Below are 431,517 nucleotides of genomic sequence, written 5' to 3' on the forward strand. Positions count from 1 at the left end.
GTGAGCACAGGGCTCCCCGGACCCTCTCTGCTCCTCGGAATTTATCCTGAGAATATCCTGACTTGGCTTATGGAATCTGGGAGATAAAGACCAGCTGAGCGTATATCTCTTTTCAAAACTCAAATCGGACCTGGGAATCCTGAGTTGTCGTCGTCGGAACTTTTGGGACCCACCCGACGGAGGTGACCGGGGTGAAGGTGACCCGAGGGACCGGGCTGCAATTGAACAACAGCGGCTTCAGCGCGGTGCCAGCTGCCGATCCACCACTTTCGGTTTCGGTTTTGCACTTCAGGAGACCGGCAGGGAGGTGCGCTCGGGGTGGAGAGGTGCTTCCTGGGCCTCTGCATGAGGTTTTCTTTCATCTGCCACTAGAGCGCCTATCGCCTCGGACCCCCTATACCGACATTTTGTGGTCTTCTTGCTGGTGCCTTACACCTCTTGATTGGAGGTCCCCTCGGGTGACCGTGTTCACATGGGGGGCAAAGGGGGTCCCGAGGGCCGCAAGACCAAGGCTTCCCTCCGCGGGGGGGCAGTCCAGAGCAATAACATGGACCGCTACACCCAGGGCAGGGGGCCCTCTGGCGCTGCTGGCCTCCCCTCGGATACTGCGGAAGGAGGCGCGACCGCCACTACGGAACTATCCTTGCAGGACATTATGGGCGCCATTGATGGCATCAGGGAAACCATCGCGACGCAATATGAGGCCCTGGCCCGTAAGATTGACACTGTCGCAATCGATGTCACCCTGATCCGGGCCGACCTCTCCAAAACTAACGAGAAGGTCCAGGCTCTCGACGCACGGACCTCCACCCTCGGTGCGGATGTGTCGGATCTGCGGGCCGCGCTTGGAGACATTAGGGTGGTTAACGACCATATGGCCCGGCGGCTTGAGGACTTCGAGGGACGGGCCCGACGCAACAACATCCGCGTCATAGGTGTACCGGAGTCCTCTGACGGCCGCCCGGTTGACCTCGTGGTCGAGGAACTTATCCTGAAACAGTTGTCCTCGGCTGGCCTAAGTAAGTTCTTTGCCGTGGAGCGGGCCCATCGAGTTCCGGGCGGTCGGCCACGGCCGGGGGCCCCCCCGAGGCCTATCGTGGCCAAACTGTTCTACTACAGGGACCGCGACGCTATTCTTCAGGCCTCACGGACCCACGGCCCGGTTCGCCATGAGAACTCGACCATCAATTTTTACCCGGACTTCACGCAACTGGTCCAGAAACAACGGATGGGATTCCAAGGGGTGAAGCGTCGTCTCCGTGAGCTGGGCCTAAAGTATTCGATGCTCTACCCTGCAAAACTCCGAGTGGAACATGGGGATCGGACAGCCTTTTTTGACTCTCCTGTGGCTGCAAGTGACTGGCTGGACTCTCTGCCGGACGGAGGTGGCCGTCCCGGACCCTCTGCGGGCACCGCAGGTGATGGGTCCCCTTTAGAATGACTTTTGGTCCTTGATTTTGCCTTTTTGCACAGTACAATCGGGTCTTATTTCATTTGCATACTGTGTTTTACCAGGACCGGTGAGGGGGGCGGGCGGGGACGGGTCCCTCACCTCCTCGGGGTTCTTTTCGTAGAATGGGGTTAGTGGGGCGACAGGCACACTGCAAGTTGGGGGGGTTTTTTGGCCCGCAGGGGTGCAGGGTGGGGGGAGTTGGTCCTGGGGTGGGGTTGGGGGGGAGGAGGGTTTGTTTTGCTGTGTGTTTTTTGTTTACAGGGCGAGGTACTGATTTTTGTCCACATTTGGGAACTGTGCTGCAGGCTGGGGGACCCTTGATCTATTGGGGGGGGATGGGGGGGGACGGGTTGAGGCTTATGTCATGGAACGTCAATGGGTTGGGGGACCGTATCAAGCGGGGTGTAGTACTGCAATATTTGCGTCGTCTGACTCCTGATGTGGTGTTTCTCCAGGAGACGCATCTGGTTGGCAATGTTTGTCATGCAATGAACAGGGGGGGATACCGCCTCGTGGCCCATTCTGGTTTCACAACTGGTTCCAGGGGGGTGGGCATTCTGCTGCGAACCTCACTTCCGGTGGAGATCACTAAGATAGTCTCGGATGACAGAGGGCGCTATGTGTGTTTGATTGGGAGGTGGGAGGGGCAGCCCCTTGCCCTGGTTTCAGTTTATGTCCCCCCGGGCCTCCAGAACTCCACCTTCACTGACTTGGGTCGAATGCTGCTTGACCTTCCGGACAGCCTCCTGCTCATGGGCGGGGACTTTAATTCTGTGGTTTCGGGTGAACTGGATCGTCACCCACCAAGGACCCTCCCCGCTGCCCAGGCATGGCTGGGTGGGATGCTGGAGACCTTCGGCCTGGTGGATAGTTGGAGATTGATGCATCCGACCCAATGTCAATTCACCTTTCACTCGGGGGCGCATGGGAGTCTCTCTAGGTTAGACTACTTCCTTATGCCCGCGGCGCAGACTGGTCGGATTCGAGAGGTCAGGCACCTGGCGCGGGGTATCTCCGACCATTCTCCGCTGTGGCTTGTTTTTGACACCGGGCCGCGGTCTGCAGGGCGGATCGCTCCCATTAACCCATGGTACCTGCGAGACCCTACGACTCGTGACAGCCTGGTTAAGGCTATGGACCAATACTTCCTGGATAACGAGGGGTCGGTGTCTTCTGCAATGTCCCTGTGGGAAGCCTTTAAAACCGTGATCCGCGGACACGCCCTTTCCCAGATAGTGGTGGCTAAGAGGGTCAAGAGTGAGGCAGTGGTGAGGCTGGAGACTGACATCTTGGGGCTGGAGTCGGCCTTGGAGGCGAATGTTACTCCGGACGGGCTCCATGCCCTCAGCCTGAAACAGTTTGAATATAGGTCCCTGGTCACTGACGCGGCCAAAACTATGTATAGGGAGCAGCAGGGTCGACTGTACGATGCCGGGGACAAGGCGGGAAAGTTGATCGCGTGGCTGGACAGGAAGGAGAGAGTGAATCGTGTGGTCCCGGAGTTGCGTGCTGCGGATGGTGTGTGTGTGACGGAGCCTGACGAGATTGTGGAATGTTTTGCCGACCACCTCCGGGCTGTGTACTCCCCAGTGACTGACAGGGATGAGGACGACTCTCGCCTTCTACTGAGGGATATCGCCTTGCCCTGCCTGTCCGTTGAGGACCGTGAGCGGCTGGACGCCCCCTTGTCGGTGGATGAAATAGCGACCGCGATCCGCTCCCTTCGCTCGGGCAAGGCTATGGGTCCCAACGGTCTGCCCATTGAGCTATATAAACTGCGCCCTGACAAGCTTGCGCCCTTCCTCAGTCGCATGTTCCGTGAGTCTCTGGCGGCGGGTTCCCTCCCGGCCGATCAGCGTTTGGCCACGATAGTCGTTATCCCCAAGGAGGACAAGCCGCGAGATCGCTGTACTTCTTACCGGCCTATTTCACTGCTAAATGCGGAGCCTAAGATCCTGGCGAAAGTACTTGCCAATCGTCTGTTGAGCGTCGTGTGCGATCTGATTCATCCGGACCAATGCGGATTCATCCCGCATCGTAACACCGCTCTTAACTTGCGGCGTCTTCATGGCGCCCTTGCCAGGGCGGAGCTCCTCTCCGAACCGGCCGTGCTGGTTTCTTTGGATGCCACGATGGCTTTTGACACCATCGAGTGGCCATTCCTCTGGGCTGTCTTGGCTAAATTTGGCTTTGGGGAAGGGTTTATTGGCTGGGTGAAGCTTCTGTACACGGGGCCCATGGCTCAGGTGGTGGTGAACGGGCGGGTCTCTCGGCCCTTTGCCCTCGGCAGGGGCACGAGGCAGGGATGCCCGTTGTCCCCTTTGCTCTTCGCTCTCGCCCTGGAGCCACTCGCGGCTTGGCTCCGCTGGGAGCCCTCGCTTCAAGGGATCCGGTGGGCCCCGGGCTTTGAAGATCGGGTTTCGCTGTATGCGGACGATATTCTCCTATATCTCACCTCACCGCGGCAGTCGCTCAACGTCCTCTTTGACGTTCTGACTTCCTTTGGGAATAATTCGGGTCTCACGATCAATTGGTCTAAATCCTGCGTCTATCCGATCTCCGGTGGTCCTCCACTCCTACCGCCTCGGCTTCCGATCCAGGTATCACTGAGCGGCTTTAAGTACCTGGGGATATACGTTTCGCTGGACCCGGTGGCTCGCTATGAGCTGAATCTCCTGCGACCGCTTCGGCGATTGCGAGAGGATACGGCCCGGTGGTGCAGGCTGCCCCTGTCCCCGCTGGGTCGGGCCGCGCTGTTCAAAATGATGTCCCTTCCCAGGTTCCTCTATGCACTCCAGAATTCCTTCGACGTCATCCCAGTGGCCTACTTTCGGGAGGTAGAGAGCCTGCAGAGGAGACTGGTGTGGGACGGGCGGGCGCGTATTGCTCTTGCTAAGCTTACTCTCCCCTGGTATGACGGGGGCATCGCGCTTCCCGACATTCGCAGGTATTATTGGGCCGCGCAGCTTTCGGCCATCAACCATGCCACGTATGCGCCTGGCCTGAACCCGGCGTATGAGATGGACAAGTTCCTGCTTCCCGGCGGGGACTATAACAGGGCGCTGTACTCCCGCTCGGCTGGCCGGACCCTTACGGGTCCTACTAAGATTGCTGTGCGGACCTGGAGGGCCGCCACTGCTGCCACGGGCTGGGGTGAGCGACTGACATGTGCTACTCCTTTGTTTGCCTCCGATCGCCTGGGGAGCCTCTGGACTACGAAGGGGTTTGACCAGTGGGACACGATTGGCATCAGCAAAGTGGGAGACCTGTGGCATAAGGGCGCGGTTAAGACTTTCGCGGCTCTTCAGGCCGAATATGAGCTTACGGATAGGGAGTTCTTCCGCTATGCCCAGGTTCGACACGCCCTGCTCTCGGTCTTTGGAGAGGGGACCACGATCCCGGTTTCCTCGCCCCTCGAGGACCGCATACTTGACGGACATGTCCCGGACAGCACTATTTCTTTAATTTATAAGAAACTGATTAATCATCGGGCTGACCTCTTGGTGCGCCTTCGGGAGGCGTGGACGGGGGATGGGGTGGAATTGGACGACGAGGACTGGCAGTCTGCACTGTCGTCCCCCAAAGAGGTCGCCATTCCGGCCCGTCTCCGGTTGGTACAGCTTAAGATTCTTCACCGGGTGTATGTGACGGGTCCTCGCTTGGTCTCGATGGGATATTCCGACGATGGGCTCTGTAAGCGGGGTTGTGGGCTCAGTGCCACCTTTCTCCATATCCTGTGGGAGTGCCGCGAGGTGGCGGACTACTGGCGCCGGGTACATACGGTTATGGGACAGGTCACTGGGGTTGTGCTGCTGCCGGAGGTGCGTCGTTGTGTTCTGAATGTGTGGGAGCCCAATGATTATAGCGCGGCTCAGACTCGGTGGGCGGCCCTGGGGAACATGATTGCCAAGAGAGATATAGCGCAGCTTTGGGGTGCCCAGCGGCCGCCCACCGTGTCAGTATGGAAGGAGAATATGGACTGGTGTATGTTCAGGGAGAAGACTGTGTATGTTGCCCGTGGTAAGCCGGGGGCATGGGGCAGAATCTGGGGGCAATGGAATGCTTATCGCGGGGGTATCTGTACGCCCCCCCTGGTGGACACCGATATCGCCATGTCCCCCTGACCCTTGACGGTTCCGGGCACCTTTTGGAATGACTATATATGGACGTTCAGTTCCCTTGGCCCCCCCCCCCCCCGTCCCCAGCCTCCCGGTACTCCTTCCTGTCGTGTGCTGCTTAATGGTCTGACCTGGAGTTCCCCGGAGGAAGCCTGCCCTGCGCCGTTTGTCTTTATGCCTCGCCTTTTGTTTTTCTTTTAGTTTTCTGTGTTTGTTTGATCTAAGTCTCCTGTGCCTCTAGAACTATCCGGACTCACTACGGGGCCGACCCCCGGGAACCGACTGCAGCTTTGATAAATGTATATTTCATTCTGTACTTAGCGGCCGGCCCTGGTGGTTGTAGGCCCGTGCTTGTAATCGACTTATTGTTCAATAAAATTTAAAAAAAAAAAAAAAAAAAAGAATTGTAAACACTGCTGTCTGCAGTGTAGGCCAGAGAGCAGTCAGCAAGGGCCCACAGCCACGTGGCGTTGACTTGAGCTGCCCAGTTTGCCGTTACCGAAGCAACAAAAAGCGTGTGCGGACCCTGTGATGATGCGTATGCGTGGTGCGGACAGAGCGCACTGGAGCAAAGTCTGTTTCTTACAACACTACATCATCTGCAATAGCGACTCAATCAGAATTGTAAACACTGCTGTCTGCAGTGTAGGCCAGAGAGCAGTCAGCAAGGGCCCACAGCCACGTGGTATTGACTTGAGCTGCCCAGTTTGCCGTACGCGAAGCAAAAAAAAACGTGTGCAGACCCTGTGATGATGCATATGCGTGGTGCAGACAGAGCGCTCTGGGGCAATGTCTTTTGCCTACAGGACTGCATCATCTACAATAGCGACTCAATCTGAATTGTGAACAATGCTGTCTGCAGTGTAAATTGAAGGCAGTAGTGAGCACAGTCTTCCATGAATACTTTTTCTCACGTCCTCTTCACAAAATACAACAACATAAATTACACAAAACTCTGCAATAAATAAATCAAAACAATTCAAATTGCGATCTCTGCTGTCCTCTGTGTACGCTGTTATTCAGTGTTCTTTACCACTACCAGAGAGGATTTGGTCATTGTACTAGACCTATAAGTCATCTTAAAAAACGTCTTCAAGCAAGTACACTAAAAGGCTATTGTGTATATTTCAATAGACGTTGTAGTTAGTTGCCTACTGGATTCTGTAATTAAACAATCACCACTCGATCTGAATTGTGAGCTCTGCTGACAGCACTGTAGGCCAGAGGCAGTGGTCATTAACGCCTCACAGCTACGTGCCGTTGGATTCGGAAGCACGCAGTTGGTTGCACCTGATCGGAGTGGGTACACAGAAATCATCACAAACTTTAACTTCTGACATCCTCAATCACAGAATCAAGACCCCGTTTCACTGTTCCGACCTGCTGTACCACGGTGTACTCCACCGACTGCAGTCAACCAAGCCCAATAATCATGTTCAGCAGTTAGCTACGGAAGCACAGAGGCTGATGCACCTCAATGGAGGGAGTTCTGTCAAAACCAAGTAGCAAGTAATATCAGACATCGTCCATTTTGGGATCAAGACACCGTTCCACTGTTGGGACCTAGAGTTGGTTGCACCTGGTCGAAAGGACTACTTTCATCTCCACTCTCAGATACAGTTCTAACATCGTCCATTGTGGGATCAAGACACCGTTCCACTGTTGGGACCTAGAGTTGCTTGCACCTGGTCGCAGGAAGTACCTTCATCTCCACTCTCAGATACAGTTCTAACATCGTCCATTGTGGGATCAAGACCCCGTTCCACTGTTTGGACCTGCTGTACCGCGGTGTACTCCACCGACTGCAGTCACCCAACCCCAATAATCATGTACATCAATTAGCTACGGAAGCACAGAGTCTGATGCACCTCAACGGAGGGAGTTCTGTGAAAACCAAGCAGCACGTAATATCGTACATCGTCCATTTTGGGATCAAGACACCGTTCCACTGTTGGGATGTAGAGTTGGTTGCACCTGTTCGAAGGGAGTACCTTCATCTCCACTCTCAGATGCAGTTCTAACATTGTACATTGTAGGATCAAGACCCTGTTTCACTCTTCGGACCTGCTGTACCACGGTGTACTTCAGCGACTGCAGTCAGCCAAGCCCAATGATCATGTGCAGCACTTAGCTACTGAAGCACAGAGTCTGATGCACCCCAACGGAGGGACTTCTATGAAAACACACAAGCAGCAGGTAATATCAGACATCGTCCATTCTGGGATCAAGACACCGTTGCACTGTTGGGACCTAGCGTTGGTTACACCTGGTCGAAGGGAGTACCTTCATCTGCACTCTCAGATGCAGTTCTAACATCGTCCATTCTGGGACCAAGACCCCGTTCCACTGTTCGGACCTGCTGTACTGCGGTGTACTCCAGCGACTGCAGTCAGCCAAGCCCAATGATCATGTGCAGCAATTAGCTACGGAAGCACAGAGTCTGAAGCACCTCAACGGAGGGAGTTGTCTGAAAACCAAGCAGCAGGTAATATCGGACATCGTCCGTTCTGGGTTCAAGACACCGTTCCACTGTTGGGACCTAGAGTTGGTTACAGATGGTCGAAAGGAGTACCTTCAGCTGCACTCTCAGATGCAGTTCTAACATCGTCCATTGTGGGATCAAGACACCGTTCCACTGTTGGTACCTCTTCAACTACTGTGTTATTAGTATACAGAGCACTTCACAGTGCTGGGCCTCAGGCTGGGCGCTGTCTGCCTGTGTCGCAGTAGCCAGCGTTGATCTCAGGAGCCTTCCCAGCTCTCAGACCACAGCCCAAAAGCTTCCGCCGGCACGTGGTGGGCCCTCTTTCACATACAACAGTGTCGAACTGTGGGTCATATGTGCGTCGCAGCGGCCATCACGGTTTCTGGGTAGCAGCAGGCTGAGAGCATTATTCCCGCAACCAACTTCGCTCATGGCATCAGCCTTGTGGCGGTGTAAGCTGCGCAGACCTCACAGACATGTTCGCCATTCCGGAAGAGAACCACACCCAGAGAAACGTGCCTTTTATTCCTACCCCTACGCTAGCCTTACGTACGCCGAGCCACCCCACTACGCTAAAGATTTTGGGGGGGGCACATACGCACCATGTTTTCGCAATCTTCCCTACTAACTGTACTATCATGGTTGCGTCCACTGTCGACTTCACTCAATAGACCATCAGTGTATGTTGACATGTAAATGCCTGTGCTCTGCATACTCAAGTCTGTCTGGCACATCCCCTCAACACTTTGCATTGTATATTTTTATAATCGAGAATCACTTGCCACCTTCGCACATACTTTGCTCCCATCTCTCCCCGCATTCTGCATTGTGTGGCAGAGGTCCCATGCCATGTTTGGTTTGTGTACATGCCTAGCCATGGTTCCCACAGTACGTAGTGTTGTGGTGTCTGCTAGGTGTACATGTTGTTTGTCATGTTGTATGTGATTATATAAGGTAGCGCGTTTATTCATGAGCAGTGGTTTCTCCCATTTACATATTACTGTCTTGAAGAGGATACGGAAGTTTTTCTCACAGGTGAAAAGTGGGACCACAATGGCAATCATTCATTACTATGCAAGAATGTCCAACTGCATGACGCTTCTAAGCTTACAGCCCCCAATTGTGCGTGCTTTCTTAAAAGCACGCCATTTCCCACAATCAGACCAACATTCACATAGCTTTCTAACGGCAGTTATCTGCCTCTTAATAACATGGGCTGCTACGCAATGTGAGCTGGCATACCGTATGTCCTTACTATTTCAAACCGGATAACTTCCTCTAGCAATCTCTATTCTCACCCACACAAAGTAACTCCCAAAGTTCAACTTGACCTTCAATACCTACTTTGAAAACAGATTTTATTCAACGGAGCAAACTGAAAGCGCTTTTGTTTCAAACAGAAGTGTCCCTCACTTCTCCAAAAGTAATTTATCGACGGCAGATAGCACGAACTTCAAGTAAAATACACTCCCTTTTAAAACGAACCACCCATTACACTTTGTGAATTGTTACACATTTTTCAACACATCTGACATTTAAGGTCTGGCACACTTTTTTAACATTGTCTCCTTTGGCCTTCTCATAGGCTTTCAAACTGTTTTTAGTCTAATACCAGACCTTATTCATTCGATCATCTCTGGAATAACAGCAACAGTGCCCATAATTCTCACTCTATTTGCGGCCATCCTACTACTATTTTAGCTTGTTAAAAATGGCTACGCTCCCTATGGTAACAAGCATGTCCGACAGAATACTCCTCTACACGAAGCTACATCAATACCGTGAAAAAATGGAACAACTTTTTGGCTGCCTGCCTCTATCTATTATCGGAGCCAGCTACAACATGACATTTATTCACACATATACAATCTGCGTGCAACCATCTTTTTATTGCAAAACTTGCCCAATCGACTGGCGAATGGATCTATGCCTTGCCAACATCCCAGCAAACGCTCCCAATATCCAGCAGGTAATGGAGTATCTTGAAAACCATGAACTTGATTGCTCGGGCAGTGGAGCAATGGCGGATGCAACGCAAAAGGTATCCTGGCGGAATGGGATTTCTGCGCAGCCACGAAATATCTCCTGCAACGTGCGACCTTTGACAACATCACAGATTGCCTGCCAATTCAAATTGCCGCTCCAACATTTGAGGAACATTACTGTCCCTTCGAGGATATGAATTGGATTGCTTCGCTTTTCTCACACGATGGCAACAATCGCCTCTTGGAACATTACGAATCTAAAGCCGCTGAAGAACTTCCGGACTGCAATCTCCAAGACTTGTAAGAAATTCACTTTATTCTTGGATTGATTTTTTCCAACTTTTTTGACTTTTTCCTATTAAGTTTTTTAATACACTTCAATTGAACTATTTTCATATAATAACTTACTAGGTATGCTTAGGCATTTGATGTTTTCATTATTGGCCCTTACCTCTCCACACTAACCAGGGATGGATGATGTATGGCCTATGCAAATACGCTATTTTCTTTCTAAATTAGCCTAAACCCAACATCCATTTTGAAACCATATCTATTCTTTGTACACACGTATCTCTGCCTGCCTCTTATCCACGAAGCCCTTTCACACAAATTAGCTTATCCTCAGCCTCTGCTCACGAACTGGCGATCAAGATCATAAAACACGGCATTGTTTAGGAACTGGTTGGCACAGTGTGGTAATCGTATCCTACCTTTATTTTCATTCTACAATTTATAGTCATTCATGTCTAATAGGTATTGTTTATGTCACATGGAACTGTAACATGTAATGTGGAATTGACTGATGCAGAAGCTTAGCTTTGAATACAACAGAAGCGATTGGAGTTTGCCTCAGCTGGATGCCTTAGCTCTTGCACCAGTGGTTCCATTTATGGCACTTACATAAAGACACTTTTTATATAACTTGCAGACTCCATCGCTTTATCCCACACAGCCACTTTCTTAAACACACCTGATTTCACCATTTGTCTTCTGTGGCATTGCAATATTGTGCATTATATTCTTCACGATTATTTCTTTATTCCTGCTTGCTAAAACACTCCATTCAAGTCTTCAGACCGGTAGGGGTGAGTAGTTTGCTTCCCACTCCCGCTATAGTCTAAACCCATACTAACATAACTTGCACAGCTATGCTACAGTGGCCAGTATGCTACAGCACCAGGAGCACATCAGTTTACAGCAATCAGCTCACGGTTTCATCCCTGAGTGTACTGGCACCTCACCTCAGCACCATCTCACTCTGGTCAAAACAGCACTTTCACACCGCTAGAGGTGAATACTTCACTTCACACTCCCTGTATAGCACACCCTAACCACCCCACAGAGCTCACACCGCTATACTCTAAACCCATACTAACACCACTTACACAGCTATGCTACAGCGGCCAGTATCCTACAGTGCCCAGAGCACATCAGTTCACAGCAATCAGCTCACGGTTTCATCCCCGAGTGTACCAGCACCTCACCTCAGCACCATCTCACTCTGGGCAAAACAGCACTTTCACACCGGTAGGGGTGAATACATCGCTTCACACTCCCTGTGTAGCACACCCTAACCACCCCACAGACCTCCCAGCACTCCTACCCTCCTCTTTCCTCCTCTTTTCTCCCTTTTTTCCCCTTACTCGCTTCAGCAGAATCACAAAATGGCTGCCAACACTTCCTAGTTGCAACCGCTTGCACCGCTCGCAGCCAATAAGCAGCAAGCTCGTGCTCGGAACGTCTCAGCCAATCAGAAGGCAAAATTCCCAAATATCGATATCTGTAAATTTTGATATTTCTCCAAACCTACTGAACAGATTTACACCAAATAAAAAAAGCGTGCTTTCTAGACCTAGACCCTTTTCCCTGCCAAATTTGGGGTAATTCCGTTGACCCGTTCGACCTGCAGCCTTGTCTAAAGTTTCCTATGGAAATTAACATGGAGGAAACACGTTTTGGGACCCCCTTTTTTCTCTGCCCCCCCTTGATGAATATATATATATATATATATATATATATGTATTACCTACTGGCGGTCGCCAGTAGGTAGTTATAGTTAGGACCCTGTTTCCATAGGAAATCTGCAACATTCTATTTTGAATAACTTTTGCGCCGGTCGACGAATCCTCGCGAATTTTTCAAAATAGGTGGGGTGCTACGCTCCGCTCCTACCCTGAAAGTCTCGGGGGGTTTCTTCAAGCGGGGGCTGAGATAAAAGGGGGGTCCCAAAACGTGTTTTTCCCATGCATTTTTCCATAGGACCTTTAGACACAGCTACAGCCCGAACGGCTGAACAGAATTACTTGAAATTTGGCAGAGAGGTAGTCCTCAGGTCGAGGAAGTGCCTTTTGTAGGTTTGGTGTAAATCTGTTCAGTAGATTCTGAGAAAATAGCCTTTAAATCAATATATATATCTGAGCCAGCTTACGGTGCGCTTACGGTGCGCTTACCGTACGCGTACGGTGACGTGCGCGAGCGCGATTCTGATTGGCTCTTAGATCTTAGTAAACATTCGAATCGGCCGAAACCAGGAAGCGGCGGCCGCCATTTTCTCTCTCGCACTCTGAGTAGGGCAGCATAAATGAAGCCCAAAAATGGGTAAGGGGGCAGTATATTGAAATAATAATCACCCAGCAATGATATACGGGCCCCCAAACAACCCACAAGGCCCAAAAAAAAATTGAATCTTGGAGGACTTCCCTTCTCCGGAGTCACTCCCAGGGTGTCCAAATGCTGCTCTTTCACTCGTGACCAAAAAGAACTTCTCTGTGAGAAAAATTGTTAAAATTAAGAAAACATGCCCAAAAATAAACACTGAAAGAGCTGCTCTGACTTCCCTGAAATAATTCTTCATGAACCGCTGACTTAACCTCCTAATTCTCTTCTTCAATGAAGCGCTCGGAAATTACACTCCTAACAGGACTTTCGTTCAGTTGAAGTGCGCCGCGCGAAGGTCGCGTAGGCGCCTTAGCATCTCAAAGACTTCTCAGGCGAAAACGACTAGACCGCGCACCTCTACAGGAAGTGTGCGCGGTCGAGTCTTGTCCCGTGATCGCAGCACGAACTAACTGACGCATTAAACATTGGAGAGAGGTCCTCCAGCCGGGACACAATCGTTTCCATCGCGGATAAAGGCTCACAAGTAATTTAGGTGAAGTCTTTTTAAACTGACGGTGCAGCAAGATAAGGGGTTTCTGACATCTTTGCATGATTGGCTAGGTGTGTGAGTAACTCTATGGATGAGTGGCGATGTGTGAGTGTCTGTATAAGTGAATGAGTGCAAAGGATAGTGCTGTATTGATAAGTGACTACATGTATGAGTGACTGTGTGGGTGAATGAGTGGACGCGTGTGTAGACCTAGGAATCAGTGAGTGGCTATGTAGTAACTGGTATTGGTGAGTCTATGGTTTCGAAAATGGTACTCTGTGTTTTAAAGTGGGCGAATCAAAAGTTATATTAGGGTGTGAGGAGGTGCATCAGATTATCACGTGGATGATGGCATCAGTGATGTCATCAGTGATGTCATTTGAGATGTCATCAGTGATGTCACTGACCATGTCATGAATGATGTAATATGTGAAGTCATCAGCAGTGCATTGCTGGAGCGCGAGTTATAGTTAGCTCAACTAACTATAACAGCCGAATTTCTCTGGTTATGTACGAGTGAAATGTCCAACTAACTATAACGTCCATGAAACCTATGTTTTTTTCAGTAAATTTCTAAGGTTTTTTAAATGCTAATTTCTAACAATGCCTACAGAGGTAGGATATGTAAAGAAAGAGGAAGAAACACCAGAAAGAAGCAAGAGAAATGCAGAAAGAGGCAACAGAAGTCCAGAAAGATGAAGAAAAGGGCAGAAAGAAGTAAGAGATATGCAGAAAGAACCAACAAAGGTGCAGAAAGAGGCCTTGTTTCAAAGTCATCCTGTGCCCCAACTTTTTACTGACTGGTACTGGTGGTAACTGACTCTGCCTAACCAGGCCTAGAGCCGGTGCTATGCTAAAAGACACTTAGAATATAGTGAAAACACCTACATAAACTAGGGAACACTTTGCGTTGGGGTACCCCTGTGATTGGCATGACCTCCTCTGTAAGGCCCTAGTACATAATCGGGCAGGGGGATTGTGCTCTTGAGGCGGAAAGCCGAGAGCGTCTTTAATCGTTTTAAAAATCTTCGCTGCAACATTGTCCCTTATCTTGTGTGTGCACTTACCCCTCCGGTACCTCGCTAATCCTGCGCAGCTGAGTCAGAGCTACCGCAGCCCTCTCCACCTACAAACTTTTCCCGCCGCCACCTCGGCGAGGACGGAGGCCACGCCCCTTTGGGAGGCCACACCCACAGACGCCACCCTTTAAAGCGCTGAATACTAGCGCCACCAGCCCAGACAGATTGTGCTCTTGAGGCGGAAAGCCGAGAGCGTTTTTAATCGTTTTAAAAAATCTTCGCTGCAACATTGTCACTTATCTTGTGTGTGCACTTACCCCTCCGGTACCTCGCTAATCCTGTGCAGCTGAGTCAGAGCTACCGCAGCCCTCTCCACCTACAAACTTTTCCCGCCGCCACCTCGGCGAGGACGGAGGCCACGCCCCTTTGGGAGGCCACGCCCACAGACAACCACCCTTTAAAGCGCTGAATACTAGCACCACCAGCCCAGACAGATTGTGCTCTTGAGGCGGAAAGCCGAGAGCGTTTTTAATCGTTTAAAAATCTTCGCTGCAACATTGTCACTTATCTTGTGTGTGCACTTACCCCTCCGGTACCTCGCTAATCCTGCGCAGCTGAGTCAGAGCTACCGCAGCCCTCGCCACCTACAAACTTTTCCCGCCGCCACCTCGGCGAGGACGGAGGCCACGCCCCTTTTGGAGGCCACACCCACAGACGCCACCCTCCTACGCTCTATAATAATGTGTATCTCTCGGCCGCGCAGCGGACGAGGGCAGCGGGCGCGCCGTCAGCGCGCCGAAGGCAAGCCTAAGGCAAGCCCGTCTGCGCCCGTCCGCGCCCAGCCGGCCCTAGGCCCAGTCACCATGCCCAATTCTCCCTCAGGCCGACGTTTCTACACCAGAGACAGGCTCCTTGCACTTAACCACTCGAAAAACATTAAGTGTAACTACACCTATTCAGGAGAAAAACCCTTTACTAATTGTGACCGCTGCAATCCGGCCCTTACCACCGTAGACTGCCACGGCCTACAGCTCGGTCTTCTTAACTGTAGGTCCCTTCCTAAACATTCCCACAAGATCAACCTTCTTGTCCAGGATCATGCCATCGACATTCTGTTCCTTACGGAAACTTGGCTCACCCCCTGCTCTGATTCTGACATTGTCAGCGCTCTTCCATCTGGCTACCAAATCCACTCTCAGAACAGAACCCTCGGCAGAGGAGGTGGCCTGGCAATAATTTACAGAGAGCATCTCTCCTGCAGAACCAACGACGGTAATATTGACGAATGTGAAAGTTGCCACTTTGCTCTACAGATATCTCCCGCAACTTCCATCTCTGGTCTTCTGATATACCGCCCGCCGGGAGCCCCAACCAAATTCTCAAGCGCCCTTGTTGATACAGTCACCCAGATGGCAACCTCTACTCCCAATTTTTTAATCCTGGGAGACTTGAACCTCCATCTACTAGACCCCAAGGACTTAACTGCATCCGAACTTCTCCTTGACCTCACGTCCTTTGGCATCCGTCTAGTGAACTCAGAGCCCACCCATGACAAAGGACATCTTCTGGACCCCATTTTCACCAATATCTCCGACCTCAAAACCCACACTCCTCTCCCCCTGCCATGGACAGACCACTTCTTGATCCCCATTTACTCGCATGTTCCTGTCCCATCCACCCAACCGTCTAAAACCCGGGTAACTGACCGACGATGGCACAAACTCTCGCTGGAAGATTGGGCCGACACACTCAGGATCACTCTTCCCCCCCCCCGGCCTCCGACCCTATCACTGCGGACATCCAGTTCAACTCCTGGCTCACCCACTCATTGGAGGACCTCCTCCCTAAAACTACCACCTTGAAACGAGTCAAAAGAGTGAACCCGGCTCCCTGGTACACTCCTGAGCTTAACTTCTTACGTAAGGAGTGTAAAAGAACAGAGCGCTCATGGAGGAAGGATAAAACCACAGTCAAAAAAGTTGCATTCCGCACCTCCTTAAAAAATTATAAACTCGCCGTACGTAATACCAAAAGCATATTCTTTGATGAAAGAATAAAAAACCCCTCCTGCTCCGCCAGGGAAACCTTCATCATCCTAAAAGAATTACTCAAAGTCCCAGATCCGCGGCCAGAGAAACTTCCAGACTCCAATACCTCTGAAGAGAAATGCCACAAATTGGCTAAATTCTTTGAAGAGAAAATTCATAAAATTCTCGCCTCCCTACCTCCAGTCGACCCCAGTCTCAATGATGAGGGCCGTACTAAATCAGACCCAATCACCACTCACCTAAACTCTCTCGGCCCGGTAACTATCGAAGAGGTTTTAACTAACCCTGGGCGCGACACTACGCTTCGCCCACGTAGTGTACGTAGCGCTGCCTGCTTCGCAGTGTTCGAAGTAGGCGAAGCAGGCAGCGCCTACGCACACGCGAGGGCGAAGCGTAGCTGCCTGCCGCCCACCACCCGCCTCCCGCCCGCCCTACTTTTAAAAGCTAAAATAAATTTGTAATAAAGCCAATTAAAGGCACTTACCTGACGCGCGGCGTCTCCCGGGGCTCCCTCTTCCTGGTTTTCAATTTTCCTGACAAATGCGAATGCGCGGACGCCCGCGCATGCGCATTTCTCACAAGAAATGCCTTCTTTACTCTGCGATTCCCAGAGTAAAGAAGGCACGCACTGGCGGACGGCGTTTTTCTGTGAATGCAGCCCGTTTGTGGAACGCCCTCCCCCGTAATCTTAGGATGGAACCTGACTATCTCCGGTTCAGAAAACTTCTGAAAACACACCTATTCCCCTGATCCCCGTTTCTCTCTTCCGCTCTCTCCCTCAGACTTCCCCCCTCTCGACTGTCTTGGTCTTAGCGCTGGGATACTTACGGGTTACTACGCGCTCTACAAAACCCTATTAATAATATTATTAATAATAATTGAAATTACCTCTAAGTCAGAGGTGCAGAAAGATACTTCTTTAAGTAGTAGTCACGTTTGCAGAGTGGTAGAGAAAGGGTGCTGGGCCTCTGACCAGCGCTCAGGAATTGCACTGCGTAGGACTTACAGGAGGTACTAGGAGGGCTTTTTTTTTTATCCTACAGAGTTTTATATAGCGCAAACTTGACCTGAATCGGGTATCAGAACGCTTTACATAGCACTAGTTGCATTACATGAGGACACATTAATTTTTTTTTGTTAGACATGGGGAGATTAAGTGATTTGCCCAGAATCACAGGATGTTCAGCGTCATATCTGAGACTCGAACCCAGTTCCCCAGATTCGAGGTCGACCGCCCTAGTCGTTAGGCATACTCCTCTCCCCCTCAGAAGTAAAGTGGACTTCATCCCCCATCCCGTGTGACTTACTCGAGGTAACAAGCGGGGTACTTGGCCACCAAGGACATTCTTGGGGGCCAACCACCCTCCTCTTACCTCCAGTAACTACCCCACAACAGAATTGCTAAGTTCTCATAGCAGGCCACGCTCCCTTTGACCACCACTCTGCAAATGCGCTCCCTGGCATGCTTTTGGATGGCGATGGAAGTCCCCTTCGCTGCTGGGGGTCATTTAGGGGCCAGCCAGCCTACCTCTTACCTCCAGTAAGCCCCACACAGTGGGATTTCTGAGAGGTGGACACAGACCACGCCCCCTTTCTCCACCACTCTGCAAATGTGCCTCCTGGCGCGTTCTAAGTTGGGGGATTAAGTCCCCTTGAATACTGAGGGTTCCTGGGGGCCAACTAGCCCCCCAGGTACCTCCAGTAAGCGCCACACAGCTGGATTGCAGAGAGGTGGTCCAAGGCCACGCCCCCTTTTTACACCACTCTGCAAACGCGCCTCTTGGCGCACTGCTGCTCGGGGGATGAAGTCCACTTGTGTCCTGAGGTCCTCAGGATACAAGAGGACCTCATCGCCCCACCTCATCGCCCCACAGTATTCAAGGGGACCTAATTCCCCAACTTAGAACGCACCGGGGGCGCGTTTGCAGAGTGCTGCAGGGAGGGGCCGGGGCCTCCAGCGCGATGCCGGCTTTTTTAAATTTTGTTTTTGGAAGGGGGGCTGTGTGGCCGCCCTTCCCTTAATTATTTTTGGGCCCTGGCGACCCCATCCCCTAGGGCCTGAGCATTTTATTTTGTTGGTTTTAAAAAACAAATGGGAAGGGGGCCGTGTGGCCCCCCCTTCCCTGGGCCACTATAGGCCCCAGGGACCCCATCCCCTGGGGCCTGGCCTTGTTTTAAAAAAAAAATATGTAATTTATATTTGCGAGGAGGGGGCCACGTGACCCCCCTCCCCTGGGCCATTTCTGGCCCCGGGGACCCCATCCCCTGGGGCTTGGCCTCGTTTTTTTTTTATTTCGCAGGAGGGTGCAGCCTGGCCCCCCTCCCCTGGGCCACTTCTGGCCCTGGGGACCCCATCCCCGAGGTCCGGCCCTTTGCATTGGGGACTGCCGGGGGAGCCCCAAAGCCCCCACGGTCCCGCCGCCTCCCCGCCTCCAGCAGGAGCCGGCATTGTTTTTGTACAAGGGGAGCTGCTGACATGCAGCTCCCCTTGTTTAAAAGCAATTCTGCTTTGGGTTTTGGAAGGGAGAGCAGGTTTCCTACTCGCTTCCAGAAACCAAAGCAGTGTTTGCTATGACAGGGCGGGAGCTGTGCTCCTGCCATGCCATTGCAAACAGCAATGTCCCGGGGGGCAACCCGGGACATTGCAGGTGCCGGCCCTGGGGGGATGGTGGTCCCCAGGGCCATCAAGGGCTCCTGGAGGGGGGCTGCGCGGCCCCCCTCCCTCCATTTGTAAAGCCCCGTGGAGGTGGTCGTCCCTGGGGCCGGTGGTCCATAACAGACCCCAAATTTCAATAATAAGTGCCCCGGGGAGGTGGTGGTCCCTGGGGTAGTGTGGGGGGAGCAGGAGCTCCCCCACACCTATTTTATATTACTTTAAGCCCTGGGGAGGTGGCGGTCCCCAGGGCTGCTGGGGGGCCACGTGCCCTATGCACATAATTAAATAAAGCCCCGGGGAGGTGTTGATCCCTGGGGCTGCGGGGGGCAGCATACCCCCTGCATATAATTAGCATAGCCCCGGGGAGGTGGCAGTCCCTGGGGCTGCGAGGGCCCCTGCGGGCCCCCGCTATTTAATTTTGGCATTGACCCCGGGACCTGGCCCTCCCGGGGGCTCATTAAAATGAAGCGCAGGAGCCCGCGCTTCATTTTTTAAAATTTTCTTGGCAGGATTCGCGCACCCAGTGTGAATTCTGCCGAATAAAAAGAAAAATGCTTTTTTTGGCCCTGAGTAGGCCTGGGGGGTCATGGTGTTTCTACCCTGCTCCCTTTTCTTGTTTTTCATCTTTTTTTCACCCTTTTTTTCACCCTTTTTCTTGTGACTCATTACCAAATCACAAGATGGCTGCCAACACTTCCTGGTTTGAAGTGTTGGCAGCCAATAAGAGTGAAGCTTGTGCCCGGGAGGGTTCGCGAACCCTCCTCGGTGTTCAGATATCGATATTTTTATTTCTTGAATTTCTCAGCAACTACTGAACAGATTTACACCATTTTATAAAAAGGTCTCTTTCTGAACCAAGAGCCACCTTTTTGCCAAATTTGGTGTAATTCTGTTCAGCATTTTGGGCTGTAGCCTGTTCCAATTTTTCCTATCGAAATTAAAATGTGGAAAACGTGTTTCGGGACCCCCCTTTTTTCTCGTCACCCTCAAAACTTTCAAGACAGGAACTGACCGGAGTGGGCCATTAGTTCTGAAAAGTTCGCGAAGATTCGTCAAACGGCGCCAAAGATATTGGGAAAAGATAAAACACTTTTTGAATAGAAACAAGGTCCTAAATGCCAAACACTCTGGTTCTCATTCACAGTTCCAATTAAATCTGTGTTAGCTCACTCCCATTGGAGGGAACCTGATAGTCATTAAAACTGCATGTCCCAGCATCCCCTTCAGTGGACGCTGCTGATTACTCTCCACCACCAGAGTCTTTTCCTAAAAAGTTTTGTTACTGCCCCTGTAGAGCCTACGTCCTCCGCAATTCCCGATGCTCTGCAAATCTGAAGGCGCAGTGTAAGTACACGGCGTCTCTCCACGAAGTCATGGTCTGAACACTGAAGGATGGGTTCCCCAGCGTACTAGTGGCCGCACTCAAATATCGCCCAACATCACTTCCTCCAAGAAACAACAGGGAACACAGCGGATCTGCACAGGTATGTTTAATTTCTCATGGCATGGCGCGATTCAGCTAATGCCTTCCTCAAATGCAAACACTCTGGTTCTCATTCACAGCTCCATTTAAATGCGTGTTAACTCACTCACATTGAAGGAAACCTGAAAGTCATTAAAACTGCATGTCCCAGCATCCCCTTCAGTGCAGGGCCGGACTGACTACCGGGCGTTTTGGAACTCTGCCGAGCAGGGGGCTGATTTCACTGCGGTGGGGGCTGATTTTGTTCATGGAGACCTGCGTGTACTTCGAAATAACTAAAGCAAAACGAATTTCGTTCAGTACACACAGGTCCCCATCAACGAAATCAGCCCCCAGCTCAGCAGTATTCCAAAACGCCCGGTAGTCAGTCTGGCCCTGCTTCAGTGGACTCTGCTGTTTACTCCCCACCACCAGAGTCTTTTCCTAAAAAGGTTTGTCACTGCCCCTTTAGAGCCTACGTCCTCCGCAATTCCTGATGCTCTACAAACCTGCAGGCGCTGTGTAAGTCCACGGCGTCTCTCCATGAAGTCATGGCCAGATTTCCGGCAGGTTACATCCCCTCTCGGGTTTGCGGCAGTCCGGACCCTTTCGATACATATATATATATATATATATATGTATATATATATATACACTTAAAAAACCATAGGTTTCACACATGTTATAGTTAGGTGGACATTTCACTCGTAAAAAAACAATGAAATTCCACCGTTATAGTTAGTTCAGATAACTAAAACTCGCGCGCCCGCAATCCAGTGCTCATGATGTCACATATTTCATCACTCATGACATGGTCAGTGGCATCACTCATGACATCACTGATGAAATCATCCTTGTGATAGAGTGGCGGTCGCGCGAGTTATAGTTATCTGAACTAACTATAACGGTGGAATTTCATTGGTTTTTTACGAGTGAAATGTCCACCTAACTATAACATGTGTGAAACCTATGGTTTTTTAAGTGAATTTGCAAGGTTTTCTAAATGCTAATTCCTAACTATAACGTGTGTGAAACCTATGGTTTTTTAAGTGAATTTGTACGGTTTTTTAAATGCCAATTTTTTTTTTTTTTTTTAATGGTTTTTCACCGTGCGCGCACCCCGCAATTTAAAAAAAAAAAAAAAATGTTTTTTCACCCTTTGGGGTCCTTTAGGGACCCCCTGACAAAGGCTAGGGGGTCAGGAACTCTCTACCCTGCCCCCTTTTCACGTTCGCCACCTCTCTTTTTCACTCTCGCACCCACAACAAACAAAATGGCGGCCGACACTTCCTGATTTCGACCGATTCGAACGTTGACTGACATGTAACCACCAATCAGAATTACGCTCGCGCACGTTAGGGTGCGCGCACGGTGCGCGGCTATAGATATGTATGTGCTTTTAACTGCAATTTTCTCAGGAACTACTGAACAGATTGACTCCATATATGCAAAAGGCACTTCCTTGACCTGAGGACTACCTCTCTGCCAAATTTCAAGTAATTCTGTTCAGCCGTTCGGGCTGTACCTTCGACTAAAGGTCCTATGGGAAAATGCATGGGGAAAACGCGTTTTGGGACCCCCCTTTTTTCTCAGCCCCCACTTGACGAATCACCCCGAGACTTTCAGGGTAGGAGCTGAATGGAGAGCCCCATTAGTTTAGAAAATTTCACGAGGATTCGTCAACCGGCGCCAGAGTTATTCAAAATAGAATTTTCAGATTTCCTATGGAAACACGGTTCTAACTATAACTATCTACTGGTGACCGCCAGTAGATAATATATATATATATATATATATATATATATATATATATATATATATATATATAGACAGAAGAAATACGGGTCCTTCCGGGATCAGTCCCGTCGCCAGGTGGTGCGTCAGCCGGCAGAAGCCCAAGCCGGTATATAAATAATTAAAGTTTCCTCAAGTAACGACGCACACTCAGGAGTCCATTGCAACCACAGAGGTTTATTTCAGTAAACCGCTACGCGTTTCGACACCAAGAGTGTCTTGAGCACACGATTTCCACAGTGCTCCATGACGTGTATTTGACAACAAAAAACATAGAAAAGGCACTTCAATCGGAGCATCCACTTCTGCCCCGTTCTTTGGCATCCATCTTGAAATAGTAACCACTGTAAGTACTTCATACCTTAACATTGTAGAGTTTTAAATTTATGTCTACAAAAACGACAGATAATGAAGACAAAATTAATAAATCGTAATAACATGTCATCCAATGCATGATCGATACGAAAACTAAAGTAGTATTAAAAAATGTAATATATCAACATTATCATGCATTCTATATATATAACTGGTTTGTTGCATGATTCCCAACTTAATAAGTTGAGCCTAGGAACTGCATGTGCACATTCATGCAAACATCTATAAATGTAGAAGAGTATTATCCGATACTGCAACTAAGCACGACTTGGTGTCAGAATTTTCAAGCATCAATAAAGTTTGAACAAGGTTTCCTAGGCAAGTGCCCTTGAAGTACTTTGTTGGTTATAAAAGAGAGATGGGACTGTATCGATATAAACGCCACAGTGGCTCTGATCAAGGCCTTAAAATGATTCTTGTAAACAAAACCACAGGTAACTCCACAAAACATACAGTCATGCACAGTAGAATATTATCTAAAACTAATGTGAAAAAAAGTGTAAATTGAAAAAGATAAAAGTATAAATTTCTTAACGTCTCTTGTCTTGATGGAGAGTGCCCAGGTGATTCGGATGAAGAAAAAGGTAGGGTACCCGTGAAATTTATGCCCACAAGGGCCAGTGAAGGGTCCCTTCCTTTCCTCCTGAAATACAACAAGACAGAGGACACAGTTAAAACCACATTATTTACAATACAGCTATAAGATATTATTACAAGATTCCTGTACAATTAATCCAGATTCAACATAGTTTGTAACCAAAGAATTTCTTAGTCCTCATGTAAATGACTAGCTAATTCTTCATCGAGATTATGTCCTCCCGGGAATCTAGTTTCTAGTTCTATAATCCATTTTTTTTTTTTTTGAAACCTTTATTACAGAAGTCAAAAGAGATACAAAAATGGGCCTACAACCTTCGGGCCGGCCGCTAGCAAACAATAGGAGCATAGAATACAAGTGGGAAACACACGCTGCAGCGTGAGAGAGATCACAGGAGTTGGAAAGAAAAACGTTGGCGGCCACACCGTCCGGACCCCCCAGATGGCGGTTCCATTTTTATGTAAGAACAAATCCACAAGGCAGCAAGAAGTCGAAGCAGCAGTATGAGCTCCCCTGGGGAGGACCCTACCGATCCACAGGAAAAGCGGGGGGGGACAGGCCGGAGCGGAGACAAAGTGGACTCAGTGCCCAGAACCAAGGAGACAAGGAGACTAGGGAGACGGGGCCAGTGCCAGATCAGGCGTCAGCGGCGGGGTACAAATTCCGCCACGGTAGGAGTTCCAGGGGCCCCATACTTTCACCCATTTCCCAGGCTTACCTCTCGCGACACACACCACTTTTTCCCGAAACATACACCAATCCATGTTGTCCTTCCATGCCGAGATCGTTGGCGACCTCTGGGAGCCCCACAATTGCGCTATGTCACGCTTGGCCACCATATAGCCCAGAGTCACCCACCACGTCTGCGGCACTGAGTAATCAGTCGGCTCCCACACATTTAGCAGACATCTCCTCGCCTCAGGAAGCAGCGGCACATGTGGGACCGCCTGCAACACCGCATGCACACCACGCCAGAAGCGCGCCACCTCCGGACATTCCCACAAAATATGGACGAAGGTCCCTAAGGAACCACACCCACGCTTACACAACCCATCCACGGAATATCCCATACGCATCAGACCCGGCCCCGTAACATAGACCCTATGGAGTATTTTGAGCTGGACGAAGCGAAGGCGGGCCGGTATGGCCACCTCTTTCGGGGAGGCCACCGCAGACACCCAGTCCTCGTCGTCCAGCTCCAATCCATCGGCGACCCACGCCTCACGAAGGCTAGTCAACAGTCCCGAGCGATCGTTGATGAGCTTTTTGTAAGTCAAGGAAATCGTGCCGTCCGGCACATGCCCATCTAGCACTCTATCTTCCAGAGGGGAGTACTCCGGGATGGAGGCAACATCCGGGAATACGGAGACCAGCGCGTGACGGACCTGTAGATATCGAAAGTACTCCCTGTCCTGCAACTGGAATTCCGTCTGCAGCACATCGAACGTTTTGAATCCCCCCCTCGTCCAGAGATCGCCCACCCTGCTGATGCCTATCATGTCCCACTTCTCAAAGCCCTTCGAGGTCCACAGGGAGCCCAGCCGCTCAGAGGCATACAGTGGCGTCGCCCGGGTCAATCGATCCTTCCACCCCATCGCCAAGTTTGCCGCGTGCCACACCCGTACCATGACCCGCGTAGGGCCCGTCAGACGCGCGTCGAGCGATCGAGAATAAAGCGCCCGATTATAGTCACCACCCGGCAGTAATAGTTTATCCATCTCAAAGGCCGGGTTTAGAGCGGGCCCGTAAAGTCCGTGGTTTATCGCGGCCAGCTGGGAGGCCCAGTAGTACCGTTTGATGTCTGGGAGGGCGACCCCCCCGTCATACCACGGGAGTGTCAGTTTCGCAAGGGCGATACGCGGCCTCCCATCCCAGAATAGGTGGCGCTGCAGACTCTCCACCTCGCGAAAGTAGCACGCCGGGACAACGTCCATCGTGTTCTGTAAAGCATATAGGAAACGTGGCAGCGACATCATCTTAAACAATGCCGCACGGCCAAGCGATGAGAGCGGCAAGCACCTCCAACGCGCCACGTCCTCCTTCAGGCGCTGGAGGGGGGGGAGCAAATTTTGTTTATATCGGGCCTCAGCGTCCAGGGTGATAAAGATACCCAGGTACTTAAATCCCTGCGGAGCGACCTGGATAGGGCAGCCCCGCGGTAGGATAGGAGTCTCCCCGGAGAGGACATACACACAGGATTTAGCCCAGTTGATGACTAGGCCAGAATTGCGGCCAAAGGAATGCAAAACATCCACTAATACAATTAGCGATTTACGCGGGGAAGCAAGGTATAAAAGGATATCATCTGCGAATGGAAGGATCCCACCGCAGCCACTCCGCCAGGGGCTCCAAGGCAAGCGCGAAGAGGAGCGGCGACAGCGGGCAGCCCTGCCGCGTACCCCTGCCCAGCTCAAACGGAGCCGACACTCTACCGTTCACCACCACCTGCGCCAGAGGTCCGGAGTATAACAGTTTCACCCAACCAATGAATCCCGGACCAAAACCAAACTTCGCCAGCATCGCCCAAATATATGGCCACTCAAGCGTGTCGAACGCCATAGTGGCGTCCAAGGACGCCAAAATGGCCGGCTCTCGTATGAACGGGACCCGCGCGAGCACCCCATGCAAATGCCGCAGATTAAGCGCGGTGTTGCGATGAGGGATAAAGCCGGACTGGTCCTGGTGAATCAGATCGCACACCACGCTAACCAGCCGATTAGCCAGCACCTTGGCGAGAATTTTGGGCTCCGCATTCAACAGAGAAATGGGCCTGTAAGACGTGACCCGATCCCGCGGCCTCCCCTCCTTATGAATGACCACGATAGTGGCCAGACGCTGGTCCAGCGGGAGGGAACCCGCCGAACGGGCCGCGAGGAACATAGCACGGAGATGTGGCGCCAGCGTATCCGGTCGCAGCTTGTACAATTCGATGGGAAGGCCATTAGGACCCATGGCCTTGCCGGAAGCGACCGAACGTATGGCGAGGGCAATCTCCTCAGATGTAGGGGCGGCGTCCAACGACACTTTATCCTCTTCCGGAAGGGAAGGCAGCGCAATGTCCCTGAGCAGAGCATGGGAATCCTCTTCCAATCGGGAAGATACCGGGGAATACACCCCACGGAAATATTCTGCGAAGCAATCAACAATTTCACCCGGATCAGTGACACACACACCATCCAATTTCTCAATCGACGGGACAACTGGACTCGCTCTCTCCTTTTTATCCAGCCACGCAATCAATTTACCAGCCTTATCACCCACATCATACAGTCTCCCATGCTGCTCTCTACTGAGGCCCCTGGCTGCCTCCGTGACGAGGGCCTTATAGTCCGCCTGCTTGAGTCGGAGAGCATGTAATTTGTCGTCCGTCACCCCACATTCCAGATCACCCTCCAACTCAGTTATCTCAGTTTCAATACGGGTCACCTCCTCCCGCCCGCGCCACCGGGAATGGGAAATAAGGGACAGGGCCTCCCCCCGGATTACCGTCTTAAACGCCTCCCACAGAGAGACCGCAGACGAGACAGACCCCCACATTATCTTCAAAATACCGCTCAAGAGATTTAACCAAATCTGCGCGAATTGTGGGGTCACGCAGGTACCAGGGATTGACCGGGACCACCCTCCCCTCCCCCCTCGGGACAATGTCGAAGTGCAGCAGGAGCGGGGAGTGGTCCGAAATACCCCGTGCCAAATGTCGTACCTCCCCAACCCTCCCCGCCTGTGCCGCTGGCATCAGAACATAATCAAGCCTTGAAAGACTGCCATGAGCCCCGGAATGAAAGGTGTACTGTATCTGCGTAGGGTGTTTCAGCCGCCAACAATCCACCAGCCCCAATGTATCCAAGAGGCCGGACAACCACGCTTGGGCACGGGGGAGATCCCTAGGAAGGTGACGATCCTCAGTACCAGAGACTACAGCGTTAAAATCTCCCCCAACCACTAGAATCCCCTCCGGAAGGCCAAGGAGGAGGCGTCCCAGATCAGCGAAAGTAGTTGTTTGCAACCCTGGCGGGACATAAACAGAAACTAAAACAATCACTCTACCCTCCAATCTACCCACCAGAGCCGTGTATCGTCCCCTGTCATCGTGGAACACCTCATCCATTTCCAACGGGAGCGAAGTTTTAACCATGATTCCCACGCCCCTCGAACCAGAGGTGAAGCCCGAGTGGGCTATAAGGCGATAGCCCCGTCTATTCATAGCACGAAAGGAGTTTCCAATGAGGTGTGTTTCCTGCAGAAATACTATATCGGGAGAAATACTCTATAATCCATTTTGATTCCTTTTTCTTTAGGGCTAACTCTCTATTTCCGCCCCTTTTCCCTATGTTGACCTGTTCAATGGCAAAAAATCTCAAAAGGGAGTTATTAGATTGGTGTTTTTCTTGGAAATGGCGGGCAATGGGGTAATGTAAATCTTTGTTAGTAATGGCCCGTAGATGTTCTTGGACTCGTTTTTTGACCATGCACGTCGTGCTGCCGACATACCTCAATTTACAAGGGCATTCCAAGACATATATCGTAAAACTAGTACTACATGTCAGGAATTGCCCTATCTTTCTGTTATGTTTCATGCCTGGGATCTCAAAATCCTTCACCATGTGGCTAGATTTACAAGCGGAGAGGTATGAGTTTGAAGGACATCCTGGTAAAAGGGGATATCTCTGAAATTCCAAATAGGAACATCCATAATCTTAAAGGCTTCTATCCTTGTGGGCACTGCAGGGCTTGTAAATCTAGCCACATGGTGAAGGATTTTGAGATCCCAGGCATGAAACATAACAGAAAGATAGGGCAATTCCTGACATGTAGTACTAGTGTTACACATCTTTATGCCAGGGTGATATTCTGACAACTCGACTGTGGTACCATGCTCATTTTTACTCTAACAGTGTGATTTGTTGTTCCGTTCACTGATACAGCAGGGTACTGTATAGATAACCTAACCCTTTTAATAACTTATTTAGGTATTTCTGTGGCGTGGACAAAATCCAAAAGGATGTTACAGCACCCTTGGACATGTTATATTTACAGTTTCCCTTTTTACAGTTGTCTTAACAGAAAAAGTACATGCCTTTGGTGTGTTGTCAAGTGGCACAGCACTGTGTCCCAGGTTGTGGGCCCCACTGGGCATTGGTGCCCTGGGCACCTTGCCATGCCACTGTACAAAATAAAAGTTTTGCATTGCACTGGACTGTAGTTTTACTAAAACACTTTGCTATCTCTCGTCGAGGCTCCAAAGTGCTTTCAAGATGGCCAGGTGGGTGGATGCTACTTCTCTGGTGCATGGATAGGAGAAAGGTGTTGGTAATAGTGAGATGTTGTGCATTGAGTTGTGGTGTCAGTGTGTGAGGCCCAAACAGTGCGCTTCAGACGTGGCGCAGAGGCTCTGTACTTGTAGGTTTGATGTCACTGTTTCAGACGCAGAGACAAAGACAGATAGGCACACAGCACTTTACTGTGAGAGTGGGCTGCATATTAACCAGGCACAAGTCGAACGAAGGTGCAGGGAGCAGCCGCACTGGGTTCAGTTACAGAGGGGTGCAACAATCGAACAGAAGTTGTGCTGTTGTGACATCTGCGAGTTCTCTTTCCCATGTCCTCCCCATTATCTAGTGTTTGGGCCATCATAGGTAGTTTTGTAGATCAGGGATCTCCAAGGTTGGTCCTGGAGGGCCGGATCCATGCCAGACTTCTAGGATATCTCCATTTAGATAAATGTAGTTATCTTAAAACTCTGCCATGGATCAGGCCCTAAAGGACTGGCTTTAGAGAACCCTGTTTTAGATGCTGGTGTCCACAAAGTGGATGTCCAGGCAATTAGGTTCAGTGCCCCGTAGGTTGCTGTCAGTGCCCCGTAGGTTAGTGTCAGTGCCCCGTAGGTTAGTGTTAGTGCCTCGTAGGTTAGTGTCAGTGCCTCGTAGGTTAGTGTCAGTGCTTCATAGGTTAGTGTCAGTGTCTCATAGGTTAGTGTCAGTGCCTCGTAGGTTAGTGTCAGTGCCCCGTAGGTTAGTGTCAGCGCTTCGTAGGTTAGTGCCAATGCCTCGTAGGTTAGTGTCAGCGCCTCGTAGGTTACTGTCAGTGCCCCGTAGGTTAGTGTCAGTGCCTCGTAGGTTAGTGTCAGTGCTTCATAGGTTAGTGTCAGTGTCTCATAGGTTAGTGTCAGTGCCTCGTAGGTTAGTGTCAGTGCCCCGTAGGTTAGTGTCAGCGCTTCGTAGGTTAGTGCCAATGCCTCGTAGGTTAGTGTCAGCGCCTCGTAGGTTACTGTCAGTGCCCCGTAGGTTAGTGTCAGTGCCTCGTAGGTTAGTGTTAGTGCCTCATAGGTTAGTGTCAGTGCCTCGTAGGTTAGTGTCAGTGCCTCGTGGGTTAGTGTCAGTGCTTCATAGGTTAGTGTCAGTGCCCCGTAGGTTAGTGTCAGTGCCTCGTAGGTTAGTGTCAGTGCCTCGTAGGTTAGTGTCAGTGCCTCGCAGGTTACTGTCAGTGCCCCGTAGGTTAGTGTCAGTGCCTCGTAGGTTAGTGTTAGTGCCTCGTAGGTTAGTGTCAGTGCCTCGTAGGTTACTGTCAGTGCCCCGTAGGTTAGTGTTAGTGCCTCGTAGGTTAGTGTCAGTGCCTCGTAGGTTACTGTCAGTGCCCCGTAGGTTAGTGTCAGTGCCTCGTAGGTTAGTGTTAGTGCCTCCTAGGTTAGTGTCAGTGCCCTGTAGGTTAGTGTCAGTGCCCCGTAGGTTAGTGTCAGTGCCTCGTAGGTTAGTGTCAGTGCCTCGTAGGTTAGTGTCAGTGCCTCGTAGGTTAGTGTCAGTGTCTCGTAGGTTAGTGTCAGTGCCCCGTAGGTTAGTGTCAGTGCCTCGTAGGTTAGTGTCAGTGCCTCGTAGGTTACTGTCAGTGCCCCGTAGGTTAGTGTCAGTGCCTCGTAGGTTAGTGTCAGTGCCTCGTAGGTTAGTGTCAGTGCCTCGTAGGTTACTGTCAGTGCCTCGTAGGTTAGTGTCAGTGCCTCGTAGGTTAGTGTTAGTGCCTCGTAGGTTAGTGTCAGTGCCTCGTAGGTTAGTGTCAGTGTCTCGTAGGTTAGTGTCAGTGCCCCGTAGGTTAGTGTCAGTGCCCCGTAGGTTAGTGTCAGTGCCTCGTAGGTTAGTGTTAGTGCCTCGTAGGTTAGTGTCAGTGCCTCGTAGGTTACTGTCAGTGCCTCGTAGGTTACTGTCAGTGCCTCGTAGGTTAGTGTCAGTGCCGCGTAGGTTAGTGTTAGTGCCTCGTAGGTTAGTGTCAGTGCCTCGTAGGTTACTGTCAGTGCCTCGTAGGTTAGTGTCAGTGCCTCGTAGGTTAGTGTTAGTGCCTCGTAGGTTAGTGTCAGTGCCTCGTAGGTTACTGTCAGTGCCTCGTAGGTTAGTGTCAGTGCCTCGTAGGTTAGTGTCAGTGCTTCATAGGTTAGTGTCAGTGCCTGTACAATTCTTGGCAGTTTCTGCCTCGCCAATCAGTGTCACTGCCTGGTTACTTGGGCCTAGATTTACTAAGATTTCATGCAGCACAGCATAAAAATTTGCTGAATGTGTTGTGCAAAGGGAAGGATACAGTTTGGCGGCTGGCTGCTGGTGTCATCTCCTCCGCTGGCACACAAACAGGCTGCACAGCCTTGCACCGTGGAGTAGAGGAAGGCGTACATTGTCTTGAAAAGGAGTTGTACTGGAGAGATAGCTTTCCAGCACACATTTGTATGCATAGACAAGGGTCGGGTGCACTGGATGTATGCTGTACACTCCAGCACTCATTTGCAATATGTCGGTTCCAAGGGAAAATCAACAAATTCCCCCTTCTTTCCATCTGCTTCACATAGAATTTGGTCAGGATATTTTATTTATTCTGGATTAGCGTCAAATCCTATAAATGTTTACGCTCATCCATCCCCAGTAATGATCCTTTGATGCAAAGCGGTATTGGAGCTGTGAAAAGGCTCTTCAAAGCAAAACATTGTTTACACTGAAAAGAAAATCCCATCTGTCCCTTTGCAATCAATGCCTTGCGCCACGCTAGCCATTGTAAATCTGGGCCCTAGGGCTAGTACCTAGACTTTGCCTGAGACCACCTGGGCCACTAACATCAGTGTCTGGCCACTTAGGCCATTATTAACAATGGCCAGGAAAATGGGCGAGCATTTTGCCACCATCTGAGTTAAAGCAGCAGTACAGGTAACTCTGGGGGTGGGGAAAATCTGGCCACTGTTGGATCTTGAAGGCCCACTGAGAAATGAGAAATCACTGGGGGAACTGGTAAATCCATGTCTGATTCCCATGGTAGTTCCTCATTTTCCCCCAATCTTCCACCTGGACGTTTCAGCTGCTTTCTGCAGTCGAATATATATGTATGTGGTATTTTCATTGCACAAACCTAACCAAAAGGCAATGTGAAAGTGACGAGATCCACGCTTTTCCCACTGACCTCATTACTGACCTCATTACTGAGGTGATCCCCTAACTCCGGGTCATTACGGAGACTGTGTGCAGTCCTGAACTTTTCACTTACAAATCATTGATTTCATGTGTGTTAGTCTAAGTAGTTCAATAGAAGCCATACAAGACTACTACATCCATAATTCATTAGGATATCGCACATAGGGCAATGATTAGAAAAGGGTTCCATAATGACCTGGAGGAAAGTGATCAACCTACCTATAACTGCCATTAGTGCCCCATCTAATGATGATTGCAAAAAGAACTATTGATGGACAGAATGCAGAACAATGTCATACATTCACCCCAGTACAGAGATATGGGCCTAAATCCATCGTTTTTTTGCTCACCATGCCATTCCAGTTTGGACCCAGCCATATACAAATCATTCTTGACCCTGTGTCCAATGGGAACAGTCCAGCCCGACTGCCAGGCCAGGTCGTCCCTGGACTGGAAACAAGCATCCTAGGACCGGTTTCGGGGTTTCACCCCTCTTCAGCCAGGATAGCTCGATTCCAGTGGCATGATGATGCCACCCTTAATGAGGGCTTCAGTGTTAGTGTCCAGGCCTTGAAGTACAGTGTTTCGGCAGCATGGTGGTATAATTCTAATATTGCAGCATAGTGCCTTTATCTTCCTATAGGGTTTAGTTGGCAGTTAGCCAAACCAACCAGGTGACTGGTAGAGTTGGTTTCTGTATCTCCGTGGCCTGTTAGTACCAGAGCATGCACGGTGCTTGTCACTGTTTGATGACTTGGTGTCAGTGATAAGGTGATTTATTTTATCACATGCCCTTGCAACAAGAGATATGTGGGGATGACGACTAGGAAAGTCAAGCTGAGAATCATGTAACACAAGAGCACCATTAGGTGTAAAAAACAATCGACTCGCTTGACTAACCATTTTGTGGAACTCAATCACAAACCTGATGAAGTCTCATGGACTATCCTTGAACAACCTTATATTCCCCCACATGTCACGGACATATCGAACTTTCTGTTTAAAAAAGAACAGCGTTGAGTGTTCAAATTACATAGTGATGTGGTTGGGCTTAATGATGCAATTCCTTGGACCTCATTGCGCTGAAATAATACACTTGCTTTGTTTGGGTGGTTCGATCCTAGTGTGCAGCACTGTGATAAGATTTCCAAACACTATTGCGTTAGCTGCAGGCGGAGGTTTGACATTTTATTTGCATTTGGGTCACCCGTACTCCGTCTGTAGAGGGGTTTGACCTCATATACCCTGGGCATGGACAGTCTTCTACGTGATTTCCAACGGTTCACACATATATAATTCTGTACATACTTCTGTCTTTTAGCGGTTGTGTGTTTTTTGGTTACACTCCCAATTTTCCTCTTTTGGAACATTGGTATTGATTACCTACTCACCCATGGTTTGAGTTTAGGTTTGAGAACTGTATCCTCCACTATAGCGCTAATATAAGCCTCTTATGAGAGCAGTATGTACGTGAATATAGCCTGTTCTGAGGGTCTATGACATTTCTAGTGAGTGTAGACTGGTGTACGCTTTTCGACTATGGTTCTTACTTACAGTGAAATATTTTTTTTTTTAAATTCGGGGGCACATAGAATTTTTCGACTGCTATTTGATATTACACTTTCACTCATACCTGTCACTGCTCCGTGATGTACGAGCATGTGCTGCCAATATGCCCGAGTTACGTGACTGAGTACGTTTATGTGTGTAGGTTGGCAGTTGTTTTCCAACTATGCGTCCTATCTACAGCTAAATAACATTCAAAAAATTATTTTGGTCTTTTTGAGCACCCCGTACTCTAGTATTGCCATCAGATACTACATTTTCCAGCATGCCTGAGATTGATTCACATACGTACGAGAGTGTGACGTAGACATGCCATAGTCACGTGACGGGGTTCACTCCCTCGCTCCGTATGCCGGCTTCCAGGTGTTTAGCATTTCCAAGCTCTTTAAAAGACGAGCTTGCTCCCGTCCGGTGACCACTCGGAACGACCAGGAAGAACGTCCGGGGTAACGACGGACAGGTAAGGTAGCCAGCGCGCCATTAGCTTAGGTAAACATCTCTGGATGAGTTTATGCTTGCTAGAGCGACCACATGTTTTGTGGTCAATTATTTTTACAATGGTGTCATATCTTAAGCCTTAGACCGTTTGACTTTTGAGAGATGCATGCACCTATATTAGTAGTAGTCATCGCTCCCGAGTGGTGGGTCTTAGCTTTTTGCCTGCTGTGTCCAATTACGCTCTGTTCCAAGGGCTGACTAGCATTTACCGATGTTTATCATTACAGATTGCTCTACCTCTGATTTGTCTATAGTGACGGTAGCTCAACCTATTGATTCTAGGTCTAGCACGTTGGCCTTGACAGTCTCGTTGAGTGATTTCCTGGTTTTCTTGTTTTATGTTTATCTGTAGCAATGCTACTGAGAGGAATTAAGCACCTTATACCCGGCTCCTCTGTGGTATCAGCTTTTTCTTTTCTTTTTATGTTTTATATAGAGCGTTGCCTCACGCCCTGAGTCGTTACCAGGAGTGTAGGATTTTATCCCCGACTGATTGCGGGTAAGAAGGCCATTTGGCGACCTTTCCATGACAGATGTTTATAAATACAGTTGTTTGAGTGACTGGGTGCTATGACCCAACACAACATGTGATATCTGTGTTTTCTCCTGTTTTGCCTTTTTAAACAGGTGATCACTCTGTACCCCTGCAGTTCCACCTATCTCCGAATAAGCAGGTATACCTGTAGGTTATATCGTTCTTTATATCTTTTGCTTTGTGATTTTTTGCACCTTATCTACTTTTTGTTGCAGTAGTATCATCATATGGTCCTGAAGAAAGCCATGATCATATTGTCAGATCATAGTTGGCTGAAACATGTAGACCGCGTTTGTTATTAGCGTGCTCGGAGACTTACCGAGAACAGGTTTTTTAGTTTTTTATTCTTTGACACCTTAAGATACTCAATAAACATATTTTTCTTTCGGTAGTCAATTTTAATACACTGTCTATACACACTGCACTCTTCTTACACTTTGTTTCACCACACTTTAGGCAGCTTCATCGATCTTTAGGAGATCGAGTCCTCTGTTTTCATATTCAAAACATCAGCGAGCTCCTCCTTTTGACACTAGCAAAGGAGTTGTAGCTCCTTAACTGCACCAGGTGTGGTTAAGAGGAGGTCCCAAATGATGAAGCATGCCACCTCAGTGGGTGATGGGACTTTGTCCTCTTTAAGAGGACTTTTCCTTTGAATATTTTGTTTTGTCGCCATTAGCTCTCAGTTCTGATTTAGTAGACCCGCGGACTTCTTGTTGATAGATATTTAGTGAATAGGGGATTTGTCCTGTAAATTTCCCTCAGACCCCTTAACGGACCGGTGTTTTTGAGACTTGGTGTCTGCCCCAGCACTATCTGAGTAATGGGATTCAGTTTATAGGCAGTTTGTGTGACCCTCTAGGCTGCTACGGACAGAACGCGGGCAGTTCGCTCAATCTACCGTCAGTTAATGTTGGTGTCTCTGGACATCTGGTTTCACTGTCTGTTCCGGTGTTAGTGTCAGTATCTGGGTAGTTCGTGACAGGGTGCGGGGAGTTTGTATCTACATGGCCGGCGCTAGGCATGGGCAGTGTGGGCAGCTGCCCAGGGCCTCGCTCTCAGCCCACCAGCATGGGGCACCGCACAAGTTCAACACACCACCAAACGTCTTGTGCCCCTGCCGATCACATTGAAGAACGGTGTCTGTTTGCAATTGGGCTTTTTGAAGGGGCTCCTCTACCTGGTCCTCTCAGGGATGGTGTGGGGATGCCTAGGGGAGGGGTACATTTCATCTTGTGCCAGTTGCAGGTGTGGCCTGCAATTAGGCCTCCTGTCTGGCTGCCCATTGGGAGACACTGCGGGACACCCATTGGCAGCACTTTACCGGCTGCAGTTTTAACTTTCAGCCCCAAAGCTATTCCCACACCTTCAGCCCAATATGAGCTGAGAAAGAGGTGCTGTAGGTGGCAAAGAGGGGAGCTGCGGCCCAGGAGCAGTCTGCACAGAACAGCTTCCGGAGCCCTGAAGGTGCCACTTATGTAAATTAGAGGGGCCTCGCACATTCACCTTCGCCCGGGCCCTAAAAATCCTAGAACCGGCCCTGAGTATCTACATCTGGACAGTTAGTGGTAATGTCTGGAAAGCTGGATCATCTTGGGCAGTTAGTGCCTGGGCAGGTGGTTGCAGTGCATGGGCAGTGCCTGTCAGTGTCCCTTCTGTCCACCTGAGATAATAGTGTCGGTTCCGGGCACCTGGGGGCACTGTCTGCCTGAGTGGTTGGTCTTTGTATCTGGGTAGTTAAGGTCAGGTCTGATCAGCTTGTGGCAGTACCAGGCCCGGTTCCAGGAATTTATTTTTGGGTGAGCCAAGAGTACATTTGGGTGGGCCGCTGCGGGCCCAATTTGTTGCTTCTTGTGGTAGCCACAAGCCCTAGATTACATTATATCTACTTGCAAACAGTCACCATGATACAACGGATCGATTCTGTATGTATACAGAGCATGTGGAGAGTTATTTAAAAGGAAGAGCAATGTGTGGACCTAAGTGCAAACCCTCAAATTCCAACAGGCCCGGCTTCAAAACAAGTCGTTCCAGGCCTGATTACTCACTTTTCTACCATCCCTCTCCTGTGCACCTTATCTCGCAGATGACCTTGGGCCCTAGCCTGATATCACCCACCATCCAGCTCCACTTTCATTATTCCTGTGAAAAACATTAGTAAAATCACTTTCAAACTTAAAACATTGTATATAGCAGTAAATATAATAGAACACACTTTAATATGTTCCACAGTTTCCCTAATGACCTGACTACTAAGTAAATAAAAACAGAAAGGCCATGACAGGGCCGGCTTTAGCGCTAGTGCGAAAGTCTTTTTTGGTGCCCCACCAATGATCTCTTTCTCCTCAGTCTACCTCACTACCACCCTCCAACCGTGCCCTTCATCTCTCTGTAGCCGCTCTCTCATATGCATTTCATTTGTTGTATAGCACTACTCAAATCAGTGTAGGGTGTCACAGTACTTTACATCAAGCACACATTATACAGAGACAATGAATCATAAAAGTATGTAAATCAGTCTATAGGGAATGCCACATAAGCCAATGGGGATTACAAGGTGTAGGAATCACGTCATCCATACTGGTGGGCAGTATATTTTCAGAGGGTTTGGACTGGGGAAGCACAAACTCAGGATTTAAAGCATACCCCAGTGGTTGGGGGTTCGGGTTACTAATAAAAATGTATATCGGCCCAAACTCTTTTAGCAACAGTAAAATAATGAAAGACTGGGAAAGTTCTAACTAAATAGTAACACAAAAAAGTGAAGTTCTAACTATACCATTCATGTTTGTATACAGCTATTTAATGACAGTTCATAGGTCACTGCCCTATGATAGGATTGTAACTTCTGAACGGCAAGTAACACAAGAATCTCTGTGACAAAGGCAGTAATCCACTGAGCTATCCACATAAAATACAGCTTATCTGCATTTCAAAACAACCAACAGGCAAAGGATTGCTCTCCAGCAGGATTAATCACCAGTTTTTTGGGGGGACATTTGTATAGTTTTCTTGCATCCATGGCCATGATAATGATTAAAAAAAAATGTTTTAATGAAGCATACACAAAGTATGTGCCTTGCTGGGCCTGTGCAGATTTAATGTATACAAACAAATAGTAACACATTATTTTACCTACTCCCTTAGTCAAACTTTTGTGTCACAGTCTGATCTGATATGCAGCTGCAGGGGTCAGGAAAGGTGAACAGGATTAAATAAACTTATTTTCTCCAGTCCCGAACACAAAAGGAAATATCCACACAGCCAAATAAAGAATTTGCCCACTTCACCATGCCCCTATTGTTCCTGCACGACACAACTTATCTTTCTCAAAGGAGTTGGGTGATTGGGGATGGCTGTGAGAAAGAGCCCAGGCCCTATCACGCAACTCCCAGAATAGGAAGGAAAACAACATTAGGGTAACGTTTTACATTAAGATGCCTTTTTCTATTGCCCTTTGCGACGTCACTGAAAGGGCCAAGGCTCATGTTTGGGTGGGCCAGGCTCATGTTTGGGTGGGCCTGGCCCACCCGGCCCCCCTGCTAGAACCGGGCCTGGGCAGTACATGGGCAAGCGGTGTTAGCGGACACCGGGTATTTCATATCCGTTCCAGTGTACCCGAGGCCAGTCTCTGGCTGGGCTGTGGGACGGTTTGTGTCAGTGTCTGCCTAGAAAGAGTCAGTGTGTCTGTAGGCAGTAAGGGTCAGGATGTGGGCAGGTCGTGGTGCGGGCTGGGCAGTAAATGTCAGTGTCCTGGCTGACCGCTTCTTGTCTGTCCGAGATGGTCCTCAGGTAACCTTTTCGGCTGTGACTGGGTGTGACCTGTCAGTCGGTCACTTCTAGGTAGCTGTGCCGTTGCGTTTGGTTGTGGTCTCTGATTTCCCAACCCGCCGATCTCTGCTGTCAGTCCATGGGCGTGGCTTTCGGCCCCCGAACGCACCAGGGCCGGACAGGCTGCCAGTCTGGGGAGTTCCTGCCTGAGATTGCTGCAGCTGCACTGCATCTACCTGGCACCATGCGAGCGCTGGTGAAGCTGCTGCCCCGGGCACTGCTCGGGGTTGTCCGGGATCCTCGCTGCTTCCCCGGCAGAGCCTGCAGCCTGGCAGCCTGCTCCAGCGCCCTCCAGCACCAGAAGGCGGCATGTGAGTATCGGCGGCGCAACTTCAAACACTTCACTGAGTGCAGAGCACGGCATCCATAGGAGAGTGAGGGAGGCACAGAGGGGGGCCCTCCATAACTCCCTGTCCACTCCCGGTACAGCTTTATTATGTGGAAAGTGAGGACAACGTATGCATAGATCCCAGTTTAAAACTGTCCAGTGAAGAGTGGCTGAGAGCGGCACGCGCAATATGGGATGGGTACCAACTTTCTTCTTGCAGTGCGGAGTGATGACAGCTGCTCGCGGGATACCGCTCTGAGACTTCATCCAGTGCAGAGTGAGGGTAGCGCGTGCACACAGGATGCCGCACTGAGACTTCATCCTGTGCAGAGTGAGGGCAGGGTGTGCACACGGGCCACCGCTCTGAAAGTTCATCTACTGTAGAGTGAGGAGAGCGTGTGCACACAGTGCACCCTTTTGAGACTTCATCCAGTGCAGAGTGATGGCAGGGTGTGCACACAGGGCACCGTTCTGAGACTTCATCCTATGCAGAGTGAGGGTAGCGTGTGCACATAGGATAACGCTTTGAGACTTAATCCAGTGCAGAGTGAGGGCAGCGCGTGCACACGGCGCACCGCTCTGAAACACACAGGTTACGGGTACCGCTCTTCGTCCCATTATGGCACCAGGTCCCACCCTTACCACAACAGAGTATGCATGCATAAATAAATACACAACACAACTTTTGTTTGGGAAAAATATTGCTGCAGGTTTATTCCATACAAAAGTATGCAATATGGTGGGTTATCTTACGGGCGATCCAAGGGCAGGCAGCTGTATAAACCTATGCTGCCCTGCCCTCCTGATGAGCCACGCACTGTGGAGAAACCCATCAGCGCTACCCTTATGGGGGTGATCCCCTTACTGGATCACGGGTGATCCACTTACTGGATCATGTGACACATTGGTCCCTTATTACTCACGCCCCTTTCAGGGCGGAGCGTAGCAAGGCAAACCCCCGGTTGTTCAGGCCCACAACTGCCCGAAGGACTAACGGGGCGCCGACGTAGTTGTTCCAGGACCCTCCACACGAGGATACCCCTTACTGGATCATGCGACACATTGGTCTTTTGCGCGTGTCCGTCGCAAAGAGGACGCCAAGATGGCCGGGGGAGGCATAACTACCTCCCCCTCCTCTTTGTGCCGGAAGTGACGTGTCTGGCCAGGGGACTCCTCCTATAGTCCCCCATATTAGTGGGGGTGGGGAAGTGCCCAAATGTGACTAAGGGTGGCCGCCCGCCTAGGGTGGCCCCCTGCAGGGGCCGCGGGCAGCCGCACAGACTTCATCCAGCGCAGAGTGAAGGCAGCGTGTGCACACAGGGTACCCGTTTAAGACTTCATCCAGTGCGCAATGAGGACAGAGCGCTCTCACATGGGCTGTTTAAAACATCCACCCAGTGCTATGTGAGGGCAGTGTGTACCCACAGGATACCGGATTAAGATGACATACAGTGCAGAATGAGGGCAGCGTGTGTGCACAGAATACCGATTTAAAACTTCGCCGAGTGCACAGTGAGGGCGATATGTGCCTGGAGGCCCCGTCCTCTAACGTCACCCAGTACCGAGCAGGAACATCCTATGTACTTGTGGCAGCTCGACTGTGCAGAGTAGGGGTCACGTGCTTATGGGACACTGTCTTACTTCATGTAGAGTACATTGAGGGCAGTCTGCGTACACAGGGGTATCACTTTATGACTCTATCCAGTGGAGAGTAAGGACAAAATATGCATGGGCTGCGTGGCGCTATGCCGTATGGCTTCCTCCGCCCATCACTTACGCATCTCACCTGCGACCCTCCAGTGCTCCCATTACTTGTGCATCTCGCTGTGGATCCAGCCCCATGCCATTACCTATTCAGTCGTGCATCTTATAACCTGTGTATCTCACGTGTTTACGGTGAATGGGGAAAATATTGTTTTCCAAAATATCGTGGTGCAATAATATCGTGTAACGAATATCGTCAATAATGTAAAACACATTGAGGGAAAAAATGTAGAAGAATATCGTTTTTAATATATAACATTTTGTTGTTCAAAATTTCGTAGCATATAGTATTTTTTCATTTAATATAGTTGTATTGAATATCAGCTTTAAATCAATTTAAGCTACATTAGTTATAGTATTTTTAGGTATTACTATTCTTAAAATAATTGTTTTATATTTTTAGTGTAGTTTGTAAGTTTTACGGTGTAATTATATATATTTTTGTATTTAATTAGTAATTTATAATTTAGTAGCAAGTTGTTGGGTTTGTAGGGGAATCAGGTGGGAAGTTATTGAAATGATAAATTATGACTCCACATGGCTCAATTTCTTATTGAGTACTCCATCTTTATTTAGTTTCCTCACATAGGGCCTGGTTCACAGAGAGTCTCTGTGGTCGTGGTGGAGACTCCACGCTCGCGGCTGAATCTCCGCAATAAGAACCGCAGTGTAGAGATTTCGCCACAACTGCGGGGCCTCCACTATGACTGCGGAGACTCTTTGTGAATCAAGCCCATATAGTGCAAGGCAGTTGGTCAACAATGAAGAAGCAATAATATTGTGTAAACATTCATGCATCAATCACATAATTTAATGACAATATGTGTTTGCAGTACTTAAATGCTCTCCATTTATGTATTTAGTCATTTAAAATGACATATAATCCACCAACTAGGCACAAAGTGGCTTCATAGCACTGAATATATGGATGTATGTGGTATTTCTATTGTGTGAACCTAGCAAAAATGCAGCAGAGCACTGTTCATAAAGACAAGCTTAAAGTCAATGAATAATAGGAAAGGAGGCGGCTGGTTAACACCCTGTGATGCGGTTTTCTTTAAAGAGGTAAGATTTCAACTCTTTCCTAAACTGGACCAGCGTTGAGGCGGTCCGGATTTATATGGGGATGTTGTTCCTGATACTGGGTTCATAGATGGAAAAGGCCTGTTGCTTTATGTGTTTTTTTTCACACTCCTTAGTCTGCCGCCTTATATTGTCCTGGCTACGGGTGTGCGAAGAACTACCAGAGATGGTTAGCTTGTCTTGGGTCCTAGTAGTGATGGCTTGGTAAATGATGCAGCTGGTATAGATGATGGTGCGGGCTGGCAAGAGGAGCTAAGGGAGTTCCATCAGGCTGGGGTGATGGGATTATATGTCTTCAGGCCCTGGATGAAATGTGCTGTAGAGTGTATGATGCCACTAAAGGGTGCCAGTGTGGAGTCTGGGGTTTCAAGGTTAGGGCATTACCACCATCCAGATGTGAGAATACTGGGGCTCAAACAGCAGTTCTGAAGCCTTTTTCTGGAAGAATCGGTTTGACTTTCTCTGTAAGACAGAACTAGTACCAAGCCATCTTTGTTTGGCAGTGTGTTCCTTGAGGGTGGGGTTGGTGTCCAGGGCAAACCCAAATAACTTGGCATCCAGTGAGAGTTAGAGTTCAAAGCCATCATGTATAATGCCATTGAGCCAGGGTTGTACTGTGTCTTGTTTGTTATTCTTGGCAGATAAGAGGAACTCTGTCTTGATTGGCTTAAGTTTCATGGGGGGGGGGGGGGGCTGGGCATCCAGGCCTGGGTGATGTGCTGGCAGTGTTTGATGTGTTGGATGTCTGAAGCAGAGGAGCTGTGCCAGAAGTAGCAGCATAGGCAGAATGTGGATGACAGTTGTGCATTGTAGCACATTGTATGCATAAGGGCCCTAAAATCTTGGATCTTCACAACATCGGATGCTGTATGCAGAAATCTAATTTAATCATTTTTCCTTCGCATACACCAGTCGTCTAGCATTTGTTCATCAGCCGCGTTGCTTTCCGTTTAGCGCCATGATGCTCTTCGGAGTGAAAGTAGCTCTTTATAAATGCATTATTACATTACATGACATTACATAGCTGTTTAGTGGCGAGGGCTACACATCATGTGTGACACGCTCTGCCAGTCCTGGCTTTTTAGCCAACAACATTTGATATGTTGGAATTTCATAGCTCCTACTTTCAATATCATATACAAAACTACCTGTCCTAAAATGAAAAGGGCTCTAATCTGAAAAGGTGGGACCAACTGCAGTGCACACATGACAATGTCCCACTTTACATTACATACCATGTGAGGTGTATTCATACAAATGCTTGAAAACCTTCACCCGCCGTAAACACAGTGCACGGTTATTATTCAGAGCATGCATAAGGAGCTTGATACAATTGAAACGCCCTAGGAAGAGTTACCTGGAGCAATTTAGAAGAGCATGCATTAATAGTGCATTTAAATATGTTGCTGTTCCTCTCCCGCCGTAGATCCAATGATGGAGAATTCAAAGTTCATGCACCCATATGTCACAGTCTTCGTGGCGCTAAACTTTAAACTAGGGTTGTGTAAAATGTTTGTTGCGCAGGTGTAATGTTGCACCATTCCAGCATTTCGTGTTATGTAAAATGGGCAAAATATTGGCCATTTGCTATACCTTGAAATTGCTCATGTTTTTTGCCCATGGCAGACTGGTTTGAGTAGAATATGTCTTGCAGAGAGACGTTTTCTTCACAAAGTCGATATTGTCACTTTGAAACAGTTTTTTGCTGGTATCTCACAGAGAATCGTGCACCTTTGCATATATTACGCATACTTCATAAAAAACGTTTCACATTTCATATGCCCCCTTCTTGAAAAATCCTCTATAAATATGTATTTTCTTCCTAAGGAACAACAAGTTCTTCTGAAGATGAATATCTTGCTTTTATTTATCTAGTAACTTGATACACCACCTGGAAGGCATTTGTAACAACCACAGAATTGTCGACCTGATTCTACCTTCTACAGGGAATCAGTGAAGACCCCCTGGACTCTCAGAGATGGGTAGATCTGGTCAGTCCTGTTACCAGTGTGATTCCCATATTTTGTGCATTTTGAAGGCTGTTTTTGAAAATGCTTAGACAAAAGATATTACCTTAATTGTTGCATCACAATTACAGAAAAAATTTGACCTATTTTGTTAATGCCTCCAAGTTAGAAGGAATTATGTTTTTAGGCTTAAATGGAGCTCTTACAATCAAAAACTTCACATCAATCCATAATAGGTGAAATTCATCCTGGTGATTCTTAAATGTAAGGGAAAAAAATAGACCAGTAGGGCTTTGCTGAAATCATGAATGGAGTCAATGCACAAAAGAGGTCTGAGCAGCTCACACAATGCGTTGTTAAACGGATGCCTCCTGGGCAGTAGGTGGCACCAGGTTCTATTTCCGGGTTTGTCTGGATGCTCAGGTCAAGCTACCCAAAGTGAGCAAATGTTAGTCTCTTTGACACCAATTGATGTCTGTGCAATTGATAGAGGGTCATTGTCCAACAGGGCAGCGTGTCAAATAATCATAAGAAAGCAACAGAAATATCTGAAGACATTGCCATTTTATTGGTCGGAATGGTGCTCAAAAGGCCCCAGGTTACACTTTCAACCAGTTCAAATTTTTTTTTTTTAACACGCACTTTATTGAGTTTTTGTACAGACACCCACAAATCTGCACACAGTATTTATCAGCAGAATCCCTGAGGAGTAATCAACAGCCCCCCGCCAGTTATACAGTACATAGTACAAATATACACAAATCTGTCCAGAGCCATGCGTCGAATAAACCAAAAACCTCCCTAACTAAAACCTACCCCTAACCACCATGAAAAGTATAGATTCCCTCCCCCTCCCTCAGTCCCCACCAGCAACGCAGGTATCCGTCTCTGTTCTTATGTATCCTACATGCCAAGGAAAAACTATGTGTTAAGCTGTGCGATGATCCCATCTTGTTCCGGGGCTATCTCCCCATCCATGGCCTGCCCTTCTCTATCGTCATGTGGCTCATAATCTCGTAGTGCCTGCGCTAGCGTCTCCCATGCAGCCGCCGCCTCTAGCGCCTTATCATCATTACGCCTGTGCGCCAACTGATAACGCAGTGCACCCTCACTGGTGGCCCATTTGAGAAATTCACCTTTCCATCTTTTACTGGTGGGGCCCACTGTTGCTTTCCAACGTTTCGTAATTTCCCGTTTTGCTAGTATAAGTCCCATATCTATGAACTTACTCGTAATCTTATTCTTGGGCGTGTGGGGGAACCAGTGCAGTATACTAATGGCCATATCAAACACCAGCCGCCGCTCTGTCACCTCATTCAGGGTATCCCCCACCTCCTTCCAGTAAAGACCCATCGCTGGGCATGACCACAGCATATGCTCCAGCTCCACCCCCACTCTCGTACATCTGGGACATGCCGCCTCTTGGACCCTAAAATATTTCTGTATTTTTCCGGGTGTCAAATATGCTCTGTGGAGGACATAGAAGTGTACTAGCTGAAACCTTGCATTCCTCGTGCTCTTCCAGGCCCGTCGCACGATCTGAGCCCAGGCCGTCTCAGGGATATCTTTACCTAGATCAGTTTCCCATTTCCCCTTCAATTCCGCCAGAGGTGGCAGGTTCTCAAAGAGCATTCTAGAATAGAGGCACGTGACTGCCTTGAAGGTCCCTGCCGCCATCATGGTGTACTGGCAAGCCATCGACACCCTAGGCTCCATCAGCCCCTCCCTCCAGTGTGCCTGAATCGCTCGGGTCAGCGCTGCGTGCAACAAGAACCCCCCCCTCGGCAGATCAAATTTCTCCTGGAGAGTGCGGAATGGTAGCAGAGTCCTGTTTTCATACAGATCCCCCACCACCTGCAGTCCTGCTTCTTCCCAGAGCTGTAATTGCGACCAATCTCCGCCGTGCGGTAATTCCGTCAGCATCCCTAGCAGTATCCCCGGCGCATACGGATGCAACACTCCCGCCCTGCGTTGGGACCGATTCCAGCAGAGTCTGAAAGTCCTCTCCTCTGTGAGGAGGTCCCTAGGCTCCAATTTCTGCTGCAAGGCGATATATGAGAGGACGTGGCGCGGCGTTCCCCCTTCCCTCCTGGATTCCGGTCCTCTGAATACTCGCGCCACATTTTGGGTGTAGATCTGCAATTGAGCTGCTAAATAGTATAATTCAAAGTCTGGGACCGCCAGTCCTCCTTCTGCCTTGGGTCGTATAAGCGTTGCCTGCGCTACTCTACGCCTACCCGCGCCCCAGAGAAAAGATACCACCATCGATTTCAGTAATCTGAAAGTGGAGCTGGGGATCCACACCGACAATGGTAGAGTAATTGAGGGAGTGCCACCATTTTCAAAAGGGATATGCGGCCTGTCACCGACAACGGAAGGGTGGCCCAAAAGGCCATACTCCCTCTCAGCGCTCTACCGGTTCTAATTCATTAGCCAACATTCTTTACGTTCTAATTTTCGAGCCTGTATTTACGCATTCTTCCAATTTATAAGAAAGCTTTTAAGTATACCACAAATAACTACATAGAATAGACTTTTGCCACACTCACCGTCTTTCATTCTAAATGTCTATCCTTACTCCTATTGCGAAAAAGACTAAGGGAAATCTATAGCTAGAAAAGAATCATAAATTCATGTTTTGTGCACTCTGGAAAACATGTTAACACTATTATACCATTTTTTTTTACCGCAAATTGTTTTGAAGACGTTTGCGTTGCTCACAGTTTATTTTGACTCTGCTGCATATGTTATTGTTTATTAATTTATGAGATTATTATTATGACAGTCGTTTAAAATGGCATGCCTGATGTATGTCAATCTGAACTAGCACCTGACTAGTTAACCTCTAAAATCAGTCACTATAATCCCCCAAGTTCCTTCAGAATTTGAAATTTTCATTTCATGTTTTTCTAGTGGCAAGCAGAGATTTTTTTTGTCCACGCAGCCTTAATTTGGAGTGTTCTCCTAGACATGGTACATGGTTTTGCATCAGAAATATCACATGAAATAAATATTGTGTCCTAAATTTGTTCATAAAAATATCCTCCCACTTGGTATAGATTTTGTTTTATTAACTATAATGTGACGTTAAATTAGAAGATTATATCTAGCTGCCATGTTTGTCAGGTGATATTCTGGTAGTGATTCTCAGGTACCAGGCCATTATGTGCTCCTGTGCTGATTTTACAGTCTTTCAACATCTACTCAAGGTAAATTTATTGTAATCTCAGGGATTAGGCCACCAACAGCTAGAAAAGCATTCCAGGTATGAGAGTGCTATCTGAATGTTCTAAGCCAGACATTCATCCAAACGCCTGACCTAACTCTTTCCAGTACTGGGTACATTTTCAGTGCAACATAGTACATCCGGATGTATGCCCTCAGCCACTCGCACCATTAGTCATACTGGGGCATATTTACAAGCCCTCACAGCCACTGGACGTCACTTTTTTTGACACTTTGATGGCGCAGCACCCTTTTCTATATTTACAAGGTGGTGCTAAGCCACTTTGTGTGGCTTAACGCCACCTTGTAAATATGCCCCTTTCTGCTACAGTCCTCTGCGGCAAAGGTCGTGCAAATGGGTGTTCCTGTGGGCATTCCACGGCAGCACCCATTGCTTTTTAACGCTGCCCCAGATTTACAAGGCTGAGGCAGCGCCAAAACTTGAATGCTATGGAATACCAGGCATTAGAATGGCGCAACGAGGATACATTTTTAATTTCTCCTCGTGTTTTGCTTTTTCCATGTGTGCTACGTTCTGCAGCACACATGTAATTTGCAAATCGCCTTTATTGATTGTTTATGTGCAGGAAGGTGTTCCTGCACATAAACAATTGTCCCTGCAACTCAAGCACCCTTGCAACCTGGAAGCAGGGTGCCTGCACTAGTGCGCTCTTTGCGCCTGCGGAAATGCAGGGGTGCGCTGTATTCTTGTGAAGATGGCGCATCCCTGCTTTTTGCAAATGTTGGAGCACGGCACTGCCAAATTTGGCGCAGCTCAGCGCGCCGACATTTTGTGGTAAATGTGGCCCACTGTGCATGCAGTGTACTGCAACTGCCTGTAGTTTGTAAAATCGTCCATAACCCTGGAGTACTACCAGTGGCGCAACTAGAGACAAATTTCGGGGGGGGGGGGGGCTGAACTACAGTGTCATGAAGTTCTATGGAGAGACTGGGAAAGGCTGCTTGCTTGTGCTGCATAACGCGCCCCTAATAAGGAGGAGGGCGATCCAGGCTGCGCATGCTCTGTGGTGCACCGTCAATGGCCTCGCCCAGCCTGGCACGCAGCTATCCAAGGCGTGTTTGCCTTGATGGAACATTACTCAACATTCGGCGGGTCATGCCAGGCCAAGGCAGGGGAGAATAAACACAGCTCAAAACTGTTCTATCCGCAGGACCGTGGGCGTTGGCAGGAAAAAATAAAGCTTTTTCACAAGACTTTAGCCAAGTGCGTCAGTTAAACTGGCAGCAACTGGTAGGTGGAATGCAGAGTAAACATTGATGTTAGTTACTCTCCATGGCATCTTCCCCTTCATCCAAGGGCGCGCCAGGAGTTCAGAAGGAATTTATTGTGGACAATTTGTGTATTTTGGAATTGGATGGGCATAATCCATTTGCGGACAGAATGTGTTGTACAGATTTAGAAAGTTAGCCTAGCCCCCTGAAAAAGTCTTAACATAAGCCTGGAAGTTTTCAGATATTATTTCATAACTTAAAGCTCTGTTGCCTGGGCAAAACCTTTTTCCTAGAAATAAGAGCAACAGAACCCTTGGGCTTCTCACTAGCTGGTCAGATTATCAGTGCAGGATTCCCATACCAGTGTCTAAGACTGCACCCCTTGTAATATAGCCCCCCTTTATAGATTCACACCTTGTAACGTGTATTCTTACACTGTGTGAAATGTTGGATGTATGATGTGCTCAGATGGCATAAAGGCCTCTTCAGGGGAGCTGGCAAGGGGATTTAGAAAGTGAAGCATCCGCTGTTGATATCCGGAGTGACCAGTAGACCACAGACTTTAATTCCATCAATGCCAACGTAGCCTTTAGTCCATTTAACAGTGAGCAGAGGGTGTCGTTAAATTGGTTAGTAGTAAGACCTGTTTTTTTCCAGTGCATACTTTCTAGCTTCTATGGTAACCTGTACCTACTTTTGCATCTATACATCTTAAGTCCTATGTATGGGCAGATTGTCAACAATGGTTCATGGTGAGGTAGGTAGCAACAAAGTATTCAGTATGGGATTTAGTAAGAGTTTTTGTTTATTAAATGGATTTTTATTGTTTTGTGAAATACTTTAAGATAAAATGACATGTAAACAAGAAAAATACGTTTTGGTAATCCATCGTCTGATAATGGGGATCCTTTTGTGAATTTGGGGCATTATTTAAGGGATTGTAGTCCATCCGTGCAGCAACCTTGTGAGAGAGGAGAGAGGTATCAGATTGACGAGGCAGCACAAGGAGAAGCGAGGAGGAGAAGGGACACTTTATTACAGTGAGACATTATGTTATAGAGGATCAAGCATCAGCAGATATTAGAGGAGGAGGATTAACCGCTAAATTTGTTGTGCCCATCTTAAGTCTCTTCTCTCTTTCTGCACCCTTTTCATTAACCTCTTCTGCCAGGGCACCTAAATCCCATTCCTACCACATATGTGTCCATTCCATGATGAGTAAAGTGTGTTATGTCATATGTCTCGCAGCCCCAAATTCTCGTAGTGAGTCTGTCAATGAGATCAGTAGAGTGGGGTTTTCCTCACTCGCTTCTGACCAGGCACCCCCTGCAGACAGAAGAGGGGTGCCATTAGTCGTTCCACGGGCCAGGAGCAAAGGGGGAGTCCCTCCTCAGTGTTGCCATGAAGGAGGGCTCCTTGTAACATCATATGGGGGCACCTGGGACGGCAACATATAAGGCATCGCAAGGTGAAGGTTTGCCCTCTTTTCTCTCCACCGTGCACCAGGATTCATCTTACCACATTCTCACACCCACCCACTCCTGGAGGAAGGCAGAATTGGCGGAATGCCTTGCAGCAGAAAAGGGGGCTACCCCAAATGTGGATGGATTTACTGAACTTTCCCCATGGAGGGGTGTTGATTTGTGTGGGCACTGGGCAGGCAGGAGGAGGAACTGACCTGCTGGTGGTCCTGGAACTTTCTGCCCTCCCCCGGGATGTCTAGAGTTGAACATTTTGGGGAATTTGCCTAGTGACAGGTATCCCGGAAGGGACGGTGTGCTATGAGGTGCCCTGGTGTATGTGTTGGTATGGAACGCAGGTATTGCCTGCCCATCCGTCTGAGAGATGATGGGACGTTCCTACTAAGATATGTATGCCCTGTGTGCCCTTGGTTGAGGGTGTGGGCGATGGCCTTCTGGCACTTTCCATCCTGAAGTGTTCCGCTGTGATGGAAGGTGGAGACAACTTTGTATTGCCTGCAGAATCTTTGAGCTGTTTTGATGACCTTACATCCTGCATTCTCACAACAATATTGTATGGCTTTGCTGCTCTTACGTCCTGTATTCTCATAACAAAAATGTCTTCTTAACTATGGTTATCGTTTCGCAATGATACTATGTGTCTATGTAAATAAGAGGCTATGCCCATGGTTAAACCACATTAATCGCATTTGTTTTGCTCCTTGGGAGTTGTTGCAGTGGGGGGGGCAGCAAATTGCACATTGTGAGCGCACATATCAGCCTGCTCAATCCCATTGCCTGCTTATCCACTCCTTGTGTGCCCATTTCAGGGACAGCCAGCCTGTCAAAAAGTATGAAGGTATATTTAATTAAAATCAATATGCACTGATATTTTAATGCATAAGTCTGAACTGGACAGTAAATTGACCCATTATCATTTATCAACTATTTAAAGTTCTGGTCAGCTGGAAAAAAAAGCAAATTTAAAGTGCTACTGCAGCTAAATATTATTGAGCAAGGTTTGTTCATGATAGCAAGTCATTAGCTAAACCAAAAATTGGCTCAATTATATATCAGTACTGTGAATCACCCACACCCCGCAATAGTATCTGCATTGCAACATTAATCAGTTTACTCGTAGATTGTATATAAAAATTCACATTTAGCAGATCTACTTATTGAGACATAGAGGTACATGGAGCACTATTCCTTCAATTATGGGTGGCCTGTAAATTTCAATTGGCACAGTAACAGTAATTTTAGGGTCGGGAAATAAGAAGGGTTTTAGCAGGCCACTGAAAATGAGGGCCTAAAACAAAGGTCTTCCAACTAGGGGGCGCGCTCCCTGGGAGTTCGTGGAGGCGTTCCCAGTGGGGGGCGCAAATGTCTCAGTAAGTAAGTGTAAATGAAGATGGCCTGGAAGTGCAACTGTATTTATTTTTCGTGTTTCCACTTCCAGGCCGTCTTTATTTCCATGAAGGTTAAAGTGCATATAAAAGTAAGGCAACTGTGATCCAAAGCCATTTGTGGCATAGACATGGCTAAAATCAAGAAAACATTCTATAAGTATGTGATTGATTGATTGAACAGGGGTTTGTATTGCGCAACTTTGCCCGAAGGCGTCAAGGCGCAAATGATGGAAACAACAATCAGCCAGATCTAAAGGGAAGAGAGAACATTAGGGATAGGACTCAGAGAAAAGGAAGGTTTTAAGAGCTCGACGAAACAGAAAAAAGGAATCCTGATTCCTTAGATCGGGAGGGAGCTCGTTCCAAAGTCTGGGGGCGAGGGCAAAAAAAGCCCTACCACCCCACCTTGCCTTGGCAAAACGGGGGACCGTGAGCAACTTCATACTGGAGGTTCGAAGGGCTCTACCAGGGGTGTAATACGACACCAGAGACCTAATGCCCTCTGCACCTGCGTCATGAAGAGCCCGATAGATGATAAGCAGGGTTTTAAATGTTATCCTGGCATGAACAGGGAGCCAGTGAAGATGTTTCCTGATGGCAGTCCCAGAGGAGCGTCTGGGGGCATTGACCACAAACCTTGCTGCCGCGTTCTGGAGAACTTGCAGCCGATGAACCAGGTTGTTGCTCATCCCAAGATAGAGGGCATTACAATAGTCCAGGCGCGAGGACAAAAGGGCAACCGAGACTTGTTTCCGGGCATCGGGGGAAAGGTAATGAGTAAGCTTTCTCAACACCCTCAGCACCCCACAGCAGGTGGAAACAGTCCTATTCACTTGCTTGTCAAAGGCCAGAGAGGTGTCAAATAGGACTCCCAAATTACGGGCAACAAAAGAGGGTTGTGGGCAGACTCCCAGAGCCGACGGCCACCAGTCAGATGACCAGACCTCATTGTTTCCCCCAAAGACCAGAACTTCGGTCTTCTCCCCATTCAACTTTAAAAAATTTGATGTCATCCAACCTGCCACGGCTCCCATACAGTTCCTAAAGTTGAGGGCCGTAGAACCGACCGATTGTGACAGGGAGACAGTAATTTGGGTATCATCGGCGTAGGAAAGAACTTCCAATCCAAAAGATCTAACAAGCCTGGCAAGAGGGACCACATAAACGTTGAAAAGGGTAGGGCTCAAAGAAGAGCCCTGGGGGACCCCACAGTGCAATGGCTTGGCAGTGGAGAGGAAGTCACCCAACTTTACCTTTTGCTCCCTATTATTGAGAAAGGAGGTGAGGAGACTGAGGGCCATCCCCTCCACCCCCATCTCACCTAGTCGGGAAGTCAGGATGGTGGGAGACAGGGTGTCAAATGCGGTAGTAAGGTCGAGCAGGATCAGCAGCGTAGTCTGACCCCTGTCGACCTTAGCACGGATGTTATTGACCACTACTGTGAGAGCTGCCTCAGTACTGTGCTCCTTTCTGAAACCATGCTGAGATGGATCAAGCAGGCCGAATTTATCAAGAAAGGAGCTAAGATGAAAATTAAAGTGAGCCTCCAACATCTTGGCAGGAGCAGGGAGAAGGGAGATAGGACGAAAGTTCTTTAAAATCCCAGGGTCCAAAGTGGCCTTTTTTAGGAGGGGCTTCACAATAGCGGTTTTCCAGGGGGCTGGGAAAGTCCCACTGGATATAGCCCTGTTCATAACCACCAATATAGGGGGAATTAAGGTAGCCCTGCAGTTTTTTAAGATCTTAAGCGGACAAGGATCAAGGGGAGAGCCTGATCTGAGGGAGTCCAGCAGTCTCTCAAGGTCAGAGGCTGAAAGAAGAGGAAAACTAGAAAGGGTTTCACTAGGGAGGGGCATGTTCACAGGGTCAGGGGAAAGAGGGTGAGTAAGATTGTCCATTTGGAGAGATGTGTGAATATTAAGTATTTTAGTATGGAAGAAAGAAGAAATCTGATCACAGAGAGCTTGTGAGGGGACTATGGGATCAGGGTGATGAATAGAGGATAAGGTTTCCACAATTTTAAATAAGTCACCGGAAGAAGTAAGGGAGGATGAAAGATTGGAAAAGTATGTTTGTTTTTCGACTAAAACCGCCGCTTTGTAGTTCTTAAGGAGGATTTTATGGTTAAGCCGGCCTTCAGCGTCTGGCTGAGCTCTCCAAAGCCTTTCCTGCCTCCTACATACCTGCCTCTGAATTCTCAGGGAGTCAGAGTACCAGGGTGCTGTGGGACGTTTCCTGGCACTGTACACCGATTTAAAAGGGGCCAGGGTGTCCACTGCATTTGCAATGGTGCTTGCAAGCTCCTGTGCTGAAAGATCAATGTCCTGTGAGGAGGGGGCCTTAAATTTGGCGATGAAGGGGCTCAAAGAAAGATCAGTCAGGCCCCGGAGAGTCCTCTTCTGCACCCAGCAGTCTGTAACTCCACTAGGAACTGAGAAGACACCGGTAGTGAATTCCATGGAAACCGCAAGGTGATCAGACCAAGAGAGGGGAAAAAGAGGCCCTAACTCTAACCTGGAATCATTCGTGAAGATTCCGTCTAGTGTGTGGCCAGCGATGTGTGTAGGGGATGAAACCTTTTGAAGTAGGTTAAAGGGGGCCAGTGACTCCACAAGAGATAGCGTCTCACGAGAGTTGTTGCTTTCCAAATGGAAATTAAAATCCCCAAGGATGGTGAGAGAAGGCCTGTTTAGAAAGGGCTCTATGACATCCAAGAGGTCAGAGCCGAACGAGGATCTGGGGCCTGGAGGTCTGTTGTTGTATTTTCAGGTTCACAGCTATTGCATTTAAAAGAATGCAGAAACCTTAAGTGTAAAATAAATGCAGATTAAGCTAATTGGTGAGAAATGCACTATTTCACATTCTGAAATGTCAATTGGTTAATGTGATCACTCAAGATGTCTGTATGTGAGACCACAGAGTCACATAATTCAATTCTGGTTGGAGCAGTGCAGAATAGTTACTTTTGTATTTATGGTGCTATGAGGTCCCTGCATGTAACAGAAAGCACTGTGAATATGTAAGTCATTATTCTAGAATGGTATTACACACACAGTATAAGATGGGATGCCACACCATGATTTAGTGTATATGATATGGAACACTGCAATTATGCTGTAGGGGAGCACAAAAGGATGCTTAAAAAAATAAATTATTCTGCAAGAAAAGGCAAATTATGCAGCGTAATGTGGCACATTTTTTACAAGTATTACTTCATTATTTTTTACATTTTTTCACATGATAGTTCTGTCTGGGGAAAGACTTCACCTCATTAGTACCAATGTAACAATCAAATATAGAAATAAGCTAGTGAAAGATTACCAGTTAACCTGTGCCTAGAGCTTTCCACTGCGCGCACACATGTTACCACATGTTTAGTAACTTTAAATCCATTTGAGCAAGAAAGACATTTTTTTTATTAAAATCTGCCGATTATGCAGCAGGTGGTGGCTTATGTAGTAAATGCAGCAAATCCATAATTATGCAAAAAAAAAAAAAATATTCGCGGCTGCAGAATCACATAATTCCAGTGCTCATGTATATGATGAAAAAAGTGCTTTCAAAGAATACATATTAGTAATAGCGGACCAGACTAGTCCTAGTGTAGGCTTTTTTTTTAGTCCATTAAAAAGACACTTTCCAAAAATCAGCACCCTTACATTGCCTCTCAAAAATAATAAAGGCCTGATTTAGCCATCGTCCTGCCGCAGTGGCAGTTCCATTTACCACTGTCAAGCTGATGGAATCTCGTCTGCCGTATTCAAATGTGGCATCAACAGACTGTGGTCCGCCTTCTCAGCTGGCTGCAAGTACTTCGTCAGGCCGGTGGGATTGCTCTGATTGATGTTCCTGTTGTGCTGGTGGTGTCCTGGTGCTGGAAACCTGACAGAGTGAGGCCATGGGGGTGTGGAGACAGGTATGTACTACTAATCATGATCCCCCTACACATATATGTTGTGGATCTGTCATTATGTACATGTAGGCAATGTGTAATGCACTTTTTTTTAACATATAACATTGCACACCAACAACATATACACACTCTGTTGAATGTACACCCACAGAGTCAACGGGGTTACTTAGTCTTGGTGTCAAGTAGTAGCAGCACAAGGAGGACCTGTATGATGGGATTCAAGATGAAAACGGAAGTGTGAACACAAAAGGGGACATCATCACGGTATATTCTGACTCAGTCTATGTCACAACTACAGTACATTCCAGTATTAGTAGATTGGCCAACCAACTCAAGTATGGAGGTGTTCCCGCCACAGTTGCCTCAATCGGAAGGTACATCGTAATGGGCTCGGCGGTCATCTTGGTCAGACTTCCTCCTAAAGACATCTTTGCCTCTCATGCAGTCGAGGCGGTAGGATGGTTCTGGTGGAATCGGCGGGTCTCGGGGGGTCTTTCGGCCATAGACCTGACAACATCTAGATACAGGAGGCGGACCGCGAAGTTGGCAGGTGGGTAGACAGTCGAAAAAGTGATGGCAAGACCCGATTCGCCAATATCTAAATCAGGTCCTAAATCATTTTCATCCTGATGCTTCAAGTAGCTACTTAAAATAAAAGCACTTTAGGCCCCCTTCCTTTTACTTTCACACATAGGTACCTTCAAGTCCCCCTTAACAATTCAGGGATGGTTGTTTTTAACAAAAAGTATGGGAACTGTTTTTGTAAAATTAAAAACACATGGGTACCTTAGTCCTCATACACCCTGCCAACTATGACCTCTGTTTATATGCAGATGTCCTTTCATGTGAGTTGAGAGGGTGGAAGGGAGGAGGCCAAAAGAGTCATATTCAGAGGCCTGATCATTCGGACCCCTGGGGCCTCTGGGTAATGGCCCAGTAGAAAAAGGAAAGGAAAGAAATCCATGGATAGGGTCAAAGAGATAGTCCAGAGCAGGGGGCGCTAGGTGGGATCAAATTCTTTTTTTTTACAAATGAGACAGATCCACCCCTTCCTCAGAGAGATGCCATGAAGGTGTTGAGAAATGCGGGCTCATTTTTTTTTCTTCAAAAAAGGCCATCACTAACATTAGTGCAGCAAGTGCACTGGCAGTAGGCCAATGGTGTGAGGAGCCTCTGAACCTCAATAATGGATATGTTACTAGCAAAAAAGGGGTGGGGGTTTGTAAAGCCATTTTCCTTGTTAGCATCGGGGCTCAGATCACAAGCAACGGGAGAAAGGGGGGATATATTGGTATTTTCTTTCTCTTTTGTCGTGACAGCGGGTCAGACAGTCTGCATTAGGCATAAGGCCTAGAAATACGGGCCCAGTGGAATGGGTCGAGAAGTAGGTATCATTGCGCTGGGAAGCCTCTTTGCTGGGACAGCTGTGCGATATACAAAATTTCATAACATAACATAACATTGGTGCTGCAGGTGCAGTGGAACCAGGGCCCGGGGTGTGAGTGAGGGCCCAGGGTGACAGTTAAGCGCCAACTAAGTACCTATTATTGTTGTTTTAGTCATTCCATTCTCACATTAGGGCTCAGTGCGCCCTTGCTGTGCCAGTGTTTTTTTCAGCATCGAATCAATCGCCCAAGAGAGGGGAAAATTGAAGTAGAGGAGACACCTTGCCTTCAGGCTTTGGAGAGATGGCAGAAATGAGGAGGGGGGAAGAGTTTAACAAGGGGCAGAGGATACTTCCTGTTTCTCAAGGCAGTAGCTCTCATTAGTGAAGCAGGCGAAAAGGCACTGGGGCCCAGGAGTGTGAAGCTCCCACTGCATCACAATTACGACTGTCTTAATTTACAATAGAGGTATGGGGAGAGCATTAGGGATGCGGGCACCCTTGCTGTAAAGAGGTGGGCAACACGTGGGAGCTCATTATTTCTGAAAGGGACATTCAGTCTGTTTCAAGACTGAAGTGATGGCCAGGCGTGGTGGGGAAGGGGTAAAAGGTGCAAAGGGGACAGCCTGCTTTTCAGGGACCCAGCAATCATTAGTGCTGAAGACGCAGTTGCATTGGGACCCAAGAGTGAATAGGCTCACAAGGGAAAACAGCCTGTACAAAGCGGTTGTTACATCGCGTTCCGTAACAACGCGGTCGTTACAACGACCCGTTGTTACAACACAATGCCATTACATCGCAAGTCATTAGATCGACTTGCACTAGATGGGGCTCCAACCGAAGGAATGGTATGATTTACTATTCCAACACCTTCCCTACTTTTGCGCAGGGTGGATTGGAAAAGTAAATTATACTATTCCTAATGTCGGAGTGCCATCTAGTGCAAGTCGATCTAATGACTTGCGATGTAATGGCATCGCGTTGTAACAACGGGTCATTGTAACGACTGCGTTGTTACAGAACGCGATGTAAAAGCATGCGTTGTAGCATGCTATATTTGCTCACAATACCTCAATTAAGGAAAGCAGTGTTTTTATTAAGTTCAGTTTTTTTTTAGGTTTGCTCTTTTACACGTATCACATTTATTGTGGAATATGGGCTACTGAAAAAGTGCCCCTAAAATTATCTCATAAGCCCCACCCCCAGACCTTAACCCTACCACTCCCCTAAGTCTTTCCATAACATTTTGGAGGGGGGCTCAGAGCAAAAAAGTTTGAAGACCTCTGGCCTAAAAGATGACTAATCATGCATGATCCACATAATGATGCAGAGACAATGGAGTTGTGTTTGGATAGGTATATTAATAAAAACATCCACAGAGTGGTAAAATTCGTAATTGAGGCCTTAAATGTTTTAAATGCAAAACGAGGTGTGGCGTGCACACATATGAGATTTGTTTCAGAGATTCTGTGTATAAGGGCCATTGTGCATGTCAAAGTGAAAATTATTGAAACTGGCCGGAGGTTGCATTACAACAGTAACATTGTAGGACACAATCAAATCTGTTTATGGTGCTTAAATTGACTGTTTTGAATATTTGTTGTTTTAAAAGTATTTAATATTGTAGAATATGATACCGCATTTATTGCACAATTTTTCACATGTTAAAATAAAAACTTCACAGAATATGTCTTTATAAAGTATGTATACGTTATCACCTGTTTCTGGAGACGCCTGCCTTTCATTTGGACCTAATTTGTATCTTTTTTAAATCACATTTCTTTATTGTGTACGACAATTTGGTACAGGTGTTCCATAACTTAAGCTTGCTGAGCAATCTGACATCAAGTACCATTACAAAGCCGGAGAGAGTATTTCAAGGGAACCGAAGAGCTTACACAGCAAGAGAATAAACGCTGAAACAGTAAGCAGGCAGTACATGTGATTATAGCAGGCACAAACTGTGTCACAACGCCTGTGACCATGTGAAGCGAAGAATAAATAATCAAGAAATACAAATAAGGGTGAAAAACAATTAATCAAACCTTGGGAATCCCCAAGAGGCGATACCAGAACTGATCGGAAGTACGCAATAGGATCCAGTACCCTGTGCTCAGCCTTCTACCGTCCAATGTGTAGGGTACCTATGGGGTGTGTATGTCTGTGTAACTACCCTAATATTTGGTATCTTAATACAGTTTCCTTCTGTCAATGTGCACATGTATTACCTGAAGTAATAAAGATTTAGAGCATTTTACCTGATGTCTTTGACAGTGCTTTGAACTCCACTCATGATTATAGACTGATCAAGAGGAAGCTTGTGGCCAACACAAAATATCTGAATACCCAATATAGTGGTCCTTAAAGGACGCTGAGAATATAATCAGTGCTTGTTGTTTTTTGGTAGTTATGAAAATGATTGATCAACTCGTATATTGGAGTATTCTGAGACAGATGTGTGCATTAAGTAACAAATACTTCTAGTTGTGACCTAGCAACACATCACTTCTTTAGTCCTCCACTGTTGCTTAATGAGAGTAAACCATCATTATGCAAATTAGCCTGAACCCTCTTCCCCTTTGAAATGGGGGAGTGAGCACCAAACTACTAATAATCATTCCCTCTTCAAAGAGTAGAAGTAACGTCCGTGCCTTTCTCCTACAGTTGAGTGCCGTTAGATATTGCTAAAGCTCCTAGGCACAGTGGCCTCAGCGACATCTGCATTTGGATTCGCCGCCATCTTTGCGGTACAAATCACATATGGTTGGTACCCTCTTAAAAAGGTGCATTGAGAATTAGTTAAGTGACATTGAGCAAAGTTGTAATGGAATATATGCACAGTTGCTAAATGAGCTCACTATTGGTAGACAGGCAAATCCATAGAGATAACATTTCAAGCCTTCCCAATGTAAGATATAATTTTAACGCAAGTTGATTGAGCTTAAGGTTATCTGATGATGCAAAGATGTTTTTTAAACATAGCTGTTGTATAGAAAGAGCACATGAACTTTTGTTACAAAAATGCTTTCCAAATGATCATTCTGGAAGCAACATCAACAATTTATTTTCTACTTTGTGAGGATATTATGAAGTTTACAATTTTACAAATTATTTTGTTATCCAACCCCAGGGTAAACCCTCAACTCAGATGGCAACATCAGGAAACAAGATGTATTTTTGTATGAATTTTAAATTTACGTATGGCTTTAATCGAGGTAATAGAGTAAATATATTTTTGATGGACAAATTGAATATCTGATATTAAAAGAATTGAGAAAAACACCTATATATAAATGATCATATTGCACTCATGCATATATTTAAAGGATAAAAGTGTGTGTATGTGTGTGCGGGGAGGTGTACGTTGTTTTGAAGTCACAGCGAGGTTGTCTGTGTACAAGAAACTCCACGGCAATTAAATAAGTTAATGAATTGTCCAGGAAGTCAGGTATTCTGACTAAAGAACAACATATCCCATATCAAGAGTCATGGTGCAGCTGCCATCTCTTTGTTTCCTGATGCTCTTGCATACACAGCAGAGTCATCATAAAAAGTTAGATCTATAGCTGTGCTGACTTTGGATTGCAGAGCTGCTGCAACTGCTGGGGTTTCAAGAGATGTATAAAGTCCCTTTGGGTTGGACTGCCTGTTAAGAAATGTTATATAATACTATACAAGGTGGCCAGATGACCCAGCCCACAGTCTAACATATAGATCTGCCGTATGAAGTTTCCTACCAGGGTATGTGGTTAACTGCCCCAAGGGACCATAACGCAATAATCCGACTATCATCATATTAAGGCATACGAAGCATCCAAGAGCTGTGAAAATGAAACGATGCTTTGAATTTCTGGTAAATTTTCGATGCGCTCCCGAGACATCATCCCTGAATAAGCCACAATCTCTCCCCTCAAATGTGCCCTATTTGTCCCAGTGTTCCCTATCTTTTTAGCATGTGTACTTTCCTGGGGAATCAATCTTACCCCTACATTTCCCTCCAAGAAGTATTCGGTTCTAGAGAGTGGAAAGTTCATTATCAGCTTGCAATTGATGACATTGATGAATGCTTTTCAGGATTAAGGACAAAAGGAGGTCTCTGCCAGAAAAAGCAAAGTAAGAGAGTGTTACTCTACTGGAGCGCCTATCAAAGTATGCTAATGAACAAGCCGAAGTCCTGTCTCCAATACCCTCACCCTAGGCTGACATCCCAAAAAAAGTTGAGATGCACGTCTGCTGCATAAAAACATTACAAAATCCTAATTCCAGCTTGAATACAGTTTCAGAACTCAAAGATGTGGAATACACGCTATAAGAGAAGTGGCACTGGCTGGATTGTCTCTGTTCAGAGACCTGTTGAAAGAGAACCAGTGACATTTGAAGGACGTCTGGGGCCCCGGGTAAGATGTATTTCGGGGCCTCCTGTTTTGGACAGCTTTGAATGTATTACCCTTTTTGGCTCAGTCAAGCCCTTGTGATTCTACGCAGTAATGAATTATATGTTAAACCTTCAGAAACTGGGGCATGCAAAAACAGCTGAAAGCTCGAGCTGCCAGGTGTTGGTCAGCCAAATAGTACCAAAAGAAAGCTTGAACAATCATTGATATAGCCATTTCTTTTTGAGTTTGGGTCTAACTGTTTTTACTTGCAACAAAGGAGAAGAGTATAGTGAGAAACGTGAAGTAGAAAGAGAGGGTACAACGCATAGAGATGACGAAGAAAGATAGGTAGGAAGAGAAGTAAAGTATATAGAGACTGGTAAGGCAGCCTGAAGTAAAGATAAAGAGAGGTTAAAAGAGGAAGATGTAGGTAGGGAGAAATAGGTATGGTTTTAAAGTGAGGTAGAGAAGTCAGGAGAGATAGAAGTAGTGAAACATAATGTAGCGAGAGAGATGGAGGAGTACAGTACTCCAAGGGGGTAAAGCAGAGATTATTAATGTTGAAAAAGAGGCATATTCGAGAGAAGTAAAGGCAGCAATTGGTAGAGATAGATAGATAGATAGCTAGAGGGATTTGATGAAAAACAAAGAGATGCAAAATAGTGAGAGAGAGACCTAAATGAGACGAATTATGTAAAAATGGGTCATGTAAAGAGATTAGTGGGGAAGAGAGAAAGGGGTGTAGGGTAGAAATAGAAATGTACAGCAAAAACAGGAAGTTGAGATGTACGTGAAACAGAGAAAGCAAGACTTGTTTTTAACACATTTTATTGATTTTTACAGTTACAGTTAAGAAAGAAAAAAGCAGTACATTCGTGCCTAGTTCCCAAAATGCACATGGTATAACTGTACTTATGGCAAACATTACAGTGAGTATCCCTCCATAACTATCCGTGTCTCTGTACATTCCATCCAAAGTGTCAACTATAATGAACATTACATTCGGATTACATTTATAGAGAGCAAAAGAAAGAGAAAAGGTCAATAAAACTCCCACTCCCACCCCCCCTTAGTACTTGGATTGCTATGTGAGTGGTACATTGTGCTCACTTCCTGTGTTTTGAGTGCTCTGGGATGGTTTAAGACTAAGAAATACATTTCTAAATGTCAGGGCAGAGATGGGGTCCGCTCAGGAACCTTCAGGCAGCGTGCCATATCGCGGCCGCACCCATTATCAGTTTCTTTCGGCGGGTACACACTACCAATCCATACGCACCCGCATCATACATCCAGGTCCCTCGTGGTGTGCCATGCGCAAATGGGAAAGGGGATTATCCCTAATCTAGTTGTGTATCAAGTGCCTATAAAGAAAGCAAAATGAGGTTGATACATAGACATACGTACGCCAGCAGAGTTGTGAGATAGAAAAAGAGATGAAGAGATGGTGAGGTAGAGCGATCTATAAATAAGAAGTTAGAGAAAGAGATTTGAGGTGGAGTTGGTGAGTTGAAATAGAAAAGGAGGTCCAGAAAGGGGTTTGTGTGTGAGAGAGACAGAGAAGAGTTGATGACAGATAAAATGAAATAGAGACAGAGGAGGAGAGGTTGCTAGAAAGCTGTAAGATGTTTAAAGAGCCTATGGAGAGAGATAGTGGTATAGAGGTGGCCAGAAAGGAGTGAGATATTTGAAGAGTCTATGGAAAGGGAACAGTGGTAGAGTGATAGGAAGGGAGGTGGAGAGGTGAGGCAGTGAGCTAATGATGAGGTAAATTAAGGTGTTAGGTAGTAAGATTGAGGGCTGTGTGGTAGAGAAAGGTGAGGTAGTGAGAGAGATGTGAGTTAGAGAGAGAAACAAGATAGGTGAAGAGACTAGTGGGGTAGCGGAAGGGCTGAGAAAGTCAGGGCCGGACTGGCCCTAGCGTGCGCATATACGTTTTGGGCTTGTCAGAGTCCGGAGCTGTGCTGTGCAGTTGACGTGTCCAGGGTGCCTCCTCTGTTAGCACACCATTGCCGAGAGGAATCATTGGATAACGAGCCAAAGGAGACAGGGAGGATATATCTATCTATCTATCTTATCTATCTATCTATCTATCTATCTATCTATCTATCTATCTATCTATCTATCTATCTATCTATCTATCTATCTATAATTTTAGATATATAAATCTATAGATATAAATATAAATGTTTAAAGAATAATAAATGAGCAGCAGGAGCTGCTCATTTATTATCCACTGCTCCTAGAATAAACACCCCAAAATGCCCTGCAAGGGCTCTTTACATTTGGTTAGGCTAGAAGGGGCAGGGACACCACCAAGCATTTTTTTAAATGTTGTGGAGGGTTGCATGGAGTGCAGCAGCCCGCCCAGCAAAAACTCTCCTGGGTCATTAAATCGATGACCCCAGGAGAACTTACCATATTTTTCTAAAGGACTCCTGGCTAGAGTGCTATGCTCTTTAGTTGGAGTGCAAGACCCTCTAGTGGCTGTTATATGATTGCATTATGTGGGTAAAGAAATGTGAAACGAAAGACTCAGAGACATGTTGATTTCATGTTTCTGAGTCTTTCTTTTAGCATTTTTCTGCCCACAAAATGCAATCATGAAGTCTATGTTAAAAGAAAGACTCAGAGACAAGTTGATTTTATTTTTATTAAAACTTTATTTAACATTTCCATAATATTCAGTTTTATTAATTGTTGCAGTGTGTGAATCACTGGATTATACATTTGATTAAAAATATTGGTGATTTTTGGAGAAAGAGGATAAATCTGCTTGTATATATTGTTTTATATATATTGATATGCTCACTTATTGATAAAGCCAAAAATAGCGTGTACCCTAAAATAACTATAACTCATGCCCTCGCCATGCCCTACTACTTACCCTACATATTACATCACTCATGACAAGATCTATGACATCATTGATAACATGACTGCAACATCTGAAATGATATCATTGATGACGAGTGTGCATGGCAGGGCCATGAGTTATGGTTAATTTAGGGCACGAGTTATAGTTACTTGAGCAAACTATAACTGGAGAATTTCAGTGGTTTTGTTCGTTTTAAAGGGTATGTTTTAGCTGACATTTCCTTCTAACTATAACATCTCTTTAACCTTTATTTTTTTAGTGAAAAAATATATACATAGGGTAGAAAGAAAAGTACATTCTAACTTCAGATCAGAAAATGTGTGAAAAGACAATAAGGAATAATGCAGCAGTGGAAACAAAGGGGGTCATTATGATGGTGGAAGGACTTGAGTCCGTCTGCCATCGTCACGGGAATCAGAACCGCCCGGCCATATGGCGACGGTCCCGCACATGCAATTACAATGCGACCACCACGGTGCATGTTTACCATTGTGGCGGTTGATGCTAGCTGCAGCACCTGCCGGAATTGCATAAATGCCTGCCACATGGTGCAGGGAACTGTAGGGGGACCCTCAAGTGCACACATGCATTGCCCCTGCAAAAGGGGGCCAGCAATGGGCCCCCAAAGTCAATCTCCGCCAACCTTTGAATGGAGGAACTGCCATTCAAAGGCTGGCAGAATGCAGCATCCTAATGTGGCGGACGGTGCCTCCTATGCACCGCCACCATTCTAGGTATGCTGGCCGGTTCCGGCAGGCAATCGTAATGATTGCCTGTGTCGGACCCATGGCAGACGGGCTTTCCATCCACCAGCACTCCGCCCGCCATCTTTATCTAGCGGGCAGAAAATGGCCGCACGATGGCGGTGAACCAACCACCGGCAAGCTGCCGGTGGCGGGTTCACCGCTATCATAATCACCCCCAAAGTGAGGAGAGAAAACATGCTATTTTCGGCAAGCTTAAAAGTGAGACATTAAGATGACACCAAAGAGAGATGTTTCACACAATTCATTCTAGGTCTGTTTTTTGAATGGCTCATGAGATGTAGATAGGTGGAATGCTGAGGTAAGTAAGTTCCAGATCCTCAGGCATGATCAGCTATGGCAAGAAAAAGGGAATCTTAAGATCCAGAATCCCCAGAATGCATCAGAGTTTCACTATGATTGAAGGTCCCGAGAAATGGCCATTCTCTGTACAAGATATTGGGGATAGTAGGAAGGATCTTATGAACCAAAGGTTATTTTGTAAACGCACCTGTAAATGCAGCTTTAGCCATTGCCGGGCAATGAGAACAGGAGTGATGTCAAAATGATGACTGGATGAAATGAGGCAAACTGTATTGTGCAGCACAGCCTTACGATGGGCAAAATTAGGATAGAGTTGTCAAGGTTCATTCTCCTCAATACCAGTGACAGTACTTTTAACTTAAAAACTTGCTCTGGATTTACAGTCTGATGTACTATACTTATTTGTATAAGCATAGGCAGCGCCAGGAAACCCGTAGGGTGACAGTTCGTGCTATATAAGAATGCAATACAATACAATATGCACACCAGGAATGTGCAATTTGCACACTAGCTGGTTTGTCAATGAGAGTACACATTGCAGTGAAACCTATATTATAAAAGGAAGCTCCACAAATTGTACATTCACAGGATGTCACAAAATGAAACATGTAATGAATATTAATTAGACCGGAAGCAATTTGTGACTCTGTGATTGGCTCTTAATGCAGGAATGGGGATGTGGAAAGGACAGCAGACCTCCATCCCTCCATTTGCATTCCCAAAAGGGAAATGTTTTTTAAAAGCAGCCCAGGTCCATTAAAAGGGCAGGTGCTGCACTTTTTAAATAAATGCTTCCCATATGTGAACGGCATCAGGGGGAGCAGGCAATGGTCACACTATTCCCAAAGGGAAACCTGTTGTTCAGGGACAGCTGTCCCTTTGTACCAGTTACTAACGTGACTCAGGGGTCGGTAACTGATCAATGGTTACATTGCAGTGCGAGCTGCAACTAGATTGGGGGCATCTCTTTTATGATTCCTCCTATTTGTGATCTGTAATGGATCGTAAATATCCATTTAACACATCAGAAATGTTTTTCGTATTCATAAAAGGGCTTTGGTACATTTTAAAAATGTTTTTTCTGGTTGCAAGCCCTGTGTACTTTGTACCTGGCAACCCTTAGCTGTTTGAACATCTCAGACACCTAAATTGGTATTGGTTTTTCCCATATTTATTATATCGGTTTGAAGGGTAAGCCTCTATCTAATGTGATCCTCAATTGTAGTCAAGAATCAAATTCTTTATTGTTAAGTGTACAATCAGCACTGCTGTACGGCTAATTTCAGGATTTTTTACCAGTATATCAAAATCTTTAAACATTATATTTGGTATAATGGCCTGTGCATTTAAGGCTAGTTTGAGTACTTTTTCTAGGAATTTAGAGTTATGGCCTGGTAGTTGGTAGATGACAAAGGAAATGTTTGGGTCAGCTATACATCTGGCAGCTAGGCCTGGGGAACATTTAAATTAGGCCAGTGTAATTTGTGTAATTTCAGATATTTTTCATTACGCTTGGTATGTGAAATTCCCACCATTATGCCGCATTGCATATTTACAGTGTCATTCACAGCAAAATCATAGCGCAGGAGTGCAGAAACAACATAAACAACCAAAACGCAAGCAGGTGTTGTTTGCAGCAACTGTGTTTTCTTGTTTTATTTTCCTAAAAAATTAATATGAGGACGCATTTTGTGGTAAAATGCAGCGGCAAAAGACAAATAACGCAAATTTCGCACACTCCTACTTGCAGCCACCGATTCAGAGGAGGATTTGTATCACTCATTTAAAACTGTTGCTAATTCAGCGACAGCATAGTAATTTGACTTGGAATGTAGTTACTTCTAGTAGGCAGTTGATTAATTCAATGACAAAATAACTTTCTGAGACAACTGTATATCTGCGACCAAACATTTGATTTCAATTGATATTTTACTAATAAGATGGAGAAAGGTAATTACTGAAACCTGAAGACATAATTTAAACACACAAAGGTTACTAAAAGAAAATTAAAGCATGCAAAAAAACTAAAAAAAATTGGTAATGTAAAGTATTGGCTCACCAGCCCTGGCACTGAAGTGTACTTCTTTTTAAGGGAATGACCACACATCATCAGGGTAAAAATGCGGTACCACAACAACGGAAGTGAGCCAATGGCCGAAGTGGGCTGACTCATTGTTCCAAGACTGAAAAAGGCAATCTAGTCTTCGTGCAAGCTTACCAAACGAGGCGGCAAGCTCCACAATATATAAAACACAAGCATGATACAAGTCCCAGGTAACCCTCGCAATACGGCGACTCTCCGATATATGTGAACAGCACTCCATTTAAACAAAAGGCACATGCAAAGGTGGTTTTGTCATCAGAACTCGCCACATATCTTAATTATATGTTTTCTTACATGTTTTCCTAATAAACAAACATGCATACAGGAATGGCAGGATTCCTCCATAAGATAAGCGCTTGCTGCTGACGTCTGCGTTTGACCTGCAGGTCATGGAATAGAATTCCTGTAGAGTCAACACGGTTTGCATCCTTCCAATTAAGGTCAATTAGTTGTCAGATCATTATTGTTAATCTGCACACATTAAACGTTGTGTCAGTCTGAGAAACAAAAGCGGTCCCTTTCCTTGAAAGTTCACTTCTTTCTTTATGATAGTTGATTATAGTTTGCCTTGTTTCAGGCCATGATCACAATTGCGGTAGAGTTTGTAGCACCTTGTGCAGACTCCTGTCGAAATTCCAAGTTGGTATTTCCCAGGTGTGTTTAAATCTGCATTCTTCATAAAATGTTGGCAGGTCGAACTGACCTTAATCTAACAGGGGGAAAGTATGGCAGCTAAGACAGTTCGATGTTGGTGCAGTAAGCACCAAAATCAGAATGTTATTCCCCAAAAACTATTACACCAGATAAAGTCCTCACTCTGGGGAGTTGGATTTTATCAGGTGCAATAATTAGCACCTACCCTTGCAGACGATCAAATGCTGCTTTCATCTGTGATATTTAAATAGGAAACTACATGGAAAACTGTGTCAAATTAACCAAAAATGTCAGTTCCTTTGCATCGAAAGCACTAGCATTTTAGTAATTTTGACTTTTACCACCACGGAACACCAAATCTTCCAGGAGTTGTGGGAGACGTTAAAAATAAGATCCCTACTCTGGGGAAACAATTGATGAAATTATGCATCATTTCGTTGTATGTTCTTACTGAATAAATCAGTTTTTCAAACGTGGGCTGCGTTAAGTGACATCATAGTTAAGAGCCCACTGCAATCATAATCGCAATCACAGTAACACACCTTTCTGTGTTGACTTTCAAGAATGCCAAGGTCTTCAGATATAAAAATGGTTGACAAACACACCAGACAGAGGAACTGTTACAGAAGGGGTGATCCTACAAACCAGGAATTCAGGCACGTGTGACCTCGCACCCAGTGCCTTTCCCACCCTTATTTTTATTACTTCTCAAAGCTGTCACGTAAAAAGCGTTTGTAAGGGGCAAAGTTCACAAGAAACCTGAAATGTAATAAGTGAAGATGCACGTTTCACAGCATTTACTTTGAGAACTTGGGTTCTCACTTGCCTTTAAGTATTTGGGTAGGAAGTTGGGTAGAAAGTAGATCATGCAGGTATTTTTTTTTTAAATACAAAATGCGAAGTGGGTCGCACACCGCTCGTCATACAAGCAAATAACCCCATAGGATTCTGGAGAATGTAGTGACAGCGGCGGGTACACCTATGCCACGAGTGTAAAGTTTAAAATGCCATCCCTGGACACGTGTTTCGAGGTAATTGCCTCTCGTCAGCAGGGAGCAGGACCGTATGCGGGGTGCCAAGTAGACTGCCAAAAATTAATATCAGGTATAGTACCTCTCAAGGCGCGCGGGTGCGGGATCCGGGCTCGTCAACCCAATAGCTCAGGGAGCTTTAAATACAAAATGCGAAGTGGGTCGCACACCGCTCGTCATACAAGCAAATAACCCCATAGGATTCTGGAGAATGTAGTGACAGCGGCGGGTACACCTATGCCACGAGTGTAAAGTTTAAAATGACATCCCTGGACACGTGTTTCGAGGTAATTGCCTCTCGTCAGCAGGGAGCAGGACCGTATGCGGGGTGCCAAGTAGACTGCCAAAAAATAATATCAGGTATAGTACCTCTCAAGGCGCGCGGGTGCGGGATCCGGGCTCGTCAACCCAATAGCTCAGGGAGCTTTAAATACAAAATGCGAAGTGGGTCGCACACCGCTCGTCATACAAGCAAATAACCCCATAGGATTCTGGAGAATGTAGTGACAGCGGCGGGTACACCTATGCCACGAGTGTAAAGTTTAAAATGCCATCCCTGGACACGTGTTTCGAGGTAATTGCCTCTCGTCAGCAGGGAGCAGGACCGTATGCGGGGTGCCAAGTAGACTGCCAAAAAATAATATCAGGTATAGTACCTCTCAAGGCGCGCGGGTGCGGGATCCGGGCTCGTCAACCCAATAGCTCAGGGAGCTTTAAATACAAAATGCGAAGTGGGTCGCACACCGCTCGTCATACAAGCAAATAACCCCATAGGATTCTGGAGAATGTAGTGACAGCGGCGGGTACACCTATGCCACGAGTGTAAAGTTTAAAATGCCATCCCTGGACACGTGTTTCGAGGTAATTGCCTCTCGTCAGCAGGGAGCAGGACCGTATGCGGGGTGCCAAGTAGACTGCCAAAAAATAATATCAGGTATAGTACCTCTCAAGGCGCGCGGGTGCGGGATCCGGGCTCGTCAACCCAATAGCTCAGGGAGCTTTAAATACAAAATGCGAAGTGGGTCGCACACCGCTCGTCATACAAGCAAATAACCCCATAGGATTCTGGAGAATGTAGTGACAGCGGCGGGTACACCTATGCCACGAGTGTAAAGTTTAAAATGCCATCCCTGGACACGTGTTTCGAGGTAATTGCCTCTCGTCAGCAGGGAGCAGGACCGTATGCGGGGTGCCAAGTAGACTGCCAAAAAATAATATCAGGTATAGTACCTCTCAAGGCGCGCGGGTGCGGGATCCGGGCTCGTCAACCCAATAGCTCAGGGAGCTTTAAATACAAAATGCGAAGTGGGTCGCACACCGCTCGTCATACAAGCAAATAACCCCATAGGATTCTGGAGAATGTAGTGACAGCGGCGGGTACACCTATGCCACGAGTGTAAAGTTTAAAATGCCATCCCTGGACACGTGTTTCGAGGTAATTGCCTCTCGTCAGCAGGGAGCAGGACCGTATGCGGGGTGCCAAGTAGACTGCCAAAAAATAATATCAGGTATAGTACCTCTCAAGGCGCGCGGGTGCGGGATCCGGGCTCGTCAACCCAATAGCTCAGGGAGCTTTAAATACAAAATGCGAAGTGGGTCGCACACCGCTCGTCATACAAGCAAATAACCCCATAGGATTCTGGAGAATGTAGTGACAGCGGCGGGTACACCTATGCCACGAGTGTAAAGTTTAAAATGCCATCCCTGGACACGTGTTTCGAGGTAATTGCCTCTCGTCAGCAGGGAGCAGGACCGTATGCGGGGTGCCAAGTAGACTGCCAAAAAATAATATCAGGTATAGTACCTCTCAAGGCGCGCGGGTGCGGGATCCGGGCTCGTCAACCCAATAGCTCAGGGAGCTTTAAATACAAAATGCGAAGTGGGTCGCACACCGCTCGTCATACAAGCAAATAACCCCATAGGATTCTGGAGAATGTAGTGACAGCGGCGGGTACACCTATGCCACGAGTGTAAAGTTTAAAATGCCATCCCTGGACACGTGTTTCGAGGTAATTGCCTCTCGTCAGCAGGGAGCAGGACCGTATGCGGGGTGCCAAGTAGACTGCCAAAAAATAATATCAGGTATAGTACCTCTCAAGGCGCGCGGGTGCGGGATCCGGGCTCGTCAACCCAATAGCTCAGGGAGCTTTAAATACAAAATGCGAAGTGGGTCGCACACCGCTCGTCATACAAGCAAATAACCCCATAGGATTCTGGAGAATGTAGTGACAGCGGCGGGTACACCTATGCCACGAGTGTAAAGTTTAAAATGCCATCCCTGGACACGTGTTTCGAGGTAATTGCCTCTCGTCAGCAGGGAGCAGGACCGTATGCGGGGTGCCAAGTAGACTGCCAAAAAATAATATCAGGTATAGTACCTCTCAAGGCGCGCGGGTGCGGGATCCGGGCTCGTCAACCCAATAGCTCAGGGCACTCACGACACAAGCATAGGTGTACTCGCCGACGCTGACTACAGGGACCACAGTTCTTTGGGGTAACACGCAGGTAGGTCAGCAGTGTGCGACCATTTTGGATTAGTTATTTAGTGGCTCTTTGAGCCGGGAAGCCGACGGGCTTAGGTTACGCACCTGCGCTGCCACGAGAGGTACATACCTGATAATGATTTTAGCAGCCTACACAGCAACCCTGCACTCTTTTCCTACTCCCTGCTGACGAGAGGCAACAACCTCGAAACACGTGTCCAGGGATGGCACACGCTATTCACACTTGCACTCACGACACAAGCATAGGTGTACTCGCCGACGCTGACTACAGGGACCACAGTTCTTTGGGGTAACACGCAGGTAGGTCAGCAGTGTGCGACCATTTTGGATTAGTTATTTAGTGGCTCTTTGAGCCGGGAAGCCGACGGGCTTAGGTTACGCACCTGCGCTGCCACGAGAGGTACATACCTGATAATGATTTTAGCAGCCTACACAGCAACCCTGCACTCTTTTCCTACTCCCTGCTGACGAGAGGCAACAACCTCGAAACACGTGTCCAGGGATGGCACACGCTATTCACACTTGCACTCACGACACAAGCATAGGTGTACTCGCCGACGCTGACTACAGGGACCACAGTTCTTTGGGGTAACACGCAGGTAGGTCAGCAGTGTGCGACCATTTTGGATTAGTTATTTAGTGGCTCTTTGAGCCGGGAAGCCGACGGGCTTAGGTTACGCACCTGCGCTGCCACGAGAGGTACATACCTGATAATGATTTTAGCAGCCTACACAGCAACCCTGCACTCTTTTCCTACTCCCTGCTGACGAGAGGCAACAACCTCGAAACACGTGTCCAGGGATGGCACACGCTATTCACACTTGCACTCACGACACAAGCATAGGTGTACTCGCCGACGCTGACTACAGGGACCACAGTTCTTTGGGGTAACACGCAGGTAGGTCAGCAGTGTGCGACCATTTTGGATTAGTTATTTAGTGGCTCTTTGAGCCGGGAAGCCGACGGGCTTAGGTTACGCACCTGCGCTGCCACGAGAGGTACATACCTGATAATGATTTTAGCAGCCTACACAGCAACCCTGCACTCTTTTCCTACTCCCTGCTGACGAGAGGCAACAACCTCGAAACACGTGTCCAGGGATGGCACACGCTATTCACACTTGCACTCACGACACAAGCATAGGTGTACTCGCCGACGCTGACTACAGGGACCACAGTTCTTTGGGGTAACACGCAGGTAGGTCAGCAGTGTGCGACCATTTTGGATTAGTTATTTAGTGGCTCTTTGAGCCGGGAAGCCGACGGGCTTAGGTTACGCACCTGCGCTGCCACGAGAGGTACATACCTGATAATGATTTTAGCAGCCTACACAGCAACCCTGCACTCTTTTCCTACTCCCTGCTGACGAGAGGCAACAACCTCGAAACACGTGTCCAGGGATGGCACACGCTATTCACACTTGCACTCACGACACAAGCATAGGTGTACTCGCCGACGCTGACTACAGGGACCACAGTTCTTTGGGGTAACACGCAGGTAGGTCAGCAGTGTGCGACCATTTTGGATTAGTTATTTAGTGGCTCTTTGAGCCGGGAAGCCGACGGGCTTAGGTTACGCACCTGCGCTGCCACGAGAGGTACATACCTGATAATGATTTTAGCAGCCTACACAGCAACCCTGCACTCTTTTCCTACTCCCTGCTGACGAGAGGCAACAACCTCGAAACACGTGTCCAGGGATGGCACACGCTATTCACACTTGCACTCACGACACAAGCATAGGTGTACTCGCCGACGCTGACTACAGGGACCACAGTTCTTTGGGGTAACACGCAGGTAGGTCAGCAGTGTGCGACCATTTTGGATTAGTTATTTAGTGGCTCTTTGAGCCGGGAAGCCGACGGGCTTAGGTTACGCACCTGCGCTGCCACGAGAGGTACATACCTGATAATGATTTTAGCAGCCTACACAGCAACCCTGCACTCTTTTCCTACTCCCTGCTGACGAGAGGCAACAACCTCGAAACACGTGTCCAGGGATGGCACACGCTATTCACACTTGCACTCACGACACAAGCATAGGTGTACTCGCCGACGCTGACTACAGGGACCACAGTTCTTTGGGGTAACACGCAGGTAGGTCAGCAGTGTGCGACCATTTTGGATTAGTTATTTAGTGGCTCTTTGAGCCGGGAAGCCGACGGGCTTAGGTTACGCACCTGCGCTGCCACGAGAGGTACATACCTGATAATGATTTTAGCAGCCTACACAGCAACCCTGCACTCTTTTCCTACTCCCTGCTGACGAGAGGCAACAACCTCGAAACACGTGTCCAGGGATGGCACACGCTATTCACACTTGCACTCACGACACAAGCATAGGTGTACTCGCCGACGCTGACTACTGGGACCACAGTTCTTTGGGGTAACACGCAGGTAGGTCAGCAGTGTGCGACCATTTTGGATTAGTTATTTAGTGGCTCTTTGAGCCGGGAAGCCGACGGGCTTAGGTTACGCACCTGCGCTGCCACGAGAGGTACATACCTGATAATGATTTTAGCAGCCTACACAGCAACCCTGCACTCTTTTCCTACTCCCTGCTGACGAGAGGCAACAACCTCGAAACACGTGTCCAGGGATGGCACACGCTATTCACACTTGCACTCACGACACAAGCATAGGTGTACTCGCCGACGCTGACTACAGGGACCACAGTTCTTTGGGGTAACACGCAGGTAGGTCAGCAGTGTGCGACCATTTTGGATTAGTTATTTAGTGGCTCTTTGAGCCGGGAAGCCGACGGGCTTAGGTTACGCACCTGCGCTGCCACGAGAGGTACATACCTGATAATGATTTTAGCAGCCTACACAGCAACCCTGCACTCTTTTCCTACTCCCTGCTGACGAGAGGCAACAACCTCGAAACACGTGTCCAGGGATGGCACACGCTATTCACACTTGCACTCACGACACAAGCATAGGTGTACTCGCCGACGCTGACTACAGGGACCACAGTTCTTTGGGGTAACACGCAGGTAGGTCAGCAGTGTGCGACCATTTTGGATTAGTTATTTAGTGGCTCTTTGAGCCGGGAAGCCGACGGGCTTAGGTTACGCACCTGCGCTGCCACGAGAGGTACATACCTGATAATGATTTTAGCAGCCTACACAGCAACCCTGCACTCTTTTCCTACTCCCTGCTGACGAGAGGCAACAACCTCGAAACACGTGTCCAGGGATGGCACACGCTATTCACACTTGCACTCACGACACAAGCATAGGTGTACTCGCCGACGCTGACTACAGGGACCACAGTTCTTTGGGGTAACACGCAGGTAGGTCAGCAGTGTGCGACCATTTTGGATTAGTTATTTAGTGGCTCTTTGAGCCGGGAAGCCGACGGGCTTAGGTTACGCACCTGCGCTGCCACGAGAGGTACATACCTGATAATGATTTTAGCAGCCTACACAGCAACCCTGCACTCTTTTCCTACTCCCTGCTGACGAGAGGCAACAACCTCGAAACACGTGTCCAGGGATGGCACACGCTATTCACACTTGCACTCACGACACAAGCATAGGTGTACTCGCCGACGCTGACTACAGGGACCACAGTTCTTTGGGGTAACACGCAGGTAGGTCAGCAGTGTGCGACCATTTTGGATTAGTTATTTAGTGGCTCTTTGAGCCGGGAAGCCGACGGGCTTAGGTTACGCACCTGCGCTGCCACGAGAGGTACATACCTGATAATGATTTTAGCAGCCTACACAGCAACCCTGCACTCTTTTCCTACTCCCTGCTGACGAGAGGCAACAACCTCGAAACACGTGTCCAGGGATGGCACACGCTATTCACACTTGCACTCACGACACAAGCATAGGTGTACTCGCCGACGCTGACTACAGGGACCACAGTTCTTTGGGGTAACACGCAGGTAGGTCAGCAGTGTGCGACCATTTTGGATTAGTTATTTAGTGGCTCTTTGAGCCGGGAAGCCGACGGGCTTAGGTTACGCACCTGCGCTGCCACGAGAGGTACATACCTGATAATGATTTTAGCAGCCTACACAGCAACCCTGCACTCTTTTCCTACTCCCTGCTGACGAGAGGCAACAACCTCGAAACACGTGTCCAGGGATGGCACACGCTATTCACACTTGCACTCACGACACAAGCATAGGTGTACTCGCCGACGCTGACTACAGGGACCACAGTTCTTTGGGGTAACACGCAGGTAGGTCAGCAGTGTGCGACCATTTTGGATTAGTTATTTAGTGGCTCTTTGAGCCGGGAAGCCGACGGGCTTAGGTTACGCACCTGCGCTGCCACGAGAGGTACATACCTGATAATGATTTTAGCAGCCTACACAGCAACCCTGCACTCTTTTCCTACTCCCTGCTGACGAGAGGCAACAACCTCGAAACACGTGTCCAGGGATGGCACACGCTATTCACACTTGCACTCACGACACAAGCATAGGTGTACTCGCCGACGCTGACTACAGGGACCACAGTTCTTTGGGGTAACACGCAGGTAGGTCAGCAGTGTGCGACCATTTTGGATTAGTTATTTAGTGGCTCTTTGAGCCGGGAAGCCGACGGGCTTAGGTTACGCACCTGCGCTGCCACGAGAGGTACATACCTGATAATGATTTTAGCAGCCTACACAGCAACCCTGCACTCTTTTCCTACTCCCTGCTGACGAGAGGCAACAACCTCGAAACACGTGTCCAGGGATGGCACACGCTATTCACACTTGCACTCACGACACAAGCATAGGTGTACTCGCCGACGCTGACTACAGGGACCACAGTTCTTTGGGGTAACACGCAGGTAGGTCAGCAGTGTGCGACCATTTTGGATTAGTTATTTAGTGGCTCTTTGAGCCGGGAAGCCGACGGGCTTAGGTTACGCACCTGCGCTGCCACGAGAGGTACATACCTGATAATGATTTTAGCAGCCTACACAGCAACCCTGCACTCTTTTCCTACTCCCTGCTGACGAGAGGCAACAACCTCGAAACACGTGTCCAGGGATGGCACACGCTATTCACACTTGCACTCACGACACAAGCATAGGTGTACTCGCCGACGCTGACTACAGGGACCACAGTTCTTTGGGGTAACACGCAGGTAGGTCAGCAGTGTGCGACCATTTTGGATTAGTTATTTAGTGGCTCTTTGAGCCGGGAAGCCGACGGGCTTAGGTTACGCACCTGCGCTGCCACGAGAGGTACATACCTGATAATGATTTTAGCAGCCTACACAGCAACCCTGCACTCTTTTCCTACTCCCTGCTGACGAGAGGCAACAACCTCGAAACACGTGTCCAGGGATGGCACACGCTATTCACACTTGCACTCACGACACAAGCATAGGTGTACTCGCCGACGCTGACTACAGGGACCACAGTTCTTTGGGGTAACACGCAGGTAGGTCAGCAGTGTGCGACCATTTTGGATTAGTTTTTTTTAAATGACTGTTTGGTATATACGATTAGTATGATTTGGTGGGGGTGGATGTGCATTAACCATTCAGTTTTGCTTTAAAAGTAAAGATATTTTTGCTGAATACTATTAGGGCATGTAGTAGAAAAGTGAGAGCAAGATTCGTTTTTCTGATTGTCCATCTTTTAAAGGGCTGCAAAGAATGTATATCTCAGGCATTGTATGGTGATACGGGAAGTGCATAACACAAGCCAGGGACGTTTGAAGGCATGAGCAAAGTGTGCAATTGCCCAGGCCACCCACCTCTCAAGGTGGTCCTCAGTTAAAGTAAAACAAATTCCCATAATAACTGTGCTCATAAAAGACGGCTTCTTTTTCTAATGTGATTGCTCAGCATGCTAAACAGAAACATGGGAGCAAATGTACTGTGATTTCACACAATTGTGGTTGCAGTACTGCGTGAAAGGGGGCGAGCAGGGCAGTACCATGTCTGCTAAGAGATGGTGTTGCTGAACATTTCCCAAGCACTGACATACAATTTGGCTGCCTTGTGCAAAGGACACACTGTTGTACCATTTTGCATAAGATTTGAGTGTGAGCCTAACGTAGGGTTTCCTGTGGAAGGGTAGGATTCCATCACAAAACACTGTGCTTAGACTAACTTTCAAACTTTTCTCACTTTATATGTGTGTTGTACCATTCAGCATACATGCAAATTTAGAGAAAAACACCTTTTCTCCTACTTTGCGCCTGCCTCAAATAGTTTGTTTTGGTGCAAAACCATATCTACCAATATTAGTAGAGAGGTTTGCAATAAAAAAGGGTGGTAGTGTGCTATTGAGCATGTATCACACAAAGTAACACAAAGCATTGCATTGTGCTATTTTGCGTTTACGTTTTGGAAACTTTACAGAGCATAATACTGTTTGCAGCACTTCTGTTGAGTTTGCACAAACTCAAAGTGTTGGTAAATCCGGCCCTCAGTGTGTATGCCTGGCCTGCCCTGTCTTAACTCGCACACTCTCAGGCAGTTAGTGGTAATTAAATTGGAAAATAATCTTTCTGGTTAATTTTTCTTTCCTTGCTTCACCTCACTACATCACCCCTCTCTCTTAACCACTCTCTCTTTCTCTACAGCTCTATGTACCCACTGCTTAATTTGGGCCGGTGATTGCCGGTAAGGGCCACTGTCACTCATTTTTGGGGACCGGCTCTTATTTTTCTGCAGATACATACAGAGAACAAGAGAGGGAAATCGAACACAGTGGTGCGATGGAGGAAGAGAAAGATGAAAAAATAGTCACAAAGGGTAAAAGAAGGAACCTGCAAGAGTGAGATTAATGGGAAAGGAGTGTCTGCTAGTGGAATAAAGAGCCACGAGGTGGATACAGCTTTGGTAGTTGGCGTACTGACATTTAATTTGACAGACAGCGTGCTTCTGAGGAGACCTTCGGGCACAAGCACTCATTTCTTTACAAATTAAGTACGGTATGAACCTACATCCACTCTCTCGAACTTAGCTGCCTCGAACTCACCTTTCTATACCTCACCTCTTTCTTAATATACCCAATATACCTCATTCTACTTCATTTGTCTCCACCCCTCACTGATAACTTTGTCTTTCTGTCAGTCTCTGTCAGTCTCTGTGCCAACCTCTATAACTATCCATCTAAATCCCATCTCTCTATCTCAATTGTCTCTTTACCTCATCCTTCCCTCTGTACCACACTGTTTTTTTCCTTCTGATCTCCCTGTATTTCGCCTCTGTCTTCTTCACTTCTCACATAACCCCATCTCTTTCTTTGCCTCACCTCTTTGCCCCTCTCCATATCTCTACTTCCTTACCCCTCTCTCAGCCCATCCTCTACCTCGCCACTCCTCTTACCTCTCTATCTATTTTCTCTCTCTAACTCATATCACCCTCACTGCCTTACATTTATCCATACCTCAGCCTTTTCTCTTACTACTTAACCTCTCAATTTACCTAATCAGTAGATCGCTACATCCCTTTCATTCTACCTCTGTTCCCTTTCCTTCGTCTCTTTAAATAGTTGCCTCCTTCCTGGCTACCTCTATTCCTCAAACCCTTTTTCTCTATCATCAACTCTTCTCTCTCTTTCACACTCACACAAACACATATCTCCCTCTGGACCTCATTTTCCATTTTAACTCACTACCTCCCCCTCAACTGTCTTTCTCTACCTCCTAAATTATAGATCTCTCTACCTGACTGTCTACTTCTCTTTCTCTTTCTCCATCTCACAACTCTGTCTGCCTAAGTATGAACCTAACCTGTTTTCTCTATTTCCCGTACATCTCCCAACTTCGTGTTTTGCGGTACACCACATTTCTATGTCTACTCTTTACTCCTTTCTCTCTTCCTCACTAATCTCTTTACCGGACCCGTTTTTCTGTACCACTTTTCATGTTGCTCTCTCTATTCTATACCTAACATCTCTGTGTTTTTCTTCAAGTCTCCCTATCTGTCTACTTCTACCTATTCCTACCTTTGTTTCTCTCTAATTTGCCTCTTTTTCTACATTATCTCTCTTTACCTCAACCCCATGGAGTACTTTACTCCTCTATCTGTCTCTGCATTACAGTCTACCTTCCATTATCTCTTTTGACTTCTCCACCTCACTCTAAAAGCATGTTTATTTATTTCTACGTACAGTTTTCTCGTTCCACCTCACTATATCTTTCCTTCTGCACACGTCACATTTCTCTATAACTCTCCCCTAACCTATATTCCTTTATCATCTCTATCTCTGCACCGTCTCTCATCATACACTTCTCTTGTGTTGCAAGTAAACACAATGGATCCAAACTCAAAAAGAAATGGCTTTATCAATGCTTGTTTAAGCTTTGTTTTCCTACTATGTGCCTGGTGGACACCAGGCAGCACGAGCTTTTGGTTGCTTCTGCGTGCCCCTTTTATGAAGATTTAGCATATAATTAATTATTGCTCAGCATCACCAGGGCTTGACTGAGCCAAAAAGGTATAATAAATTCAAAGAGGATGCCCTGAAATATATCTTGCCCGGGTCCCCACAATCCTTAAGATGTCACTGACCATTGCAACATAAGAGGGTGGGATAGAGAGGCGCGGTCTTGTGAGGAGGCATTCACTGGACATTGACAGCACTGCTGATCTACTTGATCTTTATCAAATATATCTAATAAGGGAACAAGAGAAATTTCCATTATACATCTGTCCTTAGCCCACGTTGGCATCACGCCCTCACTCCGGCAAGAGTTTCAGTGGGAATTTCCTCAGTTGTTGTAGAGTCAGTCTCATCTGCTTAGAGAGAGTCCGAAAAATGCTAAAAGAAATGCAGCACAAACTAATTGTTTAAGGTAGTGCCTGGACTTCCGAGCTAGACTTTTGAGGAAGAAAGCTTCCTTCGAGGCAACAAGAGCCGTTAATATACATTTACCACAGATGCAGGTACTGTGGCATCATCTGATAGTGCTGGGTGACATCACAGTCACCACTGACTTACTGCCAGGCAGTGTTTTGCACGACAAAGCTTCTGGTAAAAAGAACATATTATTTTCTTGACCAATAGAAATTAAGTACTGTATGAAACTAGGGCAAGTTAGCGGTGGGGTAACTTTGGAGCAGCACAAAAAAATTAGGAGGGAAGGTGCAAAAATGTTAGTTATCTAGGGTGGTAAAATACTTTAAGACAGTACTGGTGTTATATTTTAAATCTAGACTGCAGCTTACCCATTTGCTCATCCTGGATGTTTATATATCTATAACACAAATGCTGAGGCCCTCTTTTTTCCTACCCATGTCTTTATTGATTTTATAGTTAAAAGAGAGCACGACATAGGAAAGGAGAAGTATGGAACCATAGTGTTGATCACAGGGGAGAACAAGCATTTGCAGTACAATTGGTCTCGCCTTTGGGACATTATATGTATTTATCTATGCAGCACATTAGCCTGGGTGCTGAAACATCTACTGTTCTTTATCATGGAGGGAAAGTAAGCACCAAACTGCGTGACACGCCAGGTATGGGAACACACGGAGAGAAATATTGCCTTTCAGCAGGAATTAGTATAGTCTAAAGCCCTATTTTGTAATATAAAAGCAGGGCCTTCGGTGGTCATATCACTGAAAATACAAGATTTGAAAAAAATAATATTGTCTACGGGTGCTCGTGTAGGAGAATGTCTATGGACTGGAAACTAGAAAAGTGATTCTGGTATTGTACTGACCACTGCTGGTTGTTTTCTATCAAGAAAGTTAAATAGAGGCAGTTGCTTGAAAATAAAAAAAAGAAAGTCCCTCAGCAGAAAGCAATTCTGGTATTTTACTGACCTCTGCTGGTCGTTTTCTATCAGGACAGTTAAATAGAGGCAGTTAAGCAGAAAAAAGTCCCTAAGCAGAAGCAGGCAAGTCCTAGGGTTGAACTCAAGAGCCCACAAAGTACATACACATATAAGTATGTACTAAAGTATATATACTAAAGTATACACTAAAGTATATACAAGAGGTCTTGAATGCCCAACCTAAAAAGGGGATTCAAAAGCACAGGGTAGCGTAAAAATGAAATGAAATAACTGCAGTCCTGAGGCATAGGCACTCTAAAGTGTAGGCTTAGTTTACACAGCAGGGCAGGAGAGCACAAGCTTTCTCTGCTGAAAATTGACTTTGTTTGTCCTCCTACTATTTCAGCAGTAAAAATAGCTCTATATAGCTATATATTCCATTTGGAGATTCAGCTAACTAATCCCATATGGTGCTAAAGTGGTAGTTAGTGAGTCCCATACCCGATGACTAGTTTAGAATACTGTCACTCCACCTCTACTTAAATTTCCTCTTCTTCGGATGACCTTGGCGTTCTGTGCATCCCTGCCTTTGTTTCAAGATCTGGGACTTGTGGTGCTAATCTCCCAGGTAGTTTTTTATGTTAGTCTTAAAATAGCATCAATATCTTTTCATAACGCGGCATCTTGTCCGAGAGACTAGGCTAGGGCTCTCTTCTAACAGAAAGTGTCAACCTCATCCCAGGATGAGAGTTAGAAATGGCTGTTTTATGTAAATAACTGCTATATGAGCATAAGTAAGGCATATAATAAGCACAATCTTTATAGTTGGCCAAGGTGATAAATGATTCTGCGGTTCCGCACTGTCTAAGGTCCATGTCGGGATAGTTGCAGTCATTGACCCTCAGACCATAGTCAACCATCATCTCTACGAGTTCCTATTCTCAAGCAGTTCTCTTACATATATAACTTGGTTGTCTGGACAATTAGGTCTCACTCATGGGTCACCTGGAGTATTTCATGGGGTGTCTGGGAAGGAGCATTGCTTCCCTGTAAAAACACCCTGATTCGAAATGCTTCAATATGATTACTTTGACTGTCCAAATGCAGCTCTATTTGCCGTTTCTCATGTACCTTTCGTAAATGTTTTCACATAACATGTAAAGCGGTCTGATACCTTCGGGTCTAGCTAGTGCAACATAAAACAAAATATTAATAATAATAATAATATTTGGTCTTCAAACTTTACTAAATGTGCCCAAACAGCTTCAAGCTTCTTGCTCAAAGTGGCATTTTGAAAACTAGCACCTTTGTTGAACTTAGGATTCAGTGCTGAAGCCCTTTGAGCCCTATGGGAGTAGAGCACCTGTACTCTATTCAGCCCAGCTTCCTGTTGTTAACAGTCACCAATCACCTTGGAGAGGAAGGGGAAACTGACTATTTTCACTTATGATACTCTTCCTGCCAGTCATTGTTCCTCTGCCATCTGCCTTTCTACTGCCCTTGTCCACATGCTGCATGAAAGCTACAAACTGCAACTTCATAAATGATTTCTGTGTTTTTTCTACGTTTTATGTTATGCTGTGTTATGAGGATTTGTAGAGTTTGCTTATCACCTGAGGGGTATCCAGGCTTTGGGATAGGTGAGTAGCCTGATTGGGCTCCTAATTGAATAGCCAGGTCTTCAGTTTCTTGCGTAATCCGAGAATAGATGGAGAGGTCCTAATGTGGAGAGGAAGGTCTTTCCATGATATGGTGGTGATGTAGGAGAAGAAGAGTACACCTAACATTCTCCTGCAGATGCAGGGTATTTGTGCTTCGAAGAGTGAGGCAGAGCGCAGTTGTCTGTTGGAGTGGTGGAAGTTGAGACGCCGGCTTAAGTAGGTAGGTCTGACATTGTGGACAGCTTTCTATGCATGGGTGAGCAGTTTGAATTGGCATTGCTTTTGGACTGGTAGCCAGTGTAGCTTTCTGAGGTGGGGTGTGATGTGTGCGTTGAGGGAGAGGTGAGGATGAGTCTGTCAGCGGCGTTCTGGGTGGTGTGGAATCTTTGTAAGAGTTGATTCAGGATGCCGGAGTAGAATGCGTTGCTGTAGTCTAGTCTCCTGGTGATGAGGGCCAGGGTGATCATGCGTCTGGTGTTGGTGGGGAGACAGTGGAATATTTTGTGGAGCATGCATAGGATGAAGAAACAGGCATAGGTGACGGCGTTCACTTGTTTGGCCATTGTGAGTCTGTTTTCCGCAATGATACTGACATTGTTAGCGTGGTCGTGGGGGTTGGTGTGGGTCCCTGGTCTGTTGGCCACCTGAAGGAGTCCCATGGAGAGGACTTCAGTGTCATCAGTGTTGAGTTTTAGGCAGTTAATTTTCATCCAGTTAGCTACGTTGGACATGCAGGTGTTGAACTTGGTTCTGGTGGTATTCCAGAGTTTGAAGTCTCATGAAAAGGGTGCTGTGGGAGACAGTGTTGAAGGCAGCAGAGAGGTTGAGTAATATGTGCGCAGTGGTTTTGCTTATGGCCATGATGGTACAGATGTCGTCAGTTGCTGTGATGTGAGCTGTTTCCAAGCTGTGGTTGTTGCAGAAGCCAAACTGCAAGATGTCTAGTAGGTTGTGTTATTTGAGATGGCTGGAGAGTTGTTTGTTGATAGCTTTCTCCACAACTTTGGATGAGAAGGGTAGGAGTGAGGTGGGCCTGTAGTTGCTGAGATCCTTTGGGTGTGCTGTGGGTTTTTTCAGTAGAGTTGTGAGTTCTGCTTGTTTTCAGTTGTCTAGGAAGATTCCATTTTGAATGGAGGTGTTGATGATGGAGGTGAAGTGGGAGCTGATCAGAGATCCTCCAAGGTTGACGTTATGGTGTGGGTAGGGGTCGGTGGGTGCCCGGAGTGGATTGTTCTCATTATTTCAGCAGTGTCCTCTGAGGTGAGGGGCTTCCAATTTTAGATCTGGTGGTCCGATTTGGTGGCGGTGGGCAGCATGTTGATGAGTTTTTGTGTCTTTTGTTGTGGGTCGAAGTTGTTGTAGATGTTGAGGATTTTGTTGTGGAAGAAATTTAATTGAAGAGATTGTGACAGAGGTCTTGCAAAGGGGCGATGTAGTTGGTGGTTACTGAGGGGTTGGAAAATTCCTTGACAATGTGGAAGAGCTCTTTGAAGATATTGGAGTTGTTTTCTTGTCTGAGAGCTGGGGCTGTTTTTCTTGCCTCGTTGAGTAGGGTGTGATATTTCAAAAGTATGGTCTTGTAATAGCATCTTGTATTGCAGTGGTGTCCTGCCTGGCTCTTTATTTTCTCTCCATCTGTTTGCAGAGTCGTTTGGAGTTTATAAGGTCTTCGGTGTACAGACCTGGCTCGTGTATTGTGCTATGGTGTCTGCACTGGTATTGATCCAGTCGTTGAAGATGTTGGTATACAGGTTGATAATGAGGTTTAGTTGGTAGGCAGTGAGGGTGTTGGTCCAGTCACTCATCCATCTCTACATCCAGCTTTTCACGAATTCATCCATCCTTTCTGTCATTCATCCATCCATCCACCCTTACACTCTATCCATCCACCCTTTCACTCCATCCAGACATCCTTGCATTCCATCCATTCATCCTTCCTTTCACTCATTCTTCCATCCATCCTTTCACTCAGCCATCCAATCATCCATATTTTCACTCATCCTTCCCCCTAACCACTCATCCATCCATATACCCTTTCACTCACACATCCACCCATGCTTTCACTCATCTGTCCATCCATCCACCCTCCCTCACTCATCCATCCATTCTGTCACTCATCTATTCATCCATCTACCCTTTCATTCTTCCACCCTCCCTTTCACTCATTCACCCTTTCATCCATCTACCCATCCACCCTCCCCTTCACTCATCCATCCATTCTTTCTCTCACCCATTCTTTCTCTCATCCATCCTTTCACTCATCCATCAGGCCTTTCAATAACTCCTCCATCCTTTCGCTTATGCATCCACCCTTTCACTCCATCCATCCATCTACCCTTTCATACAGTCCATCTGCCCATCCTCCCTTTCACTCATCTCATCCATCAATCCATCCACCCTCCCTTTCACTCATCCGTCCTTTCATCCATCCATCCATTATTTCACTCATCCATCCTTTAAGTGATTCATCCAACTATCTACTCATCCATCCATCCTTTCAGTCACCAATGTATCTACCCTTTCACTCACGCATCCATCCATTTATCCTTTCACTCACTAATTTCCCTTTGTTCGTCAAGTTGCTGAAAGAAGAGACCCATCAAGAACTCCATCCCGCTGTAGCTTCTAAAGTTGGGGGATCACGTTGTTCCAGCATCTATCTATCCATCACTCAATACATCCATCTATCCTTTGGTTTATCCATCTATCCACCATTTTACTCCACTCATCCATCCACCCTTTCACTAATCCATCCTTTCTAATCATCAATCCCCCCTTTCACTCTTCCATCCCTTCACCCTTTCATCCATCCACCCACCCTCTTTCATTCATCCATCCATCCATTCTTTCACTTATCCATCTATTTACATGTGTATCCTTTCATCCACCCTCACTTTCACTTATCCATTCATTCGTTCACTCATCCATTCTTACACCCATCTCTTTACTCGTTCATCCATCCACCCCCCACCCACCCTTTCACTCAAACACCTATCCATCAATCCTTTCACTCACTCAACCACCCACTCACCTTTCACATTAGTTTAGAGACTCTGTCTGCCGAGCTGCAGACAGAAGAGGCCCGTCAAGAACTACAACCAAGCTTAAAGTGCGAAAGCAGGGGGTTCACAACACCTCTGGTTCGAGCTGATGGCAACGGGGGCGATTAAGTCTGTGAGGAGATTGCTGAAGGTGATGCGTGGTCCAAATGGTCGATAGGATAGGGTGCCTTTCAGTGGCGGCTCGCCGAGGGAGTGCTGTGGGCAGTGGGGAGGGGTGGGGGAGGGGCAGGGTGGGGGGTAGTGAACTCTGACATACGACGGCATGGAGTAAGGTAAGTAAATAAAGAAATACAACTATTTACCTTGCGGTCACTGCAACGCCGAGTTGGCGATGCAGCGAGCGCAAGGTAAATCGTTTTCTTTAATTATATACCTACCTTACTCCATGTCGTCGTATGTCCAAATGTACTACCCCCCCCCCCCCCACCCTGCCCCACCACCCCGCGGCACTACCTCGGCGAGCCGTCACTGGTGCCTTTGATGGAGGTGTTGTTGCCAGTCTGAAGTGCATATGTTCCATGAAGGTTGTGTCCTCGTCAGTGGAGGTGGTGCAGGTGAAGGAGTCTTTATGGATAACGGTGAGTCCTCCTTCTGGTTTGTTTGATCTGTCCTGCGGGAGATCTTGTAGCCCAGGGGTTAACTGTAGCTATGGTGGGTGCTGATGAGGGGTTTAGCCAGGACTCTGTCATGAAGAAGATGTCAGGGGAGTGCATCCCCATGGTGTCCCAGATCCCTGTAGTGTGTGTTTTTTTTAGAGATCTGGTGTTGAGGAGCATGCTTGCCAAATGGTATGAGCCAAGTGTGAGGTGTGGGGAGTGTCTGTTGGTGCAGGTGAAGTGGCAGTAAGTGCATGAGAAAGGTCTTACCGTGGACTAAAGTGAGGGGTGGAAGTGGCTGGTGTGGCAGCATCTGATGCTGAGTGCATGTAGACTGGAGCCTGCATAGTGGCAACGTTTGGTCGGACCAGGGTCAGTGGCGTTAGGAGTGGTCTAGGAGCAGATCGGAGCGGATGGGCTTGCCTTTGGTGCGCCTGTGGCGTGCCAGAGGCACGACCGCTGCACTTGCCCTCTGTGCAGTTGCACAGCAGCCGCCATTAAGTAGGTCCCGGGTAGAAGCACAGAGCGGCAGAGGAAAAGCAAGGGCAGGGTGCTAGAGGTGAGAGAGGGTATGCAAGGTAAGTAGTGCGGGAGGTGGGAAATCACTGGAGGAGGGAGACTCCAGTTTTATAATTTTTAAATGTAAAATGAAATGACACCACCAGAGTAAGAGTTTATAGAAAAAAATCACAAATTAATATATCATGAACAAATCATAAAGCCACGGTTTGAAAACATTAGCAAAGGACTCATTATGGGGAGGAGTCGATGCCCAAGATGATCTTATTGTCCTCTTACTCTAAATGGGGGTAATATGAGATAGGAGATTTCGTTGAATTTGCTGGCCAGATGTTAAAGTTTTGACATTTATTTTTATAATTGTTGTTTTTATGAGCATTAGGCAAATATACATGCCATAAAATAATCTAAAGGCGCGTTGAAGGGAAGTGAGTAGCTCAACTTCTTTGAGGTGTTGTAAACCTATTGTGATAAGTTATTGAACTTCTAACAGACTTTCAGTACCTTTCACAAATATTTCCCAGCACATTTACTCTTTTATTTCTACCTTCATGAGTGTTTCATGAGGACTCACTCGAGTAGAAATATGTATTTGCAGCGCTTGTACTCCTCCTCATTCCAGCTCCCAGAAATGTGGAAATCACACGATAAAAAAAGCACAATAAACAGAGAAAAGGCAATGGAAAGTTCAGCCCAGGAAATAATTCGGTGAGTCACTTGCATCCTGGTGTATCACAGTTATTTATGATGTGCCAGGTTTTTGACTCATTTAGTTGGCATGGAAACTACATCTGCACAATAAAGCCAAAGCGCTTTTCTTGGCGAAATCGTGCAGCAGACTGCTTCCTTGGTTGCATTGTGCAGAGAACCGGTTCAGTCGAACGCACAGAGAAAAATATAACGAGACATTGATGAAATGTGGCAAAGAGAACCTCTGGATCAACGATGAACACTCCCAGGAAGAAAAGTTTATTTTGTCTCTTCACTTTTTGTCACGCCCTTCTCAATGTACGACAATCTCGCTCGGACAAATTTTCAAAGTTCCCCTGAATTATGAAAAAAAACAAGTAAACACTCAAGTGTTTATAGTCTTGCAATAAAGTTTGGAGACTAAGGGGCAGATTTACAAGCTCCTATCGCCACTTTTGCGTCACTTTTCCCATGTTAAAAGTGACGCAAAAGTGGCGAAAGGGGCTTGTAAATCTGCCCCTAAGGGTTTCATTCACAGTTTGGTAGTCAGTCCGTCGTGATGTACCGTGGTGTTTGGAGTGCTCCTGCTGGTACAGTCAGAAGATCTGCTAGACCTGGCTGTAAATTGGTTGTCCGTTGGGCCACATGTGCTGTGTGATGAGGGCCAAGTCCCTGTCTCTGTAGGAGAGTAATTTGAGGGGGTGGCACGAAATTCTGCGACCCATGTGCACGCAACTAAGAAAGACTCATGTCAATATGCTCATCTCACAGAGTTCAGAGCTTTCCCTAACGTTCCACAAAGAGCTATTGCAGTAATATGTGGAGGTACGATGGATCAAATGTGAAATACGGTGGGATATGTTCAGTTTATCTTATTGGACCTGGCAGCTGCAATCCGAGATAATTATGCTATCATTGCGGGCCTGGACACAGACAACTGGCTTAAATGCAATCACAAGGCCTTTAGCAGAACAGTACACAACGAAGCCTCTTGTGGCTGTCACGTCACCCCAAGAATCACCACCAGCCCTACAGCCAGGCCTTTTCAATTAGAGGACAGTCATAGCTAAACATGTGTCCCCAAATCTAAGAGAACAAAGTGATGTCCTCATACACTATGTTATGTTATGTTAAGTGAACTTGTAAAGTGCACTGTTATCCAGAGAACTGTGTCCTGGCACTGTAACCCAGAGAGGGAGAGCAAGAGGATTACCAGACTGCTGTGAAAAATACCCAAGTTCTCAGATTTTTCTTCAAAACCAAAAAAAGTTATATTATAATGTCAGGTAGATAGGTATCTTTTTCCAATGTTTAGGGGGAATGTAGAAGAAGGCATGACTTGTGCTTTGAGAGTGGAAGATATGTGGAAGAACTAACCATTGGGAATATGCTGAATGAAGAAATCCTTTGTGGCATAAGGTTGGACGGAAGTGCTGAGGGACAGCTGAGGTACTTCAACCCTATTCCACAGAGTGCTTCGTGGGCTAACCAAAGGGATTTAAAGATGGACATCTTGTAGATAGGAAGCCTATGTAGAGCTTAAAGATAGAGAATCAGTCTCTCAGCTCAGTTTGTAATTCTTCACATTTTTTTCAAGGGTTTGACAGAGATGCCTGTGTATAAGGCAGTACTGTAATTAAGTCGAGCTCTAATGACAGATTGTGAAATGGATTTGCAAGCATCTGAACATTTTCCTCAACAGTTTCAAAATATAGAAGCAAGAGAAAGAGATGTGGTTCACCTTTTTTTTTTTGATAAACAGATTTTATTGATGTTAAACCAGAGAAGAAGGTGAGATATAACAAAATGACACACTAGTATCTTGTTACAGAGAATGACACAGCATTTGGTCAAAACAACAACATTCAAATGATATGGTACAATCATAGAAATTAGCATCCACAGCACAATGGTTGTTTTCATTTTCAGCAAATTGGCCCAACCATTTTCCCCAAACCCACACATGTTTATGGGTACAGCCCCTTGCTTCATAGACCGGTTTTACTTGGTGCGCACACCAATCCACACCTCAGTGTCATAACGAAAGGGTGGGAGGGCAAGAAGGAGCCCATCAAGCAGTGATATCATACCCAGAAATGACCTCTTAGCCCTTGTGCCCCCAGAACCCTCAAAGACACCAAGTAATATCAACAAAGGAGAGACAGGAACCTCCTAACCCAGGACTTCTGTTAGTTCCCCAACCAATGCAGACCAAAGATTTTTAGTCAAGGAGCAGGTCCACACATGTGATAAAAATCTGCAGGGTCTACTCCACAACGGGGCAGGTGGGATCCGGAAGTAGGCCCGCTCAATACTTTCGGACCGGGGAGAGGTACACATAGTAAAGGTAATAGGTTTGGATCAGCCTCAGTCTAGCAAAGATAGTGAGTAGTCTGGGAGCCATCAATGTGTCCCTCCAGTCCTCATCTTCAATTGGACCAAGCCTGCTCCCCATCGGGTTCTGATATGGTCCAGCATGCCGGGAGCAATAATTATCATAGTACTGTAAATCTGGGAGATTCCACCACGGCCCAAGTTACCCAGAAGGAGCTTAGCCTCAAGTGGTTTAAACTCTGGTAGTATGTCAGTCTCCAGGATGTGAGAGTGAAGAGCATGTCGGAGTTGAAGGTATTTGTAAAATTGAGTTCGGGCAATGGTGTCAGTGGTTTGAAGGTCTTGGAACGAGCGTATGTGCATCCCAGACCGGACGCCGCCCCGTTGCAAAATTCCATAAAGTTCCCAGCTCTTGAAACCCTGCAATGTCATCACCTCTCGCAACCAAGTGCCATGCCAGAGAGGCGCATGCCGAGTGAGTTTGGCATCCCACTGTACATGTCGGAGAGCAGCCCTCCAGGTTAGGAAAACTGTTTTGGTCACCTAGGGCACTGGAGAGCCATAGAGCATGGTCTGCAATTGAGGGAAGCTCAAAAAAGATAGTTCCAACCGATAAGCAGGATCGGACCACTCCTCATTAAACTAGTCATTGATGACTAGGAGATGAGAGGCTAACTAATAAAGATAGAGATTAGTCATCCCTTGGCCACCATCATAAAGACCATGTTGACAGTGAGCATATGCCAGATGGGATTGGGACCCGTGCCACAAAAAGGATGCTGCAGTCCTCTCCAAAGCCTGGAACCATGTTCGCACTAGGACGCCGGACTCCCCTCCCTGCCGAGGCGGGGAAGCGGGGCTAGGCACGACAGCGGCGTAGCTCCGCGGCAGGACCCGGTGAGGGACCCTGCCATGGGCGATCGTGGGGTCTGACCTTGTGGGGGGGTGAAGGGAAGCAGAGCTAACCCTGCGACGGCCCCAGCCACGTCCCGGTGAAGCTCCGGGGCGATTGACGGTCAAGCGACCCTGTGAGAAGTTGGCCTGGTATATGATGCTCACTAGTTAAAGTGATCACCTTGTACCATGCCAAGCAACCCTTATGGTGTGGTTGTAAGTCAACCTTTTCGGACTAGCTGCCCTAGTGGTAGCGTAGGCTAAGCAGTCTTTGAGGCTAAACTCGTGAAGCGTGTTAAGCCAGCTGTTTTACCAAATGCAACCCCCTTTTATACCAATGAAAGGACACCACACAGATATATATTCAAAATATATATGTATTTATTTATCAAAGTTACCCCTAGTCTCTTTATGAGCACAGGAGCACAAATCGTCAAACAAGATTATCACAGAATACACAGAAGTTGCACTTTATATGGGTAGGCCCTGGTGGCCACTCAAACCATATACTAAAATAGTGGTATAAGTACCACGAACAGAAAAGGGAAAAGGCCTAGGGCCTCTAGAATCGCTGGGCCTACAAGGAGCTAACGTCAGTTAGTGACCAGGAGGTCCACGGGTGGCGTGTGCAGAGCAAATAGTCACACGCGGGCTCCCATAGGTTTCAATGGGTGCGTAAAAAGTACAAAGTTACTGCAAAAGGAATCTTCCGGATGACCTAGGAACTTAAGATTTGGAACACAGGCACTAGAGATGTATTACTACACATGGGCACCGGAGTACCAGCTTTACCTCACCCACAGGAAGCGGGTGCATAGGCCTCAAAGTGCGTCGGGTTTCTTCTATCTGTTCCGTTGAGCCTGGGACAAAGATGCTGCAGGCGGTCGGTCGGGAAGAGATGCAGTGGATCCAAGAGTGGATCGGAGATGTTGAAGACCTGTAAGCAGAGGGGACAGTGTTCACAGTCACTAGCCAGTGACCAGCGTGGCACCAGGTGGGTACCAGGCGATGTCGGGTGCAAACAGGTGATGAGGGGTAGCTTGTCTCCGCAGCCACGTGGTCCCTGAAGGTCGACGACGTCCAGGAGTCGGCTCACGTGCTGTCCCACGCAGGCTCTCGCTGTCGGCGGTGTCGGCGACTTGATCGAAGCAAACAAGCCTTGGCAAAAGCAATTGCAGGAGGATTCGGAAATCAGCTGTTGGTTCTGACCAGCAAGGTCAGAGGGATTGCTCCTTTGGAGGGAAGCAAGGGCCAGTCTGGAGCAACCAGACCAGCAGTGTATTTCGTAGAGTTCGTCGCCAAGATGGCCACTAGCCAGCGGGCCAGCAACCGGTTAGGCGCGTCGAGTGGCAAAATGCAGAAGGGTCCCACGCAGATCGTGGAGATGCTGGAGGGCTCACCTTTGGTGCAGATGCTGCTCGGGGGTTGGGCTTCTCAGATCCCAAAGCACAACTTGGAGGGAGCCTCGGTTGTTGCACTTGTCAGCTTGTCGTAGTCGTTCCAAGATGGCTGGCTCCACGTGTCTCGGTGCCTCCACGGGTCTCCTCTTTTCAGGGACTGTGGATCGGGCGGTGAGAGGTCTGGAGGTCCAGGTCTTGTCAGTCTCTGGGCTCGGGCTCCGGCGGGAGGCGGCGGCAAAGCAGACGTTGATGCGCTGGATGGTGCTTGCGTTAGCAAGGTGGTCACTCCCTGACCACAGGGGAGATTTTCTTCAGTCTTCTGTGCAGCAGAATGTCGAAGTTCCCGTCTTCTTCTTAGTTTCAAGTTGATTCCAGGATGTCCGAAGTCTTAGGACACAGCTCCTACCTTTAAGCGGATTCTAGGGGCCGGACTACCTGCTAGGTCCCTCCCTAAGGGTGGGACCAGGAAGGGGGGTGGTTACACCCCCAATCCTTTGTCCAGCTCGCCCCAGGCCCGGGACTGGTGTGCCCCAGGACCGGTTTGAACTGGCATATGCACCGAGGCTCCTTGTGAGCCACAGGCATGTCTGGTTTCTTTCAAGCCCTACCTGACCAATACACAAAATCCTGTCTGGGGTGGTGCACGCACCTCCCCTGGCAGGAAACCCTTTGTCCACACCTCCCAAGCTGGAAGGACTCCCAGCAGCAGGAGGGCAGACTTGTGTCTGTGGTGGCAGCATCCATTTTGTGGAGCTGAGGCTATGTCTGATTTTACCCGGGTTTCAGGTACTGTACATGTCGTGTCCCTCTAGAAGGGTGGAATGCTAACCCCGTCGCCAGAATTGGCGAGGGGTTAGTATTCCAATTCGTATGACACCTTACTCGACATGTTTTGATAAAGCCAAACCAAAGATAGCATTTAACCGCGAGGTTCATAATGCACTTAAGAGTATATGGTATGACGATATCTGGAAACAGTAGAAGGAAGTTGTTCCGACCACTGCAGACAGGCTCAGCTCATGCCAGAGCACCATCTCACATGGAACCAAGCACTCTGCCTTCAGGATTGTTAAGGCCTGCCATAGGAGTGACTCATAGGTTACCAGGTGTCCCATTTAAGGTTAGGTATAGGTATACTACACCTAAGTAAGAGGTGATTACACCAACTTACCCCAGCTGAGTGATCAGCCAGTTGTGTCAGATTGTTAGGCCAAGCCTGGGGTGGCATAATACATGCTGCAGCCCCTGGCAGGCCTTGGGTACACCAATGCCCTGGGTACCTAGTGTACACTGGTACAGGGGCTGACAGGGTGATCCAACCAATTGGGTATGTACCTAGGGTACATGGAGTCCATTTTACAGAGAGAGCAGATAGCCTGAGAGCCTGAATGGCAGGATCTCAGGCCAACTAAGTCGAAAAACCAGCTAGACACTAGGCAAAAATTTGGGGGTAACCATAGTCAGATATCCACCTTCCTACACAACCCCCCCCCAAACGAAGGGAGATAAGGCTGACCTTGACCAGGTAAGCCTATATTGCCCAAGTGGCCATATAAGGAGGAACCAGCACTGGCATGGTTACCCCCTGTCTCATGGTCCACTAAGCAATCCCTCACCCTAAGGGTATCAGAGGGTCTCCACCATAGGGAATCTCTACCTGTGGTGTGTCTTGGCAAAGTAAAAGGCTGGTGTTGAGATGGAGTACTGAAGTGAGTGTCCTCAAAGTGAGGCCTCAGCTTCCTCCAATCATCCTCCACCATGGATGCCTTTCTTTCTTTAACTGAGTTGCACTGTGCTCTCAGGGTCAGCCTCTGGCTACCTAAAGCTGGAGGCTGGGTCCCTTTTGTGGGCTTACTGGAGGGACAGGTCAGGTTTGGGGCCCTAAGGTCCCATGTTTGCCTGTGCCCAACAGAATCCCCCTGGGGGAGGTCCCTAACTACCTGTAAAGGAGATCCCTCAGGAATGTTTTTACCCATCACCTGACTAGGGCTACTAGCCAGGCAATCCTCATTCTTTTGATGGGGGGGTTCTTGTGGACAGGGGCCCTCTGGGGGTCCACTGGCCTCCCTGACCTCTGCAGCCCTGGGCTGACTGAGGCAGGGTAGAGAGAGGCAGGCTACCTGCACCAGACTGGATCCCACCTTGGAAGGGGCCACTGACATCAGAGGCTCTGCCAGGCCAGGCCTGGCTACCTCTGGGGCAGTTCCTTCACAAGGGGTGAGGTCAGATCCCTGAGGAGGCTGACCTTTTCCTAATGTCTGGGGAGAGGGAGACTTTTCTTCCTCCCCACTACTCTCAGTTTGTGTGGAGTGATCCATTGTTTCAGGCTTCACTACACCTATGTCAGTCTGAGTATAGGCTGAGACCATTACAGCCTTGCCAACCTTTTCAGGGGGGCACTCAGTTTGTGTTTGAGCTGTGACTGTCACAGCTCTGCCAGTCCCTACAGGGAAGTCTGTCTGTGCCTGGGCTGTGGCTACCACTGCCCTTCCAACCTTTTCAGGGAGGAAATCTATTTGGACAGGGGTTGTGAATGGCACAACCCCCCTACCCTTTTGTGAAAGGCCTACCATTTTAGAATGGGTGTCTTGTTCAACTCCAGCCCAAGCTGAGAGTTCTAAGTCATTCCCCAGTAAGCAGTCTACAGGCAAGGTTGGGGACACTGCTACCCTTTTAGGGCCAGTGACCCCTCCCCAGCTGAGACATACCTCTGCCATGGGATGACTGTTCTGTTTGCCATCAATGTTAGTCACCTGGTAGGAGAAACCGGGCAAAAGCTGCTCAGAGGGAACTAGCCAATGGGCCACCATTGTGATGCTAGCCCCAGTGTCTCTGTAGGCCTCAGCTTTTGTACCATTGATGTAGGGCTCCTGTCTGTACCTACCCAAAGTGTTGGGACAGGCAGTGAAGTTGGCAAACCCCATGCCACCATCACAGACAAGAGTGGTTGCTGTAGGGGAATTGGCTAAGCCAGGGTCCCCCTGTGTTCCCCAAGTAAACCCACCCAGATTTCTGGGGGCACTCCCACCACCTGGGGGATTACTGCTGACAGTAATAGGTGGTGTGACAGGAGTAATTGGAGGAACAGTTTTGTTTTTAGCCCTTGGGCAACCGCTGTCAGTTTTCCAATGCCCAGGAGTTTTACACTCATGGCAGTAGGGCTTTTTAGCTGTGGTAGAGGAGGGAGCTTGGGACCCACCACCCTGTGTGGAGTTTTGGGGCCCTGAGGAAGGTTTCTCTTTTTCTTTATCCCCACCCTTCTCTTGAGGCTTGGTGGTATCTTTCTTTTGGTCACCACCCTGGTTTTTAGGCCTGATCCTGGTCCTGACCCATTTATCTGCCCTCTTTCCCAATTCTTGGGGAGAGGTCAAATCTGAGTCTACCAGGTGTTGATGGAGAAGCTGGTTTTGACAATTACTTAAAATCTGCTCTCTCATCATCAAATTGTACAATCCTGTATAATCAGACACCTTACTTCCCAGCAACCAACCCTCCAAAGCCTTAGTGGCACATTCCACATATTCAGACCAGTCCTGAGTCTGTGTCTTCTGGGTGTCTCTGAACATTAACCTGTACTGTTCAGTGGTTAAGCCTAACCCATCAACTAGGACACTCTTCAGGACTCTGTAATTTCTGACATCCTCTTCTCTAACAGTGAGGAGTCTATCTCTGCCTCTCCCCTCAAAGGAGAGCCATAAGATTGCTGCCCACTGGTCTTCAGGAACCTGCTGCACTTTGCAGGCTCTCTCAAGAGCAGTCATCCATTTGTGGATGTCATCCCCACTTTTGTAGGGGGGCACAATCTTGGACAGGTTCCTATTGTCAAAGACCCTATCTTTGTCCCTAGGGACATTGCTGCCACCAGTGGGTATAGACCCACTCTCTCTATGCTGCCTAGCCTTGCTCAGTTTTTCTTCCATCAGGGCTACTTCTAGCTCCTGCTTCCTGATCCTCAGCTGGGCTTCCTGCATTCTGGCCTCATGTTCCCTCCTCTGAGGGGTGGTCAGTCTCCTTCTGGAGTGACCTTGAGAGCCTCTAGAGCCATGGGAAGCATTGGAGTCACCTGAGCGATTCCTTTGCCTTCCAAGCCCTGTGTTAAGTCCACTGGGGAGATCCAATGGGGTGAACCCACTGTCAGTCCCCAATAGCCTTAGTTTAGCTGGGCCAAGTATAACACTTGGCACTGGGCTAGTTCTCCCTTCATCCCCACTCACATCTGTATCCCCATCACTTTCTTCCTCTGTGGTAGGCATCCCATCTAAGGGGTGACTATTGAAAGGGGGTACCTCTGTGGCATCTTCAGAAGGGGGGCCTCCTGTTCCTGACCCTAAGGGGGCTAACTGGGAAGCTTTCCTGAGTTCTCTCTGATTCTCATCATTTTGTAAGAGTTCTCTGAGCTCAGCAGAGGTAGGGTTCTTGGGCTGTTTAAGGCCTCTAAGAGTTGCCAAATGCCTGAGCTCATTCTGGTTAAGGGTAGCATAGATGGATGGTGCCCTCGGGGGGTCACTCTCAACAGAGATGGGTACAGTGGACCCCTCTGCCCCAGCCATTGCTCTTAAGTGTGGGTGGATGTGTTGCAATCTACCTACACTTGGGTTTACCTACTAAACCTATCTAGTAGTTGTAGTCAGGGTGTGCTACTCCCTTTGCTCTACAACAACTAAGTTCAGTAGAACTTAAGTATATCTAATCTTGTTTTATATGTACCTACAGGTACCTATGTGATCTTTCAATTGGTAACCAAGAGATTACAATGGTAAAACACAGCAAGCTCAAATCCCACCGCTGCTCACCAATGTGAGAAGTTGGCCTGGTATATGATGCTCACTAGTTAAAGTGATCACCTTGTACCATGCCAAGCAACCCTTATGGTGTGGTTGTAAGTCAACCTTTTCGGACTAGCTGCCCTAGTGGTAGCGTAGGCTAAGCAGTCTTTGAGGCTAAACTCGTGAAGCGTGTTAAGCCAGCTGTTTTACCAAATGCAACCCCCTTTTATACCAATGAAAGGACACCACACAGATATATATTCAAAATATATATGTATTTATTTATCAAAGTTACCCCTAGTCTCTTTATGAGCACAGGAGCACAAATCGTCAAACAAGATTATCACAGAATACACAGAAGTTGCACTTTATATGGGTAGGCCCTGGTGGCCACTCAAACCATATACTAAAATAGTGGTATAAGTACCACGAACAGAAAAGGGAAAAGGCCTAGGGCCTCTAGAATCGCTGGGCCTACAAGGAGCTAACGTCAGTTAGTGACCAGGAGGTCCACGGGTGGCGTGTGCAGAGCAAATAGTCACACGCGGGCTCCCATAGGTTTCAATGGGTGCGTAAAAAGTACAAAGTTACTGCAAAAGGAATCTTCCGGATGACCTAGGAACTTAAGATTTGGAACACAGGCACTAGAGATGTATTACTACACATGGGCACCGGAGTACCAGCTTTACCTCACCCACAGGAAGCGGGTGCATAGGCCTCAAAGTGCGTCGGGTTTCTTCTATCTGTTCCGTTGAGCCTGGGACAAAGATGCTGCAGGCGGTCGGTCGGGAAGAGATGCAGTGGATCCAAGAGTGGATCGGAGATGTTGAAGACCTGTAAGCAGAGGGGACAGTGTTCACAGTCACTAGCCAGTGACCAGCGTGGCACCAGGTGGGTACCAGGCGATGTCGGGTGCAAACAGGTGATGAGGGGTAGCTTGTCTCCGCAGCCACGTGGTCCCTGAAGGTCGACGACGTCCAGGAGTCGGCTCACGTGCTGTCCCACGCAGGCTCTCGCTGTCGGCGGTGTCGGCGACTTGATCGAAGCAAACAAGCCTTGGCAAAAGCAATTGCAGGAGGATTCGGAAATCAGCTGTTGGTTCTGACCAGCAAGGTCAGAGGGATTGCTCCTTTGGAGGGAAGCAAGGGCCAGTCTGGAGCAACCAGACCAGCAGTGTATTTCGTAGAGTTCGTCGCCAAGATGGCCACTAGCCAGCGGGCCAGCAACCGGTTAGGCGCGTCGAGTGGCAAAATGCAGAAGGGTCCCACGCAGATCGTGGAGATGCTGGAGGGCTCACCTTTGGTGCAGATGCTGCTCGGGGGTTGGGCTTCTCAGATCCCAAAGCACAACTTGGAGGGAGCCTCGGTTGTTGCACTTGTCAGCTTGTCGTAGTCGTTCCAAGATGGCTGGCTCCACGTGTCTCGGTGCCTCCACGGGTCTCCTCTTTTCAGGGACTGTGGATCGGGCGGTGAGAGGTCTGGAGGTCCAGGTCTTGTCAGTCTCTGGGCTCGGGCTCCGGCGGGAGGCGGCGGCAAAGCAGACGTTGATGCGCTGGATGGTGCTTGCGTTAGCAAGGTGGTCACTCCCTGACCACAGGGGAGATTTTCTTCAGTCTTCTGTGCAGCAGAATGTCGAAGTTCCCGTCTTCTTCTTAGTTTCAAGTTGATTCCAGGATGTCCGAAGTCTTAGGACACAGCTCCTACCTTTAAGCGGATTCTAGGGGCCGGACTACCTGCTAGGTCCCTCCCTAAGGGTGGGACCAGGAAGGGGGGTGGTTACACCCCCAATCCTTTGTCCAGCTCGCCCCAGGCCCGGGACTGGTGTGCCCCAGGACCGGTTTGAACTGGCATATGCACCGAGGCTCCTTGTGAGCCACAGGCATGTCTGGTTTCTTTCAAGCCCTACCTGACCAATACACAAAATCCTGTCTGGGGTGGTGCACGCACCTCCCCTGGCAGGAAACCCTTTGTCCACACCTCCCAAGCTGGAAGGACTCCCAGCAGCAGGAGGGCAGACTTGTGTCTGTGGTGGCAGCATCCATTTTGTGGAGCTGAGGCTATGTCTGATTTTACCCGGGTTTCAGGTACTGTACATGTCGTGTCCCTCTAGAAGGGTGGAATGCTAACCCCGTCGCCAGAATTGGCGAGGGGTTAGTATTCCAATTCGTATGACACCTTACTCGACATGTTTTGATAAAGCCAAACCAAAGATAGCATTTAACCGCGAGGTTCATAATGCACTTAAGAGTATATGGTATGACGATATCTGGAAACAGTAGAAGGAAGTTGTTCCGACCACTGCAGACAGGCTCAGCTCATGCCAGAGCACCATCTCACATGGAACCAAGCACTCTGCCTTCAGGATTGTTAAGGCCTGCCATAGGAGTGACTCATAGGTTACCAGGTGTCCCATTTAAGGTTAGGTATAGGTATACTACACCTAAGTAAGAGGTGATTACACCAACTTACCCCAGCTGAGTGATCAGCCAGTTGTGTCAGATTGTTAGGCCAAGCCTGGGGTGGCATAATACATGCTGCAGCCCCTGGCAGGCCTTGGGTACACCAATGCCCTGGGTACCTAGTGTACACTGGTACAGGGGCTGACAGGGTGATCCAACCAATTGGGTATGTACCTAGGGTACATGGAGTCCATTTTACAGAGAGAGCAGATAGCCTGAGAGCCTGAATGGCAGGATCTCAGGCCAACTAAGTCGAAAAACCAGCTAGACACTAGGCAAAAATTTGGGGGTAACCATAGTCAGATATCCACCTTCCTACAGACCCTTAGACAGGAGAAGCCCTGGGAGGAACCCGGGGCCGCAAGGGTCATTCGAAGTGTCGATGATCAATGTATCCTGCAATTCACACTAACTCTCGCAGCTAGCTGCGTTCTTCATCGATGCGCGAGCCGAGTGGTGCAGGAGAGGCGGGAGGAAGGCGACACTGTCCGTCCACCGCCCACACGGCGAGACAGCCCGGGCGCCCCATTCAAGGCTTCCCCTCTGGGAGTAAGACTGCACCGTTGGGAGAAAAACATGTTACCAGGCGTTCGGCCCGGGAGTCCCCTCCACCCACCTGCGGAGTAACCGTGAGGGACCGCGTGAGTCTTCAAACCCCTTGGCCCGGCCGCACGGGACCGGTTCGCACCGGGCACCTGGCAACGAGGGAGCGTCGCCCCCCCCTGCATGTCAGCTGTCTGTCGCGGGGCGGCTCCAAGCCATGCTGGCGGGCTGGCGATTAGCCCACCCCACCCTTGCCTGGGTCGGAGGCACTGGAAGGGAAGAGCCAGGTGGCTCCCCATCCCGCATGCCTCCCACCGAGAGGAGCCGGAGTACCCTCGCTGGCCCTCGGCCCCTTCTCTTCCAGGCCGCCCAGCCGCACGAGAAGGATCGCTCCTCGGTCGCTCGGAAAACGGTCAGGCCAGGACTCGGGCGTGGGAGGGCCCAGCCAGCGGCAGGGCCTTTTGAGGGGGGTGGTACCAGCCCTGGGATGCACTGTCATTTGGTTTCCCCCCACCGCGGGTGTCGTGCCGGGTGAGCTTGGGTTCCGTCTCGGGAGGGTCAACTGCTGTGCCCCTCCCAGAGAGGGACAGGGGACAGGGGCTACCTCCCGTCTCCGATCCCTCACGCGTTGGTCGGGTCCTCCCCGGTGGAAGAGGCCCGCCGAAGGCCCGGTCCTCCCCCAAGCGCCTCATGCGGCCGCTGACCGCTCCACCGGCCGGGGCGCACCAGGACCGGGCCCTGTGCCTGCGGTGTGTGCTTGCAGGAGGCGGCCAAGGGCTTCGGGCTGGTGCCGTCAATCACTCGGGCAGCTCCGCCGTTAACCCCTTGGATGCGTCAGACTCGCATGAGCCTTCTGACGCATCAGTGCTCATGTGCGTCGGACGGCTCCAGCACGCCCGACGCCATGCCATAGGGAATCGTTCTGGTGCGGGCACCAGAGGGATTCCCTTTACCCCCCAAGAGCCTCGGGAGCTGGGGCCCCTCCTGGTTTCCCTGAAATGTCGATCAGCGCACACATTGTGCTGACATCATTTTAGTGAAACCGAAACTGAAATGAGCCAAGAGGCTCATTCCAGTTTCACTTTCTACATGCTCCTGAGCACCTAGAAAGTCAGGAGAGCTATCGTTGGAAAGGGGAGAATCTTCCCTTTCCAATGCAATGGTACCCCTCCCTAGTGGATCCGTGCTTAGGTATCGCCCCAGGAGGGCGATCCCCAAGCAGGGATCCACCCACTAGGCACCAGTGAGGGGGGAGCGGCCCCCTGGGCAAGGGCCTTTGCTCCCCCATATTAGTTGGGGCACATTTAGTCTTTCTGCCCCCGTGGGGGGCAGATGGGGCAGTAACCCCCAAGCTGCCTCCCGGGGGAGGGCAGAAAGCCCACTAGATACCAGGGATTTTGTTTACACCATAATTAGGGGTGGGGGCTGCCCAACATGGGCATGTCAATGCCCCCATACCCCCACCACAAAGGAACAGTCTTTTTGCCCTCCCTGGGGTGCAGATGGGGCAGTAGCCCCCAATCTGCCCCCCGGGGAAGCAGAAAGTCCACTAGATACCAGGGATTGTTCTTCAAATTATAATTAGGAGTGGGGGCTGCCCAATATGGGCATGCCAATGCCCCCACCCCCACCGCAAAGGGATAGTCTTTCTGCCCCCCCTGGGGATCAGATCAGGACAGTAACCCCCCAACTGCCCCCCCAGAGGGGCAGGAAGCCCACTAGACACCACTTTTTTCCCCCTGATGAATTTAGGGGTGGGCGTTGCCCAATGTGGGCATGCCAATGGCCCCATCCCTCCCCCCCACAAAATTCCAGTCTTTCTTCCCCCCGCCTCCCCCGGGGGGAAGAGAAAGCACCCTAGATGTCAGGGATTATTTTTTATAGGCCCTGGGTGGGGGCTGCCCAGAATGGGCATGTCAAAGCCCCCACCATAAAAAAAATTCTACTGTCTTTCTGCACCCCCCCTTGGAGGCAGATGGGGCAATAGCACCTTATCTGCACCCCCCGGGGGGCAGAAAGCCCACTAGCCACCAGAGATATTTTTTTCTGCAAAGTTCGGGATGAGGGCTGCTAAGAATGGACATGCCAATGCCCCCACCCACCCCAAAAAAGATGCCCCAGTCTTTCTGCCCCTCCCAGGAGGCAGATGGGGGCAGTAGCCCCTGATCTGCCCCCCGGGGGGGGGCTGAAAGCCCACTATGCGCCAGGGATTATGCTGGCTTTTTTATACGCACGGTTGGGGGCTGACCAGAATGGGCATCCCAATGCCCCCGACCCCCCAAAAGAATAGCCACTGTCTTTCTGCCTCCCCCTCTGGGGCATATCGAGCAATAGCCACATATTTCCCCCTCCCCAGGGCGGCAGAAAGCCCACTGGACACTGACCTTTTTTTTCAGAATGTGCCTACCTGTGTGTTAGACCTGTCAGCCCTTTGGGTGGTCCCTCCTCATCATTATTTATTTTGTCCCACTTTTGCCTCAAACCCTGTTTGAATTTTTCCTTTTTGGGAACCACCAGACTTTTTCGTGTTGCTGCAGATTCAGGGAGCCATTTTAGCTACCCCTGAAACTTCTGTCTGAGGGCCTGGAGCACAAAATGGTGGCCACCTGTGACATCACCAGCATCCACTGGAACCTACCAGCACCTTCCAGAACATTCCAGAACCCTGTGACAGTTGGAGGCGGTTTAGAATGTTGGGAAGCTAAGACAGAGAATTGGCAGTTGGAGCTGGCAGTTGGCACCTGACTGGTGAAGAGAGAGCAGCAGAAACTTGAAGGAGGAAGGAGTGAAGCAGCAGGGGTGGAAACTTGTGCCTGGAGTGGGGTCCATAAACCCACCCTTGATACTAGTCCCTACTGACTGAGCCCAGCCTGGAGCCCTGTGTGGGAAGAAGCAAGAAAAACCATCCTAAGGACCTGGACAGCAGGAACAGGCCTTAGAAACAGAGAACAGCAAGATCCTGACCTGGAAACTGGTTTCCCTGGAGTCCGACGTCGAGTAGCCTGAGACCTGGAGCCCGAGGTGGAGAAGCGGCGCCGACTGGAAAGCGGACGTCATACCCGGAGCCGCCAGAGGTCGAGAGAGGGCGCCGTCAGAGGTCGTGAGGAGTACCAGAGGTCGAGGAGGAAGTCACCCGAGGTCGAGTGAGCGGCGTCGACGGGGGAGTGAAGTCCGCCCTCCGGAGTCGCCGGAGGCCGAGGTGAAGTGTGCCGGAGGTCGGGAGTGGAGATCGCACTCCGGAGTCGCCGGAACCTGAGAGAATCGTGCCGGAGGTCGGGAGTGAGGATCGCACTCCGGAGTCGCCGGAAGTCGACATCGAGCCAAGGCCGGCCGACGTCATCGAAGCTGAGGTCGCCATCGGACCGGAGCCGCCCGAGGTCGACATCGAGTAAAGACTGCCCGACGCCATCGAATCGGAGGTCGAGATCGAACCGAGGCCGCCGACATCGAAACCGGAACCGCCTACCGGCGTCGTCAAGAACTGACATTGCGCCGAGGCCGCCGACATCGAATCGGAACCGCCTCACGGCGTCGACACGACTCCAGCGGCGTCGGAGCATCAGAAAAAGGGCAGTAAGTGGAGTAGAGGGCGCCTAAGGCCCTGTGGAGACCTGAGAGACTGCTCTAAGGGGCTAGGGAGGTGCTGGAACCAACCTGACTGTGCCAGGGGGTGAGCTGAGACTAATTTAGAGGGGTTGTGTGGAGTGAGAGAGCCAGGTCTCTGGGATTCCCCCCTTGATCTACCTCAGTTTAGGCCTCAGCCTTGTCCAAGCCAGGGAGTAGACACCCTCAAGCCTTCCACATCCCCACAAGCTGTGCCTGGGCCAAATCAGCCCTTAGGAATTCAAATGTGATCTGATTCTATGAGTGTCACTGTCAGCTTTTAATTATTTATTAGGGGCACTGTATTTATTGTATTTAACCTATTTATTGTTTCACTGTATTTATTGGTCCACAGTATTTATTGATGCACAATATTTATTGGTTTACAGTATTTATTGCCTCAGAATATTTAATTGCCTGTATGTATTGCACTTATATTTATGCCTTCATTATTTATGATCACCCCTGCTCATTGAATCATTAAGCCAGTATTTATTTGACCTGCACTATTTAAAAAGTTTGTATATTGTGATTGTTATTTATTTATCTAATCAGCAACTAAGAGAAAAAGAAGATAAAGAAAGATATTTTCATAATTTTTACGGTGTAGAGTCGTTTTTGGAACGGATGCACGCATGGTTATTGTATGGGTATGTCGTATGCTTAGCACGGAGCCTGATTCCTGACCACTCGAGCCAAGCTACCACATTGTATGTCTGGGAGAACCCTTCCAGTGTGGGAGTGTTTTTCTAACATAATTGGTGTTCAGTGGTGGGATAGAGCTGTGCCTACGTATACTCAACAATAACTGTGGGTAGTCCATAGGCCTACACCGGGAGTTTTCTCAAAGCGGCCTTCCTAATTGTGGGTTTTTGTTTTTTCCAAATTTACTCTGGTGGTGGGAGGAGGTATTATTAAAGGTACCCCCCTGCATTGTTACTGCAAATAACTGTCCTCTGACCTGAGTGGGCAAAATGGAATTTGTCTTAGAAGACCTAGAAACGTACACTGTGGCCCAACTCAGGGAGTTTTGCCAGCGGGAGGGGGTGTATTGTCCCCGGGGAGCAAAGAAGGGTGCACTCCAAACCAGCTTAAGGGCTTGGGGGGAGGCACGCCGAGAAAGCAAGGCTGAGGAGGAGGACAGGGAGAGAGAGCCCGATAGCGAGGGAGCTGGTTTGTACCAACCTGAGGTGGGGAACCTGTCAGCGGGGCCCAGGACACTTTCCAGGAAGGGCAGCAGTGCCTCTAGCGGTGGCTTGTCTGAAGTGGAGTTAACAGACCGGAGGGAGAAAAGACAGCTCACATGGGACTTAGCAAGGCTGGAGAAGGAGAAGGAGGAACAGAGGATGGCTCATGAGATAAGGATGAAAGAAATAGATCTTCAGATCCTGAGAATCGGGGCACACCCTGTACCTAACGGTGGCAGCGAAGAACGAGAGTACACCAGGGAACCCAAACCCTACCTGCCAAAGGACATAGTAGCTAGCTATGGGGTGGGTGACAATATCGCCAAGTGGCTAGCGGCCTATGAGGTCTCGTTAAGGGCCCATGGGGTTCCAGAGAAGTACTGGGGAGGGGGATTGTACAAGTACATGCCTCCAGCTGGTAGGGATGCTTTATTGGCCCTCGAAGAGGATGAGCAGACCCACTACCCCACCATGAAACTGGCGCTCATAAGAAAGTTTGGACTAACACCCGAAAAGTACAGACAGAAGTTCAGGGGTAGTCACAAACTGGGCACACAGAATTGGGTGGACTTCCTGGACTATGCAAAGAAGGCACTGGAGGGTTGGATTCAGGGCAGTGAAGTGAGGAACTACGAGGGGTTGTTTGACCTAGTACTGAAGGAACACCTGCTCGAGAAATGTTTCCCTGAACTGCGGCAACACCTGGTGGATAGCAAGCTGACCAGTCCCCGGAAGCTTGCTGAGGAGGCGGACATTTGGGCTAGTACCCGGGTGTCCACAAGGGGGACTGGAGGGGATACTCAAAAGGCCGGACAGGGCGCCCCCCAGAAGAAAGAGGGAGGGGAAAAGAAAAAGGAGTTCTCCAAAGGCCCCCAAAATAACTTCCAAGGGAAGGGAACAGGATTCACCCCTAGGGCTAACCCACCCAGAAACCCTAATCCTGGCCAGAGTCAGCAGCCAAGGGTTGTCCATTGCTACGAGTGCGGTGGCGTTGGACACTATAAAGGAGATCCGAAGTGTCTGAAACGACCACCCCCTCCCATTGGAGGAAAGACCCCCGGAGTAGCTAGTGTAGTGCTCGGGGAGGAGATGCCTTTAATTAAGGGAAGGGAGTGGGCGGGTGTCACTTTAGTGTCCCTGGGAGAACGGGAGATGGTTCCCAAGATCCAGGTGCCCGCAAATACCGCAAAGTATGGGCAGTGGGTCACCATCAACGGCCAAAGAGGGGAGGCTCTGAGAGACACAGGAGCCAGTATGACTATGGTGCGTAGCCAACTGGTGTCTCCAGAGCAGGTAATTCCCGATGTACTCCACCCAGCCGCGATGGCTGACGGCAGAACAGGCCACTATCCAGTGGCCGAGGTTCCCTTTGAATGGGGGGGGGTTGCAGGTTCACTTCGAGTTGCCGTAAGCCCTGCCATGCCAGTCGATTGTCTGCTGGGGAATGACATGGAGCACAACGCTTGGAAGGAGGTGGAATACCGGACTCACACTGAGATGCTGGGTACACCTGACTGGGCCTGTGTTAGCACAAGGACCGCGACTACCCGAAGAGGGAGTTCATTTCGGCTGGAGCCTGGAACAAAGGCCCAGCCAGCTGCCAGTCAAGGGAAGAACCGAGGACAGGAGGAGCCTGCCTCGGCGTCCCCACCCCGTAGGACGGATAGGCCACCGGAGGTGGTGGACCAGGAGTCTGCGGTGGGGGACGTTACCAACCTGGAGGACCTACCCATCCCGGCCGAGTGGCACGTGGAGGGAGGCCCGTCCAGGGAGGAATTCTGCCAGGGCCAGAGGGAGTGCCCTACCCTTGAGGGGCTGAGGCGACAGGCCAAAGCCCAGGCAGCAGGGAACGTTGAAGGGAACTACAGTGTTTACTGGGAGGATGGCCTCCTCTACAGTGAACCCAAGGCACCCCTACACGGATCGTCACGAGCCTTGGTAGTCCCTCAACGTTATCGAGCCTTCCTTCTGGAGTTGGCTCACGAGATACCATTGGCAGGACACTTGGGGCAAGACAAGACCTTCGCCCGTCTTGTCCCACACTTTTATTGGCCTCAGATGAAAGTGTCGTCCGATACCTACTGCCGGACATGTGTGTCTTGCCAAGCCAGTGGGAAAACAGGGGTGAAGCTGAAAGCTCCCCTGGAACCACTTCCTGTCGTTAGCACCCCCTTTGAAAGGGTGGGCATCGACATTGTGGGTCCATTAGATCCGCCAACATCAGCTGGTCACAGGTTCATCCTGGTTCTGGTGGATCATGCCACACGGTACCCAGAGGCGATACCTCTGAGGACCATAACAGCACCTGTTGTGGCTAGGGCCCTGATGGGAATCTTTACCCGAGTGGGTTTTCCCAAAGAAGTTGTGTCCGACAGGGGGACCAACTTCATGTCAGCGTACATGCGGGCGATGTGGAAGGAGTGTGGAGTGACATACCGGTTCACCACTCCTTACCACCCCCAGACCAATGGTCTGGTGGAGAGGTTTAACAAAACCTTGAAGGGCATGATCAGAAGTCTGCCTGAAAGCCTGCGGAGGAAATGGGACGTCCTCCTACCCTGTTTACTTTTTTTCCTACAGGGAAGTGCCACAGAAGGGAGTGGGCTTCAGCCCCTTCGAGCTTCTGTATGGGCACCCTGTACGTGGACCTCTCAACCTGGTGAGAGACGGATGGGAAAGAACTCCCAGAAAGCTTCCCCAGGATGTGGTGAGCTACATGCTGGCCTTCCGGAGCCAAATGGCTAAGTTGTGGAAGCAAGCTTCTGACAACTTGGAAGCCAGCCAAGCAGTGATGAAGGCGTGGTATGACCACAATGCTCACCCGGTGGAGTTGGAGCCTTGCCAGAAGGTGTGGGTGATCGAACCAGGAGAGCTTAGTGCCCTCCAGGATCGCTGGTCAGGACCCTTTGAGGTGTTGGAGAAGAAGGGTAAGGCTACCTACTTGGTGGACCTGAAGACCCCTCGTCAGCTCCTGCGGGTGCTGCATGCCAACCGCCTCAAACCCCACCACGAGAGGCCCGAAGTCATCTTGATGATGGTGACTGACGGAGGAGAGGACGTGGAAAGCGAGCCTCTCCCTGATCTGTTTGCGTCTCAAGAGAAGGATGGGTCGGTGGAGGGAGTGATTCTCTCCCCATCTCTAACTCCTGAACAGCAGGAGGACTGTCGCCAGGTCCTGGGGCAGTACTCTTCGTTGTTCTCCCTTGTCCCGGGTAGGACTCACCTGTGCGTCCATGACGTGGACACAGGAGACAGCCCACCTGTGAAGTCCAAGATCTACCGGATGTCAGACAAGGTGAAGGCCAGCATTCATAGTGAAGTCACTAAGATGCTGGAGCTAGGAGTGATCGAACCTTCTAGCAGCCCCTGGTCCAGTCCGGTGGTGTTAGTACCAAAAGCTGCACCACCGGGTGCCCAACCAGAACTGAGGTTCTGTGTGGACTACCGGGGACTGAATTCAGTGACCAAAACTGATGCTCATCCGATCCCTAGGGCGGATGAATTGATTGACCGGCTGGGAGCTGCCCAATATCTAAGTACCTTTGACCTTACTTCAGGGTACTGGCAGATCTCTTTGACTGATGGAGCAAGGGAAAGGTCAGCCTTCTCCACGCCCAATGGCCACTACCAGTTCTGTGTGATGCCCTTTGGGCTCAAGAACGCACCTGCCACGTTTCAGCGCCTGGTAAACCAGATCCTCACCGGAATGGAGAGTTTCTCTGCTGCTTATCTGGATGACATAGCCGTCTTCAGTAACAGCTGGGAGGATCACTTGCGTCACCTGCAAGCTGTTCTCCAGGCCCTGAGACAAGCTGGATTGACGATCAAGGCCAGCAAGTGCCAGATCGGGCAGGGGTCGGTAGTGTACCTTGGACACTTGGTGGGTAGGGGAGCGGTGCAACCCCTCCAGGCGAAGATCGAGGCCATCATGGCCTGGGAACCCCCCAAGACTCAGACTGAGGTCCGAGCATTTTTGGGCCTCACGGGATACTACCGCCGCTTCGCGAAGGGGTACGGTACCATCGTGGCCCCCCTTACGGAGCTCACGTCCAAGAAACAACCTCGACGGGTAGTCTGGACGGAGGCTTGTCAGCAAGCCTTTGTGAGATTGAAGAAAGCCATGTGCGAGGCCCCGGTCTTAAGGGCCCCAGACTTTTCCAAGGAGTTCATTGTCCAGACAGATGCATCAGAACATGGCATTGGGGCAGTGTTATCGCAACTCAATGAAGAGGGTCTGGATCAACCCGTGGTCTTCCTATCCCGGAGACTACTTCCCAGGGAACAGAAGTGGAGTGCAATAGAGCGTGAAGCCTTTGCAGTGGTATGGGCTCTGAAGAAGTTGCGGCCATACCTGTTTGGCTCGCACTTCCTAGTTCAGACCGACCACCGACCCCTTTGTTGGCTGATGCAGATGAAGGGGGAGAATCCCAAGTTGTTGAGGTGGTCTATTTCCCTACAGGGAATGGACTTTCAGGTGGAACATCGGCCTGGAGTGGACCACGCCAATGCAGACGGTCTCTCAAGGTATTTCCGCCTTAGTGATGAGAACTCCCAAGGGGTTGGGTAGCTCTCCCCACTTTCAGCTGGGGGGGACGCGTGTTAGACCTGTCAGCCCTTTGGGTGGTCCCTCCTCATCATTATTTATTTTGTCCCACTTTTGCCTCAAACCCTGTTTGAATTTTTCCTTTTTGGGAACCACCAGACTTTTTCGTGTTGCTGCAGATTCAGGGAGCCATTTTAGCTACCCCTGAAACTTCTGTCTGAGGGCCTGGAGCACAAAATGGTGGCCACCTGTGACATCACCAGCATCCACTGGAACCTACCAGCACCTTCCAGAACATTCCAGAACCCTCTGACAGTTGGAGGCGGTTTAGAATGTTGGGAAGCTAAGACAGAGAATTGGCAGTTGGAGCTGGCAGTTGGCACCTGACTGGTGAAGAGAGAGCAGCAGAAACTTGAAGGAGGAAGGAGTGAAGCAGCAGGGGTGGAAACTTGTGCCTGGAGTGGGGTCCATAAACCCACCCTTGATACTAGTCCCTACTGACTGAGCCCAGCCTGGAGCCCTGTGTGGGAAGAAGCAAGAAAAACCATCCTAAGGACCTGGACAGCAGGAACAGGCCTTAGAAACAGAGAACAGCAAGATCCTGACCTGGAAACTGGTTTCCCTGGAGTCCGACGTCGAGTAGCCTGAGACCTGGAGCCCGAGGTGGAGAAGCGGCGCCGACTGGAAAGCGGACGTCATACCCGGAGCCGCCAGAGGTCGAGAGAGGGCGCCGTCAGAGGTCGTGAGGAGTACCAGAGGTCGAGGAGGAAGTCACCCGAGGTCGAGTGAGCGGCGTCGACGGGGGAGTGAAGTCCGCCCTCCGGAGTCGCCGGAGGCCGAGGTGAAGTGTGCCGGAGGTCGGGAGTGGAGATCGCACTCCGGAGTCGCCGGAACCTGAGAGAATCGTGCCGGAGGTCGGGAGTGAGGATCGCACTCCGGAGTCGCCGGAAGTCGACATCGAGCCAAGGCCGGCCGACGTCATCGAAGCTGAGGTCGCCATCGGACCGGAGCCGCCCGAGGTCGACATCGAGTAAAGACTGCCCGACGCCATCGAATCAGAGGTCGAGATCGAACCGAGGCCGCCGACATCGAAACCGGAACCGCCTACCGGCGTCGTCAAGAACTGACATTGCGCCGAGGCCGCCGACATCGAATCGGAACCGCCTCACGGCGTCGACACGACTCCAGCGGCGTCGGAGCATCAGAAAAAGGGCAGTAAGTGGAGTAGAGGGCGCCTAAGGCCCTGTGGAGACCTGAGAGACTGCTCTAAGGGGCTAGGGAGGTGCTGGAACCAACCTGACTGTGCCAGGGGGTGAGCTGAGACTAATTTAGAGGGGTTGTGTGGAGTGAGAGAGCCAGGTCTCTGGGATTCCCCCCTTGATCTACCTCAGTTTAGGCCTCAGCCTTGTCCAAGCCAGGGAGTAGACACCCTCAAGCCTTCCACATCCCCACAAGCTGTGCCTGGGCCAAATCAGCCCTTAGGAATTCAAATGTGATCTGATTCTATGAGTGTCACTGTCAGCTTTTAATTATTTATTAGGGGCACTGTATTTATTGTATTTAACCTATTTATTGTTTCACTGTATTTATTGGTCCACAGTATTTATTGATGCACAATATTTATTGGTTTACAGTATTTATTGCCTCAGAATATTTAATTGCCTGTATGTATTGCACTTATATTTATGCCTTCATTATTTATGATCACCCCTGCTCATTGAATCATTAAGCCAGTATTTATTTGACCTGCACTATTTAAAAAGTTTGTATATTGTGATTGTTATTTATTTATCTAATCAGCAACTAAGAGAAAAAGAAGATAAAGAAAGATATTTTCATAATTTTTACGGTGTAGAGTCGTTTTTGGAACGGATGCACGCATGGTTATTGTATGGGTGTGTCGTATGCTTAGCACGGAGCCTGATTCCTGACCACTCGAGCCAAGCTACCACATTGTATGTCTGGGAGAACCCTTCCAGTGTGGGAGTGTTTTTCTAACACTGTGGATTTTGGGTCCTAGCGCAGTCGGGACCTAGGGAAACATAGCAAACCTATATATTTTTTAAAACTAGATACTGAGGGGAATCCACGATGGGGTGACTTGTGTGGCTCTCACTAGGTTCTGCTACCCAGATTACCTTGCAAACAAGGAACTTAGTTAAAAAAACCCACATTTTTCTAACATTTCTGTGATGGAAAGTTTTGGGATCTGCATGGACCCAAAAAGCAACATGGACACCACATTTTCACAGTGAAAACTGACCCTTGTTATGCAAAGTGCCTAGCTGTATACCTTGAACCCTAGCTCTGCCGGCACCTAGGGAAACCTGGCAAACCTATACATTTTTTTAAACTAGACACCCTGGGGAACCCAGGATGGGGTGACTTGTCTGGCTCCCACCAGGTTCTGTTACCCAGAATCCCTTGTAAACCTCAAACTTTGTAAAAATAAAAACCACAATTTCCTCACATTTCTGTGGTGGAAAGTTCTGGAATCTGCGTGGATCCACTAAATTCCACCCACCCCGCAATCCACAAATTCTTCCGAATAAAATGGTACCTCACTTGTGTGGGTAGGCCTAGTGCCCGCGACAGGAAACGGCCCAAAACGCAACGTGGACACAACACATTTTTACAGTGAAAATGGACCGTTTGTTTGCAAAGTGCCTAGCTGTAGATATTGAACCCTAGTTCTGCCGGCACCTAGGGAAACCTAGCAAACCTATACATTTTTGAAAACTAGACACTGAGGGGGATCCAGGATGTGGTGACTTGTGTGGCTCTAACTAGGTTCTGCTACCCAGAATCCCTTGCAAACCTGGAACTTAGTTTAAAAAAAAACAAATTTTCCTCTCATTTCTGTGGTGGAAAGTTCTGGGATCTGCATGGATATACAAACTTCCACCCACCCCGCATTTCCCAAAGTCTTTGAGAAAAATGGTACCTGACTTGTGTGGATGGGTCAAGTGCCCGAAACCTATTGAGGCGACATCAAAATGACCTATAACAAAACAACCTGGTTTTGCAAAGGGGGGTCCCATGAGTTTTTCGCCCTGGGCTCAGCAGGCCATCTAGGGAAACCTTCCAAACCCACACATTTCTGAAAACAAGACATCCCCGGGAGTCCAGCAAGGTATGGCTTGCATGGGTCCCCCAACATTTCCCTACCCAGAATCCCCTGCAAGCCTAAAATGTAGCTGAAAAAATCACTTTTTTTCTCAAATTTCTGTGTGGGAAAGTACTGGAATCTGCGTGGATCCACAAATTTCCTTCTACACAGCATTCTCCCAGGTCTCCCAATAAAAATGGTGCCTCACTCGTGTGGGTTGGTCAAGTGCCCGCGACAGGCAAGGGCCCAAAACCTATTGAGGGGACATCAAAATTACCTATCACACAACAACTTGGTTTTGCAAGGGGGTCCCATGAGGTTTTGGCTCCAGGCTCGGCGGCCACCTAGGGAAACATACCAAACCCACACATGTATGAAAACTAGACAGCCTGGGGAGTCCAATGGGGTATGGCATGTGTGAATCCCCCAAAGTTTCCGTACCCAGACACCCCTGCTAACCTCAAATTTAGCTGAAAAAAACACATTTTCCACATATTTTTGTGTGGAATCACTGTGCCGGCACAAATGTCCTACCCTACAGCATTCTCCTTAGTGTCCCTAGTAAAATGCCAGGTAGAATGTGGTGTCAAGATGAAGAGCCTTATGGGTCATGCAGGCTATCTTAAGCTGAATTCTGGCTTCAAAAAGGAGCCATTTGAGACATTTCAGGTCCGGTGTTTTGTGGTTGTGTTTACTGGATCCCATGAGGAACCTAGCAGCTGTGTTTAAAATGGCCCTTAATGGAGTCAGCCTGGCTTTTGGGTAGACATGCAAGAGTGGCACTCACCTATTCTAGGAGGGAGATAAATGGGGATTGAGCTGCTAACTGAAAGTCATCTGTGGGTAAGAAGGGTTTGATTTTCCTTAGAGTGCTCAGATGGAAATTAGCTCCTCTGGTAGTTGCACTGATGTGATCTTGCATATTGAGGTATTTGTCCAATGTAATGCCTAAAGATCTAGAAGAATCAAAAGCATGTGAGGCACAGTTGAGCTGTTGCTTATTGTAAAATAAAGGCCAAAATAAGTCTGCTGAAATAGTCTGAAGGGGTAAGCTTGACCGTGACTAGCCTTTGGAAAAAGTTTGGGATTAAAGACTCATCTGAGCTTTTGTCAGTCTTGAGGGTAGTGAAGGTCTGGGCACACGTCTAAATATTATTTTCTGGATTAGCCATCTGGTGAATGATTTCACAACATGACTCAGAAGTCAAGCAGGCATAATCACAGTAACACTCTGGAATGTATTATTCTTCATAATTATTTGCAACATAGGAATGGGTAAAGAGATCTCTTTTTTCCTCTACACTGAGTGATCCCATTAATGAGTTTGTCTTCAAACAAATTATGCTTCACCTCTGAGCCTTACTTAATCTCTGCCATGTGTGCCAATTTTGGGTCAGTTCTCATGCTGTACAGCAGCCTTCATGTTTACGAAAAGGCAATATGCCCTCTGAACCCAGCCCCTCAAAATCAGGAGATTCAAAGGTAGATTTGACACTTTTACTTCTTGTCTAAGTTCTATGAACTGATTTAAATGCCCTAAGATTTCCAATATCTCATTATGGTAAATGTTTAGATCATCTCGATACCCTTCTTTGGATACTTTTCTTCTTTACAAAAAACACATTGAAGGGTCAAGGTCAGGAGTGCTACGTTATTGGGCACAACAGGACCGGGATATTCCAATCTCAACTTGTTCCTGTCTATGGGCATGTCTATCCAATGGCCCACTGGTCTAGGATGTGTTATGGCAGGGGTATCCAAACTTTCATATAAATAGAGCTACTTATGCCAATGAAAATAGGCCCGCACCACTAATGGCTTTGAACATTGTTGCAAGAGTGCCCACATCAGATACAAACACAATAGTGACCACACCTTGAAAGTTTACTAGTAGTGGCATATCAGTTTCTCAGAATGCATGCTTTTCTATTAATAAATATGTGATTTTCTATCCAATAACATGTCTTTTTCGAGAAAAGATATCAATTTGTTCCTCAAAAATCTGTTTTAATGCCTTGTCCTTAAATGTCAGCTTGTGATTTCCCTAGTACAAACACATGTCCCTTGATAGTTTCTGCCCAACCTACCCAGGTATTTACATGCAAGGGATGCCCACCATAATTTCAATCACTGCCTTCATTATGCCAAGGATGCCCACCATTATTTCAATGCCACAACCACAACCGTGTAACTCGTGGACATTATGATTTCAAGTAGGCCAAGATAATTTGATAGGTGGCCATGATTAGGCCAAGCATTCTTACAATATGGAAAGGATAGCTGCCATTATGCCATGATTAGCCCTATGTTGTCCACCATATGTCAAGCTCTACCATTACGCCAGTACCAGCATAATGTCAAGAATAGTGATAACTGTGCCTAGAGGTTAACCCCTTATACTCAGGCATTATTTGTATTTGGTGTTCCCTGACACCAAGAATGGCTTACAAGGAGAAAAAGACTCTTTCAAGGAGCACACAATGCCAGCCACATACACAACACATACATAACAGTGCACACATGCAGACACATTTAAACAATACATGCAGACACTTCTCACCCTCTGAAACAAACTAGTATGTTACCTAGCTTCACTATGAACCAGTCTCTTGGAGAGAGGTGCCTGACACAGTTCTCAAAAGCTACCATTCCATCACTGCACTTTTTTGTCTGGTTCAGTTTTCACAAATACTTTAAGCCTGATAGAGTGGGGCTGGAATGTGACCAATCTTCTTGTGACTCTGCTAAATTGGGAGTGGAGACAGGTGATCATGCTGTGTAAGAGCGTGGCCCTCCCTTGATTTAGATAGTGGTCACTCGAAGGATACATAGATATATAGTACCGCCTTGTTCAATTTGGCTTGACGGTGTGCATCATTACTATGCTGGGCTACACTTGAGAGAGTTACTTCCAGGATACTGGTGAGCTACGAAATAACTTTGCGGTATCTACTTAGATGCCGCCCCTGTGCACTGATGTCAGTTCTGACACGACTTTCCACACCAGAAGCGCAGAGCCATGCAAGACACTAACCACTGGTGCACATAACTAGGACCCTAGAAGGGAGTCCTTATCCCTAGAAGTCAGTTCGCAGAACAGGGAGGGTGGGTGGGGCGGTAGGGAATCTATAACTACATATGTCTCTTACAGATACATTGTTACCGAAGGTAAGTAACTTGTTCATCTGAAAGAGACTGTAGTTATAGATTCCTTACCTTTAGAATAGATACCCCAGCAATGCCAACTCCGGAGGTGGGTCGCCGAACCAAGTTCGCACCAGAAAGTCCTGGAGAACAGAACGGCCAAAGTAGTCGTCTCTCCAGACTTGGTTGTCCAGGCAATAATGTTTGGTGAAAATGTGCAGAGATGCCCACGTGGCTGCCTGACAGATGTCAAGGAGTGGGACCCCACTCCCCAAGGCAGTAGTAGCTGCTGTCACCCTGGTGAAGTGGCACGCAGTCCCACTGGGGTTCCTTCTTTGCCAAGGAGTAGCAGATCTTAATGCATATGACTACCTATCGAGAGATGGTGCATTTTTGTACAGCCCGACCTTTCATGGCCCCCACAAAGAGTTGATTGTCCACCCGGAAGTCTTTTGTGTCGTCGAGATAGAAAGACAGCGCACTTTTTGGGTCCAGACGGTGGAGTTTCTCTTCCTCTTTGGAAGGGTGCGGAGGTGGGAAGAAGGTGGGCAAAGTGATGGTCTGTCCTATATGGAAAGAGGTAACCACTTTGTGAAGAAAAGAGGGCCTTGTGTGAAGGAATACCTTGTTCAGATGAACAGCATGAAAAGAACGTTTGGAAGACAAAGCGAGACGCTCACTCACTCTGGGAGCAGAGGTGATGGCAACAAGGAAAGCTGTCTTCAGAGTGAGGAGCCTGGGAGGACAGTTTTGAAGAGGCTCGAAGGGAGAGCTCTTAAGATAGGTTAACACCAGGTTCAAGTCCCACGGGGGCATTATGAACGTAGAAGGAGGAAAGAGGTGAGCAATGCCCTTAGAAATCTATTTACAATAGGGGACTTGAAAAGAGAAGGCTGATCAGGAAGGCGACGAAAGGCAGATATGGACGAAATGTAGCCTTTAAGGGTGCCCAGGGCTGAGCCCTGCTGGACCAAAAAAGTATATACAATAGAACCTTAAAAAGAGGGGCAGAAAGGGGATCCCCAGCCTTTGCTGTGCACCATGCCACAAACGTTTTCCATCTACAGGCATTTACCGTCTTAGTGGAGGGACGCCTGGCTGCCAAGATGACATAACAGACTTCAGGAGGAAGGTCAAAAGCTGTCAACTGTCGCCACTCAATCTCCACGAAAGGTGGTGGAGGCCGGACAGGTTCTGGTGGAGGATCCTCCCATGCTGCTGCGACAGAGAATGTATGACGTTACAATGCATACATTTACAACGCATGCCTTTACAGCGCAGTTTTTAAAACGCATTCTTTTACATCTCATGCCATTACATTGCATGCCATTACATCGCATTTTCAGAAACTACCTTTACAACGCATTCCATTACATCACATTATACCTTTACAAAGCTAAACTTGCCCAAAAAATCAAATCCATAGTGTTGTGCCCAGAAAAATTTAACCTTCGAAAACTTAATTGGTTGGGAGAATGTCCACAACTTATTCAAGAGACAGCCAGGCAATTTTTGGACAATGAGGTTACTCATCCTGAAGCAGGTTACGTTAAACCCTGGGAACAGCTGGTCGAGTTATTAGTTCAAAGATTCCCAGCTACGAGGGGTTGCAACTCAAGGCCAGGTATTAAAAGAGAGCCCTGGTTTAACTGTGAGCTAAGAGAACAAAAAAGAGGGATCGCATGAGAGGTGCGTTCTCAACTACGTGCAGCAAAAACAGGCAGGAAATCTGAAAAATGGAGGTTGTGCCAACTGAGGAGCAAATACAGGAAGAACTTGAAAAGCGCAAAATCAGCGTATAAGAGGGGCATTTGGTTACACCTATTGACCGCTAGTAAAAAGTCTAACAGCAGCGACTTCTGGAGCATCATAAACAAATTGTCATCAGGCCCAAAATTACAGCAAGAAGCTGGAATCAGTCAAGAAACATGGGTTCACCATGTCAAATCCATGTACAACAATACAGAAATAGGCTCCACAGAAGAGCAAAATGGGCAGCTTCCTGAACAGGAGGCAAAACAATTAGCTCCTGACCTGGTCAATTTTGTAGAATATGCAGTAAGCTCAGAAGCATATAGCCACGAGCTAACCAATGAAAAGGAGCTAAGAACTTTCATATTAAAACTTAATACCAAGGGAGCGGCAGGTCCCAATGGACTTCCAAACGCGATTTTCAAGAGCGACCCAGCCTTTTGGTCAGTTCATCTTACTCCCGTCTTCAATGAGATCTATACACGATCTAATGCTCCGGTCTCCTGGAAAGGGAATATTATTCACCCTATATTTAAAAAGGGTGACCTCCGCAATCCGGGTAACTATAGATTGATCTCATTGATAGACGTGGAGGCTAAGCTCTATGCTTCTTGTCTTCTGGTCCATCTTCAAGATTGGATGGAAGAGAAGAAAAAAATTCCAAAGTTCCAGACGGGCTTCAGGCAAGGGATGGGCACCCTAACTAACTTGTCAATTCTAGCCCTTTTAACGGAAAAAGCACAAAAGAAAGAAATCACGATTATTTGCATGCTTCGTGGATATTAAATCTGCCTTTGATCGAGTTAATAGGGGCCAACTTTGGAAGAAACTCAAGGCTTGGGGATTGCCGAGCATAATGCTTAGTGCCATAACCAACTTATACTCGGGCCAGAGTAAAGCTGGGCGACGGATATAGCACAACTCCTAGGATTCAGACGCAGCAAGGTTTGAAACAAGGATGCGTTCTAGCTCCCAGCCTCTTTAATTTGTTTCTTTCAGATATTGCACAGCACCTGGAAAAAGCCGATTGTCATCCTCCTAAAATGGCCAATGAGTCAGTCGCCATTTTACAATATGCAGACGACATCGTATAGCTGAGCCAAACCCAAATTGGTCTACAGAGATCCATAAACAATTTAGTAATCTACCTGGAGCAGGAACATCTCGAACTAAATAAAAGAAAAAACAAAAATCATTCGACTAGTGGATCATAAAAAAGCGAAATTTAAATGGTCGGCTAATGGGGCAACAGTGGATGAACAGCATTCCTACAAATACCTTGGCGTAACATTAGGGCAAAATGCCTCCCACAGAGATCATAAATTGGCTCTCAAAGCAAAAGCTCAATCATTAATTTACTCGTATAAGCTTCTACGTAAAAAAATCGACTGCCCGAATTACACGTATTTGTTAAAAACAATGGCCGCACAAATTTTGCCTAGTCTATCGTATGGTTTGGTCACCTGGTGTGGTAAGGAAGCTATCTTGCTAAACGAGCTATTGTTAAGGATTTATAAGGCCGTCTTTGCATTGCCTAAATCTGCATCTCCAGCTCAGGTCCGTCTGGAATTTGGCCTTCAGCACCAAAAATTCAGAGGAATGATCGGTTTTGTTAAATTGTGTCATAAATTTCGCTCTTCTGCATCCGACTCTATGAATAGATTATGTTGGGATGAAATTAGGGATCAGATGAACTTTGAAACACCGATGTCATGGGGCAACTTCCTGAAAACATCCTTGGACGAGCTGGAATTACAAACTGCATGGGAAAAAGTGGATGACAATGCAACTTTCAGCAAAGCTGCAAACGCATAAGCAAAAAGGAAATCTCTGCTGGCAGATAAAAAAGAACTTAGCAAACGCCGGCACGGTTGGACAGTTATCAACTCATATAAAACCTTAAGGCCTCAAGCTTATTTATCTGCTCATTTTAGCCAGCATATAAAAAAGAGTTTTACGAATTTCAGAATGGCAATGCACGATTCAAAAGACCTGTATCCAACTTGGAAAAAGCCCCTTTTATCTGAGAACTGCCGACTATGTGGTTATAAATCAGAAACATTAATCCACTTATTATGTGCTTGTCCAGCAGTTTTGCCTGAAAAAAGACAGTGCTTAAAACTTATTTTTAATGCCTTGGAAATTCGTTCGAGCAGGCAAGCGGTAATAAGATGGCTGGAGGGGACGTCCATCATCTTGGCCTGCCGCGGAGTCAAATACATGATAATGGTCAGAAAACTTTTATATCTCGCTGACGCCGTTCAATCTGGATTGTAGCCATTTTTTCATAGTCCTTCCACCATATTAATTAAGTGGGCAGCAAGCCACGTCCCTTTGTCAGCTGAAATACACAGTAAAGTCAATCAAAGTAATTATTATTAGGGTTTCGGCGAGTAACATAGCCGCCATGTAAGCACCGACTAGAAGGTTTTGGCGAGCAGGAATTATCGTAAATGTATTTAACGTAATGTAATAGTACTTTTTATACTCTTTGTAATTTTATCGTGATTTTATGTAAATATTGATGGGGAATTGTAAAGATTTTAATTAATCAAACAATAAAAAATGAATTGGAATATACCTTTACAACGCATACCATTACAATGCATACCATTGCATCGCATTTAAGGTAAGTGTTGGACAGTATAGGGGTAATAATTACTATTCTAACTCCAGTGAGTGCAACAGTAGGGTAAGTCTTGGATAGTGTAGGGGTAAAAATTACTAATCTAACTCCAGTGAGTGCAACAGTAGGGTAAGTGTTGGATAGTGTAGGGGTACAAATTACAATTCTAACTCCAGTGAGTGCAACAGTAGGGTAAGTGTTGGATAGTGTAAGGGTACAATGCGTTGTAATGGTATGCGTTGTAATGACTTACGATGTAATGACTGCAGTGTAGTGACATGTGTTGTAATGACATGCGTTGTAGTGACACGCGATGTAAAGGCTGCGTTGTAATGACATGCGATGTAAAGGAAACTCAGCAGGTATGAAAGGTGTGAATCCAGTTCGGCAAGCCTCCGCACTTCACAGCAGTGCTTGTTACTAGGATTACCTGATACAGACCTCTCCAATGGGCATCAAGGCAGTTCTTCCGCACATGTTTCCTGACCAAGAACCTGTCCCCTGGACACAGGGCATGAAAGAGGTCCTTCAAAGCTGGTGCAGTCACAGCTTCAACCTGGTGAGACACAGAACAGACATCAACCAGTCCTTTGCAATAATCAAGGATCAAATCATCTGTGATGTTTATCAACGCTATAGACGGCACTGCAGGCAAGTGCATAGCCCTCCCCCTCAAAATGTAAACTCGATCCGCGGAATCAACTCTCTAAGTAACAACTTGGCTACTGTGAGGCTTTCACACCTTCTAGCCGGGTATGCTTCCACCCACAGTGAAAAGATGCACATCACAACTATAATGTACCTCAGCCCATTGTACCTTGGCAATGGCTTTGTTGTTTTTTTATTTTTTCATTTACTGATCCGAGTTGGATTGGTAAATAAAAAAATTTAGCACAAAAGCATTTTTTTAGGCAGTAGTAACACAGGACTCCTGATGGGAGGGGGGATCAACACGAAGGATGCAGGACAGGAAAGAAGCTTAACAAGTGAAGCAACGAGGTGGGCAGAAGCAACGCGAAAGGCACAGGTGGGGTAAGCAATATGGAGGACGGGTAGGAAGCAACATGGGCGAGAAAGAGGAATGGGGAGCTTTTAGGAGAAGCACATGTGGCCGAACACAATACTGAGGGTGCCGGAGACAAGCATACAGGTGAAGAGCAACAGCAGTACCCGATGGACACATATGGAAAACAAATGCACTTTTGTACAGTGCTTACTGTTCCTCTGGACTCGAACCATAAATAAGTAGTGTTTTAATTCAAAACCAACGTTTGCTCTTAACAGTGTCTAAACCCTCCTGAAATATGCATTTTGCAACTAATCAACCCAGCATGCCGGGACCCGTTCATTTTTTCAAATCATGCACCTGAGTAGCTGTTCCCAAGCTGTGGGTTTTTTCTTGTGGACTTCTAGAAATAAATACTTCATATTTTCTACTCCACCGCTCCAGCCTCTGTCATTTCAGCTTCATCCGGTTACTACAGCGCACACGAATCAACCGTCACACCAGATTTTTATTTGTGTTATTCTCACTCGTACTGCATGAGACTTTGGATATTTATCAAACATTGCATGAAATTATAATTTCAGATACTTCTTTAAAAGCAAATGCAGAGTGCATGATTTTTAAAAAATGAACGGGTCACGGCATGCTGGGCTGATTAGTTGCATATACCATTCAGCAGGCTTCTCCATCAGCCGAGGAAAGTCATTTGTGAATGCTGCCAAATCACCCCTGCTCCAAGGCACAGGTACATACCCTCTGCTCGGTACCTCTCGCAATGGGTAAGCCTCAACTTCTGGCATGCCTCCTCCCGGCGGAGGCGTTTTCCCTTTCGCTTACCTATCATTCTTTTTTTTTTTTACGATCATTCTTCCCATTTATTAGGCATGCTCCATGTGCGTATCCCTATGACCAGCTCGTGAATATGTGTCTTCAACCCTTTGACCCTTTTCTTCTCTAGTTCCTGATCAGTGTAGGTCAGCCTATGGTTTCTCTGCAGCATTTTTGTCTTAGACTAATCCACATCATACTTTTGGCCCAATTCCGTCAGTTTCTCATGTGCTCACCTTGGTTTGCGAGTGACATCCTTTGCTATGAACACCAGTTCATCCTCTTCATAAAGTTCTATCCTTTCCAAAGGCAAGCTTTCACTGATTATCTCATCCACCTCTGCTTTTTGTCTCATTACATCTAGCCATTTTGCCTTTACGGCAGCTCTAATCGTTCCCTGACTTGACTCACTACTCTGTCCTTCCCCTTCACCACTCTGTTTTCTTTGTCGTCTTCCTGAGGCTGTAGTCTTCAAGACATGCTGATCTCCAGAGTCTCCCAGATCTGATTTCCTTCCCATGGGTCCTCTAACTGGAGCTTCCGACATCCATAGATCTGAATTCAAGTTTGTTGTGGCACTGATCGTATTGTACTAGACCCAACACGCGCAATTGAAGAGTGTGTGGTTGCTGGCAATGTGGTACTAGCTTCTACAGGCACCAAAAATGGACCATTTTCTCTAAACTCGGATCATATACGAAAACTACAGGTCCGATGGTGACCAGTACCGTAAGGGCTTCCGGCAACCTTATAGCAGCGTTAACTCCACTGCCTCTGAGCCTCCAAATACTGGTATCCATGTGCCTTCTGCTCCTTCTGAAATCTTTCCCACTACTCCTGCCCTATTGACTGCCTGTGGTGTTACCATTCTTTCTGAGCTTGCTGCATTTGCCAATTCTCGCCTTCCCTCGTCTGAATGTGGATTGTACGGTGGAGGAAGCTCTGCTAATAACCTGTCTAACAAGCTGTCATCAGTATCACTCCCATCATCTCCATCTCCATTCTTGCTCCGAGCGTCTCCCTCCTTTACTAATAGTGGGTACAACCTCTCTCCCTCAATGGTGTCTACTCTCCACCTCTACAACAGCACGTCCCATTGCGCATCCTGATAGGCTTTTATTGCCCTCCTCTTTCTTCCTTGACATTTTTCCCTATTCTTTGACTGAGCTGCTTGCATCCAAGAGTCTAGTGCCTCAAACTGTGTTGGTCTGGGTGGAGGCCGTAATGAAGACATCACTCCCCTCAATTGATAAAATACCTCTAATCGAAATGACCCATAACGTGGAAAAGCCAAATCTCCCTCTTTCTCAGTGATCTTGTGCCAATTTTGAATCCAAACTATAGTATGAAGTACTACATACGTTGCCATATAATGTCCTTGGGCGGTACTTCCTCACCCTTTCAAGTCACCAATCTATCTCCCCTACATAGGTCACGTAATACCTTATAACATTGCATGATTAAAACAATTTTCCTCAACTGAAAAGATTTCTCGCTTCATCTTTGCTGACGATCACCAACCAATCCCAATGTGGCATTACACCAACTGACCTATAGCAGCCTGGCACACTCTGACGTCACCCTTTTCGTCCTCACAACAGCTCACCTTTCTTCACAATCTCTCTGTACACATTCACTCTCGCAATCATCAAAACAAGTAATTGTCTGTCTTACTAAAAGAGCAATAGAATTCAATCACTCAAGAACATCCACGCACCATGACCCTCAACCTGCACTGGCCAATTGAATCGATGTAGTCCACCCTTGTGCACAAGGCTTTCCACACAATTCTAACAAGTCCTCTCACACAAAGTTCCTTGTCTCAGGAGGGTCATCGATAGTGCTTCATGACTTCTCAACAAACCAACGGTCAGACAATTACAACAAATCAGTGTTTTCTACAAAAAAAATATATCCCAGCATCTTAGGCTACTCTTGAGCCCGGTAAACAAAACAAAACAAAACAAAACAAAACAAAACAAAACTCTTGGACCGCACGTGCCCAGTCCAAAACCACATGTACTCGAATGTAATCCCAACGTCACAACACATCACACAATCAAATCATCACCGCAATATATATCATGACGCATCCCTATTGATACTCACTGCTCCGTTCACCGGTGTTCTCGCCACACAATCAATCTCCGTCAGTCCCTGCCAAAATCTGTCGTTCTCCGTTCTCAATCATTGGGCAATTTCTGAGGCTCCACGGGTCTAAATCTTTTCTAGAGTTTTTTAGATTCTCCCCTCACCTCAAGAGACAATCATCCTACACTGCTACCAACTGAAGGAGCCGTGTTCCACGTTCTTTACTTACTCTGGAACCCCTGGCTGATGTCTCTTTGCTGTCTGCTTGAAAGTGTGGAGGGGAGAACATTTTCGTTAACCCATTATGCATTATAGTTCCAATGAACCATGATTCCGAAGACTCACAGACTTCTGATTCAAAGTTTAGTTAGTTTATTACAAGGCAAAGAATAGCTGGACATACAAAAACCACAAGACAAGGGTTTAGAAATACATTGGAACTAATACAAACCAAATCTACGAGTAAAGTTAAGACAATGCAGCATACACAAAATAACAAGTTCTAGGATCAGTACACAGAATTTAACTGCACTGACGTCAAAAGTCCCCTTCATCGGAAGTTCGGAAGTAAAGAGCATTAGTCTGTCCCTACACTATCGCTAAAGTGACATCCCTACATAGCATTTCCCAGGCAAGTTCCGAAAAGGTATACTATCACAAAGAGGAGACACAAGGGGAGTTATGGGGCTCACGCCTGCCCTTACTAACTCAAACACAAAAATTGGCGTGATACCCTCAGAGAAATGCTGTTTGCTTAATCAGCAATTCAGCATGTTAGTACCAGAAACCCAATGAGTTCTCTGTGTGCTGCTAGCTGTTTCTTGCCTCAGTTCACTGCAATTGCAAGAATTGGACAAGGATGGCTCACTCACGTAAATGACATGCTTCATCATTGGCCACCTCGTCACACCCTAGTAAGATGTTACTACCAGCCAGACTCAACCTCAGAATGGGGCTTGTCTGAGGGAGTTCTTATATGTTTCTTCTCTCAGGACCCCTGAGGCTAATATCCCTGAAAAGACCTTATAGTTAGAATTCAAAAGAGATATTGGCCTATAAGAGTCCACTTCCAGTGGGTCCTTGTTTAATTTCAAAATTAAAGTAACGGTGGCCTCGGCCCACGACTGCGGGACTATTTCACCTTCAATATATATATAGCGTTAAATAAGCATTTCAGCACTGTTACAATAATGTTGAGGAGTTGAGAATGAATCTCAACTGGGAGGCCGTCAGGCCTAGCAGCCTCCCCCCTGCCATCTTCCTAATCTGTGCCCGGACCTCGTCCTCCGTGATTTCTGCCTCTAAAAAATTATTTTGGTCATTATTTAAACTTGGAAGCTCAATCTTCTCTAACCAGGCCTCTATACTCTCCTTCCCGGTGATATAGCATCACTATATAAACTACACATATATCTGCGAGCCTCGGCACATAGTGGCTACTCCTTACCTTAGAGTAATTTTTGGCTGCTCAGAGGTGCAAGTATTCTCCCATTAAAAGCTTTTTGAGTAGTGCTGAGACGTGCCAGTATTATCCCTTTCAAACTAAACAAGAGCAGGTACTGAGTTCCTAATAGTACCTACTGATTTAAAGCACTGATGTGCAAAATACTAAAGGTCTGACTGTCTTTTACTGTGTTTTAGATCTTGTCTGCAACAGCGCATGCGCTGCATGCACTCTCACTTGTAAGAAATATTGTATGCAACAAGGGGCGTGGAGCCTGACCATTGCTTATCATTTGTCTGCTTTATTTTCACTCTTATTTTGTGCCTCCTAATTGGGCAGCACATGCTAGTTTCACTTACTCTTCTTCCCTAGGAAGCATGGACCAAGTACAGATTGCTTTATCTTGATCAGGATCCTTCCACTACTGACGCTGTGATTTAGGTACTATTTTTCTTCATGTTGAATTGTTTCTTCTTTTTTAATTTTATTTTTCCCGCCGTGTTGCTTTTCCCCCAACCCCACTTGTCCATGTTGATTCTTCGCTCTCACTTCAACCCCTCCTTTTTTCTTTTGCTCCAATTATATTTTCTTGTACACATCACCTACATCTTGTCTGACAAAATGCACTTCCTCTCTCTGCATGAAGGTTTGTCTTCCGCCCCTCTTTTTCTTAGGTCAAGTTGTCACTTTAAAAAACTTCAAACATAAAAAATGAGAACTCAGTTGAGCTAGGTTCCAACTGTTGGTAATGCACATTACCTAAAGAGATTAAGCTGCCATTGTTGGCCATGATGAAGGGGTTCTTCAGGGTCACCAGCTTGCCCCAGGAGCGGCCTGTGCAGGTAAGAGTGGTGGGCCGGGTTGGGGGGGGGATTCGACAGATGACCACGAGGAAAAATGAAATAATTACATTTTCCTTCGTCGTCGTCTGTAGAACCCCTCCACCCGGCCCAACCGTTCTTACCTGCATGGTCCGCTGCTGCTTTAACCCCTTGGTGTGTCTGTCTCATATATTGCAGTATCGTCAAGACTTCTAGCCAAGACCGGCCTGGGAACAGCAACCAGCCCTGGCAGATTGCTGATTCGAACGGCCCTGGGTGTGGGAGGGGGCGGTAGGGGAAGGGTGCTAGCTAAAAGCACCACTCCCGCTTTTGTTACAGAGGGGGATATTGCAGCACTGCTGCAAAACTGCCCCCCAGTGACAAAAATGGCCCCCACTGGCACAAAACTGGCCCCCATAGCCCCGGGTAAATGCCCGGTGCCTGCTACGCCAGTCCGGCCCGGTTGCTAGCTGAGGGAAACTTCACCTGCAGAAACAAGAATTGGCAAAGCCAATAGGGCCTATGTGAGAGCGATTGGCTTTGCCAATGTCTTTAAGCGGTGTTGTGGAGCAGCGTGGCTGCTGTGCAGCATGGTTTAAAGTTCTTTTTAAAGAGTGCTATGATGCAGGAAGGTAAAAAAAAAGTTATTAAAAACCTTTTATAGCGCTTTAAAAAAAAAGTTTTAACCATGCTGCTCTACAATATGGCTAAGACACTGACAAAACCAATAGCATTCACATAGGCGAGACCTATTGGCATTGCCAGTGCTTGTTTTGTATGACAATGTATAGTACCCGCTGGTACAAACCTATTTTTTTGTTTATAAAATTACAGCCACAATTTCTTCAAAAGACTGAACTGGGACCTGGAGCCCTTGAGCCAGTGCAGAACATTAGGACAGACACGTGAAAGGATAAAACGAACTAATGACATGGAGAAATAGTTTTAAAGTATTTCACTCTGACAGCAGGCACCTCCCCTCCCGATCATCTGTTTCTTACTGAGATATGCACAACCACAAGCCGCACCTCTGTGGGCGGTGCTATCAGGGTGGGAGGTGGCACTAGACTGCGACGTCGTTGACTCCCAGGCTGGAGGCAGCTGACTCGAGTTAAGGACTGTCCCCACGTAAACCGCACCTCGTTTGTGAGTGCCACCGCTTAAAAAGACTGTAACAATTCAGACAGAAAAACAGAAAACAAAGAGCGGATCTCGTCAGCTTTACTGGAGTCGCGCGGCACACTCGGTTGGAGCAGCGCGCTCCCCTCTACTGGCTCGAGCTGTGTTGACTGTTGAAGGCAGCGCGCGTGCACTCTGCCGTTTGGAAGGATGGTGCTCGCGTCCTGCTGCAGGCTGACGGCGCCGCTGCTGCTTCCCGTTCTGACTGCCGCCCGCCGCCAGGGCAGGGACCTGCGTTCCAGAGAAACTCATCCTGCCCCCTCCTACTGCAGTCTCGCCGGTTGCTCGTCCAAACTCGGGTGTAAGTGGAAAGGACAACCTTCTATGTCCATAAGCAGCTGTTTGTTTACGTTTAGTATGTGTTTACGTTTAGTATGTGTATGTCATTTTTCCAAAGGTGGGAAAAGGACTGGGAGCACGTCTGCCGTAACGCGCAGTCTTGGAGGCCTTTAGGGGCTTTTGAACTGAACACACCCCACCAGAGTCTGACCCCTCTAATAATGCTGCGTTAAGTACCGGACCACTTCAACGAGAATGAATGGTCTGTCCAGCATTACATTTATTTTGGAGGCATGCCCGACATCCCAGCTGGTTTCCAGCTTGGTATCTAGCAACGTAACCTCGTTTGACTTCCTGGTGGCGAACCTGCTGTAGGTAAAGTCTGTTTTGCAAAGCACGGTGGGAGCACCAGCTTTCCTACCTGGTCGGTGCAATTTACACACGTCCTCACTAACGCCACGATTGTATCCGTGTGGTTGCATGGTTTGCAAAAAATGCTGACCTTTGTTTTAGTTGGCTGTGCTGTATGTTCTTCTACTGTTTGTTTAGACGTCATTCTAAAATGTTATTCTGACTGCCCTGACGATAATATAAGGCAGAATTATTTTACAAGGATACTTGTACAGCAGCAGTGGCTGATTCATTTCTATATTTTGTAAAACACTGGGTTTTATTAGAGCCCACTTCGGGGCGTCGTTGGAGGTTGGTGGAAAAGTGTGTGTGTGGAAAATCAATCACAGGACCATTGTGGTGTTTGCAGGGCACAAGTCATAAACAAGCATTGGCATAGCCTATTGGTCTCGTCTTTGGGACCTTTATAAGTGTTTAGTTATCCAGCACAATATCCTTGGTGCAACAACATCAAGTGTTGCATTGCTAAATACTTACAAGGTCCCAAAGGCGAGACCTATGCCAATGCTTGTTTTGAGTGAGTGGCTCGTGCAGGTATGCCACTGTGAGGTAGAGAAGCTGCGAGTGCTTTTACAGGAGCCCCTGTGACATTGTGCCTCTTCAAAATGTATCTTGGGTCTGGTGTAATACTTCTAGTCCCTATTCACGTCTTCTTTCACCCAATGCATACTTAAATGTCCCATGCACAGGCGGGGTTGACACTCCTATTACCTCTGCCTTCCAGTGACACTTTACCCGTCACAGGTGGTGGTGGACATGGTGGTGGTGGATGTGATGGTGGACGTGGTGGTGGTGGTGGACGTGGTGGTGGGGTGGATGTGGTGGACGTGGTTAAAATCTTGAAAGATGTAGTTAAAGAAAGGTTAATGACAGTGGGTAGAAGGGTGCAATGTACACATACAGGTTGTACACATACTGAAATCGTACAATCTTTATAGTCAATGTGCAAAAAAACAGGCATAGAAATGTGCTTTTTTTTTTTTTAAAGGTTGCTTGCCTCTCCTGGTGACGTACATATTTCCTTACTAGACTACATTTAATAAAATCATGTGCAATGCTTAATTAGTAGTTGATTTGGTAAACAGATGGAGTTAAAGCTCTGCACGTGGCAGACGCACTCAGAAGAAATTATTCCTGTGTGCTTTTACAATGCACCACGTATGAGGGAGCACAAAATAAGGTTTTTTTTTTTTTTTTTGTGTCAATTGTATAAAAACCTTTAATCAGTCGCTTCACTCTTCGATTGGCTGTAATAACATCACCGATGTAATGCCAGTTACAATGCAGATATTTCTATAACCAGTGCAAGTTTAATGTGAGGTAACAATAAAAAAAAGATTTTCATGTAAATGTGTATTTTCAAAGTAATGTCCTTCAAATGTGTTTGCTTTCCTAAGAAATATTGTTATTTATACAGTAAACTTGTTAGTCCTAGTATTACATTCTCGGATGAAATACATCACAAATTGTCTTGTGAGGCTTTATTTCGGTAATTGAGAATAACTGGCAATGATAACAACACCATACACTTCACACAAAGTATATCAGTGGTACATGAAGCGAGAAGAGTGCACCAGCAAAATACTGTACTGATAGCTTAAGGATGACATTGTGGCATTGGAAACATTATTCAATATGCCGGCCCCCGCAGAAAAGCTGCATTTAATTAAATAAACGGCATTTGGCTGTTTAGCTTGATCTAAGGACAAGAAACGTTTTTTCTGTCTGAGATGACGTAAATAAATTCGAGTATTCTGCCCTCGTCAGATTTGTTTCCGCCACGCAGCTGAAAAGCTATCGGTTTCAGCCTTGTCCTCTGCCTCCCTGCGCATAACAACAAGCACGAGAAAAGAGAAAAAAAAAAAAAACAAGAATCTTTCTTTCTGTCCGAGATGACGTAAATAAATTCGAGTATTCTGCCCTCGTCAGATCGATCTTAGAAAACAGGACTCGACGATTAAAAGCAGGCTAAGAAAGAAAACAAGACGTGCGGCCGAGTGGTGCACTTAATCACCCGTCAAAGACAGCTGGCGGCTGCGCTCGTGCACGCAAGCGCTAGGCCAGCCAAAGTGCGGGGTAGCACTTTGAAAACTCACCGACTAAATGTCTCAGAGCAGCGCATGTGCTTGCTCAGCGAGATCTAAAAAAAGTGGGGGGACTCTCCAAGTTAGGTAGTATCACAGGAAGTGACATCACGGCGAGTGACGGGTTCCTTTACCCAAAGATTGACAAACTAACTCTGCTGCCAGCCTACACCACCAGGCAGCACATTTCCATGTAGATGTGATTGCTGTAGCTGCCTGGTGGTTAACACAGATTTGATGGAAAGATCAGTGTGTGTGTGGTTTTTTTTTTTTCTTTTTTTTTTTTCTTCTAGTTTTGACTTAAAATAGCATACAGGGTTAATGCACCTCCTGCAAAGCACATCATGTAACAAGGTTACTGCTTTGAACACAGAGATCCTTTTGTTACACGCAGTTGCATTGTAATCCTTCTAGTATAGCAGTGAACCCTGAAGGATGATATGTGACTCCTACACCCAGTAACCCTCACTGTCTTATGTAACACATCCTGCGCAATGATTTACAAACTTGTGTGCTTTATTGACAATATAATGTGTATGTTTGCTCTAAAGTGATCTGGCACACATTGGAATGAATAGCGCTGTAAACAAATTAAAAAATGCTTGTATTTAAATTGTTAGTTTGCACTGGGACAGAGTAACACATCTGACATTCTTACAGTGCATGAATATCTATTATATATGGGGGTCCGAACAAAGTCAAAATCGTGCCTCTCTTATGCGCCTTTGAAGTGTTAACAAGCTGCTGCTTTTTGTTTCCCTTCCTCTGCATTTACATCTAGGTGTGATGCTACAGGCAGCCCCTAGCCTGGAGACTCGGACAAAGAAGGCCAAATGGGCCCCTAAGTTCAGCCTTTGGTATGGCCCAGTTGGAGTCTCAAATTACAACTCCCACCCCCCTCCCCGTCTGCACGTTGTTGCTTGGAAGGAAAGCTGATAACAAGCAGGCACTGCCGAATGAATTCTGGTGTCTCAAACTTACACTGGGACGAGTTCAGCATATTTTTGAATGAGGTTCAACTTCTTCGCAGGGTGGACGGCGTCCACCCTGTGAAAAGAGTGGGCGGACGCTGTCCACCCGCGTTTACCCCCGGCTTGAGCCCTGTGTGTTTGGTTCAGAGCACCTAACAGTTCTGCTGTGGTTGCGTTGGCAGAGCAATTGCGCTCTGGTACCCTGTCTCTCTGGGACGGGGTGTGGTTTTGGAACTACAAGGAAGAACAGTCATGCCTCTGAGTAGAATTGTTTTCAACTTTTTCTAGAAAATAGGCTAGATTTGACAGTTGTTATGGTCTGATGGTACTACACGTTCAATAATACTGGATTAGCAGGTTCGAGTCTTTGTACTTTCGGGGGCCTCTGTTTACTAATCCAATCACAAAAACAACAATTGATGGACAGAATGCAGAACAATGTCATACATTCTCCCCAGTACAGAGATCTGGGCCTAAATCCAACGTTTTTTTGCTCACCATGCCATTCCAGTTTGAACCCAGCCATATGCAAATCAGTCTTGACCCTGTGCCCCATGGGAACAGTCCAGCCCGAACTGCCAAGCCAGGTCCCCCCAGGACTGGAAACAAGCATCCAATTACCCATACACCTGTTCTTTCATGGGCCCACCCATTCTCTCGGTTCCTCAAGGTAAGCTCGTACACCACCCTTATGTTTAGTGTCACCACTTTGTCTCTTAGGCCTAGGCCCACTAACTGTCTCACCCAGTTTGCAGGAGCAGTGCCGGACTGCTTTCGGCTCTCCGGCAACCAGCAGGATCTCACTGGTAGCAGGAAGCTAACAGGGGGCACATGCCGGTCTTCAAGGTAGCTGTACGGTAGTCAGGACCAAATTATGTTGCTCCGAGCTTCTTAGCAGGAGCAGAAGCTTCTGTTGGTGACCCATTTCCCGGCAGCTTCTGTTGGTGGCCCGTTTTGAGGCGGCTGCCTGTAGATCTTGATCCAGCGCAACTCCTAATTCTAAGCCAGGGACCATGAAACATGTCACACATAAATCACTTACCAAACAACGGGGCCCATCACACATTACCCATAAATGATCCCTGAAGACGAGCGCTTGATTAGGGGGGTTTAATCTTGTCAGTTTTTGTATATGTCCAGTGTACTATACTTCACATTAATAACACATTGTATTCCTAACTATTCTTAATTTCAACTGTCTTCTTTCTGGTCGATGGACCATTAGTTGACAAGTTGATGGTGACTATGGTTAACTAAACAGATTCATACTTTATTTAAATAACCACAAAGTCATTTATCCGGTTAAAAGTTTATCTTATTAAATTAAATGCTCATTTTAGATTATCAGTGCAGAGACAAGACCACTCATAAGAGAACACTTTATCAAGCAAAGTAATCAAATATATTGCAGAATTAAAGCATTTAGGGAGGGTGTTACCCACCCCATGTGTGTTTATTCAGAGTTGGTTAGTCCGTGCAGTTAATACTTTATTATGGAGGTATTTAATTTCATGAGGACGTAATTTTACAAACCTCACTCCCATCAATCTCGGATTACTACAGTGGTAACTTGACTCACCGCGCGAGTCACTCTGACACTTGGATGGGTTCTTGGTGCTTCTTCTTGAGCGCACATGCCCTTAGAAGATGATTTGTCTGCATGGTGGACTCCAGGCGCTGTCTTAAGCAGGCAGTTTCTCTAGTTGATGACCTGATCACTGCTTCTTCTGGCCTGGTCCTGACCAAGTGGCACACTTGGGCAATGCCACAGTGACATAGTCCACTTGTGGAACACACAGGCCACTTGCAGGCATTTATCCCGGATTTGGTTGGGACTAGCACTTTTGGACGCAGCTCCAGGTGCCTTGAAGCTTTGACAGGAATAAGCGATGAAGACTGCATTGCCTGGTCAGGCAGTACCCCTGTTCATTCTACACCCTTGTTTAGTAAATCTTTGTCAGACAGATGCTCCACCAGGGTCAGTTATGGCAGGTCTTCCATGATCAACTCCCCTTGAATGATGGGCGCTTCCTTCCCTTGCTCATGGGAAAGATGTCTTTGTACCCAGGACAGTCCAGTAATTCCTTCTTCAGGCTTGACTGCAGGCGATGTTCCTTCCCTTCTGGGAAGATGGCTGTCAGTGCAACACTAACCCTTGGCTGCTTAGTAGTCTCTGAGTACTCTGTGGAGTACCGCCTCCTTTTTAGCAGAAACCACAAAAATAAACTCTTTTGGGTTTTAGTCTTTATACTGATTTTTGCAGACCGAGGATGTGTATTCCAGGTCTGCTTCCTTGCAGCCGATTTGGGTTGGTTCCCCTTTCATGTGTCCTGGCCAAGCCACCTTCCAAACCTGGCCTTTCTCTGCAGTACCCATCAGGATAGGTGGAGTGCCCACAGAAGCACAAAGAGATGTGAGGAGGCAGTACTCAGTATTTATTACCCTTCAACACACAGATCAGGAAGAGAGTAAGAATATGTGCTCCTTCAAAGGACTTATTTCCCCAACAATAGGTATTTCAGGCCTTACTTTGCACCCCCTGCCATCTACATAATGGGAACACAGTCATTCACAGCTCAATGTATCAGGAAGGGTCCTGGCACTTCTAAAGAAAGACTGTCTACTCTTTCCTCGCTATAGCCCTTGGTATCTCTTGCACCTAAATGATGCCAGCAATGCACATAAGCTGTCTGGCGAAAGCAACCTCTCCTTCATTATGTACTCTGGTCCAGGCTGTAGGCTTTCAAAATGGAGCCTGCATGCCTGAATGACTTGTACATGCCACACTATCAGTTGTAGAACACCTGCACATGTACAGTGCACGTCATTTCTGCATTCAGGATTTCAGGTTCATTGTTGTCAGCGGATCATTAGATAAATAGGCCTATAACCACAAATTCATGTCTTTCAGGCCAAAGGGCCTGTTGGTATAATTCACCAACCATAGTATGATACCACCGTTACGATCCATACGTGAAACCTGTCATAGGGGATGCAATCCTCTGTCACTATGAGGCTATACCCCTACTTGTTCAGGACACGGTCCAAGCACCTGTCATCATCAAAGACGGGACTAGGTGAACTTATGCACACAGAATTTATGTATGGGATGACAAACAATCATAAAACTGGATCATAGGTATATGCAGTTTGAGCATGCATGGCAGTAGAGAGGACTATTCATCTTGCAGGTGACATTCCCGCTCACACACAGTAATTGATAGTTCTGAGATAGAAGTTGGTATTTGTAAACACTCTAGTGGTTTACTGTTAGAAGGAAAGATTCATTACCAAAGCAGTCTCCATAGTTTCCAACTACACTAGTAGAGGTGAGATGGTTCCTAATTTGATTGATCAGGTGCAAGGCAGGCTGTTGTCTTAATGGCCTTCACTATAAATTTGAGTCTTACATTCTTTTAGGGTTACCTAGCTCTCTTCCTTTTCATCTAGTGGGAGATGTGATTTTGACTTGGAGATGTTTTTGCTCGGATCTTCCTGGTCACCCAGCTGGATAACTAATGTATGTCATTTGTGTGCCTCTGGAATAGAATGTAGAACCATGACCTCTTCCCCCAGTGGTCTCATGTACATATTATTTAGCAGAGGCGATACCTCTCCCCTCGGAGTATCGCACACTGAGATAGAGAGTCAACTGATTCTAATGTGCTGACTGACGTTTGTCAGAAATGGTTGAAACTATTGGAGGGCCTTGCTAGTGATTCGGCCCAACTGTATTGTATGCTGCAGAGTGGTGAAAAGGAATGTATAACGTCTTTACAAATTTCTGTAGTAGCTGTCAGTTTGTCTTCTTGGTGTAAACCCAGATTGTGTATAATGGAAAATATTTCTTACATATGTGAAATCATTCAGTTGCTGCATAGCTTCATTATCTGTGATTTTGCAGATGAAAAGGTTAGAGAGGGGTATGTAGCTGCTGAATCTGGTGGAGTAGCTAGTTTGTTTTTGCGCAAGTAATTGATGAATGTCTAGTAGGTCGTTGCCTACTCTTCTTCCTTCCTGTACTGAACTGTTAATAATGTAATTTAGCTCAGCTCACAGTGAGAGCAAGTTATTCATTATTGTACAGGACGTCAAGAATGAGTTGGGATCAGGGCTCGATTCGGGGGTACACGCAGGTACACGGTCTCTTTCCTCCCCCCCCCCCCCCCCACCCTCTTTTCACAGGGCGGACGCCGTCCCCCCTGCCAAGAAGCTGGGCCCCACAGAAATAAGCTGAACGTGTCCCGGTGTAATTTTCAGACACCGGGGCACGTTCAGCACGTGACGTCATGAGGTCATGTGCATATTGTCAGTCCTCCCACTTCTTTTTATAGGACTTGTCCCTGGTTGGGATAGTGCATTAGCTATGTGGCGTAATATTGTGTGGGTAATTTAACAAATGCGGGAAAAATGACATTTTGTGTTTGGTAATTTCATGAATTATTTTGTTTCTTAAAATTGAGCAATCTGTCTAAAAATAAATAAATAATCACAAATCCTATTGACGCTTCCCAGTTGCCAATACTTGGAGTCCGTTATTATCATCATAATCGGCATTACTGTGTTGATAAATGTGCTTTTTGCCAACTGTAGGTTGCACCCCCTCAATTCAAATATCCGAAGATTAAAGTAATTTATGAATGTCCATCCAATATTAGCAATGTGCAGGTTTCTTTTAATTTGAAACAAAGCACCAGGCAGCCTACGCGTGGGGTGTTTTTTTTTTTTCTTTTTTTTTTTTTACACAAGATCTTCGTCAGGGCGATTATACTGCTACTAGTTGTTTTGGACCTGAAGACTCAATCTTCAGGATGGCTCCGCTAAGAACTCTCCCTGCGACGTCACCTTAAATCCCTGATCACAGGTGGAATATAATGGCTGTTATGCCTATCCTGCTGAATTTACCAGGTGTACTTTCTGACCTGGCAGCGATACCCTATGAAATGGCTGTTGTGCCGGCGACGTGACGTATGGAGCAACAGGAGGTGTTTCAAATCAAACGAGTAATTCAGTACGATAGGCATAACAAGCCATTATATTCCACCTGTGATCATGGATTTAAGGTGACGTCGCAGGGAGAGTTCTTAGCTGAGCCATCCTGAAGATTGTGTCTCTTCATGTCAAAAACAACTAGTAGCAGTATAATCGCCCTGACGAAGTTCTTGTGTAAAAAGAACGAAACGCGTTGGCTGCCTGGTGCTTTGTTCCAAATTAAAAAGAATAAAGAAACCTGCACATTGCTAATATTGGATGGACATTCATAAATTACTTTTTCTTCGGATATTTGAATTGGGGGGTTCAACCTACAGTTGGCAAAAAGTTTATGTTGGTCGTCTTGATCGCCCCTTGGAAACGGCAGGGGCAGTGGTGTTGCACACCGTGAGAGCAAAATGTTCAGATGTCAGCTTGACTAGAGGAGGGTTTGGAAAAAAGGATTGTTGTCCTTTGGTTTGAGGGAGGTGCGTCACATACACTTCATAGTGTATGTCGGGTTGTGCTGTTTCTTTTCTGGTTGTTGTAAGTTGATAAATGTGTGTAGATACTTGCAGCTTCTGTTTTTTTATGCATCATCTTTATATATTGTACTTATTGAGAGTAATAGATATGGCAAGAAGGTGCAGCACTTATTTTCAGCAAGTCTGACTCATGAATACCTGAACTCCTAATTGTGATCTGGCTTCAGACAGCTCCAGCTGTCTGTCAGGAGACCACATTGTTTACCATACTCCACAGAGCCAATCTTTGCTCAAGATTGTGTGGCTTTCCTGCCAATCTTAGTTGTCTTGCTCCTATGTGTGGCTTTCCTCCTTTTCTGTATTTGATTTGCCCACAGGAGGTCTTGGGTTTCGCTGTTGGTAAGTTAATCATTCTTCCTAATCTGAGCGCATCATTGCAAATAGTCACATTTGAACACCACTTTACTGCCTTTCAGTGCACCCTAGTAGTCCTTCGAAAAGCTGCTGTAGAAATGTAGAAAATGCATTGATCATGTCAGCCTACTATAAACTAGCATTAGCAATGCCAATCGGTCTTGCTTGTATGAAAAAGAGCGTCTGGCATTGCCAGTGCTTGTTTTTTTTTTTATTTGTTGGTTTGTATGTTTGACAAACAATGGGGCAACTAAAAAGTAACATTTATTTAAGCTGTCCTATCACTTTTGAACAATGCTATTTAAGTGTAGATCTATTAAGTGTTTAACCCTCTTAATTTAAGTCACAAATAGTCTTGGTTTCTGTTACAATTCTTCAAGGCAGCCACATTTTGTAATGTACTTCAATGGAAAGTTCAAACTGGTCCAGCATGTTCATGTCGAAGTAGCCACATCCATAGCATTTAGAAATCGAGAGGTATATAATTGTTAACTTTAGTCTTTGCCTAAGTGTGCCAGCTTCTAAGTGATCAGTGTTTTGAAAGCAATTGGACTTGGTTTGATAAAGGCAAATTATATAGAAAATGTATATGCTGCGAGACATAAATGGCTGCATATTATTATCCATTTACAAAGAGGCAAGCTATTTCAATTCTTTGGGTCTCAAAGGCAGGGATAATTCACAGTTTGGCAAAGACAGTTAAAGGATCATATGTTCAGAGTGGGATATTGTCTGCTGAAAACAGATCCAAACCACCATTGAAGAGATTGAATTGTTTGTCTTAGTGTACTTTGCAAGGTGAAGAATAACTGGAGGACTCAATCCAGGTACTAAAGAAAACCTTTATTTGGGAAATTATGCCCAGTGGCAAGGGATGTGGAATTTAATAAAATATCTACTTGTCCTTGGGGCAGGTTGCTTAATAAATCTACTTGTCCTGTAACAAAATTCACTTGTCCCTTTGGTACCATGCAGTGCATCTACAAATTATGGCAGCAATCTCATTATATAAGAGCTCTGATATAGCCTCTCTGATTATGCCAGGGCTTAGACCATAGTAGTGTTTGAATACTTGCAATCCCCTTATGTTGCCACGTTTCCGCAGAGCTACATACTGGGGCAGAAGGTAGTGGCAAACAATAGTTCCAGGGTTAGAATGCCCCCTTTTGTCTGTGCAAACCGACTTAACTTGCATGTTTTAAGGGTTTTCAACAACTCTTCTCTAATCTTTGACCACACTGAGAAATGTTTGAAATTTACTCCTGACAATGGCAGACGTAAACCTTCTTCCAGAGTTGGGGAAAAAAGTGGTTGGAGGGAAAGTGAACTTGCAAACACTTAGATTTAAGCCTGAGCAAATTTAAAGATGCATATTTGCTCATGCTAAAATGCAGTTCACAAATATTTTCTAGGAGTACTATTTCTTGTTCTACGTCTGTGAATTCTCGTAAGACGTATAGCTGCACTTAATGCAATAACATATACCATGGGTGCACTTTTTGAGTCTCTCTCTCTTTCTCCCCCCCCCAAAAAGTAGTTATGGACAGTGGCAGACCTACTGGCTTTGCCAATGCTTATTTATTTTTGTTTCCCATAATGCTATTGAAACGGGTCACACTGGTTTTCCATTCTAAATATTTTAGGAAATACTAGCATACATCAACACATGTTACTAAATGATGCTGCAAAGAAACGGTACCTGGAATTTTACAGTAGTTAAGCAAAATGTTTTTTTCCTGCTTTCATGTTTTTTATGAACATCTTATTTTGAAAGCAAAGAATAATCAATCTTGCTTTCAAGCTTCAGCAAATATTTGCATCAAATCAGAGAGCATTCTGGGAGCATTATACATAGCCTCATATTGCTAAACTTTGAAAACCTGTGCACACATTTTTATACTTGAACCACTGTCGGTAGTGCATTCAGTCCTTGCAACATTTACTTAGAACGCTCACCATAATAATAAAGGCTTTCAATTAATGAACCGTAAATACAACTGACAAAATGCACATGAAAACCTTTGCCCTTGACCCCAAACAATATGTCCTGGGATATAAGCATTCCACATCCCTGCCAGGGGCCTTGGGATGCTTTGAGGCAGGTAGTTTAGGGACAATGGTCATGAATCTGAGTATGTGATCAGTTGTAATGGAGTTTACTGTACAATGAAAAATTTCCTAGCTATCGTAAAGGAATGTTTAAATTCTATTAAGGACACTGAGGCGACTATTATGATTTTTTTCTTCACTTTATTTGCCAGCAGCCTTTTGAAGAAATTATTTTCATGAACATAAACTGTTTCCCATGAGACATTGGGGGGGGGGGGGAACTAGAAACTGTCCATCCAATTGAAGTGCTGCTGTATAACGGTCCTCGCAAACTCTCTAGCTTCCTCTTTCTTCCTGCGTCATACTCTTCGTCCACTGGCTCTACTCGTTTGTTGTAATCCGTCCCTAGGAAGTAACAACAACACTTGTGAGTTTAGTCGTCTCAAGGTTGACGCACAAGCCATCAACGCAGCAACAGAGAAAAGCAAATCAACATCGTACATGGATTTGTACGAGAGAGTTCCATAAGGAATCAGCAAAAAACCACCCTACCAACAATGGTGTACATTTGAATCCATAGCAAAAGTCCATCAACCTAATCAAATCTGCATCTCAGTCAGGGTGGGTCTTGTAGGCATTAGAAGTCCAGGGTAAGCTAATCCTCTCTTCTGTGTCCTTAATAGAATAGAAACATTCCTTTATGATAGCGAGGATGTTTTTCATTCCATGGCAGGACCCGGAGGCGAGGATTAAGTTAGTTTAAAGCTGGTTCACCACCACGTTTGCCAGCGAGGAGGAGACTGGTTTGAAATAAAAGGTCTTAAAGGTAAAATCAGATCAGCAGTCCGTAGTGCTGAGAATATCTTCAAGTCATGCACCTAAGACGAAAGCCTTAGAGGCCATCGCCCCTCTCACTGAGTGGTGTCCAAAATGGGAAGTATCAATAACCCGCCTCTTGCATGACCCATCTGGCAATCGTCGAGGAAGAGACCTCTGTGTGATGTTTTGTGAGTGCAAGCAATAGTAGCCGTTCTCCATGAGGTTGAATCTCCTCAGTGACCACTTCATACCTTTTTAAGGGTGCGGACCACACACAATTTAGGAACCGGTGAAAAAGCCGGATAAGACCCCAATTTAAAGTTACATTTTGTTCTTCGAGCAATATGGAAACTCTACCTGTAATGTCCAAGGTTCGAACTACTGAGACCTGGCGGCAAGATATTGAGCGTAACAACATTGCCAACTTCGCTGTTTCCTCTACAGATATTTATTAGAGAGCCAAGATTGAAATAAAGAAAGGACTTTATTGACATCCCATAGTACTGAGTACCGAGGTTCAGGGGGTTCTGAGAACCTGATACCCCTCAGCAATTTACAGACCAACAGATGCTCCCCAACCACATGATGTCCACTGGAAGGTGGCCCGCCGATATTGCCGATCTGAAGGTATTGATCTGTAAGCGAAACCTTGGGAAGCCAAGCTTGCCAGGAAATTCAAAATCAGGACAACATCTGCCCCCATGAGACCCACCTGGTGTTGGAGACACCAACCCAACCATCAAGACAAGGCAGAAAGGTACCGTTTGTTTGTACTGCCTGCCCAGGCTTTGGCGAACAGAGAGGCAGCCTCTTGTGAAATTCCCAGTACTGTCCAACGTTCCTGGTAACCATCCAGGCCATGAAACGAAGAGACCCTGCTAGGACCAATGGGTGAGGATTGCCCGGAGGGTCCCGTAGAAGAGTCGGAAATGGGGGTATAGGGATTGGAAAATCCCAGGAAAGTTCCATTATAGCTGGAAACCAGACTTGCGACCTCCATATTGGTGTGATCACAACTAGGTCCCCTTGTTGTCTGCGCACCTGAGCCACCAGTCGCATTATTATTGCAAACAGTGGGAAGGCATAGGACCGTTCCTTGCTCCAGGCGTCCGTGGCAACTTAATGGGGATCCCGTCTCCAGCTGCAGTACCAGTCGAGTTGGAAGTCCAGGCGAGATGCAAAAAGGTCCATGGAAAATGTACCCCATTGGTCCTGAAGCTGCCGAAAGAGGTGAGTGTGCAACTTGCAGAGGCTGTCATCCCTCCAATAGCGAGAATGCCAATCCGCCACTTGACTGGAGCGAGCCGGAAGGTGCTCTGCTGACAGTGAGATTTGGTTGGCTAAGCAGTACTCCCGTAGCGTCCGTGCGAGATACGACAAGTCCTTTGACCTAGTCTCCCCCAGATGATTGACATAACAAACAGCTGCTACATTGTTCTTCTTCAAAAGGACCAAGCTATGTACCTTCGCTTTGGACCAACACTGGAGAGCAAAGGATTCTGTCATCAACTCCAGGCAGATGATATGTAAAGACTGCTCTGAGGACGACCATTTCCCTCCAGTGGAAAACTATCCACACCACGTGGCCCTTCTGGAGCCGCTGGTGTCTGATTTGATTGCCAGATCGGGCTGGGAGCCGAAGTATGCACAGCCATTCCACGCCTCCATATGGGTCATCGACCACCGCTTTTCCTCCTTTGCTTCATTGGAGAGCAGAACCAGTTTGGTGTACAAGAGGCCCTTCCAAAGGTGAGGGATTTTCAGGCGTTGCAGTGCCTGGTAATGGAGTGGGCCCATGAAAATAGCTTGGATGGAAGGCGTGAGGAGCCTCTCAATCCGTTTTAATTGCTGAAGAGATTTGTGCTTTAGAAATTGTCCTCCTGAGCTCGTGTCTGATCTTGGTCCGCTTCTGAGCCATTAGACTGAGGGTTGCTGAGACCGAGTTTGTCAAGAAACCTAGAAACTGCACTGATTGGACTGGGACTAGCACAGACTTCTGTGTTTATCACGAAGCCCAATGATTATAGAAGGTTAATGGCATGTGAAAGGAGAGGCGCCAAGGGCATTATTAATCCATGATCAGAATATCGTCTTGGTAGATGATCAGTCTCACCCTGCGTGCCCGCAAGTGTTCTACAATCGGCCTCATCAGCTTGGTGAAGCAGCAAGGGGCTGATCATCAATTAGGAGGTAAGTAACCTTCGTTCTCCAGATAATTCTCCGAACCCTCAAATTTCATATTGGGTGTGGTGAGCAGTGGGGCAATATGGCAGGTCTAGAACCTTTAGAAATATCCCCTGTAGGAGGAGGTGTAACAGAAAGGTTCCACTTTGAGACGTGGACCCCTTAATTTAATGGGGAACTGGAACGCCTGGGAAGTCCCAACAAAAAAAAACCTTGGGAAGGCTGGTCTTGCCCTCTTGGGTGTTTATTCTCCAGGCGGTGGCTCACTAAGCAAGCAGTTTACTAATTGCACTTGGGAAGCTACATTTTTCAAAGGAATTGGCTCGTTTCAAACAAGTGGTAATTGGCAAATGGGTAAACTCTTCCCCGTGGTTTATACCGCAGCCGGAGCACTTTGCTGTATTCTGTCAGTGAAGCTGGTGTGCTCCGGTGGGTCAAGACGCACAGTGTGCGAAATGTGAGTGAGCGGTGCCTGCTGGCTGTCAAAAGACTGCAGTGGGCACGCGAGCCTGTAAACATGAGGCGACTGCATAGGAAACTAGAACGTTTCCGCGGACACAAGCAAGGAACAAGCATTTACAATGCAATGGGTCTCGCAATGACATTGTTTTGAGCTATTGGCATTGTAAATGTTTTTTTTGGTTCCCCCCCCTTTGTGAAGCATTAAGTAAATGGTGTAATGCAAAGGATTCCTTCCTTCAGGGGCATGCACGCCTCTGACAGGAGCAGGTGCAATAACATGGTTCGTTCCTTCCATCACAAGGTGGTCTGGTGTGCTGTGTTACATCTTGCATAACATGGCCCCTGGCGCTTAAAAGCCCAAGCCCATGACACATTTTGTATCCCTTTGAATGGACGAAAAGCAAGAGTTTCACGTTATACGCTTGAATACCTGCTCAACTGCAGTTTCAGCATAAATGTAACTCTTGCTTTTTGATGGGCGAACTCGAAGTGAGAGTAGCAACGCTGCCTAGGAAGGTCAATATTCGGGAATTTTGTAAAACTTCGCTGGCGCAGTAAACCTTCAAGCACCCCTGATATGCACGCATTTCAATAGCAGGCCTATTAAACCCCGCCTCCTCCGTGTCACCTCACTAGACTTGTGCACTGCGATATATATATTTTTTTATTTTATAATATTTCTTTGCAGACAGTGGGAGGAACAGAAAGACCTGAGATGAACCTGTGCCGCTGTTTTTTTTGGCATCTCTAATTGCGTACACAAGCCTTGTGCAAACTGTGACAGCGATGGACTGTTTGAGGCGAAGGCCGCATTATCATCAGGGCGCCGTGACTCACTCCGTCTCAGCGAGGGTGACATCCCTCGCCGCTCTGTCACGGATACTTCTGAAAGGCCATGTGTGTCTGAAGAAAACAAACCTTTCTCAGGGTACGGGTCTACGCTTGAATTCACCCCGTAGGGGTATCATGGCACTGACAGAAAAACAGATTTTTGTTACCCAACCCAACTGTGCTCATGTCATCGACCTTGGAAGGATGAAAGCCTTAGAGGCCCTGCCAGGATTTCTAACAGGAAAATTAATCACTAGTTATTATAGCATTTTTATTGCTGCCTGAAAGCTAGACGCACAAGTTTGTAACTCTGCAGCAGGTGCATTTAAATCTTAAATTATTGCTCAATGCAGCGAGCCCCCCGAGTTAGTAGGTGTATGGGGAGCGGTTGACAGGTGTTTGTGTGTATGAATGTTTGCACGTGTGTGCACGCGTGTCAGTGGGTGCATAAGCAGGGTTGACGAATGTATGCATGTGTGTCAGTGGGTTCCAGGGCAGGGTTGACAGATGTGTGTGAATATATATACATTATATGCATGTGTCAGTGGGTTCATGGTCGGTGTTGGCTGGTGGTTTGTATGTTTCAATGAATGCACGTGTGTCAGTTGGGTTTAGGGCAGGGTTGACAGCTGTGTGTGAGTATATACATGTATGCATGTGTCGGTGGGTTCACAGACTGGGTAAGACTGTTGTTTGTATGTTTCAATGCACGCACTAGTGTGAGTTTATGGGCGGGGTTGACAGGTGTGTGTGTGTGTTTGTACACGTGTAAGCACATGTGTGCGTGTCCGGGCCGTGCCTGACACCACTCACCTGCACCTCGGTCAGCCGCAGGGATGACGCCAGCAGGAACCTCCTGCTAGAGGCGGGAGAGCTGCTCGGGGCTGAAGATTGGGCGCATTCGCTTACACTTGCCGGCCCTGAAGCAGTACTAGGGAGACAGAAAAGACCACCGCATGCAAAGGAGTCGAGAATGACAGCTTGCAGGGGAGGGCGCGCTCGGCATCACACATCAGATTACCACAAAAGATTACCATGTACAGTCGGCCGGTGTAGAGAAGGAAAGCCATATTTATCGAGTGCCTATCCTATATTCAGCTGCACAACCTCCTTCCGTGCGAGCATAAGGCACGAAGCTCCCTTTTGCCCCTCGTGGATAGATAAATAAACATGCACGGCCGAGGGGACACGACGCAAGCCTCTCGGAGAAGGGGGGCTCGAGCAAACAACGTGAAGAGACGCAGCATGCATGCACTGCAACGCTAGGCGAGTAGGCAGGGCCTAAGGGAGACAGGGCGGACACCAACACCCGCTTTCAAAGAAAACGGACACAAAACCAGCGACAATAGATCTCGCCAAGGCGAAGCAGCGCATGCGCTGCAACGCAGGCGAGACCTAAAAAGTGGTTGGAACACTATACGGCCACGTTACTAAACACAACAATTAGTCAATAAGTAAATAAGAAGCAAGCAGTGAAGCACAAGAAGACAGTGCACTTATCTGAAATGCTGCTGGAGCAGAGAAAAAAAAGAGGAAGCTTGAGAGTCTGCAGGGCTGTTAAACAGGCAGCAGCACTCTGATTGGACGGACTGTTTCTAAATTTTTTTTTTTTTTTCCTAATGCCTCATGGGAAACGTAGTTTATGTTCATGAAAATTATTTCTTTGAAAGGCGGCTGGCAATTAAAGTGAAGAAAGAAAAGCCTCTGGTTCCTGCCACAGAATTGGAGAACTGTACAGTGCAAGAGACTAAAGTGTGTAATAAAAAAGATGTGATTGGAGTGCAGAAGGTTGCAGTTTAGAGACAGTTACTACTAGCGTTGACGTTAAAATCGGACGTGTAAGGTGAAATAATTGTAGAAAGAATGAAAGGCCGTTGAAAGCTAATCGGAGGAATAATTAACTGTAGTTATTCCTACTTAGGCCTTCTGTTCTGGCCTGCAGTGAAAAGGGAGAGTATTCATTGATTGAAAGAGATACTGAGTGGGAGGAGACACTATTTTGTATAATACCAACGTTCTTGAATACTTTTCAGAGAGAGAGAGTGTGTGTTTGGAATCCGACAGAAACCTTACTGTACCGACTGAAAGCACCTGCACCCAACCACCTACTAGAGAATACATTTGTTACTGGGGGAGTGTTCCTCGGGCATTCCCGCATAAAAGCTACACATCTCGCTTCCAGTCCCACAAGTGCCTGTTCGCCAGGATTACATAGCATCAGCATAGTACCTCATGTTGCATACTTTCAAAATACAATACTAGGTCCATTTAAAATGTTTATATTGACAGTGTTTTAAAGTGAATATCTTAAAATTAATTTATTCAGTAATTGTTAGAACTTTTAAAAATGTGTTATAAACTTGTTCGGGACCAAGGATTCGAACCGCATCTATACATTTACTGCATTTTCCTATCTAAATTCTTATTATAGAAACTTCAAAGTTTTTTTAATTTATAACTGGAGAACTTCATCCAGGTACTAAGGGAAAGAGTTAATTACTTTGTTTATGGACGTTTTTATCACATTTTCGACAATTGCTATTTTCTTTAAATTAAGTTTTCAGTTCCTCGAATGAGCGAAAAATCACACAAACATTTATTAAAGAGAATGGCTACATATAGATGTTAACCCTTTTTTTTTATCTGGAACATGTTTAGTGTTCTGCTCGAGCTCCTTTTCAAATATATTTGATTTGTTAGTAATCTAATTTCCGAATTGTTTTGTAAGCTACTTGTACTTTATTGAGATTGTTCATGCTACAGTATGCATTCGCCTACCTGGGCACAGCTACAACCTGATTATAACGATCTATTGTTAACCCATGGAATATATATATATATATATATATTGATTCCAATGGTGCCCTTCAGCTTTGAGAACGCACTCGGCAACTGCCTCCCGTGGGGTTTAAACATCAGCTTGTGTCAGCATTCCTGGAATTAAATCATCGCCCGACGCGTTTCAGGGTACTTCACCCCTTAATCATGGGCTGCTTAAACAAAGTTAGTACACGAATGTTCTCCTTTTAAAGACGTTGTTTAATTGGCTCATTATCCTCAGTGGGTTGTGCTTAGTGCTTAGAGCATGTTGGGACTCGTAGTCCTAAGGAGAAAAATAGTACCTTTCCCACAGTGGGTTCGTGCACTCTTTGTATAGTAAAAGTCCATTATTTTCCTCTTGTAGGCTCCCAAACACTGGCACAAGTTCTTTTCATCTGGCAGAATGCGCTGAAAGTGGTTTGAACACAGTTTTCAATCCTCAGCCTCTTAATATTGAAAGATGGTGCTGTTCTCCACGACGCAGGCCGCCGTGACATTAATTGATTCCAATGGTGCCCTTCAGCTTTGAGAACGCACTCGGCAACTGCCTCCCGTGGGGTTTAAACATCAGCTTGTGTCAGCATTCCTGGAATTAAATCATCGCCCGACGCGTTTCAGGGTACTTCACCCCTTAATCATGGGCTGCTTAAACAAAGTTAGTACACGAATGTTCTCCTTTTAAAGACGTTGTTTAATTGGCTCATTATCCTCAGTGGGTTGTGCTTAGTGCTTAGAGCATGTTGGGACTCGTAGTCCTAAGGAGAAAAATAGTACCTTTCCCACAGTGGGTTCGTGCACTCTTTGTATAGTAAAAGTCCATTATTTTCCTCTTGTAGGCTCCCAAACACTGGCACAAGTTCTTTTCATCTGGCAGAATGCGCTGAAAGTGGTTTGAACACAGTTTTCAATCCTCAGCCTCTTAATATTGAAAGATGGTGCTGTTCTCCACGACGCAGGCCGCCGTGACATTAATTGATTCCAATGGTGCCCTTCAGCTTTGAGAACGCACTCGGCAACTGCCTCCCGTGGGGTTTAAACATCAGCTTGTGTCAGCATTCCTGGAATTAAATCATCGCCCGACGCGTTTCAGGGTACTTCACCCCTTAATCATGGGCTGCTTAAACAAAGTTAGTACACGAATGTTCTCCTTTTAAAGACGTTGTTTAATTGGCTCATTATCCTCAGTGGGTTGTGCTTAGTGCTTAGAGCATGTTGGGACTCGTAGTCCTAAGGAGAAAAATAGTACCTTTCCCACAGTGGGTTCGTGCACTCTTTGTATAGTAAAAGTCCATTATTTTCCTCTTGTAGGCTCCCAAACACTGGCACAAGTTCTTTTCATCTGGCAGAATGCGCTGAAAGTGGTTTGAACACAGTTTTCAATCCTCAGCCTCTTAATATTGAAAGATGGTGCTGTTCTCCACGACGCAGGCCGCCGTGACATTAATTGATTCCAATGGTGCCCTTCAGCTTTGAGAACGCACTCGGCAACTGCCTCCCGTGGGGTTTAAACATCAGCTTGTGTCAGCATTCCTGGAATTAAATCATCGCCCGACGCGTTTCAGGGTACTTCACCCCTTAATCATGGGCTGCTTAAACAAAGTTAGTACACGAATGTTCTCCTTTTAAAGACGTTGTTTAATTGGCTCATTATCCTCAGTGGGTTGTGCTTAGTGCTTAGAGCATGTTGGGACTCGTAGTCCTAAGGAGAAAAATAGTACCTTTCCCACAGTGGGTTCGTGCACTCTTTGTATAGTAAAAGTCCATTATTTTCCTCTTGTAGGCTCCCAAACACTGGCACAAGTTCTTTTCATCTGGCAGAATGCGCTGAAAGTGGTTTGAACACAGTTTTCAATCCTCAGCCTCTTAATATTGAAAGATGGTGCTGTTCTCCACGACGCAGGCCGCCGTGACATTAATTGATTCCAATGGTGCCCTTCAGCTTTGAGAACGCACTCGGCAACTGCCTCCCGTGGGGTTTAAACATCAGCTTGTGTCAGCATTCCTGGAATTAAATCATCGCCCGACGCGTTTCAGGGTACTTCACCCCTTAATCATGGGCTGCTTAAACAAAGTTAGTACACATCTGGCAGAATGCGCTGATGAAAAGAACTTGTGCCAGTGTTTGGGAGCCTACAAGAGGAAAATAATGGACTTTTACTATACAAAGAGTGCACGAACCCACTGTGGGAAAGGTACTATTTTTCTCCTTAGGACTACGAGTCCCAACATGCTCTAAGCACTAAGCACAACCCACTGAGGATAATGAGCCAATTAAACAACGTCTTTAAAAGGAGAACATTCGTGTACTAACTTTGTTTAAGCAGCCCATGATTAAGGGGTGAAGTACCCTGAAACGCGTCGGGCGATGATTTAATTCCAGGAATGCTGACACAAGCTGATGTTTAAACCCCACGGGAGGCAGTTGCCGAGTGCGTTCTCAAAGCTGAAGGGCACCATTGGAATCAATTAATGTCACGGCGGCCTGCGTCGTGGAGAACAGCACCATCTTTCAATATTAAGAGGCTGAGGATTGAAAACTGTGTTCAAACCACTTTCAGCGCATTCTGCCAGATGAAAAGAACTTGTGCCAGTGTTTGGGAGCCTACAAGAGGAAAATAATGGACTTTTACTATACAAAGAGTGCACGAACCCACTGTGGGAAAGGTACTATTTTTCTCCTTAGGACTACGAGTCCCAACATGCTCTAAGCACTAAGCACAACCCACTGAGGATAATGAGCCAATTAAACAACGTCTTTAAAAGGAGAACATTCGTGTACTAACTTTGTTTAAGCAGCCCATGATTAAGGGGTGAAGTACCCTGAAACGCGTCGGGCGATGATTTAATTCCAGGAATGCTGACACAAGCTGATGTTTAAACCCCACGGGAGGCAGTTGCCGAGTGCGTTCTCAAAGCTGAAGGGCACCATTGGAATCAATATATATATATATATATATATATATATATATATATAGCTAAGTTGCAAAGATCAATAGGGTAAGCCTCACTTCCTTGCTAAATCAGAACTCTTAACTTCTGACTTGCCATTCGAGTGCAAAAGGTTGTTCAACTCCCTCAAGGGGTGCAGTATTCATGTTTTGTTCTGTTAATAGTTTATGTACCTCCTGAAAGTCAAAGTATTGTCAGGATAGTGAAATATTTACAAATGTTCAAATTGAAAAGAGTTCTAACTGCATTATTTTGTGTTTCTAGTGCACCCGATTTGGCAGGGCCCACTTCGAATTCCTGGTGGAACCCGGCAGTCTCCGATTGACATCCGTGTGAGAGACAGTGTTTTTGATCCGCATCTGCAACCTCTGTCCATTACCTATGACCCAAGTACTTGCCTGCAGATTTGGAACAACGGCTATTCATTCCTGGTGGAATTTGATGATTCAACCGACAAATCGGGTATGAAGGTTCCCCCCCCCACCACTGTTTATTGAATTTAGTTTGCTATTTTCTTGCTTCGTTTTTAACACGCTGCTAAATTGAGTAGTGACCTGTGATCTACTAGTTCTTTACTGCTGACATACTGTAGATTCGTCTTTCTAGGGCTGTGTCTGGGTTATCTTTGGTCTTTCTGTTGCAGGTCTCTGCATTCGTGTCTGCCCAGCTCTCTGGCGGTTTTTGGGGCGGTGTGCAGTTGTAGTTTCCGTATGTCCTTATTCGGTCTGGTGTCCCTCTCTGGGTTGGCTGATGGCTTCTCTTTGTGCCTCTGTTTTATTTTTCCCCATCCATGCATGTGGGACCTGGGCAGAACCAGGCATGTTGGGTCTCTCCTTTCTGGTGGGCAGTTCTCATGTTGCTATTCAGCCGTCCTACATCTTAAGGCTTTGGTGTTTATTGGGCTAGATTTTTGGACTTTATTGGGCTGCCTTTCTTCCCAAAGTGTTCATTAGTTGAAGAAACTGTGAACCAAAAATTGTTACTAGGGATTGTTACTAAGTAGCCTCCTTCCTAGCTCCCATGGCCAGAGTTTTACTGCAGATTTTGTGGAAGTGCTTTTACTTGCTTGAGATGCTTATTTGTTGACCCGAGCTCCTCCCTGTTCTTTGGCGCTAATTCCCTACTGACCTGTGGGTGTTGGAGCTGCCCTTTCAGTTTGTGTGTGTCTTGGTGGCTCTTCAGGCTGGTGTGTGCCTGTATAACTGACCTGAAGATTTTAAACAAAAATTCTTTGCTACACTTAAAACCAGTGTGACACAGCTCAACTGCTTCTGCCACTTTTTCCATTACCAGACTTTGATTCTTCAGGAGCTGGCTCTGATGTGGTTCAGAAGGCGCAACTAGCTTTTTGAGCACTAGTTTGATACGAATTCAATGTGACTTTTACTCCTTTTCCAACTTCGGGCACAGGTTAAAACAGTTATTAAAAGCCGATACATGTGCATGGTTTCATGTGGAGCCTAAAGTTTTGGCGCACCAGAGGAAGTGGTTTTCCATATGATTTGGAATAATAGCTAGCTGTTCATTCAGCTCCTTTTAGTAGCATCTCTTAGTGGAAATAAACACTGGTAACAGATACGAACTATTGGTATTTAAGAGATTGGAGCACATTTGCATGTGAAAATGTGTCATGTGCTTGTCATTGTAATTAATGTTTATTCGGATATGGTGCTTGTTCTTGGTTATCTTTTGGAGTTCTAGAATGAGTGGTAAGGCTCCAAAATTATAATTTGGCCAGATCTATGTTTGGTGTTTGTATGGACCATAGTGTAAAGTTTAGAAAGCATAGTCCCGAATTGGAGGGCCTTCAAACTGAACAACATAAAATTAAGTTAACCATTGCTAGAAGTCATAGCAAAAACACAATTGGGAATCAGAGGATCTCGGCAGGGTAGAGGGAGATTTGGTAAGTTGATGATCGTGTCTATAGTTCAATGCATTGCTTGTAACACTTCAACAAAATAAATAAAAAAATAGTTTTGAAATAAAAAAGCAAGCATGGGCAAAGCCTTAGGTCTCTCCTTTATAATGTAAGAGCCGAGCTGTTGGCTTTGCCGATGCTTGTTTGGAAAGTATTGTTTAAAAAAGTAAAAGGGAAAAAAAAATCAAATATTGGAGGAAAAGAAAATGTTATGGTTTCTCTGAACTGTATATCGAATTCCATGTTTCCAATCTGTGCAAATGGCATGTTTTTTTCCAAATAGTTTTCACTCGGAAAACTCAACAGAATTTTAAAACAATAAGGAAATGCTACAATGTAAAGCTTGTCAAGGCCTAATTTACTTTACACAACATTTCGCCATTTGGGCCTTTTTAGTAGCTAAGGGAGCAGATTTATGGGCCTCCATGGGAAGTGTCATGCAAATACACCTTTGGTCTCATATGACAGCTGAGTCCATGCAGCTGATGACCCGCCCCCCCCCCCCCCCCCCCCCCAGCGCAATACAAGCCTTGTTATTTCATGCAACATTCTGGATTTAAAACAAAAACAACCCTTAAAGCCTGCTCTTGAGTCATTTCCTAACGAAAATATCCCTGTTGCTATGCTTTTACAAACTGGGAACGAGGGAGAGAGCTAGAAAACATTTGTACTCTCATGGAGTGCTGAATAAAAAACTAAAAAAGTCATTCTATAAATGTGAGCTGTGGAAGGATACAAGTCAGCCAATCAAAAGTATCTAAAAAAGTATATGGTCAAGGGGAGGTACAAACACTAGGAGAGAGGCTATCCGGTGAGAACAGCAAAGTCATCCATGAGTAATGGGCGGACTATAATAGGCCTTTCGCAGCCAGAAAGCTTGTGCTGTTTAGTAGGTGAGGCCTAAAAAATGAGAGGCCCGTAAAGGTTAGCACATGAGCTTCTCCAACTAGAGTAGGTGTTCCGGCTCTGGAATAACCTGCAATTTCTCTTGTCCCAGGATCCCTCATATTGATTGGTTCCATGTCCACAATCTCTGCAGTGAGGTAGATCTTGTAGTTCCATCATGTGAAGTCACACTGTCTTAGAATAGAGTTTATAGTGCATTTAATTGTTTTGCAGGTAGAAAGGGGCTTGACCATTGTGGCAACTGAATGGCTCTTTGTTTTGCACGTCAGGAACTCATCACTCACAACCTCCCGTCTTTCTCATTATGATAGTATATACCTATTAGGCTGGAGAATCAGTTTAGTCTTATCCAGTAAATACTGATGAGAAATATCTTCTCTACATCTGGCAATGGTTTTTATATTTTTCTAATGTCTCAAAATGCAGCATTTCCTCTGTGCGATCTAGCAGCTTTAGTTTGTGCTAAAATTAGTGGCCTAATGCAGAAAACCTAGAATAGTGAAGTTTAGTTTAGCAAGAGTTCTGATTGAAATTGACACTCTGGTCCTGTGTTTGGATTTCACTTGTTATCCATGTATGTTTTCTAAAGTGATGTCCAAATATTGCGAAGACATCGGGCCAGACGCATGACCTGCCAAATAGCGCCTCGCAAATTGAGTCGCATTTGCAACTCGCAATTTGCGAGGTGCTATTTGGCATGTACAACAGTGTGTTCAACACTGTGTGCGATTCCCAATGGGGTCGCAAATTGCGAGGCTCATGAATATTAATGAGCCTCTCGCAAGTTGCAAGTCCATTGGGAATGACAGGCCCTTCAAGGGATGGTGGCCTGCTGGGCTCCGCAGACCACCATGTCTGTGACTGCTTTTAAATAAAGCAGCCCGTTTGCCTTCAAGGAAAACGGGCTGCATTTAAGAATATTGTATGCATTTTCAAAGAAGGGGTCCCCTGGGTACCCCTTCCCATTTGCGACTGCATTATCACCTACTTGAAGTAGGTGGAAATTTGCGAGTGTTTTGCAACCTCCATTGTGGTCGCAGTACATTGGTACATAGCTCTGCAGTCGCTATTAGGAAGGGAACGCCCCTTCCTAATAGTCGCAAAACAGTATTTTGCAAGTCGCAATTTATTTGTGAGTCGCAAAATACTGTTTGTACATGGGCCCATGCTTTTTAGCGTGGGCAAACGGGTCTGAGACCCGTTTGTGCACGCTAAAAAGCGTTGTACTTCTGGCCCTTGGATTAGTATGCTAGTAAGCAGGATAAATAGACCAAATGATCCCAACTGTGTGGATAGCAAGCGCGTTTTTAAAACATTTTTTATGGAGGCACACATTCTTCCTATTCAAAACCTGCACTCCTGGCTCCCAACATGTGGGCAGAGCTGAAGCTCCTCTACTGGTGTTCTCACATAGTCTGGCAACAGCTATGCTGTCAAGCCAGACCATAAAAAGGGATGAGCGGAATGCTTAATTTAATGTGAGCCACTGGTACCTACTGTGGGCTGTTTTCCAGTCCATTGTATATTGCTCACTGTGCATTGTAAACGTGTAGCACATACCTTTGAGCATGGCTGAAGGTGTAATCCAGGCCAGGCAATACACATGGGATCATGCAAGATTTCCATAATATGAATGAGCGACCATTTTTCTATTGAGTGGCTCTAAATAGTGGTTATGATTTGCCAACTCTAGCATGTTTTTATGTATTTATTAGAATTTACAAGAGCTCCAACCTAGCCAGTAAGCAATGCATTGTTGTAGATAGTAGAGGGGAAAGGATGCTTCAGGATACCGAATGATGAGGGGATTCCCCTCTGGGCCTTAAGCATAAGATGAGTTTAAGTTTCTTATCTGATTATGGATTAGATGCTCATTGAAGATTATCTTTTGATCTCTCAAACATCTCTCCCTACCATGACACTGAACCTATGTCACTTCCGGAATGATTGTGATGGCTAGATAAACAATGAGGAGTTTTAACACTATTACATTTCTGGAGTCTCATGAAATCAAGTTGATTCCAAGAGCTTGGCCCTGTACAGTAAATAGAGGCTGTTATTGCAGAGAATTATCCTCCTTACCCTTGGAATTTCCACACCTCAACTTTCACTAAAGCCAGGTTATGAAAGCAGACGGTGTGTCCGATTTGCGACCCGTTTCTGTATTCCTTTCAGATAGCCGGAGTTCAAGGTTGATGCATTTGGTGACCTATCGTCAGACACTATTTCTCTGAATAGGCTGGCTTGATTGATTTTTGAGATTGGAGAAATTTGCACGTGTGCATTTTTGATGTCTTCATTTTGTACAACACTACTTTTCCCTACATTAAATAAAAGCAATTGGCTTGTAAACAGCCACATCTGTTACAGCTTTGATAGTGACATGGCACTTCAATGCGTAATTATTAGAAAGTGGTTCATTTAGGGCAATACACTCGCTGAATTTATGTGTAACATTTCAGAGTACTTTATTTGCAAATTTTCCATTTTGTTTTAAAAAAATTTGAACTGGACAGGGGCCCTCATGCTCCACCATCTTTCAAGAGAAAATCTGAGATAATGTTAGGGGAGACGAAGTTTTTCAAGAAGTTCCTGCTCTGGGGTAAACTATAATTACAATGGATAGCAGTGTTTCTCTCAAGGTCGTAGTCCCCTCTTTGTGCATTGGTTTGCAGGTTAAGAACGCCACTCTAGTTAAATAAATTCTTTAGATTGGACTGTCATGAGTTTTGCTCTGTTGGGTATTGAAGGTGGCTTAATAATGTATATGCATGCTCAAAATGTTTGACACCTGCTTGCATCACCAGCTCAACCTTTTTATTACCTTGTGAGAGACTGGGATCAAGTGTATATTCATAACCCTATTTGTTATTTAACAAAACTGTGAATGCTATTTAAACTGTTTCTAATGTGTCTTTTCTGCATACCTCTTTCGCCTTGATGTGAACTCTCACCAACATTTCTTTATACTTCAGACTCTTAATTTCTTTGTATAGAAGCCTAGGAAATCAAAGGAAATTGCCTAGTATCTTATTTTCCAGATAAATGCAAAAACAACAGTTGATGGACATAATGCAGAACAATGTCATACATTCACCCCAGAACAGTGATCTGGGCCTAAATCGATCGTTTTTTTGCTCCCAATGCCATTAAGGCACAGGGTCAGACTGATTTGCATATGGCCATGTCTGAACTGGGGTGGTGGACTGAGCTAAAGAATGATGGAGAGGTGTGGCTCACTGGTTAGAGGCGGCAGATCCGCAAGCAGAGAATCAGCCAGGGACCAGGGTTCAATTCCCGACGCGGCAGGGTCGTGGACCAGGGTCAAAAACGGACTCGATAATTCTCGCCTCGGTACCTACTCTAACCAGGAACACACTCGGCAACTCTGGGCATTAGCTTGCCTCATCTCCACAACGGCCCCCCACATTCGCCGGGGATGCCTGGTTTCACCTTGGAGATACCCAGGAGGGACCATCTCACAGGGATAGCCAGGACGGGTTCCCCAGCGGTCTACAGCGCCACGACGCCTCAGGGCAGCAGTGCGCTTTACAAGACACATACATTTACATTTACATGATGGATTAAACCCAGATCAGTTGACTGGGGGTGAGTGTTTGATTTGCTCAAACGCTCCGTCCATCATCCCCTTTGGTATCGCTTTATTTTCCAGATAGACTAATAATGAATCACAAACTGTTAAACAGAGAAGTGTATTCATGTAATGGCAGTATGAAATATGTTTAGCTCTTCATAAGGGTTGTGATCTGCGTGGGTAGTGTTTGCACGGACACAAAAGTGATGCTTAGTGATTTTTGTAAACTAATACAGAATCGCTGGCTAACCTTGTAGACCTTTTTAATCCCATCAACATATTGCAACCAAAGGTAATGCTGTAGTTTCTCTTGTTGTGCAGCCCGAAGATTCCAATTTTAATATCTCTTTCAGTACTACGATAATGCCAAAAGACCCTGTGGGGTTATAGTGCACTTTATAAATTCACAAAAGTGCAATATCAGAAGCTGTTACTCAACAGGCCAATAAAACATGTACAAAAATGGATCAAAGTTTTAATGGAAATAAGTCATTGGCATCCTGAAGCATAAAAAAAATTCTGCGTGGAAAGATGGTGCCATCTAGTTTTTTCCCTGGGCCTCCAAATGTGAGTTACAAGGCATTGATAAAGTTTGTCAGTTTGAAAGCTGAAGGAAAGCCATGCTTTAATTTTTTAATTTTATTATTTAAACAGTGTCATTAAAAAAGAGTACATAACACTTCATTTGCACACTGCATACAATATTACAAATGTATACTTAAATGGGTCAGTCTCATTGTATATCCACACACAACCCTAGAGCTTGCTAGGGGAGAGTACTACAGGCTACAGGTGTGCAGGGTGAGTTGGCCTCCAGACCTCTTATGCACACACAAAAGAAGCTACCCTGAATAAATCTCCACAAAAACGAGCACTCTACACTTTATTAAGTGGGGTGCAAGGCATCTAAAAAAAAAAGTGAAGGACTGTCCTCGCACACCACCAGTTTTCTAGCTTCATCATTGGCAGTCCTCGCTCTCTAGAAACTACGTTTGGTAGAGAGCGGGCCTACACCTGGAGACGGAGGCACTTCTAAAAACTAAGTGGGGACCCGTGATAAAGTGAAAGGTTAAAAACCAATGTAAACCCCAAAATACATTTATTTGTTTGGTGCTTACTTGATATTAAAAATCAAGAGTGGGTATATGGGGAACTAGTACCCAATCACCACCAGTGAGACCTTCTGATGGCAGGATCTCGAGAAATCGGGCAGAGAAGCGGCCTGACTTCAGCGAAAGATTGAAGATCATGGCTCCTCCCATCATACTTCTTGAGGTGGTACTTCAAAGAGTGTTCGAGGCCTTAGGAGCTCATTTTTGCAGGAAAGGCCAAGCTTGCAATTATTCTTATGGCAATTCCGGCAGATGACTTCGTCTGTGTGTTGAAGGCTGGTTGGAGAGTGTCCATGTTGGGGGTGATCACTATCTGCCTCTTGTACCACTTGAGAGTTAATGAATTCCAATCGCTTTGATTGCGCAGATATATATACGATATCCAAACCAGGATTCACCGCGCAACTTTCAGTACATTGGAACACTAACAAAATAGAATACCCAGTATGGACATTGCTAATACTGGTTTATATATTTGTAGAACCATAACCTGTTTTTGAGAAACTACGTGGCCCAAAATGCCTCATAGCGGGTGCTGATGGGCCGGGATTATATAAAGAGAAATGAAAGATGGACTCACATTACCATGAACAAGGCCCGGTGTGGTGGAAGTGGGATAATTTTCACGTTTGCACATAAAGGATTGAGATGTATGTTCCCTTGGTGTGCGGCGAATCCATGTTTGGATATCTTGGTGACTAATAATAATTATTACGAGGGGAAGTCCACCCTCGACACCAGCACCCTCTGTGTGACAGAGCGCGTTACCACAGACTAATTGGAAAACAATAAGCGGGCAGCAAATGTTTGTTTGCTATGTAGGCTTACACAAGGAGCATACTCTGAGTTGAAAGATACCATCATATCTTTTCTGAGAGGTGCTGTAGGATCAAATGGAGACCCCCCAACCATCACTTTGAGACAAGCATGCAGGCTGCCTTTGAGTAAGGAAAATGGTGGGGCAGCAGTTCAAGGATGCTAATTTCTCAAAAGGTGTAGCCGTACTGCATGGTCTTGCAGTGGGCCTTCAAATACAGGAGAGTGATGCATACCCTTGTGTGGTTTTTTTTTTTTTTATTTATTTCCCTTGACACGTTTCATGCCATGGTTGCTAGACGGAGCAAACTACCGGACTGCAGGAGCAAATTCCTTAACTGCATATTATTACATGTTCAACAGTGCTGTATCCTGCTTGTTGGAAGGTGGCCCTGATCAAATAAGCCACCTTATATTTGGAGTTTTTAAAAACCGGTATTGTTTCTGCTGCTTGATTTTGTTGTGGAGAATTGTTACTTTGAATTTATAATTACTATATTGTCACATTTACCACTTCCATAATGACTATCAAATCGGACTTTATTCTCATTGTCTTCATCTGTACAGTGTCCAAAATTCACGTTGATTATTCTTGCAGAGCGTAATCTCCACTTGATACTGAGTTGATGATTGTTCTAATATAAGGGTCTAAAACTTTATGAATCCAATTACTCTCTCACATTATGGTTGTAATGTTTTTCTTTTATGAATGCAAATCAAAACTCTTTAGAAAAGAAGGGGGGGGGGGGTTGGTCCCTTGTTCTCTCCAGAAACTGATTCAGTCTTTGAGAAGTTTCAGGCTCATAATATCTGCATGATACAAAGTTCTCCAATCTACAGAATCTGTTAATCTGGAAGTACCAATATGCTTGATGCAGGGACTTGAGTATTGAATATTAAATAACCAGTGCTGTAACAAACACGCTAGACAAATGAGCTTTTCACTGTGCTTTTTCATTGGTACTGCACTTAATAGTGTAAAACAAAATTTATCTGTCAGATTGCATCATGGCCGTAGAGGATGTGGGGCGGATAGTGATTTGATTAATGCAATCTAGAAATGCCCCAAAACTGTGGCTTCTTATTCATACACTGCCTATATTCCAATAAAGGTAAATTGATCATTATTTCCACTAGCAGCTTAACAAGTTATTGCGAAACAGAGCACAAAATTACACTGGAATAATAGGGCGTGGGACCTGCTACATATGGAGAAAGATATGTGCACTCTCGCCTATATCCGGAATACATTTAGTTTACACTTCGACAGTTGCTCAGAATTTGTGGAGATTTACCTGAAGTTAAGGTATAGGCATTTCACTCTAAAATGACTTTAATCAACCAGTAGTTTTATCAGTGCTTTTGCAACAACTGTCTGGCAAATTGAAATACTAAAATTCCAATCATGAAGAAATTAACTTATTTTTCTTTACAAGCTGCAAGAATTTTGCAATGGAGCAACATGTCTGGTTCCTCTCTGTGGTGGTTGGTACCAGACTAGGCCAATTACAAATGAATCCGTTTTTTTGCTTAAGTAAAGAACAGTTTTGTTTCACACAATCTATAATATGTCTCAATACGAATGATAACTTTTATCCCTTTCCTTGTAGACAGTAAATTCCATTCAATGTGTATTCTTCTACTTTGCGTTATACATATTGTTATGGTGCGTACTTGTCCACACAACGTACTGATCTTTTTGTAAACCAAGCCACAGGGTATGTTTTCTCTCATGCTTGTAGGATTTTGACTGCAATCTAGTCCTTTAAAAACATGTAGGTTTCGTTAACGTTTGTGTGGAAAAATTATCTTTAGTTGCCAAATTTAGAATCATGACCTGTATGGTATTATTTGTAAGTGAAAAAAAATGTAATGAACCGAAAAAGATTTTAACAGGTTATAGTGAATCTGCTTCAGTTTATTTCGGTTTATATATTTTATAAGACGGATTAGTCCAAAGTAGTGCTTGTATTATTTTATATGCATGTTAGATTGTGCTTCATAGTATGGTCACTAATTGCATAGCAGGAATGCTCCTGCCCATGTTTAAGTGAATATTCTTTATTTATTATTACAGTAATTAAAGGGGGACCGCTGAAGAATCAGTTCAAACTCAAGCAGTTTCATTTCCACTGGGGTGCTATAGATGATTGGGGTTCGGAGCACACAGTTGACAGCAAAGTGTTTCCAGCAGAGGTATGTATGTCTTCATTATCTTATTGTTAGTTAAATTAATATTTGATGTAAGTTCTTGAGCAAACCTTGAGGATGACTCTCTTGTATCTATACGTTTAAAGAAACGTTAGCAAAAAAATTAACCTGCTCTTAAAACCCAATGCCATGTGTTCTCTAGCATATTTATGCACTCATCAGTCAGTACCACTGTCACATTGTTGTGTGGACCTGCATTTGTGTAGACTCACCCTCCCCACACACATTAAAAGTGAGCTACTTAACACCTACTCTAATCAAAATACCTGCCTCTTGAACTTAATGTTGGTCTATCTTTTTTCACAGACGGCCTTATGTGTTTTTTTTCTTTTTTTTGTTTTGTTTTTTACTTTGTTTTCTTATTTGGTCTATTCATGCTGGTACTCTTGGGTACTTGGCCCACCTACACGAGTGAGGTACCATTTTTATTGGGAGAACAGGGGGAACGCTGAGTGGTAGGAAATTTGTGTCAGCCCGGTGATCCCACAACTTTCCCACACAGAAATTTGAGAAACATTTGATTCTTTTTTTTTTACTAGCTAAATTTGAGGTTTGCATGGGGATTCTAGGTAGGAAAATGGTGAGGGGTCTATGCAAGCCAAACCTCCCTAGACTCCCCCGGGTGTCTAATTTTCAGAAATGTGTGGCTTTGGTACGTTTCCCTAGATGGCCGCCGAGTCTGGGGCCAAAAACCTAGGTGCCCCCCCCCCCCTTACAAAACCTGGTTGTTTTGTGATGGGTCATTTTGATGTCTCCTCAATAGGTTTTGGGCTCTTGCCTGTCGCGGGTACTTGGCCCACTCATGCGAGTGAAGTACCATTTTTATCTGGAGTCCTGGGGGAATCCTGGGTGGTAGGAAATTTGTGCGGGCCCGGGGATTCCACAACCTACCCACACAAAACTGTGGGGGAAACATTCGTTTTTGTTGTGTTTTTTGTTGTTGTTACAATTGAGGTTTGCAGGGTATTCTGGGTTAAAGACATTGGGGGATCCGGCCATGCTACACCTCCCTGGACTCCCCCGGATGTCTAATTTTAAGAAATGTCTGGGTTTGGTAGGTTTCACTAGATATCTGCTGAGCCCGGGACCAAAAACACCTTTGTCTCCCTTGCAAAAACAGGTTGTTTTGTCACAGATGGGGGTCACCTGTGTTTTTGGTCCGGGCTGGGCGACCATCTGGGGAAACCTACTAAACCCAGACATTTCTGAAAACTAGACTCCCAGGGATGTGTGGTTTGTGTGGATCTCCCAAAGTTTTCTTACCCAGCATCCCCTGCAAACCTCAGTTTAGCTAAAATGTCACATTTTTCTCACATTTCTGTGTGGTAAAGTTGTGGGATCACCACGCTGGCACAAAATTCCCACCACTCAGCATTCCCCTCACTCTCCCAATAAACCAGTTACCTCTTTTCTGTGGGTGCCCAAAGCAGTGTCAGCCTAAAAACATATTTTTTTAAATGCCCTTTTGGACCCACTTTGGTTCCCCCTCAGTTTTTCATTCTATAAGTTTTTAGGTTCTCTGCTTTGGGCACCCACACAAGTGAGGTATTATTTTTTTTCCGGAGACTGAGGGAAAAGCTTTGTGGTGGGAAACCGTGATCTGACAAATTTTCCACACAGGAATATGAGGAGAGTGTGAATTGTTAGGTAAATTTGAGGTTTGCAGCGGATTCTGGGTAATAAAACACTGGAGGATCCACGCTAGCCACACACCGCCAGCCAAGCGCCATCCATGCACACTACCAGTCAGTCGTAGTTCATGCACACCGCCAGACATGTGGCATTCATGCAGACCGCTAGCCAGGCGACACTTGCTGCACACCGCCATCCAAGCACTAGACACCCCCCCCCCCCAAATGCCAGTAAACACAGACCATCAGCTGAACTCCAGTGCTCTGTCACTCTCTTGCTAGTGTCTAGTGGTTTTCTGCCCCCCTTGGGAGCAAATGTGCCTAAAAATATCACTGATCTGCTGCTAAGGGGGGCAGAAGCAGCAAAAATGTGTTCGCAAAAAAAGGGGAGCAACTCTTGCCCAAGTGGCCATTCCCTGACATGCCCATAAACACATTTCTGGTGCCTATTGCCCCCATCTGCCCCGCGGGGGGGGGGGGGCAAAAAGACTGTGGCAATTTTTGGAGGGGGGCATTGGCAGCACCCATTATGTTATGTTAATGAAGCTTTTAAAGCGCACTGTTACCCAAGGGTGTCCTGGTGCGTAGTACTGCCTAAGTGGTTACCAAGGAGAATATGGGTTATTCAGAAAACAGCTAAGTTTTCAGCCCCTTCCTAAAGGAAAGGAGCTCAGTGGATTTCCTGAGATTCATTTGCAGGTTGTTCCAGGCTTTTGCAGCACAAACTATGAAACTCCCGCCACCCCAGTTGGCTTTTTTTATTCGGGGGACGGTCACTTGCTTTGCTTTCAAGGAACACAACGTTCTTCCGGGGACATACCATTGTATACTTTGTCTCAGGTAGTCAGGGTCGCTGCCCCATCAAGGACTTAAAGACCATGCAAAGCGCTTTGAATTGGAGATGTCAAAGTCCCTTTCTCACTGAGACAAACCTAGGTGTGCCCAAGAGTAGCCTAGCTGCAGCATTCTGCACAAGCTGGAGTCTGTTCAGATGTTTTTTTTGCATGTTCAAGTAGACTGTTGCAATAATCCAGCCGGGACTGAATAAGCGCTGTGACTGCTCTCCTGAAGCTATCTTCTGGCAGAAAGAATTTTATTTTCCTCAGGATTCTAAGGAGGAAGAATCTCGTGGAAACAACCCCGCTGACCTGATCGCCAAAGGTGAATTTATTATCCATAATTACCCTCAGATTCTAAGCTTTCGTAGAGGGGGCTGGAGGCATTCCCATTTCTTCAGGCCGCCAGTCCGGCGTCCAGATGTTCGGGTTATTGCCAAATATGTTGACTTCTGTCTTCCCTGCATTGAGTTTCAAGCAGTTCGAAGACATCCAGCCTGCTATGGCTTCCATGCAATCGTGGCATCTTGAACCAGTTTCCACTTCTTTGCCTCGCTGTAAGGACAGCACAATTTGTGTGTCATCCGCGTAAGATGTTAATTGAAGCCCGAAAGATCTTTTCAGGGTGGCCAGCGGGCACACTTAGATATTAAAGAGGGTGGGACTAAGACGACCCCTGGGGCACCCCGCAAGAAAGGAAAAAAGGCTTAGACATATCCCTACCCAAATCCACTGTTTGAGATCTGTCTGCCAGAAAAGATTTCAGGAGATTCCAGGCCTTACCCTGAACCCCTGCAGTTGAAAAACGCTCCATCAAAACGTCGTGATGGACTGTATCGAAGGCTGGTGACAGATTAAACATAATCCGGATCGCAGCGCCTCCCTGGTCCACGGCCTCTCGTACCTCCTCCATGGCGTTGATCAGGGCTAGCTCCGTGCTGTGTTCAGCACGAAAGCCGTATTGCGTAGGATCTAGCAAACCGTTGACCTGAAGAAGTGCTGAGTTGCACATTCATAGCGCACTCTTATCATTTTTGCCGGCAAAGGGAGGCGCAAGATAAGTCTGTAGTTGTTAGTATCCCCTGGATCCAGATGAGGCTTTTTTAACAATGGGCGTATTGAGGCCGATTTCCAGGTCTTGGGGAAACTGGCCTGACTTGAAGATGATGTTAAACAAAGGAGTAAGGATAGAGCCAATGACCTCGGGGATGCCTTTAAGCACCAACACTGGACAAGGGTCCAGGGGAGAGTCGGATCGGGTCGCCATCAGAAGGTTAATTACATCTTGAGTCTCGATTGGTGTAAAACCCTCTAATAGAGGTGATGATTTGGTGGCAATGGGCATTGGCCTATCTGAGACCTCAGCTTCCTCTTTTTGCTGATGGCTAAAGGAGGAGAAGATCACTTCCACCTTTTGCCGAAAGGAGGAGGCTAACGATTCACAGAATGCTGGGCTACTGTGTGTGTTGGGTATGGCAGGGTTTGTAAGTTTGGTTATGGTTTTAAAGAGTTCTTTTGGTGAGGATTTGGCCTCGTTGATTTGCTCTGCAAAATATGCATTTGTCGTGTCGACTAGTAGTTTTTTTTTTTTTTATAGTTAGAGAGACTTGTTTTATAAGTCTCTTTGTTGATGGTATTGTACCCTTTTCTCCAGACCCGGTCCAGCCTCTTGCCCTCAGTTTTCTGATTTTGTAAGTTTTCAGAATACCAGGGTGCTGAAGGAAGGGCTCGCTTGGGGGGTATACAGTTTAACCGGGGCCAGTTTACTGCAAGCGGCTTCAATCCATCCCGAGTATGCTGCTGTGGCCTCCTCCCCTTTGTATGAAAGACTTGGGGATGTTGCTTTCAAAAGATTCCCTAAGTCAAGGCTATTAACATTTTTCCAGTCCCGTATTGCAATCTTCTCCTTGGGCTCTGGTTTACGTTGGTGATGTGGGGTCTGTGATAGTTTAAAAATAATGGCGGCATGATCTGCCCAAGGGAGAGGCAGTACCTCCATGAGGGAAAGGCTAGGATTATTGGAAAAAATTCCATCTAAAGTGTGTCCTGCTACATGGTTAGGGCCTTCCACCCGCTGCTCGAGGTCCCCTCCACTCATAATTTGCTTCAGCCTCGAATGATCAGGGTCTGAGGGATCCTCCAGGTGAAAGTTAAAATCCCCCAATATTGTAAAAGATTTGACACACAACCCCTCCTCCAGGAGTGTCCCACTGGAATCGAGAAACGCACCTCTGGGGCCCGGGAGGCAGTAGATGAGAATAGCTTTAAATGTGTCCTGAGGGGAAATACGTACGCTTAGTGATAGTACTTCACAAGCTAAGTTGGAAGCTGTAGTAAAACTGGGCTGTAGGCTGTTGTGATAGATAACTGCCAGCCCTCCACCCCTCCTTTGTAGTCTATCAAGTGTGTGACAGAGGAAATTTGGGGACATGCTTTGACCATATCAGGTCCTGTGGAATTATCAGTCCAGGACTTGGTTATGAATGCCATTTTGATACAATATTCCTCAATGAACTGTGCACATTCCATGCTGTGTTTAATCAGCGACCTTGCGTTAAGGATTAGGCATTTAGTGTGAACTGGGCCTCTTTGCTTAGTTCTATCTCCTGTGTGATTAAGCAAATGGTTAGAGGAAAGGGCAAAGATGTGGGGGAGGAGCCGAAGGCATTGAGTGCATGAGGCTGGCTGACCTCCCTCCGGATCCAGCCTCCTGAGGATGTCCCTGGGTACGTCAGTAAATCTGACCTGAAAGAGCCAGGGGGACTGGCCCTGAGCCCGGTTCGAGCCCGGTTCGAGCGCGGACGAGCGCAGACTGGCTTGCCTTGGGCGCGCCTTTGGTGCGCCAGCGGAGCGCCCGCTGCGCGCGTCCGCTGCCCGGTTGCGTCGGCGTGCGTTTTTATGTGAGACGGCTAAAAACTAGCCTGATCACCTCTGATGGCTACTATGCTCCCTGCCCCCGGTTCCTGTGAATGGAGCAGGGCAGTGTCAGGCGAGTAATACGGGCAATTAAAGTGCCCCGTACAGTTAAAACACTCCGTAATAGCAGCAGTAATTAAACAGTTAAAATCTGGTTTCACGCGAACTGGAATGTTAAAGAGACCATGCAGCTTATGCGCCTTAAAACAATAGCATCACCACAATAGTATCTCCACAGTGCAACAAACTATCCTGGCAGGCATTGAACATAGCCCATACAAACCAGGAAGGCAGCGCTGGACAGCCCTTACTTCTCTTCTAGGAAGAAAAAAAATCCTGTGTCTAGTGGGCCTCCTCTTCTCCTCCAGAGGGTACAGAAACACTGTTGCAATTTTTCGGGAAGGGTGGGGATATTATAGTGCTTGTTCAGGGCAGCCCCCACCCCTAAGTATTAAACAGAAAATAATCCCTGGTGTCTTATATCGGGGATAATAGCCCCCATCTGCCTCCCGGAGGGGGGGGGGGCGCAGAAAGACTGTCCCTTTTGTGTTGGGGGGGGGCAACCCCCACCCCTCTTTGATTTATAAAAGATTTTTTTTTTTAAACGACCTTCCCTGGTGCCTAGTGGGCTTTCTGCCCCCGGGGGCAGATCAGGTGCTATTGTCCCCATCTGTGCCCCAGGGGAATAGAAAGACTGTTTCAAATTTTTGTGATGGGTGGGGGCATTATAGTGCCCATTTAGGGCAGCCCTCATCCCTAAGCATTTGAAATGAAACCGAATCCCTGGTGTCTAATGTACTTTCTGCCCCCCTCCCTCACCCCGGGGGCTACTGCCCATCTGCCTCCGGGGAGGGCAGAAATACTGACTATGCCCAAATTATCATGGGGGAAGCAAAAGCCCTTGCCCAAGGGGCTGCTCCTCTCTCCCTGGTGTCTAGTGGGTGGATCTCGTTCGGGGATCGCCCTCTTTTGGTGATCCCCAAGCAGTGATCCACTAGAGAGGGGTGCCATTGAAAAGGGGAGATTCTCCCCGTTCCAATGATACCTTTCCTGTGTGTTTCGTTGCCCGGGGGGCCCCATGAGCATCGAAGAACTGAATCGAGCCGATCTTCTCATTTCAGTTTTAATGTAATGACTTCAGTGCGCTGTGCGTGCGATCTTCATTACATTGAACAAAAAATGCCCTGGGAGGTTGGGGATGCACTCTTCTTTTCCCCCCCCCCACCACCTCCCGAGGCAAAAAAAGGAACTCCCACTGCACTCCAGCGTTGCAGCAATGGACGTAAACGTTGCGTCCGTGGCACCAGAAGGGTTATGATCTGTTGTGACATTACTTAACATTTAAATAGCGATGTGCATCCCTTTAATTCTAATATAGGTATTCTGTTTCTTCATATTCAACTACTGGATGTTCACAATCTGAAAGCATTAAGAAGTGGGTTCTGCCATCTTAATCTAAATATATTTTAAATGGTACGTATAAAAATAAAATGTACCAAAGACTAACTAATGTGAGCGTCTAAAAGTCATAAGGTGAGTTTTCCACTTTTAATATCGTTTTTTCATGGTAATGTGCTCAATTTCCGTTGATTTTAAAGTTTTCTTTCTTTTCTGCGATGATTTTTTTCTTAGAGGTTTATCTAGTCCCAAAGTAGAACTCTGAATATTGCCCAGTCATTATATAGGATCTTAATTTTTTATCAAGTATATTATCCTTTCGAAGTCTCCAGTACTGTTCCTTCATTAATCGGCTTTGTCCTATGTGATCATTTGTGGAGTTACCCACAACTTTTATATAAATGGCATTAGATAAGGACCTGATGTGGGGCATCCATGGGGAAGGTCAAACACTTCATTTTAAGGACTCCCGTTTGTTGTTTTTAGGAAAGTGTGCATGCCTTGTACCAAAGACTTAACCAGAACAATAATGAAGCCAGATATAATCTGACATTCTGAAAACAAACGACTTTTGTGCTTGAACATGCCTCCAAATATCAGTCCCAAGTTCTGCTGCATACATGCCTTCATTTATATGTCCTTAATAGTACCTCCATATAATGTTCCTCAAATTTTGTACACCGTTTCCACATGGTAATTGTTATCCTCTGTTTATTTGCACAATGAATTTCAAGTTGAACAAGTTGCTTTAAATATTTACCCCCTGGAACAAGAACCTATTCACCTAGATATATATAGCACAGTCTTGCACCGTCAACTTAATTTTCTTAACATTTACCACCATTTCTTTCTTCAAGCAATAGCTAATTAAGACAGTTAGCAAGGTCAAAAGAGAATTTCTGTTACTGCCAAAAGCATTTCCTCCGCTTTTGCACATGATTAGTTCTATAATACTATGTAAAACACTTATTGCTTAACAGATATTGCTTTATAAAGGCACATTATGTTAATGGTGTCCAAGTATAGCCTTATGTTGACCATGTAGAGGCAGCAGCCTTTAGGTATTCCTAATGAGTCGTTTTTTCACAGTTCAAAACTAAATCAAGTGGGCAGAAAGGAAATGCAGCCTTATTGAGGAACACTGCATTGGGCCTGAACACTGGAATCTGTCTTTCTAATTTTCATTCTGATATTTACTGACTCTGACACCATCCAAATTCTTTTGGCGCTTTCCTTCACTTGGACCTAATTTGAGAGCGTGCATTATGCCAAGGAACCTTGTTAGCAGGAAAGGATGCATATGATACACAAACTATATCATTAACCTTGCTGACAGACTGTTGTGCAGAGCTCATGGGCTTAAAAAAAAGTACAAGAGGACATTGAAAACCCAGAAAGGTATAGGTCTCAAAAATAGCTCCTTAGCTGCTTCATAAGATTACTTATGTGGTCCCATTCATGGAAGTATGAAGGAACGAAATCAAATGGAACACCAGTCTTTAGTTTCTTTCCATTTCTATTAAAGAGAGAAAACTATGGCATCCAAGTCTTCAACATCAAAAAAAGAATTTGATAACTATTAATTCTAAAGCGTTTTTAAGTAGGTGTTTAGCATCAAAGAGGAGGACCCCTCCCCCTGAAAGTGAAGAGTTTTATCATACGCCAAATGCTTGTGAAAGCTTTACAGTCTGCAAACTAATGACGTTTGCTTTTTGAAGTCCTCACCCAATGTGAGAGACTGTGCCTCCACCACTAGGCTCCTAAAGAAAAGTGCTCTAAAACACCCTCTCTGCAAACCTAATCTTTTTATATGTACTGCAGCTCCAGTTACTACAGCAAGAAGACCCCTAACTCCAAGATGTAATTCTTTGTTGTATTTATTAAGGGGGCTATCCACATGACCTAGATCTTCTCCCAGGGGATCACCAGATTAATTTATTCTATCCTGTCGGGAAGTTCTAGGGAGCACAGGAACTGAATATAAAGTTTGATATTGTCTGTATGAGGGCCTCTGTTAATTTCAGATCACTGCAGCTAAGAGTTCCTGAAAGACTTTTGATGCCACTGGTTGTTGGTCTCATTGAGCTTGTGATGGAAAAAGTCTTCATGCCGACTACTTCAACTGCTGAAACCTTATGCCTGTTCCAGAAGCTCGAGCGGAACTGGTTCTTAAATCTGATCCCTTACTTGGATTGGTCATTTGTTTGGCATTTATAAAATGCCACCCATTTTTATTATGTTAAAAAAAAAAAAAACCTGTGTAGGTTAATTCTTCGTGATTGATTTTCTGTATCCTAGGATCTTAATTGACCCTCATAATGCTTGAATGATCTCCTGCTGTCTGCAGTGACCACTCACAGAGACAGTGCGAGATGATTCAAGAGCTTATGACCTCAAGGACTTTATCCATGATGCAGATAGAACTAAGGCTACAAGAAAGTAATCTTTTCTTTTTACATTGTATTATCTTCATTGATAGTCATAAATGCTTAAATGATCTGCTGTTTGCATGGACAGGGTCCATTCGGGCAGCAGGAGATCATGCAGGCATTTCTGAATGCATTTAAGATTCCTACGATGCAGAACTACATGTACGTAACCTTTTCTTACTTTTCATTAATTTTTATTGAGGTTAACCAATAGATTCAAATGAAACCACTCTAGCAGCATGCACTAGCTCTGGGTGAGACGGTGTCAAGTGGGTTTCCGTTTAAGTCTAGGCCTGTCTTTTCTGTGTGCCACACTGTAGTCCTGAATGAGCTACAGGAGCGTCTGAATAAGAGAAGCAACAAGTAATAGATTACATGCTGATGATGCAGTCTTGATTTCTAGGACTGCCAATGGCCTTCAACTCCTGATAGACAATTTTACAAATGTTATGACCGATAAAGATCTATCGATAAATTTGACAAAGACCTTAGTCATGACGGGTGGGGAAAAGTAAAACTAAGAGCAGAACCCACTACTTTGAGGGAGTACCATTGAAAGGACATCTACATTTTCTTATCTGGGGTTACTTTTGAATTGTAAAGGCACATGGAGCGCACATATCAATTCATGCAAATTGAAATTTTTGAGGACAAGTGAGGCTATTTTTAGATTCTCCCAAAAAATAGGTGTTGGAAATACTCCACTCCCACACCGGAAAGGGTTGGTGGTAACGGGGTCTTTCCAGACACACAGTGGTAGCTTGGCTCGAGTGGTCAGGAATCAGGCACCGTGCTAAGCATACGTCATACCCATACAATAACCATGCGTGCATCCGTTCCAAAAACGACTCTGCACCGTAAAAATTATGAAAATATCTTGCTTTATCTTCTTTTTCTCTTAGTTGCTGATTAGATAAATATTAACACAATCACAATATACAAGGCTTTCTAAATAGTGCAGGACAAATAAATACTGTCTTAATGATTCAATAAATAGGGGTGATCATAAATAAGGAAGGTACAAATATAAGTGCAATACATACAGGCAATTAAATATTCTGAGGCAATAAATACTGCAAACCAATAAATATTGTGCAACAATAAATACTGTGGAACAATAAATACAGTGAAGCAATAAATAGGTTAAATACAATAAATACAGTGCCCTCAATAAATAATTAAAAGCTGACAGTGACACTCATATAATCAGATCACATTTGAGATTATTATGGGCTGATTTGGCCCAGGCACAGCTTGTGGTGATGTGGAAGGCTTGAGGGTGTCTACTCCCTGGCTTGGACAAGGCTGAGGCCTAAACTGAGGTAGATCAAGGGGGGAATGCCAGAGACCTGGCTCTCTCACTCTACACAACCCCTCTAAATTAGTCTCAGCTCACCCCTGGCACAGTCCAGCTGGTTCCAGCACCTCTCTAACCCCTAGAGTAGTCTCTTAGGATTCCACAGGGCCTTTGGCGCCCTCTATTCCACTTACTGCCCTTTTTCTGAAGCTCCGACGCCGCTGGAGTCGTGTCGACGCCGTGAGGCGGTTCCGGTTCGATGTCGGCGGCCTCGGCACAATGTCAGTTCTCGACGACGCCGGTAGGCGGTTCCGGTTCGATGTCGGCGGCCTCGGCTCGATCTCGACCTCCGATTCGATGGCGTCGGGCAGTCTTGGCTCGATGTCGACTTCGGGCGGCTCCGGTCCGATGGCGACCTCTGGTTCGATGACGTCGGCCGGCCTTGGCTCGATGTCGACTTCCGGCGGCTCCGGAGTGCGATCCCCACTCCCGACCTCCGATGCTCCTCTCCTCAGGTTTCCGGCGACTCCGGAGTGCGACCTCCACTCCCGACCCCCGGCACGATTCCCTTCAGGTTCCGGCGACTCCGGAGTGCGACCTCCACTCCCGACCCCCGGCACGATTCCCTTCAGGTTCCGGCGACTCCGGAGTGCGATCTCCACTCCCGACCTCCGGTACGCTTCACCTCGGTCTCCGGCGACTCCGGAGGGCGGACTTCACTCCCCCGTCGACGCCGCTCACTCGACCTCGGGTGACTTCCTCCTCGACCTCTGGTACTCCTCACGACCTCCGTCGGCGCCCTCTCTCGACCTCTGGCGACTCCGGGTACGACGTCTGCTTTTCCAGTCAGCGCCGCTTCTCCACCTCGGGCTCCAGGTCTCCAGGCTACTCGACGTCGGACTCCAGGGAAACCAGTATCCAGGTCAGGATCTTGCTGTTCTTGGATTCTAAGGCCTGTTCCTGCTGTCCAGGTCCTTAAGTTGGTTTTTCTTGCTTCTTCCCACACAGGGCTCCAGGCTGGGCTCAGTCAGTAGGGACTAGTATCAAGGGTGGGTTTATGGACCCCACTCCAGGCACAAGTTTCCACCCCTGCTGCCTCACTCCTTCCTCCTTCAGGTTTCTGCTGCTCACTCTTCACCAGTCGGGTGCCAACTGCCAGCCCCAACTGCCAACTCTCTGTCTTAGCTTCCCAACATTCTAAACCGCCTCCAACTGTCACAGGGTTCTGGAATGTTCTGGAAGGTGCTAGTAGGTTCCAGTGGGTGCTGGTGATGTCACAGGTGGCCACCATCTTGTGCTCCAGGCCCTCAGACAGAAGTTCCAGGGGTAGATAAAATGGCTCCCTGAATCTGCAGCAACACTAAAAAATCTGGTGGTTCCCAAAAAGGAAAAATTCAAACAGGGTTTGAGGCAAAAGTGGGACAAAATAAATAATGATGAGGAGGGACCACCCAAAGGGCTGACAGGTCTAACACGCGTCCCCCCCAGCTGAAAGTGGGGAGAGCTACCCAACCCCTTGGGAGTTCTCATCACTAAGGCGGAAATACCTTGAGAGACCGTCTGCATTGGCGTGGTCCACTCCAGGCCGATGTTCCACCTGAAAGTCCATTCCCTGTAGGGAAATAGACCACCTCAACAACTTGGGATTCTCCCCCTTCATCTGCATCAGCCAACGAAGGGGTCGGTGGTCGGTCTGAACTAGGAAGTGCGAGCCAAACAGGTATGGCCGCAACTTCTTCAGAGCCCATACCACTGCAAAGGCTTCACGCTCAATTGCACTCCACTTCTGTTCCCTGGGGAGTAGTCTCCGGGATAGGAAGACCACGGGTTGATCCAGACCCTCTTCGTTGAGTTGCGGTAACACTGCCCCAATGCCATGTTCTGATGCATCCGTCTGGACAATGAACTCCTTGGAAAAGTCTGGGGCCCTTAAGACCGGGGCCTCGCACATGGCTTTCTTCAATCTCACAAAGGCATGCTGACAAGCCTCCGTCCAGACTACCCATCAAGGTTGTTTCTTGGACGTGAGCTCCGTGAGAGGGGCTACGATGGTACCGTACCCCTTCACGAAGCGGCGGTAGTATCCCGTGAGGCCCAGAAAAGCTCGGACCTCAGTCTGTGTCTTGGGGGGTTCCCAGGCCATGATGGCCTCGATCTTCGCCTGGAGGGGTTGCACCGCTCCCCTACCCACCAAGTGTCCAAGGTACACTACCGACCCCTGCCCGATCTGGCACTTGCTGGCCTTGATCGTCAATCCAGCTTGTCTCAGGGCCTGGAGAACAGCTTGCAGGTGACGCAAGTGATCCTCCCAGCTGTTACTGAAGACGGCTATGTCATCCAGATAAGCAGCAGAGAAACTCTCCATTCCGGTGAGGATCTGGTTTACCAGGCGCTGAAACGTGGCAGGTGCGTTCTTGAGCCCAAAGGGCATCACACAGAACTGGTAGTGGCCATTGGGCGTGGAGAAGGCTGACCTTTCCCTTGCTCCATCAGTCAAAGAGATCTGCCAGTACCCAGAAGTAAGGTCAAAGGTACTTAGATATTGGGCAGCTCCCAGCCGGTCAATCAATTCATCCGCCCTAGGGATCGGATGAGCATCAGTTTTGGTCACTGAATTCAGTCCCCGGTAGTCCACACAGAACCTCAGTTCCGGTTGGGCACCCGGTGGTGCAGCTTTTGGTACTAGTACCACCGGACTGGACCAGGGGCTGCTAGAAGGTTCGATCACTCCTAGCTCCAGCATCTTAGTGACTTCACTGTGAATGCTGGCCTTCACCTTGTCTGACATCCGGTAGATCTTGGACTTCACAGGTGGGCTGTCTCCTGTGTCCACGTCATGGACGCACAGGTGAGTCCTACCCGGGACAAGGGAGAACAACGAAGAGTACTGCCCCAGGACCTGGCGACAGTCCTCCTGCTGTTCAGGAGTTAGAGATGGGGAGAGAATCACTCCCTCCACCGACCCATCCTTCTCTTGAGACGCAAACAGATCAGGGAGAGGCTCGCTTTCCACGTCCTCTCCTCCGTCAGTCACCATCATCAAGATGACTTCGGGCCTCTCGTGGTGGGGTTTGAGGCGGTTGGCATGCAGCACCCGCAGGGGCTGACGAGGGGTCTTCAGGTCCACCAAGTAGGTAGCCTTACCCTTCTTCTCCAACACCTCAAAGGGTCCTGACCAGCGATCCTGGAGGGCGCTAAGCTCTCCTGGTTCGATCACCCACACCTTCTGGCCAGGCTCCAACTCCACCGGGTGAGCATTGTGGTCATACCACGCCTTCATCACTGCTTGGCTGGCTTCCAAGTTGTCAGAAGCTTGCTTCCACAACTTAGCCATTTGGCTCCGGAAGGCCAGCATGTAGCTCACCACATCCTGGGGAAGCTTTCTGGGAGTTCTTTCCCATCCGTCTCTCACCAGGTTGAGAGGTCCACGTACAGGGTGCCCATACAGAAGCTCGAAGGGGCTGAAGCCCACTCCCTTCTGTGGCACTTCCCTGTAGGAAAAGAGTAGACAGGGTAGGAGGACGTCCCATTTCCTCCGCAGGCTTTCAGGCAGACTTCTGATCATGCCTTTCAAGGTTTTGTTAAACCTCTCCACCAGACCATTGGTCTGGGGGTGGTAAGGAGTTGTGAACCGGTAGGTCACTCCACACTCCTTCCACATGGCCCGCATGTACGCTGACATGAAGTTGGTCCCCCTGTCGGACACAACTTCCTTGGGAAAACCCACTCGGGTAAAGATTCCCATCAGGGCCCTAGCCACAACAGGTGCTGTTATGGTCCTCAGAGGTATTGCCTCTGGGTACCGTGTGGCATGATCCACCAAAACCAGGATAAACCTGTGACCAGCTGACGTTGGCGGATCTACCGGACCCACAATGTCGATGCCCACCCTTTCAAAGGGGGTGCTAACGACAGGAAGTGGTTCCAGGGGAGCCTTTAGCTTCACCCCTGTTTTCCCACTGGCTTGGCAAGACACACATGTCCGGCAGTAGGTATCGGACGACACTTTCATCTGAGGCCAATAAAAGTGTGGGACAAGACGGGCGAAGGTCTTGTCTTGCCCCAGGTGTCCTGCCAATGGGATCTCGTGAGCCAACTCCAGAAGGAAGGCTCGATAACGTTGAGGGACTACCAAGGCTCGTGACGATCCATGTAGGGGTGCCTTGGGTTCACTGTAGAGGAGGCAATCCTCCCAGTAAACACTGTAGTTCCCTTCAACGTTCCCTGCTGCCTGGGCTGCGGCCTGACGCCTCAGCCCCTCAAGGGTAGGGCACTCCCTCTGGCCCTGGCAGAATTCCTCCCTGGACGGGCCTCCCTCCACGTGCCACTCGGCCGGGATGGGTAGGTCCTCCAGTTTGGTAACGTCCCCCACCGCAGACTCCTGGTCCACCACCTCCGGTGGCCTATACGTCCTACGGGGTGTGGACGCCGAGGCAGGCTCCTCCTGTCCTCGGTTCTTCCCTTGACTGGCAGCTGGCTGGGCCTTTGTTCCAGGCTCCAGCCGAAACGAACTCCCTCTCCGGGTAGTCGCGGACCCTGTGCTCACACAGGCCCAGTCAGGTGTACCCAGCATCTCAGTATGAGTCCGGTATTCCACCTCCTTCCAAGCGTTGTGCTCCATGTCATTCCCCAGCAGACAATCGACTGGCACAGCAGGGCTTACGGCAACTCGAAGTGAACCTGCAACCCCCCCCCCATTGAAAGGGAACCTCGGCCACTGGATAGTGGCCTGTTCTGCCGTCATCCATCGCGGCTGGGTGGAGTACATCGGGAATTACCTGCTCTGGAGACACCAGTTGACTACGTACCATAGTCATACTGGCTCCTGTGTCTCTCAGAGCCTCCCCTCTTTGGCCGTTGATGGTGACCCACTGCCCATACTTTACGGTATTTGCGGGCACCTGGATCTTAGGAACCATCTCCCGTTCTCCCAGGGACACTAAAGTGACACCCGCCCACTCCCTTCCCTTAGTTAAGGGCATCTCCTCCCCGAGCACTGCACTAGCTACTCCGGGGGTCTTTCCTCCAATGGGAGGGGGTGGTCGTTTCGGGCACTTCGCATCTCCCTTGTAGTGTCCAACGCCACCGCACTCGTAGCAATGGACAACCCTTGGCTGCTGACTCTGGCCAGGATTAGGGTTTCTGGGTGGGTTAGCCCTAGGGGTGAATCCTGTTCCCTTCCCTTGGAAGTTATTTTGGGGGCCTTTGGAGAACTCCTTTTTCTTTTCCCCTCCCTCTTTCTTCTGAGGGGCGCCCTGTCCGGCCTTTTGAGTATCCCCTCCAGTCCCCCTTGTGGACACCCGGGTACTAGCCCAAATGTCCGCCTCCTCAGCAAGCTTCCGGGGACTGGTCAGCTTGCTATCCACCAGGTGTTGACGCAGTTCAGGGAAACATTTCTCGAGCAGGTGTTCCTTCAGTACTAGATCAAACAACCCCTCGTAGTACCTCACTTCACTGCCCTGAATCCAACCCTCTAGTGCCTTCTTTGCATAGTCCAGGAAGTCCACCCAATTCTGTGTGCCCAGTTTGTGACTACCCCTGAACTTCTGTCTGTACTTTTCGGGTGTTAGTCCAAACTTTCTTATGAGCGCCAGTTTCATGGTGGGGTAGTGGGTCTGCTCATCCTCCTCGAGGGCCAATAATGCGTCCCTACCAGCTGGAGGCATGTACTTGTACAATCCCCCTCCCCAGTACTTCTCTGGAACCCCATGGGCCCTTAACGAGACCTCATAGGCCGCTAGCCACTTGGCTATATCGTCACCCACCCCATAGCTAGCTACTATGTCGTTTGGCAGGTAGGGTTTGGGTTCCCTGGTGTACTCTCGTTCTTCGCTGCCACCGTTAGGTACAGGGTGTGCCCCGATTCTCAGGATCTGAAGATCTATCTCTTTCAGCCTTATCTCATGAGCCATCCTCTGTTCCTCCTTCTCTTTCTCCAGCCTTGCTAAGTCCCATGTGAGCTGTCTTTTCTCCCTCCGGTCTGTTAACTCCACTTCAGACAAGCCACCGCTAGAGGCACTGCTGCCCTTCCTGGAAAGTGTCCTGGGCCCCGCTGACAGGTTCCCCACCTCAGGTTGGTACAAACCAGCTCCCTCACTATCGGGCTCTCTATCCCTGTCCTCCTCCTCAGCCTTGCTTTCTCGGCGTGCCTCCCCCCAAGCCCTTAAGCTGGTTTGGAGTGCACCCTTCTTTGCTCCTGGGGGACAATACACCCCCTCCCGCTGACAAAACTCCCTGAGTTGGGCCACAGTGTACGTTTCTAAATTCTCCAGTACAAACTCCATCTTGCCCACTCAGGTCAGAGGACAGTTTTTTGCAGTAACTATGCAGGGGGGTACCTTATATAATACCTCCTCCCACCACCAGAGTAAATTTGGAAAAACAAAAACTCACAATTAGGAAGGCCGCTTTGAGAACTCCCGGTGTAGGCCTATGGACTACCCACAGTTATTGTTGAGTATACGTAGGCACAGCTCTATCCCACCACTGAACACCAATTAATGTTGGAAATACTCCACTCCCACACCGGAAAGGGTTGGTGGTAACGGGGTCTTTCCAGACACACAGTGGTAGCTTGGCTCGAGTGGTCAGGAATCGGGCACCGTGCTAAGCATACGTCATACCCATACAATAACCATGCGTGCATCCGTTCCAAAAACGACTCTACACCGTAAAAATTATGAAAATATCTTGCTTTATCTTCTTTTTCTCTTAGTTGCTGATTAGATAAATATTAACACAATCACAATATACAAGGCTTTCTAAATAGTGCAGGACAAATAAATACTGTCTTAATGATTCAATAAATAGGGGTGATCATAAATAAGGAAGGTATAAATATAAGTGCAATACATACAGGCAATTAAATATTCTGAGGCAATAAATACTGCAAACCAATAAATATTGTGCAACAATAAATACTGTGGAACAATAAATACAGTGAAGCAATAAATAGGTTAAATACAATAAATACAGTGCCCTCAATAAATAATTAAAAGCTGACAGTGACACTCATATAATCAGATCACATTTGAGATTATTATGGGCTGATTTGGCCCAGGCACAGCTTGTGGTGATGTGGAAGGCTTGAGGGTGTCTACTCCCTGGCTTGGACAAGGCTGAGGCCTAAACTGAGGTAGATCAAGGGGGGAATACCAGAGACCTGGCTCTCTCACTCTACACAACCCCTCTAAATTAGTCTCAGCTCACCCCTGGCACAGTCCAGCTGGTTCCAGCACCTCTCTAACCCCTAGAGTAGTCTCTTAGGATTCCACAGGGCCTTTGGCGCCCTCTATTCCACTTACTGCCCTTTTTCTGAAGCTCCGACGCCGCTGGAGTCGTGTCGACGCCGTGAGGCGGTTCCGGTTCGATGTCGGCGGCCTCGGCTCGATCTCTACCTCCGATTCGATGGCGTCGGGCAGTCTTGGCTCGATGTCGACTTCGGGTGGCTCCGGTCCGATGGCGACCTCTGGTTCGATGACGTCGGCCGGCCTTGGCTCGATGTTGACTTCCGGCGGCTCCGGAGTGCGATCCCCACTCCCGACCTCCGATGCTCCTCTCCTCAGGTTTCCGGCGACTCCGGAGTGCGACCTCCACTCCCGACCCCCGGCACGATTCCCTTCAGGTTCCGGCGACTCCGGAGTGCGATCTCCACTCCCGACCTCCGGTACGCTTCACCTCGGTCTCCGGCGACTCCGGAGGGCGGACTTCACTCCCCCGTCGACGCCGCTCACTCGACCTCGGGTGACTTCCTCCTCGACCTCTGGTACTCCTCACGACCTCCGTCGGCGCCCTCTCTCGACCTCTGGCGACTCCGGGTACGACGTCTGCTTTTCCAGTCAGCGCCGCTTCTCCACCTCGGGCTCCAGGTCTCCAGGCTACTCGACGTCTGACTCCAGGGAAACCAGTATCCAGGTCAGGATCTTGCTGTTCTTGGATTCTAAGGCCTGTTCCTGCTGTCCAGGTCCTTAAGTTGGTTTTTCTTGCTTCTTCCCACACAGGGCTCCAGGCTGGGCTCAGTTAGTAGGGACTAGTATCAAGGGTGGGTTTATGGACCCCACTCCAGGCACAAGTTTCCACCCCTGCTGCCTCACTCCTTCCTCCTTCAGGTTTCTGCTGCTCACTCTTCACCAGTCAGGTGCCAACTGCCAGCCCCAACTGCCAACTCTCTGTCTTAGCTTCCCAACATTCTAAACCGCCTCCAACTGTCACAGGGTTCTGGAATGTTCTGGAAGGTGCTAGTAGGTTCCAGTGGGTGCTGGTGAGTCACAGGTGGCCACCATCTTGTGCTCCAGGCCCTCAGACAGAAGTTCCAGGGGTAGATAAAATGGCTCCCTGAATCTGCAGCAACACTAAAAAATCTGGTGGTTCCCAAAAAGGAAAAATTCAAACAGGGTTTGAGGCAAAAGTGGGACAAAATAAATAATGATGAGGAGGGACCACCCAAAGGGCTGACAGGTCTAACAATAGGCAATAAGCCAGTACGAGAATTTTTTGTAATTATATGGGAGTAAGTGTATAACAGGGGTATGTTATGGTGGAGCATTATGGGGTATGGCAGACACTTCCCCACTACAAACACTGGAAAATACATTTCTAAGAAGGGTGTTATTGGTTCCTAATTCCACGGCTACCTTTATTGTCCATAGGGTGACAGATGTACCATACCTTAGTGACCTGATTAGCATGTCTGCCCTTACATTGTATTATCGCATTTGGACAAAGGATGAAACGCATTTTACTAAGGACATAATATGAGATTGCCTCACACTTGATAATTAAAGGAAAATACCACGGCTACAATATATTCATAGTCTTTTAATTGAGTGTAATATGGCAATTGATTTTAAGGACCCTGCGAGTATTGAGATTTATAGTAAGGGGGAATTAAAAAGGAAACTTTTCAAATCGAGGGATAAAATGAGGGAAGTTGTGACGAGTACAAAATCATGTGTTCGATCGTACTGTGAAGGGCCATTTTCACCGGGTACCCAGCCATATCTTATTTTTGTATTAGAAATGTCCATAGATTTTATTTAACAAGATTAAGGCTGACTACGCTCCACTACCAGATAGCATTCCCTAAAGTGGGTAGGTGGAGGGCACGTTTACCTAAGTGCCTGTGTGACGGTCAATCCTCCCAAAGCCCTTTGCACTTTTTATTGTTTTGCAACTTTTATAGGGATATTAGGCAAATCAATTTTACGCCCACTTTTCATTGTCCATAGATTGTACTCTTATAAAACCGCTTTTTATCAAATTCGTAATTTGGAAAATGTTTCTATTTAATGCGGTTATTGTTTTTATTCAATTGGCCATCAAGCGAAGAAAGGATCTTTTATATCTGGAATCTTTGAATTATGAAATTGAATAGACTGCATATTTTAATATTTGGAAATGTGATCCTTTTTATAAAAGAGAATTTATTTATGCACTTTTTTTTATCGACCCATGTGATGATACGTGAAATTGATTGGTATGTTGTGTTTATATTAACGTGGAAAATGTGTCTTAAGCAAACAAATTAGGGTAAAAATGTTCAAAGGAGAATGTATTATTGGGAAATTATGATTATTGTAAAATTTGTGCTGAATTGACTTCTTTTTTTCTGTAGGATGCTTTTATGGATATATTTCTATATACCGAATAAAGCTTGTTTTGACTTTAATAGATTGAAATTCACCACCCATAAAGGAAAAACCTGGAATCCTGGGGAAAAAATGTGGATTAATGTTCATTGCTGGCAATGGAGAGTGTAATAATAATTTGAGGAGATCGCTAAGGACCTAGAGGGTATCACAATTAAGGCATCCAGAGAGAGCATTAAGTGAATTAACATCTAGTGTAGTTGCAACACATTAAATGTTCTCATTGATCATCTTTTATAGTCTTAAGACCTGGAAGGAACACGCTTTGCTCAGCGAAAGATTAGCCAGTTTGGCTCACACTAGTTAAGGAAGCAGATATGTTAGAAACATCCCAAAGTAAAATATGAAATTAATCTAGAAGGTCAGTAAAGGAAGTACGTGTCTATGCTACTGGTATTATTAAAATACTAGCTATGAAGGACACATAGTTTTGAATGCAGCAGAGAGAGCCTACTTGAAGATGGAGTGCAAAAGTTATCCAGGTGGCTACACAAGGTGAAGAATGAATTGGATGATGCCTTCAAGATGTCTGGCTCCTGGATTTATTTTTGCGGAAAGTACTCATGGAAATTGGTCAACTGTTGTATTGGGTGTAGCACTGTTAATTGTAATAATGCGGTTTCTAAACAAGTGAGCAATGATTCCATCCATCTTGTACGGTAGTGGCCTTTTGTGCCTACAGTGTGTCTTATACCTCTTTGCCACCCGCCAAGTCTACCCAATTCAGCTCAATCTATTCACCCAACAAAAGCTATCGAATCATCTAGGACTTGTGACCAGATACCAAGGGAAGAGGTCATTATTCATGATGCATCTAAGGTGGTGCCAACAATAAGTATAATTAGTTGAAATATTGTTGGCCTCCGTCAGAAGATGGGTACATCAGATTGGATAGCCTTTGTTGCCTTGCACACAGTTGGTATGTTTCAGGAAACCTTAGATGACAGCCACATTTTCAAAGAAAGGTATGTGTGAAGTAGATTGATGGGAATTCTGACTGGATTCGCATGGATTTGAAGTATGACTTCAGCATAAGTAATACATACCTCCCTGATACAGTTGCTATTGTGAAGTTTCAAAACAGGCTGTAGAATACGGACACCCCCTCCCCTTACATGCACTAGATCGCATGCTGTGTTATTGCCAACAATAAAATGAGAATAATTGTTTCATTACATGGATAGCTGACTCCTTCAATGCCCCTTTCAAATAAAGTTGTGATTATTACCTTCTTTCAGAGGAGGAGTATCCGCCATGGGTGGTATCATGTCTTCCTGCACTCCCGTTCCAAAACGCACCAAATTGCATAAAAGTGTTGCTTTATCAAATAATCATGGACTTTTGAAATGGGACTCCATAAAAGACGAGTGCCCTTCCAATCACACATTCTCATCGCACATTCTATTCAAATGCTCTGGAACCTCCTTTATATGTCAAGGTCCATCAGGTTTGATGTGGGAGATTCTGAACGTTTTTGACTAGTTCTGACTACCGGAATGCATACAACCAACGGTGAAGTCAACGTTTGTGGCTGTGAAATAAGCAAGAAAAGAGATTTGCAAACTTTGAGAAGGTCTTATAAATCCCTGCTGAATGAGAAGAGGGACAAATGAGAATGCCCTTGTGGGCTGAACGCTGAAGGCAGCCTTAGCTAGTGATAGGGCGTTCTGGCATTTATTATTGAATGGCAGTAGAATCCTAGCCGTCAGGCTTTTGATCATTTAATTGAGGATTGCTGCCATGCCCATTTTCCTTCACTGTACAAAGATAACAGCATTGTGGCAATAAATGTGCCATTTACTAAAATAAATTTGAAAAGCGGTTCCAATATGCAGTCCCAAAATGAGGATAGGCTCCAGGATCCCACAAAATGCTGCCCAGTTTGCATACATATTACCCCTTTCTATGGGGAAGAGCATTTCCTTTTCCTGAATAACTCAATGCTAAATGTGCGAATAACCACCCCCCCCCCTTGCTTTCATTCCTAACTTAGTTGAAAGATAGTTGTAATAATACAAGGAAGGTTGCTGGAATGATCCTGCGAATTATTGACCCAGCCGTCTGATTCACAATTCATGCTTTTTTTTTTTCCAGTCGTAATTGCTTCTAGGCTGAAGTGTGGGCACAGCATAATAACTTTCTTTCAGCAAGAGAGTAAGAGCAGCCGACGGGGTGTTTAGAATCTATATTTTGCTGAAATATATGCTGTCTGAACAAGGAAGCCCTCTCTGTGTTGCCAAGTGTGCCTATTGAGAATGGTTGTTTTAATACAGATCCACTTTTAGCAGTAAAGTGTTCAAGCTTTCGAATGCCTCTTAGATAACTTGGAACTGATGTTGACTAGGATCCTGTACATGAAATTTAGAGTAGTGACCCTGCCATTTGCGTCGTCCACAAAAAGTTGGAATTCCACTTCTTGTCAATTCAGAACCTACCATATTTGTATGGAGTTGGTGGCAAATAAGTCCCATCTGTTTTTCTGCCCACGGTATGTAAGCCGGAGAAAAACAAGCATTTGCAATGCAATCTGTCTTGCCTTTGGGGCTTTATAATTATTTATACATGGAGTATATTGTCTGCATCTGAGGGCTAGTAGCGGTTCCACTGGGATGCAGGCAAGCAAAACAGTGCGTCTCCAATCGAGGACCAGGTGTTTGCAAAATGCCAAATATCGAAGGATTGGTTCAGTTACCATGATGATAATGCCTTAAAATTAAAGGGAGGGGGTGTTAAAGCCATATCTGAATCGAACAAAGCAAGTACGTGGGGCTCCATGCGAAAAGAACGGCAGGAGCCTGAAGGTCGAGCCATGGGTGTGTGTGTGCGCGCGCCTTGAATAGCAGCGGGATTCGAATGCACACAGGCCTATTAATGTGGTGGGTGATGGTGCATTGAGATAAAGAAAGGAGCAGGAGCACTAGGAAGGATTGAGTGTGGGCTAGTGTGATTGGTAGCCATATTGGTAGTGGGGATTGCAGTATATCAGCCCTGGTAACAGGTTAACAAACCGAATAAGGAAAAATAAAATCAAGTAAACCAGTTGCAACAAAGTAGGCGACTGCAGCCTACAGCCCATAATATATTGTTTCCAGGCCTTTATTTGTTAACACAGAGCTTAACGAGGCTGTAAAAGATGTACTTCGAACCAGAGTGCACCAGGGCCACAAAGGAGAGCAATATTTGACCATCTAATTATAGCTGCTGTCTATCTGTTCTAACTTTGGCCTTCTCGAGGTAACAATACAATTATGTACAAAATACAGATATAGCCCTCAGTGTAAACATAACATTGCATCTTATTAATGTCTATTGAGGCACTGATTAATGTGTTCCAGGCTCTATAACGGGTGCCATCTTTCAATCTTATTTTGAGTTGAAAGTGGGTATCGGAGGATACAAATTAGCCAATTAAAGGGATGGTAAAGAGGCTATGCTCTGGAGTCGGACTAGAAGAAGAATGAAGTAAAAAGCAAAAAAGAGAGTGACAAAGTTAATCAGTGGTAAGCAATTAGTCGGCTGTAAAGCCCATTATATGTTTTTGGGAAACCCACAGAAGGTCTTTTCAAAAGCAAAGGCAAAAGTGAAACCTTACAGAAATGCATAATGTAAAACGTTGTGCAGAAGCTGCTACAAAGGAGAGTATTGTTCTTCCCCCGATTTCTCAACTTAAGCAAAACTGTACAAATTTGAAAAATTCACTTTCATCCTGTGCCTCACTTCCCTAACATGCCAAATGTGGAAGTGTTTGGAATTTGAAAGGGTTTCAGGGGCACACCTAATTAAGAGGCAAACTTAAGAGAACCCAAATATCTTTTGGGATAGTAAGGAGCCTGTTGCTTACTTGTGGGCGATGGCATCCTTGTCTACATCACTCTTTATTAAAACATTGCTGATGCCACTTGCTTAATGCTGTTAAAAGGGCAAGCGGAGCAGGCAACAATAAATATAATGAAGTTTAGGGCCCTGTCTGCGCTGGGCAGTCTCTGTAAATAAAAATTGCCTGATATCTACTCTTAAATGTATGTATGTTTTAGTACCTCTGACCTGCGCCTCGGGGAGTTTCATGGATCCGTCCTCTTCCTCCCCCTCCTCCACGGGTGGGCTGCGAGCCTAAAGTGGCAAATACTGGTGTTGGGCAGCTGCAGGAGCATGTGCCACAACCAGACTTGAGGGAGCGCCATTTGTGCTGCAGAGGACAGAATAACAGAGGGTGAGGGTTGCCCCAATATAGAAAAGAAAATACAAAAAAACGCAAAACCTATAAAGCAGATACCACGACCGGTTAAAAAAAAAAAAAAGGCACATGAAGGGCATAGATGGAGGAGGGAGTGGGAACAATGGCGTCCACAAAATTCTTTAACAAGGTGCCTGCTTCGCACAGCATCCGTTTAGCGGGGGACGGGGTGGGGGGGGGAGGATCATATTTAAAAGTAATAGCCATTAATGTGAAAGTGCTTCATGGGACGGTTTATAAACAACAAAAAAATGCTTTAAATACAGCGAGCCGCATATAAAGAAAAGCGTGCCGTCGCCATGAAACTAAAAGCGCAGGGTTTTAAAAAAACAAAAAACTGTTGAGACTGAAACGAGCAGTTGGGAGGGGGAGGTAGCTATAGCCCAGGGTGCGAGCATTGAATGTTCTCACAGCAGCTGAATACCGTGCCGTACTCATCGCTGTAGCAGTCTCTGCAACTTCTGCACACGCAGTGGTGGCATGCCCTTACGAGGCTACGGGAGAGCTGCTGCTGGTGCCGCACATGCGCATTGCTTTTGTAGATCCAATCCACTGTGATGAAAGCGCTGCGGCCAGCCTTGAAGCGAGGAGGGCATGTTTTGGATGCAAAGTACGAGATGCTGCAAACAAAAAAGAAAGTAGTGAACCCAAACAGATATAGCCAAAAGTGAAAGCCCACAAGTAATCGGGCCAGGAGCCATAGGCAGAAGCCCCACCCAAAGAAGAGGGACAGAAATGGGGGATTAACCACACGAAAGCAAGGATTTTTTAATGAGCACGCAAAGGTACCAATGAAAACAGGTGGGCATGAAGTGGGTGTGGTCTAAGCCCACAGAGGAGATGCTGCATGTCAAGAAACGGCGCATGTGTGCTGCCTAGGCTCGACCTAAAAATGTCTATCGCAGTTAATTCGAAAAAAGGGAATTCAAAAGTATCTGGATTCTCAACACTTATGTAAAGTAGACACCTCCAGGACTGTTTTTGTTTTATCGTGCGTTCTGCTCTCAGCTTGGAGCATTTACCATTCATTGTTCCCTTAAGTTCATGCCTTAACTGTTTTTTTTTTCTCAAAATAAAAAAAATGCTTTCGAAAATGCCTTCACTTTTTCATTAGAATTCCATGTATTACTTCCAAAGATCTACCTGTTACCCCACATTAGAAAAGATCTTTTGTTCTTTTCGGAGAGCCAATTCACACCTTTCAGCAGAACTGTAGGAAGCTCATTAGCGTAAATGTAGAATGGGCAGCCTGCCCGAACTAGTAGACAGTCTGGCCAGGCTTCAAGTAGAGATGAACAACACATGCAAAAATCAACTTTTGTAGAATGTTTACCAACAACATGTTCACTAATTAACTAGATTTTAGTTAAATATATTTTTGCCAGGATTGTGAAATTTATATAGCCTTGTACCTAGGATGTATTGTTGTGGGTCAAGGATAACCTGTTTAGTTATTTTGTCCAATGGAAAGGTAAACCCTGGCACCTGCAGCCTAAATCCTGTGGGTGCCATTTTACAGTCTGCAGTGTGGGAAAGAGGATTGCCTTTGTTAAATGAAGACATGCTTCCACATGTACACTATTTCAAGAATTCTAAGTTTGATTCACTAATGCAAAGTTTTACTATGAGGTGCGAGTTTCAAAGAAAGTGGGAAAATGGTGAGCGATAAAATCAGCATGAATTGCTGACAGATTCCAACATAAAAATATGTACTTTTGCAAGATGTAGCATTTATTGGCTATCCGTGTTACTCCCAGAATTTTCCTTGATTATGAGAAAATATATGCAGTAGATTTAAAGCAAGATAGTCGATTGTTTTCCATTTAAAAAGTACCCATATATTTACAGTTTCAAAAATAGAAACGAAATTCAAGGCAGTTTTGCTAACCTACTCTGCAGTTTTATCCCTCTTTATATACCATGTCTCTGAGGCATCAGATAGATAAACATATTTGATTCATGTCCGTATTAAAAAAAAAAATAATAATAATGGTGAATCTGTGTAAAACATTACGGGCAACATGCTGAGCTATATGTCCTTGCTTTGATGCAGATTTCAACGTTGAGGGATTCATAAACAGGTATGGAAACAATACTCGCCTGTGAATTTCATTTTGACCTGAGAACATATACACTTGCTTATGTGAAGACCTGCAGGGCAAGTGCAATTATTCACATAGTGAAACTTGAATTATGTTTTTCCTATTGAGAAAATACCCCTCCCTTCCCCCCCCATGGAGGAACTCCTTTCCTTACAACACCACCTTCATTTTTGGGATGTGAGTAGAAGTTGAATGGCACCTTGTCTCCCTATAGCAGGCTTCCCCAACGAGTAGCTGTGAGCTACTGGTAGCTCTCCAGACCCATGTAAGTAGCTCTTTTCTGTACAGCTACATACTAAACGAGAAGCTTTGATTTAGGTGATTAACATATGTATTGCAAAATGTAAATAACTTATTCAAGACGAAAATGTTTTTATATTCAGAACTCATAAGCTGATGTTTGGAAACAAATTGCTGAATTTGCAAAATATATTTCAATGACCAACCATGCAGTGTAGGGGACAGTTATTACTACTATTACTACCTTGGTGCCAGGGACGAGCAATGCAGCAACGGCTGTTAAGTATTACCCACATAAAGACATTCCAAATTGACAAAGCCTTTTTCACCTTCCTGCTGAAACCCCCCCCCTTCCTGATGCACCGAGGGTGATCACTGCTGATAATCTTGCATTGTGTGCCAGTAATGTAATTTTGCCTGATGTGGTCGCTTTTACATCCCTAATAATAATAGTTGCTCTTGATTATTTTTATTTTAGCATAAGTAGCTCTTATTACAAAAACAGTTGAAAACCCCTGTCCTAGAGTAAGGCTTGACTCCTGGCCATAATTTCGAACCATTTCTGGGGTTGGAATGGGTTGGAGAGATGATGAATTTCCCTTTAACGTGCAAGTTTCTTTGCAAACTCGCATGGCATTCCAGCCCAGGAACGACCACTTCCCGTCTGCTTTCTGCCCTTGTGGCGGCTCACTATGAATCTCAAAGTGGGATCCCAGTCCTTCCTTCATTGGACAGTACCTTAATTAGCTTAGAGATTCTTCCCATAATATTTTCACTCTGTCAAGATCTTGAGGAGTTTATTTAAAATGAACCCAGCTGTTGATCTAATTCTTGGTATAGTAATTAATTTTTTTTTTACTGAAGTACACGGAGGTGAAGTGGCATGCCCAAACATAAAATAAAGTGTTCAAGTGAGATGGTCAGACTATGAGTGCTGTAGTTGTTCCTCAGTTGGCCATCTGGGCTCTGGACCCCAAATCTAATCCGCATTTATTTTTACCTGCATTTTGCAAAATTGACTGAAAGCTTAAAAGGAAATTTGCAAAAGCATTTCATAAGATGCTTCCTCAAAAACGAAATTCAGAATTAGAGTAGTGGTGCATTTAGAACAAGGTTATAGCCTAAACTATGCGACAGTGAGAACTCCGACATAACAAAAATGAGTCTGATTCAGAGTCCTACTGTGATCAAAAAGCTACCCTTAATAGAGGGCATACTTAGAGCCTGTGAATAGTCCAATATTCTACCGAAATAGAACACTAGTATGTTCAGAGTTCAATGTAATCAAAAATGTGACTTAATCTGAGGCTTGCTAGAATCCAAACCCTGAAATAACATGAAGCCTGGCATACTAAAAGAGGATATTAGAGCTCTGATAAGAGCCCTGTGGTATAATTTGGTACCACATCGCATGGCATTTAATTGGAAAAGTTGACTTTTATGCAGGGCAAGAACATTTATGAAGCACTCCGTCTCTTGGACAAATAGATATTTTGTAAAATTCCACAACCCTGATACAATGTAGCAAATCTAATTTCTGTAGCCTTTCCCTGAGTCAGTTTGTAAAAAGTAACCTCTTGGAGTAGGCCTTGGCAAAATGGTAAGACCGTTTTATCAGTATGCAGTAAAGCACATTAGTTGTATTACTGCAAAGGCATGCCAATTCCATATTTGACGTTGATCACTTTTATTCTTATGGGCCTACCTCACTAATCCCCATCAATTCACCCACAGGGACCTCCGAATCCCCAAAACCACCAGCCTCCTGCAGAGTACTCCGGTGCTACATCTTGTCCCCGACCTCTTCTACATGGAACATCTTAGAATCCTACCTTCTGACAACTGCAGCAAGATTAATCCGTGTGCCAACAAATCACTTTAAAAAAAAAAAAAAGTGTTTATTGGTACCAGTCAACATCGAACTCATCATCCATTACAATATATCACAATCATGTATAATATAATAATACATCACATAGTATACAGTCATAACGTGTGGTATTTACACCCTGTATCTGGGGGTGGGATCATATTTCCATCAACGCCACTCATTTTTTCCCATCGCGCCTCTAGGTGTCTTAAACGTACTGACCTTACTAGTTTACTTTTTCTTTGTACATTTCTTAGTCACATTTTGAAAAACATTACCTCTAATCCTCTCGTCGCCGGGAAACCGATGAAATTGTCATATATTCTACTGTCTCCTTATTTGTCATAATGTTTACTCGTCTGCCTGCGCATTTTGGAGATATTTCATCAGAGGTTCCCAAAAGTCTCTGGGCCTAGATGCTTGCGGTAATTCTTCCGCATAGATCTCTAAGGTGTCTCTACAATATGACCTGTCCTTGAGCCATTCTTTGAATCTAGGGGGGCGTCTACTACCCCATTTGATGGCAACTCGGCGCTTTGAGAGTAGTAGTGCTACAGCCAAGAATTTTCTTCTTTTTAAGAGTGTTATCTTGTATATACCCAGTAAGCATGCCAGTGGTGCATTTGGTATCATTTCGGATAACATGATTGTGAGTGCTCCTGTAACTTACTTCCAGTATTTATGTATCTGTGGGCAGGCCCATGCCGTATGTAAGAAGTCAGCCCTTAAAATTCTCACACCTGTAGCACTTATTTGGCCGAAGACCGTATTTATGTAATTGAGTCGGGGTATAGTAGAATTGATGTAAGAATTTTAAAGTGGACTATGCGTAAATTACAGTTTGGTGTCATCAGTTGCAACTGCATACAACTGTATTCCCAATCTTGTTCGCTTATAGTGTCCCCTAGTGTCTTTTCCCTTTTATTCATTCAAACTAATTCATTTTCTCACAGCTCTGCAAATTGAACTTGGACTGGTTAATCTCTGTAAATATCACTTGGTTTCACTATTGGCCCCAGTCTCTCCTTGAAAGAACACATTGCTAAGCAAACCAAGGTGGTATGGGACCAAATCTCCATTCTCAAGAAGTGAAACCCTACCTCCCAGAAGCAGACTTCAGAACAACTTGCCTACCCATACCCTATTCCTAGATGAAGGGAATTTCCTGCTCCGCAGCTTCCCCAAAGCCACCCTGTATCACCTTAAAATTATCCTTCATACAGCAGCTGGTTTCATTAAAAGCCCCAAAACGTTTAAGCCCACCAGTCTAACCCTGATAGAACCAGACTGCTTTCCTTTGCACCCTACTGACCAGGCCTAAATAAGCCAAAACCGGAGTGGGATTGCTTGTGTTGACTTCTGGAGGGCTCCTCGCTTGGTAGTTTGGTGTGTTCTGTTGCCATGAAGAGCAGGGTGTATACTGATTTGTGTAAGGTGAGCCTCTATCTAGAGTGGCATGGTAGTTGAAAAAACTGTGGACTGAATGGCAACCCTAAACGGATGCCAGTGACTGAGATTAATTGAGCATTCCACCCATTACCTTGTTGTTTGTCACATAAATGGCCATCAAAACTGTAACCCCTTCCATATCAGGCAGAGAAATTAACTCCATAAAGATTTAAGCGGAACACAAGAACCCATTATATCACCAGACTGGAAAGAAAAAAAACAGAAGACAAGCCTTCATCTATTTTCTTCTCCCGGAGTTTTATACTGTGCAAACCTGACCTGAAGGTATCAAAGTGCTTTACACGAGCACCAGTCACATTACACATGGACACATTAATTATTGTTAGGTACGGGGAGATTAAGTGATTTGCCCAGACTCACAGGATGTTGAGCATCATTGACTAAACTCGAACCCGGTTCCCCAGATTTGAGATAGACAGCCCTAGCCTGTTCGGCCACATCTTCTCCCCTATCTAACATCTATTCTCTCAGAACCTGAAACAACAACTCCATCAACAGCAGAACAACTCCAGCTCTTTTCCAATTCAGAATGGAGCAGAAAAACTCAGAGAACAGTGCAGTTTCAAATGAAGTACTCGCCACCCACAAGCATCCCGCTTCTTCAGTGATCTTACACATACACTTGTATAATTACATGCATACCGTCCTTGTGGGCCCCAAAGACACTAGTTTTAGGTGACTTTGCTAATGTTAAAAGTAGGCTTTTTGATATGCCTAGAAACAGTTTATATTGACATCCTTGCTGTGGGTTCTGGAGACGACCGTTCAATGCAGAAATAGCAGTCCTGACAACCTGCTTTTAAAGTCACTCATGAGTGGTCGAACGCCAAACTGCAGCTCACATGGTACATCTGACTTTGATGGCACTGGTTCGAGTTCTTTTCCACTGTGGTGTTTACTAAAAGTCAGGGTTGCCAAGTAGAATTAAACATTTGTTAGTGCATGTGATCCACCCCTTAAACATGCCATGAAGTGTGTTATAGTCTCCCATGACAGGAGTCGAAATATTTTAATAAATCAATTTCCAGAAATGCAAAAAATCACGGGTGATCATCAAGAGGGCATATTTCCATATGCCTACCTATTCTTGACACTAAAATTACAGTTCTGTTCCATAAAAGTCCCTGTGTCAACTCCCTGGTTTCATAGAAGCTCCTCCGGTGATTAAGGAATTTTTATGACTTCATTTTTTTTTCTTTCATTCAAAACGTACACTCCCCCTTGGGCGTTATCATTCTCCTATTAAAACAAGCATTGGCATAGCCAATAGGTCTCGCTTTTGGGACCTTATAAGTATTTAGTTATGCAGCACAATATCCTTGGTGCAACAACATCAACTGTTTCATGGCTAAGCACTTACAAGGTCCCAAAGGCGAGACCTATTGGCTATGCCAATGCTTGTTTTTTTCCTTTTGTTCATGAAAGAAATATTTATTTTCCTCTTTGTATACCATTTTTATGCCACCATTCAGTGACGTCTTCAGAAACAACATAGAGCACCCACAAAAAATATATTTACAACACTGGTAAATCCATGAAAATGTGTATCTCCGACTATGTGGATACTGGAAGTGGGGTGGTATGTCTGCCCTGGTACTTCCTGTCTGGAGCGCCAAACACAGCAAATGTACAGGCCAGGAAAAAATACAGCAATGTTCCCTATGCACTGTATTTTATCTCTTAGCACCAGTGACAGTGATTTTTCATTTTCCAAAGACAATCCTCCGCTTTGAGGGTTTGACAATGGAAAATTTAAAAAACAGTGCCGGGTCCATCTTGCTGCAATGGTATAGTCGACCAGCTGGCACTCTGTTATTGCCAAAACTGCTCCTGTTGTGTCAGCGAAAACAGTTTTGAAGATAAAGGTTTGCCTGGTCCACTGCCATTACTAGAGTTTGTGAGTGGCTGGAGCTGAGCCAATGGAGATGTTACCTCCTCCTCCACAGCCGCTTGGGGGACCGCTTGAAAACTGTAAACAGTGAGAAGAGTAAAAGGAAGGTGCCAGCAATCAGGATGAAATTAACTATTAAACGATCACAAGGATAAAGTTAAATCGGAGTCTAGGTATTCTCTGCACAAGGTGTCAAAGCTAAACGAGCATTGGCCTTCGGCCGTAAAAGTAACGCCGCGCAAGTCTTCGAGATCACGGTGAAAGCGAAAGACGTCGCGATGACGCGCTCTGTGCTTGCAAAAATGAAATAAAATAAAAAAACTCGAGTGGTGACGTGAGTGGTGCGCACGCGCGACGGGGAAAAGTGCTGTGCACGTCGCACGCGCTTGTGCGGGTAATAGCAAGCTGGTGGCGGGCAAGGTAGCACTTTTGAAGCAGCTACTAAATGTTTCGCCAGGGCAGCGCATGCGCTGGCTCAGGCAAGACCTAAAAAACCCTAGTATTGCCACTGCTCTCATTTAGCCGTGGCACGAAGTTAGTTTGTAGTGGAAAAATTTTAAGTTTTTGAGGTCCTAACCATTTGCTCTATAAAGCCTTTTACAATAGTCCATGGCAGCAAGCTTATTTTAAGAACCCTTCCACCGGTTCTGTATAGTGTTTTAAGATTTCTGTGTAATCAGTGTGTCACTTTCTATGTTTTGATCAGTTCTTCCCTAGCAGAAGGATTCTTTCATGCTCCTGACGTAAGAACTCTGTTATTATTTGGACAAAATCAGAGATTAGAAAGCCTCCTGGCCTGCTACTCTAGTCCATGATCTAACTAACAATGTCTTGGACCTGCTGCCAACATTCCCTCTCTCTGGGTTGATGGAGCGCTTCCTCTCCTTCACTTAATTTTGGTTGATATGTGGGTTTGAGGAACTTTTGTAGTCTACTGTTTTAATTTGCTGGGTGTTATTTGGTGTTGCTTGAGTCAGCGAAAATGTTGCGGTATGAGAGTATAAAAGGTATTTCATTCTACGGATAATGAAGACCTGTTGCAATCCTTGTTGTTCCAGCCTGCTTTACCTCTACCAGTATGTCTTCCCCCTCCTGTACATACTGTGTCACATACGAAATTCTTTTCTCTGGTTTGTATGTTCTCTTCACTATTGCTGCAGTTAAAATTGGGGAGGATAAGATGAAGACCATCATTGCTTTTCGGGCAGTGTGGAATTCGCAAAATGCTTATAACTTCGGTTAACTGGAGAAAATAATTTATGAAGATACAAACTTATGTGCAGTCTTAATTCTGAGCATGTATCCTTGAATATTACTGCAGAATGTATTGTAACCAAAAGGCACTTTTGTTTTGGTTCATTAATTTTAGCTCATTTCAATTTTAGCTTCATTTGGTACACTGGAACTGTTGCAAATACGCAAGTTTTGAAGAAGCGATAATGGAGGATAATGGTTTAGCGGTCATTGCTGTGTTTTTAAAGGTACGTTTTTGACCACTTTGGGATTACTCATGGCATAATACTGGTAAGCTAATCTAGTAAAAAAAAAATACAAACCTGTTCAATATATATATATATATATATATATATATATATATATTTTAAGTATGTTCTTATTTTCTATACAGATTGTAATAGAAATTGGTTGATGAAGAGAAGTCTCTTAACTAAATAGGTATCACTGGCCCAACTCACAGCTGCACCTCCTCCTAATTCTCCAATCACACTTTTTAATTTTTTTTTTTTATTTATTGCATATCTGTAGAGTGCCATAGAACAATACCACATAAATATAATGGAGTAAATTAACAGTTGAAATATAAAGCACTAGAATTCCATGAAAGATATAAAAGACTAAAACAGGACAACCCAGAGAATATTAATTGTATCTGGGTAAAATGGTTTACTAGCATCTGTTGAAGTAACTACGCAAAAAACTAACTTGGCCTTAAAGTAGTCTACATTGATTTATCTAAGCTGGACATAAAAAGAAAATGATTAATATTTACAACACATAAATGTTCTTAGCATAATATTCTTAAAATTAGTAACCCACATATTGTCCTTGAGTAAAAGACCGTTCATGAAAGTAATATAAAAGGCTAGTACACATTTAAAATTGCATTCTACCTGTCCCCATGTGATGTTTTAGAATTCACACGTATCTGCTTCTAGCAGTGCAGTTGATCAGCTTCAGACCATTTATATAATATAAACCTTTGAAGCCTACTTTTAGGCTCTGCTATGGAATCTTGAAATAATGCTTCATCTCTTGTATTCATCAATTCAGTCAGTAAGGCAGTCCCCTTTAGAGATGAGGTGCAAGCAGACGTCAAATCAAAAGCTACTGCTCTGCCTCTCGTTATTACATGTTGATTTTTGGGGCATGTTTTACTGTATGCCAGTAACAGTATTTGGGCAAACTCCTATAATGTATACTGGCGTCCAACCTAAGACCTTCAATAAAGAGAGATTATCATAGCTTGCTTCCAGACCTTGATAGGGGTTTTCAGATTTAGCAATTTACTGTAATACAAAAGGGATTTAACTGTATACACCTGCTTCAAGTCTGTAACATTATGCATGCCGTATAATTGAAAGAACTGTAATGAGACCAGTCCAATTGAATTCACATGAGAACAGGTTGTTGTAAAGTACACACTTCATGCAGCGTTGCTGATAAAGGTTAATCCTAAATAACAAATTAAAGTTTAACAACACCTTTGTATAGTCAATTCAGATATAGCAGATCTGCATCTGACTACAGAAATCATTATTTTTGTCTACTTAAGTGTGATAATAGCATATTTTGACAGTGCATCGATTTGACTTTGAAGACAGTGGTTGTTAAATCAAACAAAATTAGATCATATGCATACTTTATCAGCAGATCAGGACACCACATGGGTATCGAGGGGGTGACTACTTTCCCCCCCAAGTAGGCTGGCAAATCATCTGTGTATCCTTACATCCAAAATAGCATGGTCGAAAGAACTCGTCCTTGGTTTAAGCTGTTGGCGACCAAGATTGGCTTTGTTTTTTCTTTTGCAGCGCCTCTCAACCCTTTCACCCAGTTAACATATTAGAATTTCCTAATTTTCCTTCACAAGTGGGTGTCACCCATGCCTTCAACTTTTGCAATGAGGTTAACAAATTGAAAGCTATAGAGATGTCCCTATTGGAAACCTGTGAAGCACAGACAGCAAAAAACAGTATATTTCTTAATCAACGTTCTGAGAAATCCTAAAGTAGCTGTTGTTGGTCTAAATCCTCCCTGTAGCTAAAGGACTAAGTTGTTTTATTTTCCATTATCCGTCCTCGTGATGTATGAACTTTGGGAATAGGAATTTAAAAGCACTGTTGGCAGATAGTTAACCAACTTGTTTCTTGGGACTTTCTTATAGATCGGCTAAATTAACCTTCTCGTCAGGAGATGGGAATGCTTTTGGTCCTTAGACAAATGTTAAAAAATACACACAAGATATAAGCCCACATGTTGGAAAATAATGGTAAATGCTTATGCGGACGCTGTCTGGGCACTAGGCATGAAAGGATTTGGAATATTGTAGTAGAGTCACTATCATTTCTTAGGTGACTGTTGTCAGAGGTACAGCGTATTAGATTCACGTCAATCAACATTACAGCAAGATCCGTCATAGATAGATGATACATAATCGACCTAAACAGACTCACCTATTGTTACTGACTTTGTAGCATCTTTTGTTTCTGAGACAGTAGCAACAGAAACCCAGAATCGCTTAAATTCTGTTTGTACAACTGTGGACAAATTGTGGACCACCAGTGAGTCTGAGTTCTCTCTAAGGATGAGAACCTCCACTTTAGTACTTATCGTAGAGTAAAGATCTCATTTATTTTTTTTATCACTCAGCTGTTCATTACTACGAAACGGAAGCTGATTAAATTTTTTATTCAAAAAGGCTGAATACCACAATACCTCTAACGTAGTCATACTTTGTAAGTCTTGTGCTATTTTGTTAGGCCAGGGTGTCAAATCAATGACGTTTATTCTATTCCAGTTTATGACTTTACGCTTATAGCAGCTGTTTCTCCCCTGAGGTGGATAAATGGTTGAGCCAAGGAGGCTTGTAATGTTAAGATGGCTTTTAATTGATTGTGGTCACTTGCATCTCTCTCTAGAACGCCCGCTCTAAGTTGTTTGAATATCTATATATGAAATAAATACTTGGGCACTCATTACGAGTGGGCCTAATTTTCGAGTCCTGTACAAACGCATGAATTTCATAATAATTTCAACGTCCTCGCAGCTTTATCCATGTAAATTTCATCCGGCCCAAACAGCCAAAATGTACTGGATGAAAATGCCTGATAAACACAGGTGCATGTGGACTTCAGTTCCACTATTACATCCAGGTTGATAGGAAGGTGTGAATGATCACTGTCCATGGTGTGAACTATAGACCTGCCCTCACTAATTTTTATTTTTATTTTTGGCCTTTACTTGCTTAGGTTTGCATTGCTGTAAACCTTTAGAAGTAGGAACAACAAAAGCTGTGCTAGATATAACTAACTCATGGCTTGTTTCAGCCAATTACCCCGGGTAGGTACTAGACTGGGAATTGGACATAAATTATTTTGCTCTTGCTTTTATTTGTTTCCCTCTAGGAGGTGGGCCATGATTCTCTGAGGGTTGTAGTTTTAGCTCTGAATCTGAAGATAGTGAGTTAGAAGACTTGTGGCCTTATTTATAGTATGGCGGATGGGTAACAAACCTGTCTGATTTCTTGAGCCATAGGCTGCAGTGAGAGTTTTATTAGACGAATGAGCTATACCCCAAATGGAAATGGGTATCTCATCCGCCAAACTCTAAATTAAGCCCATTGATTCAACAGTCCTTCCAAGAGTAGCAGCGGTCTGCATTCATTTTGCCAGGCCCACCGAACCTTCACCAGAACCTTTATTACAGATGTTACAATATGTATAGAGTGGGCCTGTGTTACCTGTTTCAATTTAAACAATTAACCCATTGCGCTAGGTAGGTTTTCATTAGACATCTGCATTGCAGAAATGGGGGACTGAGCAAAAGGTCATTAGTAATGATTTATTCTGATAATCGGGATCAACTTTATCCAACGGAAGATAACTGTTTAAATTAAGTTGGAAAAATAATCTACATGTGTCAGTTTGTGACTGACTTGCTGAAATTCTGATGTACTGCATCTTAACAGCCATTCACATGTTATGTTAATTTTTGTTGAAATGGAAAACTTGATTTCAAAGAAGTCATATTAGTAGATCCAGTGGGATGAAAATAAGGCCTATGTTATTTGCTAGTCACCTGTTCTTTTATAATTGAATGGTTATGATCATCTTCATTGAAATGAATTTTCGATGTTTTGCAATTTACATTATCCTCTATTGTTTCTTTATAATGGTATTCTTCATTGCTAACTAATATGTATTGAAAGGTACTTATACATATAAGTGAAGTACTTAAAATAAATAGCTCTATATCTGAATACTGTGGAAAAGGTAGGCTCATTTTGAACTCTTCCTCAGGTAAACAGTGTTAGGAAATAAAATGGGTGAGACAAGTTAAGTAGTGTTTTGGAAAGCTATATTGTATCAGAAGGGGAGAAAATAAGACATGTGGACTGTCCAGTTGCCCAGCTGTCAGTGCTATTATTTTCGCAGTTAAAAAAACAAAAAAACACATTTGAAGTACAATAAAATGAGCAGCATAATACATAATTTAAATAGTTGATGTAAGCATGTCCCAATCATCAGTAGAGAAAAAACATGCGTTACAATTAATCTCCACTCAGTAATTAACAACCACTAGCAATGGATCAGCACCCAGTTTTGTAAATTTAAAGCAAGTGTGGTTCAAAAGAGATTGGTCCTAACTCAGATGTGGAGCTCCTCCCTCATCCAAGCTTACTCCTACTCGTTCAGTTTCACACAGATGTACAGTTCTGTATAAATCAAATTTAAAAGCAAGGACTGATTAGTGTAGACTTTCTCTGTTCAAAGCTCTAATGATAGTCCGTGTTTATGGTAGAGTATCAAGCAATAAGACGCATGATAAAGAGCAATAAGACTCTGGCTGTGAGAGCCTGGGTCAGATACACCAACCAGGTTCACTCTGGTCAAAGATTGTACCTTCTGACTTTAGTCCCGTAAGTTCAAGTCCACCACAGGAGTACACGTCTAAAGCCCCCCAACCTCAATGACCTCAGGGGAGGCAATTAGAGACTCGGTGGTTTTGGCCAGAGTCTAATCTAGATCCAGTTGCAGGAGAGGCATCTTCTAGCTTATTGTATCCCTTTTGCATGAACAGGAGGGCATCCTTATCACCCCTGGAGTCCACTTCTTTGTCCTGAGTAGAAGGGAGTGAGAAGGTCCAGGACTCTTCTCAGGTTGCAGACTGCAGGTTCAGTCCTCTTCAGATCTTTCTCCCTTCCAGGAGTCTCAGATGCCACATTTAGGCCTTTGCAAACCAGGACAAGGGACACCCTACTCACTAGGAACCAGGGTAAATCATGTGTGACAGAAACAGTGGTTCTTGCGGAAAGGTACAGATCAATATTGATAATACTGTGCGCAATCGCAATAATTATGGGTTACTTGGATGTCAGGCGGAAAGGAGACCAAAAATACTTGCGTTTGTGTATACAACTGATATTTTTATATTCTTAGAAAGGTACATAAACATGTACATAAAACAGACAGCAGCAGCATGTGAACACAGGATCCTAGCAGAATCTCGAGAGCTCCTGGGGTGAAGTGCAATGCTGGGCAGAAAAAAAATTAAAACGTGAGTTCATTAAACACTTAAACAGAGAAGTAAAACCCAGTCCTTAACAGGCAACAAAGAAAGTCTGAGTTTGCATTGTCACGGCTTTTTTAAGGACAGTGAGTTACCCTGATAATCGTTTTTTTTTTGGTTTATGTATATGGTAGTTGTTGCTGTGAGGTGTAATGTTTGGTATTGCAAGTTTTTGTTTGACTGCTGCCCTGAAAAGTGAAGCATTATCACCGACTCCCGTCTGCCATGGAATTTAGATCAATGGTGTATTGAACTGTGTATTTAATTTCGAATTTAGGTGAAAAATGTGAAGTCTGATATGTTTTTACATTTTGAAAAACCTGATTTTCTCACAAATAAGTATTTCAAGAAGCCGTACTATGCTAAGGAATAAATTAAGGCACTTATGAAAGAGAACTATGCTTTTCCTTATTTATTTAAAATATTACTAATATCTTTCTGGACTTTAACCAACAGCCTTTTGATAGGAATTGTAAACATATGAAACATTAACATTCGGAAGTGCTTATTGTGGTAGAATTGCTATATTTTGCTAATGATCTGATCACTTTTTTCACTGTGTAGATCGGGAAACATCATCAAGAGCTTCAAAAATTGATTGATACACTGCCACTTGTAAAGCACAAGGTAAATCTCAATTCTTGCTAACAGTATAGCTGTCCTTACTATAACTTTTTATCGTTTAGTTGAATATGGCACTTAGAGAAAAATTTTTCATTAACAATAGCCATGTATTTATTTAAAAACCCTACTATTACCGTTTTACTTGGCTATATTTGTATCCCTTGTATAACAGTGCAAGAAGTGTTTTAATTTTTTTATGGTCTTTTGAGTCAACTCTGCGAAATCTTATACCGATTTTTACATTCTTAGCATCATTTCCTAATTGTCATTTAACAGGTTTTTTGGGGATAGTCATTGATACCACATTTGTTTAGAAGTATTAGCATTGCAAACAAGCACTGCTTAGTTACCCAACTTTATTGATGTCAATTTGACGACTTAAGTAAAATGAAAGGCAGAACCTGGTTTTTGGGTTTAGTACTGAGAGCTGTTTGCTATTAAATTACACACAGAGCTCAGAACTAAGTGGTTAACCTGCTCTTATTTCAATGACTTTAAAGGATGTGACAAAAGCCAATACAACCAAGTCCAGTAACACTTGTATTGATCCATTTGGTCTGGGACACATTATTTCTTAGATTTAGACACTAGATGAACATTTTCTTTTCAAGACATCTTTGCAAATGTAGAAACAGGCTAGGTCTTTGGTGTCAAACGAAAGTCTCAGCCAAACTTGCAAGAAGATGTATATTTAACAATATAGTTATAAATCTTCCTGTTTAAGAACCTAGACTCTAAATTATTGACTTCCAAAATCTGAAAATAAAATCTAAAAACTCCCTACAGAAAAACTTAGCGTTTTTAAATTAAAAACTTCAGCCAAATGCGCTGTTGTAGAACCAGGCTAATCTACTATTCTCAGTCGATTTCAACCGTTTCTGAGGGCAATTGCATGATGATGTGTGTTGGTGCATGTCAAGTATTTTGTAGCAGAATGTTTCAAATACTTTGTTGCCCCATCCCCTCCACATCCACTGCTCCCAGTCCACAATAACAGTCTTCCCTTCCACTGAGACTGCAGATCCTGATGCTTCTTATAGGGCTTTGCACACTACTTTCCAGAATGTCCCCATTTGTGGGCAGACCCCTAGTTGTGTTAGAATGTGCTCTGTGTATTAATTACCTCCTCCCAAACATTTGACCCTGCATATATTCACATGCTTGAATCATTCCCAGTCGTCAGACCGGGAATACCTAGTAATATTAAATAGCAGTAAACAGTGTTAAAATGGCCATGGGCCTCAACAACAGTGTTTTTTGTAGCACATTACCCTCATTTGAAGCAACTAGAACGTCCGCCAATGAAGTGCTAGCTCTCCTATTCCCCCTAGTAGTCACCACAGCTCAGATTTCTAGCGCACGTCGTGTGTTATTGAGTCCCTAGTCAGATCTTCTCTATTCTCTCAGTGACCTTATCCTGTCGTTTTTCTCGTCCATCATAGCACTGAACTAGCCCTACGATCAGCTTTCACACTATTTTAAGTTGTTTTTAAGATAAATTCCTTTTTTGGTTTTTTTTCTAGACCAGGGAAGACCCTGTCATCAACTGTCACCATGGGTGACAGAAGAAAGCTCTTTTCAAGTTGTGTTCTACTTGTAGTGAGAAGAAAATCTAAACTGACCCACATGAACAACATATATATTGCCTTTATCAAGCGCATATTTCTTTTCTTTGCTCTGCAACATTTGTAGTACCTTTCCCGCTAAAACCTAAAGGACGGAGCGAGGAGATTGTTGCTTTATTTCGTGGAATACAAAAATACCCTCCTTGAGGGGAGGCCCCCTCCTCTGGTCAAGATTCTGTGAAATTACTCCAAGCACTCCATGAAGGCAGCATAAAAAAGAAATGTGCATTTTCCTGATCCAAACCTACAACGTAAAGTGCCCACAGCCAACTCTACCCACAAAAACAATGGAGCTTCCAAAGAACCACACTCTAAGCATGATGATCACACGCCTGAGCAGAAAATTGCAAAAATCAAGCTTGCTGGACCCTCTGACTTCCAGTCCCCACAGGTGACTTTATTTTATGTTGAAGAGCTCAACGTCCTTGACGACAATTCGTGTTGCAGCGACTACCATAGTTAATAAAACCACCTTTGACGTTGAGACCAGAGTTAGTGACCCAATCATTGTCGGCTACAACACCCCCTTCAATGTCGATCAGCATTGGAATCAAGAAAAAGGGGTCAATAGGTGAGGCAGATTGTTAATTCAGGTAATACCCTGGAGTTTACTAAAAACAACTAGCCTGACCCCCAATCTCCCCTGCCCCCCTGAAACACAAACTCATTTTCGGGGCGCTGCAACATGAAATTCTCCTCATTTTCCAAGGTGCAATCAAAGTGGTCTTGCAGTCACAAAAGAATCAATAATTTTATTCCAGCTTCTTTCTAATGAAATTAAAAAAAAAAAAAATGACAGATCAAGAAAGACCATTTATGGACTTCCGTAAATTCCACGAGTTCCTCAAACAGATTTTCCACATAACTTTCAAAGAAGACCCCTGATGCTCCAGAGTAATTACCATCTGATGTCCCTCGGTCTTTAGGATGCAAATTTTCATATTCCAATACATTGGAGGCACAGGAAACACCTCCACTTTGCAGTGGCGGGGAGCATAAACAAATTCAAGGCACTCCCGTTCAGTCTCAAATTAGCACTGCAGATATTTACCAAGTGCCCAGCACCAGTGGCTGCTTACCTCAGACAACAGGGTCATCCGGTATTCCCATTGGTGAATGATTCGTTTACCAAGGCTCCATCAAAGGAAGAAGCAAGCACTTTGACTGCCGCCTGCATAACTCTATTTCGCAGGTTGTGATTAACACTGAACAGCAACAGGTCAGCCAGAGAACCTTGCACAGAACTGTGATTCCTAGGAGAAATATTGTACTCACAGCTGGGAAAAGCTTTCCCCACACTGGATAAACCAGGAAAGCTGCAGTCCGTGGCAAAAACCTTCTCTACCAGTCTGTCAAAATCGGGCAGTACAAAACTCTGCTGGGTCTGATGTCCTTGTGCATAGGTCCCCCCCCCCCCATTTCTGACTCAGGATGAGGCTTGTCCATCAAGAACTGTACAACCAAAGGAAAAGTTCACGGCGCATGAAGGACAGAATTCAGGTCTCGAGACGTTTGAAACAAGCACTGGTATGGTGTCAAATCTCTCCCAGTCTCGATATAGGGCTTCCTTTCCACCCTTCATCACACAGAGTAATACAACTGATGCTTTAATGGATGGCAGGGAAGCGCACATGCAAAAGTCCTGTGATCAGACATGGAAATGACGTGCCACGTGAACTTGCAATCCTACAGCTTCGGGCCATAAGACTGGGTCACTAAGCATTTCATTCAAGTCTACCAGGTCTCGTAGTCCTCATTAGAGCGACCAACATAACCTTGATGTTTTACATCATCAAACAAGGAGGAACGAGATCCCGGTTTCTGTCGGAATAGTCGCTCATTTTGTAGGACAGGGCTATCTCCCATCCTGAGGAGATTGCCGTGGAGCATCTCCCTGAACAACCGAACAATCAGGCGGACTCAATCGGCCACACACTATTGGACTACCTTGAATGGAAACTCGTCCAAGTGGCTAACATCTTTCACAAATGGGGTCGACCCACAATGGAGTTGTTTGTCACCCATAACAATAAGAAATGCTGGTAGTCCACCAGTAGCTTTTGAGAACCAATATACAGGGGTGATGCATCTTCGATTAAATCTCCAACACATTTGTATACACTTTTCCACTATTGCCTCTGATCCTCAGAGTGCTGATGAAAGAGCAGGCAGGGCAGTGTACCCTAATTCTTATAGCCTCAGCCTCTTCTCATCAGTACTAGTTCACAAAGCTACTGAATCTCCCTGTATATCCTTCAGTACCATTGTATGTATCTTCTGGCAGGTGCCAGTGCAACCCCTGTGCAATGCCACTTAGCCCTGGTGATGCAAACTGGGGGGGTGAACATTCAATGCAGTCGAGTGAGAACTGTGAAGAGGGGAGAGTGAAGTTGATGATGCTGTCCCTGCTTAGAGGCTGAAGGTGCTGCTGGAGGGAGAATAATAGCATTCTGGCACACCAGATTACATGTGGAGCTACCTAAAGGGGTTATATTTATTGGGATTTAACACATAAGTCATTGGGCCCCTCAAAAATGAAAAGGAAATGGAAGATAGCAGCACAATTCCCAAATCGCCTGGGCCTTAAAGAATTGATATTAGCAGAGCCTCCAACAAAAGAATGTGGCCTAAGTGGTTTGGCTCCCTGACCTGGAATCCTTTCAGAGAAGCCTTTGGGAGCACCAATAATGGCAGAGTAGTGTTGTGGGGATTCTGCACATACACAGAACTATGCACAGGAAAACGGGACCTCTGTGTATAGGGGCTGTACCTTCCTACCGCCTTAGTGCCCAAAATCCCAGGACCGACTAGCTATAGTGTCTCATTCGTTCTCCAACAAAATCACGAAGCTACAAATGATTAGACAACCCAGAACACAACACTCCAGACTCTCTCAGGAATCGCCGTAGCAAGACATACCCTTTCGCTCAATCACTCGTACTTGTCCACAAAAAGGATAGTCGGAGTCACTGTATAGTTCAAAATGTTTATTTTAACTATCGTGCTCTATAATGCAGTATACGAGCCACTACCAGCAGCAAAATGTATAAACCTAACACAGTTAGCATTGTTACAATACCATAGAATATGAAGGGTAAAGTAATTATATATAGCCAGTGGAAAAAGGACTATAAGCCCTAACCACCCTCCCCTTGGTATGTTGAGGTTTATTATATAAAAGAAGATCTCCTGGCTTTGTCAGCAGACCCCATACCTTAAAACCTAGATGGTAGCTTTACATCATAGGAACAGCATAGCTGTTCTCCAAGGAAAGGTTTCCCTCAAAGTGTGTGTGAACAACATGCAACTCTGTAATATCAAAGCACGAGTTCTCTAGCAGTGCAGCTGTGTCTAGCATGTTTTGTCTAGGTAATAGGGACTGACCAAAACAACAAGGGGCATGTTTTCCAACCTTGCACATCGTGTTCAGACTAAACTCCAGGAACAGCAGAGAATGCAGAAAGCAGACCGTTCTCATGTGAAAGACACAGAGTCTTGTAAAATAAAGTCATGTAGTAAAGTGCGCAAAGCAGCATCATGGCAGCAGAGCTCATGCTAACTTAAACTTAACAATGTCAAGAATGACCCTAAGGGCCACATAACAGTGGATACGATATTTGCACATGAGATCAACTTTCCCCTAAAGTGTCCAGAGACCAACAAACTGCAGAGAGCTAGAAAAGAATATACTAGCCAGGACGAGAACACTGGAACTAATCGAATGCTAAATATATGGTGTCGCTGCTGGAATGCAGATGGGAAGGCAAACTAAACTGATGTATTATGAATATCTAAGTGGGCAGGGACGGACAGTGAGCTATTGAGCCAAGCTCCCTTTCTTCCTCAACATTTTATGCTTTTCAGCAACTGCCTGATATCCAGTCCAATTTCACCCCTGTATTTGGGCTAAAATGAGGATCACTACTGCAGCCTCTGTTCCTCTTTTGTCACATCGCTGGGGATTACACTGGTGTTTATTTCCCCCTCCACTACTTAGACCATGCTCCTTTATACCTCCACTAATCTCCTGTTCCCAAGAGAGGAGGTGGCCCCTTGTCCTTTCCTCTGCCTTGCCTCTTTTCCTGGATCTTTCATTCTGTATCCTTATCATTGAGTATCTTGTGATGTCTCTGTTTTCTGCTAGCCACTCTACTCTTGCTGCTGTCACAGTTATAGCTGTCCTTCTCCAGATGCTCCCTAGGCACACCTGACGTCCTCTGCGGTCCGCTTCAAGATGGCTAGACCTGGTCCATGCGGTCACGACTCTGGGTCTTTGTTGATGATGGTGCTCATCCTTCTGCTTGCCTCATGGCTCCAAGGATTTCCTTGACATGTTCAGATGTCTGGTCCAGGAGTTAACGGGCAGCAGGAACTGTGGCTGACTGAAGCTCCTTCATGACGCTACCATCTTGGTGGTAGTCTTCCAAGCCAGGCCCCTCCCATATAGTGGTTTTGGTACTTTTATGGAATGGCAGTTCCTGGGCTAAATAATTTTCTCTTTTGTTAAATGTCACTGGCAAGGGCCGCTATATTGGTCATTTGTACTTTACCCATGTAGCCTTAAAAAGCAAAATAATATTTCGATTGGCAACTAATTGTAATACAGTTTTGTTTTCTACTTTGTGCGTATTTATGGATATGAACCTTGTGTTTTTCAGGATACACTCACTGATTTTAAAAACTTCGACCCATCATGTCTGTTACCGTATTGCCCAGATTATTGGACATACTTTGGCTCATTGACCACCCCACCATTGTCTGAATCTGTAACATGGATCATTAAAAAAAGGCCAATACAAGTCAGTCCAAACCAAGTAGGTGCTAAGAATAGTAATCTCTGATTTTGTTAAAATAAATGTTGCACGGCATGAAATAATGAATTTATATATTTCAATAGTTTCTATTTTGTCATGCTCTGAAATGTTGATCTGTGTCATTTTATTTTGTCTTTTTAGATTTTAGTTTGTGGTTTAAAGGTTATCCACAAATACCATGTTGCCATCTTCAGCCTATTCTGTTTTTTGTTTTTAAATCCCAGATATGTTAAGCTTCATATGCTTGGAGCATACCTTACAGTCAGAGGGTGGTATTAAAGCAATATAGAATATCTTTTTATTAGTCTATTGATCTATGAGGTACCACGGTAGCGCAACCACTTATGTTGCGAGAAATGTTGTGAAAAGAGCTACACTCTAATTCAATACCATTTTGTTTTCCTTTCTTCCAACATCTGTGAAAGTATTACTTTGATGCTTAGGCAGTGTTTATTCTCATTAGCTTTTTCTCACATCTTATAAAGTTTTCTGTCATTGTGCTTTTTCTCTGTCTATCTTCCAACATCAAGTATTCAGATTCTTTTTTTTTTTTTTTTTCCTTCCCAACTTTTTCCTTCTATCGAGTCATACTTATGTATTTTAAAGGGTAAATGTTATGTGACGGTTCTCCAATATGACTAGCACATCTTTTCCCTTAAAAAAACGATGTAGAGTTGCCATGCAAGGGAATTCGATTTGTGGTGCCTAAGAGCGAAAACGGCTAGAATAGTTTCATTAGGGCATAGATCGAAAATGGCTAGAATACTTTCATTGGGGCCAACAACTTAATACGCGACTGAACAAAAGAATTTCCACTTGGTGATAATAATGGTAATAATTAATCCAGTCCCAAATATAGGCCATCTTACTATAAGCAGTCCGTTTTAAGATCCATTCAGTTTGTGCATCATGTGAATGTTTTAGTGAAGGTCTTCCTAAGAGAACAAATGCTGCATCCCTTCCTCCCACCCCAGATGGACAGACACAACTAAAAGTAGGTGGTTACCTGTGACTGATAATAAGTAAAATATTCAGCTCATCTGAGGATGGGTCATGGAATAAAATGTCATTGTAGTCTCTTAATGCGGTTCTGGGTTTGCATTGAGAGGCTACTTTGTGGGGCTTGACACCGTACAAGCAGAGAGGGGCTAATTAAATTATATACATTTAAAAACCAAGGTTATGTCTTTCCAAACTGCCTTAACGTGCACAGTTTGTCATTGAACAATAGAATTTATGGTCTCGGTTTGTAGGATGCATTCAGTTTAATTTAAGTTACAGGACTGTAATCAACCTAACAAACATTGCTTTGGGTAAGAAATGTTGACAGAGAATTGGTTTGGCTTGGACACTCCAACAAGGCACCCTACACTCAATAGGCCGGTGCTTCTGTGGGATATTTCTAAGACTCTATTCCTGAAAGTAGGATATTAAAATAATTGGATTATCGATGATGAAGAGAAGCCGGGGAGTCCGAACAAGATGAGTTTTATGATAAAGATTGGTTGTGTAATTGTCGGTTTGTGTGAGCAGAAAGTGAGGCAATCAAACTCTGAGCAGATGGCCAAATGGACAACTATAATGTTAAAGCAATTGCTGACCACAGATTATGGGCAGGTTAAGCTTGCAGGTCATGCCACCCCAACTAACTCAATACTTGCTTGTTCACCAGGCTGTAAAGCCAGTACCTCAGCTGCAACTATTTTTTAAAGGGCCCTCCAGTGGGAGCTGGTATGAAAATGGGAAGGTGGGAACCTGACCATTATGTGTGAGTGAACATGAATCTCAAAGGAGGGTTGCCATTGCATCTTCTGGAGAGAATTGACCATGCTGGCAATACTGAAATTTTGTTTTGTCCAATGACCATCATTGAGGACCAGAAGTTTTTGCGTGCAGTGTTTTGCTGCGTTTAATTTGTAAAAATGTTGAAGCTGGTCCTGTAATGAATTGCATGTTCAGACACAAGTCTCAAGAGGGTTGCCTTTGCGTCCTCCGGCAGGAATCGGGGCATGCCTTTAGTGGTGGAAATGTATTTTTGAGTCGTGTGCTGTAAATACACGTGCTTTGCATACTCCTGCCATCTAGTGTTGGGTCTGGATGTTTGCAAATTGTTTTTCTTCGAAGAAGTCTTGCCTAGTCACGAGGTAAGGTGAATCCTCCTTTCGGTGATAGTGCGCATGGGCCTCGACTCCGTTGTTAGATTGGATTTTTTCCGCCATCGGGTTCGGATGTGTATTGCTGCGCTCTGGTTCTCCTTGACGCGCAATCCTCTCTTCCCTCGGCGGTATTGTTTCCATATGCATTCCGACTTCTCTGCGTATCGTTTCGACATCGGAATCGACCTTCCATCGGAAAGCTTCATGGATGGCCTTCGAGGTCTAACCGCGCACGGACAGCTCTCCGTCGATGGTTCGGACTCCGTTTAAATGCTGCCCTCGGTGCCACGTGAAGTATCCGCGTACCAACTCACACGAAGTGTGCAACTTGTGCTGATCTCCCGAGCACAAGGAAGAAAATTGTGACGGTTGCAAATCATTCCGATCAAAAAGGACTCTTTGTGATAGTCGGGCTCGACCCTGAGAGATGTAGCGTCAAAGCATCGAAGACACGCCAGACATCTTCGGTGAAGACTCCGGCCAAGAAGACATTGAGGCATCAGCGGCAGAAGGGGAGGAAGCCTTCTCTGAACAAAACTCAAACTTGGAGCTCCAGATAGACCTAGACACCGAAGAACTGCCGCAAGGACAATGTGACGTGAGTACCGAAGACCCCTTGCCCCCAGAGACACCGAAAAAACCCAAGGCTTCGGCACCACCTCTGCCCCTGGCCAAGGTAGGCACCAAGATGACGTTTCTGAGGACCCGCCTCCGGGGCCGGCTCCGAAACAGCCAGTCAAGCCTTCCGGCTTGGAAACGGGTCGCCAAAAGTCCTCCTCTGAGCCGAATCCCTCCGGTTCCAAGCATAAGTCTGGCTCGGAGCCTAAATCCTCCGCGCCGAAGCCCAAGCAACCTTCGGAGCCGAAACCTTCCGCACCGTAAAGCCAGCCTACGTCAGCACCGAAGACACCGGCACCGAAAACTTTGGCACCAAAACACAAAGAGACCCCTTCGGATCCAAAAGTGGACACTATTCCGTTAACACCAGATCCAAAGCAAAAGAGGCTACATATTAACCCTGAGACTGTCCATATTTACACAAAACCATCTCAAAACACAAGCTTCAGAATGAGGGCACTTCTTACAAGATCCCCTTGAAGAAATAAATCTGTAGCTACAAGTCCTTTCCATCTAACATCACCTCCTCCTGCGCCTCTGTCTCCACCTAAGAATCCTTTGCAGATTACACTTCAGGATTCCTCACAATCTCACCATGACGATGCAGATCATGGGGGGCGGGGTGAATCTCCCAATAGATCCATGGACAGATTACACAATGGATTCCCCTGGTGATACTGATCCAGACCTTTACCCAGCCAAACCATCTCCTTCAGACGACAATGCATCACACCAAGAACTCATTGCCAGGGCTGCACATTACCATGGGGTTGAATTGCACAAAGAATCACTAGAAGAATATTTCTTGTTTGAGACTTTAGCTTCTGCACACAGGTCATCACTGGCACTTCCCATGCTTAAAGGCACGATGCGACATGCTGATGAGATTTTTAAAGACCCGGTCAGAGCACCGCATCTTGACTCCTAGAGTGGACAAAAATATAAGGCCTCTCCTACAGACCCTATATTTTTCAAGGGACAGTTACCATTAGATTCCCTTGTAGTAGCTAATGCTCGTAAGCGGGCAAATTCTCAAACATCAGGGGATGCTTCTCCACCAAATTAATTGATGATTCTGGCAAGCGCATAGCTGCTCAAGCTGCAAATCAGTGGCGCATTTCAAATATGCAGAGCCTTTTAGCCAGATATGACAAGGCACTCGGGTACAAAATGGAGTAATTGCTCCAATATCTCCCAGATGAGCATAGGGCTAAAGCACAGGACTTGGTGAATGAGGGTAAGCTCATTTCTAATTCCGCTATACGATGTGATCTAGGTGCCACAGACACCGCAGCTAGGGAGGTTAACACCAGCATCCTGTTCAGGAGACACCCTTGGTTAAGGATTTCAGGGTTTAAACCTGAAGTCCAACAATCCATCCTAAGCACACCCTTTGATACGGAGCACCTGTTTGGTCCTAACGTAGACGAGGTGTTATAGAAAATGAAAAAGGACACAGAAGTAGCTAAATCTATAGGAGCACTCCAGACTACCTCAAGCAGAGGCTCCTTTTGTCGCTCCTTTTACAGAGGAGGGTCAAAAACCCCATCCCCAGATCAAAATTACTCAACTTACAAAGGTCCTCTCCCTCGAGTTTTTTTTCAAGAAAGTTCTAGAGACAACAACTTCAAGTGTAGGGGTAAGGGCAACACTCCCCATACCTCCCCTTCCCCAACAAACAGTTACTTGCCCACGCTTCACCCTGATTTCACCACAGCTGTTGAATGAAGCCTTCAACAATGTCTCCCCATTTGGCAGTCTATAACATCAGACAAATGGGTGCTTGGAATTATCCAACATAGTTATTGCCTGGAGCTTACCAGCAATCCCCCAAACATTCCACCTCGATCTCACAAGTTGTCTCCAGAACACATACACTTGCTGAAACAAGAGGTCCAGTCCCTCTTACTGAAAGGGGCAATAGAGCTGGTTACAATACAGTACCGGGGCTCAGGGATTTACTATCTGTACTTTCTCATCCCCAAAAAGGACGGTTCCCTAAGACCTATTCTAGATATCATAGAGCTAATCCGTTACATACTGTCAGAGCACTTTAACATGGTAACACTTCAACAGGTACTCCCACTTTTACAAAGAGCAGACTTTGTCTACCCTAGATTTAAAAGACACATATTTTCATGTTCCAATTCATCCGGCTCATAGCAAATACCTCAGATTTGTGATAGCAGGCAAGCATTACCAATTCAAGGTGCTTCCCTTCGGAGAGACTGCAGCGCCCAGAGTTTTTACCAAATGTCTGGCTGTAGTCGCTGCTCATCTCAGAAGACAACAAATTCACGTCTTCCCCTATCTTATCTTATCAAAGCCAGCTCTCACCAGAACGGTCTACGGCACACAGATCACAATAGATCTACTTCATCAACTGGGGTTCACCATCAATGCTCAAAAATCTCCTCTGCATCCGTCACAGATGCAGTCTTACCTAGGAGCCAGTCTAGACACAGTCAAAGCTCTAGCTTCTCCCAATGTAGCCATAATATGCAATATTCAGGCTATGTTTCTACAATTTCAACCCAATCAAGCTTTACCTGCCAGAGTGTTCAGGCAACTGCTGGGAATGATGGCGTCTGCATCGCAATTGTATCACATGCAAGGATTTACATGAGCCCCTACAAGAGTGCTTAGCACGTCAGTGGAATCAGTCACATGGTCAATTAACCGATCTAGTGTTGGTAGACGGCCGTACCCATCGCTCTCTGCCGTGGTCGAACCCACAAAACATATCAGCAGGCCAGCCTTTCATCGACCCTATTCCTCCGATCATGCTAACAGCAGACGCATCTCTAACCGGTTGGGGGTTCTTCTCAACGGTTACACAATACAGGGCCTGTGGAGCAACCAGCACAAGACTCCACATTAATTACCTAGAACTTTTAGCAGTTTTTCTGGCAGTCAAGGCTTTTCAAACTCACCTCATGACCAACACTGTCCTAGTCAGAACGGACAACATGACGGCAATGTATTATGTGAAAAAGCAGCGGGGGGCACACTCTCTCCAACTGTCCACTCTTGCTCAAGCCATTTGGAAGTGGGCAATCCATCACAAGATTTATCTACTGGCAGAACATCTCCCAGGAGTAAACAATCAAATTGCCGACCTCCTCAACAGAAGGAGACCGCAAATTCACAAGTGGGAACTTCATCCCCAAGTTCTCCTTCCCTATGTTCGACAATGGGGTTTTCCACAGATAGACCTGTTCGCCACAGTCAAACACAAAATGCCCACGTTTCGGCTCCAGGTTCCCACACCCACTCTCAAAGGGCAAAGACCTATGGATGAACTGGTCAGTGATATTTGCCTATGCTTTTCCCCCTCTCCCGCTTATTTTGTGTGTGGTTCGGAAACTCAGGCAAACATCCCACACACGAATTCTAGTAGCTCCCACATGCGCCCGTCAACCATGGTACACCACCCTGTTGGAGCTGTCAATAGTTCCACATTAAAAGCTGCACCTCACCACCAGTCTCCTCACACAGAACCATGAAGAAATCAGACATCCAAATCCCAAGGACCTGAATCTAGCGATCTGGCTTCTGAAGTCATAGAGTTTTGTTATTTAAACTTACCACCAGACTGTATGAATATTCTAAAAGAAGCAAGAAGGCCTAGCACCAGAGCTTGCTAAGCAGCAAAATGGAAAATATTTGTTTCATACTGCAATAAAAAAATCAATCCTTTAGAATGCTTCCTTACAAAACATTATTTGTTACCTGTTACATTTACAGCGAACAGGACTGGTGTATACGTCTATTCGTTTTCACCTTGCAGCAGTAGCTGTCTAATTAGAAAATAGGCAACATCTGTCACTCTTCAGAGTTCCAGTAATTAAAGCTATCATGGGAGGCTAAAAAAGAGTAATACCATTACGGATTCCTCCTGCCCCAGTGTGGAATCTCAACATTGCTCCCACAAGGCTCATGGGTCCACCTTTTGAACTATTGCCCTTTGCAATTCCTCTCATGGAAAGTTGCTTTCCTTATTGCCATCACATCACTGAGGAGGGGTTGATGAGCTACTGGCATTAACTTTAGAAGAACCCTTCTTTCAACTACACCAAGACAGGATAGTTCTCCACATCAACCCTAAATTCCTTCCCAAAGTTGTTTCTGCCTTTCAGATACACCAATCAGTTGAGTTACCAGTTTTCTTTCCTCAACCTGGTTCCGTAGCAGAACGCGCTCTTCACACACTTGACGTTAAGAGCTTTACTGTACTACATAGATAGTACAAAAGACTTTTTTATTTTTTATTGAAAATTATAAAACGCGTACAGTGACTATTAGCAGTTAGTGTGTATACGTTGTGGCCAAATACAGAGAAATCTCATCTTATGTGATACAAACTTATGACATTTCCAACAGTACAAAGCTGCATAGTGTTTCCAAGGTCATCATCAAACGGTACCCTCCCGCTACAACATGAAGCTGCACTAACCTTGTCTTGCGTAACAGTTCCACATACGCAATATGTCCACCATTATTTTGCAGCGTGTCCTCCTTTTTTGACTTATTTAAATAGGGCCTGCTCCCTCAGCCTCCCCTGTTTCCTTTCCCACCAGGTACTGCTGGTACACTCCCCAAAAGCTCCTAGGGTGGCTCTGAGGTGGCAGCAAATAATTATAAAATTCAGATTGTGTGTTGCAAAAAACCATCTTTGGACCATTCTGTAACGGTAGGTACAGGTCCCTGCACCCACCGCATAGCAATTCTTCATTTGGCAAGCAACAATCCCATACCTAGAAGTTTTCGCACATCTTTCGTCAGCTTCCAAGTGTACCCCAACAGCGCCATCAGTGGGTTTATTGTAAGTTCCAACCCAGTGATTTTGTTCGATATTTGGAAGATCTGCTCCCAGAACCTCGCTATCCCTGGGCATGTCCAAGCTATATGCAGAAACCCTCTCGAGTTGGCCCCGCATCTCTCACAATCTGCAGAGTCCCGTAAGTCATACATAAAGCTGTTCTGGTGTATAGTAGACCCTGTGAAGGAATTTAAAATTGATCAAGGGATGTCTGCCATTCAGGGAAACTTGCTGTGTAGTCTCACAGCAATATTGCCAGAGAGTATCCTCTAGTGCCACCACCAAATCTGTTTGCCATTCTAGTCTGGCCTTCATGTAGTGATTCCTTCTATATTCTTGCATTAGATCGTAAATGATGGAAACCATCCTTCTAGGGGTCTCGCAGTGCAATAGGTGAGAGTGCCCCCAGCTCAGGCGACTCCAACATCTCATCTCTGAGCAGCTCACTCAAGCAGTGTAGAATCCCCCACCTCAGTAGCATGCTCATCCCAAACCTGGGCCTTACCCTCTGAGAACAGATCACCCATCTTGGTGACACCAAGGATCTCAAGAGCCTGTACCACCCCCTTCTCATGGCTCAACGACAGCCAGTTACACCATGCAATCTGAGTCAAGGGTGAATAGAGAATTGTGCCCGCCTGCCATTTCAGTAGATTTTACCACGCCTGTACCACTGAATTAAGAGTCCAGGACCCCCATCCTTCTGATAGGGGCCCGAAACCGCACCATTGACAATGATTCAGGTGCTGCCGCCACCTTTTCAATTAGTAAATGTTGGAGGGTGCATTTCCTCGTGGAGCCAGTGGAAAGCGTGAGATCCCTGCACCGCTCTATAGTATAGCTCCCGGCTTGGAGCCCCTAGTCCTCCCATACAGTATGGCAGTGTGAGAACATTCACACTGACCTGCGGTTGCTTCCCTGCCCAGGCCAACCTAGTCAATAGAGAGCGAAGTGTCTTAAAAATGTGCATAGGCATCACAATCTGGATGTTTAGGAATAAAATCAAGAATCTAGTAAATACCACCATCTTCATTAGGGATATGCGTCCTAGCAATGACCAAGGAAGGCGGATCCACCCATCCCCTTCTTCCTCTAATCTGGTGATTGTTCTGCAATAGTTTTCGCTGAGCACCAGAGCCGAATTTGTATGCACGCATATACCTAGATACTTGATCGAATATGATGTCCACTGTAGGGGGTAGTCCAATCCCACTGGTAATATAGCCGGAGACAAAGGGAAAATTGTCGACTGAGCCCAGTTGATTTTAAGGCCGGACCTTTCACCATATCGCACAACCTCATCGAGGATTGGGGTCAGGTTGATCTCAGGATCCCTGCCATACAACAGCATACCATTGGCATATGCCAACCCAATGAGGTTATAGTTAGGAAACCTAAGTCCCCTATGACCATGGTATTCCCTTAAGGCACATGCGAGACGCTCCGCAATTAAAGCATATAGCAGAGGGGACAGCGGGCACCCTTGTCGCGTGCCTCTCGCTATTCAGATAGGGGATGTGACTATGTCACCAATTCATATCCAAGCAGCGGGAGAGCTGTATAGCACCCCTACCAGCCTGAGGTCGATATCTCCTACCCCCAAGCGTCTCAGTTCTGCATACATAAAATTACATTCCACGGAATCAAAGGCCTTTTCCGCATCCAAAAAGGCCGCTGCCGCTTTAACCTCAGGCTTAATATGTTATGGCGCCAAAGACCGTTCTTAGATTGTATGACAAATTACATTCTGGGACAAAGCCTGACTGCGCCGAGCCAACCAACAGTGGTACCAAGGGGGCAAGCCGGTTCGCCAAGATCTTCGCAAAGAGCTTAGTGTCGACCTTAAGGAGTGATAAAGGCCGGAAGGATTAATGTTCGTCTGGGGGTTTGCCAGGTTTTAATATACTGACAATAAGTGCTTCTCTTATTGAGGGTGGCATCGTCCCCTCATCCCCCAGCTCCTCAAAGAATGTACACAGATGCGGGATCAGCATATCCTTGAATTCTTTATAAAATGCAACGGTGATGCCATCTAGTCCAGGCGCACCACCCACTCTCATCGAATTTAATGCTACCAGGACCTCGTGTGGATCCAATGGTTTCATAAGGTGTCCCCTATGTTCATTAGACAGCCAGGGCATCTTTATATGCTCTAAGTATTCTGAGATAGCTGTCGCATCCAAACTCTCTTTCGCACAGTACAGTTCTGAGTAATATTGATTGAATCTACCTGCAATCTCCATAGGATCAGTCAGTAGCCCACCCCACCCCTCTCCCCTTCCCCCATCCGCAGCACATAGCTCCATCACACTCCCCACCTCCCTCTTGCCCTGCAGCAGGGCAGCCAATACCGCACCAGGGCTCTCACTCTCTCCATACGTCCTAGCTACAGCATACTTCCCCAAGTGTTTTATTTTGCTGTCTACATCTCCTGATACTCTTCCAGTGTCTCCTTTACGCTATCCGCTTTCAAAGGGTTGCCATCTTCCAGTGCTTCCTTCTCTAATTCTGCCAACCGCCCTTCCAAGCTTACCAGACGCTGACGGATAGCCCGTAGCACCCCAGAGTGTTTGGACATGGCTACTCCTCTGATGTACACCTTGAACGTTTCCTATACCGTGGAAAAATTGGACAGACCCAATATTGGTATCGAAGAAGCATTCTATGGCTTCAGCTAATTCAGAAGGAAAAACTCCATCCATCAAAGAGTATGGGGGGAATCGCCATGTGAAGGGTGCTGGCTTCTTTCTCGAGCTTTCGATATCTAGCATTATTGGGGAATGATCTGAGAGGGATCGGGGGAGCACCATGCAATCTTGTACCTGCTGAAACAAGGGTCTCGGTACAAACCAATAATCAATTCTGGTGTGTAAATTGTGCGGGCCGAGTAATGAGTGAATCCCGCTACACCAGGGGAGCGCTTCCTCCAAGCATTTATCAAATACAGTTGGACAGCTATATCACATATAACTCTGGCCGCGACAGACTGACGTCGCCCCGTACCTCCAGAACGATCCAACGAGGGCCCCAGCACGTAATTTAGATCGCCCCCCAGAAGATCGGCAAACCAACCGTGGCTCTCATGTGGTCTAATAGCTCCTGATAATACTGTGGGCAGTCGTAGTTAGGCCTGTACACATTGACTATAGTCTAATCAATGCCCTTCCCAGTGCATCTGGAAATTACATCTTCCGTCAGTGTCCGAATCGAACGTCTGTAGCTTAATTCCTGATTTTGGGTTAACCCATGTAAGTACTCCCCTGGCATGGGATGTTAATCCTGCTGCATGAAAATGACCGTGCAGTCGCCTGTGCATGAGCATACTACTGCTTACAGGAAAGAGGGACTCTTGCAGCAGTGCAGTGTCGATCTCCTGTCTCACTAAGTATGCAACAACTCTACGCAGCTTTCTTAAGGCATTTAGGCCCCTAATATTCCAGGTGAGCAGATGAATTCTGCTGCCACTAACCTCCATCTTGGTCCTTTACCGCTGCCATGACTGAGTTGACCTCATATAAATTGCTACCTGATATATCCTCCAGTCAGATCCTCAGGTCTTGAAAGTCAAATACACACTGCACACACATCACATAGTCAACAATAACACATATACACATACACATACACACACACACACATACACATACACATACACACACACATACACACACCTCTCCGACCCCCAACTGGGAATGAACAAAACCATTCCTCCCTCCCAGGACCCTGTAGCATTCTAATACAAATTGAAGAGTTCGTAGAAAAACTTTTCCAGTCTCGTACCAGATAGTGGGTAACACACGGGGCAGATGTTACTGGCGGAACCCTTAAGTGCAATTTTAAAAAAAGTGAATAAACTTGGCCATAGTCTACTATTATACATTTACTAACCAACGCAGTGTGTTTAGTGTGTTTAGTGCTACTAGTCGGAGTCTAATTATCAGCAGCAGTCTTGTAAGTCCAACATCGGGGTCAGAGTAAATTTGTGCCAGTTAACAGCAACCACCTAGTCCCAATCAGTGTTCCTATTTCCAATTGGTGTTACTGCGCATAGTTACAGCTGGCAGGCTAGCGCAGTCCCTGTCCACTGGGCAACTACTCTCTACTCTTAGGTGTCGAAGCATAATTTACAACATACCTGCTTGTAGTATATGTAAGCAGACCAGCTCACCGGGCCAGTCTGTCTACTCTTCCAAGTCCCCTCCTATCTCCTCCGGGTGCTCATGCATCCATTCCCTTATTTGCCTCCTTTTTTTTGCATTCCTTGAGAGCCTTTTGAAGTGACTTGGGGTCCACAAAGATTCTTGACCTTCTGTTTATCGTGAGCCTGAATCTGGCTCGGTACAGCATAGCGTAGTCGAGCCCAAGGTCTCTCAGCTGCTGCTTCAAGGGTGCAAACTGCCTCCTCGCTTCCTGCACTTTCATGGTGAATCGGGGGGAATAGGGAGAGGGAAGACCGCTCGAATTAAAATTCCCTCCGCTTCCTAGCACGTTTTAGTGCGGCATCTCTGTCTCTGTAAATCAGTATCTTAACAATTACTGGACGGAGAGTGCCACCAGGCGGAGGCCTAGGTCCCAAGGAACAATGAGCTCACTTGACAATGAACATATCTGAAAACGTGTCCTATACCAGCAGGGCCACCTGCAACTTCTCGACAAAGACCTCCATATTTCCCATCATTGTACTCCCAGGCAGCCCTGTAATTTGGATGTTGCTGCGCCTTGACCGCGCTTCCAAATCTTCTGCTTTTTCTTGCAGGGAGGTGAGCAGCTTTCCTATCTGTTTTTGCGTGTTGTCGGTCTCCCTTTGAGCTTCTTCAACTTCGTATACTCTCCTTTCTGTCATTTCGATGCGCTCCGACATTTGGTCCATCCTGTAGGCCAGAGAGTCTATTTTTCCATCTATGGTGGATAGGCTCTTCTGCATTGCAGACCATATCTGGCGTATATCTCCCTCCGACTCCTCAGTGGTATTTTGCTGGTCCGCATCCACGTGACTTGCGTCATCATCCCTATGCCGTGACTTTCGTTGTTCAAACTGCAGCTTAGGCTGTGTCTTGTCAACTTTACCCATAATTACAGGAGGTCGGACCAGTTTAGCGCTATCAACTAGTTCCCCCTGGGCTCAACAAGGGGGGGTTCTGCCTCAGCTGCAGAAAAGGCAAGGCCACAGACCACACTCAGTGTTGCCAATCTCGTTTTTAGTCGTGCTATGTAGGCCGAGTCTTGGAGGGGCAAGGCTATTCCAGACCTCTACCTCCTCCTCTGCCACCGGATGATGAGCAACGCATGTCCCCCAGGGTTTATGAGCAAATAAGGGCGCGGGGGCCGGACACTACCTCATTACACTCTGCCTACTGAAAGGCTCTACAGTCCCCTTGGCATTCAATATTGTACAAATCTCTCATGCTGGGTCCTACTTTCACAGGCCAAATGATCTACAGCACCAGGTCTCCTCCTTTCGAGTGGGCCGCTGACAATTATGAGCACCTCTTCAGGCCTTCTCAGCAAAGCAGCGTGTGGGGGGCAGTCCTCTTGACCTGTCGGGTCACCAGTCTCAATCCCCATGTGGCCTGCCTGTGCACCCCGCAAGTTCTCCCCGGTCGGGAGACGCTCAGCTCTCCACTTCGGTCCGGGGTCTCAGCCGCATTTCCCGCAGCTACACAGCAGCTTGCTTCAGGACCCGAGGGTATGTCGGCCCCCTCTCAGCGAGAACAGGTTCTAAGCTGCAGGAGGCCTCGTTGCGTTTCCACAGCAGGTCTTCACTTTGCGGTGACGCACCCAAACTTCATTGTACGTCCACGTTTCAGGTTGCAGTCTCAAGCTCACCCTCCGCTCGCACGGCTCACCCTGGACTAGCCGGCTGATTATCTGCGCACATCTCCTTCCCGCAATGCAACATAGTTGGCTCCAGAGTGCCTCAGCTTCACTCCGGGCCGCGCAGGGTCTCCGCAGCAGCAGGCCTCACCTCACTTTCACCACAGGCCGCATGTCTTCCGTTTTGGCGCCGCTCTTTAATTCGCCGGATCGCCTCAATACAGGTTTCGGAGGAAAGCACACTCGGCAACAGCAATTTGCAGGCCTCTGGTGTACGGAAATGTCAGGATTATTGCAGGATAGTCTGGATGGCTCGCAGAGCTTGCTCATGCAGCGGCCTTCTTCGAGCCAGGCAAGCTCCGCCCCGATAGGATAAAAGACTTTCACAAAACAACTGTTTGTTGCATTTGCTCCACCTCAATAAGCAATCCTATCTCTAAATCTGGTATTGCTAGATGGATTGTTAAATGCATTCAAACATACTATGCTAAAACTAAAAGAACTTTAACAATACCCCCTAGAGCGCATTCCACTCGTAAACTAAGGGCTTATGTGGCCTTTTTTAGGTAACATTCCGCTAGCTGACGTATGTAAGGCAGCTACATGGTCTACACCACGCACATTTACCAAACACTATTGCGTAGATGTATTAGCATGTCAACAAGCTAATGTAGGCGAAGCAGTACTTAAAACACTGTTCCAAACAACTGCAACACCTACAGGTTAGCCACAGCTTTGGGAGTATACTGCTTAGTAGTCTCCTCTAACGGATATTGTTACTTACCCATAAGCATCTGTTCTTGGCATGTAGAGCTGTAGATTCACATGTGCCCACCTGCCTCCATGGGTAGCTGTTGTTGCAGTTCTTCATTATACATTTATACGCATAGACATCTATGTACAACACTTCCTTACTCCACCACCCTCTTGCGGGAAAACAATCCAACAATGGATTTGATGCCCATGCGCACTATTGCCGAAAGGAGGAGTCCCCTTACCTCGTGACTAGGAAAGACTTCTGCGAAGAAAAACAACTTGCAAACATCCGAACCCAACACTAGATGGCAGGAGTATGCAAAGCATGTGAATCTACAGCTCTACATGCCAAGTACAGATGCTTACTGGGTAAGTAACATTATCCATATCTATCTACTGCTTTATAGTATTGCAGTCTTGCACTAAAGGGGTTATATTTTAAATTTGTTTTTATGCTGATTTTCAACATATTGGAATGAATTCTTGTCGCTGGGATGGTGGTTGGTTTTGCTGTTCGTCTTCTTTGTTGACTTGTCATTGCTCAGAAGTTTGTGACAATTGCCTGTGCGTCGTTTTACAGAAATGTCGTTTCTGTAAGAAAAACATACTCCTGTGTAAATGTTCCTCTGCTCCCAATGATGTATGTTTATGGGATAGTGTCCTGGGGCTTGAAGTGGATGTCTCTCTGATGGGTGCCTACTCTGTCCCATTGGTTCTAAGGCTGCATTGGGCTTGTCCATATCGGTCCTAACATTGTGATTGGGCTCTTATTGCCCCCTAAAATATCCACATTGCAGGAAGGGCTGTCTTTTCTGTTGTTGAGACTCTTACAGCTTTCAGATTGTTCCCTTGCCCATTTGTTTCTATAAGGATGGTTAACTTGGTTAAATGTGTTGAGTCCTTCAGATGATCCCCCTCATCAGACCCACCTCCGTAGGGTACTGATTTGGTATTGATTCAAAGGGTGAGGAATACGCTTGTTTCCGTATCAATCAGAAGAAAATCACTTATCACTGGTACTAGTCTTTCTGATCACTACTTTATTTACATGCAGATTCCTTAGTGACCTACCCACCTCCTCATTCTTAGGAGTGGTTCATAACGGTTATTAGGTTATCTTGCTGAATTGCTCAACTCGGAGAAGACAAACGTCCTCGGACCCACCCCCTCAGCTTGGGACAACACCTGTTGGGCCCACCGCCCTCGGCAACCACCCTAACCCCCACGGACCACGCCTGGAACCTCGGCATCATACTCTACTCCTCCCTCACCATGACCCGCCAAATCAACACCGTCTCCTCCACCTGCTTCAACACCCTCTGCATCCTTCACAAGACCTTCAAATGGATCCCCCCCCCCCGAATCCAAAAAGACCGTCTCCCATGAACTCATAACAAGCAGACTGGACTACGGAAACGCCCTCTACTCTGGAATCAGCAAATCCCTGCTACGCAAACTCCAGAACGCCTTGGCCAGACTCTTCCTAGGCATCCCACAACATGAACACATCACCCAAGACCTGCGAGACCTCCACTGGTTCCCCCTTGAGAAGAGAGTAACTTTCACGCTACTCACCCACACCTACAAATCCCTCCACAACACCAGACCCAAATACCTCAATGAAAGTCTCCTTCCAATTACCTAGGAGAAACCTACGTTCCGCCGACCACGCTCTTGCAAAAACCCTGCGCATCTGCAGAACCAAAGCGGGTGGAAGAGCCTTCTCCTACAACGCGGCAAAGGCCTGGAACGAGCTCCCGATCAACATCAGAGTCTCCTCCACTCTGCACACTTTCAGGAAGAGCCTCAAGGCATGGCTTTTCAGCTGACCCGGAGCTGCAAACCCCCCCCCCCCCCCCACCCCCACCCCCCCTCCACCAAGCTCCTTGATACCCTCACGGGTGAGTTGCGCGCTTCACAATTCCCTGATTGATTGAATGTGTTTTTAGCCTTTTCTCCACTTCTAATGGCATCGGAAAAAGTATGAGAACTGACTGTCAGCGCCATTTATTACTCCATAGCATCACATTCAAGGAGATGCAAGAGTTGTGTTTTCCCTTAGCCCAGCAAGGCCTTACTTCAGGCACTAATAAAGGGCACGTTTTGGCTTATTCTGACTTTTTACGTTTGTTGCACCAGCCCTCTTTGTTCAAGTCACCGGTTGTGATGAGGCTTCTTGGAGGTTTACAACATTTGTTCTCCAGTATTGTATCTTTTATAGATTCACATACTTGAATCTTCCCCTTCGTCATGGTGGGAGTGCCACAATAACAGTAATAAACGCAGTGCTAAAGCATTAGCATTAAACTCCATTAAAAAACGATAGTAGTTAGTAGCCAATTCACATTGAATTAATACATCCAGACTTCAGCAAATAAGAGCACAGACCCTGAAGCACTCGTACCTTGCAGAGCCACCATACCTCAGATTTCTTACCGCACGTTGTGTATTAGGGAGTCTCTCTGAGCTCTGCCCAGTCAGTGTGTCACTGTTGACCTTTTGACCTGCAGTTTTCCTGTTCATCTCTAAACCTACCATCATCTGACTGTGTTTGTTCACAGAATGAGTCTAAAAAAAGGCTATCTTGGCCTTGCAAGACTTGTGGAAAATCTAGACTATTCTGAGGATCCACATAAAGAATGATTGAACTATCTTTATCCTCAACATGGACCAAAAGAATGCAAGACTGCCATACTCTTTCTGCAAAAACCCCTTCAAGACCGGTTAGATTACTTCTGTGGCTACAGAAAAAGAAATCTATTTTGTTTCAGATTTAGAGTGTGAGGAGAAGGCCCATTCTCCTGAAGAAAGAGGGGTACTCCTCATCTGACTCTTAAAAAATCTCACAGCAGAGAAACCAGTGTGGAACTGAGATCAAGCAAGGGCCCGCTGGCTTTTCCTCATTTGATCACAGGTCTGATTCAACACCTGCTCCTCATTCAAGGAGCCCTCTACTAAGAATAATCAGCAATCGACCGCACAGTCCACGAAGAACTTACCGTCTACGGCAGCCTTATGGCTGGGAATATCCGCACCGACGACTATGTCAATGGCAACTTCCACTACGTTGACAATCAAGATGACGAAGGCTGTTGTGTCGTCGATAAAAACCGTGACGACACTGTCGTCAGCATTGACTACTCCGATTTCCTCATCGACCACATCACCATCAATGACCACATCTGCTGCTGTCCTGTCGACGAAGGTTTCTGTCAGCGCTGTGTCATCTGCGCCCCCGTTGATGGTAGATATACAAAATTTCTTTATCTCAAGTTAGGAACGACCCCTTCTGTGCCTCAGGACTTTTTCAAAATATCACTCCTGCCACTAGCACTCCTCCGGGGCTTTCAGGAATCTGAGGATGGGATAAGGGTCTCTTTGGCCTTGCGTATGGTCTCTCACAGTTAAAGGAATCGGAGAATGAAGAAGCAGACCGTGATCTTTCAGCCTACCTTGAAGGAGATTACTCTTTTCCTGATAGGCGACCTCATTCTGCTCAGTAATATGATACATTCCAGGAGCATTATCTTTTGAGGAACAAGAGGATGAGCAACATCAAGTTCAGGGACCCTCCATTAATATACCAACTTCATTGGTCACAGACTTGTGCATGATGCATTATAACTATTACAAAAGGTTCCCTGGTGCCAATTCTGCTCAGCAGCCTCCACAGAGGCGGGAAGTCCTTTACACTGCTCCACAGATCCACAGTGCATGCCTAGGCCTCAAAAGGACTGACCTATACCACCCCCAGCATCTATTCCTGATACTTTCCAGGACAATGATGCCCGGCATCTAGAAGAAGGGGAGCTCAAGTCGTATCCTAATGTTAATTCTGAGTGTGATGGTTGTCATACCAGTGCCAGCTTCTCCTACCCCTCCAGCAGTGGATTCTCGGCCTGTGGATATTGGTAGTTTCCCTGACCTGCTGGAGAGTGTCTAAGCGCTTTGACCTTCCTATGCCAGCTAAATAAACCAAGTGCTTCCTCTATGATTTTAAGGCGGGATCTCGGAACACCAGTCGTGCTAGCCCTATTGTTAATTTCCTATGGCAAAAAGGTTAAACATTAATAAAGACACCATCGTCTGTAGTGGCTGTGATTCCAAATCTGGACAAAACATGCACGGCTCCTGAGGGTTCCCCTACAGGTTTCATTGGTCACCCTAGACCGGACTCTGCTCATGGAAGCTGCTCAGAGAAGAGAAAAAATCCTTCCTCGCTGTGCCCTGCTCTTCCAGATAAGGAAGCCCGCTGGCTTAATGATATAGGCAAGAGGGTCTCTGCGATGGTGGCCACTTCATTCAGAGCTTCCAATGCTTGGGCTATCCTTGGGTGATACGACTGTCAGATGTGGTCTAACATCTCCTTTCTTTTAGAGTGTCTCCCAGAGGACAAGAAGAAAGACAAGAGAGAGATCCTTGCGGAAGGTGAAAAGGCCCCTTCCAAAATTATAGATGTTTCTTCCACAGCCTCCTTCAGGCAGATGGCTGTGGCAAAACTATTGAGACGCCAAGATTGGCCTAAAGCAGCTACATTTCGCCGAGAGGTAAACGCCAAGACACTGGACATGCCCTTAGACGGAGCAATCCTTTTTGGGAAACAGGTTGGCAATGCTTTGCAGTCGATCAAGTTTGATACAGATACTGCTAAGTCGCTGGGTAACATGCAGCAGTGGCGTTCCCAGCCCTTTCGGGGCAGGGGTAGAGGCCAGTTTACCACCCAACTGCAGTTCCAGCAGAGGTTTCAGCCCTACACCCAACAGGGTTTTCGGTTGCAATATTCAGCCCTGTCCCACAGGCCAACCACAAGGTCTACATATTCCAGATAGACAGGGCACCGATGTCCATCAGCAGGAGGAAAGTCTCAGGATACCAACAGAAGGCAATGAAGTAACTCATGCTTCTGTCACCGCAGTCCCACTTCAATTGGGTCAAATGTTCTACAAATTCTCTGATCAATGCAAGATCATCTCTTCTGACAAATGGGCGTTGGAGGTATTCCAGCACAGTCAAAACCTGGAATTTGCTTAAAAGCCTCCAAACCTTCCACCGCAGAAGACATCACATTGACATCTTCCCGTTCTCAAGAAAGAAATCCGTTTGCTTCTCTACTAAAAAGCAATAGAGGAGGTACCGTTCAATCCGCGCAACCAAGGCTTCTGTTTCCACTTTTCTTATGAAGAAGTCGGGGAAAGTGGAGGCAGGTAATGGATCTTTGGCTATGGAACAAGTTCATCAAAAAACAACACTTCAGGATGCTTTCCCGTCAGGAGATTTTGCAGCTGAACAACACTGGAGAGTATCTCTCCTCCCTGGATCTAGTGGACACATTTTTAAATGTTCCAGTGTATCCCAAACACCAAATGTTTCTCAGGTTCAAGGTGGCAGGGTGCCATTATCAGTCCAGAGTGCTTCTCTTAGGGTTAATATCAGCTCCCAGAGTATTTACCGAGTGCATGTTGCCAATTACGACTTTACTCCGACGTTCCGTATACCAGGAGTTCCCCTACCTAGACGATTGGTTAATCAAATGTCTCTCGTTCCACTCTGCAAAGAAGTCCACAGCGGCCTGTCTACACCTTTTCCAATCCTTAGACCTCAAGCTCAACAGGGAAAAATCCTCTCTCGTTTCCCCAAGATCCCTGGTGTTCCTAGGAGCAATCCTGGATACGAAGCTGTCAAAAGCCTTTCACACAAAAGAAAGGATTTCTGTCTTGCAGGCAATCACACTATCACTCTTTTCTAGAAGGTGTCCTTCTGTAAGGACTTACAAATCCATTCCGGAGATGTCATCCTGCATCACGGTAATTCAGAGTTGCAACTGCTCATGAGACCTCTTCAGGAACAGCTCGACGCGCAGTGGGCACAGTGATACTTGTGGAGCAAACCAACTCCCACAATAACTATACGGAGTATTGGAACGATCAAGTCAGGGAAGGAAAGGATGGGGATAGCAGGGAGTAGAATCTGAAATACAAAGAACACGACATGAAATGCATAATGGCATGCAACACTACTCTCATAAATTCTCACTAGGAGGACCTATACCTTGTGTGAATTCCCACAAGCAGACTGTCTTCTTTCAGCCAACACAGTATTACCTCATACCGGAACTATAAAAAGCTAAATGAACATGTCATCATTTAGACCACCGTGCACTTCTACCATTCCCAAACTACCTCCACTGATACCCCTACACACCTGTACTGAGGGATGGTGGGCTTGGACTTAAACCAATATCATGGTACGCTTGTTAGTCACAGAGCTCCTTTCCTTCAAAACAGAAATGTCTCGTACAGTCTCAACCCCGCCTCATAGTTTCCTTAGTGGGGCTTAATGTCAATGTGGGAATACTCCAAGAAACAAATCCGAGTCCAAACGCTGCCCTGTGAAAGCCAAATGTCCGAAGGGGTCTGTATTTCTTTGGAGCACACACAGAAAGGTTCCAATAAGTACTAAAGGGTTTCTTCAAATGTCACGGGATGGCAAACTTAAACAACAAAGTAGGAGGTTCTCTACGAGTTGCAAGCGACTCCAGAGTACCTCGCTTCCAGGCAACCGGGAAGTTTGCCCGCCAGGTGAGTTAACGGCTCCTGGGCTGAGCATGTTAACCTTGGGTCCCAAACGCAGTCGGGGCTGCTCCTACCTGAAAGCTCTTCAAGCGGATGCACGGTGATCTTCCTTTAATGAGAGGGGTTGTTCGGGACCAGGAGCGCCCGCTTAGCGAGAGAAAGGCAACGGCCTAAGGAGGAGGCTGGATAGAGAGCTCAGCCTCTCTTCACCGCTGTCGTGCAAGGACAGACTGTGGCAGGGCGAAAAGACGGTTCCAAAGGAGAAACAAGCACGAACCGCGGTCCACAGTCTTAGACACTTCCACGCTTCTTCTGCCTCCGAGGTTGGGGCACAAGGAACGACGAAGCAACGGGATCGAATCGGGAATTACGCACGGCCCGACGTGCGAGCAGCCTCCCCTTATAGACGCTGCTCCGCCTTCTCTCCCTGGGCAGTCTGGGAGTTGTAGGCCATGCAGGCGCACCGTTTGGCGATCCTCACAGTACTGGTACAGCCCGCTTCTTTGCCTATCAGAGGGCTTCCACATTTGGTTCCACCTGACAGATGATCTCCTCTCGGTGAACCAGGGCCAAGTGGTTCACCTGCAAATTCACACTTAATTTGTCGGCCTGACTCGTAACCACCCTAAATTCGGAGCTTCAACGATTTCTGAAGAATGCAATTCTATCCTTCATAAAGCTTGTGCTCCTACGATCAAATGTTACTCAGCAAAATGGAAAATCTTTGCTCAAGGTGTGCTTCTCCGTTTTACTATCCTTTCTCTTCTACACCTGAACAGATTCTACCTAATTTACTACAGCTCGCCAAATCAGGCCTTACACATGCATTTATTAAGGTGCACCGAGTGGCAGTTTCTAGATACAGAATATGTCTGGGCAATTGTCTTTATGGTCCAGCAGGCTTATGAAGGAGTTTATGAAGAATCTATTCGGAGCCTGCTGTCCTATCAAGCCTCCTCTGGTACTTTGCAGCTGAACACAGTCTTATCACAACTCATGAGATCTCAGTTTAAGTATATTCACAAGTGCAAATTGAAATTCCTTTCATGGAAGGTGTCATTTTTGTTAGCCATTACATCTGCCAGGCGTATTAGTGAGATTCAGGCATTTACAAGCAAAGAAGAATCCTAGACGACAGAGTAGTTCTGCGCACCAATCCTTTATTCATCCCGAAGGTACCATCAACATTTCACCTCAATGAACTGGTCGTTCTGCCTTCTGTTTTCTCCAATCCATCCTCGCCTGGCGATAGAGCTCCGCATTCACTGGACATTAAGCCTTGTTTGAAGTTCTACTTGCAAAAGACAAAAACTTTCTGAAAATCAATTCCATTACTAATTTCTTACTCTTCTCCAAGAAAGGGCCAAGCCTTGTCGTGGGCTAGTATTGCTTGCTGGGTCGCCTCGACTATAGTCTGCGGTCATAATAAGGCTGGACATCTGCTGGCTGCAAAGGTGAAGGCTCACTCTACTAGAAAGGTCACAACGTCCTCAGCCCAGTTCATAGGAGTGTCTACCAGACGTCTGCAGGGCGGGGACATGGGCGAATGCCCATACCTTCACAAAGCATTACTGCCTGGACCAAGGCAGATGTAGCAGTTGGGTCAGGCTACTTTGCAAAGGCTGTTCTCATAAGGAATGCAGCTATTAAGCTCACATCTTCTTTGTTATTCTGTTTTAATAGTTGTTTAAGTATTTTTCTTACAGTTGCTTAATGCTGTGCTGTATCTGTTCTGACTTTCTACAATATCAGTGTCTCTGGTTTGACTAATCGAATTTAACTTTGTTTCTCATGGTGGGATGGTTCACCTTACCTTCCTCCATTGTTCATTGAATACTGCTAACTAGTCTGATTCAAGCATGTGAATCTATAAAAGATAAAATACTGGAGAAAAAAACAAGTTACTTTCCTGTACACTGTGGTTCTCCAGTATTGATATCTTTTATAGATTGTCAGGCGACCCTCCATCCTTCCCGTTAAGGCTCACCAATTGTATACCTCTGTTACTTTATTTGCACTTGCTTTTGAAATCCGAGATATGGTGGCTCTGCAAGGGATGAGTGTTTCAGGGTCTGTGCTCTTACTGGCTGAAGTTTGGATGTATTAAATCCATGTGAATCTGGTCCTAACTGCTATTGTTTTTTTCAATGGAGTTTAATGCTAATGGTTTCTGTTACCGTGGGACTCACACCATGACGACTGGGAACATTCAAGCATGTGAATGTATAAAATACATTCGTGCTTGAGAACCACAGTGTACAGGTAAGTAACTTTTTTAAATTTTCTTTTTTTTACCTTCTCCTTTTATTGTTTGGCAGTGGAAAGCAAATTTAGTTTTGAATTTTCTTAAGTGTTCTCCATTTGAATCTCTGCACAGCTGCCCTCTGTGATTACTTGTCCTCAAAACAGCCTTCCTGTTTGTCGTAACTTCAGCACAGAGGGAGAGTGAGCTTCAGGCTTTCTCCAGTAACCCTCCTTACACATAATTTTTACTCACTCAAGCTGGTTCTTTGGACTCGTGCCTCCTTTTTACCAAAGATGGTGCACTCCTTTTCACATCGGACATACTATCTTTCTTCTTACGCACTTTCCTCTACCTCATCCCTTGAAGAAGAAAGACTACATCGGCTGGATCCAAAAAGGGCTTCCGGCTTATACATCGATTATGCCAAAGACCACAGAGTGGGCAAGCAGCTCTCCATTAGATTTATTGGAGCTGAGAAAGGCAAGGCAGTGCAGGAAATGACTCCTTTTGCGCTAAATCATGCTCTGCATTATGATATGTTATGCTGTGGCTATATAACAGCCTCCAGAAGGCTTGTTGACTCATTCCACTAAAGCCAGGGGCTGCTACCACTGCGTTATCTGTCATGGACATTTGCCAGGCTGCCACATGGGCATCCATCTATACATACGCATAGCACTATTGTCTGGACAGTTTGGTCCGTCAAGATGGGAATTTTTTCTATTCGGTTATGCAAGACTTTTTGGTTTAATTCAGTTACACACCCACAACATAAGAGGTGTTTATTGGGGGTCTATTCTAAAGTGAGGAATCTGTGGTTAAAAGTTTCTATTTGAAGAAAAAGTTACTTACCTACAGTAACACTCTTTTCCTGTAGATACTCTAGCCGCAGATTCCTCTCTGACCCTCACATGCCCCCCATTCTGTTAACTGGATTATTTTGCCTTAAAAGATCTGTCTAGGAATCTGCACACTGGTCACAACAGATTTTATTTTTGGCTCTGTGGGAGCGAAAGAATCAAGAAAGCAACTGAGGTCCGTGTGTAGGGGTGACTCCTATGTAGACCTGCGCACGTCACATCTGGCGTGGATGTTGTCGCCGTGGAGCCGCAGGCGCCACCTCCCAGCGCGCAGAGGTGCTGCGTCAACGTTTCCCAGATCCAGTCTGCGGCCTTGGAAGTACTCTAAGGTGAGGGATCTGCAGTTAGTCTCTATAAGAAAGAGCATTACCGACGGTAACTTGTTAATCAAGTCACTTTGTCTTTCACAATGTTCATCTAATTGTCATTAGAATGATCTGCTCTGTTGAATGAGACTACATTCTTTAAACATTTTGACTACTTCAGTGCTGGGAAGAATATTTAAATAGATGCACAAAATAGAAATGCTATTGCATGGCCATTGTTTCAAATCAAATGCAGTTTTATTTTTCTAAGTGTACTTGTGGAATGCAGCTAATTTTTTGGTGAATCAAAACGACATACAAAAAGTGTTGTCTCATGTACGTGTTCCCATTTTGACTATTGAACACGACTAGTAAACATGTTCACTCTCTGTACCGTTTGTGTTCACTCGATAATGCTCCATCTTCTGTATTCCCCATTTTTACCTTAAACCACATCTTGAGCGCGCGGCCCGTTTTAAAATGGCTTTGAAGTAACCTTGATCTTGCAATTAGTAATTTTACTTTTATAGAGTTTTCTTATTACAGCATGTCCAATGTACTTCTTGCTTACGAAGAATGGTTTACTTTCCTTTCCAGCTTGCAGGTTTCCGAAACTTGCTCTTCACTTCAGTGGGTGAGGAAGAAAAGAACATGGTGGATAACTTTCGCCCTCTGCAGCCTTTGATGGATCGCACTGTTCACGCCAACTTTGAGCCAATAATGGAAATCGCAAGGTTCAAAGAAAAGTCTAAAGAGCATGTCCACCGTCCTCGTGCTGGCTTTTAGAAAAACAAAATGACCATGGATTCTGCGTCCTGTTGAAATTCCTTATGTTTATGGACTCCGTTCTGGTTTCAGATAGTAATTAACCATATCCGAAGCAATTGTTCGTGTTACTGGCAGGTTCGTTGCTTGCTACCAGAATTAATTTGTCGTGGATGGTGGTATGCCTGATCACCTATGCTATAGGAGCTCATTATTTTAAACCAGATTTGAGCTGAATGAGTTTATTTTGTTTTTCATACTGTTTTGTAAAGTCTTCGCGATAGGCGTCATGTAACAGATTAACTAATGCACATTATGAACTCTGTTCAGTATCATACAGCTACACTGCCAATACCCAGTTCAGTTGTTATATTAATTTGGTAACTATATTAGTTACTGCCTATTTTTTCAATTACTAACTTCACCTTGTAGGCCCTCTACAGCATTGTAGTAGAGGGCAATAGACGAGAGATGCCAATTGTTCCCTATTTTTTTGATGTAAAGGTTAGATGGTTGTTTTGTTGTTGTGGTGGTGGTGGTGTTTTTTCTTTCTTCCCTTGCTGTGATTAGGGGGCGTTTTCCCTTTTGAGGCCTTATTTTCTTTTCTTCAAAAAAGGTCCAGGGGTAGGATACTAATGAATACTTGAGGGAGGGGGTAGGTTTGTGGTGTCAAAGTTATTGGGAGAAGTCAACAATGGCCCTAAAGGTTCAGGAGCGTATGACACACTAGCAGGTGTAGTAGGCCTCAAGTCTCAGATTTTTGCCTTTAAGAACGTAGTGAACACCAACAGAGCTGTAACGTGCTTCAACATACCTTCCGAAATATTTTACACCCTCATACACGCCCATGTCTAAAAACATTTGTCTACCTAGTGAAACCGTCCCTAAAGCTCTTGTATTATTCCACAAGAATACAGGGGATGGAATTTCTCCACCAGGAAAATATTTTCTGGTGGTAAAATGTTTGCTATGCCTTTCTGTCACACTGTCTCCTGCAGCTTTTCCACTCACCAGACATTCCGCAGGCGTAAGAGTAGGTCAACATGAGTATACCTGAAAATCTAGGTTGCATTTCCATGCTTACATTTTGGGGGTGTTGTATCGTAGTTTAAAATATATTGTGAGTGGTCTGCACATTATTGTCTACAACAATTAGCTCTTAATAGTTTTTTTTAAAACTGCCAACTTTGATTGTTTACATGGATTTTGTATATGGTCTGTAATAAAATACCTGCAGGGACTGTGTGGCAGGGGGATTTTATAATTAATAAAATAATGAAAAATAGCAAATAGCTTTTAATTTTAGCAGAAACTTTACTGCAGAGGTGTCTTTTAGTGATCATTTCAGTATTTTATAGAATAATTATTATTCAGTCCTGGAAAAAATAATTGCATATGTGCTATGTAAAACTTGATTTCAATAAAATTAGTGCCTTTCTATTCAATCGAAACTTAATGTGAGTTTGTCTTTAAATAGTCTTAAATCAGTGTAAACCCAGTGGATCTCTGCAGCAGTATATGTTGGGAATGTTTGCTAAATTCTCCTTTGAATATATGAACTTTTAGCTGACTTGAGAAAGCTGAAGTGATGTCCCAATGCAAATGGTTTGTTTCTTTTGCAACATTTATATATTTTTTATGCATCTTATTTTTGTTCTAAAGAGTGAAAACTAGAAGCAATGAATAATTTGATATCTTATTTGTTAAATCTTAATGGTAGAAGGATGGCTTGTGAAATAATGCAGTGATGATGTGGACCTTCACCTGCTATGTCCTCTCTTCAATCTGAATCTGTCAGATACACATTTTCTGTTAAATCTACCTCCTGGTTCCTTTTGAAACAGAATGCAGCAGTCTTTTGTGAGCACAATAGCATCCCTGCATTTAAAAGATGTATGTTTGGGTCATCTTTCTGTTCTTTCAGCTTCGTGAACCTTTTTTTAGGTCTCACCTGAGACAGCGCATGTGATATGATAGATTGTTTCTCTAAAAAGGGGAAGAGGTGTGACACCGCGACCAGGGCGACTGACGCTGGAATCTGGGGCTCACCGTTCGATCACCGGCGGCAGGTCAGCCCAGCACCATGTGACATTGGGCAATAGCTTGCTTAATCCTCCTGTCGGCCCCCAGCGCCGGGATGCCTTCAGGTAACTGTTCGCGCTTTACAAATACTAGATTTACATTTTAGCCCCACATCGCTTAACTTTGGTTGGCTTTATTGCCAGTCTAATTGCCTTCCTTATCATTGGTAATCGAGTGTCAGCAGCGCCTGATGGCTTCACTATGTCTCTGTGTATTTTCTTCCCTGGACCATGGACCGAGTATGGGTTGATTCTATGATTAATGTTCTTCGCTGCTTGTGCTGGAATTTTGATACTTGTATTGGGTTAGCTTTAAAAAAAAAAAATTGGTTGCAAGACAACTTGAAACCATCTGAGTTGAAGTGTGCCCTTTTTACTATTTCCAAGAGCTTGAACGCAGACATCTAGCAATAACGAAACTTTGTGCCTTGTGATCAATTTATGAAAAGCCAAATATCTGCCCCGTTGCTTTTGTCTAAGCTATCCATGTACTTCATTTGTGTAAGACTGTAGCCACACAGTATGTGCTTTTCTAAATTCGTTAGCCACTGTGACATATACGTATTTTTCATTTATAATTTAGAGGGTTTTAATCATCATTAAACAGTGTTTTCATAAGGTTTCTATTTCTTTTTTACTTCTACTCACCCCTGAACCCTACAATCGCCATTACCTCTTTATCTCGATCCACCCCTGAACCCTAAATTTACTTTTACCTCCACCCAATCTAATCTCTAAAATCCTCCTTAACTCCCTTTACGGCTACCCACCCCTGAATCCTAAATTCCCCCTTTCATTTCTTTATTAATCGTTCTTCTTTTAATACATAAACAAAGCGACAACATCAGACATTACATGGTCCATCATGGTATATAACATATGCATAAAGGGTGGAGGGTATTCAACTGACTACATCCTGCAGATACCTCAGCATATGTGTGCTCCAACATGCTGTGGAGTGTTGGCATAGTGTGATCAGGAATTGGGTGCTTGTCTCAGATGTGGCCGGGGGTGTCTCAGAGCTTATTAAACAGTGTGTTAGAAGGGAGATGGGGGCGAGGGGGGGGAGGTGTTATGGTAGCGGACAGTTTTATTTGTGTCATGCATTGGACCAAGAGCGGGTGCGTCAGGTCCAGGTGATCTAGAGGGGGGAGATTGTGCTCACGTGTGGCAGGGGTGATATTGCATTGCTGTCTTCGTGGTGGGCTAAGACCAGCTTGGGTGGCTGGGAGGGTGTCAGTTTAGCACACTGTGAGTGTCGGTGGATCACAGTGGTTGAGTCATCCCTTCTTCCCAATTACCGGAAGCGCATGAGGGGAGATAGGTCTCCAGCAAATCTGCTGAACTTCTTCGTTACGAAGTGCCTCCTCCTCTGATGTTCCCCATTTGCGCAATAGGCCCCTCCAAACCGGTCGGTGGGGTTGCTGGTGAGCGCAAGTGAAGTGTAATGGTACGCTTGGCTAGTAGCAATGCAAGGGCGGCAAACTGCATCTGCACTTTGCGCTGTATCCTCTTAAAGTTGCCGAAGGAGCATACCTCCCATGTGATTGTCAGGCAGCCCCATGGCATCCCAAAGTGCAGCATGTATGATGCACCAATAGTCCTGAAGGGCCGGGCACGACCACAGTATATGCATAAGCGTGGGGTCCACAGAGTGGCCGAGGGGCACTCGAACTGTTTGTCGGGAAGAAGCTGTAGGGAAAAACTTTCGGAACTGGGTAGGAATAGAGCCCCAATTCTGAGAGCCCGTCGCAACTGCTGATGTGCCCCAATCGATTTCCCTCCGTGTGCCTTAGTGTATCGTGTGGGGGCAAAAAGTAGCTAATAAACGCCTGTATTTCTAGTGCATCTGGGAGCCCATCAAAGTCCAAGACATGCCAGCCGTGGCAGTTGTCGCCTAGTAGCAGCAAGACAGCAGGCGTTTGCTCTAGATGGAGACTATGGACTAGTGTCTAGAGGAGGGTATCCGTTGTCTGAGGAGTTACTATCGGCGGGGGATGTCAATCGCCGAAAGTGTTGTCAAAGTGGAGTGATTCTTACTCAGAAGAAAACAGATGTGGGCCCTTTTCATCACCTGTGACTACTGGGTGGGGACTCAAGGTCGCCACTGCCTGAATGTCCCACCGATGATCTGCAATGATCTAAGGGAGCTGTCAGGTGAGACCCGGGTAGGGTGTGTGTCTGTCATGCCCCAACCTGCCTCTTTCTCCACCGTCCACCCCACAGGTCCTGTATGCTCTCCGACCACTCAACAAGACCTGCCGCTTGATTACCCCGATGTTGCTCTGCCCAGTCCCATACTACCTTGGGGTCGGTAAAAAACACTGTGGTGCCGCCGAAGATTATCTTGAGACGGACGGGGAATAGCAATGAGTATTACACTCCTTTTTGACGAAGACGACGTTTGACCTTCAGGAAGGAGGATCGCTAGCGTTGGACAGCATGTGTGTAATCTGGAAACATCACAACCTTGTCTTCTACCCAGAGAGGCCTCGCCACACTTGCCGTACAAAGTATTGCACCTCTCGCCTGAACTGGAGCAGTTTCATCAACATCGGTGTGGACAAAAGCCTGGGGATGGGCGCATCGCTGGGACACAGTGTGCTCGTTCGAAGGAGTAGAAGGCGGTGAGTTCGGAAGCTGGGTGAAAGATTGAAACTATGAGTTTAGGTAGGCCAGGGGATCTGACCCCCTCGACACCCTCCGGGAGTCCGATAAGGTGAATGTTGCTTATTCTGGTATCCAAGTCCTAAGCCCTGTTCTCCAACTGCGTGACTCTGACCTGTAAGTCGCCAATGGAGGAGCAGTTGTTCTTAGCAAGCAGCTGCAGTTCATCATGGGCCTTTTCGCTATCTGTGAGTGTCAGCAGGCTTGCATTGATTATCCCGGAGGAGCGTGAAGTTGGTCGTAAGGGACCCAAAGCAGGCCTCCATGGTGATTCGGAAGTGTTCAATGGCCGCTATGAGCTTGTCCAGCTTATCTGACTTGGTGAGGGCTGGTCCGTGCTCCTCGGGTATGGATCTGTTGTCAAAACTTGTGGGCTCATCAGGGTTGGCAGTCTGGTCGCAGAGGCCTATCACAGCCTCCCCATTTCATCGGCACCATCCAGGCCTCTGCAGCTGGCGCCAGAGGGAACAGGAGTGGATGCAGTGTAAAGGAACCTAATGGGCCCCTCCCGCCGTAGCCCCAGCATGCTGTCCCAGTTCAGTATGGTCTCTCCTCATCCCCAAGGGAGGGTATGTATCTGCTTGTCCCTTCGGGGTGTGGGGCAAGGAGTATGGATCTACTGCCTTGATGTGGTAAGAGGCTGTAGCAGTTCTAATGGGCATTGAGAAGTCCTTGTCGTTTGCCCAGCTGCATGGGGGGCCACCACATAAGTACACCCGGCTGGTTCCCTGTGCCACTGCCGATCTCTCCTTTTAGTGTTGGCGGTGGGGGGCACCTCCGTTTTGATATTGATGCGCCACTCAAAATGCTGGTTCCTCAGGTGGGGGCTCCTTCCTGATCCCCAGCTGCTTCAGCAGGCCTCTATTGTGGCTTCATCTGTAGGGGGGTGCGCAGTGGATCCAGCGGCCCGTAGGCATGCAGGGAGGATCGGCCAGCACAAGGGAGTATTCTCTCTCTGCGGCCTGCTCTCCCTCCCCTCCAGCGACACCCCTCACTTCATGTCACCTCTGCAGGACCCCGAGGGGAATCACGTTTGTGCTTCTGTGTCCTGCTCACGGCTCCTCCTGCACCGGGCTGACAAGGTGTCTTCCCCCTGCGGAGCTGCAGGAGCTGGTTGGGAAGATAGATCCTCTGCCCCAGTGGCTCCGATGAGTCCTCTGGCTCACTCGGCCTGTCACAGCAGGAGTCACCAGTCGGGTGGGATGCGGTTCGGCGCCGCCAAATTTTCTCATGGTCTCGGGGGGTGGAGGAGCGGGGAAGGCCCTCACGCCATCAGGGCCCCATTCCTGGCCATGCAAACCGCAATCGTCTTCACACCATGCCCCAAACTTCTTTAATGTAACAAAGACAACAATGTCTCAACTGGTAATCATAAAAAAGAGACCATTACAAAAAGTGCATGAATCACTAAAGGAGGGAAACAGGAGACCAGGGTGGGGCGTAAAGGTTGTTATTTTAGCAGGTAGTTATAACAGCACTACATTACAATTAGATTGAGGTAACCATAACAACCAAATGTGCACTGAACGTGCTTGTGTAAGTGATAGGTGCAGTGACACAAGTGATATAGGAACAGCGTGAGACGGCGAAAAACAATAAACAAACAATAGTTCAAGGTCAAAAAATATAACTTCGATAAATGCAAAAAATAGTTTGTTTTTGTTAATTTCTAAATGACCCCGTAGAAGCCGTGGATGACGCTTTAAAGTCGACTGCGTTTCGACCTTATCAGATTAAGGTCATCATAAGGACGATGGTTACAAATTTCTTAGGTAGTGCTGGTGGCACAAGGAATCATAACCACAATATGGTAATTGCAGCGACGGGAATCCATCACGGAGATGAATAGCAGTGACGGGCAAAGTTGGTCGCTGTAAAGTTAGATGGAGGGTCCGCAATGCTTCAGTAGACGAGTTGAGAGTCTGGTTGTTGTAAGATTGCTGCCCGTAGTGGAAGGAAATCCCAGTTAGTAAGTAGATCTTGGGCGTCGCGTGGCGGAATGCCGCGTACGGGGTCCCTGTAAATTGATTAGTCTTGTGAAAGGAGTGAATCCAGGGGGACGAGTAAAGCATCCACCAATGCCATGGCTTGGGGGGAGATCTCCTTCAAGTTCCCAGCACCAAGGCCCAAGCTCCAGAGTCCGTTGCAGTTAGACAGCACCACAGAGGTGTCACGACTTTGGGATTGACCCCATCAGCAGTCTTCCATTGGTGCCTGGGTGGCCCGATCTTGGTCCGGATCACTAGGTCTCCTCCATGTTGTGGTACCTGCCTCTGAAATCGGGCACTCAGTCCCGCTGGGCTAATCGTTACCAATCTGCGGGTGCCAGGACACTGGTAGTGTTCCACTTGTGTCATTGCACAGTCTTTGGCTGCTTATGTGGCGCAGAGGATTATGGATTTATCGGACTGGCCAACAGAGCACTACAGAATTACGTCCGCCATCATGGCTAGCTAAGTCATGCCCCCTTCTTAATTCACCCATACCTCTGTTTGTTTCTACCTTTCCCAAACCCTAACTTCACCCTTACCTCCCTCTACCCACACTTGAATCCTAAATTCACTTATTTCCCTTGACCTCTACCCACCCAAACCCTATACTTAACCTTACTTCCCTTTACATCCACCTAACCCAAACTCTAAAATCACCCTTGCTGGCTATTACTTCTACCCACCCCAAACTATATGTTCACTCCTACCTCTCTCTAACTCTACTCACCCCAAACCCAACCTTACCTCTCCCTACTGCTACCTACCTCTAAACCCTAACATCACATTCCTGCCCCCTCCTTTAAATACTCTTGGCTTCACCCTGGTGCCCTTAAATGTTTTGGGGGCACTGTTGGTTGTTTTATGTTAGTCCGTATGTTTGGTGGGCACCGTCACCTCTTTAATACTTTGCTCCCTTCCCTCTATGCCCTGTATTTTAGGTCTCGCCTGAGGCTGTGTATGCACTGTGGCTTACTAGACCTTTTAGTTTACTTACCGGGATGGGAGGTCATAGAGCTCACCCATTGCTTACCATGTGTCGGCTTCATCTGCACAGTTATTTCCTTCATTCTCTTTAGTCCATGAGTGCCGGCTTCACTTCCTCTTCTTGTGTGTCCCTTCACTAGAGCATGGCCCCAGTATTGACCAGTGTCCTTCCACTACTCGCCACTTACAGGGGTTCTTTTTCCCTATACTTGCACCCACTTGCTATCTTCCTTCCAACCGCATTGTTGCTTGCCCTACATGGTCCTCCTTTATCCCCTCTCCACCCCCCCACTGTTGTTCCTTGTCTGATCCACTCCCTCCCCCGGTGTTGCATACTCTGTTTGGCCCTAACCTCTTTTAATGAAGTTGCTAAAACGTCCAGCAGAACTTAATAGCTGCACATCTGCTACTGTTATTAAAGCTGCTAGAATACAGATTTACTTGCCAGATATATCTGATAGACTTCTAGCTGCAGATTCCTTACCGTAGGATATTCTCCAGGTGTCGGACTGGATCTGGACATTTTTTGTGAGCTCGCTGGTAGGTGGCATCGTTCAGCTACATGTGATGTCATAGACGCCATCCACGCTGCAAGTGACGTGCACGGTGGCTATATAGACACATCCCCAGCACGCTTAAGTCTGTTCTTTTCTCTCCGTGCCAGTCAGCACAGCTCTAGGAACAGCTACCCCCAGTCTTTTTGGACTGACACTTTTTCGACTTTTTGTCAAGATTTTTCAAGACCTTGTCTCCTGCTGTGCCAGGAGCTCTGCTAGGAAAGCTAGGTTTAAACCATGTGGCGCCTGTCATTGACCGATGTCGGTGACATACCCAAATTTGGTGTGGCTCTAGTGCTTGGAGCGTGACCATGTTGCCAAGACCTGCATTGAATGCCGCGCCATGCACCCCAAGGCCTTGAGGAAGTGGTCCCTCAGGCTCCTCGACTCCATGATTCTCAAGATCTCTGTCAAAAGGAAGATCCTTAAATTGTTCATGGAGCAACTCCAGGTGATCGTCTTTGCAGGCGAAGTAGTCAGGGAAATCGGGTAAGTCTCATAGGCACAAGAAGAACCAGACATCAAAGAGATCTTCAACTTCACCACATCTGTCAAAGTCCTCTGACGAGACTAGGAAGAGTCAGCATTCGAGGCCTAGCTCTATAGTGGAGTCTGTTCAGTCTCCGCACCTCCTTCTGATGCCATGCACCTCCTATTTAGGCGGCCTGTCCTCACTGGAGCGCCTTTGGGCCCTGCAGACTCTGGAAGGGCCCCTACTGGTCTTCCACTGGTAGGTTTGCCCCTGGCACCAGTTGATGGAACTGTGCCGGTCGCGCCACCTCTACCTTCCCTGGTGATTGCTCCTGTGCTGATGCCCCCTAACCCCCCCCCCCCCTCCCTTCCCACCCACGTCGCCGGTGTCCCACAGCTGCTCCATCCCCATAGTAATACCTGACTGACATGGAGCCGGACGGGTGTTGTCTGACGCAGATGGGGGGGGGGGCAGACCCCTCATGTTGGAGCCGGTGTCTTATGAATTTCATAGTCCTGGATTGGGTGATAATTGGGAGGGGGTCTGTGGAACCTTATGGATTCCACTTAGAAGATCCTGAGCACAACTGATATGAGGAGCTGGAGGATACCAGTGGACTGAACACCTCCCTAGACACTGGCCTGGTCTCTTCCCCCTACTGTGACTACAGAGAGGGGTGCTCATTTGCAGTGGTGGTGTGAAGGGCGGCTGAGTTCGTAGACCTTTTGCTGCCCTCAGTGGCAGTCAAGATGAGCGTCTTGACAGGTGCTTCAGGTGGGAGTTGTCCCCATGGAGCCATAACTTTCTTTCAATGAAGCCCTGCACAAGGGCTCCTGTGCATAGGACGATTGCCTGTGACCATTGCCCTGCCCCAGGTGACCTCGGTTTCCTCACCCAGCACCTCACCACAGAGCTTGGTGATCCAGGCCTCCTCTCCAAGGTTATCTCTGGCTCATTCCCTACCACTCCACCGGATAGGGCATCCAAACACCCTGGCACTGCTGTCCGTGAACACTGCATGCCTCTTGGGCCGATACGCTCATACCATCTGGACTTTGTCAGGCAAGTGCTGTCCATGGTCATAGAGAAGGATCGAGCCATACTTTCTCAAGCTGTTGCAGATGGGAGGGGTGCAGCCAAGTTTACAATACGATGTGGGCTGAACATGACTGACTCGCTGGGCAAAGCAATTTCATCGTTGGTAGCCCTTAGACGCCATGCCTGGATGAGACCACTGGCTTCTCTGGGGAGGATGTTCAAGCTTGGCTCATGGACATGCCCTTTGAAGGCTCTCTGTTTGGAGAGAATGTGGACTCAGCTCTGGAGTGCATTAAGGACAGCCGAGCTACTGCCAAGTCCTTGTGCTTTTCCACAGCCCCTTGCCAACCCCAGTCGATCTTCCACAGCCGCGGAAGGGGCTTCCAACCATATCTTTACACCCCCAACAAACCGCATAATCTTTTTGTGGCGGAGGACGAGGTTCCCGCAGTCCTGGCCAGAGACCCGGTCTCCGCCCAAGCAGCTCCTCTGTAGCCTTGCCTGCTGTCTCCACCCGCAGGCTCCTGCCTGCACCCCATCCCTGGTGGTCTAGCCTTGCTATTCTGCTGTTCCACTGTTTTCTGTCTGCGTTGTTGTGCCCATTTTGTCTTTGTGTCTTTTGTTATGTCATTGCAAATTTGTGCCTGTTTGTGCCCGTTTCTCGCCACCCTTTTCCTGCCGCTGCTCTCCCACGCCGCCTTCCCCCTGCTGATCCTGCCTCCCAGCTGGGCTTCCCTCACTGTCCTTATTTAATGGTGGCCTTTGTACGGACGCGCCAAAGGCAAGCCCGTCTGCACCCCTCTGTGCCTGTCTGCACCGTGACCAGCACCAGAAACCCTGGTTTGCCGACCACCCACAGCTACGACTCAGCCGCCCTCCTCACTCTCAACCCCGGAAGGAACAACTGCCAGCTGTCTACACCGAAATCCACCCACGGCCAGTTCTCCTGTCGACACTGCTGCTGAACCTTCACCACCCGAACGCCAACACCCCTGAAGCCCTGAGGTGCATCCTTCTCAACGTGCGTTCCCTGCACAGACATGCTATAGAGATCTGGGACCGCCTCAACACCATCTCACCTTCTTTATGGAAACCAGGACTAACTCCGCCTCAGCCCCCGACATCGCCACAGCCCTCCCCGACAGATGCAAGATCCAGAGGAAGTACCGCACCCGCTCTGGAGGAGGACTTGCCATCACACACAAGAGCTCCCTCCGGCGCACCAGCGACTCCCTCTCCACCACCGAACACCTCTATTTCCAGATACAGACCAGCCCCAGAACCACCGTACATGGCACCCTCACCTACAAGCCCCCGGACCTCAAACAGTGTTCACTACTACCATCGCTGACCTAGTCGCACCCCACACCATTGCTTCCATGGACTACATACTCATCGGAGACCTCAACTTCCACCTCAGTGACCCCCAACTCCTCCACCCTCCTGTACAACCTTGGACTGAAATGGCTCGTCACCACCTCCACCCACAAGGTAGGACCAACCCTCGACCCCACCTTCGCAGGAGGGAACAACATCCACTTCAGCCACACCACGCAACCCCTCTGGAAAGACCACCACTTCGTACACTTTCACGTCGTCAAACCCACCGCCCCCAAACCTGCACCCCATCCACCGTGAAGGAACTGGAGCAAAGTTACAGAGGAGCACCTTAACTCCACCCTCAGCCGCAACCCCCCTCAACCGATGCCAACCTCGCAGCCAAAGAACCACACAGATGGATCACCAACTGCGCAGATGAACTCGCAACCCCGACAGACGGTGAAAGGGCAGTTGGTTAACAGCCGACCTCCAAGAATCTAGTCGCACCTGCCGACATCTCGAGAAGAATTGGCGAAACAGCAAAATGTTGAAAGACCGCACCTCATACACGGACGCCCTGACCGAATACCACAAACTCATAAGATCAACCAAAAGGACCTTCATCAAGAAAATGATCACTGGCAACTCGACGCAACTGTTCAGCATCATCCAAGAGTTCATTAAACGCCCCCCCACGTGAGGTCGCATACATCGCCCCCTACCAGGACCTCTGCAAAAAGTTCAGCTACTACCTCAACCTGAAAATCAAGTCCCTCTATGACAACTTCAACAAAAGGACACCAGACTCTGAAACCACTCCCTCCTCCAACAAAGCCAGCCAACCCACCATCTCTGCCTGGACCCCAACCACCACCGAAGACACCGAGTCGACCATGAAAGGCATCCACTCAGGAGCACCCACGGACCCCCTGCTCTCTGCACATCTTCCACAGAGCCGCCACTGCCATCGCACCAGAACTACAATGCAATTAAGACCACCTTCAAAACCAGCATTTTTCCCGACGACTGGAAACGCACAGAAGTCCAGCCCCTGCTCAAGAAGACCACAGCAGATCCTTCGGACCTCAAAAACTACCGACCCATCTCCCTCCTCCCCTTGGCAGCCAAAGTTACAGAGAAAACTGTCAATGCCCAACTAACAATATTCATCGAAGAGAACTCCATCCTCGACCCCCCCCCCCCCCCCCCCCCCCTCCCTATCCGGATTCCACAGCACCAAGACCGCTCTACTTGTCGCTAAAAACGACATCCGCACCTTCCTCAACCAAGGCCACACCGCAGCCTTGATCCTACCCGACCTCTCCACAGCTTTTGACAGTCTACCACCGCCAGACTCCACAATGCTGGCATACAGGGAACCGCCCTCGAATGGCTCCGCTCCTTCCTCACTGGCAGAACCCAAAGAATCAGACTGCCAACCTTCCTCTCCGAACCTACAGAGATCAACTGCGGAGTACCTCAAGGATCGTCACTCAACCCTACTCTCCAACATCTACATGGCCCCTTTCGCCGCCATCGCCCGACAGCACGGACTCAACATAATGTCCTACGCCGACGACACCCAGCTAGTCCTCTCGCCCACCAAGAATCCCATCACCACCAGACTAAGCTTCCATGAAGGACGTTGCATCCTGGATGAGCAGCAGCTGCCTGATGCTCAACTCAGAGCAGACAGAGGTCCTTGTCCTCGGACCCTCCCCCACCGCATGGGACAACACCTGGTGGCCAACTGCCCTCGGAAGCCTGCCCACCCCCACGGACCACGCCCAGAACCTCGTCATCGTACGTGACTCCTCCCTCTCCATGACCTGACAGGTCAATGCCATTGCCTCCACCTGCTTCAACACCCTCCGTATCCTTCGCAAGACCTTCAAATGGATCCCCCCAACCCCCCCCCCCCCCCCCCCCCCCCCTGAATCAAGAAAGACAGTCACCGACGCACTCAGAACCAGCAGACTGGACTACGGAAACGCCCTCTACGCTTGAATAAACAAGTCTCTGCTCCGCAAACTCCAGACCATACAGAACACTGCAGCCAGACTCGTCCTCGGCATCCCTCGACAAGAACACATCACCCAACACCTGCGAGACCTCCACTGGCTCCCCATCAAGAAGAGAGTAACCTTCAAGACACTCACCCATGCCTACAAATGCCTCCATAACACCGGACCCCAATACCTCAATGAGAGAATCTCCTTCCACGTACCCAAGAGAAACCTCTGATCTGCTGACCTTGACAAAATCCCATGCATTCGCAGAGCCAGAACTGGTGGAAGAGCCTTCTCCTACATCGCGGCCGAGACCTGGAACAAGCTCCCGATAGCCATCGACCGGAAATGCTTTATCCCCCCCCCCTTCCCACTCTTTCCCCCCCCCCCCCCCCCTTCCCACTCTTTTTCCCCCCCCCTTCCCACTCTTTCCCCCCCCCCCCCTCCCACTCTTTCCCCCCCCCCCCCCCCGTGCCTTAAAGACCCTCACAGGTGAGTTGCACGCTTAACAATTCCCTGATTGATTGACCTAGTGGGACAGTCAGCCAGAGGTCAAGCTAGTAGGTCGTGGTTGCTATTTCCGCTACTTTCTGGTATCCAACAGGAAGGATGGATGCATTCATCCTATTCTAGACCTGTGCCTTCTCAATCTCTTCCTGAAAAAGGAGAAATACAAAATGCTCACACATGTGCAAGTCTTGTCTGCCCTGGACCCAGGAGACTGTATGGTATCGCTGGACTTACAGGGCACTTATTTTCTGTAATGCAAGGTTGACTTTTCCTGACATGGCTCGCACACCGATTTTAGCCCTGGCCCCCGATGTTCCATTATTACCAGGGAGTTAGTTTTAACTTCACATCCACTATCTTCACACACTCCCTCCACACCTGGCTCATCTGAAGGTTTTAGTATACCTCTTGTCACCTACAACTAAAACATCTGAGCTTCTCCCTCACAGTGAGGGGGTTTCGGCCTGCACTGCGAGCAAGTTCCCGATGATGAAGCATGCCACCCACGGGTGGGTGAGGGAATTTGTCCTATAAAGGGGTGGCTTGTTTTTGTGTCGGATTACATTAGCGGGAAGTCTCCCCCTGCTAGTCGGTAAATCTCCTCAGGCCTTCTGTGTGTATACAAACGAAGCACTACTGCCTGGACAGTCTGGTCTGGCGTGACAGTCACTTTGCCTGTTCAGTCCCACAGAACTTTTCAGTCTTAATCCGTGTCGCAGGCCCACTTCTGGGTGGTATTCCTTGAGTATCTATTATAAGGTTAGGAATCTGCGACTAAAAGACTCTATTGGATGAGCAAGTGGTAACACCTTATCTGGCATAGAGACTTGATCTAGCTGCAGATTCCTTACTGACCCACCCATCCTCCCCACTCTGTAAACCGATTTCAGAGCAAAAGGTTGCTTTCCTTTTAAGGGCCCTTGTTATAAAGTACCAGTGGTTAGTGTTTTCTTCGTGGCTCTGAGTTTCTGGTGTGGAAAGCCTAAAAAATAAACTGATGTCAGCGCTTATGAGTGGCACCTATATAGACACTACGCATGTCACTTTTGGCGTGCCTGACAACGCCATGTGGAGCTGAACAACGCCACCTACTGGTGCACTGAAATACTGCTCACAAGAAATTTCCGAATCCAGTCTGACACCTGGGGGAATATTCTAAGGTAAGGAATCTATGGCTAGATGGTCTGTAGGAAGCTGACTCTGTATATGGTATGCGACTAGGTGATTATACCGTGCAACGAGTCCAGAGATTCCCCAAAAAGTATACAGGGTTCAATGCAAACCCAAAGTGCTCTATTTGTGGTAGTGTGGGTGAGCAGCATAGGCCTAACACAGAGGAGTGTAAGACATTTGTTGTGCACACAATGACAGAAGAATGTAACATGACTCAAAATGGAGATCCACACCAATTTTATAAAAAAAATAAGCTTTGCTCAAGATTTATTTTAAGACCAAGATCTTCGCAAAAAGGTAAGTATGTTTTTAAATAGAAATTATTTTCAAGTTCAAAAGTGGATTTTTCAGACTTTGCAATGTTAACCTATGGAGGCAAACAATAATGTGATTTTACAGGCAAGTATACCAATTACAGTTCCAGTCTTCGGGTTGCAGGGTCAGCAGAGGGCAAGGTTCAGGTAAGCACAAACACTGCACCACCAGTGGCACAGGGGCAGCTGGGTGCAGAGGTCAAGGTTGAAAATCAGACCCAATGTTACCCAAAGAAGACTGGGGTGGGGGGGGGGGGCGGGAGTGCTTGAAGACACTGCTTGCAGGTAAGTATAGTGGTTGCAGGACTGAAGCTTTGGGGGTTTAGACGAGCACTGGGGGGACCACAAGACAACACCAAACATACATCACCAGTGGCCCAGGGTGCAAACACACGGTTGGGCACTTAATGCAAATCAGTGGAGGAACTTGGATTTGAAAACAGGCTGCAGGGGATGAACTGGAGGCTGCACAAAGGAAACCAGCGACAGCAGTGGTAAGTTGTGATGCTGGAGGTCGTAGGGACGCAGTCGGTTAAGCTCCTTAACGCGCAGGGGCTCCGGGTACAGGAGTGTCCTTTGACGTCTTGGTTTTCTTGCAGGAGTTGGTCACGGTCATGGGAGCCTTCGGTTTCAAAATGCAGGCGGCGTTGTGGAGTCAGCCATTGCTGGACTTGGACTCCGGATCGCTTCGGAACCTTTTATGGATCAGTGGACCACCTGGATAGAGGCCGGAGACATCTGGTGCAGAGTGGTCAGGGTTCGCAGATCCAGAGGTCAGCAGAGTCTTTTGGGTTGATTTGTTGTGGACAGACCCGCTGTCCTCGGGTCTTTTTCAAAGGCAAGCAGTCCTTCCAGGGGTTTGTGGAGGTCACTGACTGACTGCAAGACAGGTGTTGTTCCTTTGCAGGATCTTCAAGGGCTGTAGGCAGGCTGTTAGGGCCTGAGCTAAGTCAGTAGGCATCTTCAATCTTCTTCTGCACAGCGTCTTTTTCTTAGGCCAGCAGGAACTAGTTTCAGGGTCTGGGGGAGCCACCTAAATACTACATAGAGGGGCTTTTAAGGCGGTGAAGTGCAGGGCCAAAGGGCACCTTACCTGGGGTGTCTACACCCTCAATTATACCACCCTCCTGTGGGGGAGGGAAAGAGTCCCCCCTCCCCCATCTTCAAGATGGCAGGGACTGAGAGGTGTACTTCACCTTGTTTCCTTCACCCTAGGGGTGGAGTTGGCAGTGGTGGGCACACCTCCTATTCTATAGGTTTTTCTGCTGAAAGTGGGGGTGTATCCCTAGGGCTTCCATCTACTTCTAGCAGCAGAGACTGGGGGTCGCATGACAAAGGAGGCAGGCCTTTGAAGCTTTCCTCTCGTGCACTGTGCCCATCCTGGGGGAGGAGGTGTGACACTTCCGCCCAGGCTGTGATTTATTTCTGGTCCCAGAGAGCAGAAACGTTCGACCCAGGGGTCCATAAACAGGTTTGGTGGTGGCAGGCTGTCTAAAGCCAGTCTGTGACCACAATAGGGTTGGTAGGTATTCAGAGGGGCACCTCTGCGGTGCCCTCCGAGTACATGTTTCAGTAAATGCCACATTGGCATCCGTGTCAGTTTATTGAGAGGTGTAGTTTGGTGCCATACACGCCTGGGTTAAGAGAAGCCATCATGGTTCTGGGGAACTCAAGTTGTTGAGCTTCCATCCCATATACTTTCTATAGCTTCCCTGGCACTTACAATATCTTACGAAGGAACTTAAATATTGTAGGGGCTTATCTGCTCATATGATATAGTGCACCCTGCCTTAGGGCTGTAAGGCCTGCTAGCGGGGTGACGTACCTATACCTTAGGCAGTGCTAGTTGGCATGGCACACAGGCAGTGTGCCATTTCGACTGTCATTTCATCTGCACCAGTCCATGCATGCTGCAGTGGCAGTCTGCAATGTCTAGGTGAGGGGTCCCTAGGGAACCCTCTTCAGTCCCAATACCCTAGGTACCATTTACTAGGGACTTACATGGGTCTACAGGACCAATTGTGGAACAGTTTTGGGGAAGAAGCACTGGCACAGGGGACCTTGTTGACAGGGACAATGTGCACTACAATCAAAATAGCATCCAATACCAGGCAAAACGTGGGGGCTAACCATGTCAAAAGAGGCACTTTCTCACAGAGTCTCTATCAGGTAGGTTGTTACTGAAAGTAAGTAAGTTGTTCGACAGAACCCAGTGGGACACGTTGCATATGAATACTGAGATAGAAACTTTAAAAACTGTAAACCTAAGAAAATAAATAAAATACAAAACAGGCCTTTTGATCTCTGATATTTCCAGCAAAGGGTTCCAACCCTTAAGTGAAATCAACATTAGGAGTAGCAGCAATACATTTTTACCAGGGCAAATGTGGCCAGCAGTTGGTGCCAATTGCAGGGAAACATGCAGAAGGTAAACAGTGACTCCTGCTCTCCCTCTTTTGTACATCACTCTCGTGAGGGAAGCATCATGATGATCTTCCAGAGTGAAAAGATGGATTGGTTCTCAATGTTGTGCAATGTGGCTGTTCTCTGAAGTTCGAGTCATCTCTTCTAGCCATCCTTTCAAATAATTAATTCCGCTTTCAACTGGAGAAGCTCTAACAACAGATCAGTATTCTTCAGGTGAAGAAGCTGTGAAATTGGTCCTATCTTCCCGGAAAAAAAAAAAGGGAAATTATTTACTTTCATTAATTAAGACCTATTCTGGACTTGAAAATATCAACATAGTAGACGATTGTTGCCCTAGATGTAGACAAGGACAGGCAAATTTAATTCACATGTTTGCCGAATGTCCAAAACTAGACAATTTACAAATACTGATTGGAGGATTCTGGACTCAAGTATTTGGGCGGAATCTTAGATATTCCGCTACCCTATATCTTTTAGGTTACGATGAATCCTTAGGGTACAGTCTGGAGGAACAGAGGATTGTTTTCTTGGGCACTGCCGTCTTTCGTATTATTCTGGCGGCTTCTTGGAAAGACACCAATATACCCACCTATCAGATGTGGCTCAGTCGATTCCTCGCCATATACAAGCAGGAGACAGCTATATATAGTACAAGAGGTAGGAAAGCTAGAGCCCGGGGTACTCAGATTTGGGCCCCAATCTCCAACTGATACTCGAAAGTAAGATCTTCCCCCTGATAAGAAAAGGATTGACACTTTTATTTTAGATTTCTTATCTCCCATTTCAGCTGTTCATATGCACTGGGCTGTAATGATTCTGCTTTCTTCTTTGATATATTTTCTTTCTTGTTTTATTAAGAATTTATCATGTTTCTAAAGAAATTGTTTGTATGAATGTAACAGATCATATTCAATAAAAAAAATAAAAAAGAAAATATCAACATAGCTAACACATGGTAGGTAAAATCCAGATGCTGGCATAGCACCAAATCTAGCCTGATCTCCGGCAAGGGGGTTGTTTGTATGCAATAGGCATTTTGGATGCATGTTTCCATTTTCCAATTAGAAAAATGTAGTTATTGAAGTTTGTTGTTGAAATCACTCCCAATACAAAGACTGACCATTAATTCGCCCCAAGAATATTCTCAAAGAGCAAAACAATAGTAGCTGTGTGTCAGAGAAGACAAAGGATTTTAGTCTACCCATACTTACATGACTAGGTCATAATAGCATCAACGCTGCAAAAAGTTGCATTTCAATGGAGCTCTAGACATTCTGAGCAAGCTAGATCTACAAGTCAGCCCGGCAGAATCACTTTAAATGCAAGTGTAGTGCGTTCACGGCTCAGCAGTAATACGTAACATGTAGTCTGCAAAAGTGAATCCTTCTGAGGGGAGATTTGTATCCATCTGTCTGAAATGTCATAATCTTCTAAAGACATCACAACTCCAGTTTATCAGATCTCTTCACCACTGTGATCTGTAGCATCCTCTATTTTCCTAGTACCTCACACCTTTCCTCACATGGGACTGCCTCAGCAGTGTCTGGATGTGAGAATTCAGACTCACATCCGCAGCAATACAATCTTAGGTGGAAAATTTCCTCAGAATAATCCTATTTCAACAATACATTCCAACAGTTGTAATGGATGTAGAGCTCATATGGATCCTCCCTAAATACAACCTACATGGTGCCAGAAAGCTAGTCTGTACTATATAAACCTGTGCGAGAGGAGGGCAACCTGGTTCTCACATTTTTTACTTGTAATAAACCGTTTTTAGCTTGTTTAAACTGACCATATGATCCCAAAGCTATACTGTTGTCATTCTTAGCACAAATGATTTGGAAATGGCTCATAGCCAGGAACTTACACATCATGATGTTTCACCTTTGAGGTGTCCAGAATGTGGAGGCAGACTCATTAAATATGTTTATCTGTAAGAGTCATTAGTTGGTCATAAATGACAAAGTGCTACATGAAATGTCCTTTGCTTCTGGGTAGTGTCCAGACTTTGCTCCGAGTCCTGAGCAATACCTTAAAAAAGTAATGGAGTTACCTGGTGTCCCTCAGAACCTGGGTGTATAATGGCACTTCTGAGGAGATTAATAATCTGGACAAACAACCAATGGTTGTGCAAGATGATAACACACTTGGCTAAAGACAGATAGACTTTCAGTGGGGTGAAGTCTGCTTGAACTAGCATGGGTGGCTGGATGATTTCCCATTACGGGATTTAGGGATCTGGTGGTAAGGCTTTGAAATTACTGTGCTGGCTGGCCAATGCAGAAGCAAGGTTAGTCCCTGCAGGTTTCAACCCTAGGGGGAAGTTGGCCACTGAAGCAATCACAATAGCCGAAACATGCTAATTATTATAGACCGTTATCGGAGAAACCCCAAATTACTGTTCTGGCTGGCCAATACAGAAGCGGAAGATAGGCTGGTTCTTGCAGTTCTCAACCCTAGGGGGAAGTTGGCCACTGAAGCAATCACAATAGCCGAAACATGCTAATTATTATAGACCGTTATCGGAGAAACCCAAAATTACTGTTCTGGCTGGCCAATACAGAAGCGGAAGATAGGCTGGTTCTTGCAGTTCTCAACCCTAGGGGGAAGTTGGCCACTGAAGCAATCACAATAGCCGAAACATGCTAATTATTATAGACCGTTATATAAGAAACCCAAAATTACTGTTCTGGCTGGCCAATACAGAAGCGGAAGATAGGCTGGTTCTTGCAGTGCTCAACCCTAAGGGGAAGTTAATCACTGAAGCAATCACAATAGCGAAACATGCTAATTATTATAGACAGTTATATAAGAAACCCGACTGCCGCTAGAAATCAAATACATATAAAAGACCTCCTTATTCATACATTACCACCAGAAGATCAACTAGAGTTAAGTCTCCCTAGAAGCCCAGAAGGGATTTGAGTAGCCATTTTTGAGATGCCAACTTGTAAGACACCTGTCCCTAAGAGACTCCGGACAGAATATGCATCACTTATAATAGCGCATCCAGAAGCAAAATTTGAAGAAGCCCTGTGACAGGCTCTCTGCACCTGAAACTCCCTGGTGCCACAATTTGTGTGCTCTTAAACTTAAACAAGCTGCCAAGCAAACGTTAAGTCAATCTCACAATTTTGTTTTAAAATTCACATTGAAACTAACACACTGAAAAGGTCGATTAGGGAGATACGCTCTGTAGTCCATAGCAACCAAAATGGCTTTATGGTCACTGTGTAAGGCACCACCCTGTGTTCTTGCAAGGGTTGAGGAACTCCAGGGCTTATGTGTGTTGATGCTGGTAGATTTTCAAAGGAATTTTACATCTCCATCAGGTCCTCTGAAGAACCAACTGTTGGAGGCTGGCTTAGTATATGGTGCGCACTTATGTAAGTGGAGCACCCTGCACAAATTCAGACAACCCTTGTGGTGATTTTAGGGGTCTTAGGCAACCTTAGAAAGCTCTCTAAGTGGTAGCTGTGGAGAGCAACCTTCCGGCTTAGTCCAGAAGGAGTGTGAAGCAGCTTGTTTTACCAGTACTAATCATTTAGTGTATATATTATAAACACTCACTAACACCTTGCAATATGTCCTCCCCCGGAGATATAATCACAATGCACACAATACTTCAGTAATAGAACATGTAAGTAGCACAAACACACAGTGGTCTCCCGGGGAAGACCAAACCATATAATAAGAAAGTGGAATGTGACCCACGACCTAAGTCAAGACGGGACCCAGAAGACTTAGAAGAGCCACCCAAGGTAAGTACCCAGTAACCATTCGGAGGCCGTGTGCAGAGTGGAAACACGACGGTGTGCTCAATACAAGTCAAAGGGGAAGTCGCGGTTGCAGGTTCCAAGAAGAAGGACCCTACCGAGAGGACCCTGAAGAAACCCCGTGGAAGATGGAAGGGTGGAGAGTCACACCACCCGTGGATACCCCGGGAACCGGGATACCTACACCAGGAAAGCTGGGTGCATAGGAGTGAAGTAACTTCAGAAACCGCCGTAGACCACAATGGAGGACTTCAGTAAAGATGCTGCTGGCGAAGAAGCTGAATGAGTCCGGTGGAATCCAAGGGTGGATTCAGGATGAGAGGTACCTGCAAGCAGAGGGGACAGAGTCTTTGCCACTCAGAAGTGACCAGTAGGCATAAAAGACGAATGTAGGTACCAATAAAGGAGGGATCAGAGGGGCATTTTCCGCTCACAAAGAGTGAGTGGGAGGTCCAAACTGGTAAAGTGCCCCGGCAATGAGACTTTTAGAAGGAAGACTACCAGTAGTTCCTCAGAGAGAGGAGAGGAGTGGAGGTGAATCGGTGATTGAGCCTAAGAGGACTACATGTACACTATGTGTGAAGTGGGTAATCCTTTCGTTGGATTTTAATGCCCTCACACACCCTTTCAGGTGTCATGCTTCATCATCTGGGCTGCTCCTCGTCGGGCCGGCGGTGCAATGCCTAACGGGCTCCCTAAAAAGGGGCACTTTATCGGAGTTCTTTTAATCCAACAGCCGTCAGGTGAAGTGCGGGTGTGTGGGCCTGGTTATTGTAGATACACAAAGTGAGTTAAAACAGGGTCGAAAGTACCAGTATGGAAAATCAATTTATTCTAAAGGTCTCCTTCCCTGATTAAAATGGTGTATGTAGCACTAGGTAGAGTATAATGTCTCTAGTTGTAGTGCATAGGATTGGTGGTCAACATGTTTCTCGCAATGAGCACGTGCGCTCGCGATTCGTCAGGACCTATCTACAATAGTAAGAGGGGACTATCTATAATATAATGGTCTCCTAGTCACAGTCAGTCATGTGAACAAAAACTTGTTTCTAAAATACCTGTTAAGGTCTGGTGCTACCTGTTGAAAAAACGATACATTAAGTTGATCATTGTTGAGACATATAGCCACAAGTATCAGGAAATACAAATCAAAAAGGCTTGCAAGGTGATTCATCTCCAACGTAGTTAAAATGCAACAGTGGTGACTGCTGGTGCTTGAGCGTCAACAACTGCTCCTAAAAAGTGGTGTACCAACAAGGTGAACTATAGTGGCTAAACACCTATGTGGGACATTAAAAAACAATCAAAGCGGCAGAAAACATCATTAAACTCACCCTATTCAGTAGAACTGTAGACCACAACAGGGCTCAGTGGACTCAGCGTGCGGCGAAGGACCTCTAAAAGTAGGTCTGAACTAAAAGGTGATAGCGAGTTTAAATAAAGCAAAAAATCACAATTTGACACATTTGGGGACATATGGCATTGTCAAGCTCTAGGCATTTGCTGACTGAATGACCCCACGGACAGGCTATACTCCCAAGGGATGTGGGGTGAAATTACATGTGATTGAGGGCTGTCTACTCGTGCAGCAGGGGTCTAATATATGTCAGTGGGGGCCCAATCATATATCACGAGTTCCTTGCTTTAGGACCCAGTAATTGTGGAATTACAAATAAGGATGGAGAATTGCTCAGAGCATCGCTAATTCACCCGATGCAGCCAACCGGGTGTCAGCGGGAGAGTCGATAGCTCGCGCTGATGTTACGAGAGTGTCACAAGCGCTCGGGGAGAAGCTGAGGTATTTAACCGTCCGGAAAACATAAATGCACGGACTCCGTATATTAATACTTACATCTGCCCCGCTCACGCTCTGTCTCTGGACCTACCCGAGCCACCGAGTCTGGGAGGTGGCGACCAGGACGCTGGGTGAAGGTTAAATGCATCCGGTCATATCACGTGACAAGGTCACATGATCGGAACTAAAACTCGTTCGAGTAGCGCGGGGTTTATTTTTCTTCAGCTGGGATTATGTATCAATAAAATGTTGATGCGCAGTTTAATCAGTCTTTGGATTCCAAAAAATCAGTAGATGTATGTAAATTCCTTTCCATGAAGGAAAGAAGGACAACATTGTCGGCCATCTTGGTTTGGGAAGCGAGGTGTCAATAAAGTTATCTGTATTGTATCAAATGAGCGCAGAGAGGAGGTAGGATGCACAGACAACCTCAGTAGTATGTAACAACGGGTTGTGGTTGGTAATGTGAACCTTGGCATGCACTAAAAAGCATATTCATAACAGCAATTGTTTTTTAGTCTTAAGCCTAAGTGAAAATAAAGGCAGAAGAGTGAACTAGTTGCCAAGAGTATACCACGTTAGAGCTTAAGGGCTCCCCAGGGAATATCATCATTAAGCCCAATGACATTCGAAGACAGACGGTGTATCCATCTCTGTTCCTTCTTAAAGAGACTTTGTTGTGATAATTGAGGGTTGGTTTCTAGAATCAGCCATTTAACAGAGTCTGGGGAATGTTGTTTCTCTAGAAAATGGGCACTGATCTTTGTGTTCTGTTTTTTGCACCGAAAATTGCTGCGATGTTCAGAGATTCGCAATTTTATTGGCCTAGTCGTCATCCCTATGTAGTACAGATTGCAGGGACATGTAAGGAGATAAATGCAATTACTGGTGTTGCAGTTGGTATGTGACCTCAATTCCCAAGTAAAAGTAGTATTAAGGGTGACGGTTTTATGTACAGACGTGAATGTACAGGCAGTACACATACCACACGGGAAATGTCCTTTTACTGCAGGCAGTTGCCAGAGTGTGTTCTGAGTGGGTTTGATTTTGGGTCTGGGTCTGGTTTGTATTACCAAGTCTTTGATGTTTTTGGTGCGTCTGTATGCAAATCTAGGTGGTTCAAGGTTCATTTTCCCAGTATTGAGAATATTCCAGTGTTTCTTTAGGACCTTAACTACTCGGTTGGTGTTGGGTGTGAAGGTTGTGACACAGGTAAGGATATCAGAAACAGCAGTGGTGTTCTCTCTGGGTTCCAAAAGGGCTTCTCTGTTGTTATTACGTGCCCGTTTTTTAGATTTGGTGATACTTTTCAGCGGGTATTGTCTTTCTCTCAATTTATGGGAGAGGATTTCTGCTTCACTTTTGAAAGTATCGATAGTGCTACAGTTTCGTCTCAATCTAAGGAACTGCCCAAAGGGCAAATTCTCCTTGAGAGCTCTCGGGTGGTGACTGGTAAAGTGCAGCAGGCTATTACGATCAGTACTCTTCTTGTAAAGAGTCGTGGAAAGAATGCCCTCGGTCAACATAATGGTTAAGTCAAGGAAAGCGATCACCGAGGGGGACGCTGTGATGGTGAAGTTAAGGTGGGGATTCAACTGATTGAGCCATGTATAGAATGCTTCGTAGCTCCCAGAATCTCCTGACCAAAAAATCAAAATATCATCTATGAATCGTCTCCATAGTAGAATGTTTTGACGGTATGGATTCGTATCACAGAAGATATGTAACCCCTCAAACCAGGCCATGTACAAACAGGCTAGACTCGGAGCAAAGGTACTTCCCATGGAAGTACCTTGAGTCTGGTGATATAATTGGCCTTTGAACTCGAAGAAGTTTTCTGTCAGGGCTAAGGTGGCGCATTCAATGATGAAGGACACTGGGGTGGGTGATTCCCAAGGTTCACCTCCAAGTACTTCCTCAATCACTTCGAGAGTTGCCCTTTGTGGAATGTTAGTATACAGGGCTTCCACGTCTAGAGTGATGAGGAAGTTGACGTTGTGGGTATCCTCTGTTTGGTCCAGTAGGCGTAGAACATCCGTCGTGTCCTGTATGTAAGAGGGCGTGCGTTTCACTAAAGGTTGCAGGAAATGATCGCAAAATTGCGACAAAGGTTCTAGAATTGAGTTAATGCCCGATACTATCGGGCGTCCAGGTACTGGTGTGACCCCCTTATGAATCTTTGGTAGAACATAGAAATAGGGGGTCCTTGGTTCTTTTTGGATTAAGAAGGAAGCCTCCTTCTCACTTAACCAACCGTTACTCTCTGCGGAGTCTACCAAACCAGTAATTGTGGTTTTTAGACGTTGAGTGGGGTTGTTCGGAATAGGTGTATAGTACTTCCTGTTGCCCAATTGACGCAAACACTCGTTGTCATAATCAGTGGTTGCCATTATAACAGTGGCCCCACCTTTGTCGGCCTGTTTGATGGTAATAGACGGGTCGTCCACCAACGTTGTAATAGCAAGCCTCTCTGCTCTGCTGAGGTTATTGAATTGCTTATGTGTAGGTATGGTTTTAATGTCCTTAAGTACTGCCTGCTCATAAGTGAGTACTTCATTTGGTATCATCCCCGAGTGGGGAGTAAAGGTGGAAGGGTTACGTAAACCTGAATCATTGTCCGGTATATAGTCTTTACCCTCAAAGAAAAATTTCAACCTGATCTTGCGGAAGAATTGATGTAATTCGCAAGTTTGGTTGAAAGGGTCTACCCTGGGGGTGGGGACAAATCCTAGTCCTTTCTGTAGGACGGTGTCCTCTGTTGCTGTCAATTGTCTGGAGGACAAATTGACAACTAAGTTTGTTTCCTGGTGTGACTCCTGGTTTCCACTCCCCGTTGTGGTGGTTCTTCCCATTGTACTCTTTTCTCTTGTGGGGCCCCTCTTCTTCGCCCTCGCCCTCTGCCCCAACCTCTGCCTAAAAAAGGTGAGGGCTGGATCATGCCCTGAGGTGCAAATTGTGGTAAACCTTGAGGGCCAAATTGAGGGGGGCCTTGTGTGTACATCGGGTATTGCCAGAAGGCTGGTCCCTGATAAGGTATGGGTGGAAAGTAATTGTACCCACGTCTACCTTTCTTCCCTCTAGCCTGATTAGGTCTCATATTCTCAGTGCTAGAGTCACTGTTGGTAGAGGATCCTCTCCTTGAGGAATCAGAATCAATGTCTGATGTGTAGTTGGTATTGGGCGGGACATAATCTGCTTTCAGGTAAGGGTAGACTTTTTCCTTATCAAAGCGTTTGATGTCTTTTTGGAGCTTTGTTACTTTCTGTTTCATCAAGTATTCTCTGTGTTCAGCTATCTCATTGTTGATCTCAGTTAGTTTCGATTTATACTGGGAGCCAGGGTTGTTTTGTTTGAGATTACTTTCCATCGTCTGAATACGTAAAAGTAACTCATCTGCCAATCTCTTCGCAGTGTTCACTATCAGAATGAGTAGGTCCCTGGTACACTTCCACGATATCTGAGACCATTCGACTTTAAATTGCCCATCTTCCCAGAAGATTCTGGGAAAATTCTTCACTACAAGGCCATTAGGAGAGATATTGGCCCTGAAGTACTCTGTCATAAGGGCACCATGTAGTGTGATGCGTACCCATTCTCTTTTCATATCCGAGAGTGATTGCCATTCGGCTGATTGGCTGCCAGTGGCCAATTCTTGGTCGAGGCCCAGAATAGACGGGGTCCGGAGAATTTCTGCTGCTTGATCATCCCCATAACTCAAACCCTGTCCCTCCATGGATGGAAGGGTTGGATAGGAGGCTGGGGTGTAAAAACCGTTACAAAATGGGTAACCGTACTGCTTTCCCAAAAGGGAAAGGGAAGGATTAGATAAGTCGGGGGATAGAACCAATCTCACCCACCAATAAGAGAATCCCACGGGGGTTTAAGCCGTGCAGAACGTAGGTACCAATAAAGGAGGGATCAGAGGGGCATTTTCCGCTCACAAAGAGTGAGTGGGAGGTCCAAACTGGTAAAGTGCCCCGGCAATGAGACTTTTAGAAGGAAGACTACCAGTAGTTCCTCAGATGTTGTCCTTCTTTCCTTCATGGAAAGGAATTTACATACATCTACTGATTTTTTGGAATCCAAAGACTGATTAAACTGCGCATCAACATTTTATTGATACATAATCCCAGCTGAAGAAAAATAAACCCCGCGCTACTCGAACGAGTTTTAGTTCCGATCATGTGACCTTGTCACGTGATATGACCGGATGCATTTAACCTTCACCCAGCGTCCTGGTCGCCACCTCCCAGACTCGGTGGCTCGGGTAGGTCCAGAGACAGAGCGTGAGCGGGGCAGATGTAAGTATTAATATACGGAGTCCGTGCATTTATGTTTTCCGGACGGTTAAATACCTCAGCTTCTCCCCGAGCGCTTGTGACACTCTCGTAACATCAGCGCGAGCTATCGACTCTCCCGCTGACACCCGGTTGGCTGCATCGGGTGAATTAGCGATGCTCTGAGCAATTCTCCATCCTTATTTGTAATTCCACAATTACTGGGTCCTAAAGCAAGGAACTTGTGATATATGATTGGGCCCCCACTGACATATATTAGACCCCTGCTGCACGAGTAGACAGCCCTCAATCACATGTAATTTCACCCCACATCCCTTGGGAGTATAGCCTGTCCGTGGGGTCATTCAGTCAGCAAATGCCTAGAGCTTGACAATGCCATATGTCCCCAAATGTGTCAAATTGTGATTTTTTGCTTTATTTAAACTCGCTATCACCTTTTAGTTCAGACCTACTTTTAGAGGTCCTTCGCCGCACGCTGAGTCCACTGAGCCCTGTTGTGGTCTACAGTTCTACTGAATAGGGTGAGTTTAATGATGTTTTCTGCCGCTTTGATTGTTTTTTAATGTCCCACATAGGTGTTTAGCCACTATAGTTCACCTTGTTGGAACACCACTTTTTAGGAGCAGTTGTTGACGCTCAAGCACCAGCAGTCACCACTGTTGCATTTTAACTACGTTGGAGATGAATCACCTTGCAAGCCTTTTTGATTTGTATTTCCTGATACTTGTGGCTATATGTCTCAACAATGATCAACTTAATGTATCGTTTTTTCAACAGGTAGCACCAGACCTTAACAGGTATTTTAGAAACAAGTTTTTGTTCACATGACTGACTGTGACTAGGAGACCATTATATTATAGATAGTCCCCTCTTACTATTGTAGATAGGTCCTGACGAATCGCGAGCGCACGTGCTCATTGCGAGAAACATGTTGACCACCAATCCTATGCACTACAACTAGAGACATTATACTCTACCTAGTGCTACATACACCATTTTAATCAGGGAAGGAGACCTTTAGAATAAATTGATTTTCCATACTGGTACTTTCGACCCTGTTTTAACTCACTTTGTGTATCTACAATAACCAGGCCCACACACCCGCACTTCACCTGACGGCTGTTGGATTAAAAGAACTCCGATAAAGTGCCCCTTTTTAGGGAGCCCGTTAGGCATTGCACCGCCGGCCCGACGAGGAGCAGCCCAGATGATGAAGCATGACACCTGAAAGGGTGTGTGAGGGCATTAAAATCCAACGAAAGGATTACCCACTTCACACATAGTGTACATGTAGTCCTCTTAGGCTCAATCACCGATTCACCTCCACTCCTCTCCTCTCTCTGAGGAACTACTGGTAGTCTTCCTTATAAAAGACGAATGCCCACCGATGTCGAAAGATTCTGGAGAGTTTACGGTGCCCTTGAAGTTGCAGCTGTGCGGATCAGGTGACGCTGTGGAAGACCCGGAGCCATCCACAAGCCAGGGTTTTGGTGTCCAGCAGGAGCACCAACAAGCCTTGGCAGCGGCAACAAACGTGGCAGGCGAAAAAGGTGCAGTGTCGGGACCAGCAAGGTCCAAGGGACTCACCAACTGCAGGTAAGTCAGAGTAGGCCCCGAGCAAACAGGAAAGCCCACAGGAACTAAGAAGACCCTCAAGAGGACCCACAGGCTGAAGGCAGAGGAGTTGCAAGAGAACCTCAAGCAGCTAACCAATGATGCAGACCCATGGTGCAGAGGATTTGGTGAGGGCGAAGATCATGGTAGCAAGAGATGCTGGAGCACTCCTTGGCAACGGCAAGTCGACGCAGTGCGCAGGGATACTGCTCCTGCGGTTTCGACGAGGGATACTGGCTTCAGTGCAGGCCTTGAGGGAGTTGCAGAACCACCACCTGTGTTGCTGAATCTTTCGAAGTCCGCGGGAGCTCAAGAACAGCAGACCGGTCAGCTTCATTGGCTTCAGATGCAGGGAAGTGACTCCTTCGCTTCAAGGGAGATTGCTTCAGGTGTCTTGGAGGTCCACAGGCCTGGAGAAGAACCTGTATGGAGCACAGGCACAGACGACGCAGAAGACTGGCAGGACAATGAGACCAGGAGTAGCAGGAGTATTCCTGGTGCAGTCTCGGATCCCAAAGCGAAGTCCAACGAAGTCCGAAGTGCCCAGATGGTTGAAGATGGAGGTGTTTTGGATCTGAATCTTGTCCCATGGTGAATCTAATGAACCACCCACAGGTAAGCCCTTAAGTACCCTAAAGAGAGGGTTGGGAAGTTTCAGGGGTCCCTCCCAGAGGAGGGGCTGGACAGTGGGGAGGATACGTTCATGTCCTTTGTCCAGTTTTATGCCAGAGCGGGAACTGGTTCCAACTGGAGTATGCAAGGAGGGTACCAAATGTGCCCTTCAAAGCAGTCTAGTGGCGCTGGCAAGCGCCCCCACCCTGGCCTAATACTCAAAGTCCTGTCTGAGAGGTGATCACACCTCCGTGTGACAGGAAACCTATTGTCCTACCTTCCCCTGCTTGAGCTTGGCCCAGCATCAGGAGGGATATCCTGTCTGTGGTCGGCAGCAGCCATAGCTTGCTGTCAGACTCTGGAAGACTGGTACCGGGAACACGGAGGGCTTCCCGGAAAAGCCCCACAGTGCATGGAATCATACCTCCGACACCGTTTATGCTGTTGGGGGTATAATTCCAACTTGTTTGATACCAAACATGCCGGGGTTTGTTACAGCCAGTTTAGGGTTAGCCATCAAGTAATGACTCATGACCACTTTATGTCTTATAATGGCTGACATACTTACAACGCCTGGAGAATGGACCCCAGCATTTGTAGGGTGTCCTGCTCAGGCAGGGGCACCCTCACACTTATTACCAATCCTGCCTTCAGGATTGAAAGGCCTGCCTTGTGGGTGACACTTAGGTTTTGCGTGTAATGTCTGCCAATATAGGAAAACTTATATCTGTCATAAGTGCTGCTAGTACCAGCTTACAAAGGCTGCAATGGCGGGCCTGTAGTCACAATTTAAGTGGTCTCCCATGGGTGGCATAATACATGCTTCAGCCCATGGGTGACCACTGGTGCACCTATGCCCTTGGTATCTTAGTACCATGTACTAGGGACTTACAAGGGTGACGTAGCCAATCTGGGGGGGTAACTAACTGCTCACCATGGTCCAATTTAGGGGGAAACGCAGAGACTGGGGTCCTGCTTAGTGAGGTATCTTAGTGCCGTGGTTCGACGGTGGACCGATGTGAGGTATCTTCGTGCCGTGAGTCTTTGGAGTAAGTGTGACAACAAGTCCACGGTCCCTCAACGGTCCCTGGTTTGGAGAATTTCTAATAAACCCTTAAACTTGTTTGCTCTTGAAAATTTTCCAGAGTACAGGACGTAAGCAATATTGGCTGTTTGTCGATATAAGGTAAAAAAAAAAAAAAAATGGGGGTGAAGCCCAGAGTATAACGGGACCAACACCCTGATGAATGCCAGTACGACTCAGATGAGCGTGTAACAGTGGCAGAAACATGTTGGCTTACGCAGCAGGGATTTAGGGGTCCTTACCTCCTCTTATTATCCCGAGAGATTACTTTTAATCCTGCCAGGGGGTGACAGGAATAAATTGGATATAGTCCCCTCCTAGGCAGTCTTAAGTGTTTATGTCTGCACTTTGTGGTCCCTTCTTTAGGGAATAATTCTCCTTGGTTTTGTTTTCACTATTTGTGTTTTTTGTTGACTCTGTTCGTCTTTCTGCAACCTCACCACTATATACTTCACTCTAAAAAACATTGCGCTCTGCCCTCTGTGTTGGTCTGCATGGGGGCGTTTGACCCGGCCCAATGATGAAGCATGACACTGCAAAGTGTGTGGGGGCAGTATTATAACAAAAATGCTTTTTCCTTCATGCTATACCTCTGGGTTCTAGATAGTGAAGGATAAAATCGTTTTCCTGTCATTATCTTATTGCTTTGGAAATATATTTTAAAATAATCTGTTTGTAGTTCTTCTCTGTGCAGTGAGTTTCATAGTTTGGTAGGGGAGTCAGAGAAGGCTCTTGTTCTCCCTAGTCTCTCTTTTGTGATATTCCCAGTCAGACTAGTCAGAAAACAGAATGACACCAGCAAAAAGTGGGGGTAACCATGAAAGCAGATCCTAGTTTTCTACACCAACTGTTTCTCAAATATATCGAAGTCTTTACCACAACCCCTTGGGCACGGATCAGAATTAACAAAGAACTTCCTCCCCCCCCCCCCTTTCCCATAAAGAAAGGGATTACCATCACTGCTGCCTCCCTTCTGTTTGCTCTTGTAGTAGAACCTCTGGCAGAGTAGATCAGACGAGACAAGTAAAGGGATTTCAGTGGCGAGGAGGAAAGGAGGACAGAGTATCACTGTATGTGGTTAATATGCTACTGTACATACAACAACTTTACAATACCATCCCAAGATTAATTAACATTTTAGAAGTATATGGTAATGTTTCTGGCTTGGAGTTAAACTGGGCTTGGGCCCATTTGTGCCAAAGCAAGTGATCGCTTTAGGTATTTGGATATCTACGTCGCTGAGACCCACACCATTGTTTTGATCTGAACATAGCACCTTTGTTCCAACGTAGTGATGTGAAGTTTCAAGTGACATTTGGAGGAGTGGAGTTTCCTTCAATCTCTATAATAGGTAGAGGAGGGCTGTTTAAAATTATTGCATTACCTTCCTGCATATTTGTTTCATAAAACTACCTGACCATAGCCCCACCTGGTTTCCTTACTGTCCTACAATCCTTAATCCGTACGTTTATACAGGCCAGTGGCCTCTCAAGTGTCATACTACTGGGCTTTGCAGCTGATCTCCAGTAATGGGTGGCTTTTTGGTGACCGAAACAATCCATCTGAATGTAGACCTCTTGGGGAGACCTGCCCTGCATTGTATGCTATATGGCACAGCAATACAAAATACATGCCACCGGTCACCAGAATACCCCTTATTTGCTGCCATAATGCTCTAAACATATTCAAGGGCAGGGAGCACTCGAAAATGAAAATCTCTTGTAGACCGGAATATGCCTGGCCCAGGCAGCCAGAATGACTAAGATTCCGTCTTGGTGCCGGAATAGGCCTATCAAAACTGGGAGATATATGGGCGTCAACTACATAAAATCAGTTGAACAATTAACTGAATTTGTGCTTCACAAATGTAGTTGTACCATGACATTGAATCCTACAAACTATGGGCAAATTAGCTGTCCCAAGTTAAATCCCTTAGAATCTAAACTAACAATGCAACAACTTGGTGGAAGTGTTATTTTTAGGATTTATGCATCACTGGTACTCAACATGCTGATCTCTTAAAAGAACCTATGGGCCAGATGGGAATGGGATCTCGGAAGACGGGGGGGGGGGGGGAAAGTGGATGGAACCAAAAATGGCTTCACAATCTCTAGCATTCTCCTCACGCCTCTGACTCATTCAATTTAAATACTATCACAGGATTTACTAGAACTCCGAAAGGTAATGGTACATTGGTAGGAGTAGAAGCCCAAACTACACATGCTGCAAAAGCACCTACACCAGATACTAGACTGAGTAGTCGGCCAAGAAGTAGCATCGGATCTCAAAATAATAATCCTTGGCGTAATGGAGGGGTGGAAGGGACCCAGAGGGGCCCGAACTCTAAGTGCTTTAGGGTTTCTTGTAGCCAAAAGAGAGAGAGCGCACCATTGGAGAAATGAGATGATCTTACTTCTGGATGAGAGGTATGGACTACTGGGTAAAGGTAGAAGAAACTACAAGACAAGTGGCTGCATAAGAAATCTTGAGCAGGTGAGGATCTATAGTTTAAATATTTTCAGACTGTGTTGTCCACATTGTAGAATGAAGTAATTTTGATAATGCAGCCATGAAATTCAGCCACTATATGTGATGTGAGTAATCTCATTATGATGGTATTTGCTCGTAAATGTTACTTAATAAAATGTTTATTAATACATTAATTATAAACCACTCTCCCTCATCCCCAGTGGATGAATAGGATTTTTATGAACAGCATCCTAAATTCCATTACAAACAACTGGAAAAACTGTTTCTGCCAGGACCTGATAGGATGCAAGTGGAATGTACTTTCTTATAGTAGTACTACAAGTTTTTCAGTCTATTTAGGCTCCTGCCAATCTCTCTACAATGTCCTTTTTAGGTCTCGGCTAGCGAAGGCTGCGCTTGCACAGTCTCGCTCGCGAGATTTAATCTTTTCAGAAGTGGGGCTTTAACCCGCCCCTCTTCTTCCCTCTTCTCCATTGGCAGGCTTCTTAAATGCTGGTCAGCCATTGGAGAAGAGCTTTGTCTCTCCAAACAAGCCCCGTCTTTTTCGGATTCGGGGCGTGTTTTTTCGATTCTTTCTCTTTTTTTGAAGCCCGCCCCTTTTTCATTGGTGGGCGTGTTTTTCTTTTTTTTTACTTTTTACAGGGACGTTCTCTGTTTATTTACGTCTCGGCTACCGAAGGCTGCGCTTGTTGTCCAGGAAGCGGCTGATTTTTTTTAAAAGGCTGAAAGACACGAAGATCGAGGGGAAACATGCAATCCGTGCCGAGTGCAGTATGTCCGAGAGTCATGACTGCACAACGAGCGCTCTTCATGGAGGACAACAAAAAAGGACGGAAAAGTTTGTCTCGGCGACAAGATAAAGCGCGACAAAACCCCACTTTTTCAGAAGCGGTCAGAGGAAGACAAAGCCGACAATGGGGCTCTCAGTGGACGAAGCGGAAAGGTCGCGCCGGCGCCCAGCGCGGACAGATACGCTATTGTTTGGTTGCGGTCCCAATCTACATAGCTTCGGTGCTAAAGGTTGCGGCGCGCCTCCTGCTCTCCCTAGCACACTGGAGAGCGCTTTCAGCCCTGGTCCTCGGGGGCTACCGCCCAGCGTCAAACGCTGTCCCATCTGCGTCACTGAAGGTTAATGCAAAGTTTCCGAACTCGACGCCCGCGGACTGTGGCCTTTCAACTACAACATGGGTTCTTGGCTTCTATCTGAAAAAGCTGTCGACGATGAGCGTTTCAGTCTGTCAGCAACATCCCGCGGCTGGTCAACAAACTCCGACCGAGTGTGGCGCATTCATTAGTGAATGAAACGTCAACAAAAGCTACCCACGTTTACAAATAAAGCCACAATGTGCAGCAGTCGGAGAAAAACAGAATGATCTAGATAATACGGCCACTCTCTGGCACTCACGCACGACACGGAAACGTTTTCCACGGACTCACGGCGAACACTGCTTTCATTCAACCACGCATTCTCACACAGCTTTGCCAGTCCCGGGAGGCGCGTCTGCGGCTCCCATAGGGGGTATTAAACACGATATTATTAACATCAAACAATGACAAAGCTACAAGGGCTCACTTTATGTTCACAGTTAAAACAAAAAAAAAAACAACAACAAAAAAACAGGAGTGTGACGACATAAAATCAAGTATACCGTATTCGTAAAAAGTGTATTGTGGTTATGCACAATGATGCCCTGCCGAGAGTTTATAGTTCTATAATATACATGGGCACGGATGACAAGGGTGTGAGGCTTGAAAAGGGCCACTTTAATGAACTGCCTTGCACCAGTGCAGCCCCCCACCCCACCTTCTCTATATCCTAGGGCCTGTGGCGGCAGACTCGGAGCAGCAGGAAGGGAGGTGGCAGAGACCAGCAGCATAAAGCGCCTCCCCTTCGAGGCGCCATGTGTGGCGGAAGTCCATCCTTCGCAGCACTGCATAAAACAACCGCGCCGAGGCCTTCTTGGTGGCCAAACTCTTCCCACTGTGACCAAAATTATACAATTTAACGCTTTTCCAGTTCAAGTGGTCTAGCTGCTAACTAAAATAAATGAAAAAAATCGAGATGACTATTATACCTACCCCCTAGCCCCCGCGATCCTAAATATATCAGTATGCCCCCCACACATCCCACGGGTGAGAGGCCACCTTCATGAAGTGTTATATTGAAACGGGGGGTTAGCTACTTGAGCCTCGGCGTCTCTGTGCCACTCTCCCAAACGTTAAACATGTCCATTGGACGCCGTCCATCCCAGGTGAGAAGCCACCTTTATGAAGGGGTTAGCTTGAAACAGCAAGTTCTCTGTGCCCATGTCTCCTGCCACCAGCACGCCACCCCCCCTCCCCCATCCACACACACACCACACCCCTACTGCTTTCGCTTGCTAAGGTGCCGGGACAATCACAACCGCTTTTTTTATTAGGTCTCGGCTGCGAAGGCTGCGCTTGCGCAGTCTCGCTCCGAGATTTAATGACTTGGAGAAGAGGGGCTTGAACCCGCCCCTCTTCTCCCCTGTTCTCCATTGGCTGGCCTCTTGAATGCTGGCCAGCCATTGGAGAAGAGGTCAGTCATTCACATTAGGCCCCGTTCTTTTCGGATCGGGGGGCGTGTTTTTTGCGAGAAGTCTCAGGGAGGAGACAACAGCAAAACACGCCCCCGAATCCGAAAAGGACGCTGCCTTTCTCCGAGGCATTTCTGTTTTGCCTCAGAGAAAGGCGGTGGTGTCTTCCGGTGCCCTCTTTACTTGTTTTCTTTGCTGCAGTGCCAAGCTCTTCGATGAGCTCTTTATCTGGGAAGCACTCATGTAAAGGCGCGTGACACTTTACCTTCCAGGATCCCGGCTACACCGGTTCTAGCCTAGGAGGTAGCTCCTCGCTATATGCTTTCGTGCAGTTCTGACTTCTCCACAGCGATCTATTTTCCTAGCCCCTGCTCCTCGCGGACAGGAGTGTCTGTCTGCTGTCTGCTTCCCTCGGAATAATCAGACCGTGCAGCAGCACACCGAGCCAAGCTGCTTTTCCCGTTCACCAGCCTCTTGCGTTTGTCTTTACTTTTAGGGTGGCCGGCCTGGGACGTGGATGTTACGTTATAGCATTTCCTTCAACCATTCCTCCGCGGGCATCTGAATAAAGAATCGCTCTTAAGCAACCAACGATCGGCTGAATAAACACTTGCAGTGTATTATTGTCCGACACCTAACAATGGAAATATTGTGGCAGCGATGGCCATTTATAAGGTGGCAGGCCGAATAGACATTTTTTTGTTTACCAACTCAATACCTTGTTCCATACCCACGACGTAACCTATAATGAAGAGAAACGCATCACTGCAGGAGGATGGTGAGCACTAAATGGCTCTGCATGCAGCTGCTCTGGTCTGATGTTCCGAGGTAGGCGGGCTTCAGCCATTCCTGTCAGTTGAGTGGCAGGTGCTGGGAAATGCGCTGTGTTACAAGAGGAGGGCTGAACCTCGGGGAGCCTATGGCGAGGGAGAAGTCCTCCCAATACCGGAAGAGTCCGAACTCGGCTGTAAAACGCCTCTTGGGACAGAGTCGGTGCACGCTGAGGATTCTGGCAAGTACAGTGTCATGCGCCGTTACGTGAGAGCCTCTCGGACCCACGCAGCTCCTCGGGGAGCCTACACCTGCAGAATAAACATATCTCTAGAGCGGAATATGAGGATGGGCAGAGCATCACATTTGTTGTGTAACATTGCTTTGAGGAAGCGTCTGGATAAAGTGGTTAAAAGTCAATTGCATTAGATGCAAGGGTGAGAGCTGTGCACTTTTTGGCTCCGTGTTATATTACGTCCGCTGCATCTACTGTTGTTGCAGGGCATGGGGCCTGGAATTCATTACAATATTAAATTAAATTAATGCTACAAGACACTGCTGCCAGGGTCGGGCTACTAATAAGCAGAAGGGAATTTTGCGGCCGCAGAGTTTTCTGCATAATTATGTATTTTCAGTGTATGTAAAACAAGCATTTACAATGCAATGGTCTCGGCATTGGTAAAGTTAGAGCTATTATTTTTTTTTTATTTTTTTTTTTAAACATTTAAAGAAACGGCATTGTCATGAGCAATGCCAATAGCTCTAACTTTAACAATGCCGAGACCGTTGCATTGTAAATGCTTGTTTTAAATGGGAGCGGGCACAAGTGGCTCCCTTTCTTTCTGCTCGCATGCTGTGGACATTTCATGACAGTTACCTCCACCTTGCACCCCAAGAGTCTAAATATATCTGCGCCCCCTCCACAATCTCAGGTGAGAAGCCACCCTTATGAAGGGGTATTCCCTCCCCCCTTACCCCGTGACTCTAAATATATCAGTATGCCCCCCCACACACACACATTCTCAGGCGAGAGGCCAGCTTCACGACCTCCCCCTTATCCCCCACGATTCTAAATATATCCGTATGCCCCCCACACATCCCGCAGGTGAGAGGCCACCTTCATAAAGGGTTATATTCAAACGGAGGGTTAGCTACTTGAGCCTCGGCGTCTCCGTGTCACTCTCCCAAATGTTAAACATATCCATTAGCCGCTGTCCATCCCAGGTGAGAGGCCACCTTTATGAAAGGGTTATTTTGAAACGGCAAGTCCTCTGTGCCCGTGTCTCCTGCCACCCACACGCCACCTCCTCACCCCCATCCACACACACGCCACCCCCTACGTGTCCACCAATCTTCCAGGTGAGTGCATGGGCACCTTCATAAAAGGGGTATCTTCATTTGGGGGGGGGGGGGGTTGCCTCACTCAGGAGTATTTGCTTCTCTGTGTCGGTGATGGCCCGGGAGGTTAAAGACACACACAGCGGGACTCTGCTTCCAAGAGTACTTGAGACAGGCCTCGCCCCTTCTTCCGTGCTCTGGGGACCGTAGGAGGAGCGAGATGGATCAGACCCTGCATACAGCACAGGAAGCAACCATTCTGCATCTGTGCAGGCCTCGCAGGAGCACGGCCGAATCTAACTGTTTGTAATGCAATCGAGACTTTCCCGTTCGAAGCCCGTGCTAGGCATGTCTGCTGTCAATCAAAACAAGCATTGGCATAGCCAATAGGTCTCGCCTTTGGGACCTTAAAAATATTTAGTTATGCAGCACAATATCCTTGGTGCAACAACATTAACTGTTGCATGGCTAAACACTTATAAGGGCCCAAAGGCGAGCCCTATTGGCTATGCCACTGCTTGATTATTTATTTTATGCAACTAACATCCATTGACAAAGCCAATGGTCATGGCTTTTTGTACGTCTAATGTTCCTGGATGCAATGATAGAAACAGCAAAATACCAGTCGGGCGGCACATTATGCTCAGCACATATTTTTAGCTGAGGTGTTTTAAGCCACGCCCTTCATTACATCAGACACGCCCCTTGGAGAGAACCTCAGTTTTTTCATCCCACTTAAAGCCCTGGAAACAACACCATGTCACAGTCACCTCACATCCTGGCACTGTGCATCCATCATGCATGACTCATAACTACTACGTTTTCAAATTGCGTATGTGCAGGGGCATAGTCAACCCCACCCCACCCCTTGCTTTAGGAACTACAGCTAGGGTGAAGTTCTTGATGGGCCTCTTTTGTCCACAACTGGATGGGTAGGGGAATGGGTGGGTAGATGGGTGATGGGTGGATGGAAGGATGGGTGGCTAAGTGAAAGGGGAATGGAGAGAGAAAGGGAGGATGGGTGGATGAGTAAAAGCATGGATGAATGCTTGACAGAATGAATGGGCAAATGGGTGCATGGATGAATGAAAAGAAGAATGTAAAGATGGATGAGTGAAAGAATGCATACATGAGTGAACGGGAGGGTGGAAAGCTAGAAGAAAGGATGGATGAATGAGTGAAAGGGCGAATGGTTTGATGGATGAGTGGATGGATGGGTGGAAGAGTGGATGGATGAGTGAAAGGATGAATTGGGTGGATGTATGATGGATGAATGAGTGAAAGGGTGGATGAAGGGATGGATGTGTGATATGATGGATGGAAGGATAGATGATGGATAGTTTTGCAAATGGTTGAAAAGGTTTGGATAGCGATGGATACACAGATGGTATGAAAGAATGAATGGTGAAAGACTGAATGTAAGAATTTATAGATGACAGAATGTACATTTGAAATGGTGGATATCAGGGGATTGATGGAAGGATTAATGGCTAGATCCTTGGACAAGAGAGCTCCTCTAGGGAGGGTTGTGATGACTTACTTTGCTTTCTTGGTGTCATAAGAGCTTTAGTTCAAAGTGGGAGGTATTTACATTTTCTGGCTACTCCCTTGCCTATGTGTAACTATTCTGTATTTGCTGTGTGCTTATGTGTCTATACATCATGCATATGACATTTTGACTGACACCCAACTGCTACTTGAATGTTACCCTAGTAATTGTAAATGTTTGCATGTTTTTCTTTAGTTGTAAGGTTTTAGGGAGAGCCTCATAGTGCCATGAGCTGTGCTTGAGATGTATATTGTGTTTATAGCAGTAGGCAAGGCGTCAAAAATAAACTATGTAATTGTGTATCGACAGTGCATTCTTTAAGAAAGCTGCAGGGAAAAGCACCTTTGTGACTTCCGTCAGCTTGTGCAACTCTCTGCAAAGTCCCCATAAGCAATGTCTGATTCCATATTTTAAGTTCCACTTGCTGAAACACCCATAATGCTTTCCCTATAGTGGGTTAATCACAGCAATCCTCCTTTTAGTTGACCTACGGGTGCCGCTTTACATCTCACAATGGAACTCAGATATGAGATGCTAGTAATAAAGTCTATCTGAACAGAAGTTTCCTGACCACTTCTCTCACCAAACATGCCTGCTCAGGAACAGGAGTTGTAAGCAAAATATCAGACTGGACAACCCAGTGCAGTAACCATATAAATAGATTATTATCATATGAAATACCACCACAGATCTGCGCAGTTGCTCAAAGCTGCACGCATACCGAAAAACAATTGTCTCAAACTCATATAAAACTTATTTTGACTTGTACTTAAGTGGTTGTTTATTTACTAACTTTTATACTATTGTGCAACTTCCTCTGATGTGTCTGTAAAACTTACCTTTTGTCCCCACGTTTTGTCCTGAATTTTGACCCTCTGTCCTGAATTTTCCCCTACCGCCCTAAATTTGCACCAATGCCAGTTGGTCACCCTAGTTTTCATGTGATTAAAAGCTCTGCAGAACACCATTCTCTCCTTTGAGTACAGCAGAATTAAACAAACAGCAGCAGGTTGTGATTGATGAGAAATAATGACGGCTTATTGGTGTGCCAAGAGAACCAGGACTTGGTGTGTGTGTCTGCTAGATGTGTGGGTAGCTGGCTGTGTTTTGCTTTTATGTATGTATGTACGTATGTCTGTAGGTATGTCTGTGGTTACCTACCTCTACGTTGGGTGCACCACCAACCTTGGCACTCTCTGGAGGCCTCATGTGTAAGATGGTAGCCAGTGTGCCAGAGACTGTACTCCAAAAAGACACAAATGTGTACAGTTTGCATGCATCACACATGTTAAAGAATTTCAGTAACTGACTGACTGATTTGGTTTCTTTTTATTGGAGAATCAGAGATTGATTGGCAGGTAGATAGCTACAAGGATGAACTGATGTTGACAACTGCATGAGCGGAGAGGCTGGTGAGACTATAGTCAGTCAAGCAACCATAGAGGAAGATAGAAAGCTAGTGATGTATTTAAGAGAGAGAAGACAGACATAAATATAACGAGATAGGCGAAAGCGGTGTGTAGAGAGAGGGGGAGGAAGAGAAGGAGAAAGACCAGGACCCCAACAGAAGGAGACTAGCATCCACAGACCAAGAGACTTCCAGGCAGAGTGAAAGACAACGACCGAGGGAGCAGCTTCAGAATACTTACAGCGTATACTCCTAGGTCAGTAATGGCCAGATGATTGAACTATCCCACGCCCCACCTCACAGGTAAAGCAAGCTTCAACCTCTGCAAAACAGATCTTTGCACTTTGTGTAGGAGAAATTGCCGGCAAATATATTTAGCAAATCTTTGAATTGCATCAACTCCTGCTCTCTAGCTCCCCCCACCCGACCACTGAAAGCCCCCGGACTTTGACTCAATTACAAAACACGCACCAAAGATCTGTGCTTAATTCAGAGGTTGCCCTTAGTATTCTGAGTGATGCACTTGGAAGCGAATTGGAAACATCCATAAAAGAAAAACAAGAATTCGTATTGATCCAGCACACATTTTTTCAGCATTTGTGACTAACAGCACATTTAAATGTACATATTGAATTTTACTTACCAAAGCGTATGTGTATTTTGCTTAATGTAGATATTTGCATCGATTGTTAATGTACATTTTATGCTCTTTTTATGCTCATGTGGAGGTGGGGGTTCAAGTGTGGAGGCGAGGATGTGACTGCATTTATAAGTGGTCGTATAGTGTGCACGCAGTATGCACTGAAATTTGCACTTCAGTGATACTGGTGCATGGACCTCAGAGGCTACAGGTTGCTTCGAAGGACAAGGTAATCATTTCCGTTATAAACACACTCTCTACAAATTCAGAAAATAGCTGCGGAGCAGGGCAGGATTGATGTCCTTGTTTATTACTGTGGTGTTTACACGCTACATGTGCCGGGCCTTTGTGAAACAGGGACCGTCATGAATGTAACAAATACGAAGCTTCGGGCCTCGCCTGCTTAAAAAACAAGTACTATTGATTTCCCGGTACGGTTCTAGCAGTGTGATAAGCCTACTAATTGGTGAAAATAAACAGAGGCAGTCAAGACGAAATTAGCAGGGAAGTCCCCACAGCCTCCCGCATGCTACGTTTATTTTTAGCTAATCAACGTGGGTTAATTACCAAAGCGGGCGAGGACACGGCACCAACACAGCTCAAATAACAAGCAGGAGGAGAGTGATTGTGTAAGGACATGGTTTACAGCCGCGGACACAAGAGAACATGAAATGGCGGCATGAGCTGAGAAGAGTGTCTGCCTATTATATTAGTTTATCTGTTTCCGAAAAGTAAACGAAGGGAACTGCTCCAGTGAAACGAGATTCAGGGCCCAACTTTAAAGGGACGAAAGAGCAGCGCCCATAAAGTGGGTGCTCCGGTAGCAACAAAGCACAAGTAGTGCGCAAATACCACAGGAAAAAAAGCATTCACACTGTTCAACAAGAAGGGCTGGGCAAGAAGGGAGGGGGGAATGCCAGCAACAGAGGAGCCCGCGAAAGTGAAAGTGATCGTGATTACGATCGCTAGGGAGGAAAGACACATGGCGCTGCGCGCGTGCACGTTCACGTGCACTGTAGCTTTAGGCCACGGCAGCACTTTGAAAAGCCCAGATATAAAATGTCTCTTCGAGCCTTTGGCTCACGAGACCTAACGAGGGGTGCTATGGGAATCAATGCTCTTTCTAATAGGGCTATAGATGCAGTAGGCAGCAAGATGCAGGCGTGTGACTTCCACGTGTGTTCGTACACTTGCGTAGTTGTTTAGGCCTTCAGTGGCTTTCCAGGATGGTGTGTTAGGGTAGGTAGGGGTGACAGACTTTAATTCCATGCCTTCCTGGGGGGAGCAGTCGGTGTGTGTGGATGGAGACAGGCACCGCCAGTGATTGCATTAAGGAGATGCAGGGGCATGCTGTGGTTGTGCGTGTTACCCGCAAGTGCGTGTGTTTACGCGCCCTTGTGTGTGAATTTGTATGTGTATGTGTGCGTGTGAAAATGTGGGAGCATGTCGCTTTGTTGTTTGGGTTTATATGTCTATATATATCCCCCACGTCTTGAAAATTAAAAACCAAGCAGATTCAGGTTGCATTTTTAAAAGATGCCAGTTTATTTTGTTTTGTCGATGTAATTGTGTTTTCAGTTACGCCTTCGGATGTATGGCGAAGGATGCATACAGATACCGATGACATAAACAGTGAACGGGCCCTCTGACTCATGCCCCGTGCTGGGCTGTGAGTGCCAGGCGGCCCGGGCCCCTCACACTCACTGGGCCTGGGTGGAGTGAAGTCACGCGGAAGCCTTCCCTGGCTGCCGCCGGTGCCCTGCCAGCCCCTGGAGCCTGGCGTGGCTGACGGCTGCTGCTCTAATCTGGGATCAAACGCAGGAAGGTGCGAACTGGCTTTGCCTGCCCCGGCCGCCTCATTCCCTTTCCAGAGTGCGATAAATCTACACTGGCGCCGGCTGCGCGCACCGTGATTCATTTGCAGGCAAACAAAAGAAGATCTGATGGCCAAGCATCTGAGTCAAATATTGGCTAGTGCTTCCAGCTACTTGGGGGCCACCTAACGCATGCTTTTCTTGCATGCATGAAAAAGTAAAGGAACATCGCAGTTTGCGACGGTCGGACGGGGGGGGGGGGGGGGGTCTTGCTCGTTACATGGGAGTGGATGGAGCGCCATCCTTTCCAGAAGTCAGAGAATTGTTTGTATGTTACAAGCCGTTTATTTTTTCTCTTTTGAAACCCGGTACACTGTTACACACAGCGTGCGAACACAGATAGCTTTCGACACTGGATAACTGCCCCGTAGGACCCCCACCCCATGGTGTTGGAGATGAAATTACATCGCTGCACAAACCACAGCACTGCACCGCACGCCACCCGACCAATGTATATTTATTCAGAGCGAATACAGTATGTCTGCAGTGTTTTAAACCTTCAGTCACGCCAAATAACTCATACGTTTCAAGCTCAACGTCTCTCCTTCCATTTACGGAACGTCTCTGTAAATTTACTGAAATGCCTCTTGCATGTCTCAGTGCTTCTATTCATCCATCCACCTGTTCACCAGCTGGTCCTTTATTCACCTGTCCACCCCTGCTATCCATCCATCCATGCATCCACCCATCTGTCCCGGGACCATTCATCCATCCACCCATCTGTCCTTGAGACGGCCATCCATTCATTTATCCATCCATACATTTATCCGTCCACTCCTGGGCCAAAATGTAATATATAACATCCTTTGTGAGACTACAATAATTCAAACTGATTGTAATGACTCACACTGCGTGTGCGTAAAGGAAACCTTGCTGGGTTTCTGTTCTAATTGCAAAAACAACAGTTGATGGACAGAATGCAGAACAGGCTGATCATCTTCCCGGATTTTGGGAACAAGCAGAGTTACTTAAAAGAAAAAAAAGTGCTCTCAAAACACCGGGGGGCAGATTTACAAGCACCTTGTGCCACTTTTGCGTCACTTTTAACATGGGAAAAGTGACGCAAAAGTGGCGCAAGTGTTTTGTAAATCTGCTCCCTCCCCCCCCGGGTCTGGCTGAAAAAGATCATCTGGCTAATTGCTCAAGTGGTTCAAAGGACTGTGACTCAGTCTTTAAGATTGTGTGGGTGGCTCTGTGTGTGGGTGCAAATGCAATAGGTCTCGCATTTGAGAGAGATTAAGCTATTGACATTGTAAATAACAATGCTGTTTCTTTAAATGTTTTAAAAACAAAAACCTAAACAAAAATGTCATGAGCAATGCCAATAGCTCTAACTTTAACAATGCCGAGACCATTGCATTGTAAATGCTTGTTCTCTCAAGTTCAAAAATGCTTTATTCGGTTTGTTTGCACAACCATATAGCAGACATAAAATATAAAACATACAATTGTGCAATAAAACAATAAAAGGAACAAAGTACATAGACCAAATACATTAAATATGTACAGGACATACTAACTAGGGTACAATCTCCTCTAACAATACCAATACATATTAGAATTGTCGGTGTAGGTACAAGAAGAGAAGGCTCTGGTGAACTCAGTAAATTGACTAGTTGCTAAGGTGCTGAGTAGTGTGCAAAATGCGCTATATAAGGTGCAGTTCCCGTATCGGAACATGTGAAAATATCGCAAAGAAAAGACTGCTGTACTCGACAGAGTAACAGATGCAACTTGCTAAAAATTCTAAATGATTAAATAACAATAGATTTTCTGGCGGCCATACATTTTAAAATATAAGTAGCTACATAAAAACAAATATCTGCACTTTCCAGAGTAAACATTAACTGCATCGCGTTCCTGGTAGACCGGACATTATATTTTAAAAAGATAGGTTTTAAAAAAAATATCTTCTTAAAGTATAGAATTTACAAAACAGCATAAAATGACAGCAACTCTGTTTGGATATATCGTCACAGGGGCATGGAGTGTTACTGTGCTCCGTAATAATGGGGAAAGACACAAGGTGGTGTACTATACCAAACCTTAAACGAGTAAGAACAAAACGGTGAGAATTTCTTGAGACTTCCGTTAAGTATAGCTGGAAACCTTCATTCACATTGTTTTCACAGTAAAAAACGGAGGTACATTGTTTAGCACAAACAGGTTCTCTAGATTTTCTTGATTTGCATAGAAAGGTCACCTTAAGCTCTGATTTAGATATACTGGCAGCTTCGTCCGGCGCAGAAAAAGGATCCAAATTAAAAAGAAGCTTATACCAGTAGTGGATGTGTCTGAGCCAGGGAATATGCAATCAGTGGTCCAACCTTAGGCAGTCTCTGATTACTTTTTGGGTGAAAATGGTTTCAGTTTTGGACCAAATAGATAGCCATAAGGCCAGTGGCCGTAAAGCTACAAGATCTTTAATGTAATCTGGACCCACTTCTCTGTGGATTAGCTCTGTAGAGGCTGATGCGGGGGCACACAATAGACGTCTCAAAAAAGAGTTTTCGTCAAGTTGGATACGGTTACCACAATGGGTATGGTGGCCCCACACACCAGCCCCATACAAAGCAGATGATAGACATCTGGCTTTGTAAATCGAGATCATTTCCTTAATTCTACGGTTCCCAAGCTTGGAGGCAAATCTAAATACGCCGTTGTTATTCTTTACCATTTTAAGGCGCACATTCTCGCATTCGTTGTCCCATCTCCCATCACCAGAGAATGTAACACCAAAAATTGTTAACGGTTTGAATTTTTGCCTCATCCAGGTGGAAGGTCCTTTTAACCCCAATCTTCCTCCCGCAAGACATTACAAATGTTTTTTCTTTGTTAATTAGCAGCTTCCTGCTGTCGATAAACCTCAGGAAGCTGTCAATTAAGCGTTGGAGGCCGATTTGGGTACGTGACAAGAGGACGGCATCATCCGCATACAACAGTATTGGGATTGGATCGCCATCTATTCGAGGGGCATCAGCTGGGACCTGTCTAAGGATTGTATCAATTTGATTAATAAATAAGGAGAATAACAGGGGGGCTAAAACACAACCTTGTCTGATGCCTCTGGTCACTTTAAAAAAAGGTGTAGATTCCCCATTAGACCCAAAACGCACTTTACTGGATAGCCTTTCGTATAATCTAGCCAGGAAGTGTACGATATCTTTTGGTGAACCCATCTCCAATAATATAGGCCATAAAATTGTATGTTCGACCAAATCAAAAGCGCTGCGAAGATCAGCAAAACATAAAAATAGGTTCCCTTTTTGGACCGTAGTGTATTTGTTTATGATGAGGTCGAGGTTCAGGCACTGCTCCATTGTACCTAATCCCCTCCTGAACCCGTACTGAACTTGCGATAAAATGGTGTTATCCTCTGCCCATATTTCTAGTCTGTTTAGGAGGATTATGCTCAGGATTTTGATTGATGAGTCCAGGAGGGAGATCGGTCGGTAGTTACGTGCCTCGGACCTGGACCCTTTTTTAAATAAGGGGACAATTATATATTGTCCCCAGGTCAGAGGAAGGTTGCCTTCTATAGCAGCATTAAAGAAGCGGGTTAAAATTGGTGCCCATAAGTTAATCTCCTGTTTATACAAGTCCACGGGAACACCATCAGGGCCAGGAGCTTTACCCCCGCTACTCTTTGACAGCCCCAAATAAACCTCATCCAAACTGATAGATAAAGGTGACGATAGCCATACAGAATTGGTGTTCGTTACAAAATCTAAAACCAGCCTATCTGGGTTAAAAATGTTAGTAAAATGGTCTATCCAGGCGTTGCAGTTTACATGTGATGTTAGTTCAGGAATGTTGTCATTCTTTAAAAAAGGGCAGTTAATGGTCTCCCAAAATAATTTATTGTTATTTGTATCTGCCGCTAAATTGAGTTTATGCCATAACTCCTCTTGTATTTCTTTTTTCCGAACTTCCAAGGAAATCTTATAGTTATGGTGTTCGGCCTTAATATGAGTGGTGTCCCTGGGTTTAGCGGCCAGAGCGGCCTTTACTTTCGACAAGGCCTGTGTACAATTATTGTCGAACTAGCCAGCTAACCTAGTTTTCGTTGGCCTACTCCTACCTGTCAGTAAGCCCTCAATGACAATGTTAATTTTATAAAATTTAGAGAGCAATATGGCAGGTACTATCTCATTACTTAGACAGTAGTCAATTTCTGTTGTACATTTGGTTTTGATCTCGTCCAAAAGTGCAAGAGGGTTTACATTGGCCCACTTAATTCTTGCCCCATTGGGTCTCCTGCAACTATGTCTCTAACAAAACTGCTGGGGTCTGAGTGTATGTGCCCCCAGGTCAGTAATGTTACAGAGATACTATTGTGGTCACTTACTGCTTGCTCTGTTATCCATAAATCGGTATACGCAGTGTTGCAGGAGACGAGGATATGGTCGATGTTAGAGTGGGCATCCCTGCCTTTGAAAGTTGGGCATTTAATGTTGCCCTTTTTCGTGGAGCAGTCAAGTAATTCTAGGTCCAGTTTGGCTATCAAGTTGTTAAGTGCAATTCCATAGTCGTTATGTGGGAAATGGTTATATGGTATACTAGCATTAAGGTCTGGCTCCCCCAAAAAGCCGCATGTCCTTTGTTTTGCATATGGGCAGGCCTGTATATTAAAATCTCCTGCCCATAAGAGGACTGGTTGGCTCTTAGATAGAGCCAACATCTTATCAATCTCTCTCCCAATTTCATACGCTATAGGACCCCTGCGTGCATCAAAGGTATTATTATAGTAATTAATTATAATTAAATCCTTGCCCGTGACATGCTCCAGGCGTAGTAACTGGGCATAGGGGGCCACCTCATGATGAGTATTCGGTTTAAACTTGAATAGCTTGGTTGATGTTAAAATTAAAAGGCCACCTTTCGCCCTTCCTACAGCCGAGTTCACTGCCAGTACCCAATGGGATGTATAGCCTTCCACATGAATTGGTTCTTTGTACCAGGTCTCTTGGAGGCATATAATGTCAAACCCTTGTGTGATAAAGTCATTCCAAAAAGGGGTGTTCAGCTTCGCACTGAGGCCGGCTCTATTCCAGGTTGTGATGTTAAGTCCTGCCTCTGGTAATATAGCATTCTTGCGTGTTATTTGGCTAGTTGTCGATTTGACGACACCTGCCTCAGGAGTATTTTGTTCTACTGCTGATGTCCTCAAGGGTACTTCATTGGGCTCCACCACGTGTGGTTTTCTAAATATGGCACTTGGTCTAACCCCTAATAATGCTTCCCTGTTAGTGGTGTAACTATTGTGGTCACTTACTGCCCTCGGGGGAATAGGTGTATTATCAATGTACTTCTCAGTACAGTATCCTGAGAGTCAATCAACGTCCTCCAGTGATTCGAGAACCTGGAATCGATTGGAGGTCGGGATTCTAGAGTAATCACGGGATCTATAAAAATTATTTGGTATATAAGAGTTTGCATAATGGTCATCATAAAGATAGCCGTTGTTGTGGGCATTCCTTGGGTTACCTGTTGGTAATCTGTAGAAGGAATCTAATGGATATAAGGTTGTATTATGCTCCCAGTTAGAAAGAGGTGGGGCATTCATGATAGAGTCACGGGTCCAGTCGGGTGTTCTGAAGTTAATGATGACACAGTCACCCTTGATGTCCTTTCGCAAAGGGCCAACCCATCCTACCCTTTGGGTCGTTAGTATCTGATTGGCCCCATACATAGGGTAACCACAGTTTCTGGAAAGCCAATGTAAAATTTTATTTTTGAGCATGTCATGGGTTTCGATTTGAGTTGGCCTTAGTTTAGGTATATTTACAAGAACTGCAACGTAGGCTGCGCATTCAGGGGGCAGGTAAATAACATCAGGGACTTTAGGCGATCTAATGATTTCTCTATCTGATACTTTGCTCAGTAATTTACTCGGGGGTAGAGTGCCAGATTTGGTAGGTCTAGCTTGCACTGTCTGACTTGCATCCGATCTGATGATTTCTCTATCTGGTACTTTTCTCAGTAATTTACTCGGGGATCGAGTGCCAGGTTTGGTAGGTCTACCTTGCACTATCTGACTTGCATCCGGGGTAGGGCAAGCAGTATATGAATTAACTAATGGGGGAGTTAGAACATTGGCCTCTGTCCTCTGGATGGATTTAGGATCAATAGTTTTGGATGACTGGGTCTCTTTAACAATTGTTGACCCTCTTAAGGGGCCAGGTAAATATGGTTCACTCTGACGACCGTTATCAGTTAGCCCACCTTTGTCGTGATATATCATAAGGCTGTCGGACTGGGTCACTATGTTGGGTTTCTCCACATAATTCCTTAACTTATGTATTTCCCTAGCCAAGTTATCTATTTTTTCATGGATGGGTCCGATGAGCTTGGCTAGTTTGTCATAAATACCCTCACAATCGGTATTCTTATGAGGTAATGAAGTGGTGCGTTTTGATCTTGTGACCGCCATATTGCCTTGTAATGGTGAAGGCCTGTTTTCATTTTTCCGTTTTGAACCTCTAACCCCCGTTTTTCTAGGTCCCCTAGATTTGTTTGTCGGAGGTGGAGTATTGGAAGGTGTAACGGCTAACGGTGACCCAAAAGTTAGGGACACTCGTGAGCCGTCCTTCTCCTTTGTGTTCGCCCCATCTTCCAGATCGATATCAGTTATTATTTCAATATTCTCCCTGCTATTCGTGCCTTTTTCGATTTGTTCACACAAATTTATAATAGGCCCCATGGAGAGTCGTCTCTCTGTGCGGTCAATTTCCTTGGTTAGGGCGCTGACCGCTTTGACCAAATATGTATTTATGGTGTTACAGGCATTCGCCGCTAATGGCTGGGTCTTTTTCTTTGTCATTTTTATCAGCAAGGGCTTTAAACACCATACAATTGTAAATACTACTGGGTACAACAAGTTTGGGCGCACTTACATTAACCTTACCAAACGACTTATAGTCCGTTAGTGTCCTGCCAACAGGTGTGGCGATGATTCTCCCTTTTTCGGCTGGTTAGGGTGGTGGCACGGCCCGGACTTTTCCGGCCCCCTGACGGCCACACGACGGCCCGCCCTTTGCCCGGGCTTAGCCCGGCGCGTTCCGTGCGCGTCCTCGCGGGACGAGCTACCGTCCGTTGATTTAAACGCCTCAAGGCGCGGGAAAGCTCGTCAGCGGGAGCGTCACCAGGTGAGGGAATGCTGGGAGGTGTAGTCCCGGCCGGCGGAGCCAGGCCCGGCCGGTCGGTAGATTGAAGAGGGAAGTAGATGGAAAGTGTGCTCAGCGGAGCGTAAGCCCAGCCGCACACAGAAGCCCCCAACAGCAGCACACAAAGTCCTCGCCACCGCCCGTTGATTTAAACGCCTCCAGGCGCGGGAAAGCTCGTCAGCGGGAGCGTCACCAGGTGAGGGAATGCTGGGAGGTGTAGTCCCGGCCGGCAGAGCCAGGCCCGGCCGGTCGGTAGATTGAAGAGGGAAGTAGATGGAAAGTGTGCTCAGCGGAGCGTAAGCCCAGCCGCACACAGAAGCCCCCAACAGCAGCACACAAAGTCCTCGCCACCGCCCGTTGAATTAAACGCCTCCAGGCGCGGGAAAGCTCGTCAGCGGGAGCGTCACCAGGTGAGGGAATGCTCGGAGGTGTAGTCCCGGCCGGCGGAGCCAGGCCCGGCCGGTCGGTAGATTGAAGAGGGAAGTAGATGGAAAGTGTGCTCAGCGGAGCGTAAGCCCAGCCGCACACGGAAACCCCCAACAGCAGCACACAAAGTCCTCGCCACCGCCCGTTGATTTAAACGCCTCCAGGTGCGGTAAAGCTCGTCAGCGGGAGCGTCACCAGGTGAGGGAATGCTGGGAGGTGTAGTACCGGCCGGTCGGTAGATTGAAGAGGGAAGTAGATGGAAAGTTTGCTCAGCGGAGCGTAAGCCCAGCCGCACACGGAAGCCCCTAACAGCAGCACACAAAGTCCTCGCCACCGCCCGTTGATTTAAACGCCTCCAGGTGTGGGAAAGCTAGTCAGCGGGAGCGTCACCAGGTGAGGGAATGCTGGGAGGTGTAGTCCCGGCCGACGGAGCCAGGCCCGGCCGGTCGGTAGATTGAAGAGGGAAGTAGATGGAAAGTGTGCTCAGCGGAGCGTAAGCCCAGCCGCACACGGAAGCCCCCAACAGCAGCACACCATGCTTCTTCTGTCTAGACACTGTGAAACGTTTTCTTGGGACTAGTTCTTCTTTACTAACTTTTTTTAATTAATGTTGACTGCTTTTTGTACCATATAACCTTCAATAGGCTGTTAAATGTATTTTAATTTTGGGAAGACCAATTGGTTTTCTCAAGGAAATTGTATATTTTTCTTTAATAAGGTTGTCTGGCATCCTGCACACAGGCAGCAAAATTCAATGTTAATTTTTGTGCAGTGGAGATTTTCCTGAAGGTGAACTATGAGTACAGATAAGCAACTGACCCTTCAAGGCCTCCAGGAGCATTGCCTCTCTTTGTAATGCTGCCTGCTATTATTCCAAAATCTGTTGTGCAGAGCATTGTTCCAGCTCTTCATCCTACCTCTCCTAGGTGGCCTGAGAAGGACGAACGGAGGGGAGAAAGTTACCATCACCATTGCACAGAAGACAAGCACTGCAAGAAAGAGTCTTGTCAATCTCATTCCATAATGGAGAGTCTTATAGGTCATGCAGATCCAGATGATGGTCTCCTCCTGAAGAGATCATTTCTCCTCTTGAATTGTCTGTTTTTTTCACCAGATTCCCAGAATCTTAACTTTTAGTTTCTCTAGTGACTATGTTGGCATCAAGGAAACTTGACACTGAGTCATCTGCTTTTGTCTGAGACTTCACCCATTTTTGATATTCAACCACCAAAAACACAGGTTGCACCTTCAGCAGGTCTGGTTCCAAGGTTCCATGCCCACCATGCATACTTTCTTGCCTCTGGTCTCCATTAAGCTTGTGGAGAGAACAGGAGAGAAAATGTATTGCCCTGTAGATGTTGATCCTTTCTTCTTAAGGGATACTCCACCTCCAATCTCTCCAGAAGTGTCTGCAGCTAAGATGCTTTATATTGTATCTGGCCACACCTCATCTGCTCCACCAGAGAAGGAGAGCAAATGTATGGAGGCACAACCTCTGCCACAGCTTTGAGAGCATCAGTTTCCAAGGCTTTACCAGGCTCATGCATTACGGAAACTTTGGAATTGTCTCAAGAAATTTACTGATTCGGGACCCAGGGGTGCTAGGGAGAAATTTGAAGAAATTCTAAAATAAAAGGTGGTTATGTCTGAATAGACAAACAGTGTCGCAAATGGTTTGGCCTTTCATGACACGTTATGGCCATAGAGAAGAAAACAGCAGGTGCAACCCCAGTCTACAGAAAATGGCGTACAAAAACAGGAAATATGTAATTAGTAGTTGCCTTCTTTGCTCCCATCGCATTTCAGACGATCCTTTTGTGTGCTTGCCTCGAGAGACAATTTTTTTTAAATTTAAATTTGTCTTTGTGCTGCTCTTTTCTGGATGCCATCTTTGGATCTGCAATCCAAAGAACTCCTCACAAACGAACAGCTGGTGCAGCGCAAATATACCCACACTTTATAAGTCACAAATACATCACAACTTCATAACAGATACATGACATGAATGTGCATTTGGCACTCAATTCTTCTATGGTCTAACGACAGTAAATAAGTGTTGCACTTGACATTATTATCAATAGTGTATGTACTGTAGGATTAGTGAATTTACTCGCTGCGCTTAACAGTTGCTGTTTTTGCTGCCAGTGGAGGTGGTAGGGGACTCAGTCTCAGCGAGCCCTAGTTGCAGGAGGAGGGGCTGCACCAGCGTTTCCCGCGCTGCCAGCGCTACAAAGAGCCTTCTGATCTCCTGCGGTGCTGGCCACGCCAGGGTGAAGCTTGGCCCAAGGGCAGGCCCGTCCTGTGCCCTTCAGCAGACAGAGTAGGCTGGGCCACCCCTCCTCCATTTGTCTTTTAACATCAACCATGGGCAAGAGAAAGTCGACATAGAACACTGACCTGGATGCCTCAAAAGTCCCACGTAAGTGAGCCTCTATTAATTCATACCTTACATCGGCGGTGGGAGCGTTGACTGAAGAAATACAAAGTGCGGGGAAAAAAACTGTGTCTTGGGGCGGATAAAACCTCACATACTACTGGACTGCAGTGAAAGAATGGGTACTCTGGGCTGAGGCTGAAGGAGATATAATACACCAGAGTTCTGAGCAAGGGGGTCTGTCGTTTGGCAAGGCCACCCTAGGAAGGTCCACCACAGTTGAAGCCAATCCCACTGGTGGACCCCAAATGCTTGTGCGGTTGCCATTGGGGTACAAAAGGGAAAATAAGTCTTCTAAACCATCTGGCATGGCACCTCATGCCTCCAATGAGGATAATGACTTGTTTAATGACTCAGGTGCCCCTTTGCCTAATGTTAACCTTTTTGATCCTACAGGTATAAACCTACCTGTGACTCAGCTAAAAACTCTCTTGGAGCCCTTATTTGAGGTCTTTTATGATGATGTTGTGAAGTCATTATCCAAATCACTTGAGGGGCTGCAAGCGAAGTTGGGCGCTATAGAAGCCTCGGTTGCTAATTTAAAATCACTGAGTGGTCATTCGTCCTCTGGCCATCAAGCTATTCAAGTTGCTCATGAAGCATGTGTTAGCTAAATGTTATACCCTTCACACACCAGGTCCACTGGCTTAAGGCCCAAAGAAACTGTGGACAATTTCCGAGAGCCCAGGGTTGGGCCCATGGAAAACCCCAGTTCATCGGCCCAGACCTCAAGGGGAAATAGGGTGGAAGGGCCCTTTTTCCAAGATGTGAAACCTCTCAGGGCTGACTCCTGTCAGGTGAGCGGAGAAAACCAGGTGCCCCAGAAATGCCCCCCCCCCCGTGAAAAAGAGAGAATTCCTCGGCAACACCATTAGATTGCAGCTTCCCCCTCAATCTACTTCTGTAGCAGCCATCTTGGTGGGTGTCCCACCGTTGAAAGTGGTTGTGGCAGAACCAACACTGAGTTATGCCAAATGTGTTTTATTTATGATGATTTTTGCTCTGAACGTTTTGATGTTGCTTATTTTGAGCATATCACTCAGGGGGATCTTCTCGAGAATATCATTTCAGATAGTAATTTGCAGCGCATCAGCCATGATGCAGAGGGAGAAGTCATTCCAACATTTAGTGGTAGAGGTTGTAGTGCCACAATTGATCATATCCTAATATCGGTTGTCCTGGCCCAGTATGTCCAATACTTTGAAATTAAATGGAGCCAGATCAGGGATCACAACCCTCTATTTGTGATGTTTGAATGGGACATGGGGGACACTGAGAGTTGGTCTTAGGAACATCAAAATTATCCCTACGGATCAGGCGCGTGGACTAAAGCGGAGTAAGGTTCCACCTGATTCCTTTGTTAATAATCTCTAGTCTGACTGTGGGCAAGACATTTGTGCCTGTCTAGATGATGCCACCAGTGATGAGGCTGTCCTGGTTGCCTTTAATAGGATATGCTGGCAGTTTGCAAATAATCTTAGGAGATTCCAGAGGAAAAATAAACCAGGAGAGGCGATATGGTTTGATTGCAAATGTTCAAAAGCTCACCAGAATTTGCTAAAACCACTAAAGCAAAACCCCAACGATAGGAACGAAATAAGCATGAGGAGGAAAACATATAAGCAAGTCCTGGCAGCCCAGAAAAAACAATTAAAGAGAAGGCATGGGACGACCTCCTTCAGATAGACATGTTGAATAATTGTGATAAATTCTGGGAGAAAATAAAAAAGCATTTGTTTTGCTGGGTATGGTACTAGTGTGGTAGACTGTACCTTCACAACAGATATATGGGTCTTGCATTTCCAAAGCATCTATGGCAGTGTTCCATTAGATCTGCAGAATCCAGACTTGGTAGCTCCTAGAGGTGATTTTGCTCTAACTTTCTCTGAGGGGAACTATTGAACGCCATCACATTCATGTCAATAGATAAATTACCCTGCCCTGATGGGGTTCCCATTGATTTATATAAAGTAGGCCCGTCAACTTGGCCCAAAACCTTTACCTGTGTGTTCACTACTGCTTGCAGAAAAGGTCTTCCATCTTCTTGGTCCAGGTCTACTATTGTCCCCATTTTTAAAAAGGGATTAAGATCTGATCCACAATGTTACCAACCTATTTCCATTATAGACATGGCTATTAAAGTTGCAGGGAGAATTATCCTCTCTAGAGCAACTGAGTGGCTGGAGCAAAACAATGTTATCTCCAGCCCACAATATGGGTTCAGACCAGGGAAAGGCACGTTAGACCAATGCCTAAATTTGCAGCTAATTATTGGAAAATGTACTGCAGCTAAGAGAGACATGTTACACCTGGCCTTTATGGACCTAACATCAGTGCATGACCGAGTTAAGAGAGGCTGCATTTTAGCTCCACTTTTATTCACCATATATATTAATAATTTGGGCCCAACTTTATATGCAGCATGTAAGGACACTCCCCAGGCAAGATCCCAGTTAATTCCCACACTGTTATATGTGAATAAACCAGTTCCGTGGGATTACAAGAGTTGATTAACTCTTTTATAGATTTTATGAGCTCATGAGATCTGAGCACTAACTGTTCTAAATTTCACACCATGGTTGTAGGCCCAGAAATAAATGTCAGAAGGAATGTTTTGGAGGTGGGACAGAAATATCTAGGGTACCCACTTTTCCTTGCCTGGGGGTCCTTTTTGATGAGAGGGGCTCGTGGTTTCCCCAAAGAAAGGCTAAAAGGAAGTCACTGGCCAGAGACGTAGTGGCTACCTTTGCCTTTTACCAAAAAGATTGGGAGCCAAACCAGTTCAGTCACTTTTTAAGGTCTATCAATCGAAATGTATTTCCATTGCCAGCTATGGGAGTTATATTTGGGGCTACAAGGACACTATGGACCTGCAAATAGTGGAACATACATTTTTGAGACAGGTGCTATCTGCCCCACAGTCAGCATCCTCATATGTAGTGCATGAGGAGCTGGGTTCGTGGAATATTTCTTACCTATGTGCTCTCGCTCCTTTGCTGAGATGTGTTAGGATTTGGATTAACACTGAACTAAACCTTAACCAGGTGGTGACAAATGATTACTGGACCCTGGACAGGGTTACTCACATCCCATGGCTTAGATACATTAAGGATTTAGTTATCAAACTGGGCTGTCGAGAACTTTTTGAGAACCCGAAGGGCGCCGCAAAGAGAGATCTGATCTGGGTGAAAAGTCATTTTCTCTCAATTATGGAGTCAGAAAGAAGGGAAAGGGAGCTTATCAAACCCTCAGTATGGACCTATATCTTATAAAAACGTATCCCTCAGTAGAGCCCTACTTAGTTATGGTCACAATACCCCATCATTGCTTCTTGTTGACTAGGTTTAGGTTAAACCGTTTACATTAGTTATTGGCAGCCCCGCCGGTACTGCACAAAGTGGAGGACTTGGGCCCTTGTTCTTGTGATAGCTTTTCCTTGCAAGACACCATGCACTTTCATTATGTTTTGTGATCATTATTGTGCACTGCGGCAGTGCTTTATATTGCCATTGCTAAGAGAGAAATGCTTGCAGCAAGAAAGGCCAGCCCTGGTTCATTTGCAAATGCTTTCAAGTACCTTAGTGTGTTTTAATGTAGTCAATTTTTTAAGCAAAGGACCTCAGAATTAAGAAGAAGATTATTTTAACCATTTGTGGCAAGTATTTGTAATTAAATTGTATTTTGTACATTAGTATTTGTAAAATGCACTTTCTGGGATTTGTTTTGTAATGCAATTCTCTTTTTAAGAGTATATTTAAAGATTTTTATGTATATGTGTGCTTTTATAGTTCTAATTGACCAAATAAAGTATTTCTGAAAGATTGATAGTAAATAAGTGCTGCACTTGACATAATTACCAAAGGTGCATTTACTGTAGGATTAGTGAATTTACTCAAACTATGTGTTTAACTGTTTTAAACGAGAAATCAATAAAGCACCCTAACTTAGTAGACATGTATTCACAACCATCCACCGAAGATAACTTATCAGTCATCCATTATGACATCCACTGTGGGACTGAAGAAGTGAAATTGATGAACCTCAAGTACTATCTGAAAAAAGTAGTGAAGGGAGAGCCAAGACTGACTGGGCAGGTAAAACAGTGCCAAGATGAGAAGCGGTATTTGGCACTAGATTACCAACAAACTTCATGCAGTTTCCCAACACCTTTGGAGAGTGGAGGTCTGTAAAAAGAACATTCAAGACTTTAAGTGTTAGGTCAGATATTTAATCTCCAAACTCCACAAGAAAGTTTGGCTATAGTAGAAGGGCATCCACCAGAACTGAAGCTGAGCCCCTGGGAAAAGCAAATCCGGACTGTCATGAATAATACATATATTGAAGGAATAGAAAGTGGTGCAGAAGCTGTTGAAGAACAGACACACAATAAGAGTTGCACATATTTTCCTTATGCCTATACGCATCTCGATGCACATAAGGCAATGCCTGTGATCACTAAGTCAACAGGGTTATTCAACATTCCATTTGGCTAAACGTATTATTGCATGGTATTGACAGGCTTTAATAACTTGGCTCTGGTTTCTGATTACCCACACCACCATTACCATTCAATGGGGCCTATGACATTTGACAAATAATTATTAAGTATTTTTTTCTAATTCATTCAGTGTAAAGGCTTGTTACTTTTTTTTTACAGTACTATAAATTGTAAGGTCGTATATTTTTATAAAACATAAACCTTCATTACAACATATGGCGACACAGAGAATCTCCCCACCAGCTGCACGCCACCACCTTCTAGAAGAACCAAGGACAGTCATCAGTAACATCTCCATTACTTCTCGGTCCACAGTGAGAACCACAACACTGATGCCGAATGAATGGAGACCTAATACGACCAATGCTAACCAACCAATGCTAAAGACGTTTGTGTTCGGCCCTTGAGTAATGAAGTAGTTACAATATTTTTTCACAAATAATTACCTTGTTTGATTGGTTTATTAGAGGTTAACACATTGGTTTTGGCAAATTCGTCTATATATTAGCCTATTGCTATTATCATTTATGTGATTTATGTGTACATTTTAAGGGCAGATGATCCACTTTGCTGGCCTGAAAGATGAGCAGAAGGAACTACTCGGATGGAGCACCCTTTGTCTGTCTATGATGTAAGGCATTGTCACCACTAAAGTCTTCAAAAAGAAGGGGTGATTGACATGCATACACTCAAGAGTTACAACTTCACAATAATACAGATGATGCTGTTGTGTTCTATGTATTGGCCAGGGCTCTGGAAGGGCCAGCACGCGGGTGGAATGATAAGGCTAGAAGGTGCGGAGATTCTAGAGAGCATAGTTGGGAGATGAAGGCTATTTCTGTTGCAGTGTGTGTTGTGGCTGCTCCTGTTTAATTAACAAGTCTTACCTTTGAAACACATGGAAGATCCCATCATTACAGATGCTATCCACCGCAGTCTGTGTTTGAGATTACAAGGAATTTCTTCTCCGTAAGGGAGCATTGAGATTGTGGGCTTTCAGGATTTTTTTTTAACTTGCCTTACTGTATCCCAAAACACTTACAGGACATAGTATATGAGCTATGTAGCTTCCTTAGGGATACAATCCAGTCCGTAGTCCAGCAGATGAAAACCGTGCTTGGTAAAGAAACATCATTTTTGTTTATAGGACTATCCTACAGACAACTTTATCTGTCTGATGTCAAAAGACCTATCGCATAAAACAGCAGGACTTACAGTAGTCCGCTCACTGCTTATCATTGGTTAACCTTGTTGTCAACCTCATTTACTTGGTTCCTACTCAATAGCTTTCCTTCCTGTTAAGTTCAGACATCTCCAGGGCCATGAAGTTTGTAGTATAATTTAATGTGGAAAGACGAGACACGGACAGCACCAACATTACGGCCAAGCTCCCAGCCCACAAATGAATCCTCAACCCCGTACATTCTAAAATGACCGCATCACATTCTAAATATGACATGAGCATTTCTATTACACACAAGATTACAACACTTCCTCTGCTTGTTTGTGGTACACCACCGGAGAATAGCTTCTTTACTTGTGCCTTCAACTTGTATCCTTCCACTACTTACATTCAGGGAACTACTATTTTCTTTTGTTTGTAGCACTCCATGGAAATGCATGTGCTTTCTTGCTCTCTCTCTCTCTCGCCACTGTGCTGCTTCCTCCTTCACATCCCTGCTCCCAGATGCTCTCTATGTTGCTGTCACATAGACCAGCTTGTCTGTTGCTTCCCCAACCCTTCCATGTCCTGCTTGTTTTTAATAAGCCCTCTCTGTTGCTTCCCCGCCCCTTCCCACTCACCGCCACTGCTTAGCAGCAGTAACATTCTCCCTCCACCCCTCTTCCTCAGGGCCTCCCCGGCCCCTCGCAGTCCTGTTTTAATTTATTTTAATTTCAAGTTTATTTTAAACTTTGTAGGCAGGCATACTAGTTGCAATTTGCTACCATGAAACTCCCTTCTGTCAAGGCACATTTGTCAATGCCCTGGATACAACCAATAGAGGTGCCCATTAAGGATGACTGGGGTTAGTGGTGCAGTGATCCAGTTGACTGACAAACTGTGGTTAAAAGGAATCTAATGGACTATTAACACACTGCGGCAGGGCTATATATTTTTCTCTGGTTCCCAATACACAGCATGATTATCATTGAAGATACAGACTTTATGTGTGTATGGTGTAAACGTAGAAGAGAGGAAACACAATACTGTGGGTGGGGAAATACAGAGACACATTTGATTAGAGATTGAAGGGGTAACTGACTTCTACAGGGGGGAGTAAATTATTCCTGCATTGTGATGTAGTGTTCTTCAAAGAGGTGCGTCTTCAGCTGTTTTCTAAATTATAGCAGGGTTGGGTCTATACTGAAGGACACAGAAGCGTTGTTCTAGATCCTGGGTGCTTAGCTGGAGAAGGCGTTTTGCCATATTGAAGGTAGTCCTAGATATTTTGAAAGCAGCTGTTCTGGCTATTTGATGAGAAGAGTATGGATCCAAAGGCAGCTCTGACAATTGGAAATTGAGCATGCAGTTGCAAAAGAAACCAAAAAGCTTGCTATGTTTATAAATTGGTGCATGTAGTCGATGTAAAAGCTCATAGACTGTGTACGTATAAAATTGTTCTTGTGAGGCAGCATGACGTTTATGAATACACTGAGTCTTTAAGTAAATCTCCAGTGGATCAGTTGCAAAGTAGATCTCAGGGACAAATTGATGTCATATACAATAGACAGAAAGTAGTACTGTATTCCAAAGGTGAAAACACTATATTGCTTTTTGGAACGTTATCCAGAGCTTTATTATGGTGAGGAACTATCCAAGGGTTTTCCATCGATGAATACCTTGGGAAATGGGCTTGAACACTCAGTCCGAATAACTAGAAAATGTCCTTACTTTGACAGAAGTTTTGAAGGGTCTTAGGAACTTCCCAATAGGACTGCTGCATGGGAGGAAACATGCCATCAAAATATTACAAAAAAAAAACTGTAAAGATTTAGCCCCTATTTTTTCTTATTATGGATGCTTTATCCCCGATTGGATATCAATGTAGAATTCCAGACTCGTAGGCTATCAAACATTGTGGAAAAAATAGGATGGCTTTGAATGTAGCTCTTATCATCCGATATCTTTACTTAATGATGGCATTAAATTGAATGTGAAGATATTTTTCTGCACATTAGCCATGTGGTCATGAACATTTTTAAGGGCAATTATTAAATCCCCCTCGGTCAAAATATTTTTGTTAGATGACCAATAAATGTTTGGTAGAGTGTTGTATCAGTTTCTCTGTTCTTTTCTGCCACAGGTGGAGTTTTGGCTGTGCTGCACTTTGGAAATATTAGTATTACATTCCCCACAAATGGATCAGATTAGTGTAATGGGCACGCAGCCTGGTAATATTTTTGTAATATTCTAGTGCATGGCATGGATGCCCCTTTATCTCTTTACATTTTTGCCATATATATTCCAAAACCACCTTATTTGACACAGTTTGGACTGTTCTCTTATAGCTTTGGGATGCTTCACAGAATTTCAGCTAAGCTTTCACAAGAATATAGCAATATCCAAATAATGATATGGCTATGGCCATAAAATATCTAGGTATTATGCTCTCCCTGCCTTATGGAGACTGACGCAGCTGCTTGGGCTGTGTTATTTGTCTCTCTAAAATAATTCAAGACACAAAGAAGGTTTCTACTCGGGCCATGGAGGTTGTTATGCTGACTATAAGGGATAAAGTACCGCTTGCCATTCATTATAAGGATATTGCAAGACACTTCAGAGTTGGAATAACATACAGAGGGACAAGGCCGAGGGCCAAGTACCTTTATAAGGTTATGGAACTCCAACAAAACTTGCAATATACTTATCATGTACAGCAGAGGGTTACTTATCCCATGTAATACATAGACATACCAACACTTTTCCCACAAAGCTCTTAAAACCTTGGTGTGTAACTCTTTTAGAAAGAGAGCATATTTAAAGTATACAAATAGACGTTCTAGTGCAACAATAATGACATCAATACCTATTAGATATTTGTTGCAAAAAGATATTTTAAAAAAGTAAGTTTTTTGTTAAAAAAAAAAAAGCTGCAGTAACTCAGAATGGGTAGAAACATGAAGAAAGATTCTAACATTCCCATAATTATCTAAGGAATGCAAACAATAATCATGTTTATTCTGCTAGTCACTTTAAGTTAGAAACATAGACCAGAAGATGGAAAAGCAACCTTTCATTTGTGTTGCTGTACACAGCTGATCCGTGACGTGACCTGACTTTCACCTCGGCTACTGGCTCTGACAGCAGGCATCGTGACATCAGAACTCGACTGCAATAACTTATTACAGTCGAGTTCTAACGCCTTGTAATCGGTGACTGCATGCATCATTAGTCACTGATTGTAAAGAAATTATATACGTGCATTTATATAGAGATTGCAGAATCCCATGTATTATATTTAGGAGACACATCATGCCAGAAGCATTGAATATTGTACTATTGTACAGATTAATGATAAGCCATTGCTCAAAAGATATGCAGGGATAAACATCCTTTTCTTAACGGGGAAATGTGACATAGTCGAAATTGATTTATATTCAAATTCCTTTATTTACTTCAGGCCATACCCCCATTGGTATGACAGAATTTGGGCTTGGCAATTAGTCATTTCGGAATATAAAAAATTCAGTTTTTTAAACTCAGATTAATCCATGGTAGATTGGTACTCTCAGAAAGTGGGCTACTTCCTTCTTGGACCTAGGTTAGGGGATATTTCAGATTCACTCGCGTTGCATTTCTTTCAGGGAAGAAAAGGCTGGTGGTCTTTGCAGAGTGTCTCTCTGGACTGAGAGTTCTTGTACACAGAGTTCACGCAATGCGACAGTATCCTGACAATGAACTACAATGCCCAGCAGACCATGAGCTCTTTAGAAGTATGAAGAGATACCAGCTGTTTTCAACATCTACATATATCTTCTCTCGTGGACCACAGTGTTTTTGCTAGGCAAGAGCGACAGAATGTTGCTTGACCTAAGTGCTTGCTACACGTTCCTCCTATTTCAAGAACCTTTTGTTTCCCTTTAAATTTGTACTGAAGGACATTTGGGAATATAGAGAAGTATTTCAGAAATTTTTGTTATTAGCGGATACACACAGACTTTGATCTATTTTTCAACATTTGTTTGAACTCTTCTCTAACTGTCGGTAGTTATATTTTACTAAGGGTTATCCTGTGATAGAACAAGAATTGTCACTTGCACTATGTTGCGCATGCTATATGTAAATGTCTAAGTAAAAGGTATTAGCATTTTACAACTTTTATACAGATTGTTAAATTAGGGAAGTCTGCAGAATATTAAAAATGTTGATTTATCTTAAAGTGCTACAAGAGTCAAGTAGGATCTATAGCTCATCTTCCACAGAAAGTGCATAGTGACAAAGCTTGAGGTAGTTATTGTAGTCACGGAGATAAGAGTTAGTGAATATGTACCCAAGGAACTCTTTCTTTATATGTTTAGTTTTCAGGAATTACAAGTTCTATTCCAAAGTACAGAGAGTTGGCTACACATAGATATTGCTAAAGTATAGCCTTTCATTATTACAGCTAAGCACTGAACCTTATGGCAAGTTGCTAAAGATGTCTCTTTGCCTTTAGAAATTCACTAAATCCTGCAGGCATTTTTTTTTGATAAACAATTAAATGTTATTGGGTTTTAACAGCCACTGGGTGGCCAACAAGAACAAGGCACATATTAGGTAGTTAGTATTGTGCATATAAGTTACAACCAAGCGCCACCTGACATATACGAAGTAAGCTATTGAGTCCCACTCATGCTGCAGTTGAGATACAATCTGTCAAAGGTGCAACCGTTTCCCCCACACACGTTCATTCTTTTGCCTAAAACACCACTCTCTCCTGCTGGGCACACCAATCAACCCCACGAAGCCACATTGCAACAGTTGGAGGGGCGGGGTTCAACCACTTTGCCGCGATGTCACACTTTGCCACCAGAAGGGCCATACCCGGAAGGCATACTCTGCCCTGGTACCTTCGACCATCTCTGTTATTTCTAGAAGGATCAGGTTGAGGTAGGGGGGAACCACCCATCCCAGCACTTCTGTCAGGTATTTTATTACTGCAACCCAGTATGTTTGTATGGCCAGACAGGACCAAGCCATGTGGAAGAAGTCCGCAGGCACAGTTGCACATCTGGGACAAGCGGCATCGGATAGTAAACCAGCCCTGTGCAGATGTGAATGGGAGAGGTACGCCTCGTGGAGTTAGTAAGTTTGTATTAGTCGTAGTTTGGAGCAGATGGTGAGCTCAGAGGGAGCAATCCAGGCATTGCACTAATCTTCCTCTTCTAATTGGCTCACGCTATCCTCCCACTAAGTTCGGAGGTGGTGGAGTGAGCCAGGGGAGTTGATTATAAGGGTGCAGTGAATTTGTGAGACCCCATCACGTCCCAAGTTACCTATCAGAATTTTGGCATCGAGTGGGATAAATTCTGGGAGGAGTTCCGTGTTGTGTATGTGGGTGTGAAGGGCAAGTCTGACCTAGAGATATTTGTAGAATTGAGAGCATGCAAGGGTAAAAGTCTCCTTAAGATTGGTGAAGGAGCGCATGTGTGTTCCTGACCGTACGTCACCTAATCGGGAAATCCCAATATCATACCACGGTTTGAAGACCCCAAGAGCTGCCACTTATTTCAGCCAGGTGCCATTCCATAGAGGAGTTTGCTGTGCAAGTTTATTATCCCATTGCACGTGGTGTGGGGTGGCGCGCCGTGCCAGGAGGACTACTTGTGTGACCGCGGGCATTTGGAGGGGATCAGGGCACCGTATAGCAGTGCCTGCAGGGTAGGAAAGCCAAGCTGTGAGAGTTCTAATTTATAGGCAATGTCCGACCACCCCCGTTGAATAAACTCCTGGGCAATGAGGATGTGAGAGGTGAGATGATAAAGATAAAGGTTGGACATGCCCAGACCACCGTTGGAGGTACCACACTGGCGGTGGAGGAGTGCCAGTCGTGGCTGTGAGCCTCGCCATAGGAAGGTTTGGCCGTCTCCTTCTAGTTTTCGGAACCAGGACCTTGGAATCTGGAGAGGAAAGTTGAGAAGGATGTAGTGGAAATGGGTCAGTGTCAATCATTTTGTACAGGGCTATACGGCCCATCATATTAAGGGGGAGATTTTGCCACTTGGTCAGGTCAGCTTTAGCTTTCTGGAGCAACGGTTGTAGTTCAAGGCCCAGGTGAGCTCTGGGTGCAGTGCCACCCATACGCCTAGACATTTGAAACTTAGTTTGCGGAGAAGGAGGGTTGACTGCCAGTCAAAACAGTCCTGCGAAGGGGCCAGGGGAACCAGCACCGATTTGGCTGGCCTCCAAGAGGTGAAGGCATCGGACCGCTGTTTGTTGGGTCTGCCAGGTGTAGGAGGATGTCGTCCGCATACGAGGTGATACGGCCCTCATGATTGACATCCCAGCTCCACCCCTGTATAGTGGGTCACCACGGATGAGCTGGGCTAAGGGTTCAGCCATAGCCCAGCTAAGGGCTAAGGCTGAGAGAAGGGGGGGCATGGGACAACTTTGTTCGTGCTACGCCTGATGGGGAACGGGTCGAAAAGGATTCCATTTACTCGGACCTGTGCAGAGGGGTGGGAGTAAAGCACATCAACCATACCTCTGCAATGCTGGCCAAGGCCAGCACGGGCTAATACTTTACGGAGGTAGTCCCAGTCCATTGTATCGAATGCCTTTTCAAAATCAACAAGGAGCAGGGCTAGGTCGTGCGGTAAGGAATGTCAGTGGGCTAGGGATACATGGAGCCATCAAATACAGTGTTTTGTGCTCCTTTGCAGCATGAAGCCACATTGGCCAGGGTGGATAGGTGCCGGCAGCACTCTTTTTAGTCTATTAGCTAGGATTGCGGCAAAGATTTTTATTTCAGGGTTGGGTAGGGAGATCGGATGGTATTGGGCACAGGAGGTGGAGGGGGGCTGCATTTTAGGGATCTCAGCTATTGTGGAAGAGTCCAGGTCTTCTGGGAAGGAACCTAGGTGACATGCCTGTTTGGAAAGGGCGAGAAGATGGGGGAGAAGTAAGTCTGGATGTTTCATCAGGTATTCCATTGGGAATCCATCCAGGCCTTGACCTGCAGGCAACTTTAACCAGAAAAATGTATGAGTAAGACTTGTGGAGTCCTCTGCCTCTGTTTCCTCTCTTATCTAATTCTTCTTTCCCAGTTTCTAATGCTGGCCCTACTATTGGTGTAGGCAGTGAATGATGGAAGAATGCAGCCTCCCCATCCCCCTCCGGATTCTGAGTACAAAGCTTGTTCATCCTGATAGGTTCTTCCTAGTTTCAAACAGTGTTTTGGGCGGTATTGAAGGAACATTTGTTTAAGTTGATGAATAAAGATATTTAGATTCTTCCTCTTCTATTCTAATGCTGACTCCTGGTAGAAATCAATAGCTTTTTCGGATATTAGTTGGTTATTAATATTTTAAATGGATAGAGATGTGGCTAAGAATGTAAAATGATTAAACGCATGTAATACTCAGGTGTTATTTTCCTAAAATCACATCCTGTACTGCACTTTAGGGTTCCCAGAAATCTTTAGGGTTCTGAAATCTGTCTTATGATGTAACCCTGCTCTGATACAGGTGGTTAAGTAATGGAACATAAAACAGCTTTTTGAGTTATAACAGGAATTTGAGCTGACAAAATTATTTTCCTATACACATTTGCAAATTTGAGGTTATTTTGTTTGTTTGTTTGTTTGAAGAAGATTTACATTTTGATCAAAATCTGTTTAATTCCTATATGACTCGTTGCCCGGAGTTTGTTTATGAATGTGTGCATAGTGGTGTGGAACTGAACTCAAGGAAGCAAGAGCAGTGAGTACTGGGACATGATCACAGTAGATATTCGTGGGGTTAGTGGGTTAGGGGTGCCTGCTCTTTAATACTGCTAAGTTTCTTTTTTTTAAATTCTTTTTATTGGTAGTAATCAGTTCAGGAGCAATATACATACATTAGTTCAGGAACACCGGTAATTTTGTGATCACTCTCACCCAAGGGACCCCTTGGTGCAGTTCCTATAGCACAGGGCGGCAAAGTACAGGTATCTTACATCAGCAAATCTCGTGTGTTAACCCTGACCTGTTATGAATGAAAGTCATGAGCTTTCCAATCGTCGCCAAGTTTGTTATGAATGAAAGTCAGAACTCCAACGAAGTAGATGGGTAGCTTTATTAGAAATACGCAGCACCACCAGATGACATCCGCACACAACCCGGACAGGCTAGTAACTGCCCTCAAAGAACCCTACGGCACGGACCCAAAACTCTAGAACATCAATAGTCTAAACAGGGTCCGTGCCAACAGCATGTTTACTTTTGTACATGTTTACTTTTGTACAGCCAACCACATAATAACATAACACCTCCTTTCAGAAGCAACCTTTCAGACACACCCAGCAGAGTGGGCTTCACCTCATTTGCCTAACTGGTAGCCACTTCTATGCTACCGTATTTCATCACAAATTAATATCTTCCCATCATTATATTACTTTTTATTCTTTCCTGTTTTAACCAAACAAAACAATTAAAGGTGTTGTTGCTATCGACAGCGTGTGGCGGTAGGGGCATCTTACCACGCATTCTACTTGTGTATCTTTGGTTGGGGGTCAAGAGAGGTTTTCACGTAATGCAGCGTCCCTCACTCCTGTCCCTGTCAGGAGTATATCTGAGTTGGTGGAGGGTGGGGCAATGGTGGGGGATGGGGGGGCATAAGTGAGGAGGGAGCAGTCTAGTGAGGAAGGCATAGTTAGTCCACAAGGTCCCCAGGGCTTTGCAATGTATGCACCTGGGTGCGTGTTATGGGCCCACAAATGTTGTCTCAATGAGGGGGGGGGTGAGCCTGGAGTTGTATTCATTGTGAGGCCATGTGAGAGCGGGGGCACAGCGGTGGAGGTGGGGGGGGGGGGTCACTCCGTGTGGGTGACAGATTCCCATACCGTGGGTGATCAATGTTGCTCCCTACGGTGTGGTCACCGTCTATCCCCCGAGTACTCTCCAACATGATTCCCCAGGTCTCTAAATCTCGGTCCGCGTTCTCATCCGGGCGGACCGCGCGCAGTCGGCGTTCTTCTGTTACCCGCCACTCGCAGAGATCCGTCCTCCATTTCCCCGGGAGGGGGTGCTGTGGCCAACTTCCAGTGAATGGCTATGCGACACCTCGCCAATACCAGCCCAAGCATGTTAAATGTATGCTGCATGCGGGCTGTGGCCCCAGGGACTGGCAGCACCCCCAAAAGGCAGTGATTAAGTGATGTCTCAATTGGGAGCTTTGTTGCCCTTCGCAAAGTGTCCAGCACTGTGCTCCAGTAAGGGCGGATCATGGGACAATCCCATGTCACATGTGCGAAATGTGCAGGGGTGGCACCACATCTCCGGCACTTAGGCGAGTGTGATGGGTCAAACTTGGATACGCGTAGGGGAGTCGGGTAGGTGCGCTGGAGATAGGTGGACTGTGTAAGCTTAAACCGGGCATTGCTAGAGATGTCTCGGACCTGGGCGAATGCGCGTTTCCATTCTCCTTCTGTTAATGGCAGAGGTAGATCCTCCTCCCACCTGTCCCGGGTTACGCAAAGTTTGCTCTACGACCAGTCCTCAGGGTCATGTATACTGCCAGGTCTAAAGTACAGAACTGGCACACTGTTCACCATCAGTATTTTATGTTATTTCATGTAGTGCAGTTTTTATACAGCACGGAGTTTGCAAGTTTTAAAGGAAATCGGGATGCAGGGTTAATTTACTTTGTCTCCAGTGCAAAAAAGATTCATCCGATTATACACACGTGTTTCCTTGCACAATTTTCGGATTAGAGTTTTAATGGCTAAACAATAGCAAGCATTTGTTAATGACTGAAGAAGACAACACCTTCACAATATTGTCACGTCTCATAGTACAATGACTATTTATTGACTAAAGAAGACAACGCCTTCACAATACTGTCGCGTCCCATAGTTATTGTAGTGGGTGTAAAAAAGCTAATGTCACAAATAAGCATTGCTTTGCTTTTATGGGTATGGTTTCTGGAAGGCTGGGTACCGCTAGATATTGGAGTGATGCTGTGTGCTATGATACCCTAAAGTTATAATGCCAACTGGTGGACTAGTTTCGTTTGAAGTCGGATCGTCAGCAGAAATGTCCGAATGTGTGCGGCTGCTCAATTCCAATTTTAATGATCAAATAGATAGTTCCTTCCATTTGAGGCGGATTATATTTTATTTGGATGGATTGTCATGGCAACCGACACGCCTTGTGTGAAAAAAGCCTGTGCTGTAACACTGCGTCCGATGTGTCAGTGAGCCACTCGGTAGGAATGGCTTCATTCAGAAACCTCTTCAGCTCCACTGCCCCGGGCTTGTACTGTCCTTTCACCCGTGTCTGCCGTGTGAGGTATGTGACTGCCAGAGCCGACTCAGAGTATAGCTCAGCCTGCGCGGGCAGCGCGAATCCCATCACTGCACAGTGAGCGCTCAGACAGGCAGACTCTCTCTCTCTAGCTCCCTCCCTCTACCTCTGTCTGTCTGTCTGTCTACCTCTACCTCTCTCACTGTCTCTCTGTCTCTTTATCTCTTTCTACCTTTCTACCTCTACCTCCTCTGTCCCGCTCTCTTTACCTCTACCTCTGTCCCGATCTCTCTCTCTCTCTTTACCTCTGTCTCTCTGTCTGTCTCTCTTTACCTCTCCCTTTACCTCTCCCTCTCCCTCTCCCCCTCTCTCCCTCTACCTCTGTCTGTCTGTCTGTCTCTCACTTTCTCTCTACCTCTACCTCTGTCTGTCTCGCCCTCTCTACCTCTGTCACTGTCTCTCTGTCTCTGTCTCTCTCTCTCTCTCTCTCTTTCTCTTTCTAACTTTACCTCTGTCGCTCTCTCTCTATCTCACTTTACCTCTGTCTCTGTCTCTACCCCTCTGTCTCACTACCTCTCTCTCTGTCTCTCGTTCTATCGACCTCTCTCTCTGTCTCCCTGTTTCTACCTCTCTCTCTCTACCCATCTCTCTCTCGCTCTCACTCTCTCTATCTGTACCTCTGTCTCTCTGGCTTTCTCTCCCTCTTTACCTTGGCCTCTTTCTGTCTCTCTCTCTACCTCTCTCTCTGTCTCTATTTATTTGTCTCTCTCGCTCTACCTCTCTCTCACTCTCTGTCTCTTTATCTCTTTCTACCTCTACCTCTGTCCCTCTCTCTCTCTCTTTATCTCTGTTTCTCTCTCTCTTGCTCTCTCTACCTCTGTCTCTCTATCTGTTGCACTGTCTCTCTACCACTACCTCTGTCTCTCTCTCTCTGTCTGTCTCTCTCACTCTCTACCTCTGTCTGTCTCCCTTTACCTCTCCCCCCTCTCCATCTCCTCCTCTCTCTCTCTCTCTCTACCTGTACCTCCTCCCTCTCCCTCTCTCTCTCTGTTTCTCTCTACGTCTGTCTCTCTCTCTCTCTACCTCTGTCACTGTCTCTCTGTCTCTCTCTGGCTCTCTACCTATCTCTCTGTCTCCCTGTCTCTGCCTCTCTCTCTACCTATCTCTCTGTCTCAGTCGCTCTCACTCTCTCTACCTGTACCTCTGTCTCTATGTCTTTCTCTCTCTCTCTCTTTACCTCGGCCTCTCTCTGTCTCTCTTTACCTCTCTCTCTATTTGTTTCTCTCTCTGTCTCTCTCTCTACCTCTCTCTCTCTCTCTCTCTCTCTCTGTCTCTTTATCTCTTTCTATCTCCACCTCTGTTCCTCTCTCTCTCGCTTCCTTTACCTCCCTCTCTCTCTCTCTCTCTCTCTCTCTTTCTCTCTTTACCTCTGTCTCTCTCGCTCTCTCTCTCTTGCTCTCTCTACCTCTGTCTCTCTATCTTTTGCACTCTCTACCACAACCTCTGTCTCTCTCTTTCTTTCGCTCTCTCTCTCTCTGTCTCTCTCTCTCACACTCTCTACCTCTCTCTGTCTGTCTCTCTTTACCTCCTCCTTTCCCCCTCTCCCCTTCTCTCTCTGTCTCTACCTCTACCTCTCTCCCTCGCTCTCTCTCTCTTTCTCTCTACCTCTGTCTGTCTGTCTCTCTCTTTCTCTCTACCTCTACGTCTGTCTCTCTCTTTCTCTCTACCTCTACGTCTGTCTCGCTCTCTGTCTACCTCTGTCACTCTGTCCCTGTCTCTCTCTATCTCTCTCTCTTTCTCTTTCTCTTTCTCTCTCTACCTCTACCTCTGTCTGTCTCTCTCCCCCTTTCTCTCTTTCTCTCTCTTTTTACCCCTCTCTCTCTCTCTCTCTCTCTCTCTCTCTCTGTCTCTCTACTTCTCTCTCGTTCTCTCAACCTCTCTCTCTGTCTCCCTGTCTCTACCTCTCTCTCTACCCTCTCTCTGTCTCTCTGTCACTCTCACTCTCTCTACCTGTACCTCTGTCTCTCTTTCTTTTGCTCTCTTTCTCTCTCTCTCTCTCTACCTCGGCCTCTCTCTGTGTCTCTATGTTTCTCTATGTCTCTCTACCTCTCTCTCTCTATCTCTTTCTACCTCTACCTCTGTCCCTCTCTCTCTTCCTCTACATCTGTCCCCCTCTCTATCTCTCTCCTGACCTCTCTCTCTCTCTCTCTCTTGCTCTGTCTACCTCTACCTCTCTATCTTTTGCACCCTCTCTTTACCTCTACCTCTCTCTCTCTCTCTCTCTCTCTCTCTCTCTCTACCTCTACCTCTTTCTGTCTCTCTCTCTCTACCTCTGTCTGTCTCTCTCTCTTCCTCTCACACTCTCTCCTCTCACTCTACCTCTGTCTGTCTCTCTCTATCCGTCTCTCTCTACCTCTCTTTCTCTCTCTCGCTCTTCCTGTACCTCTGTCTGTCTCTCTCCCCTCTCCCTTTTTCTCACTCTACCTCTCTCTTTCTCTACCTCTCTCTCTGTCCCTCTTTCTCTCTACCCCTCTCTCTGTCTCTCTTTCTCTCTGTCACACTCTCTCGCTCTCTCTACCTCTACCTCTGTCTCTCTCTCTCTCTCCCTCTCTCTCGCCCTCTCTCTATCTCGGCCTCTCTCTGTGGCTCTCTACCTCTCTCTCTGTTTCTCTTTATTCTTCATTCTCTCTACCTCTGTCTCTGTCTCTTTATCTCTTTCTACCTCTACCTCTGTCCCCCTCTCTCTCTCTACCTCTGTCCCTTTATCTTTCCCTCTCTCTCTGTCTCTCTTTTTCTCTCTCTATCTCTACCTCTGTGTCTCTCTCTGTCTGTCTGTCTGTCTGTCTCTCTCTCTCTCTCTCTCTGCCTCTCTTTACCTCGCTCCCTCTGTCTTTCTACCTCCACCCCTCTGTCTGTCTTTCTGCTGTCTCTCTCTCTCCTCTCCCCCTCTCTCTCTCTACCTCTACCTCTCCCTCTCTCTCTCCTCTCCCCCTCTCTCTCTTTACCTCTACCTCGATCTCCGTCTGTCTCTCTTTCTCTCTTCCTCTACCTCTCTCCCTCTCTCGCTCTCTCTCTACCTCTGTCTCTCTCTACCTCTCTCTCTCTGTCTCTCCCTCTCTCTGCGTCTGTCTGTCTCTCTCTACCTCTGTCTCTCTCTCTACCTCTCTGTCTCTCTCTTCCTCTACCTCTACCTCTGTCTCTCTTTCTCTCTAGCTTTCTCTCTCTCTCAACCTCTGTCTCTTTTTCTCTCTACCTCTGTCTCTCTCTCTCAACCTCTGTCTCTCTCTCTCACTCTCTTTACCTCTGCCTCTCTCTGCTCATCCTTTTCCTGGCTCTCTGTGTCTCCATCCAAAGCCAATACTAATCATGAATGAGCAAGAATCAGGCGCTCAGGTGGTCAGGTGCTCCAATGGTTCTCGTCCTTCCTCCAGCACAGGTCCCACTCACTCTCCCAGCCATCCCCAGTCACCATGGGGGTTCCTCAAGGGTCCTCCTTATCTCCCATTCTCTTCAATTTGTTCCTGGAACCATGAGCTAATGTTCTAAAATCCATGGACATTCGCTTCCTTATGTATGCAGACGACACCCAACGCTACTTGAAAATCTCCTCCCCGGATAACATCACGTAACTCAACTCCACCCTACTGACTACTCAAAACTGGCTAACGGAGAACCACCTCCTGCTAAACACCTCCATAACAGAATTCCTCCTCATTTCTCCCCCGAAACACACTCCTAATATTGACCTCTGGATGAACCAATTCACCACCTTCAACTGCTCCCCCGCATTATTGACTCAGCTAAATCTCTAGGAATCCCCCTGAACAAACATCGGAATATGAAGTCTCATAATAGCAATGTGTGCAAGGGAGCTAACCACCTTCTGAGAACACTCAGGAATCTCAAACCTTTCCTACCTCAAGCAGATTTCAAGCAAGTGGTCCAAGCGCTTGTTTTACAGAGGCTTGACAATGGCAGTGCTACGCTATGTGGCCTCCCCAAATACACTTTGGCCCCCCTAAAGGCATCATTGAACGCGGCGGCCAGATTGATAACAGGCACCAAGCGAAACTCCCACATCTCCCCGGTCCTAAAATCTCTAAACTGGCTGCCCTACGAAGCTAGAATTCAACTGAAGATTGCCTGCTTATCGCACAAAGCCCTCCTCTTCAAAACCCCCAACTACCTTGTGCAAAAGCTAGAACTATCCGGAGGGGGTAGACCGTCGAGGAGTGCTAATTCCCTCCTCTTGAAACCCCAGATCTTCCGCAAAAAGAGAACATGCCAACGAGCCTTCTCGGGCTCTGCACCAAAAGTTTGGAAGTCTCTTCCACCGGAAATACGTAGAATCTCTTCCAAAGTTGCCTTCAAATTGGAAGCAAAAAGATTCCTCATGAATAAGTTCTTACCTTAACAAGAGGAGCGACTGTCAGCTCTATTCGCATCGGACATACTACAGTATTGGTTGTCAATCTTATATTTTACTATTGTATTTGCTCCCCTTTTGTCATTATGTTTCATTGACTAGCCCATTCTTTGCTTACCCCAGGTTTATATATGGTCTTTTATGTGTGCACTATTTGGTTCAATGCCTATGTATATTCCCTATTTGACTCATGTACTGATCTGTTACCTTCATTTCCCTCAAACTGTAAAGTGCTCTGATATCCTTCGGGATCAAGTTCACGCTATATAAAACTTTGTAAATAAATAAAGAATGACTGAGAGAGTGTCACAGAGTGAGTGAATGTAGAAGGGGGTAGATCAGTAAGAGTGAAAGGGAAAGGGAGTTGGCGAGTGAGTGAGAAGTGAGTTTGTAGAATAAAAACATACACTGAAAATGTATTTACAACTAGTATATGTTGAATGCAACTAGCACTGTCAAAAGAGAAAATCAGAAGGTGTAAATACCAGCCAATCTTTTAAAATGTAAACCTGTACAACTGAGGGAACATAGCAAATTTATCATAACATGCAAACAAAATATTGTTATAAATTACCAAATTAAATGATGATTTTAATATTAATAGTATTGAAGTATACACCAAGGGCACTAAAACTTTGGTACAAATTACTAGGAAAGATTATTTTGGGAATTTCAGATACAGCATTCCCCTTGCATCTTTTACTAGCCTTGTTTAAAATGGCTATCAGTTAAATAATAAAAGGAACATGTGTTTCATTTGAGAAAAAACCCTGAGAATATATTGAATTACTTTCTAGTTTATGTAAAGCAACACCAAAACATGTTGCGAGGTCTTACATCTATTCTTTAATTCCTGGCATTGTGGTTTTGTCACAGCGCGTAGGTAGCGATAGCAGTGAGGAGGTAGGAACACACTACAACTCCCAGAATGCCTGCCACTGTCTGAACGGGTGCAAAAACAACAATTGATGGACAGAATGCAGAACAATGTCATACATTCACCCCAGTACAGAGATCTGGGCCTAAATCCATCGTTTTTTTGCTCACCATGCCATTCCAGTTTGAACCCAGCAATATGCAAATCAGTCTTGACCCTGTGCCCCATGGGAACAGTCCAGCCCGAACTGCCAAGCCAAGTCCTCCCTGGACTGGAAACAAGCATCCTAGGACCGGTTTCGGGCTTTCAGCCCTCGTCAGCCAGGATAGCCTGATTCCAGTGGCATGGAGAGCAAGGGACTCACGTCTGAGCATACCCTTCCCACTCGGGGTGACAAATGCAAAAACAACAATTGATGGACAGAATGCAGAACAATGTCATACATTCACCCCAGTACAGAGATCTGGGCCTAAATCCATCGTTTTTTAGCTCACCATGCCATTCCAGTTTGAACCCAGCAATATGCAAATCAGTCTTGACCCTGTGCCCCATGGGAACAGTCCAGCCCGAACTGCCAAGCCAAGTCCTCCCTGGACTGGAAACAAGCATCCTAGGACCGGTTTCGGGCTTTCAGCCCTCGTCAGCCAGGATAGCCTGATTCCAGTGGCATGGAGAGCAAGGGACTCACGTCTGAGCATACCCTTCCCACTCGGGGTGACAAATGCAAAAACAACAATTGATGGACAGAATGCAGAACAATGTCATACATTCACCCCAGTACTGTCTGAACGGGTGTCCTACCTCTCTTTCTCTTATCCTCCCTATGTAACCTCCTTCTTCCCTGAACTCGGGGCTCGTCACCTGATGATCTCCGTGAAGTCCCGACAAGCCCGTGATCTGTGCATCAACTCCTGATCGGAACAACGCGACCTCCATTCCTGTTCGGTACGAGTGCCGACCTCCATTCCTGTTCGGTACGTGTGCCTCCTGTCTGTACGTGCCTCTGAAAACCGGAGGGTTCCGTGCTCCAAGTACGAGTCCAGAACAGCGCTACGCTGTACTCACATGTCTCCACCTTCCCGCTGGCTTCCTTTCCTTTTGCGGACCTTCGGTGGGGCTTCAGGGGATAGGGTCCCTTTCCTGCATCATCGCCCAGTAAGCCAGTGCCGGTACCCCTGGGGCACTCTCCAAGTGGCCGCCATTATAGAGCAACGCGGAGCGAGACTGCACAGCGCCGTAGCGCTTACTAGCCGATAACCGAGTGAGCTACTGAAGGCTCACAGTTCAATGCGCAGGAGCGCTTTCCTTTTCAGTTCATGACCTTTGCCAGAGTGAGCTACTGAAGGCTCACAGTTCAATGCGCAGGAGCGCTTTCCTTTTCAGTTCATGACCTTTGCCAGAGTGCGCTGCTGAAGGCTCACAGTTCTATGCGCAGGAGCGCTTTCCATGTTAGTTAATCACCATTGCCAGAGTGAGCTGCTGAATGCTCACAGTTCTACGCGCAGGACGCGTTTTATCTAAGTTGAAGACAGTTCCAGGTTGAGCTGGGGAGAGCTCACATACATACGCGCCGGAGCGCTTTCGTACTTGCTTTAGTAATACTTTGTCTCCTCATCAAATACCGTTACGTGGCGGTTGGCAACACACGAGCACCTGGGAGTGCTACACCCCTCAGCAAAGGAGAGCCACTGCCAGGCTCGGATTTCCATCCTTGACACACGGAGGAGCACTCCTCGTTCTTAGGAGGCTACCTTTCAAGAACACTGGCCGTCTTCTGGGGTAGTGTTCTATCTTCTATCTTCTCTCCTTCATTCCTGTACGCTTGGGGTAGAATCTACAAGGTATGTACATTACTTACAGGGCTGTGTGAATTAGAGGGGGAGGGATTGAGTCACACTCATAGTGTTGTTATTTGTCTTCTCTGCAGGGAAAACAGGCGATAGCGAGTGACTGTTGCGTCTCCCTGAAGTCTTCCCGAGAGAGCTGAACCCCCTACGTTCTGGTTTCATTTGTCCCATTTTTCCCTTTCCCCCCTTCCTTGTGGCTTCCCCAGGCGAGGTGAATAACGTTTCTCTCTGGGGGAACACACAGATAGGGGAAGAGGTTCCTCTCGCCCATCATCGCTTCTGCTGCAGCCGGCTTAAGGTTAGTGTTTAACCTCACCGTGACAGAGTGACGAGCCCACGGTTACTTGCAGCCTGAGCGATGGATACCTCCACAGTCCTTACGTCGGTGCTAGAAACACTGACAGCCTTGCGAATGGAAGTGGACGCCTTTAGAGGCGAAAACCAGGAACTGAGAAACGAGATGGGAACCATGAGAAGAGAAGTAGCGGGCCTGTCTCGTGCACCCACCGCAGGGGCTAGAGGGCCTTCATACATGCGAAACTGGACTTTACCTCCTCCTTCTTCTAACATTACACGCGAGCAAGGGGGGAGCGGGGAACCCTCCACTATTCATGTTATACAACCCGCACACTTGCCATTAGCCCCGCCTGAGAGGTTTTTTGGGGACCCAAAAAAGTTCAGTGTATTCTTAGGGCAATGTAAATTGCATTTTATGTGCAAGCCTGCCGTGTTTCCTAATGATCAGACCAAGACGGCATTCGTGATGTCGTATCTGGGTGGGAATGCAGCTAGTTGGTCCTTTCCCCTGATAGAAAGAGATGATCCGGTCCTACAGAACTTTGCTGCATTTTGTGAAGAAATGCGCAAACTATTTGATAGAAAGGCCCACCAACTTTCGTTAGACCGAGAACTTATCACCTTGCGACAGGGCTCACAGGATCTCTTGTCATACATCACTAATTTCAATCGACTGGTAGTAGAAACGGAATGGCCAGTCGAAAAACGTTCCTCATTGTACTATCAAGGACTTAGGGGAGAGTTGAAAGATGTATTGGCACAAGTGGTGCATATGCCAGCTACATGCGAGGAATTAATCGACCTTACAGTCCAGTTAGATCATCGGTTACAGGAACGAAAATCTGATCGGCAGCGGCCAGAAACCCGATATTTGCCTAGCCGACCAAAACCTCCTTCTGAGGGCTCCGTAGTACCCAGTGATGGAACAGAACCCATGCAAATCAGCGGAGTAAGAGGACCACTGAGTCCCGAAGAACGAAATCGTCGTCGTCTCCTGAAACTGTGCATGTATTGTGGGAAATCAGGACACTTCATTAAAGACTGTAGAACCAAGCTCTCTACCACTAGTAGAGAACAGAAAGAGGTTAAGAAAGTGCCTGTAGTAGAACGCGGTTCAGAAAATTCGGGAAACGACTATGCTCAAACCAGTTGAAGACCCCTTGTTTGAGTAGAACCACAGAAGAGGTCTTTCCCGCTCAAAGCCACATGATCCAACCCATGGCTCCCCATCTGCTCATCGGTATCACGTTGCAGTGGCCTGGATCGGACCCTGTGACGGGGTATGCTTTAGTCGATTCCGGAGCCACTGGTAATTTTATCGACCAACGATACGCAAAAGAAATAAGTGTTCCCTGCATTAAGAAGGAGATACCCGAACCAGTGAAGGCAGTGGATGGGACTGATTTATCATCTGGTCCTGTGAGTTTACATACGCAACAACTAGTGATGCAAATTGGCACAGAGCATTACAAGATCATCCGGTTTGATCTCATCGATGCCCCTCACTTTAAATTGATTTTGGGACTACCCTGGCTCACCTTACACGACCCCTATGTGAAATGGGCCGCTAGGACGGTAACCCTGAACTCCTCCTTTTGCGCGGAACACTGCACCTATACCAGCATCCATGCCACTACTATCCCTGAAAATCCTGCAGTGTTACTGGCGTATGGATTTAGCACTCAAGAAGCGATTCCGCTCTCGGAGCTTCCTGCTGACTATCACACATATCAAGACATGTTCAGCGAGAAAGAGGCCAGCAGATTACCACCCCACAGGGAATATGATTGCGTTATCGACTTGGAACCAAGAGCTAGTATCCCTTGCAGCCGCATATATGCGCTTACAGAGGCCGAGACTACCTACCTTCAACAATACCTGGAAAAACTGCTAGGGCTGGGGTTCATACGTCCATCTACGTCCCCCGCCTCTTCTCCCCTGTTTTTTATACCAAAACGCGAAGGGGGATTGAGGGCGTGCATCGATTAGAGGGCACTGAATCGTGTCACTAAGAAGAATCGGTACCCTCTGCCTTTGATTCCCGTACTACTGGACCAATTGAAGGGGGCTACGGTTTTCTCCAAACTAGACCTTCGAGGCGCCTACCACCTGGTACGCGTAAGACGGGGCGATGAATGGAAGACAGCCTTTCGGACCAAATTCGGGCCCTACGAATACATGGTGATGCCCTTTGGCCTCTGCAATGCCCCCGCAGCCTTCCAATACTTCATGGATGAGGTATTGAGAGGTCTTCTGGATGTGTCTTGTATAGTATACATAGACGATATCTTGGTGTATTCGAAGTCTATGGAGGAACATAAACGCCATGTCGCCGAAGTATTGGAGCGCCTCCAGCAACACGCATTATACACCAAACTTGAGAAATGTTTGTTCCACGCCTCTACCGTAGAATTTTTGGGATATATCATCGGTCCCGAAGGGTTGTGCATGGATCAAAAGAAAATTCAGGCAATTCTGCAGTGGACGTCTCCTTCCACCGTTAAATCCCTACAAAGTTTCCTAGGCTTCGCCTATTTTTACAGGCGATTTATACGTGAATTCTCCAGGATCATTCAACCCTTAACTCTTCTGTTGCGAAAAGGTGCTGTCTTTCAGTGGACAGAAGAGGCTGAACGAGCATTCCAAACCCTGAAATCATGCTTCACGACTGCCCCTGTTTTGAGACATCCAGATGCAAGTCAGCCATTCGTACTTGAAACCGACGCATCCTACTATGCAATAGGAGGCATTCTTTCTCAGCGGCATCCCGACACCGGTAAACTCCATCCCGTGGCCTTCTTCTCGAAGAAACTGACACCCAGTGAAGTGAATTACAGTATAACGGACAAGGAGCTATTGGCAATAAAAAGGGCCTGCGAAGAGTGGAGACATCATTTAATGGGGGCTCGACACATGGTCGAAATTTACACCGACCATCGTAATCGTCTTTTTCTGAAAAGCGCTCGAGCCTTGACCCCTCGCCAACTCCGGTGGTCCTTATTCTTTGCCGATATCGACTTTGTGATCAAATACAGACCAGGGCCACAAAATGGAAAAGAAGATGCGTTATCTCGAATTACCCCGGAGACAGGAACACAGCATTCCGCTGAACCACCTGGTATTCTACAGAAGGCCACCTTCCAGACTGAGATATTGTCCACCTCTTCTACAGCAGCCTTCCTACTTGCTGTGAGACAGAGTATAAAACAGGTGGACATAAAGGCGTGGATTGATCACGACCCCGAACATCGTGCTCTCAAGGACGACTTGCTGTACGTCGAGAACAGACTATATGTACTAGAGCAGTCCCTTCAGATCCAGGCCTTACAATGGGTACATGATACCCTTTTAGGTGGACACATGGGAAAAGACAAAACCTTTCAACAATTATCCAAATACTTTTGGTGGGAAACGATGTCGACCGACTCACAACAGTATGTAGCCAACTGCGCAGTTTGTACACAAGCAAAGGCAATCCATCAAAAATCCCAAGGGCTACTACGACCCATACCCATACCTCCTGCACCATGGCATACGGTGTCCATGGATTTTATCGTTGACATGCCACCTAGTCTAGGCCATAACACCATTTTAGTGGTCATCGATCACTTAACGAAGATGGGACATTTCGTAGCCCTCACCAAGCTACCCTCGGCTGGAGAGTTAGCTGCTGTTTTTCTTCAGAACATAGTCCGTTTACATGGTATCCCAGCAGTCCTCATTACTGATAGAGGAACCCAATTCACCTCTAAGTTTTGGAGGGCATTATGCACCATTCTAAAGATCGATGCCAAATTGTCCACAAGCTACCATCCTCAAACTGATGGCAAAACGGAGAGGTTGAATCAGACCTTAGAACAATACCTCCGATGCTTCACCCTGCAGTACCATGCAGAATGGAGAACCTTGTTATGGACAGCGGAGTTCACATACAATAACACCACTCACTCCTCGTTAGGTACATCCCCTTTCTTCTGCCTACACGGGTTCCACCCGAACATGTTACCCTTTGAACAACCAGGAACATCGGCCCTTCCAACCATACAGGAACACCATGCTCACCTAAAGCTAGTATTAGCCGAGGCCAAGAGACACCTGGAACTCTCTCAAGCTCGAGACAAAAGTAATGCTGATAAAAAGAGAGTTCCTTCCCCTTCCTATCAAATAGGAGATAAAGTATGGCTGAGCACGAAACATTTGCGTCTCAAGGGGAACACTAGGTTACAACCTAAGTTTGTGGGGCTGTATTGCATAGTAGGCATAGTCAATCCCGTAGCTATGAGATTACAAATCCCCGTTCGGTGGCACATACACCCAGTCTTTCACGTTTCTCTCTTACGATCATATCGCGGGGGCACGAGACAGCTAGTAGCACCCACTCCTGTAGAAATAGATGGAAACGAAGAATATGAGGTACACAACATTCTCGATTCCAGAAGGGTCAGAGGGAGGTTGCAGTATCTCATTGAGTGGAAGGGATATGGGCCGGAAGAGAGATCCTGGGAACCAGTAACAAACTTACATTGTCCGCACCTCCTTAGACGCTTTCACAGGTGCTTTCCCACGAAGCCCGGTGGACCGCCGAGACGGCGGTTGTTAAGAGGGGGTTCTGTCACAGCGCGTAGGTAGCGATAGCAGTGAGGAGGTAGGAACGCACTACAACTCCCAGAATGCCTGCCACTGTCTGAACGGGTGTCCTACCTCTCTTTCTATTATCCTCCCTATGTAACCTCCTTCTTCCCTGAACTCGGGGCTCGTCACCTGATGATCTCCGTGAAGTCCCGACAAGCCCGTCATCTGTGCATCAACTCCTGATCGGAACAACGCGACCTCCATTCCTGTTCGGTACGAGTGCCGACCTCCATTCCTGTTCGGTACGTGTGCCTCCTGTCTGTACGTGCCTCTGAAAACCGGAGGTTCCGTGCTCCAAGTACGAGTCCAGAACAGCGCTACGCTGTACTCACACGTCTCCACCTTCCCGCTGGCTTCCTTTCCTTTTGCGGACCTTCGGTGCGGCTTCAGGGGATAGGGTCCCTTTCCTGCATCATCGCCCAGTAAGCCAGTGCCGGTACCCCTGGGGCACTCTCCAAGTGGCCGCCATTATAGAGCAACGCGGAGCGAGACTGCACAGCGCCGTAGCGCTTACTAGCCGATAACCGAGTGAGCTACTGAAGGCTCACAGTTCAATGCGCAGGAGCGCTTTCCTTTTCAGTTCATGACCTTTGCCAGAGTGAGCTACTGAAGGCTCACAGTTCAATGCGCAGGAGCGCTTTCCTTTTCAGTTCATGACCTTTGCCAGAGTGCGCTGCTGAAGGCTCACAGTTCTATGCGCAGGAGCGCTTTCCATGTTAGTTAATCACCATTGCCAGAGTGAGCTGCTGAAGGCTCACAGTTCTAAGCGCAGGATGCGCTTTATCTAAGTTGAAGACAGTTCCAGGTTGAGCTGGGGAGAGCTCACATACATACGCGCCGGAGCGCTTTCGTACTTGCTTTAGTAATACTTTGTCTCCTCATCAAATACCGTTACGTGGCGGTTGGCAACACACGAGCGCCTGGGAGCGCTACACCCCTCAGCAAAGGAGAGCCACTGCCAGGCTCGGATTTCCATCCTTGACACACGGAGGAGCAGTCCTCGTTCTTAGGAGGCTACCTTTCAAGAACACTGGCCGTCTTCTGGGGTAGTGTTCTATCTTCTATCCTTCATTCGTGTACGCTTGGGGTAGAATCTACAAGGTATGTACATTACTTACAGGGCTGTGTGAATTAGAGGGGGAGGGATTGAGTCACACTCATAGTGTTGTTATATGTCTTCTCTGCAGGGAAAACAGGCGATAGCGAGTGACTGTTGCGTCTCCCTGAAGTCTTCCCGAGAGAGCTGAACCCCCTACGTTCTGGTTTCATTTGTCCCTTTTTTCCCTTTCCCCCCTTCCTTGTGGCTTCCCCAGGCGAGGTGAATAACGTTTCTCTCTGGGGGAACACACAGATAGGGGAAGAGGTTCCTCTCGCCCATCATCGCTTCTGCTGCAGCCGGCTTAAGGTTAGTGTTTAACCTCATCGTGACAGGTTTGTGCCATTCTTCTCAGCACGAAGAAGGTGGCTATTTTTAGGTCTTGCTTCCAACAATTTCAGCTGTCTCCCAAAGACCTGTTTTTACCTCTAGACACCGCACGTATACTTGGACACACACGTATACACATGTGGAAAGGGGTTATTGGATAGCTCCACTCAGCCATTGCTTGTCTGTTTCAGCTGGCTTCAGGAAATGGCTCACGGGGTACAAAAGTATTCCTTGTTGGCATGCATTTCTTTTAGATGGCCGCCATGTCATACGATGCCATAGCCTATATGTATTTTTCTTCAGCCACTCTTGCAATATTTAGAGAGCCTTAAAGAGAGTCACATTTTTATGGCAACACAAAGTGGCTGTGTGAGAGGGCTGCTACAGTGTTCAGCCCCTTCCCCATCCCACTTCTCCTGCTGGCTTCAGAATCATAGATTTGATGGCCATTCCAACATGTCATCTAGATATCCAGGTTGTGTGACCTTGCATGCAATGCTCATGTCTATTGGCAATATTAAGATGGTCTTTCTCATTTTCCTTTCATCGGCCCTGTGCCTTTTCGTTCATCTTACTGTCCCTTTTTATCATTCCCCCATGAACTACTTGGCCATCTCACCCTGCTGATTTACCATCCCCTGCCCCAGCTGCTTAACATGTGCCTACCCACATTGCCAGCTTCTTTCACCAGCCTCTCCCAGCTCCTTTTTGCCCATCTTCCCCATGTACTTTAGTTCATCTTCTCTTCCTATTCTTGTCTGCTGACTGCTTGTTTAAAGACATTTGTACTGTTGTTGCTCATACATTATTTGTTCTATATGAGGTGGAAGCTTGCATTACATTTCTACATTTGATGTACATGACCTGTAAGTAAGAGAAACTTACACTGCTACTTTCTAACTGGATTATTCCACCATCACTCAAGTACATCCAGCAACCCATCCACACCAAGCATTCATCTATCCACTTGTCAACCCAACTAAGCGTTTTATCCAGCCATTCCCGCTTTCATCCAGCTATGCAACCACACCATCCAACCACCCACCATGGTCCGCATCCAGTGGCACCCAAACATTTATTCACTCTTACATGCAACCACAGAGCCATTAATCCATGCATGCATTCAACCAATATCCCATAAGTGTAGTGTTTGACTGCATGTGTGTGTTATGTAAGTGTTATATGTAAATATGTGTGTGCGTGTGTGGGTGTGTGTATCTAAGAACTTTCTGTAAGCACATATGCGCCTATATGTGTGTTTTCTTTTAGTGTATCTAAACTTATCACACAACCTACAGCCATCACAACAAGCAGAGAGAAAGCTAACTGGTCTGGCTTATTTATTCAGAATGTATTTATTAATATAGAGCACCTTCACCTTCACAGGCATGTTGGTGCCAAAGATCCACCAGTTAATTAAAAGTTAATCAATGTGAAAGGCTGCCATGTGTGGAATCAGGAAGAATTTACAAAATATGAAAGTTTTTAAGGATTTATTTGCTAAATGTAGAGTGAGGGGGAATGCTTTTGAGAAACAGTGGCCGATTGTTTCACAGCAAAGGTTTAGAATTTGATAGCCGGTTTCTTACATGGGTGCGACATCTGAAACATTCATGCAGAAAAGATTATTTGGTGTTATTAAAAACATGTACAAGAGCCATTAAGCTTTAAAAGGAACTCTTTATTTGAGTGGAACACAATGAAGTTGAATTCTAGCTTATGAGGCACGTTCATATATTTTCAGGTGAGTCACTGTAGGGACTGCAAAATTCTGAATTCTTCCCAATGTGGCCAGGCTCCTTTCGGGCAGGCCCAGATATCATAAGGTGTAATAGTCAATCTTTGACAGTCCTGAACCAGAGTCGACTTGAGCATGGTACTGTGGCTTTAAGAAAGGGATGATCTTCCCAAACATCTGAGGCTTTGGCTACCTCACTAATCTGTGTATTTAGTGAAACATCATTGGTGAGTTTACTTTTTAAGAGGTGTGGGGCGCCTACTAGAGAGAATGGTCAGATGCAGTCTTTCCAAGCATTTGAATAGCTTCCAACCAGCAGAATTTCCGTATTGCTTAGTGGAGAGGTGTGGTGCAGCGGCCAGGACAGCTGACTTCGGAGCGCAGGGATCACGGTTTGATCCTGGGCACCGGCGGCAGCTCAGGTCAGCACCATGTGACTCTGGGCAATAGCTTACTTAATTTCCATAACGTCCCCCAGCGCCTTGAGACCCGACAGGGTGAGTAGATCGCGCTTTACAAACACGGATTTATTATTATTATTGCTTATTTTGATCTAAGAAGATTTTGCGACACCAAGCCTCAACGTCCCAAAGGATTCCATGTCATTGGAGGTTGAAGTGGGGTCTGAATGGTCTAGCGCTGTGATTAATTGTGTGTATATATATATATATCTCAACTTTATTCAGTTAAATAACCATCAAAGTACACACAAACAAATAAAAACAAAAGCACACACAATCATTTCACAGAGAATAAAAAGGAAACTAGTATTCATGACTCAATTTGTCCCAAGGGGACCTATATACACCCAATTCAGCATCATCACAATTGCCATAATAAAGTTTCAGTCAATTTATTAAAGCATTCCTCATAATTCATAATATCCATAATTCCATGAATTCCATCCAGGCAGTTAAAATACACAGAAAACGCAATAAAAGCAGCACATAAAAAAAAGAGTACAAAACAAGCTAAATATGTGTTTCTTCAGATAACAAATAACTGAGACCTCAGGGTTCTCTTTTTTGATTATATATAAAAACAGCAATAATTTGCCTCCTATACATTTGCAAATACTGTCCTCAACTATAATGTGAGGGCTATGCAAAAAGTGCAAGAAAGTGTCCGTGCATAGTGCATAATGCAATGTAAAGTTAAACTACAGTACATAATGGGAAAAGTCAACCAGTGAGTCACATCATTCTAAAGCTTTTAAAACGTTTAGTCTCTTGTATCACATAGCTTCTAAAAATCTACTTACAGCAAATGCTATTTTTTGTGACGTATCGCTTTTTAGAATCCTAAAAGCTTCTAGGTGACTGCCTGTAGCCATGCTACGACAGATAGGAACTAACCATTCGCGGCATATATGATAATACTCCTTACAAAACAAAATACATGGTTCTCATCTTCAATTGTGTATAATTGGCGGAAGAGACTGCAAGAAAGCCATATGATCTGATCAACAGGATTAATGGGTTCACGTAAGCTGTGGGAAGCCGTGTTTAATAATTGAAACAAAAAACTTGACCGAGGTAAGGCTACTGAGGAGTGCTACCTTCAAGGAGGAGAACCATGCCTCCCTATAACCCGGTATTGCTAGTCAATTCAACAGGGTGAAATGATCTACTGTGAGATCCAGATGGATCAGAGCATCAGAATCGCCCTGAGCCAGAATCACTCTCAGTTCATCCAGGGAAAACACTAAAGGCAGTCTCCGTATCTCAACCTGGAGGAAAACCATATTGTTAACAACTGAGAAGGTTTTAACCTTTTAAGTAGTTGGCTAGATGTTTGTCTACAATGTGCTCAGTTAACTTGACAAGCTCTGGTGCAATGTAATGGGCTGACAGTTCTCTGCCAAAGCTCTGCCTTAGGTCTATTTTCTAGTAAAGGATTAAGGAACCCAACCTTCCATACCAAAGGGACTGAGCCCTAAGACAGTGAAAAATTTATAGTATTATAGAAAGAGGGAGCAAGCTCTGATGGGATCATCAGGTCAACAAGATTTTACAGTGCTAAGAACAGAGGTTACCTCCTGTCGTGATCCATGGAGGCGCTCACCTGTGTAAGCTGGTTCAGCATAGAGCTCGCGCCCCCAAAGTTAAGAGGTGCTTGGGTCTCCTGCTGCAGAGGTGGTCAGCAATACACGCAGAACGTGTGCACAGCTTGGTGTGAGCCTTTGCAGCTGCAACACTTGCACTATTGCAAAAGTGTAGTAAGGACCCCCCTGTTAAAACCATAACTGCCCTGCCTTATGCACTGTTCATGACCTCACACATGATATAACAGATGACATCACAAATGAGATGGTTGACAACACTGCTTATATTAAATGTCCCCTTACTATTGACTTAATCATGTTTTTGTTTAGATGTGTTAATATTCAATGATATTATGATGTTATGATGGAGCCCTTGCTAAACCCATGCATCATAGTTTCATTCTATGTTGCCAGAAATACATACGTGTTCTCTGATTTTTTCTACTGGCAGCCCATAGATATCCTCCTCACACAGAACGGAATGCTAACATCTTGAGATACACATATGTTTTGTCCCAGTCTGAGTTCCATCCACCAGGGACTCGGCCTCTTCTACGAATAAGTGTCCTGAGAGATACAGACTGCAGGGCCCTTTGCGAGCGTTGCACGTCTTTCGGTTCAGGACGAACCGATCAGGTACTGCGAGGGTGAAAGAGATACAGAGAGATTGCTTGATGATGTTTGAAGTATGACTGGTGAAGCACTCATGAGTAAACATGGAGGAATACTACTGTCTATAAACAAATATTGACCAAAAGCAGTATTTGCAGTGATTACTTCATATGTGCACAGACCGTTGAGTTAAAATTCTGACCATTTGTGCTATGCAATGTTTTGCAGTGATTTTTACAGCACTTATGGTAAGTCTTTGCAGAGCTTGTAAACAAAGTCTTTAAATCTGTTATTAACCCCTTCAGTGCCCATGACGAGATAGTCTCGTCATGGGCACAGCGCAACCGCGCTCCATGACGAGACTATCTCGTCATGAACCCCGCCCGCTAATGAAACGCCCGGCACAGGGCGTGGAAAGGGCGGGGCACTGAAGAGGTTAATTAAAAATTGTGTACACAAATTTCTTGTGGCCGGGCTGTTGTTGCTGTGATGACACACTGCCAGCAAGTCAGTGATGCTGATATATTCCCTAAACCTGGTGCCTCTGGGTGTGCCCTGAGTCTACATATTTGCCGGGCTGATAAGATCGCAGCCCTGGGGAACTCGGACTGGTGGCCAGGGTCTGTTCATGCTCCACCCCACGAAAAGAAGTCGCAGAGTGGTATTGGATGCTAATTCAGAGTGAAGAAGAGATGCAAAATCCATTCACAGAGATCTGGAAGCAGGAACTGCCAGACCAAGACCTTGAATCCTGAGGGCAAGTACCTATGTCTCATTTGTGGTTATATGTGAAACCTGCTCCATTAAGAAAAAAATATCTTTTTACTGTCCATAAGGCCTATTGGATGCCACGGATGATATCAAAGCTGGGGAGTCGAGCAGTGAAGCAATGTCCAAAGTGCGGACAAAATAATGCGAATGAGGCCCACATGTTCTGGCAGTGTCCCTCAATCCAGCTGTTCTGGTTGCAAGTGGGTAAGACCATCTCAGGTATCGTGGGCCAGTAGATTAAGGTGTGCTTAGCTCTTGTGATTTTTGGAGTGGTCCAGAGAGGGGAGTATAATCGGGGCCTTCTTAAAATTCATAAAGCCCTTATTTTTGTCTTGATTCTCCTTGCACGCAGGGAGCTGTGTGTCAAGTGGATCCTCCCTTGTCCCCCACTGAGGCCGAATGGTTTCACTCTATACAAAAAATCGCGTCTCTTTACCAGGTTAACAAACTCCTCAAGAGAACAGAATTTTGGGAACTATGGGACGATTGGTTTAAGTCTTATGTCTCCAGCTTATCACTCTGATGATGGGATCTCGCCCCCTCCACCACTATACCCCATGCCTCCCTCTTTACCATCTCTCGCTTTCCTTTTCTCTTTAATCTTGCTTATTTACCCTCATAGTTTCTATTTTTTTTTTTGCATGGTGTATCTCAAAGTTATTTCTTAAACCTTACGTTCCAATGATTGACTGCATGCTACGCAGGCTGCTTTGGTGCTGGGGTCACCTTCTTTAGGCACCTGACTCAGAGGAGCTACTGTCTCTGACCAGCTACGAGGTATCTGTTTTGGACCCGGGATATTCCTATCCTTCCTCCCCTGCGGAGAGACCAGGTGCCCCACTGCCTCCTTGCTGCCTGGTCAGGCTTAGCTTTCTGGAATGTAGAACATAATCTGATAAATGAGGGGAAAAAAAAGTTTGCAGCCCTGAGGCTTTTGAGGTTATCAGCTCAGTAAAGACGTAGCCCCAAGGACCAGTTTCCACCCCTGATGACGTGCGAGTAAAGTTTGCCCCGGGCACTTCAGGCTGAAGCCCTGTAGTACTGGGGCTTCACATCAGTCAGGGAGTGGAGAGGATGGTCACCCCACCCTTTCCCAACTCGTCACAGGACGGTGGGTCCTGCCATGTGAGTAATGGAAATCTGCCCACCATCACCGCCTCTTTTAAAGTTCTGAGGTCTACACCAGGACATATCTTCCCATTCCTCCTTGCGAGCCACAACAATAGAAACAAGCCCTCCATTCACCTTCACTGCCTCTGTCACCACCATAGGCACAAATTTTATCAGCTCCTGTTGAAAATCATCCTGTACACTCAGAGACAATTTTGTCCCTTATGGAACCACAGGTATCACTCCTTTCTTCAACCGGACACTGTGTATATAGGTTGTAAGGCATCCTAGTTCATTTCCAAAAATGAAGGGAGCTCTTTTTCAAATGAGATATGTTCCTCCAGTGATTACACATGTACCTGGGGACAAGCATTGGGATCCAAACATACTCCCAAATCTTTTTGTATAGACCAATCCAGTAGGTTGTCCCCTTTGTTTGAAACATACATCTCTCCCACTGTATATCTGCCTTTATACTCATTGTCACCTTTGAAGTAACCCTTCATCTTTATAGGTTGACTCCGCATAACCTCCTGATCGATTGTCCATTTTATTCAGAAACTCTCTCTCACCATACATTATCTTGAATGTTTCTTCAGATAAAATGGTCAATCATGAACATGAGTCAAACATTATTTCTATCTCAGTTCTCCAGCCTTTCCCATGCCTTTGAGATTACCAGAGTTTTTTCACTTCTACAACACACCATGTAGTGCCCTTTCCTCCTAAATGTATTGCATGCCGCTCTTATGGCTGGACAACTTTTAGCTCTGGCCATGTGACCTACCTGGCCACAGCTATAACACTAACCTTTGAACTTGCTCTCAGCCCCGTTGCAACTAATTTTCCCTTCTCTTTTAAAGCATTAACCCTTTCCTTACTTTCCAAGTCTTTTTGTTGTCCTTCTTGATTAGCTTTACACATGACAACATGTGCTTAATCTGCTTTGCTACCACTAAACTCTCTTACCTTTTCAATATTACACGTGAGAATGAGCTGCTCTTATAAATTGAAGAAGATATCCAAATGTGCTCATGAACAGATTTATGAATGCAGCACAGCACTAGGTCTAACTGCAACTCACTGCTTAGTACAGAATAATGCCCCATTAGAGCCCCGGGTTCCATAACTCTTAATGACAGAACCACATGTACACAATTCAAAAGATAACACACAAATATTTAAGTGCTAACAATAGTACCCAAATACAACACCTTCCCCCCTTTAATAAGCAAATGGAAAAATATATAGAGACACAATGATTATACAAAGTTCTTATTTCTAACAGGTGAATGCCTGTCACGATTAGCTTCCTTAACTCTAAAAGCTATAGATTCATTGTGTCAATTAACTTCCTTAACTCCAGAGACTTTGGAGTTATTGTGTTAATCATTTCTCCTCTCCTGGTCTTCAAATTCCTGTATACCACTTGGTTCACTGTCTTCATTCACATCACTTGACAAAGCTAAAAGACCGGGATGACAATTGACCATCACTCCAGGAGATTCTCCGACCTTCACTATAAAACTCATCTCATTCTGGATTTTATCTTCCAACATATTATTCTTACACTTTGCCAATCTCCTCACATTTCACACCTTATTATCCTGACCATCCTGCTTGAGAACACGTTTCTTGTAAACTTTGATCACCCTCATAGCTTTACCAAATTTGGGTGTACCCTTGGCCACCATGCCAACCTTACACTCTCTCACTCAGTCACCAACCTCAAACAAAGGTATTTTAACCTTCCACTTGGTATCGTATGCTTCCTTGACCTTCTCCTGCTTTCTTTTTATTCTCAGGCCTACATCTCTTAAATCCAAACTCTTTTCATCTTTCACTACCTCCCTCATGAACCACCACGGGCACAATTTGGATACTGGTACTCGCCCTTTCATCAACCTAAATGGACTGATCTCCGTGGTGGGTTTGGGAAGTAATGCAATACAACCATAATTTCTCTCTCAACTTATCCTTCCAGCCCCCTCCAAAACAATGTGCCCAAGTGACACTCTCCTCTAACACATCATTGAACCTCTCCACTTTACTATTGCTTTGGTGTTCATACAAGGCCATAGTGACATGACAAATATTGCTAAACGTAAGGAAACTCCATCTCGTGAGATTGGAGCTACACGCTAATATCTGTGACCAACACCTCTGAGTAACCCTCCCTTGCAAAAATCCCCTTGAATAATGCATTGATTACACTAGTAGAGACATGTGGCACAAATTTCACTTCTGGCCATTTTGACTGGTAATCCACTAAAACCAATGCAAAACGAGGAATAGTACGGTCCTGATATATCTCAAACCATACCATTCCCCATGGAGATTCTAGCCAGGCTGCAGGTTGAAGGGGAAGCAAGTACAGTTTTCAACATCTTCTCACAATTAGCCCATACTTCACATTGTCTCACTACCCTGTCTGCCATTCTGTCAAGATCCGGCCAACAAAAATGTGTACAAATAAATCTCTTCATAGAAGACATACCTGGATGTTCTTCATGTGCCAATAATGAAATAATGTCTTGCATTCCTTTATGTAGAACACACTTTCCACCCTTGATAAGCAAATTACCTTTTAGTTACAACTCCTCTGCCACTTTCAGATATGGTTCAATTTTTGCCAGCTGGATCCTCCTTCCAGGCCATCCCTCTAGCACAAACCTTGTCACCACCTGCAATAGATCATCACTAGCATCATATTCTCTCAATTCCTCTTCATCAATGCCCTTGAATTTGTCCATTGCGAATTCTATTACATTAGCCACCATTTTCATCTCATCATTAACAATATTCCTTTTGTCAGAATTGCAAGGCTGTCTTGACAAACAATCCACCATAACATTACTTTTGCTAGGTACAAATTCCAGCGTAAAACAATACTGATGCCATCTTGACATGATTCTGGTAATGCATGCAATAGCATTTCAACCTTCACCAGGAGAAACAATCTCTGCAAGACCCAAATATAATTATGAAATGTTCAATGGCCCATACACACACCAACAATTATTTTCTATAACTGCATACCTCCTCTTTGCATCATTGAGAGAGCAAGAGGCAAAGGTCAAATTCCATACATCTTTACCACACTTTTGAGATAAAACGCCCCCTCTGCCGAATATACTGGCATCCACAATGATGATGCATTATTTGTTCCTGCAAAAGGGTTTTAAAGTGGGTGCTTCTGCAATCTCACTCTTGATCAAATCAAAGGTAACTTGTTGAGTAACAGTACAAATAAATTCTACATTTTTCCCTGTAAGTTCTCTGAGAGGATCCATCTTCATAGCAAAGTTCTTTATAAACTTACTATATTCCTCACAAGATCCTCCACACGAGAGGAGTTTTTTCCTATTGTCAGAAGCTGGGTCTTTTACAATTGCATCCACAGAAGACTTTTTTGGAATCACTTCTTCACCTACCAACATATATCCCTAATACTCCAAAGACTCTTGAAAGAATTTGCATTTGTTTTCTTTCAAAGTTATGCCATTCTTTTCCAGCACTTCACAAACTCTTTTTATGTGCTCCATATGCTCCTTTTAATTTCTCGGAAAATACGGATGGTGTCTTAAAAACATTTCACAAATCCTTCCATCTCCTTAAATAAGTGGAACACTGCTCTTTGAAAAACAGATGCCCGAGAGACTAACCCAAAAGATAATTCCTGAATTGGACTAAACCCTGTGGCATAAATACAGTGAGATAATGCAAATCCTCAGTCAACTCATTCTGATAGTACACTGACCTAACATCTAAAGTGGAGGAAATGTTTGCTCCTTCCAGCATGCACACCACCTCATTTACATTGGGTAGTGGATGACAGTCCACTACAAAGTTGGCATTCAATGCTCTGAGGTCAATCCATAGTCTCAAACTGTTGTCTGCTTTGTGCGCCAGAATGATGGGTGACACCGACTCAGATGACTCCACCTCTTCAATGATACTCTTGTCTGTCACTCCATACTTCATACATTTTAACTCTTCTCTCAGATTGGTGGATAAATTCCTGAGTTTTTGTGTGACAGGTTTAGCATTGTTCTTGACCTTAATTCTGTGCAGACACTCTTACAGTTTTTCAGTGAAGACTTTGGGAAAATGCAAAAATATCCAATTATTTTCGCACACATTCTCAATAAGTGAGACCGGCTCACTGCTTCTTGTCAACAAGATAACTAACCTCCATTGGTCCTTTCATCCTAGGACATTCACACCTTTGGAATGTACACACAACATGATCTGAGAATTCCTGTTCTTGAATGTGATATTCACTTCAACATACTCTAGAATATCTATGGTGGAACCATTGGAACTTTCCACTATAATGTCAGACTCATTTAATTCATCCGCTCTCCACACACCCTTACATTTCTCCATAAAATACTGCTGGGTGATAATAGTCCATGGCAATCATGAGTCTGCCATCAGTTCTCGATCCTGCCCTAGTATTTTAGTAGTTTCTCATTACATTTGGGAGGACCGTTTACTTCACAATTCTCCAAATCATCACCATCTTCCTTCTTAGACACCAGCAATCCTTTCCCAGTCTCATTCTTCATTCTATGCTCACAATCACACTCTCCCTTCCACCATCAACACTAGTCCGATCATTCACGAAAGAATGTTTTGCCTCCGGTTAAAAGAACCCTTTATTCAAATCTTTGCATACACGTATGAATTGTCCGCTTCACCCTCATTTCTTACACTCCTTCCCTAGAGTTGAACTTTTGGAAAAAGAAAGCTAAATGATTAGTGCTACCACACCTAAACCCTGCTGATTTGTCATATTTCTTTCCATGCTGCATACTATATGTATTACTGTTGCTTAACACACACATACTTTCACCTTCACTACTGCACATCTTATTATACACATGTATACTTCACCCATCTCTCAGATTGTTCCAGTGCTTTAGCAGTAGTTATTACGTCTTGTAGTTTAGAATCCCCACCACCCAAAGCTGCTCTTGGATTTTTTTGCTTTTCGCATGCATAATAATTTGATCTCTAATCATTTCATCTGACGTTTCCCCAAAATTACAATTCATTCTCTGTAAGAAATTCATCAAAAGTTTCTTCTTTTTGTTGGACTCTGATTTAAAGCTCAGATTGATTTAAAGCTATACTTGAAGTTGGCTTAAATCAATTTTCAATTCTGAACAATGCTTCTTGAAAAACATCAATATATCCTTGGCCTTGTAGAGGTACGTCCTGCGGAAACATCCTAAAAACTAATTGTCCTTCCGATCCCAGAAAGTGCAATTAAATGTTCTTTTTTCCTTCCTGAAGGCATAGTGACCCTTCAATCCCTTTCATGTAAGTCATGGATTCTTCATTACACCGTGTTCAAGGAATTGGTGGATCACCTTTATGCTGTAGAAATCTGACTGGTGGTTCAAACTGCATGTTGCTCGCTAATAATGAATGAATTGTTAAAATATAAAATGTATGGCGATAAGTAGTAAACGTAAAGTCTAACTTCACTCAAAATCCATATAGAGGTATGCTGTGCTACTTCAGTGATGAAACATCACTTAACTGCTTCACCAACTGCGATCATACGTCCTTCCATAGTTCATTGCCTATTTGAGAGATAACATCAGGCACTTCCAAAATGGTGCTGCTGCATGTCTCGTCGTATGATGATGTGGACATCGCACATATAGTGATGATTTTGCCGCATCACCACAGCGCAGGAGGAAAGGCAAAGCAGAAACAGAGTGTGGTTATGATGAGGCACAAAGAATGTGGGGAGTAGAACGTGAATTATCAAATGATGCATATCAGTCAACGACCTCATAGTTTCACGATAAGGTCAAACTAAAATGTCTGTTGCAATACAAAAAGCGGTAGTAGTGTCTAAGGGGTCTCACCTCAGAAAAGTATGCAATTAGACTGGGCAGCCGCGAATGTGGTTAACTCTCCTCATAACTCTAAGCAATGGAACAATTAGTTATGGTGCCACTGAGGGTAAGAAGTGTACCCTACTACCTTGGGTGCACAAATACACAGGTACTGCCAACAGTCACTGTGCGATACAATGCAACATAGTTATACCCCGGCACTCTAAATGTTATATTCCTTCTAATGTGGAACCTTAACACGTTGACTTCATAAAAATATATCACCAATATGTCACAGGCATACAACAGAGATGAGTTTGTACAAAATACTTTATTTTCTTTAATTTATGCAGATATCTTGAAACATAACAATTTCAGTCAAGACTGTAAAAACCCCTGTTTCAAAAAACATACAAATGGGGAGATATTATACAAAGAATTCAATGCTACACAGTCTTGATCAAGATGCGCGAGAACAGCCGACACGTGTTTCGGCACATCCAGTGACTTCCTCAAGGCTTTCTAGAAAAGATTTAGTGATCGTGTTAGTGGCCAACCCTGCTTCTTCATGGACTTTGCAGGACGCGACTATAATGTGAAACCCAACAGTGTTTTTTGTATATTTCCCAAAGAAACTTCGACCTGTGTCACAAGTTGTAGTTCCGGAGATCAACCTAATTAGTTGTCTCAAATACTTATATCGTAGATCATAAATGTATCTGATACCAGGATACAACGTATATAACAGTTGTCCAGAGCATGTTGATAATTAGGTGAGATGGTGATCTGTAACCAACTCGTGTAAATATTGTATGGTTAGGAGCGTGGCCGGTTCCTGTGCCTTGTTGCCCCATGTCGCTTGTAATGGGCATGATCATTTAATCTCTTAAGGCAAATCTCGTGTGCATTTAAATCTCAAGCTTCTTCCTCCCCTAAGATGTTCTTCTACCTTCTGGCCTTCTACACCCAAAAAAGGAAGGGGCATGGCCAATTTCCTTTCCAGTCCCAAGTTTGAACACATACAACTGCATAATTTTGGAACACCTTTTTTCATTTTCCTCACAACACAATGGTGAATCAAGGGGCTCAGAAAGGAAAAACAGCGGTGGAATAAAGTTTTGCATGACTAATAACACCTACAAAACAATAGAGACTAAGCATGAACAGTAATGTGGGAATCACTGTGTGAATTGAGCGGCTTTCACTTAAAAAAATAACCAAACAGACAAGGCGTATAGATCAACGAAGAGTAAAAAAAAAATTAAACTAACTATAACTGCAACAACTTACCTAGATCCACGACCCTAACCCAGAATGCAGCAGAACACAGACAGAATGTGCTGGAAATGACATGGCTGCCTTTTACATTTGGTAAACACAGACATTAGCTGGTCACATACTGCCTTATCATGTGCATGTACTGCATTATACTGTGAACTTACAGCGGTATACCGCGAGACAATATATAACTAAGGGCCTGATTTCTATTTTGTCGGCCGGGTTACTCCATCACAATGGTGACAGATATTCTGTCTGCCGAAATATAAATCCCATAGGATATTATGGGATTTATATTTTGGCATACGGGATATCTGTCACTGTTGTGACGGAATAACCTGTATGCTGAAATCTAAATCAGGCCCTAAGTATGTTAAAAATGATAACTATATCACTACTTACATTATTCAGACATACTAGCAAATATTTACATTTACACCAAATAATAAATTTTCCTGCCACATTTCATTTATACCTGTTAACACACTTTCACGGTAAGTCTGTTTCAATTACCACACTTCACTGTATGCCACTACACTCTGTCACTCCACTTTACGCCGCTCCACTCTACGCTATTACACTCTGTCACTTCACTGAGCATCACTCCACTAAACACCACTTCACTCTGCACTAATCCACTGTACGTTACTCTACCCCACTCCACTCTACACCACTCCACTCCCATGCTGTACACTATTACACTATAGTGTATGCCAATACACTGTACACCCTTCCACTCTACGCTTCTCAACTGTATGCTATTCCACTGCACACAACGCCTCTATGACACTACACTTTATTCTATTCCACTCTCTGCCACACCACTGTATGCCACTGCAGTGTACACCACTTCACTACATGCTATCCCACTCTACATCACTCCATTCTGTGGTACTACTCCCTACTTTAATCCACTGTACGCCATCCCAGTCTACAACACTCCACTCTATGCCAGTGCACAGTACATTATTATACTGTACGCCACTACATTTAACCTCACTACACTCTACCTTGCACCACTTTACAACACTCCACTCTATGGTATTCCACTCTACAACACTCCACTCTGCACCTCTACATTGTATGCCACTCCACTCTTCGTAACTCCAGTCTATGTTAATCCCCTGTACCCCACTCCACTCACGCTATTACACTCTATGCTACTCCACTCTACCCCACTCCAGTGTTCGATATTCCACTGTATGCCACTCCAGTGTACTCCACTATATGCCACTCCACAATACGCTATTACACTGTACGCCACTACAGTGAACCACACTACACTCTACCCCGCTCCACTCTACAGCACTCCACTCGATGATATTCCACTCTACAAACACTCCATGCCACTACACTCTACAACCCTCCACTCAAGTGCACCCTATTCCTCTGTATGCCACTCCAGTATACGCCCCTCCGTTCAACACAATTCCAATGTATGCCACTACACTGTACCTCACTCCAGTCTATGTCAGTCCACTCTGCAACACTCCACTGTACACTACTCCACTCTATGCCACTCCCCTCTACGCCACTCTACGCTATTCCACTGCATGCCACACCACTCTAACACACTCCACTTTACGCCACAACACTGTACACCTCTCCACTGCATGCTATTTCACTGTATGTGGCTCAGCTGCACTACACTCCAGTTCATGCCACTCCAGTATATGCTACTACACTTTACGGCAACACACTCCACACTATTTCACTGTATGCAACTCCACTGTACGATACTCCACTCTACGCCTCTCCAGCCACTCCATTCTACGCCTCCCTAATATATGCGATTCCACTCCACACCAAGCTACTCTACAACACTTCACTCTAAGCCACTCCACTCTATGCCACTTCATGCCGATCCAGTCTGCACCACTGCACTGTATACCACTCCACTATATGCCACTCTACTCTACAACAATCAACTGTATTCTATTACACCATACATCACTCCATTCTACACCTGTACACCAATCCACTCTACCATACACCAGTCTGCCCTATTCCACTGTATAACATCCCATTCTATGTCATTTTACGTTACACTATTCCCAGCGGCGGTGCGTCCATTGGGGCGCAGGGGCGGAGCCCCACTTACCACGCGAACGCGAACGCACGCACGCAAAACAAATTGCAATGCAATGATATTATTAATTACGTCGGACTCGGACATGATGAAGGGGGTGGGGCCGGGGGGCGAGCACTGACACAGTTGACAGACAGCCGGCTCGCAATTTATTTGCGCATGCTCGAGTTTGTTTTTCAACAAGCACGAGCATGTGCATTCGCCGCACTGTCTGCCACTGAGTACTACTGAGAGGAGGGGGCAGAGAGGCCGAGGGTTGCATCATGCAGCAGCCCCGTCTCTCGGTATCCGGGCGAGCCCTATCCGTGCTCTTTCGCCAATCCAGGGCAGGCGCTGCTAATGCAGCGTCTCTGGATTGGCTGAGAGCCTGATACAGCCTCTCAGACCCCCTACGAGTAACTGCATTGGGTGCCGCGCAACTATGGCCAATCACTGTGGCTTATGTCTGAACACAGTGACAGTGATTGGCCATGAGGTGCGCACTCTATGCAGTCTGTGTCGCGTCATCATGCACGCGGTGGTGCCACACTGTCTGCATAACCTCGTGGTAGCGGTGCGTACAGGACCCGTTGTGTGACTCGTGTGTCGAGACAATTGAATTCTTGTGTACTCTGTTGTCCCTGTCCCTGACTTGTCCATTGTGGTGAGTACTGCAGTCTGCGACTGCACAGCTCATTATCATTGATTTTGAGTACGTAGGCATTCCGATGATCCGATCTGGCCCATTCCCGATTCCCATATACATGCCTTGCCAATGCCAGCATTAAGAGCAAAGTGGGAGATTTTAAAAAGAAAAGCGGGAGATTGGGGCCTTGAATCGGGTTAGGGTTACTGACTGTGATGTGTGTGTGGGCTTTCTTTGTAAGTGTGCACTGCTGCAGCAGGATCGGATCGGATCGGACACATTTGAAACAGCGAGCATCCATTCATATATCATAGAGTTGCTTGTTGTGTAACTTGTGTCACACCGTGTGACACAACAAGCAAATCTATGATGAATGGATGCTCGCAGTTTGAAATGTCCTATCCTCCGATCTCACGCCGGACCGACCGGACTGCAAATGCAATTAAATAATGGATTGGCTGGGATTGGCTGCGTCATGAGCAAGTATGCAGTTTGTTTTCGGTGGAGTCCGGCAATAAAGATCTGGCGCATGTGAAAACACTGCATCTGCTTCTATTCCGGGCTAGCTTTCTTCAGAGTCCTGTATCTTCCCCAGAACTGCGCTGTGACTGTGACTTAATACTTTAGAATGTTAAACTCTCCAGGGTGCAGATATTGTCAATCGATTATTCACATATTTCAAGGTACAAAAGAGGCTGACAGGAACAAAAGGCGCCAACTCCTCGCTCGCCTGCCATGTTAGAAGTGATACCAGGAGACCAGTCTTTTCAGAGTTACCCTGACACACGTGTTATCGTCACTGTTTCTTATTCTTCACTGACACTATCTGACAGCACTGAATGCAGGAGATTTTTTATTTAAAAAAGTCAATAATCCATGCCACAATATCAATGCGCATAATGGAGTGCAGATGTTTCAAAACAATTACTTTTAACTTCGTTCGTTAACAGCAGACAAGACCAAAGGTGTACGTTTCTTCACTGGTAGTTGAGTGGGCCTTGCACACACTGCACTGGAAGTAAATACGAAAGTGACCCTGTTGCAATCTGTCGATTTCTTACTTAACAAATGGTCACTTAAAATGTTTATTAAAGGGAAAGAAACAGCACTGACTGGACTGACGGATGCGAGGAAGTAAAAACGTTTTTTTTCTGTCCTTTCACATCCGTTTCCTGAAAATGTCTATTCCCTGTTCATTTCAAGAGTGGTAACTCCTTAATTATCTTCAGAGAGTTTACACATTTGAACTCCTCTTCTATGAGCTCTTGTCTTAACAATGTTCTCTAGAAGAACGAATAATTTTTTTAAGAATGTGCAGCGCAATTCAGAATTGTGCACGAAAAAGATGCAAAACCTAACAATTAGGATTTTTTATGAGGGTTGAAATCGGATATGTAATTACCAAAGTGGAAGGCCAATTATCGCATTACTGTGCACCTTACACTTCCCAACAACGCAGGTAAGGGAAACGGATTCGACTATAATCTGCAGAAAAAGGTATTCGTAACATAAGGAGTCTTCCCTCGTTCGTTTACTTTCCTCACTCTAAAATGAAAACACATTTTCAATGTTTAAAATGTATTATTTATCATGTAGATAAGTCAAGATCAATGCACAATTCGTTTTTTAAATGAGAGAGGTTCTAGACTATAGAGCGGCCGAAACTAACGTACATTAGTCTCACATGTCATTTATTTAACTTGAACTGGCTGTCTGAACTCCTGTGACACTCACTTTATATTAGTATTTTATTACTTTATCCACCTTGGCATACCCATCTTCACACCCTTCCTCAATAACCTAACACCCTTTCGTATTCTACACCTGATAGACCTGTAGTACCTACTAGTCCCTTCTCACCTATATCAACTGACCGCACATCTTACCCCTCCCCTTCCAGATAACCTCCTGATCCATCGGTCCCCCTGCCCACTGATCCTTACAATTTACTCACCTGCTCCCACATCCCCGTACCCTTCCGCTAATATACCCAGACCCATCGTGCAACCCCTCCTCGTCTTTCATTGCAACCTCCCCCTACCCAAGAACACACCTGCCACCTCAATATATTATGCAGTATTTATTTTACAGATTATTTATTTCTGGTGCTTTTTCTATACAAGGTATTTCCAAGTTGTCAGACGGTGTCTTCCAGAACAGCAATGCCACAGCACATGCCTCACACAAAATCCGACCCAAGCCAGCATGTCACAAGCTCAATAAAAGACATAGTCATTTATAACGCTAGTTTGCTGCGCGCTCACTTTAGGCAGAAAGGCAATTAGTCGAAGATCACACATCGCCAATTTCGAGTAAATAGCACTTAATGAAAGCAGGCATGTTTTCGTGTCCATAGCAAACTCCCATCAATGTCTTTAGCCCCTCGCTGACATTGCTTGTGTACGCTGCGCCATCCCTCTGTTTCCCATGTCACAAGCAACCTCAAGTTTCCCTGCGGCTTTGTAACCTGCTGGCACCCCCACCTCCATGAAGCTAAACTCAGCTGGTAAACACATCAAGCCTTTATCAATGAGCTGATTTTTTTCATGTAAATGCCCATCCAGGGGCTTATTACGGAAGCTTTCCACCAGGGCAAATCTGTTTTGCTCCTTGTGCAGCATAAACCTACCCGATGGCAAGGTTGCCCAGTGAGTTAATACTTCTGGAAACCCTGACATCGCACCCATGTCAGTAAAATGTTTATTATTAAATGTTATTTTCAGCACTTTTGAATCATTACCATTTGCAAACAGGAAGAGACTGCTCGGTTCAATATCTCCCAAACGTGAACAAACGCTTCTCTCAAAAGCAATTCAAGTGGGCATAGTATTAATCGGGTTACTGTCGTCATGTGTGGGCTAAGGGCTTTGTAATTGTGCTGCGCAGGATCGGACATTTGAAACGCAAATGCACGTTTGGTTTTCGTACATGCCAACATTTGAGAAGAGCAAAGTGGGAGATTGTAAAAAAAAAAATCGGGAGAATGGGGCCTTGAATCGGGTTACTGTCATGTGTGGGCTTTGTAAGTGTGCTGCAGCAGGATTGGACATTTGAAACGCAAGTTCACGTGTTTTTTTTATCACCTTTCAGAAACATGGAGCGCAATGGCAGGCAGAGAGAGAGGGGGATGCAAGAGTTGTGCTGAGATAACGCTTCTAAACGTGTCTTTAGTAGAAACGTTTGAATTTAAAATTTTGATCTATTATATTCCATAAAGATACTGAAAGCTAAAAATCATATCATTATTACATTTAAATGTAAGCAGGTTCCAATGGATAATTTTAACGTAGCACACTAAAAAAAGTCTGGTTTCCCCGAACATCAAACAAAATAAATATTTTAAGAACACTGTAGTTATTTTATGTTAACTTGAAGAACTGACGCTGGTAAAATTCAGTGGGATTACTTGTATTTTAAAAGCAATGCTTGTCTAGTTACAGCACGTTATTTTTATTTTCAGCACCTTCTAAAGCTTGACAACCCTTACCAAATTTTTGGTCATATTTCCGGCGAAGAACAAGACCTCCTTTGCGGCTCTTTCACCCCGGCTACGACCCAGCAAACACCAGAGTTAAAGGTAAGGAAACTGATGCTATTTTTTTTTTAGATTGGAGTTAGAGGTATGTGTGTGGTCACTGTACATGGTGGTTGGGGTAGGCATACATTCTGAACATTGTACCCTCAGTGGATGGAATTTACTAACAGCCTTAGCCCTGTGATTTGGGCAATAACGGTTGTTAACAGCACTATCTATCCCTTGCCTTGTTCAAGGCCCTCAAGCAGTGTCTGTTTCAGTGCCTTCAGCAACCACTATGGCACACAGAGGCAGCAGACAGTAAGGCTGTATTTTTAGCAGTCATGTTGTGCAAAGGGGAGCTGTTGGAGATTTATTGCGATACTGCACAAGATATATGTATTTATACTGCAATTTGATATTATTGCACCGCACCTTATATGTTGTACTTTGATTATTGGCAGGTTTCTTTAATATATATTGGTAAGGCCAGCATCGTCATCATGAATACAGTACAAGAGCTGATTACAAGGTCATTCCAGGCACGGCCACTTCAAGAGAAAATAGATTTAAAGCAATTGGGACCTCATCGGCCTGACCTAAAACTACAGCAAACTTCCCAGGACAGAGGAAAAATGTCCACACGTACATTCTCAAACGCCTGGTACACAAAAGCTGATTGGCTTACAGGGTGCCCTTTAAGAAATTCTCTGTTCTGCTTCCCCTGCTTGCTGTTTGGTGGTGAGTTTTCTTGGACAAATCAAGGAGTAACAGACTTGAAGCATTTGTCTGAAAAAATAAAGAAGCATTCACGCACAAGAAAGCATATGGAAAACCTGACTAGACTGGGAATGTTGGGGGAAGATGCTCCGATTGAGCAGCAGATAAGTGATGCATACCGCAAAGCAATACAGAAACACAATGAAGCAGTTGATAGGAACAGACAGATTCTATCCAAAATAATTGATTGCATTCGTTTCTGTGGTGCTTTTGAACTGGCATTGCGAGGCCATGATGAATCGGAAGGTTCCCCAAATCCTGGAATATTCAAAGGCCTTGTGGATTTAATAGCAAGCATAGACAAGGATATGGAAGCACATTTAGCACGTGCTACAGTCTTTAAGGGCACCTCTAAAACAATACAAAATGAACTTCTTGAGTGTATGCTCGAAATTATGAGAAGCCATATTGTGCAAGAATTGCAAAACACAGACTTTGTGGCTATTCAGGCTGATGACACCACTGATGTGGCCACTAAAACACAGTCCGTATTAATGTTTCGATACATTGACAATGACAGACAAGTTGTGGAGAGGTTCTATGGTTTCACACATTTAAGAGACTCTAGTGCAGAAACCATTACTGCAGCTATACTGCGTCAACTGAGCTTAATTTTTCCAGAGCTGCCTAAAAAAAAAAACTTATTGTGCAAAGCTATGATGGTGTGTCCGTAATGAGTGGAAGCCTTAGTGGAGTTCAGAAGAGAATTCGAGATGTGTACCCTAATGCTCATTATGTGCACTGTTACGCTCACCAACTTAATCTTATTATGCAACAGGCAGTATCAAAGATCACCGAGACACAAATTTTCTTTCAGGATATAGGAGGCATGGCAGCATTCTTCTTGCGTTCCCCCAAAAGAACAGAAGCACTTCATGACATTGTAGACAAAAGCGTTCCAAGGGGATCCTCAACTCGTTGGAACTTTAACATCCGTACAGTCAACCTAATCTATGAACATAGAGAGGACCTTCTGAAATGTTTTGAAGCCATAGAAGCCAATGATGAGTTTGATTACAAAAGTCAGATTGAAGCCCATGGCTTTGGTAGAACACTACAAGACAGAGAGTTTCAGTTCTTACTGTATTTATTTCATGATATAATGGTAGCTGTCGACCTATTATACAATCAGTTACAAGCACGAGAGATAGATACTGTCAAAGTGCAAGTATATACTACTATGTTTGTACAAAGCATAAGCAAAGTGAGAGATGGGGTTGACAATTTAGACAGCAAACTGCCAGAGAAATCTATTTTCGCAAACCGCAGGAAAAACATCACCACTATGGTCCGAATTGCAAAGGAGATCTGTGACATTGTAATTGTGCAGGCACAAGAGCGTTTTTCTTTCACTAAACATTTGGTGAGTGCCACATTATTGCAAAGTCAACAGTTTGCCAAATATGATGAATCCTTCCCGGAGCGTGCTCTGAATGAGGCTGTGGGAGCGTATCCTATGCTCAATAAAGAAGAGCTGAGAACTGAGTTGACTGTACTGTACGGAATGCCTGTGTACCGGAAGGCCACAAGTGCCTTGTCTTTGCTGGCTTTAATACATAAACTTAATATGGAAAAGTCACTTGGAGAGACAGTGGCTTTACTTAAAATTGTCATAACCACTCCTATGACAACAGTCGAGGCAGAACGATGTTTTTCAGCCTTAAAGAGGATTAAGACATTCCTGAGAAACACCATGCTTGAGGAAAGACTCAATGCTTTGGCAATGCTCTCTGTAGAGAGCAAGCTAGTTCAGAAAATCCCGGACTTTAACACTAAAGTTATTGAAAAGTTTGCTGCTCTTAGAGAGAGACGTGCTGATTTCATTTACAAAAAGTAAACCATGTTGAATGCTGCTACTTTGCAACCAGTTTAGTTTGTTAAATAAAAAACATCTGTGAGTGAGGTACTCAGAAATGCATTGTATCTCGAAGTCTGTTATGAAGCTCTGTGGTTATACACTGAATAAGCAGCTACCTATGTTATATGACATCTCTTTATTAATGTTATAACTGCACTTTCACAATTGCTTTATTAACCTTCCTGCTTTCTCAAATTTGCTTGAAAATGCACCATTTCTCTTCTCTTTTTTCAAAATGTTCTCGGGGGGAGAACCCCCCCGAACCCTCCTTATAGGGGTTCGGGCTCGCTCGCTACGCTCGCTCGCAACGGTGAAGTATACCAATCATTTTACGCCACACCACTTTAAAATGTTACCAGCCGCCACTGACTATTCCACTATATGCCACTTCTCTGTACGTCACTGCAAGTACACCAATAATACTCATCCTTATTGCACTATTCACCACTTCATTCTATGCTACTCCACTGTATGCTGCTCCACTCTACGCCACTCCACAGTATGCTATTACACTTGATGCTACTCCAGTATACGCCAATCCACTCTATGCCACTCCAGTATACGCCAATCCACTCTGGCAGTCCACTCGACGCTATTCCAATGTATGCCACTACCCTGTACCTCGCTCCTGTTTATGCCAGTTCACTTTACATCACTCCACTGTACACCACTCCAGTCTATGCGACTCCCATGTGTGCCACTCTACTATTTCATTATATGCCACTCCACTCTAACACACTCCACTGTACTCCACAACACTATACACCACTCCACTGTATGATATTCCACTGTATGCTGCTCAGCTGTACAACACTCCAGTTTATGCAACTTCATTGTATGCTTCTACACTGTGCGCAACACACTCTGCACTATTGCGCTGTATGCAACTCCACTTTATGCCACTCCACTCTACACCACCCTAATATATGCTGTTCCACTACACGCCACTCTACGCTACAACACTCCACACTATGCCACTCCACTCTATGCCACTCCACTCTACGCCACTCCTCTCCATGCCAATCCAGTCTACACCAATGCACTGTATGCCACTCCACTATGCGCCACTCTACTCAACGGCAATCCACTGTACACCATTACACTGTATCTCAATTAATTTTACGCCTCTCACCTGTACGCCAATCCACTCCACCCTACTGCCCTATCCCACTGTACGACACTCCATTCTATGCCTCTCTTCTGTACACTATTCCACTATATGCCACTCCACTTTACGTCAATACAAATACACCAGTAACACTCAACTTTATTGCACTATACATCATTCCACTGTTTGCTACTCCACTGTGTGCCACTCAATTCTACAACATTCCACGGTATGCTGTTACACTGTACCGTTGGGGGAACATTCATCAAGCAGGTAAGAAAGGATTCAGCATGCAATTATTTTGACGTCCACTTTCTCTCTCTCTTTCGCTTTCTCTCTCCAGATACATTGAAAGTAAATTAATACTTCTATTGTCCACAAACATAAAGTCTCTGACAGCAAGAAAGGTTCTCACCTACATGTGTACTGGGAGCAAAAGCAGTGGCTCACTGTCCTTAAAACATACTTTTACGTAATTGGCATTTGTGTAGAGCAAATTCTACCACTGGTAAAGCCTAGTAATGCTTTCAGCAGTGCAGAGACTCTCCACATAGCCTGAGGGTTTTAAAAAAAATATGTTTTTGTTTTCACTGATACACAACAATAAGTCGGCATCAAAGGCCACAGTGTTACAGTGTCCCCAGTTATCAGTTTCTCCAGCGCCCAGGTAGGTCACACTCCCCCATATCGAAAACCCTACATAATCAATCTTTTTCCTCAGTAGGTGGATTTACCAGAGAACTCCTGAGGTCCCCTTCATCCCACCGCTAACAGCCACAGGCTTCCTCCTGTGCAGCAGGCCTTGGCATTGCCGCATTGCCCCCCCCCCCCCTCTCAATGTGTATGTATGAGGTCCTCACACCCACTGGCAGGACTTGCGTAGCCAGCTCCAGGGTGCCCTCCTCGGCCATGTGAAATGCCTCCAGTAGCGCCACCCAGGTGTCCAAATCTTCCCTCACTGTCATATTTCCTAGCCAGCCCTTGCATATCGCAGCCAGGGCCCACTGAAATGTATCCCTAATCTGCTGCAACACCAAGAGGGGGGGGGGCTCTGTCCCAACCCTCCCCTTGCTATGCACAGCTTTGCAATGACCAGCGCCAACTGCAAGAACTTCCAGGGCATCGGCCCTCTCCGGGGCTTTTTAAATATGCCCAATAGACACCGTCTGGGGGCCTCCTTCACCACTATGCCAATCACCCTCCCCAGCCTCGCTGTCAACAACGCCCAAAACGTGCACAGCGCCAAAAAGGAGGTGCCCACGCATCAGGCAGCCCGCCCACCTGCCCGCATACATCCTACTCAGCTTAACTGGTGTCAAGTAAGTTCAGTGAACGTAAATTTAAGTGGATCAGTTTCGACCAGGCATTGCAGGACACCCTTCTAGTAAGCACACATGCCTCGATCCATTCTTAATCCATCAGGGGGTCCAGGAAATCATGCAGCTAGGCCTGCCTGGCAGGAAAGCCCCCCCCCCCCCGATTCTGTCCAGGTTGAGTGTATAGGATCTATAAGGGAGGAGGGCCGGAACCTGGATGTGGTACAGGGCTGCCTACTGGTTGCAAATATGAGATTCTGGCTAGCCTGTATGCAGTCGCGGCTCGCAATACTCGCAGGTGGGGGGAGGGGGGGGGGGTTGCGGGGTGGAGAGGGGAGTAAAATAAAAAAATAAAAAACTTACCTGAACGGGTCCCGCGCCACCTCTGCTCCTGGGCCGGGTCCCACGTTTGGCGTTTTCCTGCTCCTGAACAGGAACAGGAATGCTCCCTCCCCTCCCGTAAGCCAATCACAACGCTGCAATGGCAGCGTTGTGATTGCTGCGGACAGCGCCCAGCCGGGCGCTTGTAGGGAGGCCATTTCTCTATGTAGGCTGCATGCAGCCTCCATAGAGAAAATGTAGAGTGCGCATGACTGGTTTGGTCGGCCCCAGAGGGCCGACCAAACAGTTAGGGCCCACAACAGTGGGCAAGCAACTCCTCCCCATCTCGCCCACCTGACTGCCCCCAACCAGGCATACCTTCCTGCCCGCCCCCAACCAGGCATACCCTGCCTTTGGCTTTCTCGCAGTGCGAGAAGCAGAAACATAGAATTGTATTTAAAATACAATTTTGTGTTTCTGCTTCTCGCACTGTGAGAAAGCAGGGAGGCAACGCTCCTCCGCCCTAATGCAGGAGCTGACCCTGCCTGTATGAGTTCTAGGGTGGAGTGTATCACCAAATGGTGCAGGAGCGCTAGTTCAAGATGATGTCACTGAAGCATCAGTAGCTTGTAAATGGCCCTGTTGTGACTGCAAGCTAGCCAGCTTGATGTCCATTTGATGAGGTCTGAGTCTGTCTAGGAAGACTGCGCAAGGTTCTGTACGCAGAATATAGGACCTTGTTGAGTTTAGCAAATACATATACATGGAATGGGACCGCTCTTCATCTGAAATAAAATCACCAAACTCATTCAACAAAGGAACCTCCGCTCTAAAATGGCACCTCGCCTCAAAATCCCAAGATATAAGAAAAAAAACATGGGTGGTACATCCTTCTCTGTTCAAGCAGCCAAACTATGGAACTCTTTACCCCCCAACATAAGATCCACGGACAGCCACCTTATCTTCAGAAAACTGCTCTAGAATTGGCTCTTCCCTACATAAGCACCATACGCAAACAGAAATTTACAGCATATCCCTCTGTATATAATCATTTATTTTTACTATAAATATGTACCTATCTTTGTGTATTCATTTGTATAAACATGTAGAATAATTATGTTAAAAAAAAGTACAATAAAACACGAGAACCGGAGTTTATCTGGTGCATCTTTGGTCCACATGTACTTCTTCCATTGTGCATCTTTGTACCTTCCATGTACTTAGATCTGTGTGTTTGTTACTTTCCTCCTAAAAAGCATATCCAATACACTACCCTATTTCTCCTCCTGTACCTCTATCAATATCTTTAATCTACATATACCTACACCCTTTATGCATCTATATATTTTCAAGGTACTTATGGACATATTTATTTATCACTTTCTTCTAATTCAGCATATCCAATGCACTACCCTATTTCTCACATCTTCTAACCCAACTTTCTGACTCATCTCAGACTTCTTTCTACTATTTCCAATGCACTACCCTATTTTTCACCATATACATCTATCAATATATCCTCTACACCCACTCTCTCATTTATCCCAAACCCCATACCACTACTATGATCCCCAAAATAACCCTTTCTAGACTCTCCCTTACTTTACTCCTCCTTGCATCATCTGACACATCTTGTACTATACCGATCCCTAAAACAAACCTTTTATAAACTCTTCCCTCTGACTCTTCCCCTCCACAACCCCTTTTTAATCATCCAAAAACCTCCTCCTACTTCTATTGCCTCCCAAAAAGTTTTTAAAAAACAAACATCCTTCACTCTCCTATCCCTCCACTGTCCTTTTCAATCAAAATAACAGACTAACATGTTCACTTCTCAAATTTCATATTCCACTATACTAATTCACCACTAATCCTGTATGGGTCTCAGAGTAGCGTGCTACTCGCCAAAAAGTGCTTCAACACCTGATCAGAGGTAAGCAAGCATTATATAAATACAAACCTCTTTCCCTCTTCTATCCTGCTGCTACTCTTCTCTATCCAAATAACTGAATAACGCATTTACCACTCAAATTACTTCATATTTCAGTATACTAATTTTCAACACTAATCCTTTCATGGGTTCCGGAGTAGCGTGCTACTTGCCAGAAAAGCGCTCCAACACCCCTTCAGGGGTAACAAGCGCTATATGAATGCAAACCTTTCTCCCCCTTCTATCCTTCCGGTATCCTTCTCACTACAAATACCTGACTAATATCCACCACTCAAATTACTTTTATATTTCACCATACTAGTTCACCGCTAATCCTTTATGGGTTTCCGGAGTAGCGTGCTATTGCCCCAAAAAAACCAAGCACTATATAAATACAAACCTTTTTTCCTCTTCTATCCTTCCGCTATCCTTCCGAATCCAAATAACTGCCTAACCTATCCACCACTTTATATACTTTCATATTTCACTATACTAATTCAACACTAATTCTTTATGGGTCCCCCAGTAGCGTGTTACTCGCTGAAAAAGCGCTTCAACGCCTCGTATGGGGTAGTAAGCGCTATATAAATGCAATTACAATACAATACAATACTACACTCTACCCCACTACACTCTACCCCACTTCACTCTATAACACTCTACTCTACAACACTCCACTCTACGCTACTACACTTTACGCCACTCCACTGTTTGTCACTCCAGTTTATGCTATTCCACTGTAGACCACTACACTGTACTACACTCCACTCTATTCCACTCTACTGTATACTACTCTACTCTATACCATTCCACTCTACGCTACTCCACTCTACCCAACTGCAATGTACACTGTTCCACTGTATGCCACTCCACTCTACCCTGCTGCAGTGTGCACTGTTCCACTGTATGCCACTCCAGTGTACCCCATTCCACTCTACACTACTCCACTCTATGCTGTTCCACTCTACTCTATTACACTGTACCTCACTCCACTCTAGAAGACTCCACTCTATGCCAGCCAACTCTATGGCACCCACTCTAACAAACTCCACTGTTCGTCATTTCACTGTCCACCATTACACTGTATGCCAATCCACTCTACACTATTCCTCTGTATGCAACTCCACTTTAATACACTCCACTCAATGCTATTCCACTCTGTTCCACACCACTGCACTGCACACCACTCTAATATATGGAATACCACTGTATGCCACTCCACTGAATGCCGCTGCACCCTACGCCACTCTACTGTACGCCACTGCAGTCTATGCCAATGCACTCTATACAAGTCCCCTCTACGCTACCCCACTCTATGCTATTCCACTGTACACAACTCCACTTTCCCCACTACACTGTATGCTATTCCACTTTACCCCACTCCACTCTAGGCCATTCCACTGTACACCATTCCACTATATGCTTTTTCCACTCTGTGACACTACACTCTACTATACCCCACTGTATGACACTCCACTATTCCACTCTACGCCACTCGATGATACTCTACTCCACGCTATTGTACTATATGACACTAAACTGTACCGCACTCCACTGTACGCCGCTGCACTCTACTCCACTGCTCTCTGCATTAATCCACTGTATGCTATGCACTCTACCACACTACACTCGTCGCCACTCCACTCTACAACAATCCAATCTACACTGTTCCTCTATATACCACTTCACTATACGCTACTCCACTGTACTATTGTAAACTGTACAACAATACACTCTATGCCACTCCACTCTACACCACTCCACTGAACACTATTCTACTGTATGCCCCTCCACTGTACCACATTCCAATCTACTCCACTGCACTCTACGACAGTATACTTTACAACACTCTCCTCCACTCTACTGTCCCACATTCCACTTAATGGCACACCACTCAACGACAGTACACTCTATAATTTCAAAACAATATTTAATAAAAATACAAAAAATGAAATTCAATGGAAAAAACAAAGGTTACACCTTGTTGTAGTTTGGAAAACCTTATTTATTTGTTCTATACAAGCCAAACTTAAAATACACAAACATTAAAAATATTGCATTGTTAAACTTTATTTCGGCTCCAAGGGCCATAAAAGCAACATGAGTTATCACAGTTCACAGTTAAAAAAAAAATTTAAATAGCCAAATCAGTTCGCAGTTAATAGATGTTACAAAAACATTCATGTAAAACAGGAGAAAAGTTAATTAGGCTGAAAAGTTGATTACAAAAATTTCCTACGTATTGTCCACATAGCATTAAGAAACCGGGAAACTGCAAAAACTATTGGGGGTTGGGTGTCGTACTTCAGAACTCTCATAGCTTTATCGCACTCTCTAAATCCCAGGTTGTTACATATGGGCTTAACCCAACGTTTTCTTTGCAGGTGGTATGTGGGGCAAAAGATATTCAGTTATAATTATAATAATACCTTAAAATTATAATATAACGTTATTGATTCTTTAGCTACAAGCAAAAGTTGAAGCACAGAAAATTGTAATTTTCTAACCTTATATTCATACCTTTAATTTATAAATAATGCAAGACCTTCAAATTATAATAACCCAAGCACTTCCAAACAAAATGTATTCAACTCTGTAGCCACACTGCATTAACTATAACTTGCTACTCTACCATGCACTGTGTTCTCACAAAGGATTTGATTTGCGATGTGATAACTGTTCTTCTAAATACTATTATTTTACTTGGTATAAGTGAGATAATATAAAACGATATAAGCAGTGCATGGAGAAGACGCGAGTTATAGCTAATGTAATCAGATTATATCACTGCATTGAAAGGCATTTATTAAAAATGAGAGTGGTATTTTTAAATATGTATGGGCCTATGTTTTCATGCATGAAGCAATATTATAATCTATTAAATTAAACACAAGAGATGTTTGTGCAGCACACTTCGTAAACTCATGGAATTGAATGCACTCATATGTGATAATGATGAAAAACAATGCTCAGTGAGATGAAATATTTGCCTAGGATCATCCAATTTGGTCAAGAGGGGAAGCCAAGATTGAGCCCTGATTTTCAGTTTTCACATTGTGCAATTCAGCCTCTAGATGGATATATTTTTCTCTCCTCCCTGTGTTACATCAAAAGTCATTGTTTTGTCTTTAATTCTTTGCACATGAAGTTAGAGCATGGGTGGCAGGTAGATGCCATGTGAAAAGCTTGGATTGTTTTTGGCTCAAGTGTCCAAGAGGACCTCAAGCTGGGCCAGATCTTGGCATCTGGCTCAAGCCTGCCTTGAGCTTTCAGTAGTTCACCCACCTCCAGAAAGAGAGTATCTGACTTTATTGCAGGTAAGGAGCTTTGGGGCAAAGCTGGGCCAGCTTGAGGTGGCTAGTTGATGTCTGCTTGGTGGCAACGAGACAAGAAGACCCACCATAGTTTACTGTTTCCAAAAAATAGTAAGGAAAATATCTTGTGCAAGTCATATGATATATAAGCATTGTACCATGGGATGCCTACTTCTATGGTGCTGTGCAGCTGAAGGAATGAAAACATTTCAGAAATTCCAAAGTAAGAACCATGTTAAGAGCCTCCAGTGCCTGGGGAGTTGCGGACGCCATTGTCATCGGGTCATCATAGCTTTTTTTTTTAAGGTGATGGAGCTTCTTTTCAATTGTGGAGCTCATTTTCACACTCAGCAATCAACTTTCTGTATTTATTTGTCCTCAATAGCAAAATGATGACATACAGTCAAGAAACATGTCCAACATTCATTGATGCTCAGCTTTAAGAGCTTGGTTGTGATTACATACATAAAATGTCCTGAGAGGGATAGATCTTTGAAGAATACAGGTTGGCTCTATGGAGCTGGCACCTGCATTAATGAAGGTCAGGCTTAGTGTCAATCACAGGTGTGGTTTTCAATCTGTAATCCTTTTCAATAAATGTTTCTAGCAGGCATCTGTTTAAAAGTGTCTATTTTGTTGTTTAAGGTTCCCCCAGTACCTTGGCAAAAAGACAAAATCTGTTTAATGGAATCCACAACTTCTCTGAAAACACTACTAACGGCATACCTTTTCATGAGTGTGATGCTGGCGGTTTTCTAAGAATACATTTATATTTTATCCTAATGCCAAAAGAGGACCAGGTCATTCTTGGTGGTGCAAGCGATCGACTGGAAAGAGCTTTGTTTATTTTTAGGGACAAGGCCACTGGACAATATTATGGACATGCAGTGGAGTAATTTGCCTAAAGAGGACTAATCCTGGACAGAATTTTGATTACACCGGAGTATTCTGAGTAATTTTGGTAATTATGTGTTACTCTTTGATGCAGAATTACCGATAATAATGCGATTACTCCTGCTTGCGTAATGAAGAGCAATTTGGGGGGGGGAATCCTACTGCAGGAACACATTTAGCAAGCACAAGAAGCTGCTTGCACTCACTATTCAATTTCTGCTACACTTACTGCCCATTTTGGATGCAAGGGTGCACATTGCGCTTAGAGAATAAAGCTAAATGCCGGTAGTTAGTTGGGGGAAAATCCTACCCTAAAGCACATTTAGCAAGTGTGAGCAGCTGCTCACACTTGTATTTATGTTTTGTTGCAGACGCAGCAAAAATAACAATTGATGGACGAAATGCTGAACAAGGCCAAACATTTACCCCACTACAGGAATCTGGGCCTGAATCCATTGTTTTGTGCTCACCATGCCATTCCAGTTTGGACCCAGCCATATTCAAATCATTCTTAACCCTGCTCCCCATGGGAACAGTTCAGCCCAAACTGCCAGGCCAGGTTCTACCTGGACCAGAAACAAGCACGCTAGGACCGGTTTTATGGTGTCACCCCTCATCAACCAGGATAGCTTGACTCCAGTGTCATGGCAAGCATGGGACCTACGACTGGGCATACCTTTCCCACTTGGTGCAACAAATGCAAAAAGACAATGTCAAACATTTACCCCCAGTATAGATATCAGGGCCGGAATCCATTGTGTTTTTGCTCACTATACCATTCCAGTTTGGACCCAGCCATATAAAAGACAGTCTTGACCCTTCTCCCAGTGGGAACAGTGCAGCCCGAAATGCCAGGCCAGGTCCTCCCTGGACCAGAAGCAAGCATCCTAGGACCGGTTTCGGGGTATCACCCCTCATCAGCCAGGATAGCTTAACTCCTTGTAGTTGTTACAGATGCAGGGCAATATATAATACAAGTACCCCGGCACTCAAAAAGTGATATCTATTTTCCCTTACGTCCAGCCTTTATAAGCAAACATGCATTTCATGTTCTCAATATGTCACTGATAACAAGCAAAGATGGATTCATAAAATAGATGTGTTTTTTAATTTAAGCAAAGCAATAAATTAGAACATCACAATTTTCAATCAAAAACCATAGAGACCACCTATTCTTTCAAAAAGACATAACAATTAGAAGGCTAATTGTAAAGGATTTTTAAGGCTCTATAATCTTGATCCAACAGCACAACATCCGACACGTGTTTCGTCACATCCGGTTACTTCCTCAAGGCTTTCAGCGAAGAATGTTTTCTGGAATTGATAGATACTATTTCTCAAGATTAGATACCAAAAGCGGCCACGATACGACCGATGTTTTCTTAATTTGGAAAAGGGCGAAGTCCGCCTATCCCATGAATTAGAAGTCCGGAAATCCACCTAACAAGTGATTCTGAAAAAGTTTATCTTATAACCTGTGTATACTCAATGTCTCAAGTTATAGTCCAATCTTTTGTTTTTCCAAAGCCCGATAGACAAGTTCCAAAGAAGTATTAGCCCCTGTCATAATCTTATCGTTTCAATGAAAGTGTTAAACCTTTAGTTTCTCTTGTTGGAAGTAGCCGTTATTCAATCCCCACGTGGGCTATGATAGGCCCCATGTAGAACTGCCGAAATGCTGCGGCAGGGGCTTTGGAGTTTCCGTTCGGTGCGAGACTTGTCTATCGGGCTTTGGAAAAACGAAAGATTGTACTATAATTTGAGACATTGAATATACACAGGTTTTAAGATAAACTTTTTCAGAATCACTTGTTAGGTGGATTTCCAAACTTCTAATTCATGGGATAGGCGGACTTCGCCCTTTTCCAAATTAAGAAAACATCGGTCGTATCGTGGCCGCGTTTGGTATCTAATCTTAAGAAATAGTATCTATCAATTCCAGAAAACATTCTTCGCTGAAAGCCTTGAGGAAGTCACCGGATGTGACCAAACACGTGTCGGCTGTTGGATCAAGAATATAGAGCCTTAAACATCTTTTACAATTAGCCTTCTAATTGTTATGTCATTTTTTAAAGAATAGGGGGTCTCTATGATTTTTGTTGGAAAATTGTGATGTTCTAATTTATTGCTTTGCCTAAATTAAAAAAACACATCTTTTTTACGAATCCATCTTTGCTTGTTATCAGTGACATATTGAGAAAATGAAATGCATGTTTGCTTATAAAGGTTGGATGTAAGGGAAAATAGATATCACTTTTTGAGTGCCGCGGTACTTGTATTATATATTGCATGACACAGCAACTGTTCACAGAAGCTGTATGTTCATTCACCCAAGGTAGTAGGGTGCATTTGTAACCTTGAGTGGCACCACAACTAATTGCTTGTTTGTCATCTACGATAAGGAAAATCAACAACATTCATTTAACTGCTCATTCTGATTATACACTGTTCTCTGAGGTGCGATCTGTTAGACTCTACGACCGCTCCTTTGTATATTGTCAATACAGATGCAGGGCATTTTGTGCTGAGTAATATGCTTCTTGTGTAATTCTGTGTAAAAATGCTACCCAGAATAAAGCGAGTTGCGACGCCCCTAAAGACGACTTGGTGGGTGTAGGTGGTTTGAAGTTTTTCCCCACTGGGTACCAGAGTCATATTATACCGATGTTAATCAGATGAGGCCTGTTGTTAAAGAGAATGAGATCATGGTATTTAATTTTCAAGGTTTCTTGCTTAAAGTACCCATGCTTTCGGTTACTGTGCATAGTGCAGAAATGCAAAAAATCTTTCCTGTGCCATGCGCAGAGTTAATCTGTGCACACATAAATTTTGGAAAGATAGCTTTAAAAGTACCCATTTTAGCGTACAATCTATAACCTCCAGGACCAAGTTGATATTTTCCTCCAAACTTGGTCTCCTTTCTTAAAAGCTAAAATTGACGATGTTATCAATCCCACTCTCTCTCCTAATGCAAATAATTGAATTAATTATTTTACATCCTTGTGTAGTTCCACTCCTTTTTTCCCTTTCCTTTTACCATTTCATTTCCTTTCCTCTGTTATTCTTCCCTCCCCTCCCTTACTCTGGCTCTACTCTTTCTATTTCTCACTGCTCTTTCATTATATTCTTTAAAGTTTACCTCCTTTCTCTTACTTTCTTCTTCCTTACACTTTTCATATCAATTTTCTACTCTTCTTTAATCTTTGGTGTTCTGATCTTATTAATATACTTCTCTTGTACAAAGTTATTGTTTCCTATTTACATTTAGATTTTTTCATATTTTATATATTTTATAATATATGCATTATCAACTTCTTCATGTTACTTCTACTATTTATCTATTCACTTATTTATTTATATATTTATACATAGTATTATTCCTTACTTACTCTATTTATTCGTCCATACTTGTCATCAAAATATGTATATAATATGTATCGATAATCTATTGTTTTGCTAATCCTGTGTTACTATGTATTTTATTGTAAAACTCAATAAAAAATTTCAACACAAAAATAAAAGTACCCTTTTTGTACATATAAGGACAAAAGGAATACTCCAGGGATACCAGAAACGATTCTGCAGCATCATGCACCTCTGCGCACGAAGAAAATCTCGATGCCATTATATGTCCCCCGCCCCTGCCCCGCCCAAAACCCCATCTCTAGACTATGCCTGAAACGTCACTTCATTTTCCCATTGAAAGCACTGACGATGCTAATGATGCGTGCTGAAACCAAACATCGTCTAATTTCGCTTTGTGCTAATCTGACAAGCTTTTAGTTCCCCACTTACGAATTCTTCCAACTCGATCCGGTTGCTGGAATGTAGATTGTTGAGTATCCTCTAACAAAGAAGCTAAATAGAAAATCCCACAGCAACATTGCAGCCAAGTGTCACTCATGCAGCGGCTGGAAGTCCCCTTTGTCACGCCAGAATTCGCTCCCTCTCACCATCCTCTCAGCACTCCTACCCTTTAACCACAACCCCCACCCCCCGTATTGAGCTCACTTGATACCTATCTATCTAAATATATATACCATATATATATATATATATATATATATATATATATATATATATATATATATTACCTACTGGCGGTCGCCAGTAGGTAGTTATAGTTAGGACCACGTTTCCATAGGAAAACCTCAACATTCTATTTTGAATAACTTTGGCGCCGGTCGACGAATCCTCGCGAATTTCTCAAAATAGGTGGGGCGCTACGCTCCGCTCCTACCCTGAAAGTCTCGGGGGGATTCGTCAAGCGGGGGCTGAGATAAAAGGGGGGTCCCAAAACGCGTTTTTCCCATGCATTTTTCCATAGGACCTTTAGAACGAGCTACAGCCCGAATGGCTGAACAGAATTACTCAAAATTTGGCAGAGAGGTAGTCCCTAGGTCAAGGAAGTGCCTTTTGTAGGTTTGGTGTAAATCTGTTCAGTAGATTCTGAGAAAATAGCCTTTAAATCAATATATATATCTGAGCCAGCTTACGGTACGCTTACCGTACGCTTACGGTAAGCGTACGGTGGCGTGCGCGAGCGCGATTCTGATTGGCTCTTAGATCTTAGTAAACATTCGAATCGGCCGAAACCAGGAAGCGGCGGCCGCCATTTTGTCTCTCGCACTGAGAGAGATTTTTAAAATCGGAAGCCCAAAAACATGTAAAGGGGCTGTTTTGACAACTCCCTCCCACATAGTCATGTGGAGGGAGTCCCCAAACATCCCCCAAGTGCAAAAACGGTTTTATTTTTTTTTCGGCAATTTCACGGGGTACGCTTACCGTACGCTTACGGTAAGCGTACGGTAAAAAAATAAAAATAAAAAAAACACTATTCACACTTACCCCACCCCCTGTGCTTTTGGTGGCCGAAGGCCACCAAATGTGCTGGGCTTATTACAATGGAAAAAAACACTATCCACACTTACCCCACCCCCTGTGCTTTTGGTGGCCGTAGGCCACCAAATGTACAGGGCTTATTATAAGGGAAAAAAACTTAGCATTTAAAAAACCGTACTAATTCACTGAAAAAACCATAGGTTTCACACACGTTATAGTTAGGAATTAGCATTTAAAAAACCTTGCAAATTCACTGAAAAAACCATAGGTTTCACACATGTTATAGTTAGTGGAAATTTTACTGATAAAAAACCAATGAAATTGCCCCGTTATAGTTAGCGCAGGCAACTATAACTCACGCGACCGCAATCCTCTGCTGATGACATATGTGTCTTTATGAAAAAAAAATATTTGTAATATATGTATAGCTAAAAATGTATGGAAGAAGACATGGGCAAATAAGTGTCTAAATACAGTATTAGCATCAGCAGAGGATTGCGGTCGCGTGAGTTATAGTTGCCTGCGCTAACTATAACGGGGCAATTTCATTGGTTTTTTATCAGTAAAATTTCCACTAACTATAACATGTGTGAAACCTATGGTTTTTTCAGTGAATATATATATATATATATATATATATATATATATATATATATATATATATATGTATATATATACACACACACACACGCACACGCACACACACACAATATTGACTTCAGCTGCAGCTTGCAAATAGCTGTTGGTGCCTTCTAGTTGCGACTGGTGATTTTTGCTTACGTAGCACACTTTGCCTTGTTTGTGGTGCTGGGCTTGACAGTTTCCAAAAAGTCCACAGGCCGCAACTTGATCCAAAAAAGTTAACCATTTGTAACCGGCCTCCTCTAAATTTCTCCTGGCATGCATTATCGAACATGTCTGGAATACCTGGTGGTTACTAGACCAAATAAGCACTAGGTGGCGCCTGGAGATAACAAGAGACACTTAGATCGAAAATTAAAACTCCGGTCACGCTCCTGTGGTGTTAGAGGTGCCCAATTCGAAGTTGAACACTGTGGAATAAATAGTGTTTTGTTGTCCTCAGCCCACCCGATTCTATAATACGGTTAATGTGGAACCCAGGCAACGTAGGCTTCGGGTGTTCCAATGACCTACACCTGTGTGCACATCAGGCGCGCAACACCCATTGGACTCACAGGGCTTCAGCACCCCCGTTGTGTGTGGCAGCCCGGGATGAGACAGCTGTTGTTTCACCCCTTCTAAGAGCCCCTGCAGCTCCACTCTGCCTGTGGCTTAAAAGATTCAGCCCCCCCCCCGAAATTTTTTCTTAGCCCCCCCCCAAATTTGGCTCTAGTTGCGCCTCTGGTGCACATGTCCGGGACAGGATTCTCAGTATGAATTTCACACTCGCCAACCACCCAGCCATACACATTCATGCTTGAAAACCCAACCACCACTCTCCCAAAATTTGTGGTCCTATAAAATTGCCCGACTGCCTTAAAAACAAGGTCAACAGTATGTGGCCCGCTTCCTGTTTTCCTGTCCTGATCTAGCGCGCTGTGTCTGCATTGGTATGTCTTTTTAGCTGCCGTTCTTTCTGTCAGATTTCCCCTTGTTGTGTCCTTCTGGACACAGTCTAGGGGCTCATTTACAAGCCCCTTGGACCGCCGGTGCCTCACTTTTTATATGGGGAAAAAGTGACGCGTCGGAAGCACAGGGGGCTTGTAAATAAGCCCCCTAGTGTTTTACCAGCCCCTTCCACGTGGACCGGTCCTTACACCCACCCCACACCCATCCAAAACAGGAGTCACCAGTCAGATGACCCTGCCAATAAAAGACGTGCTCGCGGCCAGTTCTAAATACTATATCTAAGTGTCTGAGTCACTTTATTTACCAAGTATGTGGGCCTAGAGCCCAGGACTTAAGATCCCTGTTCACTCTCCGCCACCCAGCCTCTCTCTCCACCTGTCTGACAGTCTATGTGTGAATGTCCACACTCTTGTCTCTCTTTACCTGTCGTCTGTAGTTTACAATCTGCATTGTCTCAGTTTCTCTCTCTCTCTCTCGCATTCGTCCCCTGCATCCCTCTCGCTCTGTGGTTGCCATCACATCCACGGTGTACCTCACAGACTAGTTTGACGGCATTTCCTGTGCTTATGTCTCTCACCATCACCTGCTTCAGCCTCAGTCCCCTCCCCCCTCGGTCCTGTGCCTGTAACTCGCGGTCTGTCCTGCCTCTGTATTTCTGTTTTCTCTAGCTTGGCGTCACTAATCATCACCGTGCCCTTGCCTGAGGGCTCCTATCTCACTTTGTTGCCTTGGTGTCTGCACGGGCGTCTATCTCGCCTCCCCCAACCCCAACCCCCCCTCCCTCCCCCCCCTCCATGCTCTACGGCCTCTCTCTGCCCCTGTGGGCTTCTCTCTCTCCCGGGACCTGGTTGCTTGCAACCACTGGTCCGCAAAGTCATCTGAGCATGCAGCTCTTTGCACCGCCTTCGTTTATGCTTTCTTTTGTTCTTTATTTATTTATTGAACAATTTTCCAAGTTACCGCACATCTGCTAGTTCTAAGTGCTGTAAATAACAGATGATACTATTTCGCAACTGAGTAAAGATACTCAATTTACTCACCTTGAAAAAATAAGAGCTGAGTTGGCTGACCTGCGGAGCACAGCACTGCCCAGCATGAACCTTTCAGCTTGCCGAGCCATCCCGCCAGCTGCACTCACAGGTACTATTCAAAAGCCACTGGTCCCACTGGGCACGGAGCAGAATCTCATGATGAATTCTATTTAGGGGATACTATTCAAATTGGAAAATGGTGGGTGGGAAGGAAGAAGCAATACGGGCAACAGGAGGGTGAGCCATTGGAAGGAATAGGCAACACAGACAATAGGGAGGTGGAGGTGGTAGGGAAGAAGCAACACAGACAGCACGGGGTAGGAGTGAAGAAGCAACACGCACAAGAGAGGGGTGGGGGATGAGAGGGAAGAAGTAGCAAGAACTGTGCTAGCTATAAAGCAAAAAAAGAATACTTCAATCACAGCGTCAGCAGCAGAAGTACCCTAATGAAGATGACGCAATCAGTACTTGGTCCATGCTCCAGGCAAAAGAAGAGGAAGTGAAGCTGGCATGCACTGCCCAATTAGGATGCAGCAAATATGAGTGACAATGAAGCCCAGAAATGGTAAGCAATGAGCTGGCTCCAAGCTGCCTGTTGAAAACAATATGTCTTGCAATAGATGGTATTGCAGGTCAGAACAGGTCAGACCTAATAAAAAGGCGAATGTGAAACTTTTGCCTAAACAGTATAATGTAGTTAAAATGCCAAAGTAACAAATTATTACTGCCACACTATGTGCTGCATTTTGCCGCATAATGTGCCTTCTATAATTCAGTTCCACAACGTGCATAGTTTAGTCACTCCCACCCCACGAGTATTGCATTCATCCCTCCAATACGCTACAAAAGGTGCTTTATAAAAGCAGTACAGGATCAATGCTTACTCTGCAAGCCCAGTTATTATCAGCTAACAATGTGAAAGGGGAAGCCTTTGCTCAATAATCGCAGTAACTTCTGCAAGAGTTATAAGATTAAAATGTTTGTTTGGACAACTGCATGGGAACAGCACCCGTGGACACAACTACAGTGCTCTGTGACCACTGGTGATAATATGCAAGTGAACAGGGGGCGTGAGAAAACGTGAGAAAACAATACACATTTTGAGAGTCGGCAAAAAAAGTCCTGGGAAGAAACAGCGGCATTGGGAAAGTGTGTGGGTGACAAAACAATGTCCCATAACCATAATGAAAAAGACTGGAAGTGCCTGCCATCTCCCACGTGCAATTAAGAAAGCATGACGGGAGCGTGGGTGCTCGTTGCACTCCTCTCTGACCATCACAGACTCATGTGCTTCTCTGACATATCTTTTTGTGTTTTTCTAAGTTTTAGGGTAATGAAAAGGCAAACACAGATGGAAATCAATTGTTCAGTCCTCTCTCAAAAGGTTTTCTCTGGTCGCAGCATGCTACTCGTTGCCTAGGGTAGGCCTTCGGTGAAGGAGGGTGGAAGTCAGGGGCGGCGCCTCCATTAGGACAGGGTAGCGTCGCCCCACTACTTTCTCGAAGTGAGAGAAGCAGAAACATAAAATGGTAAAACTACCATTTTATGTTTCTGCTTCTCGCACTGCGAGAAAGCAGAAGGGTTTGGTTGGGGGCAGACAGGTGGGCGAGTTTGCTCTAGGGCACGGGAGGAGTGACTTGTCCACTGCTGAGAGGCTGACTGCTTGGTCTGCCCTCTGCATGCAGCCTACATGGAGAAAATGGCCTCCCCATAAGCGCCTGGCTGGTCGGCGTCCTGACCAATCACAACGCTGCCATTGCAGTGTTGTGATTGGCTTAGGGGAGGGGAGGGAGGATGCCTGCTCCCTGTTCCTGCCAGAGGCCTGGTGCAAGTGCCCAGCTGTCTTTCCATAACCCGAGGTACTGTCAGGTGTTTAGAGCCAGGCACTTGCAGTTTTGCGTTTTTGTTGTTGTTGATATGGCGCATACTCGACCGGAAGGCTTTGGAGCGCTTTACATGAGCACCAATATACATTTTTTCAAGGCACGGGAGATTAAGGCCCAGATTTACTAAGATATGATGCAGAGCAACGCAAGCAAGGCAACTCACTGCGCTGCGTCAAATGAAGAAAGCAGGAATGCACCGTAATTAATAACATAGAACGCATTCCTGCTTTCTCTCTCTGCGCTGGTGCACTTGTGGCTGCCAAGTGCCGACACAGACACCCTTGTGTCATGGCGCAGGAGTGCCTGCGTTACACACAGGATTGTTTTCATGTAGGAAGGAAAAACCCCAGATGCATTTTCCTCATTCTTTGTGTGCTGACGAATGCAAAACACGTAGAAAGAGGAAATAACGAGTAGAAATAAAGATATTTCTCCTTGTTACACCTCACCTGGGAATGCATAGCATTATGACGCATGCCCAAGTTTACTAGTCTTAGTAAATCTAAGAATGTACTAAAAACCAAGGGTTCAAGCACGTGAACACCTTCACTCCACACATGGAACTCCAAGTCACTCAAGACAGTGACTTGCCCTGCCATGCGTTACTCCAGATTTACTATGACACACAGAGCTACACACGGTGTAGTAAATGTAGCTTAAGGGCTTGCACTGCCTTGCATAATGGCGACACAAGCCTAGATAAATCTGGGCCTAAGTGATTTGCCTAGAATCACAGGATGATGAGCCTACGCTGAGACTTGGGACCTCCTACCAATGCAATGCAGGGCATGACTTACAAGTGTATCTACAAGGATGGACAAACGCTTACTGATGAAAGTGATGTATATTCAAGGAGACATTGGCCAAAGTCGAAGAGATGCTCTACTATTTCCAGAAAGCTCTCTACGCAACATAGAAGTAAATACACCTTTTTAAAATTTATTTAAAGGAGGCAGGCCACAGATGGCCACAAAGATGTCGATTGGGCTCCACATATCTGAGACATTCTAAGCAAGGATAAGCTATGTTCAGGGCAGTATCTACACACTGTCACCAGTGCATAGGCCAACCTTTTACTTTCAGTGAGGGCTCAGGGCATAATGTAGACTGGAGCAAGAGAACAGACTAGAACCTGGCCAGGGTGCAAGCTTGTGTTCTGTACCTGGTGCCAAACAGTCACGGATTTCCGTGTTGCCCGTCAATAGTCAGAGATCTGTTGGTGAAATCTTCAAAAGCCTTCTCGACAGTGAGTGGGTTTGCTGTGCTCTGCGATGTGCAGCTAGTGTCTTCCAGAGCACTGGTCCAGTGCTCCAAGGGATTTGATCCCATGGTTTCTCCACAAGTTACATCAAAGGAAAGTCAAATTACGGGATTAGTGGAAGGAAGGTAGGGTGGGAGTCCTTTGTGGAGGATGAGCTCTAAGAATTCTTCAGTGCAAAGTCTGGAAGTACTTGCTTAGGATGGGAAGTCTATACATCAGGTTGACTGATTCTGCCTATGATGCTGGGAGTAAGAAGTGGCAGATGATGTGCTTGGAAGTCTGCGATGTTGGTTAAATGTAGGAGGTGTGGGACCAGCAGGATGTGAGGATGATGGCTAGTCCCCCTCCTGTCCTGTGTGTTTGGTCTAATGTGTTGGATCTTCCTGCCTGCAGGGATGAGTATGTCTCAGATGTGAGTGTAAGTGGGTGTGAATCATGTCTCATGAGGAATAGTGCATTTTGGGTTGTAAACAGTGATGCGTCAGTTGTCATGAACAATGGGGACTGCAAAGTGTGCACTGGTAATCATGGTTTTGATGCTTTGTGCTATTGGGGAAGTGTGTGTTCTAGCGAGTAAGCTGTGGATGAGGTTTTTAGTGTTTTTTTGGTGTGGGAAAGCTGTGTGTTGGTGTGGTCTGGGTGTGAGTGTAAGTTTGTGGAATAGTGCAGTTTATGACAGGTACATGTTGCTAAAGTGTTATCCTGAATAGGTCCAAACATGCTGTGACCTTGTCTTTATTACCACTTGCCCGAGGAAGCCAGAGCACCAGGACACCCAGGGGGTTGGGTGTAAGTAGGGTTGCTGATTGGATGGGGATTGATCGCCTGCTGATGGGAGGCTTCAGTTGTTCCTGGGCTGCCGCTCTGGTGGTGCAGTGGCCAGGGAACAGTGATTGGTCAAGATTTGTAGGCACCAGTAGTGACACATTTTGAAGATGGCTGCTGTTGGGTGGTGGCCTTGTTCTGGGATGCACAGTGCTGCTTCTGGTTCAACTAATTGTTTTAAGGCATTGGTATTTGTAGAGTGCACAGTTGATCATTTGTGTGACTTTGTGGCAGTGTTATGCAGGCAAATATAGTTTACTAATGAGTCATCCAGTAAGCTCTGGCAATGCATTTCTACTCCAATTTCCAGTACCATTTCACCACTGGTACTTCAGTTTTCAGAAACTCACAATGCTTCTACGAACTACCTCCATCCTGGCTTGCCCGATGCTCTAGTGCTGGACTCTCATAATGCACCAGTAGCCTGGTTTGCAGTAGGTTCTAGTATCCCACTAAATTGTAACAAATCACCTCTGTTTTGACTTATTGTGTGCACTGGCATTTCAGTACTATACTGAGGCACAGGTACTCACAGCATTTAAAAAACTAATCTTGCTCGAAACCTTTCAATAAGATGTGGACACTTTTCTCTTTCTGGTAAGATAGTTCAGGGTCCCATCACACCTGTCCCAGAGATTTGTGTTGCCTTCATGCCAAATTCCATGTGCAGTTCAATGTTTAATTTGCACCAGTGGTTGTAGGTAGTGGCACCGGCACTCATTTTTGAGGACTTAGAATTATTTTTCATCACCAGACTCTGAACCAGAGCAAGAAAGAGAAATGGAAAAAAGGGAGAAAGAAAAACAGTGGCAGAGGGAGAAAGTAGAATTGAACGAACGTGCAAGAATGAGAGAGAGAGACAGGAGGTGTAGGGTGGAGAAAGAAAGAGATGTGAGGTGAAGATAAAAAACTTGGTATGTGGCAACCACAGCCTTTTGCAGTGCTGGTGGTGGGCGCCTAAGAAATGTTTTGTCCTCTGAACTTATTTATTAATTTATTTACAAATGCAGCCCTTTTTGGATGAATTCCATTATGCAGAGCAGTAACAAATCTTGATTACTTAATTAAATGCTACATGTATTCCGGAATGCTACATGTATTCCGGGGTCCATCGTACTACAGTCTTGCGAACGGTGCTTAGTAGACCTGTTCCATACATGAATCTCAGGGTGGGGAGGACGAGCAGTCAAAGGCTTCTCATGGATGTAGTGTGGGAGGCAAGAGCTCGGAACTCAACAGTCAAGCAACATGCACAGTTCATGGGTGGTCCAGCCCAATGTATATTTCTTTAATCAGAAAAACATTATTGTTGCAGCAAAATGTTATATAACACAATTCACTGGGGCTCAGCTGCAAGGTTGCAGATCCAGCTATGATGCCTAGTGAAATGGCCCACCCATCCACAATAGCACTGTCTCTCCATTCCAGCAGTGCCTATCGTGCCTACCGATCTTTTACTCAAATGTAGTCACAGGCTCGGTGCATATGCAGTCCACAAGGTGTCTACTCACTCAGAGTAGAATGCAATCCATTTCTATTGTTTGTACCCAAATTAAAGATATGGCTGATGCAACAGTCCCTGTTACTGCTGTTGAACATGGCCTGTGCATCAAGCATAGCCATTTGTACTAGGCCCTCAAATCTCCTCACATTGTCAAGGTTGGCTGACACTCCTCTGGCCTACTAGGCAGACACCCGTCTTAGTAGAAGTGGCTTCCAGGCTGACATCAGATGGGTGCTCATTATAGATAGTTCTTGCCTCTAGGCTGGGTTGATGTGTGGGGTGGGTGTTTCCTTTGGGCACTTGTTCCTCAGTCCTCAGGATTCGCTGGGGGAGTTTGGCAGCAGCATCACCACCAAACCTTTGAGTCTCACAGAGCTCCTGTACAGATTGGGATGGCCTTTTTGCTTTATTTTGGAATGTGTCCATTGTGGGGACCCTGATTTAGACTGAGTGACCCCTCACAACATGGTTCATCTCAAGCTTCATTTTCAAGGACAGTTAGTGACTTGTGAGTGTTTCTCACACTGGGAAAATAGTTGGGTGATTGTCAGGGACCATCTCTCCTCCTACAGGGCCAGGCACTCGCCTTCCTTCTCTGAGCAGGCAGGCAGATTTTAGTGCTAGGCATACCTTTAGCTTATCTTGGAAGTTGTGCATACCTCAGGTGATGTCACCTCACCTTTGGGAGACTAGGTGTCATGTAGATACTAACTCTGGTCAGAAAGTAGCTCTTTGAGAACTCTGTGTGCACTCCCAACCTTGGCCAAGAAGAGCTGTGGACTGTTTACTTTCAAGTGTCATTTTCCTGCTGCTCCTCATTCACAGCATTTTGTGCAAGGTGACGGCTCTCACTGCAGGTAGAAAGGTTATGGAATCCAAACAGAAGTATCCAAAAGAAGGGCATAAGGAAGTGTGCGATCTCTGCATCGATCTCAATATCATCCGCCTTCCTGAAGCAATAATAATGGACATACAAAAGAGCAGTCCTTGCCTAGAAACTGCCTCACCTTGAACAACAGATCCTCTCACCCCTATCTTCTCCCAAATGCCAGCTCTTTACTAACAAGATCCTCACTGAATTTCTAATGGGAGCTCTGTCTGCACCCTCCCTCACTTAAGTGTCTTGTTAACCATTCTAAAGCCACAGGAATGTAGGGAATACACTCCCATGGTCTGAGAAACTGTCCTCATCCTCTCTTTGTGCTATGCTAACCCAGGTGCATCCAAAATGGATCCAACTGGTCACAATGCTCAGACTCATGCCACACATAGAGTCCTACTACCATACATGTGCTACACACTCACTGCACATACACACATTCAACATGCACACAGAATATCAGCACAAGGTTCTGAGGTTCACATTATAGTAGACATTTACTCAAAAGTGGTAAGTAGGCTTCACTCTCTCAGACACAGGTATAAAGGTCAGGTCACAGTAAAGATTCACAACACAGATACACTAGTCCAATGCCCTATATGAGGGCATGCTTGGTGGGCCTCCAGGTCACAGGTTCTGTGCCTTGCTTTACCAGGAATAGGCATAGGCTTCCGCACACATAGTAGATGAGAATGACAACAGGGCCATAATAAAAGGTCAGGATATGAGTTTCACACACTCTGTCATTAAGGACAGGGGCACACGCCTGTTTGCTATACAAGCAACATTCATGTTATAATATATTCTGTTTTCTATGTACTGGAGTGTCTACATGAAACAACTGTATAAAGAAGGACTAAAGCAATTTCTTGACCCTTAGTAATGCATTGAGCACACTATGGCACAGATTTCAGGAAAATTAACTCAACTTAAGTAGCTGTGCTGCGTTGCATGAAAGGAGAGCAGAACAGTGCTGTTTATGCTAAGACACGGTTACTCATAGTACGTCCGGCGGGCCGCCAGCGGCCCGGCAAGCCTTCCTTGGCGGCCCGCGGACCGTGCAGACATCCTACCTGTGTTTTTAAAAAAAAATGTAAATGGTGTTAGCAAACACTGCTGGGTGCAGCAGCCCGGACTCTGAGCCTCTGCTCTTTGGGGGCCGGGGGATTCCAGTGATTGTCAAAGTGGAGATGCAGGGGCCTAAGAGGTGAAATACAACAAAGCTTTATTAACATGTAAATGGTCTTTTAAAGACCTGTGAAGTACTCGGGTGTGGCTGTGTGTGTGCGCGCTGGGAAGCTGTCTCAGTGTGGCTGTGTGTGCACGCTGGGAAGCTGTCTCAGCCCGGCTGAGGGCTGACACACACACGGGGTGAGATGACAGAGGGTGACGGAGGGAGGATGACAGAGGGAGAGGGAGGGAGAGGGAGCGAGACAGAGGTTGACAGAGGGTGACAGAGAGAGGGAGACAGAGAGGCGCAGTCTGGGGGAGGGAGAGGGAGGGAGAGGAAGGGAGACAGAGAGAGACAGAGAGAGGGAGGCAGAGAGGGAGGCAGAGAGGGAGGGAGACAGAGGGAGGGAGACAGAGGGAGGGAGACAGAGGGAGGGAGACAGAGGAAGGGAGACAGGGAGGGAGAGGGAGGGAGAGGGAGAGAGACAGAGGGAGAGAGACAGAGGGAGGGAGAGAGACAGGGAGAGATAGAGGGAGGGAGACAGAGAGAGAGACAGAGGGAGGGAGACAGAGAGGGCGAGACAGAGGGAGGGAGACGGAGGGAGGGAGACAGAGGGAGGGAGTCAGAGGGAGGGAGACAGAGGGAGGGAGGGAGACGGAGGGAGGGAGGGAGAGAGACAGGGAGGTAGACAGAGGGAGGGAGGAAGATGGAGGGCGGGAGGGAGACGGAGGGAGAGAGACGGAGGGAGGGAGGGAGAAGGAGGAGGGAGAGAGACAGGGAGGGAGACAGAGGGAGGGAGACGGAGGGAGGGAGGGAGACGGAGGGAGGGAGACAGAGGGAGGGAGGGAGACAGAGGGAGGGAGGGAGACAGAGGGAGGGAGACGGAGGGAGGGAGGGAGGAAGACGGAGGGAAAGAGACGGAGGGAGGGAGGGAGACGGAGGAGGGAGAGAGACAGGGAGGGAGACAGAGGGAGGGAGACAGAGGGAGGAGGGCGACAGAGGGAGGAGGGCGACAGAGGGAGGAGGGCGACGGGGAGAGAGAGACAGGGAGAGAGAGACAGGGAGAGAGAGACCGGGAGGGAGAAGGAGGGGGAGAGAGGGAGGGAGAGGGGGAGGGAGGAGGAGGGGTGAGGGGGAGGGGGAGGGAGAGAGAGAGAGAGATGTGTGTATGCTGGGTCTGGTGGCTCAGTGGACGAAGGCGTCTGTCTGCAGGGACCTGTGTTCAACCTCATGGTCACAATTCTTTTTTGCTTTAGCCCCGCCCCTCCCCGTCTGACCCCGCCCCCACTGGTGCGGCCCTCGGCCACAAACCACACTGTAAATTTGGCCCCCGAGAGAAAGTTTGTGGGTACCCATGTGCTAAGATATGGAGCTGTTTTCCTTTTTTACTCTCTCCCTTTGCTGGTGCACCTTAGGCTGCCATGCACCAATGCACATCCCCTTGTGCCATGTGAAAGAGTGTTTGCATTCTGTAAAGAATATATTTTGTACTGGAAGCGTAACCTTCCAGTACAAAAACTATCCATTACCACTTTTCCTGCTTTGTATGTGTACTGTACCATGCAGCACACATGCAAAGGAGAAAAAACAAGGATAAATGAAAAAGATTTTCCTCATTGTCCCTGCCTCAAGGAAGCATAAGATTTTGTCACAAGCCACTGTCTATGAATGTTTGTAGATAGGGATTTGTTTCAACACCAATGGCCGGTTCCATGGGAACGCCCATGTGACATCTATAGAAAGACCCCTTGATGCGAAGTAGAAGTAAAAAAAAAAAAATTCGAACTAACACAAAGCAGCGCTGTTGAACCTGGCCCTCTCTGCAGCGTCATCCTCAAACTGTTTGCCTTTACCCTCCACTTTTTAGCTGAATTCATTTTTGTTTGCTTTAGGACTCTAACCAGAGCTAAAGGGCTTGTGCTCACTCTCCTAAACATGGTTTGATTGGCTTAACCCTAATTGGCAAATTTCATTTACTTATAAGTCCCATGTTGAGTGGCATACTGTATACCCAGAGCCTGTAAATCAATTGCTACCAGTGGGCCTGCAGCACCTAGTGTGCCGTCCACCCAATTGCACTTTAAACATGTTCCAGTTTTGCCATTGCAGCCTGAATGCAGGTTTAAACTGCCATATCAACTGGGCATTTAAACCCTCTTCCCAAACCTTAAACTTCCCTTATATTACTCATAAATCACCCCTAAGGTAGACTCTAGGTATCCCATAGGGCAGGGTGCTGTGAATTAAAAGGTTGGACCCATACTTTTATGTTCTACATGTCCTGGCATTGAAAAACTCCTACATTTGTTTTTCACTACTGTGATGCCTACCCCTCCCATAGAATAACATTGGAGATTCCTTATTACATTTAAGAAGCTGTAATTTCTGTGTGGCAGCAGGTAGCTCTTTCATGTTTGGTGTCTTTGGAATTGTAATGAAAAGCCCTATTTAATGGTAAAGTTGGGTTCTTTATTATAATTTTGAAAATGCCACTTTTCACTTTATTGCTGTTTGTGTGCTGCATAAATACATTATACATTGCCTCTAAGTTAAATCTGACGGATTTTTGTACCAAGCTACCCAGTGTTAAGCTCAGGTTAATTTACTGACTGTTTGTGGTTTACGTAAGAGATTGTGGCTGTTGCTTTACTGGGGCTCACACCCCAGTCAACCAACAAATCAATTTAACACAAGTGCATACTTTGCTTTATTTTGGGAAACTATACAACACAAATCATGATTTGCGTTGGATGGTAAATACCAGCATAACAATTTGCACTGGTTTTGCATTGCAAAAGTAACACAAACCTGGTCAAAGTGTTAGTAAATTTGGGTCTGCTTGCTTTATGAAAAGATCTTTATATAAGCTTGTATCATAGCTCACAGAGTTGAGTACATGTGTGTATACTGTAATAACAGGGTAAAATATGAAGAAGAGAGCTCAGGGAGCTATGGTGAGTTGCAGAGATCATGTAATTAATGTGTCACTGTTTTCGTTCGACTTACAAGTAAAGAAGTTCTTAATAATCATCTGTCTCATTTGTCCATCCTCTGAGTCTGTCAGTGTTGGGTTCTCTGCTGGTGTCATCCACCTGAGAGTGCACATTGCTGTTGAGGTATTCACTAAGAGGCCTTCACCTCACACAGCTAGGTTATTAACTGTACAACACACAATAATCACATTACACACAGTGGTGGTGATTGATTGTTTGAACAAAGTAAATGGATCCTCCCTCACCCCGACAGCGAAATGGTGTCTTCTGAACAGTTGGAGGAAACAGACCTGTTCCATAGGGAACGTATATAGTTAATGGTGGGGTTGACCATCGCAAAAAGGAATATTGCCACGATGTGGGGAGCGGAACAGGTGCCCCAGTTGGAAGGCTGGAAACACGACATGGACTAGTGCATGCTGGCCGAAAGGGTTGTCTATGAAGGCTTGGATTGCCCTTGAAAATGGGTCAAAACATGGGACACTGGAATGACTGCAGTGGTAATATTTGTGGTGCCCCAGACACTATTATCATTTGAGAACAAAGGGTTATGGTAGAACCATCCAGTAATGTTGAAAATTGCACTCAGAGGGGAGGGTCACAGGAAGGAAGGTTTGAAAGAGTCTTTGTGTGATACCTTGTGTTTTTTTAACTGTGCTCGTTTTGTATTTTTCTCTTTATTGAAAATGTCAATAAAATTATTTAGATAAAAATAATCACATCATGCACAATCTTGAGATGGTAAAGATCTTATATTAGACACGTCTAGACATCGGAACTGGAGTATACCTAAACCCTGTTTAGTAATGCCCTATGTCCTCCTGTGTGTGTGTGTTATCTGCTTATAGTGCTGTATTCCCTGAATTTGTGAAGGATGTCATCAGCCGAGGTCTCAGGGAAAAGTCTGGTCACCTATGGTGGGGGACTGATTACAAATGACTCATGCTGCTTATTAGCTGTCACCTTCTCATGTTTACATGGCCAGGTGTGTCCTACACACCGACCAATATCCTGAATATTATTGGGGGTCTCACCTTGCTCAGAGCTCTGCACTATCGTCCAGTTGTAATATGTATGAGATGCAAAGCAGCTCGCTTGACTATCACTGCTGTTCATGGGAAGGGTTTTATGATCAGACTCCATCAGTTGCTCAAGTCAAGAGACATTAATAGTCCCACGCTTCAATCACACAACAGATCGTAGAAGGAGTAGCAGAGCGAAGAGTTTCCTAATTCAGAGCCATCTTTCTAAAGAACAGCCTTTCAGATGGTGCATAAACATGTTTTGATCACATACATGGATGGCAGCTGCTGCTAGCCAGCCTTCTGCAACTCTAGCATCACTTTGGATGGTTAATTTAATCCACTTGCGCTATGTGAATGATTTTCCCTCACTCACTCAGACGACCCACAAATCTACACTGATCAACAAACCAAATGTCTGGACCCAATATTCTACTGGACAAAATGAAGGTTCTTCTGCAGAGGTCATATGTGATTTCACAGAGAAACAATTCCACCCCAATTGTTTAATTGAGATTTTCAAGCCAAATGACTATTTGATTGAAATAATTCATAGAATGCTTTTTATAAATTGGATTTTTACATGCTAATTTTAAGACCTAACTGCAACTAATGATGAAAAGATTGGTTGTGTCTGTTGGTTTTTCGGCAGGGTGTGCTGAAATCCTTCCTGTCTTCATCCCCTACCCTTCCACGTGCTGTAACTGGGAGGAGTTTGACTTTTTTCTTTTGTAAATTGCTGTTTCCAGGAGCTTAAACGCACTTTCCTTTTCTCCACTGCCTTTTCACTCCGGTGTTCATTCTCCCTACAAAGGTCTATGGAAATCTTGTCAATTTCTTATCCCCTGCCACACCTATGTGAAAATCATGCTTTTTTGCAATGCTTAGTATCACACATATCTTTATTGAATGCTAACAAAACGCTCCGTCCTAAGATATAATTTGTAGAAAACAATGTTCTTTTGCTCTGCAACGTCATTGTGCACAGGAAAGCGCAGCAAAAGGTAAACTTCGGGAGAAAACATTCAACATACAGTTTCAAGCTCAGCATTAGAGTGAAAATGATTCCACTGTGCAGTAAAATGATCCCCCGCTGCGCACACAGGCAAAGATAAGCCATGAAACCTTGTCGTCTTCATGGAAGGTGAAAATCTAGCACTTAGTAAAACTGTGCCAGTGAAAACGAATTTTGTACCCCCTTGTTACCGTACAGAAGCAGATAAACGTGACCTTTCGTAAGGTGAAGAAATAAGTCTTACGTGCTTAATGGATGTAAAAAGGAGGGAGCAGATTTACAAGCCCCTTGCGACACATTAACGCCGCCGTTGCGCAGCGGCGGCGTAAACCATGCGCCATGTTACGCCTTATGTACAACGTGACGCATCTAGGGAGATGCGTCACGTTGTAAAGCCCTGCACCACATTAAACCTGCGTCAGGTTTAATGTATGCAGGGTGGGCGTTCCGTCGGATAAGGCCTCGGAAAAGTGACGCAGGGAAATCTACAAGATTTCACTGAGTCACTTTTCCGACGCCGCTGCGTCAAAACCCTGCGCCTGCTTGAAGCAGTAGGTACGGGCAGCCTCTGAGAATTGCTGGAGTTACGTCGCTCTTGCGACACGACTCCAGCAATGCGCCGCTCTTACACCATCAGATGCGTCATGCATCTGTTTATCCTTGTGCCACGATGCGCCGCATTGTAAATGCGGAGCATCTGTGGTGGCGCAAGGCTAAACTTGCGTGACGCATCTCACCTGGCGCATCCCTGCTGATATGCAGGGATGCGCCAGTTCTTGTAAATCTGACGGAGGTATTTTATCAAGAACTATGATCAACATAAAAGTACATTTTAGGATAAAGAGTTCAGAGGCAGCTCAAGGGGAAGAAGTAAGCAATTGCCAACAAACTCAGGGGAATATTTACAATGAAGTGATGGAGCGCGGCGTTAGTCTTGTTGGCTTAACGCCATGCTCCGTCAATTCTGAAACGCAGGGCTGCACCGTATTTACAAGAATGCAGTGCAGTCTCGCATTTTCCACCTGTGCTTGTGCTAATTTAGCTGCCTAGTGCCAACACAGGCACCCTTGCTCTATAGTACAAGGGTGCCTGCGTTAAGGGGAATGGTTGTTTTTGTGCAGGAAGGTCTCTCTTCCTGCACATAAACAATCTGAAATGGTATTTTTAGACTTCTATGTGAGCCGCTTAATGCAGCACACATAGAAGTTGCAAAACTTCAATTTTTTTAAAATGATTGTTTATCTGCAGGAAGGGACACCTTGGCATGGCGTTTTGAGTGTTTATATGTGTGCTGCACAAAGCAGCATACATGCAAACAGCAAAAATGAGGAGAAATTAAACATTTCTCCTCGTTGAGCCAGGATAAGACCAGATTTTCCCTGATCTTAATTTTGGTGCTGCCCCATAGTTACGCCACCCTTGTAAATATGGTGCAGTGTCAAAATCAATGGGTGTTGCTGTGAAACGCCCACCACGACACCCATTGCCCGCTCCTTTCACGCTAAGTACAGAGTGAAAGGGGTCCTTATTCACAAGGTGGTGTTAAGCCACATTAAGTAGCTTAGCGTCGCCTTGTGAATAAGGCGATTCCCCTCTCGCCACCTCAACGTCGAGAAAAGTGACGTTGTGGTGGCAATAGGGGCTTGTAAATATGCTCCTCTGTCTGTCCATGGCTGCTGGGTCAGCGCTAGTGTCATGCATAATGGTGCCATGATGCACTCAAGGTATTGCATATTAATGACGTGGAGTAACGTTTTGTACGGTACCAGCTTCCATTGACTCACTTCTTCCTTCCTGGCACCTCCAAAGCTTCAGAGCGCTGACCTGGGTCACTGACCCGCAGCAGCACCTGGGCCACCCTAGCAGATGGCTCAGAGGCACTGGGACCTGCCCATGTTCCACAAAGCCTTCCTCCTGAGGGCAAATGTTTGCATTTCCAGGAAAATAACAGTACCACTCAATGGCAGACACTAGGATACATTTTGTGGATAGAGAACAGGAGCAATCCTTCATACCACCTTGGGTAGCTAGCTCCGCGAATCCCAGCCCAGGGCCTTTGAGAAAGTCTTGGTGTTAAATTGTACCATTGTCTGCGATTGAAAAAATTTGGGTAATAGGTATGATGCCCAATCCACTGCAATTGAGTTTAATGACTTGAATATTCTCCATGCTGAACTGTATGTGTTTATACCACACCCATGGGGCAAATGATACTGGAAGCCAGGGGAGCGAAAGTAGCCGGCATTCTGGGTTGAACCCACAGTTTCCTCTGAGTAATGAGGAATTATGCGAGAATTTGCTAAATTCCAGTCTGAATCCCATCATTATTCCTCATTTTCCTCTGCTGCCAAATCTCTGGGAGAAACAAGAGAAGTGCATGATAACTCCGGGGAGCTCATAATTCTGGACAAGGGTGCAACAGGCACAATCAGAAATTATGGGCCCCACTTAATGAGGACCAGAAAGGGAAAGTTACATCAAAGCTGTGGGAGAGGTCATTTCTCACTGAAATGATGGGCAAGCCTTACTTTTACAATAACATACATAAAGCAAAACTATTGTTAGAAGTATTACAGACAGAAACATGTACATTTTCTCCATATACAGGCAACAGAAAGAGTTGAATTTAAAAAATAGTTAGTGGGGAAACTTTAGTTCCAAATTTAATTGCTGCTTTCAGTTTCTACTCTTGGAGATACGATCTAATGTGCTTCAAAATCCAAAACAGTGATAAAGCCATTAGGTGTCCCCTTTAAAATCGAGTGCCAGCCTTTTGGTTTCGCAAATGGCTGTTTAGATATTTGTGATAGATCACATCATATGCGTGCCCATTGGCTGAATGCATATGCATGGATTTCCAACAACAGTGATCATCTTGTAGACCATTCCAAGATGACAACAATGTGTGCACATGCATGCACATGCATCACGGCCTATACATCGTAAAGCATGCAGCGATCGTTTTAAGGGGGGCCGTGCGCCAACCCAGGCTTTAAAAGGTCTCCCCCCCCATCCCCCAGGGCCACTACATAAATTAAAAGGGAGTGGGGCCACACGGCTCACTCCCTTGCGTCAGCTCCAGGGGAGCCAACCTCTGGGACACAGCAGTTTCCCTGCCCACGCCTACATGGGCTGGGAAACTCCTGCCAAACAGAAGCAAGCACAAAGTCTGCTCCCAGTGGATGGAGCTTTAAAAATGCCCCAACGGTTGGTCGCTGACTTGTTTTCTAATTTCCTGCCCGCAGTGATGAACACAATAATTATTATATAAAGCATATATGTTCTTTTAACTTAGCTTTACATTATTCTGTGCCATGTAGTACTTATGTACATATTTCCAAAGCTGTACTGGTTAGTAGAGTAAATTGAACAGCATTTTGGATGGATGATGTCATCAGTGATATAATCAGCGATGATGATTTAATTTGAGATGTCATCTTTGATGTCAGGAGTGATGTAATATGTGAGGTCATAATTAGTGCATACTGGGGATGCAAGTTATAGTTAGCTAACTGAACCGTAACTGGAGGATTACTGTGATTTTGTGGGTGTAAAATGCCATACTATGACTGTCATTGTCTCCTCACTATAACGTTCCTTTAACCCTTATGTCTTTTTTAGTGAATTTCTAGGGGGGGGTTTAAATGGAAGTTAAGGTGTTTTTTTCTATATCTAAGTACAACGCCGTATTAACCTTTGTTTTTCATTGAGTGTCTAGTTTTTTTATTTAATGTAAGTTATAGTCTATTTTCTATACCTAACTATAACGTCACTTTAACCATTGATTTTCAGTTAATTTCTAGGTTTCTTTAATTTAAAGTAAAATCTCATTTTCAAAGTTAATTATAATGTTAATTTTTCCTTTAGATTTTGTAGTGAATTTTCACCTGTATGCTTTAATATTAAAACTTCATATGTGTTATCAAGTGTATTTTTTTTTTCACTTTTCATTCTCCGGCTGTACTCTCGCAGGAGCCCCACAACCAATGGAATGTCCCGCTGGAGTTCCGTGTGGGCTTTACTTCCTGTTCCGTGTCCCACAGGAGTACTGCATGATCGCTAAACATTTTTTTTAAAAGTTATGTTTAATATAAAATAGAGATTTTTATTTGAGTTTGATCCTAGCATTTTTCTAACTGGGTCAATTAATTAGGATCTCTTGGGCCTTTTGGGGAATTTGCCTAGTTTTTGACGTCCTGGCACTATGGTACCAGAAAATGGTGCCATGGTACCCCTGACACACACACTACAAGACATCTGATTAGATGAACTCACTCTCTTGCTCAATTGACAGGACGTTTCCACTATTTCAATCTCATTTGGGTTTAGCACTTTCGTCTAATTACAACTTGTGCACCAGCCTTGACCTCTTTTTGCATTTTTGTCTTTATTTGTGGGCTCAATCATAGCTTCTGGTGTTTCAAGAGAGGAAGACATGGGGGCGTGGCTTGGCGCCTGATGGTGATGGCGGCGTTCGAGTAGAGCTCCGGGGCGGCGCTGAGGGACGAGCCGGTTCCTGCTCTCGTCTCCTGAAGGCGTTCGACTGGGAAGGTGTCGGAACATGTCCTGACTTCACCTAGCATCAGTGGAACACTTTTTATGCCTCCGTGACACAGCAATTGAACTCGTAAGTTCTGACGAGTTTCTCACGTCGGCGGCCGCCATCTTGGATCCGCCAAATGATGCGCGTTTTGTGGCGGTTTTTCTACAGTCAGCCCAGCGCTAATTGTACATTTCTAATGGGCTTATGACTCATTTATTTGCTCTGCTCCCCTGCACCAAGTCTCTGCAGTATGGTACCACTCACCTTATGTGCTACGCAACCATAAAGTCCCTTCATGCGGTGCCCTTGCTCCACATGTTTACCACTAAGTCGTTCCTCAAGGCATAATTTCTTTTATCCACGATGCGCCCTGAATCTGTCTACGAGTGGTGGGGTGTCTCTATGACATGCCTAGTTGCTTTCTATTATTGATATTGCTATTTAATGTGGATTCCTGAGAGGCATGTCGCGAGGCGCTTCCTGTCACCTCTTGTCGTGTGGATTAAAATCGCTTCATATGTTGCGGTGAGCTGCTGCCAAATCTCTGCAATATATGCCGTATACATGCTACCGTAATCTCCTCATTAACGACCTCCTTTGCCTGTCCATGTATGCTTTAACGACTGTTTTTTAACTTAAGCGCTGTGAAATTGGCCATATCCTCCTCATAAAATATTCAATTTACCCCGTTTTTGTTCCTGTGACATCTGCTGTATCAGTCATTCCGCGCCTTTACTACATGGGTAAACTTAAATCAATGTCGCACTTGCCTCGTTCGACTAAACCCCAGCTAGTGAAGAACTCTAAGGTTTTCTCTGCTTTCTCGCAACTGGAAGACTCTCTTAACTCGTCTGGTTCAGACACACCAATGGATCCTTCCAAAAGTACGCTGGATAATTCTAAATCTACCACAAAAAGACTTAAGTCAAATTCTCTCTCACCTCCAAAACTATCAAGTCCAGTATCAATGGAGTTGTTGTTAGAAGAGATAAGGTCCTTGCGTCCTTTCATGGAAGAGACCAATATGAAACTCTAGGTCCTTACAGATAATTGGTCGCAGATGGAAACGAGGGTAACTTCGATGGAAAAATCTGTTCAGTCATTTCAAGAGACGTCCTCTGTGGTCTCCAACCTAAAATCTCAAGTCTCAGACCTTCAACAACAAGTGGAGCAGTTGGAGAACAGAAATAGACGCAATAACCTCCGTATTTATGGCCTGGCTGAGGGACTTGAGGGATCTGATCCAATCGCCTTCTTCAAGTCGTTCCTTCCTAAGCTTTTGCATTTGTCACCGGTCAAGACCCTTAACATCCAACGTGCTCACAGATTGGGTCGACCACCTTCTTCTGCTTCCTCCTCACAGAGACCTAGAGGGGTCATCATCTATTTCTTGGAATACACTGACCTTTTGATGGTTCTAACGGCGGCTAAATCTTCTCCGAATCTAGCTTGGTCTGGCACGCCCTTGTTCTTTGCACAGGATTATGCTAAAGCCACAGCCACCCACCGTAAGGTCTTTCTGAGCCTAAGAGCAGATCTGAGGGCGATGGGTGCGCGATATGGCCTGTATCACCCGTGTCTATTTAAAGTTACCTATAACAACAAGACTACAACCTATGAAGACCCAGTGCGCCTACAAAGTTTTATCAATGCGCACAAGTCATCTGCCATGGACGCCTCCGGACCGTCAACCTCTGCTCATGGTTGACTAATGTTTTCATAATTCTCATGTGGTTGTTGCATTTTTTTTTCCTGTACTTGCTCAGAGATTTTCTCTCAATTGCAGTTCACTCGACTCTGTCTGATCTTCCAGTAGCTTATTTTGCTGATTTGTTACCGTTTATGCATGATGGTTGTCCCATGTTTTCTTGTTAGTCACGCTTCTCGCATGATGTCCTGATTTGTTTCAACTCTCGTTCTCTTTTTTCGTCTTACAGGAAGTTTTCCCCGTGTTTGATGATGTCTCTTGGTCCTTGCCTCGCTGCTCCTGGATGTGCTGCCTCACCCATGTGGCTCCTTCCCTCCTCCACCCTTCCTCGTACCCCTCCTTTGAAGGTATGATCTTTCTCCGTTCCCCTATCTGTTTTCCCTGTGCATTTGATGGTTTCTTTCCTTACCCTTTCCTCCTCCCTCTTCTCTTGTATGTATTCTTGTTCACATGTTTATATTTTAGCATATTATCTTCGACTGGAATCTTCTGCTTGTATAAGAGTTACATTCCTTGCTCCTCCTGGTGCACTTACTCTTTAGTTTCTCATTTATCCTCTTCTTCTCCTCTTTTCCAGCATGTTTACACTGGTTCTCGCTTTCTTCTTCTTTTTTTCATGTCTTTTCCAAGGTACATGGGCTTTCCATTCTTTGATATGTTTTTTTCACATTTTTGTAGATAGGTTATCGTTATGTCCTTGAATATTTTGTCATGGAATGTGAAGGGTATTAACTCTCCAATTAAGCGTCAAAGAATTTTGTCACACCTAGCCAAATTGAATGTTGATATTGCATTCCTTCAAGAAACGCACTTAAATGATGTAGAATCAGTTAAGCTCAAACGTGGATGGGTGGGCGAACTCTTTTACTCACAGGGTGATGGCAAACGGAATGGTGAGGCAATCCTTTGTCGCAAGTCTCTGTCATTTCAGGTTCTTACTCAAGAATCGGACGTTTCCGGTCGTTGGGTTTTTGCCAAGCTATCACTCAGAGGTGTTCCAATTTCCCTTCTTAATGTTTATGGCCCAACTACGGGTGAGCCCTCCTTTTGGGCTGATTTTTCTCCATTCCTAACTAAATTTATGGACCACAACTTTATTTTGGCGGGGGATTGTAATCAACCTCTAGATCCCTTTATTGATAGGAAATCTATGGCTCCCTATATTCCCAACAAACCCCACAAGCTATTTAGTCATGCTATCTCACAGCATAAATTGGTGGATTCCTGGCGCCTTTGTAACCCCAAATTACGGGAGTACACTTTTTACTCTCCATGTCATCGCTCCCAGTCAAGACTTGACTATGTTTTTGTCTCCCACAACCTTGCTCAATCACTATTACATTCTGAGATTGGCCCGATATTACTTTCGGATCACGCCCCCGTCCTTACAAGCGTTGATGTGTTCCCTAAGGTTAATGGTCCCAGAAGATGGAGATTTAATAACTCGCTCCTAACTGATCCCAAGTTTACGTCTACTTTCACTTCCTTTTTTGATGAATTTTTTCTGATTAATGACCACACTGATATTCCGGACCATACTATCTGGGACGCTTTTAAAGCGGCTGCACGTGACTTTATCATCAGCTACGTTGTGCGGGGCTGCCAGAAGATCCACCAAACAGCTCCTTTTAGATATTAAGAAGTTGGAACACGCATACTTTACCTCCCACTCTGAGGATAGCTTGACAGCCCTTGTTGCTGCAAAATTGAAATTTAATGAGAAATCTACGGAGGACGCCTCCCTGTACTTGTTAAAATCTACTGCTAAATGTTATGGGGGTAGGAATAAGGCAGGGAAGCTCCTGGCTAACTATTTAAAGATTAAGCATGACAAGTTCAATATTGAATCTGTTTACGACTCTAATGACACTCTGAAGCATAAAGATGTTGATATTTTGGCTGCCTTCTCCCATTTTTATGAAACATTATACACATCTGAAACTTAGCCCTCCCCCAACTCTCTTGCCCATTTTTTCTCCACCATTCACGCACCACCCACTTTTCCTCTTGACCTTTCCTCCTTAGAATCTGACATCACACAAAAGGAACTACTCACTGCTTTGCAACACCTTAAGCTTAATAAGGCTCCTGGCCCCGACGGTTTTACCGTCGAATTCTATCTTCATTTTTCTAAGCTGTTGATCCCACGCCTACACTCCCTTCTCCGTACTTTTATTGCCCAAGGTACTTCCTCAGGGACATTCTCAGATGCTCACATATGCTTAATACCTAAACCTGGGAAGGATGTACAACATTGCAAAAATTATAGGCCCATATCTTTAGTCAATATTGACTATAAACTTTTTGCTAAAGTACTGGCGGTCCGATTGGATCACCTACTCCCGGATCTTCTTGGGGAAGAGCAATCCGGGTTTGTTAAGGGCCGACATATTACGGATAATACCAGACTTCTATTTAATATTCTATCAAAGTCTTCCCGCTGTCAACATTCACTTGCAGCGATTGCCCTTGACGCCGAAAAAGCGTTTGATCGAGTTGAGTGGCGATATCTTTTTCACACTCTTACTTGGTTTGGCTTTGGCCCCAAATTTATTTCTTTAGTTTCCCTGTTATACTCGCACCCCAGAGCCGCAGTAATTGCCAATGGTCAAATTTCTTCTTATTTCAATCTGGGTAGGGGCGTTCGTCAGGGTTGCCCCCTCTCCCCTTTTCTTTTTAACCTCGCTCTAGAACCCTTTTTATCTAGAATACGTCAAAATCCTGCTATCCATGGCTTTCAGTTTGCGGACCTTCATCTTAAACTTGCTGCTTATGCAGATGATATCTTACTTTTTCTCTCCAATCCCGCGGAATCTGTCCCTGCTTTTCTGGCTGAAGTTCGGAATTATTCCTCCCTCTCTGGGTATAGACTTAATCATGATAAATGTGAGATCCTACCCCTGACCAAATTCACTTTCAAACAAGAATTTTGTGACTCTCAATTTACTTGGTGCCCCACTCACATTAAATATCTGGGGTTATATATCACCCCCTCTATTCCTGACACTATCTCTCTTTGTTTGTCTAAATGTACACAAAAAATCACGGACCTTACTACAAAGTGGCATCCCCTATACCTCTCCTGGTGGGGTCGCCTTGATACTATTAAAATGATGATTTCCCCCATTATTCTCTACACCTTATCCAATATCCCAGTATCTATTCCAATGAAATTCTTTAAGAAGATCAACTTAACGTTATCTTCATTTTTGTGGAGTTCTAAAAAACCTAGAATGTCTCTCGCTAGACTTATACGCCCCGCCTCTGAGGGTGGTGTCAACTTCCCTGACTTTCCTGCATATCAGAAGGCCTTTTTGCTACGTCAAGCTTCCCTCTGGCTACATGATATCATTGTTCCCTGCCCTTTGTGGCTCAAGGTTGAGCGCACTCTCCTTTCTCCATTCTCTTTTACAGAATATCTTGCTTTCTCTCGTAAACCTTCTTCGATTCCTACTCCTATCCACAAATATACCCTTAAGCTCTTGTTATCTGAGGCCCCTGGCCCTCCCACAACTGTTACCGATTTCCTCTTTTCCACCATTTGGCATAATAAATATCTTCTAATCGGTAATAAGCCCTTCTATTGGAAAACATGGAGGTCCCGAGGTTTGATATGGATTTCGCAACTCTTTTCTGATTCCATCTTTCTCTCTTTCTCTGATCTTAGTTCTTCCTTTGGTCTACCTTTATCTTTTGCCCCTAAATACTTATTACTTAAAAGTACCGTTTTAGAGGTTTATGAGAGGCTCTCGGGTTCTTCTTCTCCCTCCCCTGTTCAACAATCCCCAACGCTCCAACTCCATTCTCTTCTACGTACAAGCCCCAAAGCATCCCTTATCTATAAACATCTTCACTCACATCCATCACTTAGACCTAAATCTAAGGTTGAGATCCAATGGGAGACCGACCTTGGAACAGAATGGCCGATATCTCTCTGGGATAAGATATGGACAAAACTCCGTAAACCTTCCAGAGCAGCCTCCCTGACACAATCTTTATTCTTTATATACAACAGATTACTTCACACTCCTTCTACACTGCACAAACGCTTTCCCAATACCCCAGACATTTGCTGGTCGTGTGGCTCCCATAATGCTACCTTATTTCACATGATATTTCTCTGTAAGTATGTGCATGACTTTTGGTTACAGGTATGGGCTCAAGTCAATGTTATTTTTCATACTTGTACTCCTTTTTCCCTCACTCATCTTTTCTTGGGTAGCCTGTCCCCGGGTTGGGATATTGTGGATATGTGTGTTCGCATTGTAGATCTGTTATTAGCTGTAGCCTTTCAGCAGATTACTGTAAATTGGAAAACTACATCTAATGTTTCTCTCAAAGGATGGTGGTATAATGTTTGTCATAACCACAGACTCGATAATGCTTTTGTTTTTCCTGTTCAGTTAGCTACCAAACGAGCAGAAATGTGGCTCCCCATTACCCTGTACCTAGATAAATGTACTGCCCATTCGTCTCGCCCAACGCCTGCCCAACAAGAGGTTTCCAAACCCCCTTGATACCCTTTCCACATCCAAGTTTTTTCTTAATGCATTGTTTTTTTTTCTGTTTCTCTTCTTTTTCAATGCCCATGATTAACTGTTCAGATACTCATTGCCCATGATTATTGTTTTATTGCATATTTTCCTTTACGTGCCACATTCTGTTATTCCCCCCTCCCCCCTTCCTCCCCACTTTCCCCCTCCTTTCCCCTTCCAAATTAATGTTATGTAATGGTTTATTCTTTCCCACTGACTAATAAAATTTTATTGAACTTAAAAAAAGAGAGGAAGACATGAAGGAGCTTCCGTCAGAGACTCCGAGGATCCCCAAGTAGCCTCTGGTATGGCAATTCTTTGCCATTCTTCCAGGGGAGAAGGAAGTCTCCTCTAAAAATCTAACCTACACATCTGCAGGAAGCAGATTTCAACAGATACTTCAAGTATTCAATGGTACTTAAAGGATATGGAAGCACATGCGCCTTGCTTGAGCTGAGCCCGAACAGGATGGCCAGGACGATCCTCTTGGACCTCAGGTCTCTCTATTGGACCACGGATCCAGTGCCCACCGAAGTGCTACAGAGGCAGTCTTATCTCAATCATGTGTACCATGAGATGGTCACTTATTGCAAGAGGTGCAGCAAGGTTGTTTATGCCAGAACACAAGGTAGATCGGTGAGGGTCAAGTTTGTGTCAGAACACCATTGTCCCATGAACACATAGTTTTCTTTTCTCTCTGCAAGTTCTATAGCCTGTTTTTGTTTTTCAAGATGAACACCACAAAAAAAGATACAAAGCACACAAAAAAAAAAAAATAAGAATCTAAAAAAAAAGTTCTGACTATTTTGGAACCACCTTTTCTGATTTAAAAATCTAAAAATATAATATTGTTGGTCATGTGTGTCTCTTTATGTTAGTATATCTTAATAGTCTGCTGTAGCAGTCTGTACATGATAACAAAATTAAAGTCTATTGTTGTAAGTGTAAGTAAAACCCAAACAATATTATATCTATATTTCTTTCGAATGTTCACAGATTTTGCAATTAGTTTTTGTTACTTTTTTAATGCAGACCCGATTCAAAATTCAGGTTGGTATTTGTAAACCACTACTAATCACTATTTCTGTTGTTTTATAAGCAAAAGTAATTCAGTGTAGTGCAATGTGATGACTTGTATTGCTTTGTATTATGGAGGTGTCGTATGGGCGTCCCTTTGCATCCACCATGGATTTTGATGCAAAACCATATCTACAATGACTTTTAGACATGGATTTGCGCAAAATCCTACACCTCCCGGAGACTGGCTTAAGAAGGGGAAACATTTTTATTTATTGTTCCTCTTAGCATGTATGCTACATTGTACAGTACACATACATAGAAGAAATAGCATTAACAGATAGTTTTTGTACAGGAAATCCCCCTGGCACAAAGAAACAATCCTGACCTCAACACAGATACCTGTGCACAGTAGAGCAAGGGTGCCTTTATCAGCTCAAGGCTGCACAAAGTGTGCCAGCACATTGAGAGTGCTCAACTGTGCCATTTCTTTGTAGATATTGCACATTTCTGCACAGGATGAAGGCTGTGCATAGTAAGGGCTTGTCCACCTAATGAGGCTTGAGTGTCTGGAAGAAGTGGACTCTTAGTGAAGAGCTCTGCACAGGCTGAAGGCTGTACACAGTAAGGGCTTGGCCACTTAATGGGGCTTTGTGCCTGGAGGGAGAGGATTCTCCATGAAGAGCTGTGCACAGGGCCAATGTTGTGTGTGGTGAGGCTTGGCAACCTACTGTGGCTTGGGTGTCTGGACGGAGTGAGCTCCCAATGAAAAGCTGTGCGCAGGGTGTAGACTGTGGGTAGTAAGGGCTTAGCCAACTAATGGGGCTTGGTTGTCTGGAGGGAGTGGCCTCTCCCTGAAGAGTTGTGCATGGGGCGAAGGTTTGAGTAGTTGTGGCTTGGCCACATAATGGGGTGTGGGTATCTGGAGGGAGTGGACTCTCTGTGAAGTACTCTGAACGGGGCTAAAGCTGAGCATAGTAGGGGCTCATCTACCTAATAGGGCTTGGGTGTCTGGAGGGACTGGGCTGTCTGTAAAGACAGATGCACAGGGTGAAGGCTGAGCTTAGTAAAGGCATGGCCACCTCATGCGGCTTGGGTGTGTGACGGGAGTGGCCTCTCCTTGATGAGCATAAGTGAAGGCTGTGAGGGGAAACAGCCTTAATATGACGTCTCGAACCACCCTGTGCCTTAACATGCTGTCCAAACTACGAATGCATCTTTAGAACGCATTCCTTTACCATGCAAGTCGTTTCAACGACTTGCCTTAAGGAAACCATTGTTGGACTGATGTTGGACTTTAAGTCTAACACTTTCCTTACTGTTGCGCAGACTGAAGTTGGAATTGTACATCATACTATTCCAAAGACCACCACTTTCCCTAATGCAAGTTGTTTTAACGGCTTGCGTGATATTGGAATGTGTTGTAAAGTCGCATTCATGGTTCGGACGGCGTTGTTAAGGCAGGTGTGGTAAATGCCTGCGTAGTTCTGACATAAAACCGGCTGTGAGTAGCACAGGCTAGGAGACCTAATGTGGCTTGAGTGTTTGGAGGTACTAGTCTCTTTATGAAGAGCTATGCCCAGGGTGAAGAATTTGCATAGTAGGGACTTGGCCACCTAATGGTGCTTAGGTGTGTGGAGGGGCTTGCCTCTTGGGGAAGAGCTGTGCACAAGGTGAAGGCTGGGCATAGTAGGAGCTTGGGCACATAAGGGGGTTTCAGTGTTGGGATGGGCTGGCCTCTCTGTGAAGAGCTGTGCACAGGACAAAGGCTGTGCATAGTTGAGATTGACCAACTGATGGCACTTGATTGTTTTAAAAAATATATATATATTTCAACGTGCTCCCGGGGAACTCTCAAAGGAGCTAACGCCAAAACCATGTGCACACTCTACTGAGTCCCCGTGTCCTGTGATGGTGGTTGCAACATTTCTGTTGCTATTGTGGGCAGTCAATCAGATTGCTCGATCTCATAGGACTGATCTTGAACCAGCAGGAGCAAGATGGCAGACAGGAACAAAAGCCCTCTTGGTCAGTAAGAATTCTTTATGTTTTTTAATTTGCTGTATTTGCTGTACTGCTGAACTCTCGCCGGGTCAACCTTCCAGATATCACTAACTTTTGAATGAATGAATGAGATAATTACTTGTTAATCACACTGGTACTGGTCCAATCTAGAAGTGCTTTCCCACAGTGACTGCTAATTCAAGAGTAGATAATGAATTGATAGAAAATACAGAAGGAAATACTCCTATGATAGGGAGAAGAACCAGATCTTCAAAAGCTCTTTGAAAGTGCCCTCATTTCCAACCTGTCTAAGGGAAATGATGTGCTGATTCAAAGCTTTGGCCCACATGCATCAAAGCAAAAACCGGTCGCAAACGGGCAGATTCTCAGAATCTGCCCCTTTGCGACCGGTATTTTTGCATTTGGGATGCATCATCCCAAATGCAAAAATCGCAATTTAAGTAATCTCTAAATTGCGATTACTTAAATTGCGATTGCATTTAAGGAATCTCAAATTGAGATTCCTTAAATGCAATGCATTAAAGTAAAAATATTAGCGATTTCGCTAATAGGGGAAGCAAGTTACCATGAAGTTGAATTTAATGAGAGAGAAACAGGTTCTAGACACCGTCAGAGTTTGTGGATGGAAAGATAGATCACTGTCAATTCACACCCCTAAATTCCGTCAAAGGAGTGGAAGGGCCGGCAAGTCCATCTAGCCACTAATCGAGAGTGGAAAAAGTGTTGTTTTTCCCAGTATGATACTGTAGATGATTACATTCCACTGAGCCGATGACTTGGGTGAGACAATTCTTGAAATTCAATTCAGAACCAAAGGAATTCTTATCTAAAGATAGGATCAATTGAGTACCATCTGCATATGAAGTAGCAGTGATCCCAAAGGATTCAATAAGTAAGACCAACAGAGACATATACAAATTGAACAACGTTGCACTTGGAGATGTGCCCTGGGAGATCCCTTATTTAAGGTAAAATGATAGACTGTGACTGCCTCCTTTCTGTCAACAAGAAATGAATGAAAGCATAGCCTAGCTCGGCCACAAATCCCAACGTCAACAAAGTGCTGTAATATTAAAGCATGGACACTGTGTCAAATACCCATGGGGTGTGGCAAAGCATGGTCAAGCAGTGGGTTGATGAAAAGCTTAATTGACTTTGTTGGCATAGTACTTGACATTGGCTGATGTTATGAGTTGTCTGTGTGATATGTGGAGTGAGTTCAGTAGCACAAGGTAATTAAGGGTCCTGTTTTTCCCATTTTCTTTCCTGTCTGCAGATGGAGCTTTTGTTCTGGGTGAAATCTTTGAAGCACTAGGATGCCAAATGGTTCAGCTTGCACTTTGGAGCTTTAGTTGGAGAAATGGCTTGGAGTCGTTCAGAAGGATATTCACATCAGACTTGCAGGAGGCAGGGTCAGAGGTTTAACTTTAGGTTGTCCATGTAAATATCTCGAAAGGATCTGAAGGTTAGTTGTACTTTTTTCAGTTGACCTCGGTGAGTTAGTTGGATTTTGGGCAATGTCATGGGGATGCCAAGGTATCCAGTCCAGTCTCAGGGTATGGTAATCTTGCAGTGGATGGTTAGTGATGTTGAGAAGATGAAGTAGTGCGTCTGGCATTTGCAGTGTGTTGGTTGGGTTGCATACTGTACCACATTAGTGTGTTGATGAGTATGAGGAGGCTGTGTCTTGTTTTTTACTCATAAATTGTCATGAAGATTGTAGTCATCACTGATGGTGGTGTCGGTATCTCAAATGGATGAGGTAGTGAGGACTGAGGATTTGTCTATGGAGAGTTTGTTTAGTCCACAGTGTCAGCACCTGTGTCTGTTGTGTTCTTTCCCACTCTGGGTCATTTAACCATGTCCTCAAGAATGCCTTCCCACAGTAGCTCCATTCAAAGGCCACCATTCCTTCTTGCCCCTGTCCTTGCCACTAGCCTTTCCCTTCAAGTTCATCCTTGAAATCACAAGTCTTGCAAACTCTCGCTAGAGTTCACGAAATTTTGGATGTCCACGTGATCCGTGGCCATCTTGGTTGGAGCAGGTATAAATACTGTGCCCCAGGTACGAGGCTGACACTTGGCTTTAATTACAACGGCAGAGACACCGCCCCCGCGACTAGCTCCACTCACATAAAGTCAAAAAATACTCTGGATCCTCGTGAGCTCTTCTTTCCAGTTCTCCTGAAACTAAAGAAGAACAAGGTTAGAGATAAAGAACCACAGATCCCGGAAGGCTGCAAGAAAAAAACAGGTAAATGCACTAAACCTAGAGAAATCAGCGAATTGTGCATGGACATTATTAAGACCCTGGACACAATTAACATTGGGAAATAGTTGGTATTAGAAATCTCCACAAATATTCTGTTTAAGGATCAAGAACTCAAACCACTGGATTTTGAACCCAACAAACCATAGTGGATTCTAATTAGGGTCAGGCCTTAGGTTGTAAATCCAACAACCAGCTCTCTTGCTGCCACTGCCTGGCTTGTGCTCCGTGCTCGAGCTTAGCAACACTACAACTGTCATCCTTGTGCTCTTCTCCCTCCTTCAACCCATCGTTTCCCCATCATCCTCGCTGCGTTGTTGCCATCCTTTTCTCCTTTAACCTTCATTTTTCCCCATTGTCTTGCTGTTTTATTCCTCTTTAACCATCATTCTTCCTCATTAATCTCGCTGTGCTTTCTCCTCCTTAATCACAATTTTTCCCCCCTAATCTCCATGCTTTTCTCCTCCTTAGCCATCATTCATCCTCATTAATCTCCTAGTGTTTTTCCTCCTTTCTCCTTTAACGAGAAGTTTTTCCCCATTAATCTTGCTGTGTTTTATCTTCCTTAACCATTGTTTCCCCCCCCCATTAATCTCACTGTGCATTCTCCTCGTTAACCATTGTTTTTTCCCTGTTAATCTTGCTATGTTTTCTCCTCTTTAACCATCGTTTCCTCCCCATTATTCTCACTGTGTTTTCTCCTCCTTGACCATCATTCTTCCCTTTAATCTCACTGTTTCTTCTCCTCCTTAACCATAATTCTTTCCCATTATTCTCACAGTTTTCTCCTCTTTGACCATCATTCTTCCCCTTAATCTCACTGTTTATTCTCTTCCTTAACCATAATTATTTCCCATTAATCTCACTGTGTTTTTCTCCTCCTTTCTCTTGTAACCATCATTTTTCCCCAATTAATCTCATTGTGCTTTCTCCTCCTTTCTCCTTCAACCATTGTTTTTCCCCATTAATCCCGCTGTATTTTTTCCCCTGTATCCACAATTCCCCCCTACAGTAATCTTGATGTGTTTTCTTCTCCTTTCTCCTTTAACAATTGTTTTCCCCACTGTCACTGTTGTTGTACTAGCATAACCTTGGCATTTTTCTAATTTTTCAATTTCTTGAATCATTGTTTCCATTTTCCTGCTCGCCTACCTCAAAGCCAGTTCCAATCACAGCAAGGAGCTCTTCTGCATCGTCAAGAAGTTATTAAATCGTGCAGCTACAAAGAACACCATCAGCCCCTCTCAGGACCTCTTCAATACCCTCACAGACTTCTTCTACAACAAAATCACCACCATCTACGAACGCTTCGAACCCCAACCATCCATAGCCGACTTCAACAGGTTTTTCAACCTCACCGACTCCAACAGAAACACAATAACCATGTGGGACCCACTCTTCACACAGAACACTGCCACCATCATGAGCTCCATCCACTCGATGACAAAGGGTCCTCACTGAGCCCAACCTTGTTCAACATGTACATGACCCCCCTGACCACCTTGGTCAGATCCCATGGTATGTACATCATTTCTTACGCTCACTCAGCTCATCCTCTCCCTATCCTCTGACCTCGCCACCACCAAATCCAACTTCCACAGGTGCATGACCACCGTGCCAGCTGGACGCAGAACAGGCACCTCAAACTCAACACTGACAAAACTGAGATACTCATCTTCAGGAGCAACTCCTCCTCAAGGCACAACTCCTGGTGGTCAGAAGAACTTTACCCCTCACCCACACCCATAGAGCATGCAAGGAACCTTGACATCATACTCAGCAGCAACCTCACCATGAGGAAACAGATAAACGCTGTCTCATCTTCCTGCTTCCTCACTCTATGCATGCTCTGGAAAATCTTTAAGTGGCTCCGTATCAGCACCAAATGCACCGTCACTCAGATCCTCCTTACCAGCCGCCTGGACTACGGTAACTCCCACTACGTGGGAGGACCCACAACACCCCTCACCTCAGAGTACTACACTTGCTCCCCATCAGCAAACGGTGCCAGTTCAAACTCCTAACTCATGCCCACAAGGCTCTGCACAACAAAGAAATGGCCTACCTCAACCACAGGGTGAATTTCCATCAACCCGTGAGACAACTATGCTCCGCATCCCTTTCTAGCCCAAACGCCCCACATCAGCAGAGGCAGGAACAGCGGCCGAGCCTTCTCCTAACTGGCCGCTAACTCCTGGACCGTCCTTCTCCTCCACCTCCGAATGGCCTCCACCCTGCAGGAATTCAGGAGAGACCTAAAAACCTGGCTATTCAATTGACATCCATATGCAGCTAAGCGCCCCCAGCACCTGGATACCCTCACGGGTGATAAGCAGCACTTTACAAATCTCATTTGATTGATTGATTGATTGATTGATTTAATGTTTGTATTGTTTTGCTAGAACTATCAGACAATCTCGAATAACGATTTGGATTGAACCAGGTGCTTCTTCGAAAAAGAAAGAACAGTGACTTGAAATTCAAATAAGATTCAAGTAAGTTAATAAGTTAACCCGTGTTACTCAGAAACAGTTAATGTATTCGGTGATATTCTTATTGTGATTGATTGACACGTATCAATAGCGACTCCCTTGTGTTTGCATCCAGAACGTAAAGAGAGAAGCACATTACTTCCCTTTTAGAAGAACGTATTAGTCCATCCCTGTAGACAGGTCTTCCCTGAATACCCGAGAGACGACGACGACACTGAATCTTCTCTCTCAATTCCCAAACCGCCTGCACCTGAGGAACAATTATTGGCTCATGTTCTTCAGTTTGTGTATTGGTGCTTGCCTCAACGGGGATTGAGCAGACTTTCATCACTCCAGTGGCGGTCGAAAAGATCAAGGTGAGTGGATCAACCTAATACATAGGTTGGGTGGAAGGTAGCAGAATGAGTTGCCTAGAGTGGAAAGTGGCATGTGAGTAGGTCCTTTGAGTTTAAAGACGCTTGCTTGCCTGTGGTGCACTACCAAGAGGCCCTATGATAATGATGATATCACTCCCTTTTTATGAGTGTGGTTCATACGCTGTCTGGGTGTGCGGTCTGGATATGATTGTGGGGAAAGGTGTTGTGAGGTGTTTGGTAAAGCACACAATGAGATCATACCTTGGAGGTGCATGCTATGACGCTAACATCCCCAAATTGGTGAGATACCCATGTCTGTGCCTGTCGCAGCTGGGGACACTCTGAAAAGCTGACTTATAATAATAATAGTTCCACATTTGTGAAGTGCGAACTTATCACCCCTAAGGGCCGTCGGGGAGATTAAGTGAGTTATTGATTAGAGTCATCTGATGTTAAGTTGAGCTGCCGCCAGTGCTGGCGATCGAACCGTGAGCTCCACGCTCCGTAGTTAGCCATTCTGGAAGTAGGGAAGAGGAAAAAAGCGAAGTCACTTCATGTAGAGATGGATGCTGGGAAATGCAGTAATATCACTTTTTGTGGCGATGGATACTGGGGAATGGGATCTGCTTGTATGGCTTCTTCTAAATATGATTTTGATGGAAAACTGGTGATGTGACTTCTGGAAAAATGGATGCCCAGAAATAAAGTGATATCACTTCCTGTGTAGATGGATGGTGGGGAATGAATTCCGCTTATCTGGCTCCTTCTTTAAGAGATGGTTTTGGAATTAATCCAGTGATGTCACTTCTTGCAGAGACAGAAAGTGGGAAATTCAGTAATGTCACTTTAGGTAGAGATAGATATTGGGAAATGAGATCTGCTTGTTTAGCTTCTTTTGTTAAAAAAGGGTTTGGTGGGAAACTGGTGATGTCAATTCCTAGAGAGATGATGTTGGGAAATACAAAGATGTCACTTCCTGTGAAGATGGATGTTGGTCCACTTGTCTTGCTTCTTTTTTAAAGATGATTTTGGTGGAACCCAAGTCACTTCCTGTAGAGATGGATGCTGGAAAATGCAGTGATGTCATTTGCTGTGGATGGGTGCTGAGGAATGGTTCATTTTTCATAGGACAAATGAAGTGTCTCTAAAAAGATTGCAATTATTTAGTCGATGGTAATCAGGGATACTGTAATTATGTGATTCTGCGGCCATAGCGTTTTTCGTAAAATTACGGATTTGTCGCATAATCCATCATCTGCTGCATAATTTGCAGATTTTAACAAAAAAAATTATTCCAGTTTAAACAGCTCAAATGTTACAAAAAATGAGGCAGAGTGTGCAGCTGTGCAGTGAAAGGCACTTCCCAAAGTTTGACTGTTCACCTTTCACTGCATGTTGCTTTTATTTAGGTATAAAACTGGTACTAATAAGGTGAAACCTTTGTCCAGACAGCATTAACATGTATAAAAATGACAAAATAATTAAATGATAATATCTCAAAATATGCCACATTATGTCGCATAATTTAGTAAACCCTGCCGCATAATTTAGTCCTCCTTCACTGCATAATTTCGGTGGCCCTAATGATAATGAAGTACCAAGAGAAACAAATGATGTGAGTACTGCTTCACCTTGTGAGGAATGGGTGTGGTTACATTGCATCTACTTCATATATTTAGGCTCAAGGAAAGTGATTATTCACTTCCCTTACTATTCTGGAATGTGGCCAGGCTAAAGCAGAATTTAAATGAAGGCAGTAGTGAGGTATTCTTTACCCAATTTAGGGCCATATTTGCAAAAAATAAGATATGCAATTTCCTAATTGCAATTTTTAGTGAATCGAAATAGGGAAATCGTAAATCTTAATGTAGTGACAGTGGAATATTTAAAATGCACTCTGTCCGATCACAACACAACCCTTCTACACCTGAGGTGGGGACAACTACGCCAAAGAATACCAACATGGCGCCTCAAGCCTGGGGTTCTAGAGGACCAGGTGTTCCTTATAGAGTGCATCGTGAACTACTTTAATACAAATGCTAACACGACTAACTCCCGACTGACAGAATGGGACGCATTTAAGATGGTGCTCGGGGGCAAATTAATGGCGACCTCTAGAGGAGTAAGACGTTCCGTTGAAGTTGACTTTGGGTCCGCAGACAGGGCACTGCGCGCATTAGAGATACAAAGGCCAGGACATCCTGAGTTGGGACATGCCCTACTGGATGCTAAGGAGGAAGTGGCCAAACAAACGGAGAGGCTGCATAGCTATGATTTCTAAGTGGTACATGGAATGCACACATGCAGAGAGAGACAGAACTGGTTCACTGCTGGCTTGGTTGGCCAATCCGGCCCAGAGGGGCTCTCCGATTCTAGCAATTGGGGATACCGAAGGGCGTATATTACACCGGCAAGAAGACATAAATATGAGATTCCTGGAGTTTTATATAGTTCACAGTCGAGAAAGGGAGACAACATAATAAGAGAGTACCTGACTGACATCCCACTCCCCACCCTGGAGGCAGAGGAGGTGGATGCATTAGGGGCCCCATAGATGTACAGGAAGTAAGAGTGGTAATCAAGGGATTAGTTAGAGGTAAAACACACGGAACAGAGGTGATGCCCATAGAGCTTTATGCTGCCTATGTTGAAAAATTGGCCCCCAAATTAGTGGAGTTATACGAGATGGCTCTAGAGGAGGGTTAACTCCCAAACTCCACCTGGGAGGCACTGATAGTCCCCCTACTCAAGCCTGGCAAGACCCCCACAGAATGCGAAGCTTACAGACCACTATCAATGTTAAATTTAGATTTTAAAATACTAAGTAAAATATTGGCCACGAGGATCCAACCATTAATGACTGGCCTCATACACCAGTATCAGGCGGGATTCCTTCAGGGGCGTAATACGGCTCTTAACATTAGACGACTCATGGCACTTATGACAAGAGGGGACAAAAGGATGGGTGAAGAGGTGGTCTTTGCAGTAGATATGTAGACGGCTTTTGACAGTCTTTAATGGGGGTTTTTATTTGTCGTCCTAGATAAAATGGGTTGGGGCAGGGCTTCTCCAACTGGGTAGGGCTACTCTACACAAGACCGATGGCGAGGATCAGATCAGGGTGGACGATATCGGAGAATTGCGAAGTTGGGTAAAGGATGGGCAAGGGCAAGGATGCCCCCTCTCGCCACTGCTGTTTGCTCTTGCCATGGAGCCTTTGGCCTCCATAGCCCGCACAGGAGTACGATATCAAGGGATTCGTCTAGGGAATAATACACATTACATTGCCCTTTATGCTGATGATCTCCTGCTATTCCTTGGGAACATAGAGGAGGATTTACCGGGGGCCAGTGCACTGATGGAAGAGTTGGGAGAGATGTCTAGGTTAAAAATTGAGTGTCTGCAATCCAAACTGTTTCCACTGACAATCAACAAAGCCCCCCGGCAGAGCTGGGCACTCTTAAATGGGAGCCTCACAGCCTAGAACACTTAGGGGTAAAAATATATCATTCCAAAGCTGACATATTCAAGGGTAACTTAGGTACGGCCTTGAGTTCTCTAAAGACCAACATGGAGTTTTAGAGGGGCCTTGCGTTATCATTGGCGGGGAGAGTGGCCCTCCTAAAGATGGTGGCATTACCACGACTATTATACTTCTTTACGGTACTTCCAATATGGATTCTCTCGAAATGGCACATGAACTTACACTCTATAATGACGTCCTTTCTGTGGGGCGCAGGTCGTAGATGGGTAGCTCTGAGAAAAATGCAGCACTCAACTAAGGAGGGTGGACTAGCGATCCCAGACTACGAGCAGTAGTATCTAGCCCTCAGTTGCAGTGGGTAGCAAGATGGGTGGGAGGCCTTCAGTGCCAGATATGGGAGGTAGAACCGCTTAAACCAAGCTTGGAAACATTGTGGAAGCTGCTGTTGGGCACAGACAGGACTACAGCTGAGGACTCTGAGGCAGTGCTATTGGCAAGGCGCTGTTGGAGACGATGTCTCTGAAAGACACATACCAGATTACCATATTCGCCTGATTTACCCATGACCATTCTCATGGTGCTCCCTTTTGGAGCAGTTTGAGTGGGCCTCGAGTATTGGGTGGCGGCTGGGTCGACAAGACTTGGAGACTTATATAATGGTGGGGAGCTCATGCCATTCGAAGACTTTAGAGAAGGGTAAGAACTGCCCCAGGGGCACTTCTTACTACATGCAGGGATCGTAGCAGCGATTCGGGTGCATTGGTGATTGGGGTTGGCTGAACCCCCACAACACGCAACCTGCAGTTACGTGGGCACAGGGGGAGGCAGAATTAAGGCAGTCACATATATATACGGAGCCCTGAGCAAAGACGCGATACAACCGCTGACCACACTACAAAATAGATGGACAGAAGATCTGAATGCCCCCCTGGAAGGTAAACCATGGGAGAATATACTGATAGGGATTCTGAGGACCTCGAGAAATGCCCGTTTTCGACTCAGTAACTTTTTCATATTGCACAGGGCATCCCTCACTCCGGGGCGGATCAATACATTTTTACAAACAGATGACGCGAAAGGCCTGAGATGCGGAGATGTGGGGGTGGAATTACTACACATGTTGTGGGCATGCCCTGAACTGCAGAATTACTGGACCGCAATAACTGCCACCATAGGGGAGATAATAGAGCGCCCAGTCCAAAGCACTCCTACACATTGCCTCCTGGGATTGTTTACACAGAACTTCAAGCTGTGGGTCACTAGCAGGTTTCAAGACCTAGCTCTGATATTAGCTAAGTGTGAGATCACGCGACACTGGAAATACCCTGTAGGGCCCAAAGTCACTACGTAGAAGGCTGAGCTAGAGAAATGGGTGGCCTCTGAAGGGAGGATACGCCCCAGAAATGCCAAAAGAGGTATTGGCTCATGGGAGAGAGCCAGGGCCTGGGAAGCTCTGGTTCATAGTTTAAAGGAGCCCGAGTTAACATTGGGGAAGACATCCCCAGAGAGGGGGTCCCCACAGAGAAACCCGGAACACCGGGGTAGGGAAGGGGAGGACGCAGGACATACTTGAGGTGGGAAAGAATGACCACACTCTCAGGTTGACATGGGAGGGATAGAATTCTGGGAACACAGGCAGGGGGGCGGAGGGGCTAGAAGCAACTATACAATATGCTTATAAAGTCTGGCTGGTGGAGACCTGCAAAGAGGGGGAGGAAGATGAGACTTGGGATTTAGGATAGGTAAGGAGGAAATGTACTATTACTAGAAATACACTGACCTTCCAACTGTTGAATGGACTTGAGAAATTATTGAATGGACATGATATGAGGGAGGTATTGAAATGGTAATGGAAATGTGCTTGTTATTACATGTTTCCCCAGAAATCCCAATAAAATATGTTTAAAACAATATATATATTAAAGACTTGCTTATTGATGTGGCAGAATCTCTAAAATGTGAAACAAAATTAATGTTAAAGATAAGTCACTGAATACCCTGCCACAAATTCTTGGATCAATAATGTAATATGTAATATTGAATGTTGCTCATTGTGTGTCCTCTACCCGAGCTTGGATAAAATGGCCACAAAAGCTTTATACACCCTTAATTCATGTATCTGATATTGTGTTATCTAATGGAAATGCAATTGGGGACACAGCTGAAGAACCGGTTAGATTAGTTGTTAAACTCTTGATCTCTTATGATTTATATTGGTTTTCTGGCAGAATACTTTTTAAATTGCTTAAGATACAAGTTTTTTTTGAGTCGCATTGAATATGGTCATTTGACAGATGGCTCTGAACTAATTTTTGCCATATCCTTGTATGACAACAAACTCTGGATTGACCCATCCAATATTTATCTAGTTCCATACACTTCAGTATCTACTAAATCAGGGGATGATCATTGAAGGGATTGAAACATTGTGGAAAAGTTCTTGTTATACAGGAATGTAGATTCTTGAATGCCCTCACTCTGAAACTCAGATCCCAGTAGAACTACATATGGTTCAAACATCTGCAAATTGTACTACTCATCTAAGCTCAACACTGGGCAGGAGTGGCAACAGACGAATGTTGGGCAAGGTTCACTCGCCATCCAACTGATATCTAACCCGCCCTCTCACCTTGTCATTCTGTGTGTCTACTGCCCCTTCTATCAAGAGCTCTTAAGAAAGGGAAGGAAGTAATGTGCTTTATAAAATACTTGAATTGATTGATCAATCAATCAATAAATAAATATGCAAATGATACATTTTGACTGCAGGAGTACTTTCATTGAAACATTCTTTGCACAACTGAAAAGGTTAAACGTTTTGAAGACATGAAGTGCCTGTAAAAAAGGGAGTAATTGGGATGATTGTGGGGACAGGAAATATGATTTATAGAGCACAACCTGACAATTGGTCATTTATAAATGTTATGATTTGTTGGCATTGTTTGGCCCTAGAATGCTCTATGTCATTTGTCCACCCATCCTATTTGCAATGATCTGTCACAACCCGCCATCCCTGTACCTATGAAATGTCATACAATGCCTGTGGATTCCTCCATGTCTGGAATTCATTGCTAAAATATCTATCCATTACATCTGAAATGCATTTCCACATCTAATTTCCTACCTCGGTATGGACTGAATCACCCCATCTGTGCATCCTCATATATGTAGAATGCATTTGCAGGTGTGCCCCCCCCCCCTCAACTGCATGTGCCTGGAATGCTTAAGCACTTTTATGCACCATTTGGCCCTGGAATGATGTCCCCTCTGGCACACCCATTGTTTCAGATGCTCAGCCAAGTCTATCGGCTTCCAGTGTCTGGAGTGCTGTGCCACATCTATCCACTCACCTACACCTGGAGAACATGGCCGCGTCGTTGCCTTCCCCCGAGGCCTGAAATGCATGAAATTCATATTTTATCAAATTATGCATACCACTGGCAAGTTAAACATCAATGTGTGCCTTTCCTTTGGAACGAAATTCCAGAAATCTATCTTCACAAGAAACTGAAATCTAGCATCAGAGAAAGTTATTTCGCTCTAGGCGTGCAGAATGAAATTATGTAAATCAATGCCCTTTCCAAAATATCAAACAAACTGTGGCCTTTGCTTATTTGTATTTTGCACTGCATTTTACATTCAAGGGAGGCATTTCGTAACAATCAGCCACTCAGACAGGGGCGGCTGGTGACATTTGAAAGTGGTGCGGCGTAAAACAATTGTCGTACTTCACTGTGGCGAGCGAGCGTAGCGAGCGAGCCTGAACAACCAACAGGGAACATTTTGAAAAAAGAGTGGGCAAATGGTGCCTTTTCAGGCAACTCCAATATGCACCAACCTCAAATGGGCCAAGAGCCCTAGATTCCGGGAACCCTACCAAATCTCAAGCCTAAACCCTACAAAACTACCGTCAGTCTTTTCTATTTTCTGGCTTTGCTACTGTTCCAGAACTCTATTTATGACGACTCCCCATTGCAACAGATTGAGACAAATGGGTGGTAACACAAAATAAAGAGGTGCACAAATCAACTCCAACATATAGTTACCACCTGGATGAAACAGGTGCTGCCTTCAACATGTGAGTAAAATTAAATTTGAATTTGTTAAAGCAAACAGCCTTTTATCATTTGGAGGACGATAGGGGAGTAAAAATAATTATGTAAAACTAACACCTCTTTTTTTACAGCGCTTAGGAGCAACAAAACAGTAACATGAAGCACTTTACTTGTTATTATAAATCTATTGAGCAAATTAACCCCTTGAGTGCCCCGCCCTTTCCCCGCCCTGTGCCGGCCCTTTCATTAGCGGGCGGGGTTCATGACGAGATAGTCTCGTCATGGGCACAGCGCAACCGCGGCCCATGACGAGACCATCTCGTCATGGGCACTTAAGAGGTTAATGATATGTGATGCCTTTAAGAGATACACAAACGTCACTCTAAAGTCTTCATAGAACGTGGAATCCTCCCTTGACTCCCACCACCCACCTGTTGCCAATAGCCAATTCTGTAAACTTGCATAGCCATGGTCCGAACCCCAAAAGAGATGACCACGTGGGAAGCTGATTCAAGGCTTATGGGACCAGAAACAGCGGCCATTTCAAACGCTTTCATAAACTGCTGACAGCTTGAAAGCGGCATACCTCCGAATTAAGTTGTGCAAAAAACAATAAGGGGCCGATTACGATCCTGGAAAAACCAGGTACGAACCGTCGGACGGAGCATATTCTCCGTCCGACGCGTACCCGGTCGGAACAATATACAAACATGGAAGTACGATTCGCACGGAAATACTATTTCCGTACGATTCGTACAAAACACCGACCGACGAAAATATACATACAAATGTGATCCGGGAAAGCGCCGACGTGACGTCGGGACGCACGCAGCCTGCCTTTCACGAACCAGGAAGTACGATTCGCACCGACGTCATCCCGCACGGAGAATATTTTCCGGCAGCCAAAAACTGCCGGGAAATCAGGACGACGCGAACAAGGAGTACCTGCACGCGACGGACAGACATGGACCCGAACCTACGTGTCATCCCGGCCCTCATAGCAGTCGACCTCCTCTACAGGTTCCGACGCAGATGCCGCAGAAGGTCAGAACAACAAAGGGAGGGGGAAAGGGGGGTGGGGGGCAGGAGCAGGGGCAGGCCACACAACCCCCACCCAAGTCACACAGCACACATGCCCTGGACATACCTGACCCCCAGGCCCTGGTCACTACGAGGGGGTGGGGGCGTGTCCAGCAAAGCCAGCGTCCGCCACAACGGAAGTGGTTGACGACGCGAACCGGTAACACAACAATACAGATACGTCCCGTACCCACGCCTTAAGAGCGTGGGTACGAGTCGTACCACGCCCACACCTACGTCACCCCAACAATGGCGGGTATGGCCCGCACAAGCATTCCACAGCGTGGGTACGGATATGTACGGAACTTACCCCCACCCGCGTATGCATGGAGCGTACCCCCCACCCCAACAGTGTACGTACGGACCGTACCCCCACCCGCGTATGCATGGAGCCAACCCCCACCACAACAGCGTATGAACGGACCGTAACACCACCCCCGTATGTATGGAGCGTACCCCCCACCCCAACAGTGTACGTACGGACCCTAACACCACCCCCGTATGTATGGAGCGTACCCCCCACCCCAACAGTGTACGTACGGACCGTACTCCCACCCGCGTATGCATGGAGCCAACCCCCACCACAAAAACGTATGTACAGACCGTAACACCACCCCGTATGTATGGAGCGTACCCCCCACCCCAACAGTGTACGTACGGACCGTAACACCACCCCCGTATGTATGGAGCGTACCCCCCACCCCAACAGTGTACGTACGGACTGTACCCCCACCCGCGTATGCATGGAGCGTACCCCCCACCCCAACAGTGTACGTACGGACCGTAACACCACCCCCGTATGTATGGAGCGTAACCCCCACCCCAACAGTGTACGTACGGACTGTAACACCACCCCCGTATGTATGGAGCGTACCCCCCACCCCAACAGTGTACGTACAGACCGTACCCCCACCCGTGTATGCATGGAGCGTACCCCCCACCCCAACAGTGTACGTACGGACCGTAACACCACCCCGTATGTATGGAGCGTACCCCCCACCCCAACAGTGTACGTACGGACCGTAACACCACCCCCATATGTATGGAGCGTACCCCCCACCCCAACAGTGTACGTACAGACCGTACCCCCACCCGCGTATGCATGGAGCGTACTCCCCCACCCCAACAGTGTACGTACGGACCGTAACACCACCCCGTATGTATGGAGCGTACCCCCCACCCCAACAGTGTACGTACGGACCGTAACACCACCCCCATATGTATGGAGCGTACCCCCCACCCCAACAGTGTACGTACAGACCGTACCCCCACCCGCGTATGCATGGAGCGTACTCCCCCCCCCAACAGTGTACGTACGGACCGTAACACCACCCCGGATGTATGGAGCGTACCCCCCACCCCAACAGTGTACGTACGGACCGTAACACCACCTCCGTATGTATGGAGCGTACCCCCCACCCCAACAGTGTACGTACGGACCGTACCCCCACCCGCGTATGCATGGAGCGTACCCCCCACCCCAACAGTGTACGTACGGACCGTAACACCACCCCCATATGTATGGAGCATACCCCCCACCCCAACAGTGTACGTACGGACCGTACCCCCACCCGCGTATGCATGGAGCGTACTCCCCACCCCAACAGTGTACGTACGGACCGTAACACCACCCCCGTATGTATGGAGCGTACCCCCCACCCCAACAGTGTACGTACGGACCGTAACACCACCCCCGTATGTATGGAGCGTACCCCCCACCCCAACAGTGTACGTACGGACCGTACCCCCACCCGCGTATGCATGGAGCGTACTCCCCACCCCAACAGTGTACGTACGGACCATAACACCACCCCCGTATGTATGGAGCGTAACCCCCACCCCAACAGTGTACGTACGGACTGTAACACCACCCCCGTATGTATGGAGCGTACCCCCCACCCCAACAGTGTACGTACAGACCGTACCCCCACCCGTGTATGCATGGAGCGTACCCCCCACCCCAACAGTGTACGTACGGACCGTAACACCACCCCGTATGTATGGAGCGTACCCCCCACCCCAACAGTGTACGTACGGACCGTAACACCACCCCCATATGTATGGAGCGTACCCCCCACCCCAACAGTGTACGTACAGACCGTACCCCCACCCGCGTATGCATGGAGCGTACTCCCCCCCCCAACAGTGTACGTACGGACCGTAACACCACCCCGGATGTATGGAGCGTACCCCCCACCCCAACAGTGTACGTACGGACCGTAACACCACCTCCGTATGTATGGAGCGTACCCCCCACCCCAACAGTGTACGTACGGACCGTACCCCCACCCGCGTATGCATGGAGCGTACCCCCCACCCCAACAGTGTACGTACGGACCGTAACACCACCCCCATATGTATGGAGCATACCCCCCACCCCAACAGTGTACGTACGGACCGTACCCCCACCCGCGTATGCATGGAGCGTACTCCCCACCCCAACAGTGTACGTACGGACCGTAACACCACCCCCGTATGTATGGAGCGTACCCCCACCCCAACAGTGTACGTACGGACCGTAACACCACCCCCGTATGTATGGAGCGTACCCCCCACCCCAACAGTGTACGTACAGACCGTAACACCACCCCCGTATGTATGGAGCGAACCCACACCCGTGTATGTTCTAAGCGTACATATCCTGATATAGGAGGGTTGGGTGCAGAGTCCTCCAAGCAGTGGCCGGACATAAGAGGGGTGGGTGCAGATACCTCCCAGCAGTGCCCAGACACAGGAGGGGTGGGTGCAGATTCCTCCCAGCAGTGCCCAGACACAGGAGGGGTGGGTGCAGAGTCCTCCCAGCAGTGCCCAGACACAGGAGGGGTGGGTGCAGATTCCTCCCAGCAGTGCCCAGACACAGGAGGGGTGGGTGCCTAACACTTCCAGCAGTGCCTGGACATAAGAGGGGTGGGTGCAGATTCCTCCCAGCAGTGCCCAGACACAGGAGGGGTGGGTGCAGATTCCTCCCAGCAGTGCCCAGACACAGGAGGGGTGGGTGCAGATTCCTCCCAGTAGTGCCCAGACACAGGAGGGGTGGGTGCCTAACACTTCCAGCAGTGCCCGGACATAAGAGGGGTGGGTGCAGATTCCTCCCAGCAGTGCCCAGACACAGGAGGGGTGGGTGCAGATTCCTCCCAGCAGTGCCCAGACACAGGAGGGGTGGGTGCAGAGTCCTCCCAGCAGTGCCCAGACACAGGAGGGGTGGGTGCAGATTCCTCCCAGCAGTGCCCAGACACAGGAGGGGTGGGTGCCTAACACTTCCAGCAGTGCCCGGACATAAGAGGGGTGGGTGCAGATTCCTCCCAGCAGTGCCCAGACACAGGAGGGGTGGGTGCCTAACACTCACAGCAGTGCCCCTGGAAAGAAAAGGGTGGAGTACCCACAGATCCAATGGCCACAAATGTCAGTCAGGTGCACAAAGACCCTGCAGTACATGTACCACATGTGTGCGAGGCTGGGAGTATACACATGCATAGCGCCGAAAAGAAAACATGTCCACATGAAGTCATGTCAACAGTCTACAAACACAAGTACAGTGACCACCAAGGATTCCACGAATGATGCAGGTGGAGACATCGCTCAGCATGCATGGCCCAAGTCTAACGAGTCCGTCACACACCCAGCCAATGTAGACACAGCTCAGCACCATATATTGGAATGACCCGGCAGGGAAGATGTCAGGTTACACAGAGGAAGGAACACACCTTGGGACGATGTCACCATACAGTAACTGCTTACATGAACAAAGTTATGTAGCCAACAGCTTGTGATGGCACACAGATACCAGGGTCCACCCTATGACCAGCACAAGACTACAATTCCCACACACCCAACACATTACCACCACCCAAAATAATGGAGCAGGTCCACCAACAGCAATACCAGATAAACAGTAGTGTTCTATTTTAAAAACAAAATAAATGCTTTATTCAGCAGGATCTAACTAATAATCCTTATAAATGTCCATATATACAAGGCCCATAGGGCAGTCCATGATTCCAATCCGGAAGGGGGACACAGTGGGCCGCGTGTCCCCTAGCTTGCCTGCACAGTCAGACTCCTTTGTCTTCCAGAGGGGGGGGCATCATGTGGGGGGGAAGGACCAGGCACCGCAGGGACATGAGGGCGAAGGGTAGGCGTCGTGGGTGCAGGGACGGAGGACTCCACCACAGGGGGTGGGGCAGTGCCAAAGGTGGAGGTCAGGATGGCGCTGCACACCTTAGCAAGGTCCCCCAGCGTCTCCCCTGCACCCAAAGGAATCACAGGCCCCAAGGAGGGGGGGGGGTCGGAGGGATGGGCCGCAGCGCCACTGGGGGAGGGTGTGGACAGGGGGGGGGCTCAACTCCCCTGCCGGTGTCCTGCCTCCACCGCTTGCGGGGTGGTGCCACACTGGGGCTGATGGACAGACTGGGCAGGACTGACCCTGCATCCGACTCTTGGCCAGGAGAGCTGAGGGGAGGGGATTTGGAGGGAGTGGATTTTGTGGAATGCGGACTCCCACTCTGGCTGCGTGTCTTACGTTTGCCCCCCGACCCAGTGGGTGTGCCTACTTCACCCTGTGTGTGCGTGCCAGGCGGTGTGCGTTTGACCTTCCCTGCTGGTGTGGTGCCTGTGTCTGTTGTGGTGGGTGCATGCTGATGTCTGGGTGTACGTGGGACAGGCATGGGAGTGGGAAGTGTGGATGGGTCAGGGGTAGGGGGTTGGACGAAGCGCTGCAGGAGACCCACTGCTGCAGTCAGTATCGAGTCAATGGACCTCAGCAAGTTGCGTTGGTCAGCCTGCGATGAGAAAATGCCCTCCAAGTATGCCTCCATGTTGTTTAGCACTTGGCTGTGGCCATGGAGGACATTAAGCATCGCAGCCTGACCAACCTGCAACTGCCGCTGGATGTCCACAGACTCGGCATTGGCGGCAGCAGTGGAGACAGGGGCAGGGGGTGCGGTGCCTGGCAGGAAGGAGACATGTGGTGACCGGGCACGCTGGGAAGGGACACGGGCAAGTGGGAGGCGGCTGATGGCAATGGAGGGGGCGGGGAGAGATGTTGTGCCGCTGTCAGCTGGTGGTGCAGCCTCCGCCCACTCGGAGAGCTCAGCTTCGGACCCGTCAGCTTCATATTCTGTGGTGGCACAGGACAGGTCCTCCGCCTCACTCCCCTCCGCCTCAGTTCCACTCGATGTGCCAGCCAAGATGTCACTGCTGGCACTGGTATCTTTACTCACATGCACCTAAGCAGCAGTAGGCTAGAAATTACATGCACATCCACTAATTACCAATTTCTTTGGAAAAGGATCCTATAGTGCTCTCAAACCAAGGTACCCCCTGGCACTGGTGCTCGGTCCCTCCGCACGGTCTGTGCTGATGTCTCCATCCGTGTCCCCCGACGATGCTGTGGGCAAGGTGAAGAGACAGGAATTAATCATACACCTGTATACATATGTCACATGAGTCCAATCTACATAGGTTACAGTGCATAGCCTGAAAAGAAAGATGAGTAACATCTACAATACAAGGTACATATGTAGGCCCTGCAACACACAGTTGGTTGACCCACCATGCCACTGAAAAACTATGGAGAGCATGACACAATAGCAAATGACATGAAATGGATTTTGACAGAGGAGCCAGGCTCTGGGGACAATCCAGCACTGCATCTGCACCACACAGCGTTGCCGAAAATAGGGATGAGCAGGGACCATATCCATGAACTTGAGGCACATGCTGCATAGGTAATACTGAAAACATGCCCACCATGACTGGCTCACTGCACCTTGAGTGTATGTCCAGACAAACATCACACACTGGCCAGACCTAGCAAGGAGATTTCAGGTTTTGACATGTAGGCCTTGCCCGCACCAACCACCCCCTACATGAGACAATTTGTTGAGACACAGGAAGCACTTACATCTCTTAGTCTGGGTGAAATACACATGGGCTGGAAAAATGCAAGATTGGACACAAAATACCCAAGGTGCGCCTGTCCAAATAATTATGTACAAATGGGCATCATCAGATGATTGTAACAAGACACACAGGCACTGGCCACCGTGAGTATGAACAAGGAAAATCAGGTCAGGCTGTACAGTGGACACTTGTACTACATTTTACGTCAATATACATGGTGCCAGGGGACAATGGCACAGAGCACAACCTATGCTGTAGACACTGAGAGTGTCCACATTTTGTGATGACACACATGACACCTAGGAAAATATGCCCCAGGGGACAGTAGTGGCCACACAACTCCATGGTCCTGAATGGGAATGACTGCAACACACGCCACCATCCCTGCACTATGCGTATCGCACACTCATGCACATCATATCACAGGCCACAACATAGGACATGCATGCTGTAAGGCATGACACTTGAGAGACTAACTCCCATGTCTGGACTCAGCATCAGTGCCAACTGACATGGAACCCACAAGTACTGAACTGGACAGGGCACATGCAAGGTCCCAAAACCTGTTACACACCACCCCCACACATGATGCTACAGGCATTGTTCACGTGGATAAACTGCCAGCCTAGATAACCTTGTGAAGGAGTGACTACACACAGACCAGGGAACACGTTACAAGGAGGGGAAGGGAGGCAGGAGAGCACCGCTATACTGTGGGTAACAGGATCTGCACAGCACATTTAAACCCTGGCAGTGTATCCATGCAACTGCGCACTTACAAATGCTGGTGACACACAACAAACACACATGTACCTACCCCCTTCCTGCTGCTGCTTCTCCCGTAAGCGCCTGTCCAAGTCTGGAAAGACCACCGCCAGCACACGCTTGTGGATGTGGGTCAGACGGCGGCGCCCACGGTTCTTATGGGTCTCAGGTGAGTCCCCCAGCAGGACCCGTGCGATCCTCCGCGTCCAGCACCGGATATCCTGCCAGCGTTTTCTCACCTGGGCCAGGCGCCGCTTGCGACCCTCCGTCCTCCTCACGGCACTGACGGCGTTCATCCAGATCTGCTTCTTGGCAGAGGCGCCTACCTGTGAGGATGAACAAGTGACACTACATCAATACACCTGGCACATGTCACAGAGACACATATTAGAACAAATTTGCTGGTTACAACAAGGCATAGTATGCAGCCAACGCATTGCACCTTTGTCATAGGGACATTATCCTCTGGGGAAGGGCAAAAGCAGTACGTGCCATTGAAAGTACACAGGTGGAATGAGGGCAACGACACAATCAATGATCCAGGCTCACACTGTGCATCACAAGCTACACCAGGATTATGTGCAGCACCTCAAAGCAGTCACATGCCACAGGCCACTGACGCTACCTCAGCAGAGTACACAGACACACACAGGCACAGGACATTCACCTGCCATTGCCAAATGCAGCTACAAACCTCACTCTGCACATGTGCCACTAGACGGGGGGGGCTCACAGGTGTGGGGCTGGCTCTGCACGTCAGACACACAGCACTGCTCCCTGCTCACATCAGATGGGCAGGGAATATCCATCCCTCATGCAGCTTCAGTGCTACACTCCACATATGCACCCACCCACATGACAGGGGACTTACACACACACCGTTGTCCAGGGTACAAACACATCATGTGGACACTCTCAGCACAGGTACACAGAACTAACACACATCTGTGGGTACAGTCACCTGTCACACTGGGCTGACCACATAATCACATGAGGACTGTAGAGGCAACATTCCCAGGAGGATAAGACAGGCAGAATGTGGCATGCACCATGCAGTGATTGTCACAGTAAACACAATACAAGTGAGGACGGCAGACATGCACCACAGCATGCTCTGGCTGGGAGACATCAGGCATCCCCCCCCCTGGTATCCCCCCTACAGTACATTGCATGTGTGTCACACCTGGACACAATGCCAGAAGTCACAGTCACAAAAAAGGGACACAGTCTGTGCTAGTGGACTCTGCACTCACCTGATACCCTGGTCGCCCATACAGCAGGGGGTACTGTGGGAGGATCACATCCAGCAATGCCAGGTTCTCCTCCAGGGTGAAAGGCTGGGCCCTCTCCACAGACCTTGACGTGGTTCCAGGGAATCACGAGCAGCAGCAGGGTTGTAGCATCCAAAGATGTGCAGGCAAGTGCTCTCTCATGGGACCTGGCTGCCTTATATCTGCCTTGCTGGCCTGTTTCATGCACAGGAGTACAGAGTGATTGGTCACTCACATTTGCATCCTATGTTTCCTCCAATCCCTTTAAACCTAGCACAGTCAGTGGGTTTTTTTTTTCTTGAGCATGATGTCAACTCCACAACCACTTTGCAACAAAGTAGATTCATTCAAACCGACTTTTGCTGTGCACCATACTTTAAACTTGGTCTCCATGACAACCAGCATGCATGTAGGCCTTTATACTTGTCCCTCATGTGTCCCCTATGTAATTTGGAGATTCACACACAGGTATGGTGCGTTCCGGGGCCCTAGGGCACCCCAAATGCATAGCAACGGCCCGTACAGGCGTGTGTACGGTCCGTATCACTATGGGTACGCATAAGCGAGCACACCCATAGTGATAGTGAGCGTACGCGCGTGTGTACGGTCCGTATCACTATGGGTACGCATACGCGAGCACACCCATAGTGATAGTGAGTGTACGCGCGTGTATACGGTCCGTATCACTATAGGTGTGCTCGCGTATGCGTACCCATAGTGATACGGACCTACACACGCGCGTACGCTCACTATCACTATGGGTGTGCTCGCGTGTCCGTACCCATAGTGATACGGACCGTACACACGCACGTACGCTCACTATCACTATGGGTGTGCTCGCGTATGCGTACCCATAGTGATACGGACCGTACACACGCGCGTACGCTCATTATCACTATGGGTAGGCCTACGGCAGCACTCCCATAGTGATAGGGAACGTACACACGCCCTCAGAGCGAATGTACGGTGCCATTCACACATAACAGTGGTGACAGGCAGCACACAGGAAGGAATAGAGCTGACATACTTGTCCATGGGTGGACATCAAGGCAGTGTCTGGGCAGTACTACATGTGTGGGGCACAGGTGTGAAAGGCTGTGATGTGGCACATTACTCCTGAGTTGTGAAGGCAATAGATGTATGATGAGATGTGTACAGATGTTATGTGTGACGGTGCAATATGTGCCAGACATGCCCTTAACGCCTTTGACATGTGTGCATGTCGTACTGCACACTTGGGATGAGCGTCACTGGCATGGCACAGTCAACAACACACGCAAGTGTCCCCTGATGCCCGCTACAGGGGTTACCACACCAGACATGTGACTACCCACGGTGCACGATGTGTCTATGTCATGTATGTGTGGTGTGTTCACATTAGCTTGATGTTGGTGTTCCCTCAAAAGCATCTGCTGTTGCAGCAACCAACATGTGTCTGTTTGTAGATGGCCATGGCACACTGTTACGCACACCAGGCCACATGTGGTATCGGATGTAAGGTGTGTATGTATGCATGGGACACGGAGTAGCGTAACAAGGAGCTGTCTGCATCCTCTCAATGTATGTGTGGTGAGTCATGACATGTACACCTTAATGGCAAGGTGTGTGGGCTGTCCTAGTGTAATGTCATGTGACCTGTGGCTCTAGTGTTCCGCTACCTGTCTCTGCAATCAACATCCTACTTCTGCTGATGTGTTGATGTATGTCACTCCTGTGTTGCGTCTGGCTGTTCACTTACACTGGGACACAACTAGTCTCATGCCATGGGATGTGGAGGTTCACAATCTCCGTGTGTAGCTGGGTCTTGGTAGGAGTGTCACCTGGCAGCCATACGTGTCCAGGGCATGTAGCACATACCTGACTCCCTATGTAGCATATGTGTATTGACAGATTAACATGTGCTCAGTACATATAAATTGTTGTTGTAGTGCACTCACTCTTCCTTGTCACTTCCAAATTACTGCAGAGCGCCGCCTCTTCCCCGACCAATTCCGGACTTGGCTGACATGCGGGAGAATGACTGTATACGCTGCTACCGCTTCCCACAACCGTTGATTGAGGAGTTGACGGCAAGGCTGGCACCACACCTGCAACCGCTGCACAGGTATCCTACGGCACTGACACCCACGCTGAAGGTAATGGCAGCCCTACATTTTCTTGCCACGGGTACCTTTCAATATACCATAGCTCATGTTGGTGGCATGTCCCAGAGCATGTTCAGCCATGTGCTGCATGATTTCTTAGAGGCCATGTTGCTTCACCTGGATGAGTTCATCCATTTCCCAACTCCTGAACAGTTGACTGGGGTCAAGCGTGGATTCTATGCCCTGAGAGGGTTGCCTCATGTCATTGGGTCCATAGATGGGATACATGTGGCTTTGGTACCACCACAGGCACAGGAGGTAGCGTACAGGAATCGCAAACACTACCACTCCATCAATGCCCCTGTGGTGTGTCTGTCCAACATGGTGATTTCACATGTCTGTGCTCGTTTTCCAGGATCAGCACACGATGCCTACATCATGAGGCGTAGCAGGGTGTCTGAAATGATGACGCAGCTGCGCAACGAACGAGCATGTGTTGTTGGTGGGTACACTCTGTCTGTCCTGTATTTTGCGTAGACTTCCAGCACGACCGCTTCTCCTGTCCTACTTATGTCCATGTGGTTTCCATGTAGGGGACGCTGGCTATCCTAACATGCCATGGCTGATCACACCTCTCCGCAACCCCAGCACGCCGGCCCAGCTCCGCTACAACACCGCCCATGGCCGGACAAGGCGAGTGATAGAGAGGACAGTTGGCCTCCTGAAGAGCCGATTCAGGTGCCTACACAAGACCGGCGGCGCCCTCCCATATGCCCCGGCGAAGGTCTGCAAAATCTTCATGGTCTGCTGCATGCTGCACAACATGGCAGTTGAGAAAGCTGTGCCACTCATCCTGGATCAAGATGATCAGGACCATCCACCCGTGGAGGACGAAGGGCTTGGCAATGGGGCTAGTGATGTGGAGGATGTGGTTCCGCAAGAGGACATCCGGAGTCGGCTCATACGTGACTTCTTTGCTTAGTGGTGAGTACCAGTGTCTGAGTGTGCACGCATTGGTCCCCGTGTGGCATGTGTTGCCATGTGTGTGTCCATCTGCATGTATGCCACGTGAGTCAGAGGTGTGTGTGGATGTGTCACTCGAGTGATGGTGCCAGTGATGAGTGTATTTCCACAGTCATAATTGTGACCTAGCATGTTGTCATCCTTACATGTGTCGAGTACATGCACATGCAAGTGGCTGTGCTTTTTGTGGCTGACTTCTTGTGTGTCTCTCATCCCCAGGTACTTGCGCATGCCGTCTGCTGGTTGCATTGTTGTGGCACTGCTATTCCTCATGGACACGTCATCGTGTACTGACTCAGCGTTACACGCACGGACAAGTTTGGAAGTCTCCTTAGGGTAAGGGATGCATCAGGGGTGTATTGGGTGTGGCAGTTGTTTACGGTGTGTGCACACTGCCCCTGTCGATGTTTGGTTCCTCTGCAGACATGTCGCATCACCATGGGACACATTACATGTAGCTGGATACACCTGAATAGATGGTCAGACTTGTTGACAGTCATCTGTGATGGGATAGTGGATTGTGATGATGGCATCAATGTGTGTAACACTGGCCTCGGACACATACGGTTTGCATTGGCTTGACATGGTGTGGGACTTCCACATCAGAGGATCAATGGTGTATGGCAGCCTCTCCGTGAGCAGCAGGGGGTGTTTAGCTGTTACCCGACACTTGTGTGCCAGTTCCATGGCTATCACGCATTTGTGCTGCAGAAGGGGGGTGCCAGTGTTGGACCCACATGTTACTCCACATGACCTGTGTATGTGTACTCCGAGTTGCCTCTGCATTCTGGAATACATGACTAATAAAGGTGTCCCTATGCCTCCAAGGTGCCTCTTCTCAGTCAATGCTGGTGTGTTGCCACGGTGCATACGGCATGTCTGGCATGGTTTTCCGTGATAGTGGCTATGTGTCTATGTGTAGAGTAGCAAGATGCAAGCTGTTTGTGTGGGATTAGACTCTGTATTGTGCATGATGTCCATGACTGTGTGGGTATTGTGACATGTGCCATCCCCATGCATCCAACGTTATCCAGGCCACCATTCTCTGCATCCACTTGACTCAAGCTTGCAGGACATGGTTCTGCCACCTGTCTACACATACCTGGGTGCCCCCCAGGACACTCCACATGATCCCTGACCTCTGCGCATGACTGTTGCTGTACTCAATATGTCTGTCGGCACGGTTGTGCGGCCACCCCCTCAGCTGGTTGGGCCCATCATGGGTGTGTATGGTGCTCCATGTCTGTCTTGCCTAATACATTGTGACCCATGTGTGTCCTGTGCCAGACTCAGGCCCCAGGGTATGGATGGTTGAAGTCATATGAGAACTCAGGCATGGTTAGACTTTACAAGACACATGTAAGGTAATAATGCAAAATGTAGGCATCATCTCTTTATCGTGTAACTTTTTATTTGTGTTGGGGGTACGTGTTGGGGGGGGGTATGACAAGAGGGGCTTTCCGGGTGTGTGGAATCCAAAGTTCACTGGGGGAGTTGGTGTCCTTGCCATTGGAAATCATCAGAGTCCATGCCACAGTCTTTGTCAACATTGGTCAGACAGTGACCAGCAAGTCCATGTGGCAGAGAATGTCTTTTGCTGATGTGCTGCTGTTGGTCCAGTGGGCCAGGTGCCAGGCCAGGTGTCCTGGGAGATGGTGCTGTTGCGCCGACCCTCACGGTCTTTTCCGTGGACGACCCGCCCTCCTGCGGGAACCCTCAGAAGCAGGCCGTGACAATGTTTGGGATGCTCCGTCGGATGTCTCCTCCTCCTCCTGATCCCTCCCTGTGGGTGGTGATGTTCTTGGCCTGGTGGCACAGGGAGGGTTGCCCATGTTGTCGGCTATCCGACGGAGTGTACGGTGAATTCCCGTGAACACCATCACGAGCTCAGCCTGTCTGTCCTCCATCCGCCCTTGGTGTCGCAGTTGACAGGCATGTTGCTCCGCATGTTGCTGGGCCTGCTGGGTCTTGATCTCCTCGAGGGTCCCCTTCATCTCGTTGAGGGTGGACACAACCTGGCTCATGCCCGTGGTGTCCTGCCGGTATGTGTCCAGGATGTTTCTCACATGGGAATATACCGGTTCCGCAGCCAACTGGTCAGGCTCGCACCTCCGCCGTCCTCCACTCCCACCACCCCTGCCCACTTGCACCTGGCCTGCCCTTGTGGGCACATCGGGTCTCCGGGACCCCTGAGGGGTGGCATTAGCGTTGTCGCCTGCCTCCTCCTGGGTGCCCGGTACACCGTGTCCCTCCTGGTCAGCCTGGCTGCGTTGTGGTTGTGGGGCAGGGATCCTGGGTGTCTCCTGGGATGTGGCAGGAGTGGGGGTGGTGGTTGGCCCAGTTGTACCTGACGCAGGTGCTGCAGGTGGTTGGACACCAGAGGGGCCAGGTTGGTCGGGGTCGTCCACAGAGTGGTGAGAGTCGTCGCTGCCGGTGGGATCGTCATCCCGCAGAGCCGGGTCCTGTGAGTCTTCCCCCCCAGTGTTGGGGGGTGATCCACGACGTTGACCTGTGTGTGAGAGAGACAATGTTATTTTTGTTCCATGCAACATCCATATTTCATTCGTTTGAAAGTTGGCACATTTCCTCTGGGTATTTGGATATGTCTTGCATTCCACTCACAGTGCACTTGTGCATGGGTATGTCCCTTGGCCACAGCTTTTGAGACTTTACCTATGTGTGACACAGTCTTACTTGCTGCGTCAATTGTGACTGCAGTCAGCAGTGGAGTGAGCAGGTGTGGCGAGCCATGCACTGGCGCCTTCCGTGTTGCACTGTACGTGGGCACATGGAGTTGTTCCACACACTTATATAATGCAGGTAGCTGGCGTTGTGCTCGTGCACAGGTTGAGACATGGCCCAGTGTTTTGCCATGGAGAAGAGAGGGGGATTCAGGCACTGGCCACCCTTGTCTACATGCACGCAGTACACCTGCCGACGAGCAGACATTCCCACACCACCCAAGGCTGAATTGGTCTCCCTGTGTCTCCCTTTCTCACTCCCTCTCTGTCCCCCTCTCCCTCCCTCCCTGTGTCAGCCTCCTCCCTCTGTCCGTCTCCCTGTGTCTCCCTCCCTCTCTCTCCCCCTCTCCCTCCCTCTGTGTGTCACCCTCTGTCACCTCAGCCCAGCTTCCTAGGCACACACTTTTTGCAGATCTTTGAATGGCCCTTGGCTTGTTCATGTGAGTTTGTTTCTGATCTCCAGGCACCCATTGGGTGTAGTGTCTGTGTCTGTGCTGCTGCTGTGGTGGTGTGTGCTGCCACTCTTTCACAGTGTTGGCTGTTCATTAGCTGCTGTCATGTGCAAAAAGTGCCTTCACCCCCATGTCTTAATGCAAGGCGTCCGCCATTTGCTGGCAAGTCTTTCCTGTGTGGGGACACACTGTTTGTCTGGCTGTGACCTAGGCCATATGGGCAGAGGGCATTGTTGTCTGCTTCTGAGTTGCACTATGTGATTTTTGAGGCCCACACTCCCGCCATCCGGGTTCCCGTGTCTTGTGTTGGTTTTTTCTGTGGCCTGTGACTTGGGATTGTCCAGCTGGGTGCATGGGGCATGGTGGCGCTAGTGGCATGTGCGTGTTTATGGAGTGTGGTTGAGTCATGCGATAGCTTGGGGTGGTTGCGTGCATGATTGTGAGTTTGGTTGTGGATGACGTTCCCCCCATGTGAGGTGAGTTGTTTGTGTACTCACCAGGCTCCCGGAGTTCTTCTACTCCGTCCACTGCCACCACCGGCAGTATGGCCATCACGCTCTCCTCCCAGGGATGGTATTGTACGCGGCCCTCCTCCAGTGATGTTGGCCTGGTTGTGGTCGTCGGTCATTTTGGCTCGGACCCTCCTCCGCAGATCGTACCACCTGGCTTGGCATTCATGCCTGGTCCTTCTGGTGGACGCAACAGCATTCACAGCATCGACAATCGTCTGCCACATGGCTGTTTTTTCGGAAATGCTGGTCTGTCTGACCAATGTTCCAAAGAGGTGTGGCTCGACTCTGAGGATTTCGTCGACAAGGACCTCCAACTCTTGGCTAGTGAACTTTGGATTCTTGTTAGTGGGCATGGTGAGGGGTGTGGGTGTGGATGGTTGTGGGGGGTGTGGGTGTGGATGGTTGTGGGTGTGTGGGTGTGGTTGTGCAGGTGTGTGTGTGAATGTGATGAGGGGATGTTTGTGAAGGTGGTTGTGTGAAGGTGTGCAGGTGTAAGGTGTAGTGGAGGTTGTAGTATGGTGCAGTTGGTTCTTGGTGTGGTCTGGCAGCAGTGGGTCTGTTGCAAAGGATCATGGTTTGTGTGTGTTGGGCCTTTTTATTGGTCCATTGGTGGGTGTGGCTGTGTTTGAACTTTGGGTGGGTGTGTTATAAGGAGTGGTTGTGTTTTGGGCCTCTGTTTGGGAGTTTGGCAGTTGCAGGTCAGTGAATGTGTTGTATTTGTGCTTGTTGGACATGTTTTGTGGCTTTGTGCGATTCGAATAGAGTCTTCTTGTGTTGTTTTGCTTTGTCCTGGTTGTGTACGTGTGTTTTTAGCGTGTGTATGGTGTGTACATCGGCCATTTTGTTGTACAGTGCTGTCCTTGTCTCTGGCTTGGTACGACTCGTACATGCGCGATGTTGGGTGAAGGTGCTGGTGTTGGGGCCTGGGGTGCGCTCCGTGCTTAGACTGTTGGGGTCGGGGTACGTTCAATACATACGCGGGTGGGGGTACAGGCCGTACATACATGGTTGGGGTGGGGGTACGCTCCATACATACGTGGGTGAGGGTACGGGCCGTACATACACGGTTGGGGTGGGGGTACGCTCCATACATATGCGGGTGAGGGTACGAGCCGTACATGCACGGTTGGGGTGGGGGTATGCTCCATACATATGCGGGTGAGGGTACGGGCCGTACATACACGGTTGGGGTGGGGGTACGCTCCATACATACGCGGGTGAGGGTACGGGCCGTACATACACGGTTGGGGTGGGGGTACGCTCCATACATACGCGGGTGGGGGTACGGGCCGTACGTACACGGGTGTTCATACACGGGTGGGGGTTCGACTCGTACGTACACGGGTGTTCATACACGGGTGGGGGTTCGACTCGTACGTACACGGGTGTACATACACGGGTGGGGGTTCGACTCGTACGTACACGGGTGTTCATACACGGGTGGGGGTTCGACTCGTACGTACACGGGTGTACATACACGGGTGGGGGTTTGACTCGTACGTACACGGGTGTACATACACGGGAGGGGGTTTGACTCGTACGTACACGGGTGTACATACACGGGTGGGGGTTCTACTCGTACATACACGGGTGTACATACACGGGTGGGGGTTTGACTCGTACGTACACGGGTGTACATACACGGGTGGGGGTTCAACTCGTACGTACACGGGTGTTCATTCACGGGTGGGGGTTCGACTCGTACGTACACGGGTGTACATACACGGGTGGGGGTTCGACTCGACGTACACGGGTGTACATACACGGGTGGGGGTTCGACTCGTACATACACGGGTGTACATACACGGGTGGGGGTTCGACTCGTACGTACATGGGTGTACATACATGGGTGGGGGTTCGACTCGTACATAGGAGGGCTGGGGGGTGGTTGGGCGCGTACATACGGGGGCCGGGGGGCTGATTGGGCGCATACATACGGGGGCTGGGGGGGTGTTGGGCGCGTATGCGGGCACATGTCTCCATGGTTGCTATAGGAGTTCGGTGCGGACGGTGCTTTTTCCATCCGGTTGTAACATCGGACGCACGGGATGGATCGTACTTCCGCGGTCGGACTTCACTTTTCACATTTGTACGGTAATTCGTCTGGGGACGTGTCGGGCACATTTTCTGGCCCGAGGACGTGTGGGGAATTATTCCCAATGCGATTCGTATGGACTTTTTCCCATGCGAATCGTAGTTGGCAGTTTGTACGGCACTTGTACGATTCGTACGGTAAAAAGACCGGATACGAGTCGTACGGGGACATTTTTTACAGGATCGTAATCGGCACCTAAATGTACAGAAACATTCATCACCGGTGCTCCTCATCATGCGCAGCGTTCTGTAAGATCGTTCTTGAATGCCAGAGCCAGTATTTCATATAAGTGTTAGGCAAGTGAGAGGCACTACAAACACCAGAATCAAAATATCAAACCCCAAACTCGTGGAACTGGGAACCTCGAGAGCTCTGCAACGCAAACATACTAAACGTAGCTGATTAAATCAATTTGAACCGCTGCAGCTCAAATTAAAAATATCTACAGGGACCTAGAGTTACCATGTGAGTCAACAGGAGTGTAAGCTCAGTAAATAAAAACGGGTGCCTCTGCTAGATGCTGCAAGGCTTACCACAATCAGTGCATTTCAATACATCTGCAAATACTGGAGGTGATTTCACCGCCGGCTCATCTGCCTCGTTCAGCTGTGCACAAACACTCAGTGCCGTTACTAGCAAGATTGTGACTGCTGCAATGACATTCACAGCAACTCTGCCTTAAACTAGCGACTTTTGAGTAGATCTCTTAAAGACAAGCAGCCCTGTTCCAGCTTTACTGCAAGGAAGGAAGTGATTATTTATCCGGCTGCCTGACAACCAGCTGATGATCGCTGCTCTTTCGGCGGCCTGCTAAATACCGGAAAATGTCAGTCATTATCGATCACTTTATTATACAGTATTGTATTTATATAGCGCGCGGACATTGTTAGAGATCAGCTAGCTTCACAAACTGGCAAATTGTTATCATGTGTGGACCTTCAGCTTGTCCTAGCTCTTGTTTTTTAACTCAACATGTTGCATTCTGGTACTTGTGGTTTCTTGTTTAACATCGTAAGTACCAGCCCGAAAATCACAGCATGCAAAGTGCTATTGGCTAAAAAGAAAAGCCAGCACTGTTCAGTGGCGTCACCCACGTGGTGCGCCGAGGTCTTGCCCCTAAAATACTTTGTTCCTCGATGCCAGGATTCTATGCTGATGTTGGACGCAGTAATTTCAGAATGGCTTTCCGACTTTTTTTTTTTTTTAATTTGGCCTACCACATCACTCTGTAGAAGAACGAAGCTTGGCTTGCGGTTACAAAAAAAATTAACATCTGTTTGAAAAAACGAAACAATTTTTCCTAAACATGATTTTACCGAAGCATGCCAGCAGAGCTGAGACACAATCTGTGCACTGGGTCGGGCGTGCGGAGAGGATGGGTGAAGATGAAGTCTCACTCAATCTGTACACTAGTTCTGATCACCTTGTAATATTTCATCAGTTTAAAATATAACATTTTTGGTTGGGCACAGGCGAAAGCAGAACAAAATCACCCCTTTGGCAGAGAAATGTGCACATTTAATTGCGTCAAGGCAATATAAAAAAAACGTTTTACCCATGTGCCTGCAGCTTGCGCACAGCAAACATTTAAAAAATCGCAAACCAAAAATGCCTGTAAAAATATTGCTAACTTCTTCAAAGGATGCGGGTGGACAGACCTAAGCAAAGAAAGACTGGGCCCTCTGTGACATGCGACTCGCAGACTTCACATGCATCCGTTTCATTTCTTTAATCATCCAGTCGCGGCTCGTGGGGGGGGGGTCGCGCACGGGGGAATTAAATATTATTAAACAAAAAACTTACCTCGCAGCCGGTCGGGTCCACGCAACCTCAGACCTCTGCTCCCCTGGCTGGGGGCCTTCACGAACGGAACTGGAGGAGCCTGCCAATCCCTCTCAGCCAATCCTGGCACTGCCAGCAGCGCCAGGATTGGCTGACGGCACAGCTTACGCTACGCCCGCCGCCTGCCCATTAGGAGACCGAGGGGCTCCTAATGGGCATGCACAAGGCAGTAAAAACACAAGTACGCATGACTGGGCACAGAGTAAAAATTAATCTCCATGCTCACTCATGCGCACTTGTGCTGCCTTTCCCTGGCTTGTGATAATGCATGTCAGTCAACATGACGCCGGACCGCCCACGGTCCGACGTCATGCTGACTGACATGCATTGTCAGTTAGTTCTCCCCACCCTCGGCGTGACGGCGTCTCTGAACTTAAGTTCAGAGACACCGAGGGAGCTGCGGGCGGGGCTACGCCCCAACGCCCCAATGGACGATCCGCGCCTGCACTCAGAGCCACATCCTGTGAGTTCCCAGTTGTTCCAGACGATAGTGTCAAACTTGAACCAGCACAATCAGGCCCCATGCAGTCTGGCCAGAGCTCATAGACTGATCTGTAAGTGCTGCCACAGCCTATCTTTCTAGTCTCTGCATGAAGTGTTCGCCTGCAAAGCCTAGACCAGCACTTTGTGGACACCTGGAGGTCTGAAACACCTACTCAGGGGGTCTGCAGCTGTTTGGAAAATGAATTAATTTTACTAGATTAATAAAGTGTATAAACTTTAAAAGCAAAATGTAAAATTTAAAGTTTTGAAACACTTTGTAAATGTGAAGAAATTTGTAATTGGATCCAAAAATGAAGTTGGTATCATTAGCTTCATTTGTGGTAGAAGAGCAAGTATTTTAAGTAGAATCTAGGGCCAGAGGTACAAACTAATTTAGCATCCACAAAGCTTGCAATTCACTAAATCACAGGGTTTGAGACCACTAAACAGCTTTTTAAAATGCGCTAAACCCATTTTGCAAATCAGTAATAAGATACTGAATCACAAAATGGATTTAGAAATGCTTTTTGAATCATAATTTGAGAATGAAAAAAAAAGTTTGTTCCAGGGGACCACTGCTAACTTTTAAACAAACTTTTTAAAAAAATAATTTGGTTTTCTTAAATGCAGATGTGTTTTATCTTTAAGGAAAATAGGCTGAATTAAAAAAATGCGTTATTAAATTCCAGCAGTCCACCGCTACTGTGATTTTATCCAATCAGATTGAGTCACAATCTGCGACTTACCTCATGAATGTTAATGAGCTACATCAAACCATGCCACTTGATTTCTGCTGCCAGCCGACATCAGGCAATTGCTGAACACTCACCCCACAGTGCCGGAGGAGATTCAGGCCTTGTTCAGTATCCCTCCAACCCCACACCTCCCAGTCACACCCCTGGACCAGATCCTACTACCTCAACCATGTCCAACTGTCAAAACTTTGACACTTCTCAGCCTATGAAGTGGTCTCTGTACAGATCCTAATTCCTTGCCTGCACACCGAGGAACCACTCCAAACTGCCAAAGGAAGCCTTCCCTGGCTATCCTACTCTGGCTGATGTCTAATATCCACCAAACAGCCATCCATACTTTTCTTCTAAAACCCATGTGCACACATATTATCTTTAGCCCCAAAACATTATACTCCTGACTAGGGTGTGCAATGTGCAATGAGGGAGGCAAGGAATCAAATAGCAGTGTTCCTAGTCATGGCGATTCTACACGCTAATCCGTTAGACCTACCTCCTGCAATCCCATTAGCCTCACTCTGTGGGTTTGTTGCAGGGCCTTCCCACCTATTTCTAGGGCAGTCATTATGGCGCAATATCTGTGGTGGATATTGTTGTTTGCCATTGGTGGCCAACGGCCTCAGGCAGAATTGGCCTCTAATGGGATAACCAAGTACCTCCCTTAGTATACTTGACTCCCCTGGGCTAGCCATATCGAGAAGTTATGTATTTTAAGTAGCCTGGGGTATGAGGTAAACTCAAGTCCACATGGCTTCAAAGTACCAGACTTCCTCAGTGGAAAGCAGCTGGTCTGTGGTTCTCTCATGATAAAAAATATAGGCACAGCTTGATCTCAGAAACAATCTTCCACATTTTTTGGTGCGTATAAGTGAACTTTTAAAAACCTGCTGCGATTGCTCCATTGTTAAAGGACTAGTGACTATGGAGCTGATTTAGAGTTTGCCGGGCAGAGGTAAGTCCATCAGCATGGTGGAGTATTTTACTGCTGCCATACCGAGAGTTCTTCACATGCCAAATTTACAGTTGTATGACAGCCCAGCAGACAACTGTAAACATTTATGTCAATGTTCTAAAGGTTTGACAGACGGCTCTGTCAAAAATGAAGGCCGTCCATCAAACTTTTAAAACTTTTTACTTTTGCCAAAATAAAACTTCCAAAGACAGAGCATGTTATCGGAAAAAGTAAAACTCATGGCCCCCACACCAAAGGAGTTGTCTGAGGCAGCTATGCTTGTCATTTTCGTACTAACCTGGGCTTTCTGCAGCCTGGAATACTCTGTACTGTTGGACTATCTTATAAAGGTGGTGGAGGTGTCTGGCTCCTCAAGAATGATTCTGTTGATTTCTGTCCAGGCATTTCCTGCTGAAGATTATGATCCAGCTAAGTGGTCCCTACTTGTGAAGTACCCCACAGGCTTTCACTTCATGTATTCTTTATTTAATATCGAACCGTACACATGTGTTTGCAGACAGCAAGCATGGAGAAGTGCATATGTAAACCTTGAATACATGATATCAAAATTTAACTTAATTGCACACCGCTCTTGGTTCCTGAGCTTTTATAATCATGTCCAGTCTTGAAAGAAGGCAAAATGGATTTTGTCTCAGTCTAAAACTAAGTTTCTACTTTGAACCTCATCTCAAAGCTTGCTGCCCGCAGAAGATCATTAAATCCCTGATACTTTGCCAATCGACTACACCCAAATATGCCCTAGCCGGCATGGCTGCTTCCAATTGGCCAATCCAATTCCACCACCAACAGTGGCTGTGGCATTTCGTCAACCTCCTTCGATTCTGTCACATCACACAGTCACTGAAGTGAAAGCCTGGAAGTTCTTTCTGCATCATGTCCTTCTAAGCACCCTCAAACAAACCAAATTGTTAATTCTTCTACATTTTATTACCTCTAGCTGTTTCCAGAGATTCAACAATGTTCAAGTGAATATTTTTCACCTGGGTTTACCTTTTGGTTTTGCCAATACTTTTTTCCAATGCTTTTCAGCATTGGCAAAAAAAAAAGTGGTTATTGGTGATGCTAAACAGCTTTTTGACAATTGACACCCTTCTTAAGGAAAGAATATGAGAATGGGGAGATGACTGACAGCTGTAAATCGAACCTTAGAGACATTCAATTGGTTCTCTGCACAACTTTACTAAAATCCCGTTCCAATATTGATAGGACAGCTTTTTTTACAGACTTATCACAGAGCCTTTTGGGTAGCTCTCTTAGTCCCTTCTGAAACCCTATCTACTTTAACATAGGCCATCTGAAATCTGTTTTCAAGCTCCTCTTATTTTCTTTGATGAGCCCCCATTTGACCTTTGGGAAGAGTTTTGTTGAAGTTAGTAAGCCTTGTTACAAGACATCTGAAGTAGCTACTGGTCTGTTCTTCTCAGCAGTTTTAAAGAGAGCCTGGGAGATCTGCTTCACTGCTTTTGCCAACTCTTTGCTGGCTTCCGAAGAGAGTATGTAGATAGTTCAGATGCCACCATCTGGGATTCCTGCATCCTTCCCATGATCCCACGCAGCTGTGGGATCGTTCTGAGCTCATCTCTACTGCTTCACCTTCACATTTTTGATTACATCATGCACTTTGTTCTAGCAGAATCAGGGCCACTGGAATTGTGTGATTGTGTGGCTGCAGCGATTTTCACATAATTATAGATCTGCGGCATCACCCATTGCCCATCACCTGCCACATAATTAATTTTTTTTTTACAAAAATGTGTTCCTAGCTCAAACGGTTCAAAAGTTACTAAAAATGCAGCAACATGTGTTGCCGCTCAGTGGAAGGCCATTTGCAAAGCTGGACTTGTCACCTTTTTGTTGCTTATTGCTATATTTGGGTGTTAAAGGTGTCAAACTGGTACTAAGGAGGAGCAACCAATGCCCAGTAAGTGTTACAAAATTAAAAATGACGTAACAATGAAGTAATACTGTCATAAAATATACAACATTATACTGCATAATTTGCCTTTTCTTGACACATAATTTACTCAATCCTGCCGCGTAATTTGACTCTCTACTGCTGCATAATTTCAGTGGCCCTGAGCAGAATTAAAAAGGCTCCATATACTTTCCAGCTGATGTGGACACTCTACTCAAGCAAATTATTGCAGCACTGTCAAGACTCTTAAAGTTGTCAAAGCATTCTGCCTATATGTTGAACTGTTCCCTGGAGAGTGATGAAGTAAATTGCGAGAAATAGTCCATTATTTGGAGTTGAAACAGTTATGTCCAGTAGCGTAGCAAGGATGCCATGGGTCTGGTGCAAGGAAAGAAAATGGCCCTCAAGCATCTGTGCCCAGGTGCCAATGCTCCTGCTGCACCAATGGTAGCTATGCCCATGGGTATGTAATAGAGGTAAGATTGGGTACATGATCCTGTTTCCAACTAGTTTACCTTGTACACAGTTCTACCCACAGCCCTGAGCAGAAAATTCTTTCCATAAGTGAAATATGGAGAGTCATCAGGTCTAAATGCTTAGTTTATTGCCGTCCCTGCATCCCTTCTGGAGACTGGTGCTTGATCAGATCTCCGAGATAGTGAGTCCAATAATTGCATTTCCCCTAAAGCTGATAATGTTTCTTCTTATCGTGGACATTAGTTCTAACATATTGTCTGGAAATATGTTAATCCGCTGTGCAACCTTTGTCGCGACTTCTCGCATCATTTTAAAGTGTAATACTGAACCTGCTAAATACGGCGATTGGTGGAAGGTAATGAGAGAATTTATGGCGCTAGAATAACGTATGTACAGAATGTTGACTAGAGGGATTGAGTTAGACAGAGTCTGTGCATGGATTCAAGGAGCTGCTGAGAGAAGAAAGGTTGTGCAGGCTGCACATGGAGTGAGGTGGGCTCATTCCCCTCATTTCATTAAAATGTAACTGATACCGGGCTCCACACATCAACCAGTGTTTCCCAATGAGTGCACTAACCTATCTCCTCAGGTAGCATACTTCAACCCGAATGTAAATATGGTTTGCCGCTACCTGCACAGGGGTGGGACCACTATTTGGTATTTTCAAATACTATAGGACAGGACATAAATCAATATAAATCAACATGCCTCTATCCTGGATAGTGAGCTTAAAAAAACTTCAGGCAACTTTTATTGAAACACATACAACAAATGGCTAGGTGTTGTGTTAATCTTTTATTCACAGTATTGTCGGTTGGAGAGTGGTGAATTAATTGTACCATAACATGCCAACGGCTCTTCAGAAATCAGGGTTCAGATTGTAATGGGAAAACATTTTCTCAGTCAAGCTGTTTTCATCCTCATTCCCACGTGCCCTAGCGGCTCACTGGCATTGCCACTAGTGCAATAAGTACTCTGCCTCCACTCCTCCTCTTGGGGATGGGCGATCCTTCCTGAGTGGTGGTGTCCCATCAACTCCGGGTAGTGAACTGTAAATGATCATCACTTAACTTGTCTCGCGAGGAGGTGTGGAAGTAATGTGCCATAAATGCCTAGGCTGGGTCAACATAATGCCAATGATACTCATCTAAGAATACAAAGGTTTGAGGCCTTGGCTGTGGACCAAACACTGTGAGAAGGAACCTACCACTGAGATTAAACACTCAGTCCTAGTGCCCTGCATCTCACCCAGGCAAAAAGAACAGATGATGTACGGAGTACTGAATTAATCAAACATTCACCCCTAGTCACAGATCTGGGTTAAATCCATCATTTTTTGCACGCCACGCCATTCCAGTTTAGACCCAGCCATGTGCAAATCAGTCTTGACCATGTTCCTTATGGGAACAGTCCAGCCCAAACTGTCAGGCCGAGTCCACCCTGGATCAGAAACAAGCATCCTGGGACCGGTTTAGGTGTAACACCCCTCACCAGACAGGCTAGCTTGAATCTTGTGGCATAGCGAGCATGGGACCCATGTCTGGGCATACCTTTCCCACTTAGGGCGACTGTATCTCACCCATGGCATTGGTAGCCCTTAACAATTACTAGCTATACTTCGCTACAGTACTGCCCAACAAGGACCTGCAGCCCTGGGTTCAGCAGCTTCTGCCAATTCCTGCATCTTAGCGTACGGTAAAGACGGGATCCTTGACATGGAGTTCCTCAAGGAAATTGGTCCACCAGTTCCGTGAGTGGGCATGATAGCAAGTTGTCTAGTCCTTGGGTCCCTAGATGGCCCAGTCCTTCTGGTCACGTGGAGAGTAACAAACTAAGGCCCTGATTACAAGTTGCGCGGTTAATTCCATCCCATGCGTAAACCCCTGTTTACGCACAATACGGAATTATGAGTTTGGTTTTATTTGAAACATCCGATAATTATCGGATGCGTTAAATAACCCAACATTGGTTCAATTTCAGCAGGTCAAACAGGCCAAAGCTTAACAGGTGGAAATGTGTGCAGTATTTACCATACCATGCAGCTTTTGGTGCGTTAAACACCAAAATCCGCATTTTACTCTCCATTAACTCGTGATAGGTGCTATTTATCACGCCCGATAAATGATGAACACCAGGGTATCGTTATTTACCAGGTGCGATAAATAGCACCTTAACTTGTAATCAAGCCCTAACAGGGTACGCACCTTTTCAGTGTCAGGTCCCTGCCACCCATGTTGGGCTTGGTAGGGCAGAAGCCCTGCAGGCTTGCCCCACAGTCAGCATCTGGGAGCAAAACTACGCTCTCTCCAGAGATCCCTCAAATTCCCTCCATCTCTAAACTCCTCTAATGGTCATGGGTAGCACATTTACACGTGTGCCCAGACCAATCAGATCACAGCACCTAGTGGCGTAGCAAAAGTAAACAAACATCGAACATTAATCTGCAGTGGGCTCTTTACACTGTTGGGCACCAATGCCACTGCACATCTCCAACCCTCTCCCAACCCCTCGAAATCCCCTCCCCTAAACAAGCACACACCATTTCCTCACCGGTCCTTGCATCCGCCTGCCTTCCTGGAGCAGATACAATGTATGCCTCCTTCCAGGCTTGTAAATACATGTCTGGCCTGGTGGTCTGCAGGCAAGGTACCTACTGCAGTCATTAAACACTAAAAGACATTTTTAAACAGACCTGTTGGCAAACGTAAAAACTACATATTTCCCTTTCAAAGGTGGACCGACCACTGTGGACCAATCAAGGGTTTGCATTTACAACATCAGATACCTATTTTCCTGCCTGATGCACACAAATATTTACACGAGTCTTAATTAAGAGCTCCTCTGAGACTCTACTCCTCATACCCAACTAGGTGCATATGTAGAACACGTCTCTTTTATACTCTAAAACCTGTACAGGATCAGAAACTTCTATCTCAGCAGTGTACAATTTCTAACATATAAAATACACTAACTGTGTACACTGCAGTGTATGTTCACATCTAACCCTGATATATTCCTGTGCAATTTAATGGTTCTTCCAATGCTAGAAAAGTACCAAAAACATGCAGTGCTAAAATGAACACTGATTACAGTTTCCTGCTTTCAGAGTTCATTATTAGTAGACTCCAAAGGTTTGCTAACTTTTGCAAATCAGCCCATCCCCATAAACAAATTGGAACACGGTGTTTTCAGATGCATTCGAAACAAATATGTTAATGTAGTGTGTGTACAACTTGCATATTTCATATGAAGCAAGACTATAGCATGGACAACAATCTGCCCTTCCCCACTGGCTTTGTATGCAGCTGTGTTCGCTGGCTAAGCAGTGTTTCTGTGCTTTGCATGGATGTTTCTATCTCGGTCATTGCAGCTCTCTATGTCCCTCTCCCAGGCGTGTGCCCTGTTGAGCTTACTCCCTTAACTCTAGCCTCACACACTGTCCACAATCACTGCCTTTCATGCTCTAAGGACTCAGTAGTTTACACATCTATTCATGGCCCCCTGCTTTATTTTCCTGTGACTATTGTTTTTTAAGCCAGCTCCTGCTCACTGTTGGATGTCATTCACATGATCCCTGCTTAATATTATAATATTTTCTAGTGGTGGGGGATTAACACATTCCTTTGTGGAATTACACATTTCCTGGGTTGTACCAGATTAATTTGTATCTGTGCGTGCTTAAATATACCGAAAACTCCTTCTTTCAGCGTGCTGCTCTGCATTCTTTGCATGCCTACATAGAAGTGATGTTGCTATTATGGCGATAGTCACAGCTGCTAAGTGACCCAATGGCGAGTGTAACACTTTCTTTCTTTTGTGACTTTTTAACAAACTTCTCCTTAGAGTCTGGGATGTATAATTCTGATTGTACTTTATCAGTATGGGCTCAAATACTCGATCAGCAATTGTTGTTGGTTAAAAAGCCACGACTGGCTGAAGGTGCTCCAGACAAAACTGGGCCAGTAATGGACATTATTCTGTTTTTGTATGTGGAATTGTTTTCCATGTGTTTACCACTCACTTCATTTACTTTCTGATTACATTTAAAGTTGTTTCAAAATCATCGATATTTATATGCGGCAGCCACCTTACTTTGGAGGACGGAAGTCTTTTTTCGGTATTTATCTGTTTATACCAATAAGGAAAGTTTCTCTTTCGGATGGGCTTTCCTGACTTTTAAAGGTAAAAACTGAAAACAAAAAGCACATCTATAACAAATGAATATCCAGTGACTTCTACGCTGCAACCACAGCATCCCTTCAAATCCTATAACTCACACTTCCCCACTAGATCAAATAATGTGACATGGTGGGGTCAGTTACACCCTAGTGATTAGACATGAGTTCAACAGTAATTCCATATCCCCTCCTTTCACACTCCCTCAGGTATCCAAACTGACACCCCAGAATCCAACATCTGGTTTTGCGTATGGGTATCATCTTACTACGCCCTGGACTTGCCCGCAACCCAAAAACACATCAACTTGGGTGCATCAAAAACACATCTTTCGGGCACTCACAACTGTACAATTACCGCTCTCATTAGAGGGCCAATGTCATTGGCACCAACTTGCAGTCATCACCAGAAAATTTCTCCAAGTCCCCCTCACAGTCTCCCAGAAAAATCTCATCCACTTGACAAAGTTAAAAAACAACAAATAAATCTATTTCCTGCTTTGCAAAACAAAAGTTCCATAGGGTGTGATACTTTTAAAATATATTTTCTGAGGTATGATATGGCGGGGGTCCCCACCAGAAGATTCCAAGAATTCCAATATTCATTATCAGACAAAACTGAGTCAATACCAATTGGGAAAGGCCAATCTTGTGCAGATTGATTTAGAAGGTGATGAACAAAATTGAATTAAACAAATAGAAAGGAAGCAGAATCAGGCTCAAGGCAGACCCTGAATCACTAGCAGGAAAAGCCTACAGGGAAAAGGAGCCTTGATCCTTCATAACTCTCTGTATAGCACCTACTTACTCATCGGGTGGCCCACGTTCCTATTCGGGCCCGGGGTGTGGCCTGGCCATATTTAGGCCATCTGTAACCTGAACTAAAAACATATTCTCTTTCTCTACTTTGTTCTTCCCTTCCATGGAAGCATGTGCTTGTGGATGGTTCTGTCTCGCTGCCAAATTCCATTTTTGATGCTAACAGCATTTCTGAACTTCCCAGGGAGTAGTACTGCCATATACCTGCAAATATATTGTTCTATGGGGTTTCTCATCCTTTTTTAACGATTCTGCTTAACTTCACTATGGATAGTTTCTTTGACCAGGAGTATTCTGAAATATTTGTTGATTTTTAGCTAACTATTTACTATACCAAATAAATCAAGTCCTGTGACTTTCTGTCGTTTGTTGGTGTCTCTTCTCCAGTGACCTCTACAAATATCAGAAGAACCAAGAAGAGACATGTCTGACCAAAAAAAGCACATCCCAGTAGTGCCTCAAGTGTGTAATCAATCATCCCACTAAGTTCCTCCATATGGATCTGACTGCAATTAGGCTCTACTTGCACAGGAGCAGGACAGCCACCCTAGCTGTTCTTTGTGCTCATTGCCATAGGGAAATGACACATTCTGGACTGCAGGCCCAGAAACCCAAATTTGCCTTCCTCCGAATTAACTGCATACACAAGCTGTAAGGGTGCCATACTTGTTGTTTATTCATAGTATCCCATGACACAACTGGGTACAAATACCCGTGGCACTCCAGAATGTCTGACTCTCACACAGACAAACCTATACTCAGTTACCCTATTTCTCATCCTCATGTGCCATAGTGCCCCCTGACACACACTAGTCAAGTAATTAGATTCCCCCCAAACCTTCTTTTCGGCAGGGACTCCTCGCCTCTCCCAAAGTGGCAGTGACTATACATGTCCCAGCGGTGCACCCAGAGGTAGAGCATTGTGAACCACGAATGCGAATTTTTTCAAGTCAGTTGATGGGGGAGTAATGTCTACTAAATACTTTTTTGGGTGTATAACTATATATTGGACTACAATCAGTGATCTTCAGCTAAACATACAAAGTATGAGGCTATAGCAGTGGGTCAAAGTCTCTGTGGGAATGAGCTCCCCTTTGAAAGTAAGTGCTCCCCCTGTGCCCTCAGACTCATCTAATGGGTAGTGAGCTTAGTATTGACTTGCTGACTATTGCCTATGTAAGAAAATTGAAATTATAAAGTTAACACTGTGTAAGTCAGGTGTGCCTCGACCTTGTCAAAGTTAGGCCCAACTGCATACAGCTTAAATCTAAAATGCGCGTTAGCACTCCCTTATATTTAAAAATTGTATCATGAGCTGAACTGCTATTTTAAAAGTGAAGCTGCAGACAGTCTGCATGCTTTTTTAACTTGTGGACTTTCGAAGCCTGTTTCTTCATAACTTCAGGAACTCTGGCTTGATTCCCTCCGAAAGACTCATCTATTACATTTAAATTCACCTTATAAACCCTGCTCCAATCACTCTCAAAGATGGGAGCTGCTTGGGACTAAGAAGAGGTTCAAAGACTACCTGGTTTAAGAATTCTCTCTGTCTAGTAATGGACTGAGTAGTGGTGACCTCTGCTTTATCTTGTATCTCTGGACCTGCAAGTTTTCTCTGAGGGTCAGGGAAGTGGATCTGTTGCTGATCCACAAGGACCAAAAGGATATAGGATAGGACTAGGAGAAGCTTGCCTCCTGTGAAACTTCTTCCCTACGGATAAAGTATTGAAGATGCAAGGAACAGAGACAGCTGTATCTAGCAAAACAGTGAGGGGAGCGGTGATTGAACATTTTTCTGTGAATTGGACTTTTGGCGTGCCAGAGAAGAAATTACATCCCTCATCAGTTAGACATTTAATCATCAGATACTGTAACATGAAGGGTTTATCTGAGGGCCAGGAAAGCTGGTTTCTCCCTGACCCACAATGACTGAAGGATCCAGGGACTAACTTTGAGAAGCTTTTCTGTTATGGAAACTCTTTCCTGGGGGAGAAGTATGGAAGATTCAAGAAGCAGTGACCGCGAGATCTGTCTGAAAGAAATCCAGCATGACTAACGTGAATGGGCGTTTGGCTGTGGTCCTGACCAAACGTGTAGAAAGACTTATTTCCTAGCAAAAACGAATAATGTAGTGGGCACCCCAAATATCAAATTCTATATTAGGTGCATATTAGAAATTTGGATTCTGGTGGGCAAAGGTATGCACCCTGTTCGAACAAAAGCCACAATCCTAGTCAGGGTAAGCTAGATACACACTAAACGATAACTTGTGCTCACCCTCTGGTAGCTTGGCACAGAGCAGTCAGGCTTATCTAAAGAGGCAATGTGTAAAGCACTTGTACAACACTTGTGTAATAGTATGAATTCATCACAAAAGACTCCACACAGGTTTATAGAAATATATTATTATATTATAAACAAAACAAGACCTATACGACAAAAATCCAATCTAGAGAAGATAAGGTATTGAATTTTCAAAGAATAAATGCAGTAAATTGCTTAGAAGCAAATAGCGCTAAAAGGCTACTTTAGATCGGGCCGACCTCTTTGAAGTGCAGGCAGGCTACAGGAGCCACACAGGCCCCAGTGAACAAAGTACCTTTCCTGGTCACAGGCAATGAGATGCTTCGATCTTCTCCACGCAGTCAAAGTGATGCGTCAGGTCTGAAGAGGGGTGCTGGAGTCAAATGGCATTCTGAGCGATGCATCGATCTCACCAAGCTCCAGCGGTGGCGATACACTGTCCGATGTGTCGATTTCAGGAGGCAAAGTGCTGGTTCCGATGAGATGCGCTGATTTTACCACTGCAGCTGATTTTACCACTGCAACCAGGTCGGTTCTCTGGTTTTGTTACACACAGACAGGAGGTGTGTCGAAATCCATGTTGCAAGTATCTGGGCCACTTCCAGAGAGCAAGGCACAGGAGCAGAGGTAGAGACTTTGATTTCCCTGAGTCTCAAGTAACAGCAGCCAAGTCAACAAGCCCTTGGAGATCATTTGAAGTGAAGGCAGAGTCCGGCTCTCCATCAGCAGAGTCAGCGAGCAGCAGGCAGAAGGGCAACAAACCGAAAACTAGGCCTTCCAGATCAGCAGTCTAGTTGAGTCCTTTAAGGAGCAAACCAGCTCCTCTGGTATGGCTTAAGTTACAAGTCCAGTAGCGTCTAATTTTGGGGAGTCAGAGACCCAGTACTAATACCCAAAAGTGTCTTTGATGTGGTAGGTGCCTTCAAATCAGCCCTCTGAAGTGCACAAGTATCCCTTTCAACCCAGTCCTGTCTACCAGGATATCTGTGGGACGGTAATCAGTCCTTTGTGTGGGGGCAGGACACGGACTATTCAAGTGAAGTGTTAGCTCCTCCCGTCCATCCTGCCCAGGCAAGGCCATCAGGCCTGTCTAGAGGGAATGCACAAAATGTAACTGTCAACCAACCCAGACGTTTATTGGAGCTAGGCTGTCAGGCACACAGAGCAGTAAGTGCAGAAAAATGACCACTTTCTAAAAGTGGCATTTCTAAAATAGTGATGTTAAATTCAACTTCACCAGTAAGTAGGATTTGTCAATACCATTTCCAAATATATGAGACATATATTTGGAAATATTTCTCTGATCAGAAATTACAGCTTAAACCTGTATTAAGGAATTCCCAATGCTAACCTATGAGAGGAGTAGGCCTCACAGTAATGAAAGACGAAATAGGCAGTTTGTCACTACAAGCACAATCAAGGCATGAAAGTTCATGTCCTACCTTTTACCTACATAACACCCTGCCCTTAGGGCTAGCTAGAGCCTGCCTTAGAGGTGACTTATATGTAATAAAAGGGGAGTTTTAAATGTAAAGCCGTTTTAAATGCAAGTAGTTTTAAATGCCAAGTCAAGGTGTCAGTAAAATGCACACACAGGCACTGCAATGGCAGGCCTGAGATGGGTTTGAATGGCTACTTTTGTGGGTAGCATTTAACTTACAGGCCCTGGGAATATGGTATACCACCTTACAAGGGACTTACAAGTAAATTAAATAGGTCAATTAGGTATACAGCAATTACACACATTTAGGGAAGAAGCGCATGCACTTTAGCACTGGTTAGCGGTGGTTAAGTGCTCAGAGTCCTAAGGTCAGCAAAAGATTCTGCAAAACGTGGAGGCAAAAAGCAAAAAGATTGGGGGAAGACCACCCTAAGTCTGACAGGTCTAACAGTGCAGAATACAACACCTATTGTTTCCCAATTTCAACAATGTTTTTTATGTCATATGAATCATTTCTTATTTACAATAAATCAATCAGCAAAATGATAAGATTATAGAAAATAGAATGACATCATCTGAATATAATCAAAATACAATCCTCTAATGCTATTATATACATTTCCTGTATATAATTTCAATGTAAGTACAACCATAAAAAAGTAAGCTAACTGATGAAATTACAAAGGAGAAATTATCATCTCAATACGATATCCGTATTGAGTTTCTTCAACGTAAATATAGTGATTCATCGTACATTTCTTAAAAATAGGTACATTCAGCATGTTTTTAGTGACTTATGTAACTTTTTCAAGACTAATTCACACAGTGAAGACAATGCAACATCACTAATATATCCGAGGTATTGCCCACCAGATCCTTGTGTTCTATGCTTGAAGTCACTGAAACTCCCTTCTAATATACATATCACCTCCTTTGCACACATATTATTCTGTCAGCAGGAGACTGATTAACCAAACATCCAGAAGGAATTTAAAACATAACCAGGAAACTCAGACTTCTCCCTTCTAAATACTCATATTGGCACAAAAACTCCTTATCTTCCATTCAAAAATTGAATAGCACACAGATGAATTCATCTTAAAGGTTATTTTTTCTTCATACACCCATGGTAAGGTGTGCAGATTTCACCTGCACCATTCAATGTCTCCCACATAATCATGAGCCTATTTCGAATTTTCTCCACTGAGCTGATAGCTAGGAAGTCTTCCCAGGACCTTTAGGGGGACTTTTGGAGCATCCCTTAAGAAATTACAGTCTTAGAGGTCTGAACATTAGCTCATCAGCTACTTCTACAAAAAGTACATTTGCTGCTACATGTGCCTGAAGTTCTCTTTTTCAAATACAGTATCCTTTAAGAACTATTCTCATTCCTAGGGAATTTGCTTTATTTCATTGCAAACAAAGAAATACTGCCTCATTTGTGAACAATTGTAAGAATCACAGCCAGTACATTGGTGTGGTTAGATGTTTACGTTCATCTGGTTCAAAGCATCTAAATTTGCTCTTTTCTGTAACACCTAATCTCTAAATCATCCCTGAATCATTAAATTATGCTATTTTTAACCAAATTGGTTTGGGAATGTTGTCATATTTATTTTAACTATAGTACTGCTTAGATGTTGCTATTTGTGTGCCATGTGGAATTTTCTCAGTGGAAGGGTTTGCTCACTGTATAATGCTACTGATGGTAGACCCTGACTTCTCAAAGAAACTTGCTTACTTAATAGGAACTAGATTGCATGATTATTTGTAGAAGCTCAATCCCAGCTGTACTTCGGTCCACTCCCCATAATTAAAGAAACTAGGGAGCATATTTACAAGGGCGTTGCACGCCATAAGTGTCACTTTTTCCTACCACTCCGGTGGCGCAATGCCCTGCTCCATATTTTCAAGGCAACGCTAAGTCACTTTGCATGCCTTAATGCCGCCTTGTAAATATGGTCCTTCTTGCCGCACATTTCTGCGACACAGGAACATGCAACTGGTGTTGCTGTGGGAGTTCCCACGCAGCAGTAATTGCTTTTTGACACTGTCTCAGATTTACAAGAATCTGTAAATCTGAGGCAGCGCCAAAAACTAATGCCTTTGAAAAGGAGGCACTAGAGTGGCACAACGAAGAGAAATTCTTTTATTTCTCCTCGTTTTTAGGTCTCGCCTGACCCAGCGCATGCGCTGGTCTGGCGAGACTTATTGAGAGGGCTCCAAAAAGTGCTACCAGGCCAGCCTAGAGCTACAGTGCATGTGCGCGGGCGCGCGCGCCGCGCTTTACCGCCATTACTTTTGGTTTTGCGGCTGCACGGCCGCTTTGCATAGCCAATAGGTCTCGCTTTTGGGACCTTATAAGTATTTAGTTATGCACCTGTTGCATGGCTAAACACTTATAAGGTCTCAAAGCCGAGACCTATTGGCTATGCCAATGCTTGTTTGCTTTTTCCATGTCTGCTGCATTCTGCAGCACACATAGACGGAAGAAAACACCATTGATTGTTTTTATGCAGGAAGGTGTCCCTTCCTGCTCGTAAATAATAAGAATATGCCTGGTTATCCCGCAGTCTTTTTCCCTGCAGGGAATTACAACGCGGTCGTTGCAATGACAGCGTTGTAATTCAGCATACCATTACCCCGGAAGTCGTAACAACGACTTGCAGAGGGGGGGGGCGCAGGATGTTGGAACAGTCTAATTTACTATTCCAACTCCAGTCTGCGTGAACATTAGGGAAGGTGTTGGATTTTAAATCCAACACCATCTCCCCCCCTCCGCAAATCGTTGTTCCGACTTGCGGAGTAATGGTATGTGGAATTAAAACGCGGTCGTTGCGGGGAAAAAAGTTTTGTGGTAAACGTTGTTTACCAAATAGTAATAATCCCTGCAACGCAGGCCCCCTTGCACCATGTTGCAAGGGTGCCTGCGTTGGTGCTAGGCAGTTTTTTTTATGCCAGAACAAGGGAAAACTCAGGGGGTGCACCATATTCTTGTCAATACAGCACATCCCTGCATTTTTTAAATGACGCAGCACGGCACAGGTAAATTGCTTAGAGAGTCGCGCTGCGCCATTTCATTCTAAATATTCCCCCAGTTTCCTTCAGTCACTGCCCACCAATGAAACGCGTATTGGGATACACCTCACAGTCGCTATCATCTTGAACAAATGCTTCTGTGCTTGTTTAAGATAATATCCATTGTGGCATCTGCATGCCAGTGGATCAACGAGGCCTAGTGCCTGGCTGTTAAGCCCTTGATCCCCAAACTGGTATAGTCCTTCCTGTTAGAGACTAATGCTAACTCCTCGATTGTTTCAAGCTAACACATTCATGCATGTACAGTCAGCCAATGAGGCCGCAGCACCTCAACCCAGGCAGGAAGAAACCATTACCCAACAGGTTTCTGCATCAGCCTCCCTTCCTGTAGTAGATCGATGGCATGCCTTTTCCAGACTTCCAGACAAAGGGTTTTCTTCGTGTTCAGTATGTAGTGCACCTGCTGCAAACCTCAAACACTAACACACGTGTGGCTCAATGGTTAGAGTGGCAGACCCTGATGCAGAGGTCTGGCCTGGGACCAGGGTTCAATTCCCGCCTTGGCGGCTCTTGGATTCAATTTCCCCAGACCTGATAATTCTCGCCTTGGTGCCTATTCACCTTGGGGGGTACCCAGGAGTGGACATCTCATAGGAAAACCAGGAAGGGTTCCACAGCAGTATGAATACAGCGCTACGAGACCTCTGGGTAGAAGTGCGCTATATAGGTACAAATACATAACACACACTTCCATATACACCCCTTAACTTGATACCAAGATATTTTTCTGGGGTGGCAGTAATTAGTGGGGAGCAAACTTATTTTTTGGAGAACACTTTTCATGTCTGCAAGGAAGCAATATTGCCAATGCACATGTTTCAGAAAAAGACACATGGGCTAATTTACTTTTATTTGAGTATTAATATCAAACCATTACCGCTTAAAAAAATGAAAGCATCATAATTCAGTTGCTGTTTGTTAATGAAAAATTTACCTTTTGATGCGCTAAACCAAATAACTTATTTTTTTTAGTAATTTCGATGCGTAATTGTCATTTAAATGTAAAAGAGATGCATGAAACTTACAGAAGATGAATATGACATCTAAATACGTTTCCATAATTCTACGTGAGAATATTTATTGTCTCTGTTTGCATTATACATTGCTAATAGAAACACAAGTTCACGGTGTTAATAATGCAACATGACCATGCATCTGTGCCACGTTTTCTAAAGGTATCTAACATCACTTAACGTGCATAACATATTTAGAATAGCAGTATGTGCATCACTTCATAAAGCAATTTTTCTTCCTTAATTCATGTTCCTAGATTGCATGGCAGGTACACAAGTGTTGACCTTGGCTTGCAATGTGAACGGCACCGCTGGAAAACTATCACTTTTTTAGGAAAACTCACTGAAAGATTCTGAAAAAATCAACATTTTACACTCTTTGTTAATTTTCTAAAGAGACTCTCTAAATTTTTGAAAGATTGAGAACTATGAGGCAGGCAGACCTGTGTGAAGAGACCCAGCTATTGACCTAGTGCCAGTGGGGTAGATGACCCAAGGGTATGGAGGCTTCATTGTTCTTGTCTCATGAGATCATGAGGTTGCATGTATCTTACTAAAAGTATTATTTCCATTAGTCCCAGTTAAGGGTGCAACAGATATGTTTAATGATTTATTGACTTCTTTAGCTGTGCATTCTTAGAAAGTATGCTCAATCTGACGGTAGTAGGACAATGTACATATAATCAGGTGAAAAGTGAAACTGGTGGGAACATTAAACATTATTACTGAGCAGGCAATGGCGAGAGAACCAGGAAAAGGCAGATGTAGACCATTGCATGAAAATAGGGTGTGACAGAAAGTATGGCGAGTGAGGGAGGGGAGATTGTTAAGAAGGTGTTTATATGTATGTGTGGGTGTGTGCGTGTTTAAGAATCAAGAATGGGGTGGTGTGACTGACAAACTTGAGCATTTTCACCTAGAGCAGCAAATGTTCTAGATTCTGTCCTGACACACCACTAGTGAAAGGGAGGCCTGCCACACCCTGAGCTGTTTGTTCAGAGTTTGCAGTGAGATGGCTTGACAGCTCTTCGTGCTATTGTGGAATGCCTACATTGTGTCAAAAAGTACTTCTTTCATGCCATAGACCGCATGTCTAGCAGCTCTACGTTCTGGTACACCAATACATTTGGTAGCAATTCAAGTTTCTTAAAATGAATTAAAAATGTTTTGTTAGTGTTTTTTTATATTCAGTTGCTAATACAGTTGTATTTTTTCATCCTTTAGGAAAGACACCGGTATTTTGTATTAGTGGTATGTGAAGATTCATAACATTTGGCATGTGTTATTGTGCCTTTACACTATGTGCTATTTTTCCTGATTTCTTTACCATTTTCCCAGTGGGCTGCCTCTTTGCATAGCTATTTTGGTGTATGCATTTCAAAAGCAGACAATGAAACCAAATTGGATAGAATAGAACAATTTAAAAACAGGGCAGGCAGAACATCTTTCCATCTGGTCATGAGACGCTATACCTGTCAAGTTGTCTCTTCTGCGCCTTTATAGTGAGACGGAAAGTCAGTTGCTTAAGCAGTCTGCTCAGTTGAATGTTCTTCTTTGCGAACCTTGTCAGGCGATCAAACACTTGGCACCCTCGAGGTGTTTTGTTATTACTATTTAATGCCTGTCAACTCAAACTTGTTTGGTCTGTGTCACTAGGATTGCCACCTTTCTCAGAAAAATAAAAAACATACAGGCCATTTGTTCATGTTTTGCTGCTCTGGAAGAGCCAAAAGCTGCCAGTAAAAGAATTTGTGTAAAAATTGCGGTATTATCCGGTATTGTGCAATTAGTCCTTTGCTTGCTTTAATAATAACTTAAGCAGCCCTCAAATAGTTTTACCGCTGTTTTTTATTTTTTATGGGAACAAAATCGAATTTCACAACCTTTCCCATTTTTGTACTGAGATATGCATAAAAACACAGGGCAGCACAAGTGCCCACCAGGTGGCGGTCCAAACTGTGTCACCCCTTTTTTAGGTCGCAGCCCACCAGACAGCTCAGTTGTGTAGTATGCAAAAAACATCTTGGGGAGTTTCACAAGTTGACCTGGGAATGCATTCTGCCCGTTGCTTGCCATTGGCTTTGTAACTCACGTTTTGCTTTTTCATTTGCTGTCTTAGGCTCTCCAGGATCACTTCATCCATCTCATGCTAAAACCCTATTTACCAGTATCCCTCCGACGGCTCCCTATCTGTAAACAGGTCTGCCAATCTTGTTCTTATCTCGTCACATTTAATGTGCATTCAAAGACTGAGGTCAAATGTCAGGCTGTGTCTTCCAGGGAGCCTGGTGTTTAATTTGCTTTTGGCTGACTTCAAAGTGAGAGCGTATTTTCGAATATTTGCAGTGGCTCTGAAGCATGCCTAGCCCAGTGATCCCAGCATTAGCTTCTCAAATAGCACTCTCTTTCTCCCGCATTGATTAAAATGTTTGCATTTGCAATGGTTGTAAGTAGAACGGAAAAATACACTTGGCATGTAAAACTTTTTTCCGGTGATGGAATAACATTGGAGCAGGTTACGAAAAGCTATTGTTATGCCAGACAGTTTCCATATGGCATACCAAGCTGCTGTACGTACATACAAATTATTAACACCAGGAAGCATAACCTTCCAACGAGCATCAACCTGGGAACTCATGGCAGGGTGAACTGTTGGTGCATGAACAAGCACCTGGAATCAGTCTGGCTCAACCTGAGGCACGTTGGTGGCGCGTTGAACCTGCAGTGCCTGATCTTGTTTCAGTATTCCAGCAGTCATGTTCAATGCATATGAGTTATGTATATGCATGATGCTTATTAGAGGTAGGTAAAGTTCTTTACATACATGGAATATGTTTACACCTCACCACTCTTGAAAATTCCAGACCCCCCACCTTAAGTGCTCTGTTGGGTCTCTGTGAAACCCAAAAATAATTAGATGCCCAGTTGCGCGAGTTTCCCCTGGAGCCTCTGAGTACTTTGTCATCCTTCATTTCCAAAGAAGATCTAATGGCAGCCTGTTAGTTTATGGCTAAAAAGACAGTTTGGTTTTCTTTGCTGATTTAATAACACTCGAGTTGTGGAAATGTGTGTGCACAGTCGGATCAACAATCGTTTTTTTAAAAAAGGTCATTGCAATGTTGCTGAAATTATAGAGTTCAGAAAAACAAGTCAGCAAATGCGTGGGCAAAATGACCTTTATTTAATTTGCACTCGTATCTCTTTGGTGTGTACATTAACCCACTGAGCTATCTATTTAACAAGCAGTAGCGCCTGCATTGGGAGCACAGCAGCGTCCTTTAGGTCGGACTCATGTCTATGCAGTGGGTACGTTAACCCACTGAGCTATCTATCAAGCAGTAGTGCCTGCATTGGGAGTGCGAAAGCATCCTTTAGGTCGGATTCATGTCTGAGCAGTGTGTATGTTAACCCACTGAGTTATCTAACAAGCAGTAGTGCCTGCACTGGGAACACGGCAGCATCTTTCAGGTCCCATTCATGTCTCAGCAATGCGCACTTTAACCCACTGAGTTATCTATCTAACAAGCAGTAGTGCCTGAAGTGGGAGCGAGGCAGCATCCTTTAGGGCGGACTCATGTCTCTGCAGTCTGTACATTAAGCCACTGAGCTAGCTATCTAGCAAGCAGTAGCGCCTGCAGTGGGAACTGCAACGTCCTTTCTGGTAGTTGTGCCCTTGCTGGTCTGTCCTGGGTATGGAGGAAGCAGTGTGTGGTAGGACTCGACTCTGCGCCCCCAGGATTTAGCAAAATGCTGCAGTCCCTGTTTCAACTATTCCACTTTAGAGATATCAGGCTGGATTAAAATCGATCCAGCCCCCACGAGGGCGCAGGGGCCGCCTGGTGCCTCACCATTGCTGTAGGACAAGAAGTGTGTGCACCGAGAGCAGGACATAACTGACATTGATAGCGATAGATACTAAGTGTAGTAGCTCAGTGGGTTGAACTCTGTATGTAGGACCACCTCTGCTGATTCAATCGTTCCTCTTTCCAAGAGAATCTACAGGAGTGTCGTAGTATTGCATAAGTAAAACACCTACTATGCAAGTGCCAAGAGGCGATTAATAATACGGTGTGCGCTGTATAAACAGGCAGCAGCTCATTCGAACATGCTTATTCCTCTTTTCACATAGTTAGTTTTCCATGTGTGGCCGGTACCAGAAAGTACCTAATGCGAGAATTGCCATTTGTTTGACAACTACTTGGAATATTGAATAAATTATGTATTTCTAAAAACAAATCCGGTATCTCAGTTATTTAAATGCCCTTTATTGTCTCAGGAAAAACCACACAATAATAATGACTCATTAAAATTAACAGCAAAACACCAACCATACCATAGTATACAATCACAGGCCATACCATACAATGACAGGCCATACCAAACCATACAATGACAGGCAACACCATGCCATAACATAACATACTATATAATGACAGGCCATACAATAATATACAATGAATAACAAAATATATTATACCAT

At 46.0% G+C, this 431,517-nt stretch overlaps 1 protein-coding gene, 1 long non-coding RNA gene and 1 pseudogene across 3 annotated transcripts; 1 reads left to right on the top strand and 2 right to left on the bottom strand.

Moving 5' to 3' along the window:
- Nucleotides 1–22,334: 22,334 nt before the first annotated feature.
- On the bottom strand, nt 22,335–350,304 carry LOC146776442 (uncharacterized). Its single transcript, XR_014972341.1, has 3 exons — nt 350,173–350,304; nt 321,020–321,119; nt 22,335–23,186 (listed from the first exon to the last, which is right to left on the bottom strand). It is a non-coding gene; the product is annotated as an uncharacterized LOC146776442 (long non-coding RNA).
- Nucleotides 38,074–230,806, top strand: CA5A (carbonic anhydrase 5A). 2 transcript variants are annotated; one of them, XM_085639434.1, is made up of 7 exons: nt 38,074–38,320; nt 148,315–148,512; nt 158,478–158,596; nt 191,958–192,053; nt 197,944–198,006; nt 204,287–204,442; nt 229,188–230,806. In XM_085639434.1, the coding sequence occupies exons 1-7, from the start codon at nt 38,089–38,091 to the stop codon at nt 229,374–229,376; spliced, it is 1,053 nt and encodes a 350-aa protein (XP_085495560.1). In that variant the 5' UTR covers nt 38,074–38,088; the 3' UTR covers nt 229,377–230,806. The 2 variants fall into 2 exon arrangements, with proteins under 2 accessions (XP_085495560.1, XP_085495561.1); XM_085639435.1 differs by lacking the exon at nt 38,074–38,320 and adding an exon at nt 126,189–126,622.
- Nucleotides 98,765–98,914, bottom strand: LOC146776444 (5.8S ribosomal RNA; annotated as a pseudogene).
- Nucleotides 350,305–431,517: the final 81,213 nt, after the last annotated feature.

Source organism: Triturus cristatus, chromosome 12 (assembly GCF_964204655.1).
Source record: "Triturus cristatus chromosome 12, aTriCri1.1, whole genome shotgun sequence".
In the NCBI taxonomy this organism is placed as follows: domain Eukaryota; kingdom Metazoa; phylum Chordata; class Amphibia; order Caudata; family Salamandridae; genus Triturus; species Triturus cristatus.

Bases quoted from the DNA above. Each gene is read 5' to 3' on its own strand.
- CA5A (XM_085639434.1), top strand. From the start codon at position 38,089: ATGGGCGTGGCTTTCGGCCCCCGAACGCACCAGGGCCGGACAGGCTGC. The intron at 38,321-148,314 runs GTGAGTATCGGC...TTGTGTTTCTAG, and splicing joins CCAGCACCAGAAGGCGGCAT to TGCACCCGATTTGGCAGGGC. The intron at 158,597-191,957 runs GTATGTATGTCT...TTTCAATTTTAG, and splicing joins GCAAAGTGTTTCCAGCAGAG to CTTCATTTGGTACACTGGAA.